This window comes from Dendropsophus ebraccatus, chromosome 2, assembly GCF_027789765.1.
Source record: "Dendropsophus ebraccatus isolate aDenEbr1 chromosome 2, aDenEbr1.pat, whole genome shotgun sequence".
NCBI lineage: Eukaryota > Metazoa > Chordata > Amphibia > Anura > Hylidae > Dendropsophus > Dendropsophus ebraccatus.
In genome coordinates this window covers 34,170,494-34,730,329 of record NC_091455.1, presented here as the reverse complement: position 1 = coordinate 34,730,329, position 559,836 = coordinate 34,170,494, and the positions used below count along the sequence as shown (strand labels likewise).

At 43.7% G+C, this 559,836-nt stretch overlaps 1 protein-coding gene, 1 long non-coding RNA gene and 1 other non-coding gene across 3 annotated transcripts; 1 reads left to right on the top strand and 2 right to left on the bottom strand.

Annotated features, from left to right (window-relative positions):
• Positions 1–165,701: 165,701 nt before the first annotated feature.
• Positions 165,702–524,023, bottom strand: CPQ (carboxypeptidase Q). Its single transcript, XM_069957319.1, has 8 exons — positions 523,851–524,023; positions 492,583–493,028; positions 418,609–418,816; positions 387,428–387,635; positions 296,039–296,150; positions 233,357–233,448; positions 199,779–199,980; positions 165,702–167,595 (listed from the first exon to the last, which is right to left on the bottom strand). Exons 2-8 carry the CDS (start codon positions 493,004–493,006, stop codon positions 167,435–167,437), a joined length of 1,407 nt encoding a protein of 468 aa, XP_069813420.1. The 5' UTR covers positions 493,007–493,028; positions 523,851–524,023; the 3' UTR covers positions 165,702–167,434.
• On the bottom strand, positions 177,730–177,920 carry LOC138785081 (U2 spliceosomal RNA). Its single transcript, XR_011362055.1, has one exon. It is a non-coding gene; the product is annotated as a U2 spliceosomal RNA (small nuclear RNA).
• On the top strand, positions 373,280–384,978 carry LOC138784351 (uncharacterized). Its single transcript, XR_011361824.1, has 3 exons — positions 373,280–373,352; positions 380,688–380,831; positions 384,451–384,978. It is a non-coding gene; the product is annotated as an uncharacterized lncRNA (long non-coding RNA).
• Positions 524,024–559,836: the final 35,813 nt, after the last annotated feature.

The window sequence follows — 559,836 nt, the reverse complement described above, 5'->3', positions numbered from 1 at the left end:
TCAGATGCAAAGCATTCGGGTTCAGAAGCGTGGTTGGGGGTTCGCTCATTACTACTTTCCTACTGTATGACTTTCCCCATAAATGCAGATCATCAGGGTCACAAGGAGACTTGTGGGAAGTGGGGACATAGCTGAAGGCCTTATTCACGCACTTTTTAGTGGCATTTTTGATAAAACTGCCTCTGTTCATTCCTATGGAGCGATAAAAAGATCCGAGTACCCTTGAAGTGCGTCTCTTTCCGTCATAGGAATAAAAAAAGAAATGGGTCACATGCCATACCCGCGGCTCTATTCATAATACAGAAGCCGGGACCCGATACGGACGTCTAGATAGCGAGATGGCCGCTTTTGTCCCATATGTCCCCGAAGTGGGAACATAGCTCGAGGCCTTGTTCATGCACTTTTTTGGTAGATAAAACTGGCTCTGAAAGTAAAATGTTTTATTTTGTGCTTTCTTTTGCCAGTTTGTATGGCATAATTTCCAGAATATTATGTTTGCGTTTTTTGGTATCATTTTTTTCTGTGCCATTTTTTCCCTGTACAATTCATGTCCTATATTGATCATGTGATTGAAGGATTTTTTGGAACAACAAAAACAAACATTTAGGGGGCATCACACATTCCAGGTACGGGGCCATAAATCCGGAGGATGTGCCACGGAACGGAATTCGGAGATTGCTACATTGTCATTCATTACAATGCTACTGTACACAGCTGTACTGACACGCAGTTTCTGAGCTCCCAGCATCATAAAGAAAGATAATGCCAGAAACTCTGAATTCTGTTCTGTATTTACGAACCATGAACAGAACTTCCTAATTCCCCCTTACACATGCATCTTTTAAGCAGGAAAAAAAATAAATAAAGGTCTGCAAGATGAAGGGAAAAAATGCCACAAACTTCCTGAAACAATACCCACCTAAAGCACAAAGAAAATTGAATAAAAGGAAGATTTTTATTAAAGGGGTATTCCAGGAAAATTTTACTTTTCCCCTTTCCTTAGGATAGGGAAAAAGTAGAAGATCCCGGGTGGTCTAACTTCTGTACCCCTGCCGATCTCCGTATCGGGCCCCGACTCCTGTATAATAAATAGATCCGCATGCGACCCGTAGCTCCATTCATTCCTATGGAGTGACGGAAAGAGCCAAGTACGCCGTTACTTAGAAATGAATAGAGCCGCTGGTCACCTGCCATACCCACGGCTCTATTCATTATACAGAAGCCAGGGCCCGATACGGAGATAAACTATATTTAACATGTATTCTATTTGGGATTTGGCGCACAGTTCTGTTGTGGCCTCAGACATGCGCATTGACTGAATCCAGCAGAGTGGAGGGGGAGATTGTCATATTAGAGCAGAGTATGAAATTCCCCCAAAAAGCATACCAGAGATGAAAAAAAATGCCCCTGAAAAAAACATTGTAATGGTGCGTTCACACCTACAGGATCTGCAGCTGATTTTCTGCAGCAGATTTCATTTAAATAACTGAACACAGCATCAAATCTGCTGCAGATCCTGTAGGTGTGAACGCACCCTTAATGTATATTTTATATTTTAATGTTGACTTCCAGCTAACATCTGTCTGAAGTCGTTAGATAGTAACATCCTAAAAAAGACAAAAAATTGTGACATCAGCATTAGAAGCATAGTCTGATTTACAGAAAGATTGGGGTGAACCACAGAGCCATTGCTGGACGGAGCTGAGTATAGTTTATTTTATTTTATTATTTTATAACCCTAAGAGGCTGCAAGATGTTTTATAATTAAACAGAGTACCCCTTTAAGGAGATAAGACCTTTAATATCTTACAGGCAATGCAATGCTCTATGGGAAAAGAGTATGCAAAGTAGCTCAGGAAACAAACTTGCTCTACAGCGCCACCTACTGGAGGTATCTTACCTTTAAATCAGTGTTTTGTGGATCTCTAGACTACAGTGTTTGGATGGTAACATTTTGCTGACCTCTCGCTCACCTATATTGTATCCAACACAGGAGCCTGACTTTTAAGAGTGCAGCATTTTTTCTGCCAAGTTCTCTTTGCCTTTTCCTTTCTCAGCTTTTACAAGTCTGAGTGCACATTTACCATGCCGAGCAATGGTTTCCAGATGTTACTACGTGATACATTGTTTGTTTTCATGTTAAACACTGAGGTCTAGATTCCTGGTCAACAAATCTGCTCCATTCCCTCCCACCTCAGGACATTTCATTTCATTTCATATAATAAGTAACTTTTTCCAGGTTAAAAGTCCAAGATATTTCAGATCCTTGGAAGTAACAGAACAAACCTTAACATTCCTTGTGTCTGTAATAAATACGGTGCGGGGTTCCACATTAGATTCCATTGACAGATGTTATGTTTTAATTAATATCAAGATCTGGATGTAATAATCTCTCAGGGTATGAGGTTATGTAGAAACACAACCAATGAATAGATCATTATGTTCCTTATTACGGGGGCTGAGACTAGAAAATACGTCTGTTTCCAGCGACAATGCCCCCCTTGTCCATTGGCCTTGTCTGACATTGCAGGTAGGACTCAAGATAGGTTCAAGGTGTAGTACCAGATGATGAACAGTAGAGGTGCTCTTTAAATACAAACGGAATAAAAAAATTTCTCTTTAGCAACTGCTACTTTCTGGTTCTTGTGCGATGTGGGACTGCAGGAAATGCCCTCTGAGCCAATCACAGGCTGAGGTGGGACGGCCTTTGGGGTGTAAGACCTGTGAGCTTGCAGAGGGCACCTCACTCCTGGCCAGCTGGGGGGGGGGGGGGCGCTTTGGCAGACAGACAGCTGCACACCTAACTTAGAGTAGTGGGGGGGTACTTGTTTGTATGGCTGGGGGGGTACTTGTTTGTATGGCTAGGGGGTACATGTTTGTATGGCTGGGGGGTACTTGTTTGTATGGCGGGGGGTACTTGTTTGTATGTCTGGGGATGGTAGTTGTGTGTATGGCTAGGGGGGTACTTGTTTGTATGCCTGGGAAGGCACTTATTTGTATGGCTGGGGGTTGAGGGGGTAGTTGGTTGTATGGCTGGGGGTAGTTGTTGGTATGGCTGGGGGGGGTAGTTGTTGGTATGGCTGGGGGGTAGTTGTTGGTATGGCTGGGGGGTAGTTGCGTGTATGGCTGGGGGGTAGTTGCGTGTATGGCTTGGGAGAAGTAGTAGTTGTGTGAATGGCTGGGGGGGTAGTTGCGTGTATGGCTTGGGAGAAGTAGTAGTTGTGTAAATGGCTGGGGGGTAGTTGCGTGTATGGCTTGGGAGAAGTAGTAGTTGTGTGAATGGCTGGGGGGTAGTTGCGTGTATGGCTTGGGAGAAGTAGTAGTTGTGTGAATGGCTGGGGGGTAGTTGCGTGTATGGCTTGGGAGAAGTAGTAGTTGTGTGAATGGTTGGGGGGTAGTTGCGTGTATGGCTTGGTAGAAGTAGTAGTTGTGTGAATGACTGAGGGAGTAGTTCTGTGTATGGCTGGGGGGTACAGGTAGTTGTGTGTATAGTGCAGGGGTCGGGTGATGGGTGTTGGATGTCATCTGGAGGGGTGGGAGGCTGAAGGAGCTTTGTTACCTTAAGAAGCGGGCGCTGGAAAAAAGGTTTAGCACAGGGCGCCATTTACCCTAAGGCCAGCCCTGGAGGTGGGTGACTGCTGGGGCCATCGATTGACTGAAGTCAACATATCACAGGAACTGTCTGACCAGGAACTGTGAGACTAGTAGCAGCAGAGGAATGGGGGAAGGTGAGTATGTCTCCTTTTTATTTTGATAGAACTCAAACTCTGGGCAGGCATAATATTGGCAAAAATAACCACCTGAGTGCACGACCGAGTAAAGCCACTCTCCCCATCAGTATTGGGTCTGTGTCTTGCCATTAGTGGTGAGCTGTTGTATTTTTTTGTGTTTTTGTGTGTCTGCAATTTCAGCCATTACAACGTGCTCCTGCCTAGTGTGAATGGTGTTGTAGGAGAGCTGACCGAATTTGTCTTTTTCCTAGTAGAAACAAAAACTAAACAGCACATGGCATGATATATTATAATAAAACTGCAGGTTATATAGCCAGTTAATCAAAGCTCTACAACATTCAGCTCATACGATGTAACAGAGTATGCACATGTTTACTCAGCAGTTTAGGACATTTATTTATAACTATTATACTGGCTGACATGAGCTTTACCTGTAGTAAAACGGGCTAAATGGTGGATAAATGCTAGTGGTTTATTTTTGAGTTCTCAGCAGGAGTATGTGAGTATATAGCAGAACCCGTCAGTTTGTGGTGTTGTTATAGTCGTGGTTTCTCCCGTATATGCAGATATGTATAAAACAGTAAAAAAGAAACAACAACCTATTTTGTGTTTGGAGTTACTGGCAGAATCTGAGCGAGTTCATTGGGTTCATAAACGGCTGTTCTGCATTGTGTTTTGTGCTATGGATTTATCATCGCAGGTGTTATGACCTCATAATGGAATGTATGAGGTTTTATGTAATGGGGAGCCGGTAACAGATGAGAGACTGTAGTCATAGATCAGCTTTAGGTATAACTAGGAGTAGGATGACAAAAATGCAAGGCTGAAATACATTTCGGCATTTAGGTGGGCGAATAATAGGGGCGAATTCTAGTGAATATCCAGGACTTTCATCAATTTGATGTTCAGCTAAAGTAATCTGTCACTTTTAGAAGTTACAAATCCAGTGTTTATAACTAAAGGGGTAGTTATACTGTACTGCGGAGTTGTATAGTTTTAATGCATGTTTATTGTTTATGCTTTCTGCAGGGGCAGCGATCAGATATGATCACACATTTTTTTTAGCTTTTTTATTTTAGAATTTTTCTGTTCTGCTTGTGGTCTCTTTTTTTTTTTTTTTTTGTGTGTTGTATTCTTTCCAGTCTTACACAGTGCTCTCTGCTGCAACCTCTGTCCATGTCAGGAACTGTCCAGAGCAGTAGCAAATCCCCATAAGGATACAAACACACTGGGCGGATCCGCAGCGTATTTCTCGCTGTGAATTCGAGACCTGCCCTGAATTCGTATCCCTGCCCTGTACACTTAAGGGCAGGTAAACTCGCAGCAGGATGGACACCCCGCTGTGAGTATGTCAGCAGCTTGCCACATGCTCATCAGGCAGGAAAGAAAACACCACTTCCTGCAGGACATACCGCAGATGATAAGTACTAGAAGACTGGAGAATTTTATATATAAGTAAATAACAAATATATGCCACTTTCTCGCACCAGTTAATTTAAAATAAATAAATAACTCGAGTACCCCGTTAACTGTTTATGGCTCAAAAAACAGTGTGTAAACATAGCCTATGGCTTTATAGTTTTTTTTGGCCCATTTATTTTAACTGGCTGCCTCAGTGAAGGAGGCGGGATCCGTTTCAAGTCCGCTCAGATCCCGCCTCCTTCACTGAGTGGCTGAGCGGACCTGAGACGTCACATCTCGGGCCCGCGTCAGACACCCGGAAGCGTCCGGGAACCGGACACCGGAGCGCCGTGATGCGAGACCCGCCGCTGGAATCGGGGAGGTGAGTGGACGTCTTTTCCCTCGGCCACCTCGGCCCCGGTCCCAGCGCAAAAGTGCCCCCACGCTGGAGTACCCCTTTAAAGAAGTATTCCTCTTTGGTAAAATACAGAATTATCTCTCCTCCTGAAGACTAACAATTTACTCCATACTTGTTATTATCTCTTCAGTCTCCTTCCCCCAGTCCTGAGTTTGCTGCTTTCTGCTGAAGACACAGAAAACTGTGTGTGACCTGTTCACTCCATCTCCGCTCTGATCTCCCTCTTCCCCCCTCCCATCCAAGACAGCTCATGTAAACAGTGTACCTGGCTGTCTCTACACACTGTAATGCCATTAGGGTTAATCAAGTTGCTGTGATAAACCCACCCGGCATTACAGAGTGCAGAAACAGACTGTCAGGGACACTGTTTACATGAGCAATCTCGAAACGCAGGGGGGAAGAGGGGGTACAGAGCGGAGAAAGAGAGAACATCTCACACACAGTTTTCTGTGTTTTCAGCAGAAAGCAAAAGGCTCACAACTGGGGGAAGGAGACTGAAATGGTAATAACAAGTATGGAAATATGTATTTTCCCTGACTGGAAAACCCCTTTAAGCATTACACAATGCCAATTTAAATCAATTGATTGTTTGTGTAAAGCAGGACAGGACAGTTCCTCCAGACTGATAGATGCTCCTTTCCACTTTGGCTAAAAGATGAAACTTCTGAACAGAAAACTAATGATAAGCGAACAGGTTTGTAAATGTTTACACGAACATGGCGCTAATTGTTCGTTTTCGCCGATCACAAACAATTTGTTCGATGATCGGAATGGCTATAATGATCATTTTCGAACATATTCGAACATGCAAACGTTTATCTCACAATGTTCAAAACTGCATGATTTCCGCATTCGCAACCTGAAAATCTGTACGTAGGTGCAGAGAACAAAACGTACGCTTCTACTGTGTGTTCGTTATTTTTTGTTAACGTTCGGTAAACACAAACATGACCCCAATCACGATAATTCTTTTTTTTATGTTTGTGTTTGGGACTGAACAAAACATTGGGATGTTCGCCAATCACTACAGAAGACCCCCTCCACAGTTTACTTAGAATTCCCTAATAAATTATATTTAAAAAGTCACTGTCATTTTTTTTGCAGAAATCAATAGTCCAGGCGATTTTAAGAAACTTTGTAATTGGGTTTATTAGGCAAATATGCCATTATCTGCATTTAAAAAGCCTTTTCCCAGGTCCCCCCCCATTTACTGCAAAATATCAGGAAATTGTGTCTTGTTGCATCAGACACAACCCTGTCTGTTCTATAGAGAGGGGAGGGGGGAGGAGGAAGGAGGGAGATGAGTTGGCAGCAGAGAGCAGAGATCAAAGAATTACACAGCTCGGAGCTACATGAAAGAGGTATTCAGAGGTCAAAGTGGTCAGTGCTGACTGTCAGAGGAGATAGGCCAGTGATGTAGCTCTAAATTAACTCTTTGTTGTCCTGTTTTGGTGCCTCATCTCCCTCCACCCCTCCCCTCTCCATACACAATCATGAAGACAGGGGGGAGAGCTTCAAACTGCTTTTTCATGATAAAAATGCCTTTTTCAGCTAATAAACCCAATTACAAAGTTTCTTAAAATCACCTGTACTATTGATTTCTGGAAAAAAAATAAAAAAAAAATAAACGACGTTGACACTTTAAGAAATATTTTTTTTTCTAAATGTGTCAGTCCTTTTACATATTGACTATGTTTATAAAGCTGTAAAAAAATGCCACACCCAATCACGTATCATTTGATACATAACAATATGACTTTGCTATATCTTATCCTGCTATAATGTCTTGCTTATTATTTCTGGGGTGCTATGATACCATACGTTGGGCCAGTACTCTGGAAAGCCCTGATACAGAGCCACGACAGATGCCATATATCTTTCTATCTGTATTATATAAATTTAACCTACTAATCAAGTCATTACCATTGATAACAGTATATAACTATTAGGCTGTGTTCGCACATTGCAGTACTGTAGCTTTTCAACATTTCACTAAAAATCGTGCAATATCATGCCAGCCTTACATAAAAACCAAAGTGCCAGCCCTAGATCGAGCTGAGGGCAACTCTTCTCGTTTCTGCAGGTGCTGAAATATCTCATTAACTTGCTTGGCACCATCACGGAGCACGTATTCAGAGATGGCACCACAGCGGGGATATTCAATAAAAGTAAATGGGAGATTTATTCCTTCTAAAACCTCTATGAAAACCACTTGAAAATTCCTTATTTCCTGCTTGCAAACCAGTCCAGCCTCATCTCTGGCTTTTCCGTATTTGCTATAAATCAGCCGGGGATGTTAATGGTATTGCTCAAGTGACTATGCACAGAAAACTTCATAGAGCATCCAAAGATTACTGGGGCGTGAAACCTATTTCTGCAATCTGGAAGAGCCGTTCTGCTGAGAGCAACTGTGTCTAGTGCTATGGAGGACACACTTTTCGACTTTTTAAATCCCCAATACCCCCTCGCACAGCCAGCGAAGTCAATGTTCTGTGCAAAGGAATAGTAAACAGTCACTGAGTGTGAAAACAAGGAGAGCAGTCCTGATGCCAGTTGCATCTGCCAGCCAAGGATTCCTGGGTCACAACACAATGGATATGTAATTGCATTATATTTCGGGTTCTCTAATTTACATTGGGCCCCTCATGGGGCTTTTCATATAGAAATAATCTTTTATAATTAGCCGCATTCGACATCTTCATCAGAAAATTGCCAAAATAGATAGAATTCTGTTAGAATGGTGCCACAAAAAATCTGATATTTTTTGCCATCGGAATAAATTAAATCTGATGTTATACTAAAGATATACTAAAGATTTTTTTATACTAAAGATTTTTGATATTTGTTTGTCTTCGCTGTTCACCCCCCCTAGAATGCAGTGCAAGATCACCTTGTCCATGCCAGGGATACTATCTACACAACACAGGTCAGCATACAGGAGTTAGGTACTGACCCCAGTAGGACAAAGTTGCAGATAATGCCTAGGTATCCTACTGCAACACACAGCTATTTTGGGAAATCATGAAAAGTCCTCCAAACCCAGCGCAGGGACCTGGGACCTCGTACTACCCTAGCAGGATGGGTATCCTGACACTATATGGCATAAGGCGGTAAGATCAAAGATATCTATATGTGAGTATGAGTATCTTTTTCTTCTGCTCTTCACTACACTATCCGACTCTGTTTAGAACTTGTAGATCATCTTTTTTTTTAAAGGAGCCATATAATGGGGTATGACTGCAGGTCAGACTACAAAGAGGTTGTAGTCTGTTACCTTGGTCACACATAGTTCTTCATAGTAGCTGTATACACCAGATGTGAGGACATTTTTTTTAACCAAAAATATATGAAATTCTTTCTTTATTTCTTAATGTACATGCATTGGGACAATTGTGACTTATTTGTTGGGCCTTATATTGTCTTTGTATTTACTGCATGGCAGCTTGTTGGTTATAAATGTCACCTTGCAGTGCTGGGGGCCTGGATTAGAATCTGACCAAGAGCAAATGCCCCATGGAGACTGTATGGTCTTCTAAAGTTTGTGTGGGTTTCCTTAAAAAAAAAAAACCAACAACAACAACTAATAGTTACAACTTTTATACATTTCCCCATAGTCTCTATAAGGGTTGAACATTGGCTTGCAGTGGCTACCGCCAATAGATGGCACTAGAGACAGCTTTTTTTGTAGGAGCTAATTTGCATACCCCTTTTCCCAGGGAGCATTGCTTGCTTTATAAAACCGCCTTACATTAACTGTGGTCTCCACAAGCAGAAACACTACCCCACCAAAAGAGCTACATTACACCATTAAAAGTCCCTCAACCAGTAAACTAATACCCTGCTCTGTCGTGCTGATGGGCAAACATCACAAAACAACTGTCTTCAGAGAGTTTTTCACAATTTTCCAGCACATTCTGGTTCGGCTGCTAAGTAGAGACGAGCGAACTTGCTGAACGTTTGGGTTTGCACGATAACGTTGTCTGGAGAAGATGGATGCAGCCCTGAAAAACATAGTGTTAGAAATGTGACTTTGCGCTCCTCAGTCCGTGCCGGGCGGCCGAGGAAGCGCTGAATTTCTGTCTGTGTTTGCACTGAATGAACTGTGTTTTACTTTCCAGCCACACCTACCTTGCCTGTCAGACTTCTGGCAGTGCAGGGGTTACTGCACTGCTAGATCTGTTCAGCTGAGCTTGGTGCTGGGATCAGGGCTGGTCCAATCAGCTGCTGGACCTAGTCTCTGATCCAGGATAAAAAGCAGTCAGATCCCTCAGTTCCCTGCTGGCTATTAGTTGTTACTAGTCCCAGCTCCCCTGCTCCTTTCCCAGCGTGCCCTGTCCTAATCCCCTTGCTATTGCTCTACCCGTATTCTGACCTCTTGCCTGACATTTGACTATCCGCTCTCCTTCTGATTTTGTACTGCGTTGTCTGTTTGGTTTTGACCCTGCTAGTTGACTATCCTCTATTGTGTTTTGTTTGTCTGTCTACGTTTTGTGTATTCACCTACGCAGTGTAGGGACCGACTCCGTGGTTGTCCACGACCGTTTAGGGTCGACTGAGGCAAGTAGGCAGGTGACAGTGGGTGGGTTCAGATCTAGGGCCCACTGTCTTTTGTCTTGTCTATGCCTGCCTGTCATGACACATAGATACAGCTTATATCCATGTTTTCCAGGCAGTCCATGGGCTGCATCTACCTTCTCCAGGCAGCGGGATTCAAATGCTGATCATTCGGGTTAATGCAAAGCCAGCCAAAGTTTCGGCAAGTTTGCTTGTCATTTGTGGATGGGATATCGAGTTGCAGGGTTGTCACCTCCAGGTGGCACTAGAGAGCCAGCTTTTTTCCCCTCTAGAGGAGATGTTATTTACAGACATCAAGTATTCCTATTATTATCGGTTTTCCTATAAGGGATTTATTTGTAACCTATTGCTTTGACTTGTACTTCTTAATGCCAGTTCTGAAATTCCTTATAGATGAATACATCATTTGGTGACACTGTTCAAGCAAATCTAATGAGATAATCAAGAGCCCCGGCACAGTGTGTCCATTAAAAGACTAATTTCTTTATCACACTCCCACATGCCCTCGAATGAGGCTTCTGTATTATGATTGTGCCGCCATAATTCCCTGTAATATGTTTTCCCTCCATGAGTGGTTTCAGCCTCCTACTTACCTCTTCACCATGGGCTAATTGACAAAATTCTACTCCAGGGATTGTGGGGGTGAAACGATGACAATTAGTTACAAAATGCGACAAGTTACATAATATCACAGATCATTGATTAGAAAGAGATTTCTCCAAACTGAGTTCTCTGTTTAGATGTAAAGGCCTTAAAGAGATATCCCAGGAGGCCTATGGATTGCATTCATACATGCGGCATTGTTCACGGATGATAGTCGTAAATACCTTTAACCATTTCAAAGTGCTAACAAGTGGATACGTTTACATAAGGGCAAGGTCTTTTAGCTAAACAAAGCTTGGAGTCTTATACTAGCTGTCATAGAGACACAAACCTTAGATGGGGATGCCTACTTTTCCCCCTTTGCCTGTTTCCCTTCCACCATAACCTTGTTACCTTGCACCCTGCAAACATACATACAACAGGAAGCTGGAAAAAAATGAGATCTGGCGGCTGCCTGAGGGAGGTGAGAGCAGCGTTGCAGGGGAAGGGGCATGGGTAAGTATGCACCCTTAGAGGACCGGGCCAATTTAAATTTTTAATCACAAACAAGATTCTCGGCACTGCTCACAACCGCTAGCGGATTCCATCCTCCAGTGTGTATTATAGCCAATATCCCGGAGCTTGCTACAGGTGGTGCACAGACTCAAAGTACACAGTCTTTGCAATAATCTTTCCAATAAAAGAAGAAAAGGTCTGGCTCTCACCCAGGTAGCAAAAATAAAAGTTTCTTTATTCACCAAAGCGGGTTTACATGGCGTGGATGAACACAGATCAGGCAACAGCTGTTTCGCATTAACCACGCTTTTTCACAGCCCTGACGTCATCACGTATTACGGTCATTTATATACAACATTACATTAAAGTAATTAGCATATTTAAAATCACATACAAAAAGTAATAGCAAAAGACATAGCATATGACATTAATAACATTGACATGTAATACATATTTGCACAGTGTGCACAAAGGGAGCTTTTTCTACCAGCAGGTTACATGAATACCGGACCTATCGTTCAGACCTAGCGGTCCGATAGCTTCCGTTTTTAATATAAGTTCAGTCTCCTCTTGGAGCAATCGCAACTGGCGATCGCCTCCAGCCGGTGAATATTTTACCTGTTTAAGACCCATAAAGCATAAGTCAGAGGCATTACCATTATGCACCGTGTGAACATGGGCAATCAACTTCGGGCAACCTTTACCTGTTTTAAAGGACCTTATATGTTCCGAAAAACGCACGTGCATAGGGCGTATGGTTTTACCCAAGTAAAAAAACCCGCACGTACAAATAACCGCATATACTACGTATTTTGATTTGCACGTGATAAAATCCCTTACTTCCCATTTAATGGGGCCTAGCTGAACAGTTCTAACATCATTCAAAAATTCACAATACTTACAATGCTGACACTTATAATTACCTGGGTCGTGAGTGGCTCTACCCAACCATAGATTCTTACGTTCTATTTGCCTTGTATCCACAAATCTGCCCTTTACAATTTCATCCCGTAAGTTCTTACATCGCCGGAATGATATAAGGGGGCGCTGTTCAGTTAGGTCTTGCAAATCAACATCACTCTCTAGCAGACACCAATGTTTAAGTACAGTCCTTCTCACTATATCGTCCATAGGTGAATGACAGAAAGTAAACACAAATCTAGAAGAAGTATCCTTCTTTTTACTTTTATTTCTCAATAAAGTCAAATGTGGAATGTTACGAGCTTTATCCCAAGCTTTTGTTATAACGTCTTGTGGATATCCACGGGTAAGTAATCGTTGACTCAGTGTGTATGCCTGTGCCTCAAACGATGTGTCTGTATTATTTATCCTACACAATCTTATAAATTGCCCATATGGGACTGATCTTTTTACGTGTACTGGATGGTAACTCTCATATTTAAGTAACGAATTCGTGGCACTTGGTTTGCGATACCCACTTGTCAGTAACTCATTGTTTTGTACATCAAGGAAATTTATTTGGTTACCCCCATATTCTGATGTAAAGGTCATGTTATAGGTGTTACTATTCATGTACTGTATAAAGTCACTGAATTCCTCCTTCGTCCCCGCCCACACAATTAGTACATCATCAATATACCTGAGATATAAGGCAATTTTTGCCAAAAAATTATTGGACAGCGAAAAAATAATATCGTCCTCCAACTGTGCCAAAAATAAATTTGCAAAAGTTGGGGCTACCGGCGTCCCCATCGCCGTACCAGCTCGCTGACAGTACCACTGATCAGCGAACTGGAAGGCGTTATGTTGTAAAACAAATAATAACATATCACAGGTATATTGAATGTGTGGTGTATCCATTGTTCCGAGGCGAAGCAATCGACGACGAATCGCCTGTACACCCGCATCCTGAGGGATGCGGGTGTACAGGCTCTCGACGTCAATGCTCGCCAAAGAGAACCCATCTCTCCACTCAAAATCTGCCAAAACATTTAGTAACTCCTTCGTATCCTGCAAGTAGGACGGAACCTGTTGGAGCAAAGGGCGTAACATCCAGTCAAGGTATTTTGATAAGGGTTCTTGAGTGGGATTGATAAGGGATTTTGAGTGGAGAGATGGGTTCTCTTTGGCGAGCATTGACGTCGAGAGCCTGTACACCCGCATCCCTCAGGATGCGGGTGTACAGGTGATTCGTTGTCGATTGCGTCGCCTCGGAACAATGGATACACCACACATTCAATATACCTGTGATATGTTATTATTTGTTTTACAACATAACGCCTTCCAGTTCGCTGATCAGTGGTACTGTCAGCAAGCTGGTACGGCGATGGGGACGCCGGTAGCCCCAACTTATTTTTGCAAATAGCAAATTTTTTGCCGGTAGCAAATTTATTTTTGGCAGAGTTTTAGGACGATATTATTTTTTCGCTGTCCAATAATTTTTTGGCAAAAATTGCCTTATATCTCAGGTATATTGATGATGTACTAATTGTGTTGGCGGGGACGAAGGAGGAATTCACTGACTTTATACAGTACATGAATAGTAACACCTATAACATGACCTTTACATCAGAATATGGGGGTAACCAAATAAATTTCCTTGATGTACACTTAGAAGTAAAAAACAATGAGTTACTGACAAGTGGGTATCGCAAACCAAGTGCCACGAATACGTTACTTAAATATGAGAGTTACCATCCAGTACACGTAAAAAGATCAGTCCCATATGGGCAATTTATAAGATTGTGTAGGATAAATAATACAGACACATCGTTTGAGGCACAGGCATACACACTGAGTCAACGATTACTTACCCGTGGATATCCACAAGACGTTATAACAAAAGCTTGGGATAAAGCTCGTAACATTCCACATTTGACTTTATTGAGAAATAAAAGTAAAAAGAAGGATACTTCTTCTAGATTTGTGTTTACTTTCTGTCATTCACCTATGGACGATATAGTGAGAAGGACTGTACTTAAACATTGGCGTCTGCTAGAGAGTGATGTTGATTTGCAAGACCTAACTGAACAGCGCCCCCTTATATCATTCCGGCGATGTAAGAACTTACGGGATGAAGTTGTAAAGGGCAGATTTGTGGATACAGGGCAAATAGAACGTAAGAATCTATGGTTGGGTAGAGCCACTCACGACCCAGGTAATTATAAGTGTCAGCATTGTAAGTATTGTGAATTTTTGAATGATGTTAGAACTGTTCAGCTAGGCCCCATTAAATGGGAAGTAAGGGATTTTATCACGTGCAAATCAAAATACGTAGTATATGCGGTTATTTGTACGTGCGGGTTTTATTACTTGGGTAAAACTATACGCCCTATGCACGTGCGTTTTTCGGAACATATAAGGTCCTTTAAAACAGGTAAAGGTTGCCCGAAGTTGATTGCCCATGTTCACACGGTGCATAATGGTAATGCCTCTGACTTATGCTTTATGGGTCTTAAACAGGTTAAATATTCACCGGCTGGAGGCGATCGCCAGTTGCGATTGCTCCAAGAGGAGACTGAACTTATATTAAAAACGGAAGCTATCGGACCGCTAGGTCTGAACGATAGGTCCGGTATTCATGTAACCTGCTGGTAGAAAAAGCTCCCTTTGTGCACACTGTGCAAATATGTATTACATGTCAATGTTATTAATGTCATATGCTATGTCTTTTGCTATTACTTTTTGTATGTGATTTTAAATATGCTAATTACTTTAATGTAATGTTGTATATAAATGACCGTAATACGTGATGACGTCAGGGCTGTGAAAAAGCGTGGTTAATGCGAAACAGCTGTTGCCTGATCTGTGTTCATCCACGCCATGTAAACCCACTTTGGTGAATAAAGAAACTTTTATTTTTGCTACCTGGGTGAGAGCCAGACCTTTTCTTCTCTTATTGGAACAATTAAAATTTTTGCGTTTTCGTTTTTTTCTCCTTATGCTTAAAAGGCCATAGCACTGGCATTTTCACCTAGAAACCCACATGAGCCCTTATTTTTTGCGCCACTAATTGTACTTTGCAATGACAGGCTGAATTTTTGCATAAAGTACACTGCAAAAGCAGGAAAAAATTTAATGTGTGGTGAAATTGAAAAAAACAACAAAAAAACCCGCATTTCTTTTATTTGGAGGGTATCGCCCTGGGGTAAAACTGACTTCGTCGTTACGATTACAGTGATATGTAACATGTATAACTTTTATATTATCTGATGGCCTGTAATAAATTTGAACCATTGTTAGGGTGCGTTCACACCTACAGGATCTGCAGCAGATCTGCAGCAGATTTGATGCTGTGTTCAGTTATTTAAATGAAATCTGCTGCAGAAAATCAGCTGCAGATACTGTAGGTGTGAACGCACCATTAACAAATATATGTTCCGTTTACCGGGTGAGATCAGGAATGTGATTAAGTAATAATTTGGGCAATTACACATGCGGCGATACCAAACATGTTTATTTATTTTTATTTATAACATTGGAAAAGGGGGGTGATTCGAACTTTTATTAGGGGAGGTTTTTTTTAATTAACAACAACACTTTTTTTTTTTTTAACACTTAGGGTGGGTAATTCTCGCAGATAAACTCCGCAGAACTCCGCTGTATGTCCGCGTGCACGGCCGCGCGCCTTTCCGCTGGCTCCATAGACACCATTCTATGGGCCGGGGTATTCCGCTATCCGCCGAAAGAAGTGACAGGTTATTCCCCCTGGGGGACTTCTAGTATAAGCACACTGATCTCTCATTGAGATCTATGCTGTATAGTTATACAGCATAGATCAATGAGATAGGCTATAAATTGCTTGCGGCTGCTGCAGCCGGAAGCAATCGAGTGCCGAGCCGGGATCAGCGCCATTACGGCACAGACCCCAGCCCGAGTCGGATGTGTGGATCGCTCCTCCGGGACAATGTCCCGGAGGAGCTATCCACCCTACTAGACACCAGGGAAGGGCTGCATAAGGTAATCGGATGCACCTATCAACTTTGATAGCTGCATCCGATTACTTAATTAGCGGGCACAGCGATCAGACCATGACCGTTAATAGCCGTGGTCCCGGGCTACATGCGGCACCTGGGACCGCGGCGGCTCAGAGTGCGCCTGCCGCGCGGCCCCACTCTGAACACTCGTAGGCAGCCCAGGATGTACGGGTACGCCCAGGGTCGCCTAGGGGTTAAAGAAGTCCGGTGAAATTTTTTTTTAAAGTATTGTATTGACCCCCCAAAAGTTATACAAATCCCCAATATACACTTATTACGGGAAATTCTTATAAAGTGCTTTTTTCCCTGCACTTACTACTGGATAACATGGTGATGTCACTTCCTGAATAACATGGTGATGTCCCTTCCTGGATAACATGGTGATGTCCCTTCCTGGATAACATGGTGATGTCACTTCCTGGATAACATGGTGATGTCACTTCCTGGATAACATGGTGATGTCACTTCCTGGATAACATGGTGATGTCACAACCGACTCCCAGAGCTGTGTGGGCTGTGGCTGTTGGAGAGGATGATGGCAGGGGGATGCTCAGTGTCCCTCCAGTGCCCTGTGTCCCTCAGTGTCCCCCTGCCAGCGTCCTCTCCAGCAGCCACAGCCCGCACAGCTCTGGGAGTCAGGGCGTGACATCCCCATGTTATCCAGGAAGTGAAGCCTTGGTGCAGTAGTAAGTGCAGAGAAAAGCACTTTATAAGCATTTCCCGTAATAAGTGTATATTGGTGATTTGTATAGCTTTTGAGGGGTAATACAGTACTTCAATAAAAATTTTCATCTGACTTCTCCTTTAAAACAGGGTTCTCTACAGTTCAGGTAGTAATGTTATGGAACCCTTACTCCTATGAATAATTGCCATCAGATGCATCCTCCACTAGTTTTAGTCTCACTGCTGTCTTCCCATACCTAGTGATGGCTGTCCTAGTGATGTTGTTACCTTGAAGTTTATTTAAAGTGCAATCATCCTTTAGTGCATTGCCTGTTGATTGAAGTTCATCTTGAAATTGATCCTGACCTTGGCCGTTGTTTTAAAATAGCAGTAATTATTTGCCATTAAGTGGCGACTATCTACAAAATTTTTACAGTGTGTGAACATAGCCTTCCGCCCCACAGGCCGCTCAGCCAATCACTGGCAGTGGTGGTCCCGGCCTGTGATTGGCTGAGCGACCTGTCAGTTCAGACAGGCCGCTCTGAAGCTGGAGCGCACGGGATCTGGGGAGAAGCAGAACGCAAGAGGAGCCCTGCAGCATGGATAGGTAATGTATGCACTTTGCATATCGTCAGCCGCCGGCCGCGCACCGCTGTCACAAGTAGCAATGCGCGTTCGGCGCCCGACAATTATAGGTCCAAACCTATATCAACGATCAGCCTATGATTGTTGTCATCGACTGATCGTTGTGTTTATTACACGGAACGATAATCGCCTGGATAGGGACCCCTCGGCCAATTATCGTTCTGCATAATAGTACCCTTACTGTGGCTGCTGTGACATCTACCTCTGCCACACAAGTGCCAGCTGGTCCTGTTCTCTAACACCAGGGCTTGTTCTCCAGGTCACAGCACCCACCTCCCCCCCCTTCCCCCCATTCTACAATGAAAGGGCACAAGGGTTTAAGGATTTTACTCTTGTTGGTCTCCATTTTATTTTACTTGAAAGTGATGCTACCAGATCATAATGTGTCAGTCTTTCTACTGCAGAGCTAATAAAAAGACTGACAATATCCCATAAGAATGATGAGCTGTGTCAGGCAGCAGCAATGAGCAGCGGTCCATAGTTACTCATAAATTAACGTGATTCAATATGTCCTAAATTCTTATTATTGTGCAGCTAAATGGAGGTTGAATTCCCTGTACTAGAACGTTCTTTTGCTCACATTTAATAAATAAAAAAAAAAAAAATGCAAAAATAACATTTACACTATTATTTAGGGCTTTAACCCCTTAAGGTCAAAGCCAATTTTCGTTTTTGCACTTTTGCTTTTTCCACTTTATGTTTAAAAGTCCATAGCGCTTGCATTTTTTCACCTAGAGACGTATATGAGCGCTTATTTTTTGCAAAACCAATTGTACTTTGCAATGACAGGCATTATTTTTCCATAACATATGCTGCGAAACCGGAAAAAAATCATTTGCGCTGTCAAATTGAAAAAAAGGAATTTGTTTTGATTTCGGGGAGTTTTGCATTTACGCCGTTCGCCCTATGGTAAAACTGACTTGTTATGCATGTTCCTCAAGTCGTTACGATTACAACAATATGTAACATGTATAACTTTTATATTATCTGATGGCTTGTAAAAAATTCAAACCATTGTTAACAGATATATGTTCCTTAAAATCGCTCTATTCTCATGCTTACAGCGCTTTTATTCTTTGGTCTATGGGTCTGTGTGAGGTGTCATTTTTTGCGCCATGATGCGTTCTTTCTATCGGTACCTTGATTGCGCATATACGACTTTTTGATCACTTTTTATTACATTTTTTTCTGGATCTGATACGACCAAAATTGCGCAATTTTGCATTTTGGATTTTTTTGCGCTTACGCCGTTTACCGTGCGAGATCAGTGATGTTATTAATTAATAGTTCGGGCGATTACGCGAGTGGCGATACCAAACATGTTTGTTTATTTGTTTATTTATTTATATTTATAAAATGGGAAAAGGGGGGTAATTTGGACTTTTAATAGGGGAGGGGATTTTTTTATTAATAAAAAAACATTTTTAATTTTATTTTTACTTTAACTAGAAGTCCCCCTGGGGGACTTGTATATAGACAGCACTGATCTCTCATAGAGATCAATGCTGTGTATATACACAGCAAAGATCGATGAGATCGGTCATAGATTGCTATGGCCTGCTGGACTGGATGGAGCCTTGTCTTTTTCCGACCTTAATAAGAGTATGTGCTATATACACAAGACCTAGCAGAAAAGTAACTTGCATGTGCAGAAGTGTGTTTTCATATTTGATGGTGTTGGTGGTGTCATGGGGGGGGGATTCCTTGGAGCACATTTGAAGCCATATCCAGTTTGCTGGTGGGTCTTTAATATACCTTGAAGGCTGTGAATTACACAATCATTAGCAGCTATCGGCCTTGTTATGGGGTTTCTAACCTTTACCATACAGACTGTGTCATTGTTCTAGATTTCAGCTATGCCAAGTATCGCTGCTGATTAGTATTCACAATAATATTTTCTCTATACAAGTTGACTTTTGTTTGTCTGGCCAAAGAAATCAGGGATTTGGAAGAGAAAAAGTTTATTCTGGAACCTGGGAAGAAACTTGATTTTTTTAATAATTTTTTTTTTTTGCTTTTTTTCCCAGAAGCTTATAGAATATGCTTTTATTTCCAAAGTCTCTAGAACGGTAAATGTTATAATGGTAGTGGATTATTTTGCCCACTCTGTGTGTTTGTTTGCATTACTTTCACGGTTATACACGGATTCTCTGAAAAGCCTTTTTGATATCAGGGGTTTGATAGGAGCGGAGCTGAGTATTGTGGAGAGCCGGTGCATTGCTTCTAATCTGCACTCCCTGACAGCTCATTATTCTCCTCTCCAGGCATGCTTCACTAGCTTGTCTTCTGGCTGCTTTAGAAAAGCTAAATGAACCTTGTGAAATATATATATTGCAGGAACCAACCTCCACATTTACTGGATGTGGGGATTAAACAAAGTTCTGATCTCAGGCCATTTCTTCTAGGTTTAAAGCTTCAAATTTAACAAATGTTTCGTGTTTCTATATTAATCATATTTTGTACTTACAAGTGAGGAGACAATAGTAATACACAGAAAACACTGCGCTCCAAACAGATAGATGAATACATGTAAAATGGAGAAATACCCTAGAAAGGAACGATAGATAGATAGGCCATGGGATGGATAGATAGATAGATAGATAGATAGCAGCAAGATAGTCCACGGCACTCACAAGGTTAAGTTGAAAAAAAGTTCAGTGATTTATTTGTGCATCGTAACACAGCACTCCAAACAACACGACGTTTCGGTAACCTCACGTTACCATCCTCAAGGATGAGGATGGTAACGTGAGGTTACCGAAACGTCGTGTTGTTTGGAGTGCTGTGTTACGATGCACAAATAAATCACTGAACTTTTTTTCAACTTAACCTTGTGAGTGCCGTGGACTATCTTGCTGCTATTTGAATACGATCCCGGGTCAGGATCCAGGACCGCTGGCACCTAACTCTTTTCACTCAGCAGTGCTGCTTGCTTTTTCTTGTTTGTAGATAGATAGATAGATAGATAGAAAGCAGAAAGCGAGCAGCACAGCTTCTTCAATTAATTGGTGCCAGCGGGCCAAGGTCCTGACTTCAGACCGAATGCATATAGAACGGGAAAGTCCACGGCACACAGGTTCAACGTGAAGAAAAAAGTGTTTATTTAAATCATGCAGCAATCTAGAACGCAACGTTTCGGTAGCTTCTTGCCACCATTTTCAACACTTTTTTCTTCACGTTGAACCTGTGTGCCGTGGACTTTCCCGTTCTAGATAGATAGGAGATAGATAGATAGATAGATAGATAGGAGATAGATAGATAGATAGATAGATAGGCCATGAGATAGATAGATAGATAGATAGATAGATAGAAAGATGATAGAGCCTGCAGAGGCAGTAAGGACTAGCTCCATATCTGGAGGAGCTACCAATCCCCTGGAGACTGACAGATAGTGGGCCGCTATAGACTGAATGCCCACAACCTGCTCATCAGATCTGGGTGGCACCAACAGAGGTACAAACCCAAGGTGAGCAGACTGTGCCCAGTAGGCCATGGAGGATGAGGCCCACTTCATGCTATACTGCTCCAAATACTCAGCAGTGAGGGACACATACTTCAGGAGACTGTCCAATCTCCTCCCAGACTTCACCTCTATGGAGGAGGAGGAAAAACTGCCCATCCTACTGGGAAAAGAGGAGAATGCGGTGGCTATAGTGGCAAAATATGTCAGTGCCTGCCATAGACAGAGAGAAATGTAATATGTCATGGACTTCTATCCCTACCCAATAATTCCCTATTTGCTTTGGCAATGCTAATATGTATTTTAAGAGATAGATAGATAGAGAGATAGATAGGAGATAGATAATAGAAAGATGATAGATAGATAGATAGATAGATAGATAGATAGATAGATAGATAGATAGATAGATAGATAGATAGACTGGCAAAAAAGCTACCACATTTCAGCCATATCTTAGGGTCTTTCTCTGTCATTGAAAAACTGGCATGCATGTATAAGAATTTTGCCAAGACAAAGCCTAATAGTCAACTATATATGGTGACTGTCCTGTTGGCTTTTTTGATGCCCCAGATTGCCTAAATTTTTTACATTGTTTATCTCCACTTACGTGACAGACATCTAAGGGATTAAATGTCCACATCTGTAGTTATGGCCATTGTTGTGGAGGCCGCCTGTAAATCATTAATTACATATCATCATTATGCTGTTCTTGTATGTGGCGCCAAGGAGTTGGCGTATAAATGGATGAAGATGGTATTATCTTTAAAATTCATATGTGTACTGTATAATTAGTCATAATTAATTATTGTTTACATGCATTATTCTCTATGATTATTAATAGGCCAGGATGGTGAGTAGAGAGACATATAGAGATTAAGGGGGACAGTGCAGTGTTTTCTGCACTGGGCTTAAAAATGTCCCTGCAGCGCCGATGCTCTCCAAATTTATGTGGAGACACCGTGGCTCTGCATAAATTCCATGCGCATCGGTCTGCTCAGAGCTGGTGTAGGTTTCCTTGTCTTTTTTCAGCTTAAAATAGGATTAATTTAGCGGACCCAGAGGCCACGCCCCACCCCCACCCCGTTCCGCCCTCTATCAATGCGCAATGGGCATAGAGGGGCCTATTGCAAAAATGTATTCGCACAACAAGCATGTACAAATAAATTTATTCGCATCAGGCCCCTCTGCACCAAAAATTACAACTTTTGGACCTTAATAAATCTCCCCCTAAGACTCATGTCTTCCATTCCTAATAAGTTACAGCAGGTATGATGGATCCAGTTCTAAATAGATTTCTGATGGGTACAATTGAAATAAAAGAATCAGGATTTCATCTGGGTTTTGGGGCTTTTTATTGTAAGAATGGTGCCAAAAATACTACTACAGATGAGTTGTATGCAGCCCTGGGGAGTCCTGGAAAACATGGATACAGCTATAGGCTATGTTCACACTGCGTATGTTTCTGGCCGTAGTGCGAACAGCGAATACACACACATAGTTTTAAGGTTGATGCGTTCGCTTGAAAGTATACGATATACGCCCGCACAGTGCACACTGCGTATGAGCTTACGGCCGGATCGTATACGGCGCCATGAAAAATGAACAAGACCATTGTTTGAGGACGGAAATGTTGAAACTCACGGCTGTGGATTTCCATGCGGTCCCGTACGGAGTACTTATTTCAGCCAAATTGAACTTGATTTTTCAATCCAAAAGGTTCTGTGTGGTTTATTGGGCTGGGCGAAGATTTCCAAGTAAATTACCTGCCTCAGATCGCTTCGAAACAAGCTAGGGAAGCATAACTGTACTACGGGCGTATGTTCGCGGTTCAAACGCATCCGGCCACATAACAATTTTTCCCACGCCTGTAATTTCAGCCGCACATGTACGGCGGCGTATGAAATGCGGCCGGACTCATACGCAGTGTGAACATAGCCATAGGCTATGTTTACACGCTGTATAAGACCGGCTGGATCACGGAACGGCCGGTCTCAGAAAAGATCATCCGGGCCGGTACTGCAGTACCGACCAGGTGATCTTTAGCGCCGCTGAGTTCTGATGCGTTCTTATCCATGCGCACCCACATCAGAACTCCCCATAGCACACAATGGAGCGTGCGGCCGGAGCCGCACACTCCATTGTGTGAACTGACAGGTTTTAATGTGGCCGCTGATATGTCAATTTCTCGCGGCGCCACTAGGGATCCTGGCCGGTGTGTATACCATGGGGGAGATTTATCAAAAATGTACACCTTTTTTTTTGGAGTGAAAAAGTCGCAAAATTTTAAGCAAAGGCATAGCTGCACAAAATTTTGCAAAAAATCCCGGCACAGCAGTAACAGTCTGGCTCCCAGGGGCTTAAGCCCCTGGGAACCAGACTGTTCTGGCACTGCACCTGCACCAGCAAGGAAGGGGGTTAAGTGCCCATTTCCTTGCTGGGGCAGATGCAGTGCGATCTCCATGGGGAAGGGGGGGTTGATGCTAAGGGCTGGGGGTTACCTGCTGAGTCTTCTTCAGCAGTTGGCAGCAGTACCCGAATGTCCCGGTAAGCTCCGCCCCGCTACGGTAAGCCCCACCCCCGAAATCGGTGCGGTAATTGGTCAACGAGGGGTGTGAGGGTGTTTTTATTTGAATAAAAACATTTTCTCGGTGTGTTGTGTTTTCTTTCATTACTTTACAGACTTAGTAGTGGAAGCCGTCTAATAGACGGAATCCATTGCTAATTCGGGGCTTAGTGTTAGCCGGTATAAAATGGCTAACACTAACCCCCCCATTATTACCCCAGTACCCAATGCCACCAGGGGTACTGGGAAGAGCCGGGTGCCAGTGGTCCCAGAGTGTCAAAATTGGCGCTCCTGGACCGGGCGGCAGCAGGCTGGTAAGATTTAGGCTGGGGAGGGCCTAAACCAATGGCTCTTCCCACCCTGGTCTTACCAGGCTGCTGTTGCTTGGTTTTTAACCCGGCTGGTTGTGAAAATAGGGGGAACCCTATGCGATTTTTTTTTTCTAAATAAAATGCTCATTACCTAGGAGGGGAACCAGAGCCAATGAGACTATTTAGAGACAATTCTGAGACTATTTAGAGACAATTCTGAGCCAAACAAATCTGCACCACAGAAAATAGACCAGGCTTATGCCTGATAGTAAATTGCACTTTAAATAGAACAGTCTATTCATGTCATAGCAGAAATAGACCACATCTAGAAAAATTCCCTGTTGATAAATCTCCCCACATGTGTATACACTCTGGCTGGGATTCCCTCAGCCTCCAGCACAATGTAAGTTCTGTACTAATCATGGCTGTTGCAACAATGGCCGTGATTATCGCAGAACTTACATTGTGTTACAATGGCCATAGGTTGTATCCATGTTTTCCAGGACTCCCTAGGGATGCATCCAGCTTCATCAGCCACAGTATTCAGTATGTTTGGGGTCCAGGCAGTGGCCACGGAGGGGGGCCCGCGGGGCCCTCCCGATCAATTACTCTTGTGACCTCAAGCATTGTTTTGCTTGTGGTCACAAGAGTCCTGCTCCCCCGGCTGCTGCGCGGCTGCCGGGGGTGTCGCATCTTATCCCCGGCAGCGCGCGCATCCCAGAACTCCCTGCGCGCCTTGGGCCCTGACTTCCGGTTCCGGCGCGCAGGGAGCTCTGCGGTGCGCGCTGCCGGGGATAAGACTCGATACCCCCAGCAGCCGCGCAGCAGCCGGGGACAGACCAGGAGGAGAATCAACGTGGGAGCGCGTTGTCAGGTGAGTTAAGTTTTTTTTTTTTATCAGCCTGCAGGGTGGGGGGAAGGAGGGGGGCATCTATGAGGGTGGGGGGGGAAGAGGGGGCATCTATGAGAGGGGGGGGGAAGAGGAGGCATCTATGAGGGTGGGGGGGGAAGAGGGGGCATCTATGAGGGTGGGGGGGAGAGGAGGCCATCTATAAGGGAGGGTGGGGGGAGAGGGGGCCATCTATAAGGAGGGCAACATGGGGGGAGAGGGGCCATCTATTTGGGGGGGGCAACATAGGGAGAGAGGGAATACACAGAGGGGGGCATATATTATTAGGGGGTCACATAGAGTCAGGGCTACCCACTAAATGAGGGTGTAAAGGGGACAGTACAGATGTGCAGTGTGTATAGAGATAAGGATGGTGCCAGAGTGAGGAGACTAATATGTCTGTCTGGCAGATTCTGTGGATTCGTGGCTCGGAGAAGTCCTCATAATGGCCCAGGACGGATGGAGAAGATGAAAAGGAAAGAACTCCGATCAGAAAGGACTTCCCCTGTGAGTCACCTGATATAACTGCACTGTAATGTATATGGTGTATAGAACCTGTGTAGAGCTGGGGCCACCTCTATATGACTGGATGAGGTGATTTAGTGTACTGGATTTGGTCAGTAACAATATGGTGGTGATGGTTGTGGTGTGGCAGTAATGTTTCCTTCCTATATACTGGTATTAATAATAATAATAATAATAATTTTTATTTATATAGCGCCAACAGATTCCGCAGCACTTTACAATTCTGGAGGTACATACATAGACAAAAAAATCAACATTACAGAGATACATATAATTATCCATACATGAGGAGTGAGGTCCCTGCTCGCATGCATGAGCTTACATACTATCAGGAGGGGGTGCGAGACAAAATGGCAGAGGGGCAAAGTGCATCGTTGTTCTTATGGTCCAGCCATCTTTATAAATAAGGCAGCGCAGGTAAGGGGGGGTGAACCTGTCACCAGCCAATGCCTGCATGCACAGGTCTAAGTGCTTAAATGCTTGGTGTGTGTGTGTGCGTGTATGTATGTGTCTGTGTGTGTGCGTGGTGGAGGTGTGTGTGTGTGTGTGTGTGTGTGGAGGGGGGGTTGAGGGTTGAGTCAAAATTAGGGAACCTGGTAAGCCTGTTTGAACAGATGTGTTTTGAGGGCATGTTTGAAGCTTTGTGTATTGGAGGTGAGCCTGACAGTCTTGGGTAGTGCATTCCATAGAACTGGTGCAGCTTGGGTGAAGTCCTGGAGACGGGAGTGAGAGGTGCGGATCAAGGTGGATGTTAATCGTAAGTCATTAGAGGAGCGTAGGGCACGGGTAGGGCGGTAGACAGAGATGAGGGAGGAGATGTATGGAGGTGCAGCACTGTGGAGAGCCTTGTGGGTGAGCAGGAGGACTTTATATTGTATCCTGTGTAGTGACTGGCACAGGGGGGAGGCATCAGTATAACGGCTGGACATGGGGATGAGCCTGGCCGCTCTATTGAGAATAGACTGGAGAGACGAGAGTTTAGAGGAAGGAAGGCCGATTAGTAAGGAATTGCAGTAGTCAAGACGGGAATGAATCAGAGCGACAATGAGAGTTTTAGCAGATTCGACAGGAAGGAAGGGACGGATTTTAGAGATGTTTTTTTAGATGCAGATTACAGGAACGTGAAAGAGATTTAATGTGAGGAGTGAAGGAAAGATCTGAGTCAAACATAACCCCAAGGCAGCGGGCTTGTTGTGTAGGGGCTATGGTCGCACCACAGACAGAGATGGAGATGTCAGGTAGAGGGCGGTTAGCAGAGGGAGGGAAGACAAGAAGCTCAGTCTTAGAAAGGTTTAGTTTTAGGAATAGGGAGGACATAGCGTTAGAGACGGCAGACAGACAGTTACCGGTGTTCTGTAGAAGTGCGGGGGTGATATCACGGGAGGAGGTATATAGCTGGGTATCATCAGCATAGAGATGGTACTGAAAACCAAACTTGCTGATGATTTGTCCGATGGGTAAAGTGTAAAGTGAGAAAAGGAGAGGGCCCAGGACTGATCCCTGAGGAACCCCAACTGTAAGGGGGAGAGAAGATGACGTGGAGCCAGAAAGTGATACACTAAAGGAGCGGTCGGAGAGATAGGAGGAGAACCAGGAAAGAGCAGAGTCCTTGAGGCCGATAGAGCGGAGCGTGGAGAGGAGGAGCTGGTGGTCTACAGTGTCAAAAGCTGCAGATAGGTCCAGGAGGATGAGAAGTGAATGGTCACCTTTAGATTTGGCGGAGAGGAGATCGTTAGAGACTTTAGTCAGGGCAGTTTCTGTAGAGTGGTGAGGACGGAAACCGGACTGAAGGGGGTCAAGGAGAGAGTTGTCAGAGAGGTAGCGGGTTAGGCGGGAATAGACCAGGCGTTCTAACAGTTTGGAGATAAAAGGAAGATTAGAGACAGGTCGATAGTTGGCTGCACAGGAGGGGTCTAGGGAGGTTTTTTTCAGTAAGGGAGTGATAATGGAGTGTTTGAAAGCCGAGGGGAAGATGCCAGAGGAGAGGGAGAGGTTGAAGATTTTAGTAAGGTAAGTAGTGACAACAGGAGAGAGAGACTGGACAAGGTGTGAGGGAATAGGGTCACTAGGGCAGGTGGTGGGACGAGATGAGGAGAGGAGTCTGGAGACTTCCTCCTCTGTTACAGGTTCAAATACTGAGAGGGAAGAGGAGGAAATACAAGAGGGAATGGAATCAACACTTCTTTGGGACTGGGAGGTGATCTCCTGACGGATGGTATCTATCTTTTCCTTGAAGTAGGATGCTAGGTCTTCAGCACAGAGGTTAGTTACGGGTGTCTGAACTTTGGGTTTGAGGAGGGAGTTGAGGGTATCAAAGAGACGTTTTGGGTTATGGGATAGAGAAGAAATGAGAGAGGTAAAGTAAGATTGTTTAGCAGAGTGAAGAGCGGAGTAGTAGCTTCTAAGCACAAATTTATAATGTAGGAGGTTTGCATCAGTTTTAGACTTCCTCCACGAACGTTCAGCACACCTAGAACACCGTCTAAGAAAACGAGTTGAAGGTGTGTGCCAAGGTTGTGGTCGTCTGCGTTTTGCTGATTGAGGTGTGAGGGGTGCCATTTTGTCAAGGGTTGTTTTGAGGGTGTCGTGATAGCACTTGGCAGCCAGATTGGGACAGGAGAGCGAAGAGATAGGAGGCAGTGATGACTGTACAGAGTCTGTAAGTTGTTGGATGTTGATGGCACGTAAGTTTCTGTACATGACCAAGGTTGGGGTGTCAGGAGGAGAATGAGTATTAGTGATTGAAAAGGAGAGAAGATTGTGGTCCGAGAGCCCGGTAGGAGTGTTATTAAGGCGAGAAACTGGGCAAAGTCTGGAGAAGACGAGGTCCAGGGTATTCCCACCCTTGTGGGTTGGAGAGTCAGAATGCTGGGAGAGGCCAAGGGAGGAGGTTAGGGAAAGAAACTGAGAGGCCGATGGGGAAAGTGGTTTGTCAATGATGAGGGCGGGAATGTCAGAAGATAGAAAGTAAGGAAGCCAGGTAGAAAAATGGTCAAGAAAGCGTAGTTGTGAACCAGGGGGGCGATATATGACTGCGACTCTCAGGGAAAAGGGCCGGAAGAGTCTAATGGTGTGCACCTCAAAAGAGGAGAATGAGAGGGAGGGCTCAGGGGGAATGACCTGGTAAGTGCACTCCTGAGAGAGAAGTACACCCACTCCTCCACCATGTCTGTTATCAGGTCTAGGAGTATGGGAAAATTGAAGACCTCCATGGGTCAGAGCAGCAGGTGAGGCTGTGTCTGACTCTTGTAGCCATGTTTCTGTGAGAGCCAGCAGGTTGAGCGATTTATTGAGGAATAAGTCGTGGGTTTCAGTGAGTTTGTTACAGACAGATCTAGAATTCCATAGAGCACAGTTAATGGAGATGGGGTCTGGCATGCAGGGAATCTTAATCAGGTTAAAAGGGTTTCTGTAGGTGGCCGATGAAGAAAAGCTGTTAGTAAAGGTTGGAGAACCAGGGTTAGGAGAGATGTCTCCAGCAGTAAGCAGGAGCAGAGATAGAGATAGCAGGTGTGAGTAAGAGAGGGAGGGAGGATGTTTGGAGGGAATGGGAAGAAATGGTTTATTGTATGGGAAAAAGACAGCAGGGGGGGTTAGATCAGCAGGTAGAAGGGAAGAAGAGATAAATATACTATTGCTTGATATAGGAGTTGGGGGTTTGGAGCAGAGTTTGAGTATTAGGGAAGCAAAAGTGATAGCAAAGGTGAACATTTTTGGAGAGCAGAGGAGTATATGGAATGCAGTTACCTTCAGTTCCAATTCTGGTTTAATTCATCTAGACACTTTGACTGATCAGCACTTAGAGTGATCAGCAATGACCATGGTCAGGAATGACCAGAGCAGTTCACTATATAGTTAGATAACTAGCTGAGAAGTACTACCAGGTGTGAAACATGGGGTGGGTGGGGAAGAGATGGAAGAGGGCAGGGGTAACTGATAGAGAGAAGATTGTAAACAAACAGTTTGGGTTCACTGCTTAGAAAAGAGGGCAATAAAAGTCAATGCTGAGAAGAGTAGAGCCAGATATCATACCATGAAACTTAAACAATGCAATGGATAACGGGGGTAGGAGTTGATAGTTGGAGCCAATTCATACCATGAAATTTAAACAATGCAATGGATAATGGGGGTAGGAGTTGATAGTTGGAGCCAATTCATACCATGAAATTTAAACAATGCAATGGATAATGGGGGTAGGAGTTGATAGTTGGAGCCAATTCATACCATGAAATTACTGGTAATATTGGTCTCAGTATACAGGATTTGGTCGGTAACAGTATGGCGGTAATATGTACGGTGATAATACTTTCTCTTCCAATATGCTGGTGTTATTGGTAATATCTGTCTTGGTGTATATATATATATATATATATATATATGTAATATTTATACACACACACACCAATAGCATCACTTGGTCGTGAAAGGAGGGGGGAGGGGGCCAAGTTGGCCTCTCGCACCAGGGCCCAGGAGACATTAGCTACGCCCCTGGGTCCAGGGGTGTCCCGGGGATTCCCAGGCAGCACAGGTGACAGGCTCGGAGTGGCTTGGCGTCCGCCGGGGGCCAGGGTAAGTACTTCTGGGGCAGGGACTTCAAGCACTAACAAGCATTCCGGTGTACAGGCTAGGGGCGGATTCTAAGCTCACTGGTACCGGTGCTTCCGGGGATGCTGCCCCCCCCTTGCCACCGTATTGCTGTCCCGGCATCACAGGTACCGGTGAGCTCAGTGTCCGCCCCCAGCCTGTACCTCCGGCACAGGAGCACTTGTTAGAGATGCACCCTGTGCCGGAAGTACTTGCCCCGGTGGACACTGAGCTACTCTGAGCCCGACACCTGTGCTGCCTGGGAATCCCCAGGACGCCCCCCTGGGAGAAGAGGAGAAGACAGCCGACGGGGGAGTTAGGTGAGCTGTGTTTTTTTTAATTTTCTATCTGCTTTGCAAAGGGGGATAATACAGGGTGGGGCCGTCTATGGGGTATATACAGGGGGCCATCTATGAGGGATATACAGGGGGGCCATCTATGGGGGATATACAGGGGGGCCATCTATGGGGGATATACAGGGGGCCCATCTATGGGGGATATACAGGGGGGACATCTATGGGGGATATACAGGGGGCCATCTATGGGGGATATACAGGGGGCCATCTATGGGGGATATACAGGGGGGACATCTATGGGGGATATACAGGGGGGCCATCTATGGGGGATATACAGGGGGGACATCTATGGGGGATATACAGGGGGGACATCTATGGGGGATATACAGGGGGCCATCTATAAGGGATATACAGGGGGCCATCTATGGGGGATATACAGGGGGGACATCTATGGGGGATATACAGGGGGGAAATCTATGGGGGATATACAGGGGGGCCATCTATGGGGGATATACAGGGGGGTATATATAGGGGGATAATACAGGGGGCCATCTATGGGGGATATACAGTTGGGACATCTATGGGGGATATACAGGGGGGCCATCTATGGGGGATAATACAGGGGGGACATCTATTGGGAATATACAGGGGGCCATCTATGGGGGATATACAGGGGGGGCATCTATGGGGGATATACAGGGGGCCATCTATGGGGGATATACAGGGGGCCATCTATGGGGGATAATACAGGGGTGCCAATCTATGGTGGATTATACAGGGAGGTATACATAGGGGGATAATACAGGGGGCCATCTATAGGGCGACACCATGAGGGGGCATTTATAAGGGGACCAAATGAGAGTTCATCTATAGGGGGACAACATGGGGGACCATCTTTAAGGGGGATGGACAACACGGGGGGTAATTTATAAGGGGCCAACAAGGGTGGCATCGGTAAGAGGGAATACACAGAGGGGCATATACTATAAGGGGATCACATAGTGTCAGGGCTATCCACTAAACAAGGGGGTAAAGGGGCCAATACAGATGTGCAGTTTGTATAGAGATGAGGATGGTGCCATAGTGAGGAGCCTAATATGTTTCTCTGGCAGATTCTGTGGATTCGTGGCTCGGAGAAGTTCTAATGGCCCAGGAAGGATGAAGAAGAAAATGAAGGAAACAACTCCGATCAGAGAAGACGCCCCCTGTGAGTCACTTAATATAACTGTACTGTAATTTATATGGTGTACAGAACCTGTGTAGAGCTGAGTGTGTTGATGGCGTAGTGGTCGATTGAGGGGGTGGGGGCCCCAATCAAAAGTTTGCTATGGGGCCCAGCCATTTCTAGTTACGCCCCTGCATTGATTACAAATGAAGCAGAAGCTGGAGACAATTATCCACAGTGTATAGGACTACACTGAGGTCAGGCAGCAGTGCTGCAATGGGGGTGCAACATTTGAAACACACAAATAGAGCAAAAGTCCATCTAAAAGTATACCGCTACCTCTCAGAGACATAGCAAAGGATGACACTTGCCACAAGTAGCAATACAGAGTATGTATTCTGATCAGGGCATACAGGCGCATGGAAAAACAGGTGACGTTACTCTGTCAGATGCCGCCTTTGCTCTGTCTATGAGCGATAGCCTGATTACACTGAACTTAGCACTACTATGAGCACAGCACAGCCACAGAAAATGGAGAATTAGGCAGGGTTCATATTACCATTGTTCCGTGTACACTGACCCCATTTACTTCTATCACCTTCCAATAATCAGATACTGAGCCATTTCCTGCATGTATACTAATTTTTACTCTGGGATGTGTTGTGTTTTTGAGTATGTGAAATCTCGTACGCATGTGGAAAATTAACCAAATGTAATCACTACACGGGTCCCACCACGGGTGTTGCCATTAGTTACACCCTTCGCCAAAGGCCTGTACTTTCTGTATGTAAGTGGTGATGCAGTAGTGATAAAGTTGTCGCTATTGTAGGTATATGTACTTAGTTCTTGCACAGCTGAAGTATGGAAAGGGTTATTGCTTGTTTATGTGTCACATGGATCTGTGGACCAATGAGAGTATCTTCTTCTCCTATCCTATCATCTCCTTCTTTACTTCTGTATGCACTCTTCACCCATTTACACCGCACCTTACAGGGGCTGTAGATAGGAAGTCACCTGGGTAGAGGAAGTGTAGGGTTTTTCGATACTGAACTTGTAGGGGAAGGACGCAAGCTAGAACGCTCCCTACAGTGGTTCGTTTGGGCCCTGGCCCTTTGCCAGGTCCCCAGCCTTAGTATGCAGTCTTAGTAAAGTTCCTGTATGGTGAGAAAGCAAGACAGTACGCACCTAACAGTTTCTCTTCAAGTAACTCCACTTAACACTATGCAGTGTTAAACTTTTCACTCAAGAGGACAAGTCAGAGACCATCTCAACCTATGCCATGGACTAGGAGAGTCACAGTGCAGGACAGTATCCACAAATGCAGAAAGTTAGGAACTGATCCGGATAGAGCAAAGTTGCTAAAAGCCTATGAACTTTATCTCGCAGCGCCGTTGTCAGCAGGGAACCCTTAGCATTACGCTCATCCCAGGTAACAAGGTCTGGGGCTTGTGTCACCCACTAGGATGCGTCCTCCGACACTGGTAGCGAAATGGGTGGTTCATTCTGACAAGAGTCGATGCACGGGCACAAGTATTTTCTCTCAAATATTCTTTTATTTCCATCTCATCCTCCAGCATCCCGGCAGATCACAGTACTGCTTGGGTTGAGACTCTCACAACATCCTCCTCTCTGCTCCTCTTATTCTTGTTTTTATCTCTTAACGCGCAATTCAGTCAGCACGACTGTACCATTCTAAACTCTCATCACAAATCTGAATCCGGAACTATTAAGGGTCTTATCAAGTGTAAAGTATTCTGTCAAGGTAAAGCTGTATGTTCTGCTGCACATAAGTATCTTCAGAGTAAACAAGATTCTATTTATGATAAAGAGACTCTGTGATTCCTCATCCTGCACCAACACAGTATACACACACTACTTGGGACATTTTCCCCTTTCTGTGGGTGGCGCATAGTCTGGGTGGGTGGTTACTCCTCTCCGGACCACCATGATGACAGCCCAAGGGACCCCACAACAGCCCGGCAGGTCACTGACCACAGGGGAATAAGGTGTATCCGGCCCTTTAAAATAAAAGCAGATGTGCCATCATACCTGTGTGCCCAACACCCTAGGGTCCGGCTACATCTCGGCCAACCACCATAGAGCTGGCGTCACACTTCACCATCCATCAAGTGACCAGCCGTATCGCCTCCATAACACCGCGGGGGTGCACCCAATATGGAGTGGAGTGAAGGAGAATACTGATTAGAAAAACATGGCTGCTTTTTTCCCTGAAACAGTGCCACTCTTGTGTTCAGTTTGGGTGCAGGTTTTGCAACTCAATTCCACTGAAATGAATAGGCCTAATTGCAAAACCACACCCAAACTGGAGACAAGGGTGGGACTGTTTCTGGAAGAAAGCAGCCATGTTTTTCTAAGCCCGGATAATCCCTTTAATATGCTGTGCAATGCTGTATTTTATATAAAGTCACTTATGATGTCAACCACTAGTCTACTGGTACTGGACCAAGGAAGGACAAACTAGTGGCAATCCTTGGGACCCTTGGGACTGGTGAATAGACATCAAATGGAAAAATCTCAATTTTGATAGACACCATGCAGGGTCAGATTGAGGGGATTTTCACATATTCGTTCATCCTAACACGTAATATTTCTTTAAATATTTCCATTTTATGGACTTGAATCTGGACCAAAACATTTGTCAGAAATCCTTCACAGCCAAACACATTGAATTTTGTGAATGAAACCTTTCTTCTCGTCTACAGCTCCCATTGCTGATTATTCAGACCACACAGGATAGACCGTTCCTCACAGAGAGCAAATTGTAAAAATTACAAAGAATCAATAACTCGTTGCTGTAACGCTGAGTTGCTCACATGCCGTATATATAAAAATGTGTTAGCGCTAATAAAAATGTAGCAGATGTCACGGACTTAGATAGAAAGCCCTTATTAGAGAATTAGTAGGAGATATTGGCCGGGGCTATCCTGTGTACAGTCTGTTACTGGGGCCCCATTATGCTGGTTGTTAAATACATCCATCTGTGTTTACCCTCTGAGCGTTTCCTCATGCAAAGTATTAGTACATTTCATTTTAATATTTCACGTTATTCTCAGGCCACCCACATGCACCAAGAACCCGTTCCACCAAGTACATGTTTCCATAATGCGAGTACTGCAAGAAAGAAGATTTTCTTAAGTAGAAAATTGTTCTCAGCATGGAAGCAATTTATCTTTGTGAACACTGGTATGGAATGACCACCGCTGTACAGAGAACCCCCACATCATGGAATTGTTATATACTATGGTATCGTTACCTTCATTTTAATAAAATCCCATTTGTACTTTTAAAGAGTTCCTATCATTAAAGCAAATGTACCATCAGGGACATTCACTTCAAGTGTTGCACTTGAATAGAATGACACCGGACTGTAACCAGAGCCATGGTCCTTTTTTGAATCGCGTCCCGGTTCTCGCGCACTGCGCCGGTCTATTACTAAGCACTGGCCCAGGCTAAAGAACTGAAGGAGGTAAGCACTTGCACCTGTGGGTTGCTGTTGCACTTTCTGTTTTTTCTCTGTACTTAAGCCACGAGCAGTGTGCAACCTGCAGTGTGAACAGAGTCATAGATGTGCTGCCATTTTTTCCTTTTTTCTGTTGAATGTGGGGCGTGTGGCTGCCTCCTGTTGGCCTGCACTCCACCCATGTCCTAGGGTGCTATAAAAAGAGATGATTTGGCTCCTATCTGCCCAGTTGTAGACTTGGTCAGCCCAGGAGAGGCCATTGCTAGTGTGAGAATGCTAAAGTAGGGACCATGTCTCTGAGGACACCTTAACATTGGTGACATGGTACACTCTAGTTGATCAAATAGTTTTCTAAGATCCTCATTTTTTAATTTCTACAGAGTAGGTTTTTATTGTGTGTACACCGGGGAGTTGGGGATGGGGGGGAGTATATACGGTAAGCCCTTGCACCTGTGGGTTGCTGTTGCACTTTCTGTTTTTTGTCTATAGCAGAGAGACATGTCAAAGGATTTTATTGTCAGGGTCTGAGTTCTCAGACCTGTACCAATACAAAGAGCCGGAAGACCACCACGCTGCTGCTTGCTCCTCTTCCCACACTTTTTATGAGACCTAGATGGACCCAATAGACTAAAGGCCCTACTACACAAAGTGATAGTCAGGCTGATTCAGCAGATTATTGCTCCATGTATTAAAGACAACGATCAGCCAAAGAAACGATCAGCGGCTGTTTTTTGTCTTTTAACATGTAGAAAGATCATTGCATGGCCTATTGCACAGCTCACTGTAAAAAAAAAAAAAAAACGTTATACATATCTCTCCACACTCCCCAGTATTCTCCAAGTTGGTCTCTGAAGTGACAGGCCACTCAGCCACTCACTGGCCAAGACAGGACAGTACTGAGGCCAATGATTGGCTGAGCGGCCTGTCACTTCAGATACCGGCTCTGAAATTCTAGTAGCGGCTTCAAGAGAACACCGGGGAGCGTGGCGAGATATGTATAATGTTTATTATTTAACACTTAAGGAATGGGTTGCACAGATATTGTTAACAATATATATAAAGCCATTGCTGCACGATAGTTGAGCCTTGTAATGACATTGTAATTGAGCGTCAGTCTAGCAGATCAGCGCTTGCTTATCCGGAGTATAGGGTTTGGCATCTGGCCATTTAATAGGGGCTTTATATTGTAGGTCCATCTAGGAAACTGAGACGGGAGTGAATACACTGCTTGCGGACTTCTCCCAGCTCATTCTCCTGATCAAAACTTTTGACACTCTGATACATCAAAAAAAATTTAATGATAGTGCCCATTTATGGTTGCCCCCATTTTCTTACCAATATTAAATTAGGGTCCCCTGATTCTGGATATTTTACAGTTCTTGGTATACCTTAACAGTTAACACTTATGGTTAAGCTGGATCTTTTTTATTTTAAGATGGCAGCCAGTATATATATCCTGGGGGAGTGCGTTCTACTAAGGCTCGTGTCAGTACTTCATTGGTTGAGGTACAAAAAGAGTTATCGGAGTAGCACTAGTGGTTACTTACATAGTTTTAAGGAATGTAAACCTCTTTACTTGTTTAGAAGGTCAGCGCCATATTGTAATGGCTTCACTAAATATAAAAAAATATGACATCCTTTACACCTCTACTGCTCTGGATACTTAATGTTACGAACAGAGGTGGCAGCAGAGAGCAATGTGTCAGATTGGAAAGAATACACCACTTCCTGCCGGGCATACACCAGCTGATAAGTACTGGAAGGATTGAGATTTTTAAATAAAAGTTAATTACAATTCTATATAATTTTCTGAAATCAGTTGATTTAAAAGACAAAAAAAAAAAACACTAGTGTCCCCTTTAGGACATAGGCCTATGATGCCTCCTGCTTTGGGGGTTTAACTCTGCTATGTTTTGGGTGGATAATAACATCCCTACCATAGAAGATGGATTCCCACAATAATATGCCACATAAAAAATATTCATTGTGGGGTATTAATGAAAATGGAGAAAAAACTATTACATTAGGTGTTTTCTGCATATTTGGTAAAAATCATGATTTTTATGGGCTACTCGTAGGCGAGAGGGTTAGTCGGGTGCAGCGTCTCTTTATAGTGGCTGTAGGATATAAAAATGCTGAAAAGATGAAAAGCAAACTCCAAGTAAATAACTCTGTTGCTGAGCTGTGCAGTCATGGTAAATATCCAATTCTGTGGTTTGCTAAGTCATCTGGAAATTCCCCTGACTTTTCATATCTGTTGATCATAATGTTAAACGCTATGGATAATGAAGCAGAGAACAGTAGTTATGGATCTGAGCGTATTTCTTGTATTATACATTACGTTATAAGGATCATAAACTCAATGTCCACAAGTGTAGCGCCAGTAATAATAATAATAGCAATAATCACATCCAGCCACTTACTCAATTACTTCTTGTCCCTCAAAATTGCGAAGCAAAGTAAATATGGGGGCTGTAACTTTTCTGATGATCCTAGCTGCTGTCTGTGGAGCTGCTGCAAAATCTATTTTAGACTCATAGGCTTTGTAGTAATTTATATTTAAGGGAGAACGCCAGTGAAAATTAAAAATCGGAGGGCGGTGGTAACATAATAAAGAAGCTATACTTACCGATCCCTGAAATCCAGCAGCCGCAGCACTTCCTGTGAAACCACTTCCTGTAATTACGCAGGAACTATCCACTCAGCCAGTCAGTGACTGCACAGATGTCCCACTCCAGTCCAGGGACGTAGCTAGGATTAATGGGGCCCCATAGCAAAAAAAATAAAATAAATAAATATAATATTTATATCTTGTGGCTAGAGGCAGTCACAAGAGTGACTGGCAGAGCAGAGAGCCAATGGTTGCTTGCTCTGTCAGTCCACTCAATTTAACTATGATGGCCCATTAGGAGCCCTTATGTGTAAACACATAGGTGCAGGAGAAGAATACCTTCAACTTAACCCTTTATGTACCAAAGTGTGACACAAACCTCACTTACATGCCGCAGCACATAAAAGGGTTAAGAACAAAAGACAAGGAGATCTCTGCTTCACTGCTGGTCCAGTGATAATCCCTGACCTCTGAGCAGTGAGGCAGAGATCTCCTTCTTTTCTGCTTTTAACCCTTTTTTTGTGTTGCAGCATGTAAATGAACTTTGGGTCGCTCACACACAGCAGTACATAAGGGGTTAAGCAGAAGGACACAGGATGCTCTTTTCTTCCCTGTGCATCCCCAGGCCCCCCTTCCCAAGGGCCCCATAGCAGCTCTCTACCCTTCCTCTATGGTAGCTATGTCACTGCCCCAGTCACTGACTGGCAGAGTGAGCATTTCTGAGCCAGGTTGTAAAATTGCAGTAATGGGAGTTACAGAAGGCCGGCGGATGTCTGTGAATGTTCGTGCTGTAGCTCAATGACCAGTAAGTATAGCTTTGGTATTATGTTATTATATTATGTTATGATGGTGCTTGAAGGTACATTACTGCTGCTATTTTTTTTTTTTTAATCAACCCCCCAGTGTGGCGATATTTCCTCCCCTCTTTGACACAGCTCCATTCATGACATGCTTTACAGCAACACAATGGACAGAGGCATCAAGGGACGGTAGGTTTCTTTTAATATGAATGGGAAGGGTGCCTTGTGACCTTTGTAGAGATCGTTCCACAGGGAGAGGGAGCCTAATCTGTGAGCTTGATCTACTGTCTCTAACTACTCGTGTCACCTTTTGCTGTAGGTCTGTACAGATCACTTTCCGGCAGCCTCCTCTTTATCATCACAGACAGAACAGGAAGCTCAGTTTTAGGTTTGTTAGTAAGAGTAAAAATTGCAAGATTTAAAGGGGTAGTGCGGCACTAAGAAATTATTTACAGAATAACACACATTACAAAGTTATACAACTTTGTAATGTATGTTATGTCTGTGAATCGCCCCCTTCCCTGTGTCCCCCCACCCCCGCATGTGTACCCGGAAGTGTGGTGTGCTATACATACCTGTCACGTGCCGACCCCCGTCCCTGATCTTCTGTGCCACGACATCATCTTCGACCGGCCAGCTGAAGCTCTCCGATCGTCCCGAGTGCCGGCCGCCCTCTGCCGCGTCATCAGATGCTCAGCCGCGATTGGCTGAGCATAACTGTGCTCAGCCAATCGCGGTGAGCGGCTGATGATGAAGAGTGGTGCTGTCTCTGGAAGAAAGTGGCCATGTTTTTCTAATGCTGGATAACCCCTTTAATACCAGTTTGCCATAAAATATGGTCATGTTGCTTTAATGAATTTTTCCCTATGTATATTATATCTTTCACCCTTATGTCTAGTCGTTTACTTCCAGTTGCCTAAATGGAGACAGATCCTATAACTTTATCGCACTAATAATAACTGTAGTTATTTATCTCTGTCTTCTTCTCTTGCTGTGACATATTGCTAATAATAGAACATGTGATGAATGATTGCACTTTGTAACATTCCCATAATTGCCCATTGTTAGCTTCTTCTCACTTTATGATGTGACGTTAGTGCTTACTTGATCTTTGGACATGTTCTTATATTAGTTTTGCTTGGCATTGTTGATGTACCAAAAGTATATAAGAAACGTTTTTGAATGCAAAGCTTACTGATGGGTATCCTGTTTGTTATTCTTTTGTGTGCATGAGTATTACATAGTTTAGGAATACGCTTACACACAGTAGTGACTTGGATTGCGAGCATAATTCCATTACGGGACCATGCTTGTAATCTAAATCACTCTTAAACCAAAGCAAAACTTCCCATAATAAATCATTAAATGCAGACAATTGGTTCTACCCCCCCCCCAAAAAAAATAAATAAATAATAATAATGATTTTTTTAAATTCTGAATAAAATGTAAATGCATATCTCCATAATGCAGTAGCGTAGTACAACAGGCTAGAATAGAGAAGCAGGGCTGCTGTCAGAGGTCTGTGTGGCCACATGATAGCAATGGGGAAGGGGTGTGTGTTCAGCATGGACCAATCAGGAAGTGAGAATCACAGAGCTATGCAGGAGGACAGTGACAGAAACTTTTCTATATAGCGGTGTGTTTAGCTGAGTGTACGTGCAGACACTTTAACCCCTTAGGGACCAAGCCTGTTTGGGCCTTAATGACCAGGCTCATTTTTCAAAATCTGACCTATCTCACTTTATGCGCTTATAGCTCAGTGATGCTTTAACGTATGCTAGCGATTCTCAGATTGTTTTTTCGTAACATATGGTACTTTATGTTAGTGGCAAAATTTGGTCACTGTCTTGTGTGTTTTTTGTGAAAAACATCAAAATATAATGAAAAATTTGAAAATTTTGCACTTTACGAACTTTGAAATTCTTTGCTTCTAAAAAAAAAAAAAGGCACATGACAAAAATTAGTTAGTAAGTCACATTATCAATATGTCCTCTTTATTCTGGTCTCATTTCGTAAACATATTTCACTTTTTTAGGGTGTTACGGGGCTTAGAAATGTATCAGCAAATTATCAAATTTTCATGAATTTTCCAAAACTGATTTTTTTAGGGACCAGTTCTTTTTTTAAGTTGATTTAGGAGGCTTGTATACTGGAAACCACCATAAGTGACCCCATTTTGGAAACTAGACACCTTAAAGAATTAATCTAGGGGTATAATGAGCATTTTAACCCTACAGCGGCTGGAGGAAAGTATTCACAATTAGGCCGGAAAAAAATGGAAAATAGAAATTTTCCAATAATATATTTGTTAAGATTAAAGTCTCTCATTTTCATAATAAACATGAGAGAAAATTCACCCCAAATTTTGTAACGCAGGTTCTCCTGAGTACAATGGTACCCCATATATGGGCGTAAACCACTGTATGGGCACACAGCGGGGCTCAGAAGGGAAGGAGCGCCTATTAGCATTTCCAGTTCAGATTTTGCTGAAGAAGTTTCTGAGCGCCAGGTGCATTTACAGAGCCCCTGTAGTGTCAGCAGAATAGAACCCCCCCCAAAAGTCACCCCATTTTGGAAAGTACACCCCTCAAAGAATACATCTTGGGGCGTGGTGACCATTTTGACCCCATAGGTATTAGAGGAAAGTATTCAAAAGAAGACAGTAAAAATGAAAAAATAGAATTTTTTCAATAATATGTTTGTTTACTTTGAAATTTCTCTATTTCACGAGGAACAGGGGAGAAAACTCACCTGAATATATGTAACGCAGGTTCTCCTGAGTAGAACGGTACCCCATATGTGGGCATAAACCACTGTGTGGGCACACAGCGGGGCTCAGAAGGGAAGGAGCGCCAATTAGCATTTCTAGTTCAGATTTTGCTGAAGAAGTTTCTGAGCTCCAGGTGCGTTTGCAGTGCCCCTGTAGTGTCAGCAGAATAACCCCCCTCCAAAAGTCACCCCATTTAGGAAAGTACACCCCTCAAAGAATACATCTTGGGGTGTAGTGACCATTTTGACCCCACAGGTATTAGAGGAAAGTATTCAAAAAAAGACAGTAAAAATGAAATTTTTTTTTTTTCCAATAACATGTTTGTTTAGTTTGAAATTTCTCAATTTCACTAGGAACAGGGGAGAAAAAGCACCACAAAATTTGTAACGGAGGTTCTCCTGAGTACAATGGTACCCCATATGTGGGCAAAAACCACTGTGTGGGCACACAGCAGGGCTCAGAAGAGAAGGAGTGTCATTTTAGTTACAGGCAATATGTGGGTGTTTACTGGTTATCTGGGGTGGTAATGGACAATCTTGGGGTGTTTACTGGCTATCTGAGGTGGCAGCAGGCAATCTGGTGGGGTTATGGGCAATCTGGGGTGGTTACAAGCAGTCTGTGCCAATCTGGGGTGGTTACGGTCAATCTGGGGTGGTTACGGTCAATCTGGGGTGGTTACGGTCAATCTGGGGTGGTCACGGGAAATCTGGGGTGGTTACGGGCAATCTGGGGGTGTTTACTGGCTGTATGGGGTGGTTATGGGGTGTTTACTGGCTATATGGGGTGGTTATGGGCAATCTTGGGGTGTTCACTGGCTATCTAGGGGTGGTTACTGGCTATCTGGGGTGGTGATGGGCAATCTGGGGGTGTTCACTGGCTATCTGGGGTGGTGACGGGCAATCTGGTGGTGTTAACTGAAAATCTGGGGTTGACATGGGCAATCTGGGGTAGTGACGGGAAATCTGGGGTGGTGACGGGCAATCTGGGCTGGTTGCGAGCAATCTGGGGTGGTTGCGAGCAATCTGGGGTGGTTACAGGCAATTTGGGGTAGTTACAGGCAGTCTGTGGCAATCTTGGGTGGTTACGGTCAATCTGTGGTGGTTACGGGCTGTCTGGAATGGTTATGGGCTATCTGGGGGGATACGGGCAATCTGGGGAGATTACGGGCAATCTGGGGAGATTACGGGCAATCTGGGGTAGTGACAGGCAATCTGGGGTGGTGACGGGCAGTCTGGGCATAGTATATACCGCTGATCACTTGTACTGGGACCACACCGGGTGGTCACCGATCATTGCCCCATGCTCTCCGCCACCTCCGGTGGTGGAGAGAATGAAGCTTTGATCATTTTTAGGAATCCATCACTGTGAACAGAGTCTGTTCACAGAGATGCCTGCGGCCATCTTGGATCAGATGGCCGCCCTGGGAGGGGAGGGTCAGTGACCAGGTCACTAGGGTTAATTCTGGGGACAGGGGGGACATGTTCTCATCTCCTCTCACTGTGGATTCACGGTGAGAAGAGATTAAAGCGTTCAGCTGCGCTGGCAATGTCTGTTACCGGTGGCCGCCGTTATACTGGTAATAACTGCGATCGCCGGTGAGGGGACTGGCCGGGACTGACCCCACACTCTGCCCCAAGGGGGCTGCGGGCATTACCGGCGCTGCTGCACTATTCTGCGCCATCGCCATAAAGAGCTGATGGCAGCAGTATAGACCCCATTATTGATCGCCGTAAAAATTCGTATCGGCAGTCACTAATAACATAATACATGTATTCTCTGGGTCACTACGATTACGGTGATACCACATTTGTGAGGTTTTTTTTAACTATTATCACTTTGGCGCAATAGAAACTATCTTCCTAGCAAAAACCCACAAAAACTGTCACCGCATTGCAAGATCCATAGCGTTCTCATCTTTTGCGCGACAGAGCTGGTTTTGGGCTTATTTTTTGCAGGAAGATCTGTAGTTTCTATTGATACCAAGTTTTATATGTATATGACTTTTTGATCTCTTTTATGACGTATTTTCTAAAGTGGATTGATAAAATACAGCTATTCTGGTACTGTTTTTTTTTTTTTTTTTTTACAGCGTATGTCCTGCGATATAATTATTGATATAGTTTTATAGATTGGGTCGTTACGGACGTGGCGATACCAAATATGTATAGGATTTGTGTTTTTGATCACTTTTATGTCACGTTTTATTGGGTATAGGGAATGTAATGCATCTTTATTATTGGGGGGGGGGGGGCTAGGGGGCTGTGTTGTGTTTGGTGCACACTTTTTTTCACTTTTTTTACTTTTACACTAGTGTACATTACTGTACACTAGTGTAAAATACTTTGATCACTGATACAATACACTGCAGTACCTGATGTATTGTATCATGCCTCATGCTTACAGGCAATAGCCACGGCCACCCCTGTCAGCATGAGGCATCTCCATGGTGACCCCGGGGACCTTCATTAGGACCCCAGGATCACCATGGAGACATCGGGACCCCGGACGGCGCCGCGGGACATCGCGATCGCGTAAGTGACCCAAGGCGCCATCCGGGATCCACCGGGACCCGTTAGATGCCGCTGTCATGGTTTGACAGCGGCATTTAACTGGTTAATGGAAGGAGATAAATATCAAAGCACTCACCGATAAAAGGTCCTTGTATATCAACGGCTTTAATTCAGCTCGACATCACAGGGAGGGGTAGATGGATCAGGTGCGGGGGTAACTCAGGCAGACGAACATCGGACTAAGGAGCTTAGGCTCTGAAACGCGTCGGTTCTTTCTTTTGTATGGACGTCCATGTAATTTTTAACATGCATTTATAATAAATTTGGATTTTTTTATTGCACTGGTTGGAGCTGGATCTACATTTTTTGCCATTTGGCACATTGCATTTATACTGCAGTCACTCGTCTCTGGTGAAAAAAACAAAGCAGAAAAGAAATGACGAATTCAAGGAGTATTTTTTCCAGTGATCCAGTTTTGGTCTTATCTACCTCTATGAACATGTACCTAATGAAATGACCGCCACTGTGAGTATATTTCTTCTTCAGTCTATAATTAACCCTCATCTCCCTTGTATTATTCAGATACATTACATACCCCACAGCTGCCCCTTGTAGCTAATGATAAAAATTCTATGTAAAGCAGAATCCTCATCTCCAATTAAGTTCTCCTATCTTTGGCGAGATCCATTGCATTGCAGATTAATGAGTTTTTATTCTGTTAAACTAATGGCATTTTAGCTTAATTAATATCCACAAAGCGGTCGGTGACTAACCGAAAAGGGAAAACAATGTCAGGGTTAACGCGAAATGTGAGATTTTTACTTTCCATTTCATTTTAATTATACGTTAGATTAATTTGCAGCGACGATTTAAGAAAATCAAGAAGGTGTGACGATTCTGCCGGGGAGAACTAAGCGTGACTGTGTATTTTTACATGGTTGCCCATTGATGAGCAATGTAAACACAACATGGCGTTAGTGGAGCTTGTAGTTCTGTTACGTGTTTCTGTTTCTGCCACACTGAATACACTAGGGCAAATCATCAGGATCCACTGCCGGCAGCTTCCTTTGCTCTTGTCAACCAATGATGTCCCAGACGTGCTTGAGGGGAGACGAGTCTGGAGACACTGAAGGCCAATGTAGAACGTTTAGCCTACTTGGGCTTCTCACAGTAGCACAAGCAATATGCGGCCTGGCCTTTTCATGCTGAATGGACACTTCGTAGAAATGGCCGTATCACAACATACTGGTTCCTCTAAAAAGGAAAATTTAGGTTTACTATGGAATAACCTGTTAAGTCACAAGACAGAAACAGCAGAGTTGAATTGCATTACCGAAGCGGAAGGATTGGTTTGTAATAGGCATAGTATGGGGGGACCTGCTGTCTAGGCAGCCCTGAGGTTTCCAGACATTTAAGGGAATATGTAACCTGCAATTCACGTTTGGCTGCTAACACTGTTAGATAGCTTTTAAGTCAAAGAGAGACATGGTACCTTTCATATATCCATCTGTGCTTCCAGAATGTAAAGAAATGCTTTTATTCTATAGGATAAGGAGTCAAAGAGGCTTTCCCCAAGCTCCCAAAGTGCAGAAAGCTGTAACAGCTCCTTACTCCCCCCATGCCTGAACCTGTCTTGAACTCTAGGTGACAATGAAGCAGGAATGGGCAGTAATGAGACATTTAAAGTTGCAGCTTTTCAGAAGCTTGGAAAGGCCTCTCTCTACAGTTTGGAAGCGCAGACAGATATATGAAAGGTACCTTGTGTCTCTTTGACCTAACAGCTATCTACAGTGTCAGCAGATTGGACCCTGAATTACAGCTGACAGATTCCCTTTAACCCTCTACCGTGAGGATCTAGTCTTTGCTGCTATCTCTGAGAGTGGTCCTGGTGTGGGTTGGCCCAGTGGATGAAGAGGCACCAAATTGAAGCACCAAGGAGTCTAGATACAGGTCAAGGCATACACAGGAAAGACAATATGGTACAAGAGACAGGACATGGAATAAATCCACATAGAGAGATACATTACCACTAGAACACAATGGAACCTTTGCTCGGGCAAGGAAGAGTAGGTGTTGCTGCTTCATGTAATAGAGATGGGGAAGAATTTTGATTACGCACTGGCCCTTTAAAAATCATGAAGGGAACCCATATGCCCCCTAGAGGTCTAGTTGTTAATTTAGTTAAACAAGAAGTCCGGCGATTTCTAAAATCTGGCAGCCGGCAGGGGAAGGGGGAAATTGATTACAACTAACCTCTCCCCGTCATTTTCATTGGTCACTGACTGTGCGTAATTGTCCAATCTATTAAAATATAACAAGCATCATTGCTAACGGTAAACAGCGTACACGAAAAGAGGGAAAAAAGTGCGCGGATTACCGATTTTATGTTACATTATATATTTAAAAAAAATTAATAAAAAGTGATAAAAACGTCCGATCTTCACAAATATGGCATTAATAAAAACTAGAGATCATGGCGGAAAAAATGACACCCCATACAGCCCCGTAGGTGAAAAAATAAAACCGTTATAAGTGTCACAATAGGCCCATTTTATTTATAATTGCCAAAAAAAAGGATTTCATTTTAAAAAAATATATAACATTAGAGAATCTGTGTAACCTGCATATGGTTGTGTTCAGACTGACCTATAGAATAATGGTATCATGTTGCTTTTACCATATAGTGCATTACGTAGACACAGGAACCCCCCAAACGTTACCATATTGCATTCTTTTTTATGATTTCACCAATTTATATCTTCATAAATAATAATTTTGGAATTCCACCATACATGTTATGGTAAAATGAATGACGCCATTACACAGTACAACTATTCCTGTAAAAAACAAGCACTTACATGGCTTGTAGATAGAAAACTGAGAGCGCTAGAGATCTTAGAAGGGGAGGAGAGAAAAACGAAAACACTAAGATCAAAATTTGCGCGGTCCACTGGGTCATTTTGGGCCTGGTCCTCAAAGGGTTAATAAACAAAAAAATAATTATTGTGTGAAGTAAACTACAAACCACACACACAAACTACCCCACCATCCCTCCCCATACACCAACCCTACCTGACCTTTCCACACACAAAACCCCACCTGACCCTTCCACAGAAACACATACACACTACCCCACCTGACCCCATCTCCAGACACACACTACCCCACCTTACCCCATCCCTCCCTCCCTCCCTCCACACACACACACACACACACACACACACACACACACACACACTACCCCACCTGACTCCCGACCGCCATCCCTCCCCACACACACTTACAATACTGCTGCGGTCCAGGATGCACGCTGTGGCCACTGAAGACAAGAGCAAGACGGGGCTGGAGGCAGGAGCAAGACGGGGCTGGAGTGTGACATCTCTGCGGCCGGCCGTACACAGCTACTGTGCCAGGTAACATCACAGTAGCTGCGTCCGGGCAGTGCGTGTGGCGTGTCAGCGACTATGACTACGCATGTCAGTGCTGACACGCGTGTCATAGGTTCACCATCATGGGCCTAGGTAACAGGCTGAATCCCGGAATTCCAGGCGGTCCCCGGGCACTGTCCTCCTTCCCTACGGACTGGGAAATCATCAGCAATCTAATGCAGAAGGTTCGGGTATGTTCGAGTTCGATCGATCCTAGGATTTTCCGAGGTTCGATCAACTCTACTTGTGACCAGTTCCACTGCTCGCCGCGGCTTCTCCTTTTAAATATTTCTATGAAAAAAAAACAGATTAACAGCCCAATGCAGATTTCTAATAAAAAGGCTCCACACTTATCATTTCTGAGGGAGTACCAGCGTTTACTAAAACAGACAGGTCAGGAGAACTGACAGATCCTCTTTAAACAAATAACAAAATCTTTTTGTGAGGTTGTGTTATTCTAGTCGTCCCTGACACAGATAGGACGTTAGTGTCCTCCGGCTACCTCCTGATGTAAAGATCTCACGTGTGTCCTGCTGGGCTCCGCTCTCCGCAGGTAAACACCTTTAATGATTTCCCTCTAAATAGCACTGATGTGGTCTCTCCCTTTTATCCCGGCCGACTGTAATGTTATCAGCCATGCTTTATCTTTTATTGCTGTGCACTTTTGGGCCCTCCTGAATAAAACATGGCATTTTCCATTAGATTTATTTTAAAGTTTAAAGTGGTTTGTTGAAATGATTCTGTTTTTCGACATCCATCATAAATGCTTAGAGAAATCTCCGGTTTTTCACTTCAGTTTAGCAATCACCATCAATAACTGGAAATTAAGTTGTTTTATAAAGCTGCTTTCTGGCAGGTGAGGCGAAACATCAAACTGGACTTTTTTCTGTCTTTCAAAGCAATAATATTCTTTAAAATAAACTTTGTTGTAGAGGGAAATAAGTTAGATTCATAATCCAGTGGGAAACCCACTCATTTGGGTAAACCCTTCTAGGTCCTTTCAGCTTTTTGATGCCTTTATTACTTGTTACTTCACCTTTTGGGCAGCTCCGAATTCATTAAAAGTTTCCCTAAGCTGCTGCTTTCTGCCGAAGACACAAAAAACTGTATGTAGTGTCCCAGCACAGGTGTGCCACTAAGTTTTCTATCCACCTGGGCAAAGTAAATCACTAAGGTTAACACAGTAGGATGAAGGAGAAGTGTATTGTTTATTTTCCCCACTAGGTGTCGCTGTTATATTCTTTGTGTGTATTATATTGAACACAGCAGAAGGAAGCATGGGGGTTAATTGTTTAAAGTCACATGGTTGTTTTCCTCCTGTCACAGGTGCAGGTCTGTTTCCCTCTCTTTCTATCCTATCACCTCTTTTCTTTCTTCTATGCACACAGCCCCACCAATCCTACACTAGCTAAGGGAACTCTCAGTGTTACAAAGAGAAAAATATTTCTGATGCTGTTAACCACCGCTAGCATGTAATGCTAGACCCCTCAAGAGCAAGGATGTCCTCTGAAGATCACTTGTCCACGCCAGGGATGCCATCTACACTACACAAGGCAGTATACCTGCGACTAGGTACTGACCCCAGTAGGACAAAGCAGCAGTTCAGCCTACGTATCCTACTGTAATGCATGGCTATTCTGGGAAGTCTGCTCAACCTTGTACTACCCTAGCAGAACGGGTTACCTGGCACTTTAGGGCATAAGTCAGTGAAATCAAAGGTATCTATACGTGAGTACAAGTATATTCTTCTTGAAGATTCTAAGTGAACAGAAGTTATTCTGTTTAAGCTATTGGACTATCATCCTGAACCTGAACCTACACACCACGTTACACTTTGGCTATTCAAAACCTCAAACACAGTGCCCGTTTGTCGAGGGGTGGGTTAGAACACCACTCCTGGCCACCGTGACAAGTGCCCCTACACCCACGCAGCAGCCACAACACCGCATAGCTACCCCGACATATGGCATGTATGAGATTTTCTATCTCCCCCTCCTCCTCCTCTCTTCCAAGGTGGCTGATTTAAACGGGTCCCTGACTGGCTTTATCTGCAACATTGTAGCTTCTTTCTAATGCTGGGAGGGTTAATCTGAGGTCAAGATGCTGATTAACACACTGTGATTAACCCACCCACCCATTGTTTCCTATTACATATGGATAACACCATAAAAACCCGAGCGATCATTTACAACCTGTCTGGTTCTCATCTTCTCTTGGATCCCGAACAATCAGATAGTCGCAGTTATGTGTCCATCACCTCAAAAGACGAATCACACACATGATGACTTCTTCAATAGTTATCCATGGCTATTTCTGAAGTTCTTAGAGCCAAATTCCACAGTGAGTAACCCCGAGGAACACTATCATTGTGGAGGAGACTTGAACGCCTGCTGTGTTTTTCATCAGTGTCTTTGGTGCCAGTAGATTACTTGTGTATCCGCAAAGCTTTTAGCAGGGTCGGTCAGAGCTGACTGGTGACATCATGGGCGTTGTGCAGAGCTGGAGAGGTAGATAGTCATTGTGCGTTGCTAGAATTTCATTCTTTTATCCTACAGCCAATACAATAATAAAGCCAATTCCTATTGGCCGATTATCCTTTAACCATACTGACCCGGCACCGTGTGAGGTTACTTCAGGTCGCTTAGAAATATCAGATACCTGCAGTATATTCCTGTATTACCTCAGAATTCAGAAAAATATATGACTTCCTCACCTCTCCATGTTTCTTGCTATGTAGTTTCCCAGCTTTTAGCTCTCCACCTTTTGCAAAACTACGACTCTCACCAGACTGTCAGGGCTTAAGGACTGTTTTAGTTTTACTACATCTGGAGAGTTAAAGGGGTATACTATAGAAATTGTTTCTAAATCAGCTGGTGTCAGAACAGGGGCGTAGCTACCATAGAGGCAAGGTAGGCAGTTGCTATGGGGCCCATGCAGGAGGGGGGCCTGGGGGAGAAGGTAAGAGCGTGTGTCCTTTTGCTTAACCCCTTATGTACTGCAGTGTGTAGGTGACCCAATGCTTACTCACATGCTGCAACACAAAAAGGGGTTAACAAGCAGAAGACAGAGATCATTGCATCACTGCACTGATAACCTCTGACCTCTGTTCTCCAGCTGCGCAATAAAGTAGGAAAGGTAAATGTGCAGAGCTACTGCAGAGGTCAGGAGTTATCAGTGCACGAGCAGTAAAGCAAATATCTCATTGTCTTCAGAATTTTGGGTCACTTACACACTGCAGTACATAAGGGGTTAATCAGACGTTTGTCTGCTCCTGCACCTATGTATTTAACCAGGGGCTTCTAATAGGCCCATATAGGTAAAAACTGTGGACTGTCATAGCAAGCAGCCATTGGCTCTCTGCTCTGTCAGTCACTCTTGTGGCTGCAGCCAGGATTCTGCCTCCGGCCACGAGAGATTTAATTTTTTGGCCACATCACGGAGCATATACTGTGTATTGCTATTGTATATACTGGGGACTTTTCTGTAAATAGAAATAATAAAAAAAATCTGTGTAACTTCCTCACACCAGCTGATTTAGAACTTTTTTTCTATGGTATACCCCTTTAAAGCAGCAATTACCATATCTGTGCTTCTGTTTAAGAAAATCTATTTTAAATGGGAACTATCATCAGGCTAAACCACTCTAACCTTATGACAGCCCCCTATAGCACCCCAGACGCTGAGGAGCAAGGTATGTGCCTTACCTTTCCCATCAGTGCCGGTCCTGCGCTGTTAGTGGGTGGAATCTTTGGCCGGTAGCACTGTTAGGAGCACTGCCCCGCCCCCACAGTGTCATCTGACCCACCCACTGACACTGTGGGGGCGGGGCATTGCTCCTAACAGTGCTCCCGGCCAAATATCATGCCCCAAACAGTGCCGAGGAGGAAGAGAAGACACATACCTTGCTCCTCAGTGGCCTGGGTGCTATAGAGGGCTATTAGCAGGTTAGATTCGTCTAACCTGCTGATAGTTCCCCTTTAAAATGTATGCATTTATTTAATTTTTTTCCTGTAGTGACTGGAAGGGAAAAGTAATTCTCCAAATTATACACAGACACTCACACATTGTAGGACTGAACAAACTGCTGAACAATATAGCAATGCATTTTACCTGCAGTATAATCGCTATTTATCCTTAGGTGTCTGCCCTAAACCGAATTATCTTCCCTTCAGTAGTGCCAGATTTCTGTAGTATCGGTGCTGAATAATGCCTCATAAGTTGTAGGCAATACTATCAAACTGCTAGAGAGTAATAATAATAATAATGATGATGATGATGATAATAGAGTGTAATGTACTTCACTATCAACTAAATACAGTTCTTACCGTATAACTAACCAGCAAGGGAAAATCCTAACTATTCCCTCCTTGCCCTCACTTCAGAGTATATACATGGCACTCCAGCGGACAGCACTTACGGCACGGGTGTTCATAGGTTGTAGTGGTGCTAAGTAGCTCAAATTATAATTTAGATAGTAGAACTAAATCACCAACTCTTCTAGAACCTTTAACATCAAAAGGCAGAGTACTTGAGAGAAGTAGTCATTCCACTAAAGCCCGAACTGTTATGGGCAGAGTGAAGGAATAAGATGCTGAAATACAACAAGTTCAGTAAAAAGCTGAGGGCACTCACTGAGTCGTAGCGATACCTTTTTATTCCAACATATGTTAAAACCTTCGGTGACACATCGTTCAGCAGACGCAAAACCACTTCACATGTACAACAAAGACATGATGGCCATTTCGCGCGCATGCGCGCTTCATCAGATGATGGCCATCATTCAGCTATTTACTGAACTCGTATGCACAATATGTTTATTCATGTGGTGCGCCTCTGTTTGGGATTAGTTGCAGTCCTAAGTGTGCCCAAGGCCCAATAGCGCACAACAATATAACCAAGTGGACTTAAAAAGTAGTGCCGGTGACATTCTAAGACTTTTGTGAAGGTGGCAATAGTGACAAGTGGGACAGGAGTATGGAGTCAAATGGCGAAGCTAAGCAGAGGGCATCATGGTCTGAAACTGAATGGGAGACCAACAGCAATGCTCAGTGGAACAAGAGGTTGGGGTGGTGAAGAGGGGACAGAACTGCAAGAGGCAATGAAGCATGTAAGTAATAAAAACAAATAACATACATGTTGTTGATGTTGGTTAAAAAAAGGGCGGAAGGGAGTCCTAATCAGAAGATATTTCTTATGATTTTACTTATATTTACTGTAATATTTAAAGGGGAACTCCGGATAGGGAAAAATATTTTCAATTTAAAAATACATAGAAAGTTATATACATATATATATATATATATATATATATATATATATATATATATATATATATATATAATTTACTACCGTGTCTGCACAGTTCTGCCTCACTGATAGTTGATTGACATCCAGGAAGTGAAGTAGACTGACCTCTGTTCAATCCAATCTGTCTCCTGCTCCTTCTGTTGCCCCCCCACAAGAGACAGAGATCATGTGACCACTTTCTCACATTCAGTCTGTTTGCTGAGCATTGACTAAGGATGCAGATATGAGAGGAGGTGAAGCATGGAGAGGGGGCAATTTGTGGGTGGAGAGGGGCGGGGCATGATAGCTTGGATTGGGGGTGGGGGTGGGAGAAACAGGATGTTCTGAGCGTGCACCCCAAAGACTATTGGGAAATGTAGTCTGAGAGCAGTGCACGGGAACAGGAACAGCAAGAGAGACGGAGCAGGCAAAAACTGCATCACAGGAGCGGGACTACTGTATAACACATAAAGAGTGTCGGGGGAACATAGGTAAGAACCATGCATTATTTGGAAGGTTTTTTTTTTTTTTTCTACAAGGCTACAGGAGTTCCCCTTTAAGGTCATCCAGTCCACTGGTAATCTTTTGGATTTTTTCTTGATGCGTGTTTTTTATTGCTTTTGAACTGTTTTATATTCTCTATTTTATGGTGACGTATGTGCCGACCTTTGAACCAGATATAATACACAATACAAGGAAATAAATAGGAGATTATAGGTGTGTACAGGAGCGTAGCAAAAACATTTTAAGGGGCCCCCTCCCCTACGCACAACACAAAGCGCTGCGCATATATATACACAGTGTATGCTCCGTGATGTGGTAAGAAAATAAAATCTCATGTGGCCAGATGCAGAATCCTGGCTGCAGCCACAGAGTGACTGGCAGAGCAGAGAGCCAATGGCTGCTTGCTCTGTCAGTCCACTGTTCTTACCTATAAGGGCCCATTAGGAGCCCTTATGGTTAAATACATACTGCAGTGTGTAAGTGTCACGGCCGCGGCGGCGTCCCATGCTCCGGGCCGCCGCCGCGACCTCCCCCCATCTCATGCAGCTGCCGGGGTCCCGGTGCAGGGACCCGGCGCTGCTACACGTTCGGCCCCGGGGGGCGCCTCACCTCTCCACGCTCCTGTCTCTCGCTGTGCCGGCCGGCGCGCGCGTCCCCGCCTCCTAGGGCGCGCGCGCGCCGGCTGTCTCAGATTTAAAGGGGCAGTGCGCTCCTAATTGGTAGTTGCACCAATCACTCCCCTATAAATCCCAGCATGCCCTGTCCCCTGTGTTGGAGCCTCTACATGCTTCCCATAGCGTTTGGCCCAGCTCCCTGTTGTTCCTGTGTCCTGTCCGTTACCTGGTCCCTAGTCCCTGTTCCTGAGTCCTGTCCGTTACCTGGTCCCTTGTCCCTGTTCCTGGTTCCTGTTCCCCTGTCACTCCACCTGTTCCTGTGTCCAGCCAGTCACGTGCTCTCTCATCTGCAGACTATTGCCTGTACCATCTCCTGCCACGCCTCGCCTGCCGACACCAGCAACCAAGCCAGGGGTAGCGACCTGGGGGTCGCCTGCCGCAGCAAGTCCATTCCGCCTTGCGGCGGGCTCTGGTGAAAACCAGCGGCCCCTTAGACTCCGCTCCCTGGTGAGGTTTGTGCCATCGCTGGTGCCGGCCCAGTGGATCCACTACTCCGGGCGTTACAGTAGGCTCCAACCATGGATCCCGGCGAGGTGCCTGATATCCGCGAGGTAGCCCGAGCGGTCGCCCTACAAGCTCAACAGATTCAGCAACAGTCACAGCTGATTCAACAACTGACTGCAGCCGTTCAACAGCATACCACAGCTCAGCAGTCATCACCTCCGGCAGCCTCTTCAAAACTACGACTGGCTCTCCCAAGTAAATATGGAGGTGACCCCAAGTTGTGCAGAGGGTTCCTGACCCAATGCACTATGTACATCGAACTTTTAAGCAGTCAGTTTGCCACCGAGCGCTCTAAAGTGGCTTTCATTATCAGCCTATTGGAGGGAAGAGCTCTGGCCTGGGCCACGCCACTATGGGACCGTAATGATCCGGTTGCTGCCAATTTTCGAATCTTCCTGGACGAGTTCCGCTCTGTCTTTGAGGAACCTGCCCGTGCATCTTCGGCTGAGACTGCTCTCCTCAATTTATCCCAAGGGACTTCCTCCGTTGGTGACTACGCCATCCAGTTCCGCACCCTGGCTGCGGAACTAGACTGGAATGAGGCCGCGCTGATTGCCACCTTTAAAAAGGGCCTGTCCAGCCAAGTGAAGGATGTGCTCGCTGCCCGGGATCTGCCTACCTCCTTGAACGATCTTATTCTACTGGCTACCAGAGTCTACACCAGGTTTTCCGAGAGAGAGGAGGAGGTCCGGCAAGGACGGCGTCTGAGTCTGCCCCGTCGCCATCCTCGGCTGGCACCGGTGTTCCAGAATCCTGTTGCTCCTATGTCCCAGTCGCTTCCAGAGGTTCCTATGCAGGTGGAACGTGTTCGCCTGACGACTGATGAGAGGAACCGTCGACTGGACCAGAATCTCTGCCTCTATTGCGGTGGCGCGGATCACTATCGGCAGAGATGTCCCCAACGCCCTCAGCGTCCGGGAAACGCCCGCACCTAGGTCCGGTGGGAGAGGCCTCCCTAGGTGTGAATGCCACCTCTCCAAGGTTGACTATGCCCGTCTCCATCCAGACACCCTCTGGGCAAGTTTTCCAGACTACTGCCCTCATCGACTCTGGCTCTGCTGGCAGTTTCATCTCTGCTTCGTTGGTCCAAAGATGGCGGCTACCCGTGATCCAGCTAGCCCAACCCCGGTCTATCTCTTCGGTTACGGGGGAGGTTCTTACCGAAGCGGTGTACAGCCAGACGGCACCCCTAGTCCTCCAGGTGGGAGCCTTACATCAGGAGAAGATCTCCTTCTATGTCTTGCGCCATTCCTCTTCCAACCTCCTGCTGGGGCTTCCTTGGCTGCAAATCCATACCCCTAAGCTGGACTGGAGAACTGGGGAGGTTCTCAGCTGGGGTCAGGACTGTCATAACCGGTGTCTGAGATCTCCTCAACCCAAGTGCTCTACAAGGTCACCTGCTTGTGTCAAGCCTCTATCCGGGCTACCGGAGGACTACCAAGACTTTGTCGATGTTTTCTCGGCCAAGGAGGCGGACTCACTACCACCTCATCGGGCCTATGATTGCCCTATAGACCTCCTTCCTGGGGCTTCTCCTCCACGTGGTCGAGTATACCCTCTCTCTGTGCCCGAGACTGAGGCCATGTCCTCCTACATCCAGGAGAACTTACAAAAGGGCTTCATCCGCAAATCCACGTCTCCAGCTGGCGCCGGATTTTTCTTTGTTCAGAAGAAGGACGGTTCCCTCCGCCCATGCATAGACTATCGGGGTTTAAATAAGGTGACCGTTAAAAACCGCTATCCTCTTCCGCTTATTCCGGAACTATTCGACCGTCTTCGTGGAGCAAAGATCTTCTCCAAGCTGGATCTCAGGGGAGCGTATAACTTGGTCCGAATTCGTAAGGGAGACGAATGGAAGACCGCTTTCAACACCAGGGATGGGCACTACGAATATCTGGTCATGCCATTCGGCCTATGCAATGCCCCAGCGGTCTTCCAGGAATTCGTGAACGATATCTTCCGAGACCTCCTCTATGTCTGCGTCATTGTTTATTTGGACGACATTTTGGTCTTCTCCCCGGACCAGCAGACTCATGTGGCACAAGTGCGTCAGGTTCTACGAAGACTACGGGCCAATCATCTATACGCCAAGCTTGAGAAGTGTGTTTTCCATCAGCGCAGTCTTCCATTTCTTGGCTATATCGTCTCCGATCAGGGCCTACAAATGGATCCAGCCAAGCTCGCAGCTGTCCTTCAATGGCCACGCCCGGTGGGACTTAAAGCTATCCAACGTTTCCTGGGCTTCGCCAACTATTACCGGCAATTCATCCCTCACTTCTCTACCCTGGTCGCACCCATTGTGGCTCTCACTAAAAAGAAGGCGGACCCCAGACGTTGGCCTCCAGAGGCCGAACAAGCCTTCAATAGCCTCAAGTCTGCCTTTGCCTCCGCTCCTGCCCTAGTCCGCCCGGATGTCTCCAGGCCGTTTTCTCTCGAGGTCGATGCTTCTTCTGTGGGCGCAGGAGCCGTTCTCTCGCAAAGGGACACATCAGGCAAGACCAGAACCTGTGGGTTCTTCTCTAAGACTTTCTCCCCTGCCGAGAGGAACTATACCATTGGGGACCGTGAACTCCTGGCCATTAAGTTGGCACTGGAGGAGTGGCGTCATCTATTAGAGGGGGCTAAACACCCGGTTAACATCTACACGGACCACAAGAACCTCCTCTACCTCCAATCGGCTCAACGCCTCAATCCCAGGCAGGCTCGGTGGTCCCTCTTCTTCTCTCGGTTCAACTATACCATCCACTTCCGTCCAGCCGAGAAGAATCTAAAGGCCGATGCATTATCCCGAGCATCCGATGTCATGGGGCAAGAGGAATCTCCTCGTCACATAATACCTCCCGACCGCCTAGTACCAGTTGCCACTTCTGCTCTGCAGAGTCTGCCTCCCGGGAAGACTTATGTGCGCCCCGCACTCCGTAAACGCATCTTGAAGTGGGGGCATTCCTCTTTGGTAGCCGGGCATCCAGGAGCCCAAAAGACCGGGCAATTGATCTCCCGTCACTACTGGTGGCCCAATCTACTCCAGGATGTCAAGGATTTTGTGGCTTCCTGTGCAGTCTGTGCCAGGAATAAATCTCCCCGTCTAAGACCTGCCGGCCTACTATTGCCCTTGCCAGTCCCGGATCATCCCTGGCACCACATTGGGATGGATTTCATCACTGACCTACCTCCATCTGCGGGCAATACAGTTATTTGGGTGGTGACGGACCGCTTTTCTAAAATGGCTCACTTCGTGGCCCTTCCTGGTCTGCCCTCTGCTCCTCGTCTGGCTCAGTTGTTCTTCCGACACATCTTTCGCCTGCATGGACTTCCTCTTCACATTGTGTCCGACCGAGGCTCTCAATTTGTCTCTAAATTTTGGCGTGCCCTATGCTCGCAACTCCAAGTGAAGCTGGACTTCTCATCGGCCTATCATCCTCAAACCAACGGGCAAGTGGAGAGAGTCAATCAGATTCTGGGCAACTACCTACGCCATTTTGTTTCAAGCCGCCAAGACAACTGGTCCGATCTACTCCCATGGGCAGAATTCTCTTATAACCACTTGGACTCGACTTCCACAGGCAAGTCCCCTTTCTATGTGGTCTACGGGCATCATCCTCGTCCTCCTCTGCCTCTCTCTCCATCCTCTGAAGTCCCAGCCGTGGAGGAGTTGTTATCTGACCTGCAATCGATCTGGGAACAAACTCGACAGTCCTTACTCAAAGCCTCTGAACGCATGAAGGACCAGGCTGATAAGAAGAGGAGACCTGCCACGAATTTTCTCCCAGGTGACAAAGTCTGGCTCTCGGCCAAATATGTCAGACTCAAGATCCCCAGCTACAAGTTGGGCCCTCGATTCCTCGGTCCTTTCTCGGTGCTAAGACGCATCAACCCTGTCACCTACAAACTCCGCCTACCCCCCACTATGCGGATTCCGAACTCCTTCCATGTTTCCCTCTTAAAACCAGTGGTCCTGAACCGGTTCTCCGATAGATCTTCGTTCTCTGCTCCTCAAGCCGTCTCTGACGACGTCTACGCTGTTAAGGACATTCTGGCCATGAAGACTGTCAGAGGGAGAAGGTTCTTCCTGGTGGACTGGAAAGGATTTGGTCCTGAGGAGAGGTCCTGGGAACCCGAGGCTAACATCCTGGACCAAGATCTCATCAAAGGGTTCCTGCAGGTTAGAAAGAGGGGGAGGCCAAAGGGGGGGGGTACTGTCACGGCCGCGGCGGCGTCCCATGCTCCGGGCCGCCGCCGCAACCTCCCCCCATCTCATGCAGCTGCCGGGGTCCCGGTGCAGGGACCCGGCGCTGCTACACGTTCGGCCCCGGGGGGCGCCTCACCTCTCCACGCTCCTGTCTCTCGCTGTGCCGGCCGGCGCGCGCGTCCCCGCCTCCTAGGGCGCGCGCGCGCCGGCTGTCTCAGATTTAAAGGGGCAGTGCGCTCCTAATTGGTAGTTGCACCAATCACTCCCCTATAAATCCCAGCATGCCCTGTCCCCTGTGTTGGAGCCTCTACATGCTTCCCATAGCGTTTGGCCCAGCTCCCTGTTGTTCCTGTGTCCTGTCCGTTACCTGGTCCCTAGTCCCTGTTCCTGAGTCCTGTCCGTTACCTGGTCCCTTGTCCCTGTTCCTGGTTCCTGTTCCCCTGTCACTCCACCTGTTCCTGTGTCCAGCCAGTCACGTGCTCTCTCATCTGCAGACTATTGCCTGTACCATCTCCTGCCACGCCTCGCCTGCCGACACCAGCAACCAAGCCAGGGGTAGCGACCTGGGGGTCGCCTGCCGCAGCAAGTCCATTCCGCCTTGCGGCGGGCTCTGGTGAAAACCAGCGGCCCCTTAGACTCCGCTCCCTGGTGAGGTTTGTGCCATCGCTGGTGCCGGCCCAGTGGATCCACTACTCCGGGCGTTACAGTAAGTGACCCAATGTTCAGAAAACAAGGTGATATTTGCTTTACTGCTGGTGCACTGATAACCCTTGACCTCTGCACAGAGCTCTGCTCATTTTCCTACTTGATTGCAGCTAGAGAACAGAGGTCAGGGGTTATAAGTGCAGTGAAGCAGAGATCTGTCTTCTGCTTGTTAACCCTTTTATTGTGCTGCAGCATGTAAATAAACATTGGGTCACTTACACACCGCAGTACACAAGGGGTTAAGCAGAAGGACACACGCTCTTACCTTTTCCCCCGGCCCCCACCCCCCCTCCTGCACGGGCCCCATAGCAACTACCTACCCTGCCTCGCCACTGGGTGTGTAGTATGGAATATGTATGACAAGATCTGTGATAATAAGGTTTTTCCTGTCTGAAAGACACAAAGAAGGATACAAGACCCTCACTGTCCCAAGAGGAGAACCCCACTGTGGACATGGACTAATAACTAAGTATGTGCGAAACCGGATCAGTGGGACATGATCGGGTTATGTAAGTAACAGCAGGGAAACACTATGATGTCACCTCAGTTCTACAGTTCTGGATCTGTCAGGATGAATGGTGAAAAAAGAGACAACGAATAGGAAAAGAAATGAAGGATAAAAAGAAGAGACACAAACTTTCAGCATATTCAGGCTTGGAAGACGTCTTGGACTGAATCCCTAGTTTTGGCAGTAATGATATCTGGATGCAGCCAGTTTTTGCTGCAAAAAGCAATAAAATAGGAACAGATTAATTTCCTAACTTTACAGTTGAACATTCCAAAACTTTATTAGTAGTTGTACATTTGCATTGCAAAAGGTTTCCTACATTTATTAAAAAAAAAAATAAAATAAAAAAAATAAAAATTATATATATATATATATATATATATATATATATATATATATATATATATATGATCTGTATATGGATAGAGCAGCATTAGAAAGCAGTCAATTCTAAGCCGGCTTCACTGTCCAAGCTAAATAGCACTGGGCTCGGGTCTCAAGGAAAACACAAGTGGTGATTATACTATAGACCGCTGTGTTCCCTGTATCTGTATTCCACAGGATATTTAGAATAGAAGTCATTATTCTGGATGGTTCTCTATTGGATTCCATTCTGTTCTATGTGGAATATTACTGCAAACTGCAAACCACAAGGAGAGGAATTTGGGCAACTTAGATATCAATATTTCTTAAGATGCAAGGAATCCATTAGAACATATAAGACAGAAAAACTTATGGTGGTATGAATATCAAGACTTAACTGAGTACTATCTGAGTGTTCAGACTCTCCATTGAACTTTGAAACAATTTATCCTTAAAGGGGTTGTCCAGTGGAAATCTTTTTCTTTCAAATCAACTGATATCAGAAAGTTATATAGATTTGTAATTTACTTCTATTAAAAAATCTCAAGTCTTCCCATACTTAGTAGCTCCTATATGTTATGCAGGAAATTATGTTTTATTTACAGTCTGACACACTGCTCTCTGCTGCCACCTCTGGCCAAATCAGGAACTCTCTAGAGAAGGAAAGGTTTTCTATGGGAATCCCTATGGAAAACCTCTCCTGCTCTGGACAGTTCCTGTCTCGGCCAGAGATGTCAGCAGAGAGCACTGTGTCAGACTGTAAATAAAACATTATTTACTGCAGGACATTCAGTAGCTAATAAGTATAGGAAGACTTGAGATATTTTAATAGAAGTAAATTACAAATTTATATATCTTTCTGACACCAATTGATTTGAAAGAAAAAGATTTTCACTGGATAACCCCTTTAAACAAGTTGTTAGCAAGCTGTCCCAGGCCGCTATACCTGCCAAAGTCCCCAATTCTCATATTATAGAATAAATACCCAGATCTGTTATCTAAGAACCAGGAAAAGCTGGATAAAAATTCCTGGAAAGCTGTAATAGACAAACCTATATTATAAAACTATATGCCAAAAACTGCTAAATTATACATCTACTTAAATAGGCAGATTTAGCTTTCAGGGTCCTAGGAGAGCTGGGTAACAAATCATGTGGAGGTGCAATAGAGATGGCTGAACATTAAACCTGCCTAGATAAGTCCCCCTTGCTCCAGGCAGATCAGCCTTTCAGGATCGCAACTTATTTCAGATACGAGGAATGATACAGTAAATGTGTCCATGCTAAATAGCTGGCACTGGTATAGAAGTTAATGGACTCTATGGAGAGATATCAGCCGTACCCCTGCTGAAGATGAAGTGGAAAAGGTATTTTTCTTTCGAATCAACTAGTGCCAGAAAGTGCCAGATATTTGTAGTTTACTGCTATTAAAAAAATGTAAACCCTTCCAGTACTTATCAGCTGCTGTATGTCCTGCAGGAAGTGGTGTATTCTTACCAGTCTGACACAGTGCTCTCTGCTGCCACCTCTGTCCATGTCAGGAACTGCCCAGAGCAGTAGCAAATCCCCATAGAAAACCTCTCCTGCTCTGGACAGTTTCTGACATGGACAGAGGTGGCAGCAGAGAGCACTGTGCGAGACTGGAAAGAATACACCACTTCCTGCAGGACATACAGCAGCTGATAAGTACTGGACGACTTGAGATTTTTTAACGTAAACTACAAATCTCCGGCACTTTCTGGCACCAGTTGATTTGAAAGATCTATACACAATAATCTCTATAATTCTTTCTAATGGCAACAAAAGGCAGCCAGAATGTTATCATCTGAATTTACGGCTGCGCAGGTTTTCCTTTAAAAAACAAACCAAGATCTGGCTGATATAAAGATCTATTAAAATTTTTTTATCCTGACAGAATTTTCAATCTAAATACAGCATAGAGTGAAAAGATAGACATTCCCTTTAAGAGCGAGTTGGTCGCATTAAATCATTGGCCTGGCGTATATTGGGTGGATAGTTTGTGTTTAACAGTTCTATATATTACTGTAAGCGACACAAGATGGAAATGTTTACTCTGTAATTTCACCTCGAAGAGTGTTAAGCACAAGGCTGTTTTCTATGAGCGGCTGTTTGTACATAAGCCCGGGCTCTCCGCTGCTGGGAAAGGGGCCTTTCTTCCCTGAGTGGTTGGTTTGGCACCATCACTCACCCGCTTCTCTTACAGTAAATAGCAGGAATGTGGAAATGCCACATTTACAAACCCCATTGAGGAAGAAATAAATACGGATTTCTATGCAGCGCTAGGACTTTTTGTGAGTCAATGAAACCTATGTAAATATATGAAAGAGGTTTATTATCTCATAGGGAGGTGATCTAAGATGGAATAATATAAGAACTCCCAAATATCCGTAACCTGCAAGCTTTGATCTGGTTGGCCTCTATCTATACCTGCAGTTATGTTTGTCAGTGATTTCTTTTATTAACAGGTATTAATTTTAAGCAATTTTTCACCTTATTTTACTATCTAGTTTTTGTAATTCTATGTGGATTGATTTCTTAATAAAGTGGTACCTTGGTTTAAGAGTAACTTGGTTTAAGAGAGTTTTGGGTTAAGAGCTCACAGTTTTTCAAAATTGTGACTTGGTATAAGAGCATTGCTTTGGTTTAAGAGCTCCCTGTACTGGGTGGGAGAGGGAGTGGGGGAGGGGAATGGTCTGCATAGCGGGGTCTACAGCCCTGTACTCTGACCCAGAAGGTCTCCCTCACCTTACAAATCATAGCAGATCCACTTCAGGCTGAGGCTTACATTAGGGGACAGGACTGTGGATGTAATCTCTCCATAGCTGTAACCCCTCTCTCCCCGGACAGAGATGTATGTGCCCACATATGCCCTGCTCATTCCTTCATACTCGCTGCAGTCTCTCTCAGCCCTTGTGTTTCCCATCCTCTCCATTACTGTACAGTAATTTATAATATCACAGATTCTGCTGTTTCTGAATGTTTGTTTCATTTGTTTTACATGTTATTTAGAATAATAAATCATTATTTTTGTGATGGGGAACCAATTGTCTGCATATCAGTGATTTCTTATGGGAAAATTTGCTTTGGTTTAAGAGTGGATTTGGATTACAAGCACGGTCCCGGAACGAATTATGCTCATAATCTAAGGCACCACTGTATATCTCTATGGCAATCAAACCTCCATCAAAGCTTCAAATCCTCTGCATAGACATACAGTACACGTGGAATACTTGCAGCCACCACTAGGGGGAGCTTAGAAGCCTATGTTATTATTGAGTACAATGTATAACAGTCTAACTCCCCTCCTAATAGTGGTTACAGCTAGAATCATTTTTTGTAACGTTATATCTATGCAGAGGATCTGAAATTTTGTATAAGAAAAATCCAACCGCTATAATGATACACTGAGAAATAAATCCTCACAGAAATTTATTCGCACAAGCTTTTTAATTTATCTATAGAAATTTTGTAAACCGTTGAGTAAGGTCCCTTTCACACATCCGCTTATTGCCTTTTCCGCAAACGTCGAAAGAACAAGGTCCCTATTACATCAACAGATTATCTGACAGATTTTGGAAGCCAAAGCCATTTCCTGGCTTTGGCGTCAAAAATCTGTCAAATAATCCGGTGGTGTAATAGGGCCCTCAGGAACCATTCATTTCTATGGCCCCATACACACAACCGTACATGTTATGGGTCCAGCATCCGTGCTGAAAAAAAATTTAAGGGGTCCACGCAAATGCGGACAGGTTGCAGGTACACATTTACACAATGTTTTTCAACAACCGCAATCTGATGGTCAAAATTTAAGGCCGTTATTTAACATTCTTTGGCTGCTGTCATTGCAATGATGGCCATTGATACATGACTTAATGTTGGGTCAAGCTGGGTTCACATACTGCGTTTTTGCAGTCTGTTTTTTTTTAAATCCGTTTTCTGGAAAAACAGATTAAAAGAATAGATGCAATTGTGTGCATCAGTTTTGATCCATTTTTCCATTGACTTCCATTATACACTCACCGGCCACTTTATTAGGTACACCTGTCCAACTGCACGTTACCACTTAATTTCTAATCAGCCAATCACATGGCGGCAACTCAGTGCATTAAGGCATGTAGACATGGTCAAGACAATCTTCTGCAGTTCAAACCGAGCATCAGTATGGGGAAGAAAGGTGATTTGAGTGCCTTTGAACGTGGCATGGTTGTTGGTGCCAGAAGGGCTGGTCTGAGTATTTCAGAAACTGCTGAGAAAACTACTGGGATTTTCACGCACAACCATCTCTAGAGTTTACAGAGAATGGTCCGAAAAAGAAAAAGCATCCAGTGAGCGGCAGTTCTGTGGGCGGAAATGCCTTGTTGATGCCAGAGGTCAGAGGAGAATGGGCAGACTGGTTCGAGCTGATAGAAAGGCAACAGTGACTCAAATAGCCAACGGTTACAACCAAGGTAGGCAGAAGAGCATCTCTGAACGCACAGTACGTCCAACTTTGAGGCAGATGGGCTACAGCAGCAGAAGACCACACCGGGTGCCACCCCTTTCAGCTAAGAACAGGAAACTGAGGCTACAATTTGCACAAGCTCATCGAAATTGGACAGTAGAAGATTGGAAAAACGTTGCCTGGTCTGATGAGTCTCGATTTCTGCTGCGACATTCGGATGGTAGGGTCAGAATTTGGCGTCAACAACATGAAAACATGGATCCATCCTGCCTTGTATCAAAGGTTCAGGCTGGTGGTGGTGGTGTCATGGTGTGGGGAATATTTTCTTGGCACTCTTTGGGCCCCTTGGTACCAATTGAGCATCGTTGCAACGCCACAGCCTACCTGAGTATTGTTGCTGACCATGTCCATCCCTTTATGACCACAATGTACCCAACATCTGATGGCTACTTTCAGCAGGATAATGCGCCATGTCATAAAGCTAGAATCATCTCAGACTGGTTTCTTGAACATGACAATGAGTTCACTGTACTCCAATGGCCTCCCCATTCACCAGATCTCAATCCAATAGAGCATCTTTGGGATGTGGTGGAACGGGAGATTCGCATCATGGATGTGCAGCCGACAAATCTGCGGCAACTGTGTGATGCCATCATGTCAATATGGACCAAAATCTCTGAGAAATGCTTCCAGCACCTTGTTGTATCTATGCCACCAAGAATTGAGGCAGTTCTGAAGGCAAAAGGGGGTCCAACCCGTTACTAGCATGGTGTACCTAATAAAGTGGCCGGTGAGTGTATATATATATATATATATATATATATATATATATATATATATATATTAAAGAAAAAATCAAAACGCATCCTTTTCTTTAACATACACAAAAATGTTGTTGACCACGTTTTTGTGTAAGCTTAAAAAAAGGGTGTGTTTTGGTCGTTTTTTTTTTTTATATATAATAGAAGTCAATGGAAAAACAGATCAAAATGGATGCACACAAATGCATCAGGTTTTTTTAAAATCCATTTTTCATCTGTTTTCTGCATAAAACAGATAAAAAAATGGATTGCAAAAACGCAGTGTGAACCCAGCCTTAAATGATGGCCATGTTCAACACCCTTTTGCGTTTTGTTGAAAAGTCAGCCAAAAAAAAAAAAAAATGTGTATGAACAACTTAAAATAACGGCTAATGTTTGCTAAATAGCGCCCACCAATAAATATTCTGAACATTAATGTAAAGACTGCTGCGAACAACGGCCATTATTCTATGCATTGTTTGAACTAAAAGTGGTTTGAATGTGATCTCAATGTGATTACATACTCGCAGAGGGATTGTCATCGGGATATATGTAAGAGCCGGCCACAACTGAGGCTCCCGGCCCCTGGGGGTCCCACGCAGCCAATCAGTGCACGTCCCCGCTGCAGTCGTGGGACCGTTCGTGGGACCTTCAGGATCCTCAGATGCGGCTGGAGCCTGGATTAGGTAAAGTATCTTCCTGGCGGCGGGGGTTAACAGGGGTGGCACTTACATACTCACAGCAGGATGAGAATGTAATCACATTGACAATGACAGGAGAGGTATCCGCAGCGGATACGTCACGTGTGAATCTAGCCTTAAACATAAAAAATATTGCAAAGAAAGAAAAATGTCCGTTATACCTGTACAGGTTAAGACAAGATTGAAAGGGTTAAATAAAGGGGAAAACCCCCTCTCTCCCGGCACAGCACACCTATGCTATAATAATTATTGTATTGTGTAATTGTTCTTTGAATGTCAGTCAAATCTATTCCCAAAATAATATGTGGACTCATTACTTCCCACTCACACAACGTTAATTGGCAGTGACAGTATTCACGTAGGCTCAGCACAAAGGGAAGGAGATTTACAACATGGAAGAGATTTTATTTCAAGTTTAGGCAAATTGCAAATAAAGTGTTCGAAATACAATATTGTGTGCAGTAGGGTGACCCCCCTGAGAGAGCCACTGGGACCAGCGCAGAGAGAGCGCCCACCAGTGACATGCCTTGGATCCCTGGGCGGGCAGTGCTGCCGACAACTGTATCTGCAGATGAAAGGGGTTATCCATCACTAAGAAAAAGTTTTAAACAATTAAAAATAACAACTACCATTAGTAACTCACCTGTCCCATTGTGGGATTATTTTATATCTAGAAGATGGTATGCTGGATGACAGGGATGGGCGAATTTACAGTACTAGCGAAGTGCTTCTTTGGGCTCGGCCATCAGCTTGTCAGCCAGGTGTCTTTGAACTCCATGACGCTCCTCTCCAGGTGGCTGGAAAAGTTGGATCCAGTCCTGGGACACTGGGAGAAGTTATCCAGGACTTGATCCAGCTTTTCCAGGCACTTGTAGTGGAATACGGAAATTTAAAGGCAGCCTGACAATCCGACGGCCGAGCCTTGCAAAGCGCTTTGCTTGTACTGTAAATTCGCCCATCCCTACTGAATAATCTTAAAGGGAAACTATCAGCAGGATAGAAGCATCTAACCTTCTGTTATGTTCCTATAGTGCACAGGGTGCTGGGGATTAGCATAAGTTTATTACCTTGATCCTTGCCGCCATTTTCAGGAACTTTCTAGCTTATCAGATATGTGGTGGTTTGGTGCCCTGGGGGCAGGGCCATATACTAGGAGCTGAAAAGCAGTTGGAGATAAGCTGACCAGCTAGATTTGAAAGTAATGGAATAATGTTTTTGGATATTTCCCCCCAACACAGTTGTAACAATGTAACCGCAGTATGTGAACTTGCACATACCTCATGCATTAGTTTTTGGCACATTTGTTTGCATGAAAATACTTCAAACCACTTAAAAATTGCAATAAAAAACTAAAATAGCATAAAACATCCATAACTGCCCTCCATACCCTCTAAATACATTATATCAGGGGTGATTTATCAATCATGGTGTAAAGTAGACCTGGCTCAGTTGCCCCTAGCAACCAATCAGATTCCACTTTTCATTCCTCACAGATTCCATGGAAAATGAAAGGTGGAATCTGATTGGTTGCCAGGGGCAACTGAGCCAGTTTCACTGGAAACCATGGGGAAGATTTATCAAACATGGTGTAAAGTAAAACTGGCTCAGTTGCCCCTAGCAACCAATCAGATCCCACTTTTTATTTTTCAAACAGTCTGTGAGGAATGAAAGGTGGAATCTGATTGGTTGCTAGAGGCAATTGAGCCAGTATCACTTTAAACCATGGGGAAACCATCTTCCCCATGGTTTAAAGTGAAACTGGCTCAGTTGCCCCTAGCAACCAATCAGATTCCACCTTTCATTTTAGATGGAATCTGTGAGAAATGAAAAGTGGAATCTGATTTGTTGCTAGGGGCAACTGAGCCAGGTCTACTTTACACCAGTTTGCTAAATCTCCCCCCATGTTTGCTAAATCTCCCCGTGTGCCTCCATATACCTGTTGAACACTGTTCTGCCTCCGCAATACCAAGGCTTTATGTAGCATATCCACCATCTGTAAGAATGTAGAACACCTTCTAATCACCCCAGCTATTGTTCAGGAAATTATTATAATTATTACGCATTAATCTATATATAGATAGTGAGGGGAATATAATGGATGGCCTTTCCTCCAGCTTCTGATAATCTGACTATAACCATCCGGGGCTGTTTCCTAATTCCCAGTATGTGAATTAATCTGCACCAAGATAGAAAGGAAGCGACTACCAAACAAACTGTCAACATTTATCTTGTGCTTTTGAAATGCAAATTACTTGTCATTGATGGAATTAATTAATTAGATTTAATTAACAGACAAATTGCAGGTAATGTCTCTTATTTGGTTGCTAATTTAATAACCTAAATTAATGTCAAAGTTTAATTTTCTGCCAAAGCAATTTCTGAAAGTAATTTTTCTAGGGGAGAATATTTCCGTACATACGCCGCCCAATGGAACATGCCATAATTTCTTCTCTGCCAGGTTAGTACTGAATATGGTACAAGATACTCTGTATGTTTCCGTATGAAAATTATAATCATTCAAGGATGTAGTAAAGCAGGGGTCTCAAACTCTCGGCCCGCGGGCCAACTGCGGCCCTCGGGACACTAGTTTGCGGCCCCCACCTCAAATGTAGCTTTCCTGTAAGTGCGGCCCTGACACTGTGCTCATCTTCGGGAGGCCGGCCGAACTGCTGCAGCCGTCCCTGATGCCGGCCCCCCTCTGCCGCGTCATCAGCTGCTCAGCCGCGATTGGCTGAGCTTAACTTTATGCTCAGCCAATCGCGGCTGAGCAGCTGATGATGCGGCAGAGGGGGGCCGGCATCAGGGACGGCTGCAGCTGTTCGGCCAGCCTCCCGAAGACGACAGAGAGGTGGGTGGCGGCGGTGGGAGGGGAGGTGTGCGGCGGCGGCGGTGCAGGGGCCTACAGCCACCTAGCAGAGCCTCCGCCCCCTAGTGTCCCTGCCGCACATGCAGCTCCCCTGTCTCTGGAGGAGGAGGCCGCGGGGACTGCAAGGTGATCGCATTGCTGCAAGTCCTGGGGTTGTTCAGCAGGATCGGGGGATGCAGTGCAGACCCCTGATCCTGTTTTACAGCCCCAGGACTTGCAGCGATGCAATCACCTCACCCTGCAGTCCCCGCGGCCTCCTCCTCCAGAGATCGAAGAGCTGCATGTGCGGCTGAGAGGAGAGCGCCGGTGCCGGGGGTGAGAGGAGGAGGAGGGGTGTGTGCCCAGCTCCCCCCAGTCCCCTCTCAGTGACCCCCAGCTCCCCCCAGTCCCCTCTCAGAGACTCCCAGTCCCCTGTGTCACCCCCAGTCCTCTGTGTCACCCCCTGCTCCCCCTAGTCCCCTCTGAGAGACCCCCAGTCCCCTTTGTCACCCCAGTCCCCTGTGTCACCCCCCTGATCCCCCCAGTTCCCTGTATCACCCCCAGTCCCCTCTGTCACCCCCTGCTCCCCCCAGTCCCCTGTGTCACCCCCCTGCTCCCCCCAGTCCCCTGTGTCACCCTTTCCCCCCCAGTCCCCTGTGTCACCCCCCCTGCTCCCCCCAGTCCCCTGTGTCACCCTTCCCCCCCCCCCCAGTCCCCTGTGTCACCCCCCTTGCTCCCCCCAGTCCCCTGTGTCACCCCCCAGCTCCCCTCTGTCACCCCCTGCTCCCCCCAGTCCATTGTCACCCCCCTGCTTCCCCCAGTCCCGTGTCACCCCCCTGCTCCCCCCAGTCCTGTGTCACCCCCCAGCTCACCCCAGTCCCCTGTGTCACCCCCCTGCTTCCCCCAGTCCCCTGTGTCACCCCCCTGCTTCCCCCAGTCCCCTGTGTCACCCCCAGTCCCCTCTCAGAGACCCCCAGTCCCCTCTCAGAGACCCCCAGTCCCCTCTCAGAGACCCCCAGTCCCCTGTGTCACCCCCTGCTCCCCCCAGTCCCCTGTGTCACCCTCTGCTCCCCCCAGTCCCCTGTCACCCCCCAGCTCCCCTCTGTCACCCCCTGCTCCCCCCCAGTCCCCTGTGTCACCCTCTGCTCCCCCCAGTCCCCTGTCACCCCCCAGCTCCCCTCTGTCACCCCCTGCTCCCCCCCAGTCACCTGTGTCTCCCCCAGTCCCCTCTCAGAGACCCCCAGTCCCCTCTGTCACCCCCAGTCCCCTGTGTCACCCCCTGCTCCCCCCAGTCCCCTGTGTCACCCCCAGTCCCCTCTCAGAGACCCCCAGTCCCCTCTGTCACCCCCAGTCCCCTCTGTCACCCCCTGCTCCCCCCAGTCCCCTCTGTCACCCCCTGCTCCCCCCAGTCCCCTGTGTCACCCCCTGCTCCCCCCAGTCCCCTGTGTCACCCTTTCCCCCCCAGTCCCCTGTGTCACCCCCTGTGTCACCCCCAGTCCCCTCTGTCACCCCCAGTCCCCTCTGTCACCCCCAGTCCCCTCTGTCACCCCCTGCTCCCCCCAGTCCCCTGTGTCACCCCCCTGCTCCCCCCAGTCCCCTGTGTCACCCCCCTGCTCCCCCCAGTCCCCTGTGTCACCCTTTCCCCCCCAGTCCCCCCCAGTCCCCTGTGTCACCCCCAGTCCCCTGTGTCACCCCCAGTCCCCTCTGTCACCCCCAGTCCCCTCTGTCACCCCCTGCTCCCCCCAGTCCCCTGTGTCACCCCCCTGCTCCCCCCAGTCCCCTGTGTCACCCTTTCCCCCCCAGTCCCGTGTCACCCCCCCTGCTCCCCCCAGTCCCGTGTCACCCCCCCTGCTCCCCCCAGTCCCCTGTGTCACCCTTCCCCCCCCAGTCCCCTGTGTCACCCCCCTTGCTCCCCCCAGTCCCCTGTGTCATCCTCTCCTCCCCCCAGTCCCCTGTGTCACCCCCCTGCTCCCCCCAGTCCCCTGTGTCACCCCCAGTCCCCTCTCAGAGACCCCCAGTCCCCTGTATCACCCTCTCCTCCCCCCAGTCCCGTGTCACCCCCCAGCTCCCCCCTGTCACCCCCTGCTCCCCCTAGTCCCCTGTGTCACCCCCAGTCCCCTCTCAGAGACCCCCAGTCCCCTGTGTCACCCCCTGCTCCCCCCAGTCCCCTGTGTCACCCCCCTGCTCCCCCCAGTCCCCTGTGTCACCCTCTCCTCCCCCCAGTCCCCTGTGTCACCCCCCCAGCTCCCCCCAGTCCCGTGTGTCACCCCCCAGTCCCCTTCTTCTTGTGGAAAACCTGATGCGGCCCAGCCTCACCCAGACTTTGCATCCAGCGGCCCCCGGGTAGATTGAGTTTGAGACCCATGTAGTAAAGGCTTTGTATACTTCTAAGGGTACACAGCCTAAGGCCATGTTCACATACAGTGTTTTTGCGCATAAACACCCCATAATCAACATTTTTACTGCTCAAAATGCCCCTAAATAAGCTATTTATTAAACGATTGAACTCAATAGTAAAATGAAGGTTAGTGCGTACACACATTGATTTTATGGATGTCATTTTTTCACTTAGATATGGTCGCTCTATTATATAGACAATTCCTATGCTCTCATCTCTTTCACAGACTGCTCCCATGGCCACCCTCTCTCACAGACTGCTTTCATGGTCCCCTGTCTCTCAAAGACTTCTCCCATGGCCCCCCTCTCTCAAAGCCTGCTCCCATGGTCCCCCCTGTCTCACAGCCTGCTCCCATGGTCCTTCCTCTCTCAAAGACTGCTCCCATGGTCCCCCCTTACTCACAGACTGCTCCGATGGTCTCCCTTCTCTCAAGGACTGCTCCCATGGCCCCCCTCTCCCACAGACTGCTCCCATGGTCTCCCTCTCTCACAGACTGCTCCCATGGTCTCTCCTCTTTCACAGACTGCTCCCATTGTCCCCTCTCTCACAGACTGCTCCTATGGCCCCCCTCTCTCACAGACTGCTTTTCATTTCTCCCTTTGTTACACAATCTGCTCTTCATGACCCCCATCTCTCTTGGACTGCTGCCATGAGCCCCTCTCACAGACTACTTCCCAAGCCGTTTTTCTCCTAAATATTGCTCCTCATGCTCAATTCTGTAATACAAAATGTTCTCCATAGCCCCCTTTCTCACATAATCTGCTCTTTGTACCCCTGTCTGTTATACAGATTGCTTCCTATGTTCCTGCATTTCTTAGACTGCTCCATATTAGCTCCTCATTCATCCTCTCATAGACTTCTCCCCTTCACCCAGACTGCTACGTTAAATCCCAGAACACGGATGCGGCCACACAATGGGGACTGAAGTGGGTGCAGTGCGGGAGCCAGAGAGTTAAGTACATATATTTTTTTTTTCATTCACCTTCTTTTTGGGCATAACGCTTAAGAGTCCTGCTAAGATAACTCCTTTAAAGAAAACTCCAGGCAGCCTTGTGTTCCCCCCGAAATATAATTTTAAAGGGATACTGTTGAGAAAAAGAATGTTTTCAAATCAATTGGTGCTCGAAAGTTATACAGATTTGTAAATGAGTTTTATTTAAAAATCTCAAGTTTTCCAGAACTTATCAGCTGCTGTATGTCCTGCAGGAAGTGGTGTATTCTCTCCAGTCTGACACAGTGCTCTCTGCTGCCACCTCTGTTCATGTCAGGAACTGTCCAGAGCAGGAGAGATTTTTTATGGGGATTTGCTACTGCCCTGGACAGTTCCTGACATGGACAGGGGTGGCAGCAGAGAGCACCGTACTACACCACTTCCTGCAGGACATACAACAGCCGATAAATACTGGAAGACCTACATTTTTTTAAAAGACGTAATTTACAAATCTGTATAACTTTCTGACAACAGTTGATTTGAAAACTTTTTTTTTTTTTTTTTGCCCGCTGAACTACCCCTTTTAATATATATATGAAAACCGCACAGCCAAAAACTACATGTACAAGTCGTAGTGTTTATGTTAAAACTGCATGCTGGTGCATTTACTTAGACACTCACCTTATTTCCTATGTGTTTTCATGCTGTGTAATATAATCTGGGTTTTGACCCGTTTCTTGTCATCTATGCTGGACTTCCCATGGAAACATTTCTAAAAGTAGTGGAGCTGTGGGGTTTTCATCACTTGGTGGCAGAACATTACAATATAAAACACCCATCTATAGGGAATAAAGTTTGTACCCCCCCATCTCTTCACACGATTAGTTCAATGCTGCATTTATTAAAGGTACCACATGCTCCTGACGTTCTTACCTTGCGTGAGGAAACGTCTACCACAAAATTCCCATTCATTGAGGCATGTCAGCAATTACGCCTGGCAGCCAAGTCACCGGCCTATTTGATCTAGGCATATTATAAAAATTGAGGTTTAGACCATACTATTGGGTAAAAGAACTTACCCATGCAGACTGTGAAATGTTTTCAATGTGTTTTCTGTTCATGTCAGTAGCTCTTTTGAAGATGTTCCAAAAATATAAGTTTAGTAAAAGCTACAGTTTGTTTTGCTTCTATTGCAGTATCCTTGGGTGGCCTTAGGTTGCACCTGTGAATGGCGGCCCCCTCCTCTGGATTCTGTTATTTTGGGAAGCTGGAATTATGTCTTTGTTCAAATTATTTTCCAGCCCATGGGCAGCCATCTGCCAGTGACTGAATAAGAAATGCTGTTATGGGCAAACTAGCTTATCTCTATTATTTTCAATGTACGTATGTGGCCTTTACTTTGCTGCCCTCTTGTAGGAGAAACAAAAATAGGATGCAGAAAGAGAAGGACTGGCTTCTACTAGGCCTCATTTACAACATAAAATGTCAATGTATGTAAAATTAAAAGGAATAATCACTGTATTGCATTATTGTACTTAACCCTTTGAGGACCAGGCCCAAAATGACCCAGTGGACCGCGCAAAATTTTGATCTTAGTGTTTCCGTTTTTCCCTCCTCCCCTTCTAAGAGCTCCAGCACTCTCAGTTTTCTATCTACAAGCCATGTAAGTGCTTATTTGTTACAGGAATAGTTGTCCTATGTAATGGCATCTTTCATTTTACCATAACATGTATGACGGAATCCCAAATATATTATTTATGAAGATATAAATAGGTGAAATCGTAAAAAAGAATGCAATATGGTAACGTTTGGGGGGTTCCTGTGTCTACGTAATGCACTATATGGTAACAGCGACATGATACTATTATTCTATAGGTCAGTCCGAACACAACCATATGCAGGTTACACAGATTCTCTAATGTTATATATATTTTTTTAAATGAAATCCTTTTTTTGGGCAATAAAATATTAATAAAATGGGCCTATTGTGACGCTTATAACAGTTTTATTTTTTCACCTACAGGGCTGTATGGGGTGTCATTTTTTCCGCCATGATCTCTAGTTTTTATCAATGCCATATTTGTGAAGATCGGACGTTTTGATCACTTTTTATAGATTTTTTAAAATATGTAATGTAACATAAAATCGGTAATCCGCGCACTTTTTTCCCTCTTTTCGTGTACGCCGTTCACCGATCACAATGACGCTTGTTATACTTTAATAGATCGGACAATTACGCACGCTATGGTATATTATATGTTTATTTATTTATTTTTATATGTTTTATTTATATAATGGGATGGGGGGGGGTGATTTCAACTTTTATTGGGGGAGGGGTTTTGGGGTAGTGTGTTAGTGTTTTTAACTTTTTTTTACACATTTGAAGTCCCTTTGGGGGACATTTACATACACTAGTTTGATTTCTACACTGATGATTGCTATGCCATAGGCATAGCATTGATCAGTGTTATCGGCGCTCTGCTCATTGAGCCTGCCTGTGCAGGCTCAGTGTAGCAGATTGCCGATCGGACCATGCGGAGGCAGGTGAGAGACCTCCGGCGGTCCGTTTCAACGTTCGGGACCCCCACAGTCACACTGTGGGGGTCCCGATCGGTAAGTGACAGGGGACTCCCCCTGTCACTTACACTTAAACGCCGCGTGTCATTACCGGTGAGGTCCCGGCTGCTCACTGCAGCCGTTCCCCACCTCCTATGAAGCGCGCTCCGCTTCATAGGAGGTGGGAAACACCCAGGACGTACAGTTACGTCCAGGGTCGTCTGGTGACAGACTTCCATGACGTAACTCTACGTCCTGGGTCGTCTAGGGGTTAAAGGATAAGCAGAGTTGTCAACATTTGAAACATTTTTCCAGGGACACTTTAGCGGTAAAAGGGGGTGTGGCTTATTGTGGGTGTGGTCTCTGTGGGATGTGGCCTATCATGGGTGTGGGTTAAAAATTTTCCAGTTAGAATTTACATGCACCTATATATGACTCATTAAATCACACAAAAGTCCACATGCACAACCTATATACCAAACCAAAAAAGAAAGGGAATAAACCCACAGACAAAAAATGCAGGACCAAATACTAGAGAATATTTCATCGCTCTTTTATTAGAATATATATAGAAACAGAGATTTTACAGAATAATATAAAAATTGTTGTACAGGAGCTGACACGTGCAGAGTCCCCAAAATAACAGGTGGTAATAAATTGAGTTACAAAGTAAACCCCAAAATATAGGAAATGTGTAAAATCAATTTATATTCATGGAGCACTGGGCATTGGGCATATATCTAACAAGATAGTATACTATATAAAATACAGAGCATATACAAGACCAATTTCTAAAAATGGTATTACCCACAAACCTTAGTGCACCAACCACCAACCACTCACCCGACACGCGTTTCACGTGTTTGCTTTATAGAGGGTGATGTCACAATTGGCAGGCTCTCCCTTTTTATGTCACAGTCAACCAATTCCATACATAACCCCCATGTGTCATACATTAATGGTAGTTGCGGTGCCGCGTTCTTCTCGGCGAAATCGGAAATGACATCACCTCTGAGTCACATGAAATCACATGACTGGAGGCAAACTCACATGTATGTGTATAATCAAGTGCAAATTCATCAGTCCATATATTGCCCGAATCCCACATATTAGTGGAACATTTGCTGGTACATAATACCTACCTAATGTAGGTGATTAGAATGGGAAAATGTAGGTATTATGTACCAGCAAATGTACCACTAATATGTGGGATTCGGGCAATATATGGACTGATGAATTTGCACTTAATTATACACATACATGTGAGTTTGCCTCCAGTCATGTGATTTCATGTGACTCAGAGGTGATGTCACTTCCGGTTTGGCCGAGAAGAACGCGGCACGGCAACTACCATTAATGTATGACACCAGTCTTGATTAATCTATCACAGATGGCAGAGCAGGAAGAAGTTCAGGAACCGCTCAGATGACTCATGTTTAGGTCCTCATGTACAAGTCCGGTGAATTTATCTGTACTTCTTATCAGGAAATCAGGATACATTTCTGGACCCATAGGCTTCCATTAAGCATGGACACCCTTCACTGAAGGGTGTTCTTTCTAGAAAATAGGTCAGGAAATGATAGCTCTTGTCCTATTTTTCTCCAGATGGAATTCTAGATGCGCTGCTTGCAATCCTTGGCCATAGTCAGCAGCCGTGTGCACCGCAGGGTGCTGCAACTGCATCTGGCACTGTGTTTGACAGGGCTAGGAGCCATAGGCTCCCTGTCCTGTCGATCACCTTTGTGGCTGGTGGCAGCATTATGCCTTCCGAATTAGTATTTCCTGACTGTAAAAATTGACACGGAGGTGATGACAGGTAAAATTTTGTTGAGCAATAAAGGGTTTTTTTCCATTATAGGAAGTGATGATATCACATTCTGGTCAGTGGTTTCTTACTGCTATTGCCTCTATTCACTTAACTTAGGGTGTATTGCTGCTTCCTGCCCAACAAAGCACCGCCCTACAAAAAAAACCCTGTACAACGTCCCCTCATTCTAAGGATCTGTGGGTTCCCGGCATCAGGCACAGGCTTTTTCTGAACAAAAAGTCAAAAAACCTTCCATTATTGTATCACTATGTGGGTTTGGCTGAGATCATCCCCTAGAAAAAATAAGAAAAAATTATTGGTAGGAAAATGCAAGCAAGATGGAAAATTGCTGAATAATTTCTGAAAACTCTCCAATATGTTAACCTGGTAAATCACAGTTGTTGTCTGTACAATGTCGAGGGCACTGAGCAGTGAATACCAACACGAGGCAATAAATGAGCGATTTGGAAGGATGTGTATCTCTTTTGCTGACTGGATATGAGGTCAGTATTTGGGTTATTGGAACCTGCTTATTATAATAAATGTGAGAGCACACAATCTCCCAGCTATAGAATAGTTTCTAGAGAAAATTAGTATTTTCCCATTTGCTTATCTTCGCCTGTCCTCATTATACGCCATTATTACTGTGCCTTTTATCTGCTTGAAAAGTAATTTAAAAGTCCTTAGAAATTCAGATGTCGAATCTCGGTACATCAATGTCAGCCCGGGATCTATTGTTATGTGGATAAATGATGTATATAAATATTTATGTCTGATATGAATTTTCTGCTATGATAAGCTCTAGAAAAAGCTTACACGTTACATAGCTTGAAGAATATATACAGCCATGGGAAAAAATAAGTACCCCCCCCCCCCCCTTGCCACACAATTATATGCTTTAGCTATTATGGCCTATATAGGAATGATGTTGTCTTCAATGAACAACTGGTGTCAATAACAACGTCTACATTTTGATTTGCAACAATTTCCACAATTCTAAAAGTGGTTGTCCTACCATTAGAACTTGTTCGCTAGTCATGGGAGTGTCTCAGCAGTAGGACCCACAATCTCCAGAATGGGGACACACACGCACCATCTTTCCACTAAGTGCATAGTGTCTACGGCAGCTGCCGGACATCGCCAAATACAGTTCTCTGATCAGTAATCTCCAGCAACTACCATGAATAATAGATGCAGAGGTATGGTAGATGTGTGACTGCTGCTTTGTTCGGTTGTAAGACTTGTGTGGTGTGTGCATCGGGTTGTATGGTGCCCAACCGCCGGGATGATGTTATGTTGGTGGTTGGAATACAGCTCAGCCAATGGTGGTATAGTCATGACACCAGTGCTAACTCAGCACACAAGTCTGGTGTTGTTTTTGCGTTTAGTTTTTTTGTGGCTGGCTGTATTGACCCCCAATGGTCGGTAACCTGCCGGGTTGTGATGGGTCCCTTAGGCTCTTATCACAGTGGTCCGGAGTGTAGAGCTGGCCCACCCGGACTGTCGTTACTGCCACCCACAGAGAGGGGAAAATGAAGCAAGGATGGTGTAGCCTGTGTATATGGGTGCCGGTGCAATTATCACCCAGTCCCAGTTGAATAAATAAACTGAGCTTTACTGGAAAGCCTCTCGTAATACAGGATGATAGGATAAGAGATAACTGGTACAGACTTTCTTTCACTGAATTTGTGCTGAGAGATGCCGAAGTGCTGAGGTAGAACAGCAGTGCTGGTTCAGTTGAGTGCTGAGTAGAGTAGAGAAGAGTGGAGAGGAGTTTGTCGGGAGAGCCCCAACCCAATTTAGTAGTGTGCTCTGCCGGAAATTGTGAAGAGAAAAACTTGAAAAAGGAATACTTTAAAGAAGAATACTTGTGCCCACGTTTCGACCTTTGTCACTATAGCCACCTTATGCCCTGCAGTGTCGAGAAACACAAGCCCCAGTCCTGGTTACCTGAGTTTAGTAGAATGTGTTAGCATGTCCCGCTGTCACCTGAGCTGTGAGATAGAGTACTTAGGCTGCTTTGCTCTATGCAGATCAGTTCCTCTGCTTAGGATACTGTCCTGCACTGTATAAAGATGTTCACTGTGTGGGTTGAGGTGGTCTCTGACTTTTTCTCCTCTAAGTGTTTAGCACTGCATCTTGACTATAAGTGCTGCTTTAAGAAAGAAGGTCTCTGAGTTCTCCATACGTGTGTCCTAACACCACAGCTGGTCTGTCCCGGACAGGGAACCTGACAGAGCTAGGCTCCTGGCTATGTTCAGCAGGGATGTCTGATCTGTGTGTCTTCCTCCACTGAGAATCAGAAAGAAAACTGACTAAGTGTGTTCCTATGCTTCCTCTCCCCATTTGATTAATTCCTACAGGGTGTGTGTAACAGCTTCTGTGAGTGGTGGAGAAGAAAGTGCATAGAAGAATAGAGAGTAGAGATAGGTAGAAAGAGAAGAGCATCTCTCATTGGCTGACACAGAATCACAAAATACAACAATAACCCTTGACTTACTACAGCTGTGTGACATACATAAATATTTACAGTGACATCTTGTGGTAAAACCTGAGAATGCACCTTCATTACCACTTTACGACAGGTGCCCATACTAGAAACACAACCATAGTGGGACACCACACTTGGATCCCCATTCTTTAGATCATTGGGTGTCTCAGCAGTTAGACCACATGACCAGTTCTAGTGATAGGATGATTTCTCTCCACTTGACTGTATCTGCATCCTGGCAAATCCAGCAAATTAACATCTACATTGAGAAGAGCAGTGCATTAATCAATGCCCCCAACCATTAAAGAGTAACTGTCATGTTTTTTTTATTGCAGAAATCAGTAGTATAAGCGATTTTAAGAAACTCTGTAATAGGTTTCATCAGCCGAAAAAGCCTCCTTCTGTACTCAAGAAGCAATTTCCCAGCCTCCCCCCCTGACTTCTTATCTGTGCATTATCAGGCAAACACGTCTTCATTACAGAGAAGCTAGTGAAGACGGGTTCTGCTCTCTCCATTGTAAGCCTATGAAGGGGGGAGGGGCTGAGGGAGATGAGGGAGCAGGAAGAGGTGACATGAAGGTCAACTGTTTGTAGACTGTCTGGGCACCTAAACCGCAGGATTCAGGTGTCAGAAAGGTCAGTGCTTATCTATGAACTTACTGAGAGAAGATTGCAGGGTGTTGTGCTGTGCAGGACTGCTCAGTGCTCAGTCACTCCTAACAGCCCCTCCCCTCTCCATAGACACATAATGGACACAGAAATCCTGCTTCATTTGATGTGAGTGGGGAGGCTGGGAGATTGCTTTTTCACTACAGAAGGAAACTCTTTTGGTTTATAAAACCTATTACAGAGTTTCTTAAAATCGCTTGTACTGTTGATATTTAATGTTTTCAGAAAAATGACCCTGAAATGACAGTTACCCTTTAAGTTATCCTCTATTCACAGGAAGGCCAGTGGGGGTCCAATTGCTGGAAGCCGCACTGACCATGACAACAGGAACATCATTGTCCCCAGAATTGATGGTTGTCATTCTTTTATTTATTGTCTACTACTGGGCAGCTAAACATCTCAGAGTTTCTGGCAGAGCCAATGAATCGTGCAGTAACCACTATGGTCCCCACAATTCATTCCAGGGACTATGTTCCTATTTTCTGGATCAGCAGGCAGGACCCCACCAATCCGCTTATTATCCCTTATACTGTGGCTAGGTAACTTACTGAGATGTGAAAACTTATTTAATGACCTAATCCAATGTTGTAAAGAAAGTTTCTCCAAAACCATGTGACTGACAAACTCTTATAGGATATAATTACTTAAAGTTATTGTTGCAAGAGGTCAAATTTGTTTTTTGTTTTTCGTTTTGTTTTTGTCACCAGATGTTTGTATAGACTTTAGTGAGAATGACTATTTAGGCCAAAGAACCGAATGTGAGGAAACTTTTTTTTTCCCCTTAACCCAAAGCATGTTTTTGTACTTAGAATCCTTGAAGATCTTCTGTTCTTTTGCTTTGATCTGCGTTGCCCCACAGTGAATATCTGGATACAGAAGGAAATCTTATTTATGAGTACACTCTTCTTGACTGGTCCAGGTTATTTCTCATTCACTCAGGTTCACCCATCAGGACTCAATCATAATAATTACAGTAAAAATGCCAAAAATGTATTTGAGGACACAACCCCTGATGACCTAGACCATTTTTTTAAATTATTTTTTAATAAATTTTTGAATATCTTATACCTATGCATATTGGCCCCTCTTCACTGGGAAGACCACCCTCCTGAAGATTTGTCACTGTAATATCGAGTGGTCTTCTCCAAGAGGTTTTAATAATAATTTAAATTTTAAACAATAAAGTTTCTGTAAAAACCATCTATAGTTTCTTTAATTTTCAGTTCCTTAGTATCTTTAATATTTTGTCTTGTGTGAGAATATCACTCCTCCTGAAGACCACTATTCACTGTAAATTTATCGTTCAATCTAGTTACACAGAATAATCCTCTTCTGCACGTTTCTTTCCGGTTTCCAAAAACTCTCATTATTCCTTTTCCAACACTGCGGCAAAGTTGGCCCAGAACATTCTTTGTGATGATATCCATTGTATGTTTTTTATTCTATGAATCATCCTCATATTTAAACATTTCCCACACTGATAATCGCCCACTGACACATGACAGCTATTCTAGGTCCTAAGAAACAAGAAAGTTTCTGCTCATCTTCAATACATTGATTCTTGCATTAACCTCTTAAGAACAAAGCCAGTTTTCATTTATTCATTTGTGTTTTTTGTTCTTACATTCCTTTTTTTTGCATGACAATTTTTTTTTTATATTATTCATATTACAATGATGATGTATTAAAAAACTTTCACAAATTTACTTGAACTACCAATAGGATCCACTGAACTGCCAATGGTAAACCCACACCTTCTGGGATGCCTAGGAACGAGACAATAGGGGAAGGAAAAGCCAACTATATGTATTATTTATATGAATATTAAAATTTTGGCAGCAAATAAATCAGTTGCACCTTTGTCTCCATTAGAGTTGTGCCGGGTCTAGTTATGGTCAATGGGCCAGTCATGTGACTCCTACCATGGCCTGTAGCTTAGCAATTTTAAACTTAAAGGGGTTATCCAGTGCTACAAAAATATGGCCACTTTTCCCCCTCTCTTTTCTCCAAGTTAAGCTCCATTTACTTCAATGGAACTGAGTTTCAAACCCAACCCAATCTGGAGACAAGAGAGGGGGAAAAGTGGCCATTTTTGTAGCGCTGGATAACCCCTTTGAAGGGGTGTTCCCATCTCAAGAAGTTATGCTGTATCCACAAGTTAGGAGGTAACCAGCAGATCGGTGGAGGTCAGACTGCTAGGACCTCAACGACGACGAGAAGGGAGGAAAAATTCTATCTGAAATGAATGGATCACATTGGGCCAGCACTCCATTCATTCTTTATAGGGCAAACATTTCTAAGCATTAAACAGGCACTTTCCTTAAAAAAAATTCTTTACATGTCAGAACATTTGATTGGTCGGGTCGGAATGTTCAGACCATGATCAATGAGAAGAACGAGTCGAAGAAAGTCGGCACACAGCGCGTTCACTCCCTGCTTCACTCCTAGAAAGACTCCTGATGCAAGTTTACGGCATTCATCTAGGTTGCAGGCAGAGAGCAGGGAGAGGAGCACACATTCGATCTCTCTGACATGTCAAAAGTTTTTATTACTGTCAGGTACTCTTTAGGCTTGGAAATGCTCAAAGGTCCAATTGATAAAAAATGAACCCCTGGCTGCACATGCTCAATGTGCTCCATTCATTCCTGGAATTATTTTCTCCCTGCTCTTGGGTTTGGAGTGAGTCCCACTTTTTCAACCCCCAGCAATCTGCTTGTTATCCTCTATCTTGTGAAGAAAGCATAACTTCTTGAGATGGGAATGCCCCTTGAAAGCAGAAGTCCGGCCATTTTTTAAATCTTGCAGCCAACAGAGGTGGAGCAGGTGGGAATTTGATCAGAAATATGAACTTATCTCTCCCCATGCCTCTGGTGGGACCAGCCTCAGGACCCTCACTGAGCTTTGGGATCTTCATAGCTAACACACTGATGGACTGGCCGCTAAGCCAGTCTGTGACTGGGGCGGGAAGCCGCTCCAGTCACTGATTGGCTGAGTGGCCAGTCCATCAGCCGGGACAGGCATTTTGCCACGAGTCATAATGTCATCACAACTACCTTCTGGTGGGGGTCCTGAGGCCAGTCCCGCCACTCACCGTGGGCACAAGGAGAGGTAAGTTCATACTCCTGATCAAATTGCCCCTGCCAGCTGCCAGATTTTGAAAATGGACAACTAAAGGGTTACTCCAGCGAAAAGCTTTTTCCCAGTAATTGAAACACATTACAAAGTGATATAACTCTGTAATATGCTTCAATCACCTATCTGCCCCCCTTCCCTATCTTTTCCCCCCTCAACCCCCCACCAGGAAGTGAAGTAAACTCATTCTAACCTAATGACTGTTGACCCCAGGCTTTTCTGTGGCAGCCATTTTGTGACAATGACATCATTAAGAGGGAGGCGGGTCTAAGCCCTGTTAAGCCAGCCTCCCTTTGTCAGATGACTCAGATTGCTCAGTTCTGATTGGCTGAACCAGCTGTAAGCCATCTAACAGTTTTACAGAGTCAGTTAGACATCACAGGAGACAAAGTGCATCATGGGAAAGCCCAAACCAGGAAGTAAAGAAAAAATGAAGCCACCAACTGGAGCTTCAGGGACCTGCAAACAGCATGAAATTCAAACGGAAAAAGACTCCGGAGGGATGGTAAATGTAAAAACTCTGTTTATGATTGATTGATTGTTTTTTTTTTTCTATCAGTGCCGGAGTACCCCTTTAAATAGATACCAATATTTTGGCCACTAATTGAGCACACTAATTATATATAAATCTAGTAAGACTCTTTACTAAACATACGGGCATTATACATATAGGGGGAGATTTATCAAACATGGTGTAAAGTAAAACTGGCTCAGTTGCCCCTAGCAACCAATCAGATTCCACCTTTCATTTTCTGTGTCTTTGATGAATGAAAAGTGGAATCTGATTGGTTGCTAGGGGCAACTGAGCCAGTTTCACTTTACATAATGTTTGATAAATCTCCCCTATAGTTTCTACAAATATGTAAACAAAGAAACAAAAATAAATGTACGTATGTCTATATAGAGATTCTATTTGTATCTGTACAACAGACCTTTGGAAATTCCTCCAGCATGACTTGCTTTCTATGGGCAGACAGCTCAGACAGCGATGTTTGGATCATAGAGAGTGTTATTACAGGTCATCTGGACGACTCCTGACTGCTGTACGTACAATGTTTTTATTCACAGCAATTTAAAAAAATAGAATTTTAAGCACCAATAATCCCATTACTTCTTTCTGTAAGTTAACAGCTTCAAGATGTGTATTCATTGGATAGGCTTCCACGCTAGGAATAATTTTTTATATCCAGAGAGTGGAATGAGCCTACGTTCAGGACCCAGATGTAGTGTGACTTCTTCCCTGCACACATCTGGTCTCTGACATACTTCTGTCATTGCAACGTGGCAGACTAGGAAACGTATTGATGGATTGCCAGGATCTAATCATCAAATGTGACCAAGCTACAGGAAAAGACGTAAAGGACGCAGTAACTGAGGTGAATTATGAGGATAGGCTCAAATAGAGGAAATTAGGAATAGAAGGGGTGGGGATAAAGTTGCAGGAGGGAAAAGGGAAATAAGTAAAATTTTATGGGGATTCAGTGGCTAATGTGGTGGTTAAATATTCCAGGATTTTCATTACAACTACTGTACATGTAGTAACCTGATACTGACCAGACATATTGTAGTCCAGTTAATCATGTCTACTGCCTAGAACACAGATCCAGGGCTGTATTAACAGCTGCTGCTGCCCTAGGCACTAAACCTGAAGATGCCCCATCTTCACGCACCTATTGGCGATACTAGACCTGACCAATACCACCATACCCCCCACCCCCCTGGAAAAGACACCAGATTTACTGGCAAGTCTGAACGGGAGGAGGGAAACTAAAAAAATAAAAACAAAAAAATTTATTTTGTCCCCCTGCTTCCTGGTGCTGCCCCCCTACAAGGTGCTGCCCTAGGCACCAGACCACGGGTGCCTAATGGTAAATACGGCCCTGCACAGATCCATGACTAATGGGCATGCGGTGTGCGGACGTGCATTGTCATGCAGCAACACTCTTGGATAGCAACCCTCTGCATTCTGTTAGAATTTTAGTCTTCAGCTCTTCAGTGAGCATTTTGCTGTAACCAACACTGTAGATTGTTGAACTTTTTTCCTGATAATGTTTCAGTACTGGCCATGAGAATCCCTGAAAACTGTAACCATCAATTCTACAGGCGATGCTCTGTGGTGACTCTGTCCATAAGATGGCCAAGAGTGGAGGAACATGTGACCATGCCCCGCACTCAGTGTCCACCACTGAACCTGTATATGTCTATGGAGGACACAGGGTCATGTTTAGGCTTGAAGGAACAGTGGAAAAAGCTAGGTCCGATCGAACTCGAACCAAGCCGGCCTTCCGCATTTAAAGAGGACCTGTCACCCCCCGTGCCTGGGTGACAGGCTCCCGACCCCGTTAGAGCCCCCTATACTCACGTGATCCCGCCGGGTCCCGCTTCCTGAGCCGGTCGGGTCACGGAGAAATCAGCACCCCCGAAACCGGCACGTTCGGATCGACTCGAGCATGCTCCAGGTTCGCTCATCTCTATTAGTAATACCTCCGATCCTCCCCATACAAATGAACATTAGGCATGGATGAACATTTTTTTGTTTCGTATGGGGAGGGGTAAGCCACAGCCAGACAGCTCTGGTGGCGGATTATCTCTCCGAGAACAAAGGGGAGCAGTGAGATTTCACAGTGCTGAACCCTATCTTCACCAAAATTATATGTGGTGGGTTTAGCTGACATCAGAATGAGTGCTTTCACTAGCAGTGTTATCGTTTGGCTGGTCTCCCTGAGATCAGCCATCTGTTTCTCTTATGGCTCTACTAGGCATTGCTCCCACCTAGCCAGAATCCTGCTCCACACTGATGAAGGGCAACACCCTGAAACAACTGTATGTGGATGGATAACTAGCCTTGGTTTTTCCCTTATCATTACATTGACTTATAGGGCCACTTAATATGGGGGTTTTGGTGGTTTCTCTACAGGAGCCACCCCTTGGCTGAGCCCTTCCCGGAGGGATAACTGGCTAGTCCTGTGTTTCGACACTCCTTAATGAGGCTCCACGGCCTCTTCTTTTGCATAATCAGTATAAAGTATATGGTGGACTTTACATTATTCTAAGCTTAGATGGTTTTCAGCAAAAACAACGGAAACTATAGGGGTCTGTATTCTTGGATTGTCGCTATCATGTTTTATTATTCAGATCCCTATAGGAGAAATTGGTTCCATTAGATATCAATACTAAAACTGGATTTGCTCACATGGAGAATAAGTTGTTGACGAAGAAGTCTGGCAGCGCCTTTTCCTTATTGTTATAAACCTACAGACTTGGCTGAGCCAAATGTGCATGTTGCGTGAAATAGCTGTCGGTGGGAGCTGCGTTCAGCCGGCAATTATTGCATATGAATGGCGGAATAATATCAACTATTGTCTACCTCCATATATTGATGGCATGAAGACTGGCTTGTTAGCTGGAGATGTCTATGGGCAGCATTGCTTTATTATGCACTTTACAATGGACAGATATTATATAATTGCTGATCAGTTCCTTCAGATCACTGGAAGCTATTCCTAAATACGGAAATGGGAATGAAAATATGTGTCTGCCCAAATATAAAAGGTACCGTGTAATGTAATGACATCCTTATAATTCAGCCTTATGACTGTTATTCTGGTTTCATTCAGATCCATTCTGCTAAGGATTTGCATATTCATGGCCGAGTAGTGGATGGAAACAGACTAATGTAGGATGAATGGGGAACAATCATATAAGATGTATTATATCTTCTGGCTCTCACCATTGCACATGGTGCATTATTGATAACATAGACGGCACAGCTGATCCGTGTATCAGGGACAATACTAAATGCTGCAGCATCAGAATAATCAATGTGTATTGTGTACAATAGAAACTATTAGCCAATGTGTATATTTGTGTTATACAGATTTTTTTTGCAAGCTATTATATGGAGACAATGGTGGAACTTCAGCTGCCTCATGGTAAAATAGAAGATGAAAAATTATTAACCCCTCCACATCAGGTAAAAAAAATTGGAAAAAGAGTTAAAGGCACAATAGGGCTGTTAAATAGGGACGAAAAATTGATGGGCTATTAGTAGGATAGGCCATCTGTCAAGATCCCGGACTTAAACGGAGTCATAATTGTCCCAAATTGGCCCGTTTTGACCGATTATCGCTCCGTGTAATAGAGACAACGATCAGCCATTGAAACCATTATCGGATGATCGTTTCTTTAGGCCCCGACCTAAAATCATAGCCCAAAAAATTATTATTAATTCTTGCAGTGTCGGACTGGGGTACCTGGGGCCCACCAGAGGAAATGATCCTTGTGGCCCACCAATATAGAACCAGTGAGACACGACATGCTGACCCGCTCCTTTCCTGGATTCATCTGTGTCTGTGACAAATCACTTGTTAATAACATTTTCAGTTTACTCTCAGAACACCCAACATTTATACAGCTCTCAGGGTATGCTGGGAGTTGTAGTTTCTGAGTGGACAACCCTGTAATAAATCACTGTGAGCAGAGTCTCCTGGTGGCTGCAATCTGTGGGTCACAATTATCAGCCCTAAAGGTCTAGCAATACATCTCACTGTACACTGTACTACAACTTCCAGCATATCCTGAGGGCTTCAGACTGTCAACTTGGGTCCCACTTTCTTGACCAAGCTATGCTATTGGATTATATATATATATATATATATATATATATATATATATATATATATTACCAGTATAAAGGAAGGAAATATTATCACCGTACATATTACCGCCATACTGTTACTGACTAAATCCTGTATATTCACCAATAATACCAGTATACAAAGGAGAAATATTACCGCCACTCCACAACCATCACTACCATATTGTTACTGAACAAATCCAGTATCCTGGATGGGTAAGTGAGGGCCCAGTCAGGTGACAGAATTGATTGAGGGGCAGCACTGTCACTGACATCAGGGGAGGCTCAGTATCACTAGTATATGCCCGGACCAGGTCTTAAGCAGCCCTGATGTTTCCAGCACAACTATTGGTTACAGCAGTGGGGCTGCTTCATTGGTTGAATGGTCCCAACTCCACTTCCAAGATGGACTTGTCTTGGAAGTGGAGAAAATTACTGAGATGGAGCAAGGCGGCGACCAATGATTGGCTGAGTTGGCTGTCACTGCTGAAACAAGTCCATCTCGAAAATAGAGGCGGGATTGTTCAACCGGGTACTCAAAGATGAAGAAGAAGAACACAGAGGTAGCATGAAGAGGTAAAATAGCCTGTTATGTTCTCCACTAGGGCAGTAACATATTAAAAGTTTAAAATAAGTGGAATAACCATTCCCACTCAATATAAAAAAGTTATCATGATGGTCAGCTAGCAGACAGGATTTTGGGTCCTTGGGAATCCATTACCGTACCTAAACCTCTAAAGATTTTGTCTCTTGGTAGAAAGAAAAACAAAAACAAGGACAAAGTGCTGTCAGATTTCCTCTAAGAATCACCTTTATAGTATGTATTCTTACCAAATGGATATACTGTATTTGTTTTGTGAATAAATTTCTTTACCAAGTCGGCATGCAAAGGTCATAGATGTTTTACTATATTTACCCCTATACACAGACATATAACTACTATAGCATGAAGCTTCCAATAGAGGGAGCTCACTGCATACAAACGGAAGCTCAGCTCCCATCTGCGTTGGAGAGTCTGATGCAGATTTCATTAAACATCATGGATAAAGTATTGAACCTAAAAACAGAATAATGGCCAATAACTTTAGTAAAAGTACAGGGTTAATGAAATTAAACTTACCCAACCCAGAGGGCTCTGGAGGACGTCCTGCTACTCCGATCGGCACTTTAGCTATTGCTCGAAGCATTTATTGATATTAATTGGCATTTCTTTTTTGGACAAATAGGTGGCGCTGTAGCAATGCAAATCACACTACAAATGTTCAATATGTCCCCTTTGGTTGTCAACAACGATCTCCATTGTCAAAACCATATTTTCCACCATTAAGCACAATGATCGCTACACGATGCTGTTGATGCCATCATGCAGATCTGACACCGATGCCTCTCTGTCACATTAGACCTGGGCCTTATAACTATGATTGTTTCTTCCACAGACAGTGCTGTAGATTATCACTCTATTTCCCTGAACCGGAGGGCAGATTATCTTGAGCATCCTCAGATCACATTGATAACATTATCAGAATTGTTTATTTGCTTTTAGCCGTCTAAGAAAAAATATAATCTCTCGTTCGGCACTTCAGCGCTTTCTATCTGATTCCAGGAGTTGCTTCCCTTCTTAGATGGAAATATTGACAGCAGCCCTTTGAGCGCTCATTTGAAGGATGCCGTACCCAATGTTCTTCTCAGGTGTGAACGAAATCAGATTTCAATTTCTGTTTTATTTCCATAATAATATAAAAAGTGGCATAAAAGATTGACCGTCGATAAGGAACAGAAGAAAAAACATCTGGAAACTAACAGCGCATAAGAACTACAAAAAATAATTACAACAGTAACAATTTTCATTTAAAGGGGATGTCCACTTTGGTCTATCTTTTTGTTAATGGGGTGATCCCATCACCTAAACTTTTGTTGGGTGATGAGAAATACAAAAGGAAGCAATTTTGCAAATGCATTTTAATAGCAAAGTTGCTTTCTTTTCAAGCTTGGTCCCTTTTTCTTACTGTCATGTTGACAGTGGATGCCTAGGATCCCAACCACCGCCATCAGCTATGAGAGTGGTGGCCGAGCAGTGACAGGACTGGTGGTCGGGAGCTGGTAAGTTTGTTTATACTACCTTTATGCCTCCCTGGCTTGGATTGTCCCTGGATACATGTGTAATATTAGAGGGAGACACAGCAGAGTCAAGCTCATTCAGCTCATGCTCCTCCCCCCCGAACCACAGGACAAATAAAGCATTACAGTTGCAAGTAAAATTAATGTACAATCTGATAGATACGGGTTATGAATGGTGAGCTCTCTCTATTAACTCCTTAATAGGGTTTTTTTTAACTTTGATGGCCTATAGCTGGGGATGGACCTTCCAAGTAGTAAAGTTAGATGTAGATCGCTTTGTTGAAATACTTATTTTGCTTAGATTAATTAAATAAATAGAATGGATGAGTTCACGTAGATATCTTGCCTTGTTGTTACCCTATTAGACCGTTCATTCAACTAACCTGTTCCCATAGACATAAGCTGCATGTAAGGACCATATACGATATAGAAAATGTCCATATCAAAGGGGTTATCCAGGATTAGATAAAACACCTCCTCTCTGGTCTTTGCGACTTGGAATACCGCACAGCCTGAGAACAAGAGTAAAATAAATGGACAGCAGGCAGACACCCAACAAACCCCACAGAAGCCAACAGGCAGGGGCGTAGCTACCACTGTAGCAGCCATAGCAGCTGCTATGGGGCCCACCGCATCTGGGGGCCCCGTTGCCCATTCCTGCAATAGACTGGGCCCCCGGAGCTGTCATCATTTGCAGCACCAGGGGGCCAGGCTGGCCTCCTGGGTTCCCCTTTAACTGCAAGCACTCCTGACAAGCACTTTTGGTTATGACTACACTTGACGGCTTAGTGGTCAGTTGAGGGGGGTGGGGGTGGCGGTGGTACAATCAGAAGTTTGCTATGGGGCCCAGTCATTTCTAGTTACACGCCTGCCAACAGGATCTTTTGGGTATCCGTCTTCATCAGTTAGAGACTGTTCTTGATACTGTTCTGAATGAACTCTCCAACAAAGGCTCTTAACAAAGCCCTGGTAAAATTGTAAACCTAGACTTATATAGGTGTTAAATAGAAATAAGCGCAACTGAAGCACGCTCCGTCCTAAGCCGGAAGTCTCTGCATTTGATTACCGGTGGCTGAAGAAGTTGGATGTAGCCCTAAGAAGTCCTGGAAAACATGGATACAGCCTATGGATCCAACTTCTGCCATGGGTTGTCAAATGCCGAGACCTCTGGGTTTGGACAGGCTCAAGCATGCTCAAGTTATACTGATCTCTAATGTTAAAGTCAGTTACAAGTTTTGTTTGGAAAAATGGATGCCAAACAGGCCCTGCAGCATCCTGTTGCCATAGACGTATTTATCTTATTAAAAACGGATCTTGATAGAAAGTTGTCTGCGAATCTGGTGAATTGCGCTGTCAATGTGCTCCGTTCTGTGCTTCGCAGAATTTCCGCCAATTCACTAAGAAAATTTGCAAAAAAAATTGCGGCTGCATATGCTGCCTGGAGAGTCACTGGGCGAAAGAAAAAAATTAACTCTAATCATTAGCGCCCGTCCAATCAGCTGCAGGCCCCTCTGTGATGCCAGCACCTCCCCCTCCATATAAGGCGGTTCGGTAACGGAGGTGGCCAGCTAGCTGTGAGCAGAGGAGAGAGCAGGATGGCAGCAGGCAGTTATAGCAGAGGAGGGAGAGACTAACAGAGCGATATAGGGACAGAGAGGAGAGAAATGGCAGAAATTGGATGATTGACTGGCTGATTGACAATTTTTTTAAATTGTAATATCCAATTTTTGACACTTTTACAACAACAACAATTACAACAACAATTCGCCCTTCTATAATAGTCCCAATATTGTAAATACTATAGTTTTGGCTGTTTCAATGAATTTGAAATCAATTCTCAACGAGTTTGACTGAAAATTCGCAAAGAATTTCCGTCTGCTTCGCTCATCTTAACTTGTCGGACACAAACTAAACTGACACTTTTAACCACGATTTAAGTCCCATTGAACACCTAAGAATCTGTCAATAAATCTGACAAAGGTATAGTATAGGCCTATTACATTGTACAGGGCACCATGTGAAGGATATGTACAGGATGGAGCCATAATTCGACCTCTCAGACTCCTCATCCTGCCGACATTGCCTCTGACAATCATTTTTTTGTCCATTTTTTTGGCTCTTTGCGTTTCTTTGGTGCTTTTGTATCCCTGCAGCTCCATCAGTGCAGAAACCAGCCGCCCGCACTGTACTGATCAAAATTCAGAAACAACAAAAGGAAGCAGCAGGTGTCAAAAATCGCATTTTTTTAATTTGAGCGTAAATTAACTTTTGAAGCTTATCTCCACCTAATGAATCACATGTAAATACTTATATAGAGAAGAAACTCAATTAACATTGAAATTTAATTATGACACAGTACAAAGCATTAGGAAAGCCGCGCAAGGTCACAATAGACTCTTTGTATGGAATTTCAATGGGTAATGTGTTTTTATTATATGAAAATAAACCCAAACCGGTTATTTTAGAAAAGAGTTTCTGTGAAATATACTGACAAAAATAAAATCTTAGTTTAGGAATCTTGTTTCCTGACAGAGATGGCTGGATGGGGCTTAGAGCATTAAAGTTTGTGTAGCTTCAGGCTCCAGGAGTGTAAGTCAACCGGATCAGAGAAGTAGAGAAGGAAACATTTTTAGAAGTCTTGAATAATTTGCATTGCTTTTCACCTAAAGGTGAGATACACAGTTGTAGCCTTTAGGCACCATAGAGAAAAGGGTTTACATATTCAATGCACATATGTGTCTATAATACAGATAGGCACAAACAACTGCATGTTGTCATATCTAACCTTGTAGCCATTTTTCCAGATTTATCTTTGCAAACATTACTTTTTATTTTCTCAGTGACCTAGCTTGTAAATTTTTAGATTTTTTTTTTTAATATGGACATTAAAAGGGTATTCTCATCTAAGGTAGGTAGGCCTAACTAGAGTATAAGGCATAAGTAAGAGATCATGGGGGTCTGACCACTAAGGCCCTGCATAACCTTAAGAACAAGGACCCTGATCCCACCCTGGATAGGGTGTAACTACCCCAATGGGAATACCCCTTTAAAGCAATACTGTCATTTCAAAAAACTTGTTAAATGTTCTCGGACAAGTCAAAAGTTACTGGCCCCAGGTCTCACTGGCCGTCAATCTAATCTGACTTGTTCACTCCTGTAGAGCAAATGAGTCCCCACCAGCAGGGAAGTGAAGCACATTGCCATGTCCTCCACACATAGTATTTTGGGATAACAGCAATTCTCAGGAGTGAGACCCAGCGCAATCAGAATCTTTTAACATGCCTGTGATGTATCAACAATTACTTATAATATCGAGGACTGCAGCTACCATATTGTGATAGGTCCCCCAGGGAACAGGGGACCCAACTAAAGATCCAGGATATATGTCCCAGAACCCTCAGCAAGCATTGATTTCAACTAATGCAATATGGGTGCAGAAAGGGAACCTAATACTATACAGTGGGCACAGAGGGCGTCTAATACTCTAAGGGGGCAGTATATACCTTGTTTCCTCGAAAATAAGACATCCTTCTAAAAGAGGACACCCCAACTAGCCTACCAACTAGCCTAAAATAAGGCACCCCCCTGAAAATAAAGCACCCCCACCCTAAACTAAGGCACCCCCTGAAAGTAAGGCTGCACACTCCCCACCATGCGACTCACCTAATCCCCTCGTGGACTTGACCCTCACGTCCAGACATTTGCGAAGGTCACCTACCGCGCGCTCCTGGTCCCGCTGTTGCTGTGCTCCTGCTGCATTCCTACACTGAGTACATTGGTGAGTATACCGGGGGAGGGGGGGTGGCCAGGGGAACTCTGGGAAAAGAGCCAAGGGCATAGCTGGGGAAGGCCGGTGAGAGAGCCAGGGGGGAGAGCTGGCGGGAGGCTGGGGGAGAGAGCTGGCGGGAGGCTGGGGGAGAGAGCTGGCGGGAGGCTGGGGGAGAGAGCTGGCGGGAGGCTGGGGGGGGAGAGCTGCCTTCCACCTCCCAATGTCCTGCATAAGAGCTTTGGTAGAAAAAAGGAACCAGCTTCTTCATCAGATGCCTGATAGTAAATCCTTCAAAGCGCATAACATTTGTAATAAAAGAGTCTTTGGATACTATGGCCCGGTGTCTTCCTTTACCACTTCCATTCCCCCATTTCGGCCTTGAGGGATTTGCACCAGATCACCATCAGATCCACCATCTTCTTCAAAGCTGGTTACTATATGGTTACAAAAAGGCCTAACTACTTTTGGGGACACAGAGGAGGCCTAATACTATATTGGAGCACAAATTGGGCACTATTACTACCTATGTATCTATGAAACTGAATATACATTCGGGTATTTGTTTCTACAAAATAAAGCCTGGTAATACCCAAATAACCCAACAGCGACTAATTCTGGATCTCTATAAGCATCTGTTCATTATCAAACACCTTGCGCACTGTGACACACTACGCCATTCTTTAATCAATGCTTTCACTCGACGCCACAAAAATATCATTTTTAATTCATCAAATAAAACAAAACAGACTGGCGCATTTGTAGCTGTCACAGTAACTTCCGAATGGTAATAATATAAAATTACTTCGGAAAGATGTTAATGGATCCGAAGTTCAGTATATAGGTTATTATGAATTCAGCGTTTCCGTCTCACAATTCATAATCTTCCCGCTGATTTTCCTCACTTATTTTGCGGAGCCATACAAGTTCTTTCACTCATTCACAGCACGTCATGATTAACTAAGCATAACCAAGTTCTGATCTAAAAAAAACATTCATGTTTTATCCCAACTCTCTCACAGAAATATCACAGAGTAAAAAGAAGCCAGTGTTTAGCGGTAAAATAATACAATTGTTACAGCGTGATAACATAACTGGACCTCCAGAGGGACTGTAAAGCACTTCATTAGTTCTGCCGACGGAAGCACAAAGAAGGAAATTAGTTTGATAAGACTCTTAGGCAGCCATAGACACACAGTTACTGGCAGATATGCTTGCTGGCTGCACCCTGATGCCAGACGTCGAGGGAATGGAGAATCGGGCATGTTGGATTTCAACATAGTCAATTCTTTGTTTCGGCAGAAGGTAAGCCACTGCCAATGGGGCCTGGCTGCAGCTTACCCTCCTCTACAGCCTAGCTTAAAGCACGTGTTTATCAGGGGGTGTAAAGAGAGTGCTTTCAGGCAAATCGTAACTCGTAACGTTTCTTGTTCTGTGTCATGCGTCTACACAAGTGTAAAAATTCCACTAGTGCGATCAACTGTTGTGAAGGGGTGGGGATTGGCAGCTGACAACCCAGTGGAGCAAGCAGGAGCAGAGAAAGCTCTGATTTAAAGGGGTACTCTGGGCAACGTTCCCTTTAAGCGGCACGGCGCGGCTGCTCAGCTGACAGGGATGCCCCACTCACTGCCTCCAGCTGCCCGCTCAGGCTGAGATCTGCGTCCTCTTCTGGCCACAGATACAGATAGAATGGCGGTGCTGGCACTGCTTGTACCGGCCCCGCCATTCCATCTCATAGACTGCAGGAACCTTTGTCCTGCAGCCTATCAGGAGGCTGAATGTGAGGGGGGCGTTACCGACGGAACAGCAGAGCGCAAAGGGTGTTTATAAAGACATAAAAGAGCAGGGTTCCCTTTTCTGTGTGGGAGAGATTACGCTTCCTCCATGATATGCCGGAAAATGTTAACCCCTGCCTGACCGCAGCCCTGCGCAGCCGCGCATCTTCTGCCCCGTTCGCTAAAGCTTTGGCTGTCCAGGCATGATGGGAATTGTAGTTTTGCAACAGCTAGAGGGCTGAACAACAGTTTTGCGTTAAATGTAGATCGGTGTAGGCCCAGCTCCTGTGTTTGGGTCAAAAACTTCTTTAAAAAAAAATCTGAGAGCCTACACCTATCTTGCCTAATGCACTCTCATTCCTTTCCAGCCCCAATATCCTGTTCATTTAACAAGTAAGACTGATTGTTCCTCTTATGAACGGGGAAAAAATAATGATGATGAAATTGCACATTGGTTTGTCTTTCCAGGCACAATTTATGTGACATTAGAGGTCCATTTCCAGTGTTCAGCATTGCCCAAGAGCCCCATTTTGTCAAGAGTCTTTATTACAATGCCTTTTAGAAGACATTAAGGCAACTCTCAAACAGCATTAAACCCACTTTAGGAACTTTCTGAGCTTCCAACGTAAAAATGTAGTTAACACAGGCTCCTATATTGTAGATATTAATGCGAGATTTCAGTGTCAGGAATGGATTTTCCGAAGGATACAGTATGTGTGCGGGAGAACAAGATGGAATGTTATGTGTATTCAAAAAAGATATTCTTACGGCTTTATGACCACTAAGCAGGTTCGTGCACAGACGCTACTAAATAGATCACGAAACAAAAACACTATGGGAAATTTATTGTGTCTGCAGTTTAGATGCCTTTCATCTATTAGGATATTGGTACACTACGTTCGATATGCAGGCACAGCCTATGTACCTGGTGATACTCCAGGTGTATGTGCTGCATGGGTCTATATATGGTATAAGCAGATGCGGTACCGCTGGGGCAATTGTAATGGGGCTGAAGGTACAGTATGTTAGCTTCCAACTATCCTAACAAAACCCTCCGAGAAAGTGTTCCAATTCACCCATTTCCACAATGTCTTGGCGCAAGATACAATAAAAGGAGTTCAAGGCTAAACTTCAGAACGTGAACTTAGAAAAGTCTTGAAGGTGCAGTACACAAAAATGCAGTGACAGTTGAATAGTTCACAGTAGTTGTAACACACTGTAGTAGAGCTTGGGAGCAGGTCTGTCAGGTAGTTCCCCTTTAAGAGAGTAGACTTTTTTAGACTTAGTTAAAGGCAGTCCCTGGCTTGAGTTACCTGGCTTGGAAGGAGTTTAATGGTGACAAGGTGGACTACTTAGAGGGGCACTGTCCAAATAGTACTGTGCTCTGCTGTAGAGGGTCTAGACAACTTTGACTAGGTTGCAGTTACTTTAATAGATGAAGAGAGACAACCAGTACTCATGGTAAATATGTAACCTGGCTGTTATGAGACACTCATTAAGCACATCCAAGCATCATCATGGAAGGTGGTAGTAGCCAAACTTATCCAGGACAGGACTCGGCAGAAGCAGGGGGACCCAATCGGCTACTTCTCCAACCCCTGGCTAGATCTGACACACTGAAGTTTGACTGAAGACTGAAGGTGACTGCAATGACCCTTTCAGCATGAACAGACTGGTTCCCTCTGCTATAGTCGCACCTCTGATGACTTAGCAATGTGTTCTTAGGCAGGCAGGAATACTGGAACCTGGAACAACAGCAATATATTTCTCTACCTTACTCTGACTGTACTGAACTGAGCACATGGCTCATGTACAAAACAAAATGATGTGCCAAACAAAATGTCTGTGCATACCTTTACTTTCTGGTGACTTTTTAACATTTCTGGCCATTACGTTGCTTTTATTTGGCCTCCTCCCCAGTTTTTCCCTTGAATTTTCAGTTTTCCTTAATCTAGTGTGTGAAGTCTAGCCTCTATTATGTTTCTACACTCATAGTGGAACCCTGTTTGCATATTTCTTTATAGTACTGCCTCAGAAGCAGCAGCATGGAGGAAACTATAGAGCAGTATTGAGAAGTGTAAGCTATAAATCAAATTCTAAAGTTTTTAGCAGTGTCTCTCTGCTTCTGTCTGTCTCTCCCCAGCCACTCCCTCTCTTCCCACCTCCATAGAGTTCTACAGACAGCACGTAACCTGATCGCTACTTGAGCTAAATATTTTGAGAAAGCTTTTAGCAATATTTTGTGCAAGAACACAGCCTAATAAAAAAAGTACTACTTATACAAGATTTTATAATTTTTTTTAAATTGTCCAAACACTTTATCAATTTTGGAAAACCAAATAGAGAGAGAGAGAGATACTACCACAAATAGTCAGAGGCCAAAGCTGAATTCCCAGAAGAGAAAGGTGGACGGCTTCTCATATTTCATGGGAGTCTTCAGTGTATTTAGCCCTCACTTTGGCTTTTGTGCTGTTATTTTTGACCCAGAAAAAGCCATTCAAAGAGGTTGTAGTCTCAGCTTATTGCTATATAGCATCAAATCATTTTATAAAGGATTTTGGAGAATTTCGAATTCTGACCTATTGACTCCATCTTTTGATGCCTGAGCCCCTTCCTGTCCACTGATCATCATGATTGGTCCCTGGCAGACTCTGTCTTTGATGCCCTTTTGTGCCCCTTACACTGCGCACCGAGCCCCTGGACAGTGTTTTATGTGTTGTCATTATATTCTGATCCCATTGTCACTCATGTAACCCGTAATCAATGTCTGTTAGCGGTATAATTAACCAGCACTAATGCTGAGCTTTAAATCCGTATTTTTGGCAGGCAACAATTTTGTCTTTTTTTTTATTTTTTGCAGCGCTTTCATTTACAGCTCCCAGTTATTTTTCTGTTCTGTTAAAAATCCTTAAATCAAACCTGACAGGTATCCTGGTAGACTAAATGCCATCTCCTGTTTTGGTGTATATATATATATATATATATATATATATATATATATATATATATATATAGTAACATAGGTTGAAAGAGGACTAGAGTCCATCAGGTTCAACCTAGGGGAACCCTACTGTGTTGATCCAGGGAAGGCAAAAACCCCCGTGAGGCAGACGACAACCGTACAACAAATATATATATATATATATATATATATATATATATATATATATATATATATATATACATACACACTGCAGTGGCTATGTAAACTGGTGTTTTTTTTTAAATAAAATATACTAAAGGCTTCATTGCTTTATTTCTCAATGCTGAGGCCTTAATAGAGTTGGCTCGACATATAGTACTAGAGTATGCAGCTAAAAGCTTCATTACCAGGCCTTCGGTACGTTTACAGACTAACAATGCTGTGGAGTGCAGAACTAGAATCCACCTGTAGCAGTTGCCTTTCCTGGATTCCAGTACTCAGATAACCCCAGGACTTATGGTAGGGTAGAACAGTGGAAAAATCAGTAACAGCCTAAGAACTTCAGACAAGCTTATATTAAATGTTAGAAGCAAAAGCAACTAACTCATGAAGTAGTAGACTTGTAATGGATAATGGATCATATAAAGCACATCAACAAACAGCCTTTTTGTAGTAAATGGGCTCCATCTTTCTACTGTAGCGAGGAGAACAATGGGGAGGGAAGAGCTTAGCTAAGTAGTATGCTAAGTACCTTATTTTTTCTATTTTTCTATAGCAGTTTTACCACTTTTTGCATTAACATTTGCAGCGTGCTGTTGCACTTTTCTGCTGTTGTGTTTGTATGATGTCAAAAGTTTTTTTTTTTTTTTGTTTTTTTTTAATGACAGTGACACTTTAAAGCAAATGTACCATCAGGGGAGGGGGTTTCGTCGCACTGGGGGCGGGTGGTGTTCCCAAAAAGATCGTCACCATGCGTGGGAACCGTCACCGTGACGGTGGTTCAACAAAGGAGCAAACACTGGCATCCCCAAAGCAGCGCCAATCAATTAAGGTTTGAAACCCAAAGTGATGTACCCCATGATACATTCACTGTAAGGGTAGCCATCAATCTTACTGTACATCTCTGAGAGCCTCCTCAATGAATGTTCCCAGTAATCAACAATTGGATTTTCTAACATCCTAGCACCATGATCAGTACCAATAATTCTGATTCTATATTGTCAGATCTTTCCTCCTGCTCTTTGTTACTAAGTAGAAATATTATTATTGGCCATATGACTAACATATATATATATATATATATATATATATATATATATATATATATATATATTTTGGTCATACATCTTTCTCTAGTTTCTCTATGTTTTTTCCTAGTCACATAGGCTATATCTCCCATAAACACACCATAATTATAGTCTATATGATGTGTTAATGTACAAATCATTGACAAGTCCTTGCCCTCGATCACTAGCTTGCAGAGAGCTATTTCATACAAATAGTCATTTATTGACATAAGATATTGTGCTTCCTCCATTAAGCATTATTATATAAGTGCACTGAATGCAAACCTTCCTGCCAGCTGTAAAATGAGGCAAGAGAAATTTTTCATTTTATACTTATGCATCACGGTTGGTTTTGGCTTTCCCATAGGTCAAGGCCATATAGCAGAGCTGATTTTGTCATTTGATTTCACTCATCATGAAGCCACAAAGGGTCACATTTGCTAATAGTTGGATAAAATGGCTGGAAATTTGCAAAATGTGCCTTTATTTGACATTACGGGTGTGACTCCCCATAGACTGGCACACCAGATGGAGTCAAGCTTGCATGTGTTAGGAATAGGAAGAAGTAAGTTGTTGCCGGACACCTCTGGAGATGGCTTATCTTCCTTTAGATTCAATATTTACCCAAAATATGGCAGATGAATGTTGGTCAAATATCTTCAGGTTGGCTGATCCTGAGGCTAATTTGTACGTCCACCTTGAAAGTATCCATATACAAAATCCAGGGTTGGCAGGTAAGGGGGTCGGATCATAATAAAGAAGTCATACTTACCCATCCCTATACCCCCACAATGCAGCATCAGCATCGTAACCCAGCCTATAAATGCCCGCTCAGCCAGTCAGTGACTGTGGCAGGACACCTCTACAGCCACTAACGGGTGAGTGGGTAGTTCCTGTTGGGAAACAGGGAGACGGAAAAAACTGGAGACCTGAGGCTGAGATTGAGCTGGTGACACTGCAGAGACATGAGAACAGGTAAGCATGACTTCTTTATCATGTTCTGACACCTTGGCTGCTGGCCTTAAATTTTAAATTTCCGAGTTCTTTAAAGGGGTACTGTGTAGAATTTTTTTTTTAAATGAACTGGTGTCAGAAAATTATACACATTTGTAAATGACTGCAGGTCATACAGCAGCTGTTAAGTACTTGAAGAATTAAAGATTTTTTTAATAGAATTAATTTACAAATCTATATAACTTTCTGACACCAATTGATTTAAAAACAATTTTCTTCTCTGGAGTACCCTTTTAACAAGAACTGATTACTTCAAACAAAATGATCCCTCATTGGGTGCTGTCACTTCAAAAAACATTTGGCGTCTCAAAGACATGACAAAAGATTTGATCGATCAGGGTGTCTGTGCTAAAACTCCCACCAGCCTCTGGATATAGGCAAGTGTGCGCTGAACCTGTTCTCTTCCAGCTCTGTCTATGACATCTCAAAAGTTTTTGGAAGTGATAGTTCTACTTTAATAATGAACCGATGAAAGACTGTCATCATCTGGATGAAAAGTTGTATAAAAAGTTTTTCATTCTGGAATTTTTTTTATTTAATCCACAAAGTTCTAGGAAAGAATGTTCTTAGAATTTCTATCAGTCAACTTTTGTTCAGCCATCAACTTACTTCTACCTAAAGTGTACGGCCGCCTTATACTGGCTGTTAGTGGAATACTGTGAAGCCTCTCCATACGTATGTAACCTTAGCTCGGCAAAAGACGAGAGTGACTTAGAACCAGACAGAAAAGATTGCACATGTGGAAATTCAGTCAGAATGCTAATGGTTTCCATAGCCTTTTATAGTACCCATACACCTATATGTTTGTTCAGCTGACAACTATATCTCCTGATGCCTTTGTGCACATGAACACTAAAGGCCGTATTACATGGGACGAAAATTCAGGGGAAGTGAGAGCCGACCTGTCAGCACAGCTCTCGCTTCCCCCTCACTACCTGTGTTAATACACACACAGACAGTAAATGGGGAGCATCAGGAGGGGCTGCCCGAATGATCCTTAGCATGCGTGTGCTCTAAATGGAGAAAGGGGAGGTAGGCTACTGTGGTGTCCCACTATTGAGTGCCTTATGCACATGTCCCAAAGTTCTCACTCCAGGTTAAGGTAGGGATGGGGTATTCTAAAGTTTCACCACTGGCTGTCAGTGGTTTCTATATGCCTATGTTCTTATATGCACAGCTGAGAATAATTGTGGGTTAATGTTGTTGTTATACCATGTGTTTGTTATTGACCAATAGGAGGTGCTCTCTCTTTTTCTACCTATGTCTGTTCTCTACACACTCACCCCTGTAGGAGGAGTTAGCTCTGTGTGGTAGGAAGTCAGTTCAGTGCAGTCTAGTCTAGACACCACAGTGTATAGATGCAGTTGGAGACAACCAGTTATTTTACTACTATTATCTTATCTATTGTGCAGTGCTAAGCACTTTAAAGGGAGAGATCATCAAGGAATACCCTGACCCACACTGAGAACATGTCTACACAGAGCAGTGCAGTATCCTAAAACAAGAGGACCTAGCCTCGATAGGACAAAGCAGCCAGTACTGAAGGTCTACGTATCCTATTGCGCAGTGCAGGTAACTGGGACATCCCAGACACTTAGCTACACCCAGATAACAACGACTGGGGCTTGTATTGCCCTACTAAGACAGGTTCGATGATACCAGGGGGCGGAAGGTGGTCAGACCAAAGTCTATACACAAATACAAGTAAACTTTCACTACAAAGATATCTTCAGGTTCCAGCAGAGTACATTGCTAAATTGGGTTGGGGCTCCACTGGCTAAGTCTTCTACGCTACTTTACTCTACTCTACCTTACAAGCACTGCTACAACTACCTCTCTTACTTCTTCGCAAGCACCTCCTCAAGCACAAAAGGTCAAGCACAAAAGTCTGTGTAAAGAATTATCTATTTTGTAAAACGTGTACTGTTATACGGAGAAGCCTTACAGTAAAGCTGTCTTATTTTTATACTACAGGGACTCTGTTATCTTCTATACGCACCAGCACCGTACACCTTGGGTCATTTTTCCCCTCTCTGTGGGTGGCGGTACTGACAGTCTGGGTGGGTCAGTTGCCACTCAGGACTGCCATGAGAAGAGCCCAAGGGACCCCCTACAACCAGGCAGGTTACTGACCATTTGGGGAACACTACCGCCCATATATAAAACAGGTACCGCCATCAAATCTGTGAACTGGACTAGCACTGGCGTCATGACACTACCATCACTAGCCGTACACCAAAGAATTGGCATCGCTGGCTTTTTCAACTACTGGCTGAGTACCACATTGGTGGCCCCATAGAGAATGCATGGAGGGCAGGCCACCATAGCCATGCAGAAGCAGTGAACACTCCCTTTATTAAAGGAAGATTGCATCATCGTTCTCTGGATCGGTTAGGGTCCCAGCTGTCGGACATCCACCAATCAGCTTGCTATCCCCTATTCTATTGTTAGGAGATAATGCTGACATGGGGTACCCTTTAATCCACAGAACGCCATGATACGTATAAACAGACATACTGTATAGGGCTTTATATCTGTGTGATAATTACACAGGAAAATTAGTATTTACTTTCAGAGTCAACTCAACTCTGCTATATCAAATTAAAGGGGAACTATCAGCAGGTTAGACGGACCTAACCTACTGATAGCCCCTTTTAGCGCCGTAGACACTGAAGAGGAAGGTATGTGTGTTACCTTCCTCCTCGGCACCGGTTCGCCCTGTTAGTTGGAGTAATCCTTACTCTAGTGACCTTTTAGGAGAACTGCTGTGTCATCCGGCCCACCCCTTCCATTGATCATCATTAGAAGGAGCAGGCCAATGATGCGGCAGTGCTTCTAACAGTGCATTAGAGCTAGGATTACTCCGACTAACAGTGCGGGACCGATGCGGAGGAGGAAGGTAACACACACAGGTGCTATAAGGGGCTATCAGCAGGTTAGATAGTTCCCCTTTAAATAAAATAAAATTGTCGATAAACATTTTCCCATTAAAAAAAACAAACAGAAGCTTAATTCTATGTAAACAATGTAAGAATAAGTGATTACAAAACTGCGAAAAAAAGAAGAAAAAAAACCCTAACAAAGAAGGCAGCGGTGGCTCCAGCCGTCAGATCCAGTCTGGTGACTGCCTAATGTTCCTCTTATGCTATAAATGATGATTGATTGGTGTGTTCTTTTCCAAAGATTTGCAGTCTGAAAAAGCTATTTATATGGCTTTTTGGGGTAAATGAGAAATGAGTCCCAGAGAGAATGCAGAAATGATTTGATATTTCATTTCAGAAGTCGAATATTTTATGGACTGGCTAAGAAGCCGAACCGTTTTTCTCTTGTCCTCTGCTCCGCCGTTATATGTATAAATGTGCGCCGTGTCTTTATAGGAGGAGACAAAATTACCCCCAGGATCAAAAGGGTTAAGAAGTAGAATGTTCTCGTGCTGTTATATTGGTGTACCTGATATTGCTTCATTTTCTCTACCATAAAACCTTCAGGGGTTACGCTCTGATATTGTTTGTGACACGTTGTGGCTACAGATCTCATAATGTTCAGCCGACAGCTTGGATATAAAAGGGACAGGGAGTTTGCCCGGTCTATTAAAATGGAGACTTTCGTTTTTCTCTTTTACAATTTATAAGATATAAGAAAATTGATATTGCAGTAAAATCTCACTAATAATCGGTTTTCTTCAGAAGAGGACAAAGTTATCGGAGTTGGAAAGAAAAGAAAACTGCTATCATCTAAACTTGGCGAGATAAATGGCGCATATATGATTCTTTACATAGACAACGTTTAAAGGGGAACTATCAGCAGGTTAGATTAATCTAACCTGCCATGTCCTTATTGCACAGGAGGCACCGAGGAGGAGGGTATGCTCTTACCTTCATCCTCGGCGCCGTTCTGTGCAGTTATTCGTTTACTTCTTTGTCCGGTAAGACCGTTAGGAGCACTGCCCACCCCCGAAGCGCTGATCCAACAGCCCACTTGATTGATAATCATTAAAAGGGGTGGGTTGGCACTATGGGAGCAGGGCTGTGCTCTTAATGGTCTTACCTGACAAAGGAGTAAACGACTAAGTGCACACGAACAGCGCCAAGGATGAAGGTAAGAGACATACCTTCTTCCTCAGCGTCTCCTGCGCAATAGGGGTTATCAGCAGGTTGGATTCATCTAACCTGCTGATAGTTCCCCTTTAATTTGTTCCAAATTGGATCGATCTGCTCCATAAAAATGTATCAAAATGATGTATGCTGCACAATCTAAAACATATATATATATATATATATATATATATGTACACCACTATAATGTGGCAAAAGGATAACAGCCATGGTTTAGTCATGCCCCTTTGATGTATCTTCCTTGAAGTCTGTAAGAAGTTAAGTTGTAAAATTGGATTCAAAATGGGTGCATAGCTATAAAATGTACAGTAGCTTGCACCATCTTTCTATCACAAGTGGCAACTAGAGATGAGCCTCCATATTATGGCTGCACATGGAGGAGCATGTGACCATGCTCCTCTTTTGGCTTCCCCCACAGACACATACAGACTCATTGAAGGATGCTGAGAGAAGAGCATGGTCACATGTCCCTCTATGCTCAACCACATTATTGACAGGATTTAACTGGTACTGATAGGATAATCTTACTGGTACTGTAAATTAAATCCTTTTGCTACAAAGAGGTTAACCTCTTTAAAGGGGTACTCCAGTGAAAATGTTTTCCTTTCAAATCAACATGTGCCAGTGATTAATAATTGACTTCTATAAAAATCCCAAGTGTACAAATGTATTCTTTCTAGTCTGGAGAGCAATAGAGGTTTCCTATGGGGATTAACTCTCTGCAGTTCCTGTCATGGACAAAGGTGTGTCAGGCTGGAAAGAAAATACCACTTCCTGCAGGACATGCAGCAGCTGATAAGTACTGGAAGACTGGAGGTTGTTGTTTTTTTTTTTTTTTTTTACAAAGAAGTAATTAACAAATCCCGGGCACTTTCTGACACCAGTGAATACTGGAGTATCCCTTTAAGAGAGCACAGGTGGCCAAAGGAAATGGGAAAAGAGCAGATAAGAATATATTGCTTCTTATCACATGGATTTTTCAGGACTTGGATGGTTGATAGTCTGCATAGGGCTTGTAAACACATACAGAAGAGGCCTCTACTATCATAGGTTTCTATTCTATATACTGCATTAAAATAACCTGAAACAAGCATCTAGGAGCACAGTAGTCATTGGTGCCCAGCTAAATTAATCAATAGTCTGTTCAACACTTTTCCAATAAGGACTTTAGCACTAAGGTTGTGTTCACACATTAAAATTTCATTGCTGTACTGTTGTGGTATTACATCATTTCAGTTAAAATCCTGCAGTACCATAACTAAAGATATGTTTACACCTTCTTAATTTGCTACTGATTTCATGCTGTATATTTGATGGTGAGTATTTAAAGTGGTTATCCAGCTCTACAAAAAACATGGCCACTTTCTTCCAGAGACAGCACCACTCTTGTCTCCAGTTTAGGTGCAGGTTTTGCAACTTATTTCCATTGAATTGAATGGAGCTAGAGACAAGAGTGGTGCTGTCTCTGGAAGAAAGCGGCCATGTTTTTGTAGCGCTGGATAACCCCACCATGTGTTGCAGTTGCAATGCAGATTCCAATGAAACCCTACTTTAGTATAATAATTGTGAAACACTTTGTTGCTATATGACAAAGTAAATAGGACCTTTGTAGAAGCAGTGTGGTGCTTTTCCAAAGAAAGGCAATACTGTATATGCAATTTATTATCGTTCATTCAAGGCCTGAATATGGGTCAAGCTGATTAGTGATCAGGGAAGCGAATCTTATGAACCAAGATTCATTCTGAACTTTGCAAAAAGTTTGGTAATGAACTGAACTTTTTGCAAAGTTTGGAATCAATTTGTAAAGATGGTGACCACACAATAAAATACACATTAAAATAAGGGTATGCTTACCTGTCTGCACTCCCCCAGTGTCTTCCTATTGGTCTCCAGTGTCTCCAGCTGCCTCCTGCCCACTCAGCCAATCACTGTATGAGACGGGGAGAGCAGCAGCCAGTGATTAGCTGGGCGGGCTGTCACTCCATAGACAAGAATGACAGCCCACTCAGCCAATCACTGCCTGTGGCACTGTCCTGTCTCAGTAATTGGCTGAGCAGACTGGAGGTGGTTGCAGGGGACACCAGAGACCAGAAAAAAAGCACACCGGGGGAGTGCGGAAAGGTAAGTATTGATGAGTAACCTTGCTGAACCTCTGCAATTGTTTAGCTGTCTTAGTGCGGTACATTTAAAGTTTTAAAGTTTGGCAAACCCTGCCGAACCAAACTTTTGAAAAGTTTGCTCACCTCTAGTCATGATGACATCTGGGTTAGCGTGACATTGAAAAGAACCAGGTGAGATCCTACACAACAAGAGACGGGTTCAGGGAAGAGCCAGGTACTTACAATGTTTCTCTATGTTATGCATAGTTTAGAAAATTATTTGATAAAATAAAATATTACGGTACTAACCTTAAATAAGATGTAAACCCATCCACCACTGCTGTCTGGTTGAGCACAGTTTGCCCTTATTATTTGTGCCTGATGTGTTCGATGAAGCTTCTCACATTTTGATGGATAATTTGGAACACCCTGCTGAGAAATCCACAGGTGAAGGTAAAAAAAAAAATTTTTTTTTGTTAGTAATAATTTACCTGCAGTTTTGTTGGTTCCCTGCAGGGTTACTTTGTGGAAAGTTGCAATTTGCATTTGAAAGTTTTTTTTTATGCTTTATTTTTGCTTTCCTGAAAACACTTACTCGCTACATGTAGAGCCCTACAGTGCTTTGTTCAATGCTGTGTTTATGGAGCTATTATCTCTGGGAAGCAAAGACTATATATACAGCATCTGAAGCTGAATCCATACAGGGTTACAATAAAGACCTGGTGCCCTTCAGTGGGAGCCCTATTAGGGCATTTATGTAACTTTTACAAGATGTCATATTAATGATAAAACTTCTGTTAAAGGGAGAGGTCACAAACCTGAACAAGGCCGTAGTGGGCATTGTAGAAAGTTGGCATGACCTTTATATCAAATAAGCTGAAGCCATGATTTTTCCTGTAATCTCATTACTTAGATTGAATAATTGTAAATCATGCATAATAAAAACAGCACCTTTTGGGATTTTAATACTTTCTCAAGAAAAGTCACTAAGACTGTTGAAGTACCACAATATAACGTCCACCTCCTTAGAAGGATAATGTAAAGTTTTATAAAAGCTGGGAAAAGGGCCCCAACTTTTACAAAGAATTTATAGTTCTAATCAGCAACATTGCTGTTGTGAGGTGAGGTGAGCATCTTGCCTCAAGAGGCAGATTGCAGAGTCGCTGAGTAGCACATATTACTCTAACATCAATTCCCCTCTTGTTTTGTACTGTTCGCCCATTGACCCCATGGTTTGCAAATGATTACTGGACACAGATGTGGAATGCAAAGCAGTCAAGATTGGAAATGCAGTAATTATTTGGACTATTATATAGAGGTATACAGGACACTTTGCTGGTATTGTTATACGCTGCAAGTACTGGGTACACAAATCTTTATTCTTCTGATTTTTAATGGGGGCAAAGGGGCACTATTTAAAGGGAATCTGTCAGCTCTATATCATTCTCAGATCCTAAAAGTCAAGGAGGCTGTGCTGACTTGAAGAACGCATGCCTCCTCCATTCTCCAAACCTGCTCAGTGTGGTTGGACAACACTTATGTACTAGATTTGGCTTACAGCAATGAGCCTTGTATGTCTATCAGGGAGGGATGAAGAAGGGAGGAGACATGCATGCAGCAGCTCAGCACAGCCTACTCGACTCTTGAGCTCTAAGCATGATATAAACCTAGCAGATTCCCTTTAAGTTTTTGCCTCAGGCAACAGAAAAGTTAGCATCAGCCCTGGTCCTTCTGACTATTTGGAGCTCTAATGCTCGGATACAACCTCAACCTACAACTCCGGTAGGTACACCCCTATACCACTACCAATTCTCATCTTTCTACAATCAGTGTGCCTGTCATTTTATGGTTGCTTTTCTTTATTGCCATATATTATATTGCCCTATATACATTAATGTATATTTAATTTTTTAATTTCCCCTTCATCTTGACTCGCCTACTGTCCATTGCTCCATTGTCAGGACTGTAGACGGAACTCTCTACTGTAATCTATCATTTCATTAATACGAAGAATCTTTTTTTAGAAACAATAAAAAGACTTGTGAGGTAAGATATAATTATAGCATTAATATTTAAGTGAGACTAAATCAGCTCCTTTCAGCGGGATTACATTGAGCACACATGCAGGGCTTGCAAGAACTTTGCACAGTTCATTGAGCAGATGCACTAAGACGAACAGAGCAAAGACAAACCAACTGCTCAGCCGGTCTGTTGTCTCCGGTATATATATAAGAAAATCTGTGTAAGCTTCCAGACTATTCTTCGGATATTTATATGGATTTTTGGATTTTCCATCTGGTGTCCTGTTTTGGTGCAATGTAAATGAGTTGGTGATCCATTAACTAATAGAACTGGAGATAAGCGCATCTGGAGCATGCAAGCCCAATCATTCAGCCTTTGAATACTAGTGGATAAAGAAGTTAGATACAGCCCCAGGGAGTCATGGAAAACATGGACACAGATATAGGCCATAGGCTGTATTCATGTTTTCCCGCACTCCCTAGGGCTGCATCCAACTTCTTTATCCACTGGTATTCAAAGGCTGAACCATTGGGCTTGAGCATGCTGGAGTCAAGCTCATCTCAAGTGCTGTCTCCCGTGGGTTTCTTAAAAAATACACCAGACAATTCACGTCACAGATTTTTCCCAGTACTCCATGTGAGATACTTTAAAATGTCACAGTGGTTATATCTTTCAAAATGTAAATCAACAGTAGATGTGATATAAAGCAAGTCATGTGATTGATGAGCAATTACTACAGGGAACGAGTAATTGGTTAATGGGCACATGTCACATAGTAAAAGCCTATTCCTGTGTCATAGGGATGGTTCCTACAAAAAAAAAAAACTGGCCCCTTTTGCACCACTCTTGTCTCCAGTTCAGGTGTGGTTTGCAATTTAGCTCCATTTACTTCAATGGAACTGAGTTTCAAAACCTGCAACCAAACTGGAGACAAGAGTGGTACAAAAGTGGCCATGTTTGTGTGAGGTTGGATAACCCATTTAAATAAAAGTGCTCATCATAACTTGCAATCTATATCCAATTGTTAGCACAATAAATCCATACATTGCACATTGTATCCAGCATAGAAAGTGAGGCCAGAAGCACATATGTACAACAAGGGCCCCTATGCATCAACCATATACAGGCTTCCTGCTCTCTGTTTGCTCATCGTAGATCCTTATTATATCTACCAGTAACTGTGAGTTCATGGAATTCATTAGCCAGTCCCTTCCATGTAATATAATATACCGTAGATACTGTAGCTTCTGCCAGATTTTACGGTAGCAATGAATTCCCCTATTCCCTGGGCCCCCATAAGTTATGACTGCCCCTGTCCCTAGCCCATTCCCCACCACCTTTGGAATTTAGGGGTCATCTAACCCTTTCCTTGCCTGGTGGTTGCTCAGTCATCCAACTAATAAGAAGGAGATACAGAAGTCTAAGTGTAGCCTAACACATGACATGGGTCTGTATTAGAGATGAGCGTACCTCGAGCATGCTTGTGTTCATTCTAACCCAAGCATTCGTCATTTGATTAGCGGTGGCTGCTAAAGTTGGATAAGGCTCTAAGGTTGTCTGGAAAACATGGATACAGTCAATGACTATATCCATGTTTTTCAGCTAGCCTTAGGGCTTTATCCAACTTCAGCCGCCACCACTAATCAAATGACGAATGCTTGGGTTAGAATGAACACAAGCATGCTCGAGGTACGCTCATCTCTAATACAGACCCATGTACGTTGGACAGTTTGGCAGTTCTGTTGAAATGAGTGGGCTTGGCTCACTTTTTCTCTAATATGTATGGGACCTTAAAGGAGAAATCCAGTGAAAATTTGTATTAAAGTATTGTATCGCTCCCCATAAGTTATACAAATCACAAATATACACTTATTACGGGAAATGCTTATAAAGTGCTTTTTTTCCCTGCACTTACTACTGCATCAAGGCTTCACTTCCTGGATAAAATGGTGATGTCACTTCCTGGATAACATGGTGATGTCACTTCCTGGATAACATGGTGATGTCACTTCCTGGATAACATGGTGATGTCACACCCCGACTCCCAGAGCTGTGTGGGCTGTGGCTGCTGGAGAGGATGATGGCAGAGGGATGCTCAGTGTCCCTCCAGTGCCCTGTGTCCCTCAGTGTCCCCCTGCCATCATCCTCTCCAGCAGCCACAGCCCGCACAGCTCTGGGAGTCGGGTCGTGACATCACCATGTTATCCAGGAAGTGAAGCCTTGGTGCAGTAGTAAGTGCAGGGAAAAAAGGCACTTTACAAGCATTTCCCGTAATAAGTGTATATTGGGGATTTGTATAACTTTTGGGGGACAATACAATACTTTAATAAAAATTTTCGCCAGACTTCTTCTTTAAATGGGACAAAAAGTTTAAAAAGATGGAGGTCTCACTGCTAACACCCTCACAGATCAGAAGAACCAGGGGGGAGTTAGCGCATTTCATTCCAGACAATGATTTCCATGCAGACATTATAAATCTATGGAGATGATTGACAGCGGGAAAGTGTTATATCTCGTCCTGTTTCCTCACTGATCAAAACTTCTGACTTTCCTCTCTTTTTTAAAGCGGTTTCTATAACTCCACTAGTTATCAGTTAATAGGGTCACACACATGTACGGCCAACTCTCTTGTATGTGGCTGTAATAGTAAGCCAGGTGGCTAGTTGATTTACTAACCTTTATCAGGGTTCTTAGCATTAAAGGAATACTCCAGTAGGAAAAAAAAATGTTTTCAAATCAACTGGTTTTAGTAATACAGATATATAAATAACTTCTGCAGTATTTAAAAAGTTGTCCAGTACTTACCATCTGCTGTATGTTCTGCAGGAAGTGATGTATACTTTCCAGTCTGACGCAGTGCTCTCTGCTGACACCTCTGTCTATGTTAGGAACTGTCCAGAGCAGGAGAGGTTTTCTATGGGAATTTGCTACTACTCTGTACAGTTCTGGACATGAACAGAGGTGGCAGCAGAGAGCACTGTGTCAGACTGGAGAGAATACAATACTTCCTTCAGGGCATACAGCAGCTGATAAGTACTAGAAAACAGTAGATTTTTAAATAGAAGTCATTTATAAATCTTTATAACTTTCTGACATCAGTTGATTTGAAAACATTTTCTCCTTTAAAATTTACAGAATCGAACGTTGTGTAAAGCGTTTCATTGGTGCCATTCTTCTTTCATTCTCATTCCTTCTAGGTCTTGGCATTGTTATCCTAACCTACCAGTATATTAAAGGGGTTATTCACAAAAAATGTTTTTTTTTCTTTCAAATCAACTGCTGCCATACATGTGCCAGAGATTTGTAATTTACTTCTTTTTAAAAATCTCAAGTCATTAGTACTTGTCAGCTGCTTTATGTCCTGCAGGAAGTGGTGTATTCTTTCCAGTGTGACACAGTGCTCTCTGCTGCCACCTCTGTTCACTGTCCAGAGCAGAAGCAAATCCCCACAGAAAACCTCTCCTGCTCGCTAGACTGGAAAGAATACAACTTCCTGTAGGACACTCAGCAGCTGATAAGTAGAGATGAGCGAACCTGACGGATTTCTGGTTCGTCCGAACCAGAAATCTCGGCATCTGACTCCCGCTGTCTGCCGGCTCCGTGCAGCGGGTGGATACAGCGTAAGGAACGCCTAGAAAACTGGGATACAGCCTATGCAGGTTCGCTCATCTCTGCTGATAAGTACTGGAAGGCTTGAGAATTTTTAATAGAAGTAAATTACAAATCTCTTGCACTTTCTAACACCAGTTGATTTGAAAGGAAAAACATTTTGCGTGAACAACCCCTTTAAGAGCAACACAAACACTTGAATTCATCGCCTACAGAGGGTCGTCCATTCCTGATTAAACCTCGGATCTAATTTGCTCAACAAAGCAAGAAGCCATTCATACAGTTGAGTGGTGTTTCTTTTTCCTTCCCGTGAACCCGGTAATCTGTTTCCCAGCATGTTTTACTGAACTTGTCTGAAAACCAAAACATACATCAAGCCATTCGGACTATTGGCAGTGACCCTGCTGTCAGGTTCGTATTCCTGTACAAATATAAATTGCGCTTTCCCCAGAGGCCTGAGACGCGTGATAGCCTTCAGAACTACAGTCAACCCACTTACTTCTGTCAGCTTATTTAATATCCCCAAGACATTCTCTTCTCTCTCCATTTGCCTCGCAAAATGCCAAACCTGTTTTCAGTTGTAAACAATGAGCTTAGCAGGTGGACAGAGTAACATTTGCATTGGTGGATTATTAATGCCGCAGGTATCTACAAAGTACATAAAATCTTAATAATCCGAGCAGGGAAAAAAAAAAGAAAAGCAAAAGTACAAAAATAGTCTGCAAGAGAACAGCGAGAAAGTTGACAGGCAAATTCAAAAAGAAAATTATAGTCGATTTCTGCGTCGGAAGGGTTTAGTCATTTACAGTATCATGTACTTGGGGGTTGAGATACTTTTCAGCCTGTGTATTATTTGCAGTAAAATATTTTCACCAGTTTTATTTTTCACGGCTTCGCGTTGCATTTAATTACCGAGCTGGGAATTCGTTCTGTTGTTTTTTTATAGGCAGCGGCGGGGAGAGGAGCAAAAATGAGAAAAGGCAAGGTGGAATTTTTATCTTTTTTTCATTAAAGTGACCGTGAAGTCTCCAGAGAAGGCCGGACGTAACGTAGTTTACAGGTTAATAGGGACAGTTAGGGTCCTATTACACTGAGCGATTTTTAACGATTAATGATTAACGACTAACGATAAACGATCGCAAACGAGATTGTTTATCGTTAACCTGAAATCGTTCACCATATTACACAGAACGATGGTCGTCGTTTATTCCTTCTGATCTCAGGAAAACAATGGGCAATGTGCTATTACACTGAATGATTAGTGAAAAAATGCAGAACTTGAGCGAACGAACGTGGAATTGCAGCGAACGATTAACGATAATTTTAGGTTCAGATCTAAATCAACGATCAACGACATACGAACGCTTTTTCGATCGTTGCCTGCAATTACACAGAACCATTATCGTTTAAATTCGAACTATATAACGATTTTTCGCACGATAATCGTCCAGTGTAATAGGGCCCTTAGTTAGAGCGGGAGTTGTCAGGGGTGGAGTAAGTGAGGAGGGGAGGTATTATAAGGCCCTTCCGGGAAGGATAAGCAGTGGAAGAGTACCACCCGCCCTCCCTGTTTATTGTTGGTTTTTTTGTATGATTGTTGGGTCGTATCTTTATATGGGGGAGAGGAGAGGGGTGCAGGGCTTGGGATTATTGGTTAGTAGTCATGGCAGCTGTAGGTAGCTTAGGGGGTCCTTGGGGCCGGCTAAAATGGAAAGGAAGGGGTACACGAGGAGAGGTGCACTCACCTTAAATAAATAGATCATCGGGTTACTTGGAGGAGTTTGGGCTCCTGACAGGGTGGTGTTCCGGGGAGTAGTTGGGTATTATGCATAATCGGCCAGTGTAATTGGAGTTTGGCTTCTGAGCCTGTGGTAACCGGCTGGGGGCACAGATAATAATAATGCAGATAATAGCATTAAGGGATAGTGGAATTTATGGGTGGTCAGTTATGGTTTTTAGCTTCAAGGACCCCCTTCCGTTCAGGATAGTTCATTTGACGCCCAGAGGTTGGAGAAGTTAGCTGCTCTAGGGAGTCCTGGAAGACATGGATACAGCCATGGGCATGTTTTCCTGGGCGGCATCTAACTTCTCCAGCTGCCATGAGTCAAATGTAGAGCATTTGGGTTTGGAGAATGTTGACGAACCTGAATAATTCGGCAAATTTGCTCAACATTACTCCTGACTACAAGGCATTACAGGTTCCATATAGGATGGATTCAACATTGGTAGGAAACCTCCATTCCTCCATGACTGCTGCTTTAGGATGGAGAAGATAGACAGGGCTTATAACTAGCTATGTCTGCCACACATATACCAAGCTATGCGGATGTCCCTTACCATGATTATGATTGTGTCAGGGGCTAAATGTGTGAAGCACACTTTATTGAATGTACGGGAACTATTCAGCCTCGACAACATATCTTTCGTGACTGTCCTACCAGGACACAACCCAGGATGTCAATTAGGCAGGACAGAACCCCTGGGCTGAGTGGCCTTGCAGAGCCACCGCTAGTCATGGTCAGCCAGGCTGAAATAGTCCGATGGCTTTTAGTATTCCTTGGGCCGGTGAGTTGTATATATGCAAAAAAACAAACTTAAACATGAATCAATCTGCTCGGTTGGAGCAAATGCCATGGAAGAACTGTAGAGCCCTGGTAAAATGCCATTTGATGGTGGAATGGGATGTCTGTGTGCAGGCTGGGCATTGTGGTAACATGGCCTTGGGCACAGATCATTGGCATAAGAAGTCCTCGCAGATAATCCCATTCTCCATAGGGCTGTGGCAGGCTTGCTGTGATGTGCACAGAATAGAGTAGAACAATTTGGTACAGGTGTGGAAAGAGCCAGTTGAGGTTTGCTTGGTGGGTATTGGGGGGTTCTTAATCCCTTTCTTTGTACTCAACCATGGTATATGGGTTAAATTACTCACAGACCCAAGCTTATTCTTTCCAAAGAAGTACAAGCTGCATTAGTTCTCAATGGATACTAATGTTACATGTAGTTCCACAACTTCTCTACAGTTCCAGACTGCAGGGTGTACACAGACATTTGTAGCCATTTTAGTCACCTTGGATGACTTGGCCTGGCCAGAAGCCCATGAGTCTTGGAATGCAGCATGGTACCTGTACACACACGTATCCTTGCTAAGTGATTGGTTTTGTTGACCAACAGAAAAAATAAATGTAGGAAATCCTTGGATAGGACTGGGTACTCCTGAGTTTTAGGTCATTTGTTTGGGGTGTAAGCCCATGTGGCCATTCTGCTGACTCTACGCACTGAACCATAGTCAACTAGTCTCATTCTTCTACTACCTCTAGGCTATGTTCACACAACGTAAGCTACGTAATAATCACAGCCATTGTTGTCGACTTGCAACAACGGCCGTAATTACTACGTAGATTACCTAGTGCTGCCTTTAATGGAATCCAGGCCAGAGTGTATACACATAGGGGAAGATTTGTCAACCATGGTGTAAAGTGAAACTGGCTCAGTTCCCCCTAGGAACCAGAGTCCACCTTTCATTTTCCAAAGCGTCTGTGAGCAATGAAAAGCGTTATCTGATTGGTTGCTAGGGGCAACTGAGCCAGTTTCACTTTATACTATGTTTGATAAATCTCCCCCATAGTATATACTCCGGCTTGGGTCTCTAGCGGCGCTGCAAGAAATTGACATGTCAGTTTTCTGCGGCCGCTATTCAGTGACTAGGGGCCGCAGAAAACCCTTTCAGTGCTTGCTTTATTGTGAGCAGTGGGGAATTCTGATGCGGGTGTGCAGGGATGCGCCCCCATTTGAATTCAGCGGTGCTAAAGATCATCCACAGTACCGGTGGGGTATGTGCAGTACCGTCCGGGATGATCTTCCCAGACACCAGCCGTTCCGTGACCCGGCTGGGTCACGGAACGGCCGGTGTCTTACAAAATGTGAACATAGCCTTAGTCTGTATTAACCGTCACCCTACACTGATTAGATTCCTGATCTCTAGAAAGGAAATCCTTCTGTCATCTACAGAGGGGACTGGTGGCTCAGCAGGGATTCCCCCCCATTCTAGAACCTTCTAGCTAAATATAGGTCTATAATGTAGAATAATATCATACTTTATTTGCTCTGCCATTAAAAACAATATATATTAGATGGACATTGCAAAGGAGAACAGTAGAAATCCCAGGGCAACAATAATAAGGTGCTGTTCTTGGGGTAGTGTCTGGTCTTGGAGAGTGTCTGACAACCAGAATGGGGTAATGATACGTAGTGGGTCACTGCATAATTGCTTAAAAAATTTATGGGGTTGTCTGTTAGGGCAATAACAAAAACAACCTCTATTATCTTATGTTGGGAGCCCCATCTATGGTGCCCAGACTAAAGCCATCACTAAAATAAATCGAGGGAGGTCTATTCATAGATAGCGAATACATATAATACAGTATTGTTACAGGGCGAAAAAGTATTTTCAATACGCTTTTGTTGCTATTCCATGCTCGCAGACGTGAGTGCTCCTAGTTTAGCTAACCTCAGGCAAGTATTTTGTTTTACCAGAGTTATTCTTAGATTTCACCCTTAAAAAATGGTGAAAACATTTTGGCTAGAGGCATTCGAGAACCTTGTTCTATCCAAATCTTAACTGCACAAGAGGAAAACTTAAATGACAATTTTACCTCTGCTACATCTGTACTAATTACATTTTCAATAGTCCGATGTCATAATGAATCACCTGTATTATATATATATATATATGTAATTACATTTGAAACTTAATACATCAATCGTTTGCCAGAAGATCAAATTCTAGGGGACTACGTTGGGCCAGGTGAGTATAATGGTCACTGGGGGGGGGGGCACTAGTGGGTGCTGCTGTGAGCCGCTGTCCGGAGGGGGGGGGGGGGGGGGGGGAATGGATGCTGGTGTGAGCTGCTGTCCGGGGGTTTGGTTGGGGGTGGAGGTTCATTGCTGTCAGTGCTGTAGCTAGTATCATGGAGGCTGACCATGAGTGAACTTCCCGAAAGTTCGGGTTCATGAAACTTTGCATTTGCTGTAGCCATGTTTTCCAGGCAGCGGGATTCAAATGCTAATCGCTTGGGTTTGTGCAAACCCAAACTTTCGGCAAGTTTGCTCATGTCTTCTTACTCCCCATACTGATCGGGGGTCCAGAGGCAGCATTCTCATCCGAACCCATTGTTCTGTCCACAATACATTATGGGGACATGCTATTAAAACTCTCTATAGGATCTTTGATGAAAAATTCAAGTGTTATGTTTTTTCTAGAGATGAAGATTCTAAAAGCCATAGCCAGTTTGACACCGTGTACTGAAACTGGGATGCGCAATATAAGTGAAACCCTGATGTACTCCCCTCGTCCCCAAAAGATCTTGCTGCAGGAGAAAGCCCAGGTTACAGTCTCCATGATAGTCAGATGGCAGAAATGCAGACAGAGCATTGGTGTAATAAGTAACAGAGCCAAGGGTTATCACTAGCAAGGTTGGATATGGCAAACCAGATGAGAAAGAAAGATGGATATACAGCCTATCCATGTTTTCTAGGACTCCCTAAGATGACATCCAACTTCAGACGCCGGGAGTCAACTGCGAAGCATTTGAGTTCAGCAAATGTTGCTAAACCCGGACACCAGTCAGGAGGAAGGTGGAGGTCAATATTGTGGAGACACAGCAGAAGACAGGAGACGTAGGGGAAAAATGCACCTGGTAGCTGTTGCATAGGGCTTTCTGCTGGATGGTCCAGTGTTGGAATTGGCAAGGAGAGTAACCAAAGTGGTAGCAAAAATTTCCTCCATCTTCTATTGCATCGCAGGATGGAGTGCTGGAACATGGGAAGGTGAGTAACACCTAACCTAGAAAAAAAGGAGAATTGTTGGCTATCTACATGGAACCAACAACCCATGGTCAACAACTGCCCCTCAAGTAATACCCCCCATAATAATCTACATATACAGTGGTTAACAGTAGGGAAGGAAAGAATCTATGGGGTTACCCATCAACAGATCCAAGCATCAAGATCTGTCTCTAACCTCACATTGTAGAGACCACTATGATCATCTCCTATACCACAGATGCTTTGGGGAACTGAATGTTGATGTGTCACCATTCACCAACAATGATGCTCCCCGAAAGATGGCTGCAGACATTAAGCAGGTGGTGTAAGGTATGTTCTCTTCTGTGATATTGAATCTACAGTTGGGGTTGCCTAAACATCAATGATTTTCCAGACCATAAAAAGATGGAGTCGTGGATCCGCTGTACCACCACTAGCAATGACATAAGCCACACCGGGGAGCAGAGTCTAAGGGGCTGCTGGCTTTCCCCAGAGCCGAACACAAGGTGGGATGGACTTGCTGTGGAAGGCGACCCCTTGGCTTGGCTTGCTAGTGGCGGCAGGTGAAGTGCAGCTGAAGACAGGTAGGCAGGCAGGCAGGCAGGAACACAGCAGGACTCACAGCTGGAATCAGGATAGCATTCACAGTCAGGACCCACAGATAGCTGAAACCAGTAAGGGCAGGAACCATGTGAGAGCTGGGACCACACACTTAAGGGAAGCATGCAGAGGCTCCAAAAAATATGTCAGAGCTGCAATTTACAGGGGAAGGCTGCTTATGCACTGGCCCTTTAAATTCAGGAAGAGGAAGAGAGAGACCACCAACGGGAGGAGGAGCAGGAGCCCGGGAAAGAAGGGGACATGGGGACACATGCAGCCATGGCTGTAACACTAACAATAATATACTAACTACCTTTAAGGGGTTAATTCCTGCGTTCCATAACTAGTCAACATGTAGAATTAGTATTAGGCTAAATCATAGTCAGCTCTAGACCAGGGATTATCTGGAATCAGACACAATACATGTAAAACGTGCTCCTTTTGTCAGATTCTATGAATGGTAGGCAGGTAATTCTCTATTCTAGCAGAATGATAGCAATCATCTCACATACTCACCCATCTTGACAGCTTACAAGATAAACACGTCAGGAGGAGATTTTCAAATACTTTCCCATGGAATTCTAACTCAAGTTGGCAACAATGTTGGCTTTCAAAGGGATATGCATGGCATGGAAACAATCCGGAGCAGAAAAGTAAGTTTTCACTCCTCACTAGGTTTTACATTCTAAGCATCCAGACAAGCTAAGTCCTCATTACCGCTCTTATTTCTCTGTATGTCTCTCTCCATCCATACTGATTCCGTATAATTCAGCAGGGACATAGGGCAGTACAGCAGTGGGGTGGTTTGATCTACTGCTTCTCAGCAAAACGTTACAAAAATTAACCTTCTTAGTTTACATTTTAATCAAATTCTATAAGCCCACTTGGCAACCTCCTTCAAAGGATCCTTCCTAATAGGCGTAGTGTGGTGACCGTAGCTGCCATGTGGAGTGACCCATCCGCATTACTACTTCCGGATTAAGCCCACCAGCTCTGAGCCACACCACCCTACCCACACAGCCCCACAATTACAATGACTGCCACATAGCACCAATTCAAAACCAAGGATTCCACAGGCTTACCTTTCCCACACAACTGATTAAGAAAAACTAGGTAGATAGCCTCATAGGGGAACTATCAGCATGTTAGATGAATCTAGCCTGCTGATAGCCCCCTACTGTGCATGGGGTGCCAAGGAGGAAGGTATGGGCTAATTCACACTATCCGTGCGGCGATCCGGATGAGGATAGCGGCACAGATCCCCTTGCTGGAGCCCCCACCGTCACCGCACAGATACCCCACCAGGCCGCAGAGATGACAGGACGGCATGAGGTGATCCGATTTGCACTAGGACATGTCTTATTTTTTCGCGGTGCGGGTCGTGGCACAGATCATGTGAATGGCCACACTCACTTCAATGGGCCCTAAAATAGTCCGTGGTTGCAGATCCGTGACCACGGACAACTGTATGGGACGTGTGAATAAGGCAGTCTCTTACCTCTATCCTCAGCGCCATTCCCGTGCTGTTAGCAGTGTAATCCTTGGTCTGGAGGACCGCTGGGAGCACTGCCCCACCCCTATCACGCCAGCCAGCCCATTCCTTCTAATGATAATCAATGGAGCAAGGTCCTACCTGTTCCACTTCCTCCATCTATCTTTCTCTTACTATAGTTTATGTGGTCACAGATAGTTCTGTCCCTTGTACCTTACTATGACTTATATGGCAAAACATAGGACGGCCTCCTTGTTTCACACTGTCAATAATGTGGTCATATAAAGTACTGTCCACTGTAAATGAAGTGGTCACAGATAGTACTACCCTCCAGTCTCTGATTGTAAAGGCCCTATTACACAAAGCGATTATCGTCCGTATCCGGCCGATAATCGTTTTGTGTAATAGAAGCCAACGATCAGCCGACTTGCACAATGTCGACTGATCATTGTCTATCAACAGGCTGAAACGCTAATGATCAGCCTGTTAATGATCTGCTGCCATCGCCCCATGTAACAGAAGCGGCGGCAGCAGACAGCCGCTGTCTCCTATGGGCTGCCAGGACAATCTGACGATCACCAGGGCAGACCCCGGCATCTCCCCGCGGCCCCCCAGCTCTTACCCGCTCCTCCCTGATCGCTGTCAACGCGTGTAATAACTCCGGCAGCGGGCTGGGGAATGAGGAGCAAGTGAGCGCTGACCTGACAGTCATTTAGGGGCTTAAATGATGTGGTCATAGATAGTACTGTCCCAATCTCTCGCTGTAAGTGGTCACAGATAGTACTGCCTCCCTGTCTCCCCTTAGCATACACAGTACTTTTTCTCCCCATAAAAAGTTTTAGATACATTTTTAGGTTTAGATTTAAATTTTTCATTTTAGATTTTAGATAAATCTCTAGCATTGTTAAAAAAAAAAAAGTGTGAATATAAAATTGTATATCAAAGTGTGACTGTAAAATGGCAGAACTATATGGGAAGCTGAAGCCTTATTCCAGCATTGTTATATGAATGTAACGTCAGTATCCCCTGTGTCACTACTAGGCAGACCCCATCTACCTCATCTGCCCAAGTTTGTACATTTACACAAATCACACTACTGGGAAATAAACTAAGACTTCAAAAATCTGAAATCTCTATTAGGTCGGACCTAAGTGTACAGATCTACATAATGAACAGAAACGTTGAAGGTTTTTCTCTGCTTACTTTATTAGTTTTCAATGTTCCAATTTTTCATGGCACGTCACTGATCCTCTATTGCCAAACACCCTCTTTGGAACTGTTCACACTAGTGTCATGGCTTGGCACCAAAAGTTAAGCTATGGCTGTGATGACAAATCCTAATGGACCCTATCGATTTATATTGGTGGGGGGGGGGGGGGGGGGTCTGTAAGGTTTCGGTTGTGGTTATGGATTTTTGACACCAAGAACAGCCTTGAAAACTACTACCAATAAAAAATACCAGAACTACTAATGGAGAAACCTAAAAATGCAAATGTGAATAGAGCCTTATCGTGAAGGCCGCTTCCAATTGACAATGACTTGAATAGAGCTTCGGGTCAGGGTCTAATGAAACCGGAAAACCACATTGACAAAACATATTTGCTATAGAAATCATTTGAGGAATCAGTTGAATAAGATAATGTGGTTTTTCGTTATCATCAGGAAGAGATGAAAGACCTTTATGGAGAATTAATCTCCTGTTTCCAGCACATTCTGAAGCATTAACCACAAACAGTAGCTGAAGGTTGTCACACACTAATAAAAGCTTCACAATCTCTAATAATGCATCCGATTGCATTCAATTATGCAGAAAATAAGGCTTTTGTCATTTTATATTTATTTTATTCATTTTCTATTAATAAGCCTAAAGTCCATGTATTGTGGGATGAGTGATGATAACATGTATTAGCCACCGACTGGAAAGCAGCTGTATGCGCTCAGTTAACAAGTCTCTCGGTTTTACGCTCGTGGGAGTGGACTCTTTCGTACATTTACTGTGCTGGCTTCCTGATCTATCGTAAGAGCCTTTTACATGGGACAATTATTGGCAAGTGTTGATCGAAACGCTCCTTTAGGCTATGTTCACACTACGTATAATTGAGGCTGTATAGCAACCAAAACAAGGAGTGGATTAAAAACACAGAAAGGCTTTGTTCACATAATGGTGTAATTGAGTGGATGGCCGTCATTTAATGGCAAATATGTGCTGTTATTTTAAAACAACGGCTGTTGTATTGAAATAATGGAAGTTATTTACCGTTATATGGCGGCCATCCACTCAATTACAACATTATGTGAACAGAGCCTTTCTGTGTTTTCAATCCACTCCTGGTTTTGGTTGCTATGACAACCTGACATGAGGACCAAATACAGCCTCAAATATACATAGTGTGAACCCAGCCTTAGGGTGCGTTCACACGTACAGGATCTGCAGCAGATTTGATGGTGCAGATTTGAAGTTGCAGATTCGAGGCAAAGTAACTCTGGGCCATCAAATCTGCTGCAGATCCTGTGAGTGTGAACGCACCCTTAGGCCACTAGTTGGCCCATGTAAAAGTGTCAGTCAGCTGAGGATCCTCGACTGATCACATCTTTTGTGCCGAGCTAAAATTTATCAGTATCAGTCGCACATCTCTCTGTGTAAACAGGAGAAATGCTGCCGGCAGCAATATATATATATATAAATGGCCGCACAAAGATACAATAATCATTTGTGCGACCTAGCAGCATGATTAATCGTGTCTTCTTAAGGCACTGCGAACGAGCAACGAGTAATGTTACAAATTTCACCAATAGCTGACAGCAGCATAGTAAATAAGGCTATGTGCACACTACGGAATCCCGACGGAACACCAGTCGCGGATTCCGCAGCTTGCGGACGTGTGTCTCTGCTGCTACCATGGACTCCATTCTATGTTTTGACAGATTTTGCTGTCCGCTCAAAGAATGAACCCGCTTGGTCTTCTGGCGGACGGTGGAATCTGGCAAACCATAAAATAAAGTCTATGGTCCGCGAGCAGGTGTGAGCTGTGGAATCTGCAATGGCTGTTCCATAGTGTGCACATACCCTAATTCAGTGTCCTGCCAAATATCTGGCACAATGATAAAACACATATAAAAAAAAATACAAAAATAAACTATATAAAGCAAAGTAATTAAAATACTGTAATTACACTGCAACCATATGACGACCAACATATTTTTGGAAGCAGGATCTGTGCTGGGACACTGCAGAAAACACAGAGAAAGCAATCTTTCTAGGGGTGAACCAGTCTTTATCTGTCAGCTGGCACTATGTTGGGTTGACTTTAGATGCCCTTCTGTTCCATAGAAATGAATGAGATCCATAGATCCATTAATGTTATTAGGACTGGCTGAGGCCTTACAATTCTATTCCTAAGCTGTCTATAAAGCAAACCCATTGGCAGGTGTTATAAATGCCTCCTGCATATAAGTAATATGCTGTCACAGATAGAAGACTGTGACTTCTTCTATCATGTTTGCCATGTATGTGCTTTATGTATTTTATATTCCAGCGTGAACATAAACCCGCAGGGACATATCACTTCCTATTACAATTATAGGGTGATAGATAATCTGCACATTTACATAAGTCCACTGCACAATCTCATATTCAAGTCATTTACACCTCGGCTTTAAGCTGAATATGTATATTGGGATCCAAGTGTTTTTTTTTTTTTCTCGCTACAAAAATGAAGCAATGTTGTCTATAATCTAGATTAAAAATCTGTGTGAACCTGAAGTCATTTATCACCAACTTCTTCATAGCGCACATGAATGTTATCAAGAAACAAGGGACGGGTGAAGGGGAGCAAGACTGCACAGGGATTGTGTATGGTCTGTAGCCATGGAGACATATAACATGGAGCTGTGGACACAAATATATTGTCCAAAACAAACTGATAGAAAGTATAAGGCCACTTTCAGATGGATGTAACATATATTAAAGGGGTACTCCAGAGATAAAAGTTTTTAGTTTTTAAAACAACTGGTGTCAGAAAGTTATACAGATTTGTAAATTACTCCTATTTAAAAAGCTCAAGCCTTCCAGTACTTATCAGCTGCTGTATGTCCTGCAGGAAGTGGTGTATTATTTCCAGTCTGACACAGTGATCTCTGCTGCCACCTCTGTCTGTGACAAGCTCTGGACAGTTCCTGACATGGACAGAGGTGGCAGCAGAGAGCACTGTGTCAGACTGAAAAGAAAACACCCTTTCTGCAGGGTATATAGCAGCTGGTAAGTACTGCAGGACTTGAGATTTTTTTTTTTTAAAAAAAGTAAATTACAAATCTCTGGCACTTTCTGGCATCAGCTAATTTGAAAGAATTTTATTTTGGTCAATTACCCCTTTAAAGAGGTTATCCAGCGAAAAGCTTTTTCTTTCAAAACAACCGGTTTCAGAAAGTTGTATATATGTGTAATTTACTTCTATTTAAAAATTTCAAGTCTTCCCATACTTATCAGCTGCTGTATGTCCTGCAGGAAGTGGTTTATTCTTTCCTGTCTGACACAGTGCTCTCTGCTGCCACCTCTGTCCATGTCAGGAACTGTCCAGGGCAGCAGCAAATCCCCATAGAAAACCTCTCCTGCTGTGGACAGTTCCTGACACAGACAGAGGTGGCAGCAGAGAGCACTGTGTCAGACTGGAAAGAATACAAACCCTCCTGCAGGACATACAGCAGCTGATAAGCACTGGAAGAGATTTTTAAGTAGAAGTAAATTACAAATCTATTTAACGTTCTGACACCAGCTGGTTTGAATGAAATTTTTTTTTGTTGGATAACCCCTTTCCGGCATTTGTTATTTATATATATATATATATATATATATATATATATATATATATATACTGTGTATATATATATATATATATATATATATATATATATATATATATATATATACTGTAAGTCAGGAGTTGCAATTGATGACAATAACCAGTGGCTGGAATCAGAGGTAATGCTGATCCTTGCTGATAAACCCTCTAGATGCCACGGTCAATAGTGATTCTTGCAAACTAGGTAATTAAATAAATGGGAGACCTCCTGTATCCTGTTGCTCCCCCAGTAAACCCTCCCCCCAAATTATATGATAATACGCCATGAATTTACATGACAGGAAAAACACCACTGTATCAGCACCTTAGCCGTCCATAGCACTAGCTTTCCTAGTAGAAGGCTTTCCATGTGGCTGCATTGCTCTCCCATGGGGTGGTCTCCAGCTTGTGATGAGTACTACATATCAGTGACAACATGGCGCCATCGGTGATATTTGCTGTTCATTTGCACATAGACATCTGCTTTAAGTACAATGTAGATTTTTCCAATTGCCTTCTGTAGCTGAGGTGATAGAAACTCACATTTGCTATCTTACATCACCATTAAATATGCACAGGGATAAAGGGCAGTTCATCCTGAAAGAGCACAGTCCCGGGCAAGGAATCCATTAAAATTTATAATCACTGAACAAGTCTATAAAGCGGGAACAGAATGAGATAGGGACGGCGAAAGGATGAGAGCGCGGGGAAATACACCGGAATATTCGGCAGCACGTAGCCATTGTCTAAGGAAATGGAAGGCTTATCAGATCCTTCTGCTATGTACTATTATAATTATTCTCAGTAAATGAGTCTATTGGATCCAGATACTTACACACAAAGGGAGGACCATGATGAGTGCCATGATCAGGCGATTCGCTACTGACTACTGGAGAACCGTTACAAGAACAGCGACCAATCATATTGCTTCTTACATTTTAATCCCTATATATAGGACTTACCCCTTTAAACAAAACTGCATGGATAACCCTTTACCCACATGATGCGGCTGAACTCTTGAAATAACTCACAGACAACGTTTTAACTTTAAGTGGACAGCGTCGGCCACAGCTTTATTATAATTTTACAGCTTTATTATATTTACATGGAGAACCGATTAACTGTTTTCTCTGGGGTTGTGCCTGCCGTCGGAAGGCCGACGGGCACTGCCACCTTCTTCTCGTTCTGTACTATCCACCGCCAGCTGTGACTTTAAATGAAAGTTGTGCCACTCATACATATAGCAACCACCAACTCGAACCAGATAATCCGTCACTGTCAAAGGACCAAACTGAACTTGCTACCTAATAGGGAGGGAGGGACAAACCCCTGGCTGATGAAAAACCGTCAAAGAAGGTGAGTCCGCCCCTTCACCGACCTATATACCACTCGGCTCCTCCTACTGCCAGCCCCTTCCTGCCAACCAAACCTCCCCCCTTAACAACCCTGCACCCAGGGCCGGCCTTTGGGGTGTGCGACCTGTGCGATTGCACAGGGCGCATCACTCCTGGCCAGCTAGGGGGCGCTCCGGCAGACACTGACAGCTGCACATCTAACTTAGAAACAGGAATCTCTAAGTTCCATGTGCTGTGTGTCTGCTGGAGCGCCCCCTGGCCGGCCGCCTCCCCTCCTCCTGTGGTGGTTTGTTTGGGGCGCTCCTGCAGACAGGCAGCACATCTTACTTAGAGATTCCTGTTTCTAAGTTAGATGTGCAGCCAGTAGGGACATTAGTGGGGGCTCTCGGTGCCCACCAAGGCTGGGAACCCGTTACATTGATGTTCCGGGTATGTGCCGGTAAGCCCCGCCTCCTGTCAATAAGCCCCGCCCCCAATGAGACCCGCGGGTGGCATACTCACAAAGCCTCAGTATAAGTGCAATAGACTGCACGGTCCTCATGCATACCCAGCTTCACCGACAGGATCCAGTGTCTCCTGCTAGGGAGCAAAAAACACCAGCACCCAAACTGTCTGTGCCTCATCATACACAGTGACCCCCTGCAGGGGGCGCTGGAGGGAGCAGAGTGTTGTAGAGAGGACATCAGTCTCCTCTGTGATTCTGTCCTTCTCTACTGTAATTGCTGGGATACAGACAGGCCAGTGACTTCTCACCATATCCATCAATCCCACCCAACATCCTGCTGAGGTGCACCAAGCAAGGGGAGGTAGATACTTGAGGGTGTAAGAAGAACACAGGGAGATAGCAGCAGCCACATCCTCAGTGTGCTACAACAGACTATTGTTCATGTTATCAGGAAACCAGAGGGATCAGCAGCCGCAGCAGCAGACTGATCAGCACAGATGACTGACTAAACAGGTATGGGAAACAGAATAATATGCAGACTACTCTACCAGCGCAGCCAAGTCCTATAGATTGTTTCCTCTGGTCAGTAAGGCTTCTTTCCATACATATTAGTCTATATGGTCATCCATCCAGGGCCGTATTACCAGCTGCTGCTGCCCTAAGCACTAAACCTGAGGACGCCCCATCCTCACTCACCAATTAGCATCAGGACTGGTAGATTGATAGGTAAGACCTTCAGGCGTCACATTTACTACCGCCACACCAGACCTGACCAATACCGCCATACTGTGACTGGATAATACCGCCATACCAGACCTGAACAATGCAACCATACCCATCTTCGAAAAGACACCAGATTTATTGGCAAAGGGGAGACTAGAAAAAAAAAAAAGTTGTTTCCTTCCCCCTGCTCCCTTTTGCTGCCCTAGGCTTCGGACCACGGATACCTAGAAGAAAATACATCCCTGCATCCATCATCTATCCACATATTATGGACCATCATACAGAGTAATGATTTCTATGGACGGAGAAGCTGTTTGTGCACGGTCTCTATAAGGTTTGGGCTACATACAGACTTCTTGTTTCAAAGCAGCCGCAGTCCACAGGAATACATTTAGTCACATGGTTTTCGCAATAATACTGGGGGGAATGCAGGGTCATGGTCAATGCAACCTCATTCACCTATATGAGTGATGGAGTCATGCCACAGGTGGTTTCTGGTCACACAACTGGGAATTGCCAAATATATCCCCAGGCTTGTGAAAAACTTTAATCAGACAATCATATAAAAAAAATAAAAATAAAAAGAAAGAAACAGGGTGATGTGGTCACTCAGCTTTCCCAGTATCCTTTAGTCAGTATGATGGAGGTCACCCAGCTTTCCCAGCATCCTGTAGTCAGTATGATGGAGGTCACCCAGCTTTCCCAGCATCCTGTAGTTAGTATGATGGAGGTCACCCAGCTTTCCCACCATCTTGTAATCAGTACAGTGGAGGTCACCCAGCTTTCCCAGCATCTAGTAGTGAGTATAGTACTCATATTGTACTCATGATAGGAGTACATCCTTGTGCTGCCCCTTGGAATCAGAAAGGCCATGGTCGGCCACGGAGGAGGACTTTTGTGTCCTCCTGTGCGCTAGGGTTTAGGAGTGGCGCTCGTTGTAGTAGGATTTAGTCTAGGGGGGGGCGCCAAAAGAAAGTTTTGCACAGGGCGCCGTCTACCCTAAGGCCGGCCCTGCCTGCACCAATAACCTATGCTGTACGTTAACCCCAAGCACAGCCCCCTGCATAGCCAGCCTTAACCCCTTGCTCACCACTACTACCCCTGCAGTCCAAGACACCATGCCTTATACAGGCTGGTGTCCCCCAGACTGCATGGATAACCCTTTACCCGCATGACGGGGCTGAACTCTTGAAATAACTCACAGACAACATTTTAACCTTAAGTGGACGGGGTCGGCCACAGCTTATAAACTTTACATGGAGAACCGATTAACTGTTTTCTCGGGGGTCGTGCCTGCACTCGGAAGGCCGACGGGCACTGCCACCTTCTCTTTGTTCTGTACTGTCCACCGCCACGGAGGGGCTCGGCTAAGCCTAGAACGAGCTCCGACCCCCACCCAAAATATAAAGGGCCTGCTGAACCCCGTCCTGGAACCCAGACAAGAATATATCCAGGCCGATATCATTAAGGTGTGTTCTATCAGAGATCATCAATCTACGATTGTCCCCTTCAAGCTGTCTGTGGCGTACTACCCCGCCTCCTTTAGAACGCACGTACCTAGACGTGCGAGCATTAACTGTCCTGCGAGCCCATTCGACAGCTGCGGCGTCCCTGGCGCCCTGCCACTTGACCAGAGAAACTATCTCTGACCACACCAACACAACCTCATTAAAAAAAAACGGCAGCCGTTCAAGATCAGAACGAATGATTGTCAGTAACTCACTCATTAAAACAAACGTAACAAACATAAATCGTTTCCCCCGGCATGGATGACTAAAACCATGGGGGAAGTAACCGTTCGGCCAATTTCTATTGCCTGGGACAGGACCTCCGACCAACGCAGTCCTTTTATTCCTTTTCAATGGACTTCCAGATCCCGGAAAACGAGTGACCTGCCACCAGGACAACATAATGCTCTCTGTGCCGCCCAGTAGATATGAGTGGCCAAGGAGCCACACCACTGGACGCCTAGGACCTGCAAGAAAAACAAGTTAGAAAAGTAGCACAGGTTTCACATAAGAGGCATAGCATGCCGATCTCCAACGCCCTATCCTTTTAACCTGCTCCTCAGACAACCCCACTCTAGCTGCCTCTGTAGCTGCACTTATTTTGAAGGAATGGGTCCCGAACTCGGAGTGCGGAGAGCCAAAGGCCTCCAAAGATTTTTTTCATTACAGCCTGAAATTGGTATCGAGATAAGGGGACGACATCCGCGTGCACAAAAATTGAGTGCACAGCAGACGAACAGCCAAGTATCTGGATACGATACTGACCAGGCACGCAGGGCCCTGGACTGAGGATAACAAAATCCATGAGCCAAGGCCCAACAGATCCGTTTTTGATCTTTTGACCCCAATGCGATGTATACCATTAGCAACTAAAACATCATCTGCCAAGAGACCCCCGGCAACGACTAGATGGTGGAACTAACTCACCCACTCTAAGGGCCCCATAGAAGGCGAGAGCGAAATCAACGGAAAACAAAAGGGCCTCGAATTCGGTACGGCACGACCCTTCTTACTGACTGACCCTTCTGTTAGCTTAACTAACATGGAGTACGATATTGGCCTACGACTGTCCTTCTGCACCTGACCCCTCCTCCAGCCTTTAAGGGCCTGGTGGATACTAAAATTGCCAGCGATGTCCGCCCAACCCCGCAATTTGAAATGAAAGTTTACTCCTGCTATTCGGCGCTGCGCAACCACACCCGACAGACCTTTTTCACAAAGAAACAACAGGTACTCAATTGTGACCGATACACAGTCGGCTTCATTCTGCATGATATTCTTTGAGCCAACACAACCTAACCACTCGGCCCATGCCTTACCATAAGCCAACCATGTCGTTTGAGACACCGAAGCTTGTACTAGTAGGAGCAACCGCGCGTCACTATATCCCAGAGGTGTTGCGGGCATCTCAAGCCGTGCTGTGCTGCTTCCGGGTGAAGACTGCGAAAAACCTGCCAATTGAAACGTGACAAGGCAACAGCAACTATATTCACATTACCTGGTACATGTTGGGCCCTGAGCGCAATATTATATTCCAAACACCGAAGAACCAAATGACTTAACAGAGACAACACCGAGAGGGAAGCGGACGTTAGTTTATCGACGCAAAAAACTACGCTGAGATTGTCTGTCCAGAAACACACGTGCCTGTTGGTTAAAGCCCGTCCCCAGAGTTCAATTGCTACAACTATAGGGAAAAGCTCAAGCAACGTGAGGTTACGACAGATCCTGCCATTCCTGGGGCCACGCTTCAGCGCACCATTCTCTACCCACAATGGCCCCGAAACCGCAGGAATCATCTGCGTCTGTAAACAACTGTAAATCCAGGCTCATAGCCTCATGCAAAGGCCAGCAGGTGTGGCCATTATAAGTGGCTAGGAATTCCTTCCAGACTAGCAGATCCGCCTTTATGGTGCGTTCACACCTACAGGATCTGCAGCTGATTTTCTGCAGCAGATTTCATTTAAATAACTGAACACAGCTTCAAATCTGCTGCAGATCTGCTGCAGATCCTGTAGGTGTGAACGCACCCTTAGAGAAGAAGTGATGGCTAGGAAGCCTTATTCCCCGGGTGGAGAGAGATAAATGCCTGCAGAAAACTCTACCCATTGGCATAATTCTACACGCCAATACCAGCAAACCCAAAAGGGATTGCATCTGCTGCAGGGTAACCTTTTGTGCGGCCACGAAACCATCAATTAGAGAGACCAGTCGCTCCAGCTTGTCTTGGGGCAAACGGAAAACCATCTGGACTGAATCGAGCTCTATGCCAAGAAAAGACAGCAAAGTGACTGGACCCTCTGTCTTCTCTTCCGCTACTGGAACGCCAAACTTGTGCATGAAAAAACAAAAAGTGTTCAACAAAAATCGGCAACAGCCAGAATCTGCTGGGGCAACAAACAAAAAATCATCCAAATAATGAATGATGGCATTACACCCTCTTTCATAACGTACCACCCATTCGAGAAAAGAACTGAACATCTCGAAGAAGTGACACGAAATGGAACAACCCATAGGGAGATGTGTCATAGTAATACGAGCCATTTATCTGAAAACCCAGCAGGTGGTAACAATCAGGGTGAACCGTGAGAAGGCGAAAGGCAGATTGAATAACGGACTTCGCAAGGAGGGCTCCACGGCCGGTCTCCACCAGAAGGCGGACGGCACAATCAAAGGAAATGTAGGAAACCGCAGCGTCCTCCTTGGGAATCTCATCATTGACAGAACTGCCCTTTGGATGGGAAAGATGATGGATTAACCTAAACTTACCCACTTCCTTTTTTGGTATGACACCAAGTGGAGACACTCTCAGATTAGGAAAAAGAGGGGAAACAAAGGGGCCCTCTACCCTGCCCAAAGCGACCTCTTGACTAACTTTTCTATGAGGACCTCAGGTAACTCACGGGCGGATTTCAGGTTATCGGCTCATAATGGAGAGGAGGAAAAATAGAAAGGGATGTCTGGCTTAGGGTAATTACTTAACCACGGGCTCATCGCGTCCAGGTTCACCAGGGTCTTTCCCTTCAGCACTCGCTGCCGATTTACCCGGCAACTTGGCTCGCTGACATCTGACCAAATTGTGTTGCCCCTCACAAGTGGAGCACTCGTGGCGAAACTTGCAAAGTCCCTTCATTGTGGAAACCTGCTATACACTCCTAATATCACAGGAAGTGAAGATAGCATATACTAACACTATGAGTTATTAATGCCGTATATTCACCTGAGACAATACCCCTACTCGGGCCTACTCTCCTTACTGCACACTGATCAGTGCCCATTAACATACACAAGCCATTGATCTTGTATTCTTTGACAGCCTGCAGACCGTTTTATGACTGTCCAGAGCAGGGCCAGAAACCGTCTGGCGATGGGACGCCTGACCCAGCGGTCCCTCAACTAGGATAGGTATGGTATAACAGAGTCACCTTCCCCGACAGTACCCTAGTTTTTCAATAACCTATCCACACCCCTATTGTACATTTATGGAACAATTGCACTCTTCATATACTCGGCACTTTGTGAATATCTAGTAAAGCTGCTTTTTCTATAACATTCTGGGCTCACCACAATAGTCCTTCTTCCTCATTTTCCTTTGTTTGCACTTTAGACTTGTGGGAGCCACACATAGAATTACTCAGCTAGGTACCTTCCTCCTCCTTTACTCGCCATCATCAGGCGCAGCCAAACATCAGTCGCCTTCACTCCCCAGCCAATGTCTGGCTGCAAAGCAAGGCGACGGCGGAACTCCTCATCATACCGCCAACAAGCACTACCCCCATGGGATTTGAAAGCACTATATATCGAATCCATATAAACAAAAAGCTCTGAGCAACGCTGCGGGTGTTTTTGGCCCATAACGCAGCCCAACACGGAGAAAGCCTGAAGCCAATTGTTTATAGTTTTTGAAACCTTTGGTGTTTTATCATACCGATAAGGGTACATCTTTCTCTGCTTATCAACGGTGTGCTGATCAGTGGTGATCAAAGACCAAATCTCTACATACTGATTGTTCCAAATTTTAGATTTTGTCTCTTTATCAAGATGCGTCCCCAGCGGGCTAATCCCGCAGAAGAAGGCATCCTTATGAAAACTGGCTTTAGAAGAAGGTTGTTTTGTACCCACTTGATTAGGGGGTTCTGCTCCCGAAGGATCAATTTTACTGAGGAGAGCCTTAAGGGCAGGTACAATGTCTCACCCCCCCCCCCCCCATGCCCGTGCAAAGTCAAACTCACCACTGATCGCAGTTGATGACTGGCCGGGCATCTCCTGGGACATGGTCATCATGCTGGACGATAGCAACGGGTTCCAGCAGGACCGGAGCCGGTGGAGCTGAAGGTAAGACTTGCGGTGCCGGAGCCACTGCATCCGGCCTGGCTATGCTGCAAGGGCTCTTCTTGCGCCTCGAAGGCTCCCGCCTTTTTTCACTACGTACAGACTCCCCATCAGAATACGAGGGGGTATCAGCCGCTCAGCCGCGATAGGATGAGGCTTCCGGGTACACGGGTGGGGGGGGGGGGGGGACACGAGGAAGGGGGCCATTCACAGACATAACATACATTATAAAGTTGTATAACTTTGTAATGTGTGTTATTCTGTGAATAATTCTTTACAGCTGCACTACCCCTTTAAATGGGTACTCCCCATACTTTCCATCAGGTCAAGTCTTCCCATCAGCTGCTGTATGTCCTGCAGGAAGTGGTGTTTTCTTTTAATTCTGACACAGTGTTCTCTGCTGCCACCTCTGTTCATGTCAGGAACTGTCCACAGCTGGAGAGGTTTTCTATGGGAATTTGTTACTGATCTGGACAGTTCCTGTCATGGACAGAGGTGGCAGCAGAGAGCACTGTATCAGACTGGAAGGAATACACCACTTCCTGTAGAGCATACAGCAGCTGATAAGTATGGAAAGACTTGATATTTTAAAATAGAAATAAATTACAAATCTGTATACTGTAACTTTCTTAAACTATCTGTTTTGAAAGAAAAAAGATTTTTGCCAGAGTAACCCTTTTAACATTTATATTTACTAACCCCAGCTGACCCAACAAAAAAAGACAAAAAGCTTTTTTCAAGTCCTAGACTGAGTTACCATTGCTGCTGGTTTCACACATGGCAGTTTATATACCAAAGCCAGAAGTGGATTTAAGTTGGATGGAAAATACAAAGGGAGGACTTGTGCTTCTCTTTCCTGTTAGATCCACTTCTCATTTTTACCATACAGAATTTTTAACACTGAAAAATTAGATGTCCCTTTTTCTATGTAGTTTTCTTGTGGAAGTCCCATTGGGTAGCCAGGGTAGCCATTGGATAGGGTCAAATTCAGCAACTAAAACCACAGCATAGACCACTATCAAAGGAGAGGTCTGGTGAAATTTTTTATTAAAGTATTGTGTTGCCCTCCAAAAGTTATACAAATCACTAAAATACACTTATTATGGGAAATGCTAATAAAGTGCTTTTTTCCCCTGCACTTACTGCTGCATCAAGGCTTCACTTCCTGGATAACATGGTGATATCACTTCCTGGATAACATGGTGATGTCACTTCCTGGATAACATGGTGATGTCACTTCATGGATAACATGGTGATGTCACTTCCTGGATAACATGGTGATGTCACTTCCTGGATAACATGGTGATGTCTCTTCCTGGATAACATGGTGATGTCACGACCCGACTTCCAGAGCTGTGCGGGCTGTGGCTGCTGGAGAGGATGATGGCAGGGGGACACTGAGGGACGCAGGGCACTGGAGGGACACTGAGCATCCCCCTGCCATCCTCCTCTACAGCAGCCACAGCCCGCACAGCTCTGGGAGTCGGGTCATGACATCACCATGTTATCCAGGAAGTGACATCACCATGTTATCCAGGAAGTGACATCACCATGTTATCCAGGAAGTGAAGCCCTGCAGTAGTAAGTGCAGGGAAAAAAAGCATGTTATAGGCATTTACTGTAATAAGTGTATATTGGTGATTTGTATAACTTATGGGGAGCAATACAATACTTTAATAAAAATTTTTACCGGACTTTTCCTTTAAGTAAAAATCCAAGGACATGTCCATAGGTTGATATGGATCTGGATATTCAACAGATAGTTCCTAGTGACAATGCTATAATGGGAATAGGGACCAAAGTCAACTCATTTGTCTTTCTGTTTAGACTTTCCTTTGAAAATAAACTGTATATTGCCCTAAAACCCAAATGACTGCCCAATGAGGCCTGATGCAACATAATACTGCACAGTGACCACTAGATGAATGCTCTTATTTCATGCACAAGGAATAGTCAACTGCAATCTTTTCATGGCCAGTGAGTCACAGCTACAGTGAATCACACATACAAATTCCTATGGGCAATTCATGACGCATCATTACGCACTTACAGTCACATCTACCTGCTAGAGTTCTGTTTAAGGAAATGTATCATTGGAAAATAACCTTATATTTAAATCAGGTTCTTACTTGAGCCCATTTGTCAGCTTAGCTGTATAGACTGGAGCAGGATGAGTCATCTCCTCATTAATTATTAGAGGGTGGGCGAAAGATGACGGCTCTAATGAACAGCTAAAGGGCCAGATAAGGCATGGTAATATAATATATTACAGATCATATAATATATAAATACTACAGTATATATAATATAAAATATAATATAACCACAATATAAGGCTCTGTTTGCTTATACCCATGCCACCTGGCACTTCCTCACCTTACGAAGAGTCACCCCATGTGGTATAAACCATATATCACAGAGAGGACATCAACCCTATAAACATTCAGCACGTTCCTGTGTTATTTATGGGGAGGGGTAAGCCACATTAAGAGAGCTCTGGCTGTGGCTAATTTTTTCCAAAACAAAGGGGTCAGGCAGTGATTTTCCATTATGTCCAAACTCTATCACCACTAACATCATCTGTCGGTGGCCGATCAGAGGAGCCCCATACACCCCAGACTGATGGCCAAACCCACTGAGAATGGGTACGGGTGATCAAAGTCTAAGGTGTATGGGGATTAAAAAAAACACAAGCCTCTTATATAGACAAATAGCAATGTCCAATGGAATGGAGCTTAAGCTATCCAGAGAACCATTAATATGTCAATAACACAACCGTTACCGTAAATATTTATCGGGTCAGTACCACTAATACTAAATAGTGAAGTACAAGTAAAATAATAAAGGTTAAGTACAAAAAAATCTATCCTAAATATTAGAGATTAAGTGCAAGAAATATGTCCCTACGTGTTTCCTCAGGGAGGGGAAAGGTTCATCAGGGGATGAAGTAAGAAAAATACAACCATTGTATAAGTAGACTCCAATCCAGCCACATATTGCTAAAAACAGTTATACTACTTATACAGAAATCATTGAAAAGAAGTGTGGGCCTCCAATATTACCTCCTCCAGGGAAGTTTTTAGGAATAAAATATGAAGAGATCTATCCTAAGATAAGAATGGAAATACTAATAGGGCGGACTAGATGGAGCAAGTGGTCTTTTTCTGCCGACAATCTTATATGTTTCTATGTTAGGTACAATAAAAAAAAAATATTAATAAAAACCTATTTCTCTTCTATATACTTCTAATTATATTAAGTACAGGAGCCATTCTCTCTCTCTGTCTTCCCTCTGATGGAGCATACAGTATGTTACATCTTTAAAAAAAAAAAAACTCTTAAGTTTCCAATCCCGATTCTATAGTAGAAATCCTTATTACAGAAACATTTGTTCCCAATTCACTTCATGCTCATTTTCTGCCTTAAAAGTGAAGAAAAACAATCAGAAAACATGGTTAATCCTTGTAACATGTATTAGACTAGTGATGTAAAATACATTATTTAAGTCATCCCATGTCTTATGTTTTGGATGAAATATTATCCTTCCTAGTCTGCCAGGAAATTCTGACTCATAGTGGCAAGAAGCTAAAGATATCAGCTCCTTTACAGCACTCATCCCCTCTTATAATTAAATGAAAACACTTTTCTTTCAAATTAATTCATACACCCGCCTCTCTTTTTTTTTTTAACCGCGCCTTGCATATTGTACATTGTATGAAGTCATTCAGGACTCCACATTGACTGAGTTTATCAGGAAAACTTAAAGGACTGTATCTTGTTTGGCAATCGGACAGAGGGGAGAGCTGGAGGGTCTGCAGGCAGCTGTCTCTCCAACTAACTGGACCCAAATTAAGAGAATGTCCTGCCAAAATGTAAAATACCTCCAGCGCTGCCAAACAATGATATTCAAACATATCATCTACATCTGCACTTAGTCTAAATATATACTGGAAGAAAAATAGGTGGAAATAAGACCCAGTAATCACAGTGCTGCAGAAAATTGTAAGGAATAAAAAAAGAAAAATATTCTGATAAGGAAACTGTTTGCATGTTTCGTTTGTTTGTTTTTTAATATAAATCAAAGATCTGACCTGGCATTCATTCTAGGCCTCATGATAATTTATTGCAGTCAGCAGAGAAATCTCCATTAGCAGCATTGAAAAGCATTGTTATTCCTACAGAGATCCAGCTGGTGTATGGAGTCCTGACGGCAACGCTCTCTAGGAAAAGTATGGAAATTAGCTCTTCTCCAGAAGTGACCCCTATGGTCACTGGTATTTAGAGTTCATGCTGCCCTAGGCACTTTGCATGCTGAGGCGCTCCCCCCCCCCCCCCCCCCGCACTGGCAGGTTACATGCATGGTATATACCCTGGCACTTGGGTGGCGCTCTGCTTGATGCCCGCTGTTCTCATCAAACAGACGTAATGGAGGAAGGAAGGAAGGAAGGAGGCCGGGGACGTCTTAGTTTGGGGACCGCTTCTTTCCAGTGTTGGACTTGGGTACCTGGGGCCCACCAATATAGAACCAGTGAGACACGACATGCTGACCCGATCCTCTCCTGGATTCATCTGTGTCTGTGACAAATCCCTACATTTATACAGCTCTCAGGGTATTCTGGGAGTTGTAGTCTCTGAGAGGACAACCCTATAATAAATCACTGTGTGTAGAGTCTCCTGGTGGCTGCTGTGGGTGACAGCTATCAGCCCTGAAGGTCCGGCAATACATCTGTCTACACTGTACTACAACTCCCAGCATATCCTGAGGGCTGCAGACTGTCAGTACATGCTGGGAGTTGTAGTGCCTGCAGCTGTTGTAGTTGGGTCCTATACACTGGATGCTTTGTGGCTTATAAGAATACATAGATCTGTGGGGGAGCAGTGCAGGGAAGTGACCCCAGAACAGCACTAATAGGGGATAGGGGTAGATGTTTTTTTTCTATCCCCTATCAGTGCTGTTCTGGGGTCACTTCCCGGCACTGAGCCCCCACAGATCTATGTATTTTTATATGCCACAAAGCAGCCAGTGTATAGGACCCAACTACAACAGCTGCAGGCACTACAACTCCCAGCATTTACTGACAGTCTGCAGCCATCAGGATATGCTGGGAGTTGTAGTGTCTGCAGCTGTTGTAGTTGGGTCCTAGTTTAAAGGTTTGCGCTAGTGTACTGTAGTGACTGCGGGGCTGTGTCAGTACACTACCGCAAACAATACACTGACCCTTATAGACCCCAATGGTACACAGGCTCTGCACGCTATAGAAGTGATTAGAGTGCAGTCACTAACGACCCACAGGTGACGTCTTCTCTGATTGCAGTTGGTTTCTTCTCCATCTGGCCATCATGAAGACTTCTCCGACCACAACTCGTCTGCAGACGGGAAGCTGGAGGTGACTGGGGAAGGGAGACAGCTGGGGTGACAGGGAGGGGGAGCAGCTGGGGGTGGCAGGGGCAGAATCTGGGGAGGCAGGGGGAGTAGATGGGGGCAGGGGGAGCAGCTGGGGTGAAAGGGACAGGGGGAGAAGATGGGGGCAGGGGAGCAACTGTGGGACAGAAGGATCAGCTGGGGGGACAGCAGCTGGGGTGGCAGTGGGGGTAGATGGGGGGCAGAAGGAGCAGCTGGGGTGACAGGCAGGGGGAGCAGATTGGGGAAGGGGGGCAGCTAGGGTGGCAGGGAGAAGATGGGGGCAGCTGGGGTGGCAGGGGAGAAGCTGGGGTGGCAGGGGAGAAGTTGGGGGTGACGGGGAGCAGCTGGGGTGGCAGGGGAGAAGTTGGGGGCAGAGCAGAAGCTGGGGGGCAGGGGAGAAGCTGGGCGGCAAGGGGAGCATCTGGAGGGGGCAGGGGAGAAGCTGGGGGGGCAAGGGAGAAGCTGGGGGCAGGGGAGAAGCTGGGGGAGCAGATGTGGGCAGGGGGAGAAGCTGGGGGCAGGGAGAGCAGCTGGGGGTGCAGAGGCAGAAGCTGGGGGGGGCAGGGGAGAAGCTGGGGGGCAGGGGGAGCAGATGGGGGCAGGGGGAGAACCTGGAGGGCAGGGAGAGCAGCTGGGAGGGTGCAGGGGGAGAAGCTGGGGGGGGTGCAGGGGGAGAAGCTGGGGGGGGGGGCAGGGGGAGAAGCTGGGGGGCAGGAAGAGCAGCTGAGGGGCACAGGGGGAGAAGCTGGGGGGCAGGGAGAGCAGCTAAGGGGGTGCAGGAGGAGAAGCTGCACAACGCCCCCATAGCGCCCCCCCCCCCCCCTCCCCCGGTGTGTACTAGGCACCGGACCACGGGTGCCTAGTGGCAAATATGGCCCTGGCTGTATCCATGTTTTCCAAGTGATCCTCGGGCTGTATCCACCTTCTCCACAAATTCAGAAGCTGTTCGCTCATCTCTAGTAGTGACCAGAGTGGGTTGAGTGGGTATACTAAGAATGGCAGAGGAAGTTGTAATGAAAGTTTACCATTGCAGAAATGGCTCCACACACTTCTCCAGATTGATACGGTAAAGGGGGGCTTTACTGTGTTTTTATCTAGGCCATAATGGTGTATGTTTGCCAGGGGGACCCTTGATGTTGAGAGTGCAGTGAGTCAACTATAGCCCTGGAAGCCCCTATAAGTGCTATGGAATACATACACAACTTTACCCTAAAGTCTCAAAAAATCCTCTTTAACGCCTCCTTTATTTGCTCAAAAAGTAAAAGATAGGATAACAAATGCCATTTGGAGTCTACAACACATGTACCACCTTCCAACAGTTAAAAGTGATGTTTTTTCACTGGACAATGTGTCTGTCTAGTACGTAGCAGGCTGAATGGCTGGTTGGCTGAATGTGATTTATTTGAAAGAGATCTTAAAAATTACTGGCTCTCTGGGCCAAGAATTTTGAAATAACGCTGTTTACACGGGCTGGTGTGGGTGATTTCCCTAGTTAGGTAGTATTAGGCCGGGTTCACACGCTGTAAGACAGTGTCATAGAACGGCCGCTGTCTGTGAAGTTCAACCCGGCTGGTACTTTGGGTGAACTTCCTTTCTTTAGAATTGGAATCCGGGCAAGTTCAGGTCTGCCAGCATTCCAATTAACAATTGCAGACAATCTAAAGTGCGGCTAGTGCCGCACTTTACATTGTCTGCACTGTCCACTTTGTGTGCCCACTATTCAATGAATAGCAGGCGCACAAATTTGACATGTCAGTTTTTTGTGAGGCCGCATGGAATCCCGGCCGGAGTGTATACAGTGTGCATACACTCCGGACGAGAATTAATAGAGTTCAATGCGATCAGCCGCTGTCATTAAATAATGGCCGTGGTTTAACCCCCTCACATCAGCAATCTGTGAATATACGTTCGGACTGCACATACCTCGTGCAGTAGGCGCAGGGAGGAACATTGCATTTATTTGACCCGGACATCCATGCATCAATGGGCTCGGTCTTGAAGGGGTTAATGAAAACGTACGTTGTGTGAACGTGGCTAAATATAGTATAAATGTACTCACAGTAGTTGCGCTACAGTGCCTTTTGAGGGAGGCAGGTCCTGAAGTAATGATTTGATGACGACATAGGCCTGGCCTGAAGACCTGGAAGCTCCTAAAAGGTATATGGGTAAACAAAGAACATAGAAACATAGATAGTTCAGATAGTACTAGATAAGAAACTGCATATCGTTAGGACTCCACAACCTTTTAACAGTTCAGGGAGAGATGCCGAGGCCACAAGAACTTTACCTGGACAAACATTTACTTTTAAAAACCTTATGAATATAAAAGAAACTTAATAAAACTAATGTAAAGAAGCAATAAATAGGAAGGCTGTTAAAAAGCACTAAAAAGCTATAGGAATAAAATAAATTATGTAAAAAAAAAAGATAAATGCAGCAAACCTGGAGACAGCAAAGCTCAATGGCAAATATAATAAAACAAAGCCTAAAATTATCTTCAATGATATAGATAGTAAAAAGGCTAAAACGTAAAGTGTCGGCCCTTTAAAAAGTAATGAGGGGGGAAATTGGGCCCGATGATGAGGAAAAAGGGAATTTATGAAACAACGTATTCACAGAGGAAAACAAAATGTCAGGTGAATTGCACAGAGATGAGGTAAACTCTTCATTACATGTCAGCTGTCTAACCCAGGAAAATGTACAAAAGATAATTCCAGATGGCATATACCCCTGGGATTCAATACCGTAAAAAAAACAGTTTGTTTTTTTATATTTAATGGCTCTATAGTAGAGATGAGCCAGCAACACTCAATCGAGTAGCTATTCGATCGAGTAGTACACTACTCAAAAGATTCGTTTTCAATTGAGTATCCGATTAAAAATTTGAATCTAAACAAAATTATAGCCTGTTGGGGGCTATAATGGAATAGATGGGATCCCCTTCCTGTCTATTCCATTACATCAGGAAATTAATTACCGTATTTTCCGTCGTATAAGGCGACTAGGCGTATAAGACGACCCCTGACTTTTAAGCAGATTGTGAAGGGTTCGCCTTCTACGCAGGAAAATGTTAACCCCTGCCTGACCGTAGCCCTGCTGCGGTCAGGCAGGGGTTAACTGCAGGGCCCGTTCCCGCCCTCTGCACGCCTCCAGTACCGTGCCTGGCACAGGCAGTGTGACGTACACTACCTGCGCCAGGGACGGAGATCGCCAAACCTCTCCCCGGCAGCCGAGCGTCTCATCGGAGAGGCTTGGAGACGCTCGGCTGCTGGGAAAGCTTCGGGTGAATGAGAGAGGCTTCGGGAACTTCTGGCACCTCTCTCATTCTCGCGAAGCTCTCCCAACAGCCGAGCGTCTCACGTCACACAGCCTGCGGCAGGAACGGTACCAGAAGCGCTCAGATGAGTAAAATGTTTGTTTTTTTATAGGGGCAATTTTTGAGCCCCCCCACCGTATGGGGCGACCATACCTGGCATATAAAACAACCCCCGACTTTAACCCCGATTTTCCGGGGTTAAAAAGTCGTCTTATACGCTGGAAAAAACGGTAACTGTATATTTAATTAAAACAGCAAAAGTTCATTCTAATTTTGCTATTGTTAATGAAAAAATATTAATACTAGAATGAAAATTTGCTGTTTTAATTAATTAAATATTAACTATTACAGCGAGCTGTATTATTGCCGGAGACCCCCTAATACAGCTCCCTGTGATAGTGTAATATGGCTTCCCTGCTTTCCCAGTTGCATTCCAGAGGTGTTATTATAGACTTGGGGACCTTTAAGTTTAGGTTTCCAAGAAACAAGCATTTTTTTCCCATTGATTTTAAAGGGGTTCAATATTTAATTGAATAGTCGAGCATCACAGTCTATTCGAATCAAATTTCGAGCTTTCAAATATTTTACTACTCTCTCATCTCTACTCTATAGTGATAAGATCTATAACACAGGATTGGGACATGGCAAACGTGGTGCCAATATGCAAAAAGGGGTCAAAAATTATCCTCAAAACTATAGATCTGTAAGTTTTAATGGGACGTCCATCTTACTAAAACATGGCTTCCTTGCCCCCTTTGGCCTGTTTGCAGCTGCGAGAGGTGCTGTGAAGCCGAGAGCAGCTTGACGTACCCAAGTCCCTTTACTTTTATAAGATTTGCGTAAACAGAGGAGCTCGCATGGCTTTATAAGTAATGGGGGTATATAATATTTTGGCAGCAGATTTACTTTGCATAATGGAGGATACCTGGCCAGTATCAGTATGATGATATGCTATTAAACCATGAAACCATGTATGCACATTTTTATATACAGAGGGGGAGATTTATCAAACATGGTGTAAAGTGAAATTGGCTTAGTTGCCCCTAGCAACCAATCAGATTCCACTTTTCATTTTCCAAAGAGTCTGTGAGGAATGAATGGTGGAATCTGATTGGTTGCTAGGGGCAACTGAGCCAGTTTCACTTTACACCATGTTTGATAAATCTCCCCCAGAGCTTTATTAGGCCCCGTTCCCACTGAGCAAAGCTAGCGGAATTCCGCGACGGAATTGTCCGCCGCGGAATGCCGTTAGCCTCCCGCTCATAATGGGACTCTATGGGAGGCGCGCGCTCCTGCCCTGTCCGCGCTGAAGAATGAACATGTTCATTCTTCAGCGCGTACAGAGCAGCAGCGCGCGCCTCCCATAGACTCCCATTATGAGCGGGAGGCTAACGGCATTCCGCGGCGGACAATTCCGTCGCGGAATTCCGCTAGCTTTGCTCAGTGGGAACGGGGCCTTAGGTGTCATTTAGTGGGGTACCTGTGCCATTGCAGAAGATTAAACCGCCCAAGGTTGTGTTCACATGTTAATACGGCTGCATTTCAGTTTCTTTGAAGTAGTGTTTTAACCATGACTACGCAACACAGTGACAGCACTTTGATACTGCGACAAAGCAACACGTGAACACGGCCTAACTTTGTCTCTGCCCTTTGATAATCTCCAGCACAATTACATGTGTCTCATCTTACAATTATGTCTGATTACATTATATTCTAACAAGCCTCTGGGACATCTGGGCAATACTTAAAAGTCGCTCTTTGCTTGTCCTTATAATCCCAGTCTATTTAGCTCTCCCAGAACAATGAGGAACTTATCACTCCTATTAAATGGACTCTAGAGAGACCAACGTGACAGAGAGCATTCATAAGCGTCTAGTGTACCCCCTACAGAGCCCCCCAAGACACATTCGCTGTATTATAATTATGGTGATTGGTTGAGGGACCCTCATCGTCCACACTGTGACTTTATTCCACATGGTGCATCTAGGCAAATCACAGAAGGAGATCCCTTATTTAAAGTGTCACTTTAAATACTCACATTCATATTGCCATTTCTGTTACACAGTTAAAGGGGTTTTCTGGGCAAAACAGACTAATGAGCGAAATGCGGTTCAGGGAAGAAACAGAGTGCTGCACCTCACACCTATGGCTGATACTAGTGCCGCTTGGCTAAATAAAAAACACATCAGAATTTTGTGTATGAATTGATCAAGCCATACTGCCCCATGTACCTCGTGCCGGTATCTGATACACATGGGTCCCTACACTAAGTCCACACCGTGCCAGTCAGTGGCCACCAACCCCGCAGGCGTGCACAAAATACACAAAATTCTGATGTGTTTTTTATTTAGCCTAGCGGCACTAGTATCAGCCGTAGGTGTGAGGTGCAGCACTCTGTTTCTTCCCTGAACCGCAGACTAATGAGCGATCCACTGGATGGGTCATCAGTCACTGATCAATATGCTGCTGACACCTTGCCCCCCCTCCTGATCAGCTGTTCAGTGCCCGCACTACACAGTGAACAGGGCTGGAAGCACTTGGCTCCCTTCATAGCTGTAGCACAGCATAACTGCAGCTCAGCTCCCATTCAAGTGAATAGGAGCTAAGTTCCAGTAGTCGTTAGCACAGCCAGACGTAGACATCTGCTTCCAGCCGTGTTCACTGTCTCGTGCAGGCGCTGCACAGATGATCAGCCTTGTGCCGATCAGTGACTGATAACCATCCTGTGGATAGCTTCTCATTCAGTTTTGCCACGAAATCCCCTTTAAACAATGAAGGCAGCTATCTTCAGCATTCCTAAAGGCAATGAATTAAATGGCGGTGTACACATGGCCACTTGATTCCAAATAGAACTTTGGGATTCCTATTGTCGTGGTCATATACTCATCTGCCAGTGACAGCCCATTTAGCCAATCAATTACTGACCACAACATTGTCCTATCTCAGTCAGTAGTTGGCCGAGCGGGCTGTCACTGCCAGATGAGTCTGTCTCAGAAATAGAGGTGGGATTGTTCACCTGGGGACTGATGTAAGAAGACACCAGGGTAGCATGGAGAGGTAAGAAGAGGCTGTTAGGTTCTGTGCCTGGGCAGCAACATATTAAAAGCTGATTCTGAGCAGAATACCCCTTTAAGGCACCAGTGATCAAGCCAGCAGTGCTAATCACAGAGCCGCCATGTCCCTTTGATTTCTCTTCTGTTCTGCTCCCCACAAGAACCCCAGAACATGGTTGTCTCATCCTTTCCCAGGACACTTTGTTTGGCTAGTATGAGAGAGCTAATTTGCATACATTATTTCCCATGAACCACTGCTTCAAAATAATTCTCCATAAACCAACTGGCTCTCTTCAATGAGAAACAACATCCCCATCCCTGAGCTCCCTTCTGGAAAAAAAACTTTTCTCATCAACAAAATGTTAAATGTAAGCAATAAAACATGGTATTAATGGGAATATGGGCTGGCTGACATTAAGAAACACATTTTCAAGAACATTTGCCAACTCTTGGTCAGATATCCGAGGTATTAATGTCAATTAAAACTCACTGGTCCAAGACGGTATATGCCCAGTGAAGGGGAAAAATGACAGGATATCAGCACAGTTATCGGGTCAATGAAGGAGTGCCTGACAGGGTGTCCATGATGGCGGCGCACTCTCAGATTACTTTGGCGGTACTGCTCACTTTTCCGACCCATTGAATGAATGGATAAACACTGGTAATGGAGGTTGAGTAAGTCAGATGTATAAGGAAAGAACGTGCTATAAAATAACATTTAACATGGGATGAAGTGATGATTTAAGCCATGCATCTAGCGGGAGGATGTGCAGCGTCAGCTGACACTTCTTCAACATACTCCTTGGTATTTGGAGTTATATAGAATTCCATTCGCCCTGTAGTCAGTTTTGTATATTCTCCTTAGAGATGGTGTGCTGACTCCACGGTTGTCATGTGCGGCTTATAAGCGGATGACAGAGCTATCAAACGTCCATTTACAGCCTGTGATTCTGCGGCAGTCAGACTCTTAATAACATCTCTATGGAGAATTCTACAACCTCTTCTCTCCCGTGCAGCCATGAAGCGTCAGGTAATGATCGATCATACAGATGGAACCTGGCAAGACAATCACATAGGGAAGAAGTGTCCTGATTTCCCTAGATGAGACTCAAGAGCGCATCCCGGAACATCAAAACTACACGTCCACTCTGAAGACTTTACCAGATACTTCCTGTCACCAACCTTTAAGCCTGTAAAGTATTGTCTAGACAGTGCCGTTAAATCCTCTCCTGTTCTCACTTCTAGAAGAAACATCATCATAACAATCTTCACTGGAATTACCATATGCATGAGGTTCAGCGAAGGAGCAGCATTGTATTCATAGGACAACAGTTTAACTCTTTAACCTCCTAATAACACAGGACATTTTTTTACCTTTTTCCCCCTCCTCTCTCATTTTTCATCTACGAAGCCATATTAGGGATTGTTTTTTTTTTTTGTGTGACCAATTTTATTTTCTAAAGACACAAAAATACTTCAATCGTCATTTTTGGCCCATACAGCTTTCTCCTTTTTTCTCTAAAAAGATGTATGGGGACCTTACATGGAGAGGCCTGCACTTTCTCCTGAATCCTGTAGAAAACTTATGTAGAGGCTCGTAACGCTGTACACCAAAACCTCAATGACCTGAGGGCCGCCCTTTAAGAAGAGTGGGATGCCATGCCTTAGCAGACAGACATGACAAGTTATTGAGGCAGTGACATGTTGTTGGGGTATACACACCACTGGTGTTGGGTTTTGTTTCAATTACCATTGCAGCCTCTACTTAAATTGTATAATATTACTGTAGGGTAAACTATTTAGGTTTTATATGAATGTTGACCCACAAGCCAAATATCCCTACCTTTTATGGATAGTGTACACAGGTAAATAACATTATTTTACTACCTTTCTCTGTCTCTATGCTTTCCTTCTGTCCCTGGCACTAACTATCTGTTCCATTGTCTTTACGAACCCATCTTCCTATTTGATGTATATCCAGTAATGGACTTCCTGTTTCTATGTACACTTTAGCTAGGAAATTAAGCCAAATCTATCTCCCCCATACTGTATGGGATAGGTTATAGTCAAGAAGGTGGGGTGGAAGGGAGAAAGAATTGGCTGAATTCCTGGCTAGAGTGTACAGCTGCTTCAAAACTACAATTCCCATGATGCCTGGACAGCCAAAGCTAAAGCTTTGGCTGTCCAGACATGATGGGAATTGTAGTTTTAAAGCAGCTGGGGGCCGAAGTTTCCCCATCTCTGCATTACATGGACATCCTGATTACTAAAGGGGGCTTTTAGTCTTTTTTCAACTGAATAATAAGTGAACATACAGTATATCGGTAAAGTGTCTTTTTAACACTGTTTGTGCTTTCTATCTGCTTTTAATTTAAAACCATCTGCTCTGTTGTCTTTATTAGCCTAACTTCCTGTTTGGTGAATATTCAGTTATTGACTTCCTGTTGTTGCTGTACACTCTAGCTGGGAATTCAGCCAATTCTATGTCACTTCCACAACACTTTCTTGACTATCACCCCTCCCATACAATATGTAGGAGATAGATTTAGCTGCATTTCCTAGCTAAAGTGTACACAGGAACAGGAAGCTTTCCCCCTGTTTGTTTGAAGAGTCCACATGTGATACATCCCCCAGAATTTCCTAATAGGTTAATTGCAAATCTCTTCTTATCTACACCGGCCCTTTAAATAGACTTTGTTCTGGGCAGTGTCCTAATGGGCTTAGATCCCTTACTTTTCTAATTGTAAATAAAGCAATGAGGAGACTAATGGATGAAGGATCCGTAACACATTAGAATATTGTAATACCAGGGCAGGCTGGAAATAGCGCTCTCTGCTCAACGACATAAAGTAAATGATCAAAAGTATCTCGCCCCTAATGTACCAGGACACTATTTCAGAGTAGTGAATATTAATTACACATCTTGAAAAGGTCCAATAGTTGCTAATTGTACTCGGGGAAAGATGGGAGGAAAAAAAAAATAAGAAAAAGGTAAATGATTCACTGAGCCAAAAGAGGAAGCAACCTATGAATTTTTTGACATATCATTGACTTCAAAGAGTTCTGTGAGAAATGACTCTTAATTATCTGTTCTAAAAGCTAAATTATTCATGTAAAAAAGAAATGGTGGAGCGGTGATGTGCCTGCCCTTAATCCATTCTCAATACACAGGGATGTCATTTACTTGTAAAATTTCCTCTTATTGCATTAGCATTCAGGGCTCAGATCCAGCTAATGATTTGGCTGGCAACGATGACCTTGTTAAGTTAAAAGTGAAATGTTCGGGGCTGGCAAATGTAAATATTTTCCTGACTTTTTTTTCCTATTAAACTCATCTAGGTTTAGCATATTTGGAAATGTAATTTGGATTTTAGTCCAGATATTAGCCTAAATCTGGGGTTTTAAAGAAGCAGTGGCCATATAATGCACTATCCCTGCAGTGCCATTTGTTTCATCCCAGCTCTGCTGCATCCACACATTTCATTATTGCATCTGGGTCATGTGACCTTTCATATTTCAAATTGCATCCTCTCCCTTTGATACATCAGCACAGTTTTATATGGACATATACTGTCAGTACCAAATAATACTCATCTCTATATAGCTATAAATAAGCTAAGTGACTATAATTATACAGTCAACGACACTGAACTGGTATCAGATCCATTATATCTGTGACAGAAGATGTATGTTCATCAGCAGTAACTGTGATGAGAGTTTCTGTCACCCCCCTGAGGACAACTTGCGTGGAACTGCCCATGCAGTTTGATCATATAGAAGGTTCTGCTGGCAGAGATGGTGACTCCATTAAGAGGAGGTCACCATGAGATCACATGATGTAAATGATCTCACAAATATTTGATAGAAAGGAGCAACTAAATGAGTTAATATTAATATATTATATCTATTTATCATTGCCCCAGTAGCCAGAATCCTGCTCCACACTGACGAGGGGCAAATACCCCGAAACTGCAGTCTGTGGATGGATGCCTAGCCTTGGTAACCCTTGCCTTATGTCGTTATACTCGCCACAGAGTTAGACTTTGACTCACAGGGGCCACCCTGGTGTTTCCCTATTTGGGTCCTAAAGCTTGCAACAGAGTGAGGACCTGAGGGACTACGTATCAGGGTGGTTTGGTGCTCTCCCCACTAGTAGGCACCCCTTGGCAATGGGCTTTCTTCTCTGGAGAGAGGGATATCTGGCTATTCCCGTGTTTTGAGACTCATAACTGAGGCTCCATATATATATATATCTATCGTACAGGCTGACTAACTACATAATGAATAATAAAAAAAAAAATGCTTCTTTGAGGTTGAGTCCTGTGAGTCACAGGATATAACATAAAAAGAAGGCAGAGCACCTCATCAGGTGGTAAGTATGAACAATGGAAGAATACGGAGATTCCAAAACTCAAGGCTTACCTGGTCTGGTTGTGTAAAGATAGTTACAACATGTTTATATATGTAGAAGACCATGGTCATAGAAACTGGCTTAACACCATCAAAGGTCCGAACAGACAATGTGAAGACTTTCTGGTACTCACCGCACCTTAGCAGTAATCAAATGCTTTGTTCACTCAAATACAGAGACCCACAGTCCCAATAGGCAGAACGGGTTTCAGCAATGTCGCCTTCTTCAGCTTCTTTTATCCAGTATCTACGGGCACCACCAGGCCAGAGTGCTGACAGACATGTGAGACATCCACAAAGCACCTTCTCCGCAGGTGGCTGTAGTAGTGAGTAAAGTCTATAATGCATTTCAAGGTAATGATACCTTTACATCAGATGATTTAATAAAAAGGTATCACTACCTCGAAATGTGTTATCGTCCCAGTCTCAATAAAGTTGTCACTACTACTACAGCGACAGGTGCTTTTTTGGATGTTTCTCCACTGTGGGTCACAGGGATGCACATGAACAGAATATACAGGAAAGCAGCTGCTTCTTGGGGAAGAAAAAAAAAAACAGATGTCCAGAATCTCAACAGTTACGGTAAGAAATAACATTTCGGAGTCCCCCGCCCCTGTGTCTCAATGGTAATAAGTGCCTAAACTGGAAGGGCTTACACATTTCCTTGATTACAGATCCTTAGAGTATGGGCCCATAATGTGTCTCTGTATGCTTCTCCAGGTTCACAGGGAATCCATGACAAGAATAAGCTGTAGCATGTTCCCTCTGATGACATATAACAGAGTCATTCTCCCATAGAAGCCGTTTTCCTAAAGAGAATACAGTACCGCTTGAAGGCACTCTATGGTGACACATGCAATGAACCATAAGTCTCAATTTTCCAATAAATTTTCCGTATGAATTCCTCAGTTTTTAATATCGCTGCTTAGAGCCATTGAAGAAGAACTTTAATTTTGTACTTCCAGAGTATTAGGCCTCCCAAAGGTGTTTTTAGCATGAGTTTCAAAAATCTACAAGAAATCTGCAAGATATTAATTTTAGTACGCCAGGGATGAATAGCTCTAGTTAATAAGTGGATATTAATCAGAGAACCAATGATATCCTAGATATAGGTGACATGTCATACCGCCATGTGCAGTAGGTTATGGGAGTTATGTTATGATTTGCATTGTTTTGAGATGTTACTACTATTAAATAGCTCAAAAGAAAACTCCGGGCAGGATGACTTTTTTTTTTAAATGCCCAGGGAGGGGGTGGGTAATAACATAAATTCTACTTACCTCCCTGGCTCTAGTGCTGGTGCCTGCATACCGCCGCTCTGGTCTCCAGTCCCTAGCTGCTTTCTGGTCTGAGACAGGACCTGACACGTGACAATCCAGGCCCACTGAGTCAGTCAGCGGCAGAGACACTTCTACAGCCACTAACTGGCTGAGAAAGCCTGAAGCATCACATTCCAGGTCTTATCTCTACACCAGGACGTAACTGGGAACAAGGGACTGGAACAGCGGTATGCAGACAGCAGCACTGGAGCGGGGGAGGTTAAGTATACTTAATTTTTTTCAAACCTCTCTCCCCGGACATTTTGGGGAAAAAAGTTCTTCCCGGGTTTCTTCTACAAGGTACCCTTATTACACAACTTTTTTTTATAGTTACTTGGTGCACCCTCCTGTCCCTGAGATACAGAGTTTATAGTCTGACAGCTTAGTTAATAGTCAGATGGGCGTGAACTTAATTTTCAGAATAGAAAAACCAAGTGATGGGCGGGATTATAAAGTCAGGGGTATCTATCATGCATACACACCCCTCAATATAAAATACTTACACCCCCTGGCTGTATAATCACGCCTACCACCTGTTATTCTAATTATTATAATTAAGTTCACGCCCATCTGACTGTTAACTAAACTGTCTGACAAACCATGAGCGCACATATGTTGGTAACAGCAGAGCATATAATTAAACTGTAAATGGGAGTGTAATCAGGAAACGATAAGCTATTTAATGTTAGATATATCCTATTTTGGGTTGTTGGCTTTAAGTGGTAAAAAAGGGGGCCTAAAATGAAATTCAGAATTACACTTTAAGGGGTATTCCCATCGACATTCTGTGTCTCAAGATCCAGGTCCCCTGGACCTTTTGGTCTTAGTGCAGCCTCGAGAAAAGGTTGGAAAAGCAAAAACAGCTAGGCCGTATATGCGACTACCATTCATCTCCTATGGAGTTACATATACTGTGTAACAAGCAGGCCAGAGGCGGGCTAGATCTTGAAATTATGTAGTCCAAATGGGAATGCTCTTTAACTGTTTCCTGACCTATGACATACAATTACAGGAACTGAGCCCACTACACACATGGTGGGTGCCAGCTGCTATTTGGGCATGTCCATTGTACATGACCATATAATCACATGTAACACACAAGATGTGTAAAAGCAAGGGCTGAACTTTAGTTCCCGTCCGGCTCTGCTGCGCCTATACATCTGTATGAAATGTAAAATTGAAAAAATGCACCTGCCATCACTTTTCACTTCATAAGGTAAGAGTAAGATATATGATGTAGTGATATTATGTAGTATGTGTGATACCGATGCCGGCCAAAATCTCAAGTCAAAATGAAATATGAATTTAAGATGTATAATTGTTTGGGACCTTTGGCTGACTTTGGCCACTTGGAGTCCAGTCACCACTATATGCATAACTCAAAGCAGTCCATACTGATGTAATACAACAGGTTTGTAATTTTCCTCCATTATAACACTTATGGGTCATAGGAGACTAATAAACTAAAGAAGAGCATTGAAGGGGAAAAAATTACAATCATGGAGCCTAAAGTTTAGTCATCTGTAAAATCTATTATATAATAAAAACATAAAATAATGGTGGACTTGCTGATGCCATTAAATCAATCCTACAAAGCTCCAATCCCTTCCTTTTACTGCACAAATGTTTTCCATCCAGGACTCCCTGGTCACAGGCTCCTCTGTAGACGGCGGCAGCAACAATGCCTGTCATTATTTACAGAAGGGATGACATCTAGAAAAGCTGGATCCAGTCCTGGGAAACTTCTCCTAGTTTACTGATTAGAGCTTGAATCTGTGAACTTGGGAGGCAGGAGGTGAAACTCTGGAGCAGGACTCGAACTTGGGTGAGTGGATTTTGACCTGTTGTGGAGGGAGATAGCGGGACACTTGTCCAGGAGGCTTTGGAGCTACGGTATGACTATTCTCAATCATCGTGACATAACCTAGCACTGGAGGCACTGACTGACGAGGGCTTATTTTTAGAGTAGGGCTTATACTTCAAGCCTAGTCCAAAAACCCAGCAACATCAAACTAGGGCTTATTTTAGGGGTAGGGCTTATTTTTGGAAAAACAGGGTAACACACCCAATACATGTCATGGTACAGCGCTAAAAAGGCTGCGACTCTCCCTAGGTCATGGACTGCGCAACTAGACTACCAGCTTTCAGCACAGGAAAAGGAATACTAAATCAAGTGGACTACAAGAGCAATGCTCCCCCCACCATTATTAAAGGGGTTCTGTGTTTAAAACGTGTTCCCTATCCACAGAGTCGGAGTTAAATTAAGAGATCACAAGGGGTCAGATCTACATACCCCTGGCGATCTCCCAATTGGCCTCCGGCTTCTTTGTTATGAATACAGCCGTGGGTACAGCATGTGACCAACAGCTCTATTCATTCTCTATGGAGCTGCTGGAGAAAGCAGAGTATAGTACTCATCTCTTTCTGGCAGCTCCATAGAGAAAGAATAGAACCGCCAGAGAAAGCTGAGTGCAGCACCCGGCTTTTACTGAGGAAGCCATTCCTGGCTTTCTGTAGCCCCCTGGCTACAAGTTCCAAGGCTAAACAGAACTCACATCTGAATACATACGGGTAAAACATTAAAATTTTCTAACACTTCAACCTATGATCAAAAATCACTATATATGAAGACAATGATCCAGCGGCAATGTAGTTACTTACAGGAGAAATAGATTCTTCATCTTGGCCTGTACCGAGTACTGGGACTCCAGCTGTCTGACGGCAAAATGGCTGAAACAATAGAATTCATGGCTCCAGGAAGAGAGAATTTTTATGAGGTAAATATGTAATTCTTTGGGACTTCCAACGCAGCAAATCTGTTTTACATTTCCACTTGTTATTTATATCTGGATAAAAACCTATTTTTGGCCTTCGGCTACATTCCTTATGTGCCGCAACATAAAGATGTTAGGTCGCTCACAGAAAGGAAATGGGATTACTTGACTCAATATTAAAGATCAAGGATGTCATACATATAAATTGGCTACTTGTAGACGCTAGTAATAATACTATTGCAGGAATAGTCGTCTCCGGAGCAGCACTCGCTGGACACGTGTGAGATAAAAGTCAGAAATCAGAGCATTCAATTAGATGTAAGCTCCGGCTATGAATTGCCTTTGTATCCCTTTGGATTTGTATGTATTTTGTGCCACTCCCTGATTTTAACAATGTTATTGTTATATAATTTTTTCTCTAAATAAAAATTACTGAAAATAATATCACCATCATATAATAAACTCGGCATTAGGGAGGTAAATGGCTCGGTGGATTGGAGGCAATCTATATGGGTTCAATAAGACATCAAAGAAATTCTACCAAAATAATGGTGCGTTGATATTTGGAAGACCTTACATGGGGATTTTTCATCGATTGGGCATGTTACCTTTAAGGGATACTTTAACCATTAGGCAAATGGCATAGTTCTACCAGTCCCCCCAGTCCTAGTAGCTAGGTTCGGACTACACAGCAAACTGTGTTGCTATCTAATCATGTGACTCATGTTGAATGTCAGTGTCATTATCACCATTGTTTTTTTAGTATTAGGAATACCATTCATTGAACGATGTGGTTATTTATTTATTTTCGCCGAAATACCCCTTAAAAGCCAACAGAGATGAGCAAGCCGAGCCTCCCGGACCCAGATTCGGTCCAAACTTTGCAAAACTTGCAATTTGCTTGCAAAGTTTAGATAGGTTCAGGAAGATGGCAGCCCTACATTAAAAAAAAAATCACAAAACAAAAATAAGATATTCTCACCTGACCGCACTCCTCCAGTGCCCTCTTGTGGCTCTCTGATTTCTTCAGCCACCTGAACAGTGACAGCTCACTCACTATGCTGTCACCCTGTGATGGGCTAAGTGACAGCCCACTCATCCAATAACTGGCTGACTGGGATGGGACAGCACCGGCAGGTAGTGATTGGCTGAGCGGGGTGTCACTCTAGAGACAAGAGTGACAGCCCACTCAGCCAATCACTGGCCACAGTGCTGTCTGGTCTCAGTCAGCCTATGATTGGCTGAGCGGGCAGTCACTGGAGAGGACGAGATGGAGAAGAAGGACATTGTGGGAGCAAGGACGGATGAGCGGCCTTCTGGAACCACATTAAAGCAGCTAAACACTTGCAATCGTTTAGCTGTTTTAGTGCGGTTCATTCAAGTTCCATTCGGCACAAACCCAAACTTTACGTAAAGTTTATTTTTAAACTTTACGTTGAAAATTCGGCAAACCTGACAAATTGAACTTTTGAAAAGTTTGCTCATCTGTAACAGCGGCTATATCAGTTTTATCCCTTCTATTTACTTGTTAGGTGTAAAATCTCAGGGATCATTATTTCCACATTATAAATGAATGCAATTTATCCTCCTAGCTACACGTATACACTACACCTATTATTGGAAAACACCAACACTATCCTCCCCGGCTGTTATACGGCAGATTAATAATATTATGCTTTATAACCAAAATTAAACCTATTATCTCTGACCCTGGGGACAGATCCAATAATATATGATCACCTTGGCTCACCACTCTGCATCCTCCTAACTCATTGTATCTCACTTTAATACCTTCTTCTCAGACTGTGAAATTGTATTGTTTTGTACTCTGCCATCTCCTCCATGTTAGGAATCATAATATGTGAATATACGTATGTGACTGCCTATGAGCTCTATTTTATCAAGGCCCTTATTGTCTGTTTTTGCTTTTATTTACTATTCCTTTAGACATTTTGAATGCGTCTATTAAATACTTTATATTGTACTTTTGACGCCTATTCACTATATATATATATATATATATATATATATATACATAATTTTTAGTAAATGAAACAAAATAATTTAGAGGTACAGTACGTTTTAAGGCAACCATATAAATTCAACTGGAATTTTTTTTTCCAATTTCCGCTACCAACCCAGCAGTGACACGCACAAATTATGCAAAATATAGACTACCTTAAGGGTACGTCCACCATAAATATCTCACTATAGATTAAGCCATATATCATCCTTCAGAATACAGAGACATTAGCACTCGGCAATATTTCATGTGAATTTTACACTGTAGGATTTTTACGAAACTTTGAGAAAGTAACGCATTTGGCACCTAGCCTTCAATTATTTATGCATGCAGTCATCGGCTTGAAGGATTTTTATTTTCTGCTAGTTTTACACTGTAAATGTGTTTTCCAGTACTCGGCAGCAGGATGGAAGCGTGGCTTGTAATTTACGGCTTATTTTGCTTGCGCTGCGATGATGTAAATGTTTTCCAGTTGTTAGTCATGCCTTTGGAATGACAAACCGGCGGCGGAGTAGCCATTGGTCATCCGGAACGTGTTCTTTACCTTGCTGTAAGGTATAATGTATATGTGTTTGATTTACTGCGACTGTATTGCACTTTATCCAGGAAATAGTATTTGCACATAGAACATCAAATTCTTAACCTCCAGACCCAACCTGACAGATATGATATGTATGACAGCGGGTCAGCTGGTCATCCATGTCCAGACAGAACTGTGGTTATAGTTATGGATGACGGATTCCTTTCATAGTAAGCAAACCTTTTAGTTCACTATCCCTCTCAAATCTTTCATGTTCACTGTACTCTAGAATCTAAATAATATTTAAAGGGGTAATTCCAAGTTATTTTGGATAGGGGATAACTAGTAGATAAGGGAGTCCCCCACCAATCCTGAGAACAGAGGTCTAATGTCCCGCAAATGAATAATGTAGTGACATTCATTCACAGCCAGACTCACCCGGGATGTCGGTACCGCCACCCACAGAGAGGGGGGGAAAAAAACCAAGGTGTGTGTAGGTGCAGGTACGAACAGAGGAAGCAGAGTCCCGTCTATAAAAATAGAACAGTTTACTGTATAATGTTGCAGGTAGACAATACACTCAATATCAGTAGTGCAAATCTTTGTACAACTTGGTTGCTGACAATAGAGTAGGAATAGGTGATTTTGAGGAATAGGTGTTTGGTAGAAGTGCTTTGTAGAGGTAAAGAGAAGAGGAGCCATGACCAATGTAGATCCTGTACTCTGCCGCAACTGTAGTGTGTATATATATAGAAGTAGATAAGTGATACTTGCACTCACGTTTAGACTCAGTCTGACTGCCTTCTGCCCCCTCGTGTCGTAGAACCCATCCTAGGTGGGAAGCACGAGCCACGGTCGTCATTCATCTGGGTGTAGCAGGTGCCAAGACTTCTCAGCTGACCTGCCCTGCGCAGTAGCATACTTAGACCTTTTAGTCTGGTAGCTGTGTCCTACTGCAGTCAGCTCCTCTGGGTTCAGGAGTCTGCCCTACACATTTTTAAGAGGTTCCTGTCATGGGCTAGGGTGTTTCTAAGTGGCTGCTCTCCCCTTAAGGTAGCTTAACACTGCATAGTAAAAGTAATGGTCGCTGCTGTAGTAGCACTCTCCATCAGAGCTAGTCTTTCTTGCATTTGTCCCCTTGGATCTCCAACAACTAACTCCCTGTACTTCCTCCCACAAGGAGCTAACTCCTCCTACAGGGTTGTGTGTCTGTGTAAGAGAGGACAGACAGGATAGGACAGATAGAAAGAGCACCTACTAGTGTTCAGCATAAAACACATGACAGAAACAATTAACTCATTAACCTAAGATGTGTATAGTAGATATAAAACAGTAGTGACTCTTAGTGGAGAAACTAAGGTACTGCATCCACCCCTTTAATCTGAGTTGAACAGAGCCATTATGATTCCCAGGGACTTTTAGCCACAACATAGATGCAGAAAAGTGGCTGTATAATGCTTGTGTTACAGAGGGCTGAAGAAGTTGGATACAACCCTATGCAGTCCTGGAAAATATGGATACAACCTATGGCTGGGTTCACACTACGTATATTTCAGTCAGTATTGTGGTCCTCTTATTGCAACCAAAACCAGGAGTGGATTAAAAACACAGAAAGGCTCTGTTCACACAATGTTGAAATTGAGTGGGTGGCCGCCATTTAATGGCAAATATTTGCTGTTATTTTAAAACAACGGCTGTTGTATTGAAACAATGGCCGTTATTTACTGATATATGGCGGCCATCCCCTCAATTACAACATTGTGTGAACAGATCCTTTCTGTGTTTTTAATCCATTCCTGGTTTTGGTTGCAATATGAGGACCACAATACTGACTGAAATATACGTAGTGTGAACCCAGCCTATGGCTGTATCCATGTTTTCAGGCAGCCTTAGGGCTGGATCCAACTTCCACAGACAATCAAATGCAGCATGCTTGGGTTCTGACAAACTTAAGCATGCTTGAGGTTTGCTCATCTCTACCTATCACTAGTCTCAGCCTCCCTTATTACTACAATCTGTGACTTCCTGTGAGAGGCTGTAATCACAGTTGTAAATGAACAGGTGGTCCCCATTGGATTGGTAGATATCTCTCTTCCTATATGCAAATAGATCAGGATTAGTCAGAGTTGGCAGACCACCGTAATGACTTAGCCTGATACCCACCTAAAGTTGAAAAGAAGTGCTCATCTGGGGGGCATGGTTTCTGGTACATGTGACAGATCTCCTGAAACAGAGGGACAATGCCTAAAATTTAGGACTGTTCCATTAGATCCAGGATGGTTGGGAGGTCTGGATAAACTTCTGGCTTTATTCAGAATTGAGCTTTTACATGGTTTTGTTGTACCAATCAGATGCTTGGTGCCCGCATTACACTGGAAATAAAACTGGGAGCACTTGGCTCTGTTCTTTGAGTAATGGTGGCCCCATATTACTGCAGCCTCTGCTCCTATTGAAGTGAATAGGAGCTTAGGCTTTAATACACCGATGCGGCTTCGCTACACAGGGCGCAGGCGTCACTAGAAATGGCTGGGCCCCATAGCGAACTTTTGATTGGGTCCCCTTCCGAATGACCACAAACCTGTCAAGTGTAGACATAACCTTTAACATTTAACTTCTCATTAGTACTTGCAGTTAAAGGGACTTTTGCAGCACCCAGGAGGCCAGCTCGGTACCCAGCCAATCAACCATTCATAGCCTGTCCTGTACAAACACCACAGGTTTGTTTTGTTTGTTTTTTCCAATTTAAAAATAAAAAATTGACTAATGGGACAAAAAAAAAAAATCATGAAAATGTAAATAAATAAATAAATAAATAAATAATGGAACGTGTAAATCATAAAATAAACACATTTTAAATATTTTTTTTTTATTAATTAAATATCACTAAAATAATAACACAGACATACATATTTGCTATCCTCCGGGCCAGTTTAAAAATGAATGAATGGATTTTTGTGTATTCCACATTTGATTAAAATTCCTATGAATTAAACTCTAATTTGTATGTACGCCAAAAAATTATACATATATATATATATATATATATATATATATATATATATATATATATATATATACTGAAAGAGAAATAAGAGCAAGAAAACATCTTTGTCCTCTTCCTGAAGGAGTTAATATGAAGTGATATTTTTGTCTCCTTGTGATCCCAGTGCTGGGACCTGGCGCTGCAGATCCATGTCCTGTATGCAGTACATCTGTGTACTGTAATTACTGTATTTGCTATAATTCCGTATATAATCTCTTGCTTTGAGAATATCGCTCTCCAGAAAGCCACTTCCTCTTAATATCTAAAATCCTTTCACCGGGAACATCTTCCAGCACATACTCAGCAACTGCAGGATAAGGGAAGCCTCTGCCGGCCAAGGATTCTTTTTTTTCTGTTGAATTCCATACAGTGGTTCCAAGAAAATCCCAGCACATTTAACTTGGCTCTTTTTGTTCAAGGACTCTTAGGAGTCAAATGAACTCTTATCTTAAAAGCAGCTGCAGGACTGGCAACAGGCTGAGGCGCAGAAGACCAGAGGAAGAATCCACTTGCTTGTCTCTAGTAGTATATTCCCAGGATATTCCCAACACGTTACTATAAAATCCATTCATCAATCATAGGAAGACACAATATTTGTGGAAAGTTAAGAGGAATAATTCTGGAATGTTCTCCCCTTCTTGTGTCAAGTCTAGTCTCTGTATTTTTCTTTTAGTGTCTTATGTTAATGGCAGCAGACACAAATTGTATTTGGCTTGAAAGGGTTTTCTGGCTTAGAAGATTCATTGTCAACTACGCTTGTCGATAATCCTGAGTTAATAGACTGAAGTTTCTCATTTGGATCCAAAATCGTTTAGCTGAAGCGGAGAGAGGCTGCAAACTGTATTCGTCTCTCAGGAGGACCAAAGGCATCTGTGAGTTACATGGACAGTGTGATCATTCCAATAGGAAGCATGAAGTGTTTCATTCTCCCTGCGGAGGCGCTGTAGGGAAATGGATACGAAAATGGGAGGTGATTCAGTAGGTCTATATGTCACAGGAACCGGCATAAAAAAGGCCATGTGATCATGCTAAATTTTAGATATGAGTATGTAGTAACTATTGGGCGTGAGGAGAATTTAACCAACAGCGAAAAGGAACAAGACCAGTAAACCAACAAAGGCCAAACATTGAGGCAAAAAAACTCTGATAATAATCAAGGACTACACATTAGACAAAAATAGGTTGTTGGTCAAAGAACCACTGAATGAATGATCATCTGTAGAGATGAGTGAACTTCAAACATGCAGCTTTTTCTTACTGGTGGCTGAAGAAGGTGGATGCAGCTCTAGGGAGTCCTGGAAAACATTGATACATCCATAAGCATCCGATTGATCCATCTTCTTCAAACACTAGAGATCAAATTCTGCATGCTCAGGTTCGGACCAACCAAAGTGTGCTTGAAGTTCGTTCATCCCTAATCATCTGGTGAATGATCATTTCCCCATATACATTACATAGCTATCAACAGTCTCAGGAAAACAGAAGGGTCTAGCACTGAAGGGTGGTGCCATGTATTTGGTCAGGTTTTCATACATTTTAGGATATATTGACCTACCCTCATTCCCAATCCGAAGATTCCAGGTCCCACCCATCACTGCTTATTACCTATTCCTTTGAATGTGCTTCAGTCAGTGATTAGTCAGCTGTGCGGGCAGTATATGCAGGGACGAGGCATCAGTGGACCCAGAATACAGCTGTGATGGATGAGAATGGGTTGACACATGACCTAGAGCTGTGGGGTGTAATTTCGGCCAGGTATTCAGGCTACTGTCCTCTTACTCACCATCGTGGCCTGCATTCTTCTGGCTTTTGGTCCTAGCTGCATGGAGCAACATGTGTCCTCTCTTTCCTTCCTCCATGCACGCACCCTTCAGAGATTTAAAGGCTCAGTGCCATAATTACTCTGCACCTGTGGCTTAGGTGTTTAAAGAGGCTTAAAATTTGCTCTGCCTGAGTGTTGAGGTCCTATGGTCTTGCAAAGGTGTTTTTGCATTTGCCTAGCAAAAGCATTCCTATGAACCTGCATCTGTCTTATCATTACTTCCTTGCCGGATGTTCTTGTATTCCCCTAACCTGGTTCCTGTGTTCCTGCTGTGGTGTCCTAGTGTTCCTGCTGTCTGATCCTGCACTCCCAGTTGCTTTCAGTATGCATGTTCCCGTCCTGCATTAAGCTACCCTCTTTGTGTGAACTTCACCCTGTAACGTGCCCTGTGACTGTGTCCCCAGCATCTGTCACCTGCATCCATTACTTATATCCAGTGTGTCCTGTGTCTGCCTATTTGACTGTACTGTCAGTCTGGCAACGTGGGTGGTTCCACCCTTGCCATCTTGTCTGCGTGGACCAGCTGTCACAAGCTTTTTCTATTTCAAGAGGTAGCGACCTGGCGTATCCTCTGGGAAAGTCTATCTCCACCATCAGGAGTATCTTGTGAAGAACAGAGGATACGCTTAGACAACGCCCTTAGAGATAGATGGACATGTGACACAGTGGGCTCACGTCCGCTAATCTTGATATGGAGGATCGGGGTAGGTGAGTAGGACTTTTTTTTTTTTAATAACAGATCTGCTAAAACAATTATTCATTACATTTCACACATAAAAATTTAAGTATTGTTAAAACTCTGAATTATCACTTTTAGTCAAACATGTAAGTGGGTATTAAGGCACAATACAACTTTTTAGAAATTAAGATCTCAAAGAGGTTTGTGCTTGAGAATCAAATACTATTATAATACAATTTGTCAAGATAACCTTGGTGGGCAAGAGCCTACAAAATGCATTTACTAACTAACCCTCCGCTGTCTATATTTGCTAATTATATATTCAATATATTGTCACTAAAATTGAAGTATTGAGATGGGAAGGTACATGACCTACATATAATATGGAATGTACTGCTCTGTAAAGATCTGTGACTGATGATTATATTATATCTTAATTCTGCATCAGGGAACATTAATCTGAGGAATACATTATTGATATGAAGACAGAGAATCTCAAATTCTTGCCATAGGGCTTCAATGAGTCGTTATAATCGAATGTGCTTATCCCATCCACCATCAATTATCGTCAGCTGCCGGTAATACAGCCCCATGGCTACAATACTGAGTTCATTCATTATGGCGCTCAGCTCAAGGTGTCATATTGATACAGCTGCCATTAGCTATGTGACACTGCTTCACTAAGGAGACGCGGACTTCCTTTACGTTTGGAAGATGTATGCAGATGCTGTAGTATTGTATGGAATGGGAAAATAGAGGAAATATATCAGTAAGGAGTATGTTCAAAGCGGAGTTGGAAAGGAAATATTTTTTTCTTATAGATTTTGAGGTCAGATTGACGCGTTCACAAGTAAAACTTGAAATTCTTTGGCCATAAGACAGTCATTTATTTATCAGACGGTTTTCTTATAATAATGTTTCCCATTATTATCAGTAGAAAAATTGTCATTAGTGCAAATGTGAGCGGGGAGGAGGGGGAATCAGCCCTTATTTCAAGGGCCGTTAAATTAATTAGCCTTTTTTTTTTAATAATGTAAGTCAATGGAAAACAGATCCTAAAGTATGGCATACGGCAGCATCAGATTTTACAGTACGTTTTTTTTTTTCGCCTTTAGGCTATGTTCACACTACGTATATTTCAGTCAGTATTGTGGTCCTCATATTGCAACCAAAACCAGGAGTGGATTGAAAACACAGAAAGGCTCTGTCCACACAATGGTGAAATTGAGTGGATGGCCGCCATATAACAGTAAATAACGGCCATTATTTCAATATAACAGCTGTTGTTTTAAAATAACAGCAAATATTTGCCATTAAATGACGGCCATCCACTCAATTTCAACATTGTGTGAACATAGCCTTTCTGTGTTTTTAATCCACTCCTGGTTTTGGTTGCAATATGAGGACCACAATACTGACTGAAATATACGTAGTGTGAACCCAGCCAAAGGTATACATAACACGTACAGCAAAAACACAATGTGAACCTAGCCTTAACAAAATGGCTGAAAACTAAACCAAAAAATCTGTAAAAAAAAAAAAAAATTATTGTAAAAGAGTGAAAACTTTTTTTTATTACAATTTAGATATAAAATAGTAGTTTTTGTTTTTTTTTTTAACAAAAACTGGAATTTTTAAGGGCTATAAAAAAAAATTGTGTAGGAGGAAACCACGGCACTCGATGTTGCAAGAATAAGTGAAGATTTTTATTTAGCAACATCGAGTGCCGTGGTTTCCTCCTACACAAGACTTATGGTTGAAGCAACCAATTACCACTGAGCACCGGCATTACTACCTAAGGTAGACGTGTGCAGCACTGACCCTACACAGCATAAAAAAAAATTGGTGAAAAACTATTTGTGAGCATAGATTAAAGTGGTATTCTCATTAGAAGAAGTTATTCCACAGGACTGAGAATAAATTGCAGATTGGTAGGGATCCAACCGCTTGGACCCCTGCCAATCCAGAGAACGCTATGAGTCTATGTTCAAAAAACAAACGATTTTTTTTAAAGAACGGCTGTTGTTTTCCATTAAAACAATGGCTGTTCTTTTCATATTGCAATGAAATGCACTAAAGTCAATGAAACAACGGCCGTTGTTTTCAGACAATGCATAGAACAGCGGCCGTTGTTTGGCACTCAAAAGGTCTGTTATTTTTACTCTGTGATCCATGAAAAATGGTGCGTAATTGCATCCGCATCTGCTAAAATTGTTCAGTGCTGGTCAACAACGTTAAACTGGTAAAAAAAAAAAACAGAACTGCGTTTTTACAGACGTCACAGATGTGACATCCGTGATGCCCGCAAAAACCAAGGATCCCAAAGACTTCTATTGGCTATTCCCTACTGCAATCATGATCCGCACTAGGACTTGTCATATTACTGTGTTAAGGACTTGTCATATTTTTTCACAGAAAGGATTGTGGATCCGCAAAAGAGCAGATAGTGTGAATAGCCCACTCTCCCTCTCTTGTCTTATGTCTCTGAGATTGTACGCTGTGAGAGGGGAGGAGAAGTCATGGGACATTTGTTTGGTTACAGTACAGCTCTTACATCTCACCGGGAAGGGTCCACCCCCTTTAGCAAATAGGAAATTCCAGAAACCAGCAGAGGAATGGGAAAAAAGCCAACATTTCTGACGTCACATAGAAAATAGCTTAAATTCAAATATTTATTTAGAATCAAAATCATCTAGGCAGATATCACCAATAATACAGTAATATAACTTCCTACAAGTAGATTTTAGAATTTTTCTTTTATTCTGTCCTTGATGGTTTTGCAGCATGACTTCAGGGCTATGATCAGTGATCAGTGCAAGGCAAAGGCTACTGGTCCCATCATGCCGATGTCTTCCGCCATACTTCACATGGTAGCTCTGTTTTTTCAGGTTGGGCATGGTGCATGAATAGAATGAATTTAATGAATTCATACAATTCTTAGAAAAGTGTTTCCCAGATATAAAAGTTGCATTATTTGGCTGTAAATCTGCACATATTCCCAATAGCCAAGTGGATGGTCATTTTTAGAAGGTAGTGTAAATCTGAGGCAGAAAGGATACAAATCTCATGAGATTCATGCTCTCCTAAACCTAAGATTGACACCTCCCACAGCCCACTTGACTATTGGAGGAAATGCACTTATTTGCAGTCAAGGGTTAAAGAGGGTTAAAGCAAACAAATATTCTGTTGTTATGAGAACACCATAAACAATATGATGGTCCCACAAAAAACTCTAGAGTATCGTTGAGCGGGTTCGGCAAGATTTGGGTTGGGCAACGTACTTCAAACCTGAACGCTCAGAGCTGCCTGCTTAGCCAATCATTGTCGAGCATGTATTAACCGCCCCCCCCCCCCCCACCAGAAAATCCCTTTAAAAAATGTCTTCTAAACACTTTGTTTATGTTTCCAGCTACAGGGTACCAGCAATATCCAATGCTTCCATTACAATGAACATAGGTGGCTCTTTACGAATGAGGTCCCAAGCAGTCCCCTTTACCGTATGATGTTCACATTCTTTTAAAAGGGGCAGCCTTTTGTCTTTGTAAAACAATCCCTTTAAATTTGTAGCCCTAATTCTTCTTTTGTGGATTATTGACACTTTTTAGTAAATTGGATTCATGTTATACCTAATCTTTGCTGAATACATTATCTGCCTCACAGAAGAAAGGTGCTAAGAGACAGAAAATAAGATTCACACCATACTTTAACATCCTCGCCGTGCTCTATTGTATATGCATAGCATTCGAAGAATGAGGTAATTTGTAGAGCTTTGCGGGTAGTATGCTCAGAGCAGGAATCCTACACAATCCTAATGATGAAATGGAGGCAGAACACAGAAGGAAAAGACGGATAAGTAAGAAAGACTGTATAAAATGATGATCGGTGCAAGGTTCATAAGAAGATTTGGCATCAAAAGAGCTAAAAAGGCAATTACTGTAAGTAGCAGAACCAGGTCTTTATGAAGTTTTTAGATAGAAGTAGACTGGATAACAATACATTACCGTACAGTGGGCCCTCAGGTTACCATGACCTTAAGTTACAATATAATGGTCTTTTCAGTGCTGTTGAAAGCAGCGATAAGTGCCACAGACAATGAGTTGACTATAACATACAGCTAATCGGTATTGTTTGATACACCAGTAACTGAAGTACATCGGAATCAAATGCATCAATTTGTTTAAGAAGTGCACTTTGAACAGCCTTAAAGGGATTATCCAGCATTTAAATAGTTTTTATATATTGCTGTCCTGTTGGTAAACATAAGAAACATGTTATGCTCCCCTCTTCGTGCTTCCCTGGTGTTCCAATGTGGCTTCTCCGGTGTCCCCTGCTGACTGCAGCTCTCCTACTTCCGAGACAAACTCGTCTTGGGAGTGACAGCCTGCTCAGCCAATCACTGGCTGAGACGGGACAGCTCTGTGGCCGGTGATTGGCTAAGCGGGCTGTCACTCCCAGACAAGTTTGTCTTGGAACTAGCAGAGCTGCAGTTAGCGAGGGACATCAGAGAGGCCACACTGACACTGTTAGATAGAAGTTAGGTTAGGGAGATCTCTGGTACTTTTCATCTGTCTGTCTGTGCTTCCATAATGTAGAATAATGCAGGGGCAGGGATGTGAGGTGGGTGTGAGGAGACATTACAGCCCCTAGCACTTCAAAAGCTTGGCACGTTGACACATAGAAAATATTTTTCAGATCAGCCGCTTTTTCTGATCTTTATAGGTCATAATTTGCTTTCTCTAGTAGTTATCTACCTATTTTTGTTAATCTTTAGTTCTCTTTATTTTGGCATGACATTTTGGAGACCGCAGAACCAATGATTTTTGTCACAACTGCAGGTAGAGTTCAGCCAGGGATGGGACAGGGTGGACACAGACAGTGAACCCTGAACTTGCCCTCGCCCACTGTACTTGCCATCTCAGTCCCTCACCTATGACAATCTAAAGCATAAAAAAAGGACAAGACAAACAAACACAAGGAACGTCTAGCAGGCCAAGGTCAAAACCAAATTAGCAAAGTGATACAAGATCAGAATTCAAGTAGCAAGGTCAGATCGTTGTATCAGAGACGCAGAAGCCAGATTGGCAAAGTGAAGGAAAAGTGGAAAGCCAGAGTGACAATCAAAAGCAACAAAAAGGTTAACTCTTAAGTGGCCCAAGGGAACTAGCACAGATGAGATGGGTGTGGTAAGAAAATCAATTACTGAAGTAAAAGTAATAGAGCAGTATTCCGAGTTTCGACAAATTAAACAAAAACATGACTAAAAGGCGCAGTCTCAGCCACATACCACGAGCCATGGACCGTGCCTAGTTCCGAATGGGCACGGGCATGACCATTACTTTTTTTTTTTTTTTAGAGGGTTATGGTCACAAGTTACAATGGAGAAGATTTACCATGGCAAAAGTGCCAGCTTTCTTGAACTGTAGATGCCCCCATAGGGTTCTATGTGGAGTCCCTGATGGAATTCCTGACAATTATAGGACATGTCCTATAATTTCCAGGCCTATTTAAGACACTTACACTCTTCCAGAAATATTCTGAAGGTTGTTCATGCCCTATAGAACTGTACATGTCAAAAATCACCTTTTTCCCAAGTCACACCTACTTTCCACTGAGCTACACCCCCTTGTCGAGCACAACAATGTCTAATTTGCGCTAAAAAATTGTTATATAATACATGCATTTATTTTAATAATCATTCTTGAATGAATTCATACGGTAACTTGAGGGAGTACTATAGTATAAAAGAGTTTCACTATACTATACAGTGCAATAAAATAAAGTGATTGGCTGCTTACAGAGTAGAGTAATACAGAATAAGCAGACCTGACACTAACACATTACTGTAATATAATAGGAGTAGTCACTTATAGAGTACAGTACTTGGAGTAGCTACTAATACCCTATAGTAATATAAAAGGAGTAAATGTGGTACTAATACACTATAGTAAAATAACAGTAGATGCTAATACCTTATTCTATTATAACAGAGGTATATACAAATACAAATCTCTCTGGAAGATGTAAAGGAATAAAGAAGAGCTATAAATTGAATGGATGAAAAACAAGACAGAAAATCAGATGCCATCTTATGATATAAAATATACTTTGTATAAGCCTGATTGAAATATTGACTGTGACAGCGGATGACTGAACGTCTTCACGGTTTTCAGTATCCTCAGAGTCCCCGGTCATGTCTCTTACTTCTCCTTATCTTGGCAACATTTCCTCCAGGTCGGCAACAACATAAGCGACAACCGTCCAGATAGCTGCACAGAGGTTCATCCAGATCGGGTTCTGGACGGTCATCGTGTCGCCTTCCGAATGATGGAACCAGAAATATTTACTTATGTCATCGATAAGACTTGCACCTAGGACAAAGTATAAAATTGGAATTATTTTAGGAGAAAACTACGTTTTTCTTTCTAACAGTACCCGCAAAACAATTGCCATTTCAGCACCCACATAACTATAGTATCCCCAGTGCCACCCTAACAGTGTCAACTACTGAACCCTTATAAGTGTAATAGCTTCAGTGCCCTAAAGGACACCAGCCACAGTCTACCCACAGCTGAAGCATTAGTATCAACATAGCTATAAAAGCTACAGAGCACAATAACAGTACCAGACATAGTGGCACCATAACAGTATTAAAGGGGAACTCCGGGTAGAGGTAAAAAAAATTTAAACTTCTGCAGAAGCACATTTATTTATATTTATATTTTCCTATCCATCCTAGTTTTGAAACTACCAAAAATCCATTTGTTTTGGGGGGTTTTGTTCTGTTTTGTGTTTCTGTATTTCCTGGTTGAGCAGTTACCAGAATGCAGTACAGGTTCCAGAATGCAATGCTTTCCCTCAGCTGTTATATCACAGTCCCCCACCCTGCCTATTCCCCGCCCAAATCTGTTGCAGAACATCTAGGCCAGGGTTTCTCAACCTGCGGTACGCAGGTTTTATCTTTGAAGTTGATTCCCACATAAAGGACTTTATTTGATACTATCTTACATGGGATATACTGTTTATGCCTTGTTTTTTGTGCAGGTGGGATTGGCAGTGCTGGCCCTTATCCTCTCTGCTGTTTAGCATTATCTACTTGTGTTACTGCATCATTTTTGTGCAGATACTGCAGTACTGCAATGATACTCCAACATGTGTGAACACAGCCCTAATTTCTCTGTAGACTTTTGACTTTTGTAGACTGTAGACTTTTGCACAATCAGCGAAGTTGAAACACCTGCTTCTGGATGGTCAGAGATGGTGAATCACACCCTGCCCCCTCTCTGCATCATCAGCCTGTGTCTAGCAAACACACACAATGTGAGACAGAGGCATGGAAGATTTGTCTCCTAAGGTGGGAGAGCAGTGGAAGCAGGAGACAATGTTGATTGGCACAGAGGCCATTTTTCTTCACTTCCTGGATTTCTATCAGCTACCAGTGTGACAGAACCGCACAGATACGGTAATACATTGTATAGACACATCTATATAACTTTTAATGTACTTTTAATAGAAAACAAGTTTTCCTTATCCGGAGTTCCCCTTTAAGTACTGAATTGAGATGGGCGAACCTTGAGCATGCTTGGGTTCATCCCATCTGAACACCTTACGTTAAATTATTGGTGACTGAAAGCATTGGATGCAGCCCTAGGGAATCCTGGAATTCCTGGATACAACCATAGGCAGCCAACTTCTTCAGCCACCATTAATCAAATGCAGAGTGTTCGAGTTCGGACGAACTCAAGTGTGCTCGAATTAGAATTGTAGAAGGTACAGGACAAAAAAACAAATGTACTTTTGGTGGTTTGGTTTCAAAACTGGGACAGACAGGTAAGCAATGCTATACGCTTCTCCACCATTTGTTTTTTAACCTAATGTTGGAGTACTCCATTAAAGTATGTGCCAATACAGCAAATACAGATATAGCTGAAATGGTCCTGCAGGGCATCATACAGACAAATGTACAAGAGCGGTAACACATAAACTGTACTGTGTATGATGCACATAGTACTGTATGCATTGCGGCCCACTACTGTAGTGTAGTCAGGACCGCTCTGAAAAACAGAGGGGTCCCTGCCTTATTATGAATTTTCAGTGACTATTAGCATAGCGTGCCGTCGACACAGAGAAGGGTGCCCCAATGGTTTTGGTGACCGCTACATCTATATAGCAAACGTGCAGAGAAAATTTAATATGAAAAGTGCAGGAGGTGGGGTGGGAGGGAGCGGAGGAGTCTGATAAGTATAAAAATAAGCATTTTTCTATAATAAAATATATTCCACAGCCTCTTATCACGGCATGTTCTATTGATTTATGAAAGGAAATGGAAACGCAGTTCCGCTTTAATAAAGATCAAATAACAATTAGACAAACCCTTACTCAATACTGAAGAGAATCCTTTGAGGTTTCCCGAGTGAATGATGTGTCCATTTAGTGTAAGTATAAACTACCGTCATCTCCTCTGGACATCCCATTGAGGCAAGACAAAGAAGAAGCTATACAATTTCACAGCGTATTTCTTCCCCTTTAGAAAACTTCAATTACTTACATTTCCCTTCCTTGCTCCGTGAGCTGAATTTACATTTTGATTTCTTTTCTTTTTTTCGGAGGACCCGGCATCTGGGCTCTTATCTTGCGATAATAATTACTTTGCCGCCAATAGAAAATGTACAGTACCTTTAGTAAAGTGGCGGTTAATTAAACTCCAACACCCACTTCAGAGTCTAATGAATTATTTAGTAAAGGTCTTATGTAATATAATACTGACTGTAATCACACTGGCTTAAAGAAAACTCATTTATATTGACCCGGATTGGGGAAAAAAAAACCCGAAATTTATCAAATATGACAGCTTGAAATTTATTTCTGTAAGAATGGAAAGATGAGGAAACTTTGTACAATACGATGCAGAAGGGAAATAGATTGGAACTGTAGGCGTGCAAATAAAGAGAGAGCTCTGCAACGGGGACAGAGGAAATAGAGGTTATTAAAACGTTGACTTTTAACAAAAAAAAGAGAGTTTGTGGATAGATTTACACGCCAAGAGGATAAATTAGACGGATGGCGACAGTGCGCTATGCAGTGATATGATCCGTGAAATGAAGCGTACTTGTTTCTATAGTAATGTACCCTTCTCCACACTATCCAAAATCCAATTCAAAATCTTGACATCTTTTTAAGTAGTAGAGGGGACTGTGGGCACCTTCTAGAATTGAGGTGGAACTGCATCCTCTGCACCTGCTATAGTCACCACCTGACCACCATCCATACCCTGTTTCTCCGAAAATAAAACAGTGTCTTTTATAAATTTTTGCTCCCAAAGATGCAATATGTATTATTTTCAGGGGATGTCTTATTTTTCCAAAGAAGAATTTAAACTTCCCCCCTGTCCTGACTCTCCCTTCACTCCCAGAGCTGTGCGGGCTGTGGCTGCTGGAGAGGATGATGGCAGAGGGATGGCCTCCAGTGAAATACAACAGATAAAATTAACCGATTCAATATTCATGACATTGTAAATTGAAAATATTCATTGTTCTTTCATAGGCATCCTGCAATACATCCCCCTTTTCTTAAAGGGATTGTAAGTGATAAGAAAAAATTACTTTTTAAAACTCATCTCTATTTCGAAGGTCATGGGAGTGTCATTTCTTTTAGGGCCAGTTCACATAGAATAAAATTAGTGGAATTCTGAGAGTTCTGCCACAGAATCCCGCCTGCTTAAGTGTGACACTGTTTATCTATGTGATAATTTTTGGAGCGCACAGCCACTTAGACACGCAAGCCCTCCCATAGAGAAACAGTGCCCCACTAAAGTAGGCAGGATTCCGAATTCTGCCAATTTTTACCCCGTATCAACTGGCCCTTATGCCTGATCTTGTATTCTATCTGAAGCTGAGGCTCTGTAGACAAGGTGGGTGGCTCTGTTACCACAAAATAACATAATACTCAGTTCCTAATATCTAATAGATGATATGTAGATGGCATATGCTACATGCCTTTCAATCTATGTCTCACACTCACTGATAGACTAGTACAGGGTTGAGGGATTTTCTGGAGAGATATGGTCTATAGCTAGAACATGCTGTCATTCTAACAGTACTTGGAAATTAAAGGGTTTTTCTTATTTAAATTATTATTTTGCTTTACCTGTTATAAAAATAAAAAAGCATACTCACCTACCTCTGTCCTGGAGGGACATATTCAAGTCCCCATCTCTTGCTCTGCTTCCTACTTCTGAGACAGACTCATCTTGTCATTGAAGGCCTGCTTAGCCAGTCACTGACCACATCACTGTCCCTAATCAGTCAGTGATTGGCTGAGTGGGCTATAACTGCTAAGTCTAACTAAGAAGTAGAACCAGATGATGTCAAACGAAAAGCTGTGGGGGACTGAGGAAGGTGAGTATGCTTTTTTTTTTTTATAGCAGCCACAGTAAAAGAGCAAAACTTTTACATGCCTGAATACCCATGTTTTGTTCCTGTGCAGGGCCCTCTTGTTGATAGTATCTGCCACTAAAAAGAAAATGTGAGGCTAACAGTGTAATGTAGATGGAATCTAAGTAGAAATAATTACATAGAATACAATAGATTGTTGGCAGAAAAATACCACCTGCTCCATCTAGTCTACTCTTATAGAAATTTCCCTTCTTATTATCTTAGGATAGATATATGTTTATCCCAGACAGGTTTACATTCTGTTATTGTACATTTACCAACCACCTCTGCTGGAAGTTTGGTCCAAGCACTTACTACTTCAGTAAAGTATTATTTTCTCACGTTGCTTCTGATCTTTCCCCCAACTAACCTCTTACTGTGTCCTCTTGTCCTTGAGTTAAATTTTTTTTATTAAAGCACTTCCCTCTTGAACCTTATTTAGTCGTTTAACATACTTAAAGGTTTCGATCTATTTTATCAATATCTTTTTGTAGATGAGGTCTCCAGAACTGGACACAATATTCCATATGTCAATAAAGCTCTATACAGCGGGATCCCAATCTCCCTCTTCCTACTGGTTATACCTCTAGCTATACAGCCCAGCATATACCATTATATATACAGCCCAGCATACCATTATATATATACATATATATATATATATATATATATATATATATACAGCCCAGAATACCATTATTTATATACAGCCCAGAATACCATTATATATATACAGCCCAGCATACCATTATATATACAGCCCAGCATACCATTATATTATATATATAGCCCAGCATACCCTTGTATATATATATATATATATGTATATATATATATATATATATATATATATATATATATACAGCCCAGCATACCATTATATATACAGCCCAGAATACCATTATATATATACAGCCCAGCATACCATTATATATACAGTCCAGTATACCATTATATTATATATATAGCCCAGCATACCATTATATATATATATATATATATATATATATATACAGCCCAGCATACCATTATATATACAGCCCAGTATACCATTATATATATACAGCCCAGCATACCATTATATATATACAGCCCAGCATACCATTATATATACACAGCACTGCACAGCTGGTTGCACTGGTGACTCATTGTAAGGCTGTCAGAAATCACCACCCCTAAATCTTTCTCCGTCTTTACTGATAAGCATAAAAGACTCAATCATCTTTGGACCCAATCTATTTTTATAAGTGCTGTGACATCACAGATGTTTTGAACAGGCAATCTATTGTGATCACATGTGGGTTTCGGACAGGTTCAATACTAGGGAATAACAAATGTGTCTCCATTAGGCAACTACTGTGGTATCACAATCGGTTATCTACTGTGATATCACAATTGGATTATAATTCAGTAACCAGCTGTCAACTTTTGACACTTCACAAGTAAGTTAAAGGGGCACTCCAGGGGAAAAAAAGGGGACATGTAGACACAAAATGGTTGGATGTTTCTCTATGTATGTGCACTGCATTCATAAATCAAATATTAGATGCGAGTGCGGACATATCTTTTATTCATAATGATAGCACATTATGTCACATTGTTCAATAATCTCAAAATTTCCGACATCCTACAAACACGGACAGCTACAGATACAGCCACACATATCCTTTCTTGCATTGATTTGATTTATGACTAGACGGGATTGCTTGCACTAAAGGTTATCACTTCCCAATGAAGCTTGTGGGTTTTGAATCACTTCTATATTACAAAGAAATTGTATTCTAAAGGAAGACGACTAGATCAGGGCTGGATGAAGACAAGATATATTGACAGAAGCCATTCCACGCACGTCGTTTCCAATACATATTAAAAGATATCTGAACGCTGAAACATTCAGTGAATTGCTCCACATTGATGTCAGGCTGGAGTTATAGAGGTCAGGCATCGTAAAGGGGATACCGCCAGGTCATTATCAGCTCATTTCCAATCATGTTTTCCTCTTTTCTATCTCTTGAATGTTTTTCGGCCAATATGTTGTCATAAAAAAGTTAATTGGAAAGGTCAGAAGTTTGTGAAGAAGACACAGATGTGTAGAATCCCATTATATACTGCTTGGTGCTTTGATGTATTAGGAGTCTGGGTTGATGGTATCCCAGTATAATTTTATGTCCAATTATTAGTCATTTCTACTTGTCTGAACTTAAAGGCGTTGTCCCATCTGCGAATGAAGCTGTCCAGACATTGGCTTTTATAGCCAGGAAAGCTCTGTGTGGCCGCTCTGCATCAGTAATGTAGTACTACATAGTCAACCGTTCATGACTAGAGATGAGTGCAACTCGAGGATTTTAAGATCGTTCGGATACTTCGGAACATAGACGGCTGATAATAATGATCATGATCATTATAAGCCCCCATCTATCAATGAGACCCATTTGTTCCCGAAGTTCTTCTCTCTTCTGCTCACTCTCTGCAGCCGCTGCTGGAACTTTAGAGCCAGTTATTGGCTGAACGGCCAGTCACTTCAAAAACCAGTATAGAAGCTTCAGCGGTGGCTACGTAGAGCAGCAAGAACCACACGGGGAGCGTCCCTCTTACATGGAGCGATAATCTGCCGAATTGGCCTGATTCGTAGTGTGAGGGTATGTGCCATAGACTCCATTCTATGGTCAGCCAGATTCCGCCGTCCGCCCAAAGAATGAACAGGCTCATTCTTCGGCCGGACGGCGGAATCCACCTGACCATAGAATGGAGTCTATGGCATGGGCGTAGATGCGCGCGGGCATGAGCGAGTGGTGTAATCTGCGGCAGGTTATCCGCCTGGATTTCATAGTGTGCACCATGGACGAATTAACTTTACTATGGGCCCCAGGCTGCTGACCAGACTTAGGCCTCCCCAACCCACTGTAACTATGACGGCACTAACCTAAATCTTTTTCCTCCATAATGCACCTTGTAAAGGACCTGTGGTAACATTATTGTCACATGATAAGGTCCTTCAATATATTCTCTAATGTTACTGCATTGTCTACTGGATGCAGTTTTTCCCTGATTTGTGCAAAATTGTGGTAAAAAGCAGCAATTTTTATGCAAATCATGGCTGAACATAAGTCTGTTTGGGGGGCCATGGGCCCCTCAGAAGTTCAGGGCCCCGGGCTACTGCCTGAAACTGACCCATTATAATCCGCTACTGGTGTGCACAAACCCTAACAGGGCCCTTATAAAGTGTTCACCTGCATGCAATACTATAAGGATCTGGTATACAGGAGCTGTACACATTAACACTGCGGCCTATAGCTTCAAATTGTAGATGTAAACCCTATTCCATATGCTGTTTTTCCATCTCACGTTCAGCTGGTTCCTTTCCCCAATCCCCTATCCGGAATATAATACATATGCGGCGAGCAGAGACGAGTCGGCCGTCATCCCTCGAGTCTGACCTGTGTTAAATTACCATGCTAATAACTGAAGTAACTTGCGACTTCATCTTGTTTTACATATTTTTTAAAGCACAATTTTCTTATCAAGAATGTAAATTACATTTTCCTTCTCTGCCGTAATTAGTGAGACACTACTCATGCATAATTTAGTTTTTAAATAAATTATAGGCAGAGGTCTGGAATAATTGGAATGACCAAACCGCAATGAATCAGCTTTACCCGCCACTTTTTTTATTTTATTTTTTCCGGCTTGTTATTAGAAATTGAGTATTTTTTTTTTCTGTTTAATGAGATGAATTATAATGCTCACATAATACGGGAAGACAATCTATCATCTCTGTGACAGACGGCAATGACGTACAGTTTATGGATAAACTTTGTTATGGGGATCGGTCAGATGTGGGAGGGTAATAAATCAAAAGACGGTATAGTGCAGGTAAGTATCATATAGCATCAGATACACGGTATACGCTCACTGCTTATCAGAAGTGTTCACCATGGTCCAGTGAGTCGTTTGATGGATGACAGATATTAATCATCTGAATATTTGCATATTATTCCAATCAAAGAGGTGTGGGTTAACCCTTCCGTAACCAGGGGCTTTGAGCATTGTTGTCCTCAGCAAATTTTCAACCATCGTATGTTTTGTTTTCTATTTTAAGTCACATATCAAAATCAGTATATTTCCAAGGGGAATAACCAAAAAGGTAAAAAAAATTATGGCAACCATAGAAGAGCAAATCAGGCCAGGATAGAACAGGAAACAATTGTTGGCCAGGGGTTTTCAGGATGGTCATCCATATCAGATGTTGGGGTCCTTATACTAGTAACCTTGCAGAAGAATTATCTTCTGGTGCCTGCTACGTGAAATATAGCCATAAGCGGACTGCTTCATACATAATGCTGGATTGCTAAGACTTACTAAACTTCCATACTTCTCAATGAGATGCAGTAATCCAGCATGGTCACTATGCAATGTATGGAGCCATCTACCTTCGGCTCTATTTTACTGTGTATACTGAGGCAACAGCTCTGGGATACAGCTGACTGGCAGGGATGGAAGTTGTTGGACCACACCAGTTTGGTGTTGATGACTATAGGTGACAGAATCTCGAGCATGCGGCATGAACTAGAGCGTGCGGCATTAGATAACAGGTGGTCGCAGAAGTTGGATGCAACTTTAGGGAGTAATATAAATGTAATTTTAGCAAAGTTTAAAAGCAGTACGTCCCGACCCCCCGAGCATTGTCATGTGGATCCACAAAGTGGAGGACATCAAGCACATGGAAGATCTCACTGCACAGATGCATGGTCGTGACAAGCAGTTTTTTTCGGACTTGGTTCTACTGGGACCAGTTTGTCGAGACGGATGAATACAAGACTCTCCTGGCTCAGTGAGGTGCGGCCTGCTCTCTTCCCCCCCCCCCCATCCCTCCCTACCCCTTCCTTTCTTCTTCTCTTTTTCTCCCTCTTCTCCTTTTTCATTTGCTCAGTGGCTTCTCTTCGGTCTCTGACCGAGTGGTAGCACGCTCCTTGCTCCTACATACCTGCGCAGTTTGTGCATTTGTTTGGTTCAGCACATAAGTCAGCATTTTTTTTTTGTTGTTGTTCCCCCTCCCCTCTTTTTTGTCGTTTCTGTTTACTTGAGTTCCTACTACTTGTACCGTTTCACCTGGTTGGGTGTGGCATGTAATGTTTTCCTTTTACAAAATTGTGAAAATTTTATAAAATTGAGAATTAAAAAAAAAAAAAAAAGTTTAAAAGCAGTAAATGAATTGTACAAGTAAATGTCAGAAGATTCATACAGTAATCTATCTTACCAGATAAAACGCTACTGATAAAACATCTCAATTCAATCATATGTTTGAAACGAAAGACAGGCTAGTGTCTCACTGAGGGATACATTTACATACTGCCTTACGTGTCTATAGAAAGGAGGTGGTCTAGGAGAAAGATGGGAGGGGGGAATCCATAAAGAGAGCCAGGAGCAGACCGAGAAAGTGTTGTAGCATAAGATCTCACCCTAATGCTTGGTTTACAGCTTAAACTGCTCTGTACTACTCTTTAAACTCTTTATGCTGCTGCTTTTCAGAATGTGTAGAGTAGGACCACCTCTTCTATGTTTAAGCAGTGTATGGAAAATGTCAAAAGTTATTTTTAGTGACAGTGCCCATGGTCATAGCCATAGACTTCATCCAAGTTTTCCAGGACTCCCCAGGGCTGCAGCCAACTTTTTCAGTCACCAGTAATCAAATGCCGCATGCCCGGGTTTAGATGAACCTGATCGTCTTCGAGGTTCGCTCATCTCTAATCGGTTATAATTTGCCACATATCATATCTGCGTCCTGCCATTTCAAGAAGATCAGGCTGACACAGTGTCAGTCCAATCTCTATAAAGGCCGAGCAGTCTACAGCATTATCTATCATTACAGAGGACCATGTAAGTTTTATTTTTATCTACCGCATCAGTAACTGGAATGTAATTATATGTATTAAGGATATCATCTAGGAGTTATTAACTGAGCACCTGAGACCCATGCAAAACATGTCTGCAAGATGTCTTAGTACTTTTCTTAATCTTATTGATTATTTCTTCTATGTTTCTATGTTTACTATATGGGCTTAGGTTTCTTTTTTTTTATGCACTGAACCTGGAAGCACTGCAATACCAGGTCAATGCCCGGAGAGGACAGAGCAAGCTCTTTTTCCATCTCCCTGTTCTAAAAATCCATTTAATATATGGTCCCCAGGTAGGGGACATATCAGATATTAAACTGATAAGAACAGATACTACACTTGATCTTAGCCAAAAGGCCGAGAAACGAAGCTTAGGTTTCTTTCTGCCCCCCCCCCTGTACAGATCACCAATCATGTAATGAGCCTCAGATAGGGATGGTCCGAACAGAGTTCGGTTCGGGTTCGTACGAACCTGAACTCTCGGTAATGATTCCCGCTGTCTGCCCGCTCCGTGGAGATGGCGGATCCAGCGGGAGGACTGCCTGGAAAACTGGGATACAGCCATAGGTTCGGACCATCCCTAGCCTCAGACACTGTTGCTTTCAGAATGTCTACAAAAGCAGATTAGTATGTTTTTACCTTATTTAAATATAGAATTAGCCCAGGTTCACACGTAAAAATGAGGGTAAAATACGGCCACATTTTGCCCTTATTTTTACGTTGTAGGATCCTGGCCTCAAACAGTATTTCTATTTTGAATACGTTTTTGGCATGGGTCAGGGGCGTTGCTAGGGTCCTAAAACATCCGGGGCATGGGCCCTCTGAGTGCCGTCGTAAGTGGTTAGTAAAAGAGACCAGTGCAGAAGCTATTGACCCCAATGACCGCTCTATTAGCCCAGCTCTATTGCCGCCACTCATAATAACTACAGCTAAGCAGACACAGGCAGCCACCCGCCCTGGGCTCCTGGCAGGGTCACTGTCATTAGTAGTGCTGCACACCACTGCCCATGCAGCTCCTTCACAGCTCCCCCTGTACACACAGCCTCTGGGAGGTCTGCCCTAACTCCTATCCTCTAGGCCAGTGTTTCCCAACCTTTTAATGCTTTAGGGAACTTTCTACCAGATAACGATCTACAAAATGCAAAAACCTCATTCAGTGACTCACAGGGGACGTCTTCTTTAATCTGAGATGTTCTCTTTCTCTTTTCTTCTCCATCCGGCCCAGACAAACATATCAGGCTCTGCACTTTTCCTTCAACTTCCTTCCCTTTTTCCCCTCCTATAGGCTCCCATACAGGTAATTATACTGCTTAGTGTCAGTGAGTAGGTAGGTATGTGTGTTGCCCCCTGCATGTAGGATCATCTGCTGTGCCTCCAAATTGTAATAATGCATCCTGCTGTATTACCCCACATTGTAAAATGCCCCCCCCTGCTGTGCCCCATAGTAATAATGCCTACTGTTGTGTCACCCCACATTGTAAAATATCCCTTACTGTGCACCCTCATATAGTAATAATGTCCACTGCTGTGCCCCCATATAATAATACCCCTGCTGTGCCCCCATATAGTAATCATGCCTCCTGCTGTGTCCCCATATAGTAATAATGCCTCCTGCTGTGCCCCATGTAGTAATAATGCCTCCTGCTGTGCCCAATATAGTAATAATGTCTCCTGCTGTGCCCCCGTAAAGTAATAATGCCCCCTCTGCTGTTCCCTCCATATAGTAATAATGCACCTGCTGTGCCTCCATATAGTAAAAACGTCCCCTGCTGTGCCTTCCATATAGTAATAATGTCCCCTGCTGTGCCCCCATATAGTAATAATGCGCCTGCTGTGCCTCCATATAGTAATAATGCCTCCTGCTGTGCCCTCCATATAGTAATAACGTCACCTGCTGTGCCCCTATATAGTAATAATGTCCCCTGCTGTGCCCCCATATAGTAATTATGCGCCTGCTGTGCCCCCATATAGTAATTATGCGCCTGCTGTGCCCCCATATAGTAATTATGCACCTGCTGTGCCTCTACATAGTAATAATGCCTCCTGCTGTGCCCTCCATATAGTAATAACGTCACCTGCTGTGCCCTCGATATAGTAATAATGCCTCCTGCTGTGCCCTCCATATAGTAATAACGTCACCTGCTGTGCCCTCCATATAGTAATAATGTCCCCTGCTGTGCCTCCATATAGTAATTATGCACCTGCTGTGCCCCCATATAGTAATTATGCGCCTGCTGTGCCCCCATATAGTAATTATGTGCCTGCTGTGCCCCCATATAGTAATTATGTGCCTGCTGTGCCTTCAAATAGTAATAATGTCTCTTTCTGTGCCCCCTATATCGTAATAATATGCCTGCTGTACCCACAATAGTAATAAAGTTCCCCCACCACACACACACTACCCCACCTGACCCCCACACACTATCCCATCTGACCCCCACCACACACAGACACATACAACCCCAAGTGACCCCCCCACACACACACTATCCCACCTGACCCTCATCCCCCACCACCACCACACACACCTCACCAGACCCCCTCCACACACACACATACTACCCCACCTGACCCCCCACACTACCCTGGCTGGGCTCCATGTTAACCCCCCAACACACACACTACCTCACCTGACCCCCTCCCCTACACACACATTACCCCACCTGGGCCCCATCTTAAACTCCCCCCCCCTCCCCACAACACACACACTGTATCTCACTTGAGCCCCACGCCTCCCCGGGTTACAATACTCACCAACGGCAAAGAAGTGCGGCAGGACAGGAGTTTGCCACCTATAGAAACGCCGGGTGACTTTGTGGAGCGCGTATTCGGTGACAGGAGAGAGGCTGTGCAGGAGTGTAGTGCTGCCGCGGTGCGCGCATCCACTGCACAGGTAACTTCACTGATGCCGCATCTGAGCGGTATGTGAGGGCGGGCAAGGTGCGGGCAGGAGGGAGGTTGTGCAGGAGCTTGGCACCGTTGAGGCCGGCCGCGGCGCACGCATCCAATGCACAAGTGACGTCACTGATGCAGCGTCTCAGCGGTACGTGAGGGCGGGCAGGGTGCTGACCCACACCTTGCCCACCCTCACGTACTGCTCAGACGCTGCATCAGTGGCCAAGGATGAGAGGCCACGGCTGCTGGTAATAGGCGCTGGCTATAGTCGGGATCAAATGACTTTCGGGGCTAGGCATAATTTATTCGGGGCTTGGGCCCCGAATGATTATGCCTAGCGATGCCACTGGCATGGGTGTTGTCCACCAAAGACTCCTCTTTGTTACCATGTTCTACATTGTGAGACCCAGTAGATAATTTTGAGAAGCTTGGTTTATAGTAAAATGTAGGGATGGTCCGAACAGAGTTCGGTCCGGGTTCGTACGAACCCGAACGCTCGGCAACGATTCCCGCTGTCTGCCCTCTCTGTGGAGAGGGTGGATACAGCGGGAGGAACGCCTGGAAAACTGTGATACAGCCATAGGCTGTATCCCAGTTTTCCAGACGGTCCTCCCGCTGTATCCACCCGCTGCACGGAGCGGGCAGACAGCGGGAATCTGATGCCGAGCGTTCGGGTTCATACGAACCCGAACCTCGGCAGTTTCGGACCATCCCTAGTAAGTTGTTCTTTAACAATGACATATCAAAAATTCTTTATAATGACAGGCACCCTTTAAAGGGGTACTCCAGGCCAGAGGACTTTTTTCACTATGGCCAGGAAGAGAGTGGATGAAAGTAATGGCGTTCACTTACCGCCCGTTTCCAGCACAGGGTCCCACATTAGGTCCCTAGCCACTTCCTAGTCTATGATGCCGCTTTATACCTCCTCAGCCATTCAGCAGCTCTAACAGGGTCCCCAGTGGGGGCTTGAACATTGGGACATGACGTCTCAAGCCGTGTCATAGACCAGAGCCAGAACCAGAGCCAGACCCATAGACCCAGCTCTGGAAACAGAAGTAAGTGAACATTGTTGCTTTCATTCACCCCCTCCCCGGCCATAGTGAAAAATGCCTTCCCGCCTGGAGTACCCCTTTAAATCTAAGGCTGGGTGTACACAAAGTATTTGGATCAGTATTTTTAGCCAAAATTAAAAGAGAATCTTTCTCTGTCAGCTCTACTCCTGGTTTTGGCTAAAAATACTGACCAAAATACTACTGTATATGCGAGCCTAAACTATGAATCACACTCACAAAGGGTTTTGAAGGAAAATATATAAGGACTGCTGTACTGTACACAGGATTCTTACAATAGAGAGCTTCTTAAAGAGGACTTGTCTGTTTCAATAAATACATGTATTCTGTATGCAATAACAATTCTGGAATGTATTATAGCTCTGTGATACTCTGATGTGCTGTTCCTTTGCTGTCCTTACTGGAAATGTTTGACTAAGTCGCCAACTGGGTGTTACCAGTTGGAGGCATGTCCTTACACAGTGTCTAACCAATGAAAGCTGACAGTGTCCCACGGTTAAAGGAAGTCCGAAGTAAATAAAAGTTTTCAGTCAGACAGAAGCAGGGAGGAACATAATAAAGAAGCTCTACTTACCTCTCCCCATGACTCCATAGAGCTGTCTTACTACTCCAGGACCGCCACCTAGCTTAGGGAACTCCTCCAGCGATGTCAGAACCGGCTGATGGATTGCTCGTTCAGCCAATCAGTTACTGAAGAGGAGGGGGGGAATTAAAAAAAAAAAAAAACTGGACTGCTTCTTTAAGTCTTCTCTTATCATATTTGGTCCCATATTTGGTCTGCCATTTTGGAGATCCTCTGAGCCTAGCCCATATTAAAGTTGCATAGATCCTTTCACTTACTTAGTTTTTCTGCTTCCAAAATATCAATTTTAAAAGAAACCCGTCATTATGCTAAGCTGTGTCTCTCAACGCCAAACTGTAGAGAACACAAGGCAATGGATAGGGACATACATCCTTTAAGGTGGCATTGTCAAAAGATTATCAATATAATCAATGGTTTGATAAGTTGATAGGTGTTTATGGTCCCTTGGAAGTCTATGTCCACCTCTAATTGTAGATAATGTTGAGTAAACTAGCCAAGCTGTTTGAGTTTGCCAACGTTCTCTGAACCTAAATGCTCAGGATTTGACCCCAAGTTGGATGCCGTCCTAGGAAGTCCTGGAGAACATGGATACAACCATAGGTTGCTGGAAACCCTAGAATGGCATCCAACTTTTCTTGCTGCCGGGAATCAATTGCCGAGCCTTTAGGTTCGGAGAACGTTGCCGAAACCGAACAGTTCGGCAAGTTCGCTCAACACTATCTAAAATGATAGGTGGACAAAGACTTCCGAAAGACCAGTTCGGAAGTCTGCTCTGCACTACTTGTAGAGCAGGGATGGAAAACCTTTGTCCCTTCATGCCAAAGGCTGTCCACGCATGATGGGAATTGTAGATTTGCAACAGCTGGAGGGCCGAAGGTTCCACATCCTTGTTGGAGAGCAAATTCATATATACACAATATAATAGTTTTTTGTGACTTCTTTTTATCAGGAAGAGTCAGAGAGAATAAAATATTTGATTTCTATTTCATCTGTGGTTGGATATTTGCTTGGGAACAGCTGGGGACATAATAACGTTCAGCCTGTGTAAATATCAGAGCTCCACATAGGTCTGCTTGGAAGATGGAACAGTGTTAAAATGCTAATAAAATATCAGCTGGCATTTAAATACTATTTTTAATCACAAATTAAATGCTGTTTTTCTCTAAAAAAAATAAAAAATCCTTAAATAGCCGAGTGGTGATGTGTGGCGAGAAATAACTGGAAACGTTTTCATTACAAGAAAGTTCTCTACATGACCTGAAACGCCAAGTAAATAGTAGGTTAACAAAATCCAGCTTAGAGGCTGTATTAGGGGATTCTGGGCTAAAACTCCCACACCCAAGTATATTAAAGGACAACTCCGGCGAAAATTTTTTTTGGCTTATTTAACACACATTATAAAGTTATATAACTTTGTAATGTGGTTAAATACCCGGTCTGGCCCCCTTCCCTCACTTTCCGACCCCCGACCCCCCACCCCGGAAGTTAAAGAATGTATACATTACCTATTACGGTCGTCACGGTCCTCTTCTCTGGTGTCGGGTGGCGTCAGAGCTGGGGGGCGGTCCGGGTCTTCTTCCTCTTCGGCGTCTTCATTGAGAGTGAATGGGAGAGAAAAGGCTGCTGGTGCACATGCGCACCAGCAGCCTTTTCATTGGCTGGAGCGCATCACATGGCTTCCAGCTTGCTCAGCCCTGATTGGCTAAGCTTGCTGGAAGCCATGTGATGCGCTCCAGCCAATGAAAAGGCTGCCGGTGCGCAAGCGCACTGGCAGCCTTTTCTCTCTCATGGACCCGGAAGCAAGAGACATCGCTGGACGGCGGAGGCAGGTGACGGTGAGGCAGACGGCGGGCGAATGGAGTGGCGATCGTCACCGGAGGGATGGCGAGTATGGTGTCTGTGTGTGTCTGTGTTTTTTTTTTTTGGGGGGTCCCGCCGGAGTTGTCCTTTAACCCCTAGACGACCCTGGACGTAGGGTTACGTCATGGAAGTCTGTCCCCAGACGACCCATGACGTAACCCTACGTCCTGGGTGTTTCTCCGGCTATGAAGCGTGCTCCGGAGCGGAGCGCGCTTCATAGGAGGTGGGGGCCGGCTGCAGTGAGCAGCCGGGACCTCACCGGTAATGACACGCTGCAGCGATCGCGCTGCCGCGTGTCATTAACCCCTTAAACGCCGCGACCGCGGCGTTTAAGTGCAAGTGACAGGGGGAGTCCCCTGTCACTTACCGATCGGGACCCCCGCAGTGTGACTGCGGGAGTCCCGATCGTTGAAACGGACCGCCAGAGGTCTCTCACCTGCCTCCGTGCGGTCCGATCGGCGATCTGCTACACTGAGCCTGCACAGGCAGGCTCAATGAGCAGATCGCCGATAACACTGATCAATGCTATGCCTATGGCATAGCAATGGTCAGTGTAAAAATCCAAGTAGTGAATGTAGAAGTCCCCCAAAGGGACTTCAAATGTGTAAAAAAAAAAATATATAAATAATAACATATAAAAATAAATAAATAGATAAACATATAATATACCGTAGCGCGCGTAATTGTCCGATCTATTAAAATATAACAAGTGTCATTGCGAACGGCGAACGGCGTACACGAAAAGAGGGGAAAAAGTGCGCAGATTACCGATTTTATGTTACATTATATATTAAAACAAAATCAATAAAAAGTGATCAAAACGTCCGATCTTCACAAATATGGTATTAATAAAAACTAGAGATCATGGCGGAAAAAATTACACCCAATACAGCCCCGTAGGTGAAAAAATAAAACCGTTATAAGTGTCACAATAGGCCCATTTTATTAATATTTAATTGCCAAAAAAAAGGATTTCATAAAAAAAAATATATATAACATTAGAGAATCTGTGTAACCTGCATATGGTTGTGTTCAGACTGACCTATAGAATAATTGTATCATGTCGCTGTTACAATATAGTGCAATACGTAGACACAGGAACCGCCCAAACGTTACCATATTGCATTCTTTTTTACGATTTCACCTATTTATATCTTCATAAATAATATATTTGGAATTCCATCATACATGTTATGGTAGAATGAAAGCCGCCATTACAAAGTACAACTATTCCTGTAACAAACAAGCACTTACATGGCCTGTAGATAGAAAACTGAGAGTGCTAAAGCTCTTAGAAGGGGAGGAGGGGAAAACGAAAACACTAAGATCAAAATTTGTGCGGTCCACTGGGTCATTTTGGGCCTGGTCCTCAAAGGGTTAATAATAATAATAATAATAATAATATTTATTTGTATAGCGCCAACAGATTCCGCATGCTTGGCTTATCTGTGTGATAACAAGAAAGCCCGTTGTATGGTCACTGTGTAAGGCTAAGTTCACACTGAGTAATATAGGCGGAACCCAGCCTGCCTCAGTGTCACACAGTGTCTCTAAGGGAGGGCTCGCGCGCCTCAGCTCCCCGCTCAAGGAATTGACATGTCAATTCTTTAAGCGGAGAAAGACGGCGTGCAAGCTGTCCCATAGAGACACTGTGTGACATTGAGGCAGGCGGGATTCCGCCTATATTACTCAGTGTGAAAATACCTTAATGCTGAAAGTGTTCCTGTCACTTCAAAAACCTTTTGACATGCTCAAACCTGGATCTGGATGCTCATGCCTCCACCAAACGCTCTTAAACCAAGTTACTCTTAAGCCAAGGTACCACTATATATATATATATATATATATATATATATAAATTACACCACAACAAAGCTAAAGTTTAAATATCACAATTTTATTACAATAAAAATTCACATTAAAAAATCTTTTTTAGTGCCAACGGAATCCAGTAATAAATGACCGCCAAGACACCTCGATCTTACAAAATGTTGGAATATACCACTATATTGTGTAAACATCAGAAAAAATCAATGAATGTAACCATGCAGTGTATCCACATAGCCTCGCAGGATTACTAAATGCACTATCCAACTAATCCCACAATTACATGAAATGAATATACAAGATGCTTACCCATCGTGTGTCTGGCGCCAATAACCCCGACGCACGTTTCGCGTACAGGTCGCTTTATCAAGGGGCCCCTTGATAAAGCGACCTGTGCGCGAAACGTGCGTCGGGGTTATTGGCGCCAGACACACGATGGGTAAGCATCTTGTATATTCATTTCATGTAATTGTGGGATTAGTTGGATAGTGCATTTAGTAATCCTGCGAGGCTATGTGGATACACTGCATGGTTACATTCATTGATTTTTTCTGATGTTTACACAATATAGTGGTATATTCCAACATTTTGTAAGATCGAGGTGTCTTGGCGGTCATTTATTACTGGATTCCGTTGGCACTAAAAAAGATTTTTTAATGTGAATTTTTATTGTAATAAAATTGTGATATTTAAACTTTAGCTTTGTTGTGGTGTAATTGTTATCTGATAAAAAGCTAATTAATTACTTGAATTGGACCGGTTACACTATGGTAAATTAACTCTGCAAAGCGGAGACCAGTGTTCATTGTTTGTTGTAAGGTCCATTGGAACTATTGTATATAAAATATATATATATATATATATATATATATATATATATACAGTGGTACCTTGGTTTAAGAGCATTTTGGTTTAAGAGCTCACAGTTTTTAAAATTGTGACTTGGTTTAAGAGCATTGCTTTGGTTTAAGAGCTCCCTGTACTGGGTGGGAGTACGAGTGGGGGAGGGGCATGGTCTGCATAGCGGGGTCAACAGTCCTGTACTCTGACCCAGGAAGTCTTCCTCGCCTTCCAAATCATAGCAGATCCACTTCAGGCTGGGGCTTACATCAGGGGACAGGACTGTGGAGGTAATCTCTCTATAGCTGTAACCTCTCTCTCCCCGGACAGAGAGCACTGCTATACTGTGCCCACACATCTGCCCTGCTCATTCCTTCATGCTCTCCGCAGTCTCTGTCCGCCCTTGTGTTTCCCATCCTCTCCATTACTGTACAGTAACTTATAATATCACATATTCTGCTGTTTCTGAATGTTTGTTTCATCTGTTTTACATGTTATTCAGAATATTAAATAATTATTTTTGGGGTGTGGAACCAATTGTCTGCATTTCTATGATTTCTTATGGGAAAATTTGCTTTGGTTTAAGAGTGGATTTGGATTACAAGCTGTGTCCCAGAACAAATGATGCTCATAATCCAAGGCACCACTGTATATTATAATATATATACACAGGGTAGTCTAAAAGTAGGTGGACATTATGTGTAAGAGGGGAGATTTATTGAGCATGGTGTAGAGTGAAACTGGCTCAGTTGCCCCTAGCAACCAATCAGATTCCACCTTCCATTTTCCAAAGAGTCTGTGAGGAATGCAAGGTGGAATCTGATTGGTTGCTAGGGGCAACTGAGCCAGTTTCACTTTACACTATGTTTGATAAATCTTCTCCTATGTCTCTATAAATACATACACACTATACATACATTAGTTCAACCAATGCTTTTACAGCAGAGTGGTGGTGAGTAACCTAGACGACAAATTGTCAACAAGAGAAGGGAAAGAGCGGCATATCATTACCTGGTCGGCGCAGGAATCCTGGTGGTGCAGTCCTTTTTTTTTTTTAAACGCCACCTAGCGACATTCTCTTCTCGTGCACCCACCTGCCTCTATGCACTGGCACTATGCCCCACAGGGTCACGATGTTCCCCCCTTTGTGATGCACCTTTATTAGCATCAACAGTTCTGCGTCATAGAGGGGATATCGTTACACTAGATGGCACCGGGCCTGTCTCCAGTGCATAGAGCCAGGTGGGTGCACGACAAGTGAATGTCACTAAGTGTGGGAATCGGGTGGCGATTTGAAAAAAGGATCGTGCCACGGGGTTCCCTGTGCTGGCAATGACCTGGTAATGTAAAAAAAAATAAATAAATGGTACATTCACTTTAACTTGACAAACCCTATAATTTACACATTTATAAGGAACCAGTCACCCCGGGCAGTGCCCCCGAACTTACCTCATCCCTGGACAGGGCCCCACATATATACCCGCTCCTGTGTGACCCGCTCCCAGTGCTGGTCCCACTGCGGATATGTGGCCCCAGCTTATCTGTGCGCTCAATATGCAATATGCAAAAGTTAGTACACTAAAGAAGCCCATGATCTCTTGCTTAATATTCATTATTTCTCCTCATTAGAGCAATGGGTATTAGCCATCACATGCCAGTGTAATGCAGCAGATATCTCTACCATTAGCTAATAAGGAAATTGTATGAGAGATAAATAGGGCTATAGAGAGGCGCAATACTGTGGAAATGTTCGTCCTCTCTGCTATCAGGTAGAATTATTCTATTGTATTATAATAAGAGAACAGAAATATAACAGCTCTAAATTACAATGCAGCAAGAAAGTCGCACTTTAAAAAGCAAAGCTAATGAATTTATAAATATATTTGTTAAATTTACAAAATTCTGCATGTGGGATTATCACAGTGGGAGAGGCCTGACTATAGCGGCAATTGTCCATTAGAAGGTTTTCTTACAATGACTGCTGGATTGCTTTAGATTAGTTTAGCTCAGAATTGTGACTAATTCTGTAAATTTTTACATTTTTCAGAGTAGAGGCAGTAGGGGGCCACACTGCCCCTCTGCTGCCACAAATGGCTGGCTCAGGAACTGCAAAGCTTATTCCGACATAGTTACATACGTTTAGTGCTGCTGCCTGCAGTGCTGGCAGTGGTAAGAAGGTACGAGGCTGCAGGGGATATGAGCATTTTTGTTAGTACAGTTCTGCCTTTAATTTAAGTCTGAACTCCAACAAACCTGAGGGTTATTATGGTTTTAATAAACTTATAACAAACTATTCAGGATATATCTATATCTCTAAAGCACAAGCTCTGAATGAGCAGCAGCATGGAAGACATTATATTTTGCTGTGTGAGCTGGTAATCATGCACAGGGGTGAGATGTAATACTTAATGTAGCTAACTACTTTTTGCCACCCCCTTTTTATAAGTCTATAGATAGCATGTAACCTGATCTCTCAGTGAATGATGCATTTAGGACAATGAGGGGAGGATAACACCCTTATAAATATAGAAAAATAATTTTTGTCTGGTAAGATGTATTAAAGTCTCTTACATGCTAGTGATCTCTGCAAAGTTTGAAATGACCAGAAATTATTCAGAATCCTTGGGTTCTAATTAAATCAGAAACATTTACACAAATCTTAAGTTTTCCTTCAGTCTGGAGTCTAAGTAGTCCAGCTTACAGAGCACTGCGAGACTAGATATGATTGTATCTACAGTACTTCTCAGCTCTTAAAGGGGTACTCCGGGTGTGGGACTCTTTTGTCTATGGCCGGGGAGGAGGTGGATGAGGGCAATGACGTCCTCTTACCTCCCCGGTTCAAGCGCAGTGTCCCAGATCGCGGCGTTCCCGGTCCGTGCTGCCCGGCCGCTTCCTGGTCTCTGACACGGGCTTGAGATGTGACATTTCAAGTCCGCTCAGCCAGTCAGTAGCAGAGGCGGGATACCGCCCTGTGGACAGGGAGTGGCGCTATCCAAGACACAGCGCTAGAACCGGGGAGGTAAGAGGACGTCATTGCCCTCATCCACCTCCTCTCCAGCCATAGACCAAAAAGCCCCCAGCCCAGAGTACCCCCTTAAAGGACAACTACCACAAAAAATTTTTTTGCTCATTTAACACACATTACAAAGTTATATAACTTTGTAATGTGGTTAAATACCCGGCCTGGCCCCCTTCCCCCACTTTCGGACCCCCGACCCCCCACCCCGGAAGTTAAAAAATGTATACATTACCTATTACGATCGTCACGGTCCTCTTCTCCGGGGCGGCATCTGGTGACGACGACGTCAGAGCCGGGGGGTGGTCCGGGTCTTCTTCCTCCTCGGCGTCTTCATGCAAAGTGAATGGGGATGAAAAGGCTGCTGGTGCACATGCGCACCAGCAGCCTTTTCATTGGCTGGAGCGCATCACATGGCTTCCAGCTTGCTCAGCCCTGATTGGCTGAGCTTGCTGGAAGCCATGTGATGCGCTCCAGCCAATGAAAAGGCTGCCGGTGCGCAAGCGCACTTGCAGCCTTTTCCATCCCCTGGACCCGGAAGTCGGAGACATCGCTGGATGGCGGACGGCGGCGACGGAGAGGCGGACGGCGGGCGAATCGATTGGCGATCGTCACCGGAGAGATGGTGAGTATGGTGTCTGTGTGTGTCTGTGTTTTTTTTTTGGGGGGGTCCCGCGGGAGTTGTCCTTTAAGGTCTGTGTAAGTTTGACAAGTCTTGTCAATCACAGCAAATATCTTTAAAAAAGGTGAAAAATACAACACAAAGGTAGAAAGTCATCCAGCTTTTCAAGTAGAAAATGATTAACCTTTATTTGGATAAACGGAGAAAACCCTTTAAGTAACAGCGAGAGAATTCAGCGCGTTCCCTTTCTATCATGTGATAGCTGACACAACTCTCTCCGTAATGCTCAATTTCATTTATTCTCTTCTGTAACCATGAGAAACAAAATATTATTGGAATGAAAAAAAAATTCTAGTTTTGACTCCATCATCTCCAGTCAACACAGATTTTTCTAATTATAAAACTGTCAAAAAGAATTGGACGAACATTATCTAGAAATAGCTTTAATTACAGAAAAATAAAGTATAGAAAGGACAAACTTTAAATAACTTTAGTCCCTGCCATTATTTTCTTTGACATATTGGGATATTTTTCAATTAAAGGCAGCGCGATCCTTCTACTTATTGGAAATGAACATGTCATGGAATGAGGGATTTATTGAGAGGGTCAAGGGAACCTATTAACCCTCTAAGGAGGTACTCTGGGCAAAAGTAAAAAAAAAACAAAAAAAAAACTGGGAGGGCAGGCGGTGGTGGGAACATATTAGAGGGAATCTGTCAGCACCCTACCTAAGGTGGTGACAGTGTGCTGTAGCTGGCAGTCTCCTAGTAAGCATGGTACCTTTAGGTAATTTTTCTGTGCAAAGGATTAATGAAGTGTCAAAGTGTTTGTGCCACACTCCAACATGCTTAACCACTTCTTCCTCCTCCTTCTTCTTCATGAATAATCAATGCTGACAGCAGTGTCTCTGATTGCAGATCAGTCCTCTGTAGGCAGGTTACCTCTGAAAGGAACACTCAGATATAGTTGAATCTCTGAACCCAAATGTGTTGGAGCTGTGGTCTAGGGGTAATTTACCTGTGTAGAGATATGCCAGCAGTTCATCCTTAGGTTATTTAAGGCTATGTTCCCACACAGTATTTTGGTCAGTATTTAGCAACTGAAACAAGGAGTGGATTAAAAACACAGAAAACATATGTTCACACACTGTTGAAATTTAGTGAATGGCCGCTATTTAATGGAAAATAACAGCTATTATTTAAAAACAATGGTCGTTGGTCATTAAATGGCAACCATCCGCTCAATTTCAACAGGGATTTGAAACAAAGAATGAACTGCTGGCAGGTCTCTAGACAGGTGAATTACCCCTGGATCACAGCTCCAACACATATGGGCTTAGAGATTCAACTATATCTGAGCCTACAGAGGACTGATCTGCAATCATAGACACTGGCTGACAGCTGAGCGAGCAGGAGGCTGGGCAGCATTGATTATTCATGGGCCCGGGTGCTGACAGATTCCTTTTAATGACATTATTTCCTGTCATCTGCTAGTCTATTGTATCTCCTGGTCCTGTGACATCATGGCCCCACTCAGAAATGCCACTTAGCCAATCACTGACTGAGGCTGGACACCACTGCAGTCACTAACTGGCTGAGTGGGTAGCTCCTGTGGTGTCGAGACGACACAAGAACTGGGAGATACCGATGACCTAGCGGGTGACAGGGAGTGATGGCGCTGCAGCTGTGGAGACACCAAGATGGGTAACTATAACCTTATTATTATGTTTCCACTACCCCTTGCCCTCCCTGGATTTTTACTTTTGCCCAGAGTACCCCGTTATTTACTGCACTTTTTTTTTTTTTTTACAAAATCCACTGGTACTAGAAAGTTATATAGATTTGTAAATTATGTTTATTTACAATAATATCAGCCTCCCAGTACTTATCAGCTGCTACATGTACTGCAGGAAGTGGTGTATTCTATCCAGTCTGACACAGTGCTCTCTGCTGCCACCTTTGTCTGTGTCAAGAACTGTCCAGAGCAGCAACAAGTCCCTTGTCTCCTGCTCTGGACGAGCTATGCTGTTTACATCATTCAGGAGTTACTTAAAGGGATAATCCAGAGAATCAGCTGATTTAACAGAATGTTATAAAGATTTGTAAATGACTTCCATTAGACATTTCAGTACTTGTCAGCTGCTGTATGTCCTGCAAGAAATTATGCATTCTTTTCAGTATGACACAGCCCTCTCTGCTGCCACCTCTGTCTATATCAGGAACTGTCCAAAGCAGTTGCAAATCCCCATAGAAAACCTCTCCTTCTTATGAATAAGCTATAATTACACATACAATGATATCACATACAGACTCACTATATCCTTATGCATATTTTGATAGACATGCTATCTTAATACATGTTACGTTATTGTTAACTTTACCTGTTTTATCTGTACTCTTGTTGTACTTTTGTTTGCCAAACTTTACTTTTGTTTGCAAAAATTTATTGACAAAAATTCAATAAAATATATTGAAACAGAAAACCTCTCCTTCTCTGGACAGTTCCTGACATGGACAGAGGTGATGCAGTTGTGTTTGTACAACCTCCTGCAGGGCGTACAGCAGCTGATGAATATGAGAAGTAATTTACAAATCTGTATAACCTAATTGTACCACTTCATTCAAATTTTTCCCTTTTCAGAATAGCCCTTTAAACAGCAAAGCAAGCGGGTAAGAGGTGATCAGGGAACACTTGATCTCGAGAAAAGTGAGGGTCCCAGAGGCAGGACCCATATCATGCTCAGATTGGAGTACTACTTTAAATTTGTATCTTCAATCCTAATCAATGTTATGGCTTTTTCTGCAAAAAAAATATAGATATTTGAAGGGAGGTAGAATTTTGCATACGAACCCATCTGACCTTTATCAGGAATCCCCGGCTATTTTTATACGCCGACCCCGGAGAGATTAATATAAAGCCTAAAGCTTAGAGGAGATTTTGTTTATTCTCTACGAAAATAATCCAAACTGTTATTAAAGAGTAATTCACATCCACCGGCAAATGAGAAGGACGATATGTGAAGGATAGGGAATGCTCTGGGATACGGCTCCTAGAAATGAATTCACCCACCGTTGCGCTTTCTTCAGCAAATGTCACGTCTTATTATTGGCTTCAATGGCCTCAAGATCACAGTGCAAAGTGTTTATACAGAGCACAGGGCCCATTAGAATAATCCAGGCTTTAACCTGCTAACCTCATGGCATCACTGTATAGCTGTGCTGGCAGTGATAGCGGGTGAGTGACTGGTTTATACAGCTTGTTATATTCCCATGGATCACCTGGAAGGATCCATCATACTGCTCATTCTACTGTCTCATTGTTTGTTTCATTTCATTTGTTAAGTTTTTTTATGTGTATTTTGCCCTAGCAAAATTGTGCACAATGTGTCGGCATTGTGTATATATATTTTTTCAGTATTATGTTGTTGTTATTATTATAAATAGAAATATAGGCCCCCAGGGCATCTAAGAGTGTGTTTGCAAATTAAAATGAATGTAACAATACCATCAATAAATAAATATTTTATTCAACCTGGTCAGCGCTGGTGCTCAAATTGTGGTGGTGCCAGTTATTCTTCAAACCACCACTTGGCTCCCGTGTTCAGCTTTGTTTTATCACGTTTGGTGCACTGGAGGCGGGGCCAGCCCACTGATATCTCCTCCCCTTGGTAATGCGCAGACTGGGGCCACCCAGGAGAGGAGATCGGTTAACTGGGGGTGCTGGTCCCGCCTCCAGTGCACTAAACTACCTAATTTGCATATATATAAAATGGAGCCAGTCGCAGGATTCAAGTGACGGTTTGAAACATGACCGGCACCATCAAAATCTGCGTGGTGGCGCTAACCAAGTGGTATAAAAGTACAGTATCTATTTATTGAAGGTAATGGTACATTGGCTTTAAATAAAAATCTTTTGCCAAACAACAAAGCAGCAGATAAGGATCCTAAAGGTGGCGTTCCATACATACTAACCTCCCCTATTCAGCAATACCAGTGGTTGAATATGGTCAAACCAGTTGGTAAAATTCCTTTAAATGGGGTATTCTCATCTAAACTTTTTATTTTTTTGTTAGATAATGTAAAAGCAAGAATATTTGCAATCACTTTTTATTAGCAAAATAGCTTATGTTTGCATTTTTATTATGTACTACCTCTCTATACAGTCTCGGACTGGCCCACAGGGGACCAGGGGAATCCCCCGGTGGGCCGTACCCATTGGTCGGCCCCTGAGCAGGAGGTCTGCATCCCTGTTTAGCAGCTTCAGGATGACATATAATAGTTAGTTTCATGGGACTTCACCTTTCAAGAAACTTAAGTGGACGGCTGTGTTGTTTGCATAGAGCAGGGATGGGGAACCTTTCACCCTCCAGCAGTTGCAAAACTACAACTCCCATCATGCCTGTACAGCTCCTATACACTAGAACAGGGATGGGTAACCTTCAGCCCTCCAGCCGTTGCAAAACTACAACTCCCATCCTGCCTGGACAGCCTTTGGACAGCGTTTTGCAACAGCTGAAAGGCTGAAGGTTCCCCATCCCTGGAGTGTCTGACCAGTTACTAACAGTGAGCGTGCATTGCCTGTCACATACACAGCACTGTGCAATGTCGCTATAGTAATGTGAAAGGTTTGGTGCTGGGTATATCTGGTGTATGTAGGGTGGGCCCCTTAAATAAAATATTCCCCGGTGGGCCCAAGGTACCCCAGTGCGACACTGTCTATATAGCTGACAGATTACAGCCTAGGTTAGCGATCACCATTCTCTGCTCTGGGACCAGGACGCTGACGTCCTGGTGGCTGGGATCCTCGGAGCTGGTAAATATAATTTTGGGGCTTTTATGTCTCCCTCTCAGATCAAAGATGTCTCCAGGGCTTGTGGATTGCTCCTGTTACTGTGATCTCAATGGGAAAACTGATTCAGCTCAGCATCGCTGCATCCCATGCTCATTCCCTCTCAGCCTTACCACCCACCAAACCAGGAAGTGAGAGCAGGATGCAGCGATACTGAGCTGAATCAGGGCAGTTGAGATTACCCCTTAAAGTTTCCCCTTTTTCTGTCCTTTTATACACATGTGATACATATCACACAATGGCAAAAATTTTACACAGCATATTTTTTTTTATAGGATACCAGAGCATCGGTATATACTGTAGCTTACTGCTTTATTCCATACGTTAGTTTTCTGGTAAACCATCATATACTGGCATAAAGGATACTTCTTTGGCCTCCCATAGGTCAATGAGACCCTATGGATACATTCCGCAAGTGTGAACACAGCCTTAGATACAGTATATACTCTTGTAAGAAACTGATTCTCAGAACTGCTCTTTAACAAGATGTGTATTTCATGCAGATGTTTTTTAGATTTCTCACACGCCTTTCAAAAATAGACCAAAAAATTGCGATGACAACCCTGTCACATTTCATTAGTTCAGATGGGATTATTGTAATTACTGCTGGGACAGCGCTTACATATGGGTAAGCCTCCTTAGTAAACACCAACACAACAAAGGAACTTACAACTTAATCACAGATGCAAAGATTTTCCCTTGATCTACAGACTTTTTGAAACAATTAGAATATTTTTCAAGGCAAAATAACCTTGCATTGTCCTGTATGGAAATTCTCATCTGATTTCCATTAAATTTACGCATAACAAGAATCTGCCAAGCAGATTTTTTTACAAATAAACAAAGACTATTGAGGCAATTGTTTCTTACCACCCATACCGGCTCTTTTCTTTGTCAATATATATACACTGTACAGATACTATCATCACTCACCTAGGCCCTGCGCTATATGTACTGTAAATAAAATACCTGTAGTGGGGGTGTTACACAGCAGATCAGAGTCAACAAGTTATCCCTCTGCATTCACTTCTCCCTCTGCTGCAAGTATGCCGCCTAATTGACAGCAGTACATCATCAACAGACAGGAGGCGTGCTTACAGCAGGGATAAAGATTAGAGATGAGCGAACCGGGGTCGGGTTCGAGTCCATCCGAACCCGAACATTCGGCATTTGATTAGCGGGGGCTGCTGAACTTGGATAAAGCTCTAAGGTTGTCTGAAAAATATGGATACAGCCAATGACTATATCCATGTTTTCCACATAGCCTTAGGGCTTTATCCAACTTCAGCAGCCACCGCTAATCAAATGCCGAAAGTTCGGGTTCGGATGGACTCGAGCATTCTCCAGGTTCGTTCATCTCTAATAAAGATGAATGCAGAAAGAGGACTCTCTGACTCTGAGCTGCTAGGTAATGCCCCAACAACTCCAGGTACTTCATTTATATGTAGCATAGGCAGCAAATATCTGAAAACATATGACTCAGCATATACATATCATGTTAACACTGTTAACAGCTTGAGAGTGGTATTACACTAGACAATTTTTCGGCGATTAACGATCTCAAACGACCGATATGACAAACGATCTTAATCGTTAACCCTATCACACAGGACAATGATTGTTACTTACAGTGGTTCTTGCGCTCGTCCTTTCCTGGCTGATAGACCCGAACGACGGGTTATTACACCAATGTTTGAACGATTTGTAAACCATCAATGATGAAAATAGGTCCAGATTCTATTAAACAATGAACGATTTCTCGTTGGTTGTTTAAATACGTTGGAATGTGCCAGCTATTACACAAAACAATTATCATTCAAATCCGAACAATTTAACGATTTTTCGAAGGATAAACGACCCATGTAATACCACCCTTATGCTATGTTCACACTATGTATTTTTATGACAAGAACGGACACTGTTGCCGATTAAAACAACGGATGTTCTTTTAAAAAAATAATGTGTTCCATTGAAATCAATTGAAACACCAGCCGTTGTTCACATAGTGTATTGAACAACGGCCGTTGTTCAATACGGCCATGAAAATAATTGACAATTCACACAGTGTGTGGCTGTCTTGCAGCCGTAGTGTGACTGAGAATTAATGCTTCATTTGATTCTCAGTCACACTCATACGGCCGGAACATTCCGACGTATTTAAGTAATGTTCCTGCGGCCGATATGACAGCAATGGCCCCAGGAACGTGTGTGAACATACCCTTACTTTGCTTTTACTCTGAAAAGCTTCTAACAGGTTTCCTTTAAAGCGGAAAAAAAAAATATATATATATAGACGCGGTAAATTTTTCAAACGGTTGCCCAGTTTCCACCATCCGCACCAGTTTCTTGATCTGCAATTAGGTCAACTATCGGTGAACTATGGGGTGCTGGGCCCTCCCTCCAGTGCACTGAGCAGGCCTAACTGCAGATCAGAAAACCAATGCAGATAGCAGAACACACACACGGCTGAATTATGACCTTATTGTGTGGTAGTGTACGTAGAATCCAGGTGGCCACTTGGGGTTTGGATGGTGATCCGATGCTGGCTCTATTCCCTTGGTACTTGTACCAATAAATTAATAAATGAGTTATAGGTACTCATATCTAGTACCAATGAGGAGTACACAGTCCTCAGCCAGCAGCTTGACATCAACATCACGTGACACAGGGCTGGGATAGAGCTTGCTGAGAGTGGACCTCTCCCGCCTCTTCTGATCGGTTGTGGTTTGAACACTCAGACCCTGACCGATTGAAATTTTTGACATACCTCTGTGACATGTCAAAAGTTTTTTCTATTGACAGGTATGCTTTAGTAATGATGGATCCACTTTTTTAAGGCTATGTTCACACTACGTAAAACTACGGACGTAGTTCTCGCCGCAGGACTACGGCCGTAGTTTGGCGGGGTGGAACATAACCTTACTTTCAATGGGATCCCGGCCGGAGTGTACACACATCGTATACGCTCCGGCTGGGATCTATGCGGCGCCGCAAATAACTAACAGGTCAGTTTTCAGTGAATTCTGGCCGCAGAAAGACCTGTCAGTTCACACAGTGAAGTGAGCGGCTCCGGCCGCTTGCTTCACTGTGGGCTATGGGTAGCTTTGATGCGGGCTGATGCGCCCGCATTAGACCTCCGCGGCCGAAAGATCATCTGGCCGGTACTTAAGTACTGGCCGAGATGATCCGGCCAGAGACCGGCCGTTCCGTGGAGAAATATGACTCCATGATAGGAAAAGTAGTTGCATCTTGTATGATATGAAGAATTGAGAGTAAGTGCAGTAAAGCAAACAACTGACACCCCCCACCATGGGGGGAACCACTGAAAAATGGCCCACCTGTCTAAGGGCTTAGTCCATATACAGCTCATAGACTTCCATAGGGCCATAAGTTCCTCTGTATGCCTATGAGCTTAAATCAGCTATCTTGTGCCTTATTAAAGAGCTAGTACCCTCCTATGGGAGAGTAGTTGTGTAATATATCACTGTATGAAGCACCGTACAGTAGAACATGGTATGTCAGAGCTGCAGGGACTCCACGTTCCTCAGTAAAACCCGAGGCCCAAACAAAATCAAGAGAAATATGCAGAAGGAACGCAGACATAGACGTGTCTCAGGTAAGACAGTGTTCCTTCCTGTAGCTGATCCTCCTTGGACATAAGTCACTTCTTCAATTCACGCTCTAGACGCTTTTGTCTATTAGAATGTGAAGTGTTCTCTTCGCTGCCTTATTGTTCTATTAGAATGACGCCGTGTGCTTTGTGCCGTCAATCAAAGAGTTCCATAGCATAGACTCTTTGCGATGAGATAGGTGCGGATGTGACAACATATTTATTGCAAGACTGCACTTTGTGTTCCCATCTGTCACTCATGCGCTGTTCTATTTTACTACATAGCGCAATGCACTGACCCTATCATTCTTTGAAATAATCTTTAATTATAGCTCATAATACTTGGCAGAAAATAGTCTCTGTGGGCAAGAAGACGTCTTAGACGGTGGTATAAAAAGGGAGTTATTTTCTGCTACATTAAACTAATGCAAATGGCTTATTATGAACATAAAATTATAGATTGGAGGCTAAGAATGCAAATATATACTTCTTGCATGGTTGCTGAGATATGTCACTTGTTTTCATCAATGTTCGTGAATTACAATTTAATTGACTATCTAACGTCTGTGATGGTGTGCAAGTCTCGCCTTCAAGTTTTCTGGCGGATGTACGAGGAACAGAAGTGAAATTTCCATCTCAGAAGTGAAATTGATCTATAGACCAATGTTTACCCATAAAAATACAGACCTCGAATGATCTCATCTTGGGGCAACATGGGACACAGGCCGGCATGGCACGTGTCCCAGGTGCAAGGTGAATGCGAGTTTGCCGGTATGTCTTGGTATCAGGTTATCCAGACTTGGAAAAACATGGCTATTCTTGTCTTCAGTTTGGTTGTGGCTGCAGCTCAGTTTCATTGATGTGAATGAACCGAGATGTAATACCGCACACAACCTGCGGGCAGGAGTGGCACTGTTTTTCCAGCAGCTGTGCTTCACGTAACCCTGAATAACCCCTTTACCTTGAATTTTTACCCCCAGCACTGAGACACCTACGAGTGCTACTACTTTACGAGTGCTACTTCTCTAATATCAGGCCCAAGATATGGAGGCTTACCTGGGACACCGGCTTCCATCCAGAAACTAATGTCGGTCCCCTCAGCATTGTCATAAAGTTTAGTTACATTGATGGGTTCCAGTAGCTTCATAACCTCTGACATTATGGCCCTGGCTTCTGGCTTGCCGGAGAACTGCATACCCAGTGGCATAAAGGTACCGATGTCAGTCTCCATGACCAGATCCATGTTGGCAATGTCTTTCTGTGATCAAAAGAAATACACAACATGATTTATGCACTGTTAATAGAATGAGGTTATTACACATATAAGATATTCTAATATATTCTAAATTATAGTAATATTATCACCATCCAAGATACTTCATAAAAAAAAACACAGAAAGAAAGAAAAAAAAAAGCTACCTACTAGAGATAAATGACAGGAACTTGCTCGAGTCCGATTGTTCGGCATTTGATTACCGGTAAAACATGGATACAATATGACTCTATCCATGTTTTCCCAGACTCCCTAGGGCTACATCCAACTTCTTCAGCCACGGGTTATCAATAACCGAACAATCGGTATCGAGCCCGCTCTAGGTGCTCATCTCTACTACCTACATCTCTCATTATAATTCTTTGTTACAGGAATTATACATGTGTGAAATATTGTACAGTGTGCCACAGTTACTAGGTTATATTAAAAAAAAAAAAATAGACTACACATAGGATACTAGCCATACATTGTCTTGCCATACCCAGTGCCAGACTGGACAGAAGAATGTCAGTGGCATTCACTATAAATGGGTTATCTCAATATTAAAAGTTATCACTTATTATATTATAGGTAGGGATGAGCGAACCGAACCGTAATGAACCAGATTCGTTACGAACTTTGCAAAAAGTTTGGTTCGGCACCGAACCGAACTTTGAGAAAGTTTGCTACGAATCTGGTAAAAATAACAACAACGATGCAAAATTGTACTTTTTTAACAGAATAGACCAGGATACAAGGGATTATTACTCCTATAATCCCTTGTATCCTGGTTTTCTGAGAATTTCAAGATGTGTGACGTCACCCCTGTTAGGGTGAGACCTTAAATTAGTGTCCTCAGATGGGTGCTGCCTAATCAAAAATGTAATGTGACAGTCTGTGAGTATCAACCAAGACACATGAAAGCAACGTCAGTGTTCAAGCCTATTGAATTTATTAAGGGAAAATCAGTTCATATCTTTACAATAAGGTTCAAAAAATAGGAGAACCCAGTTTAGCTGCAACAACAAAAAGTTTAAAAAAAAAAAAGTCCAAAAAAAAGTCCCATCACTTGTCCGACAAAAAAAAAGTTCATCGGCTGTCCCATCACTGCACAGTTGTGTAGAAAAATGTTGGCGACTCATTGGGATTCTTGGTGTCCAAGACCATGCACCCCAGTGCTGATGTCTGGTCCTTTAATTATGGGCAAGGGCAGTACATGTCTGTTAGTGCCCATGGGGTCAACATTCCCCCAGAAGACTACCAGAAAGTTAGCCCATTCTGGCCACTGTCACCTCCCCGATGCTTTAGGGGGCCAGTTCTGCAAAAGTTCTGCCTCCACCAGCTTGCAACCATCCACTGCTTTGACTGCAGTCCAACCTGCCCCGGTGACTTACCAACGTTGTCAGGCCCAGTGCTCTCAGACTGTCCTCCATTTTGTAAACCTGGGTGAATGGAGCCACAGTGGGCAGGAGCTCCTCTGGACCATCAGGTAGGAGATATATGAATGGCTGACCCAAGGTCAACTAACGGTGGGAAGTGTTGTAGCCCACAAAGGGAGGAACCTTTTTTCTGCAGTGCAACAGGGAGGGCTGCGTCATACACCTTGTATGGCACATGTGATAAACCTCATAGTGCACAGGTTTCTTCAAACATGTCCTGCCAATTGTTGATCCCTTTTGAGGACGCGACTCCATGAGCAGGCATCAACGACATCATCCCACTCCTTTGTGTTCTTGAAAAAGCGGTGAACAACATCATCAGTGAGGATTCCCAGGCCACCACTCCAAGGCTGAACATCCTCCTCCTTCTTCTTCATGAATAGTCTGCTCTCAATCATAATGGCCTGGGTGCAATCAGGTACTGCCTCCTCCTCCTCCTCCTCAAGTAGTCTGTTCTCAATCATACAGGGCTGGGTGCAATCAGGTACTGCCTCCTCCTCCTCCTCCTCCTCCTCCTCCTCCTCAAGTAGTCTGTTCTCAATCATACAGGGCTGGGTGCAATCAAGTGGTGCCTCCTCCAATAGTCTCTTTTCAACCATACTGGGCTGGGTGCAATCAAGTGCTACTGCCTCCTCCTCCTCCGTCAATTGTCTGTTCTCCACCACACTGGGTCCAATACAGTACTATTATTGCTGCTGGTTCCACTGTCAAATGTCTGTTTTCCACCCTACTGAGTCCAAGGAACTTTGTGTCCTATGTCCCGTGTAATCACTTACACCTAGGCTAATTTTTTTTCACAATTTTTGCACTTTGATTTTTTCCACTTTTTTTATTGTAACAGCAACTGCAACTAAACAAAACTATACCCTATTAGACTCCCACTATTGTAGCTGCAATTATTCAGCCGTTATAGCAAGGTTCGTTTTAGGTTCAGTTCGTACGAATCCGAACTTCACGAAAGTTCGCTGGATCGAACCGAACAGAACTTTTCAGAAGTTCGGTCATCCCTAATTATAGGTGATAATTAGCAGATATTTCTGATAATCCTTATGATCCTCCTGATCCTTATGTATGTAGCCTGAATGAAACAGAAGATAACAGGGGCGGAACTACCGTCGTAACAGTCATAGTGGCTACTACAGGGTCCGTCTGCTACTAACTTACAAATGGATACTAACATTGGAGAGAGGGGTTAATTTACAGGGTCGTGCCTGCATTGAGGAGGGGGTTTATTTACAGGGGGATGGCTACATGTGAAGGAGGGGAGGGGGGCTAATGTCTACATGGGGTGTACTACTACTACTATACTAGTGGGCTTACTACTAGGGGGGTTAATTACAGAAGAATGCCTACCTATCAGGGACACTACCTATGGGGGAAACAGCTACATGGGGGATAGTACCTACTAGGGGGGCTACTTGCACAACCTAAATAATATATGGTGGTACAGAAGGGTCTTTTACTATATGGATACAGAGGGGACTAACCACTATTTAAAGGGCACATATGCGAAAATATAGACGTTAAGGATGATGGTGGTGCATGAGTGAGAAGCATAAAATGTTTTTCTGGCAGATCCTACGGGGAAGAGAAGTCCTCATGACAGCCCAGGCCTGATAGAGAAGAAAAGGAAAAGTGAGCAACTGTAATTGGGGACCTCCTGTGATTCATTTAAGGAAGATGTTCTCGTGAGTCACTGGCTACAACTGCACTGTAGTCACTTGTATGGTCTGCAGAGCCTGTGTGGAGCTGATATCTCCAGCTATATGGTCACTGTATCAGGTGATATTGGTCCTTGTACAGATTGTATTCAGTAGTAGTGGTCAAATTAGTCAGTATGTGGTTGTATTAGGCAGTATGTGGTGATAATTGTCCCCTGTAAATTGGTACTGTTTCTATTATTTGTCTTAGTATACTGGATTTGGTTAGCAAGAGTATGGTGGTAATGTTTGTGGTCATGGTGTGATGGTAATAGTTGCCCTTTGTTTATTGGTAATATCAGTCTCGGCATATAGGATTTGGTCAGTAAAAGTGTAACGGATATGTACAGTATGGTGATAATTTCTGTTGTGTATATACTAGCGCTATAATACTCTTAATATATATATCATAACCATGTAACATAAGCTTAGGAATACACATGACAGCTTAGTCTTTAGTGGGTGTGGGGGGGGGGCAATCAATAGTATGCTATGGGGCCCGACCACTTCTCATTATGCCCCTGTGCAATAGTAAGGCTGTCGACTGTTGGTAGCACCATCAGATTTGATGGTAAGAATAGTGCAGCATTCATGGTCAAAATGCTGGGGCCCAATGGATCCCATTATACTGGATCCATCAGATGCCATTTCTGTCTGTCATAGGATAGATACAGCACTGCGACACTACTGAGACTATCCCTTAAAGGTCCTTTTAAAATTACAGCAAGCCGAAATCTTACAAATTATAAGTAATTAATTCCAAAAATATATTGGAACATTGTGCAACATTTAATTATAGAAAGAATAAACTCTATTTACTGGAGACGTAATAACCTCTTCAAGTCAATTACCACTAAATACAATGAAATAAAAATTATTCTTCACGGTTTTATCACAATATAATTGCCGCATAGAGATCGCATTTAGAGACTCTTCCTAGTTAATTTAAGTGAATTTGGAAAAAGTAATACAATAAAGATTCAATCATTTCCAAGGACCATTTTTTTTTTACCGGGATCATTACAGATTCTATGCCAGGCACCAGCAGGTCTATTACACAGCTTTCATCCTCTCCCGACCTCACACACCGCTGTCCAGTGAAGCCGATTGCTCAAAGTTCAACTTGTACTTAGAAGTTTGGAACAAAAAAAAAACAAGTGAAGGTGTCAGAAGAGTCCGCTAATGACAAGGATGTTCTCCTACTCTATCATTACCCTGTCCACTTTCCTGGCAGTCTCATCCACCTGTTTGTCGCCGTGATTGCTCCTCTAACCTATCCTTAGCAGAAACATTGGTAAATCCCGTCAGGCTGTAATTTGGAGCCAGAGCTCCACATCATGTCTCAGTTCATCCATGAATTACATTTTCCACTGAAGATAATGACAGTATATCCAAACTGGTCCTCCATGCTGTCTTATAACCGTATAATGTACCCTGTAACATGCGTCGGATGTCACTACTTCTCTTTCAAGGATATGAATGTTTTGTGAGAAAAAGTGGTAGAAAATAGACAAGAAAAAGAACAGAGCGGTGTGAGGAACAACTGTATATAGACTGACGACAGTGCTGTGTGAAGAATAACCATACATAGCATGACGACAGTGCTGTGTGAAGAATAACCATACATAGCATGATGACAGTGCTGTGTGAAGAATAACCATACATAGCATGATGACAGTGCTGTGTAAAGAATAACCGTACATAGCATGACAACAGCACAGTGTGTGGGAAAACTCTACATAGCATTATGACATCGCTGTGTGAAGATCAACTGTACATAGCATGACGACAGCACTGTGTGAAGAATAAGCGTACATAGCATGACGAAAGCACTGTGTGAAGAATAAGCGTACATAGCATGACGAAAGCACTGTGTGAAGAATAAGCGTACATAGCATGACGAAAGCACTGTGTGAAGAATAAGCGTACATAGCATGACGAAAGCACTGTGTGAAGAATAAGCGTACATAGCATGACGACAGCACTGTGTGAAGAATAAGCATACATAGCATGACAAAAGCACTGTTTGAAGAACAACTGTACATACAGTAGCTGGAGGTATTAGCCAAACTGGGAGGTGTAAATATAAGTGAGCGCCGATCAGTGAGACTGGTGTTTCTCTGCAGAGATTAGGGTATATTCACACTGAGCAAAAGTGGCGGAATTCCGCGTGGAGCCCCCGACGTGGATTCCGCTCCGAATCCGAAACACATCAAAAATAGTAATTAATGCAGTGTACACAAAAGTAAAAAAAAAAAACACAGCATATAAGTCACCAAGTGTACAGCAAAGATACAGGGCCAGAGAGGGGATAAACAACATGCGTGTTCTGCCGTTCCTACGGCTTCCTCAAGAGATTATCGGCAGTGATCATTCCTGCTAAACAATAATCAGTCTGTGTAAAGGGATCCTAAGGGGTTATGAATCAGGCTGAGGGGGTCTAAATCATTTCCCCTTCCAAGCAGTCATCCACCTTTTCAAAATAAGGTTCAACCAAGTAGTAAAATGTTTATATCTTGCAAATGGAAGGGGTAACGTAACACAATACAAACGAAACCTGAAGCTACAAAATAATTTTTATACAGTGACCAGAGGTCCTCTTTTAAAAAATGGCACATTTTTGGCTGTTCTAATGTGACAAATCGGTCAGAAATTGAATGCAACCCCAGCTATGATTAGATTTGCCCCATAATTTGCACCAATTTATGTTTAAAGGTAACCTGTCAGTAAGACAATCTTATCTAATCTGTTGCCATCACGTTATAGAGCAGGAAGGGCTGAGCAGACTGATATTTGTAACTTGTAATCCCTGCAGTGGGCGGTATCACTCAATGTTAGGACCACCCACTAGACTCCTTATCATGGAAACATCCGAGACTTCAATCAATAAATTACAAGTTATATGAAAACTTTTTCCATAAAGATATATATCAATCTGCTTAGTTTTTTCTGCTCTATAATATGATGCTGATAGCTTACGTAGCATTTCCATGGTGACAGGTTACCTTTAAGTAATAATAAATCTGTCAAAACAATAGAAACCATGAGTCCTCTCAGGAAACCCTTCCCACTAACCTCGCCACACTGGGAAGAGGCAAGAAAAGCTGCTATTATGCAGTCACTATATAAATATGACAGGCACCATAATTTGTGACCCTCCCCATACAAAATATGGACTGGATCAGGATACCAATGTAGACTAGGAAGTGGGGTGTTGTAATCTAGGTGAAAGTCAGGAAAAATGTAGCAAAAAAATCCCATTGTTACATGAGTTCTGACTATAATCTGCAGGTTTATAAAGACACATTGTATTTCTTCCCGAGAAAGTGTATGGCAGCTGCAGCCTGTAATTTTCTTATTTATAACTTAGCAGCATGTGCTTTTAATATTGAGCCACCCACATGTTACAATCGTATTCTTATTAACATGTACAGCTCCCATACCTGACAAGCCCCCAGAATGAATCAATAGAAACTCATTTATAAATGTATTTAAAACATTGACTGCAAGTGTAATAGTAAAGTATATGTACAGTAAGTCCACTGCACGGACTGTGTGTAACCTACCTGTGCTGAGGCCGAGGTATAGGGAAGGGGTCCATGAAACACGCTCTATATGCTGGACATTTCATGGATTCAACACACCCCTGTGAACAGGAATCACTGCAGCATACTGAATTATGACACAGTTGGAGAGTCAGGACCCAAAATGAACATTTTGTATTGTTGTATTGCCTGGTATATAAGAATTCAGAGGGTCGTGAAAGGGAAAGGGAGGGAATAAAAAAAATGGATTGGAACAGAAGTAAAGATGTATGTTATGTAATGTTAAGTTTAATGTAATAAAGATTAAAAAAAAAAAAATCATGATGCAGTGAGCTACCGAATCTTCAGAGCGCTAACTTACTGCTCTAGACTCACAGCATCATCATTCATCTGCAATCCAGGTCCTGACCACCTTCAACTCAGAAACATTTATGGAATCTGCTCTTTCCTCAACTCTAACTCAACAAAACGGCTGGTAGATGCCCTCATCATCTCCCACTATTGCAACATTCTCCTCTCCGGCCTTCCAACACCAGTGCTCCCTGCGAGTCTATCCTCAACTCTGCTGCCCATCTAAATCATCTCTCCCCTCTGCCGATCCCTTCACTAGCTCTTCATTGACCAAAGAATTCAGTTCAAATTGTTAATCATGACATACAAGGTCATCCCCAACCTATCCCCTCCGTACATCTGTTACCTGGTTTCCCGGTACCACCCCTCACACAACCCCCGATCCTCCCAAGACCTCCGTCTGTGCTCTCCCCTTGTCTGTTTTTCACACAATCACCTCCAAGGTTTCTCTTGAGATTCCCCAATACTCTGGAACTCACGACAAGTGTTGAGCGAACTTGTTTGGGTTCAGCAACGTTCTCTGAACCTAAATGCAGGGCTGTGGAGTCGGTAAGCCGCAGCTCTGACTCCAACTCCTGAATTTTATCAGGACCGACTCAGACTCCCGACTCCGACTCCTGCTCCTTCATAAATGGCCAGTCATATACCAGGGGAGTTATTATCACACTGGCTCAGCAGCTTCTCCCTAATGTCCTACATGATCCTAAGGTTAATTCTGAGGGAATAAGGAAACATATAAAGCAGCTTCTCCTGTGTGTGCAGTGGATGCAGCCAGTCTCCAGCCTCCATGTCCTGAACAACTCAGAACTAGACTAGATGGAGCAGGTAGTCTTTTCCTGCTGACAGTCTTCTATGTTTCTAACTAAATAGTCACCATACTTAAAGAAACACTGCTAACAATGCCAGATACCTGTGATATAGAGGTCAGCCATAGTGATATACAGGGGGTCACACATAGTAATATAGAGAGGGGTCACACATAGTGATATAGAGGTCACACAGTGATATAGAAGGTCAATGTGGGGGCACGCAATTGTACGCACACACACACAGCCTGCTACAGCCATAGCATACACACACACACACACAGCCTGCTGCAGCTATAGCACACACACACACACACACATACACAACCTGCTGCAGCCATAGCGCACACGCACAAACAGCGTGCTGTAGCAATAGCACACGGACACACACAGCCTGCTGCAGCAATAGCACACACATAGCTTGCACACACCACACACACACAGCCTGCTGTGGCCATAGCACACATATACACAGCCTGCTGCAGCCATAGTGTGCACACACAGCTTGCTGCAGCCATAGTACACACACATACACACACAGCCTGCTGTAGTCATAGCACACACACAGTCTACTGCAGCCATAGCACACACACAGTCTACTGCAGCCATAGCACACACACACACACACACACAGCTGCAGCCATAGAACACTGAAGAAAAACACACAATCTTCTCCCAGAGAGAAAATACCACACTGAGGACAGAGGTTACTGCTACACTTCTTATGTCTTCTCCTCCTCCTCTATATTACACAGGATATCTTCATATTACACTGCTGCTCATATACAGTCATCCAGCATCCAGGAAGAGAACAGCACAGATCTCCCCCCACACAATGGACTCTTCCAGCTCAGAAACAAACTGCCAAATAGTGACCGACAACTTTTCCATGACCACCCTTATGTAATAGGGCCAGTGTCCTATTAGAATGTTGCTCATAATATATATTCATGAGCAAAACTTGTAAAATTCATATTCAAATTCAATTCTACATTTTTAAAAGATTTTTTTAAAGCTGGAGTCGGAGTCGGTACGTTTTTTTTTTCCGACTCCAGCCAAAGCTAGCTCCGACTCCGACTCCGACTCCACAGGCCTGCCTAAATGCCCTGGAAATCCTACAGCTATAGGCATGTATAGGCATGGCAGCCCTAGGACGGCATCCAACTTCTCCAGCAGCCAGATGCCAAGCATTTGGAGAACATCACAGAGCCGGAACAGTTTGGCAAGTTCGCTCAACACTACTCCCGACACATCTGGCTCTCAACCACCATCACAACCTTTAAAAGTAACTTAAAAACCCATCACTTCAGACTGGGCTACAACCTGCCATAATAATAATAATAATAATAATAATAATAATAATAATAATAATAATAATAATTTAATCTTTGCCCATTTGATGGATTGTCTTGACAGGTCCCCTTTAACGAAAAAAAAAAATAATTCCTAATTACTGTTGATACTCTCTATATTAAAGTAAGTATATACTGTATATTAAGCGGTGGCATTATCAATAGTTTAGGTAATCAATGGTAAGTATCATAATAAAGGAGAAAGTAATTACAGACAACAGTTTATGAGACAAAGAAGCCTCGTTCAGAAAGGAAAAACAGTCAATAAATCTGCTACATTAACAATGCACACGTTTTGCATCACTGAATAAAGGATCATTCCCTCCATTTAACACAGTATAAAAGTCTCGCATATCTGTGTATTATTGGTTCAGAACAAAAATGCAATTATTCCTAAAATAAAATTAGACACTGGATGCAGTCGAGTGTTTTCTGATTCCGTCTCTTGTCCTTCTGAAACCATCAAATAACCAACACAAAAAAGAAACTATACTTCAAGTACGCGGTTATTCTGCCCAAAAAAGAGTCATTCTTGGCAAGTGCTAATGGAACGCAATTAAACATTTGCAAAGGGCAGAAGTAAGAGAGTTACAACCCGGGCTATCAAGGAGAACTATGAGAGGTTTGATATAAAAGCCACTTCCAATGTAGTGCACATTAAAAGGAGAGAAATTGGTAAAATGTCCTTTAGCAGATAATAAAAAGCCACAAAAAAAAACAAAACAGGTAGACACTATATGAGCTCTGACTAACTGGGAACCTTTCTACTATATTAGGGTGCGTTCACGCAATGGAATCCGTACAGATACCATCCGGTGGATTCCGCCGCTCGCCCTGGGCACTCCTGCTTGACTCCCCGTCCATGTCATAATCTCCATTCTATGCTCGGGCAGATTCCACCGTCCGCTCAAAGAATTGACAAAGAATTTTTTTGTAATGAAAGTCAATGGAAACATGGATCAAAATTGATGTAAACACATTCGTTTTTTTATGTCTTTTTTTTTTTTTTTGCAAAAACAGATGAAAAAAAATGGATTGCAAAAATACAGTGTGCACCCAGCCTTACTGTGATTTGTGCAAGATCAGTGAATTGTGCGCTATTCAGGGGGCCCAAGGGGAATGGCCCGTACCTGTGAGGGCCAGTTAACCCCGGATATGATCTTTGTATTTGGTGGTTCTTCATGTAAGTTTTTTTATTTAAAGTGATTCCATCTTAGAATAGAAACACATACTTGTCATTGACAATACTGTAAATCAGGGCAAGAATGGGTAAACCCTGCCTAAAGGATGGGCATTGGAGAGCTTCCTGGGTACCTCATGGGTGGGGCTTAAATTTCCAAATAAAATATTGGCAAGTATAAAAATAAGCCTTAAAAATGCCCTAGATCTTCCCTGAAATGTAAAGGAGTTGTCTGGAATTATAAAACCATGAAGGCTTTCTTTCAAAAAAAGTACCACACCTGTTCTCAAGTTGTATGTGGGGCAGCTCAGTGCCATTCAGTTTAAAACAAATGTACAATTAGGGAAGGCATTTGTCTTTTTTACATTATCTGGTCGGCGCCGGCATGGGGATCCTGGTGTAACAGTTATTTTTTCAAAATGCTGCCATGCTCCTGCACTCGGCACCATCTTATTCTTGTGCATAACCCCGGCTCTGTGCACTGGAGATGGGTGGGTGCCTCCAATGTGACAATAACCCCTCCCCTCAGAGACATGCCTTCATTAGAATCAAAAGGGCAACATCACCGAGGGGAGGGATTATCATTACATTGGTGGCACGAGAAGTGGGTAGTGTTTGGAAAACAGGACTGCACCACCAGGATCCCTGTGCCAGCCCCGACCAGGTAATGTAAAAAAAAAAAGCCTTCCCTAATGGTACATTCGCTTTACTGAAGATGAGCTGTAATATATAGTGCAACCTCTGGACAGGTGTGGTGCTGTTTTTTTTTTTTTTTTTTTTTTTAAAGAAAGCTGCCATGTCTAATCCCCTTTCTAAAAAAAAAAAAAAAGTGCCCCACTTGTCTACAGGTTATGTGTGTGGTATTGTAGCTCATTCCCATTCAGTTTCATCGTGCTGACCTAGACTACCAGACACAATTCATGGACCGATGTGGTGTTGTTTCTGGAGGAAAGCAGTCCCCCTTTTCTAATCCTATTCAATAACACCTTTAATGTGCAATAAAGGGGCTTTTATAAAATGTTTTTGGTAGCGGCCCATTAATGTAGAACGCAAGCTGCCAAGTTTAGAAGGTAGAGGGATATATATATAGTGTATTTCCTCCTGGAAAACAGGCAAAACCATCATCCACGTTATTTTGACAAGCGCGGCTTAAAAAGGCCGTAAGGGCTTATCAAAAATAGGCTTGCATGGCTTTTCACTTCTGTAAGTAGTTCAAGTAAAATAAGATTACGTTCTAAACATCTTATAAATAGATTGGCTGTTGGTCCAGCTGCTTCTAATGAATTTCGCCTAATGCTTTTATAACTTTAGGTCTTTTAACATTAAAACAACTACTGGCACTTTTTCTACAATTGGCCGAGAAGCTGTTTTTATGCCTTTGTGGCTTCCAACTTCTACTTCTTTTCCCAGGGTCCTTTTAATGGCTTAAACATTCCAAGCCACCCAGCACCAACATCGTATGCATGCCAAGAAAAACTTCAAAACATTAATATCTATAGCTTGGCTGGCCGATAAGAACAAACATACAGAATATAGTTAAGAATGGAAACATTTGTAATAAAAAAGAAACACATAAAGGAAACACTGAAAAAAACCCTAAAACAACCTTTACTAAAGTAAAATCTGGATGGATTATTTGGACCATTCTGTTAAAGAGAACTTATTTGTTTTCAAGGGTCGTGTCCCTGCACAGTCTGCCACTCTCCAATTAAACCTGACACTGTTAAAGAGAACCTGTCTGGTCCCAGGTACTGTGTACCAGAGATAGGCCCTAGGACCTGACAGGTAAGCGGGACAGAGTTCTGATGTTCTTTAATTCCACACAGAACCAGCAAAAAAACTTTGAACAACGGGGCCAACTATCCAGTCATGTGGGAGTAGATGTGGAGGCTCCGTTTATACTCCAGCTAGTCAGGCTTGACTGATATCCTGAAAGTTGAAGAGCTATAAGACAATTATCAGCCAAAAGCTTGGCTGAGTGTTCATCTGTAGCGTTGAGCAGACATGCCTAACTGCCTAACAGGTCGGATTCAGCAACGTTTTCCGAACCCAAATGCTCTGCATTTGATTCTTGGCATCTGGAGAAGTTGGATGCCGCCCTAGGGAGTCCGTATACAGTGTCAGTTTTTCCTCATCTTTGTGTAAACTGCCTCCTATTCCACATCTGCCTACTCACTGGGTGTTAATGCCTTTTACCTCTTAGGCCCCGTGCACACAGAGCAAATGCAGCGGAACTGTCCGCCGCGGAATGCCGCCAGCCTCCGTGTCGTATTGACACTCTATGCGAGGCTCGCGCGCCGTATCTCTTGGTGCTGAAGAATGAACATGTTCCTTCTTCAGTGCGAAGAGGGGAGCCGCCGCTTTTGCTCTGTGTGCACGGGGCCTTAAGGCCCTATTTCACAAAACGATGATCAGCCGCTGCGGCTGCCCAGACGATCAGCGATCCCACACACATTTACTTTAAAAATGGATGTTTTTGACCACTGATCAATTCCAAAAAAAGTAGGACCTGTCCTCATTAAGTCCATTATTTATTTTTTTTAAACCAAAGCTCCAATAGAAGTCAATGGGTCATTTTTTAATGGACAACACACTGATGGATCATCTTTTTCCACTGCAGCACTGCCTAGAAAGACCTGGGAAGGCTCCATCCTGTCAGTTTTTACTGATCCTCAAATACTGATGCACCCTGAATCTGTTGAAAATCCTCACTTCCTGGTGCGCTTTGTCTCCACTCCTCTGTCCTCCCCCTCCCTTCTGAGACAGCGGTCACATGAACTCTGTCTCTTCTGTTGTCAGGCAAGATGTAACGCCTCATATGTAAACCCGCCCACCACTGACATCACACAGTGATCACCTGATCAAGGGCAGGGAAACAACAGTCTCTCCTGAGTTGTATAAGGGAAAGGAGACACTGTTGTTTCATCCCTCTTTTTTTCTAACCTATCTACGTAGATGAACAGATAGATAGCTAAATAGATACATGGATGGATACTGTGTTTTATGTGAAAAGCAGAAGAAGGGGCAAATACTACAAGACAGGGGCAGATACCCAGCAGTTGGTTCTGAGGTGCAATGCATGCTGGGAGACATAGTTTCCCGGCTGGGTGACATGACTTAAAACTGGGATCATTTGTAACAGTTTGAATCAGGGGCTGGGAGCAGCATAGACAAGTGGGAAAGCTGTAAAACAATCACTGGGGATCAGTGAGTGCATCTAAATGCTTTTTATGCATTTTTTTTATAGGTTCACTGGAGTTCCCCATTAAGTTTAACCCCTTAAGGGCAGAGCCTGAAATGGCCTTAATGACAGAGACAAATTTTATGAATATGACCAGTGTCACTTTATATTCATTAATAACTTCGGGATGCTTTTACCTATCTGGCTGATTCTGAGATTGTTTTCTCGTGACATATTGTACTTTACATTTCTGGTAAATTGAAGTCGATACTCATAACGAATCTTTATGAAAAAAACCCAAATAATGTAAAAAATGTGAAAAACTGCATTTTTCCAACTTTGAAACTTTTTTGCGTATACAGAAAGTGGTTATACCACATAAATTATGTATTAAATAGCATTAGCAACATGTCTACTTTATGTTGGCGGCATTTATTAAACGATCTTTCATTTTTTTTAGACAATAGGAAGCTTAAAACATTAGCAGCAAATTTCCAAATTTTCAGTAAAATTTCAAAATCAGATATTTTTAGGGACCTGTTCAGGTTTAAAGTGTATTTGAGGGGCCTGTATGTTAGAAAGCCCCACAAAGCACCCCATTTCAGAAACTGCACCCCCCACACTCTGCAAAAGCATATCCAGAAAGTGTTTTAACCCTTTAGGGGAGTCACAGAAATAAAAGCTAAGTGTGTAAGAAATTAGAAAATTTTAATTTTCTGTGCAGAGATTTTATTGTAATCCAATATTTTTCATAATTATAAACCTATTACCAGAGAAATGCACCCCAATAATTATTGCCCCGTTTCTGCAGTTTATAGAAATACCCCATATGTGGCCCTATTGCGCTATTTGACGCAACCACAAGCCTCAGATATAAGGGAGCGCCTAGTGAATTTCAACGCCTCCGTTATATTTGGTCATTTCTGACTGTACCACTTCAGGTTGGCAGAGGCTCTGGGGTGCCAAAACCTAAAAAACACCCCTAAAGGGACACCATTTAAAAAACTACACCCCTCAAGGAATGTAACAAGGGGTGCGGTGAGCACTTGGCCCCACAGGTGCTTCACAGATTTTCCGAACAATATGGCGTGAAAAAAGAAAAATTTATTTTTTACACTAAAACGTTGTTCTAGCCTTCAATTTTTCATTTTCTTAAAGGGATAAGAGGAAAAAAAAGACACAAAATGTGTAGCGCAGTTTCTCCCGAGTACGGAAATACCCCACATGTGGCGATAAAGTGCCAAGGGGGCGCAGGACGAGCCTCCAAAGGGAAGGAGCGCCAATTGGCTTTTGGAAGCTGAATTTCACCGGAAAGGATTTCAAGGGCCATGTCGCATTTACAGAGCCCTCGTGCTGCCAAGACACTGGAAACCCCCCACAAGTGACCCCATTCTGGAAACTACACCCCTCAAGGAATCTAACAAGGGGCACAGTGAGCATATGGACCCCACTGGTGACGGGCACAAATGTGGAACAATGTGACGTAAAAGTAAAAAATTTCATTTTTTCACTTTCATGGCACAAATGTGCCCGTCATCAAGGGGTCCATATCCTCACTGCACCCCTTGTTAGATTCCTTGAGGGGTGCAGTTTCCAGAATGGGGTCACTTGTGGGGGGTTTCCAGTGTTTTGGCAGCACGAGGGCTCTGTAAATGCGACATGGCGTTCATCATCCATTCTAGCCAAATCCAACCTCCAAAATCCAAATGGCGCTCCTTCCCTTTGGAGGCTTGCCCTGCGCCCACATGGCGCTTTATGTCCACATGTGGGGTATTTACGGACTCGGGGGAAATTGCTCTACACATATTGTGTGTTTTTTTCTCTTTTAACCCCTTGTGAAAATGATAAATTCAAGGCTAAACCAACATTATAGTGTAAAAATGTAATATTTCATTTTCACGCCACATTGTTCCACATTTGTGCCCGTCACCAGTGGGGTCCATATGCTCACTACACCCCTTGTTACATTCCTTGAGGGGTGTTGTTTCCATAATGGGGTCACTTGTGGGGGGTTTCAACTGTCTTGGCAACACAGAGGCCTTTTGAATGCAACATGGCCCCTCGAAATCCATTCCATCCAAATCCAGCCTTCAAAAACGAAATGGCGCTCCTTCCCTTCGGAGGCTTACCCTGCACCCACATGGCGCTTTATGTCCACATGTGGGATATTTCCGTACTCAGGGGAAATTGCTCTACACATTTATTTTTTTTTTTATCTTTTAGCCCCTTGTGAAAATGAAAAAATCATGACAAGATTAATGATTTAGAGTAAAAATTTTACAAAAATTACACTAAATGTTGGTCTAGCCTTGATTTTTTCCATTTCCACAAGGGGTTAAAAAAGAAAATGAACACAAAAAGTGTAGGGTAGTTTCCCCAGAGTACGAAAATACCCCATATGTGGGCATAATGTGCCATATGGGCACAGGGCAAGCCACCAAAGGGACAGAGTGCCATTTAGAGGCTGGAATGGAGGATGGAGGCCATGTCGCAATTACAAAGCTCCTGTGCTGCCAGGTCAGTAGAAACCCCCGACAAGTGACCCCATTCTGGAAACTACACCCCATAAGGAATCTAACAAGGGGTGCAGTGAGGATATGGACCCCACTGGTGACAGTCACTTACGTAGAACATGTGCCGAGAAAATAAAAAATACCATTTTTTTCATTTTCACGTCCCAAATGTGGCCGTCACCAGGGGGCCATATCCCCGCTGCCCCCCTTGTTAGATTCCTTATGGGGTGTAGTTTCCAGAATGGGGTCACTTGTGGGGGGTTTCTACTGTCCTGGCCGCACAGAGGCTTTGTAATTGCATCATGGCATCCTCTAATGGGAATGGCGGCCATACCTACTTAGCTGGGGAAAAAGGACCATTCTAATTTATTTGGGGGTATTAGGCCAATTATTAGTTTATAAGGTTGGAAATGACAGGTGTCCATCAAACTCAATCTGTGTTGATCCAGAGGAAGGCAAAAAACCCTCATAAGGCAGACGACAGTAGCCTCATCACAGGGGAAAAATTCCTTCCCGACTCCATAATGGCAATCAGAATAATCCCTGGATCAACGTGACCCCTGAAATAGGAATAAGGGACAGAATTTAGATAATGTAGAACTCCAATGACGTGTAGTACGCCTTGGAGCGATCCAGTATGCAGAGGCCGGGGGGATCAGGACAGGTGTCACACTGGAAAATGGTGTCCTTCCTGATCCTCCTGTTACGCCACACTCTGCACTTCTTCTGGGGTCTCCCTTTCTCCAGTGTGGGGGACGTCACCTGGAAAATGTTGTCCTGGTGCGATACGGGGTCCTTCATATCCAGAAGTCCGCTCCATGGCTGCTAAATATTAGGGCTCTATTACTGCTTCTGATATGTTCGGATCGTGCCGCAAGCTACAGTAGCTCGGGCAGCGAGGGACCGGAAGAGGGGGTGCTGGTATAAAAGTTATCCCCGTACAGGTGGTGGTGACCTTTATCCAGCAGTGGGAAGATCAGTTCCCGGACGATCTTTCCACTTGTTCCGAGGATGGGGGGGCATCTGGGGGCATTTGGGGGCTGGATTCAGGTGTACCTTCCTACATACACTCTAAGGGTACGTGCACACTGCGGAATCGCGACAGATAACCCTTCGTGCATTCCACAGTTGGCACCCGCCGGCGGAGTGATGCAGGCACACATCTCCACACGTGTCATAGACTCCATTCTATGCACGGGCGGATTCCGCTCTCCGTCCAACGTATTCATTCTTTGGATGGACCACGGAATCCGCCCGTGCATAGAATGGAGTCTATGAAACGGGTAGAGACATGCGCCCGCATCAATCCGCCGGCGGGTGCCAGCTGCGGAATGCACGAAGGGTTATCTGTCGCGATTCCGCAGTGTGCACGTACCCTAAATCTGTAAGAGTACCCTGAGGTACGCTCACAGAGTTTGGAGAATTTCACACCATACCGCCATCTCTTATTGGGACGGTACTGGCAGAAAAGACGTGTCTGGGGGGCAGCGTACGCTACGCTACCCCCAGACACGTCACAGGATGATGAGGATGATGAGGATGAATGGAGGAAAGAAGGATCCCCCCATTCATCCTCACTGGCTGTTTCGGTGTCGGAGACAATAACATATCCCTCTGACGCCGAAAACACCCTGGGGGCCATCTTTATACGGGGATTGGTATATGGGGTATGTAGTGGTGTAGTCTCAAACTTTATTCAATGTAGTGTGGTGTAATGTAGTGTTTTTTACGTGTTTTTTTTACAGTAAGTATAAAAAAAAAACCTACGCCAACAAAGGAGTTGCTGATAAATGCCGCACTTATGTGCGGCACTTATCAGCAGACCGTGGCAGTAGAATATAGAAAAAAAACACCCTACGCCAAAAAGGAGGAGTTGCTGATTAGCAGCGCACTTTCGTGCGATGCTGATCGACACTCAGCGGCGATAGGGTGCGGAAAATAGAAAAAAAAAAAAACTTGCAAAAAAAACAAAACTTTTTCTACATTCTGAACATCCCTGTAGCTGCTGATAAGTGTATTACACATATCAGCCGCTAGAGGGCAGCAGAGCGCAAAATCCGGAAAATGACGAGGCTGGAGCCGAAAATGGCCGAAAGAAGACGACAGGGACCGCCGGAAAGACCCGAAGACCGAACGGAATGACGGAGGACGCCGCGAACCCGGAAGACGCCGATCAGGACCCCGGGACAGGTGAGTAATGTACAAATATCTGCTCTGGACCCCTCCGCTACCTAGCTGAGGGGTCCAGGGCAGGTATTTATTATTTTGTGGGACTCTGATCGCCGTGCCACCATTACTTTTTACAGTAATGGCGGTCGGTGCCGTCCTCGGACAGCACCGACCGCCATTTTTTTCCGGGTCATCGACTCACCGATGACCCGGAAAGGTTCCGATCGCCGCTATTGGCTGATCTAAATTGATCAGCCTATAGCGGCGATCGTAAGCACAGGGGGTGTTAACCACCCCCCGTGCCGAGAAGCTATGATGGCCTGCTATGATTTATAGCAGGCCATCTTCCCCGATCGCTGTGTGCGAACACGCAGCGATCGGGGAAACATCGGGCGTAAATTTACGCCCTGATGCGCCAAGTACCAGGGCGCGAGGGCGTAAGTTTACGCCCGATGTCGTTAAGGGGTTAATTTTTTTTTCTTACGTAATATAGTTCTTTAAAAAAAAAGTTTCAAGTTTAGAAAAAAGTTTTAGCACCTACTGCTGCTTGTAGAATGTATATTGCACGTGGTACGTGAAAGCTATCGAAAACCATGCAATATAGAAGCTGAGCAGGACCATGGGCCGGCGAGGTATCTGGTAATCCTATATCTCGAGGGTACATTCGCGGAGTTCCCAGGCATGTAATCTGATAATTTATTTAATTCGCCATTCTCATATGAAGATTAATCTGACGCCTCTTTAGGTAAACAGCAGAGTCAGACAATGCAGTGCGGTTTTACCATCTGGATATAGTACAGGGCTCTGTTTATTATGCAAGATCACAGGATTTCTCCACCTTACTCATTCATGCTGCTAACAAAAGTGGCAACTATCGCTATAGATTGACCTTTGCCAAGAATAATTAGCCGGGCCTAATTGCACAGATCACTCTGGGTGACATTAGACAGCGTCTTAAGACACAGATGACATCGGTCAGAAGCCTCATTACGTGACTCACTGGCCGCACCACTGGAACCCTCAGTAGGTGGATTACACAACACATCATAAAATGACAGCATATTTGCCCAGGGTTTAGTGTGAGATTTGGCAAGTGCTTGCGCTTACAACCAGGGGAGATTAAAAAGTATAAGAAGCCAAATTACATGACTATGAGCGGTCAGTGCAGAGAAACACTGAGCCAAAGCCATGGTACAACAATCAGTATAAAAAAAAAATTGTTATGCTGTTAGTTCACACTAGCAATGTATAGAAGTATTGGGAATTTCTATGAGTTAATAAAATAAATAAAAGTAAAACAAATATAATAATCATAATAATAATATAAACTAATATAATATAAAAGTGTGTTATTAGACGACAAAGGAGCGTGTCCTAATAGAAAATGGGTGTGGTTTATAAATGCACCATTTGTTTCCCCCATGTCTCAACAGGTGGTTTTGCTCCCTGACTGAGAGTGGGTGCATACACATTCAGGCCAGGGGTGTAGCTAATATCTCATGGGCCCTGGTGCAAGAGGTCAATTTGGGCCCCCCCAGCAATATCATGCCACTTCAAGAGCCACTCCCAATCACAACGTGCTTATCATGGCAGCCAGAAGCCTAGTAAAGGCTTCCAGACCTGCCACGATTTTGCGAAAACTGGTTCTGCAGGGCTGCTGCGACTGAATCTATGCTGTGGACAGCGCCACAACTAAAATTACTGGATAGTTGCTATGCTGAGTTACTGCAGCTCAACTCCTGATGCAATGTATGCTGCAGTAACTCAGCATAGCCACTACATAGGAAAGGAAATTATTTGCTTTTTGCCCCTTCACAGTGCAGACTCTCCTGCGGCAGCCCTGCAGAACAGCTGATCAGTGGGTTTTTTGCACCCTGATCACATATTGATATCCTATCCTGAGGACCGGGCATCAAAATGTAGAATTGGAACTACTATAGGTGGTGAATGGGGATATTTGGCCTGAGTGTCCCCAATACACTGGCTGGTTGATATGGCTGCCTGCCTTCTGTCTGCTCCCCGCTGGGCTGGCTTGTGGCTCCCAGTCTCAGTCTGTCCCTATTCCTCTCTGGTAAGCTGTAGGTTTAAAGGAGAAGTCCAGCAACTTAATAATAAACAGTCATTACTTACCTTTCCCTGTGCCCGCAAAGCACCACATAACAGTCCCTGGGACCCTGGCCGGGAGACATTTTCCCCCTAGCTATATTCACTGTACATATACCATCATACCTGGGGCATCTATCCTCACTGTACATATACCATCATACCTGGGGCATCTATCCTCACTGTACATATACCATCATACCGGGGGGCATCTATCCTCACTGTACATATACCATCATACCTGGGGCATCTATCCTCACTGTACATATACCATCATACCTGGGGCATCTATCCTCACTGTACATATACCATCATACCGGGGGGCATCTATCCTCACTGTACATATACCATCATACCGGGGGGCATCTATCCTCACTGTACATATACCATCATACCGGGGGGGATCTATCCTCACTGTACATATACCATCATACCGGGGGGGGATCTATCCTCACTGTACATATACCATCATACCGGGGGCATCTATCCTCACTGTACATATACCATCATACCGGGGGCATCTATCCTCACTGTACATATACCATCATACCGGGGGCATCTATCCTCACTGTACATATACCATCATACCGGGGGCATCTATCCTCACTGTACATATACTATCATACCGGGGGGGGACGGGACAGATATATGTGGCACAGTGTGGGAACAAGCATGAGGCAGGATGGATACATTTATCATGAGTTGTAAAGAGATCACAGATATACATTACATTCAAAGGCAGATGAATGCACACCCCTGTTACACCTACATGACACATGTACACTAGGACATACACAGTATGGCTGCACACCCACCACCCTGCTGAGGGGCTCTGGGATCCATCTTTAAGAGGGCAGTGAGGGGCTCTGGGATCCATCTTTAGGAGGGCAGTGAGGGGCTCTGGGATCCATCTTTAGGAGGGCAGTGAGGGGGGCTCTGGGATCCATCTTTAGGAGGGCAGTGAGGGGCTCTGGGATCCATCTTTAGGAGGGCAGTGAGGGGGGCTGGGATCCATCTTTAGGAGGGCAGTGAGGGGGGCTCTGGGATCCATCTTTAGGAGGGCAGTGAGGGGGGCTCAGGGATCCATCTTTAGGAGGGCAGTGAGGGGGGCTCAGGGATCCATCTTTAGGAGGGCAGTGAGGGGCTCTGGGATCCATCTTTAGGAGGGCAGTGAGGGGCTCTGGGATCCATCTTTAGGGGGGCAGTGAGGGGCTCTGGGATCCATCTTTAGGAGGGCAGTGAGGGGCTCTGGGATCCATCTTTAGGAGGGCAGTGAGGGGGGGGGGCTGGGATCCATCTTTAGGAGGGCAGTGAGGGGCTCTGGGATCCATCTTTAGGAGGGCAGTGAGGGGCTCTGGGATCCATCTTTAGGAGGGCAGTGAGGGGCTCTGGGATCCATCTTTAGGAGGGCAGTGAGGGGGGGGGGCTGGGATCCATCTTTAGGAGGGCAGTGAGGGGCTCTGGGATCCATCTTTAGGAGGGCAGTGAGGGGGGGGGGCTGGGATCCATCTTTAGGAGGGCAGTGAGGGGGGGCTGGGATCCATCTTTAGGAGGGCAGTGAGGGGGGGCTGGGATCCATCTTTAGGAGGGCAGTGAGGGGGGGCTGGGGGTCTCTGAACACAGGACAGGACTATGGAGCCAGAACTGCTCTGATCCTGCATCCACACAGACTGATCCTCCCCCATCCTATCTTCCCTGACTCGACTTCTGCAGCCACACAGACTATACAACAGAGCAGCCACATAAGAGAGGAGGGGGGGGGGGGGGAGGGTAACCTCCGACATGACTGATCTCAGGAGAACAGGACAGAACAGTCATTACAGCTGCCTGTTCCTCCAGCTCCATCTCACACACAGATCAGTGACACAGTACACTTACCTGCTGTCACTGCTGACTCTCTGGCTTCTGAGGAAATGCTCAGCCCTGCGCCCCCTGCAGGCCGGGAGGAGCCATGGACGGCAAAGCTCTTGCTTCCCCTTCTGTGCTGCACACACAACCTCCTACTGCCGTCACTGTACGGCCTGAGGGAGGGGCCACAGCATCCTGGGAGAGGGGAGATCATTACACACAGTGGGCAGGAGCAGTGAAGTGGTGAGTGAGAGGGGAGGGTGGTTGCCTGCCGGGGCCCCCCCAGGCACCGGGCCCGGTCGCCATGGCGACTTCTGCACCAATGGTAGCTACGCCACTGATTCAGGCTATGTTCACACTGCGTATATTTTTGCGGCCGGACATATACGCGGTAAACTCCGGAGGGGGATTTACACTACTTGCGGCCGGCTACGTACGGAGCGCGAACTTACGCCCGAAGTCTACTTACGCTTCCCGAGTGCCCTACGTAGCGATCTGACAGCGGTCTTTTACTTGGAAATCTTCGCCTAGCCCCGGTCACCCCACAGAACCTTTTGGATCGGCACAAAAAGATAGGAAAATGAAGAAATCACCACTACGTACGGGACCGCATGTTACGCTACGGGCGTAAGTTACGGCATTTTCGTCCTCAAACAATGGTCTGGTTCATTTTTCACGGCGCCGCGTGCGATCCTGGCGTAAGTGTGAACTGTGCCGCCGTATATCGTATACTCTCCATTGAAAGCAAACTACGTAAGTCTCCAGCCGCTTATTCACGGAACGCGCTACGTCTGGAGACTTACGTAGTGTGAACATAGCCTCATACAGGAAAGACTGTCAGCCACGAAGTAGGAACGCCCACTGGACTCCTAAGCCCAGGATGAGCGGAGGTTTTAAGTGTCACTGTTGTGTGTTTTTTTTTTTTTCTTTTTGCAGAAATCAATAGTACAGGCAATTTTAAGAAACTTTGTAATTGCATTTATTAGGCAAATATGCCATTATCTGCATTCAAAAAGACTTTCCCCGGGTCCCTCCCCCTCTCATTCACTGCTCATTATAAAGAAATCTTGACTCTTTTACATCAGTCGACCCCTATGTAATCTATGGAGAGGGGAGAGGGGGAGGAGGGAGATTTGTTGTCAGCAGAGAGCAGAGAACAAAGGATTACACAGTGGGAGCTGTGTGAAAGCAGGTATTCAGAGGTCAGAGAGGTCAGTGCTGACTTCAGAGGAGAGAGCCCCATGATGTAGCTGTAAATTAACTCTTTGTTGTCCTGTTTTAGTGCCTCGTCTCCCTCCACCCCTCCTCTCCCCATAGACAACCATGAAGACAGGGGGGAGATAAAATTGCATTTTCCGCTAATAAACCCAATTACAACGTTTCTTAAAATCGCCTGTACTATTGATTTCTGTATAAAAAAAAATTAAACGACAGTGACACTTTAAATCAATAGATAAAGTTATACTGAAAAATTAAAGAGGTTGTCCAGAAAACCACTATACAGAGAAGAGAGCCAACTGCTTTTGGCACTGCTGTCAGTGTAGTGCTGGTACGCCGATGTGTCTGTAAGCTTTGAGGAACAGTATTGTGTATTAGATTGCAAGCTCTCAGGAACAGGGCATATATAGTATATTAGATTGTAAGCTCTTAGAAGCAGGGCCTACACTCACCGGCCACTTTATTAGGTACACCTGTCCAACTGCACGTTACCACTTAATTTCTAATCAGCCAATCACATGGCGGCAACTCACTGCATTTAGGCATGTAGACATGGTCAAGACAATCTCCTGCAGTTCAAACCGAGCATCAGTATGGGGAAGAAAGGTGATTTGAGTGCCTTTGAACGTGGCATGGTTGTTGGTACCAGAAGGGCTGGTCTGAGTATTTCAGAAACTGCTGATCTACTGGGATTTTCACGCACAACCATCTCTAGGGTTTACAGAGAATGGTCCGAAAAAGAAAAAACATCCAGTGAGCGGCAGTTCTGTGGGCGGAAATGCCTTGTTGATGCCAGAGGTCAGAGGAGAATGGGCAGACTGGTTCGAGCTGATAGAAAGGCAACAGTGACTCAAATAGCCAACCGTTACAACCAAGGTAGGCAGAAGAGCATCTCTGAACGCACAGTACGTCCAACTTTGAGGCAGATGGGCTACAGCAGCAGAAGACCACACCGGGTGCCACTCCTTTCAGCTAAGAACAGGAAACTGAGGCTACAATTTGCACAAGCTCATCGAAATTGGACAGTAGAAGATTGGAAAAACGTTGCCTGGTCTGATGAGTCTCGATTTCTGCTACGACATTCGGATGGTAGGGTCAGAATTTGGCGTCAACAACATGAAAGCATGGATCCATCCTGTCTTATATCAACGGTTCAGGCTGGTGGTGGTGGTGTCATGGTGTGGGGAATATTTTCTTGGCACTCTTTGGGCCCCTTGGTACTAATTGAGCATCGTTGCAACGCCACAGCCTACCTGAGTATTGTTGCTGACCATGTCCATCCCTTTATGACCACAATGTACCCAACATCTGATGGCTACTTTCAGCATTTTCATGTCATAAAGCTAGAATCATCTCAGACTGGTTTCTTGAACATGACAATGAGTTCACTGTACTCAAATGGCCTCCACAGTCACCAGATCTCAATCCAATAGAGCATCTTTGGGATGTGGTGGAACGGGAGATTCGCATCATGGATCTGCAGCCGACAAATCTGCGGCAACTGTGTGATGCCATCATGTCAATATGGACCAAAATCTCTGAGGAATGCTTCCAGCACCTTGTTGTATCTATGCCACGAAGAATTGAGGCAGTTCTGAAGGCAAAAGGGGGTCCAACCCGTTACTAGCATGGTGTACCTAATAAAGTGGCCAGTGAGTGTATATGAGTATATGAGATTGTAAGTTCTTAGAAGCAGGGCCTATATATTATATTAGATTGTAAGCTCTTAGGAACAGGGTGTATATAGTATATTAGATTGTAAGTTCTTAGAAGCAGGGCCTATATAGTATATTAGATTGTAAGCTCTTAGGAGCAGGGCATTTATTGTATATTAGCCTATAAGCTCTCCAGCACAGGCTATAAATTATACATTAGATTGTAAGCTCTTAGAAGCAGGATGTATATGTAATAGTAATAATGTCTCCTTACAGGATAGGTTCTCCTGAGCCTATAATTCCCTACATATATAAAGCAATATACAGCAGGCTAGTTGTGAGCCAGGGATATATCCATTTGTTACTTTTGGGGTCAGGAAGGATTTTTTTTTCCTCCGGAGGTATAACTCTTTTTTGTTTGCTCTCCTCTGGATCTTAAGATCTGGTGTCTCTCAAATCAGGATACTGCTGGACAGGTCCGAATGACGGGCACAAATTCTGTGGTTTCCACTGGCCGGACCTGAGAGTCACTTGATGAATTATTTATTACAGAGCAGGTAATATGTCATTACAGTATTGCTTATTGCTATTCAAACTGAAAAATAAAAGCAAAGAATAAAAAAAGAGTTTAACCCCTTAGGGTATGTTCACACTGACTAAAACAGACAGAATTCCATGGTGGAGCCCCCGCCGCAGAATCCTACCTGCCTCAGTGTGTCAAAGGGATGCCTCGCGCGCCGCCGCTCTACGCACAACGAATTGACATGTGAAGCATGAGCATACCCTTACTGAGCAATGATGTTTATTTTCATCAGGGGGCTGTTAAGGGGGTAAGGAGAGGGCTCGGAACGCTAGCCCACTCCATACCCAGCGACTTGCAGATCATTTCAGCTTGGGGCTGCCGCTAATAGCCAGCATGGGGCAATTGAAGTTATGGCTATTTAACCATTTAAATACTGCTGTTAAAACTATCAGTGACATTTAAATGGTCTTAAAGAAAGTTGTTGGTGATGCAGTGGCATAAGAAGGTCTGTTGTCTGGGTATCCCAAGGCCTCTGCCCCCAGACTAGAAGCTGTTGCTGGATCAGAAACAGTAATAACTTCTGTTCCATGTTCCATTATAATAAGAGATGAGCAAATTTACAGTAGTAATGAAGCAAATCACTCTGTTAGCTTGGAAACCCGCTCTTCAGCCTGCTGCCTTTTAACTCTGTTAAACGGTTGCTCCATGCTGCTCCTCCCTGGATGCCTGGAAAAGCTGCATCCAGTTCTGGGGAACTTCTCAGTTTCCCAGGACTGGAACCAGCTTTTCCCGGCACCTGGAGCAGAGCGGCAAAGCGTGGCACGGAGTTCTAAAGGGGCCAGCTGATAAGCAATTTGCTTTGTTATTACTGTAAATTCAGTAGGGTTCAATCTCTGTGATGGAGAGACCTCAACATTGTATGTGTCCTCACTAGTGTTGAGCGAGCATGCTTGGTCGTGCATGGTGCGTGGTCTTGCATTGGGGTGCTTGATTGAGCTATATGTACCTTGTACTGCTCGCTATACAAAAAGTTTATTGAAAGGACCAACAAGATTTAGGGCAGTGGAGCTGCACAATGCATATCCCCAGCCATGAACCCATGGGGGGGCTCAAATTATACTCGATGCTCTAGTCTTTTAGTGTCTATCTTCACTATCAGAGGATTCAGCAGTGTCCTGACTGCCTGACCGGCAATAGTGAAGATAGAAGCCTTAAAAAAAATTAAGCGGTAAGAATAAAAGTATAATCCCCACCCTACCAACAGAACACAATCAGGACCCCAGGGGTTAACCTAATCCTGTGGGGGCCAGATTGTCACTTTGTGAGATTTTAAAGCTTAATGTTCGATTCCCCTATTATTTCTAATGGGGCTTGTTGAGCATTGTAAAAGCAACAAGCTCTCGAGCATTTAAGTGTTCACTCATCTCTAGTCCTCATCTCTACATCCACACACTGCCTAAAGGAGGACTGAAGACTGGACCAAGAAGAGAATTAAAGCCAATGTACCACCGGTACATCACTTTTCTGATATTAACATGGATAGAGCGGCGTCAGCACAGGCATGTTGGTGCTGCTGTCCTTTTTTTGAACCGCAGCCCGATGGTGCCGACGGTGCCGTTCTATTCCCGGGCACCAGTTGGAGCTGAAGCACTGGAGGCGGGCCGGCCCGCCCCCATAGGGAAGAAACCCCTGGCCTCTATGATGTTGCTTCATTACAATCAATGGAGCAGCGCCATAGAGGGGCAGGGGTTTCCTCCGATTTGCTTTAAGAACTACCTAACCAGCCTATCTTTCAGAAGACTAGACAATGTCCCTAAACAAACCACAAAGGTTCCTTTCACGCTATATTTGCCAGGTCTATCGTGTGGTACAGTAAATATTATCAGCAATCCTCCCACGTACGCCTCCAACAGACGCCACTGTTGCCTAATCTTGAAGATTTATTATGAAGTTTATCTTTGTGCTATTGATTTATGGATTTAAGGGGTTGATAATTGGAGGTTTACTTTGAGTCAATGTTTTATAGTTTTTGTTTTTTCAATCCATTTTGCTTCTTTCTTCCATCCTATCTTTGTTTATCAACCGACAATTTGTGAAATCCTTGGAAACTGATCTATCAGACTTCTATAGTGTGACTTCTGCCGAACACTTCAGAGGCTGATGAATAGAAAAGCAAAACAAACTCCGGGATCTGAACCACATTGCACCTAGCAGTCTCCTCTCACAGCAGTTACACAATGGAACGTTCCAACAATTCTTTTCAAGCATAGGTCACATCATAAAACTTTAAGCCATTCAAGTTAATTAAAAACTATGTAACATCAACCAAAATGTAAGAAACTTGGGCACCAGACAGGACCCAACCGAAAATAACAATGGGAACAACTCTGGGGGGGTCATTATATACGAGCTGTAAAAATAACTCCGCTCTTCCAAACTTATCTTTTTTAGGAAAGAAAAGCAGAATTTATTAAGTGCTTATCCAACCTCAATTTTTTTTTACAAACAGCTAATAATCATATAAAAGAATAAAAGTAGTAGTACTCACTTTCCTAATTCCCTTGTTAAGAACTCACCTGCCATGGCTCCTGCGGCGTCATCTTCAGTCCCGGCTCCGTCGGTCGGCGCTAGGACTCAGCGCCGACGCGGCCGCCCTAGCCGAGTGACGTCATGGAGACCCGACGGCGTCCCTGGTAACCTGGCGGCTCCGAGTCACTCACGGCGGCCGCCCAGACTCTGCAGCTGAACGGCATTATGCTCGGGCTGAGGGGCGGATCGCTTCCCCACCCGGTCCGCAGCATGCCAGCTGCTGTGTCTTTGGGATCAGGAGGTCGGACCAATGGTGTGCTGGTCCGGCCTCCTGACCCAGTATAAAGTATTCTCACTAACCAGCTCACGTCGCTGGCTATTAGTTGTTTCTGATCCCAGCTCCCCAGTCCCCTGTATTCTGCCATACCCTTTCTCTATTGTCTTGCCTGGAATCTGACCTTTGCCTGTCCCCTGACTTCCCGTGTCTTTCTGATTTGGTACTTCGCTGCTCGTTCGGTTTCTGACTTGGCTAGTTGACTCCCCGCATTGTGTTTGTCTGTCTGTCTGCGTTTTATGTTTTGCACGTATACAGCATAGGGATTGTCTTCGTGGTTGTCCGCGACCGCTTAGGGTCGTCCGAGGCAAGTAGGCAGGTGTCAGTGGGTGGGATCAGATTCAGGGCCCACTGTCCCGTGTCTTGTCTTCACCTGCCAATCTTGACATCCCTGCTGCCCCCCTGCCAATGCTTCCCCACTGATCTCTGCTTGCTAGGCTCCAGTGATCTCCCTTATAGTCACAGAAAGTAAAGTTAACATGATTATAATTTTATTTTTTTTAGGATTCAGGATGTTAGCTCCTCTCATTCTTATTACATGGTATTTGCTTTTTTAATATATTTAATATTTGCATAATTTGTGGAATTGCACTTGGCCCAGTGCTATATATATATATATGGTCACTGGGTTTAGTTTACATTTTTAAAGCATAAAAAGGAAATTTTTATACGTTTTTGTATTTTTACAAACCTCTTACAAATCTTATCACACATGATGAGGCTATGTTCACACAAAGTATCTTTTACTTTGCAACAACGGCTGTGATTAATGCAAAATGATTGAAATCCCGGATGGAATGTATACACATGGTATACACTCCGGCCGGGATTTCAACCAGCCGCATGGAAAACTCACATGTCAGTTTTGTGCAGCCCCTATTCATTGAATAACAGCTGCACAGACATGTCAGTTCACACAATGGAGAGGGTGGCTCCGGCCGTACTCTGCATTGTGTGCTATGGTAAATTGGGATGCGGGCACACACGGATGCACCCAAATCCCAATTTAGCACTAATGAAGTTCTCCCAGCCGCATAAATAATGCATAATATCACATCAGTGAGCCGTGAAAAACAATCTGTGATTGCGTCCGTTGTTACCTCCATGTTCGTTTTTTCACTGAAGTGCCTAATATCACCCCAGTATGTATTCTACTATGTGTAGGCATCCCATCCTGCCCCCCCACACACACTGCCCCAAGTATGTATTCCACATAGATTAAGGCTGGGTTCACACTATGTATATTTGAGGCTGTATTTGTGAGGCTGTATAGCAACCAAAACCAGGAGTGGATTGAAAACACAGAAAGGCTATGTTCACATAATGTTGTAATTGAGTGGATGGCCGTCATTTAATGGCAAATTTTTGCTGTTATTTTAAAACAACGGCTGTTATATTGAAATAATGGCAGTTATTTACCGTTATATGACGGCCATCCACTCAATTTCAACATTGTGTGAACAGAGCCTTTCTGTGTTTTCAATCCACTCCTGGTTTTGGTTGCTATGAGGACCTGACTTGAGGACCAAATACTGCCTGAAGTATACAGTGTGTGAACCCAGCCTAAAAATAAATAGAGCAACGTCACTCACCCAGTCTTCTCTTTTGTCTTTATTGAAGTATCAAAAACACATATTGTTTGTGCCCATCAGCACACAGGTGAGGGAGGACAAAAACAAGTGCAAAAGAGAAGACGGGGTGAGTGCCGCTGCTCTATTTATTCTTTATCTGCTGAAGAATTGTGCTGGACTCTATCTCTTGACTTGCTTAGCAGCACCGTGTGTCTCTATATTGGAGCTCCTTCTTCCATATGGATGTATTCCACATAGCATTGCTGAACATGTCACACTGCAGCGTATCTAGAGCAGATGTAGCAGAGCTGCATGTGTCACACTCTGCAGCGCATCCCCACAGCCAAACCCAGCCATGACTATGCTGCCCGCTTGCTTTGAATGTAATCACTTCCAGCAGCCATGCACAAATGGAAACACCTTTTCTATTCTTTAAAGACAAGCAGAGATGTCGGTGCAAAAAATACTGTGTGCAATGTTTAAGCCGTCTGCAACTTTTTGGGGATGTGCACAATTTTTGATAAATTCATCAAGCACAAGGAGAAATAAGAATGGCTAAAGCTAGATAGAAAAATCACAGCTGTTAGACTCAACCATGAATTCCCCCCCTTAGTGTCCTCGTAACTGGAATGAGATTTATAAAGGAAAACCTTCTTTAGTTTGATTTCTATGTACATCATGTTTCTTAGAAACAGCAAGTTTTCCTGTAAGTGTTTTTGTTGGGAGACAACGGGGCAATGACACCACCCATAATGTGCAGCCAACAACATCTCTACACTGGGAGAAGTGTGACCCAGCTTTATGCCTTCTTAAGACGTTACTTATTTAATTAGCTATTATTCTGGGATAATTCCAGTTAAAATGTAGATTAACATTCTGTGGTGACCCACTGAGTGGTGGTTGTGTCGTGATGACGGTGCTTGTCCAGCACACAGGTGTGATGTTGGTACCTGCTTTGTTGGTGTGGCTGGCTGTACTCCTCAAATGGTTGGTAACCTGCGGGGTTGTAGTGGGTCCCTTGGGCTCTTGTCATGGTAGAAATGAGTGGCAGTCCCAATGATGTAAAAATAGAACAGCTTTTGTGCAGTCTTTCCGCAGTACAATACACTTTTGCAGAATAGATAAATCTTGGATACAGACTTTTAATACTGAAACTCGTGCTTAAGGAGGTGCTGGGAGAAATAGAGTAGAAAAGAGGTAGTTGTAGCGGTGCTTGGAGAGTTGAGCAGAGGAGAAGAGCTTGTCCAAGAAGTCCCAAGCCAGAGTAGCTGTGTACTCTGCCGGAACTTGAAGATATATACTTTATAGTGAGAAGTTTACTTGTAGTTGTGTTTACGCTGTGTCTGATCACCTTGTGCCCTATAGTGTTGAGTTACCTATCCGGTCAGGGTACTACAAGCCACAGCCGTGGTTATCTGGGCTTAGCTAAGTGTCCAGGGTTGTCCCAGTTACCTGCATTGCAAAATAGGATACGTAGACCTTCTTTACAGTAGCTTTGTCCTATCCAGGCTAGTTCCTTTTGTGTTCAGGATACTGCCCCTGCACTTTTTAGACGTGTTCTCGGTGTGGGTTAGGGTGTTCCTGGACTCCTCGCTTAGCACTGCAAACTGAATGTAGTGGTTAAAGAACTGGTTGTCTCTAGCTGCATCTGTACACACCTGAGTGTCTAGATTAGACTAACCTTTGTCCCTGTCAGGGGTCCTGGCATTAGCCAGGCCCTGGCTTATTTACAGCAGGAACAGTAGGTTTTGAGTCTTTTCTCTCTAAGAATCTGGTTACGACTGACTGTGCATTTCCTCCACCAGTGTCTCCTCCTACAGGGGCCTGGAGTCAACTTCCCTGTGAGTGGTGGGGATGAGTGTGTGCATATGAAAGAAGAGAAAGGATTGGTTAGAAGTAGAGAGCACCTCCTTTTGGTCAATAGTAACACATGGTACACATAAAACATTAACCCGTTACCTTCCTTCAGCTGTGCAATGCATACAAATATATCATATATCATAACAAGGCAACGATCAGGCAAGCAGCGAGCAATCGTCCATTTGTTGGCTGATTGTTGTCTTTCAACAAGTTTAAAAATTATCGTCCACGCATCACTCTTTGTAGTGGGTGATGCACTGATGACGGCTGATTAAAAGGGTACTTGGCATCAGTGTATAGTAAATAATAAAGATGTTTATATAAAGACCTCTCCAGCCTCCACCCGATGTCCTCCTGACACGTCTCTGTGTCTCCCACAACTGACAGATTTACTAATCAAACCATCATTTTTTGATGGATTTTTAATTCTAAAAACCAGCCACCTCTAGAATGGCGAGATGCTCAGGTTTTAGTTTTTTCCTGTGAAAAACCTTCCATATTTACATAGGGTGTGCGTCACATTCATGAATTTGGCATGAAAAAAAGAGACACAATGGCTTAAAAATGATGAATTGTTAGTAAATGAGGCCCAGAATGTCCAAGACCCCACACATCCACCTTGTCATGCTTCTAAGTTATGGGATGCCTCCTTACACCAGCTTTTGGTTGTGTTGTACAATCATAAGACTAGACCAAAATCCCTTTTTATTTATTTATATGTTACTGTATGTTATTTTATGCCACAAGACATTTTATATTACATGTTAAAATATTTCACTGTCTACTCTTACTCTGATATACATATTGTTCAAGGTTTAGGACCCAGTTGATTTTATTTTGTAAGGGTATTTACATATTATATTCATCACAAGTGTGTTTGTTTAGACAAAGAAGTCCCTATAAATCTCATTTACATGTAATTGGTCAAAGAGCTGACAACTACTGAACTCAGGATGTTATAGGATCTTTGGGGGAATACAGAACACGCTCATACCGGTAATCATGAGTATCCATGGCTGTCCCACAGTGACAAATTTTGAGTTCTAGGCACCAAATATTTAAAGGAGAAGTCCAGCCATTTTTTAAATCTGGCAGCCAGCAGGGGCAGGGGGGAATATTATCAGGAGTATGACCTTACCTCTCCCCATGCCCGCAATGGGCGACAGGACCGGCCTCAGGACCCTCGCCAGGCTCCGGGATCTCCGAAACTGCACACATCATGACACGGCTGATGGACTGCGGCTTCAGTCACTGATAGGCTGAGCGGCCAGTCCATTAGCCGAGACAGGCTTGTCATCACAAGGGAAAATGCCTTCCTGCGGGGGTCCTGAGGCCAGTCCCACCACTGCGGACACAGGGAGAGGTAGGTTCATACTCCTGATCAAATTCCCCCCTGCCGGCTGACATATTATAAATGGCCAGACTTCTTCTTTAACCAAATTTACAACCATTTGTGGACTATTCCAATGCTATGTTATGCAGCAAGTACAGAAATGGCTCCTCACCTTGTGTTTGTTATAATACTGGCTGGCCCCCACTCCTCCTTGTTCTTCCCCAGTCCATAGCACCAGACGAATTGTTCTTTTTGGTTGAAGACCTGAGAAACAGAAGAAATACTGGATTTATAAACCAATCTTTGTAACAATTATTGATATTATTAATATGTAGTGTACATAGCGGCATTATTTATAGGAACACATCGTAGATACATTATTTGTCTGATCAGTTTAGTTGGCACTGCACGGTTGGTACTGGTACTTTTACATCATGTTGTACTATTATTTGCAAACTATGTTACACTTGTTGGCTCTCCGGATATTTCTGTCCTTATAAAATATAAATCCTTATAGCTCTGCTTTGTGTTATTCCTCCTAGAAAATTATTAATAAATAGACAACAGAGTGTTTCCAGTTGGAGTAAAGAATCAAGGCACTCACCAAAATCGTGTTATGCTTATTTATTCAGTGTAGTAAATCACAGATAAGTTACAAGCATGCGTTTCGGCCAACTGACCTTTATCAACTCTACAGCTGATTGAAGCCAGTGGGCCAAATGCATCCTTGTAACCTGTAATCTCTGATTTACCACACTGAAGAAATAAGCAGCAATTGATTTTGGTGAGTGCCGGGAGTCTTTACTACATTTTCCTGGATTTGCCTGGAGTACTACCGACCCACAGTGTTCTGTCTTTTTACTCTAACACATTCCAGTTAGGATTGTGTCCCGACACCCTCTGACTATCCAATCACAGCTGCCAGCGCCAGACTATGTAGAAGAAGAATGATAACACGTAGGGACAACCTTCAGACATAAATCACATACCATTTGTTAGAGATGATAATGTTCTGTTTATATGTACCAGCGCCATATTAGTTTCTACAGCATTTACTAGCACTAACGGCTAAGCACTAAGATTTTTTTGAGCCAAAGCCAGCAATGGACTATAAACAGAGAACAGGTAACAAAGGAAAGACTGAGATTTCTTTTCAAATTCATTCCCGGCTTTGGCTTAAAAAATCTCAGATAATCTGATGGTGTAATAGGGCTTTTAGACTCCGGAAGAAGCCATGGAAACTGTGAAACACGTAGGGTGTTTTATAAACTGTGAAACACGTGGGGTGTTCTATCCGTGGAATAGAGACAACGATCAGCCGATGATTGTGTCATCGGCTGATCGTTTATTTAGGTTAAAACCTAAAATCACCGGGCACCCACCGTGCATTGCTGCGTGAAATAGCGATGCGTGGCGGGTAACCGACGATTTCAAAAGCACCATACATTACCTAAGCATGTTGCAGGTCTTCTCCTGTTCTCCTTCTTCCTCCTGGTCCCGCGAGCAGCAGCAGCTTCGGTGCCTTAGCTGAAAGACTGCTCAGCCAATCACTGGCCAGATTGGCTGAGTGGTCTGTCAACTCAGACAGGCCGCACCGAAGCTGCTGCTGCGTACGAGACTGGGAGGAAGAAGGAGCGCAGGAGAAGACCTGCAGCATGTTTAAGTAAAGTATGGTGTTTAAGGTGTTTAAACAAGGGCTGCAAGGACATCGGTTACAATGTCCCTGCAGCTCTCGCTAAACAATTATCCGGCCGTGTAAAAGGCCCAGTAAACGAGAGCAGATCTAGCAGATGAGTGCTCGTTTACATTATTGATCGGGCCCCCATCGGCCCGTGGAATAGGACCCTTGGCTCTCGGTGTAGTGGTGCCCTCCTGAGTATCGGATTCCTGACCAGTAATGTGACAGATAGAGCTATGATCTGTGAGCACTAGGAGTAAGATCCCCAGTAAAATGATCTAGTGATGTGACTATAACCGGGTACGAGTGAAATGATTCCAGTTGCAGTTACTTCTCTGTACAGCAAACACTGGGCTGATATACAATATGTAATAATGAGATCCTCATGTGTCTCTACGGTGGAGGGAATTATGCTTGTGAAGGAGAAACGTCTGCCCTCTGCCCCTTCGCAACAGTATGCAAAGAATGACATATAATAGCAAGACTCTCAACATTTTTTAACAAGGCCATTTCATGTTTGATGTTTTGGAGTCGCCACTGGAGCTTTATATCAGGGCGACAGGTCGCTTTTCATTAACGCATTGCCAAGGAAATAGCCGGAGACTTTATCTCCTATCTACAAAGCAACACGTTGGGTTTTCGTTCCCATACTGGTCATTCATTTACGGCAGAAGACGCTGGAGATGACCAAAGGGCAAGAATAAAGAAGTCTTGGAGGAAGCATTGTAAATGTTCTGCTATAAATAATAACACATCTACTTGTATTGTGTAGTGAGCTATTCCTACTGAAATAACATCGGGAATCACAATATAATGGAAATGCTTCTTCAGCTCTTCAGAACTCCGACTATGGGTATATAATAGACGGCATTGTTCCTAAGACGCTCTCTACATTTTTCCACTAATGACTGATGAAAGGTATTCCTTTGCTTCAAGCCCAGACTGGAAATAAAGACATACCTGGAGATTGCCATAAGAAGATATACTCTATACTGTCCCCTGCATAAGTATGTGGAAACAGGCCGGGGTGTGCGTGTATTGTCTTGTATGCAGAATAAAATGAGCAGCAGGTTTGTAATAGTGTTATATTGTCTTTAGCCCGAGTCCTGTGGACAATATGTGGATTTACAAGCACACAAGGACAGGCTGTTTATATACACTAAGGATTCAGAGCACAATGCGGTATTGTCTATTAATATGGCAAGGAAACGGTGCGGTTGTAGGGATAAGTCTAATGAACCACAGAATAGAGTTTACACCTTTACTGGACAAGGCAAGTACTGTAAATGTAAGGCTAGATTATCTGTCTACTTATAATTGTCCTTAACCCTTTAAGAACCTTGGACATTTCATGTTTTCTCCCGAACTCCAAAACATACAGATAGGAGAATTTCAATTTTGAGGCCTAATGGGGAAAGGGACTGCTTTTATGACAAGATATGTGCAGTGCTATGGAATAAGTCGGTGCTATATAAATAAAAGAATTTTTACGTTTTACTACATTAAAAAGATAAATATAAAAAATCTTAAAAAAAAAAAAAGAATTTGAATTTCTATTTCTATTTTCTGACCCCTATGATTTAAAGGGGTTGTCTGGGGGAGCAAAAGACATTGGACAGGCAAGCCTAAGGGGGTATTCACTTGTTTGCAAATTTGCGATGTTACAGATGGGGAAGGAATGTAATGGATTCGTTCCCCACCCGGCATGATCAGTGCCATGGTGATTCAAAGTGTTTCCCCGCTGCCAGCATGATACTGACACATCATGCCGGACAGGAAACTAATTCATGACATTCCTTCCCCGTTCATAACGTCCACAAATTTGCAGACCTGTGAATGCCCCCTATGTCCTGATCATTGCATGTGATGATTAGGACTTAGATGTGCCCCTTCACATTTTGGAAAGGATACATTTCCACAGTGATACTAAATATGTTTATGTAGTTTTTTTTTTACTCTTTTACACACACACTCTCTCTCTCTCTCTATATATATATATATATATATATATATATATTTTTTTTTTTTTTTTAAATACACTTTTGTAGTCACCCTAGGGGCCTTGTGCGAGCAATCATCTGATTTGCCATAGCGATCAATGCAGTGCACATGTACTGCATTGATCCATTAGCTAAGCACTCCATCAGTACAGCAATTGAGCCTAGCAGGGGCTAGGATTGGCTTGCATTGCAGTGAGCTGACTCAGATAACCACCAATGACATGATGTAAGACCATATAAATGCTACTGTCAACCCAAGACCTCACCACACACTCTCATAGGCCCATGACAAAAATAAGCATAATGTATGTATCACTTTATGGACACAACAGAGAAGATTATAAATACTGTACACCCTAACAATCCATGGAATCCATGGACTAATTGGTGGGCTATACCATATATATATTTTTTTTATAGACAGGTGCGATTGCAATAAGATTCACACTGCACTTTTCACACAGCACTTTTGCTGTCCGTTTAACAGAACCGTTTAATGGGGGGGGGATGTGTGTTTGCATCCGTTTTGATCCGTTATTTCATTTACCGCATAAGGCGACTGGGCGTAAGGCGATTGGTCCCTATGACAAGTCATCTCAGCAGGAACTGCCTGCTTGTCCTATCACTGGCTGAGGTGGGACGCAATACTGTGGCCAATGATTGGCTGAGTGGGCACTTGCTGCTCTGAGAACATATCACAAGAACCAGGGGGCATCAGTGACAAGTGGGGCCTGAGAGGTGTTAGAATGGTAGCTGCGGGGGTAGAATAGGATGAGGTTTTTTATTTTATTTAAAGGCATTAGAAAAAGCACAGCTACTTCCTTGAAAAAAACAGCGACCACCCCTGTCCTCAGGTTGTGTGTGGTATTACAGTTCAGCTTAGATTCATTTCTATGGAACCTACATGCAAAACCCACATCCAAACCGAGGACAAGAGTGATGCTTTTTCTGAAAGACAGCGGCCCCGTTTTTCTTGAAAGTGCCCCTCAGCTATATGTAAAAAAAACAAAAAAATTAAAAAAAAACATGTACCAAGACAACTTCTTTGAGATGTCAATGATCCCTCAACATTTCTATTCCAATATGTGAACCAACCCAAAAAAACAACATGTGATGGTTGATTTATCCCGTTCCCTATATTATTGCTAACAGGCCAAAATAATCCTAACTGCCCCCATGATGAGTTATGTGTTGTGTGGAGGTGAGAACTCTGCACCAAATAAACTTCTCCGGCATGTCCCAAAAATGTCACGTTAATGTGATATTTACTTTTCCAGCCTCATGAAGAGGTGAGGTTGATGTATGTAATAATTCAGACACACAAGGCTAAGCAGTGGTCAGAAGATCCGGCCTGGTGGTGTACGGTAAATCATTAGAATGAGCTCTTTATTCTATGGACTGCTGAAATACAGGTGTGTATTCAGTGTGTTCTGCATAACAGGAAATGATGCCTTCTTTATAACCCATTTATTATAATATATATATATATATATATATATATATATATATATATATATCAAATTCAGGTGTCTAATTACATTTCACTGCCACAGGTGTATGGAGCCCCTAAGAAGGAGTCTAACTTTACAACCATAACATCACCCCACCGAATCCATCATGGTGATAGGAGTGGTAGGAGCCACCAATGAAACATGTCAGCTCAGGAAATTTCTTTCCTTCTAGATCAGAGGTATCAAACTCTGGCCCTCCAGCTGTTGCAGAACTACAATTCCCATCATGCCTGGACAGTCAAAGCTTTAGCTTTGGCTGTCCAGGCATGATGGGAATTGTAGTTTTTACAACAGGGTTTGTGATTGCAAACAGTTTTGCGATAAACTCTTTTTCCCCCCTATTTTTCTATGTTTAAATCAACATTATACACGTGACCACCATGTGTCTCCCCTCCTGTCAAACTGCGGTCCATGCCCCTTCCATGACGGTATTTTGATCTTTACTGAGCATGTGTATAGCTGCTGCTGCATTCAATAGCAGGGAATCCTGGGGGTCCTCACATTGTATGGTAAACTCTCCTGTCATACAGCACCAAAACCCCTGTAGCCACACAGTGACCTTATTATGCTGTCTGGGGTCAGCCTTTTTTTTTTTCCCCCATAAGGGAAGTGGAGTAACATAACAACATGCACCTAACTCCCCGGCTCCAGTGCGGTACCCTGCCCTGGCCACTGACTGGCCGAGAGGGCCTTACACATCACGACCCAGGTCCTCGCTCAGACCAGGAAGCGACCGGAGGACCGGGAATCGCAGCAGAGCATAGTGGACCCCAGCGCTGGAGCTAGGTGCATGTTGTTATGTTCAGCCACCTTCTCCCTAGCTCTTTTAAAAATAAAAAAGGCAGATCCCGGACTTCTTTAATAATATACTGTAATTAGCCTAAATTAATCGCCCTCAGCAATTCAGCACAAAATCAGCACAAAAACTTCGCCTGACTGGAAGCTTCATAGCATAGGTTTCCATGGCTGAGCAGCTACATGCAAGCCTTACATTTTAATATGTCGGGTAGAGTGGTGTAAAGCACTCTACCACTGGATATGGTGAGGTGGAAATGTGTTCTGTAGAATACTGAATCATACTTCTCTATCTGTAAACCTGCCTGGAATAAATATATATCTATCCTAAGATAATAACTAGAGATGAGCGAGTAGTGAAATATTCGACTTTCGAGAATTCAAATTGAATAGGCACCGAGATTCGACTATTCGAACGAATATTCGGTACCATTATAGTCTATGGGAAAAAAATTCGCGGCACTTGGAAATCCAAATTCGACCACTTGGAGGTCTCCAAGTCCCCCATGAAACTTCCTTAAACAATGCCAACACCTCCGGAATGACACTGGGACATTAGGGGGAGCATGCCTGGGTGCACCCAACACGAATGTTTATGGCAATGTTCACACATTTCGTTCGTATTTATTGCGCAGCGTCACATACATGATTCCAATGTGCGTCTGTAGAGCGTCATGTTATTCGCGCTTATCATGCGTCATGCTGTACGAACGTTACTGGAACAGTATGTATGACGTGCCTTTTTCTGTGCTACTGGAACAGTATATATCAGGTGCCCTTACTGGGCTACTGGAACAATATGTATCACATGCCTTTTTCTGGGCTACTGAAACAATATGTATCACGTGCCTTTTACTGGGCTACTGGAACAGTATATAAGTTCTGCCTTTTTCTGGGCTACTGGAACAATATGTATAATGTGCCTTTAGTGGGCTAAACCAGGGACACTATAAGTCACTTGTACACACAGGGTACTGGAATGAATATACCTGCTGATGCTGCTGTTATATTATCTACTAGAAAATGTACCCGGTGCTGCCCGGGTATAAAGTGTCAGTGTGTTCTAAGGTGCCCAGGAGGCCAAGCTAAAGGTATTGTTTCATCTGAGTTAATCAGTGGAATTAGTGTATACCTGTAGTGCATAGTTGGAGGGGTTTTGTATTCCCACAATGTATAGTTTTTAGGGGTCTCGCATATCTGTAGTGCATAGTTGGGGGGGCTGTATACCTATAGTGTATAGTTGGGGGGTCCTGTATACCTGTAGTGTGTAGTTGGGGGGGGGCTGTATACCTGTAGTGTATAGTTGAGGGAGGTCCTGTATACCTGCAGTGTACAGTTGGTGAAGGTCCTGTATACCTGTACTGTATGGTTCGGGGGTCCTGTATACCTGTAGTATATAGTTGGTGCTGTATACCTGTAATGTATAGTTTGTGGAGGTCTTCTATACCTGTAATGCATAGTTTGAGGGTCCTGTATAACTGTAGTATAGAGTTGGTGAAGTTCCTGTATACCTGTAGTATATAGCTTTGGGGTCCTGTATACCTGTAGTATAGAGTTGGTGAAGGTGCTGTATACCTGTAGTATACAGTTGGTGTAGGTCCTGTATACCTGTAGTGTATAGTTTTGAGGTCCTGTATACCTGTAGTGTATAGTTTGGGGTCCTATATACCTGTAGTATATAGTTGGTGGAGTTCCTGTATACCTGTAGTGTATAGTTTTGAGGTCCTGTATTCTGTAGTGTATAGTTTGAGGTCCTATATACCTGTAGTATATAGTTGGTGGAGTTCCTGTATACCTGTAATGTATAGTTTTGGGGTCCTGTATACCTGTAGTGTATAGTTTGGGGTCCTGTATACCTGTAGTGTATAGTTGGTGGAGGTCCTGTATACCTGAAGTATATAGTTGGTGGAGGTCCTTTATACCTGTAGTGTATAGTTTTGGGGTCCTATATACCTGTAGTGTAAAGTTTGGGGTCCTGTATACCTGTAGTATATAGTTGGTGGAGGTCCCATGCACCTGTAGTGTATAGTTTCGGGGTCCTGTATACCTGTAGTGTCCTGTATACCTGCAGGGTCGTATTTACCATTAGGCACCCATGGTCTGGTGCGTAGGGTAGCACCTTGCAGAGTTCAGACTTGCCAGAAAATCTGGTGTCTTTCGAGGGGGGTATGGCGGTATTGGTCAGGTCTGGTATAGCGGTGTTATCCAGTCACAGTATGGCGGTATTGGTCAGGTCTGGTGTGGCGGTGTTATCCAGTCACAGTTTGGCGGTATTGGTCAGGTCTGGTATGACAGTGTTATCCAGTCACAGTATGGCGGTATTGGTCAGGTCTGGTGTGGCGGTGTTATCCAGCACAGTATGGTGATATTGGTCAGATCTGGTATGACAGTGTTATCCAGTCACAGTATGGCGGTATTGGTCAGGTCTGGTGTGGCAGTGTTACCCAGTCACAGTTTGGTATACCTGTAGTGCCCTGTATATACATGTACTGTATAGATGGAGTAGGGGGTCCTTCCAGGGTCCCTTACGGCCTCCCTGCATGGTGATTGGATTAAAAAAGCGCCAACTGCGACGGGAGGGCTTTCGAATGTTTCCTGCGTATTCGTCACACTACTCGATTGGATTCGAATCTTTCGAATACCGCAATATTCGATCGAATATCATCTCGATCGAATCGTATTCGCTCATCTCTAATAATAACATAAAGTACAGTAGATGGACCAGGAGGGCTTTTTGTGACGATAATCTTCTATGTGTCAAGGTGTGTGATCAGGACACCCGATATCATGGGTCTCCAAACTGCGGCCCTCCAGCTGTTGCAAAACCACATTTCCCATCATGCCTGGGCAGCTAAAGCTTTGGATCTGGCTGCCCAAACATGATGGGAAATGTAGTATTGCAACAGCTGGAGGGACGCAGTTTGGAGACCCATGCCCTATATAATGATATTACCATCTAATGTCTGGGGATTGGCTACATGTCCTTTATAAACTGCCATTCATTTTACCAAAACAATAAACTATAATGAACAAAACAGAGAAAAAATTCTTATATTCCCTGCCATGTTTCTACCCCAGATAATAGTTGACTACATCTGTAAGCTGTTAAAACCAGTTATTTCTAATATAGCAGAATGAAGTGTTATATAGTGTCATTTGTTGCGAGGTTTAACAATAGATCCAAACAATACAGTTACCAAATTGTAAACAGATTGTTAAGGTATTAAAATGACTTTTTTTTTTAATGTTCTGACAGTCCAGAATAAAGTGATGTGTGGTGCTGGGCTACGGCATCTACCGGAGTACAACAGATTATTGATAGACTATCCTCCAATCCGTGGGAGTACAAATCACAGCACCTTTCCATCAGCTGATTAAGGTGCCGCAGTGCTTATGCTGTGTCCTCTTCTTTTCCGACAAGGCACAATGCTGTATACTGAGTAGCAGCTTTACCTGGTATCGTGTCTTATTGAAGTAAATAGGATGAACTGCAATACCAGGTACAGATGGCACAACAGTGTGGCTGCTTGGAGGAGAAGAGATTGCAGAACTCGCATGAATCCAGAAGTCCCTTTAATCTGCTAAACAGCCGAGCGTTGGCACTCAGACCCCTTATTTTTGGTTATGAATGGTCTACCCAAAACATAGACCTAAAACTAACCTAGGGGACCACTTTAACATTCAGGTTCTCAAGCATTCCATTTGTTTATGTACAGCAGGGATGGGGAACTTTCGGCCCTCCAGCTGTTGCAAAACTACAATTCCCATCATGCCCTGGACAGCCTTTGGCAGGTCTTTCTGCACAGGGAGGCTCCCAGCCACCTGGCGATTAGGGTACTGAAAACAGCCTCATTTATTTCAAGTCTGTGATAAGGTCATTGTAGGGTCACTGCGTTGGGAACAACAGGGAAAACTGGACCTAGAGATGAGTGAGCACGCTCTACCGACTATAGTATTCGCTACTCGAAAGTATGTGATACTCAAGCGCGTACTACGTGCTGATTGGGTGCTTGTTAACAAAGAGCTTGTTGAAAGGCTGCTGAGTTTATAGGCTGCGGAAATGCATAATACACAGACTTAAAGTGTAACTATAATGATCAGCCCTTCTGGATCAACGGCAAGATCCTCTGCTAATCCGGAAGGTTGGGTCTTCATAGACACGGATGATCAGCGGTAGTTGCAGGACACTGCTACAGCTGTTGATTGGCAAAGTATACTTACCACTCCAGACTTCTATCTGTCTTCACTATCACTGCTCAACCAATCAAAGGCTGCAGCGGTGTCCCACATTAGCCTTTGATTGGCTGAGCAGTTATGGTGAAGACAGATAGAAATCTGGAGAGGTAAGTATACTTTGCCTGCCCCCCCCCCCCCTATTTCCCCCACCAACAGAGCACAGTCTGACCAGACTGTCACTTTCCGATTAACCAGGTATCCTTCGCTCTGCAACGGGGGCACCTGGTTGAATACTCGAGTCTTCAATTGATTTAAATGGGGATTGTTTAACTCAAGTAATGAACATTCAAGTATTTTGGTGCTCACTCATCTTTAGTAGGCGTTGGACCCCATCGATCAGAACACGATGGCACATGCTATATAGAAATAACCTTTCCAAGTAATAGATCAGGAACATAATTAAATTTGATTAATGGTCAAGAAACTAATGGACAAATACATTTTCATAGCCCAATATGTGTTCTAGTGTACTACAGTATGTTCCGGTAAAACAAACAAAAAAATTAAAAAGTGTAGTCATTAAAAGCCCGAGGCATATAGAATATAATACTTTATCACAAATCACATTATAGAAGTTTACTACTTTTAAATGATCTCCAAAATAAGAAAAAAAAATATTTTACCATCATTCTTAATCAAAATTGAAAAAAATTCCATATTCTGAATCACAGTAAATTGTAATATTTTTGCCATTTTCTCGCATAGTTGTGTACGCTAAGTAGTTTTTTATGTTAATATGAGGTTGGATGTCTGTTGAATATGTATAGAGGATACAGAGTGAGTAGCATCGTTTTATCCTAAATCTTCTTAAGTGCCTCTCCCTGGACAAGTGAAAGTCCTTGAGGTGCTTTATGTTATACCATATCAGCGCCGTATAACTGATCTTTGCCTGAATCCACGGTCACGCTCAGTATTTGAAAGAGGATCTGTGCCCAGCTTTAGAAATTTAGATTTTTGTTTTATATCAGTTTATAGCTTCTGGTGCACTGGTTAAAGGATAACTCCCACGGAAAATTTTTTTTGGCTTATTTAACACACATTACAAAGTTATATAACTTTGTAATGTGGTTAAATAACCGGTCTGGCCCCCTTCGTCCACTTTCCGACCCCCGACCCCCCCACATGCGCACCAGCAGCCTTTTCATTGGCTGGAGCGCATCACATGGCAGCCTGATTGGCTGAGCTTGCTGGAAGCCATGTGATGCGCTCCAGCCAATGAAAAGGCTGCCGGTGCACAAGCGCACTGGCAGCCTTTTCTCTCCCATGGACCCGGAAGTGAGAGACATCGCTGGACAGCGGACGCAGGTGACGGTGAGGCGGGCAAATCGAGTGGTGATCGTCACCGGAGCGATGGTGAGTATGGTGTCTGTGTGTGTCTGTGTTTTTTGGTTTTTTTTTTTGGGGGGGGGGGCCTCGCCAGAGTTGTCCTTTAAATTGTGTTTTTTGGGTTTTTTTTTTGAGATGAGCAAAGTTTGGGTCCATCCAGACAGAATCTTAAACGGACCGTATTAAAACCGCATAATAATCACATGTGTTTAGCTGTTTTAGTGAGGTTCATCAAGTTTACTCATCACTGCTTACCTGTCTGTGCTCCCCCGATGTCCTCCTATGGGTCTCCAGTGTCCCCCACTGATCACAGCCACCTCCACTTCTGAAACAAACATGTTTTGAGAGTGACAGCCTCCTCAGCCAATTAGTGGACGCAGTCACAGTCAGTGATTGGCTGAGCGGGCTGTCACTGACGAGTTTGTCCCAGAAGTGGAGGCAGCTGCCATCAGCAGGGGACACCGGAGACCATAGAAGGACACTGGGGGAGTGCAGACAGGTAGGCATAAGCTCTTTATTCTATATACCAGCAGCAATGTAATAAAATGTGTGGCTGCCATCTTGGACCGGGTTCGTTACAAACTGCAAAAAGTTTGATTCTGTAACTAACCAAACTTTTTGCAAAATTCAAAATAAATCTGGGTTCATAAAGTTTGGTTCACTCTTCTTTATTGCTTTTATTTAGTTTGTACACCTCACTCCCCTGCCAATATAGTATTAACCTTCTTTTGGATAGTAATTAGAGATGAGCGAACCTCGAGCATGCTGAATCCATCCGAACCCGAACGTTTGGCATTTGATTAGCGGTGGCTGCTGAAGTTGGATAAAGCCCTAAGGCTATGTGGAAATCATGGATATAGTCATTGGCTGTATCCATGTTTTCCAGACAACCTTAGAGCTTTATCCAACTTCAGCAGCCACCGCTAATCAAATGCAGAACGGTCGGGTTCGGATGGACTCGAGCATGCTCAAGGTTCGCTCATCTCTAATAGTAATATGAATCTTTTGGTCAAGGAAATAAGTCCAGACCTGATAGACTAGGTGGTCTTTTTCTGACGACAATCATCTCTGTTTTTATGCTGTCTACTGTATACTGGATAAGAAAGTGTAAGATGACTAGAACCACATTGGGCAAGGATTGGCAGCATGAGGTGTAATTTGCTAAGAAGGTCATTCCAGGTTGTTAGCTGTAACACAATACTGTGAGTAGGAATGTGGTGTCTGAAATGTTTAGTGTGTTGTAATATGCTTTAAATGAGGGAAGAAAGAGAAAGCCATCCTGTGGGATATTTTACAGCAACAAATAGCTCATTAATCACTGATTGGGTAAGACGGGCTATTGCCAGGCCAGCAGCCATGCATGTTGATATGCAGCAATACAAGATGGATTTGTCATGTCTCTGCATTGGGAGGTTTGCCTAAAATATTTATCTTGGGTTTACCAAGGGAATGAGTCAAATGTGGCCAAATAAAGTGTGTACTCACCTGCCCCGATCCACCACCATTCTAGAGGTGTTCATTCTCGAAGCCCAGAACTTCCTGGTTAGGGGGGGGGGCAAAGTGGGCACTTGCCCAGGGCCCCCATCCCCCTGCCCGGGGGCCCTTTCGTCCTCACAGCGGGCAGGGGCCCCCTAGGACGAAAGGGTCCCCGGGAAGCCGCCTCCCATGCCCAATGGGTAAGACGGCCCTGCACGCCCTCCCCTTCCCCTTCTCTTGCGACCGCAAGCACTTTCTTGCTTACGGTCGCAAGAGGAAATCCGGCCCCGGCTGATGCGTCACTCCCTGGGGGATTCTCAGGGAGCGCACACATCAGGAACCTCAGTGCACGTCACTGGGGCTTCCTGTACCGGAGCTTCCGGATGTGTGCGCTCCCTGAGAATCCCCCAGGGAGCGACGCATCAGCCGGGGGCAGAAGAAGAGAGGAAGCAGCGAGCGCTGGTAGGTGAGTTGGGTGTTTTTTTTTTTTATCTGCTGTGCAGGGGGGAGCCATCTATAAGGGGGGGATAAAGGGGGAGCCATCTATAGGGGGGGATACAGGGGGGAGCCATCTATAAGGGGGGATACAGGGGGGAGCCATCTATAGGGGGGGATACAGGGGGGAGCCATCTATAGGGGGGGATACAGGGGGGAGCCATCTATAAGGGGGGATACAGGGGGGAGCCATCTATAGGGGGGGATACAGGGGGGAGCCATCTATAGGGGGGATACAGGGGGAGTCATCTATACGAGGGGGGGGATACAGAGGGGAGCCATCTATAGGGCGGGATACAGGGGGGGAGCCATCTTTACGAAGGGGGGGATACAGGGGGGGGCATCTATAGGGGGGATACAGGGGGGAGCCATCTATATGAGGGGGGGATACAGGGGGAGCCATCTATAGGGGGGGATAAAGGGGGGAGCCATCTATACGAGGGGGGATACAGGGGGGAGCCATCTATACGAGGGGGGGATACAGGGGGGAGCCATCTATACGAGGGGGGGGATACAGGGGGGAGCCATCTATAGGGGGGGATACAGGGGGGAGCCATCTATACGAGGGGGGGATACAGGGGGGAGCCATCTATTAGGGGGGAATACGGGGGAGCCATCTATAGTGGGGAATACAGGGGGGAGCCATCTATACGAGGGGGGGATACAGGGGGGAGCCATCTATACGAGGGGGGGGATACAGGGGGAGCCATCTATAGGGGGATACAGGGGGGAGCCATCTATAGGGGGTAATACAGGGGGAGCCATCTATAAGGGGTTAATACAGGGGGAGCTATCTATAAGGGGGTAATACAGGGGGAGCTATCTATAAGGGGTTAATACAGGGGGAGCTATCTATAAGGGGGTAGTATAGGGGGAGCCATCTATACGGGGGGATACAGGGGGGAGCCATCTATAAGGGGGTAATACGGGGGGGAGCCATCTATAAGGGGGTAATACAGGGGGAGCTATCTATAAGGGGCCAATACAGATGTGCAGTGTGTAGAGAGATGAGGATGGTGACAGAGTGTTGAGCCTAATATGTCTGTCTGGCAGATTATGTGGATTCGTGGCTCGGAGAAGTTCTCATAACGGCACTGGGCAAATGGAGAAGAAGATGAAAAGGGAAGAACTCCGATCAGAGAAGACGTCCCATGTGAGTCACTTGATGTATCTGCACTGTAATGTATATGGAGTACAGAACCTGTGTAGAGCTGGGTACCTCTAAATGACTGGATAAGGTGATAGTGATCTGTGTACAGTGGATTAGTCAGTAGCAGCGGTGGTGTTAGTCAGTATGCGGTGGTAATATTTGTTGCTTGTTATCTGGCATATATATAGAGAAGGGCAAAACAACATGTCTCATATAGACAGAGGGGCAACAACATGACTATTATATTATATATGAACCATGTTGTTTCCCTGTATTCTGTATACAGGGAAACAACATGGTTCTCATATATAATATAATAGTCATGTTGTTGCCCCTCTGTCTATATGAGACATGTTGCACTGGTGTGACAATAAACCCTGCAGATTGCTGTTGGAAGTGCTGTCTCCATTGCGTTTTTTGGATACTTTGAAGCCAATCTGGTCTGGTTTGGTGAGGCACGCACGGTTATGTTTTGTTTTTGCGCTGCTGAGAGACTGTGTTGTGAATTAAAGTTTATGTTAACAATAATTTGTATTTTTTATTGTACGTAATTGTACTGGCTAGGGGCGTGGTTGCAAAGATGGGGGGTTTTGATGGCGGCGGCCGCGGGGGGTGGGGCCCAATTCGCACCTCTGCCCAGGGGCCCATAATGCTGTTAAGACGGCCGTGCCTGGGGCCCCCTAGCTCCTTCCTTCATTAGTGGAGCAGGAAGCAGAGCAGCACAAGCAGCTCCCCTGCTCCACTAATGAACGAAGGAGCTGAGCTGTGAGGACCGCAGAGAAGAGAAGAACGGCTGTCTGTGCCCTAGAGAAGAGGACGAACGGCAAGCCCAGGTAAAGAAAAGGAGGCTGGGGGGGGGGGTGTTTGGGGGGCAGAGGGTCGCGGAGGCTGGGGGGGGGGTCTTGCGGCCAAGGGGCGGGGCTTACGGCAGTGGGTGGGCGGAGCCTCGGGGGTCTTTATAAAACAGTAACCCCCTCCCCATATACCTAGCGAACAGTATACAGGAAGGGGGCAGGGGAACTTGTATGATGCAGTCCCCCCTTCCACCATACAATGTTCAGGGCCCTCTTCCCTCTGTATCTACGTGCACCAGGCCCTGAGCAGTACGCAGTACATGATGGAGGTGGGTGCTGAATCACACAGGATCCCCTCACCCATTCAGGGCCTAGTGAGCAGTATATGGGGAGGGGATTCTGTATGATACAGTACCCCCACATCTCTCCCCTGCTCTACTACTATCCCCAATACTACTCCTAATACTGCTCTACTACTACCCCCAATAGTGCCCTACTACTACCCCCAATACTACTCCTAATACTGCCCTACTACTACCCCCAATAGTGACCTACTATTACCCCCAATACTACTCCTAATACTGCCCTACTACTACCCCCAATAGTGCCCTACTACTACCCCCAATACTACTCCTAATACTGCTCTACTACTACCCCCAATAGTGCCCTACTACTACCCCCAATACCACTCCTAATACTGCTCTACTACTACCCCCAATACTGCTCTACTACTACCCCCAATACTACTCCTAATACTGCCCTACTACTACCCCCAATAGTGCCCTACTACTACCCCCAATACTACTCCTAATACTGCCCTACTACTACCCCCAATAGTGCCCTACTATTACCCCCAATACCACTCCTAATACTGCTCTACTACTACCCCCAATACTGCTCTACTACTACCCCCAATACCACTCCTAATACTGCTCTACTACTACCCCCAATACTGCTCTACTACTACCCCCAATACTACTCCTAATACTGCCCTACTACTACCCCCAATACTACTCCTAATACTGCCCTACTACTACCCCAATAGTGCCCTACTATTACCCCCAATACTACTCCTAATACTGCACTACTACTCCCCTAAATACTGCTCTACTACTACCCCAAATACTGCCCTACTTCTACCCCAATACTACTCCTAATACTGCTCTACTACTACCCCCAATACTGCCCTACTACTACCCCCATACTGCCCTACTACTACCCCAATACTACTCCTAATACTGCTCTACTACTACCCCCAATACTGCCCTACTACTACCCCCAATACTACTCCTAATACTGCCCTACTACTACCCCCATACTGCCCTACTACTACCCCCAATACTACTAATACTGCTCTACTACTACCCACAATACTGCCCTACTACTACCCCCAATACTACTCCTAATACTGCTCTACTACTACCCCAAATACTGCTCTACTACTACCCGTAATACTGCTCTACTACTACCCCTAATACTGCTCTCCCTACCATTGCTATTATTACCTCTCCTCCTGATACTACTACTACTACTCCCAAAACTGCTACTCCCCTTATCTACTACTACACCCCTCATCTTCTATGCTTCTACTATTACTACACCCAGGGCCGTTTTAATACATTGGTGGGCCCAGTGCACAGCCCTCAAGAGTGGGCCCCCCCTTACCTTTCTGCACATTGTATAATGTACTGAATTTGCCCCCACACTGTATCAAGAGCCCCAATACATACAGTAGTTACCTTATAACACTATTTCCACCATACAGTGATTACATATTACATAAAAACTGCACTAAACAAAACAGAAAGATTTCACCAATGATACCATTACATAATACCGCCATACCATGACCCCTATCAGTACAAGCCTATAACAGAGTGAAGTTACATCCAGTGACTCACCGGAGGCGTCTTCTCCGATCAGAGTCTGTCACCTTTTCTTTTTCTCTCCATCCAGCGTGGGCCACCTTGAAGTCTTCTCCTGGCTGTGAATCTTCTCTCCAGAATCTGCCAGACAAATATTTTAGGCTCCAACACATACAGTAGTTAGGTCCCTTATACCCCTATACAGTAGTTATACCCCTCTGTACCCCTACATAGTTACACCCCTCTGTGCCTCCATAGTTTTAAGGTGTCCCTGTAGTATATAGACCCTCATGTGCTCCTCCAGTTATATATAGCCCTCCTGTGCGCTCCCCCATTAGTATATAGCCCCCCTGTGCACTCTCCCCAGTAGTATATAGCCCCCTGTGCTCACCCACAATAGTATATAGCCCCCCTGTGCTCTCCCCCAATAGTATATAGCCCCCCTATGCTCTCCCACAATAGTATATAGCCCCCCTGTGCTCTCCCACAATAGTATATAGCCCCCCTGTGCTCTCCCACAATAGTATATAGCCCCCTGTGCTCTCCCCCAATAGTATATAGCCCCCCTGTGCTCTCCCACAATAGTATATAGCCCCCCTGTGCTCTCCCCCAATAGTATATAGCCCCCCTGTGCTCCCCCTCAATAGTATATAGCCCCCCTGTGCTCTCCATAATATATAGCCCCCTGTGCTCTCCCCCATAGTATATAGACCCCTGTGCTCCCCAATAGTATATAGCTCCCCTGTGCTCCCCAATAGTATATAGCCCCTGTGCTCCCCAATAGTATATAGCTAACCTGTGCTCCCCAATAGTATATAACCCCCTGTGCTCCCCCATAGTATATAGCCCCCTGTGCTCCCCCATAGTATGTAGCCCCCTGTGCTCCCCAGTAGTATATAGCCCCCTGTGCTCCCCATAGTATATAGCTCCCCTGTGCTCCCCCATAGTATATAGCTCCCCTGTGCTCCCCCATAGTATATAGCCCCCTGTGCTCCCCCATAGTATATAGCCCCCTGTGCTCCCCCAAAGTATATAGCTCCCCTGTGCTCCCCCATAGTATATAGCTCCCCTGTGCTCCCCAATAGTATATAGCCCCCTGTGCTTCCCAATAGTATATAGCTCCCCTGTGCTCCCCAATAGTATATAGCTCCCCTGTGCTCCCCCATAGTGTATAGCCCCCTGTGCTCCCCCATAGTATATAGCTCCCCTGTGCTCCCCCATAGTATATAGCCCCCTGTGCTCCCCCATAGTATATAGCCCCCTGTGCTCCCCAATAGTATATAGCCCCCGTTCTCCCCCATAGTGTATAGCCCCCTGTGCTCCCCCATAGTATATAGCTCCCCTGTGCTCCCCCATAGTATATAGCCCCCTGTGCTCCCCCATAGTATATAGCCCCCTGTGCTCCCCCATAGTATATAGCCCCCTGTGCTCCCCCATAGTATATAGCCCCCCTGTGCTCCCCCATAGTATATAGCCCCCCTGTGCTCCCCCAAAGTATATAGCTCCCCTGTGCTCCCCCATAGTATATAGCTCCCCTGTGCTCCCCAATAGTATATAGCCCCCTGTGCTTCCCAATAGTATATAGCTCCCCTGTGCTCCCCAATAGTATATAGCTCCCCTGTGCTCCCCCATAGTGTATAGCCCCCTGTGCTCCCCCATAGTATATAGCTCCCCTGTGCTCCCCCATAGTATATAGCCCCCTGTGCTCCCCCATAGTATATAGCCCCCTGTGCTCCCCAATAGTATATAGCCCCCGTTCTCCCCCATAGTATATAGCCCCCTGTGCTCCCCAATAGTATATAGCCCCCGTTCTCCCCCATAGTATATAGCCCCCCTGTGCTCCCCAATAGTATATAGCCCCCGTTCTCCCCCATAGTATATAGCCCCCCTGTGCTCCCCAATAGTATATAGCCCCCGTTCTCCCCCATAGTATATAGCCCCTTGTGCTCCCCCAATAGTATATAGCTCCCCTGTGCTCCCCAATAGTATATAGCTCCCCTGTGCTCCCCAATAGTATATAGCCCCCGTTCTCCCCCATAGTATATAGCCCCCTGTTCTCCCCCATAGTATATAGCCCCCTGTGCCCCCCCATAGTATATAGCCCCCTGTTCTCCCCCATAGTATATAGCCCCCTGTGCCCCCCCATAGTATATGCGCTCCCCCTCCCATATAACATTGAAAAAAACAAACACTGTTACTCACCTAGGTCCACGCGTTCCTCTTCTCTTCCCTCCTGTGGCCGCACTTCCTGCAGTCACAAGAGGCTGCACTCCCCTTACCCTCGCGCCGACGCTCCAGTGACGTCGGGCGCTAGAGGGAGAGTGCGGCCTCTTGTGACCGCAGGAAGTGCGGCCACAAGAGTGAGTGACTGACAGGGAGGGAGCCAATGGCTCTCTCTCTGTCAGTGTCGCTGCTGCTGCAGCGCTGAAGCGCCGCAGCAGCAGCGGACGGGGGCAGCGGCGGACGGGGGGGCCCTGCAGGGGGCGCCATGGAGGGGTAAGTAGATTACCCATCCATGGCGCTCCCACCTGACAGGCTGGTGGCCGGAGCCCTGTGCGACCGCACTGGTCGCACATAGCAACGGCCGGCCTGCTCGGGGGGGCCCCTTTAACCAGTGGGCCCGGTGCACGTGCACCATGTGCCCTCTGGTTAAAGCGGCCCTGACTACACCCCTTATCCACTATGCCTATACTACTACACCCATCAAAAAATAAATAAAAAAATCGAGAAAAGAAAAAACGAGATTTTATTTTTTGCCCACATCGCCCCAGCCCTAGGAGATGCTATGTGCTGGGGGGGGGGGTAACTATCAGTGGAGATGCTATGTGCTGGGGGGGGGGGGGGTTAACTATCAGGGGAGCTGCTATCTGCTGAGGGGGCAACTATCAGTGGAGATGCTATGTGCTGGGGGGGGTAACTATCAGGGGAGCTGCTATCTGCTGAGGGGGCAACTGTCAGGGGGCTAGCTAACAGGTGTATAACCTACAGTGAGATGCCTCCTATATTGGTGGATACTACATACTGGGTGGTGGAGGTAACTACCAGAAGAATTACCTACAGAGGGATACCGACTATATGAACTATGGAGGCACAGAGGGACCTATCTACTATATTGGGCACAGAGGGGTCTTATTTAAGGTCACAGAAGATCACCCCACCTCGAGCAGCGCGCCAACCGCTGACAAAAAAGTAAAGAGTACGGGGACCTTAAATTGCTGCTACAATGTTTTAGCATTTGGGGCCCCACCTTCAACTTTGCCCAGGGCCACATTTTGTCTAAAACCGGCCCTGTCTATGTCGAATCTGGGAAGCACTAAAACTTTTAACCCAACATGTTGATATTGGGGTGAATCTGCAGGTAATCCAACAGCACAATCTGCAGCAATCGTCCTTGTTTTTGGATTTCTTCTGCCTCACTGAGTTAAATCATTGAAGCATAAAAGACTTCCTGCTCCATCTAGTCTTCCCTTATATTATTTCCTTTCTTATTATTTTAGGGCAGGTTTAAAGTGAATGTACAATCTGGTACTTGGCACCAGCCCGGCCTGAAGCACTGGAGGTTGGCCCGCCTGCCCCCAGAGCGACATTCTGCTCTTCCCTCTGTGATACGACTCCATTAGAATTAATAAAGCGGCAACACAAAGGGGAGGTGATTTTGTCACACTGGGGATGGATGGACCCGCCTCTAGTGCTTCAGGCCGGGCCGGTGCTCGGGAAAAGAACAGCACTGTGCATTTTAACAGGCCACGACTCAAAAAAGGACCGCGGCACCGGCATCCCTGCGCCTGTGCCAGTCTACTGATGTAAAAATATTAAACCAATGTACCTGATGGTACATTCGCTTTAATGTCAGTTATAGTGGATTTACCTACCGCAGCTGCTGGAAGTTAGTTTCAAGAATCTAGTACTCTTCCAGTAAAGTTCTATTTTCTAATGTAGCTTCTGATCTTTGATTGATCGTTTGATTGTTGCATGCATACACGGAAAGATTATCTCTTAAAATTCAACTTTTTACACAATAATTAGAGATGAGCGAGTAGAGAAATATTCGACTTTTGAGAATTCAAATCGAATAGGCACAGAGATTCGACTATTAGAACGAATATTCGATCCCATTATAGTCTATGGGGAAAAAATTTGCGGCACTTGGAAATCAAAATTCGACCACTTGGAGGTCACCAAGTCCCCCATGAAACCTCCCTAAACGATGCGAACACCTCTGGAATGACACTGGGATATTAGGGGGAGCATGCCTGGGTGCACCCAACACCCCAAAATCGCAGTATAATGCCACTCTCCGCAGTAGGGAAGGAAAAATATTTGCTAATGTTTACGAACGTTTATGGCAATGTTCACACATTTCCTTCGTATTTCTTGTGCAGCGTTACATACATGATTCCAATGTGCGTCTGTAGAGCGTCATGTTATTTGCGCGTATCACGCGTCATGCTCTACGAACGTTACTGGAACAGTATGTATGACGTGCCTTTTTCTGGGCTACTGGAACAGTATGTATGACGTGCCTTTTTCTGGGCTACTGGAACAATATATATCAGGTGCCCTTAGTGGGCTACTGGAACAGTATGTATGACGTGCCTTTAGTGGGCTAAACCAGGGACACAATAAGTCACATGTACACACAGGGTACTGGAATGAATACACCTGCTGATGCTGATGCTGCTGTTATATCATCTATTTCTTAGCACTGAGAAGTGATTTGGATTCAGAGATGACTTTTTCGCTTGATCTTAGCCCTAAAAAGGACTTTTGGGTTCTGTAGTTAGCCTGCCTAACCAAAATGCTACTAAAACCTATCTCTCCCTGCTCGAAGAACTCTCCCCGACTAGATTAAGGGTATAAACCCACACACCATATACACAGCGTATTTACTGCTGCGATACGCAGCAAAAACGCAGCAGATTAGGTCTAAATAACTGAACACAGCATCAAATCTTCACCATCAAACTGCTGCGTATATGGTGTGTGGGTTTGTACCCTGATCTAAGCGCATTTGCGGTCGAGAGGCGGAAGTCAAGTATTAAATATTTGAGGTCATGTGGTTCAGCCATCCAATGAGGGTAGTTTTCGCGCTGCGTGAATACTCCCAGGGTCCCTCATGGCCTCCCTGCATGGTGATTGGATTAAACAAACGCCAACTGCGATGGGGTGGCTTTCGAATGTTTCCCGCGTATTCGCCTCACTACTCGATTGAATTTGAATCTTTCGAATACCACAATATTCAATCGAATATCATCTCGATCGAATCGTATTCGCTCATCTCTAAAAAAAATCTTTCCGTGCAATAGGGCCCTTAGGCCCACAGTCCCAGTCCTGTATTGTGTCTCACGTGACATTTTCAGAATAGCAGATCGGGGCGATGAAAGCACCAGTTTTAGAGACAATACTGGTACGTGTTCTCCATTGTGTTTTGCTCCAGATGTCAATAATTAAGACTCAAAAATATAACCAAGAATGCTTAACAAATCTCATAATCATTCTTTTTTGCTGTATTTTAGTTCACACCCCTCCGTACACTTCTCTGTTTTACTCTGACAACTGTTCAACATGTTTAGTTGCGAAAACAATGTATTGGCCCATGTAAACCAGCTCTGTCTCATGATCCTCATTTTACCTGCATTAGCCATAGTACTACAGAGTTTTTAATACAAATATCATAGTTACATTACAATTATCATAGCGCTATCAGCGGTCGCTTGCTCCTTGTTCCCCGCTCGCTGCTGCCGCTATTACATGCGTCGTCAGCGAGCAGGTGAGTACAGGGAGGGCTACGGGGAGCTGCGGGGAGGCTGCCCGGGTGATCGCTAGATTGTCCGGGCAGCCAATAGCAGATAGCAGCGGTCTGCTGACGCCGCTCCTATTCCACGGAGTGATGGCAGCAGGTCGTTGCTATACGAGTCGTTTTTCTTTCAACATGTTGAAAGACAAACAACTGTAACGATCATCCGACACTGTTTATGCCGACTGATCGTTGTGTTCTATTACACAAGACGGATATCCGCCGAATACGGCCGATAATAGTTTTGTGTAATACTGGCTTAAAGTGACACTGTCACCCCCTTTGTGCATTCTGACTTCTCTACACAGGTGTAAAGGGTAAATTTAGCGTTTTTTATACCTTATTTCATATCATACGTCATGGTGTTTGTTCAAGTAAAAAGTGTCCTTTTATCAACTGCAGTGGGCGTGGCCTCGCGGCATTAGCACCACTTAGCCCCACCCACAACGGCCCCGCCCCTTGGCGCCCATTAGTTTACCAACGTAAAGGGGGTGGGGTCTAGACCTTTCGGCCAGCCTGTTCCAATGGCCGGCGAGGGGGCGGGATCCGCTTTCTGCCTAAAGAATTGACGTGTCAATTTTTTGAGCAGATTCCGCTAGAGGAATCCTAAAAAAGTCAATGGAGCTTGAATTCCACTTGCAATCCGCTCAAATTCTGCTCAAAATCTGGCAGAGCTGAATAAGGGCCCATGCACACAAAGCAAAAGAGGCAGAAATTCTGAGCAGAATTATGGCTGTAGAAAAAAAGAAAAAAAGAAATTGAGTTGCCAAGGGGTTAAAGTGGCTGCTTATACAATTATCTGAAAAATTAGACTACGAGCTCCACTGAGAACAAGGACTAAGGGCCCTATTACAAAAGAACGATTATCGTGCGAAAAAATCGTTATATCGTTTGAATTTAGACGATAATCGTTCTGTGTAATTGCAGGCAACGATTGAAAAATCGTTCGTTTGTCGTTGATCGTTGTCGTGGATCGTCTGAACCTAAAATTATCGTTAATTGTTCACTAACGATCGGTAACGATCGCAGTAACAATTGTAGTAACAATCGTAACTAACGACCATCGTTCTGTGTAATATGGTGAACGATTTCAGGTTAACGATAAACAATCTTGTTTGCGATCGTTTATCGCTAGTCGTTAATCATTAAAAATCACTCCGTGTAATAGGACCCTTACAGTATGTGGGGAAAAAAAACCATTATTGATATCCATGTGCAATAATCCAAGTTAGGTCCGGTACAATATCCAAAATAATTCAGAATTTTACAGCGTTCGTCACAGTGATCTTCATAAAATGATTCAGCTTATACAGACTGCCACTTTATCCTGGAAGATTTTCCCCGTCCCTAACCTTGCAGCACAAAGAAAATAATTATGCTTCATAAAGTGAGATTGAGATCCCTCCTGAGGAGTCTCCTTTATTGTACGGTACATTGAGATCATGCCCAGCAGCTGGACACATGGCCGAGAAGCGAGGGGCACAAGGAATAATAGACATGGAGGCTGGTAAACAACACGGGGGAACGCTGAGGACAGCAACTATAGGAACAGCTGCAGATGTAGTGCCGATACATGCGGGCAATTAAGACAACATATGCTGCCGTATATATGTGGCAAGGACAAGCCGGGATCCAAGTCAGATAACGGATGTCAGACAGATGTTGGCCAACACTTAGAGACTGAATGATTACCCTGTTTAGTAATCCAGTGTAGCCGAGGCAAAGAAATGCTGGTACTACTGACAGCAGTAAATGGTGATAGGAATCGCTGCATGGCCGTATACATAGATCATAGTCATAGTAACATGTGAAAATGCATTCTAGCACTTATAAACCCTCATGTAACTTTTACACAATGAGCCGGCATCACTCTCTACATTTGTAGATAATAGATGAAAAAAGTCTGACTGCAAAACCAAAATGAACAATGGTGTAAAGAACATTGTCGAATACAGGTGGTACAACTTGGAGTATGGAATTGGTCCTTATTGTGAAATAGTGTTTCTTAATTTTTCTAAGGAAGGAACCCCCATCAAAAGAAAAAAATATATATACAGTATAAGAAAATCTATTATCATAAATAGGTTAAGTTCATAAAGACGTCTGATATTTGCTAATGATAGCCGTCTAGAATGATCATGACGGCCTGAAAAATCCCGTAGTGTGAATTTAGACATACACAGCAAGTGGTGTGGTGAGTGCCCCTTAGCAGGGCCGCCATCAGGGCAGTATTAGCGGTACAGCTGTAGGGGGCCCGGCCTCAAACTAGGATCCAGGGGGGCCCGGCCATCCAGCCTCCCTTCATACAGGCTCCTTACAGCTGTACCGCACAGGCAGGAAGAGGTAGAGATGCAGGGCCCCCTCCCCCTCTCAAATGCTGCTAGGTCGGAACATGAGAGGGAGGGGACGGAGCCGCTGTGTGAGGCGCAGAAGACTGTAGCACGGCCCAGAGCTTCCCTGCATAGAGTAAGGGTCCTATTCCACGGGCCGAACAGGGCCTGATCAACGATGTAAATGAGCGCCGATCTTCTAGATTGCCGCTCGTTTACTGGGCCTATTCCATGGCCCGATGATCGTTGAGCAAGGGCTGCCGGGACATCGTTACCGATGTCCTTGCATCATACATTACCTGTCAGGTCTTCTCCTCTGCTCCGCCTTCCTCCCCGGGTCCTGCGCGCTCTAGCTTCAGAATGGCCTGTCATCTGTGATTGGCTGAGCGCTCCATCAGCTGACAGGCCATTCTGAAGCTAGAGTGCACGGGACCCGGGGAGGAAGACAGAGCGGAGGAGAAGACCTGACAGGTAATGTATGCTGTGCTTCTCAAATCATCAGTTGCCCGCCGACGAATGATGATTTCAGGTCTGGCCCTAAATGAACGATCAGCCGATGACACGATCATCGGCTGATCGTTCTCTCTATTCCACCGAGCAATAATCGGCCGAAATCGGGCGGAATGGGGGCGATTATCGTTCCTGTGGAATAGGGCTGTGTGTGTGTGTGCGTGCGTCCCTCCGTCCTGGAATAGTATATAAATCTGCAACTGCTGAACCAGTCCCTACCGCACTAACAACTCAGCTCTGCTGTGCCTGCCTATAGTCCAATGTAATACAGCTCATTGTCCAGGTTATTATTACAGTGTATGGGGGGCTGAGGGGGCTCTGCTATAGTATATGAGGATATAGGGGGGATTATTACAGTGTATGGGGGGCTGAGGGGGCTCTGCTATGGTATATGAGGATATTACAGTGTATGAGGGGGCTCTGCTATGGTATATGAGGATATAGCAGAGATTATTACAGTGTATGGGGGGCTGAGGCGGCACTGCTATGGTATATGTGGATATAGGAGGGATTATTACAGTGTATGAGGGGCTGAGGGGGCTCTGCTATGGTATATGAGGATATAGGGGGGATTATTACAGTGTATGAGGGGGCTCTGCTATGATATATGTGAATATAGGAGGGATTATTACAGTGTATGAGGGGCTGAGGGGGCTCTGCTATGGTATATGAGGACATAGGAGGGATTATTACAGTGTATGAGGGGGCTCTGCTATGGTATATGTGAATATAGGAGGGATTATTACAGTGTATGAGGGGCTGAGGGGGCTCTGCTATGGTATATGTGAATATAGGAGGGATTATTACAGTGTATGAGGGGCTGAGGGGGCTCTGCTATGGTATATGAGGATATAGGGGGGATTATTACAGTGTATAAGGGGGCTCTGCTATGGTATATGAGGATATAGGAGGGATTATTACACTGTATGAGGGGCTGAGGGGGCTCTGTTATGGTATATGAGGACATAGGAGGGATTATTACAGTGTATGGCTATGTTCACACTTCTTAAAAGTACGGCCATTGTTGTTGCCATACTTTTGCCGCGGTGGAACAAAATGAGAGAGAGAGAGAATATGAATGAATTTGTGCTGATTTCTGTGGACATGGAATCTGGAGGGGTGAGGCTGTATGGCTATCTGTATACTATATCCAGGTTGTACGATATTTGTATACTATATCCGGGCTGTATGGTATCTGTATACAATATCCAGGCTGTATTGTATCTGTATACTGTATATATCAGCAGTGGCTGACCAGGCATGCTGGGGTTTGTAGTTGCACAGTAGGTTAAGTGTGTTAAGTGTGCTGTTTGTCTGCCGGAGCACCCACACCCAGGGGCGGGCTGGGCCGGGGGGCAGGGGGGCATATGCCCCCCGGGCTGGTCTTCCCCCAGCTGTCAGGGCCGCATGGCTGCTGACAGCTGGCTGGAGTCCTCAGCGCCTCCCCTGCTTACAGCCCCGGCCTCTTCAGTTTTATTTACCTGTGGCTTGCTGTGGATCCGGACTGTGATGGAAGCGGCCGCTGAAGCCCCGCCCCCCATTACGTTAAGCCCCGCCCCCTTTATGGCCATTATGCTTTCTATAAGCCTATGAGGCTTATGGTAAAAAGCAAACTGCTGTACGCAGTATCTTCCTCCGGCCACCAGAGTGCGCTCTCTCCTCCCAGCTCGTTCTCCTGTGTCTGGGCTAGAAGAGCCTGAAGACAGAGAAGATGGTGTCTGCAGAAAGCCAGGTACCTACACAGCAGGACATAGGGCAGGGGGAGGGGACCAAGGCCCTCCAGATGTTGCAAAACTACAACTCCCATCATACCTGGGCAGCCATAGGCTGTCCATGCATGATGGGAGTTGTAGTTTTGCAACAGCTGAAGAGCCAAGGTTCCCTATCCCTGACATATAGGATACATATACACAGGAGACCTACACAGGAGGATACATATATACAGGAGACCTACCCAGGAGGATACATATATACAGGAGGAGACATACAGAGGAGTATATAGAGGATACATATATACAGGAGGATACATATATACAGGAGGAGACATATATACAGGAGTATATAGAGGATACATATATACAGGAGACCTACACAGGAGGATACATATATACAGGAGGAGACATACAGAGGAGTATATAGAGGATACATATATACAGGAGGATACATATATACAGGAGGAGACATATATACGGGGGTACATGGAGGATACATATATACAGGAGGATACATATATACAGGAGGAGACATACAGAGGTGTATATAGAGGATACATATATACAGGAGGATACATATATACAGGAGGAGACATATATACAGGGGTACATGGAGGATACATATACACAGGAGGATATATATATACAGGAGGAGACATACAGAGGAGTATATAGAGGATACATATATACAGGAGGAGACATACAGAGGAGTATATAGAGGATACATATATACAGGAGGATACATACAGAGGAGTATATAGAGGATACATATATACAGGAGGAGACATATATACAGGGGTACATGGAGGATACATATATACAAGAAGAGACATACAGAGGAATTAGGGCTGGGTGAGTAATCAAATTAATTCGCCCAGAAGGTTAGAATCGATTAGATTTTTTGTGAAAATCTTAAATTAAATTTTCACAAAAAATCATTGCAGGCGGAGCAGCATGGATTGTCGGGTTGGCGGCCGGGCAAGAGGTGCAGGTCAAGCGGGCGGCGTGGAGGTGAGGTGCATGGCGGGCTTATGGCGGTGCGTGGAGTGTCGGGCCGGAGGTGAGGTGCAGGGCGGTCGGGCAGTCCGCCTAACAGAGCTGCGACTGACCTGCCTGAGCTATAAATATCACGTCCTGCTCCCCTCCTGGCCACACGTGCAGGTCCCCGGTCTCTGGAGCAGGCCGCAGGGACTGTAGTGGTGATATCACCACTACAGTCCCTGCGGCCTGCTCCAGAGACCGGGGACCTGCACGTGTGGCGGGGAGGGGAACTTGTGTGCCAGGGTGAGAGGAAGAGGAGGAGGGCTATGTGCACTCCTGCCCCAATCACCCCCAGCTGCCCCAGTCCCCCTAGAGTCACCCCCAGTCTGCCTCAGTGCCCCTCAATCACCCCCAGTCTGCCCCAGTCCCCCTCAGTCACCCCCAGTCTTTCCCATTTCCCCTCCGTCATCCCCAGTCTGCCCCAGTCCCCCTTCAGTCAACTCCAACTGTCCCCAGTCCCCCTTCAGTCACCCCCAGTTTGCCCCATACAACCCCAGCTCTCCCAGTCACCCCCAGCTCCCCCAGTTTGCCCCATACACCCCCAGCTCTCCCAGTCTCCCCCAGCTCCCCCAGTTTGCCCCATACACCCCCAGCTCTCCCAGTCACCCCCAGCTCCCCCAGTTTGCCCCATACACCCCCAGCTCTCCCAGTCACCCCCAGCTCCCCCAGTTTGCCCCATACACCCCCAGCTCTCCCAGTCACCCCCAGCTCCCCCAGTTTCCCCCAGTGACCCCTCAGCTATACCCGTATTACTACTACACCCCTCATCTTTACCTGTACTACTACAGCCCACATCTGTACCTGTACTACTAATCCCCCTCATCTGTACTACTAATACACCCCTCATTTATACCTGTACTACTACACCCCTCATCTATACCTGTACTACTACTACTACACCCCTCATCTATACCTGTACTACTACTACTACACCCCTCATCTATACCTGTACTACTACTACACCCCCATCTATACCTGTACTACTACTACACCCCCATCTATACCTGTACTACTACTACACCACTTATCTATACCTGTACTACTACTACACTCCTCGTCTATACCTGTACTACTACTACTACTACTACACCCCCATCTATACCTGTACTACTACTACACCACTTATCTATACCTGTACTACTACTACTACTACACCCCCATCTATACCTGTACTACTACTACACCACTTATCTATACCTGTACTACTACTACACCCCTCATCTATACCTGTACTAATACTAAACCACTTATCTATACCTGTACTACTACTACACCCCTCATCTATACCTGTACTACTACTACACCCCCATCTATACCTGTACTACTACTACACTCCTCATCTGTACCTGTACTACTACTACACCCCCATCTATACCTGTACTACTACTACTACACCCCTCATCTATACCTGTACTACTACTACACCCCCATCTATACCTGTACTACTACACCCCTCATCTATACCTGTACTACTACTACTAATCCCCTCATCTGTATTACTAATACACCCCATATCTATACCTGTACTACTACTACACCCCCATCTATACCTGTACTACTACACCCCTCATCTATACCTGTACTACTACTACACCCCCATCTATACCTGTACTACTACTACTACACCCCTCATCTATACCTGTACTACTACTACACCCCCATCTATACCTGTACTACTACACCCCTCATCTATACCTGTACTACTACTACTAATCCCCTCATCTGTATTACTAATACACCCCATATCTATACCTGTACTACTACTACTAATCCCCCTCATCTGTACTACTAATACACCCCTCATTTATACCTGTACTACCACACCCCTCATCTTTACCTGTACTACTACTACACCCCTCATCTTTACCTGTACTACTACTACTAATCCCCTCATCTGTATTACTAATACCCCCCATATCTATACCTGTACTACCTCACCCCTCATCTTTACCTGTACTACTACACCCCTTATTCACTATACCTCCACTACTACACCCTACCTAGATGAAGGCACCAGTGGTATGGTGGTATAAGTAACTACCGTATGTGGTGAAGGAGTGGTGATAATATTTGTTACTTATATAATGGTAATAGATGATGTGGCTATGGGGTCATAGAGCGCAGTTATGGGCGTGGCTATGTCCCTCTTTCCCCCCAGCAAAAGTTGGGGGGTATGCATATATACAGGAGTACATAGAGAAGATATATATACAGAAGTATATAGATGATACATACAGTATATACAGTAGTACATAGAGGAGACATATATACTGAAGTATATAGATGATACATATATACAGGAGTACATAGAGGATACATCATATATCCTCTATGTACTCCTATATATATGCATCCTCTATGTACTGCTGTATATATGTCTCCTCTATGTACTCCTGTATATATGCATCCTCTATGTACTCCTGTATATATGCATCCTCTATGTACTGCTGTATATATGTCTCCTCTGTACTGCTGTATATATGTCTCCTCTATGTACTGCTGTATATATGTCTCCTCTATGTACTCCTGTATATATGCATCCTCTATGTACTGCTGTGTAGGTCTCCTCCTGTGTGTATATATATATATATATATATATATATATATATATTTATATATATATTTACACTGATCCAAATTTTCCTGCATTGCATATTCCCTCGTGAATATATATATATATATATATATATATATACACGCACACATAGGAGGAGACCTACACAGCAGTACATAGAGGATACATATATACAGCAGTACATAGAGGATACATATATACAGGAGGAGACATACACAGCAGTACATAGAGGATACATATATACAGGAGTAGACATACACAGCAGTACATAGAGGATACATATATACAGGAGTAGACATACACAGCAGTACATAGAGGATACATATATACAGGAGTAGACATACACAGCAGTGCATAGAGGGGACATATATACAGGAGGAGACATATACAGGAGTACATAGAGGATACATATATACAGGAGTACATAGAGGATACATATAAGTATGTGTGTTTGTTGTTTTGTTTATTATTATTTTTACTAATGGGGGGTGCACACACGAGGGGGGTGTTCTAAAAAGAGGAATGCCTATACCCACAGGACCACAGAAGTGATATAAACTATTGTAAAAAAAAATACAGAAACCCCAGCTTTCCCAGCATCTTGTATTTGTAGTCAGTATAATGGAGGTCACCCAGCTTTTCCACCATCTTATACTCAGTATGATGGAGGTCACCCAGCTTTCCAGCATCTTATACTCAGTATGATAGAGGTCACCCAGCATTCCTAGCATCTGTCTATGGGTACGTTCCGTGTCATCGCTGAGCCGCCCCATAGACTTATACAGGAAAGTGACTTCTGATCCCTTCACAGGGCACAGTAGGATATTTGCTCACAAATGACGAAGATGTTATAGGTAAGGGCCAGAGTGGTCCTTAAAGGATGGGCCGCCAGCCTGCTACTTATGGGCCAGTGCTGTGTGCTTGCCCCCCGGGCTAAAATTTGCCAGCCAGCCCCTGCCCACACCCCAGCTAGCTGGGAGTGATGCACGCTGTGCAACCGCACAGGTCGCACCCCCAAAGGCCGGCCCTGAGTCAAAGAAACAACCCATATTTTTAGTGTGTGTGTGTGGGGGTGGGGGGCAGACACTTCAGCTGTATGGGGCCTCAAAATTCCTGATGGTGGCCCTGCTGCAGCCTCAGGGGAGATTCAGCATGGGCAACACAGTGACTTCTTGTGTGTTCCCACTCCCTGGACGCCAGTCCTAAACTAAGGCCGTTCCTGCGGAGTGGTAGACCTGCCAGATCAGTACCAGGTACACAGGTAGTAAAAGTTATGCAAACTGGAAAGTCACAGCTTGCAGAGCTACAAGCTGAGGCTTTCAGGTTTGCATAACTACAACCACCATCATATGCCAATTATAAGGCATGATGGTGGTAGTAGTATTTCTTCAGTATTCCACAACTAGGTACAGGAAAGCAGGAAAGTAAGAATAGCTAGGGATAGAGGGCAGAGAGTGGGTGGAGACTGAAGTGGGAGGGAGACTGACAGTGTAGTGAGGCATGCTGGGAGTTGTAGGCACTGACAAGTATTTAAATAGGAAGAACAAGCAGGAATCAGCTGTAAGATATTAGTGTGGTGGGCACTGACAGCTGCCAGACTGGGCATAAAATAGACAGAAAGGAAGCCACTACGGAGTCCTTAATGTGCGAGTAGTTTTTATTTTTTAGGGGGGTGGACGGAATTCTTCTTTAACCTTTTGGGTGACATACTGAAAAATCTAGCCGCCAGGGGGTTAAGCCAGGATACTTTGCATCTCCGATAAACTAATAAGCAGATCTGTTGTACTGGGCCAGTGGTGGGAGGAGCTATTGGAGCACTGAGCCCGCCCCCAGTACAACACGAAGGGTTAAAGCAATGAATCCCTTCCTTTGTGGGCTGGCTGTGAGCTGAGGATGCAGCACAGGGAAGCTGCTTTCTGTGTCTGTATCCTGCACTGCGTGGGGGGCGCTGTAATGTCATAGGTTCTCTTCAAGCTTTGTAATGGTAAGCCCATAGCAACCAATCACAGCTCAGCTTTCATGTTCCTGGAGCAATGTGAAAAATGAAAGCTGAGCTGTGATTGGTTGCTATGGGTCTCTTGCTATAAAACAGCACAATACTTTTCCCTTAGTAGCCCATAGCAACCAATCACAGCTCCCCTTTCACTTTTCCAGGGCAAATAATATGTGAAAGCTGAGCTGTGATTGGTTACTATCTGGAAACCAGGACGCTGTGTGATAAATCTACCGAGACCCCACCGGGTGTTTTTGTCTGGGCAGCGTATAGTCCTATAGCCAGTGGCAGAGAGAAGAGCTGGAGAAGGAGAGTGACCAGTAGGGGGCGCTCCTGTGTGCCGTCCACCATGGTTGTAGTTTCCCTTTCCTCCTCACCTCACACAATAACGATGAGTACGGCAGAGCGGCCATCTTTGGGGGGCAGAGCTGACAGGTACAGTGTAAGAGAGGTGGTGTAGGGTGTTTTAGTGTCCCACATTATCATTATTACACACTTACACCCTTGGACGCCTTGCTCCAATGTAAAGTGACATATAGAATTCTCGTCTATAATAAATCCCCCCTATGTCTATTTTTTTTTATAACAAGAAGAACAAATTTTTGCAAACAAAAACACATTTATTTAAGTTCTTAAATCGTTTTGCTGTCGGCGGTCAGGATGTCCCTCGGAGCGTGCTGTGGTGGTGGCGACGGGGAAGCCGCTGAGCACTTTCTTGGAGATGATGGCCAGGCATTTCCTCAGCTCCTCGGTACTGGTGAAGCATCGCAGGATCAGTCTGATGCTCTGTAGGAAGCCGATCAGCATCCTGCTGGTGGTGATAGTCCAGGACAATGTCGCACTCGCTGTGATTGCTTGCAGATCGCTGGTGCTGATGGTGGAAATCCACGTGATCCGCTCACCGGCAGTAGTGGTGGTGATCCAGGTGGCTGTGGTCATCCAGATCTCCAGGAAGCTGGTGAGGGTGGTGGTCCAGATGATCAGATCTCTTGTGCTGCAGATCCAGGTGATGAAATCACAGGCAGTGGTGATCACACTCACTGGCTCTACAGCAGCTGTGATCCAGGTCAGCAGGTCACTATTAGTGAAAGTTCAGCTCAGCAGGCGGCTGGCGGTGGATGTCCAGCTAAGCAGGTCAGTGAAGGTGGTTGCTGCACTTTGGAGATGGCTGGTGATGGAAATGAGGTCACAGGTGGTCATATTCCAGTTGGGCTGGTCTCCAATGGTGTTGTTTGGGCTCTGCATTTTGATGGTGCTGGAGTTGCTACGCTGCAGGTTGGTGGTGGTGGAATTGGGCCTCTGCAGGTTGGTGGTAATCTTCCAGCTGGGCTGCTCTCTGATGGAACTGCAGGCCCCTGGTGATGTTGTCCCATCATTTCAAATCATTCGCTGTCGGCGGTAGGGATGTCCCTCGGAGCGTGGTGTGGTGGTGGCGGCGGGGAAGCCGCTGAGAACTTCCTCGGATATGATGGCCAGGCATTTCCTCAGCTCTTCGGTGCTGTTGAAGCATCGCAGGATCAGTCTGATGCTCCGTAGGGCGCCGATCAGCATCCTGCTGGTGGTGTTCATCCAGGACAACGCCTCACCCGCAGTTATCAGCCAAGCACACCTGTTGCAGCAGCTGGTCATCCAAGTGAGAAGCTGGAGGGTTGTGGAAATCCACACCAGCTTCTCACTTATGCTGCTCAGGATGGCTTGTAGATCACTGGTGGTGATGGCAGACATCCACGTTATCAGCTCACCGGTGGTAGTGGTGGTGATCCAGGTGGCTGTGGTCGTCCAGATGTCCAGGAAGCTGCTGCAGGTGAGGGTGGTGGTCCAGATGATGAGGTCTCTGGTGCTGCAAATCCAGTTGATGTAATCACAGGTGGTGGTGATCACACTGACTCGATCTACAGCAGCTGTGATCCAGGTCAGCAGGGCGCTATCACTGAAAGTCCAGCTCAGCAGGCGACTGGTAGTGGATGTCCAGCTGAGCACATCACTAACAGCAGTCATCCAGCTGAGCAGGTCAGTAAAGGCGGTTACTGCACTCTGGACATGACCGATGATGGACATGAGCTCACAGTCGGGCAGGTCTCCAATGGTGGTGTTTGGACGCTGCAGGTTTCTGGTGTTGTAATTGGGCCTCTGCAGGTTGGGGTTAATCTTGTGGCTGGTCTGGTCTGTGATGGTACTGTTTGGCCACTGCAGGCCCCTGGGGATGTTCTCCCAGCTGAGCGGGTCGCTGATGGAATTGCCCCAGCTCAGCGGGTTGAAGAAGGGTTCAATCATGCTGAGTGGTTGTCTGGTGGAAAGACAGCCCACCAGGATTGGAACCAAATAGCAAAGGAGGTTGCCAAAAATGGCAAGCTCCCTCTCAATCCTCTCCTCTCTCTCCATGGATTGACGAAAATCAGAAGCACTAGAAATAACTGTCAGTATACACAGGCAGAATGCAAGGTAATACCAACAGTGTGATCGCTAGTGAGTCCCTAAGAACAGAGAGTCTGGGGCTCTGCACCTTCTTTTATAGGGCCCTTGGATGACATCACCAACTGTGTCACTTACATGATGTCACAGCTTGTCGTAGTGATGTCATGAGCATGCCCGGGCACGTTGTCAGGTTGTCATGATGGAAGCTGTTTCAGGTTGGAGCACATTGCACTGCAGTCTATTAGCCATGTCATCCACTGTACAATGTCAGATATGTATAACACAGAGCAGGAGTCCGGGGGCAGGAGATTGAGCATGGGGCTCCTGCCAGCCGTCTATTCAGTTGCTGATACAGCTGAGATGGGAGAGAGAGCAGTCTGGTCTCCATGGCGACCACTGCAACCCCTATAGCTACACTACTGGGCATCTGATTACCGGTGGCTGAAGTAGTTGGATGCAGCCCTAGACCATAGGTTGTATCTATGTTTTCCAGGACTCCCTAGGGCGGCATGCAGCTTCTTCAGCCTCTGGTAATCAGATGCCGAATGATGGGACCCGAGCATGCTCCAGCGGTGCTCATCTCTACTGACCACATAAGCTGGCTGCACTTATTTCTCTCAGTGGTCAAGAGACTTGTGTTCTTGGAATTGGTGGTGGTCCTAGTGGTCAGACTCCCACCCATCAGCTTTTGCTGATTTTTGCTCAGTATTTTTGGACAGTATTTTGCCACCAAAACCAGGAGTGGATTGAAAACACAGAAAGGCTATGTTCACACACTGCTGAAATTGAGTGGATGGCCGCCATATAATGGCAGATAACAGACAATTAAAAAAAATAAATAACAGTAATTTTTTTTTGTCATTAAATAGCGGCCGTCCACTCAATTTCAACAGTGTGTGAACATAGCCTTTCTGTGTTTTCAATCCACTCCTGGTTTTGGTTGCAAAATACTGGTCAAAAATCCTGTGTGGGAACATAGCCATAACAAGGATATGTAAGTGATCCCAACCTAGAGCTCCCCAGAGGTTGCAAAACTACCCACAATATCCAAACAGCCTTCTTCATTTACTTTTTATAAAAAATCTCAAGTCTTCCAGTAGTTATCAGAGCGGTTTTCCATTTTTTATTTTATGTCGTACCCAATAAAGCTTTGATACTTTTTAAGGAGCTGTGGAAATCATCCGTTTGAATACTTATCAGCTCATGTCCCTATAGGAAACCTTTTTCTGCTCTCCAGACTGGAAAGAAAATACCACTTCCTGCAGGACATGCAGCAGCTGATAAGTACTGGAAGACTGGAGATTTTTTTTTTTTAACAGAAGCAAATTACAAATCTCTGGCACTTGCTGGGACCAGTTAATAGGAAAGGTTTTTTGTTTTGTCTTTATTGGAGGGGGGGGGGGGGGGGTAAACTGTCTCTTTAAAGCGGTTGTCCTACCTCCTAGTGAGATTGGTCCCCTAAGGTGGAGATGGGGAACCTTTAGCGCTGCTATACTGAGCCCACATCTGTCCTGCTCATTCCTTCATGCTCCCTTTAGTCTCTCTCAGCCCTTGTGTTTCCCATCCTCTCCATTACTGTACAGTAACTTATAATATCACAGATTCTGCTGTTTTTGAATGTTTTACATGTTATTCAGAATAATAAATCATTATTTTTGGGGTCTGCATTGTCAGCATTTCTATGATTTCTTATGGGAAAATTTGCTTTGGTTTAAGAGTGGATTTGGATTACAAGCACAGTCCCGGAAACGGATTATGCTCGTAATCCAAGGCACCACTGTATATAGTTTCATTACTTTTCTGGGTTATTCAGTCAGACTCCTGGTTGTGGCATTCCAGTCTTTCATGTGACAGTATTAGTGACATGTCTATAGAGCAGGATCACACACCATACAGTAATGCCAGGCCTTGTATTATTGCCCCTTTGGCCCTTTCAGCCTCTGTATAAAAAGACTGTAATGCACAGACAGCTGTAATAGCCAACATCCCATCTTCACCTGATATCAGAGAAGATTCCATTAAATTCTATATATTTTATTGCATGATTATTACATGAAGCCATATCTCCCAAGTGTCCCTCTTTTGGAGGGACCAGGGATGCACGATGCACCAAAATATCGATACTACTATCGATATTTTAGGCAAAAAATGGTTTGGTACCAGGTTTTCCTGGTATCGATAGTAATTGATAGCTTAACACAAAGTATAGCGCAGAGAACATGGCGGGCGGCTATCTTAGCGCCGACAATGTTCACTGTGTCGCCTCCTGGGCACACACACCCTGGGCTGAGCGGGCTCTGTTATCAGTGGCAGCAGGAGAGAGACAGAGCGCACACGCAGGAGGCATAGAGAGACGGAGCGCACACGCAGGAGGCATAGAGAGACGGAGCGCACACGCAGGAGGCATAGAGAGACGGAGCGCACACACAGGAGGCATAGAGAGACGGAGCGCGCACACAGGAGGCACAGAGAGACGGAGCGCACACACAGGAGGCACAGAGAGACGGAGCGCACACACAGAATTAATAGAGAGACGGAGCGCACACACAGGAGGCACAGAAAGACGGAGCGCACACAGGAGGCACAGAGAGATGGAGCGCACACACAGGAGGCATAGAGAGACGGAGCGCACACAAAGGAGGCATAGAGAGACGGAGCGCACACACAGGAGGCATAGAGAGACGGAGCGCACACACAGGAGGCATAGAGAGACGGAGCGCACACACAGGACTAATAGAGAGACGGAGCGCACACACAGGAGGCATAGAGAGACGGAGCGCACACACAGGACTAATAGAGAGACTGAGCGCACACACAGGAGGCACAGAGAGACGGAGCACACACAGGAGGCATAGAGAGAAGGAGCGCACACACAGGAGGCATAGAGAGAAGGAGCGCACACACAGGAGGCACAGAGAGACGGAGCGCACACACAGGAGGCATAGAGAGATGGAGCGCACACACAGGAGGCATAGAGAGACGGAGCGCGCACACAGGAGGCATAGAGAGATGGAGCGCACACACAGGAGGCATAGAGAGACGGAGCGCACACACAGGAGGCACAGAGAGATGGAGCGCACACACAGAATTAATAGAGAGACGGAGCGCACACACAGGAGGCATAGAGAGACGGAGCGCACACACAGGATTAATAGAGAGACGGAGCGCACACACAGGAGGCACAGAGAGAATGAGCGCACACACAGGAGGCATAGAGAGACGGAGCGCACACACAGGAGGCACAGAGAGACGGAGCGCACACACAGAATTAATAGAGAGACGGAGCGCACACACAGGAGGCACAGAAAGACGGAGCGCACACACAGGAGGCACAGAGAGATGGAGCGCACACACAGGAGGCATAGAGAGATGGAGCGCACACACAGGAGGCATAGAGAGACGGAGCGCACACACAGGAGGCATAGAGAGACGGAGCGCACACACAGGAGGCATAGAGAGACGGAGCGCACACACAGGAGGCATAGAGAGACGGAGCGCACACACAGGACTAATAGAGAGACGGAGCGCACACACAGGAGGCATAGAGAGACGGAGCGCACACACAGGACTAATAGAGAGACGGAGCGCACACACAGGAGGCACAGAGAGACGGAGCGCACACACAGGAGGCATAGAGAGAAGGAGCGCACACACAGGAGGCATAGAGAGAAGGAGCGCACACACAGGAGGCATAGAGAGATGGAGCACACACAGGAGGCACAGAGAGACAGAGCGCACAAACAGGAGGCATAGAGAGATGGAGCACACACACAGGAGGCACAGAGAGACGGAGCGCACACACAGGAGGCATAGAGAGACAGAGCGCACACACAGGAGGCATAGAGAGACAGAGCGCAGACACACAGGAGGCACAGAGAGACGGAGCGCACACACAGGAGGCATAGATGACCTGAGAGGAAACCGGGGGGGACTGGTCTGTCGGGAGAGGGGGGGAGGGGGGACACTGCCTGGACTGCAAGTTAGGAGCTATGTGCACTGCCCCCGAACTGCTCCACACAGAGGTTACAGGGCACCGTCAGTCAGCAACGGGTTAACCAGTGTGGTGCCGGATGACATTGTGGTTGCAGGGTGCTGTCAGTGTGCTTGGTGCTTTACACATTGTGCAGGGTGTGCAGCCACTGTGGGAGAAGGAGAAAGAGGAGGGCGGCTGAAAGTTACTGAACCATAGACAGTGGCTGCATGGCCTGCCGGGAGAGCAGGGTGCTGATGTTATAGGGGAGGTCACAGGTCACAGCAGCACAGAGGATGTCAGGAGAGGAGGGTGCTGATCTTATAGGGGAGGTCACAACAGCACAGAGGATGTCAGGAGAGGAGGGTGCTGATCTTATAGGGGAGGTCACAGCAGCACAGTGGATATCAGGTGAGGAAGGTTCTGATCTTATAGGGGAGGTCACAGGTCACAGCAGCACAGAGTATGTCAGGAGAGGAGGGTGCTGATCTTATAGGGAAGGTCACAGCAGGTCAGAGGATGTCAGGAGAGGAGGGTGCTGATTTTAGAGGGAGGTCACAGCAACACAGAGGATGTCAGGAGAGGAGGGTGCTGATCTTATAAGAGAGGACCCAGCAGCACAGAGGATGTCAGGAGAGAGGGTGCTGATCTTATAGGGGAGGTCACAGGGTCCCAGCAGCACAGAGGATGTCAGGAGAGGAGGGTGCTGATTGCGGGTGCAGAGAGCTGTCAGTGTGCTGGGCGCTGTACACATTGTGCAGTGTGTCCAGCCACTCTGGGAGGAGGAGAAAGAGGAGAGTGGCTGAAAGTTACTAAACTTTAGACAGTGTCTGCATGGCCTGCCGGGAGAGGAGGGTGCTGACACTGCTTGCGGCTGTAGCCATGGCAACATGCACAGTGTGGGGCTGTCAGGACTACAAGTCTCAAGAACCCTGATGCTGAGAGTTGTTGGTATATTGGAAGGCTGCTGCTGCACCACTGAAACTTGAGGCAAACCTCATTGGGCACTACAACTCCCAGCATACCTTCTTGTGCACAAGGGGGTATGCTGGGAGTTGTAGTGCAAATGAAGGTATGCTGGGAGCTGTAATGCAAACAAAGGTAAGATGGGAGTTGTGTTGGGAGGCTACTTCTGCAGAACTGCAACTCCCAACATACCTCCTTGTGCACTACAACTCCCGACGTACCTTCTTTTGCACTACAACTCCCAGCATACCTCTGTGTGCACAAGGAGGTATGCGTGGAGTTGTAGTGCTCAAGGAGGTATGCTGGGAGTTGCAGTTGTGCCGCAGTAGCCTCCCAATGCAACAACTCCCAGCATACCTCCTTGTGCACTACAACTCCCAGCATTATATTTGTATTTTTTTTCGAGGCATCGAACTATCCAACTTTCGAGGTATCGAGTATCCAAATAAGAAAGCTGCTATCGGTATCGAACTCAAAATTCTGGTATCGTGACAATACTGCAGATTATTCCGCCATACAGTTTTTGTAGGAGTGGCAGCAACAACCAACTCAGCTCTGCTACACACAAGAATATAGTAGAGCAGAGCTGACTGTGTGACACACTGGAGTGTAAAAACATATAATAGTCCAGTGGCAGCCATGCCTGGGGCAGACACACTGGAGTGTAATAAGATCTAATAGTCCAGTGGCAGCCACACTGGAGTACAGGGTGAATTTGATTTAAATCTAACTGATTTAAATCACTATTTAAATCATGATTTAAATCACTAGTCAGTAAGGCTTGATTTAAATCAGTGATTTAAATCAAAGTTTCTACCGTAGGCCCCATTCCCACTGAGGAAAGGTAGCGGAATTCCGCGACGGAATTGTCCGCTGCGGAATGCCGTTAGCCTCCCGCTCATAATGGGAGTCTATGGGAGGCGCGCGCTCCTGCTCTGTATGCGCTGAAGAATGAACATGTTTTTTTTTCCAAATAAAATGGCAAACGAGGGGTGTGGGCATGTTATTTTATGAATAAAAACCTTTTCTACACTGTGTTCTGTTTTTTTTTATTTTCTTCCAGGCTTCGTATTGGAAGCTGTCTGATAGATGGAATCCATCACTAAGTCTGGGCCTAGGGTTAGCATGTATAAAATGGCTAACACTAACCCCCCCATTATTACCCAAGTACCCACCGCACTAAAGGTACTAGGAAGAGCCAGGTGGCAGTAGTCCTGGAGCATCAAATTTGGCGCCTCTGGAATGGGCGGTAGCAGGCTAGTATTATTAGGCTGGGGAGGGCAAAGAAAAATGATTTTAATCCTGGCTGGTTATGGAAATAAGGCAAACCCTATGCGTTAAAATAAAAAATTTGGGAAAAGAAAATGTGTAGGGTTCCCCCTATTTCCATAACCAGCCAGGTTTAAAAAACAAACAGTAGCAGCCTAGTAGTACCAGGGTGGAAAAGAACATTTTTCTTGGCCCTCCCCAGCCTAATAATACCAGTCTGCTACCGCCCAGCCCAGGAGTGTCAATTTTGACGCTCCGGGACGACTGGAACCCGGCTCTTCCCAGTACCCCTAATGGTAATGATGGGTAACACTAGGCCCCGACTTAGTAATGAATGTCATTTATCAAAAAGCCAAATAAAGCAACTGAAGACAGCACCTCTCAGTGAAAAAAATGTGATGTCTTTATTCACATCTTACTTGCGCGACATTTCGGCTGCTTCTCAGCCTTTCTCAAGCGTGAGAAAGGTTTGAGAAATGCTGAGAAGCAGCCGAAACGTCGCGCAAGTAAGATGTGAATAAAGACATCACATTTTTTTAACTGAGAGGTGCTGTCTTCAGTTGCTTTATTTGGATTTGAGTCCGGACGGAGGGGTCCTATCCGGTGAGGCGAGCACTCTATATCCAGTATATCTGTATATTGCCAACCTGTGCTGTTCATTTGGAGTATTTATCAGAAAGCTTCCACTACTTAGCCTTTAAGAAAAAAAATAAAATAAAAGACAACACAATAGAGAAAAGTATTTTATTAAAAAAAAAAACCACACCCTTCGTTGACCAGTTTATTAACCCCTTAAGGACAGAGCCAATTTCGATTTTTGTGTTTTCGTTTTTTCCTCCTTGTGCTTAAAAGGCCATAGCACTTGCATTTTTCCACCTAGAGACCCACATGAGCCCTTATTTTTTGCGTCACTAATTGTACTTTGCAATGACAGGCTGAATTTTTGCATAAAGTACACTGCGAAACCAGAAAAAAATTCAATGTGTGGTGAAATTGAAAAAAAAACCGCATTTTGTTTATTTGGGGGAAATGTGTTTTTACGCCATTCGCCCTGGGGTAAAACTGACTTGTTATATATGTTCCTCAAGTCGTTACGATTACAACGATATGTAACATGTATAACTTATATTGTATCGGATGGCCTGTAAAATATTCAAACCATTGTCAACAAATATACGTCACTTAAAACCGCTCCATTCCCAGGCTTATAACGCTTTTATCCTTTGGTCTATGGGGCTGTGTGAGGTGTCATTTTTTGCGCCATGATGTTTAATTTCTATCGGTACCTTGATTGCGCATATACGACTTTTTGATCACTTTTTATTAAAATTTTTCTGGATTTGATGCGACCAAAAATGCGCAATTTTGCACTTTGGGATTTTTTTACGCTGACGCCGTTCACCGTACGAGATCAGAAATGTGATTAATTAATAGTTCGGGCGATTACGTGCGCGGCGATAGCAAACATGTTTATTTATTTATTTACTTTTATTAATAACCTGGGAAAAGGGGGGTGATTCTGACTTTTATTAGGGGAGGGGGCTTTTTATTGACAACAACACTTTTTTTTTAAAACTTTTACACTTATACTAGAACCCCCCCCTAAGGGACTTCTAGTATAAGTGCACTGATCTCCCATAGAGATCTCTGCAGCATAGATATGCTACAGAGATCCATGAGATAGGCACTCGTTTACTTTCGGCTGCTGCAGCCGGAAGTAAACGAGTGCCGAGCCGGGGACGGCGCCATCTTGGAGCGGTCCCCGGCCGGCTTCAGAAACGGAGATCGCTCCTCCGGGATAACATCCCGGAGGAGCGATCTCCGCCACTAGACACCAGGGAGATGCTGGATCCAATAATCGGATGTAGCTGTCATGTTTGACAGCTGCATCTGATTACTGTATTAGCGGGCACGGCGATCGGACCGTGCCCGCTAATACCTGCGGTCCCGGGCTACAAGCGGCACCCGGGACCGCCACGGTTCAGAGCGGGGTCGCCGTGCGGCACCGCTCTGAACGTCCTTAATGGCATCAGGGTGTAAATATACGCCCTATGTCGTTAAGGTGTTAAAAACAAAAACGTTGGTCATCTATTTAGTCCAACAATACCAATATCTGAAAAATAAAAAGGAGAGACACAAAAAAGAGGCAGGAGCAGAACACCCATCATTTTGACAGGTGTTCTGCTCCTTACAGTATGAAGCATCTTTCCAGAAAGCTCCAGCCCTCCCTCATGCCGGCCCCCCTCCAGCGCATCATGCATAGAGTGCGTGTGTGTGTGTGTGTGTGTGTGTGTATGTGTGTGTGTGAGAGAGAGAGAGAGAGAGAGTGTGTGTGTGTGTGCGGATTTGTGCTGATTTCTGTGGACATGGAGTCTGGAGGGGTGAGGCTGTATGGCTATCTGTATACTATATCCAGGTTGTATGATATTTGTATACTATATCCGGGCTCTATGGTATCTGTATACAATATCCAGGCTGTATTGTATCTGTATACTATATATATCAGCAGTGGCTGACCAGGCATGCTGGGGTTTGTAGTTGCACAGTACGTTAAGTGTGTTTGTCTGCCAGAGCACCCATGCCCCTGCTAGCTGGGAGTGATGCATGTTGTGCAACCGCACAGGTCGCACCCCCCAAAGGCCGGCCCTGAGTCAAAGATATGTTCCACTTCGGCTGTATGGGGCCCTGAAATTCCTGATGGCGGCCCTGCCCCTTAGAGACCTGTATTCATGTATGGCATGTATTTCCCATATCACATAACACAGATTGAAAACTGAATTTACTACAAATGACACAGTTTAATCTTTTATGCAAGGTTGTAATGGCCCACAAGAGTATCATAGGAGCTTCTGGTAGGCCAAAGGTCCAACTAAAGCAAACCCTACTGGAACAGACTTAAGGGCCAGTCACTGGACACTAGGATCTTCTTCTTATTGGGTTGGTTCAGAAATAGCCTTTTAGATCTCAGTGATGATGTGTCCTTTGTTTTTGACAACCACCAAGTCTATGATAAGAGATGAGTGCAACTCAAGCATGCTCGAGTCTGATTGTTCAGCATTTGAATACAGGTGGCTGAAGAAGTTGAATGCAGTTCTAGGGAGTCCTGGAAAACATGGATGTTTTTCAACCAGCCTTAGGGCTGCATCCAAATACTTCAGCACATGTTCTGCAAAGAAGGTAAAATATTCCCTGGTGGGTCAGAGGAAGCCCAGTATGAGATTTATATTTTTAGAAAAACTATAGGACTCTCTTATTAAGCCTCATGAATGGACATAGCTGATAATAGAGTACTCGTAGAGGTCAATGGGGCGCTAGTGTATTACATTATGTTCTGTTTTCTATCATAGAGATTATGTTTCTCATTGAGAAGAGTTCCATTAAGAAGGTGTGGAGACCCATCATGGTCCACTGGGAATGTCGGGAAGAGGGGGAACGCAAAGTAGCTCTCTCAGAGGAAGCTTTTCCTTCAAGTCAATGTCTGAATCCATTAAGAAGTCTTAAAACATGACTGCAGATTTAAAGAGCCAAGCCAGAAACTACACCCCCCCCCCCAAGGAGACATTTCACCAGATATTGTATTAAACATTTCTTTCCTAGGAATCATTGTTTTTAGGGAGACAATCTCCAAAATTTGACACTGTAGAGTAGAGAGTTGGCTTCATGTGCCACCAATGGGAAATCTATATTTTGGTCAAAAAGTTTCCAACCATTTTGGAAATAATAAATCCTTCTCTCATTGCCCGTACGCTTTTGAATGTAATACATTAGATTGGTTTGATATCTGCGGCTGTGTGAGGTCAAAATGTTTGTAATACAAATGCAAAATTATGCTAAGAAAAACAAGTTGATGCAGTGTGGTGGTCTGGCGCAATAAGCCCTTGTTCGGAGGAGAAAACACATATTGGATTGTTTAGACCAAGACGTGAACAATCTCCACATGTACGGCCAGTTAATGAGAATCAGACAGAGAATGTTCTAAGCTATATTCTTCCCCCTTATCAAGTGGCCTCTTGTTGTTGTTATTGTTGTTGTTGCTTCGAGTTCTGCTTTCATTAACAGTATAATGTAGTGCAAGTACAATAAGCTGCATTTACATTTGTATGGGCTACCAAGATCAAAACCAAAGCACAAGCATTGGCACTCGCATCTCGTCAGCCATCAGATGGCTCCGTTATGTAAAGGTTAAAAAATATTTGTTACGATAATAAAACCAGAAAACTGATTTATTTTTACAGTGAAATGTCAATACAGAAGAAGTAGTAATGAGCATTTCCTGGAATTTTTGGTTTTTTAAGCATCATCAGATCATAAATTCTGGCAAATGCTGAAACGACACTGTGGCATATGGGACCTTCCATGTTTGGCATAAGTACTGCATTGCAATGTAAGGAGGGGTATCAAAGAAGTTTATAGGAGTTTTTAGACCAAAAATATTTCATCTATATCCACAGGATTGGCCACTAATCACTGATTGATAGGGTTACAACAAACTGCCACTGCGGGATCTATCCAATGAGCGAGGCCAGAACCAGTTGGCTCTTTTCAATGCATAGGGGTTGTGCCTGGTTACTGCCGCTTGCCCCCTGTTAGGCACCCTACCGATCAGGGATTTTACGCAGAAAATCCCTTTAAAGGGAACTTGTTAATAGGGATCCCACCTCAGTCAGTGCTTGGTTGAATGGGCAATCACAAAATTTGGTAGAAGAGTAACAAGTGGGGGACCAGAACACATCACAGTGCGAGGTGTGGGGGACCCAGGTAGTTGAGTAGGTATTTTTTTATTTTTGCTGCCCAGATATCACCTTTAAGGTATCTAGCCTAGTGACTTTTGACAAGAAACAATAGCTAGAGTTAGAAGTTCCAATCAGTTTGACAAAACATCAAAAGACTCAGAACACAGTATAGGTAATCTTTAAAAGGGGTTGTAGGCGGTCGGCCTTTAAAGTGACTCTATACCCACAATCTGTCCCCCCCAAACCACTTGTACCTTCGGATAGCTGCTTTTAGTCCAAGATCTGTCCTGGGGTCCATTCGGCAGGGGATGCAGTTATTGTTTTAAAAACTACTTTTAATCCAGCAGCGCTGTGTTTAACGGCCGGGGCTTACATTTGTATATGCATTAGGCTGGCACAACCTCTCTGTCCTTTCTCCCCACCCTCCTCATCATTAGAAATGCTCCAGGCAGATTGCTTCCTATTCCCCACCTGTGTGTATAATGAACATGGGCTGGATCATTAAGACACCTGTGCAAAGCTCAAACAGTAGTTAATGTTCCTGGATCATTCCTAATGCTGAGGAGGGCGGGGAGGAGGGAAGGACGGAGAGGTGATGCCAGCCTAATGCATATACAAATGTAAGCCCCAGCCATTAGACACAGCGCTGTAGGATTAAAAATTGTTTTTAGGACAATAACTGCATCCCCTGCCGAATGGACCCCAGGACAGATCTTGGATTAAAAGCAGCTATCCCAAGGTACAAGCGGTTTGGGGGGGGGGGGTCAGTGTTCTTCTCTGGTGTCGCCTGTGCCCCCTGCTAACCGAAGAGACTCCACTTCAGAGATGAACTTGCTTTGGGAGTGACAGCCCGCTCAGCCAATCGCTGGCCCATCTCAGTCACTCCTGAAATGAATTTGTCTTGGGAGTGGAGGCTCTGCAGTCAGTGTGGGAACCCAGGCAATACCAGAGGAGGACACCAAGTGAGCACAGACAATTAAGGAGAACATGTTTATCATTTAACCCCCTCCCGCCGCTGGGCAGTAAACTAACGTTGCTGCAGCCTATGTCTGATGCTGCAGCGACGTTAATTCCCGCCGCAGGATGACACAGACGCAGGAGCTGCGCCTGTATAATCCGTGGCAGGTCCCGGCTATCAGTGATAGCTGGAGACCCGCAGTGGCTCCGGTGCTGAGAGTTAACTCTATAGATACTGCTGTCAGCACGACCGCAGCATCTATAGGGCTTCTGACAGAGAATTGTCCCTCTACAGAGAAAGAATTTTCTGTCCGTTGTCCATCAGGGCTCTGCAAAGTAATCGCAGAGCCCTGATGGTAGCCATGGAAACCGGACAGCGGCTGGGGACAGAGGAGAGGGAGCAGACATAGGGACATCAGCTTATGGGATCATTATGATCCCATAAGCTGATGTCCTAAAATGACCAGTGCATTGATGCATCAATGACCCGAGGTCGTGAAAGGGTTAATACGAATCAGTAGCAATACAAAAAATGGCTTAACGCTGGACAACCCTTCTACTGGCATCCCCAATATTTAAAGTCTTTTTGCACTGCAAGTAATAAACAGGGATGGTCCGAACCTGCCGAGATTTCAGGTTCGTACGAACCCGGACTCTCGGCAATGATTCCCGCTGTCTTCCACCTCCGTGGAGAGGGTGGATAAAGCAGGAGGACCGCCTGGAAAACTGGGATACAACCTATGGCTGTGGCTGTATCCCGGTTTTCCAGGCGGTCCTCCCGCTGTATCCACCCTCTCCATGGAGGTTTAAGACAGCGTGAATCATTGCAGAGAGTCCGGGTTCGCATGAACCTCGGCAGGTTCGAACCATCCCTAGTAATAAACAATTGAAAATACATTCATAGTCTGGGGTCTACAAAGGAGACGAAGTAGGTCCTACTATAATCTCTGAATCATGATAGTTGAATATATGTGGCTGACAAAGTTGGATGCAGTCCTAGGGAGACCTGGAAATCATGGATCCAGCCATAGGCCATAGGCTGCATTCATGTTTTACTGGACGCCCTAGGGCTGCATCCAACTTCTTCAGCCATTGGTATTTGAATGCAGAATGATTGGACTCGAGTATGGTTGAGTTGCGCTCATCTCTAAGTTGCACTCATCTCTAAATTAAGACGGGATTTAGTTTTAATACATCTTTAGGCTATGTTCACACTGCGTATGTTTCCGGCCGTAGTGTGAACCGCGAATATACGCACATATTTTTGAGGTTGATGCGTTCGCTTGAGAGTATACAATATACGCCCGTACAATGCACACTACGTATGAGCTTACGGCCGGATCGTATACGGCGCCGTGAAAAATTAACAAGACCATTGTTTGAGGACGGAAATGTTCCAACTCATGGCCGTGGATTTCCATGCGGTCCCGTACAAAGTACTTATTTCAGCCAAATTGAACTTGATTTTTCGATCCAAAAGGTTCTGTGAGTTTTATTGGGCTGGGCGAAGATTTCCAAGTAAATGACCTGTTTCAGATCGCTTCGAATCAAGCTAGGAAGCATAACTGTACTACGGGCGTATGTTCGCGGTTCGTGCGCATCCGTCCGCATGTCTATTTTTCCCACGCCCGTAGTTTCAGCCGCACATGTACAGCGGCGTACGAAATGCGGCCGGACTCGTACGCAGTGTGAACATAGCCTTAATTTAAAAAAAATCAGTAAAACAATCTGAGTCCAGGACCACAACCTAACTTGGATACAATATAATAGAAACCATAAAATGCAGAAAGCTGCAATTACATTCCTCTAACAATACGTTGTATAGTAATTTTTCTCTTTCAAGCAGGAATAGCCAGTATAAAGCACTCTAACGAATATCGTTTTTTCCCCCCTCAGAAATATGAATGCTAATGACTGTAGAATAGGGAGCTGATACGAGGCTCATAATCACTGGCACAGAATATCCTCTTTGAAGAACCTTTCTGCGTAATGTTCTTCCTCTAAGTGAACAGTCGAAAACCTATTATTTAGAAAATGATTTTCATTAATTGAATGTTAGAGAGCGCAAAGAAAATAAGAAGACTAGAAACCATTTGTGGCAAAGTTTTGACAAGCATTGTACAAGTATAAATTATACTGCAAAACAAACAATAAGATGAAGGGTGGAAGAAATTACAAAAGTCAATGTACAAGTTGCAACACAAAAATAGCTTAAAAAAAAAAAAAAAAAAAAAAAATACCACCAACCTCAAGTGTTTTAAATAGATTGTTACTGGAGAATATATGTCAAGAGTCTGATCCGAAAACTGTTTAAAAGCAGCGTCTGTATCTAATCCAATTTAACCAATTACACTCATAGACTAAATATACCGCACCAAGAAGGGGTTGTTGAATTCAAATGAAATTTTTTATGTGTGATGTAATGATGATCTATGTATACGTACACTTATTGGGAAAAACTGTAAAACTAAAAGGAGGTTTTAGTACTTGTTGGCCACTTTTAGCATTGATACAAGACGAGATACGTCTGGGCAGGACCCCTGCTAATAGAGGCGACACATGTGGATGTAGGATTTTTTATCCATATTACTGAGCCATGTACCCCGTATTACTACTAGGGTTGACTGACGATGTATTTGATAGCTCCCCAGATCATCACACCAGTGGTTGGGGTAGTGTGTTGCTGAACAGCAAGGGCAGGAATGAAACGCCGACCACGAGGCCTCCATACTTGAACCCAACCATTGTCAAATCCCAAACAGAATCTGGACTTGTTGCTAAAGATGATATGATTCCATTCCTTTACAGTCCAGGTTCTCACTCTAAACAACATTGCAAAAGAAGGTGACTGTGGCTGGCTGTCAATAGCAGGAAACCTCCAAATCTCCTTTTATGCCCCTGAAAATGGCCCAGGAAGAGATATGGGTGTGAAATAAAGGTGCCACCTGTGTCTGGCTGGTGAACAAGGAAACTGTGGAAGCTTCTTATGCTGTGTGTGTGACCTCATGTAACCTCTACTTTAAACACCTCGTAATAGCTTGGTCAGAACCACCTAGATGTTGGGGAATTTGACAAAACAACTATCCTGCTTCTCGCAGTCAAGTAGTGCACCACCTCTAAAAGTCTGTTAACTGGGCAAAATGTCTCCAAGTTCATTGTATGGGCGCCTTTACACCTACTGGATCCGCAGCAGCTGCAGATCCAGTGCCATTCATGCCTATGATAGCACATACTTGCAGCGGGATTGACATCCTGCTGTGAGTATGTGCGTTAACCCCACGCAGCCCGCTGCTGAGAGCATATATTACCTGCTCGATGACGCGGCGGCATGTCAGGCTCCCGGCTCCCATCGGTCCTGCTCAGCCAATTAGCACTGATTGGCTGAGCGGGACCAGAGCCGGGAACCTCACATGCAGCCGAGCAGGTAATGTATGCTCTCGGCGGCGGGCTGCGTGGGGTTAACGCACATACTCACAGCAGGATGTCAATCCCACTGCAAGTATGTGCTATCATAGGCATGAATAACAATGGATCCGCAGCCGATTTCGCTGTAAAACCGCATTGTGAAATTTGCTGCGGATCGCGTAGGTGTGAAGGCACCCTAAAGGCATGTCTAGTAGAGATAAGCGCAATTCAAGCATGATCAAGTCCAATCATCCGACATTTGAATCCCGGTGGCTGAAGATGATAGTTGCAGCCCTAGAGAGTCCAGGAAAACATGGATGCAACAATTACCTATTCAAATGCCAAATGATCGGACCTGAGCATGTTCAAATTTTGCTCATTTCTAAACACCATATTGTTTCACTGGATTCTAACTCAACAAACACCAAACTGTTGGCATGTACATGGGCTAAAAACATTTTTCTTCATCATCTTTCCCATCCTTGTCGTCTCCTTCATCACCACTTACCTGTCAGACTTAGGTATGCTACTACCACAATTAATATTGGATTATTTCAGGCTTTTTCGGGTTTCAATGACACTCACTTATCCGAATGAAAACGAGTCCATTGGGATTTTATTAAATTTCAATGAAAGCAACAGTCAGACAGAAAGCCATTATGTTTTACTAAGGTAGATCCAGTATAATATAATAAGTATATATAAGTAATACAATATAAGTATAATATACTTTCTGCATATAGTGCTATATGTGTGTATTTCAGTAAGAGAAATGGGGATGGGGACCCTTTGGACTTTCAGCTGTTGCAAAACCACAATTCCCATCATGCCTGAATAGCCATAGCTTTTGCTGTCATGGCAGGATGGGAATTGTAGTTTGGAACAGCTTGAAATATGAAGGTTCCCCATCCCTGTACTAAGTTATGAATGAGCAGGGAATGACAGTTCTATTAGGATGAGCGCAGACAGATGAGCGGAGAAGCTTATAGTAAACAGTGCTGGTTGGATGATTCATTGAGTGATTGACACATAATCCGTCCACCTCTATAATAGAGCATCAAGCAGGATAGACAGCAATAACCAACAGCAGGAAGTTGTGCCCGGACAGAACATCTTTGATGTACAGTACTAAAGGAACTGTCTCCACTGATGTGGCAGAGGTCGAAAGCTAAATGATAGTGGAATGGCTTAGAATCAGAAATCCATGATGAAGAAAGAGAAGTTTCCTCCGGAGGAGTGCTGAGAGGAGGGTGACAAATCTTCGACAGTCTGGTAAAGGTTGAAGATGCGTAAAACCAAAAACTATTGATTTATACACAAGTCGTGTAACACACAAAAAGAGGTTATCAGAAAGAGGTTAAAATCTAGAGGACTTGGTGTTACTAGGGAAAAAGTGAAAATTGCTAGTTGTAGAATATGTGTTTTAAAAAATACCTCTATATAGACAGTTTACTTCTTTATATAAAGCCACAAGGATAGAGGAGTCTCCAATTATACAGAGAGTTAGTAGTTAGAAAGCATTAAAGGGATTGTCTAGGGAATACTGACATTTTCTACAGGGCTTGTAGTGGTGTAAAAATAGTAAGCATGCCATACTCACCTCCCTCAGTCCCCCACAGCTGCTACACCGACTCTACAGGTGCCCCAGAGTCTGCTCTTCCACCAAACTCTGTGTTATCCTGACCCTGCAGGGCCTGCCTAGCTAATCTGCTGCAGCAAAGTTACGACTCACTGACTGTGTGGACAATTCTTGTGGAGTCAGAACAACGCAGAACCTGGAAGAAGTGGAGACCAGCGGGAGCTAGGAACATTGGCATGGCAGCCACAGGAGACCAGAAGAGGTGAGTATAGAATGCTTATTATTTTTAAAACACCCCCGGCCCTGACACAAATTTTGTCTCAGTTGGTTTTGTAAGTTTCTGAAGTGCTGTATACTCATCTTTTCTCTCCATAGCAGTGATAATGGCTGTTTTATAGCATGTGACACCAAGATTTTAATCGAAGTGTAAAGTTAGTAGTTTCTTCCAACATATTAATATTTCGGAAAAAAGTTCTTTCCAACCAACAGTGAGATGTCCAAATGTTCCTCGTAGCAGATTCAGACGTCAATCTGGAGTGAATCGGACTCCCCCCCCCCAAACAAACAAACAACCACGGACAGGTGATGGTGGTGGTGGTGGTAGGGGTCGGCCATGGGGAGGGTGAGTGGCGGGTGGGAGATTTAACGAACGATCATTCAGCCATCAGTTTTTCACAGAGTATGGGGCCCTTAATGGCGGAAACAACAGTGCGATCCCCTAAGTGTTAATCATAATGCTGAAGGCTGCATTCAGTCTGACTTCCAAAAACCCCAAATGATCTGTTGTTGCTAGAAAAACTAAGGAGAGGCATACTTTCCTGATCGGACCAGTATAAACTCGATTCACAAGACTTAATAATGATGTCGACCTCTTAGTTTCTTGAGAATGCCTCTATGTAGAGACTTGGCTTAGACTAAGAATTGTTACTTGTCTCTTGTGTCATTTTGCATTTCATTATGTATTTCTGTAGTCTGGTGTAAGCAGTATATGAAGGGCGAGGCAGGCACAAGGGACCGCAGACAAGATTACTTTGTCAATTTGCTAGAGTAAAATGTAAGGAAAACAGTCACGAAATGCTGTCTGACTGGAGCAGTCCGACATCTAACAGGTCACTGTGTAAGTATAAGCACAATATATCTGTGATCCCGCTAGTCTTTAGAAATAAGGGTATGTTATCGTAACTCTTAGCCAAAGGAAGGTATTCCTGGAATTATTTGCACATCTTTGATGTGAAAAATCCTACTGCTAGCACAAACACAAATGTTCATGGGTTATATATAGCCAAGAGTGAAAGAGTCACTAAATAAGAGGCACTGTCCTCTTCAAAGACGCCCAATGGAATCTTTAACAGAAACAAGATAAAACACTAGCTATACCTCACCCCGGATAACAATAGGTGGTGATATTATTTAAAGTGTGCCTGTTGTTATAACTTTCAAAATCTAAATCAATGGTAGATGTGATATGAAGCAAGTTTGCAATATACATTCATTGTTTTCTTTATCATGCTGTAAAACAAAGCTGTACTTACCAGAAATCCAGGTCCTGTCTCCTGAAGGAAGATTTTCTGACTTGTGCTGGTTGAAAAAAAGAGACTCAATACAGGAATTTTGGCCAGTACAGCTCAATGTTTCCATCAATCACATGACTGCCTTCTCTCTGTGAGTGCTCAGATGACCTGAGATACACAGGACTTCCTGTTTTCTGACTCTCTGAGAAAAAAAAGAGTCAGAAACCAGGAAGTGGCGTGTTTTCCATGATAACTAAAAAAAAAATGAATGTAAATTGCAAACTTGCTTTATATCACATCTACTTTTGGTTTAGATTTTGAAAATTTTATTGACAGGTGCACTTTAAAGAGAGCCTGTCAGTTTTCTATCTTTTCCCAATATTGGTCCCTCATTGGTTTGGTTGCCATTTCACCTACACTCACCAACCACTTTATTAGTTACACCTGTCCAACTGCACGTTACCACTTAATTTCTAATCAGCCAATCACATGGCGGCAACTCAGTGCTTTTAGGCATGTAGACATGGTCAAGACAATCTCCTGCAGTTCAAACCGAGCATCAGTATGGGGAAGAAAGGGGATTTGAGTGCCTTTGAACGTGGCATGGTTGTTGTGCCAGAAGGGCTGGTCTGAGTATTTCAGAAACTGCTGATCTACTGGGATTTTCACGCACAACCATCTCTAGGCTTTACAGAGAATGGTCCGAAAAAGAAAAAACATCCAGTGAGCGGCAGTTCTGTGGGCGGAAATGCCTTGTTGATGCCAGAGGTCAGAGGAGAATGGGCAGACTGGTTCGAGCTGATAAAAAGGCAACAGTGACTCAAATAGCCAACCGTTACAACCAAGGTAGGCAGAAGAGCATCTCTGAACGCACAGTACCTCGAACTTTGAGGCAGATGGGCTACAGCAGCAGAAGACCACGCCGGGTGCCACTCCTTTCAGCTAAGAACAGGAAACTGAGGCTACAATTTGCACAAGCTCATCGAAATTGGACAGTAGAAGATTGGAAAAACGTTGCCTGGTCTGATGAGTCTTGATTTCTGCTTGAACATGACAATGAGTTCACTGTACTCAAATGGCCTCCACAGTCACCAGATCGCAATCCAATAGAGCATCTTTGGGATGTGGTGGAACGGGAGATTCGCATCATGGATGTGAAGCCGACAAATCTGCGGCAACTGTGTGATGCCATCATGTCAATATGGACCAAAATCTCTGAGGAAAGCTTCCAGCACCTTGTTGAATCTATGCCACCAAGAATTGAGGTAGGTCTGAAGGCAAAAGGGGGTCCAACCCGTTACTAGCATGGTGTACCTAATAAAGTGGCCGGTGAGTGTATATGCAACACCACCATATTTAACACCTTTCTGAATGCAGGAAAACTAGGTAAAAAGTGGCTTTACAAGACGGTGAATAATATGGTAGTTTGACAATTTTTAAGTCGTCCTACCTATTCTTAGTTTAGAAGTAATTAAACCTTGTCTTGAATAAACTAACTTGTAGAGATTGAGAAAAAAAAGTTAGGTAGTAGAGTTGAATGGAATTCAAGCCCAATCTTTTGGCATTTATGTTCCTCTAATCTGCAGCATGAAAGAAAACTGTATAAATGCCACCCAGTAAATCAAGGTAAATAGCCCAAAATATGCTGATTCCAGATCAGATTTTTATCATTATACTGACTAGCATTTTCCAACTGTATGGGCCCTATTAACATAGGGTGATAATAGGCTGACATCACCCTTTGTAACAGGGCCTATGTTCTCCCGACAATTAAGAAAACTTAAAATCACTGCACATATCCCCGTGTAACAAAGGAAATGCGGCCAAAAAACTAAATTCTTGAAAGGATACTGACTGCTTAAGACCTAGACATCAAGGCTAATGTCCTGGAGACTGCCTTTAACTCAAATTTCTTGACTGTAGTATTGGCCTTCTCAGGGGGGTACAGGGCTCAACTGTCCACTACCATGAGCATGCGCATGGAGAGATGCCTTTACATGAAGCAGTCTTCATGTTGAGGTTGCTATGCCCATATTTATTTCTCCTTCATTGTCGGGATCTATTCATTTTACACATTGAAGAAGGGTCTGGCTACTGAACCCCCTTCATCAGGCCTTCCAGACAGGTCAGTAACCAATATATTTGAAAAGCTTCTTTAAAGTTTCCATTGACATATGGTTGAACATAATGTAATTCCCATCCAATTTGAGTGTACCATGGCCGAAAAATATAATTTTATTTAGGATTATTGCTATCTCAGCTCTAAAATATTAGGTCAGGAGTACCGAGCAATTCTCAAGAACCTCAAGACTATTTTCAAAGAATGTTTAAACTAAAAATGGAAAAAAATTTGCTGATCATGTGAAAACTGAGTGGGAAGTAATGCAATATTTCCCATTCTGTCATCCTTTCCTTTTGAAGCTCATATATGGCCAAGTTGACATATGGCCAAGTATTTCCATGAGGTTCGGCCCTCAGACCCTTCTTGTAATAACATTTTGCCATGAAGTTTTAGAACTTACCCATCATATTATACAGTAGCTAATCATCTGGAATCTTTGTATCCCATAGGAATAGACAGAGACTATTCTTCATCATTTATCATGTACAGTACTCACCAAATAGGTGTTGCTTTTATTTTTTCAAACTTAAAGCGCAACTATTAAATATTTTGACCATTCAGTTTTAGTTAGCTTAGGTCATGACAAGACTTTTTGCAATATACATTAATAACCTAAAATGAACAGTTTTTTAAATACATAAAGCGGAAAGTCCCCTCAGAGCTCTCTTTGCCTCTGACTTGCAGATCCGTACTTAGTGTACAGACTCTGAAAGGAGGATCAGATAACAGCCCTGACACAGAGAGAAACATAAACAAACCCTCCTCCCGCCCTCCTAGCAGCACATTCTCCCCCCTCCCCTCACAGAGGTGACTAAGCAGAGCTGAGGGTGTTGTGTGTGAGGAGCAGCGCAGGGGAAGAGATGGATGGAAGCACAAGTGTATCCAGTGCCACCATGACTACAATGTACTGCATGAGGGAGAGTGGGTGAGTCACTGAGGGGAGGACTACAAGTCCCAGCACAACACAGCTGTAGTCCTTTCATAGTATATATAACATTCACTATCAGATGTCTGCAGCAGGTGCAGCAGGTGGTCCTCCATGGCTGACATTATCCTACAGTGTAATAAGAGCAGATGACTGTATCTAATCCCACTGTGTGTGATACCATCTGCTAGGGCTCTGAATCTAATCTAATTTTTGGATACTGAAATTATAGTTAAGCTTTAATTTTAAATTTTCTAAATATAAAAACAATAACACATTTGATAATTATAGGGCAAAAAGAGCCATTAACCCTGACACCATAAAAATACATGTATACTGTAGAAAAAGTAACTATAAATGGTAATAAAAATATGTTTACAGACACATTTATGCTTACTAGAGATGAGCACAACTTATACTTTAGTCCGATTCTTTGGCATTTGAATACCAGGAAGTCCAGGAAAACATTTTTCCACAATATTTGGTAGGAGTTCTACAGCTGGGACCCTACTGTGCATAAAATTTGAATGTGAGTCAATGAGGCAAAAGGACCGGCGAAGGTGGCTGACTACAGTACGCTTTGAAATTTCCATGGTATACGAATTTAGGGGGAGATTTATCAAACATGGTGTAAAGTGAAACTGGCTCAGTTGTTCCTAACAACCAATCACATTCCACCTTTCATTTTCCAAAGAGTCTGTGAGGAATAAAAAGGTGGAATCTGATTGGTTGCTAAGGACAACTGAGCCAGTTTCACTTTACACCATGTTTGATAAATCTCCCCCTTAGTCCTTAATCCGCACTTCTCACTCCCGTCTCCAAGACTTCACCCGCGCTGCACCAATTCTAAGGAATGCACTACCCAAGACTGTCAGACTCACCTCCAATACCCAAAGCCTCAAACGTGCCCTCAAAACACATCTGTTCAAGCAGGCTTATCAGGTTCCCTAAATTGACCCCCCCCCCCCCAATACATACGTCAGGCATTTAAGCACTTAGACCTGTAGCAGGCAGGCATTGGTTGGTGACTGGTTTACCCACCTTTACCTGCACTGCTTTATTTATAAAGATGGCCGGACCATGCTAAAAAGGAAGGACTTTGCCCCTCTGCCATTTTGTCTCAAACCCCCTTCTAATAGTCTGTAAGCTGTTGCATGCGAGCAGGGACCTCACTCCTCATGTATGGATAATTATATGTAGATCTCTGTAATGTCTGATTTATGTCTATGTATGTAACCCCAGAATTGTAAAGTGCTGCGGAATCTGTTGGCGCTATACACATAAAATTATTATTATTACTTTAGTAGTGGCCAAGTATGTACATTACTTCTCCATATACTCTGGACCCTTTATTCATATACTTATCATCAATTCTGTGGACCTTGGGGTAACCACATCAATAACATGAATGGCAGTACAGTGTGGCAAAGATAAAAATTTAATATATGAAAGTACAAATTATTATAGCCCTTTCAGTACATTACTGAAGCCATACAGTAGATAAAGTAGGAGATTTTCCGGAAATTGGCAGAAAAAATACTTCCCCATTAGTCCACACCCACAGTGGGGATCGCAGTTGGATTTCCTAACCTCAGGCAGTCACACGCAGAATACAATTTCTCTCAAAGCCAATTATTCCGAGTACATTTTTGGAGTGTGAGATTGGGTGTCGTGACTTCCTAATCTATACAATATATGGGTTCAGTAAGGATGCATTCACACCTGCTGTTTTAGTGCTACAGCTTTGCAAATCTGTTTTGTATCTGCAGCTGTTTCATGAAAATCATGGCAAAAAAAGCAAAAAAAAAAACAACAACAACCAGCGTGTAACTACAACGTAAGGCTATATGCACACAGGAGAGCCGCATGTAGGATGCTGTAAGGCGGCACATAGTGTCCTCAAAGCTTTGTACTACACAGCCATAGTCATTATGTATGCCCTCGCCTGGTGCTTTGTAGGGCACCACATCCATGAATTATTCTCTCCTAGAATCATAAATAATAACTTTATACAGCAAATGATTCAGCAGTATAAACTTGAGAGAAAAATCCTTTGAATGAAACTGAAGACCTATAGAGGTATATACAGTAGGCCTAATACACATGTAAGGACTTCTTCTTATACAACTTGGAGGACAGACAAAGTAGTTATGTGTATATGGTCTTAAGCTATGTAATTTTATACATTGCATCATGTGTGTTGTTCGGAGGTATACATTTGGGGGGGGAGGGGGTTACCTTACGCATATGTCCAAGGCATGCCACTGTAGGATGCAAGTACACAGTACACCTCTCTATGGAATAGCAGTGTCTCCATACAGAAGATTAGAATGTTCCTAGCCAAATTTTTTTGATACCTTTACCATACATGTCATGCGATTGCTGTAGCCTAAGGGTCCTATTTCACTAAGCAGAACAATGATCGTTACTTATGATCGTTCTTGGAGGTCGCCCTGTCATCGCTAGTGTGAATGACCGAACAACGTCTTATTACACCGATTAGATGCTACAATTTGCAAATAACCACAATAAAAATAGGTCCAAATTCTATCAAGCGACCAACGATTTCTCGTTGGTCGTTTAATCGTTGTCCGTTATTACACAAAACAATTATCATTCAGTTACGAATGATCTAAAGATTTTTCAAACGATAATCGTCCCGTGGAATAGGGCCCTAACATAAGCAAAAGTAGAGAAGAGCTGGCATGTAGTGATAGCGGAGCCAGACAGAGATGGCTTTCACTCAGAGACAAGATCCAGCCGAGCCTCCTGAAACAGCAGAGGATAATGTGTTATCGAGAGAGAAAGAGAGAGAGAGGAGCTGGGTTACTGCTGAGACAATACCACATTTAAAATAAAAGGACTACACAACTTCTTGTCAGGTTTATATCAAGCATTAACATGCAGAAACCAGTATAATTTGTGATAACACTATATTAGTAAGTTACATATCTTGGGATGATAGCTTTATTTAAATACGATTCTCTGATAGCAGAATACCCCTTTAAAGCGACTCTGAACCCACAATCTGACCCCCCAAACGCTTGTACCTTCACATAGCTGCTTTTAATCCAAGATCTGTCCTGCGGTCCGTTCGGCAGGTGATGCAGCAATCATCCTAAAAACAACTTTTAAACTGGAAGCCCCGTGCCCTATGGGCGTGGCTTAGATTGTGTATGCATTAGGCTGGCACACCCTCTCTGTCCCTCCTCCCCACCCTCCTCATCATTAGGAATGCTCCAGGCAGATTGTCCCCACCTGTGTCAGCCCGGCACATGGGCTGGATCGTTAGGCCACCTGTAAAATGTTCCAGTGGCATTCCTAATGATGAAGAGGGTGGGGAGGAGGGACGTAGGGGTGGTGCAAAGTTAGGGCACAGATACTCACTTTGGGCACGGGGCTGCAAGTTTAAAAGTTGTTTTTTAGGACAATAACTGCATCACCTGCCAAACGGACCCCAGGACAGATTTTGGATTAAAAGCAGCTATAAGAAGGTACAAGTGGTTTGGAGGGGTCATATTGTGGGTACAGAGTCCCTTTAGGCAATGTTTCAGGCCCAAATGCTTCTTCAGGTTTAGGTAAACATGATAAGCTTAGTGAATGAAAGGCCAAAAAAAAGGACTCTTTTCTACTAGAGATGAGCGCAATTCAAGCCCAATTGTCTGGCATCTGAATACAGCTGGCTGAAAAAGTTGAATGCAGCCCTTGGAAAACTTGTATACAGCCTATGGCGCAATGAATGAAGGCAAAACAAAGGATGTCTACTAGGGATGAGCGTAACTTGAGCCCAATTGTTCAGCATTTGATTACCAGTGGTTGAAGAAGTTAGATGCAGCCCTAGAAAACATGGATACAGCCTATGGCCTATGGATGTATCTTTGTTTTTACAGCCTGCCTAGGACTGCATGCAACTTCTTCAGCCATTTGTATTTAAATGCAAAACCGTAAAGCATGCTCGAGTTTCACTCATCTCTAATGTCTAGAACTGAGCGGAGAGATGGTAGGTGAGAAGACTAAGGGTGTGTTTACACGTACAGGATCCGCAGCAGATCTGCAGCAGATCTAATGGTGCAGATTTGATGCTGTGTTCAGTTATTTGGATGGGATCTGCTGCGGATCCGCAGCAGAAAATATGCTGCAGATTCGGTACGTGTGAACGTACCCTAAAAGAGATGTAGTCCTATACCTTCTTAGTGCTCTCAACATCACATTTCTCAGCTTGACCATAGACATCCCTTATTTCCAGCATTTTATTCATGAAGCTTGTTGTATTTTTCCTGCCCTGAAGAAGGGTATTTTCACCCAAAACATACACCTGGGACATGGAGAATGAATGTTAAACAAATATGCAACTCACTTATGATGTGCCAACTCTTCTCTTCTTTCGCATACGTCATAATGGAATAGAGGCTTACCACAAAAGCCTGGCACCACCATTCTTTAGGCAATACTGGAGAAATTCTGGTTGCACTTACAATATGTTCTAAGTGCATATGGAGTAGCCATATTTGTAGGACAGTAACTCTGTATAAGCAGTCTAAGAGGACTGTGGACCATTATCCAATTCCATATGTATCTGACCAATGTCAAGGTTCCATTGACATTGCTTCTAGGAGTAAGTACCTCCACACATATGCCTCCTTACATAGCCTGTTCTGCAGCACCTGGAGGATATGTGGTCCTATACCAAAGCAACCTAGAGCTTTTGAGTTTGCCATTTTATTCACCGGAGAGTGGTGTGAACATTCTTCTTGCTGGATGCATACTGTTACACTTGTGATCTTATGATCTATGGTTTGCTGAGCGCCACCAGGAGAAGGTGCAAGCTAGAGGAAGACTTTCTTGATATTCCATAGTACAACTAGTGTCCGTGTGTTTCAAGGACTTGTCTGTTTATGTCTATACTAAGGAGATTTATGGCACTTCTGCACCTGTGCTCGTTCCTTGCAGGGAAGGGGGGGGGGCATAATTGGGGATAATATATATATATATATATATATTATTATGTACGCAACAAATGGGCTACCCATATAAGGCAGAACAGAGATAGGGGGTTAAAGGGGTACTCCAGTGTGGGGGCACTTTTTTACTGGGACCGGGGAGGAGGTGGCCAAGGAAAAAGACGTCCACTCACCTCCCCAGTTCCAGCGGCGGGTCCGCATCGCGGCGCTCTGGTGCCTGGTTCCCGGCCGCTTCCGGGTGTCTAACGCGGGCCCGAGACGTGAAGTCTCAGTTCCGCTCAGCCACTCAGTGAAGGAGGCGGGATCCGTTTCAAGTCCGCTTAGATCCCGCCTCCTACACTGAGTGGACCTGAGACGTCACGTCTCAGGCCTGTGTCAGACACCCGGAAGCACCCGGGCACCGGAGCGCCGCGATGTGGGACCAGATGCTGGAACCGGGGAGTTAAGTGAACGTCTTTTTCCTCGGCCCCCTTTTCCCCGGTCCCAGTAAAAAAGTGCCCCCACACTGGAGTACCCCTTTAAGTCTGCCAAAACAAACTCACGTAACTCTTTTCCTTATTAATCAAAATGAGACCAATCCAGATTTATACAAGGGTCACCGGCTGTATCACCACTATAACATGATACTTGTACAATCAATAAGGAAATGCGAGAAGACTATCAGAGGAACAGTAAAAACTAAAACACAAAAACACATCTATCAGCAACTTAAAATGACTAAAGGCAAAAGTAAATGCCGAAGACTATAAATATTTACCAAGATCTTTAATAAGGGAGAGCGCTTCCCATGAGATAAAGGCTCCACCACCATCATCCATGGCTCCTTGCCCAACATCCCAGCTGTCCAAATGTCCACTGACAATCACAACCTACAACGAGGAGTAAACAGATGAAAATATTGTACAAGTTTTTACTTATATCATTTCTTCATTAGTTCTTCCCTTCCAAGACCCATCTGTTCCATAAAGGGGAATCAGCACAAACATGAACGTAATAGATGAATTTCTCTCATTATCTTTGGATACCTTACAATGTGTTGTACAAGATTCCTGGCAGTAAAAGAGTGTGTGGCTGTTTCATAACTGGATGACATGTGCATTCTGGAATGGGAACAGATATTGCAAGAGCCGGAAACTAAGTGTCTCGATGTGGGTGTAATTCCTAATAGGGCTGTGAAAGCCATTTGGACGCAAAAATTTCAATGAGATGCTTCATGAGATCATAAAATAACTTCACTTTTTTTTTTTTTTACACCAGAAAAGACTGACCTATTTTTGGAAATACTTTTGTATATTGTTAAGTTCTTAGGTAGCAGATTTTTTTCCCCCATTTTTGTTAAGCAGCTTGTTGTTACGGTAGAAGCCGCTTCATGAAGTTATTGTAGCTAACCTTGCTGCACAGACAAGATGAGTAGGGTTAACAACGCACTTTTGTACAACTCTGTAAGAAAAGACAGTCACAGCTATTTTATTTGAATTTAGGATATACATTCATACATAGCTTTTTGCCATTATTTTGAGACATAAAACACTCATTGTACCCCCCCCACCCGCACACACACACTGAATACAATAAGAAAATCAATATTAGAGCCATAAAATTAAATTGGTATTCGGGAAAAAATTAACTTAAAAATTAAAGTAGGAGGTCGCGATGGGTCCAACCTCTGAACCCTCCGACGATCCTTGTACCAGACCACGCCAGCTCTGTTATAAATAGAGCCCTGGGTCGGCACACGACCCCCGCCTTTATTCATTCTTATGGAGCGCTGGAAAGAGACGAGTACAGTGCTCATCTGGCAAACTCACCTCTTTCCGCCACGTCATACAAATGTGTGCCGACCTAGGGCTCAATTCATAACAGAGCCGATGGGGCCCAGTACAGAGATTGCCAGGGGGTTCAGAGGTCAGACCTCCTATTTTTCCTGGAATAACCCTTTTAAGTGAAAGGCCCCTTCAGTATTTTAGGCTCTTACATGAAAAAAAAAACTGATTTTCTTTTAGCTGTTTAGGGGTTAATTTCTGGACCATAAAATGGTTGGTTTCACTGTAACCCGTTCCCACATGGGTGCCAAAGTGGACAGCAGTTTAATTAGCAAAAAAATATATATATATATTTAAAAAGCTTAAAAAAGGCTCCATAACTGCTAAATGCAAAAAAACAAACAAACACCTAAAGGCTATGTTCCCACAACGTCTTTTTAGGTAAACAAAAACGACCACTGTGTAAAGTAACAGTGTTATTTCATAATGGCGGCCGTAATGGCCCTCATTATCAGATAAAAGCCATTTTCCACCTAAAAAAGACGTTGTGGGAACATAGCCGGAAAACTGTTGGTAAAATGAGCCCCATTAAAGGAGAAGTCCGGCGAAAATATTTATTTAATTATTGTATTGCCCTCGAAAAGTTATACAAATCACCAATATAAACTTATTACAGGAAATGCACATAAAGTTCTTTTTTCCCTGCACTTACTACTGCATCAAGGCTTCACTTCCTGGATAAAATGGTGATGTCACGACCCGACTCCCAGAGCTGTGTGGGCTGTGGCTGCTGTAGAGGATGATGGCAGGGGGACACTGAGGGACACAGGACACTGGAGGGACACTGAGCATTCCTCTGCCATCATCCTCTCCAGCAGCCACAGCCCGCACAGCTCTGGGAGTTGGGTCGTGACATCACCATTTTATCCAGGAAGTGACATCACCATGTTATCCAGGAAGTGAAGCCTTGATGCAGTAGTAAGTGCAGGGAAAAAAGCACTTTATAACCTTTTACTGTAATAAGTGTATATTTGTGATTTGTATAACTTTTGAGGGTCAATACTATACTTCAAAAAAAAATTCGCCGGACTTCTGTTTTAAGCTGGCCAAACACCTTCAATATCTGACAGACGATAGTTCAGCCATAAGTTCTCTTTCTCGCCTCCTCCCTATACACAGGAACATTCAGCACAGCTGAGCGTTCCTGTGTTCTCTATGGGGAGGGTAAAGCCGCGACTTGAATTCTCTCGCTGCACCTAATGTCCTATTGAGCAGGGCTCATTTTCTCCAACATGGATTCCTAAGCAAAGTGATGCCATTTTTTTTTGGCAATGAAGATTTTAAATTGATATCGGAAAATGTCTGTGATGTGTAAACCAAAGTGCAAGAAATAGAGGGAAATACCACGTTTTTAATATCATCACGACAATGCTGCCCCTGTTCATCTACTGCCCAAAGTAAGCAATCCCTTCAAAACTGCCATAACATGGAGGGGTCAGCCCTCTGACAGAGCTATGCGGGATAGTATAAGAAAGAAACAAACTTCAATGTACTCTAAGCACTGGAATCGAGCCATTCTACTCACTGACATCATACAGGTCAAAGACACTGGTCGGCCTGTCTCAGATTTACCATCACGCTTCATCACTAAAGTCAGACTCACAGACTGAGTTGCCTCTTTGTATCAATTTAGCAATGGTTTACTCTGGCTCGGGTCCATAGCTAAAGCATCCGTGTCTCCGACTGTTGAATTAGAGGCCTGTTCTGCCACAAATGAGCATGAAAACTTGTTTTGCCACTGTATATTTCCTGCCTAATAGTTTCTGTGCGTGAGACAAGGCTAATATTGGTCTTCCCCTAACACCCTGATTTCGACCGAGAGGAAGCCATAAACGAAGATTGACGCATTGACATTTAGGATGTTTTCCACATTTCAGGACTGAATTTGTCGTATGGCCCAAGATATGACTTTGTGACTTCTTGATGAGTTAGGAGGGATTATAAGCTGTGTATAGTGCTGTGGTATATACTGGTGTTATATAATCATCAGGAAATATATAGTAAGCCTATCATTTTTCCTAGAATAGGCTAGTCCTGTGCTTCGAGACTCTTAATGTACGCTCCACGGTCTACTTTTTGTATATTAATATTTCCCAGGGAGCAATACACCTAGGTTTTTAGTCTACATTGTCTTCTTTGTCTGGTGTCCCTAAGGTCAGTGATAGTTTTGTTGTGGTGGTCGACTAGACATTGCTCCCGTCTAGCCAGAATCCTACTCCACACTGATGAGGGGCAACTGCCAGAAACAACTGTCTGTGGATGGCTACGTGGCTTTGGTAGTTCCCTTGCCATGTCCTTAGACTTGTAATATAGTTGGATATCGATTGAAAGAGACATTTAATATGGTGGTTTCCTTACAGGAGCCACCCCTCTGCTAGGTCCTTCCCTGGAGGGATATCTGTCTAGTCCCATGATTTGAGACTTTTAATTGAGGCTCCACAGACTGTTTTGCCTAGAATATCTAGACACCTCCCAAAGCCCCACTGATCACCTGTTTTGTAGAGGTATGGCCCTCAGGTGTACATATGATGAAAGAAGACTACTAATGTGTGACCTATTCACTACATTGCTCATAATTACTTCAATGGGAGAGCAGACACTTTACAAGGGGTGGGGGGGATTTATCAAGACCAGTGTAACAGTATGCCAGTCTAACATAAAGCTTGCAGGTTTTTGTCTGGTGTCTGTCAAGTGCCACATTGATCAATTTCTCTCAATCTAAGTAACCAAAACCTACGTCTCATTTCATTGTGTACATCCAGGCACTAAACAGATGATCTGAATGGAGCAGCGTATGGTCATCCTACTGATCAGCTATTAGAAGACAATCAGTGATACGATTACTGGAAAACTCCTTGAAGTCAGTATGGCTCTCCAAATAGGTGACTGTACCCCCCCCCCCCTCCAACCACTCCAATCTATAGTATGTATAGAATTATACAGATATGGAAGCCTTCCATGAACATCCCCTTTAAGATCTAACACAAAAACAGACAAAAATGACACATTAGTACTGCCTGTGAGAGAATTTGCATATTTTGCTCATTTATGGTTTAATACTCAGATCTATAGAGGTAGTAAATCGAAGCAAGTTGGGGAAATAGTAATTAAGATGACAGAGAATGAGTTCCAAAATGTTTTACTTTACAGCTAATTCAATGTGACTAATTAAAGTGTACCTTTCAGCCGTACTGGAGGATGTTACATGTGAATTATTACATCACGGCAGCTGTTGTTTCATCTAGCCATAAAAGAGAGATGGCGAAAGGCGGCAATCACTTCTCAGCATTGCCTTTAGTTATAGGAGGAATAATAAAAGAAAAAAGAAAAAAAAGTCTTCCCTTCGAGACAAGGCAGCGGCAGATGACTTCCCGTTGCCTTATTCATTTCACGGGCAATCAGACAAATCGGGATTCACGGCTCCTGACGCCAGAGCCACTACAGAATCATCAAAAGGTGGATCCAGACAAACAAGCGCCTTCCAAAAAACTGTTTTCAAGAGGCAACAACCTTTATGAATCCTCTGCTGCCACTAATACTGGCGCCTATGTTTTTCTCTCTCTCTTTTAACTCTGGCAACAATCCAACGACTCCAGTGATGAAGAACACAGTTGTGTCTTTTAGAACATTTCATTCCCAAAACACGAAAAGGCCTCTCTGTGCATTGGCTAAACAGCGACATGCTTCAGAGGCTTGTGAAGGGAAGGCGTCTTCTCGTCACTATATGGAATGCGGCAGTACCGTGAGTGGTGGCTTGTACCTGCTCTGTTTATCCGGGTACAAAGTGAAATCTGTTCCCAGAGGCCCGGAGAAAACCACAGGATTAGTAAAAGGAAAAGAGGGCATTGAAGGTCATTACCAAAGTGTAAAAAAATGCAGAACCAAATAACAGTTTTTTTTCCTCATTTCTGGGCGATACCGATGTTCTAGAGTGATATTTCTTGTAGTCCTCTGTCGGACTATATAAAGTATTACATTTGAAACATAAGCCATCAAATATGCAAACGTTTTATAACCTTTGCACCTTCTATAGCTACATCCCGGCGAGTAAGCCCTTGCTGCTGCTGCCTTCTAGGGAACGACTGCCCAGGTTCAGAACGTGGGCTAAAGGTCCTATTACACAAAACAATTATCGTCTGTATTCAGCCGATACGGACCGCTATGGCCAAAAATCGCTTTGTTAAATAGAAGACAATGATCAGCCGACATGCACGATGTCGGCTTATTGTTGTCATTCAACATGTTGAAAAATCAACGATTACGATAGCAGCTATATGCTGCTGTTGCTCCGCGGAACAGGAGCGGCAGCAGCAGACCGCTGCTATCTTCTATGGGCTGCCCGGACAATCTAGTAATCACCCGGGCAGCAACTCCCTGTGGCCCCGGCTCTTACCCGTTCTTACCCTCTTACCCGAGGAGCAAGCGAGCGCTGACCTGACAGGTTGGCACTCGCTTGCTCCCTCTCGTCGCCTCGTGTGATAGGGGCTTAAGAAACGTTGGCATTGCACAAACTTGTATTAGAGAAGTCTCTATAAATCCAATGATTATCCCTTTGGTCCCACGACAATAGGTCTCTGAATTACCTGCCAACACCCTGCTCTGTACAGACCAGGGTCAGTAACCCCCAAAACAGTTGTCTAGAGATTGTTATTCTTTCTTCTTGGAGAGATTTTTGGCTCAGCATATATCACCAGTCATGTTCTAAGACTCCTAGTTGGGTTAAAGCACTGACTTTTTAAGGTGGTATGAGAGCTACTTTGCATAGTCAGAATCTTTAGTGGACCATGAATAGCCTGTAATCACCCTATGTCTTTAAGACCCTCTCCTCAGGGAAAATTAGTATTCCTTAGGTTTACTAATAAATTTCCAATTGTTTAAAAAAAATACAAATAAAGTCATCTGGTTGTCCTCTGTTAATATCCATTGTCCCCGGTTACCCACAATTCCATTTTTGTACTGTTCTGTATTTCTGTACAAATGGATAAGAAACAGATGGGAAAATGATTGCAACATTATGTGTAATCATCAGTTTTCTGTCCCATCCAATATAATTAAGCGAAGGACAAAAAGAAGGACCTCTTAGTGGACTGTCCCTCCCCCCCCTCCCCCCTCCCCCTTCCCAAAAATAAAATGAATGGATCATCCCTTGCTGCAATAGAAATCAGCTCTTTTTGTACTGACTTTCTGGTGAGCCTGTGTTTAAACCTTTTAGCACACAGACTATTTTACATTTTTGAAGGAATAAGTTTTGTTTTCTTTCTGTACATTGTCGCTTTTCTTGAGCCAAAACTTTTTATTCTTCACTTATGTAACCCTATGAGGGGTTTTTTTTTGTTTGTTTCAACTAGAGATGAGCGAACCTGGAGCATGCTTGAGTCCATTCGAACCCGAACCTTTGGCATTTGATTAGCGGTGGCTGCTGAAGTTGGATAAAGCCCTAAGGCTATGTGGAAAACATGGATATAGTCATTGGCTGTATCCATGTTTTTCAGACAACCTTAGAGCTTTATCCAAGTTCAGCAGCCCCAGCTAATCAAATACAGAACGTTCGGGTTCGGATCGACTCGAACCCGGTTCGCTCATCTCTAGTTTCAACCTTTTCATTTGGAATGATATTTTGGGGTACCTTTAACTCATTGATTAAAAGGGTACTGCGGATAAAGGTCACTTACTGGAAGTGTTGAATTCTTGTGAAATTGCTCATGTCATGGCCCAGCTGCATTCCAGCACCGCCATATTGTGCCACTTGCAGTGGGTGTCTCGTCTTTCTGGATGTATTGCCCTCCTCTTTATAGAACGCGCTTGTATGCGGCACAGAAAACAGGGCAGAGTCATTGGCCCTGTCTTCCTCTATGACGTTTACAGGTCACATGATATTCCTGGATGCATAAACGCATGCAGAAATATTATGTAAAAAAAAAAGAAGAGAAATTTTACCAGGATTATATTTCTAGCGACCAGAGGGAATGGAGACTGGAATTGATATGGTGCAGAAGGGATTGAAAGAAATATTGGGGGATATTTATAAAGACTGCCGAACGAGTAAGCCCTGCCCCCTTTTTATGGGCCTGATTCATTAGGAGGCGCATGCCGCTTAATAAACCCGGACAGCTCTGCGATTGGCACAGGTTCTGCACAGCAAATGTATACCTACTTCCAGTAGGTGTAGATATGTATCCTTATAAATCAGGCGCAGAGCAAGCCATGCCTACTCCCCACCTTGCTTGGCCCCACCCCCCACCCGCCCACGCAGCTGCATACACTAAGGAGAAGGGGCGAATCTACGCCCCTTCAGGTTGTCTTATATATGCCCCATGCCAGCTGAGCCACATTAATTAAAATAGGGCTCTTGCACAAAACTCGGTCAACATGGAACAAATCCGAGGTAACCCGAATATTAAAGCGAATGTACCATCATGGATAGATCGGCACGGGCGCAGGGAAGCCAGTGCCGCGGTCCATTTTTTGAACCGTGGCCTCGTTGCTGTGTACAGCGCCATTCTATCCACGGGTTCCGGGCCGGGGCTGAAGCACTGGAGATCCTATGACGCGGCTCCATTGATTCTAGTCAGCGCCAATCTATCCGTGGGTCATGTTTAAGCGAATGTACCTGATGGTACATTCGCTTTAGGTGGCAGCTCTGTCTGCACACCACTCTGGAGTCATCAATGTAATGAGATGTCCCACCGAGCCAGCAGCCCCACTGGATAGAATATATCTGTTACCTGTGTCTGTTTTTATTTTAATAAAAAACACGTTATTTTTTATGTGAATAGTGTCAAGGAGGTGGGGCCTAGGGTTTTATGGGCCTCACTGTGCTATATCCCCATAATCAGTATTGTGCAATTTGCATACAGTTACATAGTGGTGGTATGGCCCAGGGAACATAAGGCCCCACCTCCTTGACACTCTTCACAGCTTTTTTTTTTTTTAAAGCTTTCAACTGGATTGTCTTCCTAAATGGTAATTCCGTAATTCACTTCCAAGGCACGGATAAAACTCCCTTTATCTTGAACTGGCCGTATATTTCTGTTGACTAGTCCTGAGCGTATCCAAACATTTGTTTGAATGAATCACAACTTACTGGCACATCTTGTTGCATTTCACAATGTGCCATTTGTTATGTTTTTACACCAAAGGGTGTAAAATTTAGACTGGGGCAAACTGCCCACAGCAACCAATCACAGCTCAGCTTTCCTTTCAGCACTGCCTAAAGCTGAGCTGAGATTGGTTGCTGTGGGTAGTTTGCACCAGTCTAAGTTTTACACCCTTTGATAAATCTCCCCCTTTATCTTACCCCGATCTTAAAGCGACTCTGTACCCACTTTTGCCCCCCCCCAACTACTTATACCTTCTTGTAGCTGCAGAGCAGTTCTTTCAGATAGTATATTTGTCCACGCTTGTTGTTCTTTCCTGAGGGCGAAAATAATCCGTGCATGACGATCCCACGTAGGCACAATGATGCACCAGGATAGTGGAAGAAAGACGCGTCACTGCGCCTACACAGCTGATTCCTGGATCCTGGAGCGGAGGCACCATGGTAGGTGGGGAGAGGGGGGGGCGTGACAGACAGGAAAGGCGGGGAAGGCCATAAGCATCAGGAACATGGGTCGGGGACAGCGCTACGTCATTGCATGGGCACCGGAGGGGGGGTCAGGAGGTGGCGCAGGCGCAATTACACAGAACTGTGCGGCAGACAGAGGGTGGTACAGGAGGCAGGGGGAGACTGAAAACACCACCACAAAGGCGGCACTGACCTTGGGCACGAGCGCTCTAGGCCACGCCTCTAGGGCACGGCTGCACCTCAACTAAAGTCTTATTTTCGCCCTCAGGAAAAACCAAGCGTGGACAAAGATACCCTTGAAAGAAGCTACAAGAAAATATAGTAGAAGTAGTTGGGGGGTGGGCAAATTTGACAAAATGCATTATTGAGCACAGAGACATCCTGGCGTGTAAAAGTAGCTGAGGAACGTACATTTTTCTATCACATGGACAACAATGTAATCTGCTTATGGTGTCCTAGGTAACATTATCATATACACTCATTGGCCACTTTATTAGGTAGACCTGTCCAACTGCACGTTACCACTTAATTTCTAATCAGCCAATCACATGGCGGCAACTCAGTGCATTTAGGCATGTAGACATGGTCAAGACAATCTCTTGCAGTTCAAACCGAGCATCAGTATAGAGAAGAAAGGTGATTTGAGTGCCTTTGAACGTGGCATGGTTTTTGGTGCCAGAAGGGCTGGTCTGAGTATTTCAGAAACTGCTGATCTACTGGGATTTTCACGCACAACCATCTCTAGGGTTTACAGAGAATGGTCCGAAAAAGAAAAAACATCCAGTGAGCGGCAGTTCTGTGGGCGGAAATGCCTTGTTGATGCCAGAGGTCAGAGGAGAATGGGCAGACTGGTTCGAGCTGATAGAAAGGCAACAGTGACTCAAATAGCCAACCGTTACAACCAAGGTAGGCAGAAGAGCATCTCTGAACGCACAGTACCTCGAACTTTGAGGCAGATGGGCTACAGCAGCAGAAGACCACACCGGGTGAGTTCACTGTAATCAAATGGCCTCCACAGTCACCAGATCTCAATCCAAAAGAGCATCTTTGGGATGTGGTGGAACAGGAGATTCACATCATGGATGTGCAGCCGACAAATCTGCCGCAACTGTGTGATGCCATCATGTCAATATGGACCAAAATCTCTAAGGAATGCTTCCAGCACCTTGTTGAATCTATGCCACGAAGACTTGAGGCAGTTCTGAAGGCAAAAGGGGGTCCAACCCGTTACTAGCATGGTGTACCTAATAAAGTGGCCGGTGAGTGTAGATAATCATTGAATTCCAAAACAAAATGGGTGTTCTCATATGGAGTAGTTATGGAGGGATATCTGGCTAGTCCTGTGTTTTGAGACTCTTCAATGAGGCTCCATGGGCTCCTCTTTTGCATATTCATGTTTCCCAGGGGGCAATGCACCTAGGACTTCACTGCATTGAGCGCTTTCACTAGCAGCCGGCAGTGTTGTTGTTTGGCTGGTCTCCCTGAGTTCAGCAATCTGTTTCTCTTATGGCTCTACTAGGCATTGCTCCCACCTAGCCAGAATCCTGCTCCACACTGATGAGGGGCAACACCCCGAAACAGCTGTATGTGGATGGTTACTTAGCCTTGGTTTATCCCTTGTCATTACATTGACTTATAGGACCACTTAATATGGTGGTTTCCTAACAGGAGCTGCCCCTTGGCTGGGTCCTTCCCGGAGGGATATCTGGCTAGTCCTGTGTTTTGAGACTCTTCAATGAGGCTCCACAGGCTCCTCTTTTGCATATTCATGTTTCCCAGGGGGCAATGCACCTAGGACTTCACTGCATTGAGCGCTTTCACTAGCAGCCAGCAGTGTTGTTGTTTGGCTGGTCTCCCTGAGTTCAGTAATCTGTTTCTCAAGATGGGGAAAGCAGCAAACCACCCTGACAGGTAGCCCCTGACAGGCCTTATTCACACATCGGTAGTTCTGTCTGCTATTGTGGACAGCACTAAGGACACATACATCTCAATGGCCCTGTTTACACATTCGAACACGGCCAATGTGACAGGTCCTAGTACGGACCTGCACTTGCTGCAGGGATCGCTATCTGTCTATGCTGAGGTTTGCAAAATGCAGAGGACTACTGATGCACATCCGTAGTGCAGTCCACAATTACAGGTTGCACTTTGGACGTGTGAATATAGCCTCAGCAACGGTCAAGTTCTGTGATACTGAGGGCCGAAAAAGGTCAAACATGCTACTATATGACTTCTGTATGTATTTAGGTGGAAATACGTTTTACCCCTATGAATTATGAACTTTGCTTTATTCATAATTTTTGCTGTCGTTTGATTAAAAAATGATGAGATGTAAGACCTGTGAAAATATGTCCCCAGAAATAAGGAAGTATCAAGCAGGTCTGATTACTCATTATTGTGAAAGAAATAATTTTATTTTTTTCTACTATATAAGTAAATTTTGCTGATCAAGTATATGAGTGGTCACCATTTTACAGTGTTGAGAATAAACCCATAAGTCCATACACCAAAGCTTAGTGAAGAGATATAGTAAATTTAAAGGAGTATTCTCACCACAACAACTATATTTAAAACTGTGGGTCATTAAAAGTTAAGAAACTTTGCAATTGGTTCTATGTATCTTATTAGATGTTTCTCCTTGCTAGGCACTCTGAGGTGTCATGTATACAGCTGGTTGTCTAGGTTCCCAATCATCTCTCTGTGTTCTCAGTGGTGGCTGGGCTGATAACTCATCTGCCTGGCCACCTTATCTACAGTAATCAATGTTTACATCGACAGGTGCCAGTGTGCAGCTGTCAGAACAGGACTTGGAATAGCAGAGCTGAACAGAACAGCAAAGTGCAGAACTAATGAGCACAGTGCTGCTGGCCATAACAGCCAATGACTGTGGAGGTGACCGTCCTCCATCCAAAGCAGGAAGCGAAAGTAGGCCAGAAGCATAAAAAAAGGGGTAAGTTTGGCAGCTGAGAATATCCCTTTAAGTGATAAAGCCAAACACAAGGCAAACATGCAACAAGATACAAAGATGTAAACAAAAAAGAGGTAACAAGACATATATAGTGATAAAGTCCTATGAACAATCCAGGGGGGCCTCTTGTGAAATTATTTTTTTTTATTTTTTTTTATTTATGCCGAGGGCAAAATACCGTTCTTGCCCCAAGGTTAAAACTTAGCTTTTAATGTAATTCACATAAAAGTAAAATCAGTGGTTGTGTATATACAGTGTTAATTAAAATAGACACACGTTGTTATACGTTTTGGGATCTTTAAATCGTATGCATTATGGCTAGCACAGTATGGAGTCCCTGAGAAAAAAACCTTTGGAGCGGGATATTGATCACTGTGACCGGTACTGGACAGTATTAAAGGCTATCCAGTAGTTATTGCATCACGATTAATAGTGTATGTACTGTAGAAAAGGCTCAGGTCCCACATCAAAGGATTACTTTTATTGCTGCGTGCAATTGTACGTATCGCCGGCCGGCAATGCTATAATGCAGCTAGTAATCCGTATCAAGGTTAATGTGGTGGCCTAGTACAGTACTCTCACTAATAGCGTGTTGTGCTATGGGGGAAGTAGAGGAGTTGTGTTTCGAACCGTATACTTATCGCTGCGATTTGCGTGCGATAAGGTTCATCTCCAATCAATAATCCTCATACAGCACTAACACTAAGTTGCGTGTAGCGTACGAATCATCGTATAGATATCGCCGCAACTGCGCGCGATGTATAGTTCGACTTCACTTCGTACACCATGTATCGTACAATTCACCGCCAGAGTATCACCGCGATCTGCGTGTGGTTAAACTCACAACGGGAATAAATTGCGTACGATACTATGATATTCGATGTATCGTACGCTTGTACACGACTATGAACCCAGGTATTTCCTGGCCAAATAACTTTGAAAAAGTCGGAGACTGCCGACGAAACTAGTTAGAAAAATCGGCATTTTTAGAGTAGACACATGCTCGGAAATACCTGGGTTCATAGTCGTGTAGAAGCGTACGATATATCGAAGTTTGAGTTGTCTTACATATGCCCATGCTGAGACCCATTAATTAATAGAGGGCTTCTGCACAAAACTTGGTCAGCGTGGAACGCATCCAAGGTAATCCAAATTTCAAGTGGCAGCTGTGTCTGCATGCCACTCCAGAGCCATCAATGCCATGAGATACCCTCTGAAGTGAATATGTAACCGCCTGACCAAGGTTCATACTCATAAAAGCATTCAGAATTTATCCGTTGCCTGTGTCTGTTTTTATTTTAATTGAAAAAAATATATTTTTTTATGTGAATAGTATCAAGGAGGCAGGGGAAAATGCATACAGGCTAGCAAAAACAGTCCTTCATACATCCAGCAAAGATAGAAGAATGAGGGACACTCACCATTCATCCAAAGTGGTGAGTGCCTGTAACTTTTCTTCTTCCTTTGCTGGATATAAGAATGAGGATTAACCCCTTCCATAAAGAGTCACTTATGTCTATAGTATGCACGCTGGGGATTTCAGGCTTTGTACTATAAATGAACTGAGTTTACGGACCCACCCCTAGAGAAACTCATATTATACCTTGGTGTCTTTTGTCTCTCCCTGACTGGTAGATCCCCCCTATTGGAGAACACTTAAATTAGCGCTCTGAAGTTTACCATCCCACCTATGATCCAAAAAGCATAAATGTATACTTAAAAAACTACAATAAAGAAAATAAATACATAGCTGATAAATTCTTGTTATTTTGTATGACAAGCGAAAGGCATTGTGTGCCTTCATACATTCGAGTCGCCTCCCTTCCCTAGGCTTCTAATCATAATCAACCCATGAAAACCGCCAGGCATCTTATTTTGCGGAGCTAAATGTTAGAAGTCTTGAAGATTCTGTGATTTTGTTTGTATAAGAAAAGATCATGTATATAAGTCACAATACCTAGCATCAGCGGGTTGATTCTTTATCGCATGTAGCGGTTTAGAGATTATTGTTATTGTTATTTATATAATGCTGGAGTAGTTAATGTACAGCTGTAAATCCACAAAGGTAAAGTGAATATGATTAAGAATAGAGCACAAGTAATGTAACAGCAGGTGAGCGTGCCTGACTCCCCGCTAATGGCATACTTAGGTGGATGACAAAGTTTCCATTGTGCGCAGATACATTTACAAAAGCTAATGGGCTACAATAAAAATGGAACAGCATAGTAAAGTATACAGGCAGATATAAAAGAGTTAAAAGGTGGATTCCAAATACAAACATTTATATCTACTCCATACATATTATTGAATGAATACCACCTTATAAGGGTATTGCACTTAAAGGTAACTTTTAATATGTGAGACTAACAATTCCTTCCATGCTTGTTATTATCTATTCAGTCTCCTTACCCTTGTTCTCAGCTGCTGCTTTCTGCTGAAAACACAAAAATCTGTGTGTGAGCCTTTCTCTCTCTGCCTCCACCTGCTGGAAATGAAGTGATATTTTTATTTAAATTTGAAAACGAAAAAATATATATTTTAGGGACTGCTCATTCCTTTTTAAAAAAAAAAAAAAATAGTTTCCTTAAAACTGTTCCTTTAAGAAATGTCAGGACTGTAAAATTAGTAATAAAATGGCATAAATAGATTTTTAAAATTAGTTTATTGCACTAGTGGTTCATCTTCGTGTTACAATTCTTGGCTTTACCTGTCATACACATAAGCAAAAAAATACCAATTATAATCCAGAGTAACTTCATTTACCTTGAAGAACATGAGAACGGAATGAGAGAAGTAAAATAAATCTAATAAACATAAGATACAAAAGTTCACAAAGTAATAACGTGCATGTCAAAATAATTATACTAATGAGCAGAGCGGCACGCCGGAGGAGACAAGAGGATTTCTTGGAGGTTACTGATAGAACGCCTGCAGTGAGGAAACCAAACCTCACAAAGCTCTGTCAATTATGGTGCTTCAAGATATAAAAATTCTCATTGAAATCCAATGTTGTACTTCTTATGGGCAATACAACGGTCTATTGGTTTGGGGATAAGGACTAAAAGTATCAGTGAATGAGGCTATTGCCGCTCAAAAATTATACAAATCCCCAATAAACACATATTACGGAAAATGCTTATAAAGTGCTTTTTTCCCTGCACTTACTACTGCATCAAGGCTTCACTTCCTGGATAACATGGTGATGTCACTTCCTGGATAACATGGTGATGTTACTTCCTGGATAACATGGTGATGTCACTTCCTGGATAACATGGTGATGTCACTTCCTGGATAACATGGTGATGTCACGTCCCGACTCCCAGAGCTGTGCAGGCTGTGGCTGCTGGAGAGGATGATGGCAGAGGGATGCTCAGTGTCCCTCCAGTGCCCTGTGTCCCTCAGTAGCCACAACCTGCACAGCTCTGGGAGTCGGCGCGTGACATCACCATGTTATCCAGGAAGTGACATCACCATGTTATCCAGGAAGTGACATCACCATGTTATCCAGGAAGTGAAGCCTTGATGCAGTAGTAAGTGCAGGGAAAAAAGCACTTTATAAGCATTTCCTGTAATAAGTGTATATTGGGGATTTGTATAACTTTTAAGGGCAATACAATACTTGAATAAAAATTTTCACCAGACTTCTCCTTTAAACAGAACTCTAGAACTGTCTTGAAGCCTGTTATATAAACAGCATAGGCTATGTAAATAAAGTGGAAGTGCACAGCTGGTGAAATCACTCTCAGCTGATGACAATACTCATGGGTAGTGACATCACTTACAGTTGGTGACATCACTCACAGATCGTGAAATCAATCAAGGCATCATGCAAGTAAATGTCCACCTACTCACTCCATCCAGTAAGAGTGGAAGAGTTTTCAACCTACCCTAAGGGGGTCCCATGGTGGCTGTCTGGTCAGGGGTCTGGTGACATGTCTTTTGGTGCATAAAGAGGTAATAATACCTATTAACATTTTTTGGATTCATCACTGCTGAACTAATAACAAGAAAAAGGTTTTTGGCCGAAATTAAGAGAGTTTGGAAGGGAGAAGCCCTTCCAAAATGAAAAATCTGCTGAAGGCAGGGGGAGCAGGAACATAATAAAGAAGGTATACTTACCCATCCCTGTGTCTCCGCAGTGCTGCATCACTGCTCATGGACCCCTGCCGGTGTGACAACGCTGCAGTCACTGATTGGCTGATCGTATACTTTCCCCTGGGTCATGATGTACCAAGAAGCCTGCAGAGACTGGAGCCCAGTGGCGGTCAGGGAGCTGGTGATGTGGTGCTGCAAGGGGACTATGGTAGGTAAGTATAAATTCTTTATTATGTTCCCATTGCCCTCTGCCTTCAGAAGAGTTTTCATTTGGGCTGGACTTCAAATAGAAGAAAAACATACTCACCTCCTACACTACCCCACTGCTGTCATTTTGAATAAGTCTGGCCCCACTTAGCAGTACTTCCTTGTGTCGTATAAGCACTTGAAATTGCCTTTCTATACAGTATGCAAACAGTACATCTTAGAAACGGCTCAACTATTTACTACAAGACTCCTCACAAGGGGGGAGATTTATCAAACCTGGTGTAAAGTGAAACTGGCTCAGTTGCCCCTAGCAACCAATCAGATTCCACCTTTCATTTTCCAAAGAGTCTGTGAGGAATGAAAGGTGGAATCTGATTGGTTGCTAGGGGCAACTGTGCCAGTTTTACTGTACACCATGTTTGATAAATCTCCCCCAAGATGTATATTCAGGCTTTGCGTTTTCTATAGGAGGAAGGGGCTTGAATGTTTCCCTTAGGGACAGCACCAGACTATGGTTTATTTTTGAGGAATCCTTCTAACAAAAAGGCATTTATTTCAGGAAAGATTTAACCTGATTGTTTTTCGAGTAACTCTCTGATACGTTACGGTACACTGATCGCATTATACAGGGTCCTGGTCTCTTTTCAGTATCTTTGGAAGTGTTTTACAGCCGGCAATACAAAGTCCTCCCAAGTAGAAGAATCTCGCCAGAGCTATGCGCCAGTCACAGTCTCTTGAGCTTAAATTAAAATCAGTGTTTAAACTTCAGAGGCAAGTTTACCCAGACTGCAGGCATCCACAGGCCCGTGTTTATTACAGTGTTCATGCCGAGAATCTTGAGCCTAAACATTGTGTTATATGTCCAAGTAAGAAGAAGTTATAGGATTACTGGGTATACACAGACTGAAATAAGCGTCAGATGTCTGGGGGATTGCTCTCTAAAACTTCTATAGGAAAAAAAAACTTTTTATATCTCATTTAAATAAACTTCTGACACGTCATAGCAACATATCAGAAGTTTGTATCGGGAAGGGGGCAGGGGGGGTGTTCCAGGTGCCGAGACTGTTGGCGATCATTCAAATGAAGGAGCCCTATGGATCTTCTGATACAGTGATAACCGGAAGTTCAATAGGCTCTCATTATAATTCTGTCGACTTCGAGCGTGCACTGCTGCTTGCATCTGCCTCTTCATTTTAATGATTGGCCCCCACCAATACAAACTTCTGGCATGTCAGAAGTTTGTTTAAATGATAGGTACCCTTTAAGGCCCTTGAATAAATATTCATTTACACCGCTAAACATTTAGAATCACTTAGAAAAAAAAAGTCTATTTCTAGACGCTTCTGTTACATACTTGTTATGGCGAGCCCTAGTGTTCTTATCGGTCTTCTTCACAATGTCCACCTAATGTGATGGTGGTCACACATGCTAAGTAGCTCATTCCTGTTGTCTGTATTCTCTTGCATATAGATGTAACGGTGATCCCTGCTACTGTGCCTAGCAGCTAACAGGAAACAATGGGGGACATTTATCAAGACTGGCATACTCGTACACCAGTCTTAGATAAAGTCCAACCCCCATTTCTCAGCAAGATTTTTTAAGAAGTTCACATCTATTAGTAAAGCCAGCCAGCCCTGCATGTAGCACAGGCAATGTGCAACAAATCTACACTTCCTCGGGAGCAGGTGTAGATTTGTATCATGATGTATGCCTGCAAGTGGGGGTAAATCTTATTAAATCAGGCATGGGGGGGGGAGGCAACGCCTCCTCACCATCTGGCTGCGCCCCTTCCCACCCATCAGACAAGCGGGGGATATGTCTGGCGTACCCCATGGAAATCTGCCCCTTTTCCATGGCGTACACCAGGGGGCATGTTGATAAATATCACCCAATGTGTATTTCTGGTAAGTTAAGGGGGTTTCCCGGCCTTCTGCAGTGACTGGCTGCCGCCCTGCTATTCACTCAACCACTGCAGAGGGGGGCGGTGTCTGGTGCCACGGGGCCTGCTCCAGCTCTTTAACTGTGAGGCTCGTAATGAGCGTTCACAGTTAAATGATACGGCATCCCGAATGACAGAGCGAGGAGCCAGTGGCTCCCCACCCTGTTAGTTACTCTTCTGGCCACAGTCAGTTTTTTGTCTGCTGTTACATACTTGTTAGGGCGAATACCTAGTGTTTTTTTCAGTCCCTCTTACAATGTCCAACTAATGTGATGGTGGTCGCACATGCTCAGTAGCTCACCCCTACAGTCTGTATTCACTTGCATATAGGCGGCACAGTGATCCCTGCTATTGTGCCCAGCAGCTAACAGGAATCAATGTGTGCTGCCTAGATTTGTTTACTTGGTTATGTACCTTTAGGGAAGTAATATATCCTTCAGTGCAAATGATTGCCTTTCTTTTTGTAGGATGGCCATGGTGCTGAGCTATTATTGTATATATGTTATTTATATTGGAAGTCTTTTAATAATAGTGTTTACTGCTGTTTCTTTTTGCTGAAAAATCTATACTAGGATTTGTAGTACCCTAGGGAGTCATTCCGGCAAGTTAAATGTGTTTATATTTGTGTATGTACATATACATTTTGCCATTTATAGATGGTTGATGCATAAAATACACAATAACCATAGTTCATTATGTGTAATTGTTTTAGGTTAGTAAGCAAAGCACGGATGTAGGCATATATTTACGCCTCTTTGCCTTGTTGGTGGTTTGTACAGTGTGGTAGTGTTCCACCCCACGCTATGCTATAGATTTGTGTACTGTAGAGCTGGACTGAAAAAACCCTGTAGGAGACAATATATGGCAGGTGCTGTGTTCAAACCAAAATATTAGTGTAGTGGGAGACTGCTCTGCATTTGATTACCGGTGGCTGAAGAAGTTGGATGCAGCCTTAGGGAGTCCAGGAAAACAAGTATACAGCCATAGCCTATGTCTGTATCCATGTTTTCCAGGCAGCCCTAGGACTGCATCCAACTTCTTCAGCGTTCTCAAGGTTTACTCATCACCTTGCAAACCGTTAAAGACATATCCACAGGATAGGGTAAAAGTAGGAGATTGTGGGGGTTGGGGGTGACCAACCTCTGCAGCCCCGCCAATCTCCATATCGGGCTCCGGCTTCTATGTAATGAATAGAGCCGCGGGTACGGCATATGACCCACGTCTCTATTTATTCCTTTGGAGCCGGCGGAAAGAGCCGAGCACAGCACTGTTCCAGCGTATTTGGCTCTTTCTGTTGCTCCATAGGAATGAATAGAGCCGCGGGTCACATGCTGTACCCGGCTCTACTCATAATACAGAAGTTGGGGCCTGATACGGAGATCAGCGGGGTACAGAGGTTGGACTTCCGCGATCTCCTCCTACTATGGATAGGGGGAAATTGTTTTTTTTCCTGGAATACCCCTTTAACTTAATGCTGGTTTCACACATGGCATTTTTTTTGGAAATCTGCCACTGCAATTTTTGGGACAAAACCAGAATTGGGTAAAATAAAGGAAGCACTAATATGTCTCCTACCTCTCGGATCCACTCCTGGCTTTTCCAAAAAACTTCCATGATGATCCGGATTTACATCCGCCCCCTCTATGTCTCAGAACTAAGCATTCCGAGATGTTGACGGGGCGGATATATATCCCAATTGGTCACACAAAAAACAAGCCCTCAAGTATTGTGACTATACCCTATATAATGATTGATACACCTTGCCAAATCATATGGTGCACAACACCCTATTGTGAGACGCATATTAAGCACGGTCCTTGAAATGAAATGTATTAGTGCTATTTGTCGGGCAGCCATAATGTCACACCTTCACTTCCTTCTTATATGACAAATGAGTCGTTAAAAGGACAAATTATGGAAAACAGATGGATTGTGTCTCGGGACGCAGGCTATAAGACAGAGGCCTATGTTATTTTATATAATAGACTCAGTGATGTGTGAGCTGCTGGCACCACTAGAAAGAACACACACAATGGCTGCAGTTTCAACACACGGGCCTGTTTGGTTTTTGCTTCAGGGATAGTGAATACTGAAGTCAATGATTTGAAGATTTCATCAGTTTGTTTTGATGGATAAAGCCAGTAATAAAATATCCGTATATGATTGTACTACACTAAAATGACGGCCAATGTAGCTAAAAGGCCTCACTACAATGAAGACGTGCAGTAATTATTATAGTATGTATTACTATGGACACATAGAAGATTCTGGATAACGTTGCTATACGGATCACTTTTTAGGTGTGGCCTATGGAAGAAAGACAGGACGGTGCTCATGATTATCTGTAATAATACATAGACAACATGAAAGCAGTGACCAATCTATTGGCATCGTGTTATAGAGCAAGTAGAGCTGAACGAAGTGATGTCAAAGATTTGATAAAACTTATAATGAATGGAGTGAAATCTCTGTTCATTCTGGAATTAGGAGTCCAGTGGGCGGTCTAATTGGTGATTGACAGGCTTGTCTATTATAAAATGTATGGCTAGTAGAGACGAGCGAAGCGTGCTCGGGTTCTTCCAAACCCGAATGCTCTGCATTTGATTACCGGTGGCTAAGGAAGTTGGAAGCACACCTATGGCTGTATACCTGTTTTACAGGCAGCCTTGGGGCTGCAACCAACTTCTTCAGCCCACGAGGTTCACTCATCATGACTGTTAATCACTGAGCAGGATCGCCCACTGGACATTTGAACTTAAAGGGAATGTACCAGTGATGCATCGCTTTTCTGTTTTTACCATGAATAGACCAGGGATGCCAGTGCCACAGTCCCTTTTTTGAACTGCGGCTCATTTCCCGTGCACAGTGCCGGTCTATTACTAAGCACCGACCAGGCCTGAAGCACTGGAGGCGGGCCAGGGTGCTCCTAGGGGGAGGGAACCCCCTCCTCTCTATGACGGGGCTCAATTGATTCTAATGAGTATCAGTATAATATTATTCACCATACATTATGTTTAGTGAGATTTGATAACCACCATAAATCATGCATACAGAAAACATATATAATAATGTCCATGTTTACCACCCTGGGGTTTTGCTAATAAGAAGCTGTGTTAGGGTGCGTTCACACCTACAGGATCTGCAGCAGATTTGATGCTGTGTTCAGTTATTTAAATGAAATCTGCTGCAGAAAATCAGCTGCAGATCCTGTAGGTGTGAACGCACCATTAAGGTGACATCAGTAAGGGTCCTATTAGACAAAGTGATTTTTAATGATTAACGATTGCAAACAACATCATTTATCGTAACCTGAAATCGATCACCATATTCTACAGAGCGATAAGTTACTAGGATCATTTACTCCATCTGAGCCCAGCAGATGAATGAACGGTGTGGAATTACAGTGAACGACTAGTGAATGACTGCGGAATTACAGCGAATGAAGGTGGAATTACAGCCAAAAATTAACAATGATTTTGGCGTTGGCACCAAATGAACGACAATCGATTTCTTGTTGGTCAATGTCTGCATTTACCCAAAACGTCGGAGTTGCTCAGAGGTGATGACATAACTCAGGGGGTGGAGCTTGAGCTTAAATAAAGCCAAACCTCCTGTGACATCGGAGGATGATGTGTCATCTCCAGAGAGAAGAGGGAGCCAGAGAGCTGCTGCCCTTCTATGACGCATCTCTATTGATTCTAATGGAGCCACGTTACAAAGGGGAGGGGGTTACCTCCTACTGGGGACGGGCCGACCCACCTCCAAAGCTTTAGCCAGGGCAAGTGCTCAGCAATAGACTGGTGTCATGCGCGGAAACCGAGCCGTGGTTCAATAAAAGAACAGCAGCACTGGCTTCCTCGCACCGGCACCGTTCTACTCATGTGCAACACTTCAAGCGAATGTACCTGATGGTACATTCGCTTTAAATACAGTTTTCCCTATACCAGAATATCTCTTTAAAATGAATGGACTGTCCATATAAGAACAGAGTAGTCTAGCACATCCACTTAAAATGCTAAATGTTCAATAAAGATCTAGCAAAAAGTCAGCTAGGATGCATGACTACAAGACCCATATGGTGCTGACACATATCAAACCAAATGGCTTTTAGTCATAGACTATCCACGCAATGCTTGGACACACCAGGTCCTCCAAAACAAGCGATATCTTTCTGTGATCTTTCTCTATTATGACTAAGAGATGAGGAACCCGAATGATGCTTTCCCTCCATTAACTGAAAATAGATTTTCTACACCAGACAACCCCTTAAAATAACACGAATAGTGGACAAATTTCTCAGAAAACCAATTCTCACGGCAGCTCATGCATCGTTATTTTCCATTATCTAACCTTAAAGTGCTTGTTCATGCATTCACATTTAACCCCTTCTACCAAAGTTTTTTCAAGGCATTTGTGGGATTGTCTGGGTGCGACTGATGGTCTCGTCTGAGAATACGGAATGTGTCTTCGATACTGTTTTCTATAACTCTGGGATCCTGGACTGAACCCAATCATCACCACAGTTACTAAAAGTCATTCTGATTAGATGGTCATTGACAATGAGGGTGAATGTACTCTTCTGTTACATCCAATAAAAACACTGAAGTAGCCTCCTAAGCAGCGTAAGCCTTTCTTTCAGAAAGCCGGGATTACTTCTGAATTACATGACTAAATCACTTCACTCATCTTGTCCTGTAAATTTTAACACATCGACCTGACACAGTTCCATTAATAATACACAACGCTTGACTAGGGGTGGATGGGTCAGCCTTGGCTCAAATTAAAAGCCTAGACCTCTATGCGCTGTGTTACAGTCTGGGTAATTGCTGACATTTCCAGATGTGATCCGTTTTATGTCTTTCTTCATAATCTGGCACTAAATCCCATTGTTAAAATATGTCTCTAATTTAAAAAAAAAATTAACCAATAGAAAAGAATAGAAACCAAGCCAAGAAAGCTTAATGGAGCGCAAGACATCGGCACATGACAATATTGGCATCCACCCCATCTCTGCCAGATCTTCCCGTGATGCGTTACAAACATTGGACTAAAAATGATTGTTAGGAAAGTTAAAGGGATAATTTTACAAGGACACTTGCTTTTGCAAATGTATGCTGTTCTTTATGTTCACACAGGGAACGGACATTGACCGTTGTTGCACTGAAAATAGCATTGCAATCAAAGCACAATATGTCAATTATTTCCACGGCTGTAGCAAACAATGGCCACTGTTCAATGCATTGTGTGAGCAACGGCCGTTGCTCTATGACAAGAATGGCTGTTGTTTTAATTGAGAACAATGGTCGAAAACATGTTGTGTGAACATAGCCTTAGGCAGCTTTTGGCCTAATGTCTCTGCATCATAGGCCTACTCTATAATTGCCCCTCTCATTCATTTGTCATTCTTAATCCCCTTGTTTCCCAGCTGATATCTCTCACACTCCACTAGTTCTCCGCCTCTTGAATGCTTAAGAGCCAACTCAAGTTCCTTTCCTGTTAGGGGCCCTTGATCCCGACACAGGTCATGCCTAGAACACTCTCCCAGGAGGGTGCAGTGAAGCATCTCTCTAAATGCTGGTAACTGAGCAGAATGGAAGATTGATTTATACGGCCATACCAATAGTAATGCACAAAACTAAAATTACAATCCGGAAATAGAAAAAAAAAATGTAAAAAAAAATATGTTTAAAGGGAACCAATCACGCCGAAAATCCATCTTAAGATAAGGAAACGTGCTGGCACATCACCCAGCACGTTTCCTAAACATCCCCCTGTAACCTCCGTGCCCCCCTCCATCAATCAGTAACCTTACTTTGAAGAAGTCCTGCGCTGTATGTACATTTCTGGCAAGTAGTCACGGTGGGCGGATTTAGTCAAGGTGGGCAGAATCAGTCATAGGTCCTGGGCGTCTGTAATGGCTGTAATCACGCCCAGAGGGGCGTGCTTGAGGTCTGCCTTCCATCCACGTGACCCGGTGGCTTGCGTTTCATGTCGGCGGCGCGCTGACATCATCCGCACGCAGCGCCGTCATCTTCAGGAGTCCGCACATGCGCAGTACGTCGTCGGCGTCTCCCGCCATACTGCGCATGCGCGGACTACAGAAGACGTCTGCGCTGTGTGCGGATGATGTCAGTGCGCCACCGACGTGAAACGCAAGCCGCTGGGTCACGTGGATGGAAGGCAGACCTCAAGCACGCCCCTCTGGGCGTGATTACAGCCATTACAGACGCCCAGGACCTATGACTGATTCTGCCCACCTTGACTAAATCCGCCCACCGTCACTATTTGCCCGAAATTTACATACAGCGCAGGACTTCTTCAAAGTAAGATTACTGACTGATGGAGGGGGGCACGGAGGTTACAGGGGGATGTTTAGAAAACGTGCTGGGTGATGTGCCAGCACGTTTCCTTATCTTAAGATGGATTTTCGTCGTGATTGGTTCCCTTTAAAGCGACTCTGTACCCACAATCTGACCCCCCAAACCACTTGTACCTTCGGATAGCTGCTTTTAATCCAAGATCTGTCCTGGGGTCCGTTTGGCAGAAGATGCAGTTATTGTCATAAAAATTTTTTTAAATTGCAGCCCCGTGCCCTACGGGCGTATCTGTGCCCTAACTTTGCACCACCCCTCCGTCCCTCCTCCCCATCCTCTTCATCATTAGGAATGCCACTGGAACATTTACTTCGGTTTGAACATTGCACAGGTGTCTTAATGATCCAGCCTATGTGCTGTGGTAACACAGGTGGGGAATAGGAGACAATCTGCCTGGAGCATTCCTAATGATGAAGAGGGTGGGGAGAAGGCACAGAGGGGTGGTGCAAAGTTAGGGCACAGATACGCCTGTAGGGCATGGACCTGCAATTTTAAAAGTTATTTTTTATGACAATAACTGCATCACCTGCCAAACGGACCCCAGGACAGATCTTGGATTAAAAGCAGCTATCAGAAGGTACAAGCGGTTTGGAGGGGGGGCCGATTGTGGGTACAGAGTCGCTTTAAGTACCTGGCTCTAATCAGTTAAAAGAAAAATCCATATAATACATTCTGTGTAAAGTAACACTTTATATACAGTAAATCTACACGTGTAAGGTGTTACATTAAATGTGGTAATTAAAGAGAACGTTTTATATACACACTTGTAAGCTGAATAAAATATTTTGTGAGAGAGGAAATGTTTTGTACCTAGTGGGGAAAACTAGACACCATGGGAATGTAGTGCTGATTCTCTATGTAGATCGACAACCTGTGGTGGACAAAGTGCGCACACAGGAGTAGTTATAATGGATCCATTACCCAACAGGAGCAATACAAATTTTTTTCCCCCACATATCTAAAAAATTTCAACGAGCAGCAGGTAAGTGTTTCGTAGTCGTATCTACTAAATGAAATACGTAATTCTTTAGAGACAACATTTCATTTGTTGTATTATTCTGTGATAACACCAGACTGGTCTTATCAGAATAGGATTATTTCAAAAATGTCCTTTTTTTGTGGCTCAAATCAAACTTCTGTGAAATCAAACTGTCCAACTAGGAAGCAACACTGACTGACAATCATTGTCACATACTGTTGTACAAATGGAATAGACAAGAAGTGGAAATTATTGGCAATTAGCAAGACACACTCAATAAAGAAGTGGTTCTGCAGGTGGGGACCACAGACCATTTCTCAGTGCCTATGCTTTCTGGCTGATGCTTTAGTCACTTTTGAATGTTGGTGGTGCGTTCACATTCATTGTAGCATGAGACAGACTTTACAACTAGGGATGAGCGAACCGGCTGAGGTTCGGGTTCGTATGAACCTGAATTATCTGCTTCTGATTCCCGCTCACTGCCCGATCCGTGGAGAGGGTGGATACAAACTTGAGGACAGCCATAGGCTGTATCCCAGTTTTCTAGGCAGTCCTCAGGCTGTATCCACCCTCTCCACGGAGCGGGCAGACAGCGGGAATCAGAAGCCGTTAGTTCAGGTTCATACGAACCAGAACCTCAGCCGGTTCGCTCATCCCTATTTACAACCCACACAAGTGGCTCAGGTAGTGCAGTTCATCCAGGATGATACATCAATGCTGTGGCAAGGAGGTTGCTGTGTCTGTCAGAATAGTGTCCAAAGGCTGGAAGTGCTACCAGGAAACAGGCCAGTACACCAGGAGATGTGGAGGAGGCCATACGAGGGCAACAACCGAGCAGCAGGACTGCTACCTCCGCCTTTGTGCAAGGAGGGACAGGAGGAGCTCTGCCACAGCCCTGCAAAATGACCTCCAGCAGGCCACAAATGTGCATGTGCCTGCACAAACGGTTAGAAAAGCCATTTAAAGTCTCTGTCACTGACTAACGGAGCAGGCTGGACTGTGCACCAATGGACATTTAAAGGGGTTGTTGGGTATTCATTTCTGCCATTTTACAGAAGTCTAAGGGTACAAACCCACTTGCCGGATCCGCAGCGAGTCCCCTTGCTGCAAATTTGCAGCGAGACTCGCTGCGGATCCCGGCCCTATACTTTCAATGCCAGACAAACTCGCAGCAGGAATGTACATCCCTGCTGCGAGTTTGTCCGCAGCCCACCCTGTTAACCCCCTGCCGGCTGGACACTATACATTACCGGGTCCCCGCTCCTGCTTGCTTCGGGGCTCCTGGTTTCTGCACATCCCGCTCAGCCAATCAGCGCGCTGCGGCAGGGCAGCGCCCGGATTGGCCGGGCGGGACGTGCTGGGAACCGCCGAAGCAAGCAGGAGCGGGGACCCGGTAATGTATAGTGTCCAGCCGGCAGGGTGTTAACGGGGCGGGCTGCGGACAAACTCGCAGCAGGGATGTACATCCCTGCTGCGAGTTTGTCTGGCATTGAAAGTATAGGGCTGGGATCCACAGCGAGGGGATACGCAGCGAGGGGACTTGCTGCATATCCGGCAAGTGGGTTTGTACCCTAAAGGAACCAACAAAAATATATTGTAGGCAGCGTTTTCTGAAGTGATCGTAGACTAGAGCACATACTAGCTAATAAAATCGCCCAATAGTCGATAGTCCCTGAAGCTGCTATGGGGTCCTACTGCCTAATAAAAGGTGTTTTGGCATGAACCAAGACCAGGAGATGGAAGCCCATATTCATTTTAGCTTTGAGATCTCCAGTCCCACGTGATGTTTTGTTAATATTCACATGCTAAACTCCAAAAAAAAATGAAACCCATCTCTACGTAGGGCTCTCATTTGTTACAGCTACCGACCCTTAAAGCACAGTACTAATCCACTTATATTCGGTTGTATGAGAAAATTACCAATTATCACTATGACATTTCATTTTTGCACATTGAAACCACCTTGCATGGCTTATACGTTTTTTGGAAGGTAATTTTATTCTTAATTTAGAATAATTATGGCGGGCTCTCTTCTGTGCTTGTTAAGTGTATGCATGAGCAAATTCATTAGCATGGCCCTTATAAGTAAATCCAATCCGCCGCAGTGTGATAACAGGAAAATTGCATCCCAAATTATAATGCTCTTACACCTTAAGAGGTGTTGCGAATGCCACAATGTGTGCCAATCATTGTTACTGGAAGCACCAGCTGTGCCCTCCGACCTGTCCCTGCCAACTGATTATACCATTCTCTTTGGTTCCAGTTATGTAAAGGATTGGATTTTTCATGTACAGATACAAATATAAATATGACCACATTGACGATTAAAGGCACAAAGAACGTTCTTTGCCTTCATTTATCCATCTTAGGCAATAGTCACACCTGAGGCCGAGCCTTTGTCTGTAATTGTGTCAAGTGCACACAGCGCTATTCATACTGTCTAAACAAAGTAACCTTGATGGACAGCACTTACTATATAAGTCAATGGGGTAGATTAGGCACTGTTGGTGCCCATCATGTGACTGATCCAGCACTGCACCATTAAAAACTCAATTACAGAAGACAGTTACAATTAGGAGGAAAATAGAGACCTAGTGGTAATACACATTCATTTAGTAAGTGAGAAAGTAGTACAATAGCCCAGCAGTATTTCCAATAGGCGAAAGCAATGAAAACTGATCCTCTGAATCATTCTCATATTTGATACAGAAACCTTTGTTGGCAATTACAGAGGTCAGACATTTTCAGTAGTTCTTGATCAGGTTTGCAGACACTGCAGCAGGGATTCTGTCCCACTCCTGCATACAGATCTTCTTCAGATCTTTTAGGTTTCGGGCTTTCAAAGTAATGATGGTTAAACTTAGGGAGAGTAACCAAAACACAGTAGACACCATCACGTTTCTCAACATTAGAGAATATATACCCAAAAATACTGCAGAGACACCATCACATGTTTCTCAACATCAGTGAATATATATATACGCAAAAATACTGAGAATACATTACGTGTTTCTCAACGTCAATAAACTAGCCAGACCTTCTACCGAAAAGGAAGCCTACTAGGCTTGGCTCCCACTAGCCAGAATCCTGCTCTAAACTGATGAGGGTCAATACCATGAAACAACCATCTGTGGATGTAATCCTTTCTTAGGTATTTCCCAAGTTATGTCATACTTGACTGTGGCTTGTTGGAAGGTGGTTTCCTTGACTGGAGCCCCCCTTGGCTTGGTTGTTTCTTCCCGGTAGAAGGTCTGGCTAGATCACTGATGTTGAGAAACACAAGATGGTGTCTCCGCAGTAATTTTGCATATCAGGTTTCAGGGCTGTCATTGGGCAACAATAACTTTCTGCTCGTTCCAAAGATTTCCTTAGAGATCAGGTGTGGAGACTGGCTAGGCCACTCCAGGGCCCTGAAATGCTTCTTAAGGAGCTGCTCCCTAGTTGTTCTGGCTGTGTGTTTCAGGTCATTGTCATGTTGGAAGACCCAGCCAGGACCCATCTTCAATGCTCTTACTTAGGGAAGGAGGCTGTTTACCAAACTCTTATAATACATGTCCCTATCCATCCTTTCCCCAATGCAGAAAAGCACCCCAAAGTATGATGTTTCCACCTCCATGCTTCACTGTTGGGTCTGTGTTCTTGGGGTTGTACTCATCCTCATCCTCCAAACATGGCAAGTGGAATTGATACCAAAAAGTTCTATTTTGGTCTCCCATGCCTCCTCTGGATCACAGAAATTAAATTTTTTTTTTATAGATTATGTCTCTTACAGTTGAAGTGTACACCTCTGAATTATACACCTCTTAATTTTGTGTAGGTGGGTAAACTTGCAAAATTGGCAGTGTATCAACCCCCCCCCCCCCCACCCCACACTATATTTGGGAATATTGGATATATAGTCTACTACATATATAAAAGAAAGATAAATCGACAGATAACATAATATCCCTATGCTAACAAGCCTATCGTTAAACAAACATTTAGTATCTTATGACCTTGTGTTTGAGGTTCCTCTGCCCTTTTCAGTACAATTCCAGTTCTCATGCCCTTGTCTAACAATATGAGTAATGTAGCACCAAAGGTGCTGGGCTTGGGACTTCAGCCGGCTGTGCCAAACCACTCTGGTTATTTTTTCCTCTATGGTTTGAGCTATTCATCACGTCTGCGTTTGCCACATACTTAAATTTATGCAATTCTGTCTATGTGAATTTACTCTTTAGCAAATATCTCTAATGCAACAAAATAAAATGGCAAATTACAGCTTGACAGTCAGTCCGTGTCTCTGCTCGGTTATACTTCTGTGATCATGTAAAGTCTTTGCCGAAAAACATGAAAAGCAAAGCAAATAGACATCATTTACAAGCTGCCGCCATCAAACGTTTCATAAGAAGGGTCTGGGGCTCCATCATTTGTGCTGTTCAAGATGCCTTCAGTAGACTTAAACTGTCACCCCCTTTCTGCATTATGACTTCTCAACGCAGGTGTAAAGGGTAAATTTTGCAGTTTTCATACCTTATTTTATGTCATATGTCATGGTGCTTGTTCCAGTAAAAAGTCATTTTTTTTATCATCTGCAGATTGCGTTAAGCTGCACAGCAGCAGCGCCACTTAGCCCCACCCACATCACCACCAGTGGCTCCGCCCCTCAGTGACACCATTACCACATAGGCCCCGCCCCTTGATGGCCATTGGTATGGGCCGACCTAGAGGAGGTGGGGCCTAGACCTTTAGGCCAGCCTGTTTAATGGTAGGTGAGGGGGTGGGGCCTATGTCCCAACTACGTCACGGAGGGGTGGGGCTAAGTGGTGCCGCATCAGTGAGGCACCGCCAACTTAGCATAATCTGCAGATGATAAAACATCACTTTTTACTTGAACAAGCACCACTACATATAATATAAAATAAGGTAAGTATAATAATAAGCATACGTGTTTTTCTAAGCCTTTACAGGCTCTCCCTTTAAGGAGAACTTGTCAGGGCCTCAGAAACCTGCCTCAGGACCTGTCAGGTCAGGAGAATGGCCCCAGGACTAGACAAGTCTCCTCACAGGTCAGGAGAATCAGGCTGTCAGTCACAACTGTCTGGGCGGGATGAGGCACGCATCATGTCCACAGTCCTTTTATCAGCTCTGCGGGGTCACACACAGCTCAAAAGAGAAGCCAGTTCGTGATGCCATAGGGACCCGACAGATTGTTTTTAACCGGTTCATGACACAGGACGAACATGCTGAACCTGGTGCCATCAACAGTGTGTGGAGCCGGTTCGGGACTAAAGTCTGTTAAATACATGGTGACTCCTAGTTGCTATTTAACCATTTGGATGCTGCTGTCAAAATTGACATCAGCAATTAAGGTACGTGCACACTACAGAATCCCGATGGAAAACCCAGTGTGGATTCTGCAGCTCACACCGGTTCGCGGACTATGGCGGTAGCGCGCATTTCCGTCCTTGCCACAGACTCCATTTTATGCAGGGGCGGATTCCGCCTTCCGTCCAAAGAATGAACAGGTTCATTCTTTGGACAGATGACGGAATCCGCCCAACCATAGAATGGACACTATGGCCCGGGCGGAAAGCTGCAGAATCTGCAACGGGTTTTCTGTCAGGATTCTGTAGTGTGTACGTGCCCTTAAAGAGTACTTGTCATTACAAACAACTTTTGACATATCAACAGACATGTCAAAATCTATTGACTGCTGAGACCCACTGTGATCAGGAAATATAGCCAAGGAGAAAGCGTGGAGGCTGTGTGATCCCCTCCCTGACTGTATCTCCTGATCAACTGATTCTGACAGAGCTTACAAGGGTACATTGCCGGAATTAGTCAAGCTGCCGCTGCAATCTCTCATGTCTCGTGATCACAGCGGGTCTCAGCATTTAGACTTAATGCCAAAAGTTATCTTTAATAACAGTGACTCTTTAAATGGCCTTTACAAACTTCATTCGTGGTCAGGTGGTCCAGAGGTCCAGATTAGCTCCTCGTGGCAAGACTGCGAGAAGCTCATTCATTGTCAGGGCAGCCCAAGGCCTCGTCTAGGCCTCTTACAGGCTGAAGCAATAAAATGCTGAGTTCACGGATCAATGCAGTACATAGGTGTTCCCTGTATAGAGAACACATAAACCAATAAAGTCCTGCGATCACAGCAGTATCAGCATTGACTCAAATGGGCAGCCACTCTCTTCTTTGTGGGATATGTGGGAAGGGGTAGGTGTTTCATGATCTAGAAAGCTTGTAGTAACTGTGACCAGTGATCATGTTGCAGCTTCACAGTATCTATAACATGGCAGAGGATGATGAATACAGCACTTATAGAAGAACATGTGGCACAAAGAAAAGGCTCTATAAAAGGTGATATACATACTGTATATATCGAAAAACACTTGAACTTTGTCTCGTTCACTGAAGGTACACTTTAAAGAGTCCAACACATGGCAATGTCCTGTGGTGATGATATGCCATTTAAAGGACACTTGTCTATCTGTCAGCTACATCCCATATCATGACATCAAATCTTTTGCTGTGTCAAACCGATAAGAAATAGAACATGTGCTGCATCGAAAGCAATGACATAACATTTATCAAGGAAGCAGATCTAGGTCAAACTAAAGGTCAATAAAAAAAAAGTATACCTGTTGTTTCAGAACGTTTAAAAACCTTCATTGTTTAATTAGATTAACCCTTCAGAGTGCTGCCAATGTGATATCAGTGCTTTCCCTGTACTCTGGTGACTCCCCCCCCCCCTCCAAAATCAACTGGTACCAGAAAGTTATATAGATTTGTATATTACGTCTATTTAAAAATCTCAACCTTCCACTACTTATCAGCTGCTGTATGTCCTGCAGGAAGTGGTGTATTCTTTTCAATCTAATATGGTTTTCTATGGGGATTTGCTACTACTCTGAACAGTATCGGACATGGACAGAGGTGGCAGCAGAGGGCACTGTGTCAGACTGGAAAGAATACACCACATCCTGCAGGACATAAAGCAGCTGAAAAGTACTGAAAGGCATGAGATGTTTAAATAGAAGTAATTTACAAATCTGTATAACTTTCTGACACCAGTCAATTGGAAAAAAAACTTTAAAAGGGCACTCTGGTGATAAATTTATTTTTTTTATTTCAAATCAGCTGGTGTCAGAAAGTTCTATAGATTTGTAATTTACTTCTATTTAAAAAACTGAAGTCTTCCAGTACTTATCGGCTGCTGTATGCCCTGCAGAAAGCGGTGTATCTTTTCCAGTTTGACACAGTGCTCTCTGAACTGTCCATAACAGTAGTAAATTCCCATAGAAAACCTCTCCTGGTCTGGACAGTTCCTGACATGGAACATGAGGTGGCAGCAGAGAGCTCTGTGTCAGACTGGAAAGAAAACACCACTTCCTGCCGGACATACAGCAGCTAATAAGTATTGTAAGTCTTGATATTTGTAAATTACAAAGCTATATAACTTTCTGAAAGAAACACTTTTTTGCCGGTGTTGCCCTTTAAGCCAGATTTGCAGCAGTCAGATGATGGACTAGTTATAAAAGGGTTGTCTTCATGTCACAACCTATTTGGGGGCTGTTTAAAGTTTTTGTAAGATCCAAATAATTGTAGATTGTTGCTATAACACCAGCGAGAGGACAGCTTTACCTTCCCAACCCCCTCAGGCCCTGCACTAGGTATAACACAGCTGTACCTAGAATGCATCTACTCATCTTACTTCTAGAAAATGACAATGAAGGGTATGGAAACCTTTTAGTACATGTGCCACTAAAGTATTTCTTGTTTTTATAGTCCGAGTTCCGGATTTTTCCCCCATTACACTCCCTTCTCACGATATAGCTGTCACATCCGTTCCTTATGAACTAAAACCCGACTTTTTTGGTGTTATCGTCAAAGTTCTGATACAGATGTCAGCTTGCAGCAGTGAGACATCCTTCTTTGACATGTGCAACATAAACAGGCCGCATCTCAAACCGCAGAGAACATTGTGTTATTACTGGAAAGCCTCGTATACCGATAATGACTGCGTATTACGTCCAAATGGCAGAAAGAGTGGGTCTGCTCGATGCCCAACACTACGGCATCATCTGACTCCCAGCTTCAGTGCCAGACTCCCGCCAAGTGAAGTGGGTAAGAGAGCATTATCTACCTAATACCTGTATTGTACTCATCTATCTCTTATCTACCAGTCTAATGTCTATGGTATGTGTCTATAACCGTGCCTTACAATGTTGGAGAATATGGTATGTTGGCGATCCGACACTAGAAAAGATGAATAAAGCCAAAACCACCGTTACTTCCACTTATCATGTAATGGTGGGATCCACTGCAAAATTCTTCAACAAATTACAGCAAACCCCATATACTACCTATCTTTTCCAGATTTTAGACATGTGTCAAGCCCGAACCACTCCAAGGAGAAGATTTTTCAAGATTGGCCATCAAGTATGCCAGTCTTTAATAAAGCTCTGCCCCCTTTCCTCAAGGCTGGATTTACAAAGAGGCGTAGGTCTTGGAAAGCGATTCATTACTTCAGGTAAAGTCACTGCAAATGAGCGCCGATCTCGCTGACGCAGGTAACATGACACTTCTGATTCTGACGTGACAAGCTTAGAAGGGATAAGGTTGCTAGATCCTTCCTTTGGGTGAACTCATAAAGATTGTCCCAGCTGAGTTACTGACTATATTAATATATATTTTAAAGTAAACCAATCAGCCCAATTGGGCTAAAATGGTTCCCTGGAGCACCGTATACAGCTCTTGAGCAGCCCACGGCACATGCTGGCCACGGCTGGAGCAGAAGCTGTATACCGGAGAAAAAGTGGTTTTATTACCGGGACGCGCAGCAGGCAGAGGGGGTAGGACACAAGCGGGGAGCCGCCCAGATGACTACCTACCCCCTCTGTCTGCCACGCGTCCCAGCAATAAAACCACTTTTTCTACGGTATACAGCTTCTGCTGCAGCTGTGGCTGGTATGTGTTGCCGACAGATTGGTTCCTTTTAAAATATATATGTATCAATTCTAAAGAAAAGGAAAGTTTTGAGAGCTTTTTTTAAAAAAATTCTGAGAAAAAATATATGCTCACCTGTCTATGCTCCTCTGGTGTCCTCCTCTGTGTCTCTGTCGCCTGCAGATTAGCTGAGCGGACTGTCACTCTCCAGACAAGAGTTACAGCCTCCTCAGCCAATCACTGGCTGCAGTGCTGTCCTGTTTCAGTGATTGGCTGTGTGGGCTGGAGAAGCCAGAAGACCCCAGAGAAACAGAAGAGGACACCGGGGGGAGCACAGATAGGTAAGTATTGCACCAAAACAGCTGAACAAGTGTATAGCTTTTTTAGTGTTGTTTTTTAAGGTTCGGTGTGAAAGTTCGCAAATTTAAGGCAAAAAATATTGCGAACCTGGCGAACTGAATTTTTGAAAACTTTGCTAATTTCTAACCAATTTCAAAATCAAGTCTGCGCTAACTTTTTGGGAATTTTATTCAGGTGAATCACATGAAGAGCTAGGAACCTTGCTTCTGTACACTGAGAGATGGAGGATATACTGTATGTGCCTCACCACAGTTCCTGGGCCAATCACAGAGCTCCAAAGGAGTGCACCTGCCGCAGGTAAGCTGTAAGCATCACTGCTAACAATCACTACATCTACATGGCTAAGTGATCTGCACCCGGTCAGTCAGTCATACAGTATATACCTCATCTCTCAGTGTACAGGATTAGGGACCCCTGCCGGTCTCCTGCAGCTACTAGTTTTGCAATGTCACGTCTTGGCTCAGAAATGCCCACTCAGCCAGTCAGTGACTATGCAGATGATGCCAGGAGAAACAGGAGACCATTGGCTATCAGTCAGCTGGTGACGCTGCACTGCAGGGGCAGAGGGACAGGTAAGTATAGCTTCTTTATTATGTTCCCCCACACCCCTGCCCACCCAGGATTTCTACATTTCCTTTTAGTTCCCCTTTAACCTCCATTTTATCTAGACAAAAGAAGCTTTCTGTATCATAGAAAGTTTTTTTTTTTTTACTGTAAGAAGAGAAAGAAGATGGATTTCCCCCCCTAGTTTGGCAACTTCCTCATTGGGAGGGGGGGTTGCTGTCCTCTGTAAAATGATGCACAATAATAGCTTGACCTGGATGACCTCATGTCCTTTTTCAGCTTTACTATTGATTACTGTATATTACTATGATATTACAAATACCACTTTGCAGAAACCAGTATGTACTGAAGAAAGTCTGATAGCACAACTTGATATTGTATAGTATTTGCTGGTGAATACCATATGTGTAAGTGAATTTCATTTAACTTCAATAAATTAATATCGTCTGGCAACTTTATACCAACATATGGCTTGGCGGAGGAAGTAGTGTGGCGTTTTGCATCACAGAGAACGCTCCTGCTTTATGGCTTATTTTTAGGCTTATATCTGTTTAACACACATTATTAATATACATGTTTCATCTACAATATGAAAAAACAATGCGTGAACGTAAATGCTGATTTAATTACATTGAGCTGGTAGACGAATCACACATTGTAATATACTTGTTTATAGAAAATACAGAACGTAATAAAATATTCTACATATAGCTGATCATGGTAGTGCAGGTGCTGTATACAAGGTCGTCCACCTTACCAAATGGTGTACATCATCATCTACTAATTTTTATTCTTTAACCTCCCTAAAGTCACTACTCTGCATTGTGGTAGTCACCTTGTCAATAGGATGTAGCCCCACACAGACTAGGTTCACATGTGATATTTTGGTCCAAAATAGGACCAAAATGCAAAAAAGTGCAAATCTTTCCATTATAGTTTTTCTCTGTGTTTGTTCCACTAATTTTGGCTACACACCCGACTGACAAAAGGAATGGTAACTATTCATTCATATATTCCCAGAAGTAGAGGATGATGGAGGAACAACACAAAGGACAGAGCTTAAAGTAAATATATGCTACAGTATTGTTACTCAATGCGTACTACCCGTCACCTCCTCCGATCTGCTGTTCAGTCCCCGTAATACAGTGTGCATGCCCAGAAGCAGTTGGCCCGCTCACTGTTTAGTGGTGGCGACATGCCCATGAACCAGGTCCAGCCACTACTGAGTCAACTGCTTCCAGCCCTATATTCACTGTGTGTGGGAGTTGAACTGCTGATGGGGGGTACTGGGTGCTGGCACTCTTAGTTATTGAGACACAAATAGGGAAATACCAGGGTGGCCCCTATTGCATCAAAGTCTAACTGAGTTGTGAGTATTGTAACATGACAAGGTATTACCTTGTCTAAAAGGGCTATGTATCAGGGTGGTTTGGTGATCTCCCCACTGGGAGGCACCCCTTAGCAACAGGTTTCCTTCCCTAGAGAGATATCTGGTTTTAGACTGGCAACCGAGGCTCCACTGACCCTTTTTTTTGCATATTCAAATTTTATAGGGGTCAATGTATTAATGGAGACTCTTGAGTGAGTACTCCATTGGATTTTTTACGCTGATCTCCCTGATCTCAGTGATTGCAGTGTTTTATTTGGTCTATTACTTATTGCCCCCCGTTACCTAAAATCCTGCTCCACACTGACGAGGGGCAATACCCCGCAATAGCTGTCCATGGATGGATGCCTGGCTTTGGTAATACCTTGTCATGTCGCAATACTCACAATTAAGTTAGACTTCGACGTAATAGGGTCAACCCTAGTATTTTCCTATTTCTGTCCCAGTACTCGCAACCGACTTAAGGGGCTATGTATCAGGGTGGTATGGTGATCTTCCCACTGGGAGGCACCCCTTGGCAACAGGTTTCCTTTCTTAAAAGGAATATCTGGCTATTCCCGTGTTTTGAGACTCGCAATCTAGGACCCCTTTTTTTTACATATTGCAAAAAAAATAATGTTTGTAAGGCTGTGGAGAGAGTTATATGGTAGATTCAAATTTTAAGAAAAATATTACAAAAGCAGTAATCAGTGATCCTTTGCTGCTATTCCACTAGTGCCCAAGTCCCCAATTTCCGATATCTAGTCCATTTTTCAACACAATAAAAGTGCCTGCTCAACCAATCAAGGGCCGTCGCAGTGACCTTCTGCAGCCAGTGACTGGCCGAGCAGCTGCAGACATGTCCTTGTATTGAGATGGGGGCAGCCGAGATTAGTGGGAACCTGGGCTGAGTGGCACGGCAGCAGTATAAATATTGGTAGTAGAGTAGTGATCGGTGAGTTAAATGCTGCCCTTTTATTTATTTTTGTAGCCCATTCTGCCACTTTTTTTCATATTTAATACCCCTAGGCAAACGCTTTAATAGTTCCCATCCATGGAGATACAGAACCGGAGCTGGGAGGGATCTTTATACCTTTACTTTTATAACCCAACAGGAATTTATATACAGTTCCACAATTGGAGGCTAAAAATAAAAGTAGGATATGGAATGTAGCCTCATTGGATGGAACATGGCTAATACCTAAATCCTCAGTAATAAGTCAATGTGTGAAGTTTGCAGTGTTTTTTCATCCATGCACTAACGTCATCAATCCTTCTAACAAGGGAAATGTCTGGAAAAACACATTTAACCACATTTCATCCATGGGAATACGAGATCTCTGCCTGATTATTCCAAGAACAATTTCCAATGCCAGAAAAGCAAAAGGAAAATTATTATTATTACTTATACCGCATAAAACTGTTAAACAGTACTGAAAGGAAGACCGCAAAACTATAGGCTTGAATGAATAATGACATCATCGGATTCCTGAAGTGCTGTAAAAATATCATTATGGCTGGTTAAAAAACATAATTACGATGGTTTCCACTGTGCTCAGTATTCATGTGGTAGGAGGGTTTCAGGTGGCGGATCGGGTTTTATTAAGTCCAGGCTGTCTTTTATTTTTTCATCAAGAACATGGTGCCATATTAAAAGGACCTACATCAGCCTCTGACCATACATGGGTGGATCTGTAGAGACGGGTCGAGAATGAGATCACGATTTGATGCCCGGTGCTAAGAGCGTCTGTGATTCTGGGAACAGTCGTCGTCTAACGTGATGAATTTCCAGAACATACCGTATCAATCCTTCTTAGTAATGTGATATATAGCTGGCAGACAGGTGGGCGGGGCTTAGCGGAGGGGGGAGGGGGGGATTTACATTATTTAGACAGGGAATAACAGCTAATTTTCTCCCAGCAAGACACAGGGGCTTGAGGCTATGTTTGCACATGTTGCAGTAAGTTTTATTGGGTTAATGCAAAGAAGGTCGGCTGGATGGCAATTAAATGATGTATACTGCAATGAACGGGAAGTAACACGATGAAATAATCAATTACTGCAATTAACCCCTTAGAGACCGCCAATAAGACTTTTTACAGTGGTCACTAATGAGCTTTATTCCACCCAAAAGGCCTTTTTACATCATGGTCAGAATAAGCATATGCCGTGCTCCTATGCAGCCATCGTGGGAAAATAGCTGGGCTCCTGCTGAAGCTACCAGGAGTGAAGAATCATCTGCCCTGGGTAGTTTAACCTGTTACATCATGTCTGTCAAATCATGGCTGTGGCGTGTAACAATCACAGGTGATTTGATGAGTTACACTTACCCATCAGAAGTCCATAGTCTCGGTTCTGATCGGTAACCATTGCAGTCCTGGGGGCTTTTTAATGGGCCCTGGGCCTGCCATAGTTATGCCTCTACACAGGCATGCCCGAGGCATGGCAGCTGACATATACAATACATTGTACTTTAGTGGTAGTGCAGTGTATTGTAACAGTGATCAACAGGTCACTGGTTAATGTTCACTAAAGTAAAAGTGAAGACAGAGTGAAGTAAAACAATTAAAAAAAAAATCTCTCTGTCTTACCCCCAAATTTACATTTTATTCCCTATAAAAAATAAATTGTTACCTAAGGCATTATTAAAAAACCCAAGACACTATAGGTTTGGTATGGCCTTGTTCTTAAAGCGACTCTGTACCCACAATCTTACTCCCCCAAACCGATTGTACCGTCGGATAGCTGCTTTTAATCCAAGATCTGTCCTGGGGTCCGTTCGGCAGGTGATGCAGTCATTGTCCTAAATAACATAGACAACAACAAAACCTCAACTGGCAGCCCCGTGCCCAATGGCCGTGGCCTAGATTGTGTATGCATTAGGCTGGCACACCCTCTTTGTCCCTCCTCCCCGCCGTCATCATTAGGAATGCTCCAGGCAGATTGCCTACTATTTGTCAACTGCGTGAATACTGAACATGGGCTGGATCGTTAAGGCACCTGTGCAATGTTCAGACAGGGGAAAATGTTCCAGTGGCATTCCTAATGATGAAGAGGGTGGGGAGGAGGGACAGAGGGGTGGTGCAAAGTTAGGGCACAGATACTCCCGTGGGGCACAGGGCTGCAAGTTTAAAAGTTGTTTTTTAGGACCATAACTGCATCACCTGCCGAATGGACCCCAGGACAGATCTTGGATTAAAAGCAGCTTTCCGAAGGTAAAAGTAGTTTGGGGGGGTCAGATTGTGGGTACAGTCGCTTTAATGACCGAAGCTACAAAAATATACTATTATTTATACAGCACAGAGCGCTGTATAAAACAAAATAAAAGTACCAAAATTGCTGTACTTTGTCAATGTGCCTCAAACATCACAAAAGAGATCAAGAAGTCATATATATATATATATATATATATATATATATATATATATATATATGTGTGTAAAACTTGGTATCAATAAAAACTACATATCTTCCAGAAAAAAACAAGCCCTCATATAGCTGCGTTGGCCAAAATTAAACAACGGTATGATGAGAAGAAGACAGCTTGGTCACTAAGGGTCTTATTACACGGATCAGTAATGTAAACGAGCACCGATCTGCTAGATTGTTGCTCATTTCCTGAGCCTATTATATATGGCTTGATGATGGTTTAGTAAGGGTTGCATGGACATCATTAGCAATGTCCGTGCAGCCCTCGGCCTAAACTGTTATACAATACTTCTCCATGCTCCTGGTCTTTTTCAGTTCTCTGCTTTAACTCCCGACGCTGCGACTGCACCTTCAGAGTGGCCTGTCTGAGCTGACAAATTGCTCAGCCAATCACTGGCCGGGACTGCCGCAGCCAGTGATTGGCTGAGCAGCCTGTCAGCTCTCATGGGCCGCTCTGAAGCTGCAGTCGCAGTGTCGGGAGTTAAAGCAGAGAACCGAAAAAGACCAGGAGCATGGAGAAGTAATGTGTAACAGTTTATTCAATCGTTAGCCATCGGCCGCACATCGCTATTAAGGGGTTAAATGATTTGAATTAATTCAAATAGCATTTTTCTCGTGTCGCTGCATGTGTGAACACAGCCTGAGATTTGTGGCTGTGGAGGATGGGTGACTAATCTCCTGGGACACATAGAGGAAGGGTCCTCTACATATTCCCTCTATCTCTATAAATAATAATAATAATAATAATAATAATAATAATAATAATAATAATAATATCAATATCTGATTACGGAATAGTAAAAAGTAGTACAAAGTAGAGAAGGATTTTTTTTCTTGTGTGTATTATTGTTTAAGTTTTCTTTACAAAAACATTACTGAATGTTTCTATTTAATAAATATAATAACAACAATAATAACAACATACCAACTATACCCCAGATAAAACGCTTTCATACACAATACACACGGGATGTATACAAAGTTTTTAAATTCTAAAATGACAAAGAGCGAAGAGACTGAAAACAAAGATAATATGCGCAGAAGACTGAAAACCGTGCACTGTCTGCAACAACACTGAGGAACTGTACTGACCTTTGGTATAAAGAAAACAGTTTGTGTGATGAGACATACGCGCGGCTCACATGGGGATTGCAATCATTCAAAGAATGTGTTCTAATAATAAACAGAATAATCAAAAAGGTAGAAGAGAAAACATAGCAATGTGCTTGCATATGCCGGGGCAATTAGCCTGGCTAGAAATAAGCTTAGCGCTGCATTGATTACATCTGATGTCTGTCAGGAAATTACCCGTCTGAGAATCATCGCAGTCACAATATTTTATTAGGATATATACCAGTCAATAAAGGTGCGACTAACTACATACACCTCATTGGTAAGAGACCTAATAACACACTCCAAATAAAGTGCAAGACCCCGGACCCCGTCCGTCCGCCCGCACCGCCTGCCACCCCGAGCATACATTACCAGCTCCATGCCGCGGCTTGATTCAGGCTCCCGGCTCCCCACGCTCCTCTTCAGCCAATCAGGGCACGACAGCCCTGATTGGCTGAAGAGGAGCGTGGGGAGCCGGGAGCCTGAATCAAGCCGCGGCACCAAGCTGGTAATGTATGCTCGGGGCGGCAATCGGTGCGGGCGGACGGGGTCAGGGGGTGCGGGTGGGCAGGCTTTCAGCTGACAGCGCAGGGGGTTAAAGAGGCCGGGTCCCATACACGCAGCGGATGCGCTGCGTGTATGGGACCCATTCAAATTCACAGTACTGGATCCGCAACGGATTTTGCTGCTAACTCGCAGCGTCAAATTCGCTGCGGATCCGGTAGGTGTGAACGTACCCTAAAGGGGTATTCCGTTCAGGTAAAATACACATTTAATCATTCCCCCTCCTGGAGACTAACAATTCGCTCAATACTTGTTATTACCTTTTCAGTCTCCTTCTGAGTTCTGAGTCTGCTTTGTGCTGAAGACACAGAAAACTGTGTGTGAGCTGTTCATTCCTTCTCCACTATGAATCCCCCTCCTTCCCCTCTCTTCCAAGATAACTCTTGTAAACAGCTCTTTGGCCGGATGTCTCTGCACTCTGTAATCCCGGGAGGGTTAATCACAGTGAGGTCACCAGAAACTTGACCTGAAATGAACCCTTCCAGTATTACAGAGTGCAGAAACAGCCAGCCAGGGACCCAGTTTACATGAGTTATGTCAGAAGGGAGTGGGGAGAAGAGGGTTCAGAGCGGAGATGGAGTATACAACATTAGTATAGATAACATGTGGAGGGAGAAGGGGTTAGCTGATGCACTGGATTTGTAAGGGGCTTTAAGGTAAGAAACAAGTAGCAATGAAGAGGCTATACTAAGCACTGAGCTGCTGCTGTCAAAGTGGTGGTTGGGGAGATCACACTGACTGCAGTCCACTCTATGGCCACTAGGTGACAGAGCAGGAGGAGCTGCGCAGACTGATATATAGTTTTGTGGGAAAGATTTTGTATAACCTGTAACTTCATTAATTCATGTACCTCTGCTCATTCTAAACTTAGGAGTCCAGCGGGCAGTCCTTCATTGTGACTGACAGCTACCTCTGTATGCACTCTCAGGCTATGTTCAGATTATGTAAGAGACCAGCCGGGTAACAGAATAGCCGGTCTCTGAAAAGATCATCCTAGACGGTACTGCAGTACCGGCCGGATGATCTTTGCAGCCGCATCCGTGCGCACACGCATCAGAACTCCCCACTGCACACTATGGATTGTCCGGCCGCTCGCTCCATAGTGTGCACTGACAGGGTTTTCTGCAGCCACTATTTAATGAATAGAAGCCGTGGAAAACTGGCATGTCAGTTGTTTGCGGTGCCGCTAGGGTGCCGTATATTCACGTAATAATCACGGCCGTTGTACAACGGCCATGGTTTTCCGTAAATATAGGTTGTGTGAACATAGCCTCATACAGAGAAGACTGTCAATTAGTGATAAAACATCAAAGCCTAGAAGACAAGTAAATTAGTAAAATACAAGATATACTGGATCTTTTCCCATTCTGCTCAGTAACATTATTGTCATTGTGATGCTTTCCTCCTCTTAATAATAATTCTGTATACACCAAGCTCCTAAGCACCATCTAGTGGTGGCTGCATATATCCAACATTTATAATCAATGTGCCATGAAGCAGATCTTGAGCTTTGTACCAGAAAAATAGAACTTTGCCATACGTCATGATACATTAAGAAAACTGCATACTGGATAGGTGGGGTATAGGTATCTTTTTGGAAGGCAAATGGTATACACAGTATTTGCATGCCTGCTTACCTTGGTGAAGATGCATTTGTGGTATATATCTGGAATATTTCTCTACACATGTACAACAAATGCACAAAAACTTACACATTCAGAGCACTCCTAGAGGTGCAGTTCTTGCAAACAAATATGCACAGTATATACACTATATGCCATAGAAGAAATTTGCTGATATTTTCTTTGTATAAATATATAGTGCACAATAAACTAAGCTGTTGGATTATAACAGTCCTCCATAAAGGAGACTATATCTGCGTAAAGATAAAGGTCCCATCCCAATCCTGCCAATAAACTGCTGTAGATAGGATGAATTATTTTACATTGTAGAGAAGAGGTGGAATTTCAGCTTCACTGAAGAATAAGCAGCCGTATTAGATAAAGAAATATTGGTTACACCTGGTGAATTCCGCACTTAGAAAGAAGATTCCACCTAATGAATATTTCATCCTTTCAGCGCTAGAAAGTCGTTCGGTGGAATAACCTAATGACAACACGCTGGAGCCCATAAGGTTTGAAATTGGGCAAATTAAAATATAAAAAGATTTATGGCTTTATACGACCTGAACGTACAGGAATTCGATGGCGCAGGAATGTATATGTACATTCCCACTGCACGGGGTATGTGTATATGTATGTATTACTGACGTGAAGGGGTTAAATGGCGCCCATCCACTAAATTTCAACAGTGTGTGAACATAGCCTAAAATCCGCTCCTGGTTTTGGTTGCAAAATATTGACAAAAATACTGTGTGTGAACATAGCCTAAATCTTTGCGCTACTGTACTGACCTGTGCTGTATCAGTACAGAAGAACAAAAATTTAGACTGTTTCGCAGCTCCTGGCATCATATGGTATCTTGATACTGAGATCTCTGAACTCCGTTCTGTAGCACGTCGTCTGGCATTTACAGACCGTACACGGAACGTGTGAGTGCTCCATCCCTATGATCTTTGAGTTTGCTCCCTCACCCCAAAAAGATACTGATTTCTAACATTTAAACATTCTTACAACTTTTATAACAAAGAACCAATAATAGAATGCAAAGAACAGGAAAAGCTGACCGATTATTTCTGCATTATTGAATTAGCTCGGTATTAGCGCTTCGCCTTATCCTGCGGAGACTGGGACCTATGTAACACACAGTATAATGATCCCTTACTATGAGCAATGACTGCACAGGCTCTTATACATATCTGCTGCCAGGTCATTATAGATCATTCCTTATTCCTGATGCACACAATGAGACGTCACCATCATCATCATCTCCTCATATCCTATTCACGGAGCTGTGAACGAGGTACAGATCATTAGCATCACTTTCAGCCATATAATGGTCATTTCCTATATACAGATCATTATCCCAGGGGGCTTTAGATTACAGTATGTGGCCTATTACCTATTGTCACTACGTCTGTGTAGAAGATGTTGCCTGGTTAACATTCTGTAACAAGAGCAACCATGTAAGAACCATGGTGATGCACATTAAGCTGTGATGTCCGGCATGTCGGCTACTTGTGTAATGGAAAAAGCTTGATGATCTGTTGTTTATGAGTGTGGGAAAGAGGAATAAGATGAAATACAGTATATCTGGATGTAGTGTAATCAGCACTGGGGTGGATGAGCGGTAAAAGCTCTAAAACAGGGTTGGGGAACGTTCAGCTGTTGCAAAACTACCATTCCCATCATGCCAGGACAGCCAAAGCTGTCACACCACTTCCTGCAGGACATACAGGAACTGATAAGTACTGGAAGATTCGAGGTTTTCTTTAAATACTTAACAAATCTATCTAGCTTTCTGACGCTAGTTGATTTAAAAACATTTTTCTCTTCAGAGTACCCCTTTAAGTAGTAAAACACAAAAACTTTATAAATTGTGTATTGTAACACAAATAATGCCAGTTTTATTGGACAGTAAAAACAAAACTTTTATGCTGTCTGTTAAAAAAAGAGGTTCCTCAGCAGCTACAGTGTGTAATATGCAGTAATAGGCTAAGTTTACACTTTTTTTAATTTCATTAAACAACGGCCGTAGTAGCGGTTTTGCAACCACGGCCGTTATTTAATGAAATTGACGCTTGCTTTAATTGCTATGGAATCCCGGCCGCAGTGTATACAAACTGTATACACTCTGAGTGGGATTCTTTGCAGCCACACGGAAAACTGACATGCTATTCAATGAATATCAGCCGCACAAGACTGACAGAGCAGACAATGTAAAGTGCGGCTCCGGCCGCACTTTACATTGTCAGCTATGGTGATTTGAAATGCGGGGACACCCGAACGTGGTCACATTCCGCGCCGCTGTCATACTGTGTGTGAAACTGGCCATATACTGTATATGTGATGAAAGCTTCACTGTCGATGGAAGGAACAATGTAACGTCTACTATAAAGAGCACAGAATAGATGTCACTATGGTGTTTGGTGACCTGTATAATCCATTCAGTCTGCGGTCCATGTACCTTATAGAAGGTGATACAACGCCAGTGTGACTTCTAATAGTCTTATACCAGTAGGGGGCACTATCCTATATATTATCCCTATAATAGGACCTTTCTGTATTATATCAGCACTGTACACAGCTGATTTCTTGGCAGCTCTATACTATATGAATAGTCACTTGACTCTTCCACTTGTGTTTTGGCATGTAGAAGACCTTAGCTCCTTGTCATAACATTTTTTTTTTTATATTGCAAACATAATAGAGATGTGTAACTTTGGGAAAACAGATAATCTAAAAAGCTGCTGCCTTCCCTGGATCCGTCCTGGACATGTACAGGAGATTTTCCTATCACTACAGTCTGCTCCAACCTCCAGGTCTTGCGGAAAGTAAATAATGGAAACTGTTGACTCCGCTGTTATAGGACCAATGTATTCACTCCCGTTTCTTAAGGAAATGACTACCTGAAGATGTTTGCTCAGTGCAGAATTTTTCAGATCAAATTGTTTTCCCACAATGTGGTTGAGAATCGAGTGTTTTTAGGATACCTTTTTTTTTTGGCAACTTAATTCAGTGGAAAATCTGTATCCTACAAAACCATATGTAAAAATATTACGACAGTAAACAGAGCTGATTACTGTTAGCGTATGTTCACATGGGGGTTGTATATGCTGTGGATTTGCTGTCTGGATTTGCATTATAAGGCTAGGCTCCCACTATGTCAAAACAACGGCCGTATTTCATAACAACGTCCCAGTTGTTGTTAAATACGGACCACTAAAGAAACAGAAATGTCATACATAGGAGCACACCAACAATGATTGAGAAAAAACAAAAATATTTTATTGGTAATGGCCAAATGCAAAAAAATGGCCAATTACCAATAAAAATATTTTTGTATTTTCTCAGTCATTGTTGGTGTGCTCCTATGTATGACATTTCTGTTTCTTTAGTGGTCCATATATATTGGTGTGTCTTAGGAAGCACCCTTTTCTTCTACATATTGGTAGTGCAGGCCCCCCTCTTTCTTTTTGGTATATTGTTGTGAAATACGGCCGCTGTTTTTACATAGTGTGAACCGAGCCTTAAAGGGGTAGTGCGGCAGTAAACAATTATTCACAGAATAACACACATTACAAAGTTATACAACTTTGTAATGTATGTTATGTCTGTGAATGGCCCCCTTCCCCGTGTCCCACCACCCCGCCCGTGTACCCGGAAGTGTGGTGCGCTATACATACCTGTCACGTGCCGACTCGTCTCCGATCTTCAGTCTGCGATGCGATATTATGGGAGGTTCTGGATCACTAATTTTGCATGCAGCTTGAGTAATGCTGCAGTTCCCAAAACATCCATTGGGTTGGGGGGGGGGGGGGATTTTTTCTGCCAAGGGCCATTTGGATATTGATAACATCATTTAAGGGTAGTGTAGAACAGATCTGTCAAAAGGTTTGGGGTTCAACAAGGTTATCCAAGCCTGAACGCTAAGCATTTGATTCCCCGCGGCTGCAGAAGTCAGAAGCCACCATAGGGCTGCCAGGAAAACCTAGATAAAGCCTATAACCCATGGCTGTATCCATGTTTTCCAGAACTCCCTAGGTCAGTATTTTGCTGACCCAAAAACCAAACAGCAGTGTATAGTGGTTCTAACCTTCTAGTCCCCTGTACTATTTTTAGGCTATGTTCACACGTCCATTTTTATTTTTAATGGCAATGCGGCTCCCACCATGCTGCATTAAATTTATGGGGAGTTGTAATCCATGCGAGTCTATCAAAAGGTACATTAGTTTCATAGACTCACTTTTTGGTGGTGCTGCACAGGGATAACTGGTAGTGAAGGAGAAAAACATTGCGGGCAGAAACCGTGGTGCCAACATCCCAACAGCGCACAGTAGCATGGCTCATGATTTGGGTGTCTGGATACTGTTCACAGGTGGAGCTTTGCTACAGTTCAGCTTTTCCGAAGAATCACTGTACTGCCCCATTAACCAACTTTTAGAAAAAAAACGAATAAAAAGAAGACAGAAAAAGAGCAGAAGTCACTGGATATTTTATGTGTGCTCCTCTGTGTTCAGACCTTAGATCCTGTAGTAAATCATTGACTAGGAGCAGAGTGATGTGTAAATATACTGTTATTTGATTTACAGGTATAGGTCTGAGTGGGGACTCCTTATTCCTACACAAGAGTACGGCTGTAAAACAACATTTATCTTCTGTGTTTTATCTTCTTTTCAACTTTTCTTAATTGACTTTAAAACAAAAATAGAAGAATTTTTTTTAAAAAGAATGCAAAACTGAACTGAAGTTGGTTTCTTCAGGTAGAACAAAAAAACTAAACAAAGACAACTAAACAAAAAGGCCTAAGACTAGAGCTATAAAGTGAACTGAAACTACATGGCAAACTACTCAATAGAAAACTTTCAAAAATTTTGACATCCTCAAAAATCCTTATTTAGTCTCAAAAAGACAAAACACTACATTAAAATTACGACGATAACTATATCTCTACATAAATCCATTGTTGAAGGATGGCTCAGTTTTCTGAAAAACATCTTCCAACCACAGCAATAGACTATGTGCCCACTAGGTAAAACTGGCAAATAATGGCCGTTAATTTAAAACAAAGGTCTTTATTTGAATAAAGTCTATAGAAATGCAGCCCATTTAATGGCACGTCCTATGTTTCTTTTTTAGAGTCTGGGATCCAGGCCACCTTGAAATCCACTGTCATGGACATTGGCCCATAGACTAGAATGTGACCATCACTGCATCCACAATTGCAAATTTTTAATTACAGACAGTATGTAGATTGTATTTTAGGGTAGTGTGCAAAGGACCTAAATGCAGATTTATTTATTTTTTTAATGAACGTAGCTATATTTTTTCGGACAAAATAAAGTTCAACTAAACGCACTAATCTAACACATAAGCTACTAATAACTGGCAATCGGCCCACCGGGCGTTTGCCCGATCCACCAGATTGTCAGTCTGGGCCTGACTACATACATAACCTAAAAAACAACTACACAAAATTACTGCTGTGTAAATCAAGTATACTTTACTGTTTGTGCTCCAGGCTTCTCCCGCTGTGACCTGGACAGTAAGCAGTGGTCTGAAAGCTACCAGAGGTGGTGATATTAGCTCTTATGGATCGACTTTCTTTATCATCCGATCATACAGAAGGTCAGAACAGTTACAGCTTGTAAGGTAATTTAGTTCTAGCTGTATTCTTAAGGTTAAGGAAGGGATGACCTTCTCTTTCTTGGAGGTTGGGTGAATATATTTTAGAAGAATGAAAAACTAACCAGTATTCTGAATTACTTCCAATATTGCCTAAAAGCTGTATACTGCAGACAGTGTCTTTCTATGTTTCGCTGTTCATAAATTGTAAGAAACGATAGTCAGCTAGGTACGTAAGCCCCCTTTTCATCATTATCGGCACAGAGACTCTGTAAGTAGCTTTATTATAAGCCTAAGCACCAGAATTTACTGACATGATGCTGATTGTTTATTCCACCTGTGGTATCCTATTAGTTCTTTGTTTACAAGAAGCAACATTCTGTTTTTTTTTGTGTTAATTCTTTTGTTTTTAATATATCCCCTGATGACTCCACTGACAAATGTGAGAAACATGTTGAGACCAATGTATTTTCTTATATAACGTAACGTTCCACCCTAATTTGGAAACTATCAGCAAGTTAGACTAATTTAAAATGCTGATAGCTCCCTATTGCACATAGGGCACTGAGGATGGAGGTAAGACTCTTACCTTCATCCTCTGCACAGCTCCCATGCAGTTTGTAGTCCTCCCTTCATTTGGAGGGAGGGCGGTGCTAACGCCCCCAGCAAATCATTCCGGTCTGCCCCAAGCTGACTCGCCTAATTGATAATCATCAGATGGGGCAGAGCAGCGCTCTAAGTGCGGTAGCCCCGCCCCCAGTGCTCCAAAAGGCCTTACCGGATGCAAGATTAAACTACAACTACAGGAACGGCGCTAAGGATGAAGGTAAGAGACTTAACTTCATTCTCAGCGCCCTATGCGCAATCAGGTACTATTAGCAGGTTAGATTCATCTAACCTGCTAATAGTTTCTCTTTAAAGGGAAATTGACAGCAAAGGTATGCATATATCCATGCTGCCAGTTTCCAGTTACCTACTAAACGGATATCTCGTAGGTACCTTCCTCTTCACTGTGTGATCTGTCACTTTCGTAAAAAAGGATCTTTTTATATATATATATATATTCTCCGACCACCAGTCTATCTTCAGGTGTCTCCCAATCCACCCCCTTCCCCCTGGCTCATCTTCAGCTGCACTGGATTTTAACTTGTCAATCATTCTGGAGGAGGTGGGAGCTGCCTGAAGACAGAATGGTGGCCGAAGAGTGGGGAGGGAGCAGACAGCACTACAGTCCGTAATACAGTGGTACCTTGCTTTAAGAGTAACTTTGATGGAGAGCGTTTTGCAAGAAGAGCTCACAGTTTTTCAAAATTGTAACTTGGTTTAAGAGCTCCCTGTACTGGGTGGGAGGGGAAACAGGGAACTGTACTCTGACCCAGGAAGTCTCCCTCACCTTTAAAATCATAGAATATCCACTTCAGGCTGGGGCTTGCATCAGGGGACAGGACTTTGGAGGTAATCTCTTTCCCATCCTCTCCCTCCCTGCTATAATGTACCTGCACTTACACTAAGCTATACACACTGCAGCAGCTATAATGTGCCTACACTCAGCTGTACACACAGCTGCTATAATGTGTCTGCACTCACACTCAGCTATACACACTGCTGCTATAATGTGCCTGCACTCACACTCAGCTATACACACTTCCTATGGGAAAATTTGCTTTGTTTTAAGAGTCCCGGAACGAACTATGCTCGTTTTTTCTTTCCAGAAAATGCCAGATCACACAGCGAACAGGATGTTATCTACAGAATGCTCGCTCAGTAGGTATATGGAAACTAGCAATGTGGATATATACTGTACATATCATTGCTGTCAGTTTACCTCTAATGTTTATCATAGTAACCTAAGTGAAAAGCTTTACCAGGCTTGTGGTTCTGTGATAGCTGGTTTTTGTAGTTCTTATACAATGTCTATATTTGATCTGGCCCCTACTATGCCTCCAAGTGTCTTTTATATGTAAGCACAAATAATTTTTTCCCATGTTGGTTCTGTAAGATAAAAAACAATCCTTTATATGCTTTCTAGGGAAGAATACAGGGCTGCACAGAGGCGAGTGCAATGTGAAGTGCCAATGGCAATAACCATCACTCTAAACTACTAAAGGTTTCTGCATATACGAGTAATAATCACCTGAGCGCAGTGATGAAATTGGTGATTTTCTGTGTGACTACCTATGCTACAATGTTTCATTCAAACGTATCCTAAGGCAGGTGTGTCATCATCTTTATTTCTGTATGGTGGAATGGAAGTGTCAACCCCCTTGAGGGCCACAAAATATAACTCAATTTTAACCTCTGCTTATTGCATTAAGAATATGGCTTCCCCAGGGAACTCGGAAATACATTTAAAGGTGTTTTCTCTGTTTACACTCTTAAAAGTGTCTTCCAGAACTCAGAAGGCTGATCTGTATAACAACCAGAGAGTCGTAAAAACAAATTTATGAAAACACATCAATGCAAGAAGGTAACAAACAACAAGAAATGGAACCCATCAATTAGGGTATGTTCAGACTGAGGAATCCAGGTGGATCACCCACCGCGGATTCCACAGCTCACCACCGCTCACAGCCATGAGCATCTCTGCCCGTGCCATAGACTCCATTCTATGGTCGAGCGGATTCCATTGCCCGTCCAAAGAACAAACAGGTATATTCTTTGGATGAACGGCGGAATCTGCCCGACCATAGAATGGAGTCTATGGCATAGGCGGAGATGCACAGCCATGAGTAGGAGCAAGCTGCGGAATTCTGTGTGAACATACCCTTAGATATAAGAAAAACTTCAGAAACTGTCCAGTTCCTTGAACAACATTTCTTTATTTTATCATGTGTAAAACCAATGTGTTTTGGGCTAACTCACCCTTATTTGCGGTTCTTAAGAAAATTCATATTTAGTGCATAATTAGCTATAGCATATTAGCTGATCATGCACTAAATATGAATTTTCTTCAGAATTATGAAAAGGGGCGAGTTAGCCCAAAATGTGTCATGTCACACATTATAAAATAAAGAAATGTTATTCAAGGATCTGGAGAGGATAGGTAGGCAATTTTTTCTCTGCTCCTTGCAATGATCCCTAAACCACCACCACCACCACCCCCCTGCTACCCATCTGCCTACCAGGTTGACAAGGGCAGGGTTGATAAATCCACCCCACAGGGGTAATACAGGGCTAATCAATCAGAAACTGAATCAGCATGATCCATACTAATTCATCCGCTGTTAGGCAGCTGTATAGCAACTGCTCTAAGCAAACTACTCCAAGGGTCCTATTACCTGGAAATCGTTGTATTTTCTGTGTGTAGGCGGGCAACAATCGAACGACTAATGTAAAATTTGTTTGTATGTCGCTCATTGCATCTTTTGAGCTGACCACAAAATGGCCACTAATTGTTTGCAAATCCTTCGGTCTATGACTGGGCTTCATAGCAAACTTTTGATTGCCCCCTCCCCTTTCCGACTGACCACTAAGCCGCCAAGTATAGTCATAACTGCATTTCTGCAAGCGCTTGTCAGGAGTGTTTTCAGTTAAGGGTGGGTTCACAGGTACGGGATCAGCAGATTTCACAACAAAATCTGCTGCGGATCCCTTCACTGTCACGTTCCCAACGATTACATACTCACAGCAAAATTGTTATTCTGCTGCAAGTATGTAAAAGACAGCCCCCTTAAGCCCCCACATACTTACTTTACTGGGTCCGCGCTCCAGCTTGCTTCTAGGTCTCCCAGCATCCAGAAGTCCGGCTCAGCCAATCAGTGTTCCGCTGCAGTCACCCTTGACGTTGTTTGTTCATTATTAAGATCGATTGTATAATAGGGTATGTGCACACCAAGGAATCCGGGTGGGCCACCTGCCATGGATTCCGCAGTTCAGCCCTGCACGCGCCTGCATGCATCTCCGCCGGTCCCATAGACTCCATTCTATGGTCAGACAGATTCCGCCGTCTGCCTGAAGAATGAACCGGAATTACGATTGTAACTAACAACTATCGTTCCGTGTGTTATGGCGAATGATATTTAGGTCATTAGCAAAAATCTGATCATCTAATAGGACTCGAACAGACAGGAGAGAATGAAATATAAGAAGGACAGAATTAGAAGGAAAAAAAAATTGAAGGTTGCTTTTTATAAACCTTTGACTACATCTCAGCACTGTGAAATTTACTGTTCTGTTGATGTCAATGCTTGTAGAGTACGAAGAGCAGCTTCAACCGCAATTATTAAACCATGCAAATGTCACCGAGCCGCCCGCACGAGTGACAGCACCTTTCAGTCCTCAGCTCTGCTCAATCCCTGGATTATGCTGCAAAACAAATCAGTCCTGCCGTACAAAGATCTACTCTCCTACGCAGGGTTCTGTTCATTAAATAAACATTCCTGCTGGGAGAATACATCTAAGAAAATGTCATGTTGTATGTAGAAGTCAAGATGTGCTGCGGAGTCGGGTGAATTAGGCCTCTGTATACAAAGGAAATCATGTTATAGTTTCAAAGACTGGCACACAAAAGCGTGAAGGTCTGCCATCCTCATGTCACCCGGTACACATTCCGGGTTTTCTTTGTACTGTCTCCTAGAACTTACAGCCACAACTCAGTACACAAGACGTCAGCTTAAAAAACTGATAGACTCCTCTTTTCTATCATGTATTCTGCCTGAAACGCAGACACCATTCTTGTGTTTTTTTTCCCACTCTCTCAAGAACACTTGACATACACAAGGCAAAAAGAGCGACCACTTAGATGCGGCCAGGAAGCAAGTGAGAGTCTAAATGGGAACGCGGCCCCTTCTCTCACTGAACTGTAAAATAATCTGACGAAATCACTGAGCACCAAAGGACGTTCTGTCTGCTCCGAGCCCTGACAAATATTTAGGTAAGGGTTTTTGGGAAATAGATGCTGGCGAGGAGCCACGGCGGGAGAGTTTATCAGTGTCACCCAATGAAACTTAGTGAGTTCTAGAAAAACACATCTACTTAAAGGGACACTGAAGCCAGAAAAGAATGAGAGGAAAAAGAAGAGCAAAGAAATATATATTTTTTTTTTGTTATGGCTGCTGTTTGTCAGTCTGCAGAACTTTCTGGTAGTTCATAAAAGAAAACTTCACAAAAGAGCGAAAAGATGATGGCACTCGCCAACTTAGTGTAATGATCCGGCTTTATTGGACAAACGAGGTGCAGGGGAGTAAGAAGTCCGGCAACCGCAGTTTCGCGGCAGAATGCAGCTTTGTCTAGGAGGGCTAGAGAAGCGGCGTTCTGCCGCGAAACTGCGGTCACCTGACTACTTACTCCCCTGCACCTCGTTTGTCCAATAAAGCCGGATCATTACACTAAGTTGGTGAGTGCCATCATCTTTTTGCTCTTTTGTAAAGTTTTGGACATGCTTATTTTTTGATTAAGCACCACCTGAGCTGTGAACTTTTGGTGGTCTGCTGGTATACTACAATAGGACTGAGGCGGTGCCATCCATTTTTTTCTTGTATTGTTCATAAAACAAAGTCTAGTATAATGGAGATGGTAAAAAAGAATGGTCCTCCATTTAGGGGATGGGAAACATTCAGCCATTCAGGTTATTGCAAAAGTATAATTCCCATCATAAGTGGATGGCAAAAGCTTGGGAGTTGTAGTTTTGTAATAGCTGAAGGGCGGCAGATTCCCCATCTCTGCATTGAGGAGCAGCACTATATCTGTCCGTCATATATCTTATACGGTATATGGCATATTTCTGCTCTGCAAGCGAAATCTGTCATTTTCAGTTCTTCCAGAACTAGTGGGCGGAGCCTAATGTCTATAGTATGTTTATACGGATACTTTGTGCACAGACTAGCGTGGAAGCCATAGTAAAGCAGTAGTCTAAACTGCACATAAAACCCTGGGATGATAACAGGGACTATAACACGAAGCAATTATCGGCTGTACTTGTCTGATTACTAGCCATTCCAGCTGATAATCTTTTAGTGTAAAAGGTCATGTTTATAATCAACGATCAGTCAACATGCACAATGTTGGCTGATTGCTGATTTCAAGCATGACCTACAGTAAAATCCTGATAACAATAGCGACAGTCTGCTGGCCATAGTGCTAAAGATCTTCCGGGCAGCCCCTCCCGTAGTTCCCACCCCCCAACTGTTTAATAGCGCCGACAGCAAGCAGGGAATGAAGAGCAAGTGAGCACTGACCTGATAGGTCAGAGCTCGCTTGCTCCTAATATTGGGCCGTGTAATAGGGTCTTTACTTACAAAGCTGTCTCTTAGCTGTCCTGCATTGCCTATGTACTGATGCTTTCCCCCTTCCATTTCTCTCCTTCCTCCTCCCCCTACACAGACTTGCTTTGCTTGCAGTTTGCTCCTTGAACTAGCTACACGACAGAACTGATTTTTAGGAATGAAACAAAGTAATGGTGCGTTTACACAGAGATTTATCTGATTTTTTTTTAAGCCAAAGCCAGGAACAGACTATAAACAGAGAACAGGCCATAAAGGAAACACTGAGATGTCTCCTCTTTCCATTCCCCATTCCTGGCTTTGGCTTCAAAAATCTGTCAGATACATCTCTCAGTGTACACCATTAAGCAAGGGGTGGGGAGGAGATGCTTGAAGGAAGCATTTTTGTCTGATAAGATATATTACAAAGTTTCTTATATTTGCTTGTACTATTAATCTAGTTTGTTGAAAGAAATCTGCCTGTTAAAGGGGTATTCCTATTGACAAAAGTTAGCCTCGACCACAGGATAGTGGTAACAAGCCGATTATGAATGCCTGACCACTGGAACCTCCACCGGTTATGAGAGTAAAAGAAAAAAACTGCCACGCTTACTCCTATGAAGAATGACTACAGTGCTGAGCGCACACATGTGGTATGCTCCTTTCATTTTCTCGGTTTCCTTGTTTTTTGTAAATATTTTTTATGTTTATCTTTTTTTTATACTATATATTTTCATTAACAAAGGTAAAATATATATATTTTTTTTTCTTTCACTTGTATACTAAAATGACTAATAGTACAAGTGATTGATTGTACAATAAAAGGCAATTCTACTAATCTGACCCCTTCGTGACTACAATGTACCTTCTTGGTACTCAAGCTTGGCCAGAGGGGACTACAGTCTACTTTATGTCTACAGAACGCAGTCACTGTGCCACCTAATAAACCTGTTGCGTCTCTACCAATGCACATTGATCAGGAAATCTCTCCCGATCTGATCTTTTGGACAGCAGTTGTAGCTCAATAGTTAAGACTGTAAAAAGTCAGTGTGTAGCCTCAGCCTGCAATGTCATTTATTATCCCGGCTTTACATTGCCAACAGAAATCATCAATTAGACATTCATCCCTATTCAGTGATGTCAAATGAATAAGCCCCTCTGCCATCTAGTAACGTACGCCTTGAATGAATCATTGTGCTGTTCCCTAGAGGTGACGGCAGCCACTGCATTTACACCCTGATAGATGGAGGTCAGTGGAAGCATGTAAATGGATGTGGTATCATATACAGTAATAGACGCATAGCGCTAATGCGGTATTATAGCTACAGGCTGTTAACGCTGCTTCAGTTTCAATAAGTATTACGTCTGTAAAAATTATTCTGGACTATCCATAAGGTCACATAGGCAGGTACTGAGTGTCTAGAACTGAGAAAGGGCTAGGTGTGGATGAGTAAGAAGAACATTAGTACACCTTTATGAAGGACTGGAGGGCTATGATCAGTCCCTATTGAAAGATATGATGTGTGTTGTTCGGGATCAGTAGTTTCCAACCTGAGGCTTTTTGCTTTAAGGTGACAATAGTCATAATATACTGTAGCTGTTGACTCAATACTTTTTGGGGTAACAGCTCTCTCTTCAGATCCTGGCATACACATTAATGCCCAGTGGTTCAGAGAGAGCAAAATGCAGTTTTTCTACCATCTCTTACCTCTCGGGACATATATGAGGTTCAGAGGCAAGATAAGGAAGGAACTCCTCTTTAATACGTGGTACAAGGGTGTGAGTTATTGGCCCTCTCTGAACCTGATTATCATTAGAATCATTTCATGACTATATTTTAGGGTATAAACCCACACACCGTATACGCAGCAAAAACGCAGCAGATATGATGGTGAAGATTTGATGCTGTGTTCAGTTATTTAGATCTAATCTGCTGCGTATTTGCTGCGTATCGCAGTAGTAAATACGCTGCATATACGGTGTGTGGGTTTGTACCCTTAAGCATATCTGGCTCACAATTTCTATAAATCTGTCAGCTGTATTTGCTGCAAAGAGCTGCAGACACCACTGGATGGCTGTTAGGGTATAAAGTGCCGCAGCCTGGCATGTCTGCTTGCCCACAAGGCCCTATACATTAATCAAGGGGTGGGGGGGGGGCTGGAAGGTGAGAGTGAGTAAGGAAGTCTGCAAGACTGTGACACTTAAGCAGCTCCTCTTCATTGACACTTGGCTAGGAAATAAAAGTTAACTTTATAAGTTTTAGGAAAGGCACAGTGTATATCTTAACAGCTTTTCAATGATGTCTGCAGCTCTTGGCAGCAAACATTGCTGACAGACTTCATTTAAAAATGTATTTGTCGCCTGTGTTTATTTATATCCCACTCATTGGTACCCTGATGAACCTGTTATCTTATATGGAAAACTTGTTGGGACATTGATATGTATTTTCAGCCATAAGTTACATATGTCCCGAAGCACACGCTGCATGAAACGGCCGCCCCAGTGAACACACCTGCACCTGTTTTCTACACTCCCTTGCTAATAAAGCTGAAGTTGTGCTGCAAAGTGAGTGCTGGTTTGTTATGTCTATTCATTTTGACAAGTATTATATAATGGGCCCCATAGAGCCTTAAAAAATACTCTGTCTTTCCTATGCAAAAAAGTGTAACGTCCATTTAAATATGACATTTCAGAAATGAATAACTTTTAAAAGTGCAAGCGATTTTAAGAAACTATGCAATAGGTTTTATTACGCAAAAGAGTTCCCTTCTGTATTCAAAAAGCTGTTTTACTACCTCCCCCCTCACTTCAGAAGAAGCAGGATTTCTGTGTACATTATGCTCTATGACCGCAGGAGGGGTCGAGGGGGACGAGTGAGCCCTGCAAAACACTACATCCTGCAATCTTCTCTCATCAAGTTCCCAGACCTGTACTGACCACTCTGACTTGCGAATTCTATGTGCCCAGACAGTCTCTATGCTGCACAGATGCTTGTCTGCTCTTCCTGCTCACTCATCCCCCTAAGCCCCTCCCCCCTCCATAGGTTATAATAGAACCTATCTTTAATTTGCTTCTCTGTAATGAAGACGACTTGATAAGAAGTGAGGGGGAGGCTGCAAAACAGCTTTCTGAGTACATAAAGAGGCTTAATAAAATAATAAAACCTATAATAATAAAACCTATTAAAGAGTTTCTTAAAATCACTTGTACTATTGATTTCAACAAAAATATTTTAAAAGGACAGTTACACTTTAATGCACACCTTTATAGGGGTATCCTCGTACTATAAAACATTGCCTTATCATCAGGGAGGGTCCAAGCTCTGGGAGTCCCATGATCATGAGTGGTCGCAATGGTGTAGTGCAGTGTCCTCTTCACTGTTTTACTCCTGCACAGTGGCCCCCTCTACATGCCATACTAAGGAACTGCACTGTAATTTCAATGAGGTGAACGGGACCAGCTGAAGTTCCCTGTACAGCCAGGTGTCAGAGCAGTCAGAACCCCACTGTGACTCACAGTGTGTCCCCTTTATTCTCATGACCTCCCACCCATCATAAAGTAATAGAATATCCAAGTGATGACAAGGGAAAACCCCTTTAATTCGGTGAGCAGTCAGACGTATTGAAAACCTTTATTCGTTGCGGAATTTCTGGTATCCAGTCTCAGCTCCTTTCACGTTTTAGTCATTGATTAAATGAGCGACAAACTAACAACACTATGGGCAGGTTCTTCATTACATGGGCAGCAGGGGGCATAGCCAAGCAATGATTCATGTTGGGATAAACAGAATATATAAAAGACACATGGGGCAAGTGAAATGAGTGGGGAGACTGCAGATTAACCGAGTAATAATGATGGAGGTCATATGGGATGATGTACTTCACTATTTGCTATTCTGAACAAACAGCTAAAAATATCTCCTGTGAATCCGTAATAAGTAGAATAAAGCACTGACTGGTAAACTATAGCGAGACGCACCCGTAGCTTTAAGAAATCGGAATTTTTACCCCCTCTTATTTCTGCTGGTTCCACTAAGACATTTAATTTTAGCACGCCTAATTTTTCTCTTATGAAAGCAAATTGTCTAGGATGTTGTCGTTGTAAGAAACATTCAGATGAATCATGGCGCTTCAAAAGGTTCTGGATGAATGTACTTATCAGGATATACCCTCGGGGGGAAAAAATGAGAGAGAAACATATAAGAACTAATACGTCTTAAGAAAAATAAAATAAGTGGAGGAATGCAAAGGAAGGAACAGGCGTAGTTATGTGGGAGCTAAAGGGAACGAAAACAACATTTACCTCCATGTTATTAAGTGATCCAGCACAACTTTACCATACAGTGTAGTATCTATCTATGTAACTATATATATATATATATATATATATATATATATATATATATATATATATATACACACACACACTACCGTTAAAAAGTTTGGGGTCACATTGAAATGTACTTATTTTTGAAGGAAAAGCACTGTACTTTTCAATGAAGATAACTTTAAACTAGTCCTACAGTACCTTTAAACAAATACACTCTTTACATTGCTAATGTGGTAAATGACTATTCTAGCTGCAAATGTCTGGTTTTTGGTGCAATATCTACATAGGTGTATAGAGGCCCATTTCCAGCAACTATCACTCCAGTGTTCTAATGGTACAATGTGTTTGCTCATTGGCTCCGAAGGCTAATTGATGATTAGAAAACCCTTGTGCAGTCATGTTCACACATCTGAAAACAGTCTAGCTCGTTACAGAAGCTACAAAACTGACCTTCCTATGAGCAGATTGTGTTTCTGGAGCATCACATTTGTGGGGTCAATTAAACGCTCAAAATGGCCAGAAAAAGAGAACTTTCATCTGAAACTCGACAGTCTATTCTTGTTCTTAGAAATTAAGGCTATTCCATGCGAGAAATTGCTAAGAAATTGAAGATTTCCTACAATGGTGTGTACTACTCCCTTCAGAGGACAGCACAAACAGGCTCTAACCAGAGTAGAAAAAGAAGTGGGAGGCCACGTTGCATAACTAAGCAAGAAGATAAGCACATTAGAGTCTCTAGTTTGAGAAACAGACGCCTCACAGGTCCCCAACTGGCATCTTCATTAAATAGTACCCGCAAAACACCAGTGTCAACATCTACAGTGAAGAGGTGGCTGCGGTTTTGGGCTTCAGGGCAGAGTGGCAAAGAAAAAGCCATATCTGAGACTGGCCAATAAAAGAAAAAGATTAAGATGGGCAAAAGAACACAGACATTGGACAGAGGAAGACTGGAAAAAAGTGTTGTGGACGGATGAGTTTGAGGTGTTTGGATCACAAAGAAGAACGTTTGTGAGACGCAGAACAAATTAAAAGATGCTGGAAGAATGCCTGACGCCATCTGTTAAGCATGGTGGAGGTAATGTGATGGTCTGGGGTTGCTTTGGTGCTGGTAAGGTGGGAGATTTGTACAGGGGAAAAGGGATTCTGAATAAGGAAGGCTATCACAAAATTTTGCAACGCCATGCCATACCCAGTGGACAGCGCTTGATTGGAGCCAATTTCCTACAACAGGACAATGACCCTAAACACACCTCCAAATTGTGCAAGAACTATTTACAGCAGAAGCAGCAGCTGGTATTCTATCATAGGTAATGGAGTGGCCAGCGCAGTCACCAGATCTGAACCCCATTGAGCTGTTGTGGGAGCAGCTTGACCGTATGGTACGCCAGAAGTGCCCATCCAACCAATCCAACTTGTGGGAGCTGCTTCTAGAAGCGTGGGGGGCAATTTCTCCAGCTTACCTTAACAGATTAATAGCTAGAATGCCAAAAGGTGTGCAATGCTGTAATTGCAGCAAAAGGTGGACTTTGACGAAAGCAAACAATGTTATTTCAAATACAAATCATTATTTCTAACCTTGTCAATGTCTTGACTCTATTTTTTATTCCTTTCACAACGTATGGTGGTGAATAAGTGTGACTTTTCATGGAAAACACAAAATTGTTTGGGTGACCCCAAACTTTTGAACGGTAGTGTATATATATTGTGCTGGTACTGCAGCTCAGCATCCCTGAAGTGAATGGGGCAACGCCACAATCTGTAGACAGGTGTTTAAACGATTTTGGATATTTTGTTTGTTTGTTTTGTATGGTGAAATTTATGGAAAACATAAAAAGTTCCCGCTTTGGTGATCTATTATAGCATTTAAGTAAAATTCAATGGTGATTTCCTCATTTCAGACAATTTGTTGAAACAAAAGTCAATACCATTGGTGAGTATACCCCAACAAGATGTCACTGCCTCAACAACTTGTTGTGTGTCCTTGAGCATCAGGTAAAGCTTGACAACGACGTCAACAAGTTGACTTGAGGTTTCTGGTGTACAGTATTACGAGCCTCTTCATGGTGACTGATCCCATAGATCCCAGTGACATCACCAACAGCCATTTCCCAATAATGCTGTGACATCAATAAGCTGGAGCATTGTCCTCCATGAAGATGACATTAGGCCTGTGGTGCTCATTCAGAGGGACAATGACTGGATTACTGATGTTATTCAGGTAGTATGGCTTGTTACTGTACCATTCCCATAGTGAAGTGACACCTGCCCTGTACACTGCAACACCATCACCAAAGAAAACAATGGCTGATGCATAGCACTCTCCTTCTATGCTGGACGAGGGACAAGTGGGCCCCAGTGCTGTTAAACGATAATTGACATTGTGCAGAATTGATGGCTACCAATGATGTTGGAGACGTCAAGGAGAACGTATAATACTGTATATAATCACAGCTTAGCGCTAAAGGCCCTATTCCACGGAACGATTATCGTTCATAAACTCGCTCCAACGACCGCTCGTTAACGATAATCGCTTCGTGGAATTGGTGTAAAAGAGCGAACGACAAAGGCAAAACCGTTATACTGACGTTCAACATTGTTTTTCAGCATGTCGAAAAAAAGTCGCTGGTCTTTGAAAGATAATTCGCTAATCGGTTCGTAAAATTTGAAATCTTTCAGTCGTTCGTAAAAAGGTTTAAAAAAAGTAGGTGTGTCGTATGGTCATGATCACCCCGGCGAACGTTTTAAACGACCATGTAACGACCGCAAAATAATCGTTACACTACATATATCGTTCACGTTATGTGTTATTGTTTGCTAAAAAAAAATTGTTTAGTGATCGTTAACGAGCGGTCGCTGGAGCGAGTTTATGAACGATAATCGTTCTCTGGAATAGGGCCTTAATATTTGGCCCTCGTCTGGTGGTGTTTTATAATGACTATTAGAGATGAGCCAATCTTGAACGTGCTTGGGTTCATCCGAACCCGAACGTACGTCATTTGATAAAGGCTGCCGGCAGAAAAAGACCACTTGGTCCATCTAGTCTGCCTTTAAAGCAAACTTGTAATAAAGTTTTCCAGGACTCCCTAGGGTTGTATCTAATATCTGCAGCCACCGGTAACCAAATTCCCCACCCTTTAGTTCAGATGATTCCAAGTATGCTGGAGATTTTCTAATCTCTAATAGCTATATGTGCGTTTGATGGAATGTATTGGCTGTATTGCTAGTACAATATTCCCGAATTTAGGCCCACTTTTATTTTGCCTAAGGCTAAACTTTGTCTAAACCAGCCCAGTTATTGATAGTGACTCTTAAAAAGGAACTATAAGCAAGTCAGACGAATCTAACCTGCTGATAGCCCCCTATAGCACCGGGGACACTGAGGAGGAAGGTATGTGTGTTACCTTCCTCCTCTGCACCGGTTCTGTGCTGTTAGTTGGGATAATCTTTGCTCTGGTGCACTGTAAGGAGCACTGCCACGTCATCCGAATTACCCCTTCAAAAGATAATTAATGGAGGGGACAGGCCAGATGACGCAGCAGTGGTCATAAGGGTGCTACGGAGCGGACTTTACCCTGACCAACATCGCAGGACCGGCGCCGAGGAGGTAAGACACATACCTTCCTCCTCAGCGTCTCTGGCGCTATTGGGGCTATCAGCAGGTTAGATTTGTCTAACCAAGATTAGAAAAAAATACAGCTACTTTCTAGCAAAAACAGCACCACCCTTGTCCTGAGGTTGTGTGTGGTATTACAATTCAGCTCCATTCACATGTCCATGCAGCCATCTTTTTCTTATCCTGTATAACCCCGTTAAAGTAGAATAGACTGAATGAACTGATCCTATCTTGTAGAATACACTACAGTAAATGATCATCGGATTGACACAAGTCCAGTATATTTTGTGTACGCAGCAGAAGGCCAATTTATTTTTTAATTTCTCTCTGAAGACCTTTTTATTTCCTCTGAATACATATTTCTTTAAAAATAAGGATTTTTTTCTGGACGTCACATTCAGTCCTTAACCTCAATTTATTTTCTGTTGACATATAAAATTAAAATGTGTTGTAGATTAATATGCGGAATGCAAAAAATGTTCTGTAATAAAAAAAATACTGCAATAATATCATAAAGGGGAATGTAATGTCATGTGGCTCCCCAGGATATACTGTTATATAGCAGTGATGTGTTCAAGGAAAGTATTGTATGTTACTAGAGGGTATGTAGCATGGGGAATCAGGGAAAGAAGCTGCAGCAAGGATGGAGTGTATATATATATATATATATATATATATATATATACAGACATACAAAGTGGTACCTTGGATAAGCTTGTAATACAAATCACTCTAAAACCAAATCAAATTTTCCCATAAGAAATCACTGAAATGCAGGCAATTGGTTCCATACCCCCAAAAATAATGTTTTTTTAAAAAAAATTCTGATTGACAGGTAAAAGAAATGAAACATTTAAAAAGCTGGACGTGTGATATAAGTGCATAAACCTGAAAAGATAGCAGCAGTTTGTAGATACAGGATAGAGATCACCATAATGCAGTAGCGTAGTACAACAGGCTAGAATTGAGAAGCAAGACTGCTGTGTGTGTGTTCAGCATGGACCAATCAGAAGTGTGACAGAGCTGTGCAGGAGGACAGTGACAGAAACTTTTCTATACAGCAGTGTGCATGACTTAGTATAAGTGCAGGCACATTATGGCAGTGTGTATAGCTGAGTGTGAGTGCAGGGCATATGTGCGAACAGTATAGCAGCACTCTCTGGCCGGGGTAGAGAGGGGGGTTTCAGCTATAAAGAGATTACCTTCACCGTACTGTCCCCTGATGCAAGCCCAAGTGGATCTGCTGTGACTTGAAAGGTGAGGAAGACTTCCACGGTCAGAGTACAGTGCTGTAGATCACGCTATGCAGACCTTACCCCTCCCCGACTTTCCCCTTTCCCTCCCACTCCATATAACCAAAGCAATGCTCTTAAAAGAAAGTTACAATTTTGAAAAACTGTGAGCTCTTCTTGCAAAACGCTCTCAAAGCAAGTTACACTTAAACCAAGGTACCAATATATATATATATATATATATATATATATATATTTCATTGACACTAACTTGCTGCAAGAATGGTTTTCTTTACATAAGCAATTCCTTCATTCATTCCTTTTAAATATGTTTATAACGTTTATAAAGTTCTCCAGTTTCCCACGACTGGATCCAGCTTTTTCAGGCCCCCGGAGAGGAGCGGTACAGAGAACAATGGCCGAGCATGACAGAGCACTTCGCTTCGCTAGTACTGTAAATTCACTCATCCCTAATTATGATGCCGGGAGCGCTAAAACTGATCAAACGCTAATTCTATTTTTTTTTTTATATTTCTTTAACACATCCCTTCAAGGGAGGAAATATGCAAAAATTAGAACAAAAAATTAAATAGGTTACTTCAAGACACATTAGAACCGGCATTATGCCGGTAACTGATGGCACTTCGCCAGAGCTCTAATGTGTCTTGTAGTAAAGTGTTGTATTTTTTCCTTCTAATTTTTGCATATTTCATTCAGAGGATAAAATATACATAAATTGCAATGAAACAGAGCAACAGATGAACCAGGCATCCCCCTCCCCTCCCTTCAATGGGGCTAGTTACTTGAGTACCATACTGAAGCATTGAAATGCGCAACTCAAGAGACTCAATTTTGATGTTTGAAAATTGTTCAAGAAGGGTTTAAGGAGCACAGCAAAGGTTTTAAGGTGTTAACTTTGCCTCCAAATTCCTCAAATCTTTACAGGATCGATCATCTGTGGAATGTGCTAAAAAAAGGCAAGTCTGATCCAATGGGGCCCCAACTCAGGACTTAAAGGGGTATTGCGGCGGTAAAAAATTATTCACAGAATAACACACATTACAAAGTTATACAACTTTGTAATGTATGTTATGTCTGTGAATGGCCCCCTTCCCCGTGTCCCACCACCCCCACCTGTATACCCGGAAGTGTAGTGCTTTATACATACCTGATCTGTGCCGACACGCGTCCGCCATCTTGTGCCAAACGTCATCTTCGGCCGGCTGGCCCGAACACCTTCGATCTTCCCGAGTGCCGGCCGCGTCATCAGTTGCTCAGCCGCGATTGGCCGAGCATAGTTATGCTCAGCCAATCGCGGCTGAGCAGTTGATGATGCGGCCGGCACTCGGGAAGATCGAAGGTGTTCGGGCCGGCCGGCCGAAGATGACGTTTGGCACAAGATGGCGGACGCGTGTTGGCACGGATCAGGTATGTATAAAGCACTACACTTCCGGGTACACGGGTGGGGGGGGGGGGGGGGACACGGGGAAGGGGGCCATTCACAGACATAACATACATTACAAAGTTGTATAACTTTGTAATGTGTGTTATTCTGTGAATAATTTTTTACCGCCGCACTACCCCTTTAAAGGACTTAAAGGATCTGTTGCTAACATCTTGATTCCAGATACCACAGTACAGAGGCATTATGGAATTAATGCCTTGATGGATCAGAGATGCTTTGGCTTTCAATGTTAGACAGGGGGATATAATATTAGAGCTGACTGATGTATATACAGAATATATTGGATAGAGTATAAATGTATAACATTAGAATGTGTTGTTTGCTTTAAAAAATCCTACAATCTGCAAAAAAAAAAAAAAAGAAATAAAAAGAAATAATTTTCACTTCCACACTAGTTCCACACAAGTGTACAATAATTACACGAGAGGAAACTTTTTCACACTCTTGATCCCTATTAACAAATCAGGCTTCCTTGTCTAAGAGACCAGATAAGTGTTTTGCTATAATGATTGCTCTTACAGCCAGAACGAAGCGCTAATGCCCACAGTATATTCATCATACAGCTCCCCGCTGTGACAACATTTAATTAAACATCTACGTCAATACACCTTTTCTGCAGAGAACTGTACAGTATCGCTACATACTGTATCTGCAAAAAATGTTATACCAGCGCTAATATTATTATAATACGCCTAAGTACAGTACAGTGTGAAGCATAGAGAATATTACACAAAACTGTAAAATGGCCCTAGACCTCATTATCAATGGAGAGATGGCTGCTAGGGATGAGCCCAACTTGAGCAAACTCAGAACTTTCCGAACAGAGCATGTGGAGGCTAAAAATGTTGGATGCAGCCCTAGGGAGTTCAAAAAAACATGGATACAGTCTATAGTCTATGAAGGCATCCATGTTTTCCAGCAGCCTTAGGGGTAGAGGTACTTCCCATGACCAAGTACTTGCCATAGAGGTACTTCCCATGACCAAGTACTTCCCATAGAGGTACCTCTTATGATCAAGTAGTTCCCATAGAGGTACTTCCCATGACCAAGTACTTCCAATAGAGGTACTTCCCATGACTAAGTACTTCCCATAGAATTACTTCCCATGACCAAGTACTTCCCATAGAGGTACTTCCCATGACCAAGTACTTCCCATAGAGGTACTTCCCATGACCAAGTACTTCCCATAGAGGTACTTCTCATGACCAAGTACTCCACATGCTCAAGGTGCTCATTATCCATATGTTTGCTGTGTGTACAGCCTGCATGTACCAACAGTTCTCTCCCCCAGCATCCTCATACACATGAACGGCAAAATGTTCGCGTGTCTTCTATGGAAAGGGGCAAGCAGCAGTATTGGACCTGACTTATTCTTTCGAGAACAATAGGGTTGGGTGTTGAAAATCCAAAATCCCAGACCCTTCTCTTGACAGAAATTATTTATTGGTAGAAAATTAGGGGTACTTCATTCGAGTACCCTGAGACATAACACATATATTGATTGAAAAATTATGTAAAATAGAGATATCACCTATTTATTTTTACAAAAATATATTCTAGTACTACACACAGGCTGTACACATATCCATGGAGGTAGCCATGGCAACCAGGATGAAAATGTCCATCATTCCCACTTCAGGGAGAGCAGGAAAATGATGAATATACTGTATATAGCAAATAGAGATGAGCGAACCGGGTTCGGGTTCGAGTCCATCCGAACCCGAACGTTCGGCATTTGATTAGCTGGGGCTGCTGAAGTTGGATAAAGCTCTAAGGTTGTCTGGAAAATATGGATACAGCCAATGACTATATCGTGTGGCGCTGTTTCTGGATAAAAGCAACTATGTTAATCCTGGAGAACCCCTTCCACTTTTGTTTAAAGTTGTGACAATTTTGTGACAATTTTGAGCTGATAAATTCCCCCCAAGGTGTGTATTTTCTGGGGTACATATATCATATATTGAGCACCCAGACTATAAAGTATTTGTAAATAAGAACATTTGGGGTAGTCCAGAGCAGAACATGTACATATATATTAAAGTTTTGGATCATTGTCATGGAAACCAGAATCAACAAAAACAGTTCATTACACTGTTCACAACACTGGCATAGCCACAGCTACAATGATGCAAAATTAAAGGGAAATTCTGGCCAAATCTAAACTCCAGTGCAGGCAGCTGGTGTGCGTGTAGGATACATAATAAAGAAGCTATACTTACCTGTCCCCATGCCCCCACAGAACAGTATCACCAGGTCTCTCTCCATCATCAACCTCCTGCAGCTCCTGCTACGTCATGTCCCGACTCAGAAATGCCCAGCGGGACACTGCCGCAGTCACTGAGCGAGTACTTCCTGCCGGGATGTGGCCATGCAGGGAGCAGGGAGAAACAGGAGACTGGCTGCTATCAGAGGCCTGGTGACCCACTGCTTCGGGGCATGGGGAAAGGTAAGTATAGCTTCCTTATGTTCCCCTCACTCCCTGCCTGCCCCAGATTTTAAAAATTTTCCGGACTTCCCCGTTAAAAATAAAGTCATTGTCCAAAGATCTCTACTGAAAATTATAGAAAACCTGATCCCCCATAGAGTCTGCATCTGCTTCTAAACTGCACTGTATGAGCAGCTCACAGTGATATCCACCAAAAAACACTGCCATCGGCTGATATCTATACAAGGCTATGGTAAGGGGACCGTGACTTTAATGGATGAGCCACAAGCTTGTATTTACAGTCATGGGGACAGCCACCTACACGACTGCAATGGTTGACAAGGCTGACAGCCCCTATATCAACACACACACGTCCAATGGTGTCTTTATCCGCAGCCATGTGCACTGGCCTCGGTCTTGGGGGTGGCGTTAATAACGCTGCGAGTCGGCTAGGTCCTGGCAGATCACTTTCACTACAAACAAGCAGTGGTCTGAACGACCGCTGTGTGTATGTAATTCTGCCGGCCGTTTAACCCCTTCAGCTCCCGTTCCGCATACATTACCTGTCCTCGCTGCACGGGGTCCCGACGTACTGCTCTCCCGCCCGGCCAATCAGTGTGTTGCCCTGCCGCAGCCACTGATTGGCCGGGCGGGAGAGCAGTACCCCGGGACCCCGTGCAGCGAGGACAGGTAATGTATACAGAGCGGGAGCTGAAGGGGTTAAGCGTCCGGCAGAATTACATACATGCAGCGGTCGTTCAGACCGCTGTGTGTATAATGTGAAAGTGATCTGCCAGGACCTAGTTAATAACACTGCGAGTCGGTACTTGTGAAGCTACCCTTAATATGTACATAAATGCTACTTATACACATTACAGTCAGACAGTATATATGGGAAAGTAACGCTATGATATACAATATTTCCCAAGGGAAACCATTCTTGTGGCGGGATTTAATAATTCACATTTGTCCCTTTACTTTTCTCTGTCCTGGCTGCACGTAGGAGCGGGGGAATTCCTTACATCTATGGCCAGCTTGGGAGGGCAGATATGAAGCGCTATCAGGACTTCCTTGGAGATATAGAAATAGCAGAATATAAACATGTCGTTTTGTAACTCTGAAGTCTTTCCCCTTATTTTCCACTGTGCATGTTCTAAATTATGTGTTACAGCGACACTCCCTAGAACAGCTGGGTCATCTCTGATCAGATCCACATGGAGAAACTGCTGAGGAGACCACAAATTCTCCACCATTAGATATTGCAGTTTGGATGGTGACCTCACTGCATATGTGAACGAAGCCAGAAGCCACCTGGACGGCGAGGATTGAAAGCATCCCAACATGTCTAGAGGTCACGTCTAACTATAGGCTGCATGAGAAACTAGTGAATGTTGGAAAGCCTCACGGCACACTCATCTCTCCTTATACTGTATGTCACCAGCTACTGTGCACCAAGATAGAAATCAAAAGTGCGGGGCCGCCTGTGATGTCCTGTCATGTAAACATCACATTCTCTGGCCAGCGCTCAAAGCCAGGACATTTATGGAAAAATGGAAGCAAAATTATACATTAGCGGTCATGTGGAGGGGAACAGTCTACAGTTTTTCAGGGAGTTTATAGCAGGTCTTGGGAGTTTATTGTACGCTTTGTGTATGACTACTTTATATAGCACGGATTCTCAGACTTTGTACTGCAGAGAATTCACTAAGAAAAAAAAAACAGTGGTAAGGAATGTTGCGAAGGGGCTTACACTTTTTGTTTTTTTTTGCATTTAAAGGGAATCTGTCAGCTACAATTCACATTGGTGACACTGTAAGCTGCAAGGAGACACATCATAACTTTCATGGAGGGCACCCATCTGTATAAGCAGGGTGCACACTGACTGTGTGTATGGTAGTCTCCATTGAGTTTTAGTGTAAATGTAGTCTAATGCCGCCAGGAATGGGTTAAAATTTGTGTATCTATGTCCAAAGAGGGACAGTGTTCTAGCCGTTTTGGGCCAATGAGAACTGCTGGCATGTACCACTGTGCTGTGGCTATAAGTAGTGAGGAGCGAGTTAAAGGAGAAGTCCAGCAAAAAATTTTATTAAAGTATTATATTGCCCCCCAAAAGTTATACAAATCACCAATATACACTTATTATGGGAAATCTCCATACAGTGCTTTTTTCCCTGCACTTACTACTGCATCAAGGCTTCACTTCCTGGATAACATGGTGATGTTACGACCCGAGCTGTGCGGGCTGTTGCTGCTGGAGAGGATGATGGCAGGGGGATGCCACCAGTGACATCACCATGTTATCCAGGATGTTACATCCCCTATGTTATTCAGGAAGGTAAGCCTTAATGCAGTAGTAAGTGCAGGGAAAAAAGCACTTTATAAGCATTTTCCATAATAAGTGTATATTGGGGATTTGTATAACTTTAGGGTCAGTTCACACGTAAAGACTTACAGCGTAAATCTCTCTGTGAGCCTGTCAGGTCCTGGCAGTCACTACATACTCGCAGCTGTCTGAATAACCGCTGCGTGTATGTAATTCTGCCGGCCCCTTAACCGTGTAGTGTTAAGTGTTGCAAACGCAGTGTTAAGCCACAACTAGAGAGGACAAGTCAGGGATCATCTTAACCCACGCCGAGGACAAAGAGGAACACAGTGCAGGACAGTACCCACAAAGAAGTAAAGGAACTGATCTGGATAGAGCAAAGTTGCTAGAAGCCTATGCACTCTATCTCACAGCGCAGGCGTAATCAGAGAACCTGACCACTCTGCTCATCCCAGGTAACAAGGACGCTTTGTGAAACTTGAATTGCAATTCACAGATTCACGTAAATTTTTATGGTCCGTTTACACAGAGCAATAATTCCCCCAATTAATCATTGAACGATTTTGAAGCAACGATTTGATTTTATAACGATCAGCGTTTAGACAAAGTGAAAAATCATTGAAAAAAATCCTTTTGGTAATTGTTTTAAGATCACTTAAGCTCATCTCACACATAGGGTGAATCTGTGAAAGACTGTTTAGACAAAGTGATCTGTGCATTTTCAGCGAACGACCAACGACGATCTGAGAACAAGATAAAAGATCACGATGAACGATTTGTTTGCTGTGTTTACAGGAGCCGATAATCACTTGTTATCGCAAAAATTCTAAAGATAATCGCTTCGTGTAAACAGACCAATACTTAAATCTATTGATAAACCACAATGAACTGTAATGTTGTTAAGCAGGTGTTTGGCCAAGTTTTTTATATACCTTATTATTATTTATTTGTTTAGAATTTGCTGGGGAGCGGTAACCATAAAATCTAAATGATACTCACCTACCCTGGTCCCCCGCAGCCCTGACCTGTGTAGGAAATCTTTTATGGACTTCATTATGATGTACCTAATGGAAGCAGCTGACACTATATTGATGTGGCCTGGAACTTGTTGACCAGACAGACTGCATTTCCAGGAAACACTAACATTCCTGTCTTGTCTATGTGGGTAAAATGTCATGACGGAGATCACTAACCCGATGAGAATCAATGTAACTTCTGTTGAAGCTAAACAGCACATGACTTGGTGAATTCCCCATTCATATTAACCACGTCTCACCTGATATAATTTAATAGCCTATAACACTGGAGGCGAAGCAAAATGTGACCTTCATACCACGTGACACACGGATGAAGTAAACAGATGGAAAAAGAAACCTAAATAAATTGGACACGGCTATAGTAAGAGCACATGTGGCCAGCAGGTTCTTCACACCAGGCAATTTATGCAAGTCCCTATAGGATACTATATATACTTCCTGATCTGGCCAGCACATACCTATTACTGCTGTAAAATTTCACATCACCTTACTGTAGTTGTAGCACGGCATTATCCATGGTGACTATGGTGACTACTCGCACAGAGCGGAGGCCTTTGTTTTGTCTGATACCGTATCCCACAATGTAAAAACAACTGTCGTATTTCAAATGCCACTTGAACAACAATGGCCGCTGGTATTAAATACGGATGTTAGGGGAGATTTATCAAACATGGGTGGAGATTTATCAGACATGGTGTAAAGTGAAACTGGCTCAGTTGCCCCTAGCAACCAATCAGATTCCACCTTTAACTCCTCACAGACTCTTTGGAAAATGAAAGATGGAATCTGATTGGTTGCCTGGGGCAACTGAGCCAGTTTCACTTTACACCATGTTTGATAAATCACCCCGTTGTTTTTACATAGAGCCTGCTCTATATCCAGTGGATGCCGCCTCTTTATTGGGCAGTATAAAGTAGTGTCAGGTGCTCTGATACCAACTATGGACATATTCTGAATTACCAGCAGTGCTCTGTGAGCACCATGAACTTATCGCATTCATAAAATTCCCACTACATCTCTGATTGACAGTTCTCCCACTGTTATTCTGAATAAGAATAAAGATGTCAATCAGCTCATAAGTCTTTCAGGCTCTAAGTTTACAGCACTGGCTGAGCACTGTTTTTATAGAAAGAATGCAGCATGTTTCCTCAGCTTCAGTTACAAAGCCAGACACTACTTCATACTGTCTCTGTATTTTATACACTGTTAAAGGGGTACTCAAGAGGAAAAAAATGTTTTCAAATCAACTGGTGTCAGAATGTTATACAGATTTGTAAATTACTTTCTGTTTAAAAAATTTTAAGCCTTACAGTACTCATCAGCTGCTGTATGCCCTGTATTCTCTACAGTAATTTACAAATCTATATAACTTTCTGACACCAGTTGATATAAAATATTTTTTTTTACATAATAACCCTTAAAAGGGGTCATCCAGAATTAAAAAAAAAAAAAAAAAAAAAAAAACACATCATTACAGCTGCCCTAAGGTTATGTGTGGTACAGCAATTCACTGAGCCGCAATATCACATCAAAACTGAAGAGTGGTGCTGTTTGTGGCATGATTATCATCTAGGACGGCCAGTAATCGGCCAAGTACGGCTGATAATCGTTTGGTGTAATAGGATGTTAACTCTGCATAGCTCCTATGTCTTTTAAAATTCCCAGCTTTACACTGCATTGTGTGTCCCCTGTCAGGCTGTGAACTTGTCCAACATGCAACATGTCCAAAGGGGATGATGATGTGAGGCTGAGGGCCCATAGATAAACACATGATGAATATAGTCTAATTGTAATTCTGTTCAGTCTACTTTCTGAACATATACACTGTGGGTGCGAGACTCCTATCCATCATATACATATGTGAAGCCCAATTGAAGTCTATGGGCCCATTGGTAACACCGTTGGGCTAAAAGCCAACAGAATCGTGAAATGGGGTCTTTAAAAACTGATATTTTTTCTCTTCAATTCTGATGAATTTAATGAAAATATGTGAATATAGAGGTAGGCATAAGTGAAGATATCAACTCCGTACATCTTGAACTTTTAGGAGGTATTGTCCATTTCATTTTCTGCTCGGAAGACGCATGTTTAAGAAAGTTACGCTTTGATATAAAATTACATGTACCGTATTTTCCGCTATATTAGGCGACTGGGCGTATAAGACGACCCCTGACTTTTAATCAGATTGTCAGGGATTCGCCTTATACGCTGGAAAATGTTAAAGGGGTTATCCAGCGCTACAAAAACATGGCCACTTTCCCCCTACTGTTGTCTCCAGATTGGGTGGGGTTTTTAAACTCAGTTCCATTGAAGTAAATGGAGCTTAATTGCAAACCGCACCTGAACTGGAGACAACAGTAGGGGGAAAAGTGGCCATGTTTTTGTAGCGCTGGATAACCCCTTTAACCCCTGCCTGACCGCAGCCCTGCTGGGGTCAGGCAGGGGTTAGCTGCGGATAAGTTAATAAAAAAAAAAACAATTAACTCACCTGGGCCCCGTTCCCGGTGTGCACATCTTCTCCGTTCCCCGGCGCAGTCAGTGAACATCACAGTGGCTGCGCCGGGGATGCCCGATGCTCTCCCGAGCAGCCAGCGTCTAATTGGAGACGCTTGGCTGCTCGGGAGTGCTTCGGAAGAATGACGGAGGCTTCAGGTACTTCCGGAGCCTCCGTCATTCTTCCGAAGCTCTTCCGAGTAGCCGAGCGTCTCCGATTAGACACTCGGCTGCTCGGGAGAGCTTCGGGCATCCCCGGTGCAGCCAGTGTGACGTACACTGACTGCGCCGGGGAGCGGAGAAGATGCGCACACCGGGAACAGGGCCCAGGTGAGTTAACAGTTGTTTTTTTTTTATAGTGGTCGCCCCATACGGTGGGGATGCGACCATTTTTGAGCCCCCCCCCGTATGGAGCAACCATACCTGGCATATAAGATGACCCCCGAAAATTAAGAAGATTTTTCGGGGTTAGAAAGTCGTCTTATACGCCGGAAAATACGGTAGATGCTTAAAGTATACCCGTCATAGAGACATGTCAAAAGTTTTGATCAGTCCAAGCTGCACTGCTGCAGCACGTCCACTCTCCGATCTGAATAAAAAAAAAAAAAAAAGAGTTGGATTTATATTGGACTTCTAAGGAGCTCGTCTTCTTCCCGCTCTATCTCCTGATCGGTACAAGTCTGAACACTCAGACCTGGACCGGTTAAAACTTTTGACGTGTCTCTATGACATGTTAAAAAAACAAAAAACGACAGGTACATATTAAGCGACATTTTGAAAAAGATCCTGAAATATATCGGAATGTTTTTTTTGTTTTTATGTTTATGATTTACCTTCTATTTATATTTGTCAAAAAGTGCAAACAATTTTTTTTTTCTCTTCTGCACAATGACCAAAACCCCCGGCAGCGAAAGGATTAAGCCATTCGGCGTAATAAATGGCAGGATAATCTAGACAACAGGACTGTCGGCAATTATGGAAAACCAATCCATACATGCCATATGTTACAATATAATGCAGGAATAATTTAGTCTAGCTAAAAAGGCAAATAGCCCGCTACCACACAGAGAAAATTGACTATATTGCTTTTAAGCGGTTGCGGCATTGTATTAACACATGTTGACTTTCTCATATAAAGAATGATCATTTTTAATATTCGAGGCAAAGCGGAGATCTCTATAAACAAGACGACTAAACCTCAGTGTGGGCACAATACTGAAATATTAATAGGAAATCGTTTCTATTTCCACCGTTCTTCTGGAATTCAGATGTCTTTATGTAGAGATTAATGGCAGATAGTTTCTTGTGCAATTAAGGAGATGGATCTTACAATTTATGAATCAAGATTGCAATCATTACAATTCCCATGGGGGCATGACTAAGTAGACCACCCACATTTATTGCACATGGCAGGAGCCGAGGAAATATACAGCTGACAAGTAATTTGAATAACAAAACCTCTGGATTAGAATAAAATACAGAGCGATTGGAATGAGGTGGCGGAGCTGTGGTGCTGCGTCGCGGCTTAGAGTTCTGATGCCATCTCGGGCAATTATGGATAAAATTTATAGGGATTCATCCGTCGCTTCTAAGGAGAGACAATTAGTGATGCGATATTTCTATGGAATGATAAATAATCACTTACTGCTACTCTGTGAATGGTAATTTTTAATGGGAAAAGCCGAATCGGATTGGCTTGTTTGTTTAGTATGGAAAATAGACTGTATTCAAATCATATTAAACTGATATATTCCCTACGTATTATGACAAGACAATGCGACTATAGACGCAGCAATCAGACCACGGCCCACAAAGGGGGCATTAAAACTCACTGTGATATCTGGGTCCCAAACTAGTGGAGAAGAGAAGGCGATGGGATTTTGCCAAATCAAGTTGAAGCAGGGGCCCTATCATGCTGTCAATGTTGTTAGGCGGTTTCCACCACCCACCCCTTCTTATTCGCAACACATTTAGCAAGAATAGGAAACAGCATACAGTATGTCACTAGGTTGCCTTCTCTTCACATGTTCTCCTGGGGCTACTAGAGCTTGGCTGGGGGGGGGGGGATTTTTTACCTGACTAATGAGTATATTCACATTTATTCCAATAAACAGGATAAAGTATAACTAGCGCTTATTGGTGGGGTTAGGACTAGGGATGGTCCGAACCTGGTTTGGGTCGGGTTCGTACGAACCCTGGGAAATGATTCCCGCGGTCTGCCCTCTCCGTGGAGCGGGTGGATACAGCGGGAGGACCGCCTGGAAAACTGGGATACAGCCATAACCATAGGTTGTATCCCAGTTTTCCAGGCGGTCCTCCCGCTGTATCCACCCGCTGCACGGAGCAGGCAGACAGCGGGAATCTGATGCCGAGCTTTCGGGTTCATACGAACCCGAACCTCGGCAGATTCGGACCATCCCTAGTAAGGACCAAAAGGACCCGCCTCAATAAATAGCCCAGAGACTCTTCTCCCTCCCCAAAATTATTGGAGCAACAAACATGCTCAGCCACTCCTTCATTAACTTATGAACATAGTTTGTAACGCTAAGAACATTTGTAAATCCCACAAAAAATGAATGGAGCACTGGTTAAAGAGACTCAGCAGGTTTATGCTTTTCTATCTCAGGGTAGCATAATCTAGTGACAGAGAAGATGAACGAAATGATGTATCACTTACATTGTTCTGTGCAGCTGATCCAGAGATAACCTCCTGAATAACATGAACAGTAAGTAGTCCTCTCCATTATGTGCATGAGCCCAGTAGGTCTGGATATTCATGAGAAGCAGAAAACCCCACCCACCAGCTGCTGATTGGCATTTATAGATCCATTCTGTGTATTGGCAATCAACAGTTAATCAGCAGCTGGAGGGTGGAAGAAGGAGTGTGGTAAGAATCCTATTCTCCTGCATATTAGGAGAAGAGCTAAACAGAATGATGTAAGTGATATACCTATCTGTTCAGCATTTCTGTCACTAGTTTATGCTGCACTCATTTTAGGCAGCATGAACCTAGTCACAGATTGCCTTTAAGCATAAGCCATGTCTTCCTTTTTGCTCAGGGCATCTGATTCCTAATAATCAGCGGGGGTCCCACCAGTTGGACCCTCTTGATCAATTATTTATGGTCTATCCTGTGCATGGGGGATAACTATAAGTTTTAGCATTCCCCTTTAAGTTTAAGCCTTGCCCTGTGAAGTTTGTATTCTTTACTGGTTTGCCATAAGTGTGGATATTGGCGGTGTCCATTTATGATTATATACTGGACAGAACTGCAATTTTAATCAATAACAGAATTTTTTTCTATTTCTTTGTATATACTGGAGACGTCCGCCATTTATGACCAACCTGATGAGTAAAGAGCCGTGTCGGATCTGCTCTGTATTCTGTGCCACAAGAGGATACCAGCTCTTTCATTAAATTTTCATCTAGTATGTGGTTTCTTTTTGATTGTTAATAAAATATTGTGTAGATACCGTAACCAAGGAAACGGGTTTATTGCTCCTAAATGTTTCCTCGCCTCCCCGCAGTGCCTGCAGTCAGTGGGTGTGCCTGATCCCTGTCACGGTTCTTCTCCAATTTGCAATAATGAATAAATGTATAATCTGAGGTAATCACTGGGACTCGGGGAAACGGGTGTTTTGTATTTACAGCGCTCAGTAACTACGACACATGGAAATTGTCACTCATCCCACTAAACACAAGTGTCATCCCCTAGCTGCAACTTTTTACAGGGAATCAGCTGGTTCCTATGAAAAATGAGGCAGATTGCAAAACTAATGAAAATGAGTCTGATGAGAGATGTATCGGCCAAAGATGAGAGCATCTATGTGCATGGGATTTCTCCAGCCCGAGTGCTAAGTGCTTTGGGTGGCATCATGATTAACTTTGCTACTCTGGAAGACTGGGGCCTTGGGCTTGCATTCAACCATCTGCATGGGATTTGTAGGCTTTGCCCCTTGTGTTCATGTGGTAGTCTTGTTGCAACTTCCCAGAAATCAGAAACATAATGACATGTTAACAGATTTCCTCTTAAATTGGCCCTGGTGAGCTATCATGTGTCTGCAGTGCAGGATTAGATTGCAAGCTCCACTGGGACGTAGAGTTTATGGAATAGCACAATATTACATATGTTGACTATCTATTTATCTTGATGATTATTATTATTATTATTATTATTATTATTATTATTAACAATGTGGACCCTTGAATCTATATATGAAGATATGGAATTTGGTAATAAATTTCCATTAGGCTTTTCCACAACGATAAACTGACTTTTCAGTGTTATGCACTGTGTGCACCTTGTATATCACTAGTAGTAGGAGTGGGCATACAAAAAACTTAATAGTTGTTCTTTTTTAAGTCCTGACTTATTAGCCCTTGACTTTATCACTAGAGATGAGTGAACCTTGAATGCGATCAGGTTCGTCCAAACCCACTTGACTGACCGCAATCTCCTGGCCTCCTCGACTTACGGAGATCCTGGACAGTCAAGAAGAGAAGCATACTACTGCATGCTTTTTCTGTGATATCTTGAGATTAGGCAGGGTCTGAACACTCAGACTTGAAGCAATTACCGTACATTGTTTTTCCAAATGACAGGAAACTTTAAAACCATTATCCAAATTGTTAGTAGAGATGAGCAAACCATGAGCATGTTTGGGGACCTCCGAACCTGAACTCTAAGCATTTGATTACCGGTGGCTGAAGTTGGATGCAGCCCTAGGGCGTGCCTGGAAAACATGGATACAGCCATAGGTTGTATCCATGTTTTCCAGGATTCCCTAGGGCTGCATCCAACTTCTTCACCGGTAATCAAATGCAGAGAGTTTGGATGAACCCCAGTTCGCTCATCTCTAGTATTTGGCCCTCTTATTCTTCATGAAGAAGAAAGCTTTGCAATACCAAGTTTGTAAAAAATATATCAATGTTCACATGGAGACAACAATTGTAACAAGAATCATACATAAACTGCAGTACAGCAAACAGTCTGTAGTAATGAGGGGAATCTACGTACCCTAGATGCTGGGAATAATCCGAGCGCATGCTTTCAGATCTATCGGCCATGGTGGCATTGAGAATGTTTCCTTTCTTAATAAAAACAAGATGTTTATCATAACTTTTTATTTCAATAAAAGAAAAGAAAGTGATTTTAAAACATTACCGTGTATGGAAGGTCAAACGCATAAAAGTGAGGTATTTAAGAGCTGGGAACTCGACAGCTGCAACAAATCAGCTTTAAGAACTACTTTCCCCCATGTTTTATAAGTCTGCAGTAAAAATTACAGGAATACTTCACATGACACCAATGTAACTACAGCTTTCTGACAAAAAAAAAATCATACTACCAGCTTAGGTTTTCTATAAAAGCAAAGATCCTATTTATTCTGAAAGCCATCTCTTCTGACACCCAAAACCTTATGCAGAGGGCCATGAATTTTTTTTAAACTATTCACAGGATAGGTGACACATGTATGATGACTGGGGGTCTCACCAACATGACCCCGACTGGATGCTACATAGGGGTCCTGAGCTACCACTTCCAAAGGACTTTGAATGAAGTGGCTAAATATAAATATATAAGATCCCCTATAAAATATGTAAAAGCCATGAGGACCATAACCACACTACACAAATGTGGCAATTTCTTAGTAAACTATGTAAGGTTTTGCCATATGGCAGCCCCCCACTGTGTATGAATACACCCTAAGGCTACGTTCACACGTCATGCTGCAGTACCGGCCGGATGATCTTTATGGCCGCGGAGTTCTGATGCGGGAGCGCCGCATCAGAACTCCCCACAGCACACTATGGAGCGAGTGGCTCCGGCTCCGGGCGCTAGTCACTGAATAGCGGCAGGAGAAAACTGACATGTCAGTTGTTTGCGGCACCGCTAGGGATCCTGGTCCGAGTGTATACTTTGGGGGAGATTTATCAAAGGGTGTAAAATTTAGACTGGTGCAAATTGCCCACAGCAACCAATCACAGCTCCTCTTTCCTTTCAGCACTGCCTAAAGCTGAGCTGTGATTGGTTGCTGTGGGCAGTTTGCACCAGTCTAAATTTTACACTTTTACACCCTTTGATAAATCTTCCCCTATGTGTATACGCTCCAGCTGGGATCCCATAAACAGCAATGCAATGAATATTCTCGTAATAATCACAGCCGTTGTAGCAACCAATCAATCAGATTCCACCTTTCATTCCTCACAGACTCTTTGGAACATGAAAGGTGGAATCTGATTGGTTGCTAGGGGCAACTGAGCCAGTTTCACTTTACACCATGTTTGATAAATCTCCCCCAATAACTCATGTATAACTGACCACACCATATGAATTCTACACCATGTCTTGTGTATAGTAGACTACTGTGTAGTCCTTGTACATATCGTAGACTGTACCTTATATACTGTAGACTATGACTTGTATATCGTAGACTACACCTTGTGTATTATAAACTGTACCTTATATATTGTAGACTATACCTTGCGTATCATAGACTGTACCTTGTATATCGTAGACTACACCTTGTGTATCGCAGACTATAGCTTGTATATTGTAGACTATACCTTGTGTATCGCAGACTATAGCTTGTATATTGTAGACTATACCTTGTGTATCGCAGACTATAGCTTGTATAACGTAAACAATACCTTGTGTATGATAGACTATAGCTTGTATATTTTGGACTGTACCTTCTGTATCATAGACTATACTTTGTGTATCATAGACTACAGCTTGTGTATCATAGACTACAGCGTGTATCGTAGACTATACCTTTTGTATCGTAGACTATAATTTGTGTATCATAGACTATAGCTTGTCTATCATAGACTATGCCTTGTGTATTGTAGACTATACTTTGTGTATCATAGACTATACCTTGTGTATCGTAGACTATACCTTGTGTATCGTAGACTATACCTTGTGTATCATAGACTATAACTTGTATATCATAGACTATAACTTATTTATCGTAGACTATACCTTGTGTATCGTAGACTATATCTTGTGTATCATAGACTATACCTTATGTATCATAGACTATACCTTGTGTATCATAGACTATACCTTGTGTATCATAGACTATACCTTGTTTATCGTAGACTATACCTTTTGTATCGTAGACTATACCTTGTGTGTCATAGACTATACCTTGTGTATCATAGACTATACCTTGTTTATTGTAGACTTTATCTTGTGTATCGTAGACTATACCTTGTGTATCATAGACTATACCTTGTTTATCGTAGACTATATCTTGTATATTGTAGACTATACCTTGTGTATCGCAGACTATAGCTTGTATATTGTAGACTATACCTTGTGTATCGCAGACTATAGCTTGTATAACGTAAACAATACCTTGTGTATGATAGACTATAGCTTGTATATTTTGGACTGTACCTTCTGTATCATAGACTATACTTTGTGTATCATAGACTACAGCTTGTGTATCATAGACTACAGCGTGTATCGTAGACTATACCTTTTGTATCGTAGACTATAATTTGTGTATCATAGACTATAGCTTGTCTATCATAGACTATGCCTTGTGTATTGTAGACTATACTTTGTGTATCATAGACTATACCTTGTGTATCGTAGACTATACCTTGTGTATCGTAGACTATACCTTGTGTATCATAGACTATAACTTGTATATCATAGACTATAACTTATTTATCGTAGACTATACCTTGTGTATCGTAGACTATATCTTGTGTATCATAGACTATACCTTATGTATCATAGACTATACCTTGTGTATCATAGACTATACCTTGTGTATCATAGACTATACCTTGTGTATCGTAGACTATACCTTGTTTATCGTAGACTATACCTTTTGTATCGTAGACTATACCTTGTGTGTCATAGACTATACCTTGTGTATCATAGACTATACCTTGTGTATCATAGACTATACCTTGTTTATCGTAGACTATACCTTGTGTATCGTAGACTATACCTTGTGTATCATAGACTATACCTTGTTTATCGTAGACTATATCTTGTATATAGTAAACAATACCTTGTGTATTATAGACTAAACCTTGTGTATTGAAGACCTAATGTATCATAGACTATAGCTTGTATATTGTAGACTACGCCATGTGTATCATAGACCGCCTTGTATACTGTAAACTATATCTTGTATACTGTAGACTACACATGTATATTGTAGTTTATACCTTGTGTATCTAAGATACCAGATCACTCCCACACAGTGGCGTAGCTATAGGGTTCGCAGCGGTCGCCATGGCGACCGGGCCCCTACGCTAGGGGGGCCCGCACGGCCCCCCTTGCGACTTGTCTCTGAGCATCCCGAGAAGCTGCGGCCGCGCAGCTTCTCGGGATGCAGTAATCGCTTTGATGTTCCGCCCGCACAGTGAGCGGAACATTAAAGCGAGCAGAATACAGGAGCAGGACCTGTCAGCGTCCTCCTCCTGTATTCCCTCCCATAGGCTGCCGGCACTTCATGCCAGCAGCCTATGGGAGGCCGGGCCGTGACCTCTCCGGCAGGCGTGATGATGTGACGTCATCACGCCTGCCGGAAGTCCCGTCCCTGCGGCTCGAAGGTGGAGCCCGAAGAGGAGGAAGAGCTGCTGCCTGCACAGCGCGGATTAGGTGAGTAGGATGTTTTTTTTTTTAGGGGCACCTCTGGGGGCATTATTAGTATATGGGGGCACCTCTGGGGGCATTATTAGCTCATGGGGGGCACCTCTGGGGACATTATTAGTATATAGGGGCACCTCTGGGGGCATTATTAGTATATGGGGGCACCTCTGGGGGCATTATTAGTATATGGGGCACCTCTGGGGGCATTATTAGTATATGGGGGCACCTCTGGGGGCATTATTAGTATATAGGGGCACCTCTGGGGGCATTATTAGTTCATGGGGGCACCTCTGGGGGCATTATTAGCTCATGGGGGCACCTCTGGGGGCATTATTAGTATATGGGGGAACCTCTGGGGGCATTATTAGTATATGGGGGAACCTCTGGGGGCAATAGTATATGGGGGCACCTCTGGGGGCATTATTAGTATATGGGGGCACCTCTGGGCGCATTATTAGTTCATGGGGGCACCTCTGGGGGCATTATTAGCTCATGGGGGCACCTCTGGGGGCATTATTAGTATATGGGAGCACCTCTGGGGGCATTATTAGTATATGGGGGAACCTCTGGGGGCATTATTAGCTCATGGGGGCACCTCTGGGGGCATTATTAGAATATGGGGGAACCTCTGGGGGCATTATTAGCTCATGGGGGAACCTCTGGGGGCATTATTAGTTCATTGGGGGCACCTCTAGGGGCATTATTAGTTCATTGGGGGCACCTCTGGGGGCATTACTAGCTCATGGGGGCACCTCTGGGGCATAATTAGTATATGGGGGCACCTCTGGGGGCATTATTAGTGTATGGGGGAACCTCTGGGGGCATTATTAGTGTATGGCGGAACCTCTGGGGGCATTATTAGTTCATGAGGGCCACCTCTGGGGGCATTATTAGTATATGGGGGCACCTCTGGGGGCATTATTAGCATATGGGGACACCTCTGGGGGCATTATTAGTATATGGGGGCACCTCTGGGGGCATTATTAGCATATGGGGACACCTCTGGGGGCATTATTAGCTCATGGGGGCACAGCAGGGGATCCTACATACAGGGGGCATCCCACATTCCTACTTGCTTTACTGCACATAACACCAAACAGCGCAGTTACTATGGGAACCTACAGGAGGGAGAAAGGAAAGGAAGTTGCTAGAAATGTGCGGAGCCTAAATTGTTTGTCTCGCAGGCTCTGAAAAGATGAAACGTATCTGGAAGAAATCATCATGGAGGACTAGGCCGGATGGAGAGGAAAAGGGAAAGTGACGCCTCAGATCAAAGAAGACGTCACCTGTGAGTCCCTGTATGACTTTTTTCTTATTTTGTAGAACATCATTTAGTAGGGGCGCCCCGAGGTGACAGCTACTACATTATCTGTACTCAGAGATATCACTGTGTTATCTGTGGTGTTACATAGGACTGCAGGCAACATCTACATTATCTGTACTCAGAGATATCACTGTGTTATCTGTGCTGTTACATAGGACTGCAGGTGACTACTACATTATCTGTACTCAGAGGGATATCACTGTTATCTGTGGTGTTACATAGGACTGCAGGTGATATCAGGTGACTTCTCCAGGTTGCAGAAGTTAAAACTTCATCGTGCCCTGCTGACAGTTTATTATGGGAGTTGTAGTTTTGCAGCATGTGGCTCTTCAGGTTGCAGCACTACAACCCCCATCGTTTCCAACTGGCAGTTTATGATGAGAGTTGTAGTTTTTCAGCTGGAGAGTCAAAGATTGGAATACAATGATTAGACAATGACACAATACAGTCCATTATTTATAGGGGGCAGTAGTGCAGTACATGAGGTGGAGGCAGTGACAGGGCATTAGAACATGGTGGCACATTAGAGTAATTGGATATAACGTTAGATAGGACTTTGCCTGATCGGGTGAGATGGGGGGCCCCAAGCTAACATTTTGCACCAGGGCCCATCAGCCTTTAGCTACGCCCCTGCTCCCACATACTGTACAATGATATAATTTGCCATCATTATATTTAGCTATATCAGTATATGGTTAAAACGAGTAAAAGTCAGTGGCTGATACTCGGCAGAGCTCCAGTTACTTATGATAAAAGAGCTCTGCAATGTAATGAAGCATCCTCAATGACCTGAGTCCAACTGTGCGTTTTCTTTTTCAGAAAGATGTAAATGCCATCTTCAGACGTGGAGAAGAAAAAAAAGCTGTAAAACAGAGCCCATGAAAAACATCCTAGAGGGATGCATGACAGAGCTGTGTATCAAACCCAAGAAGGAAATGTAGAAAGGAAGCCTGGGAAAAAAAGGCAGGAATCCTTTCAAATTATCTGTGATGCTTGACTTCTTTGTTCTGCTAAAAAAAAAAAAACGCTTTTAAATGGGAACCTTCAATAGATATTCTGATATGTAGGTTGAGCAATGGAGCGCTTTGAGCTGGGAGGACGGGGCAGGATAAAAGTGTATGGGGGCGTCTTATTCACTTAAATCACGTACACCTTTGGGCTGGGTTCACACTACGTATATTTCAGTCAGTATTGTGGTCCTCATATTGCAACCAAAACCAGGAGTGGATTAAAAACACAGAAAGGATCTGTTCACACAATGTTGTAATTGAGTGGATGGCCGCCATATAACAGTAAATAACTGCCATTATTTCAATATAACAGCCGTTGTTTTAAAAAAACAGCAAATATTTGCCATTAAATGGCGGCAATCCACTCAATTACAACATTGTGTAAACAGAGCCTTTCTGTGTTTTCAATCCACTCCTGGTTTTGGTTGCAATATGAGGACCACAATACTGACTGAAATATACGTAGTGTGAACCCAGCCTTAAAGGGAAAATGGAAGAGAAGGAAGTTAACTCGTCCACTTCTCCTCTCAAAGACTCCGCATTCCCAACAGGTTTTATAATGGCGGTAAATCATATCCTTGGAGATCTAATACTATACAGACAGAAAGTCTACTGTAGCCTTAGGCCATGATATGAGAACAAGGCAAAACTGGCAGGAATATGCTTGCCAACAAAGGTTGTGTCGGCTCTCCTGGTGGGTCTATTTCAGTAAATGCTTGCAGGAAACATGTACATTGCACATAGAGGTTTCTCGGCTTAATTACATATCTAGACTGGGAAAAGCCTTAGCCGTAACAAGAGGCCTGTGCAGTGTATTGGCGTCGCATACAATAAATAGGTTGGGGGGGGTGGCTGAGACATGTGCGGACAATGTTTACACGGAGAGGTTCCATAGGGGGTGTATAAAAAAAAAAAATGTTGCCTAAACGGATAGGTAAAGGGGTATTCCAGTGTATCATAAATGGGGGCATGCCTACTTGAGATGAGCAGAAATTGATTGTTCAGAATTTGAACATTGGTGGCTGAAGAAGTTGGATGCAGCCCTAGGGAGTCTGGGAAAACATGGATATATCTTATGGTCATAGGCTGTATTCATGTTTTTCAGGACTTCCTATGGCTGCATCCAACTTCTTCAGCCACCGGTATTCAAATGTTGGATGATCAGACTTGAGCATGCTTGAGCTGTGCTCATCTTTGATACTTACCCAACCCTGGTATCCTGCAGTTCCAATTCTTCTCCTTCTGGTCTTCCAATCTTCTCTCTTCTTCCTCATTACAAGACGAGCACTTAGTGAAGAACCTGCTCAGCTTATCAATGGCCACAGTGGTGTCCTGTCTCTGCCAGTGATTGGCTGAGCAGGCAGTTCCTGCGTCCAGCTCTTGTCTTGGAAGCAGGAAGAGGGGAGATTGAAGAATTGGATGGAGAAGAATGGCAGCTGTGGAGAGCCAGCGTGGAGCCAGGACTAAATAAGTATGCTTTTTTCCTATTTTTCCTCTGCAACAGCAGCATATTAGTATTATTTTTTTTTTTCTATAAAAACAGTCTTAGATTTTTGTGCATCATAATCATGAAAACCTCTGGATCCATGACCCCAATAAAAAGGATATTGTTTGGGGAGATATCCACTGACTTAACATTTCCCAGGAAGTCACCACTGCAGGCACATCACAATATTACATGGTAACCATTCAGATGAATAGCCACTACCATGGTTTAGTGGCTCTCTGCTCTAGTTCATATCCTGGACCAAAGTCCAACCTTCACTATGAAGTTTATAAGCCAAAGGAAGTCTATAAGCCAAAGCTACAAGCTAACCTGGACTTAGGTGTTCAAATTTGCTGCAGCGCCACCACAGGGCAAAAGAATCATTACAGCTTGTTCACTGCTATCCGAGCAAGTCAAAGACATTTTAGGTCCTCCAGAGCAAGAGAGATACTCCTTGTAGGCCCTCTCTATTCTGGGTAATACAATAGATGAGTGTCTTGTAAATGCCCCAACAAGACCATGCAATGTTGTAGGCCCATACTATTACACGTAACTGACACAGAAACATGGTTCCCAATATGCAAAACCTCCTCCCGAATTACATAACCAGAGAGCAATGTTAGCCAGAGGACGACTTCTAGGCCACGACGATTTCTTGTCCTCTGTCAGAACTGTTCACGATGAGCATGATGAAGTCTTAAGTGCAGCTCATGTTCGCTGCGTCTGCTCCATTGGTTACATGGCAGAGAGAAACACACAGAGCATTGCACGCTTCTATGTACTTCTAAGGGAAGAAATGCTGGAAGCAGAATGTGATTCTAAAGTGTTATCACATAATGTCTGCACTTGTGCCAAGCGTCCCTGTAATTCACTGTACTGTGTATGAGGTGCCGGGATTAGGCAATAGACATGTGAGATCAGGATGTATATATCAGGATGCAATAATGGCAACTGTCAGATTTCTCGTCTTTTAGATTTCCGTTCGTTTACAGTAAAAGGCGATATTACTGTCACCAGTCAAAAACAGAAGACCTCAAATTCCGAATTAGGACCCCTACTGGAGATCTGTGCTTGTTGTCAGTGAATGAGAACAATCCTGTGTCCCATACAAACCTAATACTGCTCACAGCCCAGGGTTATTTATGTATTTAGGGAGACTATTAGCTTTATCAACAGAGAGAAAGAGACCGGGGCCATGCTGGGTTCACACTACGTTTTTGCAATCCGTTTTTTGCAAAAAACAGATGAAAGACTGATGGAAAAAAAACGATGCAATTGTGTGCATCCGTTTTGAGCCTTTTTTCCATTGACTTCCATTGATTATAAAAAAAAAAACGGATCAAAACGGATCCGTTCTTTTAACGTACACAAAAACGTAGTCGACCTCATTTTTGTGTCTGTTAATAAAAAACGGATCTGTTTTGATCCGTTTTTTTTTTTTTAATAGAAGTCAATGGATACACACAATTTCATCCGTTTTTTTCATCAGTTTTTCATCTCTTTTTTTGCAAAAAACGTATTGCAAAAACGTAGTGTGAAGCCAGCCTTACAGAAGTATCAGTAATTGTGCAACAGGAACACACCATTCATATTCAAGAAAGATTGCCGAGTTGAAACATTGCATAGCCTGGTGAAATAAAGGAATCTATTACCTGTGATTACTCCAACTAGGGATGGTCCGAACCCGCCGAGGTTCGGGTTCGGGTGAACCCGAACGCTCGGCAGCAGATTACCACTGTCTGCCCTCTCCGTGCAGCGGGCGGATCCAGCGGGAGGACCGCCTGGAAAACTGGGATACAGCCATAGGCTGTATCCCAGTTTTCCAGGTGGTCCTCCCGCTGGATCCGCCCGCTGCACAGAGCGGGTAGACAGCGGGAATCATTACTGAGGGTTCGGGTTCGTACGAACCCGAACCGAACTCGGTTCGTACCATCCCTAACTCCAACCCATTGCTATCTTACCCTGGTGTCCCTTGACCCTGAAGTCAATCCCCACCTATACTGTGATCACTCCTAGAGGTAGCAACCTGGTGGCACCTGGAGTAAATTTCAGATCCTTCATATTTTCTTTTACTGATTGTATGCAGATACTGAAATTACCAATGAGAACCCACACCAAGCAGAGGAGAAGCCCCCTTAGAGAAGCTTCTGCATCCTGAGACATCCGCGCAGAAGACTAGAGGTACCGGGCTCCAGCTGTTTTCAGGTAGTGGACAAGGCCACCTGGACACTAGGACTGAGCACTGTGATCCAGGCAGGAGGCGACTATGGGCTCTGTGTTATTGCCCCCTACAGCCCGGGTGGGTGCAACTGTGGGACAAAAATGAGCCAGACGGAATGGAATCCCTGCTGCAGATTTTCCACATCTAGAGGGGGTGAGTCACATCAGAAAGCAGAGGAACAAAACAGAGGCCACAATTACAACATATTAGAAATATTTAAAGATTGTTGCCTAGAACTGAGGGCTGTAATAATGATTTGGAACGGAATACCCCTTTAGTACATTTCTCACATCTTACTACAGCGATCTTCAGTTTAGGCCTGACAAATAAAAAGCAGGTCTTGCTAAATCTATCCCGTAGTATATTAGAAGGCTGTATTACTTATCTATTTCTACAGTAAACTTTTTGGATAAACGCAAGAAAAAAAAAAACCTATTACCGGGCCAGATTCTCCAGCCATAACTTTATGCACAAAGAGAAACTTTTAGAAGCCATATATTAGCCAGAGCTCCTGCCGCATACTTTACCGGATGACCTTTTCCCAGGACAAACCTTTATAGCCAATTGTTGCATTGTATTTCAACTTTTACAGGTGTTTGAAAAAAAAAATGTCTTCTTCAGGCGTCGAGCCCGATAGAAGAAACAGCGGCATTTTTTACAACAAGTTTTATTGATCTTCTGTCACCGTAAAGTTTAAGATGGTGTAGGAGCAAACAGAGACAGCGCGGCTTATTATAAATGTGTCTCATTACGGCATGCTGTGACCCAGCTGTCCTCCGACTCCTCCATCCACTCGGGGCATCACAGGAGAACCCAGTGTGAGACAGGCACCTGTGCTAATGAAAGAGCCGCCACCAGAAACGTGCCTTACCGGAGGACACATGGAATCAGCACGACTCCTCAGTAGCCACAGGAAGAAGATGAAGAGTTACTGCACTAAGAAACACGCTAGAAGACGGCTGATCTTAAGGTAATGTGAAGTTCCCACAGTATACAAGGCACGGAACAGCATGAGAATGCCTTCATTACGTGCACAGAGCAATTCTCCAAAGTCACATAAGAACTGGCTATTCAGCTCCGTCCGATGTGTGATATAAGTACCGGCTCGCTAGATCAATTGCTGAGCACGGAGAGAAAGTTGATCAAGTACAAAAGAAGAGAATAACGTAGAGATTTGCTCTTTGTTTTTTTTTTTTACCGTATAAAATGTTGACCAAAATTCATAGGAATGTCTCCAATAAAAAGAATGATATAAAAGAATGTAAGAATTCTTGTTACTGCTTCCAATTAACACGAGCCGTTTCCTTCAACTAAATAATAAAGTTTACATGTGCTTATGAATGGTCTGTAAAATTGCTGGAGCAGCAGTTTGTTCTCCAAGCCGCGCTTTCCAATGTAATTGAGGACGGGAAGTTGTCTCCGTAGCCAGCTGTTTATGAGTTAGGCCCCGTTCCCACTGAGCAAAGCTAGCGGAATTCCGCGACGGAATTGTCCGCCGCGGAATGCCGTTAGCCTCCCGCTCATAATGGGAGTCTATGGGAGGCGCGCGCTGCTGCTCTGTACGCGCTGAAGAATGAACATGTTCATTCTTCAGCGCGGACAGGGCAGGAGCGCGCGCCTCCCATAGAGTCCCATTATGAGCGGGAGGCTAACGGCATTCCGCGGCGGACAATTCCGTCGCGGAATTCCGCTACCTTTGCTCAGTGGGAACGGAGCCTTATGGAGGGAAGTTATGGTACTGCGTGGTTCACTCTAAAAGTAATAGTTCTAGGAAAGAATGGATTGGTAATATGTTGTCCAGTAGAACCTGATGCCCTTTTTTTTCTTAGATTCTATATAGATTGGAATTAGAGATGAGCGAACCGGGTTCGAACGATCGGCTTTTGATTAGCGGGGGCTGCTGAACTTGGATAAAGCTCTAAGGTTGTCTGGAAAACATGGATACAGCCAATGACTATATCCATGTTTTCCACATAGCCTTAGGGCTTTATCCAACTCCAGCAGCCACCGCTAATCAAATGCCGAACGTTCGGGTTCGGATGGACTCGAGCATGCTCCAGGTTTGCTCATCTCTAATCGGAATTATACAGAGATACAGTAATGCTTCGAACATAGGTGCTGTTCCATGGCTATACAAAATGCAGATGTATAGAGCTTTAATATGATCCACATTCACAGTATATGTTATGTAGGTCTAGCGCTATAATAAGACTTTAAGGGGTATTCCACTCAAACCTAACTTTAAATATATTGCTGCCCATGGTGATATTAACAATTCCTTCCATACTTGTTAGTATCTATTCAGTCTATTCAGTGAGTTCATCAGCAACTTGATCTCAGAATAACCCTCCCAGCATTACAAAGAAGCTACAAAGTTGCAGATAAAGCCTTCCAGGGACTTATTTACATCAGCTGTCTCAGGTGGGAGGAGGGGAAGACAGAGAGGCTGGGCTGAAGCTCCTCCTTCCTCCACCTGCTTATCTTCCAGCATTGAGCATTATAAATCAATCATGCAGAACAGTGAGAGGTGGGGGAGGGAGGAGGCATGCATGCTGCAGCTGAGCCCGGCCTGTATGACATGAGCATAGAAGGAAAATGTGATTTCATAACTTTGCAAACAGCCATCAGCTATCATGCTTAGCATCCTATGTGCTATCAGGTTATCTCTGCAGCTCTCAGCATGATAAAGTTCTGAGAGATTATACTAGACAAGTAAAAGCTACAAGCAACATATATTTATATTATTGGACAAAATACAAACGTTTATTCACAGATCGATCCACAGATGCCCTGGGATAACAGGGAGATAGCCCCTGTGTTATTTGCTTGCCTTATCACATACCTGTTCCGGATATTTGCTCCCAACAATTTCTGCCACCGTGTTGAATGAATCAGCATCTGGATACTGGACGGCTCCCATAATAAGATTGACAACTATTTTAACGCCCCGGGATGCCAGGCGAGCCATGAGCTCAGCATCTTCAATAGTGATGCAGGCAGTGGGGATCTTCTGGACGCCATTCTCATAATCCTGCCATCCAGTGTGCGGGCTGCAAGAAAAACAGTTACGTGGTTGTACATCAATAAACAAACTTATCAACAACAAAACAATAATATTTTGTTTTTAACATAATAAAAATACTATTGTATAGAAATCTCATACTCAATAGTAAAAAATTAGCTGGTATAACCAATTGCAAGAGACATCTTAAAGGGGCCATTATAAACTTTGAATACTGTTCATCCAATATGCGGTATAAGTTGGCACTCAGATTCCATTAAAGGGAACCTATCATAGTTTGATCTACTAATATAAAATGAGGAGGAAGTGAGCTGACTGATATATACATTTATGGGAAAGATTCAGAAGAGGTAGTTCACAAAAAAAATTATTCAAATTAGCTGGTGCCGGAAAGTGCCAGAGATTTGTAATTCACTTCTATTAAAAAAAATCTTAAGCTTTCCAGTACTTATCAGCTGCTGTATGTTCTGTGGGAAGTGGTGTATTCTATCAAATATGGAGAGCAGGAGAGGTTTTCTATGGCATTTTGCTACTACTCTGGACAGTTTCTGACATGGACAGAGGTGGCAGCAGAGAGCACTGTGTCAGACTGGAAAGAATATACCACTTCCTGCAGGACATACAGTAGCTGATAAGTACAGAATTTTTTTTAAGGGAAGCAAATTACAAATCTGTGGCACCAGTTGCTTTAAAAGAAACATTTTTTTGTGAACTACCCCTTTAAAGGGAAGCTGTAATTTATGCTGTCTGAATGACCAATCAATGGGGCCGTCCAAGCGACTCCTGTCAACCCTATCTACCCTGCATTGACTAACATCCGGTAGGGCAGCATGGACTGCGGGAGGGCGCGCTGTTGCTGGCACAGTATTGTTTTATTGTGTTTGTTTGGTTGCCATTTCACCCTGAGGAGCCTGTAGCATCATAAAGGTAAAACACGTCGGATTTCTTCATTTTTTGGTGTAATTTTTTTCTCCATGCACTTTATTTCATATGTCTAATTGTTATCCCTCTGCACTTAGGGTAGAGTAGGAATTGTCCACATGGTTGGGACCTCCCTAATAAAGAGGTAGGCAGGGACAGCCATCTATAGCTAGGAGTTGGTACACTGCACTTACTCCCCTCCATCTCTCTCTCTCTTCGATCTGCAAAGTCCCTACCCACATCTCAATATACTACCATCTGTGCGGACTCCCCTAGGGGCACTTACGTGTAACAGTGATTGGTTTTGTTATACATTGTGTTTGTCACATATAATGCATTTTTTTATTGATGAAAGAATAAAAGTTATGTTTTAGGCCAAAAGTGACTATACCCCCATACAGCAATTTTTCTTGATTTTGCTGTTAACAGATGGCAGATGCACTTCGGCATTGTTTTGCACTTACTCTATTTACCGTGCATGATCAGGAATGTGAAAATTTAATAGTTCAGGAGAATACACAAGCGGCGATACCAAACATGTTGATTTATTTATTTTTTGCCATAAAATAGGAAAGGGGGGGGGGGTGATTGAAACTTTTATTAGGGGAGGATTTTTTTTTTTTTTTACTAAAAAGAACCTTTTTTTTTTTTCTTAACAAAAAAGCAAGAACGGGAGGTGTTGCAGTATGAATTTTGAGAGTCCATGTATAACAGATGGTATAAAGTGGCGTCCATTATAACTATATGGAAAGGTATCTGTCAGGGAGCGAAAAGAGTAAAAACGTGGTGTGAACAAGACCTTAATATGGTGCATTTTTTCACTGTCTAGTCTCAGTTTCCACAGTCGAGCTAATTGACTTTTTTATTTAATTTAAAGAGGTACTCTGCCAAAAACTTTTTTTCTTCTCAAACCAACTGGTGTCTGAAAGTTATGTAGATTTGTGAATTACTTCTATTTAAAAGTCATCCAGTACTTATCAGCTGCTGTATGTCCTGCAGGAAGTGATGTATTCTTTCCAGGTTGACACAGTGCTCTCTGCTGCCACCTCTGTCCGTGACAGGAACTGTCCAGAGCAGTAGCAAATCCCCTTGCAAACCTCTCCTGCTCTGGACAGTTCATGTCATGAACAGAGGTGGCAGCAGAGAACAGTGTGTCAGACTTAAGAGAATACACCATACTTCCTGCAGGACATACAGCAGTTGATAAGTACTGTTTAATTCTATTCTGAGTTCTTTAATTCTTCTGAACTCACTACAAATCTGTACTAAGAATAAGACTGTTGCACATTTTCTGCCATGTTCTTATTTTAGTGTAAAGTACTAATAGCGTTTTATCCCCAGTGGGGTTTTTTCAGTACATGTCATGTGATTGTTTGTTTATCATGTGATTCCAGGTTTGCTGTTGAAGAACTGGGGAAAAAACACATATTTTCATATAGACAATATTGTCAATATTGACAATATTCCCCCCATAGACGTCTGTGGCAAAACACCAAACACATAGCCTGCTATGATTCCACAAAAACAAAAAAACACCATAGCAGAAAAATGCATTATGGGTATTGCGTTTCGCTTTTCCCCACTGACTATCACCTAACATCTGGTCTCTGCATTTTTGAACCCCAAAAATGCCATATTATTCACAGGATAAGGATAACAAGACCTATGGAGTATCAATGGAGCACTGTTCCCACTGTTCATTTGAGGGGGACACGTTCCCCACATTCTCGTAACCACTGGGACCCCCACCAATCAGCTTGATATCCCCTATCCTGTAGATTTTGCAATGGGAGTGGGCAGCTACCTAGGCCACACCTGGATGTATGGGTGTGGGGGGGGCGTAATACTTTGCCTTGCTCCTGATGCTGCCCACACACATACAAGAGCCACTGGGTTGTGTATATGATGTATATTTATGGTGGTGTCCGTGTTGCTATGATATACTGTGATCGGTAATACCCTGTCACTTGAAAAAACCTTTTCATAAGCTTTGCAGATGTAGGTATAAACCTTGCTATGCATGTTTTTTCTTCAGGATTTCAGTGTCCCTTTAATCCAGGCATCCGCACATACATGCAAGAGTTCTACTATCATCCGCTCCATCCTACTTCCACCCATTGTGCAGGTGATGGATCTGTGTAGCAGGCAGATGTCCAGCTTTATGACTCTGCAATATGTGATGGACCCCCAAATCCCAAGCATAATAAGTTAAAACAAATAACGCATAATAAAGACACAACACATTGTAATCAGGTGTCAAAGGGTCCTAATTTTATTTAAAATTACTTAACACTCTAAATAGCAGATCCCCGACTCACAAAGAGTCAGCCTCCAGCACTCAGGCGAGGAAAAACCCCCTGTGGGGGAAACCTCGAGGGAGCCATGGCTGGAGAGTTGCCCCTCCCCTGGGCTTAGAGGGTAATACCATACTATAAATATAATAAACTAGATGTGAAAGAGATCTGGCTGCAATATCTGTCACCTTATTGATGGCTAGGCAGCTGTATCTCTTCTTCTTGACAGATCCAGGTCCATTTGTCAAGAAGATGGAGACTCGATGAAGGGGTAGTCTAAAGCAGACCACTCCTTTTCCCCTGCTAGAACCTCCAAATTACATCAAGGGTAGGGGGTAGTGGTCAAGCTCAAGTTCCTCTGGCGAATCCAAGATGGCACTGATCAGGGACCGCTGCATTGCTTTATGGAACCTTCTTTATGACATAAGCGCTTGTCATCACAGTGCAGGGTTGCCATGGTTACTGCAGGCAAACACATCTAAAGCGTTAACCCCTTTTTGACTGGTGATGTGCTTTACTGCAGAGGTCACTAAACACACTTGTGACCAAGCAAACAGCTTATGGTTAGGCCACACTAAGAACACTAAATATGATTGATGTGGCCAATAGCAACCAATCACAGCTCAGCTTTCCTTTCTCAAATTACTATGGTAAAATAAAAGCTGAGCTGTGATTGGTTGCCATGTGCTACTTATACAGTCTATAGCAGCCCATAGCAACCAATCAACGCTCAGTTTTAATTTTATAAGAGCTTGTTAAGATATGAAAGATGGGCTGTGATTGGTTGCTATGGGGGAATCGGACTGTTTTCTCTCTGGCAGATTGATAAAGCTGCTCCATTACTGTAAAGCTTATGATGATGACTGAAAACACATGACATCAAGCTTCCCCATAATGCTTTGCAGTTAGCCCTACATCCTACTTCCCAACATTTCTATACACTACAATTCCCAGCATTTCCTGCCACTCAGTTTAGCATCCCCTGGTATACGGTTGTATACGGCGGATTTATTAACATGAAGGAAACAGCTGACAATCTGAATTCATTGTATGCTGAGAGGGCTGCCAAACAGTATTATAAATAAAGCTGTTGAATGGAATAGAGAAGGAGGGGATCCCTACCTAGAAATCCTCCAGAGTATAGACAAGCAGTATGGGTGGCATGTAAAACTACATTTCCCAGGCATGGCCAGAGGTGGCAGCAGAGAGCAAGGTTTCAGACTGGAAAGAATACACCACTTCCTGCAGGACATACAGCAGTTGATAAGTACTGGAAGGCTAGATTTTTTTTTTAGTAGAAGTAAATTAAAAATCTATAAAACTTTCTGACACCAGTTGATTTGAAAGAATGTTTTTTTTAGCTTAATATCCCCTATCCTATGGATTTTAGGGGGAGCACCAACTGGCCAGTGTCAGACTGGGGTACCTTGGGCCCACCTAGAAATTTGATTCTTGGGGCCCACCGTACATATACCAGATATAACAAGCACCAAACCTTTCACATTACTATAGCAACTTTGCACAGAGCTGTGTATGTGACCAGCGATACTAGCTCACTACTAGTAACTTGTCAGTCACTCTATGCAGACAGCATAACATGCCACTTAAGTTTCTTGAAAGGAGAAATCCCATGAAACGACCAAATCTCAAGTAGGCATGGCGGTGCAGGGACATAATAAAGAAAGTATGCTTACCTGTCCCTGTGCCCCCGAAGCTCTTCCTTAATGATATCCAATAGCCAACAGCCTCCTCCAGCTGCAACACCACATACTTGGCTGATGGATCGCCTGCTCAGCCAATCACTGAATGGGGTTGGACATTGCTGCAGTCATTGGCTGAGCAAGCAATCCATCAGCCGAGTAGGTGACATTAAGATGGGGCCATGACATACACAGAACCTGGTCAAAAATGACTGAAAATGACTTCCAGCGGCTGTGGGAGAGAGAACGGTCCAGGGGCACAGGGACTGGTGAGTATTGTTTCTTTATTGTCTTCCCGCACGCCGTTGCCTGCCTGTGATTTGTTACAAGACTTCTGTCAGCTTTTTATACAAGTACTTTCCACTTTTTATGGATCTACAAAAAAAAAAAAAAAAGAATACTACGGATCCTATGGCTGCACTATGGACAAATTTTTGCAGATTGGGGACTTAAAATATAGTATGCTAAAATATATGAACGTGTGAATGAGACCCATAGTAATGTATGAATAATGGGTAATATACAAGGTTAGGCCAGGTTCACACTATGTATAACACCGGCCGTTCTGTGACCCAGCCGGTGTTACTGAAGATCATCCCAGCCGGTACTGCAGTATTCACTGATGCCGGAGCCGCACACTCCCTTGTGTGAACTGACAGGTTCTCTGTGGCCTATATTCAATGAATAGCAGCCGCAGAAACTGACATGTCAGTTTTTCGTGGGGCCAGATGGAATCACGCTCCGGACGGGATTACCTCTACGTGTAGCACAACAACGGCCATGATTAATACTAAACGTTGTGTGAACATAGCCTAAGCTAAATTAAACTTCCCTAACCTAGAGGGCTCGGCAGGACGTTCTGCTCATCAAAATGGAACTTCAGATTATGCACTCGCCATGTATGAAATAATGGCGCTGTAGCACTAACTGTGTTTTGTTTGCATAAATTGAGACTTGCAGAAAAGCACGGGGAGTCAGAAGTTATTTCCTAAACGCATGGCCTCCTAGCTTACCCGATCTCACCCTGTGTGAATTCAGGTTCTTGAGCAGGTCTACCGTGACCCACCAGAATCAGTGGCAGATCAGCATGCTGTAGATATTAAGACAATGTTCATATATGGAAAAGCAGCGGCCATTCTGTGACATGACAGTGTACCAGCCAGATGAACATAACTTCTTTTTAATAGGAATGTGGGCACATTCAGGTATAACTAACTATAGCAGAAAATGTAAAGTGTGGCCGGGGCCTTACTTAACATTGTCTGCCCAGTCCATTTTATGTGGCCGCTGTTCAATGAATAGCGGCCACACAAAATAGACATGTCAGTTTTCTGTGTGGCTGCATGGATTCCATAGTAGTTAATGTGATCGGCTGCTGTGATTAAACAACGGCCATTGTTTAATTAAAAATACATAGTGTGAACAAGGCCTAAAGCTGATACAGAGTTCATTAGTGGGAAACATGGTTTTGTGGATGGAGAACATTGTTGAAAACCATGGGGGACATATTTAACATTTTTAGCATAATTTGCACAGCTACAGCGCCACCTGTCGGTGACTTTTGGATATTTTTTTTAATAAATGGCAAGTGCATCATCTGAAGAGACCTTTGTCTGATTTACACCCCATTTGAAGCAGCAGAACGTCCTTCAGAGTCCTACGAGCTGGGCAAGCATAATTCCCCTAACACTGTATATGAATAAAACAAGAAATTATCCTGAATAGGAATAAAAAAAATCTATACATAACGTTGTAACATTAAAGGCCAACCATATATCCCCTGCTACAATTACTTCTATAGCACAGCTGCAGAATGAATCTATTTAGGAGCCAGGAAAGAAATCAGCATAAAAGCGTTCATCCAGAAGAACGTGAATTCTCACAAAATGAGCTGAGTAAAAAATAAAAACCCGAGCAGGGACTTTTTGACTTGATATTTAGTAAGTTAATTGAAGGCAGGCATTACTGTGAGAAAATTTCATTATAAAACAGTTTACTGTAGGAGAATTCTGACTGTGCTAATAAAGGCAATGTGTTCCTGCAAAATAATATCCCATTAAAGGAAAATTAATTGAAAAATTGTCAAAGCTGCAGAACATCACCGAACCACCTGTCTGCATAGCGGCTGTCTCCGATACACCGTGCATGTGATAGATTTAACCCTTTTTGCTGCCAAGACACATTTTGCAAGCACATATAAAAACGAAATGATAAAATAAAAAGCAGCGCATTGTGAGAATGCCACCCGGCGCTTTATACTCATGAGCGCCTTTGTGCAATTTTACATCAAAGCTCAAAGTATTGCATAAAATACATTGAAATCAGGTTTATAGCTAAATAGCTATGCTTGAGTGTTATGCACAACACCCCCTAAAAATAAAAGATCAGGATGTTGAGGACCTCATGCAGGGCTTTTATGCCTACGTCTATATGCTCACATCTTTACATATTTATTGGAGCTAAATGGTGCCAGAGATTTCTAATTTACTTCTATTAAAAAAATCTCAAGTCTTCTAGTACTTTTTAGCTGCTGTATGCCCTGCAGGAAGTGGTTTCCAGTCTGACAGAGTGCTCTCTGCTGCCACCTCTGTCCATGTCAGGAACTGTCCAGATCAGCAGCCAATCCCTAAAGAAATTTTTACTTTATTATTTGCTTTACACAGTTCTCAGCCATTAGCCACGTATCACCATTGCACATAACACGATGAGCAGTCGGACCCTAAAACAGAATAAGGCAATGGTCACACGTATCAGAATTCCCCACTGCACACAATAGGGGGTACAACCGGAGCCGCTCGCTACATTGTGTGACAGGGTTTTCTGCGGCTGCTATTCACTGAATAGCAGCCGCAGAAAACTGACGTCAGTTTTCTACGGCGCCGCTAGGGATCCCGGCCAGAGTGTATACTATGGGGGACATTTATGAAGTCTGGCGTTTTTTACGCTGGGCTTACAAATGTTCCCGCAGCTCTGGAGCTCAGAGGATTTATGTAGAGGAGCATTGCCTCTACATATATACAGTACGCATGGAGCCTGTGCGTGCCAATATCCTGAAACCTGGCGTAGGTTTCAGTATCATTTTACCCCCGGCAAAATTATACATGCGGAGCACGTAGAGGCCGCACCCCCTCTGCGTGCAGCTGCACCCCGCGTAACGCCCACTCCCCCCCCACCCACTGGCAAAGGTGGTGAAGATCGGCATGATGCAAAAAAAAATATTCGCTTATGAACATTTGCAAATATTTTTATGTCGATCTGGCCCATCTGCACCTAAAAAAGATATTTTCACCTTTTAATAAATGTCCCGCTATGTGTATACACTCCAGCCAGGATTTCCTCAGCCTGCAGCATTGCATAAGTACCGCAGAAATCACGGCCGTTGTAACAACTTCGTGATTTCTGCGGAACGTACGTAGTGTGAACATAGCCTAAGAAAGTACTATGAAAAGTTCCCTTAGATATTTTTCACCAATTCTTAACATTCTTAACATTTCACATCAGAGACATAAAGCATCAGACTCAAGCTGACGGCACCAGAGCCTATTTTGTCTCCGTTTTGATGTCGTGCCACCGATTCTCTTAAAGAACGTGTGTCGACACTGTGCTCAGCAGAAAATATGTCTGAAGTGTTAATGGTTCGGTCTTGAAGCAGAGAAGTAAACATTTTGGCTGGTGATGCAAAGAAAACATGACGGGTTTTATCCTCTTTCTGGAGATTCTGTACAAAAGATGGAAAAATAATACCAGATGGCTCATTAAATTATTCTGGAAGAGTCATGCATCCAGGTTGAGGCTGCAGATACTACAGATGATATCGATAACAGCCGGCTGGCACACACCGAATGGCAATTTTCTGCAGACTAAGGAAAGGTTTGAAAGCTGTTACGCTATTTCCATTCAATATTCCACAAGAAATGAAAATAGCGTAAAAAAAAAAAAAGATGTTATGCAAAAGAAAAGGGATGTGAACACATCAACCCATAACAATAGGAGGCCCCTTTTTGATCTTGCTGTTAGCAGATCCCATCTCAACCATCAAATAATTGGATGGAAACTTGGACTGGGAAACTGAGTCTATATGGCGCCATGTACTAAGCCAAAGGTTTTTACAGAGAACCATGTGGTATATGTTTCTCACATGTCATCATGTTGTGAGAATAATATTATATAATGCATAATAAATATATATATATATATATATATATATATATATATATATAGTGACATATGGAAAGGTTTGGTAGGTAAGCATAGTGACATAGGAGAAGGTTTGGTAGGTAAGCATAGTGACATAGAAGAAGGTTTGGTAGGTAAGGATAGTGACATAGGAGAGGGTTTGGTAGGTAAGGATAGTGACATAGGAGAAGGTTTGGTAGGTAAGGATAGTGATATAGGAGAAGGTTTGGTAGGTAAGGATAGTGACATAGGAGAAGGTTTGGTAGGTAAGGTTGGTAGGTAAGTATAGTGACATAGGAGAAGGTTTAGTAGGTAAGGATAGTGACATAGGAGAAGCTTTGGTAGGTAAGCATAGTCACGTAGGAGAAGGTTTGGTAGGTAAGGATAGTGACATAGGAGAGGGTTTGGTAGGTAAGGATAGTGGTATTGGAGAAGGTTTGGTAGGTAAGGATAGTGACATAGGAGAAGGTTCGGTAGGTAAGGATAGTGATATAGGAGAAAATTTGGTCGGTAAGGATAGTGACATAGGAGAAGGTTTGGTAGGTAAGGATAGTGATATAGGAGAAGATTTGGTAGGTAAGTATAGTGATATAGGAGAAGGTTTGGTAAGGTTCGTCAGTTTGTTTGTGACATAAAGGTATGCAAGAGGGTTGATATTCCGGGAGGTGTCAGTAATATGGGAAATGATATAGCTTAGCTAGACAAGTGGTCCAAACAATGAAAACTGCAGTTCAATGTTTCCAAATGTAAAATAATGCACTTGGGCAGAAGGGATCCTCTGTCTGAGTATCATATCGGCAGTTCTGTGTTGGCAAAGACTTCAGAAGAGAAGGATTTAGGAGTAGTCATTTCTGACAGTCTTAAAATGAGTAACCAGTCCAACCTGGTGGTAGAGAAAGCTAATTGTATGTTGGGCTGTATATATAATGGTATGCTGGGCTGTATAGCTAGAGGTATAACCAGTAGGAAGAGGGAGATTGTGATCCCGCTGTATACAGCTCTAGTGACATTACATCTGGAATACTGTGTCCAGTGCTGTAGACCTCACCTACAAAAAGGATATTGATAAAATAGAACAGGACCAAAGACGGGCTACAAAAATGGTGGAGGGTGCGAGGCATTGAACATATCAGGAAACCATATAAGTACAAAAGCAAGAATAAAAGACGGTATTCAGGGTGTCCAGACCCTTTAACCCTAAATTTCAGACTTTCCAGCTTTGTCAATTTCTATGAAGTTACTTCATAGAACATCGGCAAGCAATATGACTACCAATAATGATTTTTTAAGGCTTTAAACCAATTTTCCCCAAAAACCGAATAGCTTATTTTATAACTTTTACTAGACAAAAAGAGGCAACTCAAGAATTTTTATTTCACATTGCTTTCTCGCCATTTTTTCTGAAACTTTTCCCTTAAACTTAGACGGGTTCTGCTGCATACAAAGCGACACCTCTTTAAGGCCCGATCCCTGCTTTTTTCATTGGCTTCAAGTGTATTTCTGGCTTAGCCTTAAAGATAATGGAGTTCAGATGCACATTTGATACTAGTTAGCCCATTTTATGATGCAATGAGTTCAGTCGTCAAACCTTTAAATACTGTAAATTTTAATTCATGAAGGAAAATGTCCATGGCAAGTTTTATTTGCTTAGAAAATATAGTAACGTTCCTGGAGGTTCCAGAGGTAAAGCACGTAAAAGACTAAGCACAGGGCTCAGCTTCTAAAAATAGTTAATATACAGATCAAAGGAGTAAAAGCCTTAGGGCTGAGGCATATGGCCATCGTAAAAGGTATGTGTTATATGGATCCATAATATGAAGCCTATAGCCGGCTATGGGTCTATATGTGTCTTTATATGCCACTAATTTTACTCAGAGACACAAGAATCTAAGAGAAAAAAAAGTTTTTTCATATTACAAATCACCTCACATAGGTATCCTATAGCACAGGTTGTAATGCCCACAGCTATGTAATACGGAATCATGTAGATGAGCGGGCGTCGATTTCTCTGTGACGGGACCAGCAGGAGGGGTATGTATCGGGGGCTCCATTGGGGGATCAGGTTGGTTCTTTCTCGAGAGCCAGGGTCACAGTTTCCTTTTCAATGCAATAAGATAATGCATTTCGAGGTTACTAACTCTTCGTGAGGGTTATCGGTTTTTGAAGCTGGAGCTACTGTTTGTCTGTACTACCAAGTGGTGTACGGTTTTGACCATGTAGCTGTGGCGTGTGATGTACATGGTGACTACTTGTGATTAAGTGGTTAAGGCTATACACAACCAAACCAGGTGAGCCTTGACCTTACTAACTTCATATGAGTTTGCCTTTACCGATGTGTCACCTGATGAAGAGCTCTGCCTGATTTTTTGTTTTTATTCTGCCCGAAGAGAGAGAGAGAAATCGTAGCGAGATGGGGAGTGAAGCACACCGCTGTTCTAATGATTGGTAGAGATCTGTACACCAAGATTTGGACCAATCAAAACTTTTGGCACATCTTATCGACATGTCAAAAGTTTTTCCAAATGATTGGGAGATTGAATCTGGAAAGGAGTTGAATGGGTGATGTTTTTTTGCTCTTCTTTGCTCTCTTCCCCCATCTCAGAAGTCTAACTTTCTAATGGTCGTTAAACCTGCCGCGTTAAAATGGGTCCCTTGGGCTCTTATAATGGTGGTCCGGAGTGGGAAGTTGACCCACCCGAACTGTCGGTACCACCACCTACAGAAAGGGGAAAATGACTCAAGGATTATGTAGCTGGTGTGTATAGGTGCTGGTGCAATGATCACTGAATCCCAGTAGAATAAATAAAGTAGTTTAACTGAAAGTCTCTGACAAAACAGAGTAACTCTTCAATAGGTGACTTCTGTGATACAGACTCGAGATCACTGAATCTGTGCTGAGAGGTGCTTAAGTGCTGAGGTAGAGTAGCAATGCTTGTTTAGTTTAGCCTTGAGAAGAGTAGAATAGTTAGTGGAGTCTGTCAGGAGATTAGAGGAGTTCATCGGGAAACCCCCAACCCAATGTAGTAATGTGCTCTGCCAGAATTTGAGAGAATAAACACGAAGAAGAATACTTGAGAAGAGAATACTTATGCCTGTGTTTCGACCGGGGTACCCATCCTACAAGGGTGACACAAGCCTCAGTCTTGGTTACCTGAGAGTAGCTAAGTGTCCGAAATTATCCGGTGTCACCTGCACTAGGAGCTAGAGTACGTAGACCTTTATAAGGTTGCTTTGCTCTATCCGGGTCAGTTCCTCTGTCTAGGATACCGCCCTGCTCTGTTAAGAGAGGTTCTTGGCAGGGGCTGGGTGATCTCTGACTTGTCCTCTTTCAGTTGCTTAACACTGCATAGTGACTGTAGTTATAGCTTGTGGAAAGAAAGTCTCTGTGTTCTCCATACACGTGTGTCTGTCCACTACCACAGCTGGTCTGTCCCGGACAAGGAACCTGGCTAAGTACCGCAGGGATGCCTGGCCTGTGTGTGTCCTACTCCTCAGAGAATCAAATGGAAACTTTAGTCAGTATAAGCTGCATCTGCAATCTGCCCCTGACTACAGCTTGATTACAGCAGGGACTGCCTTGTTCTGCGTCTGCTCTATACAAGAATCTGACCGAGACTTGGCTACTTCCACTACCTCCCACCAGTGCAAAACTCCTCCTACAGGGGTCTAAGTGAACTTCCCTGGGATTGGTGGGGAAGTGTGTGTGCAGGAATGAGAGGATAGAGGTATGTAGAGAGAAAGAAGCATCTCCATTGGTCAGAAGCACAGAAAACCTCAACCCATTACAAACTACAGCTGTGCACTACATAGACGTACACAACACTGACATATATTGGTGAAACAATCAAAATAAATGCTTAACACTTCATCACCACTTAAGCTGATGGAAAGAGCTTTTTGGACAGTTGTGTGAGACACAAAAGAACCACAGTGGTGGGACACTACAATGCTGTAAGAAAGTGAAAAATGGGGAGCAGAAAGATCCAGCAGCTTTCTGCTCCCCGGATAACCCCTTTAAAAGAAATGTATACTTTCAAAGACTGTTGTTAAAAGAATTAACTAATGATAATCACATGATACCCCGATACTAGGACCAGGGACAATGAGCTGTTATTGGTGGAGAATCTTGGAGGCAGGTGTTTTATTCAAATAAAGTCTGTATTATATGGTGCTCATACTATTAACCTATGGTATAAATGCACCAGGTGCTTGAGAACCCAAGATGCTCCTTCTAGTTCCCTGCTACAGAAGGATTAAAATGGGGGACTAGCCTCTACCAACTCTTGAATTTTCTAGTAAAATATTTGACAATGGGTTTTCATACCTCTAAAGCGGCACCGCCGATCCTTCCGGAGGTCCCTCAGGACGTGCGTATAACATAGACTTACACTTACGTCTTAAGGAACCTCCGGGAGGATCAGCGGCGGCCAGGGGGATTCACGCATGCGCAGGAAGTAGCCCGTCTTCGACGGGACTGCTTCTCTGTGCAGCCGCCGTGTATAGTGCCCACTATAGTGCTATCTAATACTGAGGGACACAGCCACTGCGGCATATCAGCAGGTTCTCTGGGAAAAACCTGCTGATAGTGCTGCTTTAAAGAAGAAATTGTCTAATCCTGTCTAACAATTCTGGACATCTTTCCTTGGTGGCATTCCTCTGTTTCACTTCATGGAAATTAAGACCTTTTCTCTTTTTTTTTTTTTTTTTTTTTTTTTCAAATACCCAGCCATACATTGGTAATTTAGAGTCTGCTCTTGACCCTGTATTATACATAACGAAAAAAGTCAAACTAGACACGATGTAAACAATCTGCTGCCTGCAGGATTCCAGACATCTGCTTATATTCCACAAATATGCACAGACAATATATGACAGTAACCACCCGAATTAAACAAGAAAACTAAACATCTAAATCATAAGGTGAAATATAGGTCAAAGCTCTAAAATTCCACCTACAAAAATCCCAGTGATCTATAGATGGTCCACATCAAATAAATGCTAAAGTACAGAGAACAGTATGAAAGGAATGGGGAGGCCTGGATGATACATTGATTATAGCTTCTTTAAATTATTAGGTAAATATTTCATGCTGGAGGACTGATCAAAGTACTGCACAAAATCCCTGTGATCGGCACCAGAGTCTGCCTAATAGTCCACAGTTTACCTATCTGATGAAGGATTGTAGCCTGCTAAATGGCTTAATGGGTTCAGTGTGTGGACCAGGGGATCACTTCATTTAAAGATCACAGTTGTACATCTCTGTGTACTTGCACACTTGCTGTTTTCCTATTGGTTAGTTGTAGTATTTCTACTGCAAAGAGTTGTCATCTCCTGTAGAGAGTAATTCTTGTTCTGAAAATAACCATTCTTTTGCTACGAGTAGCCATTCTTGTGCCCGGGGTAATCATTCTTCCGCCCAGGGTTACCTTTCTTCCGCCCAGGGTTACCTTTCTTCCGCCCAGGGTTATCTTTCTTCCGCCCAGGGTTATCTTTCTTCCGCCCAGGGTTATCTTTCTTCCGCCCAGGGTTATCTTTCTTTCGCCCAGGGTTATCTTTCTTCCGCCCAGGGTTATCTTTCTTCCGCCCAGGGTTTTCATTCTTCTGCCCAGGGTTATCATTCTTCTGCTCTAAGTACTAATTTTTCCCCTCAGAGTAGTCATTCTCCCCTTCTAGTTAGTTATTTTTCTATTCAGAATATTTCTTCAGTTTGGAGTATTATTCTTCTCAAAGTATTTTTTCTGTTTGAAATAGTCAATGTTCTACTCAGAGTTGTCACTCTTCTGTTTGGGGTACTCACTCCTCTGCACAGAGTAATTCTTTTGTTTGAAGTAGTCATTCCTATGCTCAGATTTGTCAGTCATTCTTCTGTTTGGAGTAGTCATTTTAATGCTCAGAGTAGCCATTTTTCTGTTTGGAGTAGTCATTCTTCTGCTCAGATTAATTCCTCTGTTTGGAGTAGTCAGCTATTCTTCTGATCAAAGCAATTCTCCTACACAACAAAGCTATTCCGCACTCCAGAAAAGCCCTTCTCTAGTTCAGATTATGCAAAAGAAGAGCCCATGGAGCCTCATTGAAGAGTCTCAAAACACAGGACTAGCCAGATATCCCTCTGGGAAGGACCCAGCCAAGGGGCAGCTCCCTTTAGGAAACCACCAAAACCACCATATTAAGTGGCCCTATAAGTCAATGTAATGACAAGGGATAAACCAAGGCTAGGTAACCATCCACATACAGCTGTTTCGGGATGTTGCCCCTCATCAGTGTGGAGCAGGATTCTGGCTAGGTGGGAGCAATGCCTAGTAGAGCCATAAGAGAAACAGATCACTGAACTCTGAACGGAGACCAGCCAAATGACAACACTGCCGGCTGCTAGTGAAAGCGCTCAATGCAGTGAAATCCTAGGTGCATTGCCCCCTGGGAAACATAAATATATACAAAAGAAGAGCTTTTGGAGCCTCATGAGCCTTCTCCTATGTATATAACCTTACCTACCAAACCTTCTCCTATGTCACTACCCTTACGTACCAAACCTTCTTCTATGTCACTATCCTTACCTACCAAATCTTCTCCTATGTCATTAAACCAGTTCAGATTAGTCATTTTTCTGCACAAAGTAGCCACCGGTAGTGGTCATTTAACTGCAAGGAGAGACTATTATCTTGCACATAGTAGGGATTCTCCTGTATACAGTTGCCTTTCAGATGTACAGATTATCCATTCTTTTATGTTAAGTAGCCATTCTTAAAGGGGTATCCCCCCATTTTCTTTTTTGCATTAATACATTGCCCACCCATAGCTTTCCATCAATATCAATTTATTATGGATTCTGCACAGTTTTGCTGTTATCTAGTTGCATTCCCCCCCACCAAACGCATAGAATCATCAAATCTTAGTCCAACCCGACAACACTCCCTGCTTCTGGCTCCACCCCTCCGTGTCGGGATCACATGTCCTCCGTCTCTTCAATGGGCTGGGTTAAAGCTTCTAACCCAGCCCACTGAAGTGAGGGAGGACACTGACAGCTGCTGCTGATTAGTGTCTCCCTCCCCCCAGGTCACCTGTGTGCCCCCCCCTCACCCCTAAACTCACATGTGGCCCCCACGATGTGCCCCCCTGCTCATTCGCCACCCCTCCCCCCCGCGACTCACCAGCGGCACAGCCCCCCCCAACGACTCGACCGAGGCAACCTCCCCACCCAGCGACTCACGCATGGCAACCCACCTGTAGTTTTTTGTCCATTGCAATGTTTGATATAGATTGGCTTTTTTAAAAAACCTTTAACTATGGAATGGAAGCAGCTATAAAGACGAGAGATGGCTCAAAATACTCAGGGGGACTTGGTAAGACCCACTAGGTGTGGCAGCATTTAAATTTTTCTAGCTCTAGAGGAAATACCCTTTTAAGTAAAGACTGTCAATTCCTCTCCTAAATGAAGTAGCCATTCTTCTGAAGAAGTCAAACTGTGTCTCAGAGTTGCCATCTTTGGCAGAGAGTAGCTATTCTCCTGCTCCAGGTCACTATGCTCTTGGACACTTAGGGGGACATTTATTAAGTCCGGCGTTTTTTACGCCAGACTTAAAAATGTCCCCGCATCTCCAGCGCTACGGGGATTTATGTAGAGGCGGACTGCCTCTACATAAATCCCGTGCGCTCGGCCGAAAACTTACGCCAGCTGAGGACTGGAGTAGGTTTTCGGCGTATCTTTTGGCGGAACGGATGGTGAATCGCGCGGACTCTGAGTCCGCGCTCTCCGTTCCGCCCCCTTCACACACCCTCCCCGCCCCCCGGCATACTCGGCGGAAAGTGCAGATTTGCGAATATTTTATTTGCAAATCAGCCATTTGCAAATAAAATAATGCGCAAATCGGCACTTTCTGCCGAAAATCATCCGTGCGCTGGATGATACATGTCCCCCTTAGGGTCTTATTAGAAGAAGCAATTTTTAACGATTAGCAATTAACGATAAACAATTGCAAACAAGATTGTTTATTGTTAACCTAAAATCATTCACCATATTACACAGAACGATAGTCGTTAGTTATGATCATTACAACAATCGTTACTATGATCGTTTACTCCATCTGATCCTAGCAAAAGAAGGAACGATTTGGAATCACACTGAATGAGTGGTGAACAAATACGAAATTACAGTATAGCGAACAAATGTGGAATTACAGCGAACGATTAGTGAACGATAAACAATGATTTTAGGGTCAGAGCTAAATGAACGATCAACGACACACAAACGATTTTTTGATCGTTGCCTGCAATTACACAGAACGAAGAGCATTGTAAATGTGGACGATATAACGATTTTCTGCACGATAATCGCCCCGTATAATGGGGCCCTTACTGTCCACCAAAAAAGAAATCCCCTTCCCCTGCCCACAACCACTGCTCTCTTATCTGCACTGGTCCCGAGTCTGGTCTGGTCCTCTTGACCCTCCTCTGCCACTGTCCTACTGAACCGATCACTTGTCTAAAAACAACCATTTAGGTTTTATCTGTTTCATATTGTCTGAAAAATTTGCCTGCTCTTTTATTGCACAGTGGCATGTGATACCTGATCGGTGCTGTTTTTATGATCAATGAGCAATTATTCTGGAAATTACGCTCCAAATTGTCATTTTTGTAGAATGTCGGTGAAAACATGGATAGCTGGAAGCCTCGAGCTCGAAATACAAATAAAATGTTGTACTTTATAGGGCGACAGCTATCAGTTTGTCCTATAACTATGAAATATGCAATCACCATCTCTGTATCAGAAAGAAAATGAAAAAGAAGTGCCTAGGAGGGACGCCGAGCATCTCCACATAAATATTTTCAGCAGTTTTCCATAAGGAACCAGTCAGATTAAGTTGAGTAGCTGTTATAAACGCTAGGGGAAGGGGGGAGGTTGAGCATGCAAATGCCTCCTGCCTCCATACAGTCTGGAGATTTTTTATTTTTTTTAGAGCATAAGAGCCTCTATGCAAAAATTAGCATTATAAAAAGAGTAGTGCTCCTCAGAAGCTGTGCACACGCCATCTGTTTTTGTTTAGTTCTGCATGGCGGAAAACAAGAAGTGGCACAAGCTAAAGAAAAATTTAATTTTGGAATTTTCATTTTATATTTTTATGAAAGTTTTATGGAAAAAACGTTTCCTATGTATTCAATAAAAGTAAGAAACACTTCCCCTGTGACCTAATCGAGTTGTTAATTGCTATTCATAAAACATTTTAGCAGATTAGGTGAAGGCATGAAGGGACCTTTATTTCCTACCACTGGCTATGGTTTCACCTTTTAAATTTGGGTATTTGGGAATTTTTACTCTGATGGGTGGGAGTCCAAGAACTGAGTAATACTCTGCAGCTCTTGGAGTTAGTTTATTTTGAATGTACCTGTGGCCAGTGTTACCTTTGGGCTGTGCCGAAGGGAAGCCCTGCTCACTGCTGCCGGCCGCCCGCTCAGCGGCACTAAATTTTGCCTCCCTAAATGTAAAGTGAGTGGCAATATGTACTATGAACGCATCGCCACTCACTACTGTACAGGAGCAGGAAATGCAGAGTTAAATTCCTGCTCCCGTATGTACATTTCATAGTGCACTACGTCATGTACGTACAGAAGAGCGCAGTACATCTTCTCCTGTAGGCAACACTGATGATGTAATTTCATCATGTGCCACCTGTAGGAGAAGACCTGCAAGAGACTACAGGATGATGAGGCCGGCCAGCGCTGGAACCAAGGACAGGTGAGTGGGTGTTTAACTTGGAATTGCACAGACAAGGGGCATTACTATGGGGACTGAGGGGTTAAAGCAACTCTCTGTAAAGGACGCAATTCCTGTGTTTAGTTTGTTTTTTTCTACCAGCAAAAGTCAGAAAATCTGCCTTCAGGAGACCGGAACTGGATTTCTGGTAAGTTTAGCTTTGTTTTACAGCATGATAACATCAAAAATAAAGAATGTATATTGCAAACTTGCTTTATTTCACATATACTGTTTGATTTTGAAAGTTATAACGATAGTGACACTTTAACTACTATACAGTATGTGCTGGAGCAACTAAAATGTTTCTCTCCCAGATTCTAGAGAGAGGATTCATGACCGGAAGAAGTTTTCAAGACAGACCAGCCTGGCTGGAAAGGAAAAATGAACGACTGATCAGAGAAGACACCCCATGTGAGTCACTGAATGTAACTGCACTGATCTGATGCTTTGTAAACCAATATAACTAAATTTCTAACAATTGCATCAAATCTGTAACCAAAGTAGATGTAAAGATACACTAAGGGCCCTATTACACGAACAGATTATCTGACAGATTTTTTTTGAGCCAAAGCCAGGAACAGACTGTAAACAGAGAACAGGTAATAAAGGAAAGACTGAGATTTCTCCCCTTTTCAGATCGATTCTTGGCTTTGGCTTAAAAAATCTGTCAGATAATCTGTTGGTGTAATAGGGCCCTAACTGTTCTACTAGAGTCAATTTGCTACTTTACATTAGGTCCTGTGTTACGATTTTGGTTTACTTGAACATTGCTCACTTGCCATTGCGCTCAGCAGTGGCTGAAGCTTAGAGGGCCCTGACCAAACAATATCCACCATTATCCATGAGGATATTACCCATTGCTATCCTCCTTAAGAGATCATGAGTGGTGACTGCCTGGTTGACAGTCTAGGCCCTACTAAGCATAACAAGTGCCACAGCCAAAGGGGGTGGCGGGGAGGATGTAAATTTTGGTGAATTTTTTTTTTTTTATAATTTTCCATTTTACTACCTGTATTATGAAATAAACCTGAAGTGTTGCAGTTCTCATTCTCATCACTTGGTCTAAAACTAAACGGAGACTTCCGGTTTTGCCTCTGGTGACAAGAGGAGGCTACTGTAAAGTGATCTGTACAGCACTGCATTGATAGGCGACACTAGTAGATAGAGGAAACAATAGCAAAAGGATGACCTTTTCTTAGGTCACAGAGTACGCTCAGTAACATCCCATTCATCTTAAGGGGACAAACTCTGTCTATTGTTAGCTACGTTCATGAAATTTGCCGTAAAGAATGTCACTAAATGCTGTGAAAAGCAGCTCTGGTAAGTATGTACAATAAGTGAACTACAAAAAGTTACAGTCAGAAAATAGAAAGAGTCTAATAAAAGAACAAAAGTTTTTGGCTCCAATCAATAAAAGAAAATCTAGGTGACACGTGGTGTCCCACCACTGTGGTTTTTGTTTTTTTTTTGTATTTCATACACCTGTCTAACAAGTTCTTTCGCCAGCTTAAGTGATGCTGGAGTGTTTAGTTAATAGTTATTTTATTGTCCACCACTAGATGTCAGTATTGTATATGTCTGAGTATTGCACAGCTGTAGTTACTAATGGGTTAGTTTTTTCACTTGTACCACATGGATCTGTGCACCAATGAGAGCTGTTCTTTTTTCTCAACCTATCTCTATCCTCTTATTCTTGCACACACACAACTCCCCACCAATCCCAGGGAAGTTCACTTAGGCCCCTATAGGAGGAGTTTTAGGGTACTATTACACGGAATGATAATAATAAATACAACGATCAGCCGATAACAACGATCGTTGATATAGGTTCTGACCTATTTTCGTCGGGCGCCGACCGCGCATTGCTACGTGTAATAGCAGTGCACGGCCGGCAACTGGCGATATACATTACCTATCTACAATCCAGGGCTGCTCCTGCGGTCTTCTCCCCGAGTCCCGCTCGCTCTAGCTTCAGAGCGGCCTGTCAGCTGACAGGCCGCCCGGCTAATCACAGGCCGCGGCGGTCCTGGCCTGTGATTGGCTGAGCGGCCTGTCAGCTTACTGGCCACTCTGAAGCCAGAGCGTGCTTGACCTGTGGAGAAGCGGACCGCAGAAGCAGCCCTGGAGCGTGGATAGGTAATGTATGTAGTTTAAACAAGGGCTGCAAGGACATCGGTAACAATGTCCTTGCAGCCCTTGTTAAACGATTATCGGGCCGTGAAATAGGCCCAGTAAACGAACACCGATCTAGCAGATCAGCGCTCGTTTACAGGTATTATCGGGCCCTTATCGGCCCGTGTAATACCGCCCTTACACTGGTGGGAGGAAGTGGAAGTAGCTCAGTCCTAGTCAGATTCCTGTGCAGAGAAGTCATAAGACAAGACAGGAGTCAAGCCAGGCCCTGGCTTATGCCAGGTCCCCTGTCAGGGACAGAAGAACTAGTCCAGTGGAGTCTTACTTCGGTTTCTGTAGAGGAACAAAGCAAGCCTAAATGGTCCCTTCAGCATTCAAGTTGGGCCCTGGCTTATGCCAGGTCCCCTGTTGGAGGACAAGTCTAGTGTAGTCTGGGGTGTGGTACAGATCAGACGCACATGGGAACAGACACCCATTTCTTGAAAGTAGCACTTTACACACTATGCAGTGCTAAACGCTCACAGAGAGGACAAGTCAGGGATCATCCCAGCCCACGCCGTGAACAAGTCTTAAGATGCAGGACAGTATTCTGAAAAAAGAGGAACTGATCCGAGCATAGTTTCTAGAAGCCTATGCACTCTATCTCTCAGCGTGGGTGTAAGCAGAAAACTCTGACCACTCTGCTCATCCCAGGTAACAAGGTCTGGGGCTTGTGTCACCCTCTAGGATGGGTCGCCCGACACTGGGGGGCAATAGGGGGTGCAAAGACCAAGGAGTCAAAACACAGGCACAAGTATTCTCTCTACGCTCAAATATTCTACCTATTCTACTTCTAAAGTTCCGGCAGAGCACAGTACTACTTTGGGTTGGGACTCTCTTGACATCCTCCTCTCTATTTCTCTGAACTTTTTTCTACTTCTTAGCACCTAACTCAGCCAACACAGCTATTCTACCTCTTAAGCTCTCAGTACAAGTCTTGTCAGTCAAGTCCAAAGTGTGTTATCAAGGTAGAAGTCTATTATGTATCACTGTATCAAGTACTCCTGCAGTAAAGAAGAGTTTATTTATTGTAACGGGATTTTTTTGCGGGTGGCGATACCAATAGTCCAGGTGGGTCACAACTCCACTCGGGACCACCATACACGCCGAAGGGACCCCCAAACAGCCTTGCAGGTTACTGACCACAAGGGAAAGGGTATAGCCGCCTCACAAAAATAAAAGCAGGTGTGCCTCCATACCTGTGTGCCCAACCGGCACTGGCGGCACGACAACAAAACACCTGGCTCAGCTATACCTCGACCACCCACTACACCAGTGGAGTCACACAGCACCATTTAGCAAGAGACCGGTCGTGCCTCACAGTAGTGCACCACAGAATCATACCCTTTAAGGGTATGTCCACACAATGGAATCCCGGCGAATCACCTGCCGCTCGCCCCTGTTCGCATCTAGCTGGTCCAATAGGCTTCATTCTATGGTTTGGCAGATTCCGCCATTCATCTAAAGAATGAGCCGCGAGCAAGGGCAAGCTGCGGAATCCGCGGCGGGTGATCTGCCGGGATTCTGTAGTTTGGACATACCCAAATAGAGCAGATACTAAGGGTTTTCCCTAACTAGATATTCTGCTCAGGGGTATAAAGGACACTTGTCAGGCCAAGTTATTTTTGCCTTTTTGTATGTCAAACCTTGGTTCTTGTATTACAGTTTTGCTGTTTTATGGACCAAATATTTTAACAGATGCCACATTATAAGGATGCTTTAGCAACAACCAAATGGCCACAAGATAGAGTGGTTGACGGTGAGGGGTTAGGTAAATCACATAAATAGATCTTTTCTTCTTTCAGAAAGCTCCTAGAACATTACTGCAAACTCCTCCTCTTCATATTTGTATTCATTTAATAGACGGAGCAGACAGGCGAAGCAGACAGCTACAAAACAAGGTCATTTGTGAATAAAATACATTCTGAACGCATTACTGAAAATATTCTTTAAAAAGTATGTCAGGTATAGCTTTACATAGTGCTGGTTACTTTATAGCAATGCCTCCAGCCTGTAGACCTTTAGTGTAGTTGCTTAAAAAAAAAATTATTTTCCGGCATATAAGACGACCCCTGACTTTTAGGGGGTTCTTCTTATACGCCGGAAAATGTTAACCCCTGCCTGACCACAGCAGGGTTTAACAGCTGCAGCCGGCCGAAGCCCTAATGTGGTCAGGCAGGGGTTAACTGAAGCAGAAGGTAGGAACACCCCCATTGCCTGACTCCCCCTGCAGGGCCCCCATTGAAAATAAAACAGTTCAACTCACCTGTCACACGTTTCCGGCAGCTCCCCCCGAAAGCCACGCATCTCCTATCATGTTCCCGGCACAGGCAGCGTGATGCAGAGACACTGCCTGCCCTGAGGTCCCCGAAGCTCTCCCGGGCAGCCGAGTGTCTCATCCGAGAAGATTGGTTGCCGGGAGAGATTCAGGAGAATGGCAGAGGTGCCAGAAGCCCCCAAAGCGAGGCAGTGTCTCTGCATCACACTGCCTGCACCAGGAACATGATAGGAGATGTGCGGCTGCCAGGAACGGGTGTCAGGCATCCCCACCGCATATGGTGGGGATGCGGCCCTTTTTGAGCTCCCCCACCATATATGGCAACCATATAAGACGACCCCCAACTTCTGAGCAAATTTTCCGGGGTTATAAAGTCGTCCTATATGCCAGAATATACAATATATGTTTCCCTATGGTAGCAGCTATCAGGATATAATGGGGATAAGCCATTTTACATTTAAGGGGGCAAAGCATACAGCATCACTGCTTACTGTAGAGAGGCAGGGACTCCTTTCTTTTAATAGGAGTTCCTGCTCCTTTAAGTAAATGTCCATAGTGTAGGACACCAAGGAAAGGACAGTATAAAAGCCCTTTTACATGGGCCAATAACTGGCAACGAATGTTCCTAGAAAAGCTCAACTGGCTAATTTAGGAGTGCCAGTGATCAGCCGTCACTGACTAGGGCGGGACACCGCTGCAATCACTAATTGGTCAAGCAGCAAATCTAACACAGGCTCTGGGACCCCCACAGGAACTAATTTTCCCCTGAGTTCTGTTTTTGTCAAGACCTGTGATGCGGCGCTGTGGGGAAACAGGGAGAGGTAAGTGGTGCTTTTTTATTATGTTCCCCCCTGCCTTTTGGCAAATTATTTTTTTCACCAGGCCTCTCCTTTAAATGTAAAAATTTTGGAAGGTCTTTATTGTGGATGAGAGCAAGATGTGTCAGGGTAGAGAGTTACAGAGTAAGGGAGAAGCTCGGGCAAAATCTTCACTGGAGGATTGCAGGTTGCAAGAGGGACGGTAGTGGGATATCAGGTCCTCTATGCTATCCCGCAGAGTTATAAAAAGCGGTATGTACAGGACACTTTTTAAGCATACACTGGGTCAACGAGGCCAAGGATGTTTTCCTACTGAAATATGAAAATGCGGACACCAATTTAATTTCAGCCCCGATCTGTTATCTCACTGACTTGTAGTAATAAAAAACATACAATACTAATTATTTGTCTGCTAAGGCCGTTAAAGTTGGAGCTAATGAAAAGACATGACATTTTTTACACAAATATTGATACAAGATTTATCTTCAGTCAACTGTGGAACGTTGGCTTAAATCACAATTGTAAAAGCCTAATTGCGAGCCAGGGATGAATAATGACTCCATCAAACACATCTATGGCCAAGAATAAATCCTCACATTTTAATGACTTGAACGGAGCACAGTTTGAAGCATAAATAGAATATTCAGAGTTTCATCGCGTTTGAGCGTCAGCCATGAAAATAGACTTTTACAGTGTAGCTAGTTATTTCACACCTACGGGGCTCAGGTCAGTAGGAGCGGCTGCAGGGCTGGAGTGACGGCCAGCTTCAGACACATTTGGCTTGCTGCTATAGATACTGCTCCTTGGTTTAGCCCCGTGTGTTCTTCAGCCGTAACACCCGCAAGGGGATGTGAACTTTCCCATGGTAAATTCACATGTTGGAGTAGGTTTCTTTAGCACTAGCTGACACTTAGATGAGGCGTCCATGTTGCAAAACCAAAGCAAAAAGCAGAAATTACAGTAAAATAGAGCATGGGTCAAGGCAGGTGATGGGTGGTCGAGAACTGGCAAAGCCAGGTCACAATCATATTGAGCAGGAAGAAACACACCTTCGTAGATCTAGGAATCAAAGTGATCTTATCACTGTGACCCACAATTATGTGGAAAGGACTGTTAGGAAAATTTGAGGCACTTGGGTACAGACTTCAAACAGGGCCAGTTGACGTGTACTGGCCCTTTAAGAGGCTAGGAATCAGAACATGCCTGTGTCTCAATAGCGGAGTGATATCATGCAGGAGTGTGGCTAGGAGAAAAACCTCAAACACCTGGAGAGGTCAGTGATATAAGACAAGGACACCAATGGAAGAAGACTTTGGTGAGCTAAGAGCTATGGTGTTCGTTTACCACAGATAGAGCAGCATTTATTGGTACCCTGAAGTGTTGGTTTATTACAGATGGAGCAGGATTTATGGTTGCACTATTGTGTTGGTTTACTACAAGTGAGGCAGTACAGTGGTTCTGATTTATCACTGGCATAGAAGTATTTATTGATGCACTGTGGTGCTGGTTTGCTGTACCTAGGGGATAGTAGGTCTACTATATGGCTGTATTTGGAGCTGCGGGTAGTGGGTGTTTGTTGGTGAGGTCCTAGCATCAACATGGATTGTCAGGTTAGGCCCTGGTACAAAAAGTTTTAAAAGCTCTGCCCTATACTTCTATGTTATAACTAAATATACACTGGCCAGACCACTTCTTTTAGAGCAGAGGGGTGATCGGTAACCTAGAAAATGAACTGTAAGCAACTGGAGGGAAAAGGAGACAGGTTTGCTAAATGAAAGTATTTGCAAAAAAATGTACTTGACAAGTCCTACAAGTTTACCTATGTTAGTTGAGCATATTAATTTGATGGGAATCTGTGTTGTAGTCTACAAGGTTTTGATAATGTCCATGTGAAATGAAAATTCAGTGTAAAGAATTGCTTAGCCGGGATGCAGATTAAAGAAGCAGTTCAGTTTGTTTTTTTTCCGTCCCCCCTGGGTAGCCGCTGTCATGTATACTTACAGAAGATGATCAGTGTCCCGTTCCCGTAGGCCAGTTCCCGTCCCGCGGTGCCGTTCAAATCGGGCGCGCTCACTTCCGCCGGCTGCTGCGAGTCCTCTTCTCTGACCAGTGATTATACGCCGGAAGTCACTCGCTTCCATGCATTCGCTATGGAAGCGCGTGACTTCCGGCATTCAAATTACAAGGCCGAGAAGAGGAGTCACAGCGCCGGCGGAAGTGAGCGCGCACCCGATTTGAACGGCACCGCGGGACGGGACCGGAGCTACGCCGCGGGACACCGATCATCTTCTGTAAGTATACATGACAGCGGCTACCCGGGGGGCCGAAAAAAAAACAACTGAACTGCTTCTTTAATCTGTGATGAAAGTGCCTATAGCCTTTAAAGTGACACTTTAACCCCCTTTTTGCACTATGACTTCTCTACACATGTGTAAAGTATAAATTTAGCAGTTTTCATACCTTATTATATATCATAGTTCATGGTGCTTGTTCCAGTAAAAAGTGATCTTTTGTCATCTAGGGATTGTGCTTCCCTGGCACCCCTCAATTAAGTTATCGCCGCATAGGTCTCGCGCCCTCAGCGGCCATTGAAAGGGACGGCCTAAAGGTCTAGGCCCCCCCCCTCTAGGTTGGCACATACTAATGGTCGCGGAGGGGGCTTGGTCTATGCATTGATGACATCACAGAGGGGCGGTGCTACGGGTGGCATTGTGGGTGGGGCTAAGTGGCGCTGCGGCCACAAAGTCCCGCCCAGGTGACACAATCCGCAGATGATAAAAAAAAATCACCTTTTACTGGCACAAGCACCATGAGGTATGATATAAAATAAGGTATGAAAACTGCAAAATTTACCCTCTATACCTGTGTAAAGAAGTCATAATGCAAAAAGGGGGTGACAGTCTCACTTTAAATTATACATTTTTGTGCTTCCTGTACACTGCTTTAACCCCTTAAGGACAGAGCCAATTTCGATTTTTGCGTTTTAGTTTTTTCCTTCTTGTGCTTAAAAGGCCATAGCACTTACATTTTTCCACCTAGAAACCCACATGAGCCCTTATTATTTGTGCCACTAATTGTACTTCACAATTGCAGGATGAATTTTTTCATAAAGTACACTGGAAAACCAGAAAAAAAAACGTATGGTGAAATTGAAAAAAACAAAACGCATTTTGTTTATTTGGGGGGTATTTGTTTTTATGCCATTTGCCCTGGGGTAAAACTGACTTGTTACATATGTTCCTCAAGTCGTTACTATTAAAACGATATGTAACATGTATAACTTTTATATTATCTGATGGCCTGTAAAAAATTCAAATCATTGTTAACAAATATATGTTCCTTAAAATCGCTCTATTCCCAGGCTTATAGCGCTTTTATCCTTTGGTCTATGAGGCTGTGTGAGGTGTCATTTTTTGCACCATGATGTATTCTTTCTATCGGTACCTTTATTGCGCATATACGACTTTTTGATCGCTTTTTATTACAATTTTTCTGGATTTGATGCGACCAAAAATGCGCAATTTTGCACTTTGGGATTTTTTTGCGCTTACGCCGTTTACCGTGCGAGATCAGGAATGTGATTAATTAATAGTTAGGGCGATTATGCACGCGGCGATAGCAAACATGTTTATTTATTTATTTATTTGTTTACATTTATTTATTACATGGGAAAAGGGGGGTGATTCAGACTTTTATTAGGGGAGGGGGCTTTTGATTGAAAACATCACTTTTTTTTTTTTACACTTATACTAGAAGCCCCCCTGGGGTTAGGGTTATTCCCCCTGGGGTTAGGGTTATTCCCCCCGGGGGAATTCTAGTATAAGTGCACTGATCTCTCATTGAGATCTATGCTGCATAGATATGCAGCATAGATCAATGAGATCGGCTTTTGGCTGCTGCAGCCGAAAACAAACGAGTGCCGAGCCGGGATCAGCACCATTTTCAGGACAACGTCCTGGAGGAGCGATCTCCGCCACTAGACACCAGGGAACGGCTGCATACGGTAATCGGATGCAGCTGTCAACTTTGACAGCTGCATCTGATTACCTGATTAGCGAGCACGGCGATCGGACTGTGCCCGCTAATAGCCGCGGTCCCGGGCTACATGCGGCACCCGGGATTGCGGCGGTTCAGAACCCCGTTCTGAACGCCCTTACCGACAACATATGTAAATATACGCCCTTTGTCGTTAAGGGGTTAATAATGAACTCGTCAATAAAACAGTAATGCTATTAGCTCTTTAGCTCCCCCTAGATGTGGCTGTGGGGAGCCAGGATTCTGAAATGCATGTATTAGCAGGGATTTTTAAACAATATCAGAAAAAAAAACACCAGTATAAAGAAACAAGAGAGAATCAGGACAGAATGTTAGACCTAAGAGCAACATACTAATAAAAGATGAAATTTTACTTTAAGGTTTAGTTATATTGGTGATTCAAATCCCTTATGTTGTGCCTTCATAAACCTTTCAGTTTGTAAGTGACTGTCTTTATATGTACCTCTGCTTGTTATGCCACATTTTACTGTGATTCCTGTTCTGTGAAGCAAAAATCCAATAAAAAATGTTTTGGCAGAAATAAAAAGTAAAAAAAAAAAACAAAAACTTAAAAAATGCTCATAAATATACTGGTAAGTCCTTGGGTTTAGCTGTTCTGTAAAGCTGTTATAAATTGTCGCCCGTCATTTTATATAGTTCTTATATAGTGGATGTATCATTGCCCCTCTGTGTGCTGTAGAATCACAGGGAACATGACTTCACACCGAGTAAAATAAAGGGGCCATAAAAGGTTAATTAACCGATATTTATATATAAATGCCTTCCATTTCTTGAGCACACATGGATATAAAAGAATTACACCCAAATCAATATCCGGTCTGCACCTTATTTTCTCATCAAATCAAATTAAATATTTAACTGTTCGGGAGGTTCATTTAGATTTCACTAAACAGACTCCATAAGGCTAAATAATCCGAGAGACAGAGAATTAATACTGTCACACGGTAAGGGAATGTCACGTTATTAAAGCATTACCTAGTAGAAAAGAAAAACCTTAACATATTAATAGAAAGTCAGTGTACATTGGAGGGGGGCACATAGGTACTTGAAAAGCCCTCAAGCATCAGCCTAAAAATTGCACAATTTTATTGTATATTAATTGTAGATTTTTTCCCCCCGCTCTTTTCTGTACATATAGAGACATGGGGGGGGGCAATATTTCTATATATGGGGAGTAGGGGCTTTATTGCTAAATTGGGGCACAGGGGGCATTATTACTGACAGAGGTACATGGGTGAGGGCATTGTTGCTGAACACATCAGGGGAGGCATTGTTAAATAATATATGGAGACATAGACCCCGCCTATATGGAGGCACAGGAGAGCATTATTACTATATGGAGGCACAGGGGAGCATTACTACTATATGTAGGCACAGGGGAGCATTATTACTATATGGAGGCACAGGGGAGCATTATTACTACATGGAGGCACAGGGGAGCATTATTACTATATGGAGGCACAGCAGGGGGAATTATTAGTATACAGAGGCACAGGGGAGCATTATTAGTATACAGAGGCACAGGAGAACATTATTACTATATGGAGGCACAGGGGAACATTATTACTATATAGAGGCACAGGGGAACATTATTACTATATAGAGGCACAGGGGAACATTATTAGTATACAGAGGCACAGGAGAACATTATTACTATATGGAGGCACAGGGAGCATTATAACTATATGGAGGCACAGGAGAGAATTATTACTATATGGAGGCACAGGGGAACATTATTACTATATAGAGGCACAGGGGAACATTATTAGTATACAGAGGCACAGGAGAACATTATTACTATATGGAGGCACAGGGGGAGCATTATTACTATATGGAGGCACAGGGAATCATTATTAGTATACAGAGGAACAGGAGAACATTATTACTATATGGAGGCACATGGGAGCATTATTAGTATACAGAGGCACAGGAGAACATTATTACTATATGGAGGAACAGGAGTACATTATTAGTAAACAAAAGCACAGGAGAATATTATTACTATATGAAAACACAGTGGAGCATTATTACTATATGGAGGCACAGGAGAACATTATTACTATATGGTGGCACAGTTGAGCATTATTACTATATGGAGGCACAGGAGAGCATTATTACTATATGGAGGCACAGGGGAACATTATTACTATATGGAGGCACAGGGGAGCGTTATAACTATATGGAGGCACAGGGGAGCGTTATTGCTATATGGAAGCACAGAAAGGCATTATAACTATATGGAGGCCCAGTAGGGCATTATTACTATACGGGTGCAAAAAACAAATTGATTAACAATACGGCCATGTGCACACTTCATGTAACACCGGCCATTCTATGCCCCAGCCGGATCACAGAACGGCTGGTGTTACTGAAGATCAACCCGGCCGGTACAGCAGTACCGTCCGGATGATCTTCACTTCTGCTGAATTCGGATGCGGGTGCACATTGTCCAGACAATAGGAGACAATGTTGCGGACCACAAGAAGGTATAGTGTCTTGGGGACCAGCTTGTAGGTCAGTGATGGGAGAACCTTCAACCTGCCAGCTGTTGCTAAACTACAATTCCCATCATGCCTGAACAGCTAAAGTCTAAGCTTTATCTGCCCAGGTATGATGGGAATTGTAGTTTTACAACAGCTGGAGGGCCAAAGGTTCCTCATCTCTGTTGTAGGTGAATGAGTCTGGTATCAGCCCATGCCTACGAATGACATTGGCAGTAAAATAAAGCAGAGCTCAGTGCCATGCCATTGCTGAATAGAGAGGGCACTGGGTCCCCCCAAAATGATCAATCACTCTCAATTCTTGGCTACATACCTCAGAGACAGATACAAGCCTTACCTGTTAATGGAGAATGGTGCTATTGATCTGATTAAAGAGGCCACCGCCCCGACTTTAGCAGCTTCTGCGGCTCCGTATGCCCTATACTGTACAGTCTCCCCATAGCTGATGTATGGCTGGTTGTAAACAACAATCTTCCCTTTGGCCTCTCCAGCTCTCTTATGCAGTTCATCGAAAGAAGACACCACAATCACTTCCGCTGTTATTCCTGCAAAAAAACAAAACAAAACACAGAACGTGAGCCTTTCTGCCCACCGGACTGCTATGAGAGAATCCTCTGTACAGAACTACAGAATAGACACTCTGGTACAAGGGCGTAGCTAGGATTTATGGGGTCCCATGAATCCCGTACACCCCCCATGCACATACTCTAATGACCTGGCAGCCGGTGGGTGCTGTAACCACCATGGAGGCAGACCACGTTTCACTAGGGGGCCCATAGCAGTTGGGTGGTCTGCCTCCATGGTGGCTATAGACATAAATGGAATCAACAAATTTTTTGCTAACCAAAGAAAGATAAAACTAAGATGTGCCACCAATGAGAATCAGGTATTCCTGAGGGGGTGGATGCACTTTGAACAGGGGAGGAGCTTTGCTTGAGTAGAGATCTACAAGCAAGGTCAACGTATAGCAGAGAATGAAAGAGTATTTGAAGCAGATCTGGCAGCATTGTGTCCGGGAAGATCTGCTCTCCTACTTGCCCAAAACATGTCTGGGATAAGCATACTGTATATTTATGGAAAGACAAACATAAAATGAGCATAAGAGCAGACTAGATGGACTAGGAGGTCTTTTTCCGTCAGTTTTTTATGTTTCTAAAAGACACTAAAAAGTGTTTTTTGGTTTGGGAAAGTGGGAGGCATCAGTTACAAGGCTGCTATAGTCATGAAAGTGGAAACCCACCTTCTAGATAAACCCTTATACTTCTCTTAATGCTGACTAAGGGCTAAAGCCCCTATTACACGGGGCGATGGAGAAGCAAACAAGCGCTTTCAATGCTCACTTGCTCCTCGTTTCCCGCTTGGTGCCAGCACTATTACACACGTCGACAGCGAGCGGGTAATACCTCCCTGCCCTCTCTGTAGTTGTTTGCCCATACTGTATAATTCCCTTCCCCCTTTGTCGTTGTTTCCCCATACTGTATACTTCCCTCCCCCCTGTTATTCCCCCATATTGTATACATCTTCCTCTGCAGGTAGTCCCCCCCCCCCTGAAGTTGGCCCACGTATCCCCCGATGCGCCATATTCGGTGTCCCTTACTATGCATCTTCTTACCCCCCCCCCCGCCTCCCCTGCAGCTTGTGTTGAGCAGGTGGGGGCGGAGCATAAGAAGTCTGGCACTGATTGGCTGATGCTCAGCACCCAGTGTGAGGGATCTGGTCAGCTGACTACAACTAGGGCTTATATTTTAAGCCTACTCAAAAATGCCTGCAAAATGACACTAGGTCTTATTTTTGGAAGTAGGTTATATTTTCGGAGAAACATGATAATAATGATTTTTCTATGAAAATAGTTTTCTATTTAGACAACTCCTTTAAGAAAAAGTGACAAGTCAGTATAACCAGCTGGACATGATTCACTGGGTTAGAATAAAAGCAGCTCTGTAATAAGCAGGGATAACACATCGGATTACATGTTATAGATCGCCGCCATTACTTTACAAAAATGATATCCAGAAAAAAATAAATCAAATTATTATAATCATCTCTGGCATTAATATAAAATGATGGTATTCAGACTGAAGTGACTGTATCCAGCAAACAAACAAGGCCGCTCAGATTAAGGACACTTCTGCATTGAACGTGGTTACTTGTAGCTACGTACTTGAATTTTAATAATTTCCTGTTGTTTTATCCATTTTAATATCAGCATTATCCACTTACATCCACATGAAAATCAAATCTCTTGGGACAATAGTACTCAGATAAAACTAATATAAACTAGCAGAGGCGTACACATAAAGAGGGGGGATGGGTCCTGCAGCAAAGACCTAATGTGCCCCATTATTGTACCAGGTTTTGTTTCTCCTCCAGGTTCTTGCTGCACAAGGCTTAGAAAAGCACAGCTACTTTTTTGCAAAAACAGCACCACTCCTGTCCTCAGGTTAAGTGTGGTTTTGCAATTCAGCTTCATTCATTTTTATAGAACTCAGCTGCAAAACTTCACACCCAAGAGCGGCACTGTTTCTGGTAGACAGCAGCCATGTTTTTTCTAAGCCTGGTCCTTTTGGGCTAAGTTGTCAAGTGGAAGGTCCTAATCAGTATTTGTAAGTATAGGTACATACAGAAAGAGCTGTCAATCTGTGAGTAGGACCGCCCATTTGACTATTAACCCAAAACAAGAAGAGATTTACATCAATAAATGACAAATTATCCCTGAAATTTTCCCACAAAACTGCGTGTACATCTTCTTCTATGTTACTTTCAATACTTTTTATATTATGTAACAAAACACATACCCCAATAATACACGTTACATTTTACAATTAGATGTTATGTACAGATTCTATGACCATATCCTATATGGGCTTCCTTCACGGATTCTGTAGTTATATTTATTTTTTACAACTACTATTTAGGGTGTGTTCACACGTACAGGATCTGCAGCGGATTTTCTGCTGCGGATTCGCAGCAGATTTCATCTAAATAACTGAACACAGCATTTGCTGCAGATCCTGTACGTGTGAACTCACCCTAAAGGGGTATTTCCTTTTCAAGTAATATAGTTATTAGAGAAGAGCGCAACCTGCATGCTTGAATCTGATCATTCAGCAATTGATTACTGGTGGCTGAAGAAGTTGGATGCACCCCTAGGGACTCCGGGAAAACATGGACACAGCCATAGGCTGAGATGGGAATACCCATTTTGGATGGGTTCACATATAACGGAATCCGCTGTGATTCCCATACTATAAGTTTGAATAGGATTACATACTCGCAGCAGAATTTTCATCCTGCCGCGAGTATGTTTATGCCACCCCCCTTAACCCGCGGTGGCCCAGTGAATACATTACCGGTCTGCACTCCAGCTTGCTTCTGTAGCACCTGGCTCCCACTCAACCAATCAGTGTGCTGTCCTGCCGCAGCCACTGATTGGCTGAGTGGGATGTCGGGGAGCCAGGAGCCACAGAAGCAAGCTGGAGTGTGGACTGGTAATGTATTTATTGGGCCACCGCAGGTTAAGAGGGTTGGCATAGATAAGGGGGGTGGAGGATGAAAATTCTGCTGTGGGTATGTAATCCTATTCAAACTGACATTATGGGAATCGCAGCGGATATTGCTGTGAACTCGCACCTTGAGATCCACTGTGATTCTGTTATATTGTATTACCACAATTATTGTTAAAAATATTTTTCAATTTTTTTTTTTTTTTTAAAATATATTATTTTGTTTGAAAACTCCATACACAAAAAAGTGGACATAAATATTCATACAGCAGCAATTGTATAATGCAGACAAGAGCTCCACCAAAAAGACATATAGTGGCCAGTAATGGTTAGAGTCTGAGCATCACGTATAATACAATAATTAATTTGATTTCCAGTAAAAGTGTTCCATAAAGGTTGCAGCTCTCCGCCAGGAGGATGTATAGGGAGACATAGGCTTAAATTACCCGCTCATTTCTCTTTATACATATTTCGAAGGCCTTGCCTGGTGCTTTGTGCTCTGTAAAGCGGCGGCCGCCCTCAGAGAGATAACACTAGAGCCTCTCCGTTGATTAGATTCACAAGGCAGACTGGGAAATGCATCTCTGTTTCAATTTCTCACCTGTTATACAAGCCGCATAGTTCTGCCGCTGGGTCTCCAGTGAGATTTACGCCTGCTAGTTTCTATTTACAGTTCGCGGTGATTTATGTTATAAGATCTGTCAGACGGAGCTGTCGTGATTTGGCTGGTTTGTTACATGGAAATATGGTTTCTGGAGGGACTGTGACTTCACTATGTTAATTTAATGCCTGAGAGTGCAAAAAAAAAAATTCTACATTTGTATTAGATGCGCAAGAGTCATGGGCTCCAGTTTGATGGGCTCTTATCGATGACGGTGGTGGTGGTGGGGAAAATTAAGAAAATCCTGTATTATCATTGTGTTTGCCAAGTTACCAACCAGAACCAAGTTAAGGGTGCCTTCACACGTACCATATTGCTGCGTTTTTAACGCTGCGTTTTTTACATGTGAGTTTTGATTTTCACATGAAAGTCATGTGAAAATCAAAACGCGCATGTAAAAAACGCAGCAAAAACGCAGCGATAAAAACGCAGCGATACGGTACGTGTGAAGGCACCCTAAAGCTGAAGGATCTCATATAATAACATGGTCTTGACCCAAGGACATATGCTCTGTTAAAGGGATCTATCCGTTCTCCTGATGTGTCTGTTTTAGTAAAAACTAGAGATGAGCGCAACTCATTCCGAGTCTGATCTTGCGGCATTTGATTACTGGTGGCTGAAGAAGTTGGATGCCACGCTAAGGCTGCCTGGAAAACATGGACATAGGTTGTATCCACGTTTTTCGTAGGGCTGCATCTAACATTTCAGCCACCAGTTTTCAAATGCCAAACGACTGGATTTGCGCATGCTTGAGTTGCGCTCATTTCTAGTAAAAACAACGATAGGCCATCTTTTCTTAAAGCTCTTAATTTTGCTGTTACTATTATTTAAAATAAGCTTGAGAAATAACACAGATTTGATCGGGGGTGAGGCTCACCAACGATCTCTAGATATAGCCAGGAGAAGTGGTTTACTCCCCTGTCTCCTACAATTAAATGAATCAAGCTATGAGCTGGGGAGTGAAGCATGCTCTCTACCAGCTGTATCTAGAACAATCAAAAATTTTAACATGTCAAAAGTTTTTTCTACATTACAAAACTAATTAAGGTCCCAAAATACTTAAATCAAAACTCAGCCAAACTCTTTAACTTTCAGAAGAACAGTTAACTGTCTAAAGTGTATGGAGACCTCCTGATTCTCCATCGATAGATGATGTTGGGGGACTAAAGAGTAAGGCATATTAGATTTCAACTGCCTCACACAATATCTTCATCAGCCAGCAAACATGAAGTTTCTCTTAGGGTCCTATTCCACGAAGTGATTTCTCGACAATTAACGATAAACTATCTCAAACGACCGCTATGGCGAACGACCTGAAAAGTTCACCCAATTACACAGAATGATGATCGTTACTTATGATCGCTCTTGGGGTCACCCTGTCTGTCGTCGCTTCTTCATTAGTCGCTACTGTGAACAACCGAACACCGTCTTATTACATGTGAACAATCAACATGCGAACTATCAACGATAAAAATAGGTCCAAATTCTACTATTGTGTTAATCGCTACTCCGAACGACCGAACGACATCTGATAACATGCGAACGATCAACGATAAAAATAAGTCCAAACTCTATCAAACAACCAAAAATTTCTCGTTGGTCGTTTAATTGTTGTCTGCTATTACACTAAACCATTATTGTTCAAAATGATTTTTTGAACGATAGTTGTTCCGTATAATAGGGCCATTAGAAAAGTACAGTATAAATAAACTAACAACTGGGTGATGCCATACCACTTGTAAGTAGGATGTGTTCACTCATAGTCTAATTTCCCTGTTGGTTTTGCAGCCTGCAATTATCAGAAATGAGCAACTGACCAACTAATGAAAGGGATATGGAGAAGGCAAAGGATGCCGGTCTTTTCTTGACGGTTCTAAAGATTGTTCTATTGACCATTTGTTTTCTACATTATTCCACAGCATAGTCTTGCAATTGTGCTTGAATGCATTTTCAATTCCCTTAAAATAGATTTACCATAGCCTAAAGGGATATTCACATCTTAAGAAGATATCCTCTATCTACAGGCTAGAGGATGACAAGCTGAACTGTGAGGGTCCAGACCAATGGGACCCCCAAAGATCCTGAGAATGGGGACAAAACTGTCTTTAAAATGAACTGGTTGAACTGGACTTGTAGGCAGCACTCCGCTTGTTCTTTTTGGGGTTACCAAACATTGCCAAGCAGAGCATCATTCTTGGGATTAGTGGAGGTACCACCTAACTACTTGAGAGGTCAGTTTTAGTAATCAGGTACAGTGGTTATGTACATAAAGAGGACTGTCTATCAGTTAAATGACAGCTGCACAGTCCTCTCTGCTCCTGCTTTGCACTGATCTTTGTGATCTGTATGACGAGTCCATAAATAAGGAAGGGTCACATCAGGCCATCTCAGGAGTCCAGAAAGTATCTCCTTTACTGACCAAGACCATTGGGTACTCTACCATTAACTCATTCACTGCTCTAGATGTCCAGGGCTTTACACTGTGCCCCTCTATTATTTAGGCATTGTGTGGCAATGGCGGTTCTATTTGTAGAATAGGTGGCAGTATCACATAGGAAATATATTGCAGTTTTATGTGGCAGTACAGTAGGTGTTAGGTATGAAATAACTAACACCTTTTGTCAGTGCAAAGAGTTCACAGGCGTTTTTTCTTTTACTAGAAGTATAAGAGATACAGGGCTTATATAACTGAAGCAAACCGGGATAATGAATGTTGTTGAGTCCCTATAACAGATGATCTTATGATTATCCTCTATGACTTCCTGAAGAATCACTACAATTAAAATGAAAGACAAATTCTCATATGGAGTCACCAGGAATTCTCTAATCCCAAGCTGGATTATATTCTTAATTTTCCTTTTTTTTTTTTGGCATCCTGAACATCCGTAAGCAGTAGCGTAAGGCCCTGTTCACATCACACTTTGCATCTTCTTAAGGCTGGGTTCACACTACGTATATTTCATGCAGTATTTGGTCCTCATAGCAACCAAAACCAGGAGTGGATTTAAAACACAGAAAGGATCTGTTCACACAATGGTGAAATTGAGTGGATGGCCGCCATATAACGGTAAATAACTGCCATTATTTCAATATAACAGCCGTTGTTCTAAAATAACATCAAATATTTGCCATTAAATGACGGCCATCCACTCAATTACAACATTATGTGAACAGAGCCTTTCTGTGTTTTCAATCCACTCCTGGTTTTGGTTGCTATGAGGACCTGACATGAGGACCAAATACTGCCTGAAATATACGTAGTGTGAACATAGCCTAATACTGTTTTTTAACTGTAATATGGGGGGAACTCACAGGGGTGTAAATGTAATGATAACGGTCACATGGTTTGACTGTGGCAGGGCCAGTCAGGAAGGGGGCTTGCTGGGGGATCTGGGCACATGCCCTGGGTCCCCAAATGCGCTCAACTTTTTTTTTTTTCTTAACTGTGTTTGCATAGTCAGGAGACAAACACAGTAGACCACTATTAGGAGGCTGCGCTCTCTTTGACTTAGAGGCTGAATTAGGTTTTCCACCTACTAGTCATCCAGAGCTCAACATAGACGGCACAACAACATTTATGATTCTCTCTTCGTGCATGACCAGTGGCTTTTTTTTTTTTTACTTTAATTACCATATGCCAGGAGTATGGGGGCTAAGGTAGAAAGTTAATTAATTAGATTGAGGCTATGTTCATATATAGCATTCAATTAGCGCTAAATAGAGCTGTTTCACCAAGAATTAAATAATTCGACCACTAATTAAATGCTATATGTGAACAAAGCCTCAAAAAAGTCAAGAGTCCATCAAGTTCAACCTATAACCCTACTCTGTTTATCCAGAGGAAGGCAAAAACCCTCATGAGGCAAAGGCTAGTTGCCCCATCACATGGAAAAAAATTCCTTCCCGACTCCAAAATGGCAATCAGAAAAATCCATGGATGAACGTCCTATCACATGCCCATGACAACATCAAATAGTAATAGAGTATGGGGGCCAAATGGGTGATAATATAGAATATGGTTGCCCAATGGGGAATAATATGAAGTATTGGGGCCAAATGAGGGAGTGTGGGCCGCTAGGATAGAATAAATAAATGTGTAAGGCCTGAATGGGTGTTTTAAAGAGGCAAGGAGGAGTTGGAGTAAGAAGCCAAAGACGTTTGCCTGAAAACTCTGCAGAGATGAGTTGTGGCTGAAAGAAGTCTTCATGACGGTCTGGGCTGCATGGAGGAAAAAGGGAAGAGACCACTCTGATGAGAGAAGACGTCACCTGTGAGCGATGTCACACTGGATGTATCTGCACTGTAATATATTATATCAGGGTTCAGGGAACTGATACTGAGTACTATGGGATGCGTCTCCATTAAATTCACAGAGTGGAGGGGTTTCATCACACTGGGCTCGGTAGGCCCACCTCGAGTGTTCCAGGCCGGGCCGATGCCCGAGAATAGACCGGCGACGTGCCCAGGAAACGGGTTGTGGTTCAAAAGGACCGCGGCACCGGCATTCTCTCACTGGCCCCGATCTATTTATGTAAAAAACTAGAGCAATGTACTTGATGGTACAGTCACTTTAAGATTTAATTTCTCTAAGCTGTCTTTTGACAGAAACTTTCCAGGCTTACTTTTTGACAAAGTCAGGTCCTGCTGACACCGGATTAAGGGAATTCTATTGCAGTGAGATAAAAGTACAAGTTATAAAGCATAGTTTTTTTTTTTGTTTTTTTTAATAAAGTTAAAATAACTTCCTAACCTGCGATAGGAAATGGAGTTATGAATTGTCTACATGTAACATATGACATAAGTAGGTCACCTGCAGATAAAAATACAGATAAAGCACTGGAATGAAAAGCTCTGGATCTGTAAAGTTGTGCCAAGTTTGCGTAACTTTTCAATTCTAAAACTTAGGACTTGTCCACCATTATTTAGCAGATCTACAATTATATAAATATATAAGATAACAAAACTCCAACAGGGAAGTTTTATACGGTCATGTAAAGACAATCGGGGGAATCTACTATTTTGTATCTGCCCCATTATGTCGCAAGTCGCGGTGGTTACAGCTCGTGAATTATTCTTCTACACTACTCAGGTGACACTTTTTAGACCCATACATGCTCTGAGCCTCTGCTGCCAAAAAAGGGGGATAGTTAAAAATGTTTAGATCACAAATATAGGTTCCAGCCAGTGGTACATACTGCAGAAGTATTAGTACTCTGTTATGACATGGCCAGGTAGCGGCCAATCCTCACCAGTTTTTAAGATGGCATTCTTAAAAATTAAGTTTTAACCCCTTAGCGACCCATGACGTATCTGATACGTCATGGCGCCGCGGGGGGTGTTCAGAGCGGGGTCCCACCGGGGTCCCACGTGCAGCCGGGCAGTGCCTCTGTTAGCCGGCGCGGGTCCCGTTTCCGCGCCGGCTAATTAAGCACTTCAATGCAGCTGTCAAACCTGACAGCTGCATTGAAGTGCTTTATGCACAACATCCCTGGTGTCTAGTGGGTCGGATCTCCCCCCTGCGATGCGATCCATTCTTCTGGCCGTGCCGGGCCTCAGCGTCGGAATGACGCTGATCCCGGCTCGGCAGTAGATTGCTATGGCCTGCAGCAGGCCATAGCAATCTATGACCGATCTCATGGATCTTTGCTGTGTATATACACAGCATTGATCTCTATGAGAGATCAGTGCTATGTATATACAAGCCCCCCAGGGGGGCTTCTAGTCCATGTAAAAAAAAAAAGTAAAAAAGTGTTTTTATTAATAAAAAATCCCCTCCCCTAATAAAAGTCCAAATCACCCCCCTTTTCCCATTTTATAAATATAAATTAATAAATAAATAAACATATTTAGTATCGCCGCGCGCGTAATCGCCCGAACTATTAATTAATCACATTCCTGATCTCGCACAGTAAACGGCGTCAGCGCAAAAAAATTCCAAAGTGCAAAATTGCGCATTTTTGGTCGCATCAAATCCAGAAAAAAATGTAATAAAAAGCGATCAAAAAGTCGTATATGCGCAATCAAGGTACCGGTAGAAAGAACGCATTACGGCGCAAAAACTGAAACCTCACACAGCGCCATAGACCAAAGGATAAAAGCGCTATAAGCCTGGGAATGGAGCGATTTTAAGTGACATATATTTGTTAACAATGGTTTGAATTTTTTACAGGCCATCAGATACAATATAAGTTATACATGTTATATATCATAGTAATCGTAACGACTTGAGGAACATGCATAACAAGTCAGTTTTACCATAGGGTGAACGGCGTAAGCACTCATATAAGTCTCTAGGTGAAAAAATGCAAGCGCTATGGACTTTTAAACATAAAATGGAAAAAGCAAAAGCGCAAAAACGAAAATTGGCTTGGACCTTATTAAAGAGTACCCACCACTAAAAACAACTTTTGACAATTCATCAGACATGTCAAAAGATACTGATCCCACCAGGTTCACCACTGACACCCGCTGTCATCAGGAGAGGATGCACCAGCGGGGGGATCCACTCCCCTCCCACCTGTTGTGTTCATCTAGATAGTCTCATAGACTTCCACTAATGGACTCAGCCATAATTGTGATACGGCCGGGGAGTGAATCGAACGGCTGCTGCGGTCTCTCCCCGGCTGTATCTCCAGATCATAGTGGGTGTCCGCAGTGACATTTGCTGTTGCTGTTTTTGAAGAAAATTTTGTTTTTCAATCCTGGATAACACCCTTATGGTCATATAATATTATCAATTACTACCTGTATATCACTTAAAGGAGAATTCTTGTGAAAATTTTTATTAAAGTATTGTATTGCCCCCCAAAAGTTATACAAATCCCCAATATACACTTATTATGGGAAATCTCCATACAGTGCTTTTATCCTGCATCCTTTGCTTCACTTCCTGAATAACATGGTGATATCACGACCCGTAGCAATAGCACTCAGGGACTTGAAAACTTTTTATATAGTGCTGCCTTATATTAAACAAAATCAATTTCTTATTTTTTACCTCCTCACACTCCCCTGGTTTCCTCCTGCAGCGTCTCCAGCACCACTGGGCGCTGCTGCTACCACTTCTGAGACAAACTTGTCTCAGCAGTGACAGCTCATTCAGCCAATCAACGATTGAAACAGACAGAGCCACGGCCAGTGATTGGCTGAGTGGGCTGTCATTACTGAGACTAGTTCTTCCCGGATGTGGCGGCAGCAGTGGTCAGCACGGAGACGCCGCAGGAGGGCACCAAAGGAACATGGCGAGGTAAGAATAAGGTGTTCATTATGTTTTATATAAGGGCAGCTCTATATAAGAAGTTTTTAGGTGCTACAGCACCCCTTTAAACTATGTTTTTACTTTCTTGGTACTGTACCCAACACTATTCCTGAGAAATTGGAGTTTTACTATCTGGTTGACTATAAGAGAACGCAAGCGCTTCTGTATGTTCTACTGGTGATTTTTACTGAAACCTCTCATCTTCTGACTGTGATATAGATTGAGGACAAGTTTGCTCCAAAAATGATAGAAAATCCAAAATGCAAGCCTGAGTTTTGAATAACGTGAAATAAAATAGCTCTAAAATTAGTACAGCATCATAGGACTGATTCCTGTAAAGCAGCTGCAGAATCTCTGCTCGGTTAAGATTGAACGGCTGTTGTATGAAAGATATGAGCAATTTCCTACTGAGGAAAATTAGAAAATTGTAGCTGCAAAATCACTAGCCTACTCCCGACACGTTAGATGTAAACAACCATCGTACAATTAAATATAATTACAAAATTAAAAAGAAAAATACTGCTAATGTGCTCCCAACTCCTCTATCTCCACTTAGAGGAATAAATTGGAGGCTCTGTTGAATGCAAATCAATTGATTAGATAAACTGGATTTTGGTGAAAAATACCGTTCCGTTCCATGAAAGAAGGATACTTAGGAAAAAAAATTACATGCTTTATACCCTTCCTATAAGAAACAAATAAATAACGGTAGGATTCAAGGGAGGCCAGACGGGTGAAAGAGGTGTGTTATTCTGGGCACAGCGCCACTCTACCGTATCTTTTTTTCCATACCCCGGACACCTGCAGCTTGCTCTGACCTTCATAAGGTCGGTGCACTGCAGATTCTCCAGTCCGGTTCCGAAGTTTTTCAGCACCCGACGTATAAGACGACAGGAGACGATACAGTAGAGTGGTGCTGTGCCCAGAAGAACACACCTCTTTTACCCATCTGGCCGCCCTTGTATCCTACTGGTATTACTGTACCTCCTTCTCTGCCTCTCAGATCTCACTGCTGTCTGATGTTTTTTACAAATTTTTATTTGGTGTGCGTTGGAAGACGGGTAGTTTTATACGGCAAGTATATCCCAAATTCTATATTTTAACTGGAAAAGTTGGGGGTCGTCTTATACGTCGGAAATTTTTACGTCGGTAAATAGGGTTTTAACAATTATTTGATGCATACAGCAGAGGAGGCTACATGGCAGCATAGGCAGCCTGTCTGCTGCCATACGGTGCCGTAAAAGTATTCTTTAAAAAAAAAATTAAAAAAACAACAACAAGATCAGAGAAGAGATTTCAGCAAGAAAGAAGAGCGAGTGGCGCTGGAAACGGGAGTGGATGGATTGCTTATGTGGATATTTCCTGCAATCAGCCATCGGCTGTCGACAGCGCTGTGAATAGATAGAGAGGAATAAAATAATATGTCAATGAGTATAAGCACATGTTCTGAAGTGATATGATGTAAATTACTTTTTACAGGTACTGTTATCCAAGTTTCTAACATTTGCATGGCGGGTAGTGGTTCTGGCTGACCTTAATCCGATCAACACTTTCATCTGAAGAACCATTTCACAGAATGAGACATCCTTTGTGTTCAGTTGATCATCGTAGGTCCACTAACTGGCTGCTATTGCTATGAATGTTGCATGCCACTAACCTTACTGAATAGAAGAATGTTAAATACAGGGGTGAGTCCAATTTCCACTACTTCTCCTGGTCTCCTACATGTGAATAGTTGCTTGGTAGTATCTGCATAGACTTTCGCTGACCTAAACTCCAGAAAAATTGTAATAAAATAAATAATAGAATCTCCATAGCAAATCCATAAAAAGAAGAGCTTGGAGGACATTATAGAGCAGTACTGAACAGTGTACGAGTACGATCTAATGCTCCCAGTAAACTTGTGTAGTCTCTTTGCAGTCTCTGTTTGCTTCTGGCTCTCACTTTAATCACTCCCGCTACCATCTAACTCCTCACCCTTCCTTTTTTTAAAGATTTGTATACGTAGCATGTAATCTGATCTCAGGACAAAAAAAAAGAACTTGATAAGGGGAGAAAGAAGTATTTTTTTATTTTAAAAATTTAATAATTTCCTATTTAAGTATGCACAGTTTATAAAAATGACAGTGACTAAACAGATAGAATTAGTTCTTTATAAATCCCACCCATAAATACAGTCCACACCCTCAAAGCAGATATATGGTAGGGGTCGGCACACCGGTGGTTGAAGGTGCCCGGGCAGGAACACAAATAGCAATATTAAAAAATCCCGGCACTCACCGATTCTTCTGCAGTGTAAGTGTATTGGAAAAGATGGCAGAACAACACGGAACACACAGTAAACAGGACGCGTTTCAGCACTAAGCTTTTTTCAACTGGTCACACTCTCAATGCAACAGCCAAAGGTCCACTGGAGTGACCCTTACCAATAGTGTATACACAGTGCCGCATAAATGCCCAATGTAACCAATGCCAAACGAACAATTAAATTTTCTCTGCCTTTAGCCACCACCAGAAGGAGCCCTGCACACCAATGTGTACAGCTCGCACTAAAGTCAATGGCATTAAATACATATGCTTCAATTTCCCCCAAGAGAGCTGCCAGCAGCTTTTTGCATTAGTCTTGTCTGCTCTACTCAAGTCCAGAAGACCCCTTAGATTTCGAGAGACTCTTAGACAATCTTTAAGGGCAGACAGTATGGCGTATAGTAGTAAATATCATGATATTTTATTTCAAAGCTATTGAGTTACATTTTGTACAGTAAAGTATGCTTCCGTATAAAAAAAAGGAATGGTATGGGTCAGTGAAAGGATGGGCTGCATTCGGTTGGGTCCTGCTTCCATCACCCGTATTGTCAAGGTAAACAATACTCCGCTGTGTGTTTACTGCGCATAATTGCCTGCTGACAGTGGAATAAAGAACAGCGAGCAGTAGAGACACCGGAGCGAAGTTATTCTTGGCATGCAGGTTAAATGTGCTGATAGGTTGCAGCTGCCTGAAATGAACACCAGGTTCAATATTCTACCTAAGGAATGTCCCAATGACAAGATAATTCGGGAGTCTGGAGCCATGCCACTGGAAATACAGCCAGATAGCTCGAAATTTCATATTCCATTAGAAACCCAATGTCCCAGCAGGCTGGCACTGCAATCTACATTTCATATCACTTCTCATAACAGATGAAAGAGGAATTACTGCAGTGTCTCATTTAGCCCGATCCTCAACTCCGGCACCATACGAAGAAATGTAATGACATGCAATACGTTACTGATTGCTCATCAATGGAAGCAAATACATTTTTTTTGGCATCACTTCCTTGCAGAACTGATCATCACCCTTCAATAAGTAAAAAAAAAAAAAAAAGTAAAAGAAAGAGATCTCCAAAGAGATGTAGGGGATTAGCATGTGCTTGTCTCACAAATGAATGCGACAGAAAAATCAGAACATAAAACACACAAATGTTTTTAGAGCTACATTTTATAGGACGACATGTTTTACTTGTCTTGTGGCAAGAGACAATTTTTTTTCACTGCAAAAATAAATGTTTAAGAACAATACCCCTTAATATAGAAAAAATAAACCACCAATAATTCTTGTTCAACTCTTTTTAGGTATTTTGAGTAGGGATGGTCCGAACCTGCCGAGGTTCGGGTTTGTACGAACCCGGACTCTCAGCAATAATTCCCGCTGTCTTTCACCTCCGTGGAGAGGGTGGATAAAGCGGGAGGACGGCCTGGAAAACTGGGATACAGCCTATGGCTGTGGCTGTATCCCAGTTTTCCAAACGGTCCTCCCGGTGTATCCACCCTCTCCACGGAGGTGGAAGACAGCGGGAATTATTGCCAAGAGTCCGGCTTCGTACGAACCCGAATCTCGGCAGGTTCGGACCATCCCTGATTTTTAGTTATGAGAAAACAAGATGACAACTAATTGAAAAACAAAACAAAACTAAAATGTTTAAAAACTTTTCCTTACAACCAACGTATTTTGAGCATATTAAGAACTGCAAAAACTTTTAAAAACTTTTCTTTACAACCAACATATTTTGAGATATAAAGCACTCTCGATCATAAATAAAGAGGAGTGAGTACTAAAATGCTCGATTGCTCATTATGCGCGTATTTTCCAAAGCTCGAGTGTTTCATTCAAGTAACGAACGCCATTAAAGGGGTAGTGCGGCGGTAAAGAATTATTGACAGAATAACACACATTACAAAGTTATACAACTTTGTAATGTATGTTATGTCTGTGAATGGCCCCCTTCCCCGTGTCCCACCACCCCCACCCAGGTACCCGGAAGTGTGGTGCGCTATACATACCTGTCACGTGCGGACTCATCTCCGATCTTCAGTCAGCGATGTCGTCTTTGGCCGAATCTCTCCGAGAGTCCTGAGTGCCGGCCGCCCTCTGCCGCGTCATCGGCTGCTCAGCCGCGATTGGCTGAGCCAAACTGTGCTCAGCCAATCGCGGCTGACCATCTGATGACGCTGAAGAGGGCGGCCGGCACTCAGGACGCTCGGACGCATTCGGCCCGGCCGTCCGAAGACGACATCGCAGACTGAAGATCGGAGACGAGTCGGCACGTGACAGGTATGTATAGCGCACCACACTTCCGGGTACACGGGTGGGGGTGGTGGGACACGGGGAAAGGGGCCATTCACAGACATAACTTACATTACAAAGTTGTATAACTTTGTAATGTGTGTTATTCTGTCAATAATTCTTTACCGCCGCACTACCCCTTTAAAGTAGGTGAGAGATGCAAGCATTTTTTCAGGGGCCTTTTTAATTAATTGTTAAAAGGGGTATTCTGACTAGAAGTGGACCTCTCAGCAGCTTTTTGCTGACTAAAGTAAAGACAATGTATAATTGGACTCCTTAACCTGAATCAGAAGATTTAACTCTTATATTATTTTGTCGCTCCAGCACTGAGAAATAAGCATTAGAAGGTTTATGCAAATAAGGAGATAAAGTTCCCAGGATATACCCCTGGGCTGCAAAGGTGCAACAATGTTCAGCCCTTTCTGTCCTAACTAGAACGCCCACTCTGTTTATATGTTTATTTTGACAGGCCAAACACCCTGTGCCCTTTATCCCCTAATTTCGATAAAAAATTTAAAGTTTATATCTCAGCTCTGGAGTGATAGATTTAAATACATGCTATATCTGCCCATTCAGGGTAAGAACTCCTATTATACACTGTCTTTACTTCGGTCAGCAAAAATCTGCTGACAGGTCTGCTATACATTATTCCGCTAAGACATAACTTTTCATATGTTGCTGCCCATCGTGAGACTAACAATTCATTTCATACTTATAATTAACTATTCAGCCTCCTTCCCCCAATACTGAGCTGCTGCTTTCTGCTTAAGACAAAAAAAACTTTGTGTGAGCTTTTCTCTCTGTCTCTGAGACGGCTGATGTAAACAAGTCCCTATCTGCAACTTTGTAGAAACTTTGTAATACCAGGAGGATTAACCACCGTAATCACCAACCTGACCTTAGATTAACCCTTCCAGCACAACAAAGTAGCTACAAAGTTGCAGATAAAGCCTGCCAGGGATTTGTTTACATCGACCGTCTTGCAAGGTAGGGGGGAGGAGGAGGAGACGCAGGGAAAAGCTCACACACAGATTTTTGTGTCTTCAGCAGAAAGCAGTAGCTGAGAACTGGGGGAAGGAGACTAAATATATAATAACAAGTACGGAATGGAATGTTAGTCTCACCATGGGCAGCAACATATAAAAAGTTATGTTTGAGTGGAATACCTCTTTAACCTTATCCACAGGATAGGAGATAAATGTGGAATCCCAGAGGTATGACGATTCTGCCCCCATGATCTTCATAATGGGGCCTCAACTCATTTGTTTTGCATGGGGTACTTGGGTCGGCTGCTCGATTGATTCTCTATGGGAGTTGCAGATGATAGCCAAACGTTGTACCTAACTCTTTCCCTGGTAAACAAGTCTCCATTTATACATATATCACACTGTGCTGCAAAGGGTGAAATCCAAAGCAAAAATCTATAATAAATCCGCAAAATATAGGAGATTCTGCAGATCTGAACATGAACCACTTTCACTAAGATTTCCTATGATATTTTTCTCTCGATGTGTAAAAAGAGTCTTTTAAAACTCAATTCACTTGCACAGTACTGTACTTTGTTGTGGATATAACCCATATAATCCAGCTCTGATGAAATCCTTCTTTCGCGTCTTTAAGACTGGCATTAGAATCAATAAGCAATAAAGAAGTGTCGTAAAACTCCAGAAAACAGCCATTGCCAAGCTCACCGCACTGACAATAGTGAGTCCAGTCTTCAGGGAGTTATCCGATGAATCATTTTTATACAAAACTTCTGAAAAGCTTTGAATAACTTTTTTTTAAAGTGGACCTGTTGTTTTAAAGGGGTAATCCAGCGCTACAAAAACATGGCCACTTTTCCCCTACTGTTGTCTCCAGTTCAGGTGCGGTTTCCAATTGAGCTCCATTTACTTCAATGGAACTGAGTTTCAAAACCCCAACCAAACTGGAGACAACAGTAGGGGGAAAGTGGCCATGTTTTTGTAGCACTGGATAACTCCTTTAATATAAAAAGAAAAGAATATTGCACCATCCTGATCCATGTAGAACTGCTGCTACATGTATGGTATGGGCATTTCTTAGGCCGTCCTGCTCCCTAGCTATCAACGCTGTTGGTTTTTACAACCAATATGGTGGTAATGGCCTACATAGCACAGGAGGCGGCCACCACAGCTTTTCCTGTTGAGTAATATGCAGTGCTGTCCAACTAATGGCCCTAACAGATTGGGATCAAAAAAAAGTTTAGAAAAAAGCAGCCCAATGTGGATCAAGAGAGTGGAATCAAAGCTTTGAAAAGACCATGGGTCGTCCTTAAAGGGTTATGGCCACCTTTGCATTGATTTAAAAAATATATATATTTTTCTTTCCGGAATGCAAAATTGAGCCAACTTCGAAAGTCTTTATAAAAAATTTCCTTCCATTTTGCTTCTCCTCAGAGAAAGATAAGTCCATTAGACGGTCCTCCGACTCTATCACTATAGAGCAGGGATGGGGCACCTTCGGCCCTCCAGCTGTTGCCAAACTACAATTCCCATCATGCCTGGACAGCCAAAGCAAAGCTTTGGCTGTCCAGGCATGATGGGAATTGTAATTTGGCTACAGCTGGAGGGCCTGAGGTTCCCCATCCATGCTATAGAGGAAAGGGAGAAGATTCTTAAAGGATGGCTGCAATTCAAATTCCAAACTGCTGACTGTATTAGATACACATGGTACCATGTGTATAGGAAACACATGGTACCTTTTATATATCAGTCTGTGTCCCAAAAACATAGAAAAATGTGTTTAATTTCTAGTACAAGTGTCTTCTCTAAGCACCTGAAGTTTGGGGCCTCTTTCACACGGCCATTATTTCAATATAACAGCCGTTGTTCTAAAATAACAGCAAATATTTGCCATTAAATGGCGGCCATCCACTCAATTTCAACATTGTGTGAACAGATCCTTTCTGTGTTTTTAATCCACAATCCATCCTGGTTTTGGTTGCAATATGAGGACCACAATACTGACTGAAATATACGTAGTGTGAACGCAGCCTTATACCGCTCCAGGATGTGGAAGCTGGACTTCTGGGGCTAGAAGACACCAGGTGGCTCCACAAGCGGTCCTGGTTTGAGCAGCATCTGGTTCCCAAAAAAGAAAGGAGCAGGCGAAGCTGGTTTAAATAGGTGCAGGTGGCTTTGGATTGGCAGATGGCAGCAGGTGCTTCTACAAATTAAGAGCAGCTGGCTTCCTGCACACCCTAGAGGCCATAGTTGTCACTGCAGCAGAAGGTGGAAGAATACGCCGGAAGACACGAGCATGGAGCACAGCAGAGGAGTGAGTAACCCGGTGCGGCCGCTGGTGTACAGAATCAATCTCCTTCCTCCTCTGACAATATAGTCCATTCTTTTTTCCTGGCTGATATGTATAGCAGGGCAGAAAGCTAGTTCTGTTGGCTACTCTGAGAATTAATACGAAGAGACTTGTCTGTGAGGTGAGTGACTGAGCATGTGCATCCTTCATCACTCCGTTCAGTAGATGGACAAGCACATTGCTATACACTTTGTACACCAGGTGGCGCCATACTATGTAGGTAAATGTTATAACTTTTTATGATCTGTACAGTTAATTTGATACCCAATGGTCGGCCGGCCCTTTTAAAGTGATTATATCCTTTACAGAATTTTACCAATTAGCAGTAACCCTGATAGTAGAACAAAACATACATTGTAATGGCACCAACATGTATCAGCCAGCTGACAACTAATGATAATCATGGAAGTTATTTGTTGATACTGTAAAGTCACTAATCAGCCGGGTTCCAGAATTTATTTTCACCTTTCGCTCCTATTATTCATTGGGAAATGGTTTAAATAATGCATTCAAGACATCATTATGGAACATTAAGAAGAATTCAACTCATTTGACTAGTGCTCAGCTTACATTATAATGTCAAATGGAATGTGCAAATGCCTTAAAGGCAAGATATTAACATTATCTGCCAAATGCACGGAAAGCCGCTTAGAGCCTCACACAATGTGTCATACACTCGCTTCCCCCACAGTATTATCATAATAATACCCAGCATTGTCATATTTCAGATTCCGCAAAAACATCATATTATTAGAGTCATGATAGTCACCTTAATATACCAATATGACCAATATTCCTAAAAAATAAGGAATGCCTTAATCCTAGAAAATTGTGCAAATGCTTTTATTTTCCAGAATAAGGGGTTTTCACATTATGTCAGGGATCTACTGTAATTTACCATGTATGCTTGGAAAAGCACCCAGTGTGCACGTCCTGGATATCCTACCAATGCTTCTCAATTCCAGTCCTCATGACTGACCAACAGGTCATGTTTTCAGGATATCCCATACAAAGAACAGCTGTCATAATACCTAATGCACGGAGTATAATTATATCCCCTTTGAAATACTAAGGAAATCATGACCTGTTGGTGGCCATAAGGACCGGAATTGAGAAGCACTGGTATAGACCTCCAAGGAGATATGTAACCCATGGACCCCCATTGTATACAGCGCTGTGGCATAGGATATTCTTCTACACTAAACCCCTATTACAAGCTTACTTGCTCCTCGCTCGCTCCACGAAAGGCAATGATCAGGCGTTGACTTTTATTACACGGAACGATTATCGTCCGTAATGGCCGATACTTGTGTAATAGGGCCTTAAGTGTACTGTAGATCACTACCAGCATCTCATCACCCACCAATACTGTCATATACAGCTAAAATAATACCACTACATATTGCTAGTATACTACAGTGATATAAAGTTCGTTATATGCTGCCATACAGAGCTTGATCACTCGACTGCACAAAAATGGGTCTGATTGCATTGCACGGCTTTGTGATGCCATTTACATGGGTGATCAGACCTAGAGTTCGGTTAGGTTTGGATCCGTGGTGGTAATACAGATGCAGATATTGTTCCTTATTAGAATTGTGTAAGTGGAGTTGTGCAAAGTTTTGACACTGTTTAAAAACTCGTCGCATATACAGTAATAAATGTTTCTTAACCAGTCAGCTGGCCCTCCACCACCCTGTGTACATGCCAGGTTAAGGGTTATGTGTGCAGACTGGCACTCATATGTAGCTTTAAAGATTTGCTCCAGAGCCTTTCGTACTTTTGATTTGATGCATTTGTGAACTTTCCCTCAATAATTCTTTTCTAAAAAGCTAACACTTAAAGGGTTCCTTGTCATAAAATGTGAGTTATTGAGTTAATGATTCCATTGGATCTCACTGCTGAGACCTGTAGGATCTGGAGACATAGCCGGGGAGAGAACATGGCAGCAGCGCCATCCACTCCCCGGCCACCTGCATTGATGGACTCCTACTGCCTTGGAGATATGGACGGGAGTCGAGATCTCTCCACAGCTATATCTATTGATCACATCGGTTGTCAGCAGTAAGACCCGGTGGGATCAGTAACTTTTGACATGTCAAAAGTTATTTTTCTTGACAGGTACAAAAGCGTTCCTGTCAATACGAATCTTCACCTGATTGACATGCAGTCGCTCCTGCCAACGGAAGATTGAGTGACTATGAATACAACCACACCGAGAGAGTTCCAGGCTTGGACCCTATTCTGATTCAGTAGGACTTGTCAATGTAAATGGCAGGTGGCCTTTATTGGTTATGACTTGTAGCTGCTCAGGGGTCAGATTACAAGTCTATGGAAAGTGGAGGAGGGAGATAGGAGGCGGAGTGCCTGGGAACACACACACAATATAAAAAGACATAGAGAGGCAGCTAAGAGACAAGGTGCAGAGCAAAAATCTGCTGAAAAATGCCATATAATGGGGAGATATAGTGCAAGCTGTCCCAGCTTATCCTAAAGAGTCATTTGAAGCGACAGGTACAATTTAAACCCCCTGTCCTTTTTAGACCAGAAGCTAAAAATGACGACCTTGTCAAAAAGGTGCAATCAAATGGAGCAAAAGTTTGAAGAATGTGCCAAAAGAAGTCCAAGGGCCCATTCACACTGAGCAAAAGTGGAATTTAATGTGGAGCCCGAACTGCAGACACCAGGTTTAAATTCTGCCTGTTCCATTGTTTCAATGGGATTTCTCGCGCGTAAGAAATCTCATTGAATGAATGGGACAGGCGGAATTTCAAGCAGTACCCACTTGCTTCGCTTGAAATTCCGCCACGTTTTCTTTGTGTGAACGGGCACAAAGACAGAAAAATTTGTGCAAAATGGACCAGACATTCAGCCTTTACTAGAGATGAGTGAACCTCAAGCACTAAATCGGGTTAATCAACCCCAAAGTTGGATACAGAACTAAGGCTGCCTGGAAAAAATGGATACAACCATATCCATGTTTTCCAGGACTCCCTACGGCTGCATCCAACTTCTTCAGCTACCGGTAATAACATGCAGAGTGTTCGGGTTCAGATGAGGTTCGCTCATCTCTAGCCCTTACCACTGGGTGCTGACTGTCAATCCCACCCATGGACCATTGATTAGGTATAACAGTTGTGCCCACGCGATCGCAACTCTATAAATGTTCCTCCGAATCCGAATAGTTGTGAGAATTAACACAAGAGATAGTTTGTGTGACTTGGAGCCAGTAAAGCATCTGGTTATCTGCTGCCTGTATAATATAATCGTTCACTAACACAACAGACTGTTATGATTTAGCGAGGAAACAGAAATTGAGTTTTATATTGAAGTCATTGAAGCATTTGTTCATCTTGTAAAAGATCTGCTACTCCAAATTGCCAGTAAACAAAGTTTGCCAAATCCGATTCTTGCCAGAAACAGATGGGATTCTCATTAACGGGCGTGGGGATATTTCATACACAAGCAATAACCCAGAGAAGTCCCGTACGCGGCGAGCACAAGGTACGCCTCACCTGAGTGCAGATACAATGAAGGGAATGACTTGCGCTCGCGGGATAGTGCCGGCATGTTTATAGAGGAATGCTCTGGCAAACTTTCAAGACTTCATTTTCAAAATGCCAGCATATAATTAAATTGCATTTCCTTTGTTCTGTCCTAGCCTGCAATATCTGGTATTATTCTCCGCTCCATCTGGAATCTATTTACAAGTGTTATCGTATGTGAAAATGCGGGCTAAGATGCTGTTTAAAGCGGTACACCACCTCTGCTGAGCTTTGGCTCTTTAGTCTATGAAAAAAGAAATTTTGTATCTTTTTCACAGTTTTTATTTGTTTTTCTGTTTATAGAATACAGTTAAAGTGGCACTATCAGCAGGTTCGGGCCAGTGAACCTGCTGATATGTCCCAGCCGCTAATAACCTTAGGACCTCAGTGCTGGTCTTCATACTCCTGTGGGGTTCAGTACTGGGCAGATTTTTGATAAATTCCAATATGCTAATTAGCGGTTCCCCGTCTGCCCGGAGCACCCGCTCGGCCTGCCTAGCCTGCCCTCCTTACCCGTCTACTATGCATATTCATATATGCATAGTTAGGCCGCTTGTTACAGGCTGCTCTCTGCACATGCGCAGTAACAAGCGGCCTAACTATGCATATATGAATATGCATAGTGGACGGGTCAGGAGGGCAGGCTAGGCAGGCCGAGCGGGTGCTCCGGGCAGACGGGGAACCGCTAATTAGCATATTGGAAATTATCATAAATCTTCCCTGCCCCCCTACTGCTCCCCCTGACCCCCAGCCTCTCCCCCTGCCCCCAGCCTCTCCCCCTAAACCCCAGCTTCTTCCCTGCCCCCCTACTGCTCCCCCTGACTCCTAGCCTCTCCCCTTGAACCCCAGCTTCTCTCCTGCCCCCCAGCTTCTCCACTGCCCAGCCTTCCTCTGCTCCCCCTGCCCTTCGGCTGCCCCTAGCCTCTCCCCCTAAACCCCAGCTTCTTCCGTGCCCCCCTACTGCTCCCCCTGACTCCTAGCCTCTCCCCCTGAACCCCAGCTTCTCCACTGCCCAGCCTGCCTCTGCTCCCCCTGCCCTTCGGCTGCCCCCGGCCGCTCTGTCTCCCCCCCCCCTGCACCCCCAGCTGCTCTCCTGCCCCCTACTGCCCCCCAGCCTCTTCCTCTGCCCCCCAGCTTCTCCCCTGCCCCCAGCCTCTCCCCCTGCACCCCCCAGCTTCTCCCCCTGCCCCCAGGGTCTCCCCTGTCACTCCAGCTGCTCCCCCTGTCACCCCAGCTGCTCCTCCTCCCCCCCCCATATTCTTCCCTAGCTGCCCCCTATCTGCTCCCCCTGCCTGTCACATCTGCAAGCCCATCTTCTCTCCCTGCCATCCCAGCTGCTCCCCCTGCCCCTGTCACCCCAGCTGCCCCCCAGCTACCCTAGGTGCCCCTCCCTGCTGCTCCCCTGTCAACCCAGCTGTTCCGGAAATCGGAAAAGACATCACCCGTTAGTCATTAGTAACTGCACTGTAATCAATTCTATAGTGTGCAGAGCCTGTGTACCATTGGTGTCTAAATGGGTCAGTGTATCGTTTGCGGTAGTGTACTGACACAGCTCGCGGTGTCACTACAATACACTAACGCAAATTTTTAAACTAGAACCCAACTAAAACAGCTGCAGGCACTAAAACTCTCAGCATATGCTGAGGGCTGCAGACTGTCAGTAAATGCTGGGAGTTGTAGTGCCTGCAGCTGTTGTAGTTGGGTCCTAGGTGCATCATACACTGGATGCTTTGTGACATATAAGAATACATAGATCTGTGGGGGCTCAGTGCAGGGAAGTGATCCCAGAACATCACTAATAGGGGATAGAACAAAAACATCTCCCCCTATTAGTGATGTTCTGGGGTCACTTCCCTGCACTGAGCCCCCACAGATCTATGTATTCTTATATGCCACAAAGCATCCAGTGTATAATGCCCCTAGGACCCAACTACAACAGCTGTAGGCACTACAACCCCCAGCATGTACTGACAGTCTGCAGCCCTCAGGATATGCTGGAAGTTGTAGTACAATAGTAGAATCCTCTGATAGCTGCCGCTGTAGACAGATGTATTGCTGGACCTTCAGGGCTGATGGCTGTCACCCACAGATTGGAGACTCTGCACACAGTGATTTATTAAAACAACTCAGAAACTACAACTCCCAGCATACCCTCAGAGCTGAATAAATGGAGGGTGTTCTGAGAGTTTTAGTTCGACTAAAAAAGTTATTCCCAAGGAATTTGTCACAGATACAGATGAATCCAGGAAAGGACGGGGTCAGCTGGTTCTATATAGGTGGGCCCCAAAGATCATTTCCTCTGGTGGGCCCCAGGTATCCCAGTCCGACACTAGACTGAAGTGGTCCCCCCAACAAGCAGAGGGTACCAGGGTGTGCCAGGGTATATACCATGCATGTAACCTGCCAGTGCCGGGAAGGGGGGGGGGGGGGGCGCCTCATCATGCAAAGTGCCTAGGGCAGCATGAACTCTAAATACAGGCCTGATAACAGGATAATCAATGCTATTCACTTAACCCGTCAGTGGTGTTAAAGCTATGGCTGACTGGTGTACACTGTGCTGTGTACCATCAGCAGACAGGTGATGTGATGCTGACAAGTATGGCCTGGGGCTCAGCTCCTTAACACCAAAACAAACAAGGAGTCAGATTAACACATTAATACTAAATACTGTAAAGCATATGAAGGTTACCTTGTGGAGAGATTATATTTACTGCTAAAAAATACTGGCTAAAGTAATGTGGCTGCCAAGTGTGAACTCGCCCTAAGGGTGCATTACAGCTTATCAGTGATGAGCACACATGTTTGTAGATGTTAGTATGTTTGTACAAACATGACGCTAATTGTTTGTGTTTTCACATCATGAACAATTTGTTAGATGATCGGAATGGTTATAACAATCGTTCTTTAATATATTGGAACTTGCGAACATACGCAACTGCATAATTTACGATTTGCACCTGATAATCTGTACGCATGTGCATAGACCGAAATGTACGCTTCTTTATCTTCGGGATGCTCGCTCATCACTACAGCATATACCAAGTAGAACCGGCTTCAAGTTTTCCCTCCTCTCCCCATAGCGAACATATTAAATTAAAACCGCACCAAGATTGGGAGAGAGACAATTGTCAATCAGCCAACAGTTATTGAAAATGTATGGGCACCTTAAAGAAGCATCTTTTTTTTTTTTTTTTTTGCCCCCCTGCTGCACACTGGCACGTATGCTCACCAATGATGACGGGCGCCCTGTGGCACAGCTTCGTTCTGGTGCTGCGGCACTATTTAAATGCAGCACACTTTCACAATGTCACCGCTCTTCTGACCCTGCTTCTGTCTCCATGTCGATAGAAGGATGGAAGTCATGATCTCCCATAGAGAATGCATTGGAGAGCGTGACTTCCGGCCTTCAATTGACATGAAGACAGAAGAACAGTGATGTGAACACGTGCAGGATTTGAACAGCGCCGCAGCACCGGAACAAAGCCGTGTTGTGGGACACAGATCATCGCTATTTTTTTACCTGCACTTACTACTGCATCAAGGCTTCACTTCCTGGATAACATGGTGATGTCACTTCCTGGATAACATGGTGATGTCACTTCCTGGATAAACATGGTGATGTCACTTCCTGGATAATATGGTGATGTCACGACCTGACTCCCAGAGCTGTGCGGGCAGTGGCTGCTGGAGAGGATGATGGCAGGGGGACACTGAGGGACACAGGGCACTGGAGGGACACTGAGCATCCCTCTGCCATCATCCTCTCCAGCAGCCACATCCCGCACAGCTCTGGGAGTCGGGTTGTGACATCACTATTTTATCCAGGAAGTGAAGCCTTGATGCAGTAGTAAGTGCAGGGAAAAAAGTACTTTATGTGCATTTCCCATAATAAGTGTATATTGGTGATTTGTATACCTTGGGGGGGTGGGGGTGGGGGGGGGGGGGCAATACAATATTTTAATAAAAAGTTTTGCTGAACTTCTCCATCTCTATGTTAACCCTAGTCTACAAATCTTCTCTAGCATAGAAAAATCGGGGAAAAACTAAATGACATGAGCCAGACAACAAGGAAAACAAAGTTTCACAGTGACTATACAAGGAAGAACCAAAAACGAACTGGAGATCATAGGACACAACTAAACTAAAACCAAGCACTAGAAAATACAACAAACACTGGAAACAAATGCAAAGAACAAAATGCCATAATCTACATCATACTATTAAAGTCAGGGTTCTTTAAAGTGAGGCTAATCGATCAGGAAACTCCACAGTAAACTGGCCCTGTGCTTAGCAGTCATGACTAGCTGATCCAGACTGTAATGGTCCCTTTACACGGAGCGATTATCGTTCAAATTTTAGTGATAAAGATTGCATTTAAGCGATATAATCAAGTGACGAGCTATAAATCGTTCATCGTGCTCTTTCAACATCTTCTAAAATCGTCGTTGGTCGATGGAGCAGTCATTCTCTATGGGCCTCGGACTCTGGTGAGCGTGCGCTCGGCTTCCGACGGGGATTTCTCAGCAACGGGACGGGGTCCGAGACTGGGTCGGGTGGGCTTCACCCCGGTAGCCAGGGTAACAGGTCTCCTTTAAGCAATCTTTAAACGAATTTCTCAAACGGTTTATTGTTCCATCTAAACACTGATCGTTATAAAAAAAACACATCATTACTTCGAAAACGTTAATCGTTCGATTGAGCAAAGTATTGCTCTGTGTAAAGGGACCATTAGACACACTGATCCAGCCTGTTAGACACACTGATCGGTTTTAGGACACAGTAGCAGTAACTGTATTTTAGTTAATAAAAGGCAAAACAGTGACCAAAAGGCAGAAAAAGTAAATTACTGCAAGTTATTTTATAAAGAATACATTTACATTTGTTGACTTTAGTGCCAACTATGATGAAAGGAGGTGCTTCACTATAAATTGGTTCTTCTATCAAAGTCTGATTACTATTGCGTCATTATATAGAAGCAAATATGATTTGAGCAATTCAATGTCCTTTTCTAGGGCATAATGCAGGGATGAGCTGGAAACAAAAGTAATACAATATAGAATATCCTTAGCAAGCAATGAACCCGAAATGGAAGGCTACAGACATAAAGGCCGACATACACTTCATATTTCTGTTGGCTGAATGTCCAATACACAAGGGGAAAATAGAGGCTACATTCACCAATCTTGATACTTATAAAAGCTCTGTATTTTCTTGTAGTGTTGACACACCACCAGCCAGGTGTATGTAACAGACTGTTTCGCGCAAGGGTGCTTTTCAAGAGACCCCACCTTTGCTTGCGTGAAACAGTCTGTTACCTGCACCTGGTTGGCATCATCCCTGATTGTGTCCACGCTCCAGGAAAATAAAGTGTCTTCATAAGTATTACAATTGGTGAGCGGGGCTTCTATTTCCCCTTTACATACTGGACATTATTCTTGAAATTCTACATAGCGGGCACCACCAGATATACTCCTTTATAAGACATGCAGTATGCTACCTCATAGACTGTAATGTTGATAGCTGGTTTCTTTACTATATGGACGATGTTGGTGAAGATAGGGGTCGGACATGATGGAAATCCACTATCCAAACCTTTTGTTCTCAGAGAGATAAGCTGCCACAAGCTGCAGGTTACCTCTCCACACCCCAAAGAGAACACAGGAACATTCGTCAGTGCCAAACATTCATTTGTATGGGGTGGACGGGCAAGAGCGATAATTTAGTCAAGTTATTGAAGGTGTATGCCAACCTTTAGGTGGTGTACCCTGCAGCAAGGATAACTAATCAACTATACAGAAATGGTGGATTCTGTTTCAGTTCATTCATTACAACAGGCCTTGTTGTGACTTGGCCCATTAACAGGTCTTCAGCCCAATTGGTCACCTGGTAGACCAGTCAACCCTATTGTAAACTTTGTTACATCTAAATAAAAAAAAATTGCTTTTCATACTAAATTCTTCTTTTAGGTTTAGTGGGAAATTGGATATTTGTATACAGGACACATTACAGCATAAACCTAATCAGCGACATAAAACTTTCCATGGACAGGTCCTTAGAACATGAGACGCCGAGATGGAATGAGGTTTCGTTGCCGGCTGTACTTTGGAGAAGTTTCCATAATGTTATGCAAGTAGAATGTTATAAACTTCCATTAGTTTTACTAAACAAGACGGCTAAAAAGTGAAATCCGAGTAGCTGCTATGATATAGATTAGCACTTACCCCAGCGAGGTAATGACCGGCGCAAACTCAGGGGGTCCACTTAGGGGAGGTTTTACAAGACTTTCTAATTTATTCATATTCTGGCAGACAAATGAGCAGTTATATACGGATTAGTCAGTGACAGGTGAAGGCTATAACATTAACGTGACACAAGGTGGGATACATTAGACAGCAAAGTAGTTGTAAGTAGGGAAATGGGCCATGGAATTGTGATAGACAGGTGATTGCATTGGGTGCTACACAGTGATTACTACCTACCTAGAAGCATCCAAGGAAGCATAGCCAGTAAAGTGGCCAAAGGGTCATGGGCACCCAAGACACAATGATACCTGAGGAGAGAAAAGGCGAGCCTGTCTAGTCCAATCACAAGATAAGCTATTGTAGCATAAAATGCTGAAAAATTTAGCACTGGCTATGATAGAAAGCTGTCCAAACACACAGAGCATTGTACTGCGCCAACAAACGGCAAGTGACTATGGAAATAGTCTAATCCATTGAATCATATATGCTTCTCTAAGAATAAGAAGGAGCCGGCATGCAATGTGGGAAGAAGACAAGCTGGTAAAGTCTGTAACGCCCAGGGCAATGTTCTGCTTGGAAACCTTTGATCCTGGCTTATACGGATGTTGTCTTGATATACTGAACTTACCTAAAAACCGCAGCAGGCCATACCCCCTCCTACATGGCATTGGAACTCCCTAAAGACAGTGGCTTTTTCAGCAGGATAGCAGGTTTAAGGAATTGACTTGGCCTCCAAAGTCTACAGACCTCTCTCGGATTGTGCAACTTTAAAGAGCCACTTATAAAGTCTGGGTGCCAGGATACCTTCAATTGTCTTTGGTGTCTTTTAAAGATGAACGCAACTAGAGCATGCTCGAGTCTTATCGTTTGGCATTTGAATACCACTGGTTGAAGAAGTTGGATGCAGTCCTAGGACGTCATGAATACAGCCACAGGCTTAAAGTGATATAAAGCAAGTTTGCAATTTACATTCATTATTATTGTTTTTTGTTTTTTTTTAAATCATGGAAAACACAGCACTTTCTGTTTTCTTCTTAAAAAACAGGAAGCAGTCAGAAAACAGGAAGTCCTGTGTGTCCCAGGCCATCTGAGCCCTCACAGAGAGAAGGCCATCATGTGATTGATGGACACATTGAACCGTGACTCTCTGTACTGGCCGGAATTCCTGTGTTTAGTCTGTTTTTCTCAACTTGCACAAGTCAGAAAATCTTCATTCAAAAGACTGGACCTGGATTTCTGGTAAGTTCAGCTTTGTTTTACAGCTTGATAACAATAACAAAAAATAATAAATATGTATATTGCAAACTTAGTTCATTTCACATCTACTGTTAATTTAGATTTTGAAAGTTATAACAACAGGTAGACTTTAAAGCGTAACTGTCATTTCAGGGTCATTTTTTAAAAACAAATATCTATAGTACAAACGATTTTAAGAAACTTTGTAACCCTAGGTCCCCTTCAGAAGAAGCAGGATTTCTGTGTCCATTATGCTCTATGGAGAGGGGAGGGGCTGAGAGGAGTGAGTGAGCACGGAGTAGTCCTGCACAGCACAACACCCTGCAATCTTCTCTCAGCAAGTTCCTAGATAAGCACTGACCTTTCTTACCTCTGAATCCAGCGTTTTAGGTGCCCAGACAGTCTACAAACAGCTGACCTTCATGTCTCTTCTAGAGATGAGCTTATTTGCCGAAGTTCGGGTTCGTCTGAACCTGAACTATCGGCTTCTGATTGCCGCTGTCTGCAGCCTCCGTGAACAAGGTGGATACAGCCTAAGGGCCGCCTGGAAAACTGGGATACAGCCTATGCCTATGTATCTACCCTGTTCACAGAGGCTGCAGACAGCGGGAATCAGAATCCGATAGTTCAGGTTCATACGAACCCGAACTACGGCAAATTGGCTCATCTCTAGTCTCTTCTTCCTGCTCACTCATCTCCCTCGGCCCCTCCTCCCTCCATAGGATATAATGGAAAGAGCAGAACCAGTCTTCCCTTGCTTCTCTGTAATGAAGACGGATTTGCCTGATAATGCACAGAAAAGAATTGAGGGGGGAGAGGCTGGGAGATTGCTTTTTGGAGAACAGAAGGAGGTTTTTTTTGCCTAATAAAACCTATTATAGTTTCTTAAAATCGTTTATACTACTGATTTCTGCACCAAAAAAAAAAAAGACAGTTACGCTTTAAGTTGGGCTCATCAACAGTGTTGATGACATGAAGGGGATATACACACTATTACATAGATCATTTTAATTATATGTATATCCTAGTTGGTTGGTAGTGAAGACCAGAGGATCTTTACCTGCTATTTATATTCCTCAGCACTCACTGACTGCTTTATAGCTCAGCTCTATTAGGACCATTGCTCTATGACTACATCTTAGCAGCAGCGCCTACAGGCACCTGAGCCATACCTCCAGCCCCCTCTCTGCAGCAGGCCGCTGCTCTCTACAACTCTCTTGATCCTGAGTAGTTGCTGTATATAAAACACACATTTCATCAGGGAGTCATTATATAGGGCTAATTTTACATAAGTGCTCCCCCTATACTCTGGGGAAAGTGTGATGGTGGCTTCTGTTCAGGTGATTGCCACCAGGGTTTCCATTTATTTACTGGATGGAATAGTATAGAACGTAGGAGCTATTTCATATAGAAGAAGCCAATGAAAAAAATATGTATACTGCATAGTATATTTATAACATGTAAGAGTCCTTTACACCGCCGAATATGCAGCCATGTACAAGCACAGATCAGGGAGAATGACGCTCATTTGCAGTGCCTTTACAAGGGATGATTTATCGCGTGGCCGGGCCACACAAATGTCTGATGTATCATTCGTGTGGCATTGTTATCAGCCACACATCTCCTATGTTAGACAGAGAGATATGCGTCCGATAACAATGATTTTACCGCCCCCCAAAAGACCAAATCAGCCAACAAGCAGACGTTTGCCCCCAGAATGCTTGTTCCATGTGGTTAGGAGTGTGTCAGCGTCAGGCATGCGTATGGCCTTCCCATCCTCCCAGTACATGATTTCCAACTAAAAAGAAGCAATTCCAATAACTTTGGCAACATTCTCTAAATCTGAACGCTCAACGTTTTATTCTCTGTTGAATGCCGCCCTGAGGCTGCCAGGAAAATATGGATACAGCCTATGGCCTATGGATCTAGCCATGTTTTCCAGGACTCCCTAGGGTGCCATCCAACTCTGCAGTCGCAGAGAATCAAACACTGATCGGGTTCAAAGAACATTGCAGAAACTAAACAATTTGACAGGTCCTCTTAACACAAACAATAACTAAATTATACTAAAAAGAATTTGTCACCAACACTGATCCAAAGTACTCACCGCATGTGCATGACTAGAATTTTCATACAGGCCAAGGTGCCTTTTAATGACAGATATTTTTCAAGGTATTTCAGATAATAGAATTATATTTTTATAAATGGCTCCAGTTGCCTGGAATATATGTAACTATCAATATGGGCACATAAGCTGGGGGTCAGCGGATTAGAAAAGCCTCGGCTGTCTCCATTTAGAGCGCACAAGCACCATACATATCTGCTCAAACATCATTACTCATTGGCTTTTCATTCTACTTATCTTTAGGATTCATTACCCGACCTTACATTTATTTTTCTCAATTGAAGTCAGTACAACACATGCATCATGTCCTCTCAATTATATGGCTGACCTTAGTAGTCCTCTCTATGCATCGGCATGCTCCATATGTAGGGTTACATTGTCCTCCACATGTGTCATGTAAAAAAAAAAAAATGCTCCAGCTCTAGTGCCTATCAAGAGCTCAGCAATTCCATCAAGGAGTTTTGGCTCGGCACAGTGGGGTTGGAGTACAAACAGATCCTAAGGTGATCCCAGGGACTTAAGATGCCCATACAACTGCCCTCTCCTCTTCATAGGAAACACATGAATGTTCACCCATATGGGAAAGTCAGAAGAGAAATCAGGATATTTTAACCATATGACAGTCTTTACTAATGGACCCCAAAAGAAAACCCCATTTACCACCACCATTTTATGAATACTACTGATCTAATTGATGTTAAGTCCTCTATGTGCAATATGTAGAATGTGAACAAACCAATATTGCTACCAGGAATCTTGCAAACTGAGCTTAAAAGTGTTTCTTACAAAAACAGCACCCCCTGCCCATTCACTTCAATGGAACTGAGCTGCAAAACTACACCCAAACTCAAAGACAGGAGAGGTGCTGTTTCTGAAAAACGGCATAATTTTACACAGTCTGATATTTGACTGTTCAGCCACTAGGTGTCTCACTTACTGAAAAACTGCAGTCCAAGCTCCGTCACAAAGGCCATTTGGTCTTTAGTGATAGCAAAAAAAAAAGAGACTAAATGCAGGAAGTTATGTCAGATGGCCCAGTGACGATGAATGCTGATTGACGAGCAGCTGTGCACGCCCCTGTACACGCCCCCTGTGCGCTGCTGCAGATGAGTACACTAACTGATATAAAAAGCCAGTCCACTATCCAGTGGAAGGCAAAACCATGAGCAGAACAATGGAGCACTAAATAGGCATTGGAGCAGCAAATTTTAAATGAAAATGACGGAACACATAATGCAAGTATTAACTATATATTTGCTAGGGGGGGGTTATATGCCATGACAGGTACACTTTAAAGGAGAAGTTTGGCAAAAAATTTTATTAAAGTATTGTATTGCCCCCCAAAAGTTATACAAATCACCAATATACACTTATTATGGGAAATGCTTATAAAGTGTTTTTTTTCCCTGCACTTACCACTGCATCAAGGCTTCACTTCCTGGATAACATGGTGATGTCAGTTCCTGGATAACATGGTGATGTCACTTCCTGCATAACATGGTGATGTCACTTCCTGGATAACATGGTGATGTCACTTCCTGGATAACATGGTAATGTCACGACCTGAATTCCAGAGCTGTGCGGGCTGTGGCTGCTGGAGAGGATGATGGCAGAGGGATGCTCAGTATCCCTCCAGTGCCCTGTGTCCCCCTGCCATCATCCTCTCCAGCAGCCACAGCCCACCCAGCTCTGGGAGTGGGGTCGTGGGGGTCCCGATAGTTAAAACGGACAGCCGGAGGTCTCTCACCTTCCTCCGTGCGGTCCGATCGAAGATCTGCTGCACTGAGCCAGCACAGGCAGGCTCAATGAGCAGAGCACCGATAACACTGATCAATGCTACGCCTATGGCATAGAAATGATCAGTGTATGGAATCAAAGTATTGAATGTAAAAATCCCTCAAAGGGACTTTAAATGTGTAAAAAAAAAAAGTTAAAATCACTATTACACTACCCCAAAACCCCTCCCGCAAAAAAAGTTGAAATCACCCCCCCATTCCATTATGTAAATAAAACATATGAAAATAAATTAACAAATAAACATATAATATACCGTAGCGTGCGTAATTGTCCGATCTATTAAAATATAACAAGCATCATTGCGAACAGAGAACGGCGTGCACGAAAAGAGGGAAAAAAGTGCACGGAGAACCGATTTTGTTACATTATATATAAAAAAAAATTTATAAAAAGTGATCAAAACGTCCGATCTTCACAAATATGGTATTAATAAAAACTAGAGATCATGGCGGAAAAAAATTACACCCCATAAAGCCCTGTAGGTGAAAAACTAAAACCGTTATAAGCATCACAATAGGCCCATTTTATTAATAATAAATTGCCAAAAAAAAGGATTTCATTTTAAAAAAAATATATAACATTAGAGAATCTGTGTAACCTGCATATGGTTGTGTTCGTGCTGACCTATAGAGTAATAGTATAATGTCACTTTTACCATATTGTGCATTACGTAGACACAGGAACCCCCCAAACGTTACCATATTGCATTCTTTTTTACGATTTCACCTATTTATATCTTCATAAATAATATATTTGGGATTCCGTCATACATGTTATGGTAGAATGAAAGATGCCATTACATAGGACAACTATTCCTGTAACAAACAAGCACTTACATGGCTTGTAGATAGAAAACAGAGTGCTAGAGCTCTTAGAAGGGGAGGAGGGAAAAACGAAAACACTAAGATCAAAATTTGCGCGGTCCACTGGGTCATTTTGGGCCTGGTCCTCAAAGGGTTAAGTCTGAATAATCCCTTTAATTTTCCCAATACCTGTCAAGTCTACAGTGCAGAGCCTGAGTGTATTGTCACATCTATATCTCAAATACACTGCCTTTCCCCCATTGATGCCTTGTTTTCCCAATAGAAATAAAGGAAGGCTAATGACATGGGCAGTCTCATATATTGGTCTGTAAATTACATCTATTTTTGTAATTTCTGTATTGTAACTGCAAGAAAGTCATGCATTGCACGGATATAAACATAGTGGGAGTATATTAAGTGTCCATATTGGGCATATTAGTAGCTGAATGACCAAGGCAATATGTTATATAAGAAGTACATAAAAGACTATAACAGAACACTGTAGACTTCTATTACAATGCATACTATAAACCCATACAGACTAAAACAGGGCTTTGAACGCAGATCTAAAGTTACATAACAAAGCGGACCATTTGACTGACTGCCTAGACCCATATATATTAAAGCCGATCATTGCACTCTCCACAATTTATATCATTTTCTCCGGGGCCATAATTGCAAATGTTCTCTGACACGTTGCCATCCAGTAACCCTGGCTCATACTGTTACATTTCTGCATTCTCCATTATGATGTTATGAATGCCAACAATTTTGTAATCCATTACATTTGAGAGAAAAAAAAAAAAAAAAAAGCACTTTCAGAGACTCGGCAAAATAATTACACTGGAGAGAAACGTATAATTATAGCAAAGTTATAAAAAAAAAAAAACTATATTAAATTATATTTTTACATTCCCTTCAAATGATATATTGTACTGGCTGAAAGAAAATACAGAGACGTTCCGCGGATGTGAAATACGACGTTGCATATTTAGAAGGAAAAGTTCAAAATTATAATGTGAGGGAACAAAACAAGACGTGTTCCTGTCAGAGGATTATGGGAGACGTCTTCTAAGTGCTTTAGAAAACCAAATGACGTTGGGCATTTGTTCCGTTTGCTCCGTCGAACATGAACATTTCAATGAAATGAGAAGTAGAAGACACGTAGGGAGCGGGGATGTATGGACGGGATCAATCTAACAGCAGGGCAGTGTAAAAAAATGCCTCTAAATACTTCATCTGGGTCGGAAATATTTTGATAGCAATGAGATGTTGTGCTAAGATACTACTGGTAAGATTCCAAGGGCCACAAAGTAAACTTCTTGGCTTTTTGAAGTTTGAAGTAAAGGATCATAAAATCGTTGTTGGGAGTGCATAGAAGAGAGCAGGGCCCATAGCAAAAAGTGAACCATTTGGGAAGTAGAGTCCCCAACTGGCTCTATACACTCACTGGCCACTTTATTAGGTACACCATGCTAGTAACGGGTTGGACCCCCTTTTGCCTTCAGAACTGCCTCAATTCTTCGTGGAATAGATACAACAAGGTGCTGGAAGCTTCCTCAGAGATTTTGGTCCATATTGACATGATGGCATCACACAGTTGCCGCAGATTTGTCGGCTGCACATCCATGATGCGAATCTCCCGTTCCACCACATCCCAAAGATGTTCTATTGGATTGAGATCTGGTGACTGTGGAGGCCATTTGAGTACAGTGAACTCATTGTCATGTTCAAGCAGAAATCGAGACTCATCAGACCAGGCAACGTTTTTCCAATCTTCTACTGTCCAATTTCGATGAGCTTGTGCAAATTGTAGCCTCAGTTTCCTGTTCTTAGCTGAAAGGAGTGGCACCCGGTGTTATCTTCTGCTGCTGTAGCCCATCTGCCTCAAAGTTCGAGGTACTGTGCGTTCAGAGATGCTCTTCTGACTACCTTGGTTGTAACGGTTGGCTATTTGAGTCACTGTTGCCTTTCTATCAGCTCGAACCAGTTTGCCCATTCTCCTCTGACCTCTGGCATCAACAAGGCATTTCCGCCCACAGAACTGCCGCTCACTGGATGTTTTTTCTTTTTCGGACCATTCTCTGTAAAGCCTAGAGATGGTTGTGCGTGAAAATCCCAGTAGATCAGCAGTTTCTGAAATACTCAGACCAGCCCTTCTGACACAACAACCATGCCACGTTCAAAGGCACTCAAATCACCTTTCTTCCCCATACTGATGCTCGGTTTGAACTGCAGGAGATTGTCTTGACCGTGTCTACATGCCTAAATGCACTGAGTTGCCGCCATGTGATTGGCTGATTAGAAATTAAGTGTAACATGCAGTTGGACAGGTGTACCTAATAAAGTGGCCGGTGAGTGTAGAAGCGCCTCTCTACAGTGTAAAACTACAGTATACTGTATATACCATACTGTGTCCTGCATGTACTGTGCTGCCCGCTACCCATACTAAATGTGCTGCACTGCTTTCTACATGTACTGAACTGATCTCTACTTGCATTATAAGTACTGTACAACCTGGAGAGAGAAAGGAGCACTGCACCTCACACCTATGGCTGACACTAATGCCTCTCGGCTACATTAAAAGACCAATGCCAGGATGTTGGTATATAATTTGATCAAACCATATTGTCTCATGTACCAAGTGCAGGTCCCCTGGTTCACAAGTCCCTACGCTAACTCAACACTGTCAGTGACCGCCAACCCCGCAAAGCGAGCGCAAGCAGGAAAGGGAGGTCTTAGAATGGCCCTGCAACCCTAATGTCACAGGACCAAACCCCAAGGGCCCCCCCAAACCCAGCAGGCACCGCCGGCAGAGAAAGCTGCCACCAAGCAACACAAGTGTGAACATGATCATACTACTCACCATTGCTCCTGCAGGTAGGGAAAAATAGGAGGTAGTTGCTATGTGTGCACAGGTTGCAGGGCCATTCTATGGCCTCCCTTACCTGCTTGCGCTTGCTTTGCGGGGTTGGCGGTTACTGACCGACACAGTGTTGAGTTAGCGTAGGGACTCATGTGAACCAGGGGACCTGCACGTGGTACATGAGGCAATATGTTTTGATCAAATTATATACCAACATCCTGGCGTTGGTTTTTAAATGTAGCTGAGAGGCATTAGTGTCAGCCATAGGTGTGAGGTGCAGCGCTCCTTTCTCTCTCCAGGTCGTATTATATGTACTGTACTGTTCTCTACCTATACTACATGTACTGTAATGCTCTCTACCTGTACTGTAATGCTCTCTTTCTATACTACATGTACTATACTGTTCCCTCTTTGTACATGTACCTGTGCTACATGTACTGTACTGCTCTACCTGCACTATATGTACTGTACTGCTCTCTACCTGTACTACATGTAATGTACTGTTCTCTTTCTGTGCCACATGTACTGTACTGCTCTCTACCTGCACTATATGTACTGTACTGCTCTCTACCTGTCATTCATGTACTGTATTGACAATTATCTGTGGGACATGTACTGTACTGCTCCCTACCTGTGCTATCTGTACTGTACTGCTCTCTACCTGTACTACATGTACTGTACTGTTCTCTATCTGTGCCACATGTACTGCACTGCCCTCTACCTGTGCTACATGTACTGTACTGACAACTATCTGTGTAACATGTACTGTACTGCTCTCTGCCTGTGCTACATGTTCTGTACTGAAACTATCTGTGTGACATCTACTGCACTGCTCTCTACCTGTGCTACATGTAATGTACTGCTCTCTATCTGTGCTACATGTATTGTACTGACAACTATCTGTGTGACATGTACTTTACAGCTCTCTGTCTGTGCTTCCTGTGCTTCCACAGGGACAGCCTTAGGTTGCATGGTGTCCTGTGGAGAACTTATTCTTATTCTTATTAACTCTATTAATGCCTTCTCCCTTATGGTGTATCACAAAGTGACCTCTTATTATACAAGCATAAAGAGAGAAAACATAGCAATAAAAGGGGAGATTTATCAAACATGGTGTAAAGTGAAACTGGCTCAGTTGCCCCTAGCAACCAATCAGATTCCACCTTTCATTTTCCAAAGAGTCTGTGAGGAATGACAGGTGGAATCTGATTGGTTGCTAGGGGCAACTGAGCCAGTTTCACTTTACACCATGGGTCTCCAAACTGCGGCCCTCCAGCTGTTGCAAAAGTACATTTCCCGTCATGCCTGGACAGCCAAATCCAAAGCTTTAGCTGTCCAGGCATGATGGGAGTTGTAGCTTCACAACAGCTGGAGGGCCGCAGTTTGGAGACCCATGCTTTACATCATGTTTGATAAATCTCTCTCAAAGTGTCCACACACCTGACAGTTCCCTATATAACACCTGTCTGCAAAATGAATATACTAGAAAAGAAGCTACATCCTAAACAGCTGCCCTAACATAGGTTCAGGACAATGTGGAGGATTGGGACTAGGGATGGTCTGAACCTGCCGAGGTTCGGGTTCGTACGAACCCGGACTCTCGACAATGATTCCCGCTGTCTTAAACCTCTGTGGAGAGGATGGATGTACCCCGGTTTTCCAGGCGGTCCTCCCGCTGTATCCACCCTCTGCACGGAGGTTTAAGACAGCGGGAATCATTGCCGAGAGTCTGAGTTCATACGAACCCGAACCTCGGCAGGTTCAGACCATCCCTAATTGGGACCGCCTCAATCTTTTCTCTTCCGGCAATACACATCCTATATACTACTATCTACCAAGTAGGAGGAGAAGCCGGCTACTTTCATTCAGCATTGAACTGTACTGTCTGACACATCCATAATATAAAAATAACCCTATAGATGGGTTTCAGACTGCACGAACAAAGTGAATTCAGCATATTTGCACAGTGAGACAGATGGATGAGGAGAGTCCTCCTAGCAGAGGAAGCTCAAAGAGGGAAGGGAGAATACTCTGCAGACAAGAGTGGAACTATAATGTAGCTTCAAGTGATCTCCTATCCAAGATGTCTGAGAAAGCAACAAATGATCCTATACAATGATCCTATACAAAAGAATTCCAGAGTTCAGTCGTGTCTTCATTATTGGCTGTAGGAGCACTAAAGGGTCCGACACATTTGGCGTCTTCACCATGGTGGCAGCAGACCTGATTTTGGAGGGAAAATCCCATTGTAACGCATGGAGTCGTGGATCCGCTGAACCACTGCTAGCGATGAGGTAGCCGCACCAGGGAGCGGAGTCTAAGGGGCTGCTGGTCTTCACCAGTGCCTGCCGCAAGGCGGGTTGGACTTGCTGCGGCAGGCAAAATCTAGGTCGCTACCCCTGGCTAGGCTTGCTAACGGCGGCAAGCGAGGTTCAGCAAAAGACACGTGGATAGACAGCGGGATAGCAGCAGGACTCACAGCTGGAAGCACGGGCAAGAACAAAAGGAGCTGGAGCCAGACACTAAGGAAAGTATGCAGAGGTACCGTCAGGGAAAGTGTCCCTTTATAGGGGAGGAGGTGATTGGTGCAACTATAAGGCATCCTAAAAAGGCTACTATCAATTAAAAAAACACAGACATGTCTATAGTTTTGATTTGTTGGGTTCTGAGTTTTCAAGACCCTGCCAACTACTAGAACATGCCGGTAGAAGCCCTTGGCTGAGCACTTCTTTTCCTAACTCACTGCAGAAGACAGGCTCCAAAGTGTATTCTTTCTAGCCTGACACAGTGCCACCCCTGGCCATATCAGGAACTGTCCAGAGCAGTAGCAAATTCCCATTGAAAACTCCTCTGGACAGTTCCTGACATGGACAGAGGCGGCAGCAGAGAGTACTGTGTCAGACTGGAAAGAATACCCCCCTTTCTGCAGGACAGTTCCTGACATGTACAGAGGTGGCAGCAGAGAGTACTGTGTCAGACTGGAAAGAATACCCCCCTTTCTGCAGGACAGTTCCTGACATGTACAGAGGTGGCAGCAGAGAGTACTGTGTCTGACTGGAAAGAATACACCACTTCCTGCAGGACATACAGCAGCTGATAAGTATTGGAAAACTTGAGATTTTTAAACAATAAGTAAATTACAAAATCTACATACTGTAACTTTCTTACACCAGCTGATTTAAAAGATTTGCCAGAGTACTTCTTTAATAATAAGGAAATCAAATTCCTATAGACTTTCAACAAATGACACACTATTAGAGCTGGAAGAACATGCTACATATAATCATGTCTCAGTCTACAGCTTGTTTCATGGTGTTTCCCCAAAGTATTTTCAGATCCCTCCATGGGCATTAGAAATAACTGCAATTGAGAATATATTAGGGAATTGTAGGTGAGGCGGCTGACTAATACCTATCATTTACCCTTCTGATAGACAACCATATAATTAGCAAAGTCAAAGTTACGGAATTTCTATTGTAAATATACAAGAAAATGATCCTTATCGGAACGATCAAGCGTAACTTTTCGGCTACCAGAAAAGCTAAACCGCCATGTTATTGAAGTGCATTGAGAGTCGCAAGTTACAATGATGTAAATTTAGTATGTCAAGCCAAAATTCGGTGGGTGTAACCACCATAGTCTGGTTTGGTCATTCCAAAAATAGTAGATGAGATTACATGTGGAAAAGACACTATGTCCAGAATCTGATACTGCAACGCTAGCCGGCATAGAAAATAAGCTGTTCTTCTCGAAAAGTAATAAAAACAGAGCAGTAAGGGAACGCCAACCCTCATATATATCCGCAATATATGTGCCGCTTAACTGTTTTTTATTTCAATATTCTCTGGCACAAGTTGTCAGTAAACCACCCATGCTTTTATTGGCAAGTTTATACCGTCTGGCACGGTGCTAGCTTTTACTCAATATGCTTCTCTAGCGTTTAGATCAGTGCCCAGTGCCCTCAATATGGTTTATTAAAAATCAAAGGCTGTCACGCTCAATGTATGAAAACTACCATCACCCGGTAAGTGGAAAGTGCTCGGATTACTAACCACACAGAATGGTTTACTGATGCAATTGCTTACCGAAACGATGAAAAAAGACCTGTCGAAACAAATTGGCCTTCTGGAGTACGCCTATGTTAGATAAGTCCCGGAACCAGGATGCATGGCATAACATTTTCATTGACTGTCCCTTCTAGTGCCAAGATATAGCTATTTGTATTGATATGTAAATAAGCTGGAAGCGTCCAGGATGGTGATACTCCAAGATAAAGGAGCCAAGCTTAAAGGGGTTATCCAGCCAAAAATGACTGTCAGGGTGCCGACACCAGCACCTGCACCGATCAGCTCTTTGGCGCCGCACTAAACAGTGAATGAGGCCGGAAGCATATACTAATTTGGGTATTTCCCACTGAAGTCAATGGGAGCAGGAAACCACACTTTTTCGGGGGCATTGTTGGATGGTGTTTTGTGGGGCATTTCTGATGCTTGTTTGGGGCTTTTTATAAAAGTTCATTCTCGGCACTCACCATAATGCTTCAAAATTTTTATTGTAGAAAAAAGTCCATCAAGAAAATACAACTGCAACAGGACGTTTCGGCATCAAGCCTTTCTCAACTGTCTCACAGTTGAAGAACAGCTTGACGCCGAAACGTCCTGTTGCCGTTGTATTTTTTTGATGGACTTTTTTCTACAATAAAAATTATGAAGCATTATGGAGAGTACCGAGAATGAACTTTTATAATATTGTTGGAATTTTTTCTTACTGCGAACACCACCCTAGACACAGAAGTGCCGTCTAAAATAGAGATGAGCGAACCGGGTTCGGGTTCGAGTCGATCCGAACCCGAACGTTCAGTATTTGATTAGCTGGGGCTGCTGAACTTGGATAAAGCTCTAAGGTTGTCTGGAAAACATGGATACAGCCAATGACTTTATCCATGTTTTCCATATAGCCTTAGGGCTTTATCCAAGTTCAGCAGCCACCGCTAATCAAATGCCGAAAGTTCGGGTTCGGATGGACTCGAGCATGCTCCAGGTTCGCTCATCTCTAGTCTAAAAGACTTTTTCCTGTTTGGGGCTTTTGGTCTGTGTTAAGGCTATGTTCGGATCGACTCGAACACGAACCCGGTTCGCTCATGGTAGCACATCCATAAACTTATGACTGACCATCTCATTCTCAGCACTATATAATACTAACATCAGGAGTTAGTTACAATTTGATCAAAGCACACACACCGCTTCAAAGGTTCCCGATTCGTGTGGGTCCCTAACTTAAAAATGGTGTAGCACGACACGGCAACCACCACCACAACAACAACAGTGCCACAGGAGGGAGTGGCCCAGGTGTCCAGGAACCCCAACACTGCCAGACATACCCCCAGGCTCTGAGCCACACCACCTGCGGTCACAGTGCCGCCACATTAATGTCTGCTGATAGAACCACCCCACACAAGGAAAAGCAGATGGGGGAAAAAAAGAAAACTGTACCCTATGCTCTCAGTCAGGGGACAAAGAGAAGCCAGGCTCTGACCCTATGTAAACTTCCTAATTTAAAACCACCTGGGAGGGGGAGGAGTGCTAAACCAAGGCAAAAAAAAAGGGGACAGAATATGCTAAGTCATAGAAACATAGAAGATTGTCGGCAGAAAAAGACCACTGGGTCCATCTAGTCTGCCCTTTTAGTATTTTCTTTCTTATTATCTTAGAATAGATATATGTCTATCCCAGGCATGTTTAAATTCTGTTATTGTAGATTTACCAACCACCTCTGCTGGAAGTTTGTTCCAGGTATCTACTACTCTTTCAGTAAAATAATATTTTCTTACATTACTTCTGATCTTTCCCCCAACTAACCTCTCACTGTGTCCTCTTGTTCTTGAACTCAGTTTTTTACTAAAAACACTCCCCTCTTGAACCTTATTTAGTCCCTTAACATACTTAAAGGTTTCAATCATGTCCCCCCTTTCCCTTCTTTCCTCCAGACTATACAGATTCAAATCTTTAAGTCTTTCCCGATATGGTTTATGCCTTACACCCTCCACCATTTTTGTAGCCAGTCTTTGGACCCGTTCTATTTTATCAATGTCCTTTTTAAGGTGAGGTCTCCAGAACTGGACACAGTATTCCAGATGTGGCCTCACCAGAGCTCTATACAGCGGGATCACAATCTCTCTCTTATACACCCCAGCATATGATTTGCTTTCCCCACCGCCCGGTTGCACTGGTGATTCATTTTAAGGCTGTCAGAAATCATTACCCCTAAATCCTTCTCTTCTGAAGTCTTTTCCAACACAGTACTGCCGATGTGATACTCGGATAGAAGATTACTCCTCCCCAAGTGCATTATTTTACATTTGGAAACGTTGAACTTCAATTTCCACTGTTTGGACCACTTATCTAGCAAAGCTAAATCGTTTTCCATATTACTGACACCTCCAGGAATATCCACCCTATTGCACACTTTTGTGTCGTCAGCAAACAGACAAACTTTACCTATCAACCCTTCTCCTATGTCACTTACAAACATATTAAAAAGAATAGGACCCAGAACAGACCCTTGTGGCACACCACTTGTAACCAGTCTCTGCTTGGAATATACACCATTAACAACCCTCTGATATCTATCCTTCAGCCAACCACAAATCCACTGAACTATCCAGGCATTTAGTCCAATTTTCTCCAACTTCTCCATCAGCTCTTTATGGGGAACTGTATCAAAGGCTTAGCTGAAGTCCAGATAGGCGATATCCACAGCACCACCTTCATCCAGCACTTTTGTGGCATAATCAAAGAAATCAATGAGATTAGTCTGACATGATCGGCCCTCAGTAAAGCCATGCTGGTTTGGATCCATCAAATTGTTGATTCTTAGGTGATCCATTATCTTCTTTTTTAGAAGAGTTTCCATCATTTTCACTACTACAGATGTCAGGCTCACTGGCCTGTAGTTACTGGGCTCTTCTCTATTTTCCTTCTTGTGGATTGGTCTAACATTGGCTGTTCTCCAATCATCCGGGACATCTCCTGTTAGCGGGGATTGGTTATACAGATCTGTCAGGGGGGCAGCAATCACAGATCTGAGTTCTTTAAGAACCCTGGGATGGATCCCATCTGGACCCATCGCCTTATTCAGCTTTAAACGGGCAAGTTCCTCTGCAACTTCAGCCTCTGGAAATACTGGAGCTGAACCCATATAGCTGGAGGCAATGCTGTGTCCAACCATCCTGTGATTGTGAAGGCCGCCTTCTGAAAACACTGAGCAGAAGTAACTATTCAAATAGTCAGCGACCGCCTTATCTCCATCAATAAACGTATTCTTCCCATTACTTATTTTAGTAATGCTGCAGCCATTCTTCTTCTTCTTCCTGTCATTCTACGGGAAAACAGACATGGTAGCACATCCATAAACTTATGACTGACCATCTGCTTCCCAACACTATATACTACTAACATCAGGAATTAGTTACAATTTGATCAAAGTGCATACAGTATATCAAGCATTGTCCATCTCCCCCCTTTCTCCTAAACTGTCATTGACTCTCAAAATTAGCTTAGCAATGACTTTTGTTTACTGGTTACAAGTTGCAATCTGATCCTTAAGTTAGCTAGAAGTCTGTAAGTGGAGGAGGACGATGGGAAGGGAAGTGAAGAGAAAGAGATGGGGTGCATGCACACTACGGAGTTCGCGAGTATGACCCGGGGCGGATTAAACGCACGCGGTGGCGCGCATCTCCACCCATGCCATAGACACTATTCTATGCACGGGCGGATTCTGCATACTGCCAAAAGAATTGACATGTCCATTCTTTCGGCGGGATGCGGAATCCGCCTGTGCATAGAATAGTGTCTATGGCATGGGTGGAGATGCGCGCCACCGCATGCAGGTACAAGCGACAGAATCTGCCATGGGTTCTGTAGTGTGCACGCACCCATGGAGAGCAAAGAGGCAACATGCAGAGCAGAAATCTGCTGAAAAATGCCATACACAATGTAATAATGAGAGGATATAGTGCTACTCCTCATGTACACACACAGGATGGCTCACCCTGAAGTCAGGTACGCTTTAAGCTCTGTTTACATTGTCATGGTGGCTTCCATTGGAAACCACTATGCCAAATTCCTTTATCCGACAAATCCCAGTAGCACCCAACAGACTCCACTGACTTAAGACAGCATCCTCGGCAGTGTGATCAGAGCCTTATTTCATACTTCTATAGGTTGGTCCTAAAATATAAATTAAAAATAACTCTGCATGGAGCGGCCAACAGAATTTTCTGAAGGAAAAAATGCAAATAAATTTGAGAATTTGCATTCCCAGATTTTGTTCTTGCGGTTTTCATACTTGTTATGTGTATTTCATACTTGTCTTCCCAATAGGTCTCGGCATCTGGGAATCTTGACAAATGCACTCTCCTAGGTCAAGGAATGTGAACAATAGTCCTCCAGTTTCACAGGAAAACTTTGACTATTTGGGTGTGGAAGACGTTGTACCTGGAACTCAGCCCAATGCTCCATTTAACATTCTGTATTGATTTCATCAGTGCGGTATGTAATAATTTCATTCCCTCCGTAGACTTCCCTTGGATTGATCACATTAGCGGTAGACTTCATGGCTAAGTACAGACATGATATTAGATCTGGTTTCTAGGATGTCATTGTTAAATAACCACAGCCCGCTGGTTACACGTATGTCAGGTCATGTTATCTCTTAAAACTTGATCTTGGGAACATTGTAATTCTTGGATTACATTTCTTATATGCTTGATGTATCCCTGAGGATAGCTTAGTATGAAAGACAACGTGTTCCTCTTGGTGCCCTCCCTAGAGGAGAGAGTTAATGTATAGACTGAAGCTAAATGCAGATGACATCACTAGATGAGATCAGTCCTTATATACGATACGAAGCATGAGAACATAAAAAGTATATGACATTGTCTCATTAGAACAAACCCTTTCAAAATCATCCATTATGACTAGCAAACCCTAGTTTCTTTATAGAGAGAGTCATGTGTAGCTTTTCAAATGAATGGCCTAAAGCGATGCAGGTCTTTCCCCCCTTAAAGGGTTTGTCCAGCAAAAATCTTTTTCTTTTAAATAAACTGGTTTCATAATGTTATATAGGTTTGTAATTTACTTCTATTTAAAAATCTCAAGTCGTTCCATACTTATCAACTGCTGTATGTCCTGCAGGAAAATGTTTTCTTTTAAAGGGAACCTGTCACCCCCCGTACCGGGGTGACAGGCTCCCGACCCCCCGTTAGAGACCCCTATACTTACCTCATCCCGCCGGGTCCCGCTTCTGGATCCGGTCGGGTCCCGGAGATCTCAGCCGCTGTAGCCCGGCGCGCGCGCTGAGAGATGAGTCCAACACCCATAGAGAATGACAGGAGAGTCCAGCGCTCCGTCATTCTCTATGAGCGTTGGACTCATCTGTCAGCGCGCGCGCCGGGCTGCAGCGGCTGAGATCTCCGGGACCCGACCGGATCCAGAAGCGGGACCCGGCGGGATGAGGTAAGTATAGGGGTCTCTAACGGGGGGTCGGGAGCCTGTCACCCCGGCACGGGGGGTGACAGGTTCCCTTTAAGTCTGACACAATGCTCTCTGCTGCCACCTCTGTCCATGTCAGGAACTGTCCAGAGCAGTAGCAAATCCCCATACAAAACCTCTCCTGCTCTGGACAGTTCCTGACATGGACAGAGGTGGCAGCAGAGAGCACTGTGTCAGACTGGAAAGAAAACACCACTTCCTGCAGGACATACAGAAGCTGATAAGTATGGGAAGACTATAGATTTTTAAATAGACGTAAAGTACAAATCTATATAATTTTCTGAAAACAGCTGATTTAAAAGAAAAAGATTTTCACTAACTTACTATAGAAGGAGCTGGACTTAACACTTACACTCTGAGGCTATGTTTACATTAAGTGAACATCCGGCCGTTCCGTGACCCCGGCCGGGTCACGGAACGGCCGGTCTTAGCCCGGATCATCCCGCCCGGTACTTAAGTACCGGCCGGGTGATCTTTCAGTCCGCGGAGCTCTGATGCGGACGCCCGCATCAGAGCTTCCCATAGCCCACAGTGAAGCAAGCAGCCGGAGCCGCTCGCTTCACTGTGTGAACTGACAGGTCTTTCTCCAGCCGGAATTCACTGAATTCCGGCCGCAGAAAACTGACCTGTCAATTTTTTCCAGCGCCGCACAGATCCTGTCCGGAGCGTATACGATGTGTGTACGCTCCGGCCGGGATTCCATTGCTTAGTAGGCTGTGTCACACACCACAAAACTACGGCCGTAGTTCTGCGGCGACAACTACGGCCGTACATCTGCAGAGTTTTACTTTTGCAGAGTAGCCAATGACTAGTAGTGCTGGCAGATGATAGGGATGCAAAAGAAGAGCAGGCACAATAATGGGAAGAAAAAATATACCTCAAAGCTAGAATTAAATGCAATATCTGATCCAGGGAAGCACGATGATGGTGTCTGAGGTGCAGTACAGTGATGTGCACCAGTGCGATGGTGGCGCAGGTCACACAGGAAAGTGTGCTTCTCTGTACAGAAAAAAAGCTAAATGAAAAATCAAGGGGTTATATAGGGTGCAGAAAAGGTCCTAGATGGTGTTCCACTTCTTCCCACTAGTATACCTTCCGAGTCAAAAGGTTGGCAGGTGCATGTAGTGATCATTAAGTGCGACCAGTGGAGCCCAGAGACGTAGGACCTTTTCTGCTCCGCAGATAACAGTGGTATCTAGTATAGTATGTTAGCCGCACGGCATGTGTGTATATAGGAATTGTGCATCTTGTATTGCAGTGTATACACAAATACATAAACTGTAGAAGCCAAAAAGGGCAAAACTGTAAAGAAAACCAACAGCAAATCTATGTTATTTGAAGAAAACGATAAAATAAAATTTAAAAATATACGAAAAAACCTATAAGGATGAAAAACTTCAGTAGCAGTTTTAATAACCCTCTGGACTTCATACTGTGCAAATAGTTTAGTGTATAACCTACACTCACCGGCCACTTTATTAGGTACATCTGTCCAATTGCACGTTACCACTTAATTTCTAATCAGCCAATCACATGGCGGCAACTGTAGACATGGTCAAGACAATCTCCTGCAGTTCAAACCGAGCATCAGTATGGGGAAGAAAGGTGATTTGAGTGCCTTTGAACGTGGCATGGTTGTTGGTGACAGAAAGGCTGGTCTGAGTATTTCAGAAACTGCTGATCTACTGGGATTTTCACGCACAACCATCTCTAGGGTTTACAGAGAATGGTCCGAAAAAGAAAAAACAACCAGTGAGCGGCAGTTCTGTGGGCGGAAATGCCTTGTTGATGCCAGAGGTCAGAGGAGAATGGGCAAACTGGTTCGAGCTGATAGAAAGGCAACAGTGACTCAAATAGCCAACCGTTACAACCAAGGTAGGCAGAAGAGCATCTCTGAACGCACAACTTTGAGGCAGATGGGCTACAGCAGCAGAAGACCACACCGGGTGCCACTCCTTTCAGCTAAGAACAGGAAACTGAGGCTACAATTTGCACAAGCTCATCGAAATTGGACAGTAGAAGATTGGAAAAATGTTGCCTCGATTTCTGCTGCGACATTCGGATGGTAGGGTCAGAATTTGGCGTCAACAACATGAAAGCATGGATCCATCCTGCCTTGTATCAACGGTTCAGGCTGGTGGTGGTGGTGTCATGGTGTGGGGAATATTTTCTTGGCACTCTTTGGGCCCCTTGGTACCAATTGAGCATCGTTGCAACGCCACAGCCTACCTGAGTATTGTTGCTGACCATGTCCATCCCTTTATAACCACAATGTACCCAACATCTGATGGCTACTTTCAGCAGGATAATGCGCAATGTCATAAAGCTAGAATCATCTCAGACTGGTTTCTTGAACATGACAATGAGTTCACTGTACTCCAATGGCCTCCACAGTCACCAGATCTCAATCCAATAGAGCATCTTTGGGATGTGGTGGAACGGGAGATTCGCATCATGGATGTGCAGCCGACAAATCTGCGACAACTGTGTGATGCCATCATGTTAATATGGACCAAAATCTCTGAGGAATGCTTCCAGCACCTTCCAGCACCATCTATGCCACAAAGAATTGAGGCAGTTCTGAAGGCAAAAGGGGGTCCAACCCGTTACTAGCATGGTGTACCTAATAAAGTGGCCGGTGAGTGTATATGTAATATAGGTAATGCATTAAAAAAAAAACTTATTTGGAAAACAAATTTTAAAAAAACAAGCAAAAACAAGAAAATAATTGCCATAATCTAAACCTAGTGACAGAAGACATCCCCAGAAATCACTACAAAATGATAAGAGAGTGTCTGACAGATTTCAGTGTTACAAAATGTCACTGATAATAGAACGTTTGCAACAGGAAAACAAATAGAACTAGGGTCATTGTGACAGCAAATATTTGTCAACTAGAAACTTTTTAAATTGTTACTAAACTCTATAAATCTGATTTGCTGTGTTTTACTGGAAAGAACATTAACCTTAGAACCAGCAACACAAATCCCTACACAGCATAAATACCATTTACAGTGATGGCACCAAATAGTCATAAGCACTCAATGCTCTACAATGGATTCCACAACAATAGTGCAACATACGTTAGATAGCCAACCATATATGCAACTCATTATGTGTGTAAATGTGTGCCAGAGGGACATTTACAAATGTTACGGAAGGGGTGTACATCAGGGAGAAGGCACAGATTTGCCCCTTCTCCCTGGCGTACAACTGCAGTATCCCCCGCTCGCCTGATCGGAGGGAAGAGAGGGGATGCACCAGGTATAAATCATGATCCCACACTGCCCCGTACAGCCCAGGGTCTATGGTATTCATCCCCCCCCCCCCAACACACACTCAACTGGACTATCATGAAAGGTTAGAGAAGGTTAGAGAGTGCACGGCCACCATGATCAAAACTCACCTTGCTGCGCAACTTCTATATAGGAACAAGCAGTACTATACCAAAGCAGGATATATAAAAGGAAAAGCTGGCACACAAAAACAAATGTCCTTTCTCAAGACCGTTGGGAAAGTCCAATTAGTGGACAGAACGCATAAACCCCCCTGGTTTACTCCGGTTTGATGATATTATGTGCCTATACCTGCAATTTTGACCACTGAATTTTGTCTTTTCACCTGTTTGTTCACTTAGATTATTTACTTACTGATTGCTCACTTTTTTGTCCCATTTTGGATTACCTATGCACTAGCACTGTAGTCTTCTAATGGCACGGCTTATTGTTTACACATTGCCATAGATCATTAGGGCATATTCACATACTAGGGGTTGTCTTTCCTATAGGTCAGGAGAGGGAGTGAGTTGTCATTACACCTGACAGCTCTGGTTTCTTTGGGAGATTTTAAAGGGGTACTCCGGGCTGGGGTTATTTTCAGTGTACGGCCAGGGAGGGGGTGGATATAGAAGACACCGGTCACTTACCTCCCCGGTTCCAGTGCCGGGTTCCGCAGAGACCGTGCAAGTGGAAATGTGCATTTGGTACTTAGATTGATATCAACCATTTTTATTATAGACCAGGAGCCTAGCTAGGATTCATGGGGCCCTATAGCAAAAACACTGTACAGGGCCCCATGAATCCTCTATGCCTCCCCCCCCCCCCCCCATATACTCACAGTCCCCTTGCGTTCCTTCCTTTTCCCAGCTCAGGGCACACGAGTGATGAAACTTGTGCGCTGGGGAGCTAGGAAAACGATGGAACACTGTGCCAGGCCTGTTGAGTGTGCTATATCAAAGCAAGATATGGGGTTATTCTTAGGGTATGGCCAGGGATGGGGTGGAAATAGAGGCCGCCGGTCACTTACCTCCCCCGTTCCAGCGTAGGGTCCCGATCACACCGCCCCGTTCTCCCATTCGGCTGCCGCTTCCTGGTCTGAACTGCGGCTTGAGACGTGATGTCTCAAGGCAGCTCAGCCATTCAGCGGTCGTAATGGAGTCCCGCCTCAGCCGCTGAATGGCTGAGCTGCTTTGAGGCATCACGTCTCAAGCCAAAGCTCAGACCAGGAAGCGGCAGCCGAATGGGAGAACGGGGCGGTGTGATCGGGACCCTACGCTGGAACCAAGGAGGTAAGTGACCGGCGACCTCTATTTCCACCCCATCCCTGACCATACCCTAAGAATAACCCCATATCTTGCTTTGGTATTTCATTCGTTCTCCCACCTCCCCAGCGCACAAGTGACATCACTCGTGTGCCCTGAGCTAAGAAAAGGAAGGAACGCAGGGGGACTGTGAGTATATGGGGGGGGGGGCAAAGAGGATTCATTGGGCCCTGTACAGTTTTTTTGCTATGGGGCCCCTTGAATCCTAGCTACGCTCCTGGTCTATAATAAAAATGGTTGATATTAATCGAACTACCAAATGCACATTTCCACTTGCACGGTCTCTGTGGCGCGCTTCTTGGCTGTAGAATTTGGATCTATTGTTTACAGGTTGTTATATTATCTTCCCTTTTATTTCTTCTGTCACAATTTGAGTATGTTCTGTCTGATGTCATTCCGTCTAAGCGCTCCCAGGCAGAACTGACAGGAAACAAGCGCTCGGCAAGATCAAAGCTACAATCTGTTTGATGGTAATGAAATAACTTCATCTGCTGATCAGAATTTACGGATGTTCTGCCCGTCCTCGCTTTATGGTCACCTCTCATAATTAGTTTACTACAAATTCTTCGGTTCCAATTAAAGTATTTGTTGCTTTTTACAATTACATTTTGCTTTGTGTTGTGATCACTTCATTGTTCAAATAGTTTTTTTTTGTTTTTTTTTTTGTGGAAATCTAAAAAAAACAAACAAAAAACCTCTGCTGCATACATCCACATGCCGACAGTAAAAAAAATTAGCATATCGTACAGTATACATGAAAGTAAAAGAAATTAGCAAAAAGCAATCTTTAATGGATAAAATACCACTTAGCGCCCCATGAATTGGGGTTAAAGGGGTTGGGCAAACACAAAGAATTTTTTATATAGGGCTGGGGGTGGTGAAAAAAATAAAAAATAAGTCATACTCACCTTTCCTAATTCCCTAGCAGCTTCTGGTCTGAAGTCATACTTACCCTGCTTGTCACTGCTTCCCCCATGGCGACATCTTGGCAGGGACTGTCCATTTAGCCAATCAATGAATGAGGTGGAGAACTGATGTGGACACTAATTGGCTAAGTAGTCACGTCTTCAGAATCGAAAAGAAAGCTGTAAATGCTTCTCAGCTAGGACTGGGCACCATTGGGTTGGAAGCAGCTGGGACTCCAGACAGATGAATAAAACCTGCTTGGAGTCCCTGCTGCTGCTGACCTGATGGCGCTCAGTCCCAGCTGAGCAGTATTTCTGTTTTCCTTTTCAACACACGGAAAGAGACCTCCAAAGGTCCCATGTACCTTACACCTTTGTTGGCTGAACCTGCTGCGGGCAGCAGATTCAGTCGTAGGTATAGTATGTATGGGGCCATCTTGAACAACCACCGCAAGATGATGTTGACCACTTTGTTTAGAGAAAGAAAAGTCACAGCTAGAGCCACCTGTGCGGATTACTCTTCCCCATAGAAAACACAGGAACACTTGGCGTTGCCGAACATTCCTGTGTATGGGGAGTAAAGGTGGTGGGTGGGAGAGATAATTACCAGCCATCAGTTATTGAAGGTATATATGGGCCTTTAGCCACTGGCCACAGCAGTGTTGAACCTTAAATAGTGATTGGTTGACCAGTTGAGCCGTCTTGGAAGAAGCCAATACCTAACAAATGTATTATACTGAGCAACTCTGTTAAACTGTGGTAGGTGTACCCTCCACGCGGTACACTTCTTGTCGCTAGGCAGTGCTCATCTAGGCACCAGGTAATATATACAGAACTGCGTTCTTCTGCCTAACCGGTAGTTCTGCTTTTTGTGTGAAGATTCTTTGTAAATTCTTAGAAACCTCCAAAGTTTTAAAGAAAATCCTCATAGAGGAATCTCTAACACTAAAGACAAAGTAGAGGGGGGTACGGCTCTAGCATTTGACCCTCAGTATCAGTGTAAAGGCCCATTACACCAAGCCATTATCATCTATACTCGGCCAATTACTGGCAAATAACCGACCAGGTTAGGATCGTGGACTTTCAACATGCTGAAACGCAATAATCTTGTCAGAGATGGTCAGCTGCCTGTCGCTCCATGTAACAGGAACGGTGGCAACACTGAAGGATCGTCCGGGCAGGCCCTCATTATCGGGCCGTGTAATACGGCCTTAAGATTCAGTCCAGGTGTCACAGCAAGAAGACCCTGCCCACATGGCAATCATACAAACAATATATAAAAAGTTATCCCAAACATTTCTAGCTGCTCTACATCTAATATACTTTTATACCTATGGGGTAGCTGTAATATCTTCTGTAACAATAGATTCACTTTAAGGAGACAAAATTTAAAATCTTTTTGCATTGATTTTTCATTCCATGAAACATTTTGTTCATAATCTGCAATATCACAATTCACAGAGTTTGTACCTGAATTATCATTCTATTGAACTTTGTGTTTTCTCGACTTTTTAACGTTCTTCAAAATTTTAGGCAAATACAATCAGACTCCAGACAGGATCGATGTAATGTATAACATAAATCCCATTATTATTTCACCTACCCACCACATTTGAGAGCCGAAACAAACTTTGAAGCTCTGAAAAGTGCAAGAGTCAGCTATCTGTTATCTAATTCTAACTTTCAGAAAGTTACTGTGATTTGGTCTGGTCTAGAATAAGGATTGGCTGATGTGCTTTATATCAGCAATAAAACCTCAGAAAGTGTTCTCTTACAGAGAAATAGACTGACTTATACTTGTTCATTGTCTACATGACAATATTTTTTTTTAAATTATTTTCTATTATACAGTGGTCCTTCAATTTACAAAGGCCTTAGGTTACAATATAACTTGCACCTGTCCTTCTTGAGCGATCATAACGTTTTGTATTGTATAGCAATGACTTTTCATCAGAGCAATACACTGGGGCAAATAGATCGGTAAGTTGCCATATTACTAATTTGCATTTTCTTATTGCCAATTAGTATTGCAGAAGTACAGTGAATTACTGTATATATACACAGTACTGATTTCTTTCTGTATTATATGTACTGTACTGGTATCTAGCTATGTTACATGTACTGCCCTGCCTTTTACCTGTGCTACATGTACTGTACTGCTCTGTCACTATGCAACATGTACTGCACTGATCTCTACATGTACTGCCCCGCCATGTACCTGTGCTACATATACTGCCCCGCCATGTACCTGTGCTACATATACTGCCCTGCCTTTTACCTGTGCTACATGTACTGTACTGCTCTGTACCTGTGCTACATGTACTGCACTGATCTCTACATGTACTTCCCTGCCATGTACCTGTGCTACATATACTGCCCTGCCTTTTATCTGTGCTACATGTACTGCACTGATCTCTACATGTACTTCCCTGCCATGTACCTGTGCTACATATACTGCCCTGCCTTTTATCTGTGCTACATGTACTGTACTGCTCTGTACCTGTGCTACATGTACTGCACTGATTTCTACATGTACTGCCCCGCCATGTACCTGTGCTACATGTACTGCCCTGCCTTTTACCTGTGCTACATGTAATGTACTGCTCTGTACCTGTGCTACATGTACTGCACTGATTTCTACATGTACTGCATTGCTTTCCACTTTGATTACATGAGAGCACTACTTGCATGTACATTGCTTTCCTCCTATACTACATGTACTGCACCGCCTCCAACTTGTTCCACTTGCACTGCATTGCTCTCTACTTGTTTTACACATTTCACACTACTGTCTCCATGAACCACATGTACTTCTCTGCTCTCTTATTGTGATACATTCACTGCAATGCTATCTACCTACCCTGCAGGACTGCACGGCTCCTAACCTGCACTACATGAACTATACTGCCCTGCTCACTACCTGTAATATATGTACCATACAGCTATTTATTAAATTTAAGTGAATCTAATACTCACCAAAACTTAAACCCAATGAATCAGCCAGAGAAGTCGTAAATGAAACAGTCCACAGTGCCATTCCAGACTTTTCCAGGGAATCAGAACACTTTGAATATGGAACAACTAGTGTAGTGTAGTCTACTAAAATGCTGTGTAAGAATTAGTTGCACCATTGGATAATATATAAGAACTAGTGTTGAGCGGACTTGCCAAACTGTTCAACAACGTTTTCTAATCCCGAAACGCTTGGCATTGGACTCCTGGTGGATAGAGAAATTGGATGCCGACCTAGGTCCTGAAAAGCATCGATACAACCATAGACTGTTTCCATGTTTTCCTTCCAGACCTAGGACAGATTACAACTTCTCCAGTTGCCGGAAGGGTAATGCCAAGTGTTTAGGTTTGGAGAACAGAGGACCCCAACAGTTCGGCAAGTCTGCTCCACACTAATAAGGACAACCCAATTTTATTAATATTGTCCACTATACACTCTAGCACTTTATATATACTATATAAAGTTATTTATTGCCTCTGGCACCTGAGTTAGATGACATATACTGTATATATAAAGGACTTGCTTTATCAGTTTTAGACTCTGTTTATATCTGCACAATTCACTTTCCATCAGGAATTCCGGCGTTTTTTGACGGCAACACTCACCAGCCAGCTACACTCTATTATAAGCAAATGAGATTAGTTAGGATTTCTCCGTACCTTTAGCATAGCTCTAATGGATGGAAATATCTATGTGCTTACCTTTTGCCTTTTGAATCAATTACCAGTTTTCTACAAAGTTATGGTTTCATGTTACAATATTTGTATGTCACAATGGAGATCCAGGAACAAATTATTGTTGTAACTCAAGAGACCATTGCAATTACTTTATCATGTTTCCACATAGGAAATTCTTGGCAAAGCCATGTCGGATATCTAGAGAACATGACCTAGGTCAGGATGCGTGGAAATCAAATCGATACAGGGTCTTAATGTTCTATCTATCAGTCAAATATTATACGCAAGTTAGCTTTTTTTTTTTTTTTTAGTTTATTTGGAAATGTAACCCCCGGTAAATTATTCACATTTTATGGTGTAACAACACTGAATCACTTAGGGTTTAATTAGATTTTTTGACACTGATCATAGAAAAAAAAAGAAGAGACTCTTAAAATGTCAAAGCCAAAACAAATATTTACAACATAATCTACATTCATTACAGCGATCAAATCCCCATTAACTGATTGCATCTCTAGTCACCTGGCTGGAGTCACAATATCATGGAGGCTGCTACAGCAGCAGTTATTGCCTTAAAGGAAACCTGCAGATATGATCTGTGAAATGTCAAATTTCATAATTTTCTTTCATCCCCTTAGGGCCCTTTTACATAGAGCGATAATCGGCCGAATCAAGCCGATTCAGCCGATTATCGGTCTGTGTAATAGAGACAGCGGCTTATCATTGTTTTAGGTTTGGACCTAAAATCGTCGGACGCCGACCACACCAGCCGACGGCTGACAATTCCTCAAACACCTGACACCTTACCTCTCCCCGCTCCTTGTCTTCTCTCCTGTTCCTGTGCTCCTTAGCTGACAGGCCGCTCAGACGCTGCTGCCGCCGGGACCAGGAAGCTGCAGAGCACAGGAGAGAAGACCGGGAGCGCGGAGAGGTAAGATGTCAGGTGTTTTGGGCAAGGACTGCATAGACATCGCTAACAATATCCATGTGGCCCTTACTTCCACATTATCGGGCCGTCTAATAGGTCCAAATGATGATCAGCCTGTGTAATAGTACCCTTAGTGTCTTGTTTAAGCCATGTTCACACACAGTATTTCCCTCAGGTTTTTTTTTTCAACCAAAAGAAGGAGTGGTTTGAAAACACAGAAGCTGTGCAAATCTTTCCTTTATTATTTTGCCCTGTCAGTTCCACTTCTGGTTTCGGTTGAAAAACTACTGACCAAAAGTCTGGCGGAAATACTATGTGTGTACATAGCCATAAATATAATGGGGTAGATTTATTATTACTAGAGATTAGCGCAGTGGTGTGTTGGTCCTCACCTCAATTCACTAGAAAAGGCGCATTTTCTGGAGCAGACCCTATTCATTAGAATGGAAGCATTTTCTAGGCATGTTCTGTGACCTATGTAGAGGTCATTCCACAGGGAGGTGGAGACTGAGCTCTGAGCTTCAGCTATTGTGAATGGTGTCTTACTTATACACTGTATAGATCACCTTTCACTGTAATCTGGTCTGCGACGATAAGGAGGACACTGCTAGAAAGTGATCTCGACAAAAAGGCTGAGTAAATGACATAGTGGTCAGAATGGAAACTACACAACCTATTTTAAGGTTTAACCTAAAAATTTTACTCATTTTCTGATGACATATTCCCTTTAAGAGAACAGAAGAGCATTAAGCATTTGCCTGCAGAAAGGATACGCAATATCTGGCAAATAAGTGTGATATTAATATTGTACAGTAAACCTGTTAGAGAACATCAGGCACCGTGACTTTAGGGACCTCCGCCCATTTGTGACTACGGGGACCTCCTCCCATATGTAACCACGGGGACCTCTTCCCATATGCGTGATGCACGGTGCCAGTAACCCCCCTTCCAATCAGAGCTGCCGGCTTTTGATTAGAAATGAAATCACTTTTACAGAAGTCTCTTACTTTCCAATGTCTGCTAATCCTTTAAATCACACAGAGGATTTACAGTTTCTAGTAAATACAAATCACCACAAGCATATGTGCATCTCCCCTTGGCCTGCACATCAAACAAGCATTGAAAGTGATGTGTTGTGCGGGTTAGTGTTAATATCTGGAGGTTTACTCTGTAATCAAAGTGAATGGAGAAAATGTGCTGCTTAACTCAAGCAGTATAAATCATGATCCTAATAAGTGATCGAGGCTTCACGGGAGAGAAGAGCGCATCCCGGGAGATTCTTCACCAAATGGTAACAAGTCTCCAAGTGATAAATTATTAGATAGTGTGTAATAAACTATGAGATGACTGTGCGAGCAGCTGGATGGCTGTTGACATAGCATTTCTGGTTTACACTGGTTTACAAAGGTTGGATCCAAGTATATACACAGAAAGTAAACTCCTGACGTAAGGAACTACAGTCCAAATGTAAATCTTGCCAATGGGCGTCCCAAGAAGTGTAAACCTGTGGTATAAGTTTATCTGTAGGAGGTCTTTGGAATTGAACGGTGTCTTCAACCACTCTCTTCAGGGCAGATGAAGAAGAGGTATGCTGGCGTGTATTAATAAGCACATTTAACCTTGGGTTTACAGGATCCCATTGATGTGCATGTACAATAATCTCCTGGATGAACATGGCCAAAGACAGATCCAATGGAAGTTAGATTACCTGGCACCTTACATAAAGGGGTATTCCCATGTGAAGATGTCATCAAACAGTTGGGATCTGCAAAAAAAAAATGGGGATCCGTGGAGCCTCAGTTGCGAGTCTCAAAATACGAGACAGATATCCCTTCAGGAAAGGAAAACCTGTTGCCAAGGGAAGATTCACAGTGGGGAGATCACCAAACCACCCTGATAGGTATCCCCTTAAGTCCCACTCAGTTGCAAGTAGAAGTGGAACATAAATAGGGAAATACCAGGGTGGCCCCTTTTGCATCAAAGTCTAACTCAGTTGCGAGGGTTTACTGTTGGGGTCCCAAGAAACCCAAAGAATGTTAATAAAACTGTCCCTGGAATAAATGGCTGCACACCACACAGGCGTGGCCAGTGCTTTATTAGTTTTCCATGCAACCTCCGAACACTGCAAACTCCAAACACTAAACTCACAATAACTTTAGAAGCCCCATAGAAAATAAAGAGAACACTGGCCGCACATGTGCAGTGCACTTTGTTCATTCTAGGGTCAACTTTGTTCCTGTTCTCAAAATGGGTAGAGGTCCCAACAATCAGGACCCCATAAGTCAGCTTGCTATCCTCTGTGGATTGGGGATGGCTTTGTTATATGTGAGTACCCCCTTACGTTATGGCAGCCAAACGCATTGATTTTGGTGGCACCAACTGACCATCTAATTTGTATGGGGGAAGGGGGGAATGCCTCCCAACGTCTCTGACAGATGGCAGTGGAAAGAAGGATCAGGCATACTGATGTTTATGGCCAAGGTAACTTTTTGGAAGAGACAAAACACTGGTCTATGGGATATAGGATCTTGGCGCCACTGGATTATATTATAGCACCACTATGGGCTACGAAGAAATAATAAACCCTCAAGTTTATAAATGTGAACCTGGGGGTTTAGGGAGCATATACCTGCATGCCAACCCCCAGTTTAGGCAGTCTGCTAAAAAGATATAGCCCCAACGGATTTTTTTTTAACCACAGCCATTCCTGCACACGGCGCCAGTCTATTCCTGGTCAGGGACCTGGCCTGAAACACTGGAGGCAGGCCCGCCCGCCTCCAGGGTGACGTTCTGCCCTCCCTTCTGTGACGTGACTCCATTAAAATGAAAGAAGCCGCGTCACAGAGGGGAGGGACGATCCTCACCCTGGGGGCGGGCCCTTCTCCAGTGCTTGGGGCCAGGCCTGTGACCGGGAATAGACCAGTGCCGTGCACAGGAACCGGGCTATAGTTCAAAAAAAGACATCGGTCTATTGATGTATGAATCTTAAAGCGATGTACCTGCTGGTACATTCGCTTTAAATTCCACTGATTACTATGAGAACCGGAGAGAAGGAGGAGATTATTATTCAGAATATAACATAAAATTAGTTTAGATAAAAACATGATTGAAGTAAATCACGGACTGGTACGTTGGGAGAAGGGCCCTGCCCGCAAGGGCTTAGCATCTACAAGGGTATGAGGGAACTAGCAGAAGCCAGCCACGTGAGAACCAATATGGCTGACAACGTAATATGCTGAAGAGCAGAAAAGCCATAATTTCACTATATATATATATATATATAATATATATATATATATATATATATATATATATATATATATATATATATATACACACATATACATATATACACACACATACATATAGAAATCTTTAGACGCTCCAAACCAGTTGCTGCTGGTTTCTAAAAAAAAAACTAAAAAAAAAACATATTTATTGCAATGTTCTTGCAATAACATCTGTGCTATTGTAGAGTATTATAAAGACTCCTTTATTCCTTTCAATCCTAACTCTTATGTTTTCATGTCTGAATAATGCATTGTTGAATCATACAATCCAGAATTCCACCATCATTTTACAGCATTATTGGCTATACTCACTGAACAAGCAGAAAACATTGAGCATAGAAACAACATAATATTTTGAGAATGGTGGATCATTTTCAAGTGATCGGGAGAGAAAGAAACCGCAATATATTTAGAGAGGAATTGTACGGTGATGGCATATCATAACCTACTGGTGGGATTAAACTGCCAGGACCCTCACAGAATGAAAAAACAGTAGTGATTGAAAAGTGTTGTGGCACCCTAAGGCTATGTTCACATAACCATTTTCAATGGCCGTTATTTAAAAAACTCAAAATAATGGCCGTTATTTTGAGCATCAAATAATGGCCGTTGTTTAACATAAAGTACTTTGGAGGTCATCAATGTAATGAAAGCCATCAGTACATTATTTAAGTTTTGGTTGAATTATGGCCATGTTCAAAACCCTTTGGGATGTGGCTATCTTTAAAGGTCCATAGAATTTTGGCCCACCTCCAGTGCTTCAGCCCAGGCCGATTCACGTAACAGACCGGCGCTATGCGAGGTTAAAAAAAAAAAAAAAAAGACTGCGGCACTGGCTTCCCCGCACCGCTCTAATCATCTGCAACTCTTAAAGCGAATGTACCTGATGTTACATTCGCTTTAAGGCTATGTTCACACTGCGTATGATTCCGGCCGTAGTGCGAACCGCGAATATACGCACGTAGTTTTGAGGTTGATGCGTTCGCTTGAAAGTATACGATATAAACCCGCACAGTGCACACTACGTATGAGCTTACGGCCGGATCGTATGCGGCGCCGTGAAAAATGAACACGACCATTGTTTGAGGACGGAAATGTTCCAACTCACGGCCGTGGATTTCCATGCGGTCCCGTACAAAGTACTTATTTCAGCCAAATTGAACTTGATTTTTCAATCCAAAAGGTTCTGTGTGGTTTACGGGGCTGGGCGAAGATTTCCAAGTAAATGACCTGTTTCAGATCGCTTCAAAACAAGCTAGGGAAGCATAACTGTACTGCGGGCGTATGTTCGCGGTTCGTATGCATCCGGCCGCATGTCTATTTTTCCCACGCCCGTAGTTTCAGCCGCACATGTACAGCGGCGTACGAAATACGGCCGGACTCGTACGCAGTGTGAACATAGCCTAAAAGGAACTAAAAGGTTCTTTTTGAACAATTTGGTTGTCCCCGCCCATGAGGATCTATTACCTTGTTGAATGAATACCTGATAAAATTAAAGCATGTAAATACCCTCTGAAGCAGGCCTTGTAGTGTAGTTTTGCTCACTTAAAATAGGTAAATTTGCATCAAGCAGGTAGGTTACACCAGAGTTAACCGAAGGATATACCTAATGACGGACCATGTTTCCAAAAGGTCGACAGCAACAAAAATATGTTACATTAGAGCAGAATATGCAACCTTATATAAGGCTGCTGTGTGCTCAGAAAAATACTGGTTATTACTTGTTATGGTTTTGTCACCGAAGCTTCAGCTCCATCTAAATTAGCTATCAGGGGAGCAAGCGCTGCCTGTCTTCTATGAACGCTCAAATGATTTAGAAACACCAGTCCCCCCCAAAGGGTTCTTATTGTCATCCTTTCTTTATATTCTATTTTTATTCCTAATGTGCTTGCTTCACATGTGTGCCATGCCTGAAGCCACTACAATACACTTCACAGTTTCACACTTTTGTCGTTTTAACAATAGCCGGAGCGGTTACCTGATTTGCCCTATTTATTCACAGCGCTCTGTTAATTTTCACCTAATGTTTAACTCGAAAAAACACTCGCCGCAATGTTAGACTTTGGTATATAGAGCGTCTTTATACAGTGTCTATACAAAAAAATAAACTATGTATGATATTTTTAGCAATAAGGCTGTGCTCACCCTTGTACTAGGTTTCGGACAAATTTTAAAGGTGAGAATAGAATAGCATGCTGCACAATTCCATCAATTAAAGCAGGAATGGGGAACCTTAGTCGCCCCCAGCTGTTGCAAAACTACAGATTTCATCATTCCTGGACAGACTTTGGCTGATGGGAATTTTTTCCATTTTGCAACAGCTGAAATTCTGATAGTGCCCCATCCCTGCATTAAAGCCATGTTTATACTGCCTATGGATGGATCCCCAAAGGGTCTAATGGAGCTCATGTATTCATAATGGGATATGTCGAGGCAGTGCCAAGACTCATGAAGGAACCCTACAGGCAACGTGCTCCACTGGGCATTGCTGGAAACCGCTGAGCCCATCCTGGTACATTTCAGTGGATCCATCATGGATTGTGTATAAACGGAAGTCACATTAGAGAGAGAATATTAAAGGGGTGTTCCCATCTTAGCTTGTTATCTTCTATCTATATCCTCTATCTATCTAAGAACAGAGACGCAATCACCCTGAAATGTGTAAAGAGCTTAGCACACCTGTGTAACCATTGCTGAGGCTCCATTCATTCTCTATGGGCCTGCCGAACATCTCCGATGTCAGCACTTGGAAAAATTCAGCGACCCTATAGAGAATGAATGGAGCACCAACCATGCCACGCACTCAGGATTCTATTCATTACAGGGCAACTCTGTCAGTCGGTGGGAGTAACAAGGTCAGATGAGAAAACCCCTTTAAAGGGATTCTTCTTTTGGACAATCCCTACTTCTTAAGGGTGCCTTCACACGTACTGTATCGCTGCGTATTTCCCCGCACAAAACTCGCATGAAAGTAGCTGCGTTTTTTGTGGTGTTGAACTCGCCTGTGAAAATCATATGAAAAGCAAAACTCGCATGTAAAAATCGCACCAAACACGCAGTGAGAATACACATACATTGACTTGATAGCAATCAGTATCACTGTGGATTTATGTGCGAGAAACTGTCAGCGATAAATACACAGTGATACGGTACGTGTGAAGGTACCCTTAAGGGAGGGCTTTCTTGACAACAAGTAGATCCCCATGCTGAGACATCCAGTGAGCAGCTATACTCTATGGGAAAACTTGCCAGTAAGTCTTTAAAGTGAGTCTGTACCCACAATCTTACCCCCCCCCCCCCCAAACTGCTTGTACCTTCAGATAGCTGCTTTTAATCCAAGATCTGTCCTGGGGTCCGTTCGGCAGGTGATGCAGTTATTGTCCTAAAAAACTACTTTTAAACTGGCAGCCCTGTGCCCAACGGAAGTGGCCTAGATTGTGTATGCATTACACTGGCACACACTCTCTGTCCCTCCTCCCCACCCTCCTCATCATTAGGAATGCTCCAGGCAGATTGTCTCCTATTCCCCACCTGTGTCAGCCCGGCACATGGGCTGGATCGTTAAGCACCTGTGCAATGTTCAGACAGGAGAAAATGTTCCAATGGCATTCCTAATGATGAGGAGGGTGGGGAGGAGGGACAGAGGGGTGGTGCAAAGTTAGGGCACAGATACTCTAAGCCCCTGCCATTGGGCACAGGGCTGCAAGTTTAAAAGTTGTTTTTTAGGACAATAACTGCATCACCTGCCGAATGGACCCCAGGACAGATCTTGGATTAAAAGCAGCTATCCGGAGGTACAAGCGGTTTGGTGGGGGGGTCAGATTGTGATTACAGAGTCGCATTAAAGGAGAAGTCTGGCGAAAATTTTTTGTAAAGTATTGCATTGCCCCCCAAAAGTTATTCAAATCACCAATATACACTTATTACGGGAAATGCTTATAAAGTGCCTTTGCCCTTACTACTGCATTAAGGCTTAACTTCCTGAACAAAATGGTGATGTCACGACCCGACCCGACAGAATCGGTGGGAGTAACAAGGTCAGATGAGAAAACCCCTTTAAAGGGATTCTTCTTTTGGCCAATCCCTACTTCTTAAAAGGCTTTCTTGACAAGTACACTACCGTTCAAAAGTTTGGGGTCACATTGAAATGTCCTTATTTTTGAAGGAAAAGCACTGTACTTTTCAATGAAGATAACTTTAAACTAGTCCTAACTTTAAACAAATACACTCTATACATTGCTAATGTGGTAAATGACTATTCTAGCTGCAAATGTCTGGTTTTTGGTGCAATATCTACATAGGTTTATAGAGGCCAATTTCCAGCAACTATCACTCCAGTGTTCTAATGGTACAATGTGTTTGCTCATTGGCTCAGAAGGCTAATTGATGATTAGAAAACCCTTGTGCAATCATGTTCACACATCTGAAAACAGTCTAGCTCGTTACAGAAGCTACAAAACTGACCTTTCTTTGAGCAGATTGTGTTTCTGGAGCATCACATTTGTGGGGTCAATTAAACGCTCAAAATGGCCAGAAAAAGAGAACTTTCATCTGAAACTCGACAGTCTATTCTTGTTCTTAGAAATGAAGGCTATTCCATGCGAGAAATTGCTAAGAAATTGAAGATTTCCTACAACGGTGTGTACTACTCCCTTCAGAGGACAGCACAAACAGGCTCTAACCAGAGTAGAAAAAGAAGTGGGAGGCCGCGTTGCACAATTAAGCAAGAAGATAAGCACATTAGAGTCTCTAGTTTGAGAAACAGACGCCTCACAGGTCCCCAACTGGCATCTTCATTAAATAGTGACCGCAAAACACCAGTATCAACATCTACAGTGAAGAGGCGGCTGCGGGATTTTGAGCTTCAGGGCAGAGTGGCAAAGAAAAAGCCATATCTGAGACTGGCCAATAAAAGAAAAAGATTAAGATGGGCAAAATAACACAGACATTGGACAGAGGAAGACTGGAAAAAAGTGTTGTGGACAGATGAATCCAAGTTTGAGGTGTTTCGATCACAAAGAAGAACGTATGTTAGACGCAGAACAAATGAAAAGATGCTGGAAGAATGCCTGACGCCATCTGTTAAGCATGGTGGAGGTAATGTGATGGTCTGGGGTTGGTGCTGGTAAGGTGGGAGATTTGTACAGGGTAAAAGGGATTCTGAATAAGGAAGGCTATCACTCTGCACCGCCATGCCATACCCAGTGGACAGCGCTTGATTGGAGCCAATTTCATCCTACAACAGGACAATGACCCTAAACACACCTCCAAATTGTGCAAGAACTATTTACAGCAGAAGCAGGCAGCTGGTATCTATTGGTAATGGAGTGGCCAGCGCAGTCACCAGATCTGAACCCCATTGAGCTGTTGTGGGAGCAGCTTGACCGTATGGTACGCCAGAAGTGCCCATCCAACCAATCCAACTTGTGGGAGCTGCTTCTAGAAGCGTGGGGGGCAATTTCTCCAGCTTACCTCAACAGATTAATAGCTAGAATGCCAAAGGTGTGCAATGCTGGAATTGCTGCAAAAGGTGGATTCTTTGACGAAAGCAAAGTGTGATGAAAAAACAATGTTATTTCAAATACAAATCATTATTTCTAACCTTGTCAATGTCTTGACTCTATTTTCTATTCATTTCACAACGTATGGTGGTGAAGAACTGTGACTTTTCATGGAAAACACAAAATTGTTTGGGTGACCCCAAACTTTTGAAAGGTAGTGTAGATCCTAATGCTGAGACATCCAATGAGCAGCTATACTCTATGGGGAAACTTGGCAGTAAGTCTTTAATTTTCCTGCAGCACCACAGGAGAATTTAAGCTTTTACACAGTGCCCATTCACATCAATGGGCTGTCTGGGCAAAGCAGGAGAGGACAGGTCCTCCATTCTACCTAACTGTTCTTCCTTTTTTCCAAGCGATAAGGATCCTAAACACAAGATTTGCCCTATTTATTCACAGTGCTCAGTTAATTTTCACCTAATGTTTAACTCAAAGAAACACTCACCATAATGTGAGAGTTTGGTAATTAGAGTGTCTATATACAGTTTCTATACAAACGCTTGTATTAGGTTTCAGACATATTTTAAAGATGAGAATACAATAGTATGCTGCGTGATTTCATCCATTAATGCAGGGATGGGGAACCTTTGTCCCCTCCAGCCGTTGCACAACTACAGTTCCCATCATGCCTGAACAGTCTTTGGCTGTCCAGGCATGATGGGAATTGTAGTTTTACAACAGCTGGAGAGCTGAAAGTTCCCCATCCCTGCATTAAAGCCATGTTTACACTGCTTATGGATCCCAAATGGGTCTAATGGAGCTCATGTATTCATAATGGGACATGTCAAGGTTTCATTGTTCATGCCATATTAATTCCTAATTTCCGTACAAAATCCATATTCACAGTACATCTTACTATTTGTAGAGTAAATATAGTAAAGCTTAATATAATAATTCTGATAATAAAAAAATTATAAGCTTAGGTAGGAAATCAAATAAAAACTGGGTTTACAGTCACATTTGACTTCAATAAAATACCGTATTTTTCGGCGTATAAGACGACTGGGTATATAAGACGACTGGACGTATAAGACGACCCCCCAACTTTTCCAGTTAAAATACTGAGTTTGGGATATACTCTCCGTATAAGACTACCCGTCTTCCAGCGAACACCAAATAAAAATTAATAAAAATCCTCAGACAGCAGCGAGACCTGAGAGGCAGAGAAGGAGATACAGTAATACCGGTAGGATACAATGGGGGCCAGATGGGTGACAGAGGTTTGTTTTCTGGGCACAGCGCCGTTCTACCGTATCTCTTTTTTCTATACCCCGGACGCCTGCAGCTTGTTCTGCGCTTCATACATTTGCCACATTTTTTAATTTCCCCGCACCGTATGCGGCGGCTGTAGATTCTCCAGTCCGATTCCAAAGTTTTTCACCATCCGCCCTATAAAACTACACCCGGCGTATAAGACGACCCCTGACTTTTGAGAAGATTTTTCTGGGTTAAAAAGTAGTCTTATACGCAGTAAAATAATGTAGGGTTTTTTGGGGGGTTTTTTGGATGGTAGTGATACTATAGTTTGCACTGTCATGGAGGCAACATCTAGTAGAAACCCTTCCTTGGACAAGCATCAAGCAAAATGTATCCAGCTAAATATGGGAAAACTTTGGAGGATTCTCCAAGAGAACTGTGATTTAGGAGAAAATTTCCAAATATAAATCCAGAGCTTTACATGAATGTCCTAAAACAGCAATGCTAATGTCATGTTAGACCAGACCTCAACCCAACTAAAAATTTGTGGCTCAGCTTTGAAGATTTCCATGAAACCTGCCAGATTTTCGACTTTCCTGTTAAAAGAAAGAATTAGTAATGTCTGTAGATGACTGTCCAAAATGCTTAGGGTTGTATTTGTCAGTTTTGACAATTTATTATTTGCATTTTATGCATATATATTTCTGCTAACATGCAGCCCTGCAGTTCCCAACACCGCCACTGGGGGCAGCAAAGAGGCCCACTAAAAAAATTGCATAGATAGATAGATGAGATATATGACTAACACATAAGAAGCATAGAACAATGTAATATATTTAAGTTTATAGAGTGACTCATGTGTAATTCTATTAGATTATTTTACCCTGTGCCAATCTTCTAACATGGCTCCCAATTTAATAACCTGCATTATAAAAAGACATTGCATTTCCTAAAAGAGTACTTATCATCTAAGATATAGGCTTAAGTAGAAAAGCCTGAGGTTCTAATGTGCTGCATGTTATATTAAACAGCCTCCGCGATCTGGATAAAACCTATATTAGAACAATCTTTCATATATTGCAAGCACTTCCCATTCAATCTGGTCTCGGCTGTTAAGTGTTTGTTCCTAGTAAGCGCTTAAAAGCAAATGTCAATGTCAACCTGAAGTTCTCATAGTAATTATTCTTTTTGAAGTCCTTCATACTTCCAAATGAATATATATTTCAAGTGTTGTGTTTGTTAGGCCTTGTGTGCATGGTTCTATTATTTCTTTGTGCCGCAGTAGGACACCTCCATATTCCTTCAATTCTTTCTATAAGATTCAGTACAAAAAATTATGGCATGTTCCACTTTAACGCATATTAACCCCTTCAAGACCAAGCCTATTTGCACCTAAAAGACCAGGCTCATTTTTCAAAATCTGACCTGTCTCACTTTATGCGCTTATAGCTCAGTGATGCTTTAACGTATGCTAGCGATTCTGAGATTGTTTTTTCGTCACATATGGCACTTTAAATTAGTGGCAAAATTTGGTCACTACTTTGTGTGTTTTTTGTGAAAAACATCAAAATATCATGAAAAATTGAAAAAATTAGCATTTTATGAACTTTGAAATTCTCTGCTTCTAAAAAAAGAAAGTTGTATTACATAAATTAGTTACTAAGTCACATTACCGATATGTCCTCTTTATTCTGGCTTCATTTCATAAACATATTTTACTTTTTTAGGGTGTTACGGGGGTTAGAAATGTATCAGCAAATTACCACATTTTCGTGAAAGTTTCCAAAACTGATTTTTTTAGGGACCAGTTCTTATTTTAAGTTGATTTAGGAGGTTTGTATACTGGAAACCCTCATAAGTGACCCCATTTTGGAAACTAGACACCTTAAAGAATTAATCTAGGGGTATAATGAGCATTTTAACCCTACAGGGGCTGGAGGAAAGTATTCACCATTAGGCTGTAAAAAAATGAAAAATTTAAATTTTCCAATAATATATACATTTAGATTAAAGTTTCTCATTTTCAAAAGGAACATGAGAGAAAAAGCACCCCAAAATTTGTAACACATGTTCTCTTGAGTACTACGGTACCCCATATGTGGGCGTAAACCACTGCATGGGCACACAGCAGGGCTCAGAAGGGAAGGAGCGCCAATTAGCTTTTCCATTGCAGATTTTGCTGAAGAAGTTTCCGAGCGCCAGGTGCATTTGCAGTGCCCCTGTAGTGTCAGCAGAGAGAAAAAAACCCCATAAGTCACCCCATTTTGGAAAGTACACCCCTCAAAGAATTCATCTTGGGGTAGGATGAGCAATTTGACCCCACAGGTGTTAGAGGAAAGTATTCAAAATTAGACAGTAAAAATGAAAAACTCAAATTTTTTCCAATAATATGTTCCTTTAGTTTGAAATTTTTCAATTTCACGAGGAAAAAGAGAAAAAAAGTACCCCAAAATTTGTAACGCAGGTTCTCATGAGTACAACGGTACCTCATATGTGAGCATAAAGCACTGCATGGGCACACAGCGGGGCTCAGAAGGGAAGGAGCGCCAATTAGCTTTTTCAATGCAGATTTTGCTGAAGAAGTTTCTGAGCGCCAGGTGGGTTTGCAGTGCCCTTGTAGTGTCAGCAGAGTAAAATCTCACCATAAGTCACCCCATTTTGGAAAGTGCACCCCTCAAAGAATTCATTTTGGGGTGTGGTGAGCATTTTGACCCCACAGGTATTAGAGGAAAGTATTCAAAAGTAGACAGTAAAAATGAAAAACTCAAATTTTCCCAATAATATGTTCGTTTAGTTTAAAATTTCTCAATTTCCCGAGGAACAAGAGAAAAAAAGTACCCCAAAATTTGTAACGCAGGTTCTCCTGAGTAAAAAGGTACCTCATATGTCGGTATAAACCACTGTATGGGCACACATCAGGGCTCAGAAGGGAAGAAGCGCCAATTAGCTTTTTCAATGCAGATTTTGCTGAAGAAGTTTCTGAGCGCCAGGTGGGTTTGCAGTGCCCTTGTAGTGTCAGCAGAGTAAAATCTCACCATAAGTCACCCCATTTTGGAAAGTGCACCCCTCAAAGAATTCATCTTGGTGTGTGGTGAGCATTTTGACCCCACAGGTATTAGAGGAAAGTATTCAAAAGTAGACAGTAAAAATGAAAAACTCGAATTTTTCCAATAATATGTTCCTTTAGTTGGAAATTTCTCAATTTCACGAGGAACAGGAGAGAAAATTCACCCCAAAATCTGTAACGCAGGTTCTCCTGAGTAGAACGGTACCCCATATGTGGGTATAAACCACTGTATGGGCACACAGCCGGGCTCAGAAGGGAAGGAGCGCCAATTAGCATTTTCTCTGCAGATTTTTCTGAAGAAGTTTCTGAGCACCAGGTGCGTTTGCAGAGCCCCTGTAGTGTCTACAGAATAAATTCCCCCCAAAAGTCACCCCATTTCGGAAAGTACACCCCTAACAGAATTCATCTTGGGGTAGGATGAGCATTTTGGCCCCACAGGTATTAGAGGAAAGTATTCAAAATTGGCCAGTAAAAATGAAAAACTTGAATTTTTCCAAAAATATGTTGGTTTAGTTTGAAATTTCTAAATTTCACAAGGAACAGGATAAAAAAATGTACCCCAAAATCTGTAACTCAGGTTCTCCTGAGTACAACGGTACCCCATATGTGGGCATAAACCACTGTATGGGCACACAGCAGGGCTCAGAAGGGAAGGAGCGCCAATTTGCTGGAGCAAAACCGCAGCTAGTAATGGTTATTAGAATAGCGCAGTTACTAAAATACAATAAAAAAAATTAGATTACAGCTAATGTGGGGTGGTTACGGACAGTCTGGGGTGGTTCCGGGTAATCTAGAGGTGGTTACGGGCAGTCTGAGGTGGTTACGGGCAGTCTGAGGTGGTTACGGGCAGTCTGAGGTGGTTACGGGCAGTCTGGGGTGGTTACGGGCAGTCTGGGGTGGTTACGGGTAATCTGGGGTGGTTACGGATAATCTGGGGTGGATACGGTCAACATGGGGTGGTCACAGGCAACCTGCTGTGGTTAGAGGCAACCTGGTGTGGTTAGAGGCAACCTGGTGTGGTTAGAGGCAACCTGGTGTGGTTAGAGGCAACCTGGTGTGGTTAGAGGCAACCTGGGGTGGTTAGAGGCAACCTGGGGTGGTTATGGGCAACGTGGGGTGAATACGGACAACCTGCTGTGGTTACAGACAATCTGGTATGGTTACAGGCAACCTGCTGTGGTTACGGACAATCTGGGGTGGTTGCGGACAATCTGGGGTGGTTACAGGCAACCTGCTGTGGTTACGGATAAACTGAAGTGCTAATAGGTAATCTGAGGTGGGTACCTGTAATCTGGCGTGGTTACGGGCAATCTGGAGGGGGTCACTGGCAATTTGGGGTGGTTAGAGGCAAGGTGCAGTGTTCAGAGGCAAGGTGCGGTGGTCAGATGCAAGGTGCGGTGGTCATAAGCGATGTGCGGTGGTCATAGATGACGTGCGGTGGTCAGAGGCAAGGTGCGGTGGTCATAGGCGACGTGCGGTAGTCAGAGGCGACGTGCGGTGGTCAGAGGCGACGTGCGGTGGTCAGAGGCGACGTGCGGTGGTCAGAGGCGACGTGCGGTGGTCAGAGGCGACCTGCGGTGGTTGCGTGCAATCTGGGGGGTTACATGTAATCTGGCATGATTACGGGCAATCTGGGGTGGTTATGCCCAACCTGCGGTGGTTAGGGGCAACCTGGAGGGGTTACAGACAATCTAGAATTGTTACGGATAGAGTGAAGTGCTTATAGCTAATCTGAGGTGGTTACATGTAATTTGGGGTGGTTACAGGCAATCTGGGGTGATTACGGACAATCTGGAGGGGGTCACTGGCAATGTGTGGTGGTTACGGGCAACGTGCGGTGGCTACGGGCAACGTGCGGTGGTTATGGGCAACGTGCGGTGGTTACGGGTAATCTGGGGGGTTACGTGCAATCTGTTGTGATTACGGAGAACCTGGGGTGGTTACGGGCAACGTGCGGTGGTTACGGGCAACCTGCGGTGGTTACGGGTAATCTGGGGGGGGGGTAGGGGTAATTTGGGAGTAAACTGTAATTATTACTATAATAAAAAGTGTGTGTTTTATTTTTTTGTATGTTTGTCACTTTTTGTACTTTATACATTCATTTTCACTGTATTACTATGATCACTGTGATATTTTCTATCACAGTAATCATAGTTCAGTGACAGAGACCAAATTGGTCTCTGTCACTTTAAATTTTCAGAGCTTGGCTGGTTGTGGAGCGCATGCGCACTTCATAACCAGCCAGGACACCGAAGAGGAAGGAGCTCCGTGGATCCGGTGAGTATATGGGGAAGGGAGGGTGACTGGGGGTGACATCACTTTTTATCCCCTGTCACCAATCATTCATGGTGACAGGGGATAAAAAGTGCCTGGAGCACATGGTACAAGCGATCAGCGGTATATAGTATATAGCGCTGATCGCTTGTACCGGGACCCCACAGGGGGGGTCCCGATGACTGCCCCATGCTCTCCGCTACCTCCGGTGGCGGAGAGCATGGGGCTTTCATTCATTTTTCTTTTTTGATCACTGTGAACAGACATTAGTCTGTTCACAGTGATCGCGGCGGCCATCTTGGATCCGATGGCCGCCGCGGGAGGGGGGGTTAGTGACTGGGGCACTAGGGGGCTGATCTGGGGTCTGATTTTTACTTATTTCATCTCCCCCCACCGTGGATTCACGGTGGGGGGAGATGAAATACAGCGGCGGCACCGGCCCATTAGTGACCGCCGTTTCGGCGGTCACTAAGGGGTTAATGGGGGTCAGCTGCGGAATCGCCGCTGATCCTCATTATCTCCGGTGCTGTACACAGATGAGAGCGGGATCGCTGTCCCTGCAGCGATCCCGTTCTCATCACAAAGCCCGTCAGTCAGGAACGTATATGTACATTCCTACTGCACGGGGCATGTGCAATAGGAACGTATATATACAGATGGCTGACGTGAAGGGGTTAAGAAGCACTCCCGTATTTTTTGCCTATATAATAAATATATATAATACTTACTATCACTAGTCTTGCAGTGTCATCTGTTTCATCCCAGCTCTGCTGCATCAATACATTTCATTAATGTATCTGGGTCATGTGACCGCTGATCGGCCACCATCTTGACTTTGGATTTCAAACTGTATTCTCTCCATTTGAAATCTCAATCATCTCAAGCATCAGCACAGTATCACATGGTCAGCTAGAGCCAATACGATATATGCCTGCTGGGGAATGGTGTCAAAAACCTCATTTCTATAGTTTACCTACGTTCTAGGAATTAGTGATTCCGACCATCTACTAGTTATTCCCTATTATGTGGATAGGGGATAGCTTGCTGAAAGAAGAATAGTCCTTTATGGCTTTTTTCCTAGAAGAGTGGCATGGAGAACAATATGGTGGAACACATAGTATGGAACCACGTTGTACAACATGAGAGGCACCTATGTTGGGCCTGTTATTCTACAACTAGATCTGCAGCTATCATTGGTGATACATATATGTTTAGATTGTAGTTTAGAGGTAAGATCAGCAAAAGGAAACATTTTCTAGTAAATCTTGTACTTTACCTTCCGGTGGCGTACCAACACTGCCTCCGAGTCCAAGTATAGCCAGATTCTTCTTCCTTGGTTGGATCATCATAGCCGACTCTTTACCACGTTCCCAGTGTGGGACCTTTACAGGTTCCAGGGAGACGTTCTGTAGCTTGTCCTCTTGCAGGGCTTTAAACATATACTTGATAGCATTATTGAGATTCTCAGAGCCACTGACTCTGTTCCCAATGGTGTCCACGAAGAGGGCTAACCGCTCGTAGGATCTGTTCTGGGCGCCGCCATAAACGGCAAGGTCGATAATGGATTTAGCTATATCTTTATAGCCAGCAACCTCTTTCTTTATGTGTTTTAATTTCTTTGGATTGACTTGGTATTGATTGCTGATCTCTACACATATATACAGAATACAGAGAACACTTGCCAGTAGAGAAGTATTCATTTTACTTCTTTATTTCAGGCTCCTACGGGATCAAGAAGAAAAACAGAACTTGCTGAATTAGTCTAATAAAATTTGCCTGTGAGGATTTGTTTTATACTAAAAAAAGAAGGGTGGATTCCAATTTTATCCCATTAAGTTATAGGTGGTTTCCATTTATAAAAAAATAAAAAATAAAAAAAAAATTAGAGATGAGCAAAGCTCGAGCACCCTTGAGATGGTCCGAACCCAAACACTCTGCATTTGATTACTAGTGGCTGAAGAAGTTGGATGCAGCCCTAAGTCTGCCTGGATAACAAAGATGCAGCATAGGCCATAAGCTGTATCCATGTTTTTCAGGACTCCCTAAGGCTGCATCCAACTTCTTCAGTCACTGGTAATCAAATGCAGAGCATTAAAGTATTAAAAATGGCTATGGTGGATGTTATATATAGTTGCATCTCACAACCACAGGCTAAAATGATATCTATTAAATAGTCTTATTTTTTGCAGGATCACAACTATGTAAAAAGAATAGACTACTTTACTATTCCATGCACCATCTTTTTGCAGTATATTGATTCAGACCAAATAATACTCTCTTGGCTTCTTTTTGACTTATGGACCCATATGGTGATATTTATGTAGTATGAGCTGAGCTTGATTCAGGCACTAACTGGTATCTACAACTTTATTTCAGTCGCTTATAAGATAGTCTACAGCCCTCGCTCAGCTATTTTAAAGGGGTTGTTCACCCCCCCATCCCCCCCCCCCCAAAAAAAAAATCTTTCAAATCAACTGGCTTCAGAAAGTGCCAGAGATTTGTAATTTACTTATACTAAAAAGTCTTCCAGCACTTATCAGCTGCTGTACGTCCTGCATGAATGGTGTATTCTTTCCAGTCTTACACAGTGCTCTCTGCTGCCACCTCTGTCCATGTCAGGAACTGTCCAGAGCAGGAGAGGTTTTCTATAGGAATTTGCTGCTGCTCTGAACAGTTCCTTACATGGACAGAGGTGGCAGCACAGTGTGAGACCGGAGAGAACACACCTCTTCCTGTAGGACATACAGCAGCTGATAAGTACAGGAAGATTGGAGATTTTTTTATTAGTAAATTAAAGTAAATTACAAATGTCTAGCACTTTCTGGCACCAGATCATTTGAAAGAAAAAAATTGGGGGTTAACAACCTTTATGCAAGATACCTGTACATTTGAGCTTGACATAAGAGGATCAGTATAGAGGAAGCAGTTCCACTATAAGATGACTATAGCAGCTTTATTACATGTTTATGTTTTCTACTTCTTCAGATAGTATATCATATAATAGCAATTACTTATTGAATGCTCCAAGCATGGAGGAGAACACATTGTGGAGCACTGCATACAGTGCGTCACGTATTCTTCACACGTTCCGACATCTGCTCTCATTTCTTTGCACATTGAATCGTCAGCTGAACATCAGCTGCAATACTTGAATGGGATTCAACAATGACATGAACAGTTTCCAGTAATAGACTGATCAACTGCACATGTGAAAAGCTCTGATTCTCTAAGCAGTAGTCCAACAGGGATATTCTAGCTGTATATTAACCCATAAACATAATAAAAACAGGAAGAACGGGGGAGATTTACTAAGCAAAATGCTCCATGATTACAGTTCAGTTTGTATTCTTAAAAGAAATGGTGAAATGTGACATGTATTCATAGTGTGCATCATATATTCGGCATAAAATATTGGTCTGCATCAAGCCAGCCAAGAGGTGGTGTAAGGAAAATCATCTAACACATCTAGCAAGATACGTCAAATCCATAATAATCTTCTGCCTGCATGGTCTAGTTTTACAGCGGCACTGTAGGTTCAACAAGCTTGCACAGATCAATAGTACAAGCAAACATAAGAAACTTAGTAATATATCTTATCAGATAAAAATGCTTCCTTCTCCTCTTATCATGCATCTTGCCCCCCACCCCCAGCTTCTACTATAAAAAAAAAAAATAAAATCAGCTTAATAACAACTAACAACTTATTTACTGGTTTTGTCTCAGGGATCAGATTGCAAGCAATAAAACAGTGGGGGTCATTGGCCGAGAGGGGGGTGGAGTAGCAGGGGGTGGGGGGACAGTTTATATAGGTCAGCTACACAGGGGGTCGGCAGCCATTTTAGGTAAAGCAGTTGGTGAGATCTTTCCCAGCCACCCTCCCCTTTTTGGTATATTTGTGAGCCTGAAATAGCAGGGTGGAGTCGGCGGTGGTGGTATGGTCCAGCAGCTGTGGGGGAACTTAATGGCCCTTTTACACAGGAAGATTATCTGACAGATTATCTGCCAAAGATTTAAAGCCAAAGCCAGGACTGGATTTGAAAAGAGGAGAAATCTCAGGCTTTCATGTTTGTTCCTGGTTTTGGCTTAAAATCTTTGGCAGATAATCTTTCTGTGTAAAAGGGCCCTTAGGTACTGGCGTGTGGTTAGCTACTTGTCACGGCAGCTGAGTGTGGCGGTGGACGTGACGGGAGAGGACCGTGAAGTGGTTCTGGACTCCCTGGGTCTATGGAGACTGTTGTGGCCGGGCGACAGTAGTTAGCCACTGGCTTAGGTGGGGGATACAACCTCCATAAGAGGAGGTTCCAATGGCCCTGCACTACGGGTGTTGGCTGGTGTCTCAGGGTTAGGTGCTCGTCGTCCAGAGGCAAATCCCGCGTGCGGGTGAGTTTTGGCAAAAGCCGTCTGGGGGTTTTGGACTCCGAGGACCGACCTGTTGAGTATATTTGTCTGAGTTTCCCCGCTCCCAGCATAATATTGATACATCATACCGAGCGGAGAGACATTCAATTATAGGGATTCACCGCCCGTAGGGCCTGTGATTCACAGATAGTGGGAATAAGCCCTATGGGGGAGATTTATCAAACTGGTGTAAAGTAGAATTGTCTTAGCTGCTCCTAGCTTCCATATTTCATTTTTTAAAGGATGTGAGGAATGAAAGGTGGAATCTGATTGGTTGCTAGGGGCAACTGAGCCAATTACACTTTACACCATGTTGGAGAAATCTCCCCCTATAGTTGTATCTATGTTTCCCATGACTTCCTATGACAACATCCAACCTCTCCAGACGCCGGGAGTTGAATTCTGTGATATTGTGATGTGGATAGTGCTGAGCAAACTTCAGAAAAGTATCCAGGTTCAGCCACATGGCCTAATCCGGACACTTTTCTGAAGTTTGCTCAACACTTTCCCCATCACAATATCACTTCTGCAATGGTGGCCATCCACCGAGTACTCCTAAGGGAAGAGGTCTGTCTATACACTCATCTATACATATGACTATCGTAGCCATAGAGTTGTATGGAGCCATAACACTGTACCAATAGACTTCTACTGAAATGCCTCCAAATTCATAGAGGTGTTTATAGGTTATTAAGGAGTTTTGTCAGGTTCTACATGGATTAAATTAAAACATAAAACTCTACTATGTTCCATTAGTTACTGAAGTCGAGAGAAGTAGGGGTGAATATCTTAGTAATGGTATTTAATGGAGACACCATAGAACAGCGCAGAGCTCTGTATTATGGACACCATACGTGCCTCCATAGAAGATTACAAAACTCATGACTACTATGTACGCCAATGCCGAAGAATATATGACATCAGTCTTCTGTGCTGTCTATGGTAACAATTCCTGACTCAAAGCTCCACGACTCCGGAATAAAGGGAACTGCTGCCTGTAAATTGGAGCATCACGTCAAGATGTCTGAACAAGCTGAAGTCTGACAAGGTCACTACTGCTACACACATCCCCCCAGGTTGTAGAGATATTACTAGACTGTTAAACTGCCAGACGTAGCGTGTAAGGTCATCGCTTCAGGTAGGGAATAATAAAGCAGCTGAATATACTGGAAAATAAACCAAACTTTGTTCCTTGTTTCTCCATTCGAGAAGAATATCTAATATCATTAAGATAGAACTTTATTCAAAGGTATATACAGGTTTGTGTCTCGTCTCCGGGAAACAAGTCTCTTCCTGACATCTCGGAGAAGGTTCTCGGTTACAGAAAGAAATTTGTTGCATTATTTTCTCCTTACACAGACTTAATGTAAGTTTGAGCGCCATGTGTATATTCAGCAAGAACAGATCATGAGTGCTGACTATCATTAGTGCTCAGACTCTGCAAAAACCTAATCTAACTGGATGCTATTGTATTTTCTAGGCTTATCTGCCGATTGCCAAACTGTGAAATACCTGCCAAAGCATTCCTTGTTTAGCTTATTCTGGTGTTTTGTTTGTTATTTTTTTTTAGTTACATAGAAATGCAGCTGTCAAATGCGAGCAGAGAAAAAATGGAAAATGATCCCTTTTTTTGCAAGTTAATTAAGTGCATTCAATTTTTTTTTCCAAGGAAGGTATGTTTCTTTTAAGTGACTGTCATTTCAAACAACTTTCTTTCATGCAACAGCCTATGTGATTCCTAACATATTTGTAAATCACTTTATTTAGCAAATAAAATGTTCTGTGTTGGCAAAGACTTTAGAAGAGAGAGATTCAGGGGTAGTGATTTCTAACAGCCATAAAATGAGTCCTCAGTGCAGTGAGGTGGTAGGGAAAGCAAATCTTATGCTGGGCAGTATGGTTAGAGGTATAACCAGTAGGAAGAGCCCCTCAGTATAAAGGCCCTATTTCTTGCAACGATTATGGTCCGTTATGGCTGATAACCGCCCCATGTAGTAGAAGGCAACGATCAGCCAACATAAACAATGTCAGCTGATTGTTGCAGTCGTTTGTCTGTGATAGCAGCGATCTGCCGCCGCCGCTCCGTGGCTAAGGAGCGGCGGCAGCAGACCGCCACTATCCTCTATGGGCTGCCGCCGCGTGTAGTAGCAGTGACAACGAGCAGGGGACGAGGAGCAAAAGAGTTTGCTTCTCTAGTTGCCCCGTGTAATGGGGGCTTAACAACATCCCCTCCCCTAAGTGATACGCTTCCATTACAATCAAGCAGAGCCATGTCACCGAGGGGAGGGGTTCTAATTACACTGGGTGGTGCTAGGCAAAAAAAACGGTGATGAGCATGGAAACTGGCCGGCATTTTGAAAAATGGACCGCGTCACCAACAGGGGAATTTACAAAAATCACTTTAAGGGTTATACTCATCTCCATAACTATATTTAAAACATTAGGCAATTAAAAGTTAAGAATGGTTTGCAATCTTTTTAGCTCTGTCTCCCTGCTAGGCCCTTTGATCTTTCTGATGGGTTTATAGGTGTTGTCTAGGTTTCTGACCCCCTGGGCTGATGATCTCAGGAGTGCCATCAGTATTAGAGATGAGCGATCGAGTCGATCCGAACCCGAACGTTCGGTATTTGATTAGCTGGGGCTGCTGAACTTGGATAAAGCTCTAAGGTTGTCTGGAAAACATAGATACAGCCAATGACTATATCTATGATTTCCACATAGCCTTAGGGCTTTATCCAACTTCAGCAGCCACCGCTAATCAAATGCCGAAAGTTCGGGTTCGGATCGACTCGAGCATGCTCGAGGTTCGCTCATCTCTTATCAGTATGTGTATAGGCTTCCCTCTGACAGCTCCAAGCACCCTGGAAATGTTGGGAGTTGGTGTAGCCTAGCCAAGCACAGAACAGCAGAGTACAGGCCAGCAGCCATGATGCCAGCTCTAATGTTGTGAAGTGAAAGACCCCACCCACTGAGGGAACCAAGAAGTGGAGAAATCTTCAAGCAAGGTGCAAGATAAAAAGGGGACCTGAGTATAACCATGAACAAAAACTTTAATATGGTTGTTCATAAGTAAAAAAAAAAAGTAAAAATATTATAAACAAAAAAAAAAGTAAGCAAATAAACAGTTAGAAAGCTAAATGGAACAATTTGTCAGGGATGTTACATTGGCCTCATAATGAATATAATTCTGAAGTGTCTATGTGTAGAGCCTGAGGCATCATACACACTTCCCCTATAACAGGCTGAGCATCCATTCTCTATCTCTATAACAGGAAACTGATTCTTTGTAAATAAGTTCAGTGGAAAGATAATCTGCTGATCCTCACATATTCTCCTCGTAAGATATTAATCAGACCTAGTGAAAGGAAACAAGTGAACCAGATAGACACCCTGTACCAGGACGCCGATGACTGTTTGAAGTATTTAATCAGTCAGACGAATACAGAACGGCTGCTACATCAGCAGGGGCCCGGAACACTGACACAGCGACGGTCCACGCGTTTCACTTTGGTGCACACGACACAGTATTCATCAGTTCCTCAAAACTCTGTGGTTAGTTATTAAAGACTGCAAATAAAGTAACCACTGCGGGCTTCTTTATTGTTGTGTAATGTTATCACGTCCAGATTGGTTCTCGTCTGCTCAGCAAAGGGCTGGGCGATATGGGCAAAAAATGAAATCTTGATTTTTTTTTTTTTCTCAATTTAAATCTCGATTTTTTTTTTATTTATTTATTTTTTTTGCTAATTATGATGGGTGTAGTAATAGAGGCATAGTGAATAAGGGGTGTAGTAACAGTAGAAGCATAGAAGATGAGGTGTGTAGTAGTAGATAAGGGAAGTAGCAGTATCAGGAGTGGGGGTAATTGTAGCAATGGTAGTGGGAGCAGTATTGGGGGTAGTAGTAGAGAAGTATTGGGGTAGAAGTAGAGCAGTATTAGTAGAAGTATTGGAGGTAGTAGTAGAGCAGTATTGGGGTAGTATTGGGGGTAGTAGTAGAGCTGTATTAGGAGTAGTATTGGGGGTAGTAGTAGAGAAGTATTAGGAGTAGTATTGGGGGTAGTAGTAGAGCAGTATTGGGGGTAGTAGTAGAGGAAGCACACAGTAAAAGGCACACTACTCGCACCATAAAACGGGCATCAGCTCCATGTTTCCGGTGCTCAGAGCCGCTCCACGTTTTGTGGGTGCGTTTGGGCATCGGACCTCTGGGTGTGGGCTGGGTGCGGGTGGCAGACCTCCGGGTGCGGACTGGGGGCGGTCGGAGGACCTCCGGGTGAGGGCTGGGGGTGATCTGATAGGTGGTTGGGACAGGGGCGGTGTTGGTCCTCCGGGTGCGGGCTGGGGGATGGGCGGCAGACCTCCGGGTGCGTGCTGGGGGCGGGCGGAGGACCTTCAGGTGCTGGCTGGGAGTGATCTGATAGGTGGTTGGGACAGGGGCGGCGTCGGTCCTCTGGGTGCGGGCTGGGGGTGATCGTGTATGTAGGTAGGTGGGAGGCGGGAGGCTTTGTGCGGTCCCGCTCTGACCTGCAGGAGAAGCAGCTTGCCCGGAGTGCCACTGCTCCCCCTGCAGGTCGGAGGCTTTTTTTTCTTTTCTTTGAAAATCGAATTTACGATTTTCAAAGCAATTGAAATCGATTTTTAAAATCGAGACGAATTAATCTAATTAATTTGATTAATCGCCCAGCGCTAGCTCAGCCTATACAAGGCTCAGTTTCGGCCGTGTCAGAGGATTGGTTGCTGGATCATTTGTGTAGCCTATTAACTTCATCATAGTTTCCGCCCATTCCCGTTTATTTGGGAAGATGTGGGCCGACAAAGGTTGACTTGAATAGACGCACAAAATACGTGATACAGGCCAGTTATTTTCATTGAGCGTTACTGCCTGTCGATAGTTGGCCCATGTAGGGTGTTGAAGCAGTTGTGCAAGGAGCAGAAGACAGCTCAAGTCTTCTGCCCCCCATTGCTCATTTCCTGTATATTTATATCTCAGAAGTACAGTACACAATGCATGATGGGAGGGAGCAAGTCATGATCATAGTGTGCAGGCAAAACCACAACTTCAAGCAATGTCACGGATACCTTCTGCCCTCTCCTATCTCAGAAGGTGCACTTCTAAGATGTGGAAATACAGGAAGTGAGTTTCGGGGGGTAGAATGCTTGAGACCAACAACTTGGTCAAAAGTCAAAAGTGGGCCCAAAAGACAGGTGTAGAGCTTTCCATCACTATTTCCTCAGTTTCAGTTTCTCTGCTGGTTTTAACTAAAAATACTGAGCTCCAAGATGTGGGTGAAGCATTGACCGAAAAACTATATGTAAACCCATCCTTATGTTGCCAACCAGAGATGCATTCGAGCACGCTCAGGTTTGTCCGAACCCAGCCATGCGGCACTTGATTAGCGGTGGCTGAGGAAGTTGGAATGTTGTTGTATTTCAAATCATTCATATAACAAAGCAGATTTTACCATCAGAAATTGGAACGCAGACGTTTTGCCCCACAACCCAAAATTAAGGTAAGGTGTTCTGTATCAATAAAAAACACTAAATCAAGTACAGAAGGGGTTAAAGGGGAACTATCAGCATGTTAGACTAATCCAACCTGCTGATAGCTCCCTCTTATGCACCCCCCCCTCCCCCCCCTCCAAATGATTATCACTGAAGCGGGCCGGCCTGGGGCGGCTCTGTACGGCCGGCCCTGTACTCTGAGGGCAGAGAAGAGCTCCAAACCGACTTACCGGACTGAGGATTAAACTATTAAGCACACAGGAATGAGGGAGAGGATGAAGGTAACACACATACCTTCATCCTCAGCACCCCGTTCGCAATAGGCAGCTATTAGCAGGTTAGATTCGTCTTACCTGCTGATAGTTCCCCTTTACTCAGTTAACTCTTCAACCACACAAAACTCCCCAGATGGCTGCAATTCTGCTGGTACTAGGAGCAACTATCAGTGAAGGGGAAGCAGCAGTCATACATCATCCAGTATCACATGTACACAAGATGGCAGTGAAGCGTGCGCGGCAGAAGCGGGAGATGTCCGGACGGGGCCCTTGGGAGTTGAAGCACTCACTACTTGGGTGACATCTGTGCACACAGGATCTAGGCAATCTAAACACCGCAGTAGGAGGGAGACGCAGCCTCCTTCACACTCCATACTTTTACCCAGTATAACATTAGTATGGGCACAAAGGGGGCTCGTATTATGAAATCCAAGTTACAGTACTTTTAATCCAAGGTTTCAAGGTAGGACCTTTCCTGCTCTCCGGATATCCCCTTTAAAACTGTTTTTTTTTTCTAATGGACTACCCCTTTACCTCCTGCAAGAGTAAGGCGCTGTCTGCAGGTCAGACCTAGTAAAAGTATTAACATCTCATTGACATTGGTGGCAACTTTTATTAGGAGAATCGGGAAACTGTTGTAAAGTACATCACCACCTTGATCAAGGACGTAAAGCCTAAAAAGTGAAGTATGCAAAACAGGAGTCCGTGGAGCCTCGGTTGCGAGTCTCAAAACAAGGGATAGCCAGATATCTCTTGCCTGTTGCCACGGGGTGCCTCCATGATAGGGAGAGCACCACACCACCCTGATAAATAGCCCCTTAAGTCCCACTCGGTTGCGAGTATTGGAACATAAATAGGGAAACACCAGGGTGGCCCCTGTTGTCAATGTCTAACTCAAGGTGCGAGTATTGCGATCATGACAAGGGCTTGCCAAATTTTTAGGGGCATCAGTGGAGACTCTTGATTGAGTACTTCATTGGAATTGTTTTCGCTGTTCTCCTTGAGTTCAGTGATGGCTGTGTTTTGTTGGTCGATTTGCTATTGCCCCATCTAGCCAGAATCCTACTCCACACTGACGAGGGGCAAAAACCCCGAAACGGCTGTCTGTGGATGGAAGCCTGCCTTGGCAAGCCCTTGCCATGATCGCAATACTCGCACCTTGAGTTAGACATTGACAACAGGGGCCACCCTGGTGTTTCCCTATTTATGTTCCAATACTCGCAACCGAGTGGGACTTAAGGGGCTATTTATCAGGGTGGTGTGGTGCTCTCCCTATCATGGAGGCACCCCATGGCAACAGGCGAGAGATATCTGGCTATCCCGTGTTTTGAGACTCGCAACCGAGGCTCCACGGACTTCTGTTTTGCATATTTAAATTTTTAAGGGCATCAGTGGAGACTCTTGATTGAGTACTTCATTGGAATTTTTTTCACTGTTCTCCTTGAGTTCAGTGATAACTGTGTTTTGTTGTTAAAAAGTGAAGTAGTTATAAAAGCTATGGCATATAAAGCAAGGAATTACTGAATAAGTCTGGCCAAACATAGCCGTTATCATTATCCTAATGTGTGCCGCCACCGACGCAGACTTATCCGGATAATGCTATAAAATTGTCTCACAGTAATAGAAGACAATGAAATCTCACTAAACTTCAGATTCATCTGCAAGCTGCGGTAATCTGCAGGTCTTCAGACAGGTCTTAGAATTTTTTTTATGAAATACAACTACACAAAAAATCCTAAGGGATCTATATATACAAGGTGTACAAACAGGTGTACGTGAAATGCGACAAGAAGAAGCCACATTGTCACACAATTACCATAGATTATAGGGGGAATGTATCATCTGCGCAAAATTTACCATTAGGCGCACATGCATTGATAATTCTTGCACAATTTGTTTGTAGGGTAGCAGTGGAATAATGCTGCGCAATTTTTTTTTTGGGCCGGGAAAAAAAAAATAAATCACACATGATAAATTAGCGGAAAAGGGTAGCTATTCTGATACCACACCCCCTCTTGGTGCAAAAACTGAGACATGGAGAATAGCAAAAAAAGAGCGCAAACATGTTGATCCTATTGCCCAGAGCGAAGGCAGCAGATTGTTGCTATCCTAACATGTTGAAAGACATTGAAAGACAACAATCAGCAGACATTGGGCATGTCGTCAGATCATTGCCTTTTATTACATGAATTGATTATCATCCGTAATCGCCGGTAATCGGCCAACTATGCCCCCGATAATCGCTTCGCGTTAATAGAGCCGTTTCAGTGGCCCCTAGCTTTTCCAAAATGCTCAACAGCAAGCCTGCCCAATGTCACAAATAATGGATATGTACAACTATATATTACACAGAACTCGCTGGGTGAGAGCCCTGTGCTTTCCCAGAAATAGGAATTAAGGAGACATAAAATTTTAACAGGGAATTGTAACATAGTTGACCGGCGTCTATGCTAGAACATTGTGAAAACCTGCGCAGACCGCGGACAGTTGTGTTCCTAGGCAGAAACAATGTCATACTAAGTAAGAGATATTTATTTCCATGATTACACTAAGCTGGAATGAGAAAAATGGCCGCGTAAAGCGTGAAACTGGAGCACAGATACATTGACCACATTTATGTGAATTCCTGAACTGTGAGGACACGGGATTAAAGTTTATAAAACTGGAAAGTGATTACAACCTTGGGCCTTATATAATGGGATATTGTCCATTTAACAGTGTACATTCTGCAAAGATCGCTTTACCTCAACAAGAATGTTGTAGATGAGATTGCATTTTCTATCTGATACTACAGAGATTTAAAGGGCTTAGAGATGTACATAAAAATACATGTATGTCACAGGCGGCGGCCCCGAGCATGGTTTTCATTGTTTTAATTCCCTTCTGGGATTAGAGGCACAAATAATATTGTTATAGGGCCAGCAGTAAGACAGCAATAATGGAAAGCACATTTTACGGAGGGAAGGAGGGAGTCAGATTAATATAGGTTTTGAAGGGCTTGCAGACATATTATAGATTCCTGTTGTACAGAACCATGATAGGCATATATAAGCCCGTACTGTATCTTTGTATGTCTCCTATTCCATACTCAGATGTTCCACTGCATGCCAAAATATAAAAGAATTCTGCCTCAGAGGCACTTCTGTTAGAAAATACAGAACGATATAGTCAGGGGCGTAGCAAGGATTCATGGGGCCCCCTATCAGGAAACTGTATGGGGCCCCATGAATCCTGTATGCCCCCCATCCTGACATGACCTGCCGCAGTCCTGGTGTGTTCCGTTCTCCCAGATTCCCAGCACATGAGTGCCAGTAGGTGCTGTAAGCTGTAGCTACCATGGAGGGGACCACAGTTTCCCGGGAGTGGATGTGACCCTAGAGGTGATCCAAACTGGTAATTTTAGTTTAGTTAGCTTTGCCCTCCATCTGATGTACTCTGGTGGGCAGGCTGAGGGGTAAAACACAATATAGGGACAATATGCCGTCTTTAGAGTTGTAGTAACACCCCAAAACGGCTGTATGTGGATGGACATTTAGCCTTGGTTTTCCCTGGTCATTACATTGACTTATAGGGCTATTTAATATGGTGGTTTTGGTGGTTTCCCTACAGGCAGGGCCGTATTTGCCACTAGGCACCCGTGGTCCGGTGCCTAGGGCGGAGCCCTGCGGGGGGCGGCACCTGCAGGGAACAAAATATATTTTTTTCTAGAAAAAAAATATGTTTAACCCCCGCCGCCACAGGCACCAGACCACGGGTGCCCAGTCCGCGCCCCGGGGGGGAGAGGGGGGGGCGATGGGGGCGTTGTGCAGCTTCGGGGTCCGCCGGGCTGAGCTTCCGGCACACACTACCTCTATTACAAGCCGGAAGCTCATAGCTGCAGCCCCACGGTCCTGGACTTCTCCCCTGCTCGGCGCGATGATGTCACGTGTGTCACCGAGCAGGAGAGAAGTCTGGGACCACGGGCCTGCAGCTATGAGCTTCCAGCTTGTAATAGAGGCAGTGTATGCCGGAAGCTCAGCCCGGCCGGCCCCGATGCTGCATGGCAGGAGACCTGCCCAGCCTGCCTCTGCCCCCCAGATGCTCCCCGGCTGCTCCTTCTTTCCCCAGCCTCTCCCCCTGCACCCCCCCCCAGCTACTCTCCGTGCCCCCAGGTTCTCCCCCTGCCCCCATCTGCCCCCCAGCTTCTCACCCTGCACCCCCCCAGCTGCTCTCCCTGCCCCCCAGGTTCTCCCCCTGACCCCAACCCCAGCTTCTCCCCCTGCACGCCCCCAGCTGCTCTCCCTGCCCACATCTGCTCCCCCTGTCCCCCAGGTTCTCCACCTGCCCCCCCAGCTTCTCCCCCTGAACCCCCCATCTGCTCTCCCTGCCCCCCCGGTTCTCCCCTGCCCCCCCAGCTGCTCTCCCTGGCCCCCAGCTTCTCCCCCTGCCCACATCTGCTCCCCCTGCCCCTCCAGCTTCTCCCCTACCCCCCAGCTTCTTCCCTGCCCCCCCAGGATCTCCCTTGCCCCCTAGCTTCTCCCCTGCCGCCCAGCTTCTCCCCTGCCCCCTCCAGATGCTCCCCCTGCCCCCCAAGCTTCTCCCCTGCCACCCCAGCTGCTTCCCCTGCCACCCCCAACTTCTCCCCTGCCCCCATCTTCGCCCTGCCACCCTAGCTGCCCCTCTGCACCCCCTGCCTGTCACCCCAGATGCCCCCAGCTGCTCCTTCTGCCCCCCATCTACTCCCACTGCCACCCCAGCTGCTGCCCCTGTCACCCCAGCTGCTCCCGCTGCCCCCCAGCTTCTCCCCCTGCCCCTTTCACCCCAGCTGCTCCCCCTGCCACCCCCAGCTGCTCCCCCTCCCCGTCACCCCAGCTGCCTCGCTTCCCCAGTCACCCCCAGCTGCCCGCCTGCTGATGAGTTGTGGTCGGAGAAGTCTTCATGATGGCTGCACGAGATGGAGAAGAAAGCAAAAAGTGTCATTAGTAACTGCACTGTAATCACTTCTATAGTGTGCAGAGCCTGTGTACCATTGGGGTCTAAATGGGTCAGTGTATTGTTTGCGGTAGTGTACTGACACAGCCCTGCCATCACTACAGTACACTAGCGCAAAATTTTGAACTAGAACCCAACTACAAGAGCTGCAGGCACTACAACTCCCAGCATATGCTGAGGGCTGCAGACTGTCAGTACATGCTGGGGGTTGTAGTGCCTGCAGCTCTTGTAGTTGGGTCCTAGGTGATTTATACACTGGATGCTTTGTGGCATATAAGAATATATAGATCTGTGGGGGCTCAGTGTAGGGAAGTGACCCCAGAACATCACTAATATGGTGGTGGTGGGGGGGGGGGGGGAGATGTTTTTGTTCTATCCCCTATTAGTGCTGTTCTGGAGGTCACTTCCCTACACTGAGCCCCCACAGATCTATGTATTCTTATATGTCACAAAGCATCCAGTGTATAGGACCCAACTACAACTGCTGCAGGCACTACAACTCCTAGCATGTACTGACAGGTTATGCTGGGAGTTGTAGTACAGTGTAGACAGATGTATTGCTGGACCTTCAGGGCTGATGGTTGTCACCTACAGATTGAAGCCACAAGGAGACACTGCACACAGTGATTTATTAATGTGTTGTCCACTCAGAGCAAAGTGCCTAGGGCAGCATGAACTCTAAATACAGGCCTGCCTACAGGAGCCACCCCTTGGCCGGGTCCTTACTGGAGGGATATCTGGCTACTTCTGTGTTCCGAGACTCTTAAATGAGGCTCCATGGGCTCTTCTTTTGCCTTTAGTGTTGAGCAGACTTGAGAAAACTATCCAGGTTCAGCAACAGCATTTGATTCCCGGCATTTGGAGAAGTTGGTGCCGCTGTGGGGCTGACAGGGAAACATGGACACAGGATCCCTAGGGCAGCATCAAACTTCTCCAGATGGGGTAAGTTGCAGAACCCAGAAAGTTTCCTCAAGTCTACTCAACACCAACCTAACCACCATGATCATCATGAAAGGTATCCGTGTACACTGAAATGCCTAGGATATCTTTTGGCTTGCACTAGGATCCATAACTAAGGAGAGTGACGTCAATCAGAATCCCGCATTGCCACAGAAAATTAACCTGTGTGAACTTGCGTGCAGTACTATCGGCCGGAGCATCTCCTAAGTTCAGAAGATTTCTCCCTGCTGATCAACTTCTCTGCATTGCACTAACCACCATGTCTTGTAAATACAGATGAGCGAATTTACAGAAAGATTAGGTTCACAAATCCCCAAACACTCAGTATTTGACTCCTGGTGGCTATAGAAGATGGATGCAGTCCTAGGACCTATGGCTGTTCTCCAGATGAGCGCAACTTGACCATGCTTGAGTCTGATCATTCGACACTTGATTTCTGGTGGCTGAAGAAGGTGGATGCAGCCCTAGGAAGTCTGGGAAAACAAGGAATGCCGAATGACCAGACTCGAGCATGCTTGAGTTGGGCTCATCTCTATTGGACATATATAAAAACCTATAATTTTAGCCTGGTAAATGGCTACCCTACCACACTAATAAAAAAAAAAATTATATTTATATAAATAAATAAATATATATATATATATATATATATATATATATATATATATATATACACACACACACACACACACACACATATATACATACACACACACACACACACTAATCCACGCTAATAAGTTCCGGAGCTCTGCCCTGCTTGCGTCGGTGCACATCTCCGCCAGCTCCATAGACACCATTCTATAGCCGGGCCGATTCCGCCATCCACCGAAAGAATTGACATGTCGGTTCTTTGGGCGGAAGGCGGAATCAGCCTGGCCATAGAATGGTGTCTGTGGAGCTGGCGGATATGTGCAGCACCGCAACCTGGGCGGACCACCGGAAATCCGATGGAACTTATTCGTGCGGATTCCGTAGTGTGAACTCACCCTTATGTGTAAAAGAAAAAAACACCTTACTTTCCTATGTAAATTAAAGAATAAAAAAAGGTTATAGTTCTTAGAAGGTGGTAATGAATTTACCGCACCATAAAGGGCAAAAACTGTGGCAGTAAGGGGTTAAGGGTAAATTATCTTTAATACGGAAATCTAGAAACATTTCTGATAAGTGAGAAGACATTACCTCAGCCATCCGGCCGATTATTCCTTGATATAGGACCAGAAGTATTAATAATGTTTGACTCTAAAACGTTCCATTTAGCGTTCAGATTCCCCAGGATATGAAGAATGACATTAGCGCAGAAGCAGAGCTGTGACACTGCGGTGAGAAGGTTACATTGCTGACGGATCGGGGGATCGTAGTTTTATGTACACACACTTGAAGCCGTCTCCGAATGGATGTCATTATTATCCATTATTCCCCATATAATGTAATAAATGTGACATTGAAGCTATGAAATTGTGTTATTTCAAATACGACCTCCATTTACCGTAAGCTGCGTTCTGCAGGACAGCAAATTGCTTCCTTCTTCTAGACTCATGATCTACATTGTCATACTGATTACCTTCTCTATGGGTAAACCCAGCATAAAAAATAGTAATAATTACAATAAAAACAGAATGTACTTGTCCCTCCTGAATAATAGAATAGCATTACCAATAGAAAGGAGCCGTAGTGACTCCATGCCGATGATATATACTGTGGCTGCAAAGGCCAGTGTGGTGAATCTAAATCATATATAACTGTATAGACTGTGACATAACTACAGGAATTAAACTAACATTATGGATTTAAAGTGGAGGTTCACCTTTTCACAATGGTCTTGTTGATTTACTGTAGTTCATTTACTGGTGACTGGATATCCATTCCATTAAAGGGGTACTATAGTGAAAAAAAGTTTTTTCCAATCAACTGGTTTATAGATTTGTAATTTACCTCTATTTAAAAATATCAAGTCTTCCAGAACTTATCAGCTGCTATATGTCCTGGAGGAAGTGATACAATTATTGTCTGACAAAATAATAGTTCCGTTATTTATATAGCACCATGTTTTTCAGCAGTGTTGTACAGGGAACGTCATCTCTCAGATCAGTACCTGTCCCCCATAAGGTTCAAAATCTAATGGTCCTATTCCACAAAGTGATTTTTCGACGAGTAATGATAGACGATCTCAAAAGAGCGCTATGGCGAACGACCTGCAACCGTTCACCCAATTATATGGAATGATGATCTTTACTTATGATCGTTCTTGCGGTCACCCTGTCGTCGCTACTGCGTTCGTCTCTAATACGAACGACTGAACGATGTCTTATTGCACCAAACCATGCGCAAACGATCAACAATAAAACTCGCTCCAAATTCTATCAAGCGACCAACAATTTCTCGTTGCCTGCTATTACACTTAACGATTATGGTTCAATTACAAACAATCTAACGATTTCTTAAACGTTAATCGTCCCGTGGAATATGGCCCTAACGTCCAAATTCACTTACATTGTGATGGTGGCTGACAGGCTGCAGAATATTTCGACTAGGCCTCATTCACACTTTCAATATTTCTCATAACCATATATTATGTGCGTAATCTTTGTCCACAGTCTGAAGAAAATTTGCCTATAGTGCATCTGCAATTCACAAAACTGAGGAGAATTTTTTAAAATTAAGGTGATCCTTACTTTTTGCAACATCTGCAAAAAAAATGCGGATACAGTAGACGTCTATGAACTAATCTGTTCAGCAATTACGGGCCCTACTATGACATGTCCTTCTTTTTGTACGGCAGGGCTTGTGGATCTGCAGAACTATGAATAGTGTGAACAGTCCAATCGAAAGCAATGGGCCCTAAATCTGTTTGTAATTGTGCATCTGCAGTTTACGAAAGGTGTGAATAAGGCCTTAGGGTAGCTTCACACATACCGGATCCGCAGCGGATTTCACACTGCGAGTTTTCATTCTACTGCGGATATGTAACCCGGCCCCTTTAACCCCTTGCAGCCCACCGCTGAGAGCATACATTACCTGCTCGGCGCCGCGGCTGCATATGAGGCTCCCGGCTCCAGTCCTGCTCAGCCAATCAGTGCTGCCGTGCACTGATTGGCTGAGCAGGACCGATGGGAGCTGGGAGCCGGGAGCCTCACATGCAGCCGCGGCGCCGAGCAGGTAATGTATGCTCTTGGCGGTGGGCTGCGGGGGGTTAACTCACATAGTCACAGCGGGAAGTCAATCCCGCTGCGAGTACGTGCTCTCATAGGGATGAATGGCACTAGATCCGGTACATGTGAAGGTCCCCTCAAGGTGACTGTTTAAAAGTTATACTCTCCAAAAGAGATGAGCGAAGCAGATTCATTTTGCTTTGGATTAAGCAAAACTAATCTGTGCTCATATCCCTTACGCTGTTGGTTCCTTTCAGGATACTACCTGAAAAATGCCTGGAAAACATGGATCTAGCCAGGGCTGTATCCATATTTTACAGGCGGTCCATGGGCGGTATCCTCCCTCTGCACAGGGAATATGAGCACAGATCAGTTTTGCTTCATCCAAAGCAAAACAAATCTGCTTCACTCATCTCTACTCTCCAACCATTAGGAACCCCACTGAGAATGGAGGTCAGTTGTCCTTCGTGTGAACACTGCTCTATTCGTTCTCAATGGGACATAACTCAGCGCTTATCTTTACTAAGTTTGGAAATCCTATAGCCACTGAACAGAGCAGTTGTAAGGTGTATATTGCATTTCCATTTACTCAGGGAACAGCTGACCTCCATCGGTGGGGATCCCAGCCAACTTTTAAAGAATTTTAATCTTGGGATAACCCCTTTTAATTCTTTTCTAGCCCCCTGATTTTATTAGTTTATTTTTTTGGACAATGACAGAGCAGCTTAGGTTCATGTCTTTTTGACATTGGGCTGTGGAGAGGAGGAGCTCGGTAATCATAGGAGGAGGAGCTGGAAAAATTAATGAGATTAGGGGTCAGGAGGTGGGGGCTCCTCTTTCGGACGTGTGACAGGCTCTCTAATATTGAGGCCACATAAATCTTTGCTGTCAGCGGATCTGTTGGTGTGGGCATACACTCATAGGGGGACATGCTGGAGGTACTGGTATGCTGATCTTAAATAAAACCCTGACTTAGAATAACTAAGGGACGCACGCCTCTTAGTAAATATGGCTCAACCTGCGCATGTTGCAGAAACTCACACTTGCTCCGGAGCAGGTGTGGATGTCTGCCATGGTTTACACCTCTTTCCAGGTGTAAATCATAATAAATTTAGGTGCCATGCCTCCTCCCCATCAGGTGGGCGGGGCTTACAACAGGCATACGCTATGGGCATCTGTTTAATAAATATGCCCCATAGAGTACTCATATAGATGTGGCTCTTATCTGGAGGCTTTATGGGACTATCTGGGGGAATCATATGGCACCAGTGCGTAGGAATACATATGCTGGTGTAAGGGTATAGCCACACTAAGGAAATCACGCAGATAACTTGCCGCAGATTCCATCACTCGTCCCCGCGCGCTCCCGCTTTACTCTCCGCCGTCCCATAGACTCCATTCTATGGTCACGCAGATTCCCCTGTCCGGCCAAAGAATTGACCTGACAATACTTTTGCCGGACAGCAAAATCTGCCTGCGCATAAAATGGAGCCAATGGGACCGGCGGAACTTCAAGATGGAGCGCATGTGGTGGGGGATGGGTGGAGAGTGACAGAATCTGCGGCAAGTTATCGGCATGGTTTCCTTAGTGTGCAAATACCCTTAGGGGATGATATAGTTTACTGGGGTTATAAAAGGGATGATATAGTGGCATTTTTGGGCAGTAGAAATTCAATATTATTATTAATATTATAAGCATACAAAAATTGCATTCATTATTTTGGGTTTTTTCTTTTGTAAGGTACTTTGCTTTACTTTAGTCAGTAATGATAGAAGATGTAAATCCAGTAGCTATACCAGACGTCCCAGTACTAGAGATACCAATACTAGAAGTAAATCCAGCACAATACAAGAAGGTCTAAACTACCCCTAGACATTACACGCAGGTTAAAAAGTTGTTTAGGCAAACCCAATCTCTCTCCTTAACAAGTACATTTGGCTCAGCCGTGTTCTTTCTATTGATGGACGAGAGGTTATATCTAATAATAATCTTTCTTTGGCCGGTGTGGTCATCAATTGCTCAATCAAGCCAAAAACACTAGGAGTTACCGCAAGGGTACAAACACACTGGGCGTATCCGCAGCGGATTTTTTTCCTTCCGGCTGCCGGAGCGCATACATCACCTTCTCCGCGCTCCGACTTGGTTCAGGGCTTCCCGGCACGTCCCGCTCGGCCAATCAGTGCGTGGCCCTGCTGCAGCGCACTGATTGGCTAAGCGGGACGTGAAGACGCTGGGAGCCCCGAAGCAGGCCGGAGCGGGGAGCAGGTGATGCATACGCTCTGGCGGCCGGGAGGTTAAGGGGCAGGCTTTTGACATACTCACAGTGGGATGTGCATCCCGCTGCGAGTTTGTCAGCCCATTGAGTGCACGGGAAAGGGATTCGCAGCAAGAAATCCGCTGCGGATAAGCCCAGTGTGTTTGTACCCTAACGAGAAAAAAAACTATGGGGGGCATTTATGAAAACTGTCCCCGTCCCCAATTACCCTGCCAGATTCACTAAGAGGTGCACATCTCTTAGTGAAGGCGGCCCGACCTGTGCCTGCTCCTGAGATGTAGATTTCTGCCATGATGTAGGCCTGCAGGCGTAAACCATGGTAACTCTGGCGTGGGGGAGGCATGCCCCCCTGCGCACCCATCAGGTGAAAGGGATATGGTTGGCGTCCACAAGCTTTCATAAATGTCCCATGTGTTAACATCTTTTAAGAATATTAAGAAATGGAAACAATGAAACAAAGAGTAATACAAATGTTCTGTGCAGTAAAGCGGTGTTAGTCGTCGTTCTCAGCAAGTGCTCGGCATCACTTAGTGTAATCCCTCCATTACTAAGCATCTCCCACAAGAGCTGTTTGTTTTATTGTTTCCCACAGAAACTGGGTTAGTGAGTTTACGTGGGAATCCAGCAGCTGTCAACCTTTGAGTCTGTGCTGGTAAGATAGGAACTCGGAGCAAAGACTAAAATTACAAAATGTAATGTCAATGAAACAAAAGCAGATAGGAGCCGCACAACTTCACTGGCAATGTGCGCTGCTCCTGCTGCGGGGAAGCAGATAAAAGTCTGCCGGCACTGAATTCCCCAAAAGCACAGGGGGTTCTGGAACGGCAAAGAGGGGGGTTCTGGGAAAACAACACACTTGGCAGGAAAGACGTTACAGGACAACGTCTGCGGCTCGGACTGAAGGAGGAGGGACCTACTTTGAGTCACAGTCACATTTGTTTCTCTGATTCATTGGCTTCTGTTGAGCAGAATGACTTTTAGTTATTACTGGCACCGTGTAATCATGGAGCAGGAAATTACTTGTAAATGAGTAATGAAAAGAACCACGTCTAGATATGGGAAGACGTCTATCAAACTAGAGCAGCCTGCAGCTCTCCGGGCGTTGTGGGACTACAACTCTCAGGAGTCTGCGCTCAGCTATGAGAAGGACTAATATAGTGGAACAAACTTTATTAAACTGTACAACAATATAGTTAAAGGAGAAGTCCAAGACAAAAAATAATGGTCAGTATGGGTAGGGGGAGGAACATAATAAAGAGCCTATACTTACCAGTCCCCATTCCCTTGCACCACTGTGCCCTGCTTCTGGACCCCTGCCGTGATTTAGAGCCTTATCCCAGTTCAGCAGCCGCCACTAATCAAATACCGATCGCTCGGGTTCGGATGGACTCGAACCTGAACCCGGTTCGCTCATCTCTAACGAGCAGCAATACATTAAAAAAGGCCGACCACCAGACAACCCCTAATAGAACTGAGCTGCAAAACCCACACCCAAACTGAAGACAGGAGAGGTGCTGATCCTGGGAAAATGCAGCAATTTTTTGTTTTTCTTTTTAAGTCTGGATGACACTGTTAAGGGGACACTGTGCAGAGGTTATTTATCCCAGTATAAACTCTTTTTAATGGTAAGCTAGCTAAACTTCCCAAAGTATGTGTAGGTGCAGGTATCTGCGTACCTGGCAGTAGCTCCATAGGGGAATACAGATCCCTTACTCAGCCTCATACTGTGGATTCGCTTCTCTTTGACTTCTCTTTCCTTTCTCTTTCACCCAGTGCAGCCTTACTTGCTGACAGACCTCTGTCCTGAATTTAGCTCCTTCTCAAGCTCTGCTACCATTTTTCTGACTGTGCACAAGTTCATATTTTTTCTTGGATCAACTTTGTATTATTTTAGAAAGCAATAGTATACCCGCTTTAAGTAAATGCGTTGCAAAGATTTTTGTTTTAATTGTCCAGATCGTAAAATATGTTCTTTTATCTATTCTGTTTCTAATTTCCAATCATATTTTTGAATTGACAATTTTTAGGACATTGTTATGGGGTCTGCCATCTTGCCCCAAGACCCATAGACACAATAGTGTGTCCCAAATCCTATTCACATGAATGGGAGAGGTTTCTGGGCATGCTCTGTGACCTATGCAGAAGTCATTCCACAGGGGGAGGAGGCTGAGCTCTAAGCATCAACTTTTGTGAAAAATCCTCTTATCTATAGATTGGTGTCACCTTTCAATGAGGAGGATATTGCTGGAAAGTAATAACCACAGAACGGGAAGTATCCACTTATTATTTGGCCTGGTGGCCAGACTGGGAACTGCGTGATTTCAGGATAATTTTATAATATAGATGGAAACAGAAAGCTAGAATACAAAATGAAGCGCTAGGGGAAATTTCATCTCCATGCTCATTATTGGTAGGGGTCCCAGTGGTTTTACCCCCCCCCCCCCCAATCAGTTGTTATATCCTATCCTGTGGATAGGGGCTAACCTCCTATGATGGGAATACCCTTTAAACTTGATCTAATAACTGCCTATGGGAGATTTATACTTGAAAATGCAGTTTTGCTTACACTTTTAAGTAATCTTCCATCTTTTATTACTGCTTTTTTAGGCTTTTCTTTTTTAATCTAGTTTAGCTCAAAAAAGCAGAAAGTCTGCAATGTGTGTTCTCATCCTAAAACTGGAAATCGACAAATCCATCTTTACAGAGAATAGCCTTCTATCCGGGCTCTACATCTCCTTCCATTCCAATGATGACTTTTCTCATCCACAAGTTCTCAGTTTTTAATGAAAAAGAATTGAAAGGTTTTTATCACTTACCAACCGCTATGTGATACACAGAAGCACTGGCGTCATTCACTGATAAACTTGCCGGGTCAATATGAGCTGTTCAGCGAGAGACTATATACAGGTGGATGGGAGGGGGGGCAGTGGGTAGCTGTTCATTCTTCTTGCCCACTTGTCCGCCCATGAACCCACTTGAATAGGCAAAACAGCAAACAAAATCCTTGAGGAAAAACAATACCTCTACAGTGCACAAGAGATTCTTACGGCTATAAAACAACATGGTTTCAATTAAAGGATAGGGTCACCTTAGGTGAACGTATACTAATATATCAGGCAATTGTAAAGCACCTAATATAAGATGAGAGAGATGATAAAGTGAGCCCATATGACATGCAATCCAACTCTAAGTATGCTATTTGTGCAAAGTTCCTAAAGGGGTACTCCAAAGAAAAATTAATTTACTTCTATTAAAAAAAAAAAGTCTTCTAGTACTTATCAGCTGCTATATGTCCTGCAGGAAGTGGTGTATTTTTTCCAGTCTGACACAGTGCTCTCTGCTGCCACCTCTGTCCATGTCAGGAACTGTCCAGAGCAGGAGTGGTTTTCTATGGGAATTTTCTGCTGCTCTGGGCAGCAATATTTTTTCCCAGCTCTGGAGACCCGGAAATGCTTTTTCTATTGTCATATTCAGTATAGATGAGTCTAAAATATGTATATACTTTTGAAAATAAACTACATTTTATGTTCATATACCAGAAGCTGAGCTTGCTCCATAGTAGTTGAGGACTGGCTGCTATCAGCAGCCCGGTCCTCACAGTTAATGACAGTCTTCCAGTACTTCTAAGCTGCTGTATGTCCTGCAAGTGGTGCATTGTTTCCAGTCTGGAGAGAAGGAGAGGTTTTCTATGGGGATTTGCTACTGCTCGGGACAGTTCCTGACATGGACAGAGGTGGCAGCAGAGAGCACTGTGTCAGACTGGAAAGAATACACCACTTCCTGCAGGACATACAGCAGCTGATAAGTACTAGAAGATGAGAAACAAATTACAAATCCCTTGCACTTTCTGACACCAGATTTGAAAGAAAAAAAATTGCTGGAGTACCCCTTTAACTTAAAAAATGGTTTTGCTAAACTGAAAATCCATTACAAAAACCATTATAGTATATGTATCTGCAGATACTTTAGAAAACATTCTCATCATCTTACATACAGGGCATAATAACCTGAGCATATTGCTTATAAGCATTCAGTCTTCTTGTTTTCTACTAAATAGGCAGCTGGTTGCACTGAAAAAACATGAAGGGAAAAGGTTGCTGAAAACCAAGCGTAACAGGCAGGCAGAGGGTTGTGCGTCCTCTAATGTGGTCCCGGGAGCAAGCAATGGAAACGCTTCTATTTATTTTAGAAAGAGCGATCTGACAGATAAAAGACGCCTACATTTAAACAAAAAAATTAAACTAGAATTTTAATAATGCCGCCCGAGGCACAGCGTTACAAGAATCTTCTTTATAGCATGGCACATACAATAATATGTCATCTTGGATTATTTATTTCATTGTTCTGTGCAACAATATAATTCCTACCACAATGTAAATCTGTATAGACATTTCATAGGAAACACATGCTGATAATATTTCAGATTTCAAATGGTGCTTAGACTTCCAGCTGTGGCAGATAGAACTAGCGCTGTTCTAGTGCTTGAGATCTAAGCTTTACATAACCTCAAATAATATGGTGGTATCGACCCTGACCACCACACAGCATACTTACCTGGTCTTCTTTCAGACTTCTCCATTCTGGTAGTGCTATCACTCTACTTCTGGGTCCTAGCAGGAGCCAGCTCTTTTAGATTTAAAGCGACTCTGTACCATCGGATAGCTGCTTTTAATCCATGATCTGTCCTGGGGTCCGTTCGGAAGGTGATGCAGTTATTGTCCTAAAAAAATACTTTTAAACTTGCAGCCCTGTGTCAAAGTGTCGTGGCCTAGAGTGTCTGTGCCCTAGGCTTGCACAGCCCCTCCGTCCCTCCACATCATTAGGAATGCCCCAGCCAGGACTTCTCCTATTCATCACCTGCCTGAACACTGCACAAGGGCCTTAACAATCCAGCCCATGTGCCGTGTTCATACAGGTGATGAATAGGAGAAATCCTGCCCTGGGGTATTCCTAATGGTGAAAAGGGTGGGGAGAAGGGACAGAGGGGCGTCGCAATCCTAGGGCATAGACACTGTCGGCCACGCCAATTTGACACAGGGCTGCAAGTTTAAAAGTTGTTTTTAGGACAATAACTGCATCACCTGCCGAACGGACCCCAGGACAGATCTTGGATTAAAAGCAGCTGAAGATACAAGCGGCAAGGGGGGGGTGGGCGGGGGCAGAGTGTGGGTACAGAGTCACTTTAAAAGGGCCAGCATGTCATACTTTGCATCTTGTTACTGACCTCTGCTCTGCCGGACCTACATATATGAACACCTTTTGGCCACCTGTAAAGCCGCCATAAACACTGGTTAAAAGTTGGACAATCCAACTGATTTGGGACCAGTTAACCCCAAAATGTGTATAGAGGCCTCAGGGTTCTCCAGACAGAGGAAGTTAGGAAGAGAAGGGTCGGACATGAGACGTAATTCAACTCTTTTGTTTTTTGGGAAGAAGCCATGACTGTCTGGCAGTGGCTTCCCCTTCCTCTCTCCATTCAGTGGAGATGAACGGCCAAGCTGAAGGTTCAAATGTATGGGAGGGACTGGTAGAGAAAGCTGTCGGCTGAAGGAGCATTTAGACAACAGTTATATTGACCTGTATGGGTTTTTTTTTCTTTTTTTTTTTTTAGCATTAATGTCCTATAGTGATTCATGAAGGTATAGTATATTGGCACCTATAATAATAAGATCCTACAGTAATTTTTGAAGATGAGCATTCAATCTTTTTCTTTTCTTTTTTTTAAATGCATTTAACCTTGCTTGGTACTTAACGATTCTTATGTTTGCTGTCTATCCTGTCCTGTCCCTTATGTCCACCGACATCATCAGTGATGTCAGGAGAGCCCCATATGCCTTATACTGCCACCCACTGCGATCAGCCGGAAGAGTTGACAAAATGATATCTGATATGTGCACACAGATTCTGCCGCTCCCCCCCGCACGCAGCCGCGCATCTCCACCTGTGCCATAGACTCCACTCTATGGTCAGGCAGATTCTGCCACCCGCCCAAAGAATGAGCCCGTTCATTCTTTGCACAGACAGCGGAATCTGCCTGTGCATAGAATGGAGTCTATGGCACAGGTGGAGATTCGCGGCCGCATGCGGGGGCGAGCTGCAGAATCCGCAGTGGGTGATTCGCCAGGGTTCCGTAGTGTGCACATTACCTAAAAGAGGCTGAATTTTACTCAAAATTCTGTCCTGTTTCTTTAATGGGACTTTTTTTTGCCTCTCCGCTCAAAGAATGAACAAAACCCAGGTTTCTTAGACCTCGCTCCTTGGCATAATTCCCATTCTACATAACAGCAATACAGAGGATCAATAGCAAGGACTGGTAAGCTTCTTAGAATAGAGATGAGCCTGACTCGAACAGGCTTGACTCAGATTGTTCTGCATTTGAATAGCAGTGGCTGATGGAACTTGGATGCAGCCCTAGGGAGTCTGGGAAAACATGGATACAGCCATGCTCAAGTTACGCTCATCTCTACTGGTAAACAATAAACCCTAATAAATACGCACTAAACTGAGTATGTGTGATATTTATTGTTAATTTTTAGGGGCTAGTTTTTCCACGTAACCCCCCACCACATGCCAAGAGGTGTTCAATATTCTCAAACTTTCCATCATTGTCCTTTCATACCTTTTTCCATACTAGTTGCTAAAATTTCAGCACATATTAAATTCTTGGTCTGAATATCTAGAAGCTTTTCAAGCTCTAGTAAAGATGCAGATGGGATCTTAAACCAAATTGCTAAATTGACAATAGACAAAGCGGAGCTCTGAGGACGGCGTTTAAGCTCTTCTTGCCAAATTGTTCTTAAAATTTTTTTGTCTGAAACTATTTTTCCCGAATAGACCATTCTGATTATTGCTCTCACAAGGCATTGGCACCACCTGATTGTAATAAGGCCTCATTAGCCGCGGACCGCAACTTCTTTCACGGGGAAAATAAGAGCATTCAGACTTTCATTAGTGAGGATTCTTGAAAACGGGGCTCAGGGAAATGAAAGCAATGTGATGTTTGCACATAACAGACCCTGTGATCATCTATCATGAGCTCCTGATGTTACAGCCTAATAGAGATGCAGCCGAGTAACCCCTGGCACGGCCTCATATATTCTATAGAAGCAGCCATCGCTGGATGACAGGACTCTTTGTAAAAAATTACTAAAGATTAATGGTTTAATCTGAATAAATTAATGTCATTAAAATTATCCACATTTTCTTTTTAACAAACTGTCTACTCAGATTTCCTACAGACACATAATAAAATAATGGACCGGGGGAGGGGAAAAAAAAGTGTGTTGGTAAATTACAGTGGCTGGTGGTTTTGACATTGTTTTCTACCATCAAATGTAGATATAGTCCGACAGCATCCAAGGTAGTGTTTCAAAAGGCTTTATTAGCACATTTAGCGACATTTCGACCTTGCGGTCTTTATCAAGCATACATACATGATAAAGACTGCAAGGTCGAAACGTCGCTACATGTACCTGATGTGCTAATAAAGCCTTTAAAACTCTACCTTGGATGCTGTCGGACTACCTACATTTGATGTTCCTATGGCCAGCTACTAGGATTGCTGACCTTCTGGCGTGCATTTGCGTGGTTTACCACCATCTTGAACGCTAGCCTACCGGTGCTGTTGGACCCTGTTACTAGCGATGAGCGATCAGCATAAGGAACGCCTAGAAAACTGGGATACAGCCTATGCCATAGGCTGTATCCCAGTTTTCTAGGCGTTCCTTACGCTGTATCCACCCGCTGCATGGAGCCGGCAGACAGCGGGAGTCAGATGCCGAGATTTCTGGTTCGTACGAACCAGAAATCCGGCAGGTTCGCTCATCTCTACCTGTTACGTGCTATTGTTTTCTATCAGTCGCCCCTCATTGTGGTTGCCTTTTATCGGAAAATGGTTTCTGGAATTTATGTGGGCTGTGAGCTGAAACTTTGAAAGAGGACACTATGGATTTACTGTAATGGGTATATCTAGGTGATTTGTGTGGATCTGACTGCTGGACTCGGGCATGTGCCAGTTGCGTTTATCTCTAATTATTGGGATCAGAACACACAGGGCATTGCAGCATGTTGAATATGGGGACAGACCAGACAGAGTGACCTTGCTCTCCACCTACAAATGTTCCTGCAATAAGCACTTGAGCATCTAAACTGTGCCATGGAGAAAGAAGAAGCTAGTCTGATGAATCAGGCTTTAGTAAATGGCCTGGTGAAGGTGCATCACTTACCTGGGCAAGAGGTGGCACCAGGATGCACTATGGAAAGAAGACAAGCCGGAGAATGCAGTGTAATGATCTGGTATTGTCCTGGTGGAAACCTCGGACCTTTGCATCATGTGGAGGTTACTATGACATGTACCTCCTACCTAAACATTGTATCTAATTGAAGCTGCCACTATTCACACCACAAAAACTCAACTTTTGGAACAGTAATCAAGGTGTTGACTCCAAATTCCCCAGATCACAATCCAATGTAGCATCTGTGAGTATACAACACTTAGAGACTGTACCTGACATCTTACAGCACCTGCTGCTAATGGTGCCTCCACACAGAGAGATTTATCTGACAGATTTTTGAAGCCAAAGCTAGGAATTAGATTTAAAAAGAGGAGAAATCTCAGTCTTTCCTTTATGACCTGTTCTCTGTTTATAGTCTGTTCCGGCCTTTGGCTTCAAAAATCTGTCAGAAAAATCTCTCTGTGTAAAGGCACCCTAGAATCCAGGCCTGGATGGATCAGTACATAATCCTATCACACATACACACACAAAAAAGAATTGCAAAAATACCATAGTTGCCAACAGTCCAAGATTTAATGTCATGTGTTTGTGCCGGCAAGCCCCAAGGAGGAATTAACTATGGGTGGGGGATTGCTTTCCCGGTATCTTGTACTCAGTGTAATGAAGGTCTCCCAGCTTTCCCAGCATCTTGTAGTCAGTATGATGGAAGTCACCCAGCTTTCCAGCATCTTATACTCAGTATGATCGAGGTCACCCAGCTTTCCCAGCATCTTGTACTCAGTGTAATGGAGATCACCCAGCTTTCCCAGCACCTTATACTTAGTATGATGGAGGTCACCCAGCTTTCCCACCATCTTGTACTCAGTATGAGGGAGGTCACTCAGCTTTCCCAGCATCTTGTACTCAGTGTAATGGAGGTCACCCAGCTTTCCCAGCACCTTATACTTAGTATGATGGAGGTCACCCAGCTTTCCCACCATCTTGTACTCAGTATGAGGGAGGTCACCCAGCTTCCCCAACATATTGTACTCAGTATAATTAAGGTCACCCAGCTTTCACAGCATCTTATACTCAGTATGATGGGGATTACCCAGCCTTACCAGCACCTACTTACCATGAGTATGCCTTACCAGCATACTCAGTATGATCGAGGTCACCCTGCTTTCCTAGCATCTTGTTATCAGTATGATGGAGGTCACCCAAAATTTCCCAGCATCTTATACTCAGTATGATGGAGGTCACCCAGCTTTCCCAGCATCTTGTAGTCAGTATGATGGAGGTCACCCAGCTTTCCAAGCATCTTGTTATCAGTATGATGGAGGTCACCCAGCTTCTTGTATTCAGTATGATGGGGGTCACCCAGCTTTCCCAGCATCTTATACTCCGTATAATATGGGTCACCCACATTTCCCAGCATCTTATACTCCGTATGATGGAGGTCACCCAAATTTCCCAGCATCTTATACTCTGTATAATGGAGATGACGCAGCTTTCCTAGCATTTTGTACTAATTTTTCCATTATATCATTTGTCAGTAACATTTCATGTGTCTGAGGTCATGTCAAATATTACTGCAAATAAAAGCAATTGAAATTCAAAGTTGAGTGAAACCGAGCGTGCAGCATTCGATTAGCGTTGGATGCAGCTCTACGGCTGCCTGGAAAACATGGATAGAGCTGTAGGCTGTAACCATGTTTACCAGGACTCCCTAGGGCTGCATCCAACGCTAATCGAATGCCGCACGCTCTCCCTCTCCGCCTGTGCTATAGACACCATTCTGTGCACGGGCAGATTGCGCATTCCACCGAATAGCGGAATCAGCCGGCCCATAGAATGGTGTCTATGAAGCCATCGGAAAGACGCACGGCCGGGAGCGCGTTCTAGTGACGGGATTCGGCTGAATTTATTCGCGAGAATTCCTTAGTCTAAATCCGCCCTCATACACCCACATGTGCTTAGGTAATTAGAGCCGTGTTTCCCAACCGCTGGCTCTGAAGGACTCGCGCAACTACAACTCCCATAACACACAGGGCATGATGGGAGTTGTAACTTTGCAACTGCCAAAACTGTCAGGACAACTGCAGCTTTATAACAATGAAAAGGCTGTCAGGGCAGGATGGGAGTTGTAGTTTTGTTACAATGAACGCTGTCAGGGCAGGATGGGAGTTGTAGCTTTATAACAATGAACGCTGTCAGGGCAGGATGGGAGTTGTAGTTTTGTAACAATGAACGCTGTCAGGGCAGGATGGGAGTTGTAGCTTTATAACAATGAACGCTGTCAGGGCAGGATGGGAGTTGTAGTTTTGTAACAATGAACACTGTCAGGGCAGGATGGGAGTTGTAGCTTTGTAACAATGAACGCTGTCAGGGCAGGATGGGAGTTGTAGTTTTGTAACAATGAACGCTGTCAGGGCAGGATGGGAGTTGTAGCTTTATAACAATGAACGCTGTCAGGGCAGGATGGGAGTTGTAGTTTTGTAACAATGAAAAGGCTGTCAGGGCAGGATGGGAGTTGTAGTTTTGTAACAATGAACGCTGTCAGGGCAGGATGGGAGTTGTAGTTGTGTAACAGCTGGAGAGCCACAGATTAGGGAACACTGTTTAGTTTCACTTTCAGGAAAGTCTGTGCAAACAGGACTGACAGCACATCTTGTCTAAGGATTATATAAGGTCATACAAAAAAAAACTTAAAAGACAAAAATTCCAGAATGAATTGTGCTCCACAACACACATTTTATAACCAATAACCCACATTATAACGTGTTCACTCCACTTACCAACTATCAAAGAAGCTTTCAAGTGTCCCTCTGTCACAAGAGGCCGACCTCTCTGTACCCCCTCTGTCTCCACTGTGCGCTACCTTAAACGTTAACTCGTTTGATATCTTTTGGACTCCAGAAAAATGGCCGCCACCCGAGCTGGACGGACCTGACGAGCGGACACCTTCCTGCTTAATTAGGGCATCAAACCTTTCCTCTTTCACAACAACACTTCGTTTACTTCCTGAAAAGGAGGTACTAAGTGTCACGAGGGGAGTTTGTATTCAGTCAGGTGTTACTATAATGAGAACAAGAAGTGCATGATAATGGCTGATTATCTTATTTTAGAGAAGAGATTATATCATGTTTTGGAATTGAAATGAATGTAAGACAGGGATTGTTTTATTGCACAGTGATGCTCTTCTGTTTTCAAACACCCCTGTTCAAAAGTGGTACGATCCGGAGTTTTAGAGTGGAAACACAGGTTTTTTGTAATGTCATCAGTAGGGGAGATTTATATAATCTCATGTAGAGGAAGAATGGAGCAGTTTCCCATAGCAACCAGAGTTCAGCTTTCATTTTCCAGACGCCATTTTAAAAATGAAAGCTGATTGGTTACTATGGCAACTGCTCCACTGGGTTTGATAAATCTTCCCCAGTGAGTGAGGAAGGGAGCAGCCTCTTACATGGTGATAGCTTATATAGACAAGTCCCAATGAGGCATCACAGAATAGGAATATTACTAGTTTATTAGAATTTTTCCAGTCACCCTATTTACTTTTAGTGCCATCCAGTCACTTTTCTCACATATATTGTAAACGTCTCTATAACTATGTCTGATGATTGCAGGATGATATCAGACACGTCACAATATAAATTATGCAGCGTGATAAAAAACAAAATAAATAAATGGTATACAGCCCTCTAAATCAGTCTTCTCCAAGCTGCATCTCTCTGGCTTTGCAAAACTACAATGCACTCTATGCCCCAATAGCCTGGGGCTGCCTGGGCATGATGGGACTTGTAGTTTTGCAATGGACAGAGAGACAAATTATGGCTCTAAATAAGGGATGGGGAACCTTCGGCCCTCCAGCTGTTGCAAAACTACAATTACCATCATGCCTGAACAGCCAAAGCTTCGTTTTGGCTGTCCAGGCATGATGCGAATTGTAGTTTTGCAACAGCTGGAGGGCCATCCCTGCTCTCAATCAATTATTCCTTACATCCTGAGAACAAGGATGTGGAAAAATAAAGTGATCAGCCCACCTGCATGACCACCATAGCCAGTGATCCATTTATCATTCCCTATGAGGCTACTCAACTTGTCTCTCCAGAAAAGCCTACTAAAGTGGTGCCTTGGTTTAAGAGTAACTTGGATTAAGAGCGTTTCACAAGAAGAGCTCACAGTTTCTCAAAATTGTAACTTGGTTTAAAGAGGATGTACCATAAGATACATCCTCTTTAATCTGACCCAGGGATAGAACGGCGCTGTCACGGGGAAGCCGATGCCACGGTCCGTTTTTTTGAACCGTGGCCTGGTTCCTGTATATGGCGCCGTTCTATCCACAGGTACCTCGCCGGGGTGAAGCACAGGAGGCAGGCCGGCCCTCTCCCAGTGGGCGGAATCCCCTGCCCCGCTATGACACGGCTCCATTAATTCTAATGGAGGCACGTCATACAGGGGAGGGCCGGCCGACCTCCAGGGCTTCACCCCGCCCCGGTACTTGTGGATAGAACGGTGCCATATACGGGAATCGGGCCACGGTTCAAAAAAATGGACCGTGCCACCAGCTTCCCCGTGACAGCGCCGTTCTATCCCTGGGTCAGATTAAAGAGGATGTACCTGATGGTACATCCTCTTTAAGAGCATTGCTTTGGTTTAAGAGCTCCCTGTACTGGGTGGGAGGGCGAGTGAGGGATGGGCACGACCTGCATAGCGGGGTCTACAGCACTGTACTCTGACCCAGGAAGTCTCCCTCACCTTCCAAATCATGGCAGATCCACTTCAGGCTGGGGCTTGAATCAGGAGACAGGACTGTGGTGGTAATCTCTTCATAGCTGTAACCTCTCTCTTGCCGGACAGAGAGTGCTGCTATACTGTGCCAACATCTGCCCTGCTCATTCCTTCATACTCCCTGCAGTCTCTGGAAGCCCTTGTGTTTCCCATGCTCTCCATTCCTGCTATAATGTGCCTGTACTCACACTCAGCTATACGCACTGCTGCTATAATGTGCCTGCACTTACACTCAGCTATACACACTGCTGTCTTCTCCTGCGCAGCTCTGTGATTCTCACTTCCTGATTGGTCCATGCTGAACACACCCTCTTCCCCACTGCAGTCATGTGACCACACAGACCTCTGACTGCAGCCCTGCTTCTCTATTCTAGCCTGTTGTACTACGCTACTGCATTATGGGGATTTGCAGTTCCATCCTGTATCTACAAACTGCTGCTGTTTTTCAGGGTTATGCACTTACTAAACATTATACTCCACATGCTGATTGCAATATATACTGTACAATAACTTTTAATATGACATTCAGCAGTTTCTAAATGTTTGTTTTGCATATTATTCAGAATAAAAAATCATTATTTTTGGGTTGTGGAACACAATGTCTGCATTTCAATGATTTCTTATGAGAAAATTTGCTTTGGTTTAAGAGTGATTTGAATTACAAGCACGGCCCCGGAACGAATTATGCTCGTAATCCAAGGCACCGCTGTACCTACCATAACTCTGCTGCCACTATAGCGCTATATGACCAGCTGCTTCCCACCCCTGCCCTCCTGTCTCCCTCTCCCTACCCTTGTAGATTGGATACCCAGGTGGCTCTCGCTCTCAGTCCTCTCTCTCGGCACCAGTCTGTAAATTTTTTTTTCCGTTTATGTTTATTGTAGTCGCTTTCATCTTTTGTTGAGTAATTTACTCCCCCCCCATTATATGTACAGCATCCTGGAATTAATGGTGCTCTAAAATAAATAACAATAGGTATATAAATGCTCTTAATGTATACGCTAAACGTGCATTACATCCATGATCTAAGCAGCCCCTTGCTTTGAGGTACAGTATATAAATAATAAATAGTTTGTTTTTCTTAAATGATTAAAGTTTTACCTAATGATTTATGGCACCTATGTGTTTACATGTGTATATACATACATAGAGGTTGCTGCACTGATTAATTCTTATTTATATATACTCAAGAGAAATCTGTATATAAAGTATACAGACTGCTGCCATGGCTAGTATATAGAACTGGTGGTGCAATGTCTACAGCGTGCATAAGGTTCCCTCATCTCTAATAATGATGACATCCATCATTGAAAAACAGAATAGAAAAATAGAAAATGTATTACAAATCAATGATATAATTAACAAAGGGGCCGGCTGAACAGAAATGTCAGAACCATTAATAGACTATTCATAGACCTTCTTTCCTCTCTATAGTTTTTTTTCTCTTACAGTATACTTGTGATGATATCTGGACCTGATGCAGTGTGCAATCCATTTGGCACTGGATGTGGTCCTGAACCGTGTCCTGGTTCTTGTGCATGGCACCGGTCTATTCCTGGGCCCTGGCCCGGCCTAAAGCACCAGAGGCAGGCCCACCTACCCCCAGTGTAACGATCGGCCCTCCCCTCTGTGACACGGCTCTATTAGAATCAATGGAGCTGCGTCACGAAGCGCAGTGGTTTCAACCCACTGGGGCCGGCAGGCACACCTCCAGTGCTTCAGGCCAGGCCAGGGCCTGGGAATAGACCGGCGCCGTGCATGGGAACCAGGCCATGGTTCAAGAAAAAAGACCGTTGCACTGGCACCCCTGCACTGGCAGCAGTCTATTGATGTAAACATCTTAAAGCAATGCACCTGATCAGGTCTATGTATAAAAAGATTTCAGTACCAGGCTCGCCTCCAGTGCATAAAAATTTACATAGACCTGATGATACATTCACTTTAAATTTCTACAATTTTGACTTTCTACAATATAATTCTACATCCTTTTGTATATTTGCATGTGATCACGTATTGTTATCAATAGATGTTTGAGTAATAGAATCACTAAATCAGTAAAAAATATATAAAAATATAACACTAATAATAGATAAAACATATACTTTTTACCATATAAAATAATACATATAAAATGCAGTGTATAAAATCACAAAGTAGGAAACAAAATCAAAAAGAAAAATGGAATTATTTCCCACAGGAAACATGTGGCTCCAGAGACAGAAATCTGAGCTCTATATAAACATTAAAAAAGCCCAGGATAGCTTCTTTATAGATTGCATCAGCTGGAGATAAGACTTTTACCATGTTCAGAATTGACGGCTGTGACTGTAGATATGTCCTATGCCCCCCGCTGATCTCATGCTACCGGCAGCATCACGTCCCTTTATGTTTTTCGCTGTACTCTCACTGATTACATTAGCCCCAATTTATGGCTTGAAGCATAGGCTTTCACCTAATCGCCACTTTCCCGGCAAGGCCGCCAGCATGGTTTGTTTCATTGGATAAATCCAATTCATTTGACTCTGCGTCTAGCTCTGATTTGATTTAGTGTGGACAATGGGCATTAGGTTACCGTCCATCACTGTGGTATTTTTACCATGTCATGAGCCCTACAGATAATCTAATATGAGAATAATACACATACAGTTTAAGGGCAGGGGTTTTATAACTATATTATGGGTCAATTCTTTCCTGATATATTTTCATTTGATTCCACAAGTCTTTAGTAAATTATGGAAACATTAGTCTGCACAACAAATCTCAATGATATAATGTCTTCCTTGGAGACAGTCTCGGCCACCCGGGAGCGTGCTCAGTTTTATGTAGGGTACCCTATAGTCTTTTTAGTCATAATGACTGATTAGGTGTCATGTATGTGATACAGCCATGTGTTTTTAGTCTGGGTGGCACTTTTTGCACTCTTTGTGAAACTCTATGGTGTACCACATTGAGAAGATATTGGAGGAGGGTAAAGAAGTTGTTTACTGTCACACAATTTTGGTAATTGGGCTCAGGCTAAGATAAAAAAATTAAAATAAAAAGATACTCATCAGCCCCTATCTCATGCCTCATCCTTCCCAATAAATGGGGATTCCAAATAAAAATTACCTATCCGATAGATGGGGCATAGGTGTCAGATTGCAGGCGGATCACCAACAACTCCAAAACTAGCCCCCAGCAGCGTCACACCGCCACTCTATTCATTCTCTATTGGAGAAAATGAAGAAAATTGGTGGATCTCAATAGCGATGCCCCTTGGACCGGACCAACTGGATAAACCTAAGGCTGCTATAGCGGAGATGTTGAAAATCATAGATTATTTATTGATGCGATGCATTTCGAAGACTCACTGCCTTTTTCATCAGGCATCAGATGCCTGATAAAGAAGGCAGTGAGCCTTCAAATTGCGTTGCATCAATAAATAATCTTTGATTTTCAACATTGGTGGCCATGCCTGATAATACTTGCTATACCACCCGGATGTTTATCCATCTGGTCCGGCCCAAGGAATCCACCTATTGACATCCAACAATTTTCTATATTGCTGAATTCTGTACTCTACCGAGTTCCACAGCGGGACATGTGGAGGTGGAAGACTGCAGACACCCAGTTAAACAAAGGTACTTAATAGAGTTGTGCCTACTGTATGACCAGTCTAGGTGACCAAGTGAGCATGCATTGCATAAGGTATGTGTCATACTGCTCACCAGGAATAATCAGATGCCTGATGAAGAAGGCAGTCAGCCTTCCAAATGCGTCACATCATTAAATAGTCCTTGATTTACAACATCAGTGCCTGTGCCCGATAATCCTCGCTATACCAACCGGAGGTTTATCCATCTGGTCTGGCCTAAAGTAACTTGTACCATTGAGATCCACCAATTTTCTTTTCTGCTCAATTCTGAACTCTACCGAGTTCCACAGACGGACATCTGTAGTTAAAAAGGCTGCAGTCCCAGCCAAATAAAGGTACTTCATATAGTCATGCCTACTGTACGACCAGTCTAGGTGACAAGGTGAGCATGCACTGCATAGGTTTTGTGTCATTGTGCTCACCGGGAATAATCAGATGCCTGATGAAGAAGGCAGTGAGCCTTCGAAATGCGTTGCATTAATAAATAATCTTTATTTTCAACATATGTGGCCATGCCTGATAATCCCTGCTATACCAGCCAGAGGTTTATCCATCTGGTCTGGCCCAAGGGATCCACCTATTGAGATCCACCAATTTTCTTCATTGCTGAATTCTGTTCTCTACTAAGTTTCACAGGGGGGCATGTGGAGGTGAAAGGCTGCAGTTACGGCCAAACAAAGACGCTTTATACGAGCAGTCTATGACCAGGTGAGCATGCACTGCATAGGTTATGTGTCATACTGCTTACCAGGAGTAATTGTTGTGCACATGCAGCACCCTTGTCTTGTTCCCTTTTTTTCTATATATCGTATTGCAGCAAAGTGGTGTACTCCACTACGGTCAGCTCCATAGCCAATGAATAGAGCAGTGGCACACAACTCAGTTCATAACAAAGACCCAGGGCCCTGTTTTAAAGATTTTGAGGGCTACCAGCGGTTAGACCCCCTACAATCTGGCACTTATTTGCAATCCAGAAATTTTAACTGGAAATACTCCTATAAACAAAACTAATTAAAAGCCCCACCCCTTAACAGGTATTCATTAGAAGGGAATTTTCATGTCTATCAGACCTGCATACCTCTATTATATAACTGTATGCTCCGTTGTTTTTATAATAATCTGTATTACATACCTGTACTGCTGGACTTTCCTGTCAACCAAAATAAAAAAATAAAATAAAAGTATAAAAAAACAACAACAACAACAACAAGAAAAACCTAATTTTGCTGCTAAAGAAATACAATTGCTGTAACTAGCATGTAGGAACTCTCACTACCTGTAATAATCTATAACTTTTAATTTATTACTAATTAATAATTATAAATGATATAAGTGTGAAATGTACAAGCTATTACTAAGGTGCAAGCTATAAGCCCTGAAGAAACGGAGCCACGATGAATCTGTTTGTGAATATCCCATAAATAACTATTATGTTGCTGCGACATTCACAGCAACCTGCAACACTTGTGTCCCAGGGTATTACCAATCCATCAGGAACGGCTTATAACAGTAACCGCTATTCGAGGCTGTAGATATCGGTGTTATGCATAGACCATAAATCATAGTAATTTAAAGGGTGTTTATCCTGAATAATATTAGGGGATTCATAAAGCCACACAGCTGGTTTAGATTTTTAAAAAAGTGTCAATTGTTGTCTTCTATTACATTACGTTTATCGTCTATAACGGCCGAATGGAGCCAATAATTGTTTCTTGTAATAGGCCCTTTATAGGGAGCATCTACCTAATTGAGTAAGGATGACTTAATGGGGACAGATTACCTATTGGGGTTTTCTACCTAGAGAGGGATCATCTAATTACTGGGGGCTTCTATTTAATGTGGAGATTATCAACCTACTGGGTAGGGATGTTCCGAACAGAGTTCGGTTCGGGTTCGTATGAACCTGAACTCTCGGTAATGATTCCCGCTGTCTGCCCACTTCGTGCAGTGGGCAGACGGCGGGACGGGACTCTTTGTAATGATTCCCGCTGTCTGCCCGCTCCGTGCAGCGGGCAGACAGCAGGACGGGGGGCGGGACAGAGGCGCGGACTCATAGTCCGCTCGATTCATCATTTTTTAACTAAAAGATACGCCGAAAACCTACTCCACCTTTCAGGTGGCGTAGGTTTTCGGCTGTGCGCACCGATGCGCAGTCCGCCTCTACATAAATCTCCGTAGCACTGGAGATGCGGGGACATTTATAAGTTCGGTGTAAAAAACGTCAGACTTAATAAATGTCCCCCATAGTGTTAATTTGGAGTTATAGTTTATAGGCGCCAGACTATCTAACTTGTTAGTATGGTTGGGTGGTAAGTAGGCATGAAGGTGGAGCTTCAACACCGCGCATCTCTGACTTGTCAATTCTTTGAGCGGAGAGTAGAGGTGCACTTGCCCTCCCATTCAAAGACATAGCAGGAGGGATTCGGCGCAGAGTTGCGGACGGAGGTTCCCGGTGGAATCTCTACAACAAATCCGTACTGTGAACGGCCCTAATACACTATGACATCTGATGGACAATGGAGAATTCCACTTATATCTGACAGAACAGACGTCCGTTTCATATAGAGGCATGTTAGAGCCCTCAGAGGTTGTATAGAACTATAAAATGACCATGTACAATCATTGGCCTCTACAAATGGTGCAAAACTTAGCATACGGTTATGTCTCAGGCAGATATATAAATGATTAGAATTGCGGTCTTATTAAACACGGGGTCATACCACAAGAGCCTCCCCCCCCATGCACAGCCAATCAATGGAGCCATGTGACAGAGGGGAGGGGATGTCGCCACACAGGGGGGCATAGTCCCAGGCCATTGCTCGACCAATGAATGGTGCTGTGCGCAGGAACCTGGCGGTGTTTGAAAAAAAAAAAGGACCATGCCACAGGGATCTCCACTCGCTTTAAGCTCCAATCACTTTAATGAACTGAGTTACAAAACACCACCTAAACTGGAGACAGTGGTGCTGTCTCTGGAAGAAAGTGACCATGTTTTTGTAGCGCTGGATAGCCCCTTTAATATTAATAAGGCCTACATTTCAGTATCTACTCTATATGACTAGTGCTTCTCCAGCATGTCCTTTGTTCCCTTTGGGTCTTCTTCATACTTCTTGGTGACATGCTCATGATTTATGTGATTATATCCATCCATCTTGGTTCTGGTTGGCTCTTTTCCCTTCAACAGTTCCAAACATAACAGGATTTTCCAATGAACTGGATCTTCTCATAATATGTGTGAAATAAGATAGCTTCATTCTTGGTATGTGAGCGCCATGTAGAATAATAGTCTTGATTTGATCAAGGATACTCTTATTTGCTTTTTTTTTTTTTTTTTACTGTCAAATGAGTTCTCAGGAGTCTCCACTAAGGCATGTACAATGTAATATGGTACCCATAAATGTTCCTGAAAATGCCAGGCTACATAGCGTACTTCCAAACCTACTCAAATCCAGGCGGGGAATTTCCTCATTATATAGGAATCCAAATTTGTATAACTTCTCTATAGGTTTTTTTTATTAGATTTCTGCTCTGCTTGCCTCATGCCTAATATTTAGTTGTCCCTGAACTAGTGGGTATTAGTTAGCCTCTATGTCTCCCATATACTGCACAAACACAGGGGAGGAGATCCTGCAGTTATATGTCTTTACAGTACACCATAGGAAGCAGAGGCAGTGTAGATGACATTATAAAACAACACCCTATAAGCTTCTGTAGTCTCTTTGCAGTTCCTCTAATTGATTATGCCTCTATCCAGTTCTCCATCTTTATCCCTCCCCATAGATGTGCATGGGCAACATGTAACTGGATCCCTCAGTAAACTGCAGGCGGATGGAGTACTGAAATGTACAAAACAGCCATCGCTGTTAGAGCAACCCGACAATGTCTTATTGAACTGCAAGATAAAAGGTTACTTTTTTCTCTTCCCTTTCTACTTAATTTGTGTAGTTAAAGTGAATGTACCATCAGTACATCAACTTAAAGTTTCACACACGGATAGAACAGCGCCAGTGCGGAGAAACCAATGCTACCGTTCTATTCCTGGGAACGGGCAGGGGTACGAGGCTGGACTCCGCTACGGCCGCCGAATGGCTGAGCTGCCTTGAGACATAACGTCTCGTGCGGCAGCTCAGACAAGGAAGCGGCCGCGATCCGGGACCTGGCGCTGGAACTGGGCAGGTAAATGACTTACGCCGCCCATAACCACCCCCTCCCCGGCCAGATCTGAAATGTACGGCCGCGCCAGAGTACCCCTTTAAGTTTGATAAAAGTTATAGGGGTTGTCCAGCATAAACTAGAAATCTATGATCCTGCCAGGGTATAACAGTGCGGTATACCTACCTGTTTCACTCCGCTACAGCCGCCGGTTCCCAGACAACATCTACTGATGTGCTGTTCCCACAAGAAATGGCCACTCAGTGCAGTGTAGAGCAGTCTAGTGCTGTCTATGCTGATTGGCCATTTCCTGTGGGATGTTGCAAAAAAGTTTGCAGCAGTGGACAGTGGGCTGCCTGGGAACTAGCAGCTGCGGCAGTGTGGGACAGCTAAGTATAACCAAACTGTTGTGTCCCCCACAATCCTGGCAGGATCTTATATTTATAATTTCTGCCAGACAACCCCTTAAAGCTAAGTTAGCTGTTCTTGTATCTGAGAAAGTTGGGTGATAGCCATTGTCATAACCTATGTGAGGCACTTCTGCGTGGGAGGGGGGTGGCAGCCTCCATTGCCCTCTTATCACTTTAAGTCAATTTGAGCGTGGTCTTGGGCAGTGACGTGTGATGTGAAAAAAATCAGTGTGCGTTTTGTCTGTGTGAACATACCCCAAATGTTCCAATCGTATTCTAACTACAGTATACTAACATTTATTTTTATGGTACTGACACGGTACTTACAATGAGATCCGTCTTTCCATAAGAGCTTACAATCTAAAAGTCCTTTGGGACATGATTATTAGCACTTATAAGGGATGTGGTCCTATGCTTATAGTTATAAAGCACCTTCTCTGCAGCTGAGAAAAGTTATTCCAAACATAGTAGCATGCGGCACAATTTCCTGTCTGAGAGAAGGAGATGGAGTCTAAACGATGTGGCAAGCCATAATATACCGCTATATTGTGTCTTCAAAGAAGAAAAATGTGGACGCTACTATGTGTATTGTTCAGACTAACGTGTTGTGACAAGCACCAGAAAACCAACAGAACAGCGCCCGCTACATAATGCCTGCTGACAGAAAGCCGCTGTTCCAATGGAGTGTGCTTTATAGAATACAATGGCCATTTGTAACATGGATCATTTATTAACCCCTTAAAGGAGAAGTCTGTTGAAAATTTTTATTAAAGTATTGTGTTGCCCCCCAAAAGTTATACAAATCCCCAATATACACTTATTATGGGAAATGCTTATAAAGTGCTTTTTTCCCTGCACTTACTACTGCATCAAGGCTTCACTTCCTGGATAACATGGTGATGTCACTTCCTGGATAACATGGTGATGTCACAACCCGACTCCCAGAGCTGTGCGGGCTGTGGCTGTTGGAGAGGCTGCCATCATCCTGTCCAGCAGCTACAGCCCGCACAGCTCTGGGAGTCGGGTCGTGACATCACCATGTTATCCAGGAAGTGACATCACCATGTTATCCAGGAATTGAAGCTTTGATGCAGTAGTAAGTACAGGGAAAAAAGCGATTTATAAGCATTTCCTGTAATAACTGTATATTGGGGATTTGTATAACTTTTGGGGGGCAATACAATACAATAATAACAATTTTTGCCTGACTTCCCCTTTAACAAACGACCGAACGACATGTTATTACACTGAACAAAATTGTTTAATTGTTGCCTGATATTAGACAAAACTGTTATCGTTTACATCCAAACAATCTAACGATTTTCCGAACAAAGTAATAGGGCCCTTAGGGAAAGAGGTCCTCTCTCTCTCCTGACTGGACCTATACACCCCTCCTAACGGGAAACCCCTATCTTATATAGGGTGGTGTGGCAGGAAGAAGGAAGGATAGAGAAAGAAAGTGTAGAGTGTCTTGCATCTGTGATTGGCTGAAGAAATACAAAGCTTAACCTTGACACTGCAGCTGTGCACAGGGGAGAGTGAGACACCTAGTGGCTGGAGTGGAAAATCACATCTCCCAACTCTTGGTGTGACACCTGAGAGAGTTACTTTCTGAAAGATGATAAACAAGTTAATGATCCCTGTACTGGGACACTACACCAGCACCCGGGCTGACCACCTCTTTGATGCCCGCACTAGATAGTGACTGAAGCCAGAAGCAGTTTATCTCAGCTTAGCTCCCATTCACTTGAACCTGTTCACAACATCCTGTGGATAGCTCATCAATCCATTTTGCCCTGAAAACCCCTTTAAGAAATTGTGAATACAATATTAAAAATGGCCTTGGTACAGGTTTTGCTATAGGACTTTATGTACACTTGAATGGGCCTGTGTTTCCATCCCCTGTATGGTGGTCGGCTGCTGGCCCCACAGCCCCTTCTTCTCAGGATTAGTAGGATAATGGTATAGAATTGAATTATAGCTAGTTATGGCTAATGTTAAAACATTTTCCTGTATATGTGATAGAGTACTTCCCTTATGACCCCAAGTGAATGCAGCCCGTGCCTCGTGGACACAGACAGGACACATGATACAAATCACTGAAATTAGATGAATAATTTATAAACGGTCAGTGAGCTACTGGCACCATATTACAAGCCGCTCCCAGATAATGTTATGTAGTGTGGGCCGGTTCTCCAACTCTGATAAAAATCCTGAATATTAAACGGAATCACTTTTCAAGTCCGAGGCGTTTGATTTCCATGGCCTAATCCCTTTCATGCTGACTGCATTTACGATATTTCCTGAAAAATCTGTGATAAGCGTCTATAATAGCATCTCACCAGCCCCGGTGTCTGGAAATATTAGAGGATGAATTTTTTTTTTTCTGAACACTTCTCTGTCTATTGGTAAGAGGAAATCTCTTATCTCCTGCACACTTCAATTTATATCATTTGAAAGTCTCTCTAAGTAAGTCATTTTCTATGGGGCTGATATCATGCAGAGTGGACTTCAATCAGACCAGCAACCAAAATGAAGGTCAGATGCTAATATGCCCATTGAAAAAATAAAGGGAATTTGGTCCTATCGTTTTTAATAGGTTCGGACCAAATCAAAACCGTTACGTGCAATAACAATTTGGCCGCTGGTTCTGTAAGACTGATGTCAGGTATAACGCAGCCCGGCTCATGCCGCATTGTACTAGCAGAAAATTAAATGAGGATCCATGCTGTCATCCCGTATTACAGAATTCACATAATGTAGGTTTTCCGTAATAAAGGTACAGAAATTGTATTCTTTCTCATCTTGATCCTATTACATTATTATTGAATCTTCGCTTTTGTGCTTCTTTACAAGATTAAAATGTAAATCGCTTTTATGTGTTCACAATGTGGATGAATATAAAAGCGTGTAACTTATTAGACCACATATAATATGAATGGATCTTTTACTTAAAGTGACCCCATCATTAGAAAAAAAAAATTACGTTGGGATCTGAGCATTCAGACCACTATGGATCTGTAAAATGAGCTGGGAGAAGCACATAGTAATACGCTTCACTCCCCAGTTAGTTGCCCCCTCAAAGACAGCCTCTTATATAGGACCTTGTCTCATGCAGTAAGCCAGGAAGAGAAGCGAATAGTCAGGTGCTTCTCCCAACTCGTTTTAGAGATCAATGGGTGTCACTTTAAGATAAACAATATTTATTTTTGGTGCTTTACTGCTTAAAGGAGTTATCCAGCCTTAGGGTGGGTTCACACTACGGAATTCTCGCAGAGAAACTGCGCGGAATTCCGCCGGCTGTCCGCGTGCATGGCCGCGCCTTTCCGCCGGCTCCATAGACACCATTCTATGGGCCGGCGTATTCCGCTATCCACCGAAAGAAGTGACATGTCACTTCTTTCGGTGGATAGCGGAATAGGCCGGCCCATAGAATGGTGTCTATGGAGCCGGCGGAAAGGCGCGCGGCCGTGCGCGCGGACATACTGCGGAGAATTCCGTAGTGTGAACCCACCCCTATAAAGTTAAAGGCCTACCCTTACTTTTGGTCATCAATATTAGATTGTCAGGAGTCCAACTCTGCTTATCCGCCCTTACTGGCACTCATACCTGCATCACTTCTACCAATAGCATATTGACGTACGGATAAGCATGTGTAAGCATTGAAGAGGCTGCACTTTAAACAATTTATATAATCTATCTGCCATTGTAACTGAGGAAAGTCAAAAAGGTAAAACACGTCAGGACTTTGTTCATTTGATAAGTATTTATGATTACCACTACAGCCTGTGATGTCTACTATATTGGACTTATCTGTGATATACCTATCTCCTTTTCTTAAAGTGAATTCCTAGCGGTTAATTGCTTTTCTGTTTTTTCATTAGAATCAATGGAGCCACATCATAGAGTGCCACGAGGCCTCCCTTTGCCACCGAACTTGCCCCCTCCCATCTATAACAAGCGCCCCCTGTGCCAGAAGTAACATCCCCGGTGCACACTGAGCTCACTGGTGTGTGTGCTGCCGGGGACGGGACAGAGCCGAGAGCCATGCTTCAGCCGGGGACGGGACAGAGCCGGGAGCCAGACTGAGCCTGCAGAAGAGAAGAGAGACATGGCGGGGGGAGCGAGTTGTCAGGTGAGTTGTGTTTTTTTTTTCTTATCTGCTTTGCACAGATGGGGTATAACATGGGGACCAATATAAAGGGGATAACATGGGGGCCATCTATAAGGCGGGTAACATAGAGCCCAACTATAAGGGGGGTTACATGGGGGCCCTATAAGGTAGATAACAGGGGAGCATCTATAAGGGGATAACATGGGGGGCATCTATAAGGGGACAACACAGGGCGGTCATCTATAAGGGGGATAACACAGGGGGGGCCATCTATAAGGGGGATAATACTGGGGGACTATTCACCAAGAGGCCCAATGAGGCTCTGTCGCCCAAGGGCCCACAAAACACTGGAGCTGGCCCTGGGGTTTCCTCCCACTGGGGGGCAGGCCAGCCCTCCTCCAGTGCTTCAGGCCGGGCGGGTGTCCGATAATAGAATGGCGCCGTGCTCTGTTGGACTCCGTGGCCCAGATTTATCAAAGGATGTAAAATATACACTGGTGTAATCTGCCCACAGCAACCAATCACCGCTCCTTCTTCATTTTACCAGAGCTAAAAGCTGAGCTGTGATTGGTTACTATGAGCAGTTTACACCAGTCTATATTTTAGACCCTATGAACCTTAAAGGGGTATTCCAGCAGGGGGGGGGCACTTTTTCGCTGGGACCGGGGACGAGGTGGCTGAGGGAAAAGACGTCCACTCACCTCCCCGGTTCCAGCGGCGGGTCCCGAATCGCAGCGCTCCGGTGCCCGGTTCCCGGCCGCTTCCTGGTGTCTGACATGGGCCCGAGACGTGACGTCTCAGGTCCGCTCAGCCAGTCAGTGAATAAGGCGGGATCCGTTTCAACTTCTTTTCCATCATCCACCTCGTCCACGGTCTCAGCGAATAAGTGCCCCCACCGCTGGAGTACCCCTTTAATGGAAAACTTAGAATAAATCCAGAGCAAGCATGGAGGTGAGGAAACGTAATAAAGAAGCTATACTTACCTGTCCCCGTGCCCCAACAGCCGCAACACCACAAGTTCAATTTCCTCCTCAGGTCTCCTATTTCTCCCGGCTTCCTGTGTCGCCAGAACCTTGCAGGATCTAGCTGCTCAGCCAGTCAATGACTGCAGAGGTGTCCTCCTAGCCGGGTTGGGACATCAAAGTAGCGGGAGCTACAGGAGGCTGACGGGGGGTCCATGAGCAAGATCCATATGTAACACATGGATTTTTTAGTCTATTCAAATTTTGGATACAAGTTTCGAAAATATTTCACAGATTGTGTTATAGATGTTCAACCACAAAAGTAACACCTCTGATTGATAGCTTAATAAATATTCAGTCCTAGGAGGATACTTGCCTACTTGCCCTCTCAGAACACAGCAATAGATTATATATACAGCAATATACGGTAAATACAGTTCCCTTTAAGAAATGTTCAGACGTTATCACAGGCCTCATCCCCAGAGCCGGTTCCATTGTAGTCGTCTTCTCTAGAAGATCGGAGCTCCTGTAACTTGTAACTGATTGCTCTGCTATAATCTTGGTTAGGGCCAGGGCTGGTGACACATTACTTTGTTCCGGAATTATCAATCTTGCTCGTGTAAAGAACACCTACGAAATGCTGACCAATCTTTATCGATTCCCTTTGACGGATTCTCGTTCCATTGACTTGGAGGTGATGGTTCTATCATCTGTTTGAAGGAATGGCCGCATTGTCTGCGGTGTATTACTCTTACATCTGATTTATAATAAGGGAAGCTGTAACAAAAGAGAATCCTATAAAGAAAAAAAAAAGAAAGAAAGAAAAAGAAATGTCCTCCCTATCTATTCTTTCATGGTGAAAATAAAACCTGTTTTTAAAGAGTAATGAAGAAGATAAGACGACAGTGTCAAAAGATGACCGAGACTCGCCGAGGTACAAAGACGACTAAGAGACTCAATGAGGTGCAAAGTCTACATTCAATAAGCAATTACGATAATACATAGTAAAGGCAAGCCAGATGTCACATCTTTAGTTGTATACCATTAGGGGACCTTTATGAATGTGTCTATATATACTATATCCACTGGAGTACTGAAACTGACAGGTGAATAACATGGACAATGGGAGAATTGCACCTGTCAAGGTAATGCTGGGGATATATTGGGCAGCAAGTGGTCAGTCAGTGCTGAAGAGGATGCGTTAAAACAGGGAAGGGGAACCTACCACCCTCCAGCTGTTGAAAAAACTACAATTCCCATCATGCCTGGTCAGCCATGGTATAAAAGCCAGGATGAAGGCACATTTTTTTATGAAACCTCAAAAACTTTTCAAAAGTTCGGTTAGGCAGGTTCTTCAAAGTTCGGGCTTGTCACGGGGTTGACATGTCAATGTCATAGAGATATTTCAAAAGTTTTGAACGGTCCAGGTCTGAGTATCCAGACACATATTGTGATATCATTCGGGCTCCTTAAGGTGCATTTACATGTAATGATTATCGTGCGAATTTGCGCTATAATTGCGAATTCGAACGATAATCGTACGTGTAAACGCAGCGAACGATCAAACGACGAACGGGAAATCGTTCATTTTGATCTTTCAACATGTTATCAAATCATCGTTCGCAAAAAATTCGCCGATCGTTCCGTGTAAACAGTTGTCGCGCGAAAGTCCGTCCGCCCGCAGCCTCGATCGCAGCCCGGCCCCCCGTTCATCCGCAGCCCCCTGTGCCGACTCGATCGCCACCCCCGCCGCCGCTCTGAACGCCACCCCCGCTGCCCCGATCGCCACCCCTGCCACTCCGATCGCCCCCCCCCCCTGCCGCCGCCGCTCCGATCGCCCCTGCCGCCCCGTCACCTGCTCCGCGTAGCAGGTCTTCCAAATCCCCGACTCCCCTCTTCAGCGCGTTGATTGGCTAAAGAGGTGAGCCGGGAATTTGAAACTGCTCCTCTTCAGCCAATCAGTGCTCCTCTTCAACACTGATTGACCGAAGAGGAGCCTTTCAAATTCCCGGCTCCCCTCTTCAGCCAATCAGTGCTGCCTTGCATTGATTGGCTGAAGAGGTGAGTCGGGAATTTCAAACGGCTCCTTTTCAGTTAATCAGTGGCGATCAGAGCTGCGGCAGGGATTGGCGATCAGAGCGGCGGCAGGGGTGGCAATCGGGGCGGCGCAGGGGGCTGCGGTTGACCGTGGGGCCGGGCTGCGGATAAGCGGGGGGCCGGGATGCGAGCGGAGGGCCGGGCTGCGGGCGCGCGATTGCAAAACGATATATCGTACCGTCTAAACGCTGATCGTTATGAAAAAAATAATCGTTACTCCAACATTGTTAATCGTACGATCGGGCCAATTATCGTTTCGTGTAAACGCACCATTAGATTTACATGGGCAATCAGTCAGAGCCCAACTGATCATGTGACACAGAGCCAGGAGAGGATCACGCTTAGTGCAGCCTGACTCGTTCTCACTCAGACCAGGACCAGACTTTTGACATGTCTTTATGAGCTGTCAAAAGTTTTTCTAAATGACAGTGACTCCTTAAATGAACCGCACTAAAACAGGTGAACAATTGCAGACGTTTAGCTATTTCAGTGCGGGTCAGCAATGCTGTCCGCAATGCTTTCCCGTCTCAGTCAGTGATTGGCTGAGCAGGCTGGAGGCAACTGCCATCAGTGGGGGACACCGGAGTTCCATAGAAGGACATTGGGGAAGTGCGGACAGGTGAGCATACCCTTTTTTTTGTTTTATATGTGTATTAAATTGTGTGGCCACCATCTTTACAAACTTGTCACGAACTTTGCAAATGTTCGGTTCTGTGATGAACCAAAGCCGATTAAAATCTCTTTAAAAATTTGTAGCAAATCTTGGCCTGGTGTAGGCCAAGATGTCACCACACTGTCTATCATACACTGTATGGTCTATAGAAGAATGCTGTGTACTGGATGACACATGCCAAGCCTGGGGCATTAAACAGTGTCTATAGAAAACCACTAGATGACAATGGGCTACAAGCCAGATGTCCAGCTAAACTTGTTCCATTGACCTCACTCCACCGCTCTGAAAGGCTATTATGCTACAAACAATATGGCAATGGAGGTTGGAATGGGGGTCTATCTTCTTCAGCAATGAGTCCTGCTTTTTTCTAGGATACAATGAGTGCCAAAGGCTGGTCTGCAGACCACGCGTGCAGCGCCATGAAGAGGCCTTTGCGAGGGAATATCACATATGGGGTGGCATAATGTATGTTAGCCAGTTACACTAAGAGCCTGTTGTTGCTTTAATTTGGTAGGGAGCAATGCACCTAGGATTTCACTGCATTGAGCGCTTTAATCAAAAGCCGGCAGTGTTATATTTGGCTGGTCTCCCTGAGATCAGTGATCTTTTTCCTGTACGGCTGTACTAGGCATTGCTCCCACCTAGCCAGATTCCTGCTCCGCACTGATGAGGGGCAACATCCTGAAACAGCTGTCTGTGGATACATATCTGGTTTTTCCCTTGTCATTACATGACTTATAGGGCCACTTAATATGGTGGTATTGGTGGTTTCCCTACAGGAGCCACCAATTTGCTGTATTCTTCGCAGAGGGATATCTGTCTAGTCCTATGTTTCGAGACTCTTAAATTAGGCTCCACAGGCTCTTTTTGCATATTTGTATTTCCTAGGCAGCAATGCACCTAGGGTTTCACTGTATTGAGCGCTTTAACTGGCAGCCGACAGTGTTCTCTTTGACTGGTCTCCCTGAGATCAGTGATCTGTTTCCCACTATATACATATGCATAAGGATGTTGCTAATAACAAATACTGTGGTTATTAAGTGGTTAATGAAGGCAGCAAGCGTCCATTTTCTGTTCATTTGTATGATTTGTATTTTAGGTGATTCCGGGGTCTCATATTAATGCGTAGAAATAATAGCCGCTGCTGTCGGCGTTCACATTGTGTGCGCATATTATAACTGTATAGCTTCTTCATTAATATTAATGGCTCATTACCAAGGAAGCTTTGTCCTTATATACAAATCAAATCATTTCTATCATTTATTGATGCACATTAGGTATTAAGAACTTTTCTCATCGCCCGTCATGTAAGATGCAGATGTAATAATTACCAAGCAAAATCAGTTATTGAGGAATAGAATTACTGAGCTGAGACATGGGGAAGACTTTATAATGTACAATCACATGACAGAGCAATGCTCCATTCTGTCCTTGTTCCCTAACTTGGTCTATGACTATTCGAATGTGCCCCACCACCCTTTGTTCTTGACATTCATTGTGATCAGTGTTGTGTTCGGCAACGCTCTCCAAACCCGAAGGCTCGGCATTTGATTCCACCCGGCTGCAGAAGTTGGATGCCACCCTGGGGAGTCTTGGAAAACATGGATACAGTCACAGTTTGATATGGCCGCTCAACACTACTCATGATAGCTTTCAGATGGAAAACCAGTCACCCCATGTTTACTCCGTCTCTACTCTATCCCCTCAACATACTGTATGTGCCGTACTCAACACAGGGTTGGCATATTTGTAGTCGGGTCTGATGGTTTTGACAGCTCGGAGACCTGATGTAATAGACTGGCGCGGTGATGGCACCACTTGCCTGCTTTATTATAGCAGTCATATTGGTCCCAACAGTCAAACTCCTACAGATAGAATACTGTATTGTCCAGCGTATAAGACGACCCCCAATTTTTCCAGTTAAAAAATATAGTTTGGGATATGCTTGCCGTATAAGACTACCCCCCTTCCAATGCACACCAAGCGGGCGAGATCTGAGAGGCAGGTACAGTAATACCAGTAGGATACAAGGGCAGCCAGACCGGTGAAAGGTGTGTGTTTTTCTTGGCACAGCGCCACTCTACCATATCTCTTTTTTTTCCATACCCTGGACGCCTGCAGCTTGCTCTGCCCTTAATACCGTTGCAGCATACGATGGGGATGTGGCCTTTCTTGAGTTCCCCCCATCGCATGCGGCGACCACAGATTCTACAGCCTGGTTCCAAAGTTTTCTAGCAACTGTCCTGTAAGCCAACACCTGGCGTATAGGACGACCCCTGACTCTTGAAAAGATTTTCCTGGGTTAAAAAGTAGTCTTATACGCAGGAATAGGCTGGGTTCACACTACGTATATTTAAGTCAGTATTGTGGTCCTCATATTGCAACCAAAACCAGGAGTGGATTGAAAACACAGAAAGGCTCTGTTCACACAATGTTGAAATTGAGTGGATGGCCGCCATTTAATGGCAAATATTTGCTGGTATTTTAAAACAATGGCTGTTATATTGAAATAATGGCCGTTATTTACTGTTATATGGCGGCCATCCACTCAATTTCACCATTGTGTGAACAGATCCTTTCTGTGTTTTTAATCCACTCCTGGTTTTGGTTGCAATATGAGAACCACAATACTGACTGAAATATATACGTAGTGTGAACCCAGCCATATACTGTATATATTTTGGAGAAAAACTGTATATAGGTAATGTATCCTGTATTTAGTTTCATCACAACATTCAAAAGCGGGTATTTTGGTTTAGTAACAAGGGATCCAATTGTGCTATGTCTGGTGTTGCCTATTGGCACCAATGGACTCTATTCGAATGAACATTATACAACTACTTTTAAAATAAATATATTATATATTTCTTGCAGATGATGTATTGGAAACATCCACTTTATCTATGTATTGTCTGTATAGACAGCGCAGTAGGGTGTGAGTGCTATATGGCTGTTGCAATGAATGATGATCAGTAGAGATGAGCGCAACTGGAGCATCTTTGAGTCCGATGATTCAGCATTTAAATGGGTTCTCCAGCGCTAAAAAACGATGGCCACTTTCTTCCAGAGACAGCACCGCTCTTGTCTCTAGTTCAGGTTTAGTTTGCAATTAAGCTCCTTTCACTTCAATGAAACTGGGTTACATAATCCCACCCAATCTGGAGACAAGAGTGGTGCTGTCTCTGGAAGAAAGTAGCCATGTTTTTGTAGCGCTGGATAATCCCTTTAAATATTGGTGGGTGAAGAAGTTGGATGCAGCCTGAGCGCTGCCTGGAAAACATGGGTAAAGCCATAGGCTGTGTCCATATTTTTACTAACTCCTAGGGCTGCATCCAACTTCTGCAGCCACTGGTATTTAAATGCCGAACAATCGGATTTGAGCATGCTCGCGTTGCACACATCTCTAATAGACAGAAAAGAGTCCATAGACTCTAGTATCCTAAATACATGGGATAATTTCCAGGCTGATATTACGTCCACTATTCCTACTGGAAGACACCATGTGTCCCCATCTGTCTGGCATCTAAATATCTGGTAATAGAAATAACAAACATAATTACATAGTAACGGCCAGATAACGGTTATAGGAGAAAGAGATGTGGGAGCGACCATCAATAAGGCGCTAAATCCTCTCTGATACGTACAAGAAATAGGATACAGGTCACATCTAATTTATTACCTGCACATGTGAAGCCCTGGATTTATCAGGCTTTTGGGAAAAATAATCTCTGACCAAAATAATTTAACAAATGGTAATATATTGTACAGGGATTATATATCACCATAGTCATTTTCTTTCTCCTAAATCTTAAATCTGCAAATTAACCTGCCAGATAGGAGTGTATGAGAGCCAAGATGTTTAGGTTTCACACACAAACTGAGGAAGAGAGATAAAAATGTTGTTAAGAATACTTCTATTTAAAAACTCAAGTCTTCCAGTACTTATCAGCTGCTGTGTGTTCTGCAGGAAGTGCTGTATTCTTTCCAGTCTGACACGGTGCTCTCTGTTGCCACCTCTGTCCATGTCAGGAACTGTCCAGAGCAGGAGAGGTTTTCTATGGGGATTTGCTACTGCTCTGGGCAGTTTCTGACATGGACAGAGGTGGCAGCAGAGGGCACTGTGTCAGACTGTATAGAATGCACTACTTCCTGCAGGACTTACAGCAGTTGATAAGTGCTGGACTTTTTTTTTAAAGAGAAATAATTAATAAAAGACTGGAAAGAATGCTTGTATACATTGGGTAACATGACCTTGTCTGAGCAGGTCCTTCTCTGGTTAAAGGACCTGTGCATATTTGTACCTTCAAGGACAACTGCATGTCAAAGTTTTGTTGCATTTGTGGTGTCCTTTTCTCTTCTCTTTTGCACCTGTCGCAAAAGCTTCTTTTTCCAGGTTAAAGGGAAACTCCGGATAAGAAAAACTTGTTTTCTATTAAAAGTACATTAAAAGTTATATAGATGTGTCTATACAATGTATTACTGTATCTGTACAGTTCTGCCACACTGGTAGCTGATAGAAATCCAGGAAGTGAAAAAAAAATGGCCCATGTGACAATTCACATTGTCTCCTGCTCCTGCTGCTATCCCCCCAGGGGACAAATCTTCCATGCCTCTGTCTCACATTGTGTGTGTTTGCTGATGATGTACACAGGGGGCAGGGCGTGATATCACAGGAGGCTTGGCTGGATAACCAATCCCCTGACTGATTCACCATCTCTAACCGGCCAGAAGCAGCTGCTGCACTTATTTTACTGATTGTAATGGGTGGGAGCTGTGATGAACACAGGAGGGAAAGCATTGCATTCTGGGAAATGCCAAACCAGGAAGAACAGAAACACAAAAGAGAGCAACAACCTCTACCTGGAGTTCCCCTTTAAGTTGTGATGAAGGATGCTTTAGAGTTTCACCACTAGATGGCAGTATTTTGTATTCCTATGTATTGCAAAGCTGAAGTCAGTATTGGGTTGATGTTTTATATGTACCATGTGTTGCTAGTGACCAATAGGAGGTGCTCTCTACTTCTGACCTATAATCTTTCTTCTTTCTTTTTGCACAAACTCATCCCCACCACTCACAGGTTAGATAACTTAGCCCTTGTAGGAAGTTAGTTACTTGGTGTAGGAAGTGCAGTTTCGGTCTTATCCAGATTCTCGTGGTAAAAAGACCCACAGAGTAAGTGTCCCTGCTGTCGCCAAGTGTAACGCCTGGAGTAGTGGATCCACTGGACCGTCACTAGCGATGGCACTAACCTCACCAGGGAGCGGAGTCTAAGGGGCCGCTGGTTTTTCACCAGAGCCCACCGCAAGGCGGGTTGGACTTGCTGTGGCAAGCGACCCCCAGGTCGCTACCCCTGGCTTGGTTGCTAGTGACGGCAGGCGAGGCGTGGCAGGAGCAGTAGGCAGGAGATGGTGCTGGCAAAGGTCTGTAGACGTAACCGCAGGTGACAGGCTGAACACAGGAGCAATAGTGTAACAGAGGAGCAGGAACCAGGAACAAGGACTAGGGACCAGGTAACGGACAGGAATCAGGAACAAGGACTAGGGAGCAGGTAGCAGACAGGAATCAGGAACAACAGGGGAGCTGGGCCAAACGCTATGGGAAGCATGTAGAGGCTCCAACGCCTGTAGTGGGGCAGGGCTGGAATTTATAGGAAGTGAATTAGTGCACCTTCCAATTAGGCGGTCTAAAAAGTACAGGGCGGTATCCTAAGAAACAAAGGAACTAGCCTGGATAGGACAAAGCTACTAAAGGAAGGTTTACATATCTTATCTCACAGTGCAGGTAACTGCGACACCGCAGGAAACTTAGCTTCACCCAGATACCCACGACTGGAGCTTGTATCACCCTATTAGGATGGGTCACTCAACACTGTAGGGCACAACGTGGTCAGACATAGTCTAAACACAGGTACAAGTAAACTTCTTACTCTAAAGTATTCTATAACGTTCTGGCAGAGTACATTGCTACATTGGGTTGGGACTCCCTCAACAAATTCTTCTCCTCTACTCTCAACTTTCCAAGCACCGCTACAATTACCTCTATTCTCTTCTACTTCTGCAAGCACCTCCTCAAGCACAAACAAGTTAAGCACTAAAGTTTATGTGAAGATTTATCTATTCTGTCAAAGTGTGTTGTACTACTGAAAGACTGCACAGTAAAGATGTTCTATTTTTATACCACTGGGACTCCGTCATACTTTGTCTGCACCAGTACCTATATTTTTCCCCTTTCTGTGGGTGGTAGTACCGATAGTCCGGTTGGGTCAGTTGCCACTCAGGACTTCCGTGACAAGAGCCAAGGGGACCCACTGCAACCCAGCAGGTCACCGACCATTTGGGGGCTACAGCCAGCCACATAAACAAAGCAGGTGCCAACATCACACCTGTGTGCTGGACTAGCATTGGCCTCACGACAATACCATCTCTGGCTGAGCGGTACCTGTACCTGTACCATATACAAGTGCTATATGGCTAGCATATCCCCCATGTCCCCCATATAACAAGTGCCTTAAAAAGCCCCCTCCCCTAATAAAAGTCAGAATCACCCCCCTTTTCCCATGTTATAAATAAAAATAAACGAATAAATAAATAAACATGTTTGCTATCGCCGCGTGCGTAATCGCCCGAAATATTAATTTATCACATTCCTGATCTCGCACGGTAAATGGCATAAGCGCAAAAAAATCCCAATCACATCATGGCGCAAAAAATGACACCTGACACAGCCCCATAGACCAAAGGATAAAAGCGCTATAAGCCTGGGAAGGGAGCGATATTAAGTGACATATATTTGTTAACAATGGTTTGAATTTTTTACAGGCCATCAGATACAATAAAAGTTATACATGTTATATATCGTTTTAATCGTAACGACTTGAGGAACTTATATAACAAGTCAGTTTTAACCCAGGGTGAACGGCGTAAAAACAACCCCCCCCCCCCCCCCCCCCCAAATAAAAGAAATGCGTTTTTTTCAATTTCACCACACTTTGAATTTTTTTCTGGTTTCGCAGTGTACTTTATGCAAAAATTCAGCCTGTCATTGCAAAGTACAATTAGTGGCGCAAAAAATAAGGGCTCATGTGGGTTTCTAGGTGGAAAAATGCAAGTGCTATGGCCTTTTAAACACAAGGAGGAAAAAACGAAAATGCAAAAATTTAAATTGGCCGGGTCCTCTAAGGGTTAATCAAGTTTTTCCTCCATCCCTTGGAATTCTCACAGCTTTTCATATACTCCGCTGCTTTCCTCCTCCAATAACATGAAGCTGCATTTTTACTCATTATACACATTAAGGTGATTTTTTTTCATGTATTTTATTCCTTAAACACATTATCCATGACTGCCAGCATAAGGCAGATAGAATTAATTTGCAGAGTTGAGCCCCAAAGGTCAATGTTTGTGTCAGCAGATGGTTCCGTTGGCTCGGTATTTTTATTCCCAGATTAAGCCGCAATACACATGTTGTGAAAAGATTGGGAAAGCTGAAAAACAGAAAGCTCAGCAACTATAGCAAGAGAAAATTGGTAATTTATGGAAACTACCATGTAGTCAGTAGTGTGGACAAAGTTATAGCTGCAGCAATAAAAAACGAGCTGTCTAGATATATACAGGACGAAACGAATAAAATAATCATTTAAGGTGTTACTGTAATAACTTTTGACATGTTATCAGACCCGTCAAAAGTTACCGATCATGCTGGGTCTTACTGCGATCACGAGATAAAGTAGTGGTTTCAATTAAATCTTAAAGGGGCAGTTCACAAAAAAAAACATTCAAATAAGCTGGTGCCAGAAAGTACCAGAGATCTGTAATTTAGTTCTATTAAAAAAAATATCCAGTCTTCTTGTACTGTATGTCCTGCAGGATGTGGTGTTTTCTTGCCAGTCTGACAAATTGCTCTCTGCTGCCACCTCTGTCCATGTCAAGAACTGTCCAGAGCAACAGCAAATCACCTTGCTCTCCAGACTGTAAAGAATACACCACCCACTGCTAGACATACAGCAGCTGATGAGTACTTGAAGACCTGAGATTTTTTAAATAGAAGTAAATTATAAATCTCTGGCACTTTCTGGCACCAGTTGATTTGCAAGAAACATTTTGGGGGTTAACTTTCCTTTTAAAATGCACCTATATTTTCTGGTAGGTATTAGAATAATCTGAAGATTCTCTACATGAGATGTGGCAGTAGTTTTGACCAAAATATAATAGCTAATGGTTAGAGACTAACTGCTATAATGTCACACATGCACTGCACATACACAGCAGATGGGAGCCTGACCTAATATATATTTATACCTCATCCTCAGAAGCAGCAGCAGTAGTATGGGGGACATTATGGAGTAGTACTAAGCAGTGTAAGCTGTGAATGCAGCTCTGGGGTAAGATATACTGTACTCTCAGCAGCTTCTCTTTGTGTCTTTCACTATTTCTGCCTCACTCAGCAACTTCCCCTCATCTCTCTTCAGGCAGCTTTAGGGCAAAATTAAGTTGGCTCATCTATCTCTGGAAGGATTTAAGAAATTTTTTTTTTACAGCTAATGGGGGGTAAGGATATATATATATATATATATATATATATATATATTTTTTTTTTATTTTATTTTTAGGATTACCTAGAAAAGCTGACTCTAATTAAGCAATGTCTGAAGGGTGTATGACTTATGCATTGAAGGAGGGTCATGCCTAATTTTTGCATATGGGTCCTAGGTTGTGGGTGTTCAGACCTTGATATATACCATAAAGGTGGGCCATTGCTGGGGGAGGGGTAGTCCTATTTGCATGACTTATGCCTATATAGCCAAATACAGATGTGTTTTATTACCATTGAAGGGGGGCATAACTATTTTTTGCATATGGGTTCTAGGCTGTGGGCGCCCATACTTGGTATACATACCATAAAGGCTGACCATTGCTTTTAGGGGGGGGGGGTCTCTCATTTCTACGTATAGGTCACCTCCAATATTAATAATTTATAAAATGACAGCTCAGGCTTTGTAGCTGTGGGTATCTGGGCCTTGGCGTGTGCTGGTACCTTATACCTGATGGATAATAGACCGGTATGGGAGGAATGTATACGCTCACGGACATCATGCTGTAAGATGATTATTCTATAATTCCCATATTTTGCTTTCCTGTAGGTGGTCATCCTCATAGACATCTCCATCGTTATTTCATATTGTTGCCAAATGTGCTTTGATCATCTGTGAGTCTCTCGGTCGTATTATGTAAAGTCCCGCCGAGATACAAAAGATTGTCATTATTTGCTTCTTCACGCCGTCATCTGCACAAACAGATTCCATACCGAGCTCTCACCTCCGCCTCCACTAAGAATGCAAACAGCTCTCTACCGTGTGATAGACGCAGCTTAACTTACATTATAATAAAATGCCATTAATTTATAGGGGAGAGGTTAATGTGAATTTAGTATTCTGCTCAGTCACATAGCCCTGTTATATCAGCTGTAATGCAGGATGCCTATCACAGTAAAGGGACAAATTGACTGGCAAACACTCACCAATGCTTTTCCCCATAAGAGACGTACAGCCAAATTATAAATGTTATACATTTATAATTTATTATAAAGGGCATTTTTTCCAAGGTTATCAGCATATAAAAATCAATATTTTTACCTATAGGACCCTGTAGCTGATGGTGGCCCACCTCCGCCCAACACAACCAATGGTAAACAGAATGGTCTATAGTATAATAATTGGGCTCCACATATACCCAGGTAAAGAATGGGCCAGGTGGCATCATGCACCAATAGAATCCTCATTTTCCTTGATATTGTTTCAGGACAAGGTACGTGACTGGCAGTAGGATAGATAGGATAGATGGAAAATAGGAGTAGTTAAAAGTATTGCTTAGAGTAATGACAACAAGAAAAGTTTAGAAATGTACAGGTGGTGATAGATGGTAATGAAGACCAGTTGGCAAAATCCTTGCGTTTTTCTAACATCAAAAGTAGACCTGGGCCTGGCAAATTCAGGCAAAAACCTGCATGTAAGTATCTTGATAAAGGTCCCCATACACCTTATACTTTTGGCTTATTATGTTATATTACTGTATGAGGTGTATGAAGCTCTCTTGACCGTGGAGATAGGGTTCAGGCGTTAGTAAAAAAAATCACTCTCCGTCTCCTTTGTTCTGGGAGAAATAAGCCACGGCCAGAATTCTCTGGCTGCGGCTTATGCCTTTCCTCTCCTTAGAGAACACAGGGTTGTTCAGCCGTAAGTTATTGAAGGGGTATGGCCACCTTAAGGGTGCGTTCACACCTACAGGATCCGCAGCAGATCCACAGCAGATTTGATGGTGCAGATTTAATGCTGTGTTCAGTTATTTAAATGAAATCTGCTGCGGATCGGCAGCAGAAAATACGCTGCGGATCCGGTAAGTGTGAACATACCCTTACAGTAATTTTCTATATTTTTAGAATAAAGAAAAACGACCTGAATACACACAGGTAGCATAATCCCATGTGTTTCAACCGCATGTGGCATTCATAGTAGATAGGAGCATAGTAAAGTCGCCATAGATCAATAATGGAGGTCAATCAGAATCAAGTATAAAGTAGAGATGAGCGAACCGGCCAAGGTTCGGGTTCGTATGAACCTGAACTCTCGGCTTCTGATTCCCGCTGTCTGCCCGCTCCGTGGAGAGGGTGGATACAGCCTGAGGAGGCCTGGAAAACTGGGATACAGCCTATGGCTATGGCTGTATCCCAGTTTTCCAGGCAGTCCTCAGGCTGTATCGACCCTCTCCACGGAGCGGGCAGACAGCGGGAATCATTGCCGAGAGTTCAGGTTCCTACAAACCCGAACCTCGGCCGGTTCGCTCATAGTATGATAGCCCTTAAAGATATAAAATTATATATGAAAATACTGTATATACGGTATATATCCATGCCATGTGGACATCAACTATGATGGGGAAAAATTGTTATAATTGTCTACAAAACCACAGTACAGAACTGTTCGTAAGATTGTAATTAGAGATGAGCGTGCTGGGCCGAAATTCTGGTTCTAGCCTGAAAAACAGGGACACAGCCTATGGCCTAGGCTATATCCATGTTTTCCAGGCGGGATTCCGGCTGTCTCTACCTTTCTCACGGAGCAGAAAAAGAGCAGGATCTAAAAGCCAATGGTTTGGGTTTGTACGAACTCAAACCTCGGCCGGTTTGCTCATCTCTGATTGTAGTGTTTAAAAGAGTATTCCCATCTGGAATAGTAATGCCCTTTCCAGAGTATGCACAGGATAGGACATAACTAAGAAATAGTGGGAGATCAGATCTCTGGTCTCCAGGGAACTCTGAAATAACCACAGATGAGAGCTGCGGGCGCCGGTGTGCCACATCTCCTTTTATTCTCAACTGAATAGAGCCAGATCCAGGTGTCAGGTCTATTCTGCTGGGATTTTGGAGTCCCCATTCTCAAGATTTGGGGGACCCCAGTGGTTGGACCCCCTCACAATACCCTCAGCTATGCCCTATCCTGTGCATACTCTGAATGGGGCAAAACTACCTAGTTGGGAGTATCCCTTTAAGGCCAGTATGACCTAATTTTAGCACTAAAGTCGGAGGAAAAAATTAGGTGGTGATTACCTTTACTTCCGCCCCACAGGCATCCACAGGGATAGCTTCAGTACAAGGACTCTGCGTACAGGACCACAGATGTCAATGACACCATAGAAGAATTTGTTCCTTTCCTAATGTGGAAAGAATTTAAGGATGTAGACTTCCATGAGTGAGTTATAGTAACTGTTTACAATGCATTTTCCCACTGTCTATGTGTGAACATGAATCTTCTTGGCTCGCCACTTAGGGCAGCATTCCTTCCCGCACTCATAACAATGTCAGCTCCTATTTCCAGGAAATACTTTATGGTTTTTTTTCTCTCCTTTGTCCAAGAAATAGCTTACTTTCTTAGATTGTAGAATAAGGGATTCTGTGCTTGAGATCAGATAGTGGATAGGAGAGGAAATGCATATATGTAAACAATTCATCTTCCAAGGTTCTCTATGTGTGCGTGGAAGAGAGCTGCCGCAAGTGTCATTAGGTTCAGTGTGATGCGCCTCATAGAACTGGAATGTATGCTGCTATAGGGGGTGCACAGCTATCGGGGGTGCGAAGACCCCTGTGTCACATAAGAAAATATCAGTATTATAAATGGGCAACAATTGATGGAAACAATTAATAATAATAATAATATTTTAGAGATTAGCAAAGTGAATCGGTCAAATCAAAATTTTCTGTGAATTCACTTTGTTCTGCAAAGCGAATTCCCGCCGATTTGTCAGAGTGGGTAGCGGTAGCGGAGAGCCCATAGGAGAATGCGGTGGTCTGCCGCCGTCACTCCGACAAGCAATGGCTAGTAGACTGCAGCGCATATTTATACCGTTCCCCCGCTCCCAGCATCATGCTGCCCGTGCAAGGGTGGGGGACACGACTCAGTTACGGCATTCCACATCCGCATGAATGTGGCCTAAGTAAGCCTTTGGTATTAGCGTGTATGAGTACTCCATGACACATGAACAGCATGGAGTGTATAGGATGTCAATATACTATGAAATGCTCTCTCTAGTACAGTGGTGTCAAACTAAAATACACAGTGGGCCAAAATAAAAAAATTGGACACAGTCGCGGGCCAACCTTGATAATTATTGAAGAGCGAATGCTGCTATGATATGATTAAACCCCAACCCATGTAATGGCCAACCCCCCCCATTTTGCCCCATGTAGTAGCCAACCCAACCAAAATTGCCCGACATAGTAGCCAGCCCTCCCAGTAGAGCCCAAATAGTAGCCAGCCCCCCAAGTGTCCTATATAGTAGCCAGCCCTCCCCATAGTCTCATATAGTAGCCAGCCCTCCCCCATAGTCTCTTATATAGTAGCCAGCCCTCCCCCATAGTCTCTTATATAGTAGCCAGCCCTCCCCATAGTCTCTTATATAGTAGCCAGCCCTCCCCCATAGTCTCCTATATAGTAGCCAGCCTTCCCCCCCATAGTCTCTTATATAGTAGCCAGCCCTCCCCCATAGTCTCCTATATAGTAGCCAGCCTTCCCCCCCATAGTCTCTTATATAGTAGCCAGCCCTCCCCAGTAGTCTCATATAGTAGCCAGCCCTCCCCCATAGTCTTGTTTATAATAGCCAGCCCTGCCCCATAGTCTCTTATATAGTAGCCATGGTGGGCCAGATGTGATTCAAACTCTGAATTGCCTGGCGGGCCAAAAATAATGGCACCACGGGCCATCTTACCTTCTCCCATGGGCCCCCCTCCTGCACAGGCCCCATAGAAACTGCCTACCCTGCCTCTATGGTAGCTACGCCACTGGCTATTAGAGATAAGTGAATCTCGAGCAAACCTGGGTTCGGACAAATGTGCGGCATGCGGCATTGGATTACCGGTGGCTGAAGAGGTTGGATGCAGCCCAACTTTTTCAGCCACGGGTAATCAAATGCCACACGTTCAGGTTCAGATAAAACTGATTGGTCTCAAGGTTAACTGAACGCTAATATCTACCAGTCTACAATTACTTAAAGAGGTTTTCTTGGACTTCAATATCTGATAAGTAGGGAGTTGGGGGTGCAGCACTAGGCACCCCTGCTGTTCAGCTCTTAGCCAATCCTGTATTACCGGCAAACACAGTGAATGGAGCCAGAAGCAGACAGCTCTGTACATGCTGTATTACTGCAGCTCGGCTCCTATTTACTTCAATGAGCTGCAGTAACCCAATATGGCCACCACACCATGAACGGAGCTGTCTGCTTCCCACTCTTTTCACTGTGTGAAGAAAAGCATTATTGTTTCCAACCTGCCCACAAAATTTCTACGTTTACTGTTAAAATATCCATAAGGGTAAGTGACAGCCCAGTTACATAATGTAATCTATACAGCATATGACTTTACAGATGAGTACAAACATTAACCAATCTTACCATGTTTTTTATTCTGATTTCTGAAGTTATATTCCCTTAAAATAACGCCATCCATCAGCAAAGCAGCGGCTTACCCAAGATGGAGAATCCGGATATTGTGTTCAATATTATATTTGCTCAGTTAAAGGTAATACATTTGGTCTTAATGGAAAGGCATGGGGATATTTACATTAACTTGCCGACGGGGGAAGCGAGTAATTAACACAGTTTGGAGGCGGCGTGCTCGCAATTATTGGTAATCTTTACAGAGCACAAAGAGCTTCTTTATAAAAGGTTATAGAATAATTGCTCTCATGAAAATATGTAAAGTGCAAGAGGGAAAGACAGTAATGCAATTGTGAATATCTGCTTCAAACAGGCAATTTCAAGCAGACTTGTTTTACTGTCCAGACAGATAATCTCAGGCCACTCGTAAGACATGGGAACATGATGAACGGCCCTGACCTTAAAGCTGGCCGCAGGCATAAAATGTTGGCTAAAACATCCAATGTGAAAAGGTTTTTCTAGAGTTTTAAAAACTTTAGTACAAGTTAAAACCTTTACAAACTTTCTTTATTTTGGGCAGGTTCCAATCAGTAGTCAATTTTATAAATAAAAAAAAAAGAAAACCCAGTAGACACGGCCAAACATTCATGTGTTGTCTATAGGGAAGGATAAGCTGTAGCAAGAAAACACTGGTTCCTGCTTATCTTTCCCAGAACAGTAGGGTCAGGTGCAAAAAAATTCAACCAACCCTACTGTCCAAGCAATTTTTCAAAGATTAACGATAAACGAACTCAAACGGCCGCTATGGCGAACGACCTGAAATCGTTCACCCAATTACATGGAACGATGATGATGATTACTTATGATCGTTATTGCTTCCTCCTGTAGTCACTACTACGAACGACCGAACGATGTCTTATTCTATGCGAACGATTTGCAAACGATCAACATTAAAAATAGGTCCAAGTTCTATTAAACGACCAACAATTTCTCCTGCATTATCGCGTCGCGGGGGGTGATCCCCCCAACTAGACTACCAGGGATTGCCAAAGCAATCCTTTTAAATGCAGCTGTCAACTTTGACTATGAATGGCTAATTAGCGGGCACGGCGATCGGATAGCACCCAGGATCACGGCGGTTTAGAGCGGCCTTAATGACGCTAAGGCGTACATTAATGCCCTTGGTCATTAAGGGGTTTAAGGGGTTGTCTTAAGCTTTACAGTTATATATCCTATCCACAGGATAGGGGATAACTCACTGTTGGGGCCCGACCACTAAGACCATTATTGATCAGGTACCTTGTCTCCCAAGTGAATGGTGTCGTTCCACCACCGCTCTATTACTCTCAATGGCAACTGAACATTGATTAACCCTTAACCCCCATCTGTTGTAAAACTTAAATTCCCATCATGCCTGGACAGCCAAAGTTTTGCCCTGTATAAGGGTATGTGCACACTACGGAATCCTGACGGAAAACCCGTCACCGATTCTGCAGCTCGCACCCGCTCCGGACTCTCACTGCCGCGCGTATTTCCGCCCGTGCCATAGACTCTATTCTAGGCAGGGCAGATTCCGCCATCCATCCAAAGAATGAACCTGCCGATGACACGGGCGGAAATGCGTGCGACTGCCAGAGTCCGCGAGCAGGTGCGAAAACCCGCAACGGGTTTTCCGTCGGGATTCCGTAGTGTACACATACACTCATAAAAAAAATAAGCAGGATAACAGATTTAACAATATCATTTCAAAATAGAGAGACATTGTAGAACAAATTTGTTGGATTCATTGCATCACATTGTAAATGGGCAACCAAAACTTATTTTTTTGTGTAAAATCACCATTCCAACTTTTGTGGGTCTTCTTTGGATATAGAAAGAAAGGACTGAAAAGCAGTAGTCAGGTCTTGTACGTGATTCTTACTGCTAAAAGCATTGCAGAAGTCATAATAATAACTTATTGCCTCACAATCGTGGATATTCACGCAGGCCATCATTACGCCAACTTGCCTCGTGTAATTAGATGGAACAGGAATTTTTAAGCTTTTATAAATTTATTTAATTTTCATGGTAAACCCTTCATCTCTGCGCTTGAAATCCTCAAGTTTTAGTCCTTCTTATTGGCAGTAATTGAATATTACCCCACATACACCGGAATATAGAGGAGCAAAAAATTTTTTTTTTTGAGTAATTTCTAAAGGTAACGGACAGAAAATTAGAAGGAAACTTTTTTTGGCTCCCTAAATCAAACTGGGAATGTTCAGCTCGCGTGTATGTGACGGGAATTACAAGCATCCGTCGTGGAAGGTTAACAAACAATTATGCAAATTTTCCGTCATACAGGGGCCGGCTAGCAGCTTTGTGACCGGCATGAGGTGGACATTGTTATTTTGTGTCCTAGATTTATTTGTATCCGTCCAAACTTTACTCAAAGTACTAGAGAGAGAGAGAGAGAGAAAAAAAAGAATAAAATGTGATATTTGCTTGAGATACAAATAATTGTAAAAAAATAAAATTATAAATAGAAAGGACCAAAATAGGGGAGAAACCATATAACAAACCTATTGCTTGTATCTTATTAGTTATAATATGTAAAGAAAACAATGGCCCACCCCAATGGGCAGATTCTTCAATTGTGATATGATATTATTAGAGGTTCTCCATCAGTTGTTATTACTATAAATTCTTTCTCCAGCCACCGGGGGGTCAATTGTCGCGTATTCGGGCTCAGACGAACCTTAACATTCGATAAGTTTGCTCATCACTACCCGCTAAAGTTTTGGCTGTCCAGGCATGATGGAAATTGTAGTTTTGCAACTGCTTAAGGCCCAGAGGTTCCCCATCCCTACCAAAGAGAGACCCTAGGCCAGCCCACATATTATTGCAGATGTTACTTCACCCCTTAGGAAATGTTTTGGTTGCATCTAGAGATGAACGAATTTATAGTAATGACTAAGCAAATCGCTTTGTTAGCTCGGCAATCAGCTCATCAGCCGTCTGCCTTTGCACTCAGTGCCGCTCCACCCTGGATGCCTTGAAAAGCTGGATCCAGTCCTGGGAAACTTCTCCCAGTTTCCCAGGACTGGATCCAGCTTTTCCCTCACACGGAGCGGCACCAGGGCAGCCGGCTGATGAACAGATTTGCGAGCTAACAAAGCGATTTGCTTCGTCATTACTATAAATTTGTTCATCTCTAGACGCAACCAAAACATTTCCTAAGGGGTGCAGTAACATCTGCAATAATATTCGGGCTGGCCTAGGGTCTCTCTGTGGTAGGGATGGGGAATCTTCGGGCCCTCAGCTGTTGCAAAACTACAATTTCCATCATGATGAGCAAACTTATCGAACGTTAAGGTTCGTCCGAGCCCGAATACTCAGCATTTGACCCCCGGTGGCTGGAGAAGGTGGATGCCAGAAAAACAAGGACACATCCATAGACCATAGTCTGTATCCATGTTTCCCAGGGCTCCTTACGGCTGCATCCAACTTTTCCAGCCATTGAGAGTTAAATGTAGGGCATTCGGATCTTCACAGGTCACAGTTCTACTTTGAGCAGCAAAATAATGTGAGATTCACATTTCTAGTGTTTGTATGGAAAATGTAACCCGGTACCAATGGTTGCGAAGATTATATGTTTGTGCCCCTTTCTTTTTAAAAGCTCCACAGTAATGCCCTAAGAAATGTTTACTTCATAACCACATACTGTGTGAGAAGCTTTTAAGAAACCCATTTACTACTTTAACTACTATTTCTGTTCCTTCTGTTCCTCTACTGATCGCCATTTCACAAGGTCACTTTTAGAGGCTCCTTCGACTTACTTTGTTTTTGTAAAATTACATAACACCCCCTCCCCCCCAATCTATTAATACTTCTGGCCTATATTTCCGTGTAACATGAGTATGATATCTTTAACTTCTGCTCAGTACATATCACCTACACTCCATAGTAATCTTAAGGCGGTGAGGAATGTGAAAACCGCTATTGAGATGATCAGGAATATATATCAATGTCACCCTAGTGAAAGAAATGATA

What these genes read in the sequence shown, in the direction of transcription:
- CPQ (XM_069957319.1), bottom strand. Translation starts at nt 493,006, where the DNA reads ATGAATACTTCTCTACTGGCAAGTGTTCTCTGTATTCTGTATATATGT. An exon ending in CTCCCTTATTAAAGATCTTG is followed by an intron (nt 233,449 to 296,038) that starts GTAAATATTTAT and finishes TCTGTTTCTCAG; the next exon opens with GTCTTCAACCAAAAAGAACA. An exon ending in AGTATTATAACAAACACAAG is followed by an intron (nt 199,981 to 233,356) that starts GTGAGGAGCCAT and finishes TTTTGATCACAG; the next exon opens with AAAGACATTGCCAACATGGA.